This window comes from Pituophis catenifer, unplaced genomic scaffold, assembly GCF_029215685.1.
Source record: "Pituophis catenifer annectens isolate HBS135680 unplaced genomic scaffold, rPitCat1.0.hap2 SCAF_1, whole genome shotgun sequence".
Taxonomy (NCBI): Eukaryota; Metazoa; Chordata; class Lepidosauria; order Squamata; family Colubridae; genus Pituophis; species Pituophis catenifer.
This window is the reverse complement of record NW_027256881.1, coordinates 14,449,664-15,026,379: the sequence shown is the minus strand read 5'-3', so window position 1 is coordinate 15,026,379 and position 576,716 is coordinate 14,449,664. Positions and strand designations below refer to the sequence as shown.

At 41.0% G+C, this 576,716-nt stretch overlaps 2 protein-coding genes across 3 annotated transcripts in view; one reads left to right on the top strand and one right to left on the bottom strand.

Annotated features, from left to right (window-relative positions):
- Positions 1-48, bottom strand: part of MYL10 (myosin light chain 10) — a 53,477-nt gene extending 53,429 nt beyond the window's left edge. Inside the window, exon 1 of the mRNA XM_070945791.1 lies at positions 1-48. This exon is cut by the window's left edge and continues 28 nt beyond it. The gene's annotated coding sequence lies outside the window, so the exon portion shown is untranslated.
- Positions 49-209,052: 209,004 nt separating this feature from the next.
- CUX1 (cut like homeobox 1) lies at positions 209,053-572,945 on the top strand. Of its 2 annotated transcripts, XM_070932084.1 has the most exons (24): positions 209,053-209,165; positions 284,681-284,791; positions 364,442-364,489; positions 377,676-377,754; positions 397,917-398,054; positions 400,248-400,371; positions 402,222-402,298; positions 404,165-404,231; positions 428,202-428,250; positions 432,070-432,174; positions 436,467-436,655; positions 440,463-440,521; positions 445,602-445,650; positions 448,019-448,118; positions 449,321-449,992; positions 454,342-454,407; positions 463,023-463,124; positions 464,462-465,291; positions 467,997-468,162; positions 470,266-470,322; positions 503,005-503,307; positions 515,134-515,322; positions 522,573-522,837; positions 525,180-527,743. In XM_070932084.1, the coding sequence occupies exons 1-24, from the start codon at positions 209,103-209,105 to the stop codon at positions 525,886-525,888; spliced, it is 4,617 nt and encodes a 1,538-aa protein (XP_070788185.1). In that variant the 5' UTR covers positions 209,053-209,102; the 3' UTR covers positions 525,889-527,743. The 2 variants fall into 2 exon arrangements, with proteins under 2 accessions (XP_070788185.1, XP_070788187.1); XM_070932086.1 differs by lacking the exons at positions 449,321-449,992; positions 454,342-454,407; positions 463,023-463,124; ... (5 more) ...; positions 522,573-522,837; positions 525,180-527,743 and adding exons at positions 552,526-552,662; positions 553,779-553,845; positions 554,074-554,186; ... (4 more) ...; positions 569,204-569,268; positions 570,584-572,945.
- Positions 572,946-576,716: the final 3,771 nt, after the last annotated feature.

Here is a 576,716-nt window from a genome sequence, read left to right as displayed (position 1 = left end):
AACTTGACCACCAACCCACCAAATGTCTATTGTGTTTTTATATACAGCTTTATTCTGGAGTAAAAATATGCCCACTCCAAGTTTAGACAATAGATGCAAGATTAGAGATGGTTGCAATTGGATCTCAGTGCCATTCCACACATATCCCACTTGTTGGGAGTTTTGTTTTCCTCAAATTAACTCAGCATGTAAGTAGAACAGGAAAGCTGAGACCACAGGGAGAGAGTGAGGCTGAAAATCTTTTCCAGGTGCACCAATCCTTCTGGTATTTTTTTTTAACCACCCGGATTTCCCAGAACAGAAGGATTATCGCAGGACACTAAGATAAAATAACAGAGGACACTAAGTGAAATAGGATTATTTTAAACTGTGAATCTATACATTCCGGCTGGTAGATTGGATCTAGGATTAATCATATTTTACTGCTATTAAATTAATGAGACAAAAATTAAAGTCTCTGTCAGGTCAGTCATGACTGTTATGGACGACCTGCAGATCCCTGCAGGATTTTTTGGGCAACATTTTCTTGGCAGTGGTGGCCATTACCTGCTTCCTAGGGTTCAGAGAGATTCATTGGCCCAAAGTCACTTACTTGGCTCCATGCCTAATGATCTCCTGTTTTCTAGCCTGGCACCTTCAACCACTACACAAAACTGGCACTCAATGAGTCAAAGGTCTGAGTAATTTTAATTAGCTACAATCAACTATCAATATTTTACAATGTTCACATTGGTTGGGACATTCTGGAACTGAAGCAGTGGTGGTATTCAGCCGGTTCAAACTGGTTCGGGTGAACCGGTAGCGGTGACTGCGGGTGGGCCTGCCTGTTGTGACCAAGGCCCAAGTAGTGATTACCAAACACAATTCAGTCCTCAACAAACTTATTTTATTAAAACCGCTGAGAATTAATTCATTCTCAGCTTAGTTCAAAACAAAATTCTTAATAACCAGTCCGTCAGCCTTATCACCAACCTTTGATGTCTTTGGCAACCTGCCAAAGACTTTTTTTTGGCAAAACCCCCACAAAATTCAAGAGACGCTGGCAAGAAGCACTGGAATCAACATTGCTTTTCTACAAAGAACCCAATGGCTCGTTGCTGCTCTTTTAAGCCTTATGGGAGTGGCCAATCATCTGCTGGCCTTACTCTTGAGTCGTCCTTTTTGCTTTAGCTGCTCTTGCCTTCTGGCAGCTTTTCTCATGTGTGCACTAGGAAGAGGCTCCTCCTGTTCCTCTGTCTCTCTGCTGTCTGCCTCTGGAGGCTCCGGAGTCCGTGCATCGCTCCCAGATAGCCCTGGCTCCATCTCTGCCTCTGATGCAGAGCCCTCGTCCAGGCCTTCCCCTGACTCCAGGACTGGCCCATTGTCCTCCCCAGCCTCCTCACTGTCCGACTCCGCTGCCAGGTCCGCAGGCTGCTGGCGGACCACAACATCGCCCCGCCCATCTGCCCCGGCGTAATACTATCCTATTTAGCCACGTTTTTGAGGCCAAGTGCATGCGCGGAAGGCTGGGGGCATACACAGATGGTGCACGAGCGCAAAGCGAGTGTGTGCACATGCAGCGAGCCGGTGGTAAGAATATGTGAAACCCACCTCTGAAGTGAAGCTTCACATATTAATATTGCCAAGGTTGAAAAACACTGGTCTAGTCTTCCCAGGAGAACACTAGGAGGAGAACACTTCCCAGGAGACAAAACATTTGTTCCATAATAGTATTCTCAACAAATCTAACATTCGCTTCTTAAATTATTTTACAAAAAAAAAAAAAAAAACTAATATTTTAAGGTCAATATAGTCTTTTGTTTTCTGTCACACTTTCATTATGCTTCCTGCTGGGTTTCATCCAAAGGTTACATCTGACAAACTTATAATCGAGCAGCACGCTCTCCAAAGAGTTGGTGGATTTCCAATCCCATCATCCCTCATTAGTTTTATTTACTTTATTTAAAAGGAATAAAATTTATTGCATTCAGTTTTGGTTGCCACGATGTAAAAAAGATGTTGAGACTCTAGAAAGTGCAGAGAAGAGCAACAAAGATGATTAGGGGACTGGCGGCTAAAACATATGAAGAACAGTTGCAGGAACTGAGTATGTCTAGTTTAATGAAGAGAAGGACTAGGACTAGCAGTGTCCCAATATCTCAGGGGCTGCCACAAAGAAGAGGGGGTCAAGCTATTCTCCAAAACACCTGAGGGCAGGACAAAAAGCAATGGGTGGAAACTAATCAAGGAAAGAAGCAATTTAGAACTAAGGAGAAATTTCCAGACAGTTAGAACAATTAATCAGTGGAAGAACTTGCCTGCAGAACTTGTGAATGCTCCAACACTGGAAATTTTTAAGAAGATGTTGGATAACCATTTGTCTGAAGTGGTGTAGGGTTTCCTGCCTGGGCAGGGGGTTGGACTAGAAGACCTCCAAAGTCCCTTCCAACTCTGCTGTTCTATTCTATTCTATTCTATTCTATTCTATTCTATTCTATTCTATTCTATTCTATTCTATTCTATTCTATTCTATTCTATTCTATTCTTTATATTTATTTATTTGAATCCTGCTTTTATTATTTTTACAAATTATTTTAAAAAATGAGGCCCATGGGTCAAATATGGTCCTTTTCAATTTCTCATTCCAAATTTATTGGTTCAATTTATTTATTGGTTCAATTTATATGCCGCCCTTCTCCGGAGACTCAGGGTGGCTTACAATGCATTAAGCAATAGTAAGATGACCAGATTTTAACATTGGTAAAGAGGGACATTGTGGGCGTGGCTTATTTTGTGGGCGTGGCTAGCTGGTCATGTGACTGGGTGGGTGTGGCTAGCTGGTCATGTGACCGGGTGGCCATGGCTATGTGTATAGGGTAAGGTGAACAGATTTTAACATTGGTAAGAGGGACACCATTGTGGGCGTGGCTTATTGTGTGGGCGTGGCTTGGAGGCCATGTGACTGGGTGGGCATGGCTAGCTGGTCATGTGACTGGGTGGCCATGGCTATGTGTATAGGGACTACTCAGAGGGCTGGAAAGTCATTTCTGACAGGTCCTCACACTTTTGACTGGTCCTCACACTTATGACCATCCTCACATTTATACCCGTGCAGCATTCTTAACAACCATGTCACTCATTTCACAACTGCTTCTCTTCACCATGGTGACAAGATAGGGCAAAAACGTAAAATGTGAGGACAGTCGTAAGTTCGAGGACTGGTAAAAAATGCGAGGACCAGTCAAAAATAACTTTTTCAGCCGTCTGAGTAGTCCATATGCACAAAAGGACTAACCAGAGGGCTGAAAAAAGTCATTTCTGACAGGTCCTCACACTTTTGACTGGTCCTCACACTTATGACCATCCTCACATTTATGCCCGTGCAGCATTCTTAACAACCATGTCACTCATTTCACAACTGCTTCTCTTCAACATGGTGACAAGATAGGGCAAAAATGTAAAATGTGAGGACAGTCGTAAGTTCGAGGACTGGTCAAAAGTGTGAGGACCAGTCAAAAATAACTTTTTCAGCCCTCTGAGTAGTCCATATGCACAAAAGGACTAACCAGAGAGCTGAAAAAAGTCATTTCTGACAGGTCCTCGCACTTTTGACTGGTCCTCACACTTATGACCATCCTCACATTTATGCCCATGCAGCATTCTTAACAACCATGTCACTCATTTCACAACTGCTTCTCTTCACCATGATGACAAGATAGGGCAAAAATGTAAAATGTGAGGACAGTCATAAGTTCAAGGACTGGTCAAAAGTGTGAGGACCAGTCAAAAATAACTTTTTCAGCCCTCTGAGTAGTCCATATGCATTAAAGGATTACAGCAATAGAGAGGGATGAAGGAATGGAAATTAGAGTAGGAGTGAGGGTAAGAGAGGGAGGAAGAGAGGAGGAGAAGGAGAAAGAAAGAGGAAGTAGGGAGGAGAAAAAGAGGGTGGGGGGAAGAGAAAGTAAGAAGGAAAGAAAAGAGAGAGGTGGTAGGTTTGAGGAGAAAGATTGCTGTACAATAAAAAAGATGAAAGGGAAGAAAGCCAACCCCAAGCAAATATAAAGATATTAAGATAAAGAATGAATTGTTAAACTTTAAAGAATAAAAGAGAACAAATATGAATAAATAGCAATAATTAGAAACACACATACAAACATACAATGTATTTTCTTTGAACAGAATATTTGGCTGGTTCACAAATTTAAACAGCGTTTAGTCATTTCAATTAAATTTACAATTTCTATATTTCCTTTTTGCCATATTTATTCCTCATCTATTTTTTAAAAAAACCAATATTACCCTTCATCCTCATCTCTAATCTTAATCAAATTCAATTTTTCCCTTCTATTCTATATTATACCCCTTCCCATTGTCATCTATTTTTATATCCATCCTCACATTGTTTAATTATGTAATTATGTAATACAGTTGTTTAATACAAATTCAACATTTTAATATAAATCAATTAGTTATAAAACTATCTTTTTTGTATATTAATCAATATGAACATGAATATTCCAATTATTTCCATGCAATCCAATTTCTTACAAATCAATTAATTATATTTACCAATAATAATAAACCAAATAATTTCTCCCATATATTCCTCCGAACCACAACTTAACCATTTCTGCTTTCAACACAATATACAATTAATAGTATCTCAATTATTACAATTCCCTAGTTAAATACAGCTTTTTTTCCTTTGTGTTTTAAAATCTTGAACTCTCCTCCTAAATTTCCCATTGTTTGCAGTTTTTCACCTACCTTTTTTGGGGAGGAAAAATAAAAATAAAAATAAATCTCTCTCTGCCTCATTTTGTCACGCTGCACCAAAGACCCTGGTTTCGGTTTCATTTCTGAAGCTTAGCTAGGGGAAAAAAAAACTGCTTTACACTGATTGCCTGTAGGGCGGCCCTTTGAAGCCCCGGGCAAGAGTTTAAACAGTTTTTTTTTCTTCTAGCCATCAGCTGGGGCTCAAGAAAAATCGGGACTTTTTTGAAACGCCGCGGGACGCGGGACAAATTGCTCAAAAGCGGGACTGTCCCGCCAAAAGCGGGACGTCTGGTCACCTTAAGCAATAGCCTTCATACTTTTGTATCTCTGCTTAGTAGGGTTTTCGCCCCCTCCCCCAAGCAGTGTTCTTTTTTTATACAAAGTCAGCTTATTGCCCCCACAATCCGGGTCCTCATTTTACCTACCTCGAAAGGATGGAAGGCTGAGTCAACCTTGAGCCTGGTGAGAGTCGAACTTGCAGTAATTGCAGGCAGCTGGTGCTAATTAACAGCACTTTAGTCTGCTGTGCCACCAAGGTTCTGCTATGCTATGATTACTTCTGTCCTGCTTTGTTCACAATGGAGGAACTCCTGGACACAACATTGTGTAAACTAGGGAATAAAATTACAGGTAATCCTCCACTTACGACCCCAATTGAGCCCAAAATTTCCATTGCTAAGCAAGAACAGATGTTAAGGGAGTTTTGCCCCATTTTTACGACTTTTCTTGCCACAGTTCTCAAGTGAATCACTACAGTTGTTAAAGTGACTTTAGCTTCCCCATTGACTCTTCTTGTTGGAAGTTCCCAAAAGGGGATCACATGACCCTGGGGCACTGCAACCGTCATAAATATGAGCCAGTTGCGAGATGTCCAAATTTTGATAACTTCTAACAGTCACTAAGTCAACGGTTGTAAATCCAGGATTACCTGTATCTAAATGAAAATGCCTTTCCTCCCGTTGCAAATCAATATCTCTTTCTGCTTATTTATGGTGTTGGCCACGTATATTGTTGGAATGCAAAACCTCTACTGAAGACAATATGGATTCATTGGCATCCTTCAGTCTCAAGAGACTATGGTATCGTGCTCTGGAAAGAGGTCCTAAAACAGCATCTAGTGTGACTAAAAAGGCCAATTCGAGAGTGGCAATCCCTTCCACACTGAGGGCAGATACATTCTGTCCCCTGCCCAGCCCCCAGATTTCGCTGGTTCCAGGACTGCCTCTTTGCCTCAGCCTGCCGAACAAGTGTCTCTTCGAATTGGATTCATAAAGTAAAGACCTGAACCTCTGATACAATCTAGGAAATCTGCTGCTAAATTTTAATCTCGGACATCCTCAGAAGAAACTCAGAAGACAAAAAGATGCAGACCTTTGGTTAAACACAGGGGTGAGCTTCAAAAATTTTATCAAGGAGTTCTCTGCCCGATTGCTGGGTGGGCGTGGCCATGGTGGGTGTGGCCTAGTCAGCCTCCTGCACCACGGTGGGGGGGCGTTTTTGCCCTCCCTGAGGTCTGGGGGCTTTCCTCGAGTATCCAGGAGGGCGAAAATAGCCTCCCAGGTGCCAGAGGCCCTCTGGAGGCTAGAACAGGCCCGTTTCCAGCCTTCCTGAGCCTCCGCGCACGACCTGCACTTACCTACATACAAAATGGGTCGCATGGGACTCCTGGGAGGGGCAGGGTGGGTGGGGCCAGCCAGGAGTGGGATTTGGGGGTTCTCCGAACTGCACAGAATCTTAGCTAGAGGTTCTCTCGAATCCCTTCAAACCCCCAGCAGCCCATCCCTGGTTATACACTCAGGGTTTCTAACTTGATTTTTTTAATCCGCCCCCAGGAAATAGACAAGAATATGATTTTATAATTTTAATCAAATAAAAAATGGATATTCCTGTACCTAAAGAATATGTGTAATAGTGAGAAATAATTTAATTGGATTTTGATTCCTGTTTAGTTCTAAAATCTCCACAGTGGAAATTCTGTTGGTAAAATATTTTGCCTTTCACTGTCTGGATTCTTCACACAGCTGAATTCCAAGTCTGAACACAGAAGTACTCAAAGAAGGAGAACAGAGAATTTTTTAAATACCTATAAAAAGGGAAGGCATATGTTTATTTAATCTACCCTGCCCTAAGAATATCCATCATTCAACCTGCTAATTAGAAGGACAGCTGATTCAGCAAATAATTGCCTTATAAAACCCAGTAGAGGAAGAAGAGAAAAAATGCACAAAGATAAAAGGCTCTGAATGTTTACTTGAAATATCATCTATCAAATTCCAGGTTTCAGGATTTCTTCTATTATAACAGAATAACAGAAAAGTGGAGTTAGAAAGGACCTTGGAGGTCTTCTAGTCTGACCCCTGCTCAAATAGGAAAACCTTATTTTTCTCCAATGTTGGCCTTTTTTTGTCCCCAGCAGATTTCCACGTTCTTATGTAAGGGAAATAATTCTGAAATCTTCGTTTGACAATGAGTAATTAATGCTGCATTCTAATTCCTGTGAACTTCCCTCGCATGAAGAAATGTGATTGTTATTTATTTTTAAAAAAGTTATATCCTGCTTATCTTTTACAAAGCTGTAAAGAATTCATATATATATATATATATATATTTGTTTTCTCAGGTTTTCGCGGGTGTTTGTATGTAGGTCTTTGGTTATTCGGGTCTTCTCCCACGTAAAATTGGAAGTGTCTTGGCGACGTTTCGACGAAGTCTCATTCGTCATCTTCAGGCTGGTGTTCTCGGCTTCGTGCTTCCAGGAGCAATGTGAGATCGCAGCTGTCTCTTCCTTTTAACTGCTAGTGGAGGTGTGAGCTGATTGGGTGGGAACTTGGCCGTGTTCTGATTGGGTGGAGGTGTGTTCTGATTGGTTAGGGGCTTGGCTGTGCTCTGATTGGCTGGGGTTGTGTTCTGTTTGGGTGGGGGCTTGGTTGTGCTCAGCTTAGTCTGAGTTGCAGGGGGATTTGAGCTGGTGAGCTGCGTTGTTGTTGTTTGGCTTCGTGTTTGTGGCCGTGCGAGCTCTTCATGGTGGGTGTCAGTCTGCTTCATGTATGGATTGGAGGGGTTTAAAGTGGCTAATGATGCAGCTGCGGTCTGGCTTCTGGTCCTTGGTCGTGGCTCATTATCAGTGTGGGTTTGAGTCTGCTTTCTGCGTGGATGTGTGGTGGTGACATCAGGTGTGGCACTCGTGAGTGTGGGTCTGGTGACGAATGACACCAGACCCACACTCACGAGTGCCACACCTGATGTCACCACCACACATCCACGCAGAAAGCAGACTCAAACCCACACTGATAATGAGCCACGACCAAGGACCAGAAGCCAGACCGCAGCTGCATCATTAGCCACTTTAAACCCCTCCAATCCATACATGAAGCAGACTGACACCCACCATGAAGAGCTCGCACGGCCACAAACACGAAGCCAAACAACAACAACGCAGCTCACCAGCTCAAATCCCCCTGCAACTCAGACTAAGCTGAGCACAACCAAGCCCCCACCCAAACAGAACACAACCCCAGCCAATCAGAGCACAGCCAAGCCCCTAACCAATCAGAACACACCTCCACCCAATCAGAACACGGCCAAGTTCCCACCCAATCAGCTCACACCTCCACTAGCAGTTAAAAGGAAGAGACAGCTGCGATCTCACATTGCTCCTGGAAGCACGAAGCCGAGAACACCAGCCTGAAGATGACGAATGAGACTTCGTCGAAACGTCGCCAAGACACTTCCAATTTTACGTGGGAGAAGACCCGAATAACCAAAGACCTATATATATATATATATATATATATATATATATATATATATATATATATATATATATATATATATATATATAACAATTTAAATCCTGTGGATTGACTTCTTAAAATATCTGTTTAATATCTATCATTCTAATTTAATTAAGGCCAGAGAGATTTTATTCAGTCTCCCAAGTTTAGCATAATGTCAGCCCTGAAACCATTTTAAAAATCTTCAGGGCTGCCACAGCAAGGCCGGGGTCAGCTGTGGGAATGTGAGGGGAACCCTGACACACAATTTTTTTGATTTCCACTGCTATTTGTGTTACAGCTACTATAATAATGCATTTTATGTAATTTTACTTATTTCTAAACAATATTACTAATAATTAGAGGTCTACGTATTTTCTGGTTGTGTTTTCTGGCCCAACGTCCATAACAAAGGATTAAAAAAAAGAAAAGAAATTAATTCTGAACTCTCAAGGGGATCAAAATCCATATCTCATAATAGTTGCCTTGATTGATTGATTTTTTATTGCAAAGTGGTAGACAAATCACATGAATAAGTAATTCACCACCATGAGGCAAGGTGTATTGAGAAAGAGTCAATCATTGAGTGAAGATCTATGGCTGAGGGAGGATTAGAACCTGGGTCTCCTCATTGCTAGACTAAGGTCTTAACCACAAAAACTATTTCTTAGTTTTATATCTTGCCTTGTGTTCAGGAGTTCAAAGTGATGTACCCAACTAAACCCAATTTCACTGAAGAAGCATTTGAGATAAAAGCTAGATGTCCTCCCAGTTCTCCCTACTGTCAGTCCAACTTCTTAAACACTACACCAATGTTTCTCAGCCTTAGCCATTTTAAGATTGGTGGACTTCAATTCCCAGATTTCCCCAGCCAGCTGTGTCATTGCCATTTTGAAATGTTTGAGCAAAATAAGATTCAATTTCTGAACAGGAAATCAATGGCTGAAAAGAAGAATGCTCCAGTGCACTATTTCTCAACCTTGGCAACTTTTAAAATAGGCGGAATTCAGTTCCCAGAATTCCCCAGCCAGCATAGAATTCTGGTAGTTGGAGTCCACCTATCTTAAAGTTGCCAAGGTTGAGAAACACTGCACAACACCATATAAAATGGTAGTTTAGGACACTGGAGAAGCTGCACTATTATCTTTCTAATAGCAACGTGCCAGGGGTGGGTTCTACTTACCTTTACTACTGTTCGCAACATGGCCGCGTGCTCATTCTCGCTTCGCTTGCACGTACGCGCTTCTGTGCATGCGCAGAAGCTTCTGTGCATGCGCAGTAGCTTCCTGATGACATCTGGGTTGGTGGGCGGAGCCTCCCGCCATTTTTACTAACTGTTCTTGCGAACCGGTCCGAACTGGGGGCAACCCACCACTGACATGCACACACACACACACACACACACACAGCAATGGTGGTTTTCAGCCAGTTCTATCTGGTTCTGGCGAACTGGTAGTGGCGGCTGTGGGTGGCTCCACCCACCCACCTGGACGTAATCACGTCCCATTTATTCACATTTTTTATGTGCTGTGCATGCGTGGAAGCTGTGCATGCTCACATTTGCGAACCGGTAGCAAAGGTAAGTGAATACCACCTCTGACACACATCACCTGAAGAAACTGGCAAGGACAGGCCGAACAGATTCTGCATTCCACCATCGCAACTGCCTTGGCAACTTGGTTGCATGTGTCCAGTCATGAATTGTTGATTTGTGATTGTCTCTTTTGCTGTGGACCCAGAACTGCTGTATCTAACCTGACAAACATGGTGCTCCTTTTCAGCCTCCAAGCTCACTTCTGCTTATTTACACCTCATTACACTCCATCAGAAAAGATAATCTGTCAAAAATGGAAAACAAACTAATTTAAATAAGCACCAGGGAAGGGAACATAATCCGATGTGGCCTCAGTAGAATGCCATGTTGGGTCAGGGCATGAAATCTATTTGCAATCACAAGCAGGCGGCTAAAGGGAATAAAATGCAGGATAGTTGAACAACGTGCCTTAAGCAATGAATACACTGACCTGTGTCCTACCTGAAAAGTTGTGATCATTCCTTTTCTTTTTTTAAAGTTTTTTATTAAATGAACATTAAAAACATTGGACATAGTGTGACCATCCTGGTCTTGTCATATCCATACATATTTTAAACATAACAACAAATATAATTACTAGTTAATATACATTACTATTTGGTTCTTATATACAGTCAATATCCCTGGTCCTTGTTTACATATTTGTCTAAGTATTATCAAGTATCGATTTTACAAACCCTAAATCTTTTTTGTTCCAACTCCTTTTCTCCTTTTCAATCATTGGTACACTTTGTTCCAATTTTTATAGTATTCTGTCTCAGCCTTATTTTTGAGTTCTAGTGTCAGCCTGTCTATTTCTGCACAAAAAGTTGTGATCATTCCATGATGGCGTTCTTACACACCAATACCCAATGGCCACATAATTCTAAAATGTTCCTCCCTTACATCCTGGAATAGAATGTGATGGATCAAATACAGGTGGTCCTCGACGTACGACCACAATTGAGCCCAACATTTCTGTTGCTATGTGAGAAGTTTGTTAAGTTTTGCCCCATTTTACAACCTTTCTTGCCACGGTTGTTAAGTGAGTCAGGGCAACTGATAAGTTAGTAAGCTGATTGTGAAGTGAATCTGGTTTCCCCATTGACTTTGCTTCTCAGAAGGTTGCAAAAGGTGATTGCATGACCTTGGGACACAGCAACGGTCGTAAGTATGAACCAGTTGCCAAGCATCCAAATTTTGATCACATGATCATGGGAATGCTGCAAAAGTCGTAACTGTGAAAAATGATTATAAGTCACTTTTTTCCAGTGCAGTTGTAACTTTGAACGGTCACTAAATGAAGTGTTGTAAGTCGAGGACTATCTGTACTCAACAGTGTAATAAGATCACCTCTAAAACAGTGGTTTTACAAATATCAGGAGCTAGATTCACATAGCACATTGAGTAAAACCAAACCATGTTATAGATTAACATGTTACATGAAAAACATACATAATGAGGCATTTTATCTTCACAATTTCCTGTGGGTTCAGCTTCATGAAAGCCATGATGGAAGTTTATTCTGATCCTGTTCTGGGAAAAAATGTATCTGCTACAATAATTAAATAGGGAGCCCTCACAGACTATTAATTTTTTCTTATTAAAAGTGTGGGGGGGAACTAGGGGTGATATGCTACTGGTTCACAACAGTTCGAGTGAACCGGTAGTGGTGGGTGGTTCGGAGATCGTGTGTGCGATCCCGTTGCAAACCGGTAGTAAAGATAAGTAAAACCCACCCCTGCTGATACTGTATTGTCAAGAATTTATAGACTAAACAATGTAATTTGACCAAAAGAACCAAAGAGTAAAGAATGATACTCTATAGGAACCCTTGTTTTGATGGACATTTTAGGTAGCTTCCAGATAGAAAAAGGTTTTCCTTATCACATTATATAAAATAATTATTTATATTAATTGAATTTCTACTTGTTTTTCTGCTGCACTCAGATTGAGAAAGGAAAAAAAAAGTAGAATGCAAACCAAATTGACTGGCAATATAACCTAATACAAATGGTGGCAAATGTGAAAATGTCAATAATTCATGTTAAAAACATCATTAAAATAACTCATACATTTAAAAAGATATATCTTGACACACTTCCTGAGAAAGAGAGTGGGAATCAGTTGCAAATTCGAATGGATTATGTTTCAGAGCTCTTTCCCTCATGCTTAATAAAATAATTTCCAGAAGTGGAGAGTAAGTTTACAAAGACCTCTCCCGCTTATCTTACAAACCAGGCAGTTTTGTAACAAGATCGGTAGTCCTCTAACAGCCAGATCCTAAGACCAAACGACACTTCTGTTCCACTACCAAAAACCATATCGTTAGAATAAGCACGCACACAAATTCCTTAGCAGTTGCTATTACAATACTTGAGCTTTATGGTCAGGCAACAAAGTCTGCACTCTGACAGGCCATCTCGGTGTTGGGACTGGAGTTTCACAGTCATCAGGGACTTGATTAGATGCTGAACAATCAAGCTGGAATCTTATGAAGCTCACCATCCAAAATACAATTGGTGATCTTCACACTGATTGCTGCTATTCTACTGTTCTGTATTGGAGATGGAGACAGCATCCAAATTAGCACAAAGTAGCACTTGGAATGGTGTTTATGATGTCTGTAAGCCTAAAGCAGTTTACCGGTGAAGTTGAAGTGGATTTCTGATTAAGAATAGGAACATCCTACTGTTGTTTCTTCTCTGCTTGATGGCTGGGAAAAAGTTGATCATTTAACTGAAACTGTGGAATGTCCCTTTCCTTGTTTCTTGCTCATAGTAGTAGTTAATTATTTCTGCTCTTTCGTAGTAGTGGTTTCGCTTCAGTAGTATTGAATTTTGAATTCTGAAAGCAGTAGTACTTTCGTAGAAACATACAGTTTTAGCTCTGGTGCTCATGACCAGTTATATTCATACCACACACTTAACTAACTCATGTCTCTGAGTTGAACTTGCATCCACAACAGTGGTGAAATGTAAAATTTGTTACTACTGGTTCTGTGGGCATGGCTTGGTGGGGGGGGAGTAATGTGACTGGGTGGGCATGGCCAACTTTTTTTTTTTTTTACTTTTAAAAGCATTTTTTAAAAGCCTCTTGGGCTGAAAAAATGCTTTTAAAAGTTAAAAAAAAGTCTCGGATGATCGCGCGGCTCAGCTGGGATTGTCAGAGGCTTTTAAAAGTATTGCAGAAAAAAATGCTTTTAAAAGCCTCTGATGATCAGGCAACTCAGCTGGGATCGTTAGAGGCTTTTAAAAGCATTTTTTTCCCCTACAACCTCTTCGGCGGAAGAGGTTGTAGAAAAAATGCTTTTAAAAGTAAAAAAACCAGCCTCTGATGATTGCGCAGCTCAGCTGGGCATGGGGGGGGGGGTTGCAGGGATTTTTGCTACCGGTTCTCCGAAACATCTGCCGCCATCGCTATCAGATTGGGCGATCCGGTCCGAACCGGGAGCATTTCACCCCTGATCCACAATATCCCAAGCTTGGATGGTGCCAACCAGTGGTGAGTTGCTACCGGTTCACCCCGGATTGGGCGAATCGGTAGCGGCGGTGGTGGGAGGCTCCACCCACCCACCCTTGGACGTCTCTGTGCATGCAAGCGTGCGCATGCCCATGAGCAAACCGGTAGCGACGGGATTTGAATCCCACTACTGGTGCCAACACTGGTGTGTTCAGTACATGGTGAACATGAAACATGAACAGTACATGAAAATAGTTTATTTCCCTAACAAATGTTAAGAGATTATAAGAATGCCATTTTGTAGTTTTGAAGACACTTCTGTAGAGAAATGTGTTCAAAAAAATGCCCCGTTGACCTTAGTCTAGTCATCTGGGAAGTTATCTTGCAATCATCCCATGACACAGAGTATCATGAAATTTTCTGGGGGGAAAACCTTCTGGATGAACCTCTTCCCATTCTCCACCCCAAATCTCAGTCATTTGCATTTCGTATATTCTGAGATGACATGGGATATGGTTTTACTGGGATTGGGGAGTGGTAGTCATGCCCTTGTTAAACCTGGCAAATTGCCTCCTTTTCCCTCTCTTAATCTTTGGCGCAGATGTTGTGTTTATGCTTTGATCCTAAAAAATGTTCCAGGCAAACCACAAGTAACTTGATGCCAGCCTTTAATAAGATTGAAAGTTCTATCAGATCCCTTTTTATATGTGTAGGAGGAATCAATGAAATCAGATCCCTCCCCATTTTGTTCCGCCGGACCACCATGTGAGATAGCAAAGCAACTATTTAGCAGCTGGCGGGTCTGTATTGTTATTTGCCAATATAAAGCTCTTTAGTCATTTTGACCTTAAAGGCAGCTGCACATTTCTACGGTCACCTCGATAGAAGTCCTAACATGGTCACACAGTCTGGGTGTGCTGGCACAGTTACAGCTTTACCCCAATATAGAAGAAATCTCAGGACAAGAAGCACTATTACAGATTTCTCCAGTAGGAATAACTCAAGAACAAGTTTTTCCCAGATACGTTGGGCTTCCATTGTTTTCTGGAAGGAAGCCATTCCTTCCAACAACACAAAGGTGGCCACAGTTTTTAGCTTTTTAATGCTAAAGCACTAGCTCAGATTTTATTCAGGGCACAAGGAAGTCATGCAATCAAAATTCTTAAGAGGAATTTTGGCTGCCCCAGCTGTGTATCCTATACCATTCTCAGGCTTGAGATGTGGATGCCCAAAATTGAGGCGTTGGCTTGGAACCTGATGATTAGATACTGAATTTAAAAAATCTTATTTTTTCCTACCAACCCTTTACCTCTTGTATTTACGGAGAAACATTCAACTGAGTTAGCATGCAGTAAGATAGGCGACTAATAACCTTTACAACAAAAGTGCGTATAGTCGAGGCTATGGTTTTCCCAGCAGCAATGTATGGCTGTGAAAGTTGGACCAAAGAATTGAGGCCTTTGAACTATGGTGCTGGAGACGACTCCTGTGAGTCCCTTGGACTGGAAGGCGGTCAAACTGGTCAGTCCTAGAGGAGATCAACCCTGACTGCTCGTTAGAAGGCCAGATCTTGAAGATGAAACTCAAATACTTTGGCCACCTAATGAGAAGGAAGGACTTACTGGAGAAGAGCCTAATGCTGGGAACGATTGAGGGCAAAAGAAGAAAGAGACGACAGAGAACGAGGTGACTGGATGGAGTCACTGAAGCAGTTGGCATGAGTTTAAATGGACTCCAGAGGATGGTAGAGGACAGGAAGGCCTGGAGGAACGTTGTCCATGGGGTCGCGATGGGTTGGACTTTGCAACTAACAACAACAACAACTTTTACAAATAAATAAACTTGCAGTAGTCTTATAAAATCCAAACTAGATTCTTATGGCCTTTTAGCTGAGTTCCTTCTTGTTTTGGATTACAATAATACACATGTATTCAGAGGATAAAGGACATGGAATATCAACTGGAGGTACACAAAATGATCTGCTACAATGTCCTACCTGTCAATGACTACTTCAGCTTCAACCTCAATGATACACAGGCACACATTAGATACAAACTTAAGGTAAACCGCTCCAAACTCATTTGCAGAAAATACGACTTCAGCAACCGAGTGCCTGGAATGCACTACCTGACTCTGTGGTTACTTCCCCAAACCCCCAAAACTTTAACCTTAGACTATCTACCGTTGACCTCACCCTATTCCTAAGAAGTCTGTAAGGGGCGTGCATGTTCGGGCCCAGCTCCCGAACAAAGAGAACCAGTTTGGTGATGTCATATCTTCACCGCTACCGGCTCAGCCGAACTGGGCCGAACCGGGAGGGACCCACCACTGCAGTAGGCATTCCAAAGTAGTTGATCAACTTGCCATTTAGCCTTTCTGAAGTTCTGGCCTACTTATGGTTTCACATGGACATTTGCTTAACAATGTTCTCCCACAAAAGGCTGCCTGACACTACTCTAGAACTGCTGACTAGATGGTTGATTTAAATGAATTGGGGTCTACCTCTTAGAACAAAGATCTGCTTACAATATTCCAAAGCAGCCCAATTAAAATTGTATCTAAACATTCAAAGTAATAACAGCAACTAGAGGTTTGCATACCATGGACTTTTTTTAAAAAAATAGGAAAAAGTACTTCTATTACTGCATAAAAGTTAGTGTCAAAATATTAGCGTAGCAGCATGCCAGTGAAGCACAATGCTAGAATGCAGAGACTTTTGCTGAATCTGATTCTATTTTTAACTATGAAGGAGAGAGAGAGAGAGAGAGAGAGAGAGAGAGAGAGAGAGAGAGAGAGAGAGAGAGAGAGAGAGAGAGAGAGAGAGAGAGAGAGAGAGAGAGAGAGGTTTAATTGCTTCCTTTTTATTTTTTTCTTTCTTTCTTTTATGGCTCTGTGATAATTATCAACAACCAAGAATTAGCTTTTGCCCCTACAACCATCCTTCACTGAACCCAAGGAAGTCTTGAGGGAACAAAGCCAAAATCTAATCTGTTCCCATAGTGGAAGATGATACTAACTTTTAGAAAACTAAAAGTGAAGGCACAAGGCAAGAGATAAGAGCTGGTTCGGCTGGTAATGGTGTAATGGCAGCTGCTCTCCCTTAAATTGCAGTCTTAATCCTTTACAAATCGCTGCATTTGCTCTGCTCTCAAAGGCAGATGGACTCCATCCTGCTAATCTTTTGTTCAGGTTACGCCTCCCCTTTAGAGTTTTGTTACAGCAGAAAGAAAAATGTGAGTTTTGCAGCATGTACACATTGCAAATCCCAACCATCGCGGAAGCTACTTGTCTGCATAAATACGAATCCAAGAGTTCCTTTTCCCTTATAAATATCAGGTATTGGTTTCTTGTCTTTGCAATGTGCTGCCCCTTTTTCAATCACTATGAAAAAATCAGCTTCGAGTGAAAGAGCTAGGATCTTGCCAAAGCATTTTTTTCCCTATGCAACAATCAAAGCCTGTATAATAAACGTCCCAAAGGTGCTTTTTCCAAAGGCAACTGGACTTTTCTTTGTTTTTCCTTGAAGACGTTTTGCTTCTCATTCAAGAAGCTTCTTCAGTTTTTCCAGAACTGAAGAAGCTTCTTGGATGAGAAATGAAATGTCTTCAAGGAAAAACAAAGAAAAATCCAGTTGCCTTTGGAAAAAGCACCTTTGGGACAGCCATAACCTGCATGACTGAAAATCTCCATAGATATCTGTATAATACAGTTCCTAGGTGGCATGTGATGGACAGGAGAACAGAATTATAATCTGATATCTCTTGATTGTCCATCTTGATGAACACAGCATTGTTTAATTACAATCCAAGTCTCTAAACCACCAAATATGAAGAAAGCACCCCTCTAGCCACCCATTCAATTGGAGGACATCTTTATGAGTTGTCTTTTTCATTTTTAACATGAGTGAAAAGCCACGGTGGTTAGAGTGCAGTATTGCAGGCTACTTCTGCTGATTCCAGCTGCCTGCAATTTGGCAGTTAGGATCTCACCAGCTCAAGGTTGACTCAGCCTTCCATCCTTCCAAGGTGGATAAAATGAGGACCCAGATTGTTGGGGGCAATATGCGGACTCTGTAAACCGCTTAGAGATGGCTGTAAGTTTAAGTGCTATTTCTAGTGCTGAGTGCTTAACATAACTTTGGTCAAGAGTTCTTTTTCTTCCTAACAATGGCATAAGCTATTGTTCTGTCCTATTTGAACTGCCAAAACACATAGGGGACAAGGTGTGGTGAGGATCAACATGTGGGCATGGATGCCCGTGGGCAAAATCATACTCTTAAGCTTTCTTGCTAAGACAGAAGGTTGCAGCTGTCATGGGGGAAACTGATGAGGAGCCCCAGAAAGATAAATTCATCCTAGTCAAGGGTGAATACAGGTCAAGGAAAGAATCTTAATGCAGAGCATCAATTGATGGCCAAATACTTGGCCTGCAGTTCAATTAAATATTGATCTAACGCGCTGACCTTTCACATGCCGCTCCCTCCCCATCTCGAATCAAGGCAGATGATCCCCAGGTCTTAGCAAGGAGGCTTCGTACAAACAGATCAGGACTTAACAAAAGCTGTAGCTTTGATTAACCCAGGGATGTGTGGCATGAACAGCCCACTCAATGCATGCCCTAGAGGAAAAATCATTTTGTTTGTTCAAAATATTGGAAGTCAAACAAAGGAAGTTGCAATTTCCACAACAAGTGTCCCATAATTTGGGAGGGGGGGGTTAGACTACCTATTTGGATATTGAAAACATAAATAACTGTCACCATGGCAGGATCAGTCACAAAATACCAATTTATCAGAAGGGAGAGTGCTAAGGTTGTGCCAATCATCCAGTCCAGTCAGGAGCTTTTCTGCAAGGGGTGGGTGGGTTGGAGGCGACAACAGCAAAATTGCAGTTGAAGCCTCCTCTCTTTTCAATATGCATTACACACATTGCATGGATATAAAGAAGGATGGCTTTGGGCTTTGGCCATTTGAGCTGCACCCTCACTTTTGATGCTGTTGACGCACCCTGCAGATGTCATGTATTCTCTGTCATCTCTAACTCAGTCTTTGCCTTTTGGGGGGTGGAGGGCAGTGGTGGGATTCAGCCAGTTCGCACCACTTCGGGAGAACAGGTTGTTAATTTTCTGAGCAGTTTGGAAACCTGGTGGTTGGAAGAAATCATTAGGGCAGAGAACCGGTTGTTTAATTACTTGAATCCCACCACTGGTGAAGGGGACTTTTCTGGACAGACAGGACCTTGTTGTGGTCCACCAGCAGCCTGCGGAGCTGGCAGCGGAGTCAGACAGTGAGGAGGCTGGGGAGGAACATAGGCCACTCCTGGAGTCTGGGGAAGGCCTGGATGAGGGCTCTGCATCAGAGGCAGAGATGGGGCCAGGACCATCTGGGAGTGATGCTCGGACTCCGGAGCCCCCAGTTAGACAGCAGAGAGGCAGAGGAACAGGAGGAGCCTGTTTCTAGTGCACGCATGCGCAGAGCTGCCAGAAGGCAAGAGCAGCTAAAGCAAAAGAGATGACTCGGGAGTAAGGCCAGGAGATGATTGGCCCCTCCCATAAGGCTTAGAAGAGAAACAAAGGCACTTGGGTCTTTTGCAGGAAAGCAACGTTGCTGACTCTGTTTCCAGTCGGCATCTCTTGTTTGTTTCTGAACTCTGTGGGGCTTTGCCAAGTAAGGCCTTTGGCGGGGTGTCAAAGAAGATAAAAGTTGGTGATTACCCTGAAGGACTTCTTCTGAAGGACTTTTTCACAACTAATTGAGACTCAGCTGGGAATGAACGTAATTCTCAGCTGTTACAATAAAATAGGGTTTTTTGGGACTAATTGTGTATTGTAGTGTCTCAGTAAGCCTAGGTCACAACAGACCTTTGCTAAAGTCATCACAGCAACAACTACCATATTTATTTTCCATGGAAGCTTATTGGTAACGCCGGTTGGAACTCACCACTGGAGCAGAACCAGTTTACTAATTCTATAGGTTTCCAAGCGGTGAATATGAACAACAGAGTTAAAGCCCAGGCTGACTTCCAGATCTTTGGGATGGGAGCTTCCCTAATTATGTTGAGTACTGTTAATAAATGTTAAAAGACACCAAGGGTGTCTGCAAGATGTGTATGTCAAAAATGTCAAGGTGGGGGGCTCTGATTGCATGATCAAGCTGCTCCCCCCACACACACTTTTTAATGTGTAAAAGGAGTGGGGCAGCGATTGCATGGATGTGATTGCTTTCTGATGTCACACGGAGGTTCCCGAAAGCCACATCTGGAGGGGGCCAAGTTGCCTACTCAAGATGGATTGGATTCCTTTGACCTTTCTCTAACGTTTGGCAATCTAACCCACAGGTTTTCAGGGGTTTTGAAAGCATTTCAAAATTCAGCGAAACTTGTTTGACCCTGAGGTGATTAACACTGGGGGGAAAAAGCTTGTACTTATGATACCACTTTCAGTTCCTGAAAAAAAACTCTTGTCTCCATTTTGGGAGAGCCTGCTGCTGGGAATAGTCTAAAAGGAGCTGGCTGCTTTCCTGTCTCCCTGACTGAGTGTTGTTTCACTCAGCTGGAGGTAAAGGTAATATTTCCTGGAAAAATGTTTCCGTCATTTGGAATGTAATTAATAGATTGATTTGATATCCTGCGTTTGCAAATAAATGGAGCAGTTGTGTGTGTGTGTGCATGCAGCTATTTTACTTTTATGCTACCTATTAGCAAAAGTTCCCTGTATAGTACTGTTGGAAGAAATGTCCATCTGGGTTCAGTTCCAAGTGGGGAAAAAGACACTGGAAACATGGAGACTGCTTGGAAAGATGGTTTTTTTTAATGGTGGACAGGACCACATGGCTTGAGTTCCTGAGCAGGAAAAACGATCACATGCTTCAAAATGTTGGGTGAAGGAGAAAAAAGGGCGAGATGCTGAGATGCCTGAGTTTTATACCTTCTGTTGGGCCCCACCTTAGTGTTTCCTGTTCCTGTATAAGAAATGTATCCTGATTGGTTGTCAGGGGGTCTTAGCCAATGGTGGATTTCAATTTTTTTTTACTACCGGTTCTGTGGGTGTGGCTTGGTGGGCATAGCATGGCTTGGTAGGCGTGGCTTGGTGGGTGTGGCAGGGGAAGGATACTGTAAAATCTCCATTCCCACCTCACTCCAGGGGAAGTTGCTGCAAAATCTCCATTTCCTCCCGATCAGCTGGGACTTGGGAGGCAGAGAATAGATGGGGGCGGGGCCAGTCAGAATTTTTACTACCGGTTCTCCGAACTACTCAAAATTTCCGCTACCGGTTCTCTAGAACTGGTCAGAACCTGCTGAAACCCACCTCTGGTCTTAGCTAAATTTGTAGGTTGTCTCCCAGGCTTGCTTAATGGCCCATTGACAAAGGTGGGGGGAATGAGTGAGCTGGCTCAGGCCTTAATGGCCCATTGACAAAGGTGGGGGGGAATGAGTTTCAACCTCCTTTTTAGGGGAAAATATTCTGCCCTTTTTAATATTTCCTAAAATATTTCATTTTCTAGGAGAGGGGTGGGTTTTAACTTTCTACAATACAAACATACATAAAAAGAGGAGATTATATAAAAACTTGAAGGCAATGTAAGACAATTGAGGAATAATATAAAGCTCACAGAGAGCAGAGGTCATGTTACATTCACCACCCGTTGATCACCCCTTTTTAAATTAAATTTCCAGGGCACTCTGATCATTTTTATTTGCATTATTTGTTAGATACCCAGGTCAAATCTATTTTTTTTAATTCTGCTGCCTTTATGTATAAACTCTGTCCCACAAACAATTGCAAACAGTCTTTGATATTAGGGATTAATTTTCCGTTACATTATTCAATATATTTTTATTGGTCAATGACTCAACTAAAGTTTCTGTCTTACTGTCTACCATCAAATAAAGGATGAAAGGGAGGGTGTCCACTCAGTCACTTCTACCCTGGTCATCTCCCCTTTGGACTATTGCCATGTGCTCTACAGGGGGCTACCCTTGAAAAGTATGTGGAAGCTTCAGCTGGTACAAAATGGAGCCACAGGGGAAATTTTAGACAACCAAAGAAGGATGCATGTAACACCTCTGCTCTAGGAGCTGCATTGGGTGTCAATTTGCTTCTGGGTCCAAGGTATTGGTTTTGACATGGCATGGGGCCAGGCTACCTATGGAACTATCTTCATATCAGCCCATCCCACCTGGTCAGGCAGAGAAGGTATGCTGTGGACCAGAGATGGGCTTCACATAATTTAACAACCGGTTCTCACAGAATCGAAAATGTGCACACATGCACACTGCGTCAAAAACACAGCGACTGCATAGGACGGGATAGCTGCACTCGCGCACACGCCTTGCACACATCTGCACTGGGTCATAAACATGGTGATTGTATAAGATGGGATAACACCAGGGGTGGGCAGGCGCAGCCTCTGGCCGTAACTACTGGTTCGTCCGATCTGATCTGAACCAGCTGAATCCCACCCCTGCTGTGGACCCCGTCAGTTAAAGAAGTCTAACTGGTAAGATTTAGGAAGAGAGTCTTCTCTGCTGAGCAATATTCTGCCCCCGGAAATGAGGCAGGCCCCCACTCTCTTGGCCTTTTGGAAAGGCCCCGCCCGAACAATATTCTCCCCTGGGAAGTGAGGCAGGCACCCACTCTCCTGGCCTTCTGGGAAGGAATTAATACATGGTTCTGTGATCTTGCATGGGGAGCCCAGAGAAGCATGCAGAGATGGGGCTGGTTAATCCCCTGAAAGACCTCCCTTCACCTCATAACTAATTTTAATAGTGGTTGATCAGTCTTGCTACCTTCTAAATTTTCCTTTTATATGTGCTATCTTATATTCTAACATTTTATTACATACCACCCTTTTGTGAAAACAGACAAACCTCAGAATAAGAATGCAGGAAGAAAATACTGAAATTCTAAAACATGAAAATGATTACTTTGAGAGTCACTTTGCAGAGTGAGATGGATGGCATGTAAATTTAATCAACTGTTGAGAACAGTGGTGGGATTAAAAATTTTTTACTACCACTTCTGTGGGCGTAGCTTGGTGGGTGTGGCTTGGTGGGCATGGCAGGGGAAGGATACTGTAAAATCTCCATTCCCACCCAACTCCAGGGGAAAGTTGCTGAAAAATCCCCATTTCCTCCCAATCAGCTGGGACTCGGGAGGCAGAGAATAGATGGGGGTGGGGCCAGTCAGAGGTGGTATTTACCAGGGGGGGGGAGTTTTGTTTTTTTTTAAATTTGATTTATATGCCGCCCTTCTCCGGAGACTCAGGGCGGCTTACAATGTGCTCAGCAATAGCCTTCATCCTTTTTGTATATTTATACAAAGTCAGCTTATTGCCCCCACAACTGGGTCCTCAATTTACCTACCTTAGAAAGGATGGAAGGCTGAGTCAACCTTGAGCCTTGGCGAGATTCGAACCTGCAGTAATTGCAGGCAGCTGGTCTTAATAACTAGCTTAATAACAGGGTGCCTTAGACCACTGTACTACCAAGTTCTCCAAACTACTCCAAATTTCCACTACCGATTCTCCAGAACTGGTCAGAACCTGCTGAAACCCACCTCTGGTTGTGAAAGTTTTAGATCATACTGTAAGCACCAGTAGAATCTCTCTATGGAGGGCATTCAACAGCTAGGGAACTGCTACTCAGAGATATTCTCAAGGCTCGAAAAAGTGGCAGGCACAATTACGTTTCATCGCAAAGATTACATCTTTGTGGCTGCCATCTTTTTTGTCTTGCTTGCAGACAACCTTGGAATGACACCTTGGCAGTTATCTGCCATGTCTTATTGGGCAACAGCACCAGAACAGAATTCTTAGGTTGAGATATTTTGGGTCTTAATGGAAAAATATGGGAGGGGACATTCTTCCAAACAAATGGCACAAGCATTTGGGGCTTTATATGTTAATATAATCACCCATGAATGAATGAATCTGCAAATGGACCGGAGCCCATACAGATGGCTAAAGTGGCAAAAGGTGATTATATGCACAGTTCTCAGTTTAACTGCTCTGCGTTGAAATTTACATGAAATTTCCAAGCTATATTCAAAAACAGGCCCAAATATAACACCTTGCATTGTTCCAAAATGGTCAGATGGAAGAAATAAAATATCATATGTTGGTAAAGCATCTTGCCTCCTAATAAAGACAACAGATGATCTGAAAATTATTTTCAGTGGGTTGTTAGCTGGAAATGCTGAGATTTGTAGCCCCACACATCTGCAAGGCACGATTTTGAGGAACACGGCATTACCCCATTCGTTCCAATTACCCCAATTTCATAGGCTGTTTTCAGCTGTTCTTCTCATGTAGAACAATCAAAGGAATGTGTTTTTAAGGAAGTCAATGAGAACAATCCCAGGGGCCACCCAGGCACCAAGAAAATCAGCACTGATGGGTTCTTTTCACAGTTTAGTTGCAACAATGGATTGTGGTTTGGACAGTCCCAGGCCTGGTGTTGATCTTTCTCATTGTTTCATCACCCCTGTTTTGTTTTGTGGGTTTTGTCAGTACAATATTTGAGCCTGGAGTGTCTGCTGATTTAATGTTTCTCGCTTTTTAGTTGTGTCTTTTTTTAGTTTTGTTCCACTGCTCAGAGTCTCCTGGAGTTGGGCAGCCCATAAATTTCAATAGATAAATAAATAACTCCAGGTTGAATCACGATTCTGGAGCAACGTGATTCACATATAAGTAATCCTCAATGTCAGTGGTGAAATTCATCTTTTTTTATTACCAGTTCTGTGGGCGTGGCTTGGTGGGCATGGTGTGGCTTGGTGGGCGTGGCAGGGAAAGGATACTGCAAAATCCCCATTCCCTCCCCACTCCAAGGGAAGGATATTGTAAAATCTCCATTCCTACACCACTCTAGGGCCAGCCAGAGGTGGTATTTGCCGGTTCTCCGAACTACTCAAAATTTCCGCTACCGGTTTTCCAGAACCTGTCAGAACCTGCTGGATTTCACCCCTGCTCAACATACAACCATAATGGAGCCTGCTCATTATAGCCAGATGTCAGAACAATTGAAAAGCAGGTACCTGGATGTACTCGACTTACAGCCACAATTGAGCCCAACATTTCTGTGGCTAAGTGAGACATTTGTTAAGTGAGTTTTGTCCCATTTTATGACCTTTCTTGCCACAGTTGTTAAGTGAAACACTGCAGCTTTTAAGTTAGTAACACAGTTGTTCGGTGTATCTGGCATCCTCTTTGACTTTTCTTGTCAGAAGGTTGCAAAAGAGTATCACATGATCGTGGGACACTGCAACAGTCATAAATCTGGGTCAGTTGCCAAGGATCTGAATTTTGATCACATGACCCTGGGGATACTGCAAAAGTTGTAAATGTGAAAGCCACATTTTTTCAATGCTGTTGCAACCTGAATGGTCACTAAGGGAACCGTTGTAAGTCAAGGACTACCAGTTTGTGAAATAAGATAAGAAAAATTCCTGGGCATGATACAGATCATTCCACAAAGCTCCATGATCCATATTTCCAAATGTTATTTGAGGAAATTCTCCCCAGAATGCCAAGATGGCCGTCACAATAGTGCTATTAAAGTTCTCCTGTTTTTTCATGGGCAAGGCCCCATTATGGCCCCCGTTTTAATTTTTTGGACCATGCGCTGCAGATACTGTTTGTTTGCCACAAAATCATGGGCAGAAGCTAAATCAAAGCCAGAGGAAGGAGAACCAACACAATGGGAGCGGGATACACCTCAGGAAAGGAAAGCTGACACAAAAATGCCACAACATCATTTGTAGTTTTGTCACTCCACTGCCTAATGCCATAAAGCCTTTCACACTCCATTCCATGACAGGAAATGATAAATGATCCCAGTCAAAAGCTCAGGGTCAGGTTTTAAATCTCTTTTCCCCCCCCCCACCTGCCCCCCCCGCCCTACACACACACTCGCAAACACACATACCGCTGGCACTTTCTTATCTTTCTAAATTAGTTTTAGATTCTCTGTAAGATAAATCATATGACACGTTTGTTCCAACTGAAAAAATGAATTTGCCCCATAATTGGGAGCGGGAGAGGAAACAGAAAGAGACACAAAGAAACAAATGTACAGTGGTCAACACAATACGTTTAACCAGGTAAATTAAAAACCTATTTGCCACGTTCACATAACATGGTACCGTTGGCTGGCTTTAGTCTCTGGTTCTTACTGTTTTGTGAAAAATCAACCCATTTGGCTAGTGTCATTAAATTTATTAAGAAGGTTCAGCAAATCATGTGAATGCAGATAATGTGTAGGGGAGATGGAGAGAAGAAGAGGGACATGGCTATTAGCAGAGTCAAGTCAATGAGATGCTCAAAGTCAAAGTCTGAATTTGCGATCAATGACCAGTAAAAAAAAAAAGCACCCCATGAACATACACACAATGAGATGCTCTGAAGAATCAATAATCATGTTGCTCTCAACCGCTTTGGTAAAAAAAAAAAATCCATGTCTACATATCTATAGCTGTAAGTGATATTTCTGGGAAAAGATATATTTCAAAGCAAGTCAAGCTTCATTTAAAAAATGGGGATGACAACACAATTCTCCTAACAAGACTTAGGAATCAAAATTCAATGCCGATGAACCTGCGGCTGCCCACAAGAGATGAGCTTTCTTCCAGCTGGAGTCAAAATCTAACTCAAGATTCAATCAGAATAGAACTGGAAGCAGGGGTGAAATTCAAATTTTTCCCCTACCAGTTCTTTGGGCGTGGCTTGGTGGGCATGGCAGGGGAAGGATGTTGCAAAATCTCCATTCCCACCCCACTCTGGGGCCAGCCAGAGGTGGTATTTGCCGGTTCTCCGAACTACTCAAAATCTCCACTACCAGTTCTCCAGAACCTTTCTTTCTTTCTTTCTTTTATTAGATTTATATACCGCCCTACTCCTGAAGGACTCAGGGCGGTGAACAGGCACAAAAACAAAATACATAAATACAAAAATTTAAAAGCAAAAATAAAACCAGATTAAACAATTTAGCCCAAGACAAATTTAAAACACCCCAATAATTTAAAAACAGATTTAAAATTTTCAATTTAAAAGAAAAGTGGGGGGAAAGCTTAGGCCAGGCCAGCTTGCTGGAATAGGAAGGTCTTAAGAGCGTGGCGGAAAGTGCGCAGATCCGGGATCCTCCGTATCTCCGGGGGGAGCTTGTTCCAAATAGTGGGTGCCCCCACAGAGAAGGCTCTCCCCCTGGGGGCCGCCAGCCGACACTGTTTGGCCAACGGCACCCGGAGGAGCCCCTCTCTATGAGAGCATACCGGGCGGTGGGAGGCTATTTGTGGTAGTAGGCGGTCCCGTAAGTAGCCAGGTCCTAAGCCATGGAGTGCTCTAAAGGTGGTAACCAAAACCTTGAAGCGCACCCGGAAGACCACCAGGAGCCAGTGCAGCTCGCACAGGAGAGGTGTTACATGGGAGCGCCATGTTGCTCACATAACCACCCGCGTGGCCGCACTCTGCGCCAGTTGGAGCCTCCGGGTGCTCCTCAAGGGAAGCCCCATGTAGAGAGTGTTGCAATAGTACAGGCGGGAAGTGACGAGGGCATGAGTGACTGTGTGTAAGGAGTCCCGATCCAGAAAGGGACGCAACTGGCAAATCAGGCAAACCTGATGAAAAACCCTCCCGGTCACGGCCGTCAAATGCTCTTCTAAAGACAGCCGTGAATCCAGGAGGATGCCCAAGTTGCGAGCCCTCTCCGTGGGGGCCAGCGATTCGCCCCCAATAGTCAGCGATGGCGTCAACTGACTATATCGGGATGTCGGAAACCACAGCCACTCAGTCTTGGATGGGTTGAGCCTGAGCCTGTTTCTCCCCATCCAGATCCGCACAGCCTCCAGACACCGGGACATCACTTCAAGGGCATCGTTGGGGTAGTCCGGGGTGGAGATGTACAGCTCGGTGTCATCAGCATACTGGTGGTACTTCACCCCGAAACCACGGATGATCTCGCCCAGCGGCTTTACATAAATGTTGAACAAAAGGGGCGAGAGGACTGACCCTTGTGGCACCCCACATATAAGAGGCTTCGGGGTCGACCTCTGCCCCCCTGCCAACACAGACTGCCACCGGTCGGAGAGAAAGGAGGAGAACCACCACAGCACAGTGCCCCCCAGCCCTAACTCTTCCAACCGGTGCAGCATGATACCATGGTCGATGGTATCAAAAGCCGCTGAGAGGTCTAATAGGACCAGGACAGAGGAGCAATCCCTGTCCCGAGCCTCCAGAGATCATCAACCTACGCGACCAATGCCGTTTCTGTGCTGTACCCAGGCCTGAAGCCTGACTGGAACGGATCCAGATACGTCGTTTCATCCAGGTGCTGGGGGAATTGTCGCGCAACCACACTCTTGACAACCTGTTAGAACCTGCTGGATTTCACTCCTGGCTGGAAGGGACCTTCGTGGTCTTCTAGTCCAACCCCCTGCTCAAGTAGGAGACCCTATACCCGTGATGGTGAACCTATGGCACACGTGCCACAAGTGGCACACAGAGCCATATTGGTGGGCACGCGAGCGTTGCTCTAGTTCAGCTCCAGCACGCATGCGCGCGCTGGCCAGCTGATTTTCAGGCCTTCTGGGCCCGCCGGAAGTCAGCAAATGGACTGTTTCCGGCCTCCAGTGGGCCTCTGGGGGAGGGAATGCTCTTTTCGTCCTCCCCAGGCACCTAGAAAACCTCTGGAGCCTGGGGAGGGCGAAAATGGGCCTACCAGGTCCACCGTGCCAACACATGCCAAAAGCAGGGGGAGCATAGGGGGCCACATGTGCATGCATGAGGTGCAGGGCACATAAAATTATGGGTGTGGGCACACACCCCGCTTTTGGCATGCGATGGCAAAAAGGTTAGTCATCACTGTCCTATACCATTTCAGATAGGTGGTTGTCCAGTCTTTTCTTAAAACTTCCAGTGATGCAGCACCTACAACTTCTGGTTAATTTTCCTCACTGTCAGGAACTTTCTCCTCAATTCCAGGTTGCTTCTCTCCTTGATTAGTTTCCACCTTGGAAAATAAATTGACCCCCTCTTCTCTGTGACAGACTCTCAAATACTGGAATACTGGTAACATGTCCCCTCCTAGTCCTTCTATTCTCTAGACTGGCCATACTCAAATCCTGCACCCGTTCTTCATATGTTTTTGTCTCCAGGCCCTTAATCATCTTAGGTGCTCTTCTTTGCACTTCAACATCTTTTTTGTAATGTGGTGACCAAAACTGGTTGCAGTATTCCAAATAAGTTCCTTCACATTTCTATGTCCCTGTCCCTTTTCCTTTCCACAAATCTGTCCCTCCTCTAGCCTGAAAGCACACCAGCTTCCTTTAACCAGCAGAAAGGAAACAGGAGTGAAGCAGGCAAGGAAGAGAGGGGGGGAAAATCCCCTGCAGTCTGTTTTCTGATCATCTGGTGCAGGGGTGGGTTGTACTTACCTTTACTACTGGTTCGCAGTGGGGCTGCGCCCATGCACTCACTTTGCTCGTCCGCACGCGCTCTTCTGCGCATGTGCAGAAGCGTTTTGGTGACGTCGGGATCGGTGGGCGGAGCTTCCCACCAGTTTTACTACCGGTTCTATAGAACCTGTGCAAACCTGGGGCAACCCACCACTGATCTGGTGACAATGTGCCACTGCCAAGGAGCCGGGACCTGAGGAAGACCATCCCACAGGAGGCCCCAATTCACAGAGTCCCTGAATATTACAGGTAGCCCTCAATTTACAACAATTCATTTGGTGACCATTCAAAGTTACAATGTGTACTGTCCCACTCACACACACACACACACAAATGTAACCGTGGTTGAGTGGGTTTATTAATATTCCCCAGCAATTCCCTTCACCAGAAACCTAGAACTGTCCCAATTACATCCAGCTACAAGGAGACCAATGCTAGTCCACAGAAAAATGGCCAATGTGTCCACAAGGCACTTCAAAGTTTTCCAATCAAAATAAACTCACTAGGCAAAATTTAATCCACAATACAAGAGGGTTCACGAGGCAAGAAAAGTCCAGAGTTCACAAGGCACAATCTGAGTCAAAGCACGGTGTCAATCCAAAGTGAGGCAAGAATCACAATGACCAGAAAACACCACAGCTAGGAAATGAACACAATATTTCCAGCATTGCTACCATCTGTCTGCTGTGCTAAATAGCCAGCTTCCGGTGCAGCCCATCAAGAAGGGCGAGGCTTTCTCCTTGCGAGTAATCAGGATGACCTTCATTGCTTCTGCCTTTTCTCTGCCTTACGTGTTCTTGGATCAAGTGCAGAAGGCAGTTCCTCTTCCTCATCACTGACCGGCTGCAGCTCCATGCTTTCCCCACCTGAAGGTTCAGGGCTGTCCTGCTGCAGCTGTGCTTAGTGGTGGGATCCTGCTGGTTTAACAACTGGTTCGGCGATCGCGCACATGCACCTGACATGCACTGCGCGTGCGTGCACAGTTTTACGAAAACATACCTTCCGCGTTGCTGCTGAGGAGTAACACAGGAACAGCAATCTGCTCTGCCACGCAAATCAGCTGAGAAGATATAGGTCAGTAAAGCTCAGGGGCTGGCGGGCGGGCCCACCTGATCGTCGGAGCGAACTGGTTCGCTCCCAGCTGATCATCAGAGTAAACCGGTTCACCTGAACTGGTCTGAACCGATAGAATCCCACCCCTGGCTGTGCTTCAGCCAAATCACTCTCAGACAGCTGCTTGGAGCCATTAAACAACTCCCCTCCAGATGTGTACCTGGAACTGGTTCATCCTCCCCTGAGTTGACACCTGAAGAGGTATCTGGGGAAGCATCTGGGGGAGTCATCACACAACAGCAGTGAAAAAAGTGACTTATGATCATTTTTCACACTTACAACTATTGTAGCATCCCCATGGTCACGTGATCAGAATCCAGACACTTGGCAACTGACTCATATTGATGACAGTGGAATGTCCTGGCCTCATCTGATTCACCCATTCTATGCTTAAAACCAGAGGCCTAACCATCCTTGTCTCTTAGTCTTTAGTCCTTCCATTCTCAGAATAGTTGTTTGGAAACATTGAGCGAAGTTGGAATAGGATAATTATTTTAATATGCTTCCTAATCCAGCCTTTCTGCAGCATCTCTTGATCTGCAATAATTCTTTAAAAATCTCTGACTTTAAATAATCAATGGCCCTGCTTTCTCTAAAGGCTCTTCTGAATTTGCTTTTGGAGAAAAGGCTGGGAAATCCCTATTGAAATGTTAAGAGGGATTGCTGGAGATTAAAAAAAAAATCCCTATTGAGGGGGAGGGATTCATTTTCTCTAGTGCACACCCAAGTACAATTTACTCCAGCAATGGATCTTCCAAGTCTGGTGCAAGTGATAGGCTATTTACTGGGCTGGTCCTGCTATTAGTGTTGTGGCCCAGGCCCAAGTAGGTAGTAGTCAACGCAAACAGTTCCAAAACAAACAGACTTTAATAGAACAGCTGAGAATTAACTCATTCTCAGCGTAGTCTAAACTAAATCAAAACAAAGTCTTCATAACACAAATTCTTCAGTCTAATCACCAACCTTGGTATAATTAGTCAAACTGCCAAAGACTTCTCTTGGCAAAAGTTCAAAAGCAGAAGACGCCGACAAGAGATAAGTGCAGCAAGACTATCAACGTTGTTTTCCGACAAAGAGCCCAAGAGCCATTACTGGTCTTTTAAGCCTTATGGGAGGGGCCAATCATCTCTTGGCCTTACTCCCAAGTCATCCTCTTTGCTTCAGCTGCTCTTGCCTTCTGGCAGCTCTTCTCATATGTGCACTAGGAACAGGCTCCTCCTGTTCCTCTGCCTCTCTACTGTCAGCCTCTGGAGGCTCCGGAGTCCGCACATCACTCCCTGATGGCCCTGGCCCCATCTCTGCCTCTGATGCAGAGCCCTCATCCAGGCCTTCCCCAGCCTCCAGAACTGGCCCATGTTCTTCCTCAGCCTCATCTCTGTCCGACTCTGCTGCCAGCTCCGCAGGCTGCTGGCAAACCACAACAATTAGGAAGGAGAAGGTAGAAGATCCAGGTGTGCTGTGCAACCTGCCCTGATGCCCTTAGGACAGATTCAGCCACTAGTTTGGCTACCCACCATACATGTGTGCAATTTGCTAGGTCTATACTGTTGCCCCAAATTCAGGTCTGAGCCTGATGCCGAAGCAGATGAAGAACACCAGGCATGAGGTGCAAGTTTTGTTTCCTTTTATTAAAGTGCTTCAGCAAAAGGGTCCCAGCCAGCAAATGCCAGGACCCAGAACAAAAGATTAAGAAAGCTTTATACAATTTCTCTAAAGTGGAAGGCGGGCCAAGGCAGGATATATAAGAAATATTATCTAATAAACATTTTAGTAATGATCTAACAATTTATATGGAGATTCTCAGTCATCCAGATCATTATTGTCCCAACGGTGCTTTTTTTTCAAGAGGCAACTGGACTTTTTGATTTTTCTTTGAAGACGTTTCATTTCTCATCCAAGAAGCTTCTTCAGCTCTGACTGGATGGTGGGGAGTGGAAGGGTTTATACTCCTTGCAGATAGCTGGTCATTTGCATCCTTTTAGAGAGTTGTTGAAGCCACCTGGAGGTTTATCTGTATCGTCAGGGTCACCTAAATAGTGAAAATGGGTGTGGAGCCTTCTTGGAACTGTTGAAAGGACTGTGTTGTACTGTGTTTCAACAGTTCCAAGAAGGTTCCACACCCATTTGTACTACTCAGGTGACCCTGACGATACAGATAAACCTCCAGGTGGCCTCAACAACTTGCTAAAAGAATGACCAGCTATCTGCAAGGAATATAAATCCTTCCACTCCCTGCCATCCAGTCAGAGCTGAAGAAGCTTCTTGGAGAAGCGAAATGTCTTCAAAGAAAAATCAGAAAGTTCAGTTCTTGGGGGAAAAAAAGCACTTATGGATCTAACAATTTGTTCTATTGGTCTCTAGCCATCCCTATTCCTAAACCTTGGCTAATGAATGTTCTTTTTTTTTCCATCAACATATTTAAATGTACAATCTTTTATCCATCCTTATACATTGTTTGTTCATCTTATGCTTTAACTTCTATTAGCTAATTAATGAATTGTTCGGGTCTGCTCTTTTACCATTTCCTTCCTTTATTTTACTACAACTTTTCCTTTTTCTCTTCCCTTCTTTCTCCTCTTTTCTTTCTACTTTCCTCATTCCTCCTCCCCTTTCCTTTTTTACTTCCTCTCCTCTTTCCCCTCTCCTCTCTTCTTCCTCCCCTTCTTATCCTCTCTCCTACTCTTCTTTCTCCTTCCTTCTTCTTCTCCTTTTCCCATTCTTCTTTTCTTCTCACCTCCCAATTCCCCTACTTTTTTTTTTTTAATTTGATTTATATGCCGCCCTTCTCCGGAGACTCCGGGCGGCTTACAATGCGTTAAGCAATAGCCTTCGTACTTTTGTATATTTATAAAAGTCAGCTTATTGCCCCCACAAACTGGGTCCTCAATTTACATACCTTAGAAAGGATGGAAGGCTGAGTCAACCTTGAGCCTGGGGAGATTCGAACTTACAGTAATTGCAGACAGCTGGTGTTAATCACAATGCTATCAGTCTGCTGAGCCACCAGGCCCCTCTCTACTCCTCCTCTCTTTCCCATTCCCTTGTTTCCTTTTTTAATTCAATCTAAGATGGTATTTGAGCAGATCCGATTTCTATTTACATACATCTTCATTTCAAATTTCTTTTTTAACTCTACAATTATTCCTCTTCTAATATTCCTGTACATTATTAATCAATCCATGTATCATCTGGGTATAACTTTTGTGCCATCATCTTCAAGGTTTATCATCATTTCAACCTTGGCTAATGAATTTTCCAGGAGTTATCTAATACACCGGGGTATAAAACTCAAGACCCAGGAATCTGATCCGGCCCACGGAGTACTTAGATCCAGCCTGTGGGGCTGCCCTGGAAACAGTGAAGGACTGGCCCACAGTGCCTCTACCAGCAAAAACGAAGTTTGGGAGGGCTGCCTGCAATGCTCCCGAGCTCCATTTTCGCTTCAGATGGTTGCAGGAGGCCGTCACAGCCAAAAACGGAGCTTGGGAGCCCGTTTTCTCTGGCAGAATGCTTGGACCACCACAGGCACCCTCCACACGAGTGGCGTTGAGCTGGCAATGCCCACCAAGGCCAAGGCCACTCTGGTCCTCCAAGGTCAAACACAACCCTGATGCAGCCCTCAATGAAATCGAGTTTGACACCCCTGTAATACACATTCTATTTGCTCCTGGCCAGTGGTGGTATTCAGCCAGTTCTATCTGGTTCGAGCAAACTGGTAGCAGCGGCTACGGGAGGCTCCGCCCACCCGCCTGGACGTCATCACGTCCCGTTTTTGATGCTCTGCGCATGCACAGAAGGTCCTGCGTATGCGCGGATGTGTCATGTGCTTGCTTTGCTCGCGCTCACACGCACACACTCATATTTGTGAACCAGTAGTGAAGCTAAGTGAATATCACCCTTGCTCCTGGCCATCCCTATTTCTAACTTTCTAGTTGAGGTATGCAGGATGTCTAACTCTTTGTTGCTGTTACCAGTTCTCTAACTGGCTAGAATGGATTTTTTCATCGGAAGAGGTTGTAGAAAAAATGCTTTGAAAAGTAAAAAAAAAAAAAAAGTCTCTGATGATCATGCGACTCAGTTGAGCATGGTGGGGGGGGTGCAGGGATTTTTGCTACCGGTTCTCCGAACCACCCACCGCCATCACTACCGGATCAGGTGATCTGATCCAAACCGGGAGCATTTCACCCCTGCATAAAACATGCTGGTTTGGTAACATCAAATGTGATACAAAGTTGAACATACAACAATTGAAAGAAACTGTGCTTGACAGCATGGAGAGCACTTGCCTATAAAGTCATCAAGAGTCAGACACGACTAAATGGTTAAAAACAAACAAATGCTTTTGCTATATTCTAGGTCAGGGCTGGGCTCCAAAAATGTTAGCAAGGGATTCACTGCCCAGTTGCTGGGTGGGCGTGGCCATGGTGGGCGTGGTCTAGTCAGCCTCCTGTACCATGGCGGGGGGATGTTTTGCCCTCCCCGGGTTCCGGAGGCTTTCCTCGAGCCTCCGGGAGGGCAAAAGCGGCCTCCCCAGGCTCCGGAGGCCCTCTGAAGGCTGGAAACAGACCCGTTTCCAGCTTTCTCGAACTTCCGATAGGCCCATTTTTCACCCTCCCAGAGCCTCTGCGCACGCCCTGCACTTACCTGCATCCAAAACAAGCCGTGTGGGGACTCCTGAGAGGGGTGGGGTGGGGTGGGGTGGGGCCAACCAGGAGTGGGATTTGCGGGTTCTCCGAACTGCAGAGAATCTTAGCTAGAGGTCCTCCTGAACCCCTGCGAACCCCCAGCAGTCCACCCCTGAGCTAGGTCTATACTTTTTTTTTCAGGTTGAGAGTTGCATTTAGCAATTAAGTAGCATTTCAGAAGGAGCCCTCTAAACACAGGAGACCAAGGCCAATAAGTGGACAGGACTATAATGAAAGGCACACTCAATTTAACTGGCATGTAAATGAACGAACATGAAATAAATGAACTGATTATGATTTCCCCCTTTTTGCACATTAAACATTCCTGTTTGAGGGCAATTTTGGTCCAAAAAAAAGTCAAGAGGGCATTCAGAAGAGTGTAAGCTAAAGGGGCAGGACTGTGATCACACAACTATGGCTGCAGTGGTGAAATCTAAATTTTTTTTTACTACCGGTTCTGTGGGCGTGGCTTGGTGGGTGTGGCTTGGTGGGCGTGGCAGGGGAAGGATACTGCAAAATCTCCAATCCCACCCCATTCCAGGGGAAGGATGTTGCAAAATCTCCATTCCCACCCCACTCCTGGGGGAAGGATATTGCAAAATATCCATTCCCACCCCACTCTGGAGCCAGCCAGAGGTGGTATTTGCCGGTTATCTGAACTACTCAAAATTTCCACTGCCAGTTCTCCGAACTGCTCAAAATTTCTGCTACCGGTTCTCCAGAACCTGTCAGAACCTGCTGGATTTCACCCCGTATGGCTGCCATGTTGATATTTTTGCCCCCACGACCAGGATGCCCAGGAAGCTTTCAGCAGCTCTCAGATTGGGCACCCCATGATAATACAATTGGTGAACAAATTAGGATGAGCAATGGGACTCCTGAGTCTTTCAACCTCATTGTGTTGTCTAAGTAAAATGATGCCTATGGTATAGAGCACTGTTTCTCAACCTTGTCAACTTTAAGATGGGCAGACGTCAACCGATGGCTGGGTTGGGAGAATCCATGGCTGGCTGGGGAATTCTGGGAATTGACATCCACCCATATTAAAGTTGACAGGTTTAAAGTTACGGGACAAAAGGTTAAAACTTATGAAGAATGGTTGGAGGAACTGGGTATGTCTAGTTTAATGAAAAGAAGGACTAGGGGTGACATGATAGCAGTGTTACAATATTTCCTCTCCATTAACATCTTGGGCGGGAGTTCCTTAAAAATCCAAATCTTTCTTCCACGAAATTGCAAAACAGAATCATAAGAATTCTGGACAATATTATTTCTAATTTCTTTGTCTGTAAAATAAATCACCACATCTCTAGGCAATTGCCTTTGTTTTGCCAACCAGGAGTTTATTCTATAAATTCTGTCAATCCTACAAAACACTTCATCAGGTTGAACCTTTAAAATCCCAGCCAGAATTTCAGAAGATATCTTCCTTAAATCATCTCTGTCATCTTCCTGCAAACCTCTCAGTCTAATTGCATATTCTGTAAAATTGTATTGGATCATTAAAACTTCTCTTTCAATCCTCTGTTGTACATTTGTACATTGTACATTTTCTTCATTAACAGACTTTTGATCAGCCTCCATTTTAAGTTTGTCTTCTGAACTATTATCCTGAATGTTTGCCAAATCCTTTTTAATTTTTTGGATCTTGTCATCCAAATTCTCCTCAGTTTCTTTCATTTTAGAGTTAGTATTTGCTTCCAACTGTGTCATAAAGTCTGCTAAGCCTTTAGCTACTTTTAAAATCTTTCGATCCAGAAAGCCAAACTTAGATTTCACCAATTCACCAATTTCTTTGATTTCCAACTTAAATTTTTCAAGTTGCTGATTCACAATCTCATCCCTTCTTACAATCTCCTCAAGAAGAAATTCTATTATATTAAAGTCAGGTTTCTGAGACTGGAGAGTTAAAACTTGTTGATGTAATTTATTAATGGGGGAATCCCCCCCCACTGCCTGTTTGTCTAGTTTTATAAGTCTCAGTGCCATTTTTCCACGCAGACAAAATTTACTGGAAAAGAGAGAAAAAAAAAAAAACTTTTTCCCAACCAAGATCAATATCAGATCCTCAAAGAGAAGAAAAAAAAGAAAAAAAAAACAGAAGTGAGAGTGAGATTTTGCCTCAGTTACAGCCAAAAATATTCATTCCGCTACTTTGTAATTGAAAACGGAAGGAGTTTCCCTTTCAGCCTCTCTTCAAGCCGCAGCAGCAATCGCCATTTTAAAAAAAACTTTTTTTCCCCTTCACTTCACTTCTTAGGCAAAATAGAATAAAAAGAATACTTGCGCTTCAGGGTCAGAGGTCCAGCTCATATCTTCTTTAATTAATTTATTTGACAGATTTACAGGCTTGCTTTTGCCCCCTAGCTCTGCGTGTAGCAGAGATTTCCCAGAGCCCGGAGCATCGGCTGGGGATACGGGGAGTCTCTTCCGCTCCCTCCCAAAAGTAAATAAAAAACTTTTGGGATTAGGCAGAGGACTCTACCCACCCCAGCCGGCTCTATCTCCGTTTCCTAATGGAAACGGAGTTTTTTCGAGCCGCCATTCCGCTGAAAAAGGCGGCTCTTACAGGCAGTGGGTTCGACGATCCCAAGGGAGCGTCCAGCGGGGACAAGCAGCAAGTCGTTTTCTAGTGAATGAGTTAAAAAAAAGGAATATTCTATTTAGGTGGGACGTCCCAGTTGGTTTAATATTGAGATACCAAGGAGTAAGATACCAACTGAATACTGTCGAAAAAGCGGAAGAATTTTATCAAAAAAATTTAAAAATAAACTTAACATCTTTAGGCATAACACAGGACAAGCAAAAGGAGTTGGAAATAAAGGGAAAATATCAAATTACAGAGGCTGTGGTAGATAAACTGTCTTTGGACTCTTTGGATACCCCAGCTGGACTGTCTATAAATTTGAGAGCAGTGTCATCTGATTCTAATGTGATGAACTATCAACCTACAGACAAGTGCGTAAATCAATTAGTTGATATACAAGTGATGGATAAGACATATGAGATAATAAAACAAAACCAACAAGATCAATCTACAAAGCAGAATGACAACCGAACAGCTGATACACAACTTGTAGGAAGGAAATCTGGATGGAAATGCAACCCGCAAAAGAAAAAGAAAAGAAACAGATCTCGTAGAAATAGTAGTTTCTAAACCAAGCAACAGTGAAGCCAGGGATTTTAAAAAAAATAAATAAATGAATATGTGAAAAGATATTGGTGGCGAATTATTGTTTAATACTATCTTGAGGAAAGTGGCAGATCTCTGCAATGCAGTGTTACAATATTTGAGGGGCTGAAGAAGGGGAACAACCTATTCTCCAAAGCGCTAGAAGGCAGGACAAGAAGCAATGGATGGAAACTAATCAAAGAAAAAGCCAACCTAGAATTAAGGAGAAATTTCCTGACACTGAGAACAGTGGAATGACTTGCCTCTAGAAGTTGTGGGTGGTTGAACATTGGAGGCTTTTACAAAGAGATTGGACAACCATTTATCTGAAATGGTATTGGGTTTCCTGTTTGAGCAGGGGGTTGGACTGGAGGACCTCCAAGGTCCCTTCCAACTCTTTTATTCTGATAGGTTTGAGAAACACTAGTTCAGAGGATAAGGAAGGTAACCTTGATAGAAATATGCAAGAATTGTTGCCAAGGCAAAGAGGTCAGAAGTATTTTTTAGGCCTTGAATAATAAAATAATATTAAGAAACAGCTCAGGCAGACACCTCCCTAATCCACTTGAGTATAAGAAGGAGGGGGAGGTCCGGGCAATCAAACTTGCAAAATTCTGTTATTATAGCCAAACTCAATAAAGTGTAGCTTTAGTCTTCCCGTGGAATTGAATTTCTGCTCTTGTCTACTGAACAGGTCTGACATGTATAGATCAGGCCATCTATTCTGTTAAAAGGAATGGTCATACCAATAATTGTTTTGTCCAAGCTAATCAATGGGATCCTCATTTCTCATTTTGAAACCATTTGCTACCTGCCCAAAACTCTGAACTTTGCTCCAAAATTGGGTGGTGAAACAACCAGATTTTCAATCACGCGTGCGCGCGTACACACACACACACACACACACACACACACACACACACACACACAGTGGAAATATCCATAAATCTCTCTTAACAGCCTAAAACTATACAATTGGACTTCAAGGTACTTTCTTACCAATTTTAGGCTCATGTGAATTCAGGCCATTTAGGGGAACGCTGGGGGCTTTTTAAGAATGGATGTCCTCTCTGGCCTTCCCAGAAAAAGGGGAGAAAGTTCTGGTCCTGAGTATGAGAAAATTGTTATCTCTGTCTAGATTTATAGATCATATGCATAGGGGATCCAGTGAGGTATCATATATAACGAAGAACTGACTGCAGCTCAATAGCTGGATCTCTGCCAAGGCCTTAGGTAAGGAATGGGAGGGCAAACATGGGTCTCTGGGCATCCATAGGCTCTTGTGGAAAAAGAAGCATCATACTTTTGTGCATCCCCTTTTTGACATGCATGTGACTTGGGCCTTTCAGCACGATGGAGCAATGCTGCTTCCATCAGTCTGACTCTTTTGAATCCTCCTGCTGACATCACTCTCTGGGTCTCACATATAGAAGGGACAGAATCAAAGTTAGAAGAGGAAGTCCAGTTCTATTGATGTGATCTAAAACTGTGTCTATCTTTTTAGCATCTGCATGCTGTCCCACGTTCAGCTTTAGATCAACAATGATTCCTTTCAACAACAAACCCTTTTCTCATGTAAGATTACCAAGCCAGGTAGATCCTATAATATCATTTGATATAATTTGCCTCTGTCAAATTTTACTGATTTATTTTTAGCCCCGATCACAATTCTCTCTGATCTCGTTCTGATAGTTGTAGAGTGGTGGGTGGATGGAATAAATGCTCCATTCCTTCTGTTCTCTGAACTATGTTAAGAGTTTTTCTGCACGGTAAGTCTGATATAGCGGCTGGTGACACTCTTCTCTCCCCCCCAGGAAAATCAGTTATTTGGATAAGTGACTCAGATGCCCTGCTGCTTGCTATTCCCACACAGATGATTACACACATAAATTGAAAATCATCAGAGAGGCTCAACAACCGGAGGAAAACGGAACAGATTTCCTGAGGAAGGGGAGAGGAAAGGGAAGAAAAGCAATAATTCTCAAAGAAGTCAACAAGATTCAGGGCTTTCTGATCCCCCCCCCACCCAGATAAGTTACAAATAAGTTTGAGCCTAATGTTCAAACTGATGTTTTCAACTTTTGTGGTCATAAAATTCTAGCGTGTCTAGACTAAACGTTTGCAGTATCTTTTCCATCCTTGGAACAATCCAATTGTCACTAAAATGTTGAGGGTAATTGTGAGTTGGGAGTGTGTAGCGTGCTTTGACTTGCAGCTATCTGACGAGTGATTTGATCTATCTGCAGGACACACATTTTCATGAGCCACTGAAAGTCCTACCATTCACAAGTTAGGTTACAACTTTGTTGTCTCTTTCCAATCAATATTAAACAATGGCAGGAAACTCTTTCATCCAAACAGGTATAGCTTAAATTTGCTGCCACTTAGTCATTAACTGATATATATATCCATATGATCCTGTAGCATGGAATTGTGTTTTACTTGCATGCAAAATTTTAGGTATGCTTTTTTAAAAAAAATGCTCTGTGAAATTTAAACTCTGTCAGCCATAGCATTCCGTACCTTTCTTTAATATCTTTCCAAAGGGGTTCTTACATTTGAAAAAACAATGGGATGATTATTTTTAGAATGCAAATATTAAGATGGGCAAGAATTTTATAACTCGCTTCCCAATTACCGATTTCCAACGAAAGTGCGTATAGTCAAGGCTATGGTTTTCCCAGTTGCAATGTATGGCTGTGAAAGTTGGACCATAAGAAAGGCTGAGCGCCAAAGAATTGAGGCCTTTGAACTATGGTGCTGGAGAAGACTCCTGCGAGTCCCTGGGACTGCAAGGCGATCAAACCGGTCAGTCCTAGAGAAGATCAACCCGACTACTCTTTAGAAGGCCAGATCCTAGAGATGAAACTCAAATACTTTGGCCACCTAATGAGAAGGAAGGAGTCACTGGAGAAGAGCCTAATGCTGGGAAAGATTGAGTGCAAAAGAAGAAGGGGACGACAGAGAATGAGGTGGCTGGATGGAGTCACTGAAGCAGTCGGCATGAGCTTAAATTGACTCCAGAGGATGGTAGAGGACAGGAAAGCCTGGAGTTACATTGTCCATGGGGTTGTGATGGGTCAGACACGATTTTGCAACTAACAACAAAAGGCTGCTTTAAAAAAAAAATACAGTGACAGCATCATAGGTAATAATAAATCTTAACTAGATAACTCATTATCAAATGCACAACCCATTGCAAACAAATGGAAAAGTCCTTATATAACCAAAGAAACGTGCTCAATTTTCTTAACTCAGATAGTAGATGTTGACAAAATTATGAAGAATTCGAAAGCTGTGCCCTAATCTGTGGGAGGTGAGCCCGCTTTTAAGACTCTTTTAAGACTGAGAAAATATATTAAAATAAACATATGTTTCAGTAGATAGAAATCAATAAGGCTATTCTTCTAACAGCTCAAGAGCTGTTAAGAAATCTCCCAAACATATTTCTAACTAGTTTGCTGGATGTTGGCTGCATTTATATATTTTGAGACAAAAGCCTCATTTTTGGGCCTGATACAATCTTTTAGCCATCTGGTCTGTTTCTCTTCCTAAACCATCGGCTGTAGGTAAATTACAAGTTTTCCTGTTTTATTAACATCTAATAAAGGAAGTTCTTCTTTTTGGTTAATAATAATGTACACCCATGACCATTCTCACATCTGACACCAGGTGGCACCTATTTGATAACAAACCTGTTTGGGTTTTGTATCCAGCATAGTTTACAAGCCTGTTTTTTCCCCCTCAGCATTGAAATAAATCCTGCAATTTGAACATGTACAATTTACTTCTGGCATGGAATGTATCTTAACATATCCAAATGGATCTGAAATTGCAAAAATGTTGCAGCCTATTGAGAACAATTCCTGCTATTATCACTAAACTTCAGCCGATGTTCTCTTCTTTCAGTTTCTTTTACTATTTTGTTACATTTACTCTCTTTTCTCTAGTCACTGGGGCTGAGAACAACAGAGACACACCAGAGGATCAAAGAAAAGAAAGTGGGTTTAAGACTTTTCCAAGGACAATTAAAAAAAAAAAAAAAGCCTTTTTGTAGGAGCCCAAACATGTCCAGAGAAACTTGACTATTGCTCTGTGGTTGAACCTCTGCCAGCTCCTTAGTCAAGAGTGGGAAGGACAATAAAATTCCCTTTTTACGACCCTGTAATCCCTTAATTTGGGGGTAAAGTTGGGGGGGGAATGACTGGATGGAGCTGAACATTTACCAGGCGGATGCCTTCCTGACCCAAGAGTAGCAAGGTAGATCTAAGTGTAATTCCATAAATCTATAGCAATGCCATTTAGCATCTACTTTCAGCACCTGACAAATGGCAGTCCAATCTCTTCTTGAAAGCCTCCAGTGATGAAGTTCCCACAACTTCCAAAGGCAACTTCTGTTCCATGGATTGATGGTTCTCACTGTCAGAAAAATTTCTCCTTATTTCTAGGTTGAAGGTCTCCTTGATCAGTTTCCATCCGTCTGGGCTTCAAGTGCTTTGGAAAATAGCTTGACCCCCTCCTCTCTGTGGCAGCCCCTCAAATATTGGAACACAGCTATCATGTCTCCCCTGGTCCTTCTCTTCATTAGACTAGCCATGCCCAGTTCCTGTAACCGTTCATCATATGTTTTAATCTCCAGTCCCCTAATCATCCTGGTTGCTCTTCTCTGCACTTTTTCTATACCTATAACACTGTAGATCACTAATGGCAACAGATGTAAATACTGTTAGCAGAGGGACTCTGCCTAATTTTCTCTTTTGCTCAACTACAACATTCTGTTTGCACACAGCAACATCTGCAGATTCCCATAACTTTTGCCGCATTGGTAAAAGCAGTGTCACAATGCTAGTGCCATCCCTTTGGGGCATGTGTGCAATGTCAAATAGAAATGCAAATAAAATTGCAGTGACACTGCTTTTGTGATCATGGTCTACATACCATGATGCAATGGTATGGGAGAATAATTTCGGGACACAGAGGGAGGAGATTCTGCCTAGGGAACAGTCAGATAAAAGAGGGCATAGTCCACAGCTGCCTAATAGATGGAGAAATAGACTCAGAAAGAACACTCCTGTCCCACCAAAAGTTCTCAGGCTGTGAAGGTGATGGCAAGAGATTTGTATTTTCAGACTGGCAAGATTCTGTTGATATAGTTTTACAATAAAGTGGAATTAAGCTCATCTGGTTGGGATTCTTGCCTGTTCTTCCTGGGAAGGCTGATACATGTGTCTTATTAGCTTGATTGATCCTCTTGAAGTTTTTATTTTTTATCCTTTCCAAGTCCTTCCCTCCCTCCCTCCCTCCCTCCCTCCGTGGTGGTGCAGTGGTTAGAATGCAGTATTGCAGGCTAATTCTGCCAACTGCCCAGCAGTTCGATTCTCATCGGCTCAAGGTTAACTCAGCCTTCCATCCTTTCAAGATTGGTAAAATGAGGACCCAGATTGTTGGGGGCAATAAGTTGATTCTGTAAACTGCTTAGAGAGGGCTGTAAAGCATTTTGAAGCGGTACATAAGTCTAAATGCTATTGCTATTGCTATTGCTATTGCTATTGCTATTGCTATTGCTATTGCTATTGCGCCCTCTCTCTCTCTCTCCCTCCCTCCCTCCCTCCCTCCCTCTCTCTCTCTTTCTCTCTCTCTCCCTCCCTCCCTCCCTCCCTCTCTCTCTCCCTCCCTCCCTCTCTCTCTCTCTCTCTCTCTCCCTCCCTCCCTCCCTCCCTCTCTCTCTCTCTCTCTCCTTGCAGTTCATGTATTCATCTGACTTATTTCCTCTCCAAAACAGAGATGAAAGATTGAATAATTCAGGCTGATACATCCCATATTATTCTCTAAATAAAGCATGTCTTTACATTTTCATGCAAGCACCAGCCTGATAGATACTTTGAGACTATACCAGGGGTGAAATTTAGCCGGTTCTATCCGGCTCAGTTGAACTGGTAGCGGCGGCTGCGAGAGGTTCCACCCACCTGCGCGGACATCATGACGTCGCTTTTTTGAGACGATTTTAAGCCTCTGTGCATGTGCAGGCTTTGCGCATGCACAGACAAGGTGAGTGAAGCAAGCACATGCACAGTGCACACACATTTGCAAACCAGTAGGGAAGGTAAGTGAATTTCACCCCTGGACTATACTACAGTATTACCATACAGTTCAATAATATAGTATGTTATATTAAATAGTTATACAGTACTCCTAACTAATATTTCTCATCCCATGCTTTCTTTTTGTTGTATCAAGCGATCTACTCTCTACCAAAATTCAACTTTGCCAATCTTTGCTAATCTAGCATCCCCTGATGGCAGGTCTCTGATTCCCATCATCCACAGGCAAGAAGCTTGGAGAGGATGGATTTCCAGTCCAAAGCTCATCTGGATTAAGAATTGCTGTGCAGCTGGCAGGGTGGGGAATTGGCAATCAAGCAGGCATTTGCATGCAGCTCCTTTAATCTAATCAATGAAAGACGCTGGCATCTCTCTTTAAATTAATCAGCAAAGGAGACGCATAAATAAGCAGACTTGCTCCTGCTGCTCTGTGGCGTCGTCGTTCAGGTGCCTCGCAGTCTCTTGAGCCTCTGGCTTTGCTGCTTTCTCTGGGACAACATAGATTCTTTCACTCAGGTGTCAAAATGTCCAGGAAAAAATATGAGGCAACATTCTTGGTGAACCAGCAGGCAGACAGCATACCTGAGTGCCTCTGGAGGAGTTACGTACTCCTGGCGTTCTGGGCTCACCTGGTGGTTTATAAATCGTTCTCTTCAAGCTGGCACTCTCCACTGAAACGGGCTTCAGTCCAGAATAATAGTGCCTTGTTCTCAGGACTGACCTCCCAATATATCCAGGTTACAAAAGGCCTGGATTGGCCTCGTTCCCGAGAGATATTTATGTTCGGCGTGTTCTTTCTGGCTCATCTGAGCGCAGAAGAGAGGTTTCCTTTGAAGGGAAAATTGTTTCTCACCTCCAGGCAGAGAGGTGGGAGGCCAGAATGTCCACGAAACGTTCTCAAAGCTGGGCCCTCTTTTTTGCCAAGTGGGTTTGGGAAGGGGACAAAATGGGGGGCGCCCAGGGAGACAAAGTTGTAATTAAGCAGGAAGGGATGGATACAAAGGCGGTTGGCATATCAGCAAAGGTGGCTGCTCCCTGTATAATCAGAACAGCCCTCGAGAGAGGCTGGATTATCTTCTGCCAGATCATGAATTCATCCATGAATGGCACTTCACTCGGATGGGAGCGTTGCGCAAAACACGCCTGTTCGGTTGCGTCCTTGAGACGATTATACTTCCAAATGAAACAACTCCTCTCTTTCTTCACCAGCTTCCTGTAGGAATTGTAGAATGGCAATCGTTTCCCCAATGCTCATCCAGTGAGGGGGGAAATGGGTGAATCGCTTCAGACACTTCCATTTACGAAAGTTGAGGTAAAAGTAACTGATATAAAGAATTATAAAAGAGCTACAAAAAACAATCACTCCAGAGGTGGTATTCAGCTGGTTCGGATCGGTTCCCCCAAACTGGTAGCAGAAATCATGGGTGGGCTCGCCCATCCGCCCCGGCTCTATGCCATCCTATTTAGGCACGTTTTTTAGGCCGGGCACATGTATGGAAGGCGCACGTGCCAGCAAAGCACATGCACAGAAGGCCAGGCGCATGCATGGAAAGGGACGTATGTGTGAACATGTGTGCTCACATTTACAAACCGGTAGGGAAAGTAAGTGAATATCACTCCTGAATCACTCAAAAAAAAATGGCTAATTTGCCTATCTATAATCATAACTCCATGAACTGAGTGTCACTCTTGCCTATATAATAAAGGTATCCATACCTTTATTGGTTGGATTCCAGATCTGACACTGCTGTGGCTGTTCACTCTGCACATGCACAGGAATGCTACTCTCCTTGTAATTAGTTTCAGACCCCCCCCCAGCCTAAGAAAATGCTTTAAAAACGTTTTTGAAATTGATGCCTACTTTAAATTACTGTTCTTTTATACAGTGTGCATATAAGATAAATTATCATTGCTCTGTATGTGTGTGTGTGTGTGTGTGTGTGTGTGTGTGTGTGTGTGTGTGCATACGCACACATGTGTGTGCATATGTAGTCCTCTATGTACAACTGCAATTGGGACTGGGGCTTCCATGCTAAGTGATGCAATTTTAAGTGAGTTATGCCTAATTTTATAATCTTTTTTGCTACAGTTTGCAACCGTTGTTAAGCAAATCCAGTTCCCTTACTGGCTTTGCTTGTCAATCAAAATCAATGAATAGAATAGAATAGTATAGTATAGTATAGTATAGTATAGTATAGTATAGTATAGTATAGTATAGAATAGAATAGAATAGAATAGAATAGAATAGAATAGAATAGAATAGAATAGAATAGAATAGAATAGAATAGAATAGAATAGAATAGGAATTTTTATTGGCCAAGCGTGATTGGACACACAAGGAATTTGTCTTGGTGCATATGCCCTCAGCGTACATAAAACCAAATTACAATCACAATACAAAAAGAAAATTAAATATCTACATTAGCCAAGAAAAATAATTCACCTAACCAGGAAACCTTCATACACTTGGCACCCCAGGCCTGGGCACATAACAGGGTCAGGACAATCTCTGGAGGAAGAATGCTACAGGCACTAAGGCAGAAATGGCACCTGGTTCCTGTCAGCTAACTTTCCCTGGCTGATAGGACCTGGAGCATGTCCATCCTACTGGACAGGATTGGACAAATAGCAATGAATGGGAGAAGACAGTTGCTCAGAAAACTTGGGAGGAGCCAGTGATGGATTCAAGTAATTTAACAACCAGTTCTCTGCCCTAATGATTTCTTCCAACTACCAGTTTGCCAAACTGCTCAGAAAGTTAACAACCAGTTCTCCTGAAGTGGTGCAAACTGGCTGAATCCCATCACTGGAGGAGCCCCTTAGAACCGATTCTCCATCTCTGATTTACTGAAAAGTTGAGGACTCATATTTTAGGTGATGCATGATTTATCATTCTCTGGTTTAAAATAATTTTATTTATTTTGTTCAATATATTTTGCTGATTAAACTGCTCGCTCTCTCTTTGTTCCCGATACCTCTTTTGCCTTTTGTAAGGCAACTAAAGGAGATCAACTGCATCTAAAGGAGATCACCCTGGCCAGATCACCAAAGCGGTCATTTGCAGAAGCTTTTCAAATCTGCCCAAAGGCATAAGCAGTTATGCTTGTGATCCACTCATGACAATTCCAATATAGATCTAGTTTCCATAGTTTTCTTTACTTTCTTTTGGCAATGGATAAAGTTTGTCAAAAGTCCATATTAAGCTTCTCAGAATTATTCATGAATAGGCGGCCTTAGGGACTGAAATTATTAATAAAGATGGGGTGAAATGGGTGAAATTTACATTTTGACAAGTCAGGAAAAGCACTCTGGGATGGTGGTTGGATTAAGACAGGGAACAGCTTGGATTTAAATACTTATTTATCCATTAAGCTAGCAGGATCACTCTCTTCCTCAAAGCTTGCTCTACAGCAGAGGTGTCAAACTCGATTTGATTGAGGGCTGCACCAGGGTTGTGTTTGACCTGGGGGGGCGGGGTGTGGCCAAGGTGGGCATGGCCAACTTGACGTCACTTGTGTTGGGGGCGCCTGTGGTGGCCCAAGCACTCTGCCAGTGAAAATGGGCTCCTGAGCTCCGTTTTCAGCTGCGATGGCCTCCTGCAAACCTCTGCCAGGCAGCCCTCCCGAGCTCTGTTTTCACTGGCATAGGCACTGCAGTAGGGGTGAAATCCAGCAGGTTCTGGAGAACCACTAGCGGAAATTTTGAGTAGTTCAGAGAATCGGCAAATGCCACCTCTGGCTGGCCCCAGAGTGGGGTGACAATGAAAATTTTGCAGTATCCTTCCCTTGGATTGGGGAGGGAATGGGGATTTTGCAGTATCCTTCCCCTGGAGTGGGGAGGGAATGGGGATTTTGCAGTATCCTTCCCCTGGAGTGGGGTGGGAATGGAGATTTTGCAGTATCCTTCCCCTGGAGTGGGGTGGGAATGGAGATTTTGCAGTATCCTTCCCCTGGAGTGGGGAGGGAATGGAGATTTTGCAGTATCCTTCCCCTGGAGTGGGGAGGGAATGGAGATTTTGCCACACCACGCCCACCAAGCCACTCCCACAGAACTGGTAGTAAAAAAAATTGGATTTCGCTACTGCACTGCAGGCCAGTCCTTCGCTGTTTCCAGGGCAGCCCTGCAGGCCAGATCTAAGCACCCCATGGGCCAGATCTGCCCCCCGGGCCTTGAGTTTGACACCCCTGCTCTACAGGGTTATTGCAAAAATAGAGAAGACCGTAACTAGTTGCCCCATACCAGGTCAGAGAATGTGCCTACATAGATCAGACATGTTTTTCCTGACCTGTGGCAGCTCTCCAATCTTTCATATAGAAATGAGTGTTTATTATCCAATGCTACTTGGCCCTCCCTGTAACTCAATATGCCGGGAGACTGGAACTATAACTTTCCATGTATCTTACAGCAACAATCCATTCCTCAACTGATTAGGTGGCTCAGTGGCTAAGACACTGAACTTATTGATCAGTAAAGGTTGGCAGTTTGGCGGTTCGAATCCCTAGTACAGGTTTCCTGCGTGAGCAGGGGGTTGGACTAGATAACCTCCAAGGTCCCTTCCAATTCTGTTACCATTAAATTTATTTATTTATTTTTTTAAAAAAATATTGAAAATTATTTTATTTTTATTTTTTTATTTTATTTTGAATTTGTATACCGCCCTTCTCCCTGAGGACTCAGGGCGGTGAACAGCCAAGTAAAAACATCAAGTACAAATATTAAAATACAGTTAAAATATACATATATAAATTTGGCCCCATTAATTAAAAACAATAAACAAAACACTTAAAAACACTTAAAAAATTAGGCCAGCCCGGCTTGCTGGAAAAGGAAGGTTTTAAGGGCACGGCGGAAGGCACCGAGGTCTTGGATTCTCCTTATCTCTGGAGGCAATTGATTCCAGAGGGTAGGTGCCCCCACAGAGAAGGCCCTCCCCCTGGGGGTCACCAGCCTGCACTGTTTGGCTGATGGCACCCCGAGGAGGCCCTCTCTGTGGGAGCGCACGGGTCGATGGGAGATTGTCGGTGGCAGCAGGCGGTCTCGAAGATAGCTAGGCCCTATGCCATGGAGCGCTTTAAAGGTGATAACCAACACCTTGAAGCGCACCCGGAAGACCACTGGGAGCCAGTGCAGCTCGCGCAGGAGCGGTGTTACATGGGAGCGCCAGGCTGCTCCCGTCACTACCCGCGCTGCTGCATTCTGGACCAGTTGGAGCCTCCGGGTGCTTCTCAAGGGGAGCCCCATGTAGAGAGCGTTGCAGTAGTCAAGGCGAGAGGTGACGAGGGCATGAGTGACTGTGCACAGGGAATCCCGATCAAGAAAGGGCCGCAACTGGCGGATCAGGCAAACCTGACAAAAGGTCCCCCTGGTTACAGCCGTCAGATGTTCCTCCAAGGACAGCTGCCTATCCAGGAGGACTCCCAGATTGCGAGCCCTCTCTGTGGGGGCCAACGACTCGCCCCCAATAGTCAGTGATGGAGTCAACTGACTATATCAGGATGCCGGGAGCCACAGCCACTCAGTCTTGGAAGGGTTGAGCCTGAGCCTGTTCCTCCCCATCCAGATCCGCACAGCCTCCAGGCACTGGGACATCACTTCAAGGGCATCGTTGGGGTGGCCTGGGGTGGAGATGTACAGCTGGGTGTCATCAGCGTACTGGTGGTATCTCACCCCAAAGCCACGGATGATCTCGCCCAGCAGCTTCACATAAATGTTGAACAGGAGGGGCGAGAGGACCGACCCCTGAGGCACTCCACATATAAGAGGCCTTGAGGTCGACCTCTGCCCACCTGCCAACACGAACTGCGACCGGTCGGAGAGAAAGGAGGAGAACCACCGTAATACGGTGCCCCCCATCCCCAACTCTTCCAGCCGGTGCAGCATGATACCATGGTCGATGGTATCAAAAGCCGCTGAGAGGTCTAACAGGACCAGAACAGAGGAACAACCCCTGTCCCGAGCCCTCCAGAGATCAACCAACGCGACCAATGCCGTTTCCGTGCTGTGTCCAGGCCTGAAACCCGACTGGAACGGATCTAGATAGGATGTTTCCTCCAAGAATTGTGGAAACTGTCGCGCGACCACACTCTCAACAACCTTCGCCAGGAAGCGAAGGTTGGAGACAGGACGATAGTTGGCCAATATTGCCGGATCCAGGGACGGCTTCTTGAGGAGAGGCCTCACCACCGCTTCTTTCAAGGCGGCGGGGAAGTGACCCTCACTCAACGAAGCGTTGATAACACCCTGGAGCCAGCCTCGTGTAACCTCCCGGGAGGCCAGTACCAACCAGGAGGGACACGGGTCCAGTAAACATGTGGCCGCACTAAGTCTCCCCAAAATCCTGTCCACATCATCCGGAGTCACAGCATCAAACTCCTCCCAGGTAACATTCTCAAGACTATTCCTCGTCACCCTGCCCTGATCTACCCAGTCAGAGTCCAAATCCCCCCGGATCTGAGCGATTTTGTCATACAGGTATTGTCCGAAATCCTCCGCCCTGCCTTCCAAGGGATCCTCCCGCGCTCCCGGATGGAGGAGGGAGCGGGTTACCCTGAACAGGGCGGCCGGACGATTCCCTGATGACGCAATAGAGGCGGAAAAGTAGTTAAACTTTGCCGTCTTTATCGCCACTAGGTAGGTCTTAATATGCAACCTTACCAGTGTTCGGTCAGATTCAGCGAGACTGGCCCTCCAACCGCTCTCTAGGCGTCTTTTCCGGCGTTTCATCTCCCTCAGCTCCTCGGTGAACCAAGGAGCCGTGAGGGATCGACACCGGGTCAGAGGCCGCAAAGGCACGACTCGATCCAAGGCCCCACCAGCCGCCCGATCCCAGGCAGCTACCAGGTCCTCGGCCGAGTCGTGTGCCAGATCTTCAGGAATTGGCCCAAGCTCCGTCTGGAACCTATCAGGATCCATCAGGCGCCTGGGGCGGATCCATCTAATTGGGTCCGCCTCCCTGCGGCGGGGTGTAGCGGTTCGAAGGTCCAGACGAAGGAGTGAGTGATCTGACCATGACAAGGGTTTCATGTCTATATCCCCTATAATAAGACCACTCAACCACTGGCCAGAGACAAAAATCAGGTCCAGCGTGTGTCCCCCCCTGTGAGTGGGGCCATGAACTAACTGGGTCAGGTCCATGGCCATCATGGAAGCCATGAACTCCCGAGCCATCTCTGACGTTTCACCAACGGACGGCAGATTGAAATCACCCATGACCATAAGCCTGGGTGTATCAACTGCCACCGTGGCTATCACGTCGAGTAGCTCGGGCAGGGCCATTGCCACGCGGCAGGGAGCCAGGTACGTAAGCAGCAAGCCCATCTGAACCCCATGACCCCATCTCACAAAGAGGGACTCACACCCGGCAATCTGTGGCACAGTGGTCTCCCTCGGACCCAGACCTTCGTTAATAATAACCGCCACCCCCCCCGCCCCTCCCCTGGGCCCTCAGCTGATGGAATGCTCTGAAGCCTGGTGGACACATCTCAACCAGAGGGACCCCTCCCTCCGGGCCCAACCAGGTCTCCGTAATACCCGCCAGGTCCGCTCCCCCCTCTTGAATAAGATCGTAAATGAGGGGGGCCTTATTTACCACGGACCTGGCGTTGCACAGCATCAGCCGGAGGCCCAGGTCCTGAGTATCTGAGCCACCTAGTATCCGAGGGGAGCCTTGAGGACCGGGGCGTGCAATCGCTCTCAAGTAGCGAGTGCGCACCCCCGGCACAAGATAAGGTCCTCTGCTCCTGCCATATCTGCCCCTCCCATCCACCGTGCTGATGACATCCCCAATCCCTCGTCCTGCGCCCTCCAGACCGTTACCCTGTGCCAGGCTGGGCCCTGACCTAGGTGGATTACCCCCCCCCATCCCCTTTGGTCGCCCTCCCAGTTCCCCTTAAAAGATTATTAAAAACCCTAATTAAAAAACCCCTCAATCCCCGCTTTAAAACATGCCACCTCTCGGGGCTCCAAAGCCCGTCCTTAAGGTAGGCCTTCGATAGAGTGGAAGGCCATCGCCGCGAGAGGGGGGCATCTCGCAGCGCAAGCAAATCTGCCGAGGTATAAGCCATACAAGTATGATGAGATGGAAAAGGGGAACCTTGGATGTCAGCGAAATTTAAAGATAGTCATTGAGGTGAGAGATGGCAAAAGAGGCTGGCCAGGATGAAGCTGGGGCCCCTTCACTCTCTCACAGTGATGGGGCGACCAGATCAGATGGTTGCAGTGCAGGCGGATGGCCACAGCCGTTCTCTCACCGCGGCTGGATGTAAAAGGCCAACAATAGTCACTTTCTCCCTGCAGATGGAGCAGCAGTCCTTGACCTGGACTCTCAGCTTCTCCCTCCATCCTGCAATCTCTCCTCCCCCGAGCCAAGGCCTAAAGGTGGAAATCGGGCGGCAGGAATAAACTAGCCAGCAGCAGCAGGAGATAGAGAACAAACATAAAAATCCAGGAGGGTGATAATAAAGTCCCAGAGTCAGTAGTGATGGAAAAATGGGCCGACCTAATAGAGAGTCCAGGTAGCAATGGGGGGGAGGCCATTTTCATAGGGGGGGGGGCGAATCCAAGGGGGAAACCAGATGGTAATTGGAAATCCCCCTCTATCACTCCCCAACTCCCTTCGATGTTCCGGGCCAAATCCCCCCAATAGTCCTGCCCGTTTTCTCCGAGCAAATTCTGCCACAATCTTCCCAGGTCTCGGTCCATGTAGGGGGTTTTCAGGCGCAGCTGACCGCTGGGCCATACACCCCGGGCCTCAAATCTGGGCTAAATAACTGTTTGAAGCGGCCAACAGGCCTCCGAGCCTCCGGGTGCCGGGTCCATCGCCTTCCCGCACCCCCCCTCCCCCGGCAGCCCAGCTTTTTTTCGGCCACCGTCAAATCGAAGGGAGGCTTGGGTCGCTATAGATGATTCCCTCGGCTCCCTCAGTTCTCCATCCGGCTCAGTTAGACTCCCCAGACCACCTTAACTCCTTCACCTCCTACAGTCAGTCCGTAGGATGAAATGCCCGATCTCCGGGGCTCCGCAGCTGTGGAGTCATCGTGGAGGCCGCTGCCGCCGCCGCCCTCCTTACAGCGCTCCGATTACGTCTCCTCGCTGTAGCTCTGCCATCCCAGGGCCAATCCCGATAAGGGATGGCACATCTGAACCGTCAGACCATCGGCATGCTGAACGTGGGGCTCAAGATCACTAAAACAGCCTCCGACGTTTCCAAAGTTCTCCTTTTCCCCATCAACCTCAACAGCGAGCCCCTCGGAGGTCCGCCATCTTATGCATGCGCAGGGAAAAAATACAAAAGAAAAATATAGCAATATGGATAGAATTTCAGAGAGTAACATAATACATATAGAGTTTAGAACATCAGCTTTCACCTGATAATAGCACAAACCTCCATTAAGACAAAATCATCAAAATAGAAGGCATATCCAGGAGAGAGAATTCCCAACTACCATACAATATTCCTATAATGCAATTACTGTAAGTTCGAATCTCACCAGGCTCAAGGTTGACTCAGCCTTCCATCCTTTCTAAAGTAGGTAAAATGAGGACCCAGTTTGTGGGGGCAATAAGCTGACTTTGTATAAATATACAAAAGTATGAAGGCTATTGCTTAACGCATTGTAAGCCGCCCTGAGTCTCCGGAGAAGGGCAGCATATAAATCAAATTTAAAAAATTAAAAAATAAATAAATATTTACCCACAATCGTATTGGGATTATTATTTTACATTCTTCTTAAGATTTCTTTCTTGCAGCCAAGCATACCACCGGTCCCAACTCATATACATCCCCGATTCTTGTCTATCTCGTAAGAGACCGGTAAGTTTGTCTGCCTCTGCACAGCCTATGATCTTTGCGATTAACATAGCCTCCGATGGTAATTTAAATTTATTTATGAGAGAAAGGGAGTGCTGGCTGCAAAAAAACCCCCAAAAAACAGGAACCCAGACTTTCCCCAGTGACAGCCTCCAAACACAATGGACTGCAACTCCCAGAATTCCTAGCCAGTCCAGCCAAAAAGAATTACAGTCCAATACCCCTAAAGAATGCCAGGCTGGAGGGTGGGACAATCAGCTCAATGAAACACTAAGTATGTTTTTTAGCCATGAAATCAGAGGTGGGTTTCAGCAGGTTCTAACCAGTTCTGGAGAACCGGTAGCGGAAATTCTGAGGAGTTCGGAGAACCGGTAGCAAAAATTTTAAGTAGTTCGGCGAACCGGTAAATACCACCTCTGACGGGCCCCGCCCCCATCTATTCTTTGCCTCCCGAGTCCCAGCTGATTGGGAGGAAATGGGGATTTTGCAGTATCCTTCCCCTGGAGTGGGGAGGGAATGGAGATTTTACAGTATCCTTCCCCTGCCACGCCCACCAAGCCAGGCCCACCAAGTTACGGCACGTCCAGCAAGCCACACTCACAGAACCGGTAGTAAAAATTTTTGAAACCCACCACTGCATGGAATGTGAGTTGACTGCTGGAAAGGGGGAAAAGCAAAGTGGGGGGAGGGAGGTCAGTTTGAATGACCCTGAATCAAAGCACTTTGCACTGCAGGGCCTTCTCGGTAAGAGCCCCTCTCTTTCAGGAGTTTTTTTGCTTTGAAAAGTTATTACCGTAACTGATGTATTGCCCTCTTTCTGCAGCCATGTTTTTAACATCTAAATGTTATGGCTCAGGGGGAAAATAATGGCTGAATTATAGTTTCTAATTATGGTTATATGTTATTGATGTTTTGTTTGCCTTTTTATTATATTGATGGTTTCACTTCCATATGCATAACGACTTCATTGATTTATCTGATTGCTAAGGCTACCCAATCCTATCATGACTGTGGGCAGTGAACAATTTAAAAGGTTCAACCAATGTAACAGTGAAAACAATTAAGCAGTGGAACAGTTTGCCTTCAGAAGTTATGGGTGCTCCATCACTGGAGGCATTTAAGAAGAGATTGGACAGCCTCTTGTCTAGGGTCGGCTGCTCGAGCAGGGCGTTGGACTAGAAGACCTCCAAGGTCCCTTCCATTATTCTGTTCTGTTCTGATCCAAAGCCCACATCACATGACCACTCCAGACAGCAACTAAAAGCTCAGTCAAAGTACCTCCTCCCCCCAAGATCCTCAGGGAAACACACCCATATACACACCCAAGTTTCTCTGAAAATCCTCAGGGTCCATTTATTAATTTATCAAATTTGTATAACCACCCATCTCTCCAAAGCATCCATTAATCACGTAGGGCAGATCGGTCTAATAGATTCTATCTCCTTAGGAGGTGGACAGCATTGGCAAGCCAAAAAGCAATCAGTTATCAGACCATGTTATCAGACCATCTGCTACCAAACCACTTTGTGACTTGCCCCAAGACAAGACCCAGTTCTAATCTTCAGTCTCTGCTATGTGTTAGGCCCTTGATGATTTATGCAAGACTAGGATTGCCATGAACTCCTCAACTGCCCCAGATTGTAGGCCACCTGACTGCAGACTGAAGTCCTCAAGAACTATCAGCTTTGAGGATCTTCTACCAACCCTAGCAACTGAGTCAGGGATATCTCGGTGTAGCAGGAAGTCCACAAGAACGGTGGGTAGATCAGAAGTGGGTTTCAGCAGGTTCTGACCAGTTCTGGAGAACCGGTAGTGGAAATTTTGAGTGATTTCGGAGAACCGGTAGTAAAAATTCTGACTGGCCTGGCCCCCATCTATTCTCTGCCTCCCAAATCCCAGCTGATCAAGAGGAAATGGGGATTTTGCACTAACCTTCCCCTGGAGTGGGGTGGGAATGGAGATTTTACAGTATCCTTCCCCTGCCACACCCACAAACCACGCCCACCAAGTCATGCCACACCCACCAAGCCACACCCACAGAACCGGTAGTAAAAAAATTTGAAACCCACCACTGGGTTAGATCCCTGCCAATGGGACTCTCACCCAGTGAGTGATCTGTGGGGCAGAGCCTCTGAAAGCAATTAAGGTTTCATGGATAACAATTGCTACCCTATTCTCACCCTAATGTTTAATATTACTATTATTATTATTTGCTGTGTTGGAGGGACTTTTTCCAGACGTGGAGATAGAATACAGGTAGTCCTCGATTTACATTTTGCTGACCATTCAAAGTTACAACAGCACTGAAAAAAAATGATTTATGACCATTTATCAGACTTACGACCGTTGCAGCATTCCTGCGATCACATGATCAAAATTCAGATGCTTGGCAACTGGCATGTATTTATGACAGTTGCAGTGTTCCAGGCTCCTGTGATCACCCTTTGCTACCTTCTGAGAAGTAAAATCATGAGGGAACTCAGATTCACTTAACAACTGTGTTACTGATTTAACAACTGCAGTGTTTCACTTAACAACTGTGGGAAGAAAGGTTGTAAAATGGGGTAAAACCCACTTATCAATTGTCTCACTTAGCGATATAAATTTTGAGCTCAATTATGGTTGTAAGTTAATGACTATCTGTAGGGATATTTCAGTAGAAGATGAGAATGCTACCATGTTTCTTCGAAAATACGACTGGGTCTTACTTTCTTTTGACCCCTGAAAAAATGGCTAGGCCTTCTTCTTGAGGAGCGTCTTAATTTTTCCTTCATGCGCCTGGCCTGGCCACTGGGCCTCTTCTTTCACAGCCTTTCACAGCCAAAAAAAGAGCCTTGATAGTACAGTGGTTTAGTGCACCCTGTTATTAACACAGCTGCCTGCAATTTCTGCTGGTTCGAATCTCTCCAAGGCTCAAGGTTGACTCAGCCTTCCATCCTTTCTAAGGTAGGTGAAATGAGGACCCAGTTTGTGGGGGCAATAAGCTGACTTTGTATAAAATATACAAAAGAATGAAGGCTATTGCTTAACGCATTGTAAGCCGCCCTGAGTCTCCGGAGAAGGGCGGCATATAAATCAAATTAAAAAAAAAAAAGAGAGTGAGCAACGAGACCCATGTGCCTCACCTGGCCACCGGGCTGCTTCTTTCACAGCTGAAAAGAGCAAGCGATGCAACCCATGCGCCTCGCGCACCCTTGCCTACCTGTAACAGTCATTCCAGCTACCATTCCGGTAGTCGTCCACCCGAAAAAGCCTGCTGTTGTCCACTCCGGCAAGCCTGGCCACACATGCGCTTAAATAGGGCCAAATTTTGGGGGTAAGGCTCAGTGGTGAAATCCAATTTTTTTTACTAGTGGTTCTGTGGGCATGGCTTGGTGGGCATTGTGTGGCTTGGTGGGCATGGCTTAGTGGGCATGGCAGGGGAAGGATATTGCAAAATCTCCATTCCCTCCCCATTCCAGGGGAAGGATACTTAAAAGCACATGACGGCAGTGGCCAGGGGGACTTTTTATCAGGTCCGCCTGATTCGCCAGTTGCGTCCCTTTCTGGATTGGGACTCGTTAAATACGGTCACTCATGCTCTCGTTACTTCCCGCTTGGACTACTGCAATGCTCTCTACATGGGGCTCCCCTTGAGGAGCACCCGGAGGCTCCAGCTGGTCCAGAATGCGGCCGCGCGGGTGGTTATGGGAGCTACGTGGCGCTCCCATGCGACCCCCCTCCTGCGCGAGCTGCACTGGCTCCCGGTGGTCTTCCGGGTGCGCTTCAAGGTTTTGGTTACCACCTTTAGAGCGCTCCATGGCATCGGACCGGGGTATCTACGAGACCGCCTTCTGCTACCAATAGCCTCTCACCAACCAGTACGCTCCCATAGAGAGGGGCTCCTCAGGGTGCCGTCGGCCAAACAGTGTCGACTGGTGGCCCCCAGGGGGAGAGCCTTCTCTGTGGGGGCACCTACCATCTGGAACGAGCTCCCCCCAGAGATACGGAAGATCCCGGACCTGCGCACGTTTCGCCGTGCTCTCAAAACTTTTCTATTTCAGCAAGCTGGCCTGGCCTAACTCCCATCTTTTAAATTTTTTAAATTTTTTAATTTGTGATTTTATAAATTGGGTGTTTTAATCTGTGTTTCGGCCGAAATATTTAATAATTTTAAGGGATTTTTTAAATATTTGTGTTATCTGTATTTTATCTTGGCTGTTCACTGACCTGAGTCCTTCGGGAATAGGGCGGTATAGAAATTTGATAAATAAATAAATAAATAAATAAATAAATAAATAAATAAATAAATAAATAAATAAATAAATAAATAAATAAAAATCCCCATTCCCTCCCCACTCCTGAGGAAGGATATTGCAAAATCTCCATTCCCACCCCACTCTGGGACCAGCCAGAAGTGGTATTTGCTAGAGTTCTCCAAACTACTCAAAACATCTGCTACCGATCTACTCAAAATTTCCACTACCGGTTGTCCAGAACCTGTCAGAACCTGCTGGATTTCACCCCTAGTAGGGCTTAATTTTAACACATACACACAAAAGAGTGCTGGGCCTTCTTTTTGGGGTAGGTCGTGTTTTAGGAGAAACACTGACCTACCCCATTAGAGGTAGGAGAAACATTAGGGTATCTTTTCGGATACTCTAATTTTTCTTGTACTGCACTGAACAGTTCATTAGAGCAAATAATCTCTGCAACTCTTCCAAATCTTCAGTGATTCTAGAAGCAGAAACCAACCAACCCATCCTCTTCTGTTCTCCTAGTTAACTCCCTACTTAATTCATAATAATATCTTAACATTCTGCCAATACATAATTACTTCAACTCTCTTGAGGAACAGAAGAAGCCAAACTTCAAACTGTTCTTAATTTAGCTCCAGGGAGCAGCTTGGACATTTTTTTAAGGAGGAAGGGAGGGAGGGAGGGAGGGAGGGAGAGAGAGAGAGAGAGAGAGAGAGAGAGAGAGAGAGAGAGAGAGAGAGAGATATTTGAAAATCAAAGGAGGAAGGGTATCTCATCCTTTTTTAAAAAAACCCACTTTATATCAGAGAAAAACACAGAAGATTAGTCAGGTAATACAGCAATGACTTTTTCCCTCTGGGGCACTTCGCTCCTTTCTTCTCCCTTCTCTCAGAGCTTTTAAGATCACCACATTTCCGTGTCGATTTAGACCTTCTTCCAAGCTACAACTTGATGCCACCTCAGCATAGCTGAGATCACAAGAACTGCTGCTCCTTAGGGATGTTCATCCGGAAGATAATTTCGTTCCGAAGTCCTAATTTGCGGTTGTCAACTGTTTCATTAAACAGCATGCAGAATGCCTTGTGCAAATCACAGAGGACAAAAGGCTGCCAAGACCGAGCCAGTGTCTGATCGCTCAACTCACACTACCATGAATTGTATTGTTAAGGATGGTGGCTCTGCAACAGACTCCAAGCTTCCCCATTCAGTGGGGGACAGGACTTGGGGGTTCAATCCCCAGCATTTCCAAGTAGAGATGATGGAAAGACTCCTGCCAAAACCTGGGAATGCGGTTGCCAGACCATAGGGACAATGCAGCTCAGCTCTGTTCTGACTGAAGCTTTCAAATAGGGGTTGTTGGATGATTCCTTATTTGTGGGTTCTTGTAACAGGCCGTAACAATAGCCTGGAGGAACTGAAGGAAGAGCCCCAATCAAGACCAACGGTCACAGAAAAGAAATCTTAGTCCAGTACAAAATATACTTTGAGAAAATGTCTCAAACAATGACCCTACCTAGTTCTCTTGAACATAAATGGAGGGAGAGGACAGGCGCATTCAGACTTGCAAGATTCTGTTATTATAATCTTATAATAAAAGCAGCATTAGTATTCATAACTTTGGTTTCCTAGTCTAGTTTACTTTGGAGGACTGACAATTACTCATATAGTCTATCACACAGGCTATGATTTAATGGTTTGAAGCAACATATCTGGGCTGTAAAAACCCAAAGGAGCACTAGATGGCAGTAAAGAGTTAGCGTTTTCTGCATCTCTTTTGTTATCCACCAATGATTTCAAGTCACTTTCGGAACTTTGAATACATGCTTTTTGTGTTATCATGAAATATCTACCACGGGGAGAAGGTTTATCAAAATAATAGCCATCCTGTGTAGTTGGTCATATGCCCCCTACACCATGGTTGACAGTGTTGCTTTGTTATCTCTGTGCCCACATCATGAATACCTTGTAGGCCTCCTGTGATCTGTGAGAGAATCCTAATTTACCACCTAAACCTCCACTGATCTAGAAGGACTTTCCCACCTTGATCGTCTGAAGATCTCTCAGATCTCCAACTGCCATCCAGCTAAAGTTGTCAATAGCCATGCTGGCCTGGGGGTGATGGGAATTGTAGTTCAAGATATCTGAAAGACATCAGGTTGCAAAGCTTTGAAGATAAAATGTGTATATATGTGTGGGTATATATACATATAACTTTTCATCATGTATTTACTTTGATCATAGATCAAATGCTAGGAGATAAACATAAATCTTCCTCTTTAGGGTTTTCTCAAGGTGGTTGGCATGCAGTTAACTAAACTCTCAACCCTCCCAGTTCTTTCTTGGTTTGTCCCTCCCTAGATCTTGCGCCCATTATCCAGCTCACTCCCTACGGCACCTTTAAGTTTCTCTCTTTTCTCTCTGGTATTTAAATGGATCCACACCCAACTTCGCCCTTTTACTAATAATTGCACATACACAATTAATCAAATTCGACCGGAGCCTGTAAACCTTTTCTGAGAAAAGGCGATGTAATCCCGAGGACAGAATGTCACCCAGCCTGAAGACGCCAAAAAAGTTAGCTTAGTAAGGAAGACATTTTATTCACCAAGTGCATCCTGGTATTACTGGACCTGGGAAGCCAGTTGAGAAAGACAATGGGATAAGAAAGATGGAGAGAGGAATACCTCGGGGGGCGGGGGGGGGGTTAAGCAATGTTCTTTATTTTCCATTCTTTTTCCACTGCCTTCTGATAATTCCCCCATCATTGGCATCCTTCAGTCTCGAGAGACTATGGTATCGTGCTCTGGAAAGAGGTCCTAAAACAGCATCTAGTGTGACTAAAAAGGCCAATTCTATTGCTTAAAGCATTGTAAGCCACCCTGAGTCTCCGGAGAAGGGCGGCATATAAATCAAATTAAAAAAAAAAAAAATTCGAGAGTGGCAATCCCTTCCACACTGAGGGCAGATACATTCTGTCCCCTGCCCAGCCCCCAGATTTCGCTGGTTCCGGGACTGCCTCTTTGTCTCAGCCTGCCGAACAAGTGTCTCTTCGAATTGGAGAAGGCCATAATTCCCCCATGTTTCTAATTAAGTTGTCCTCTTGTAATCTGGTTTCTGCTTATCACTGTTTCCTCTTCACAAATACATAACATTTATAAAACCTTCTCTGTTGAGTAGAAAAATCTATTATGAAATAACCTCTCCACCACCTTCTCTTCAGCAAAAGTGGTTTGGCCACAGATATCTATTCTTTGGTAGCATCCTTTTTTGGAATGCTACCTTTAGAGCAATTGATCTAACACACAGCAGGAAAATTATTGATGTGAACAAGCAGCCAGCCCTGATGGTTGAAGGGCAAGAGCATCCAGCTAGGAGCTGCTGAAGGGCAGAATAATGTGTGCCAGTCAGCCTGCTGGGCACGCCTAAACTAGCTTGTTGGAAAACAGCATCCTATTGCTTGAGTTGAAATAAGATGTATCCTTCTGTCTTATCCGTATTGATGTAGGGAGCGACAGAGAACTATTTTGAACTTTTACTTCAGGAAATAAAAAAATCTTTGCCAGCCTGTTGGGACTATTTATTTATTAAACACATTTATATGCCCGTCCAACTCACACTCCCAGCAGCTTAAATAACTCAATTATTAGATAAATTGCTTCTCGTCCATTGCAAAATGTCCCTTCTTCCTCTCAATTTTTGACTTGGTGGATTTAACAGATTAACAGAATTGGAAGGGACCTTCTAGGTCATCTGGTCCAACCCCCCGCTCAGCAGGAGACCCTGTACCATTTCTGACAAATGGCAGTCCAATTTTTTCTTGAAAGTCTCAAGTGATGAAGCTCCCACAACTTCTGAAGGCACCTTCTGTTCTATGGGTTGATTGTTCTCACTGTCAGAAAGTTCCTCCTTATTTCTAAGTTGAATCTCTCCTTGGTTAGTTTCCATCCATTATTCCTTGTCTGGCCTTCAGGTGCTTTGGAAAATAGCTTGACTCCACTCCTCTCTTTGGCAGCCCCTCAAATATTGGAACACTGCTATCATGTCTCCCCTGGTCCTTCTCTTCACTAGACTAGCCATACCCAGTTCCTGTAACCGTTCTTCATATGTTTTAGTTTCCAGTTCCCTAATCATCCTGTTTGCTCTCCTCTGCACTTTTTCTAGAGACTCAACATCTTTGCCACCACCTTCTTTCAAGCAAATCTAATCAAGTTCTAGGATGAGTTCAAGCCGTTCTCCATCAGAAGGAAAGAAAGTAGAAAGAAGAGGCATGGACTTCTCAGCAGTGGCACCCAGCGACGGGATTCCCTTCCCAGGTGATCCCTCATTACTGAACCTGACATTACTTGGACAAGCAATGAAATCTTTCATGTTTTTGAGGTGGTTTAGATTTGTTTTCATCAGGGGTGAAATCTAGCAGGTTCTGACAGGTTCTGGAGAACCAGTAGCGGAAATTTTGAGTAGTTCAGAGAACCGGCAAATACCACGTCTGGCTGGCCCCAGAGTGGGGTGAGAATGGAGATTTTACGATATCCTTCCCCCAGGAGTGGGGAGGGGATGGGGATTTTGCAGTATCCTTCCCTTACCAACACCCACCAAGCCACACCCACAGAACCGGTAGTAAAAAAAATTGGATTTCACCACTGGTTTTCATCCATTTTTATTAGCCATGCTAGCAATCGGTAGGTTGATTTGTACATTCTTAGCGCTTCTACTTATGGATGGCATCTCATGGTGATTTTAATAGCATTGTAAAGCGCTCCAATAATCCACAGAATGAAATTCTGATGTTTTTAGGAAGCTGTTTAGGAACTTTATTTATTTAGGGAAAGAGCTGTATGTCTTTCATATATCCCTATCTGAGTTAAGGTATAAAATATAGCAAGAAACATACATACTTACAGATACAGGCAGTGGTGGGATTCAGCCAGTTCGCACCACTTCGGGAGAACCGGTTGTTAACTTTCTGAGCAATGTGGCAAACTTGCTGTTGGAAGAAATCATTAGCGCAGAGAACCGGTTATTAAATTACTTTAATTCCACCACTGGATACAGGTCATTTAACAAGAACTACTGGAAATGTATAGACTGCAAACTTCATGTGCTCAGAGCGTATACCTCAGCTATTTCCATAATTTCATTTTTTAAATAACTTCTGCAATCCTTATACATTAAATCAAAAGAAAAATATAATGAAATTATTTGCCTGATTTAAAAACAAAGGGAAGAAGAAATATTCTGATCATGAGCACTATTGCATTATCACCATAACTGAAGTTATTATTTTACCATGACTGTAATGAAGTCATGGTAAAAAAAATGAAGTTTTTCTCCCTTTTAATGCTAAACCTACTTCCTTTGGAATAAGGAATGGTGGTTTGTTGCGCAGTCAGACAGATGTTTAAACTGGATTGGCATTTTTATCTGCCTATTGAGTTCTTCCCCAGGACCTGGGACAGGCAGATTTTCTTGGATGATACCTTTGTATCATCTCAGGATGTAAGCTGTTTCAAGTAAAGCTGACTTTCGCAATTGACTGCTGTGGGTTTGTCAATGCTGATATTGTTCAAATGATTCTCCAGAAATTTAGGGATGTGCCTTTTCTATTGGGACTATCTTTGCTTTGTTTTGCCACAGTCATTCTACTTCTATTTGCAGATTTTTGTATTTGTATTTTTCTCCAGTTCTTTCTTTTGTATTCTGCTGTTTTCAGGTACAGCAAAATCCACCATCAAGGCTTTTTCAACATTCTTATTTTTAAAAATTGGTTAAGTCTGGGATATTATGTGCTAGGTCCTTGTCTGTTTGAATTTTTGAGCCCTAGAGCACTTTTGCTTCTTTATTTAATAGAAGTTTTCTATTACAGTATTACTTCTTTGTCCTACTAGTTCTTGCTTCCAGGCAAATGTTATTTCTTGCAGATATTCCAATGCACCATTGTTGCTACTATGTCATGCTGTTGTTTATAGTCCGTCCAGTCTTCCTGCAGAGCTAACTAGATAGTTCACTGTTTTTTTCAGTTTCTTTGTAGATATGGAATTTGCTATCTGTTGCTATCTTCTCAATTCTAGCTTTATATGAATTTTTCTTAAGGCTTGGTCTTGTGCAGCCAAAATCAACCTTTCTAACTCTTTTTTCAATTTTCTTATTCTTAACCATTGCCAGGTCTTGTTGTTACATATTTGCTTTGCCTGCTATTTTTTTTTATGCATTGGCCATGTTATACTTTACCTTGCCATGTCTCTTTTCTCTTCTTCAGTTGGCCTTTATTGTAGGCCAATTTGGTCTCTCCAGTGTTCAGTAAACCTTCATGATCTACTAGCTTCAATGCATCTTCTTCCTTCAGATATTCTTCCAATGCCCTTTTTTCTTTTTCAATTGTCTGGTCTACTTGCAACATCCCACACCCCATGTATCTGTTCAGGTGGTTGCTCTTCAAACTTGTAAGATGCTCTTTTCAAAAAATGAAGAAAGGATGGTGTCATCATCAGCCTAAGCAGAGGACCACACACAGTTCTCCCTCACATCATTTTTTGGTGGGGCAGAGCTAGAGAAACACTGCTACAGTTCTTTTGTTACTCCTCATGCGGACATGCTGGTTTCCAGCTGTTTTCAATCAATTCCCAGAATCTCCATCCAGCTTAATCAAAACATACTGGGAATTGATGTCCAATATATTTAAAGGTGGAGGGAGATTGTGTTATAATGATGAGTAAGGTCACTTCGAAGTCCCATATGAATGGATCCGGATCTATTTTCTAACCCACCCCTCTTCAGAAGTTGCAGGCAAAATCATGAACGTGAAATGATTGTGAAACTGAAGGAGTCTAGCAGATGACCAGACAGAGAATTTAGCAGAGGAGTCTCTGGAGTCAGAGCTGTTCTCGGAGGAGACAAGATCAAGAGGTTACCTGAGGCGATGGATGTGTTTGGGAGACGATCCAAAGGCGGAGGTTGAAGTAGACGGAAGTTATGAGGAGACAGGCGGTTGGGCCAGGCAGATTCTTCACAGACGTGTTGAAATCCTGAAGGAGCAGGCTGAACATTTTGTCAGAGGAAGAAAGCAAGCCAAGCCCTAAGGAGGACCAAAACTACTGGAAGATGTGATAACTGGATTTCCTGATTGTGTGTTTTTTTAAAAAAAAACAACAACAAACCACTAATACTAAAACATCTATATCTAAAAAGCTACACAACAGCCACCATATATAAATACCACACACAGAACATATGGGCTTATGACTCCGAAAGCTCGGAAGACAAAACTGGTCTGGTCCTGGTGACCAACCCAGATTGGATCCTGCAAAACTAATAGTGTAGCAACTGCAGAATTGATCACCTCCTTTCCACTGAAATCCAGTCAGGACAAGGATGCTAGAAAATCAGGGCCCCCACCCCAGTGGTGAAATCCAAATCTTTTTACTACCGGTTCTGTGGGCGTGGCTTGATAGGTGTGGTGTGGCTTGGTGGGCATGGCTTGATGGGTGTGGCAGGGGAAGGATACTGCAAAATCTCCATTCCCACCCCACTCCAGGGGAAGGATACTGCAAAATCCCCATTCCCTCCCCACTCCTGGGGGAAGGGTATTGCAAAATCTCCATTCCCACCCCACTCTGGGGCCAGCCAGAGTTGGTATTTCCCGGTTCTCCGAACTACTCAAATTTTCCGCTACCGGTTCTCCAGAACCTGTCAGAACCTGCTGGATTTCACCCCTGCCCCGCCCGACTCTTCTCTGCATTGTTCCCCCTAACTAATTCCCCACCCTGAAGCTGTTGGGACCAAACATACCAGAAAGGATAAGAGTTAACACGCTGCTGATTGGCTAGCCCTTGTCAGAATCATTAAGTCACCCTTCCCTTCTTGGAGCAGATTTTCAAATGGATTAGCTGACCTTGGATAATCTAAAAAAGCTAAGCGCTGTCAAACCTTATTAGGACTTGGAGGAGAGACCGACAGGAGACCCAGGGCTGTAGGCTACACTAGAAAGTTAAAAAAGAAAAACACACACACAACCTGGAAGAAAGCAATGGGCAGCAACTTCTTTCATATTATGATGAAAAGTATATGGAGAGTTCCAGAAGTCACCTGGGATTGAACTTGACTCAAAGGAGGTTTTATCTTTTACATATACAGTGTTGTTAAGATTGCATCGGTTCAGTACTAAAGCAAAAGCCACATACACAAAATAACATCAACGATTAAAGTTGCTAAATTTGAAGAAAACGAGGAAAGGGTCATTTTCCAAAGCAGGGACAAAAAAGGAAGAAGCAACTCACATTCAGTTCTGGGGAGTTTGGCTAAATATGCAAACACAATGCAGGGCTCAAAAGTGTTTGTCCCTGCATGCCTCAGGCTAAAAAGGGTGTTAGGGAATATTGGCAAATTCCCCCCATTTCTTGGATGCTTGAAAAAAGTCTTGACATAGAGGAAGTCCTTGATTTACAACAATTCGCTTAGTAACCGTTCAGAGTTACAATGGCACTGAAAAAAGTGACTTATGACCGATTTTCACACTTAACAACTGTTGTGGCATCCCCATGGTCACGTGATTAAAATTCAGACCCTTGGCAACTGCTTCATATTTATGACGGTTGCAGTGTCCTGGAGTTAGGCGATCACCTTTTGTGACCTTCTGACCAGCAATATGGAAGCCAGATTCACTTAACAACCATGTTACCACCTTAACAACTGCAGTGATTCACTTAACAATGTGGCAAGAAAGATCATAAAATGGGGCAAAATTCGCTTAACAAACGTCTCACTTAGCAACAGAAATTTTGGTTGGTCATAAGTCAATGATTACCTGTATTTAGTATGACAATCTTCATGTAAATCGTATGCATTTATGGTTGAACATGATAATAGTTCTCTCTGCAATCAGGAAGCCCAATAAGGCATATAGATTCCCAGTTCTTGAATACAGCTGTCAGTTCACATGCATAAAGATCTTTTAAAGGAATTACCAGTAGTCATAATTCCTTTAAATATACAAAGTATGGTTGGGGACAGGGGTGAAATTTATTTATTTATTAGTCCAATTTATATGCTGCCCTTCTCCGTAGACTCAGAGCGGCTTACAATGCATTATAGCAATAGCCTGCATACTTTTTTTGTATATACCTGTTTATTAGGGCTTTCGGGCCCCCCTAAGCAGTGTTGTTCTATACAAAGTTGGCTTATTGCCCCCACAATCCGGGTCCTCAATTTACCTACCTCGAAAGGATGGAAGGCTGAGTCAACCTTGAGCCTGGTGAGATTTGAACTTGCACTAATTGCAGGCAGCTGGCAGCTAAGTGCTAGCACTTAACAGCACTTTAGTCCGCTGCACCACCGAGGCTCTTCAGCAAGTTCTGACAGGTTCTGGAGAACCGATAGCAGAAATTTTGAGTAGTTCAGAAAACTGGCAAATACCACCTCTGGCTGGCCCCAGAGTGGGGTAGGAATGGAGATTTTGCAATATCCTTTCCCCAGGAGTGGGGAGGAAATGGGGATTTTGCAGTATCCTTCCCCTGGAGTGGGGAGGGAATGGGGATTTTACAGTATCCTTCCCCTGCCACGCCCACCAAACCAAACCACACCCACCCAGCCATGCCCACAGAACCGGTAGTAAAAAAATTGAATTTCACCACTGGTTGTGGGGGGGACAGAGATGACAACATGTGCATGGTAAGATCATCACACAATCATCCCCACTTATATACAGGTAGTCCTTGACTTGCAACCATCAGTTTAATGAATGTTCAAAGTTATGACACTGAAAAAAAGGTTAATTATGACTGGTCCTCACACTTATGACTGTTGTAGCATCCCCATGACACATGATAAAAATTCAGATGCTTTGAAATCAGCATGTATATACAATGGCTACAATGTCCCAGGGTCATACGATTGCCGTTTGTGAACTGCCCAGCTGGCATTAGAGAGGAAAAGTCACTGGGGAAGCTGGTTTAATGGCTGTGTCATTCACTTAACTGCAATGATTCACTTAACAACTGTTCCAAAAAAAAGGTTGTAAAATTGGAGTGACTTAACAGCCATCTTGCTTGGCAGGGGAAATTCTGGTCCTGGTTACAGTCATAACTCAAGGAGTACTTGTGCTTGCATCTGGCATTAGGTCACAAACACATAATGGCTGTATTTCTGTGATGATGTCATTATACACATGTCATTATTTTAGCCCCATCACCGTTTGTTTTAGAACCCCTGGAACACAGAATAAACGCAATGGTATATAATATACCTGTTGGGTTAAGAAAAATTTCACAGAAAAAAATAATTGAAGAATTGGAAAGAAGCAACACCAAAGGCACCATACAATAGGTACTAAGCAGGGCTGGGCTGCTGGGGATTTGCAGGGGTTCGGGAGAACCTCTAGCTATGATTCTGTGCAGTTCAGAGAACCCCCAAATCCCATTCCTGGCTGGCCCTGCCCTGCCCCGCCCCGTCCAGGAGTCCCCACACGGACCATTTTGGATCCGAGGTAACTGCAGGGCACATGCGGAGGCTCAGGGAGAGCGAAAAACTGGCCTACCGGAAGTTCAGAAAGGCTGGAAATGGGCCTGTTTCTGGCCTCCAGAGGGCCTCCAGAGCCTGGGGAGGCCATTTTTGCCCTCCTGGAGGCTTGAGAGAAGCCTCCAAAGCCTGGGGAGGGCAAAAATGTGTCTCCCCCCCCCCCCGTGGTGCAGGAGGCTGACTAGGCTACACCCACCATGGTCACACCCACCCAGCAACTGGGCAGAGAACCCCTTGCTAAAATTTTTGAAGCCCACCCCTGGTACTAATTGGTTTCCAAATTCTTTATACCAAATTTTGTCTTTTTTTGCAGGAGTGTGATGACTTTGTCACAACCAAGTAAGTCTGGTTAACCGATGCTACCAAATGGCAGCAGTGTTTCTAGTCCTCATTTTAAACTGGGGGATTCTTTCACATCGTTTTGCAGATTTATTTTTTCCCACCCCGAAAAACTTTTGTAAATGTTATTACTTTCCTGCTTATTCTAACATAACCAGAATTCCCCCTTTTTTTAGTTTGGATTGACGCTATAGTGCATGACATTCAATATGGAATTCTGTTTGCCCAGAATTATAACCAATAGTAAGATTGTAGGTTGTTCCATTGCTTCCAATGTGATTTTCCAAAGGCAAAAGAGGCATTTTTGTGAACCTGTATTGCGTTCTCTCTCTTTCTTGATTTTTACTGTATTCGGTTATCCAATGCCGCAAAAGATCTGGTGCAACCAGCTTCAGCTCCCTCTGCATCCTTCGTCACACTTCCATAGTTTGCTCACTGCTTCCGTTCTTCTGCCTTCACACAACCGATCCACAAGTGTTGAAACTAAATCCATGCTCCAGTAATTGAGTTTCCCCACAAGTATTCCCACCTATATTTTCTCATCTTGCTTGCAGGGCTGTTTTGTCAAAAAACCTCGTCCAAGTCCAAGTGCATCATTTCCACTGCTATAGACCTGCCAACTCTTATGCTCACATCCTTGATGGAATTTATCAAATTGGTTAAAATTCGCTGTCCTATTAGAAGCTAACACAGCTTCTCCTTGAGTGGCCTCTGCTCCTTCAGATGACCTTTCCAAGGATTATTTTCATTCTCCCTTCAGATCATAAACTCCCAGTAGCAGCTTGCTCTAGCAAAGGGGAAATTGATTGTGGATCTACTTTGTTCTTATACAGGCTCATCCTCACACCTCTCTAATTAATAGCAATAGCACTTGGACTTATATACCACTTCATGGTGCTTTACAGCCCTCTCTAAGCGGTTTATAAAGTCAGCATGTTGCCTCCAACAATCTGGGTCCTCATTTTACCCACCTCGGAAGGATGGAAGGCTGAATCAACCTTGAGCAGGTCAGGATCGAACTCCTGGCCGTGGGCACAGTTAGCCTGCAATATTGCATTCTAATTATGATTATGGGAGCGTCATGGCACTCCCATGTAACACCTCTCCTGCGGGAGCTGCACTGCCTCCCGGTGGTCCTTCGGGTGCGATTCAAGGTGTTGGTGACCACCTTTAGAGCGCTTCATGGCTTAGGACCTGGATATTTACGAGACCGCCTTCTGCCACCAAGAGCCTCCCACCGGCCAGTACGCTCCCACAGAGAGGGGCTCCTCGGGGTGCCTTCGGCCAAACAATGTCGACTGGCAGCCCCCAGGGGGAGAGCTTTCTCTGTGGGAGCACCTGCTGTCTGGAACAGGCTCCCCCCAGAGATACGGACGATTCCGGATTTACGTACTTTCCGCCGGGCCCTCAAAACTTTTTATTTCAACAAGCCAGGCTGGCCTAACTCTCCAATTGTTTAATTTTTATTTGAATTTTAAATGGGGTATTTTAATTGTTGTGCCAAATTGTTTAATATATTTTTTAAATTGTTTTTAAACTTTGTATTATATGTTTTTTATTTTTGGCTGTTCACCGCCCTGAGTCCTTCGGGAGAAGGGCGGTATATAAATTTAAATATAAATAAATAAATAATAAATAAATAACCACTGAGCCACCACGGCTCCTTAATTAATAGCAATAGCACTTAGACTTATATACCGTTTCACAGTACTTTACAGCGCTCTCTAAGCAGTGTACAGAGTCAGCATATTGCCGCCCAAAATGTGGGTCCTCATTTTACTGACCTCAGAAGGATGGAAGGCTGAGTCAACTTTGAGCTGGTGAGAATCGAACTGCCAAACTGCTGGCAACCGGCAGTCAGCAGAAGTAGTCTGCAGTACTGCGTTCTAACTCCTGCACCACTGCAGCTCTTTAAGGCAGAAACATGGCCAGGAAACCATTTTTATATGTTGTGTCTTCTTGATATTGTCTTTTTCTCATCCCCAGTTCATAATGGAAGCACCTTAAAATAATCTTTGGCTGTTTCAGCTTTAAAGTAGTATTTTCCACTTTTCCCTTGCACAATTTTCAGTGTGAACATGATCTAGCAGCTTCATCAACAATGTGGTTGGTTACGTGGTCAGGGACCGGCCAGCTCATATTGGCTAATGCAATTGCATCTTATTTCTTGCAATCATTGTGCATTATCCTCCATGGACATTTTGCCTAAATAATTGGCTTTGGGGGCTTCTACAGAGATGTCTGCCTGCAAAATGCCTCAATGGCATTTTCCAAGTTGTTTATCATGACTTATGTGAGCATCTTCTATACATAGGTTTGGAGGTCTTTTAAAAGAGGACTAGATCTGTGTAAAGAACGTTATGTAGAAATTCAAGATAACATGACCATGGAAAATGACAGACCTATTGCTATCACAGTACTTTCCCTTCTCTATTTTTGAAACAATCTCATGAGAAGTTAGATTGAATGATGATTCTTCCTTAGATGAGTCAGTTAATTTCATGGATAACCTTTGTCTTCCCAGTCTAACCATAGCTCCACAGTGCTTAGTGGAAACTGGAAAAGCTTAACACGATGCAGGGCTGGATAACCTATATATTAGTGCATATTATACCCCTATTGCAAACTTGCCTTCTCTCCCCATCATACCATCTTCTTTCCTTTTCCATTCCATTGTCTTCTTATATTTCATGTGGAAATTCCAGTTCCTAAACTGATGAACTTTTCCAGAAATATCTCTTCACCAATGTTATTAATGTCCACCAAGAGAATCTGTAGATTGTAGAATCAACCCCATCTCTCTTTCTCTCACGATAGATGTCACTTAGCTTGCAAGTCAGGTGCTGCATTGAGAACTGAGGTAGGAGTAAAATACTGTAGGTCTTGAGCACCAATTTTTATCAAATATATTTGCAAATGGGCAGTCTCCATTCTTTTCTTTTGGTCATCTTCCCCCCCCCCAAATGCTTTCTCTAAATAGTAATTATGAAAAACCAGAGGGTCCACCACTTCTCTTGACTTGCATTGGATACTTTCACCACCTTGAGTTATTTGTAAAAATAATAAAAATGGGAAATAAAGCAAGTAAGTAAGTAAGTAAGTAAGTAGGTATGTGTGTGTGTAGGTAAATAAGTAAGTATGTAAGTCCTAGGCATACCATCTGATCTCTCTAGCAAAAGGGATATTAACAACTCCCTGAATCCACTAAAACTCATCTCTCAAAGTTTGATTCCTCCAGGCCTCTGTTGTATTCCACTACTTGTAGCATCTAATTTGTCTGCTTATTCATCCTGGAGCCAGTTCAAGATGCTGATATTTAATTTTTAAAGCAAAATCTGCCCTGGCATGCAAACATAAGAATGTCCATAATAGACATAGGGAAACTCTGTTCTACAAATATTTTGTCTCTGGTCTTCTAACTTCTAACCTAGATCCAAACCTGAAAATCAATCTCTTCAAGAAGTATCTGGCATTTCCTCATGCTTACTTACTGTGTCATGGACTTCAATGGACCTCAAAACTGGGAAAACAACAACAATTTTGGGGGGGGGGAAATGACATCAACACAAGGAGCAAGGAGAAGAAAAGGTTGGAAGTCAAGTCATCATTCTGTCTAGGACCCGCCCAGAATCTTAAACAGGGCCTGTTGTTCAGAATTGGTATTCAGCCGGTTCGGACTGGTTCAGGTGAGCCGATAACGGAAATTTTGAGTAGTTCAGAGAACTGGCAAATACCACCTCTGGCTGGCCCCGCCCTCCCACCCCTGCCATTCCCTGTCCTATATTCCCTTGTTTTTTAGCTCATCTGATTTGTGCAGCAGAGAGGATTGCCGCGCCTCAGCTGAGCTAAACAACAGCTCAGCTCACCAGCACTGACACCGAGGGCGGTCTTTGAGTGCTGCGCATGCGCGCAAAGCACATGTTACACGCGTGCAAAGCACGCTCTCATAGAACCGGAAGGAAAAGATTTGGAATACCACCACTGCTGTTGTTCCTGGAAGATCCATGCTTTCAAGAGAATGTTCTTATCTCCAAAAAGAGAAGTGCAGTTTTGCTTTTAAATTCTTCTATGGGTATCAGTTAAGAATGTTCTACTGGAGGCCTTTTTTGAGTATGGAATGCCAAATGTGTATTTATGATGGGTTATCTGCCCCCTCTGCTGCCACCCCTTTTGCCCCACCTCTTTGAAAAGGCCATCACCACTATTGAAGTCCAGCTTTTGAAGCCCTTGGTGGTGCTAAAAACCTATAATTGTCATGAACAGGATAGTTTTGGGGAGGTTAATGCTGGGAGTGAGGGGATAACTCTGCACAGTACCTTCCCCAAAGGATACGGCCCTCCCTCAAATTAATCAGTCTCTAATTGCTGCTAGATTTAGAGGCTAGTAGCAGGGGGTTTATTTTTAGATAGGATTTTTTTCCCCCACGCCAAGTGCACATTTTAATGCATTCTTATAAAGCTGGGAGATGGAGAGAGAAAGGAAAGCGTGAGTCGGGATTCCACTGTACAGTTCAAGTCCTGTCATCTTAACACACAACTTCAGTCACGGGGCTAGTTCAAAGTCTCTACCGGTAGCTGAGATTGTTTTACAAGGGCAGCAGATTTAAAAGTGTTGGGCTGTTTTTAACACATCTGAGGTATAGTTTCCTCTAAAGCAGGGGTGTCAAACTCAATTTCATTGAGGGCTGCATCAGGGTTGTGTTTGACTCTGGGGGGGCCTGGGGGACACGGCCAGGGGGCATGGCCAGCTCAATGTCACTCGTGTTGGGGGTGCCTGTGGTCAAGCACTCTCCCGATCTCTGTTTTTGGCTAAGATAGCCTCCTGAAACCCTCTGCCAGTGAAAATGGAGCTCAGGAGGGCCGCATCCCAAGCTCCATTTTTGCTGGCAGAGGCATCACGGGCCAGTCCTTCGCTGTTTCCATGGTGGCCCCACAGGCCAGATCTAAACACCCTCTGGGTCGGATTTGGCCTGTGCGTCTTGAGTTTGACACCCCTGCTCTAAAGATATGCAGCATTCCTTGGAAGATGTTCTCTGACTTGGCCTTGGGATTGTCCAGACAATTTATCTGGACCAGAAGCTCCTTCAGGTTCACCTCTAAATTGTCTTTTGAGGCAACACACAGGGGCAGTTTCCTGGAGAAGCCAGATGTTTATTTATTTCATTTTTATTTATTTATTAAATTTTTACAACACCCCCCCCCCTTCCCTATAAGATGATTCTAGCACAGAGGTCTTCAAACTTGGCAGCTTTAAGACTCGTGGACTTCAACTCCCAGAATTCTCCAGCCAGCTATGGGAGTTGAAGTCCACAAGTCTTAAAACTGCCAGGTTTGGGGACCCCTGCTCTAGCAGATCTACCAATTGCCTGTACTCTTTCCAGCCTGAAGAGGGTGTGAGACTTCAGCTGACACTGACACACTGGGCTTGACATCCAGAGTTTCTGAGCCACTGAGTTCCTAGCGAAGACCCTGTAGGAGAAGAGCGGTGTATGGTAGACAAGTGTAAAAAAAAAAAAAAAAGTCTGGCCAATTTTTCTGACCCACAAATTCTATTAAAAGGCATAGGGTTATGTAAGCTAAAACTAACGTTTGCTAGTCTGTTAGTTTGTGAATTTGAGTTCCTAGGTACAGCTTCAGAGACTCTAAAGCACGTTTCACAGACACATTTATATGCCCATCCAACTCACATTCCCAGCAGCTTAAATAACTCAATTATTAGATAAATTGCTTCTCGTCCATTGCAAAATGTCCCTTCTTCCTCTCAATTCTGATCCTAATGTGCTGTTTTTGACTTGGTGGATTTAACAGATTAACAGAGTTGGAAGGGACCTTATAGGTCATCTAGTCCAACCCCCCACTCAAGCAGGAGACTCTACACCATTTCTGACAAATGCCAGTCCAATCTTTTCTTCAAAGTCTCAAGTGATGAAGCTCCCACAACTTCCAAAGGCAAGCTGTTCCATTGGTTGATTGTTCTCACTGTCAGAAAGTTCCTCCTTACTTCTAGGTTGAATTTTTCCTTGGTCAGTTTCCATCCATTATTCCTTGTCTGGCCTTCAGGTGCCTTGGAAAATAGCTTGACCCCTTCTCTCTGTGGCAGCCCCTTAAATATTGAAAAACTGCTATCATGTCACTCCTGGTCCTTCTCTTCACTAGACTAGCCATGCCCAGTTCCTGTAACCGTTCTTCATATGTTTTAGTCTCCAGTCCTCTAATCATCCTGGTTGCTCTTCTCTGCACTTTTTCTAGAATCTCAATATTTTTTTAATAGTCTGGTGACCAAAACTGGGTGCAGTATTCTAGGTGTGGTCTTACTAAGGCTTTATAGAGTGGTATTAGTACCTCACTTGATCTAGATTGTATCCTTCTGTTAATGCAATTTAGGATTGCATTGGCTTTTTATGGATAAAAATTTTACATTTTATGGATTAGAATGTGTCCTTCCTTGGCGAAGACATCAGTCCAGTACTTACCTAGCTCTTCTCAGATAAAATAGAAGTCGCCTCTTGTCTGATTAGATGTCTTTAATATCACATACCAATTTTTACCGCCACATTAGATTTCTTTGTTTCCTAAAGCCCCACCCTAGCTTTGCACACACCTGTGTAAGTCTATAATTTTGATTCATGAATCATCCATGCCCCAGGATCACACCCAAAAGCTTTTAAGAAATCAGCAAACATTTTTCATCTAGGTTTTTATGTGGTGGTGGCTGTGTGTTAAACAATATCACCATCATTATCATCATCATCAGTATCATCATTTATTGCATCTCATGTTGCAATAAAATGTGCTAGTGGTTGTTTTTTTTTTTGTGCCTTTTTCTACATTTCCAATCATGATCCATTCCAAGCTATTCCCTTCTATTTGGTCTGCTGTTTTTTTTTTCTGTATTTTCCCCAAGAATGAAGTTCATAGCTTCTAGGTTATTTCCCCACTAGTAACATCTTCATAGTATGACCCAAGCATTTTTAAGCGATATAAAACTCATCCCCTTTCAGTTAGAACTGAAGAAGCTTCTTGGATGAGAAGTGAAACATTTTCAAAGGAAAAAGAAAAACCAAGAAAGTCCATTTGCCCGTTGGAAAAAGTGCCTTTAGAACATCCTTTTTACAAGGATTATCCTGTAAAATTTACCCTGAGGGTGGTTTTTGCTTTGAAAAAGAGACATTCCCCCAAGGTTACTATACAAAAATGGTTCCATTTTACAGAATCTGGCAAAAGCAACATTGATATTTGGTGGGAGAAGAAGGAACTAACATCCTTGTTCAAGATGTTTTAGTCATCTTCGCCTCCGAAAGGGAATTCTGCACATTCAAATATGTTAATATGTTGGCAAGAAAAGTCTAGGAACACTAATTCAAAGGCTCAGAGGACTTCAAGCCAAGACTCTCTGCTGGGAAGCCTCTCCTTTGTTGGAAGGCTTAATCTAGTTGTCTAAAGAGTGGCTTTGTTTTGATGGATCTGGGAAATAAGCATTTAAATTTATCAAAGTACCTATGGTGATTATTGAATGCATTGCTGAGACAGAGCTCAAAAGTATACATAGTTTTGCATAAAATGTGCATATGATGATTTACATAGAGATGTACATTGAGAAATAATTATTAATGTGTATAAGGTTGCTGGATAGCTTCATGACTCTTGCTTTCCTTAGAGTGGCTCATAAGAGATTCTTCCAGGGGTGAAATCCAGCAGGTTCTGACATGTTCTGGAGAACCGGTAGCAGAAAGTTTGAGTAGTTCAGAGAACCAGCAAATGCCACCTCTGGCTGGCCCCAGAGTGGAGAGGGAATGGAGATTTTGCAGTATCCTTCCCCTGGAGTGGGGAGGGAATGGAGATTTTGCAGTATCCTTCCCCTGGAGTGGGGAGGGAATGGAGATTTTGCAGTATCCTTTCCCATGGAGTGGGGTGAGAATGGAGAGTTTGCAGTATCCTTCCCCTGCCACGCCCACCAAGCCACACCCAGCAAGCCACACCACACCCACCAAGCCATGCCCACAGAACCGGTAGTAAAAAAAATTTGGATTTCACCACTGGATTCTTCTCATACTTCAAAAGGCAGTGGGACAAACTTGCTGTGCTTCTTCCTTATTATCGATCCTCCTTCCTCATTATGTACAGTGGGAATATGGACTTTCACCTGCCTGCCCCAATAACAATGACCATCCTAACCAGTGGTGGGATTCAACCGGTTCGGTTCGGGCGAACTGATAGTGCCGACTGCGGTAGGCTCCACCCACCCTCCCAGAAGTAATGCCATCCTATTTAGCCATGTTTTGGAGGCGGTGCACATGTGCAGAAGGCGCGCGCATGAGCAAAGACCATGCGTGGAAGGCTGAGCATGAGCGGAAGGTGGTGCGTGTGAGCAAACCGGTAGGGACAGTAAGTGAATCCCATTTCTGATCCTAACTGAAAGTTTTCCCTCTCTTTATAACCAGTTCCTCATCTAGTCATATGCTCTGCAATATATACCAGCTAAATGAATCATCAGGTTGTGATGGATTTTCAAGTGGCTGAAAGTATTATGCAACAATCAGAACCATTGCGTGGCACACCGATGGTCATTCCAGGATGAAACGGCATGGTCTATAAAGCAATTAAATTCAAGATTTTGCCAAAATTCCAGGAGGAGTTTTACCAGGTTCCAACATGCAACCATTTTGCTAAATATTGACTCACTAGACTTTGGTCCCCTCCTTTGACTCCCTGGGGTGGGGGAAACTTAAAAACAAGTGTTAGCAACTCAAACGCAACCTTAATGAAATCTAAATCTTCCTCCTTTCATTCGAGATACATTTTGTTTTCGACCAACCCTAATGATAAATAGAGAGATTTACTCATGATTTGTAAGCTAGATAATATACGAGTGTCTCCGACATACCAGGGCTTGTCATTGGATCAGGAGCCCTTTCTCCAAAACAAGTTCCATCAGCCCTTCAGAAAAAGAATGTGGAAAAAGCCTGATTTGGTGCATCAATTAAGCTCTGTCAGATATATATATTCTCCTTCCAAATAAAAGAAGGAAAAAACGAACAAGCGGGGAAACATATAATACTGAAAACACTGAAAGTCATTCATTAGAGACTTGTTCAAGTAGAGGCTGAACAACAGTGAGGAGTGTTTGAATTACATTCTTCCACTGCAAAGTTCCACTGGGTATCGATTTTGAATCTTTTCTGATTTTAAGCCATGGATAAAGTTATTCTATTTTATTTTGGATTAGTATCATTAATCATCCACAACACAGTCAAATAATTTACTAAGACTGTATTTCTATTATTCTTCTCTTCCTTACTAGTATCTATCTTTTCCCACTTATTACTATAACCATGTTGCTTGTATCTTTCAATTATATTGTTTTTATTTGTTACAGTACAATTTGATAGTTTATTAGTAACCTTGACTATCACTAAGTGTTGTATCTTTTTATTCTTGATTAATGTATTTTATCCTCCTTATGTACACTGTGTTGTGGTCTGCCAGCAGCCTGCGGAACTGGCAGCAGAGTCTGACAGTGAGGAGGCTGAGGAGGACCATGGGCCATTCCTGGAGTCTGGGGAAGGCTCAGACGAGGGCTCTCCATCAGAGGCAGAGAAAGGGCCATCTGGGAGGTACGTGCTGCCTCTGGAGCCTCCAGAGTCAGACCTCAGCGAAGCAGAGGAACACGGGGAGCCTGTTCCCAGTGCGCGCATGCACAGAGCTGCCAGAAGGCAAGAACAGCTAAAACAAAAGGGACAATTTGGGTGTAGGGCTGGGAGATGATTGGCCCCTCGCGTAAGACTTAAAAGAGGAGCAAAGGCACGTGGGCCTTTGCAGGAAGCAACGTTTGTTCATTCTGTTCAGTTTAAAGCCTAAAGCTCTGCTTGATTCTGGACTCTGTGTGGCTTTGCCAGTTAGGTCTTTGGCAGCGTATCAAGGGAGATAAAGGTTGGTGATTATCCCAAAGGACTTCTCCCGAAGGACTCTTTGCAACTAATTGGGACTCAGCTCTGAATGAATAGAATTCACAGCTGTTGCAATAAAAGAGGTTTTTGGGACTACTCGTGTGTTTTAATGACTCAGGAAGCCTAGGTCAGAACACACTGAGAGCATATACACTTAAGACAAATTCCTTGTGTGTCCAATCACACTTGGCCAATAAAGAATTCTATTCTATTCTATTTAGGTGACCCATTATGGATGCTACAGGTTAATGAGGTTAACAAACATCAATCAGTTAGATCCGATTAGTGGCCAAACACTACACTTACCATCTGTAAGAGGCTGAGAATCCCAAAGTTGAAAGTGGCCACCTTATATATGTAAATAGTTTCTTGGGGCAAGTTGGAAATTGTATTTTTTAATGAAGTGGTAAGCCTTTTAAAAAGTTTTTAATGGACTTCCCATCTCAAATTGATGGTTGTCAGTAATCATACTTAGGGGGGAATTTTAAAAGGACTACAAAGATCTGGAGCCCTGGAACAATAGGCAACTTAACCTTGTTAGAGGGAAACCAAGATGCATGGAAAACACACGTGCATTAAAGCTTGCAGATGCTTAAGATACTGAAACCAGGCAGAATGTGGTATGATTCTTGAGATGATGGAAGTGGCACACCACTGATCATTGTCCCGTTCCATTTAAATTCTAAGAATATTGGCAGGACCTAATCAGAAGTTTCTTGATAGGAAGACCAATGTAGTCACAGAGCTAATTCCTGAGAAAATGGGGAATTCTTGCTACATTAGCTGATGCTTCAAGCTGAAGCTGCACATCCTCTGATGGAGATGCTATAGTTCTAGTTTGCCACCATAGGTGAAATAAGAGACTTAACAATGGGCCTTTGAGCTGAACTCTATTCTTGGTGACTTCATGGACACATCCATGCAGTTTTGTTGGTATGGAAAAAGTTTCCTGCTGATTTTTTCCAGGAGTCTTTTATTTTTTTTTAAAGCCATCCTGGTCTAGCCTCCAGCCGTAGCATTCCTTGATGGTCTCCCATTAAAATTTTAATTAGGCCCAACCCTGCTTCCAAGCGCAGAAAAGTTTGACCAGATGTCGCCACCTATTCCGACTGTAAGATATTATGCTCTGTATTGATTACACCCATTGCTCTATGTTGTAATATCAGGGTGCTTGAAGTTTAAATCAGTGGTGAAATCTAATTTTTGTTTGCTACCGGTTCTGTGGGCATGGCTTGGTGGGTGTCATGTGACTGGGTGGGCATGGCCAACTTTTTTTTTAACTTTTTAAGCATTTTTTACTACCTATTTGCCCGAATCGGTAGTAAAAAAATGCTTTAAAAAAGTAAAAAAAAAAAAAGAGGTTCCGACGATCACAGCTGTGCCGTGCGATCGTCGGAACCCTTTTTTTTTTTTTTTTACTTTTTAAAGCATTTTTTTACTACAGGTTTGGGCGAATAGGTACTAAAAATGTTTTTAAAAGGTTTAAAAGGTTTTTTAAAAAGGTTCTGACAATCACATGGTACAGAACCTCTTTTTTAAAACTTTTTAAAGCATTTTTTTACTACCGCTTTGCCCAAACCGGTAGTTTTTATCACTACCGATTCGCCTGAATCGGAGCAAACCGGTAGCATTTCACCCCTGGTTTAAATGACTTAGATGATTTTTGAATGGAACAGATGGGAAAGAAAAACAACTTACTGTGTGGATTTACTCCCAACTTTGCCCTGAAATACTACTGAGTCAAGCATGAATTCAGTAATGCCCATCTTCTATAATGCATCAAGTGGAATGGATAGCAATCTAGGAAGTTGTCAGCCCTTCGAGACAGACCAGTCTAGGAAACCAAAACCATGCATGCTGCTAGTTTTATTATAAGGTTAGAATTACCGAATTTGCAAATCTGAACGTTCTTATCCCCTCTCTCCCTTTATTTTAGTGAAAACTAGAGAAGGTCTTGTCTGAGATGTTTACTCAGGTTATAGTTTATACTTTATACCAGTGGTGAAATCCAAAATTTTTTACTACCAGTTCTGTAGGCGTGGCTTGATGGGCATGGTGTGGCTTGGTGGAAGTGGCTTGATGGGAATGGCAGAGGAAGGATACTGCAAAATCTCCATTCCCACCCCACTCCAGGGGAAGGATACTGCAAAATCTCCATTCCCACCCCACTCCAGGGGAAGGATACTGCAAAATCTCCATTCCCTCCCCACTCCAGGGGAAGGATACTGCAAAATCTCCATTCCCTCCCCACTCCAGGGGAAAGGATATTGCAAAAACTCCATTCCCACCCTACTCTGGGGCCAGCCAGAGGTGGAATTTGCCAGTTCTCTCAACTACTCAAAATTTCCGCTAATGGTTCTCCAGAACCTGTCAGAACCTGCTGGATTTCACCCCTGGTTTATACTCTTTTATCTGACCATGATCTTGATTGTGACTCTTCCTCCTGTTCCTCGAGGTGATTCCTTCTATCCATTGAAGGCATTCCCATTTGAGATTCTACTCAGCTAAATCTAAAATAAAGTACCATGAAAAAGAAAGGAGGGTATGCTCCAGAGGTGGTATTCAGCCGGTTCGGACCAGTTCACCCGAATCGGTAGCGGAAATTGCAGGTGGTCCCGCCCCCCCCTGCTTCCCCTGCCCCAGCTCTATGCCATCCTATTTAGGCATGTTTTTGAGGCCGGGCACATGCATGGAAGGCGCTCGTGCTGGCAGAGTGCATGTGTGGAAGGCCGGGCACATGTCTGGATGGGGCGCATGCAAGCGAAGCGACCACGCACGCATGCTCACATCTGCAAACCAGTAGGGAAAGTAAGTGAAAACCACCCCTGGTATGTTCACACTTATCATCTGATTGAGTGTCATCATCTGGATCTCACAATGACTGAGTGGGGACATGGATCAACTAGTTATAATATTCTTTCTAGGGACAGATGCACTTCATTTACTTTTATTATTATTATTATTAAAATTAAATAATTTCTTTCCAAGCTGGCCTCTACAGTATATCTATTTAAATTGGCACATCTGGTGACATTTCCTTTTCGCTTTTATTCCTTTTCTAATGATGTGTTAGTGTACTTCTTGCAGATTCCTGAGCATCTACCTAGAAGCTTACTGTGATAGGCAGAAGCACCGTACTAGCACAGGCAGGGCAAATGCCTGGAGGAGAAAGCAGAAGGAGAAAGAGAGCTTTTCTTCTTGGTTCGAAGATAGAAAACTTAGGGAGAGTAGCTGATAGAAGACTAGGATGGATAAAGCCCCTTGGCTTGCAAAATTGGAGCTTTGAAAGAAAGGGCAAGTTGGGTCTTGCCAAATCGTTTGGCCAGAATCAGCAAAGCAATAGACCTAGGAGCCAGAGAGGCTACAGCTTTCCTAGATGACATTCTTCAGACTCCCAACTTAAATTAAAATATATCTATTATTTAATATGGCATTTGTATTCTGCTCAAGGCGGCATAACCTGAAGGCCTCCCCTCAGTCTGCCCTCACAAAAGATCCCAGTGAAGGAGGTGGGGCAGAGAGCTCTACCTGGCCAAGGTAGAAGGATCACCATGTTCTCTTTTCTTTTTTTTTTTTTGATTTTTTTTTATTTTTAAACAAAACATAAAACAACCACCATCCATTACAATTACAGAAAGTGTGTTGATCGGTTACAATTCTTTTATGCTTAATCCCATATCCAAAATTTACAAGTTATTTAATTTCTCTTGTTTGTCAGTTTATTATATCTCTTTGTGTTATTATTCTCATTTAACGTTTATTTAACAATGGCATTTATCCCATAAAAAACTGTTTCCTATATTTTATTATTACATTTATTTCATATTTCATACCTATTTATTTTTTTATTTTTTTATTGGTTCGATTTATATGCCGTCCTTCTCCAGAGACTCAGGGCAGCTTACAATGCGTTAAGCAATAGCCTTCATATTTTTATATATACCTGCTTAGTAGGGCTTTCGCCCCCCCCCAAAGCGGTGTTCTTTTTTTATACAAAGTCAGCTTATTGCCCCCACAATCCGGGTCCTCATTTTACCTACCTCGGAAGGATGGAAGGCTGAGTCAACTTGATTTCCATGCTTTATTATCTAGCCATTGATAAAATAAATCCCATATCATATAATATTGTTTATCTTCCTGTTCTTTAATTTCAAATGTCAATTTACTCATTTCAGCACATTCCATAACTTTCTTAATAACTTCATCTTCTGTAGGTATTTTCTCCTTTTTCCAATTTTTAGCAAATACAATTCTAGCCGTTGTTAAAACATTCACAATTAAATATCTCAGTTCTCTATTATATGTTTCTGGTTTAAAGTCAATGTGTTTCTTTGTCATTTTTTCCAACCATGTGTGGATTTTAGTCCAATAACTTTTGGCTTCTACGCATGTCCACCACATATGGTAATATGAGCCCGGTATCTGGTGACAGTCTACTCTCAGTCTATCCTCACAAAAGATCTCAGTGAAGTAGGTGGAGCGGAGAGCTCTACCTGGCCAAAGTAGAAGGATCACCATGTTCAAAGGTAGGTTCAACATGGGGGTTCTCCAGCCCAAATCCAGCTTTTTTTTAAAACAGTAACAGAGTTGGAAGGGACCTTGGAGGTCATCTAGTCCAACCCCCTGCTCACGCAGGAGACCTGTACTAGGGATTTGAACCACCGAACTGCCGACCTTTCTGAGTGTTTTAACCACTGAGACACCTAGTCAGGTTTCTTGACTGCTGTCTTATTCCTCTGCTAAGTGACCTAATTGTATAAAGGGAAAACATGAAAATGGCTTAAACCCTTTTAGAAGAAGACCAAAATCCCACAACAGTTTCCTGGCATGATATTATGTGGGATTTCAGTAAGAACAAAGAATGAGAATTTGATCGTCTTAAGCTTGACATATTTCTTTATTTTGATGATCATGTTATGATTCTCAAACCCTGAAAAGAATACAGTCGTGGCCTTAGGCAGAGAGGGTATTTCCAAGTAGTCCTTGAGTTACGACCACAATTGAGCCCAAAATTTATGTTGCTAAATGAGAAATGTGTTTTGCCCCATTTTACGACTTTTCTTGCCACGTTTGTTAAGTGAACCACTGCCGTTGTTAAGTTAGTAACATGGTTGTTAAGTGAATCTGGCTTCCCCCTTGACTTTGCTCATCCGAAGGGTGCAAAAAGGGAATCACATGACCCAGGGACGTGGCAATCGTTGTAAATATGAACCAGTTCTCATGCGTCCAAAAGTAAATCACATTTCCATGGGGATGCTGCAACAGTCATAAGTGTGAAAAATGGTCATAACATAAGTTGCTTTTTTCAGCGCTGTTGTAACTTCGAACGGTCACTAAACAAATTGTTGTAAGTCGAGGACTACCTGTATTTCTTTGCAGTGTTTATGCAGTGCTTACTCCACAGGGCCTTTTAGGAATTCCTAATTGCCTACCTTTCTGTTACAAAAAGAGCTGAGCCTCCATCTTAACTTGTTCTTAGCTCATGAAGCCAACTGCTGCTTTAGATACAGTGTAGGACACAACTGCATTGTCAACGTGAACCTTCAACGTCCATGCTGAAGGGCTTCTTACAGGTCCTTTCCCATTTGATAACAACATAACTTGGAAGTACCTAGGTAGGGCAGAATCTGCTTCCCTGTTTCCATATTTGGGGTGGGGGGAGTATTTCACACAACACTTCCAAAACCGCCTTCCCTCTGTGTGTCAGTGTTCCGAATAATGCACCCATTGAAAGTAGAACTCCGAGACAGGTAGATTCCTCAAAGAACATGTTTCTTGGATACATCCAGTGATGGGTTGCCCCCGGTTCGCACCGGTTCTATAGAACCGGTGGTAAAACCGGTGGGAGGCTCCGCCCACTGACCCTGATGTCATCAAAACGCTTCTGCACATGTGCAGAAGCCTCTGTGCTTGCGCAGAAGAGCGTGCGTGCACGTGAGCTAAGCAAATGCATGCGCGTGGCCCCGTTGCGAACCGGTAGTAAAGGTAAGTAGAACCCACCCCTGGATACATCATATCAGCACAGCCAGTGAAAACCAACTCTAAAAGTTCCCGTGGTTTTCACCTAATTAAAAGAGCAAAAGTTCCCCCTCCCAGATGTCACTGGTCACATTGTCCAATGAAAGTAGCTGGCAGGCTGCTTGGTCACTCCTCTCCTCCTTTCACAGCCGCCTGTTAAGATGACCTGATTCCCACAGGAAATTTTTTTGTTTTTTGATGGTTAGCCGGTCTATCTACTTCCCCCCCCTCTCTTCCCCCTCTCAGGGTTCGTGGCAACTATGAAACAGCTCAAGATGGCTTCAGCCAGGCTCGTTTCAGAGTTGATGTTGTGTGTAAATACACACACCACACCTTTTCTTGACTTAGCTGCCCCTAAGTTATGGTGACAATCTAATATCACCTGACAAACTCCCCAGATTTCTGGCCTGAGATTGCTATTAGTGCCTTACACTATTAGTGGTGGGATTCCGACAGTTCGCACCTATTCGGGAGAACCGGTTGTTAACTTTCTAAGGAGTTCGGAGAACCAGTTGTTGGAAGAAATCTTATTTTGTTTTTTTCCACTTTACAGGGCTAATCCTGTAAGGAAGGCAGGAAGGAAACATCCTGGTGTTGTTTCTAGCCTAATCTTTATTGCCCTGCTTACAGAAACTGCCTCTCTGGTTAACCCTTACTACATTGTAACAGCTAAGGGAAAGCGCCCATCGACGTGAGTGACATTGAGTTGGCCACGCCCACACGGTCACATGACCACTGAGCCAGCTGGTCATTGGGGCAGAGAACCGGTTGTTAAATTATTTGAATCCCACGACTGCCTTACATCCACTTCTGAGAAAGTTAGAAGCAACAAGGCTGAGGATTTCTCTTGATAGAAGCCAGTCTCTAGAGCAAATCCTCACTGATGATCTCTTTTGGGAGATGCTATCAGGAACACCACGTTTCTCCAGAAACTCCTCTGTTTTATAGCTTGCAAACAGAGCTCAAGGTAAGTAGATCAGGAGATGCCTTTCTGCATGGCGGTTGACACCACAGCAATAGAAAGCAGGCATTTGCATAAGCAAGACCAAGCTCTCAAATGCAGATTAGCCTGTATTACTCATTTCCTTCACGTTATCCGATCAGCAGTTATTCCTACAGCAGAAGTACATGTAATTCCACCCTGGGCACTACAAAGGACAGAAGAATCCAGATATGGGAACATTAACTGGAAATTAAATACTATAAAGACACTTTCAAAATCAGCTTTAAAATAAGCCACGGAGCTGAAGTGGGGCAACTCCCTGCCACCATCATGGCTTTAGCCGTCATGGTTCATCTGAGCCTTGTAGCTGTCTTCTTTCTCCGTCTTCTTGCGACAAAATCCTTTGACGGGTTTCCCCTCTCAAATTTTCTGTGTTTCAGCAGCTCGATATGTATTAAGATGGTAAAGAGAGAGAGAGGCTGCTACGGTTAGGCCACTGGGAATCCAAAATTATCCATTTGCTTGCAAATTAGAGGACTACAAGTTGATCCCTGGTGTGCTTTAATTCCCCAGGGCTTTATCATCTGAAAGTTACATTGCATCACATCGCTTCTCATAAACAATGTACAGGCAGCCCACTTAGATGTTACGTTTACATTATCTGCTGAACCTCCCTAAGTCTTCTTATGGCTTAGCTGAACCATCTCTTCTGGTTAGGTTAGGCTTCAACCCAGGGGTGAAATCCAGCAGGTTCTGACAGGTTCTGGAGAACAGGTAGTGGAAATTTTGAGCAGTTCGGAGAACTGGCAAATACCACCTCTGGCTGGCTCCAGAGTGAGGTGGGAATGGAGATTTTGCAATATCCTTCTCCCAGGAGTGGGCAGGGAATGGGAAATTTGCAATATCCTTCCCCCTGGAGTGGGGTTGGAATGGAGATTTTGCAATATCCTTCCCCTGGAGTGGGGAGGGAATGGGGATTTTGCAGTATCCTTCCCCTGCCACGTCCACCAAGCCACACCACGCCCACCAAGCCACGCCCACAGAACCGGTAGTAAAAAAAATTGGATTTCACCACTGCTTCAACCGAAAACACAGCTTGATTCAACAAACAGGTTAAAGTGTTCAATGTGTGGGCAATAAAAGGCCCAGGGAGGGTAAAGTGAGTTTTAATATTATCCATGTAACTAACTCTCTTAAGAATTCTTTGGAGGGTGGGCGTAGATCTGATTGAACAGGATTTAATCTCTTGGCAGGTGTTTGCAGATCTACCTATTTTAAACCAATGATGTAGACTGGCCCTTGGCCAATTTTCTACATATTGTCTGCTTCTTTTCTCCTCGCCTGTTCTTTTGTAAAAAAAACGATGGCATTGTAACCGCTTGTTCCGCAGAAAAAAGACTGTCATCACCTGTCCCATACTTCGTCTCCTTCAGCCTAAATAGCATGAAAGATGCTAGTAAGGGCAACAGCAGCCCTGAATAATCCCAGTGGCTATCAGGAAACTTCACAAAAGGGACTGGTTGGAAATGGGGGGGGGAGGGAGAAAACAATCTGCAGGGACAAGTTTGAGAAAGCAACCAGACTAAACTGGCATGCCCAGGGAGGGAGTCCTTCACACAGATCCCTAGGCGGTTGAACAGTGGAGACAGATTGTCTGTCCTTCGACAATTAAGTTGTCTTCTGTGATAACCTGGGAAAATACTATTACCAAGCACAGTTGCCAGCGTTTGCCAATCCAAAGAAAATACACCGACTCTTTTCCCCCCCACCCCCAACCCAGCCTTAATGTGAATTGAGACAGTAACAAACTCCATCCATCAAGTTTAAAAGGTTGGTGGTTTTTTTTACAACTCCAATTCTGAGATAAATAGTTTTTATTTTAACATTTATTTATTTTTTACATCGACAAGATGTTACACTTTTTAAAAAATGTTTCCTTGGGACGTTCAGAAACTTCTGATTTAAATGACTTCATCCAAAAATAAAATTTTGGAAAGGGCCCCAGACTCTTCCTTACTGCCTCCTCCTCCTCCTCCTCCTCCTCCTCCTCCTCCTCCTCCTCCTTCTTCTTCTTCTTGTGAGAAATATACCCCCACCCCTGGTTTTCAATCTTTCTCTCTATTCTCATTTCACAGTGTTGGAAGACATGTCCATCTGGGTTCAGTTCCAACTGGGAAGAAAGACGTTGGAAACATGGAGACTGCTTGGAAAGATGGTTTAATGGTGGACAGGACCATGTGGTTTGAGGTCCTGGGCAAAAAAGAGCCCATGGGTGAGAGAAGGAGAAAGATTTATACCCTCTGTTGGGCTTCGATCTTGCTTCCTGTTCCTGTGCTGATTGTATACTGTATACTGATTGGTTGTCAGACTTCCATGGGGACATGCAGGGGTAACTTTGTAGCAGTGGTGAAATCTAAAATTTGTTACTACTGGTTCTGTGGGCGTGGCTTGGTTGGGGGGGGTAATGTGACTGGGTGGGCGTGGCCATTTCTTTTTTTTAACTTTTAAAACCATTTTTTCTACAGCCTCTTCGGTGAAGAGATTGTAAAAAAATGCTTTCAAAAGGCTCTGACGATCCCAGCTGAGTTGCCTGATCGGTAGAGGCTTTTTTAAAAAGCCTCTGCCAATCAGGCAACTCAGCTGGGATCGTCAGAGGCATTTAAAAGAAAAAAAGGGTTTTTTTTCTTTTAAAAGCCTTTGACGATCCCAGCTGAGCCACACAATTATCAGAGGCTTTTTTTTTTTTTACTTTTAAAAGCATTTTTTCAGCCGAAGAGGTTGTAGAAAAAATGCTTTTAAAAGTAAAAAAAAAGCCTCTGATGATTGTGTGGCTCAGCTGGGCATGGGGGGGAGGAGGGATTTTTGCTACTGGTTCTCCGAACCACCCACCTCCATCGCTACCGGATCAGGCGATCCGGTCTGAACCGGGAGCATTTCACCCCTGCTTTGTAGGTTGTTTTGAGTCCCATGCTTGGTTGAATCTTGCTGGGTGATATAATCTTCCCAAGTGCCATGTGGTAAGATGGGTAGAGGGCTAATCCTATTATGTCCTGAGGGTGAAGGTCTTTTGTGTTGTAGATAAGCTGGCCCAGCCTTTTGTCTTGTAGGTGGGTTGGCACCAGTCTTTCTGGGACAAAGTGAGGGGGGTGCTGCTTTCCAAGAGCATGTTTCTCCTTTATTCATTCAGGGAGGTATAATATTCTGCCTTTCTAATATTTCCTAGAATATTTCATTCTTCTAGGAGAGGAGTGGGTGCTAACTTCCTACAAAAAGTACTTAGGAATTGAAGACCTCTCCTCTTTTAATTCTCCCAATTAGAGGCTGTTTAAAAACTGGGTTTGAATCTGTTCAAATAGCTCCAGAAACTAAGAAGTTACAGCACCCTTTTTTCCCTTTCTTGCTGAGTTTGTAGCATAACACTTTTTCAGTCCCCAGGTCTCAGGAAACTTTTTTAAATTTTAGAAGCATTTAACTCATCTTTGGAAGGATTTCAGTAGTCATCTAGTCTCATATATATGCCCTCCCCAGCAATATAGGACGTCCATAGCAGTGGTGTGTTTCAAAATTTTTTACTACCTGTTCTGTGGGTGTGGTTTGGTGGACATGGCATGGCTTGATGGGCGTGGCTTGGTGGGCGTGGGAGGGGAAGGATACTGTAAAATCTCCATTCCCTCCCCAATTCAGGGGAAGGATACTGCAAAATCCCCATTTTCTCCCGATCAGCTGGGACTTGGGAGGCAGAGAATAGATGGGGGCGGGGCCAGTCAGAATTTTTACTACCGGTTCTCCGAACTATTCAAAATTTCTGCTACCGGTTCTCCAGAACTGGTCAGAACCTGCTGAAACCCACCTGTGATCCATAGGTAAAACAGCAGCCCTGTTAGGTGGCTTACCAACATTTATCTAATGAAGGACAATCTGATCTACCATCAAGCAGTTCCTACTATCATAAATGTTTTCCCAAGGTATACTATGATCCTTCTTACATTTAGACAAGATTCCAATATATATGTTTTTTTGTTGCTCCAGAGAAACCTACTCCAAAATGGAAATGATGACAACTAGATTTAGGGAAGGACTGTCTGAAGCACTGTGGACAACTTGAAGATGTGTGGACTTCAACTCCAAGAATTCCCCAGCCAGCTCCAATTTCCTCAAATCTCCAGCTGGGAAATTTTGGAAGTTGAAGACCACACATCTTCAAGTTCCCAAGGCTGAGAAACACTGATCTGAAGCCATGGAAAAGTAGATTTGCCCATGAGTGATGATAAAATATCTGACAATGTTTATTTCTTCACTTTCTTGTCCCTGAATTTCTCCAGCTCCTGCAACATTTTCACATGCAATTTGATCTCAAGGTTTTTTTGCCAACTTTGTCAATCCCAAGGAACGTTCGGCTATTAATATCATCAAGGGCTATTGTTACCCAATATAAACAAATGCATTTTATCAGTGCTGGTTTCCTAACTTACGTTCTTAAACTCAATGACCCTCAATAACACTTTAGTTCGTATCCCGTGTCTGGATGATTTCATTTGAGCTGTCATGTCCCTGTGAGACAGTGAGAACTCATCAACCACCCCTTGTATGTGGGTCACCAGAGCCAAAAGAAAACAGCAGCAGCTGCAGGATCCCCCAGGGGGTGAGGAACCCCAAAGGGGTGAGGGACCCCAAGAGGGTGAGGACCATACAGAAAACATCTCTGAGAGAAGTAACAGCAGCTGCCTGAGGGGAGAAAACATTTTAAACAGCAGGAGGGGAAGCAATGCAAGTACAGTATTTGGGCAATCTGTCTTTCTGTCCTAAAAGTGCAACTATTTCTAAGTTAGTGTAAAATTGGGTTGCTGCACCTTGAAGAAATTAAAAAGAATCTAAAACCGGGCCTGCTCATTCCACTTTAAGTTGCAGTCTGGAATGACCCAAACTCTAAATATTTCACAAGAACAAAACATGCCAATTGAAAAGGGCAACAAAACAATGTTGTTATGAGCTCCTAGTTCCCCTCAAGGGATGAAAAGTTCTGAAGCAGCGAGGCCTGTCTGGCCTCTTTCTCCTTCACCATGCAGAGAGTCCTCGATTTACAACCCTAAATGAGTCCAAAGTTTATGTTGCTAAGTGAGACATCTGTTAAGTGAGCTTTGCCCCATTTTATGACATTTCTTGCCAGTTGTTAAGTAAGTCATTGCAGCAGTGGTGAAATCCTACTGGTTCGCACCGGTTCATGCAAACCGGTAGTGATAAAAGCTACCAGTTCGGCGAACTGGTAGTAAAAAAAATGCTACCGGTTGGTCCGAACCGATATTTCTGACGATCAGCTGTGCCACATGATTTAAAATTGCTAGATCTAGAATTTAAATCGCGCAGCACAGCTGTTCCCCCCCCTTGCTGTTCTACTTACCTTCCCAAGCCTCCTTTTTCCGCACGAAGTGTGCAATTGGGGCACACTGCACATGTGCATGCAGTGTGCATTTGGCATGCACTGCATGCCAAATGTACACTTGGCGCGCACTGCACATGCGCGGGCAGTGAACCAGTGGCAAACCGGAGAGGATTTCACCACTGCACTGCAGTTGTCAAGTTAGTAACAGGTTGTTAAGTGAATCTGGCTTCCCTATTGACTATGCTTGTCAGAAGTTCGCAAAAAATATTTTCAGGGAGGGCTTATTTTCAGGGAGGGCTTATTTTCAGGGAAACACAGTATCATTTCAGGATTTTTATCAGTGGTCTGTCCTGGGGTTGCACTTCCCCATTTCAGACTGGTGTGCAAATTGGGAGTTCGCACAGCTATTGCTTATTGAGCTAGTTACAGCTGTGCCCCGGGGCCTTTGCATAAGTTCCATTTGTGAGCCAGTTCTGCCTTTTCCTTGACCAGGGGGCCCTTCTGACAGTTGCTCACATCTTATATACTGTAATTCACCCTACAGTGGTACCTGAGTACTTACTGTTAATTGATTGCATGATACCAGGACACTGCGACCATCATAAATGTGAGTCAATTGCCAAGCATCTGAATTTTGATCACATGACCATAGGGATGCTGCAATGGTCGTGAATCTGAAAAATGATCATAAGTCACTTTTTCCACTGCCGTTGTAACTTTGAACTGTCACTAAATGAACTGTTGCAAGTTGAGGACTACCTGTATTTCATTTCTTTACGAAGACAGATGTAGAACATAAATGGAAATAAGCAGCAGGTCTATTTCTTCCATCAGGCAAACAAATTCCCACCTCGCATCCCATCTTATCTCCAGGTAAGGACAAGTTGTATCTCAAAATAGAATAGAATAGAATAGAATAGAATAGAATAGAATAACAGAGTTGGAAGGGACCTTGGAGGTCTTCTAATCTAACCCCCTACCCAGGCAGGAAACCCTACACCACTTCAGATAAATGGTTATCCAATCTCTTCTTAAAAACTTCCAGCGTTGGAGCATTCACAACTTCTGGAGGCAAATTGTTCCATTGATTAATTGTTCTAACTATCAGGAAATTTCTCCTTAGTTGCTTCTCTCCTTGATTAGTTCCCACCCATTGCTTCTTGTCCTGCCCTCAGGTGCTTTGGAGAATAGCTTGACTCCCTCTTCTTTGTGGCAGCCCCTGAGATATTGGAACACTGTTATCATGTCACCCCAGTCCTTCTTTTCATTAAACTAGAAAAGAAGGACCAGGGGTGACATGATAACAGTGTTCCAATATCTCAGGGGCTGCCACGAAGAAGAGGGGGTCAAGCTACCATATTCTCCAAAGCACAGAGCTAAGAGAGATTCCACAAATTGTCTCGTCCAACAATCCTGTGATGACAATACCAAATCTTCCAGCAAAGAAAAGGTTTAATTTTTGAATTTAATTTAATTTTAATTTTAGAAAAATGAGAGGGATTTTGCAAATAATAAAAAAAAAGATGTTCACATGGGCTCAGCATTTCATAATTATTATTTTTTTCTGTGCTGAATAATTTAAGCCTGGAGGAAATATTTTGGCTCACCCATCAATGGTTCTTTTTGTTGATAAACAGAGCTTGCACATTTCCCAATCAGTATTTAGAAAAAAGGCTCAATTGTTGATGAAAGAGATGCAATAGATTTTAAAAACTTTTTCTCATCGTTTCAATTCAAGATAACAGGGGTGGGGACGGTGGAACAGGAAGGGGTTGGTGATGGCAGAAGTCTCCTATGTATCTTGCAGGAAAAAACTTAAAACTGGTTTTCCTACCTTCCAGGAATGTTGGGAGACAGTCTGATTGCAAAGTACACTGTGATCCTTGGATGCCAGCTCTGTAGAAATCCAGACTACTATTATTAAATTGGGAGGAGAAAACCCGTTTAGATAAAAGTAAGATTCTGATCATAATAAACAGCAATTAGAAGCAATAATTATTGCTTGCTGTGTTTTTTCACCATCTATTATCAAGTAGGAAAGAAGCTGTGCATTCAATATTTAAAAAATGCAGAGTTCCAGGAAATCTGTCCTGCCAATTCACACAAATTGGGAGCGGATATTTCAATCCATGCAGATTTTCTTTTTGCTACATGGACTGAATATTCTTTATCTTTCAGCATGGCAGTGTATGAATCATATTTCGGAAATGTGTGTATCGATTGATTTACAAATCAAATTTATAGGCCACTTAACTCATACTGAGTCTGAATGGTGTATAAGGTAAAAGCAATCATTACAACACAAAAGAAAAAAATAATAATTTATCTATCAATTAATCTATCTACAAACTCATATACACACATACAAACATATATACTGAATAGATTGAAACCACAAACAAACTAACCACAATTGAGTTCTTGACAGGGTCATTTTAAACACAATGCCAACAGAATTCTGGGAGTTGAAGTCCACAAGTCTTAAAATTGCCAAGGTTGGAGACCCCTGATCTAAGTTGAATACAGTTTGTTTGAAGACAAATACGTGTAGGGTTGCAAACTGCATTGTGTTTCATCTACACACACATACTCATACACACAGAGAGAGATTTAGACTACAAATACAAACAAGATACATCATAGAACTGAAAACATCAGCAAATTGTACAATTCGCTATGCTACTTAAAGAAGCATTTATCGAAGGCTAGCTGTCGTACAAACTGACTCTTCATTTTCTGAATGGGGAAATCGAGTCAGAGTTCAGCGAAGGGATGTTGCTGGCATGTCTTCACCACTTTGCAATGTTGCCCAATTAATGGGGAAAAAGAGTATCAATTACAGCAGAGGATCAATCTGGGCGGACTACAACATTTGCAGCACCAATAGCATTCCAACTAAGCTGACTTTAAAATATATATATATATATTATTATCAGAAAGAATGCTGTGGCTAGCAACACTAAACCTCTTGGTCCCAAAATGACTGCTTCATCGTTTTAGTTCAGTGTTTCTCAATTTTTGGCAACAGGTGGATTTCAATTCAGCTTCAATCATCTGAGATATTCTGGGAGTTAGTCTAACCATCTTTCAAGTTGTTTCATTTCCATTGTTCATGGTCATACTTGCAAAGAAGGGTTACAACCCCTGGTTTACTGGCTGATGAGTGTGATCAAAACATCCTACTGTTGACTTCGGAGCCTCAGGGCAACTGGCAGCTGGAACAGAGTTCTCCTGAAAGCAAGGAAACAAGTACCTTCAAGCTGTTTTTCCTCTGCAGTATCTGATGGGCAGGTTAGTCTTGGTTAGGCTTTTGGTGACTGAACACATTATACAAACGCACACTGGATGGTTTTATTTATTTATTTATTTAATATAATTTGTATGCCGCCCTATCTCCGAAGGACTCAGGGCGGCTCACAACAAATAAAAACAAACCCAATAAAACGTAAAATACATAAATATGCATACATAAAATACATAAATGTATAAATATATAATTTAAACATATATTAAAACCCATTAAAATAATTAAAAAAAACCTCAGTCCAGGCTGGGCGATGTGAACAGCCATGTTTTTAATTCGCGGCGGAAGGTGCGAAGGTCAGGAGCCAACCGAAGCCCCAGGGGGAGTTGATTCCAAAGAGTGGGCACGCCCACAGAGAAAGCTCTACCCCTGGGGGCCGTCAGCCAACATTGTCTAGCCGACGGCACCTGAGAAGGCCTTCCCTGTGAGAATGCACCGGGCGATGGGACGCCGTTGCTGGCTGCAGATGGTCCGACAAGTATCCTGGGCCTAAGCCATGTAGGGTTTTATAGGTCATCACCAGCACCTTGAATCTCACCCGGAGGGCAACTGGTAACCAATGCAAGCCGCGCAGGAGAGGTGTAACATGGGAGTATCGGGACCCTCCCATCACAACCCGCGCGGCCGCATTCTGCACCAGCTGAAGCCTCCGAGTGGTCCTCAAGGGCAGCCCCAGGTAGAGAGCATTACAGTAGTCAAGGCGGATGGTTATGCTTCATCATATGGTGAAAAGCCATCAAATGGGTAAAAACATTGGGTGAATGGTGGGACAGACTCCACATGTGTCTGTAGAAAGCTGAAAGGGTAGTTGACTCTTCTTTGAGTTAATGATTTTTCGGCACATCCTAAGTGATTTACAACTGGTGATCAACTATACAAAAGAGATCCCCGAGGATATACCGGTACCTGCATCAAAGGGCCACCTGGATAACCCTCCTATTCTTGTGCAGGACACCTGTCAGTCGGAATCAAGCTGTGCTTATCAGTCATTCACAAACTTAACTTATAGAAACTTTATAAAGGGAGTTGAACTCTGAGGGGGGGGGGAAGGAAAATCAAGTCTTGTCTACTAAGACATCATAAACATCATCTTAAATGATTTATCAAGTACTCCTTCTCTAATAGGACCTTCCCCGACCTGGTGCCCTCCAGAATCATGCTAGCTGGGAATTTGGAGAGCTACAAGTCCAATATATCCAGAGGGTGTCAGGTTTGGGAAAAGCAGCTCTGTGATGTATCTCATTTATGTAGATGTATAGATTATAAGATAGTAAACTCCTCAGGGCAGTGAGCGATCCTTTTCTACTTGGCCAAATGCCACGTACATAAGCAAATGAGTAAATAAAAATAATTGCGCTGTTGACGCTTGGGGCAGCAGAGTTTAATGGTAGCTTGATTTGAGGGTGAAAAGTAGGGAGAGGAGAAGAGGGTAAGATTTTAAGTCTCATAAAAATCAAACTGATGCCTCTTGCAAGTTGCAGTGTTGGCCTTTTTAAATTATCCAGCCCTCCCTACTCAGGGAAATATGGAGGGAATAACGATAGGCTCAAATAGGCATCATGAAAATTACTTCCCCCGTGTCAAGGAAAATGATTTTACTCCCTTGTGATCGTACTGATTAGTGTTCATCATGCAAAAAAAGCAGCAGCTGCCTGACTATTGAACTTGAGCGATCTGAAATGTGGCCTTCTTAACAAATGCTAGATTTGATTTATTTAATATGACCTCGGCAATAAAGACCTGATCGTTATGAATTGTGCAAAGTTTAGAAGAGATGGTTGGAGACGTTGCTTTAAGAACCTCAAGCCAGATTTATGGGTGGTTAAAACAAAGCTTTTTTTAAAAAAAAATAAAGCTTGCCTTGCTGTACTTTCTATTTCTTGCCATTTAACCTTGTTGTGAATGAACTTATAAAATTGCATTGAACTTCAAAAAAAAAAGTGACTTTTATAGTTGGAAATGCAGTCAAAAACAAACAAAACCGTGAAACTGGATTGATTATTGATTGATTACTACTGAATCAACAAAAGGACTCCTGGCAGTTAACAACAACAACTGTAACATCCACTATAAATTAATCAACATGCAATTATAATTAAAACCACCATGGTAGATATAGTAAAATAATATATTAACAAAAATGACAACAACAATACTAACCAATTTTCTAACTCAGGGGTTTCCAACCTTGGCAACTTTACAACTTGTGGACTTCAACTCCCAGAATTCCTCAGCCAGGGCATGAGGAATTCTGGGAGCTGAAGTCCACAAGTCGTAAAGTTGCCAAGGTTGGAGACCCCTGTTCTAACTGGTACGATAGTTGATCCAGTCCAACAGTATCTAGTTGAAAACAAGCCCTTTCCTTCTGAACAGAAAGGAAAGTGGTCAAAAAGCAAAGGAGCCAAAAAAAAAAACCCAACCCCAGCTCTTATTGACAATATGATTTTGGAAAATTACTTTACTTTATTGATTAGCCCTTGGCCCATATCAAAGTGCAGAGTTCCAGACACAAATTATTACTAAAAATCTGATACAAAACCATTTAAAATGGAATAAAATACAATTGAAAATGAAATGGAAAATTACAAGAGAAAGAAGACCAACTTGAATGTAACTTAGACTGATTACAAGAAGGCATTTGACTCCCTGCTACATGATTGGATAATCAGGTACCTAGAAATAATAGAAGTCAGTACAAACATCAGAAGCTTTGTGCAAAGATCAATGGCACAGTTGCTGGTCAATGGTGATAGACTGGGAGTGCTTAATATGAAGACAGAAACTTTCAAGGAGACTCACTTACTCACACATCAGACACACAAGTCAAGAAGGAGGCTAGAAATGAATATATCATGAAGGATATATTTCTTGAAGGAAATACCATCAAGGCAATGAACACCTGGGCAGTTCCAATCATTAGATACACAGCTGGAATAGTGGATTGGATTCAGGCAGAACTAAAAGCCCTAGATAGGGAGGCCAGAAAAATAAGATCAATGACTAACATCCTTCATCAACACAGCGATGTGGACAAATTCTACATATCAAGGAGTGTAGGTGGGCATGAAATGTTGCAGGTACATCAGAAAGTTGAAGAAGAATATCAGAAAGATGGTGAAGAAGATGCATTGAAGCTAGTATATCATGAAGGCTTACTGAATACTGGAGAGAGCCAATTAGCCTACAAGAAAGACCAAATGAAGAATAGAAAAGAGACATTGCGAGGCAAAGACCAAAAAAAAAAAAACCTAGCAGACAAAGCAGATAACAAGACTTGACAATGGCTAAGAAGAAGAAAGTTGAAGAAAGAGACAGAGGAACTAATTATGGCTGTCCAAGACAAAACCTTAAGAATAAATGTGTACATACACAACCAGAATTGAGAAATAGCAACAGATAGCAAATGTTGCCTCTGCAAAAGAAACTAATGGAGCAGTGGACTGCCTGGTTAGTTTGCTGCAAGGGGTTTGCACAGACTGGCTACAAACAACAGCATGACAAAGTAACAACAATGGTGCATTGGAATAGCTGCAAGAAATACCATTTGCTTGCAAGCAAGAACTGTTGGGGACATAAAATAGACAAAGTAATAGAAAATGAAGAAGCTAAAGTGCTCTGGGATTTCACAATTCAAACAGACAGACACCTGCCATGTTGTCAAGTCTTGGCGAATCACAACATGCCACATAACACCCCAGACTTAAGAACAGCAGGAAAGAAGGAAGGAACAAATGCTGTATGAATGAAACTCTTGAGTAAAGAAGGAAACAGTACTTTCAATCTCCACCTATCTGAGATGGTTCAGAAGGATACGATAGCCAATAGTATTGGAAGTAATGGGTAGTCCAAGTGGAACAGAAGGGACATACTTTCCTCCAGGTCCTAGGAAAAGTGACCAGCATGACAAATGCCATTTCCGTCCCATGCCAAATCCTGAATCCTAATTGGTAGGGATCAGGGGTGAAATCCAAATTTTTTTCCTACCAGTTCTGTGGGCGTGGCTTAATGGGCATGGCAGGGGAAGGATATTGCAAAATCTTCATTCCCAACCCACTATGGGACCAGCTAGAAGTGGTATTTGCCGGTTCTCTGCTACCGGTTCTCCAGAACCTGTTAGAACCTGCTGGATTTCACCCCTGGTAGGGATTCCCTTTAGGGCAGGAGTGTCCAACCTTGGCAACTTTTAAGACTTGCAGACTTCAAAATTGCTGGCTGGAGAATTCTGGGAGTTGAAGTCCACAAGCCTTAAAGTTGCCAAGGCTGGATACCCCTGTTCTAGGGCTCTTCTATATCTGACCACCTTTTTAACAACCTTACCCCAAAAGGAGAGATTGGAGAATAGGAAATAATGGTCAAGAACAGTTGGATTCGAGGAAGTTCTCTTGAGCAGGGGACAAATCATGATTTCATTCTTGGCAATCAGCACCATCTTCTTCTACAAAAAAAATGTTGACAACCTCCTGAATCCAACCCATGATAATCCCAATCCCCACCCCATGCAGCAGCCAGGAAGGGCATAGGTCAAGCCCAAAGATGGCAAAAGTCATGTTAGAGAGGACCTTGTCAAATTTCTCAAAAATGAACAGGTCAAAGAAGTCCCAAATAACATGGCAACATGTTGCACCAGTCATCATATTGCCCCTGATTCATGAGGAATCCGGACTTATTTATTTATTTATTTATTTATTTGTTTCCATTTATATACTGCCCTTCTCCAATAGGACTCAGGGCGGTGAACAGCCGAAATAAAAACAGAACATACAAAATTTAAAAGCAGTTTAAAATGATTAAATATTTTTTTGGCCGTAATTTAAAACAACCCAATTTAAAATCAATTAAAATTAACTCAAAACTGTGGGATCAAGCCAGCCCGGCTAGTTGAAATAAATAAATTTTCAGGGCCCGACGAAAAATCCGGAGGTCTGTTATTGTACGTATCTCTGGGGGGAGGTTGTTCCAGAGGGTGGGCGCCGCCACAGAGAAGGCTCTCCCCCTGGGGGTCACCAGCCGACACTGTCTGGCGGACGGCACCCTGAGGAGGCCCACTCTGTGCGAGCGTACTGGCCGATGGGAGGCTATTGGTGGCAGAAGGCGGTCTCGTAAACTTTAGTGAATCTGAGTGATTTTGTTGGCAAGATGCAAGATCCAAAATTGTCACAGCAGCCAGGTGGGGGGGTCTGCTGTATTTGCTCATTTCTCTCTAGAAAATAGTTGGCTAGTCTAAATAAGACAGCTAACTGATTTGGCATCTTAATAATGGTCTTTTCCCTTAACTTGGATTTTGTCTTGGGCTTTAAGGCCTGGATGTCAATGGATCCCAATTTCTGCTTTTGCTACTGATGATTGAAGAATTTATCCTTTTTACTTGTGTTAATTGTCATTTCTATTGTTTGTATATGTGCGTTTGTGTTTGTTAGCTGCAGAGATTTGATTAAGATGGGCAGCCAGATAATTTTGCCATGTTAGTTTGCAAAATACACATACACATTTATATAATGAATTTCACTCTTTGTCTCCGTGTGTGTGTGTGTGTGTGTGTGTGTGTGTGTGTGTGTGTGTTTGTTTGTTTATGTGTACACACACATTCAAGTTCATTTTTTGTCTCCCTCCCTTCATCTCCCAGAGCTCCTTAGTAAAACAACCAGAGACTGCCCAGCTAATTTCCTTTTGGAGAGATCTTTCAATAGGATTCCTCCAAATTGAGCATTAAAATAGCAATTGCTTACTTAGTTCGTTGCAAACAAATGTAAACAGATACACATAGGCTCTGTTTCCATGACACACTTAACTGGGTCACAAAGGAACAGTATGTCATGCAAAAAGGAAAACTGGGTCAATAAACCCAGTCAATTAACCCTAAACAGATTAGATTAAGCTCTAAAGAGTCCTGCATCTGTTTATAGTTAAATCAGACTTCCACAGTTAGCCAAGATGCCTGAATGTGTAAGGAGAGGGTTAACTGAACATCTTCTCTTCCATGATTGAGATAAATTTCCTAGAGAGGCTCCAGATCTTGTCTAAGCATCCATATCTATGGCAGTTTGGGTTTACTCTCCATAGCTGTACAGGGAAAGAAAGGGGGCCAGGAACAGGCTTTGGTGTTGGACTAGGAAGATTTTAAAAATAATAATCAATGGGTGATTGATTAAGTTATGTATGATCATGAAATGCCATAGAGGTAGATCAGTTGAATTTTCCAACTGACAGATCAGTGGTGGGTTCCACTTACCTTTGCTACTGGTTTGCAACTGTGACTGCACACACGCAGCACTTTTGCACATGCGCAGACTGTCTGTGATGATTGGTGGACGGGTAGAAAGAGCCTCCTGCCGCTGCCGCTACCAGTTCGTGGGAACCAAGGCGAACCGGTAGAAATCCACCACTGCTACAGATTCTGTTTAAACAGATGTTTGGGCCATTGTTATTAAGATTATTATGAGATTTTATGGTGATCCTGACTGCTGTGGCTTTTTTTTTAATTAATTAGAATTGTTCTGAGTTGCTGTGGACTAGTTCTAATTTTGTATATTATTGTTTTTCATGAGCTGTGGTTATTCTGTTAATTTAACTCTGATTATTGTACACCACCTGGAATCCTAGGAATTGGGCAGTATATAAATATATGTAATAAGTAAGCAAGGGGAGAAGATGATTCAGTTAGAAGACACACCAGTTGTGAACATTTCTAGGAGTCCGTGAAAAGCAAAGAAGTCGAGTTTAAGCATAACAAAGGAATTCCCATTTTTATATTTGACTCAACATTTACACATCCAGTACCAGAACACCAAGGCTGGGCTTCAAAAATTTTAGCAAGGGGTTCTCTGCCCAGTTGCTGGGTGGGTGTGGCCATGGTGGGTGTGGTCTAATCAGCCTCCTGCATCATGGCGGGGGGCGTTTTTGCCCTCCCCGGGCTCTGGAGGCTTTCCTCGAGCCTCCGGAGGGCAAAAACAGCCTCCCCAGGCTCCAGAGGCCCTCTGGAGGCCTGAAACAGGCCTGTTTCTGGCCTTCCCAAACTTCCAATAGGCCCGTTTTTCACCCTCCTCAAGCCTCCATGCACGCCCTGCACTTAACTGCATCCAAAATGGGCTGCTTGGGGACTCCTGGGAGGGGCATGGTGGGATGGGCGGGGCCAGCCAGGAGTGAGATTTGGGGGTTCTCCAAACTGCACAGAATTTTAGCTAGAGGTTTCCCCGAACCCCTGTGAACCCCCAGCAGCCCACTCCTGCAGAACACACACTGCCATTTCTGGGTGACTTCAGGATCCAACTGCCACTTCAATTTTCCATCATTGTTAGGAAAAAGTAAATGAAAATTACAGCCTTGTCATTTGACACACACACACACACACTGTGTTAAGTATCTTATCAAGGTCTCCTTTATGCTGGAACCAGTCCAGATTTGAAGCACTTTGCAGTGCTCAAGAAGCTTTCTATTTCTTAGGCTGTCTTGATATCGAAGTTGGAGAGAAAGCTAGAAATCCTCTGTCCAAAGTTGGGAATATTTTCTGTGAGAAACAGGATTCATTTCTGCAAAGTACAGTAAATGACTGATTGTATAGACTTCTCAAGATGGCAAAGCATTTGATGACTTGGGCTTTTGGAAATATTGACAGGAAATTCATTTTTGTAACCAGGAAATTGGCTTCCTGTGACAAGAATGAAAGAAGCTGTTTGGCGTTCCTTTCATCAGTTCAAGGCTTTAAAAGGTCTTAAACTTTCACTGCTTTGGGAGGAATCTTTCCAAAGTAATTTCTCTGCTTAGGAAATCTGGCATGTTGCAAAGGATTCTGGGATAGAATTTAGAAGATGCACATTGGGAGCATATGCAGTATGGGGAGAGGTTGGAGGACTCAGTATTGGTCCTAAGCTACTAGATATATTTGGAACTAAATTGTCAATGAATTCCACCCTAGCTATAATCTTCCCCTACTGCAGGGGTGGGCAACTATGGCCCTTTTATGACTTTTGGACTTCAACTCCCAGAATTCCTGAGCCAGCCATGTTAGCTTAGGAATTCTGGCAATTGAAGTCCACAGGTCATAAAAGGGCCATAGTTGCCCACCTCTGCCCTACTGGGTTGGAGCTCAAAACCAGATGTTAGGTGGGGGTAAATTTTGTCTTATAATAGGAATAAATTAGATTTCCCTTTTTTAAAAAATGAAATGTTCTTAAAGAAAAAATAATAATAAAGGAGGATAACAGAAGTATATTGGTCAATTGATATATTTTTCATGGGCCCATTCCGGTTTCAGTGGCTGCCATACCATTATTTGAATATAGAGACTAACAGCCAGATAGTCTATGTTAAATGTCCATTTAAACCCATCTGGATTAAAAAAAATAAAAGAATCCAGGACTTAGTAATACCCAACAGTACAGCAGACAGAGCAGAGTGTATGATTATTTGGTTATTTAATGTCTTAACACTCATGTGTGCCTATTGACACGCATATGCATTACATACTGACATCAACATCAATTGGAAGTTATTCCAATTCTCCAACATATTTATTTATTTAAAGGACTTATATAGGTGTCCATCTTAAGAAACACAAGTCACAATGGTGGTACAAAACCAAATATCATAAAAACAATTTAAAAAACAATAAAACCTAAACCTAAAACCTGGCGCCATAACCAATCTCCTTCGATGCAACTAGTATCACTATCTTAAAACATATGAAGAACGGTTGCAGGAACTGGGTATGTCTAGTTTAATGAAAAGAAGGACTAGGGGAGACAGGATAACAGTGTTCCAATATCTCAGGGGCTGCCACAAAGAAGAGGGAGTCAAGCTATTCTCCAAAGCACCTGAGGGTAGAACAAAAAGCAATGGGTGGAAACTAATCAAGGAGAGAAGCAACTTAGAACTAAGGAGAAATTTCCGGACCGGGTTGAAATCCAGCAGGTTCTGACAGGTTCTGGAGAACCGGTAGTAGAAATTTTTAGTAATTCAGAGAACTGGAAAATACCACCTCTGGCTGGCCCCAGAATGGAGTGGGAATGGAGTTTTTGCAATATCCTTCCCCCAGGAGTGGGGAGGGAATGGGGATTTTTATTTTATTTTATTTTATTTTAAATTTATATACCGCCCTTCTCCCTGAGGACTCAGGGCGGTGTACAGGCAGAATTAAAAAACATGAAATACAAATATTAAAAACAATTAAAATATATATAAATTTGGCCCAAAATTAAAAATACAAACCAATTAAAACATTTAAAATTTCTTCTTAAGCCAGCCCGGCTTGCTGGAAAAAGTGAGTTTTAAGGGCAGTATCCTTCCCCTGCCACGCCCACCAATCCACACCATGCCCACCAAGCCACGCCCACAGAACTGTAGTAAAAAAAATTGGATTTCACCACCTTTCCTGACAGTTAGAACAATTAATCAGTGGAACAACTTGCCTCCAGAAGTTGTGAATGCTCCAACACTGGAAATTTTTAAGAAGAGATTGGACAACTACTTGGGAATGTAACTGGAGCATGTTTACTATATCAACCAGCTGGAATAAAACAGAATCAATCTGCCTCAGGGAGAAACATATCCTGGCCCTGGGTCATGTAGGGGTTAAAAGGTAATAACCAGCATCTTGAATTATACTGGAAATAAGCTGGAAACCAGTGGAGTTTATGCAACAGAGGTGTATCATGGATGGATCTAGGGCGGAGGTGAAACTTGTTACTACCGGTTCTGTGAGCATGGCTTGGGGGGGTGGGTAATGTGACTGGGTGGGCGTGGCCAACTTTTTTTTTTTAACTTTTCAAAGCATTTTTTCTGCAAATGCAAAAAAATGCTTTGAAAAGCCTCTGCCGATCAGGCAACACAGCTGGGATCGTCAGAGCCTTTTCAAAGCATTTTTTAAACCACCTCTTCCGCTAAAGACGTTGCAGAAAAAAATGCTTCGAAAAGCCTCTGACGATCCCAGCTGAGCTGCGCAATCATCAGAGGCTTTTTTTTTTTAACTTTTAAAAGCATTTTTTCCGCGGAAGAAGTTGTAGAAAAAATGCTTTTAAAAGTAAAAAAAAAAAGCCTCTGATGATCGTGCGGCTCAGATGGGTCTGGGGGGAGGGACACAGGGATTTTTGCTACCGGTTCTCCGAACCACCCGCCGCCATCGCTACCAGATCGGGCAATCCGGTCCGAACCAGGAGCATTTCACCCCTGATCTAAGGGTACCATTGCATTCTGGACCAATCGTAACTTCCAGGAATGGAGAAGTCTTCAAGGGCAGCTTCATATAGAGCACATTGTAGTAGTCCATCCAGGAAATGACCAAGATATAAATGACAGTATACACCACTTCCTGATCCAGGAATGGTCATCATTGATGCACAAGAGGAATCAGTACAAAGATTCCCCTAGTCACTGCTACTACCTGCTTCTCTAGCAGGAGTCTTTCGTCTAGGACAGGGGTGTCAAACTGGCGATTCCTGGGCCAAATCCGTCACACACAGGCCACGCCCACCCCAGCTCCATGAATGGGAAAAATGTCACAAAATGTCATGTGACGGCAACGTGACGCCACAAGTTTGACACCCATGTTCTAGGAGGACCCTGAAGACCTGAGTCCTAAAAGTGTGCAGAGAAGAGCAACAAAGATGATAAAGGATCCGGAGGCTAAATTGTATGATAAAGGGTTCACGGAACTAGGTCTATCTAGCCTATCAAAGAGAAGGATTAGAGGGGACATGATAACTGTCTTCTAGTACTTGAGGGGCTGTCACAGAGAAGAGAGAATTGTCTTATTCTCTTAGGCCGTGATGGTGAACCTATGGCACGGGTGCCACAGGTGGCACACGAAGCCATATCTGTGGGCACGCGAGCGTTGCCCTACTCAGCTCCAGCGCGCATATGTGCGCCGGCCAGCTAATTTTTGGGCCTTCCGGGCCTACCTGAAGTCGGGAAATGGGCTGTTTCCGGCCTCCGGAGGGCCTCCTGGGTGGGAGACGGAAGGCCGTTTTTGCCCTCCCCAGGCTCCAAGAAAACTTCTGGAGCCTGGGGAGGGCGGAAAACGGGCCTACCAGGCCCACCGGGCCATCACGTGCCAAAAGTGGGGGTAGCGCAGGGGGGGTCATGCGTGCATGTGCAGGGGTGGGGCGCATTGAATTATGGGTATGGGCACACACATGTGTGACCCCCCCGCATGATCCTCACTTTTGGCACGCGGCAGCAAAAAGGTTAGCCATCACTGCTCTAAGGCATCAGAGGACATGACAAGAAGTAATGGGTGGTAGCTTGTTAAAGAGAGATTCAACCTAGAAGTAAGGAGAAACTTTCTGACTGTGAGAACAATTAATCACTGGAATAGCTTGCCTCCTTGGGGGTTCCATTTCTGAAGGTTTTCAAAAGTAGACTGGACAATCATTTTACTGGGATGGTATAAGGCTTCAGCGGGTTAGACTAGAAGACCTCTGAAGTCTTTTGCAGCCCTATGAGTCTATGATTGACTGAGTGTCTAAATGAATGAAATAGATAAAACACATACACCATTTCTGCAAGGTAAGATTTGGTAGAATCATAACTCATTTGAACATTATCATAAACTAGAATACCAGTGAAAGATTGAGGGCAAAAGAAGAAAAGGGACGGCAGAGAACGTGATGGCTGGATGGAGTCACTGAAGCAGTAGGCATGAGCTTAAATGGACTCCAGAGAATGGTAGAGGACAGGAAGGCCTGGAGAAACGTTGTCCATGGGGTCGCAATGGGTCGGACATGACTTTGCAACTAACAACAACAGAATACCAGCAAAGGTGCTATAGCCATTAGACACTTACAGAGGTCTTCTAGAGTCATCCATTCATTGATGTGCCATTATAACATTAATGGGGGAAAAAGGGTTATATCTCTTCATGTTATATCACATACCAGAAGACACTTTAAGTGGCTATTGAAATGGTTGAAGTGCTGTTGAATTTACCAGGTCAAAGCTGGGGAAATATTTCAGACAAAGGGATAAAATCCGAGCCCATGAATGCAAGTCAGCTTGCAACAATAACATTCCAAAGAGTATTTAGCAATAACTCTTTGACCAGTCAGTAGTTTATATCTCTAATTTTCTCTTGTCGTAAATTAAAAAGGAGGAGGAGGAAATGGCAGTTGTCCCTGTGTACGTGTGTGGGTGGATGCTAGGAATCCTTCTCCAAGCAATGCCAATGGTGGCAACATGTGGGACTTCCTTGATTTATGCCCTTGTTAAAATCAATAAGTGAAGCTTCCTTTTCTTTTTCTTTCTCCATGTGGGCCTTTCATCTAAGTAAAGGGAGAGATTGTATATCAAAGGTCCAAGCAACGGCCACTTTAGATTTATTAGTAAATCCATTGAAAAAACATTTCCAGGGAAATAAATCTCTGCCGCCTGACTTTCTCCTATTCTTTACTTATCCCCTTATTGATTTTTGTCTCGGAGATTTAAACCTCTCAATTTGTTTTATGAGATGCTCATCAGACAGATGACAAGTTAAGGTTGGAGGTGAGGAAGAAAAGGCAGCGGTGTCTGTTTCCCACCGCTGTTTTAAAGCTAGAATAAAAGAGCTGCTTTTAAAAAATATCAGTCTTGTTGGCATGACATGGGAACAAGGGATCATTTTTTGTTAGGTTTTCTGGATCGATGCAGACAAGCCTGATGGACACTGTTTGACTTGGTATCCAGCCCCACAAGGTTGTCATTGCTCCACCTGGTCGCATACGGTTGTGACAGGTGAACAAGATGTAGCTGGAAATATTTAATCCACAAGATGATGGAGAGGTCATAGGATTGTTTTCAGCACCATTTTCCTCTTGAAGTCATTATAGTCACTGGTAGAAAATTGGGGCATTGAATTAAGTCCTGAAGTTTCAAAGCTTTGGCCTCGAGGCTCTTCAACTATGATCCTTTTTTTTTCATCGCCAAGTATTTTTTTTTAAGTTTATCTTTGTCACATGTCCTATGGTAAACCTTCAACACATAGACAATACATAGATAAAGTCGGCAATGCACCCTTCACACTTAGTTAGGAGCTAAAAGATTGTGACCTCATAAACAGTGAGAAAGCAAGCAGATACGACAGACAAAATGTCATCAACAGACTCTACAAGTCTGGGAATCAACTCAATCAATCTAAAGGGAATCAACTCTCGTCTTCTGAAAGTATACAGGGATTAAGAATAAATTCTAACATAGCATTCCCATTCAGTCTGAAATGATCAATTACTTTATATGACTGTCATTTCTTGGATTAAAATAAAGACAGACTTGCTGGTTGTGTTCATCCTTCTCCCTGTCTCTTGGCAGTACCCTGTTTAGGATATTAGGGTTATCTCCTAATTTTAAAATTCCACAATTATGATCTTGCAGTCAGGGTAGCACTGGTACCTGACCTGAGAACATGGAGAGAAAACTGTGCAGGGACTTCAGAAACTGGTTGATCACCACCTTTAAAGCGCTCCATGGCATAGGACCCGGGTATCTTCGAGACCGACTTCTGCCACCAATAGCCTCCCACCGGCCAGTCCGCTCCCACAGAGAGGGTCTCCTCAGGGTGCCATCGGCCAAGTTATGCCGGCTGGTGACACCCAGGGAGAGGGCCTTCTCTGTGGGAGCCCCAGCCCTGTGGAATGAACTGCCCCCGGAAATACGTAAGATCTCCAACCTCCGGGCATTTCGTTGTGCACTCAAGACCCTGTTGTTCCGCCAGGCTGGGCTATCAACATAACAATTTTAAATTGGGTTTTAAATTCCTGGGGTTTTAATTTGAGCCAAATTCATTTAATAATTTTAAACTATTTTAATTGATGTTGTCTTGTGTTTTTAATAGGCTGTATACCGCCCTGAGTCCTTCGGGAGAAGGGCGGTATAGAAATAAAATTATTTATTTATTTATTTATTTATTTATTTATTTATTTATTTATTTATTTATTTATTTATTTATTTATTTTATTTAACTGAAAAATAAAGTAAGACTGAAATACCAAGAAAGAGGCAGAAATTAGGACAGGAGTATGCTACTTAGGGGGCACAGGCAAAGGCCCCACTGGACTTTTGTATACTATGCTGACAATTATTAGGTAGGATCAGTGGTGAAATCCAATTTTTTTTACTACCGGTTCTGTGGGCGTGGCTTGGTGGGCATGGTATGGCTTGGTGGGCATGGCTTGGTGGGTGTGGCAGGGGAAGGATATTGCAAAATCTCCATTCCCACCCCACTCTGGGGCCAGCCAGTAGTAGTATTTGCTGGTTCTCCAAACTACTCAAAATTTCCACTATCGGTTCTCCGAACTGCTCAAAATTTCTGCTACCCGCTTCTCCAGAACCTGTCAGAACCTGCTGGATTTCACCCCAGGTAGGATCCAGTCAAAAACCAAATACAGTTTTGCTTCATTTCATTTACATACTAAACATGTGAACATTGTTGCATCTAAACTCAGGATGACCTAGCAGTTAAGATGCTGAGGTAGGCAGTTTGAGACCCAAGTACTATGTGATGGGATGAGTTTCCGTTCTTGCCCCAGCTCCTGCCAATCTATCAGTTCAAAAGTATGCAAAGGTGAGTAGATAAATAGGTACCACTTTGGTGGGAAGGTAACAACATTCTGTGCACCTTAGAGTATGGGCATGCTGTCCACATGACTATGGAAGTGTCTTTGGACAATGCTAGCTCCCTCGGCTAAGAAATGGAACTGAACATTGCCCCCTAGAGTCAGACATGACTGAACAGGGGATTTTTTTTTTACATCTAAACATTTGAATATTGTTAGTATGGTTATTTTGGAGCAACATATATGTAATAATTTCTCCCCTTGTGTCCCATTAAAAGTTACAGTTAAGTAAAATCTATTGGAGGACTCAGAGTGCTACACCAAAGGATTTTAGGGGCCATATACAGTCCTAAGGCTTCAGATTGGGTTCCTTTGGTTTAGAAGCTGATCTGAAATTGGATCTGAAGACCACAAGCCTGAAAAGGCTCAAATACTCAGTGCTAGTAGCTGCCTATGCATGAGCATTGAAAGGAAATATGCATTATACAGTATCATACTGTAGAGCAGAGGTGTCAAACTTGATTTCATTGAGGGCTGCATCGGGGTTGTGTTTGACCTTGGGAGGCTGGGGTGGGTGTGGCCAGAATGGGCATGGCCAGCTTGATGTCACTCATGTTGGGGGCACCCGTGGCGACCCAAGTGCTCTGCCAGCAAAAACGCGCTCCTGAGCTCCGTTTCTGACTGTGACAGCCTCCTGCAATCCTCTACCAGCAAAAATGGAGCTCGGGAGCCCGTTTTCTCTGGCAGAGGCACTGTGGGCCGGTCCCTCGCTGTTTTCAGGGTGGCCCCATGGGCCAGATCTAAGCATCCCGCGGGCCGCATCCAGCCCCCGGGCCTTGAGTTTGACACCCCTGCTGTAGAGGATTCATTGAGAAATGGCTTAAAATATAAAACAATCATATACAACACTTCTTGGGCAGAAAACTTGTTGAAGATAAAAACTATGTACTGTGGTACAGGTAGCCCTTGATTTATGACCACAATTAGGACCAGAATTTCCGTTGCTAAGCGAGGTGGTTAAATGAGTTGTACCCAATTTTAAGACCTTTAAACCACGGTCATTAAGCAAATCACTGCAGTTCTTAAATATGGCTTTCCCCCTTGACTTGCTTGTTGGAAGTTGGCTGGGAAGGTCATAAATGGTGATCACATGAAGCTGGGATCCTGCAGCCATCACAATGTTGTGGCCAGTACGCGGTCTGTGCAGCTAGTAGCTGATTCAGACAGCGAGGAGGTTGGTGTGGTGCTGAGCCAGCAGCCTGTGCAGCTGGCACTCGAGTCGGACAATGAGGAGGATGGAGAAGATGTGGTGCCAGAGGCGGGGATTCAGCCAGGGCCTTCAGACCTCCAGAAGCTCCCTTAAGTGAAGAGGACAAAGAGGAGGAGCCTCTTCTCGATGCATGGGTGCACAGAGCTGCCAAAAGGCAGGAGTGGCTCCTCAGGAGGAGGTCTCCTTGAGAGTAAGGCTTGGGGCTAATTGGCCACTCCCTTAGCCTATTTAAGGAGGAACGCCGACTGAAGCAATTTGCAGGGAACAACTTAGTTCACCTACCTTCATGTCTTGTCTTGCTTATCTTATCAGCTTCCTGCAAATTGCTTCTGGGCATTCTGCCAACCATAGTAAGCTTTCAGTTATTATTCTTTGAATTCTTGGCGGCTGTTAATGCAATTAATTAAAAGCCGTTGTTGTAAAAGATTGGTTTATTTAGTAAACTAAGGTTTGTAGAGATTTTGTGTGTGCTGCATTCTTTGGGGTCCGTAGCTGGGGCAGAACACATAATTATATGCTGGTTGTTAAATGCCCTAATTCTGATCATGTGACCATGGATATGCTATACAACTACTTATAGTCCTAAGTGCAAAGACATAATGGTCCTCTTTTTTCAGTATGGTCGTAACAGTCAGTATTTATTATTTATTAATTCAATTTGTATGAATTGAATTAAATGAATGGTTGTAAGTTGAGGACTTCCTATATTTTGCTGCCAATCCATGTTTATGTTGTCTGTGGTAGGTAAAAGTAATTGAACTCCCACAGCACAAAAAAGCCTAAATGCAGGTAAGCAAAACATTGCACTGTCTTGTGTTGTGTTCCACAAACCATGCTATACCCAAACACGTGATTAAACATGTGGTTTAATGTGATAGGCTACCTCACACAACATAATGAACCACCAACCATCACATTTTAACTCTGCTTGCTGTTTTGTGTATGAACCAGAGGTGGGTTTCAGCAGGTTCTGACCAGTTCTGGAGAACCGGTAGCGGAAATTCTGACTGGCCCTGCCCCCATCTATTCTCTGCCTCCCAAGTCCCAGCTGATCGGGAGGAAATGGAGATTTTACAGTATCCTTCCCCTGCCATGCCCACCAAGCCACGCCCACCAAGCTACACCCACAGAACCGGTAGTAAAAAAAATTTGAAACCCACCACTGGTGTGAACCCCATTGTGAGTTTCTCTTAAGCTTTTGTCTTTTCCCATATCACGGTAATCTATTTATATTATGTACATTGTAGTCATCCTAAGAAGGACTGTAAAAAGTAGCTTAAAATGCCAACCAGAATCTTAAAAGAGTCTTATAAAGACTTTGGGTCGCTTTACTTTACCAAAGTGAAGTCTTTGGGGTTGGAAGAAAAAAGGAGTATAAAATTAAATAGAGCATAAGAAAGTTGGCAGAGACGGTGTTTCCCACTCCCCACCCCATAACATTAGAATCTGAAGATAACTAACGAAATGGATGCCAATTCAATTAAAGTCAAACCAAAAGAAGTGCCTCTTGATCCAGCATAAAATTAATGAAAGGAGTTTCATCTCATGAAGTGTTATGATAGGATGATCACTGACTTGAAATATCTTTAAAAGGGGATTAAGTAAATTTAAAAGCAGTGGGATTTCCAAATAGCTATTGCCACTGTTCTGTCTCGAGAAACCAGAGAGGGCTATGCTGATGTAGCTTTTGAAAAAATTCCTGAAGTTGTGTCCCAAAGGCTGTTTGATATGCAATGATCTCTTATCAATGATCATTTCAGTAGTGGGTTTCAATTTCGGCCACTTGTGGGTGCACGCATGCGCATGCGCATGCGCATGCGCATGCGCAGAGACATCCGGGTTGGTGGGCGGAGCCTCCCGCCGCTACCAGTTCGCCCGATCCAGGGCGAAGATGTAGGAACCCACCACTGGATCACTTCCAAAATTTATTTATTTATCTATTATGATATTTATTTGAGAAAAATATGAGAAGCAATGTTCCATTCTATTCTGATAGGTCTCAGCCAACTTCAGGTTCTGTGTATAATGCTGGGTGCTGCTATATATGTTAAGAAAGATTCTGATAACCTGGATCAAACTCCAAGAGCAATAACGGTGATTAGAGAACTAGAAATTGGAGTGCTTTCATGTACTACGTTGTGCTGTTTCCAGATCAGCTCTGTGCTTGTGTGTTCGTATGCCATTGTTTGTTGTTGTGCAACTGAGCCAATTTATTTCTGGCTCAAATGGAACATATCAAGAGTTGCCCTGGAACGTCTCTCCTAACAGAAGTGTTGAAGATGTATAAGCTTTTGGAAAAAAACTATTTTCCCATTGGCAGAATATCTTCCCTATTCCCACTTCTCCAGCTCCTTCCATGCAGAAGCCAGATCTTCAGGCTTCCACACCAGCCCCTTGCAGTTGTTTTTAAACCAATAGGAATGATAATACCTTGGCAGCCTTGAGACTCATTGTGATGCAAATGCTGTTAGAGTACAAAGAGTATTTTCCACAGTACAAAACGCACCTTTCTCAACTTGATCTCAGGACGTGGAATAAACAAAACAATACATCCCACCAACTTCTCCAGATTCTTCAATAAAAGGTAGTCCTTGATTTATAATCCCATTGGGACTGGAACTTCTGTTACAGTCATTAAGTGAGTTGTGCCTGATTTAACGAACTTTTTTTGTTGCTCTCATTAAGCAAAGGTAGTGTCTCCCATTGATTTTGCTTGTTGGGAGCTGCCTGGGAAGATTGCAAATAGCAATCACATGACCCTGGGATGCTGCAACTGTTGTAAATACACACAGGTTGCCAAGCACCCGAATTTTGATCATGTGGCCATGAAGACACTGTGACGGCCATAAGTGTGAAGACCAGTCGTAAGTAACTTTTTCATCATTGTTATAACTTTGAATGGTCGCTAACAAATAGTCGTAAATCAAGGGATACATGTATCATATCAGAGACTACACAATTGATGACAGACATTCCTAAATACACAAAACCATCATCAAATCACATGAATCATCACATGAATCATCACATCGTCTCAAGCTTTGTAATTATGAACTAATATCAGGTCTCAGGGAGTCTATACTCAGACCTTATGCCACCAGCACTAATAACTACATAAGAGACATTACTTGACTTCCTATGAAAACTCACTCTATAGACAATCTTCTTAACAACAACATTTTAGCCATCATATTGGATGTTGAGGCACTGTATTCCAACATTCCAACAAACATGGACTTCAAGTCACCAAGAATATCATCACTGATGGCAAAACAGCATGACTCTGACTTTTGTTGTGGTCCACCATCAGCCTGCGGAGCTGGCAGCGGAGTCGGACAGTGAGGAGGCTGGGGAGGACAATGGGCCAGTCCTGGAGTCACGGGAAGGCCCAGATGAGGGCTTTGCGTCGGAGGCAGAGATGGGGCCAGGGCCATCTGGGAGCGATGCGTGGACTCCGGAGCCTCCAGATGTGGACAGCAGAGAGGCAGAGGAACAGGAGGAGCCTGTTCCTAGTGCACGCATGCGAAGAGCTGCCAGAAGGCAAGAGCAACTAAGGTAAAAAGGACAACTTGGGAGTAAGGCCAGGAGATGATTGGCCCCTCTCATAAGGCTTAAAAGAGCAGCCACGGCTCTTGGGCTCTTTGTAGGAAAGCAACATTGCGCGTCTCTTGTTTCTGAACTTTGTGGGGCTTTGCCAAGAAAAGCCTTTGGCAGGGTGCCAAAGAAGACAAAGGTTTGTGATAAGGCCAAAGGACTTTTTCTGAAGGACTTGTTTTGGAATTAATTTGGACTAAGCTGAGAATGAAGTAATTCTCAGCTGTTCTAATAAAATATGTTTGTTTAGGACTGATTGTGTCTGGTAATAACTACTTGGACCTAGGTCACAACAACTTTGTAGTTATTTACAACTACTTCATTTTTGGCACTAAAGTATACAGTACCTCAAAATCAGTGGCACAACTATGGGCACATGCATGTCTCCATATTATGCCATCATCTCCTCTGGCTCACTAGAATACTTTCTTAATTCTCACTACTTGAAGCCCTCCTTTACTGAGATTCATTTGAGATATTTTAAATGTTTGGACCCACAGAAAGGAACCTCCTTCAGATTCTATCACAACTTCAACAACTTCCACCCCAACATCAATCTCAGCCTGTACCTCTTGACAGAACAAGTGCTTCCTTTATGTCACTGTAAAAGTACACAACAGACACATAAACATCACGTTAAGGGGAAACCTACATATTGCCATATATACCTAGATGTTTCCAGCTTGCATCCAGACATACTACCAAATCTATCACCTATAGCCAGACTACATTACTGCTGCATTTGTTCTGATCTATTTGACAGAGACGTTGAACTGATGGAATTAAGCCAGGCATTCAGGAGACTAAACAACCCACCAACGAGATCAATAGACAAATCAATAGAGCCAGATCAATTCCCTGGAAGAACCTATTAAAAGACAGCTGATAGTAACAGAAACACAGAACACCACTGCTTGTCACCTACAGCTCACAGCTCAAACCATCCAAAAGCATTATTAATACACTATAACCCATACTGGACAACAACATTACTATCGCCAGCACTGGGTGGTAGGCCTCTGCTTGCATTCAGACAAGCATCCAATCTGAAGCAGATTCACACAGGCAATAAACAACAACAAGGCAATAATGCCAACAAGGGAACCAGACCAGTGGTGGGATTCAACCGGTGTAACAACCAGTTCGCTGAGCGGACGCGCGCCAAACACGGGCCCCAGGCACGTGCAGTGCGTTCGAAAATACCTCTGAAACTAACCTTCTACTGCAGCCCCGGTGAGCAAAACAGCTGTGGTGCGGCAATCCGCTCTGCAGTGCCAATCAGCTGGGCTTCACACAAAGAAAATATAGGTCGGTATAGCGCAGGGGCGGGCAGGCGGGCCCACCTGATGGTCGGAGCTACCGGTTCGCCCGAACCAGTCCGAACCGGTAGAATCCCATCCCTGAATCAGACCCTGCAACAAACCCTTGTATCTACTTTCCCCCCCATATCTACACCAACACCACCATTATGTGCTCCAACAAATAGCCAAGATTAGAAATGCCTTCATGTGCTCTTCCTACAATGCGATATTCATATCTGCTAGCAGTACCCCTCTGAATTCTTGATAGGGCAATGGGATAATTTTTGCACAAAATTAATTAATTGACCACAGGATTCAAAACAAGGACAAAGTATAATCTGAACATTTTAACCTCCCAGGACACTCATGATAGATCTCAAAGTGACTGTTTTGGAAAAGTAGCAGCACCTCGCAGTGAAAAATTGTTGAATTTGTATTTATTTTTATTTTATTTTATTATTCATATTTCTATGCTGCCCACTCTCCAAGGACTCTGGGTGCCTTACACCAAAAACAGTATACTAAATAGCATGTTGCCCCCAACAATCTGGGTCCTCATTTTACCCACCTCAGAAGGATGGAAGGCTGAATCAACCTTGAGCAGGTGAGATTTGATCTGCTGATCTGCTGAACTAGCAGTCAGCTGAAGTAGCTGCAGTACCGCACCCTAACCACTGCGCCACCTCAGCTCTATTCATCAAAACCTTTCGGGAATCTTAGAAGTTCTCAAAAAACACAATATGGTTTTAACAAATTACAATTGTTAATTGATAAGATAACTTGTAATCTGTCTCACATGTCAGCTCTATCTGCAAAACTAAACTCTCTTCCCCTTCATTTTCCCCAACCTCAGTTTAAACCCTATTTCAGCCTAGCCACTCTACGCATTTGATGAAGTGCACTGGAGCTCAAAAATTTTATGTCTTTTAATAAAATTTGTTAGTTGGAAAAGATGGTATCAAGACTTCTTTTAGTTTTTTGCTACCATAGCACTTAGACTTATATACCGCTTCATAGTGCTTTACAGCCCTCTCTAAGCGGGTTACAGAGTCAGCCTATTGCCCCCAACACTCTGGGTCCTCATTTTACCAACTTTAGAAGGATGGAAGGCAGAGTCAACCTTGAGCCGGTGAGAATCGAACTGCTGGAGCGTGCACTGAGTTAGCCTGCAATATTGCATTCTAAACACTGTGCCATCACTGCTCTAAATTAACAAGATTTTCTTCCATCGTGGAATAATGATGACACTGACAGGATCCGCTCTATATTGAGCAAATCATCTTAATGGTAGGAATAGTTGAATCAATTATCTAGGAATTTGGTGACTACCCCTTTCCTGGATGCTGTCACGCAGAGAGGCTTGGTAGACATTTCTTTAATTTGGATTATTTATCTGTGCAAGATTGGCTAGTAACAGTTTCTTCCAACGCTATGATATTAGGATCCATATACAGTGACAGGCCTTGTCAATTGATTTCTAGGGCACAGGACCAAATCAGTATCTATTTTCCCTAATGGCACTTGCTTATTCAAGCCCATTCTCTCCTGCTGTTTCTTTGGAATATGACTATATTGCAGACTCCTTCTGTACTTTAAATCAGCTGTTCTCAACTCCATACTGTCTATCTATGTTGGGCTATAGCTCCTGAAAATCCTAGCCATATTATCTGAAATTTTCAGCTTTGTAAGCTAACACGTCTGATGAGAATCAGGATGGAAAAAATCTGCCATAGAACTGTAGAGCTGGAACAGATCATTATGTTTCTGAAACTTGGCAACTTTAAAATATGTGGACTTCAGCTCCTAGAATTCTGGGATCTGAATGCCACACGTCTTAAAGTTGCTAAGATTGAGAAACACTGCAAACAAACAAGCCCAGAATAAATGATTCTACTATCAAACTACTGGTGCTATTAGAGGTGTCTCCCCCCCGACCCCCCCACCCCCCGCGCCTTAACATTCAATCTGAATCTACTTTCCTTTAATTTGAATCATGTCCTGCTTTTTGCAATGATAACCTGGGCCTTTTTTCTATGTGATTACTTCCAATTATTCAAAGAGTAGTATTCCTTTTTTTTAAGGTTAGGGTCTGCTCCATTACCAGGATCATCCAAATTCAAAATTAGCCCAACTGGGATCTGCCATCTGCCCTTTATGGACTAAAATGGTAATATGACACTTACTGCATTATTTCTTTAAATACATTTAAATTTATTTCTTTAAATAATTTAAATTGTTGGATTTATCCATTTACATTATTCAGTCCTGTGTGTTTCTAATTTATTCTACTTCTTTATATGCACTTTTTAACTGGAATCCAGGCATAAATAAAGTAAATGAAATATTTTTAAAAAATATCTATCTTAACTCATTTTTCCTCAGGCCCAACCATCCCCAATTCTTTCAATACTTTTCACAGCAATATTACCCTGATTATCTTCATTGTTCTCTCATTTACTTTCAGCATGTCTCATTTTTTTTCATGTTGTACCAGTGGTGGGTTGCCCCTGGTTCGGACTGGTTCTATAGAACCGGTAATAAAACCGGTGGGAGGCTCCGCCCACTGACCCTGATGTCATCAGAAGCGATCTGCGCATGTGCAGAAGCAAGGTGCGCGAGTGAAGCAAGCGAGCGATCCCGTTGCGAACTGGTAGTAATGGTAAGTAGAACCATTCTGTGTTGTACCCAAAATAATATTTCAATTGTGGTTGTAAGTCGTAAGTTGTAAGTTGAGGACTTGTATATTTCTTGTGATTTTGAATGTATGCTTCTGTTGATGCAACCTAAAATTGTATTTGTCTTTTTTGCAGTTACTTCACACTACTGACTCAAACTACTGACTCATATTCAAGTTGCAATCTACCATTAATGAAAATCCTTTTTTGTAATTACTGTTACCGAAACAGGAATTCTTCATTGTTTTCCGGTGTCCTGTTTCTTAAGTTAAGAAAATTGGTTTTCTCTCTGTTGATTCCTTTAATTTTCATCACAGTTCTTTAACTGACCTTGCTGTGCTGAATTCTTGACAATAATTGTCAGAGACTGAAAGGTGGAGAAATCCAGCTGCTGCATTTTCTGCTGTTGTTTTTTCCTCCTCAGTCTCCTCACAATTAACACTGTCTGTGCTGCCCAGCTGAAAAAATAAATCTGCATCAATGAGGAAATGCGAGTGGTTAAGAAAATAGTGTGCACCTCCATTCTCCAAGTCCTAACCGCTGTTTAGTTATTTGTACTCCTTGGGTGCTTGTGGGGCCTGTGTAACAAAATGGACTATTCAGGGGGTTGAATGACAAAAGCAGTGTTGCAATGCAGGCTCTGCCTCCTTTTGTACACGTGTCATAATGTCACTGCACTTCGGAAAGAGGTGGAGTTGCACTGTAACAAGGTCTTTGTCATTCTAACACCAGCAGCATGCTCCTGACATGCCCACAATGCTAAGGAGGTTTCAAAAAAGCCTTGTTGGTTTGTATGATCAGGCTGGCACCGAACTAGCAATAAAAGAATTACAAGTTCTAAGCAGACAAGAGATGATGGATGGATGATTTCTTTCCTTTTATGTTGTTGTTCTGATTTGCTGCTCCCTTTCTCTCTCTCTCTTTTCTTTTAGGTAGGTGACATGATTAGAAGTTAGAAAGGAAAGAAAGGAAAAGTCTTTTAATAAAGGGTGATATGATTAAAAGCTAGAATAGGTGATAAAAATGAGAGAAGGAGGAATACAAATGCATACATTTTTAAATAATAAAATGAAAGCAATAACAAGAGAAAACGTGGAATAACTGAACAATGATAGATTGCAATCTAAGACAAATGCGTACTATTTATAAGTTGATTGAATGTAATAATGATAATTAACTTTGATAGTTTTATTTGTATTAGAATGTATGACACCCAGATGTCACTGTTCAGGTATTGATTTGATACATTTATAAAAAATAAACATAATAAAAACTTGGGGGGGAAGGAATTACAAGTTCTGAACCTTTTGGAGAACTGCAAAACAGATTCCAACCCAAGAAGAAACCAGGTATCAAAAGGTAGAACGCTGGAAGGGGGAAACATGACAGGCTCAGGCTAAATTCAGTTGCTATGCTCCATTCAAAAGAATTGCAAAGATAAAATGAGAAAGGAAAGATGGTACAGATCAGTTCTGTTCCTCCAAAACATTTAATTGTGTTAGTAAGTTGTGGAATACTAAAACAGACCAGTTGATCCAGCCAGTTGAGTTAAATCTGGGAACCACACAAATCAGCCATACACATGATTAAACTAATTCTACTCTATTGCTTGTGGGTGACATTTAAATCCAGTCAACTGACTCAATTCATCTAGAACGCCAAAGAATAGAGGTTCTAATGTAGAGAAAGAGGTGTGGAAAATACAAGCTTCTGTTCACTGTACTTCACTGGCAAAGTCTGGAAGTGTCAGCTCTTTGTTTTTTCCTGTATCATGGTAGAAGCACTAACCACGAAGCCATGATAACTTTATTAGTAGGTTACAAGAACAGAATCTTGCAGATCCAAAAGCTCTTCCCCCTCCCCTTTATGTTCCAGAAAACTAGGGAAGGTCCTTTCTAAGATGCTTCCTGCAGCCCTTTTTCTTCTGTGGATTGAGATATCTTTTGCATTGATTGTTGTTAGATTGTGGCTCTTCTTTTTCATTTCTCACAGCCCGTAACAGCACAGAAGATACCACTCAAACTCTGATTGTCTGGACAATAAGGAAGGATTAGCAATATCATGAAGCCATGCCAGTACTCTCCAGCAAAAGAGTTCATCGGATGCTACAGGCACTTCCCACACAAAGTGGGCAGAGATTCTGTGTTCCTAAAGTGGTGATTTTGTGATCCAGTTCATGTGATTGTGTGCTGCCAGAACTACTGGTAAATAACACCAGATGGATTGATGGCTGACTGGAATAAGTGTGAAGGTGGGGAGCAGGATCAATAACTATTGATCAATAGTGCTAGGAGAACATTGCAATCTGGAAAGACCCAAAATGAAGTAGAATCTGTTACTATCTACCCTGTTTCCCCCAAAGTAAGACATCTCCTGATAATAAGCCCAATTGGGCTTTTGAGCGCAGGGCAATAAGGCCAAATGCTTATTTCAGGGTTCAAAAAAATATAAGACAGGGTCTTATTTTGGGGGAAACATGGTATTGCAGCATCACGTTCTGTCATTGAAAAAAATGTACCAGTCACTGAGGAATTTTTCTTTCTTTTTAAAACTTTCAACAAGAGATAAAATATACAGAAACAAAACAAAAATTAGAAAAGGAAAAGGTCAGAAAAAAGCGTAGAAAAAGAAAAAATAGAAAAGAGTAACTTCCATCTGTCTTTGGTACAGAGATAAATATAAAATTCATTAACCCGTTACTTTAAGGTTAAAGTATAGAAATGCACAGTATTTCTATAATCATAAACAGCTCTAATCATCAAATCCCCAGATCACTTTTTTTTCAGTTTCAAGCAAAAAGTCTAAAAGTGGTCTCCAAGTAGAAACAAAGCTAGACAAAGTATTTTCTTGGATCAAAGTAATTTATCTCAATCTCTTCACCTCAGCCAATTCCATTAACTTCACCGTCCACTCATCCATTGTGGGGATTTCTAAGTCTTTCCACCTCTGTGCATACAAAAGTCCTGCTACTCTCAGCATATAAAGAAATAAAGTCCCATGTTTTCTTTCGATCTGTTGATCCATCAAACCTAAAAAGATAACATTTGATTTCAATTGTATATTTTAAGAATTCTCCGAATAAAAATACATATCTGATCCTAATATTTCTTAACTTTTTTACACGTCCACCAAAGATAATGAAAAGCCCCTTCACATTGGTTTCAACATAAATTTGACACTCCCTTATACATCATTAAGGGACGCGATGGCTCAGTGGCTAAGATGCTGAGCTTGACGATCGAAAGGTTGGCAGTTCAGCGGTTTGAATCCCTAGTGCCGTGTAACGGGATGAGGTCCCGTTACTTGTCCCAGCTTCTGCCAACCTTCGAAAGCACATAAAAAATGCAAGTAGAAAAATAGGGACCACCTTTGGTGGGAAGGTAACAGTGTTCCGTGCGCCTTTGGCGTTTAGTTATGCTGGCCACATGACCACGGAGACATCTTCGGACAGCGCTGGCTCTTCGACTTTGAAACGGAGATGAGCACTGCCTCCTAGAGTCAGGAACGACTAGCACATATGTGGAGGGGAACCTTTACCTTTACCTTTACCTATACATCTTTTGACAAATCTGGTGTTAAATACGAATCTTTTTACAAAGATTCTCTTTCATATACAGTACTGATGAATTTCTCCATGATAATCTGATCCCTAGTGGATTCTATGATTAGCAGAAAGTTTGTTTCTCATTCTGCTGGGTGGTTGGTTCTTTTCCTTCTCTAAAGGATTTCAGTTTCTCAAATGATTTCTTATCCTTCTGCTATAGCTGAGCTCAACAGACCTCCCTTTCCTCTGCTTCTGAATAAATAATTTTTAAAAAATATGCTTAGAGTATTTAAAAAAAAAATTGCTAACCGAGAAGAATCCTACATCATCCAGAGATGCAGCAAGCAGCCACTCATGGGCTCCCAGGAGCCTTAAATTATTTAATTAATTAATTTATTCTTCACTACACATAAGCTGTTTTTTATCTTAGGAATTATTAATGTATTCTGAGGAATCAGTGAGTTGGGATATATAAATATAATGAGAGAAAGAGATGAATTATAGTAGAAAAATGACAGATCTGCCCCTGGTGGTGAAACCTGTACTGCTCCATGAGAAATTAAGCAAAACCAAAATTGTATTATCTTCCTCATCATTTTCTGATCCACATCTATTACTTTGCGCTGTGAAATACGCTTTTATGCCAAATGTTCCTGGGTTTTCCTTTATGCAAATGAGAAAGGAGTATTAGTCACCTCTTTCTCAAGGGAACCAGCCGTTGAAGGGAACACAATTATGCAACATTAAAACTGGCCATAAAAACTGAAATTAAACCATATATGCGTTCCTTGGAAAAATAGGCTGCGCTTTTACTTATTGTGAGATACCAGCATTTTCTCAAGGAGAATGTAAAATAAAATCAAGAGAAGAACTGGTGGCAAAGGGATATAGCTGTCCATAATTCTCTTATTTATAAGTATTGGAAAGATTTAAAATTGACAAGAGAGTTTATGATTCTGAACATTGTAAGGCTGAATTTGGAACTGAATTGTGGACAAATAATGAACATGTAATTGCTAAAATGTATAAATTTCTAGTCAAATTTGAAACAAGTGAAAGAGCATTTGATTAATTGGGCTAATATTTTTGATTATAACATATAGATGGAACAATGAGAAATTACGTGGCTTGAAAGCATTGCATTTAAAGTAAGTTACAATCTTATAGGGAATTTGTATAAAATGATGTACCATTGATATATGTCACCAGAGAAATCGTCTAGAATAGGGATGTCAAACTCACGGCATCACGGCATTGTCACATGACGTATTGGGACTTTTTTCCCCTTCGCTAAACCGGGTGTGGGTGTGGCCAGCATGTGATGCATCGGGCCCCCGGGCCAGGAGTTTGATAGCCCTCATCTAGAATGTTTAAAGGCATGTCAAATTTATGAAGAAAATGTGAATGACAAGAAGAGACATTTATCATCTTTGTTGGATGTATAGAAAATAAAAAAATCTTGATTATTTATTAATTAAATTTCTACGCTGCCGATCTTACTGGTACAGAGACTCTGGGTGGCTTGAATACAGAAGTTAAAAGTTAAAAGCCAAGATAATGAGAGGCCTGGGGGTAAGAATCTTCTCTATTCTGTCAGTTACCCCAAACATAGCAGGCTCCTGTCAGAGACTCCAAACCAAGAGACAGAGCCAAATTTTTCAACTCACCTGGAAGACCAGGAGTGTTGAGGCAGACCTCACCTCCGATGGGAGAATATTCCAAAGGGCAGGGGCCACAGCAAAAAAAGGTTCTTCTCCTAGACCTCAGCAGCCAAAATTCTTTGGACAACGGGATCTGAAGTAGTCCCTTTCTGCTGGAATGAGTGAGGCAGGTTAGTCCCATTGGGGTGAGACAGTTCCTCAGATACCCTCAGATTTAAATAGATACATTGATTCCAGAGGTGGGTTTCACCTAATTTTACCACAGGTTCGCCGTGCACCGAAAATGTGAGCTCGCTTCGAATTCCACCACTGATGATCACCATTTGTGACCTTCCCTGCTGGCTTCCTCATTGAGTTTGCTTCTTGGAAGCCAGCAGAGAAGATAAATGATTATGTGTCCCAGGACACTTCAACAGTCATCAATACTGTACATATCAATTGCCACACACCTGAATCATAATCACATGACCATGGAGATGATGCAACAGATATGTTTGAAGATTTGTCCTAAGTCACTTTTTTCAACGCCACTATAGCTTCAAACAGCTGCTAAACAAATTGGCTGTAAATTTAGGACTACTGATTTAATCAGATATGCATTTATTTTACTTACCCATCAGATTTCTGGGTTATGCAATTGTGCTCCCCTTTAAAACTCTACAAATCAGTTTGCAAAAAATTGTGGGACTTGCGTTGTCTAATATTGGATCCTGATTTTGCTTCATCCCTTCCTTTTAAGTCACTTTTGGGACTTGGTGCAAATGGCAGGACAGCTGACCTCAATGATGGCAGCCAAAAAGAAAGGAAAAGAAACTTAGCTCCTTCCCTCCTAGTTTTCTCAGTATATACTGTGGGTTTTTGTTGGATATTTGCTAAGTAATGTAAGCAATTAGTATGAAAGGAAGCTATCTTGTTGCAAACAGTTTAAAAGCCACCATGAGCTGTAAAAGTGAAAGGTAACATGTTGACATGTCACATGTGGTCACGCCAGCTCTTTTTCCAATACCTCTAGCTGTAAACAGTGTGACTACAATGGCAAAGTCAGTTTGGTCCAGTGGTTAAGGTGCTGGTCTACGAACTAGGAGACCATGAGTTCTAGTCCCATCTTAGACATGAAAAACCATGCATGACTTTGGGCCAATCATTCTCTCTCCAACCCACCTCACAGAGTTGTTATTGTGGCAAAATAGCAGGAGAAAGTAGTATTAGGTATGTTTGCCACCTTGAGTTATTTATAACCAATAATAAAGGTGGGATAAAATGCAGTATTCCAATATTTGAGGGGGCTGCCACAGAGAGGAGGGGGTCAAGCTATTTTTCAAGGCACCTGAAGGCCAGACAAGGAATGGAAACTGACTAAGGAGAGATTCAACCTAGAAATAAGGAGAAATTTTCTGACAGTGAGGACAATCAACCAATGGAACAGAAGTTGCCTTCAGAAGTTGTGGGAGCTTCACCACTTGAGACTTTCAAGAAGAGATTGGACTGCCATTTGTTGGAAATGGTGTGGGCAGGGTCTCCTACTTGGGTGGGGGGCTGGACTAGATGACCTACAAGGTCCCTTCCAACTCTGTTAATCTAATCTAATCTAAACAACTGTATAAATAAAATAAAAACAGAGAAAAGCGGGCTATTTTGACTGTTAACAGGTTTTTACAAGTTTTCCAGAGTGCAAGAAATCCAGATAAGTCAAGCAACGGTGCAACTCCTAGTTCTGTTTACCTCTTTTCGGACTCTGCAGGGACTGGCCAGCTCTAAAGAGCCAGGCTCCTTCTTGACATTTTTGGAGTGAGCAACTTAATGTGGAAGTTTCCTCAGAACTGAAGTTTGGGTGGAGATGGGTGTCGTGAGAGAGTAATGATTGTCTTGAGTTCAGGAGCTGGAAGGAGGTGAGGTGAGGTAAGAGTTCCTGACAAAGGGGAAACCAGACTACCCACAAACTCAGTATTTCAAAGCATTGTGAAAGAAGAGGCTAGTTTGGCTGGGCTTCCAAATTTACCACAATTGAATCAGAAATAATTTGGGTCCTTTCTCATACACAGGCAATGTGGTAGAATCAGAACAATCTGGGGCTGCTTTTGCACCAATGCAGCCTCTGCATGCTAAGGTGCCTGGACATTCAATTATCCATTTCAATCTTCTTATATCCTGTTTATTTTTTTTGAAAAGCAGGAAGTGGCCGCTTGGTAGGCATTGGAGAGCTCCACCATTAGACAAAATGGGTAATGGGGAACAAAATAAAACAGTAAGATCTTCTCCAGTGTTTCTCAACTTTGACAACTTTAAGATGTGTGGATTTCAACTCCCAGAATTCCCCAGCCAGCATGGGAAATTCTGGAAGTTGAAATCTACACATCTTATAGTTACCAGTCGAAAATATCCTGTTCTAGGCTAAACTGTTTCTCTTAGCTCTGTAATGATACTGAAAACTGCTCAAAACACTTCTGTGAGGACATCCCATTGTCTCAGACAACGAAAGGCACAAAGTTCAGGATAGAGGCCAAGTTTGATGTGACAGCTGTGCATATGAGTATAGGTCTATACTTGTAAAAAGGAAGGAAAAATAATTATGAACTCTGCATTAAATTTCCATTGCAACTTTCCTTCAAAAAGCTCAAGGTAGCATTCAGAACTCTCGATTTCCAGCTATAACAGGCAACATTTTTGGGCAGTAGGGTTGAAACAGAAATAGCTCAAGACATCTTCATGGCCGAACAGAGATCTAAATGGGGATTAAATTCAAATTCTCAAAGAAAACCTTTCCCAAGCTGATGCCATAATTACTGTTCTAGTAATAGCTAGATAATTCGATCTAGTTCATATGAACTTGTAGCCTCTTTCATGGTCTGTGAGTGGGAAGTAGCTGACTGCAAAGGACAGAATGCTTTTCCATTGCCCCTTTGATAGGGTGTGGGACAGTGGTGGAATTCAAATTTTTTTACTACCGGTTCTGTGGGCATGGCTTGGTGGGCATGGTGTGGCTTGGTGGGTGTGGCAGGGGAAGGATGCTGCAAAATCTCCATTCCCACCCCACTCTAGGGCCAGCCAGAGGTGGTATTTGTCAGTTCTCCAAACTACTCAAAATTTTCGCTACCGGTTCTCCAGAACCTGTCAGAACCTGCTGAATTTCACCACTGGTGTGGGATGTTGAGAAGAATGAATGTACCAGTGGATGACAGCCCATAAGTACTGGGGCAAAGCATGAATTGGGATTCAAAACAATTTAAAAATGGCAGAATACAGGTAATCCTCGACTTACAACCACAATTGAGTGCAAAATTTCTGTTGTTAAGTGAGACGTTTCTTAAGTGAGTTTTGCCCCATTTTATGACCTTTCTTGCCATAGTTGTTAAGTGAACCATTGCAGTTGATTAGTTAGTAACCTGGTTATTAAGTGAATCTGGCTTCCCCATTGATTTTACTTCTCAGAAGATCATAAAAAGTGATCACATGAACCAGATGCCAAGTATCTGAATTTTGATCACATGATCATGGGGATGCTGTGTAAGTGTGAAAAATGGTCATAACTCACATTTTTTGGTGCCGTTATAACTTTGAACGGTCACTAAATGAACTGTTGTAAATTGAGGACTACCTGTGGCAAATTAAAACATGAATAATACAAAGTATTAAAGTAAGAAACAAGCAGAAAAGTTTCTTCTCCAAATCATGTGCCAAATTGAGCTAATCCAACTTGTTATGCACAAAGTTTGCATGCTGACCAAATATATATAACACAGTCTAAAACCCAGAATCGTCTTTATGCATTTGGATTTATTAATCATTGCAACACTTTTAGTCCTGCATATCCTTTTTGAGGAGTGTGAAGTCATTAAATGGATGAATTAAATTTGACTCTCCTTTTATTTATTTCTCTACAAAATATACTTTATTACAGAATAAAGAATACATAGAGGCATTGAGTCAGTCTGCAATTAATTTATTGTATTTTTACGCCCAGTTTCCTGTAGAAGCAAAAGGAGACATGAATGGCTCTCTAGCCTAATTTTATCCCCACAACAATCACCCAGTGACCTAGTCTGGACTTGGAGAAATTGTACACCCTGTGTTCTTTGAGATCATGGGGAGACAGAAACCTAGGTTTACACTGGCAATTGCATATGTTTATGTAACGGCTTATTGAACAATTGTATTGGCCAAAATAACATTTCCAAAATCCATACGAGAAGCAATCTCTTTATTCAAGTAACTGGAAAGTCAGAGCACAACATATAAGCTTGTAAGTGATCTGAAATTCCTCCCCTAATTAATTAAACAATGCTTGGTGGGAGAATAAAGGCTGCTCTTAATTTAGTTGAAAGATTTATTAACCACCTATGTGTTCCACAATGTTCCAGATCACTCCAGACAATTTAATCTTACAGTAGCAATCTAATGTTAAAGTAGAAGATGGGAGGGATTTAAAAGCATTCCAATTATGCCTTATCAAAACTGGTACATCTAACGAATCAGCCATCGATAGATACATAGAGAGAAACCACATTTGCACACCATTCAAAGGAGACAATAAAAAAGTCTAGGAAGGAAACATAAAAACGAGAGTACATCCCTTCCAGCAGCCAATATTCAGATAAGCAGGGATCAGCACCAGACAAACAATCTTGCAATATAAATAATACTCTAATCAAGGAAGCACCAAGGAGGAAATACACCCCAACCAAAATTGGCAGGGCAAGCTACATAAACAAGCAGCAAATCTCACACTTACTCACACTGAGGATATCAGCTAGTTGGGTAATGAAATGTCTGCATGCAAACAAGCAAGCTCAGAGAGGACCAAGAACTCTACATCTGTGGATCATTTCAGTTGAACTCAGGATTTTTTCTAGGCCAGTGATGGCTAACCTTTTCCGTACCAAGTGCCCTAAGCGAGTGTGTGCCCAAACCCTCAAAATGCAATGCGCGTGTGGCCCCATGCATGTGCCTGCCCCCGTGCATGTGCGCATGGCCCCCTGTATGTGCCCCTCCCCCCATGCATGCGTGCATGCACCCCCATGCCCCACTCCCACCCCACGGGCATGCAGCCCCCTGCACACGCCCACCCCCCATGCATGTACATGCAGCCCCCTGCACATGGCCCACCCTCACGCATGCGTGTGCCCCCCTCCGCGCATGCACGGCAGAGACCTGATGACCAGCTGGCGAGCGGGAGATGCACGTGCATGCATGGTGGAGCTGAAGTGGGGCGACGGCTCACGTGTCCACAGAGAGGGTGCTGCATGCCACCTGTGGCACATGGGCCATAGGTTCGCCATCACGGTTCTAGGCCCATTGAGATGGCGTTTAAGAATATAAGATGAGTTCTCCTGGATCAAGCCAAAAGTTATCCAGTCTAGTGCTATGTATTGAGGGGCTGATGAAAAACTTATCGGACCTAAAGTTTTTAATTTTTTCCTTTGTTAATATGAAAATAATGTAATTCAAGGCGTGTTGCCCTTCATTCAGGAGATAGAATTTTTTTTTCTTCCTAGCATTATCCAACAAATGCAGGGTCTGCTTTTTTTATATCAACTGAGTCAGTTGGGTTGCTCCCGGTTTGCACCGGTTGCAAGAACCGGTCGTAAAAATTTGTAGTAGTTCAGAGAATCGGTAATAACATTGGCTGGCCATGCCCCTGAACCAGTCCCGGCCTGGTTGCCACTCGCTTACCACTTCATCAGAGGCTTTTTTTTTTTTTTTTTACTTTTAAAAGCATTTTTTCTACAACCTCTTCGGCCGAAAAAATGCTTTTAAAAGTTAAAAAAAAAAGCCTCTGATGATCCTGCAGCTCAGCTGGGATCGTCAGAGGCTTTTCAAAGCATTTTTTCTACAACCTCTTCAGCCAAAGAGGTGGTAAAAAAAAATGCTTTGAAAAGCCTCTGACGATCCCAGCTGAGTTGCCTGATCAGCAGAGGCTTTTCAAAGTATTGTTTTCTGCAACCTCTTAAAGTTGTAGAAAAAATGCTTTAAAAGTAAAAAAAAAAAAAAGTTGGCCATGCCCACCCAGTCACATTACCCCCCACCAAGCCACGCCCACAAAATAAGCCATGCCCACAGAACCGGTAGTAAAAAAATTTAGAACCCACCCCTGAACTGAGTACTAATCCACTGGTTGCAATAGGAATTGACTAACCAGCTTGTCGCCCAGGCCCGGTGTCAGTTCAGAAAGAGTGAGTGGCTCAGTGTCACCCAGTTGGCTTTTATGCCTAAGGATGGGCTACAACTCACAATTTCCTGGTCTCTAGTTTTGTGCTTTAACCACTAGACTAAACTAGCTCTCCAGTCTGGAAATAATATACAGCCATTAATTCCACTAGCTGTTGATAGCCCAGCCTGCCACCAAAAAAAATCCAATTAAAGATCAATTCTGGCTCTTAAAAATAATCCAAGTGAGTATCAGAACTGCCATCAGATTTAGGAAAAACAGGCAGGCTCTTGAAGAAATCATCTCTTCTGAAATGTCAGTCACATGGAAGATGGTCAAACTCTTCTCATTTAGGAGAGATAAAAGGAATGCTTTTTCAGTATAAACTAGGAAATCTGCTTCTATAGTCTGTAAGCAATGGCCACCAATGAAGGATTTAAAGGGGGATTTGACACCAATGGAGAATAAACTATCAATAGCTACGAGACATAATAGCTATTTATTAACCCCAGTCTAAGAGGCAGGATACCTCTCAATACTAGGGAAATGATCACAGGACGTTAGTTTTTCTCCTCATGTTCCGCTTGGGAGCTTTCCACAAGTGACTGATTGGTTACTGTATGAACTGAATGCTGGACTAAACAGGCCTTTGGTCTAATCAAGCAGGAACTTTTTGCATTCTTATGCTCTCCTTCAAAGGCGTATGACACTTCAAGAATTCCTCCCAGGACTTTCTGCCACAAGTTTAATCTCCCTGTGCTAATGACCTGTGAAATACCATGTTTCCCTTTCCTGCTGCCCCCTTGGGAGCCAAAAAGCAAGGCCTGGGGAGGGGATGGAGAAGTAAACTGTAAATTGTTAGAAAGGAGAACTATTTCAGTGTGAAACAAATGTCTTAAACATTAGTAATGGTCCCGCAGGCTTTGCCCCCACTCCCCATAATTTGGCAATCCTGCGCCAGTTAATAAATCAATGCAGGAGGAAAGCATGATAACAACAGTGCCCAAGGAAAACTGGATCTATGAGGTGTGGCTGAAGCCACAGTGAAAGAAACATGCCTGTGACCCAAACTTACAAACGGGGAAAGTGGAACAGTTACTACTGGGCCTCTAACCAAAAGGAATCCAACCTGGTATTATCAGTACTTCTTCTGAAGGGTACTTTTATCATCTCAACTACTTTGTCAGTTTGTTTATTTCTCTCTCACTTTAATGAGGTTCCATGACAATGTTGAAGATAAAGCTGAACAGACTGATCCCTGTCCAAAGGCTTAGGAGCTACGTGACATCATAATTCAAGAAGCCAAGATATTTTTCAGGACCTTACAAAACCAGGAGAGTCTTAGAAGAAACTGATGATAAACCACGTCCGTACTGTTGCCAAAGAAACTACATAGGCATGTTCAATGAATAAAAACTGAGGCTGAATTGAGAGTAATTTCACTGTTATGCTCAGATATTACTGAAGAATTCCAGGTGGAATGAGACAGTCTATGAGGAAGGTCCTGTGTTTGTGCAAAACCAAATCTACTCCAGGTATTTCTTATATCAGGGGTCTCCAACCTTGGCAACATTAAGATTTATGGACTTCAACTCTGGCTGGGGAAATCTGGGAGTTAAAGTCCACAAGTCTTAACGTTGCCAAGGTTGAAGACTCATGTCTTATATGATGCCCAAAATGCCAAGGCCAACCAATTTTGGCTGCTTCTGATTCCAAAAATCTGTACTGTCAAATATGCCTATGACAAGATGATGCCAGCCCTAAGTATTCAAAGTATTCAAAGTTACTTAAGGAGTACTCACTTTTGAGGAAACTATAGTCTTTTTGACAATTTTCATGGTATACTATGGATCTTGATACTGAGGTTCCTCACAAAGACAAACTGCAGACCAAATAAAGTTACTGGTCATTTTTAGTCACCAAACTTTACCACCAAACTTTACCCACTGTTTTAGTATGTTAAGATCCATGGATATTGGAATGGCTTCATAGAATGCCAATGTTGTCATAAGCAATTCAAAATGCTCTCTCAGTTTCTGGTCTCATTAGCACTTTTAGGATATTTCTCTGCAACTAGGCAATAGACATAAATATCATTTTCTACAGGAAATTTGCCCGCAACTTTATTTATGTACATATAAATTCTGCCCAGAATGATTCATAATTTCCATTGCTTATATAAGGGAGAGCAGCAAGATTTTCAAGTTTTTGGGTATATTTGAATGTTGACAACACGTTAAAGATCCTTTTGCAAAATGGCTGCTGTGCAAACTTGCCATTTTGAAAATGGCTGCTATGAGAATATAACCAGTTACCAAGCACCATTTTTTTTCAGAATGCTACCTAGCTCATCAACCTGTTTCTGCAAGACACTTCGTGTAAATCTTGCTTAACTTCGTCCTTTTTCTGAGCAGGTAGGTCAATTTCCAAACAAAGCATTGGGGTGCAGCTACTCATTATTTTTATTTTCTAAAAAATATTTTTCAGAGGATAACCATTTGCTTTCTAAAATAGCAGTTTCCCATTTTCTAAAATTAAAAATGCTTGAAAATTTTATAAGGTCAGGGAGCACAGGAAACCTGATTTGTACCAGGGGAATCTATTAGCATCCTGGTGCTGTTCTGGAAGTTTTTTTATTTACACACAAATGTTCTGACATTGTTGCACATGATCAACCTCATGGGAAAGACACACAGAATTTCAGGATTAAGTATTTCTTATTCTGTATCATCCAAAACATTAAATTAAAAAACAATAATAAAATAAGCAAAGCCAGATCTGAGTAAGTAGGAATAATATACTAAAAGGTAAACCTGCAAGATAAAAAGACTGAACTCTTTTCCAGTGTCCCATCAATTAACTATTGATTACAGTTTATTTAATCAATTTGTTACCTACTGTGAATTCTAAATAGTGCTCTTCTCTCTCAAGGGCTTGAAGGACTTTTGGTATGGACAAATCTGGACTCCTAATTATAATCTTACTCAGCTGGGCAGCCATTTTAGTTTCTCAAAATGCCCAGAGAAATGTTCAGGGTAGCTATGAGATCCTGTTTATAGGAAACAGCCTTTTCTTTGGGAGACGATCTATTCAAAGCTTTGTTTGAGAGTTTCAAGATTATGAATTATACAAAGGATAATCACTGGGCATCAGGTTGGCCATCAGCCATTAACATTTGAGTAGCAGATAGAGGAGACACAATGGTCCCTGATCGTGGGGAAGAAGTATGATACTGCTATATTAATAATTGAAATTATTTCTAATTTGTCATATATATAGAGAACTGCAGAAAAAACAATTACCACCAACCTGCCTTCCATTGAGGACCTGTATACTGCATGAGTCAAAAAGAGGGTTGTGAAAATATTTACAGACCCCTTGCATCCTGGACATAAATTATTTCAACTCCTACCCTCCAAATGATGCTATAGAGCACTGCACACCAGAACAATTAGACACAAGAACAGTTTTTTTTCCCAAACGCCATCGCTCGGCTAAACAAATAATTCCCTCAACACTGTCAAACTATTCACACTAGGCTGCATTACTATTACTATTAGTCTTCTCATCATTCCTATCATCCATCTCCTCCCACTTATGACTGTAACTTTGATGCTTGTATCCTTATGATTTATATTGATATTGGTTGTTTCCTAGTATGATTTGATTGCTTATTTGTACCCTATGACTATCATTAAGTGTTGTACCTTATGATTCTTGATGAATGTATCTTGTCTTTTTATGTACACTGAGAACATATGTACCAAAGACAAATTACTTGTGTGTCCAATCACACTTGGCCAATAAAGAATTCTATTCTATTCTGTTCTGTTCTGTTCTGTTCTGTTCTGTTCTGTTCTGTTCTGTTCTGGTCTAGTCTAGTCTAGTCTAGTCTAGTCTAGTCTAGTCTAGTCTAGTCTAGTCTAGTCTATATGGAAATGAATTAAGAGAAAGATTTTATGTAAAAATTGTCTCATCACTCAGAAACTTCATATAGGTTTTTCTAATCACAATACATTTTCCTAAATTACATCAAAATACTATATCCCTCTCATCATATATAGATTGGATGCAAATAGCATCTATATTTGAGATGCACAAATGAACACAAGTGCATAGAAGATTGCTTTAGCATTGACCAGCTGTAAGATAACAAAAGATTCAATGAAGTATCTAGGACTCCATTTGACAGGATGCAATAAAGACATATTTCAAAACAATTGCAACATATTATGGAAAGAAACAAAACAAGCCCTGGAAAGGTAGAATAATTTATAATTTCCTGGTTAGAACTTATTGTGATAAGAAGAATGAATGTACTGGGCAAGATGAATTTTTTATTTCAAATAGCAGTAATTGCAATCTCCAATCGAATTCTATAGGAGTGGCAAAAGTATTAATAGATTTATATGGAGCATGAAAAAAATGAAGAAGAAGGAGGAGGAGGATTGTTAGAAATTTGGAATCTTTGAAAAGCAAGGATAAGTCCAGCAATCATACCATTAACCTCATCATCAAACACTTATTTACTTCAAGGAAAATTATAGCAAAAAAGATATTCAGATTCAGAAAACTGAACTGATTCAGAATGGAGAAAAAAAATCAACCATGGTTCAATGGAGGAGGAAATCTACCATGGTTAATGTAAGTGGGAAGAAAAATCAAAAGCTATCTCAAAAAGAAGACAGAATTTAGAATGCTTATACAAAATTTTCAAGATTATCTGTAATCCTAGAATGAATTTGGAAACTGTTACTGAGATTGTGATATTATACGAAGATAGAAAATTTTTTAAAATGGCTACATTTGAAAGAGGCAAGCACAGTGTATCAATGGAAAGAGATAAAAATTGATGAAATTTATCTAAGCTACAATTTAAAGAAAATTGGTACAAAATGTTCTAGAGATGGTATATACAGTAATTCTATCAATGATTCCCAAGATAAACAAAGCATACAGTAATAAATGTTGGAAATGCCACAACAAAGAAGGAACATTTTACCACATGTGGTGGTTATGCAAAAAAATTCAAAAGCATGGGAAGGAAATACATCTAAAAATTCAAACTGTTGTAAAATAAAATCTGAAGAGAACCGCAGATATTTTTACAGAAATAAAAAAATACCTTAATTTAAGGTATATATTGTTTATAATTAAGGTATATATATATTATAATTTAAGATATATATTGACAGCAGTAAGAACAAACCTGGCATAGAACTGGGGGGGAAAAAAACACTTTGCTGACTGAGAGAACAAAATGGGAGAATACATTGTAATGGAAAATTGACGTATCTGTAATAGACGTTTAACCAAATGCAAGCTGGAATTGCTCCCTTACAGTCAATGCAATACACAGCAAGGGTGCTTTAGACATACAGAATATAGTTTCTGGGACTTAAACAGAAAGTAATAACAATCATTAATGTTTAGTGTAAAGTACACATATTTAAACTGTGGTTAGCAGCTGGGGACACAAATAGTAGGAATGGGGAAGATGTGTTACTAGAAAACTTTCTCACTATGCTTTCATTAAAGCTATATTTAGTAGTTATTCTTTTGTTCCGCTATATTTTTTCTTTCTTTTGTATTCCATTTTCCCCCCATTTATTAACAAAAGGATTGCTTTAGCATTCATGCACATGCCAAGTGTTAATGCGCTATGCATGAACATGCCTGCTGCTCTCTTCTTCAACTATTCAACCTGTTTTACAACCATTTTGTTTTTGTAGTTTACCCTTAATCAAAGGGATAAATATCCACAAGCTTTTCAGCTGGTATCAGGCGGAATAAAAGAATGAACACGGTATGCAGCAGGGGTGAAACCCAGCAGGTTCTGACAGGTTCTGGAGAACCGGTAGCGGAAATTTTGAGTAGTTTGGAGAACCAGCAAATACCACCTCTGGCTGGCCCCAGAATGGGGTGGGAATGGAGATTTTGTGATATCCTTCCCCCAGGAGTGAGGAGAGAATGGAGATTTTGCAGTATCCTTCCCCTGCCATGCCCACCAAGCCACGCCCACCAAGCCACACCATGCCCACCAAGCCATGCCCACAGAACCGGTAGTAAAAAAAATTTGAATTTCACCACTGGTATGCAGAAATAGAAAAATGCCTCCTGTCATGTGGTAGAGGAAAATAGAGGAAAGATGTCTAGCAACCATCCTTGGTCAGAGAGAATCAATGTGTAACAAACATGTTCCGTCATAAAATAGTGGCTAGTATGAGATCTGTCCCTGCCCTTCATTTGTTATTTCTATATACATTTCCTCCTTCTGCCCAGATATTTTATTTATGAAACAATACATATAGATTGAAGGAAATGTTTTTCGGCATATAGAAATCTCATTAGAAGACATTAAAGAGTAGGTGGGATGATTTTTTTTTAAAAAAAATCAGAAAACAAACAAAAAAAGCTACCAGTCTCGTTTGATGAATTTCAGAATAATAGAGATGAAATTTGGCAGAAGTTTGGTGGGAATGTGACAAAGGGATTAGTAGATCTCCTGCGAAAACTGCAATGTGCAGGATAAGAAGCTATATTGTGGTGAGAAGCTACAGGTATGCCACAGTTCAAGCAGAGTAAAACCTAAATTAATTTTGATGCATAGTAAGTGAGACCATGATCTTGGGCATGGGAGTTTGAGGTAAGTAACAGTGGTAATTAGAATGATGAAACCTGTGCGCCACGGCAAAGAGAAAAACGTGGAAGCAGAACATCAAGTGGGAATAACAATGTGATAGGCTGAAGAAGAGTCCTCCTACAGAGCATGACTGGGTTACCAGGTTTCAACCATGAGTAGGAGGACACGTTACCATCTAAAGAAGGGATAGGACTTGCCTGGTTGCAAGAAACTGGACACTATCCAGTCAATATGGAAAGAAGTAACATTCCTGAATAGATAGTCTCCATGCTAATACTTTTATTTGTAGTGGCAATACATATTGCTAAATTTGTAGGTACAGTGGTGAAGAGGCTGGTTTAGGGATGGAGCAGTGGTGAAATCCAAATTTTTTTACTACCGGTTCTGTGGGCGCAGCTTGGTGGGCATGGTGTGGCTTGGTGGGCATGGCTTGGTGGGTGTGGCAGGGGAAGAATATTGCAAAATCTCCATTTCCACCCCACTCTGGAGCCAGCCAGAGGTGGTATTTGTCGGTTCTCCGACCTACTCAAAATTTCCGCTACCGGTTCTCCACAACCTGTCAGAACCTGCTGGATTTCACCCCTGGGATGGAGTGACCTAAGTTTTAGTAACAGTTAAGTTAATAGTTAAGTATTGCTTAACGCATTGTAAGCCGCCCTGAGTCTCCGGAGAAGGGCAGCATATAAATTAAAGCAAAAAAAAGAAAGAAAGAAAGAAAGAAAGAAAAAAACCGAAGCTTATTGGGAGATTGGGGGCAGTCTGTCTCTTTCAGTCCAACTTACCTTTCAGGATTGTTGCTATGAAGATGAAATAAAGGGAGATCCTCATATAAGTTGCCTTAAGCTCCTAGATATCAGTGAAAACCAGACCAACAGACTATGGGTTCCCAGGCAGAAGTTAAGCATACCCTATCAGGAGTCTACGATATATGTAAGACATATATAGAGTTCCAGTTGCAGACACTTATGCTATCATTCAAGACTACTTCCTCAGTTACACCACTAATAGAGCTTGAGAGTTGTACCATCCTTCCATGTTGGACTGAACATAGCTTGTGTCTAAAAGAGTAAGTGTTAAACCCATGGTATAAAATTTGTCCTGCTGATGTAAGAATCATGAGGTTGCTTAGGGTACCATGCTCCAGCTCTCTTCTTTGAACTCCTTCCTTCCTTCCTTCCTTCCTTCCTTCCTTCCTTCCTTCCTTCCTTCCTTCCTTCCTTCCTTCCCTCCCTCCCTCCCTCCTTCCCTCCTTCCCTCCCTCTTTTTTTTCTTTCTTTCTTCTTTCTTTCTTTCTTTCTTTCTTTCTTTCTTTCTTTCTTTCTTTCTTTCTTTCTTTCTTTCTTTCTTCCTTCCTTCCTTCCTTCCTTCCTTCCTTCCTTTTTCTTTCTTTCTTTCTTTCTTTCTTTCTTTCTTTCTTTCTTTCTTTCTTTCTTTCTTTCTTTCTTTCTTTCTTTCTCACAATTACAGTTCTACACCAACCATTGTGAGAGGGGAAGCTTTACAAACCTGATAAATAAAATAAATAAGTAACTTTGCTGGGGAGGCAGGCTGTAGACACCAAGGGGCGGGGCCAGAAACCAACTGGATGCAGACACCCATTTCCTTCATTTCCTCCTTCGTGATGTATAGACTGGAGTCTTACAGCTTCGCCCAACCATCACTATGCCAATATATCAATAATGAAGACAGTTTTATATTACCACTATGATGGCTGAATGGCAGTATAAAATGCTATAAATCACTTTTGAGGAAATGGGCTCTGTCTGTCATCTGTATTTTTTTTCCCCCCTTCTGACACTCTTTTCTTTTACAGGCTGCCAGGAAGGAACAAAGAACTCTTAGAAACAGTCCGAACGGATTTTTTGCTGAGACTATTTGAAGTAAGGCCAAGGAATGCATAAAATTAGTCAGAGAGTGGCTAGTAGTCCCTAATCTTGCAAGTTGCCCAACCCTGTTTAAGATTGGTAGTGACTGCTAGCTGCTTGGGGGCACTTTTGTTTTGGAAGACACTACTATACATTCTTTTTTTTTTTTTTTATTGCAAAAGTTTTACAATTACATTTTCACCCCTTTTTTCATCCCCCCACCTCCCTCCCCAAACTTCCCATCCTCCCTAACCCTCCCTAACCCTCCCCCCCCCAGACTTCCCTATTACATACTCATAACACTAATATATAAACCGGAACCCATCCCTCCCCCTATATAATTTTTCCTCTTTGTCTCTTTACATTAAAATATTTCTAATACATTATTTTCAAATAAAAGCTATTTGATACTTTCTAGTTTGGTATTTGTTCTGAACATATTCTATCCACCTTTTCCATTCCCATTCATAAGTCTCTTGTGAACAATCTTTTAAATACGCCGAAATCTTCGCCATCTCTGCAAAACTAGCCATCTTCAAAGTCCATTCCTCGATAGTAGGCAAAGCTTCATTCTTCCAATATTTACCTATCAACAATCTTGCTGCTGTTATCATATACAATATTAGTTTTATTTCACCCCGTGTAAAACCCTTAACTATACCCAATAAAAACAATTGTGGAGAAAATTGAATTTTTTTCTTCAAAACATTCTGCATGACCCACCAAATTTTTATCCAAAAAGCCTTAACTTTCCTACAGGTCCACCAAACATGATAATACGTAGCATCCAAACATTCACATCTCCAACATTTTGGCTGAACATTAGGGTACATACATGACAACTTTTTGGGATCTAAATGCCATCTATAAAACATTTTATAAAAATTTTCCCTCAGGTTCTGCGACTGTGTAAATTTACTATACATTCTTTTAAATAAATAAAATGGCTGTAAAAGCCAACAATAGTAGCTATTTCTTTTCCAAACAGCTCAGCTCTGTATTTGTAACAGGAAATAAATTCTTCTGTGTTAGCAAAAGTGTCTGGAATCACAGTTTGATTTCAGCACACGTCTTTCTCTGCCTTGCCTTTTTTTTTCCTTTGAAGTAGCTAAAGACAAGTTCACATGTACAGGTAGTCCTCGACTTTACGACCATTCATTTAACAACTATTCAAAGTTACAACAGTGCTGAAAAAAGGTGATTTATGACTGGCCTGTTCACTTATGGTCATTGCAGCATCCCCGTGGTCATGTGATCAAAATTGGGGGGTTGGCAACCAGCAGGGGTGAAATGCTCCTGGTTAGGACCGGATCACCCGATCCGGTAGCGATGGAGGTGGGTGGTTCAGAGAACCGGGAGCAAAAATCCCTGCCCTCCCCCCATGCCCAGCTGAGCCGCACAATCATCAGAGGCTTTTTTTTTTACTTTTAAAAGCATTTTTTCTACAACCTCTTCGGCTGAAAAAATGCTTTTAAAAGTTAAAAAAAAAAAGCCTCTGATGATCGCGCGGCTCAGCTGGGATCGTCAAAGACTTTTAAAAGAAAAAAAACCTTTTTTTCTTTTAAATGCCTCTGACGATCCCAGCTGAGTTGCCTGATCGGCAGAGGCTTTTTTAAAAAGCCTCTGCCGATCAGGCAACTCAGCTGGGATCGTCAGAGCCTTTTGAAAGCATTTTTTACAACCTCTTCGCCAAAGAGGTTGTAGAAAAAATGGTTTTAAAAGTAAAAAAAAAAAAAAAAGGCCACGCCCACCCAGTCACAAGCCATGCCCACAGAACCAGTAGTAACAAATTTTAGATTTCACCACTGGCAACCAGCATGTATTTAGCATGGTTACAGCATCCCATGATAACATGATTGCCATTTGTGATCTCCCCAAGGGGCTTCCGAAAATAAAACTGAATGAGGAAGGGCAAACTCACTTAATGTCCATGTGATTCATTTAACGAGCACAGCAGAAAAAATCATAAAATTGAACATGACTCAAGCAACTCACAATCACTTAGCAATGGAAATTCCAGTCCCAATTGTGGTTTGTAAGTCAAGGAGTATCTGTGATTAAAAGTAACTAGGCTTTCTTGGTCCACCTTCCAACAGAGGTGGGTGAGAGGAAGGTTAAACCTGAAGATGGAAATCAGATTAACTAGTTCTTTCCACTTCTACCCAAGCGGCAAGTTGATTTTAATTCATTAATCTATACTGCTAAATGGAAACAAAAGTCTCCTTCAGCAATTCAGCAGCTTATTGTCAGACTCGAAAGACCAGGACCACAAGTGAAATTCCAATTAAACTGATTTATTATTGTCCATGCCTATGCACAGGAATCTATTCAACCGTTAGCTCTATTTGGCTGCTAGATAAAGGTCAACAGAATTCAAGAAGGGTTAGTCTGTTTGTTGCTACATACTGACTGTAGGCTGATTCTGTTCTGTCCCCAACCCCACGCACACACACCAACAGACGTTCAGGAGTTAAAGACCAAACCAGCCGGCAAAATCCTTTTCCTTATGATAACGGAACTTGGCAATAACCTAGTGGCTGCCTGCCAAGAGTTTATTATTTACAAAGAGGAGAGATAACTTCTCCCCACTTCTGATACATCAAAGGAAAGCAGATCAATAATTACGGAATTAAATCAAGTCCAGAGATACTCCAGCAAAGTCTTAAAGCAAAAGTCCGGCAATGCAGAATGGCGTGGAAGCTTTCAGCTTTGTTCATCACAAGGTTTGACTGGCTACCACACTCCCTTTTATATCCTGTGGGGTGTGGTCCAGTGACTCAGCCTAATCTCGGGCACGCCCTTTCTTCTGTTGTGCGCGCTTATCTCTGCGACGCTGGTGTTGGTCCAGCCAAGACTCATTACCCTCATCACTGTCCATCTATGGCTGCATGGACGTGCTTGGCCCCAGCCCTATCTCTTGCCCTTCGGCGGACACCAAAGGCATTGCCAGAGAGGAGGGTCCTGGAGAGGGAGGCCTTGCCAACTCCTCCCCTTCACTCTCGGAGTCCTTTCCTGACAATGACACAGGCTCCGGTAAGGGAGCCACAACAGATTCCTCTTCCAGTTGTGAACACACACCTTCCCCTATACTTCCACTCACTCAATCGACAGTTGGAAAAAGTCTCCCATTAGTGCTATCAAAGACTTTTTAAAAAAAAATACGTCAAAGCTCTTTTCTGCAGCAACAATTCCCCCTCAAAAATTGCTTCTAGGTTATGAAATGGAACTACCCTGTTCATCTTGTATACTCCCATTAAATCCATTCATTAAATATGAATCCTTAGGCAGCTGGAATGATGCTGTCTCACAAGAGTTCTAGCAACAGACTAAAGGTACCTCCCCATTTGCAGAAGTTTATTTAAAAATTGATAAATCTTTAAAGAAGTGGTCTTCAAAACTGCCTAAGAATGACTGAGCAAACAGCTAGTCCTCGACTTCCAATCATCCGTTTAGTGATCCTTAAAAGTTACAACAGCACAACCAGCTCTTGCATTTACAACTATCACAGCATCTGCACAAAATTTGGGTGCTTGGCAACCAGCATATCTTTACCAAAGTTGTAGCATCCCAGGTGATTGCTATTTGCAATCTTCTCATCCTGCTTCCAACAAGCAGTCATTGAGGAAGCCAGATCTGCTTAATGATCGCATGATTCACTTGACAATTGCAGTGATTTGTTTAAAGATCATGGAAAAAGTCATAACGTTGGGCGAGACTCACTTAACAACCATCTTGTTTAGCAACAGAAATTCTGGTCCCAATGGTGGTTGTAACGCAAGGACTACCTATACTCCACAGACAAGGAATGTTGAAACCAGCAAGAGAAACAGATAGAAAAAAGGAGGATGGAATGGAATATCTTAGTGAAGCAATGGATGTAAAACACATCTATGGAGATTCTCAGTCATCCAGGTCATGGATGTCTCAAAGGTGCTTTTTCAAATTTTCTGACAGTGAGAACAGCCAATAGAACAGCTTGCTTTCAGAAGTTGTAGGTGCTTCATCATTGGAAGCTTTCAAGAAGAGACTGGACACCCATGTCAGAAATGATATACAGTCTCCTGCTTGAGCAGCGGGTTGGACTAGATCAGTGGTGGATTGCTACCGGTTCTTCCCGGTTCTTGCGAACCAGTAGTGGAAATTTTGAGTAGTTCGAAGAACTGGTAAATATCACCTCTGCCTGGCCCCATCCCCAATCTATTCGCTGCCTCCCGAGTCCCAGCTGATCGTCTAGAAGGAAAAAATCAGGGCTCACTTGACAAAGAAGAGAAAGAAAAAAAAACAAGACACCTTAGCTTTAAATTGAGAAGCCAAGAAGCCTCCCAACTGATCGGCTAGAACCGATCTGCTCCTTGTAAACCGCTCGGTGATGGTAGATTGGCAATTGAGGCCAAGCTGCCTGAAAGTAGTTTCTGATGCTCTCGGTGGTGGCAGAGCGGCAAAAAACTGTTTAAACTCTTGCCGCAGCGCTTCAAAGGGCCGCCCTACAGCTGACCAGCAGTAAAAGGCAGTGTGGTGATAGACCAGTGCGCTCCAAAAACAAATGGTTAGACCAATACGGTTCTGCAAGCATTTAAAAGCCTGGTAGACCAATACCTCTGCTAAATCCCAAATAATTGTTTGTCACATGACCATCAAACCACGCCCACAAAATAAACCGCACCCACAGAACCAGTAGTAAAAAAATTTACAACCCACCCCTGGACTAGATGACTAGGTCTCTTCCAACTCTGTTATTCTATTCAATTCGATTCAATTCAATTCAATTCTAATGGAACATTGTTTTTTTCTTTGAGGAAGATGTTTCGCTTCTCATCCAAGAAGCTTCTTAAATCAGAAGTCAAATGTCTTGGATGTGATGAGAAGCAAAATGCCTTCCTCGGGGAAAAAAACATAGTCCAGTCGCCTTTTGAAAAAAGTACTTTTGTGGTATAAAACACCTTATATCTTGATCCGTTCTATGAATTTGCCTTAATGCCCGACAGAGACAATCTTTACTGTCCTTCACAGGAAGATTCCATTGCCATAATGGATTGAAGGGCCTTCATCAAATTCACTTTTTATTTTAAAAAAAAATGGACTTGGGACACAAGTTCAACTGAGGGAGCAATCCCATAATAACCCCTCTCACGCTCCTTCCCTAGTTTTCATTAGCGGCACCATTGAAGACCAAATCGGAATGTCTTAGAGCATTTTATTTACAAATTAACAAGCCATGCATAAAGAGGCGTGCAAACATTGCAGTTTCTCCATATTGTTCTTGAAAAGAGCTAAGCTTACCCTGCCCCTCCCATCATAAACACTTAGCTGCCACATTCAGACAGCTCTCTTTTTCACTAGCTGTATTTAAATTACTAACAGTTTCTCTCTAGCCTTTAATTCCTCCAAATCTGTTCAGCACCCAACAACCAACAGCTATTATTGTTACTGAAACACGCTTTCTAACCGAAGCCTAGAAATGGGATTTCTTTCTATTGAACCCATGAAAAGGGTGGCTTTGTTCCAATTAATGTATAAGAATGTATAATGTATAAATGTATAAGAAATAAAATGTGTAAGAAATAAATTCCTAAGGGGTCTTTAAGGGGCGTGCATAAGCACATCAGCGTGCCTTCCATCTCTGTCCTACTGTCCCCATTTATTTGTACCCATTTCCTGTGTTCATATCCATCTTTATACTTACTCCTGTTATCTCGTACACGTTTGACAAACTAAATAAATGAATAATAAATAAATAAATATGAACAGGTAACATAAACATTTCCTTACCCTGTTCCTTATTTCCGAGTCTTTTGACCGGCCTCTATCTTCCCCACACCCACCATAGAGTCACAAACATTCCTGAAATTGTTGTTCTAGAATGAAAAGAGAATTGTAGTGCATGGATTGTCAGAAAGGCTGAGGGCAAAAATACCATCCTGACACATTATTTATCATTGCAAAGGGTCTCTCAAGAGTATTCTTTCCTGCCTCTCTGCCCACTCCTTGTCAGAATCTTTCTACCAACTCAAGTCTAAATACACCATGGCGAGCTCATCCCATTGCATTACGATCAAAGAGTGACTTACAGGTAGGTGTCACCCTGCCACATAGAGAGAGGCGACGACCCAGCCTTCGTATTTAACTGCCTGTCTCTCCTCTTCCATAATCATTCATGTAAGTATACATAATTCAAGAAGCATTGCGCCAACTTGAAAAGCATCCTTTGATGGATCAGAATGCGGGATGGGCAAAATCCTCATTAGATGTCAAAGACGACAGTCCTTCCGTTGGTTCTGCGTAAATTTTGTTTGTTTGTTTTATGGGTTTAAATGTTTTTATTATAAGTAATAGTGACAGTTTTGTGTATTTATAGATTTAGGGGTTGGGTTTTTTAGCTTTGATGTACATTGCCCGTAGTCACTTAAATTAAATAAATTTAGATAGATAGATAGATAGATAGATAGATAGATAGATAGATAGATAGATAGATAGATAGGGAAGGGAAGGGAAGGGAAGGGAAGGGAAGGGAAGGGAAGGGAAGGGAAGGGAAGGAGGGAGAGCGGGAGGGAGGGAGAGAGGGAGGTTCCTATCTCAGAATGGTGAGGGCAAGACTTCACTCCTTGCCTGAAAGCAGAAGAGAGGGAAGGACAAAACAACTATTTTCAGGATCAGAGATGCAAGCACCCTGGGACAGAGATCATAAACCATCTCAGTACTATTTCAGCTGCTGATGCAAATTGAAAATCATGGATCTACAAATCTCCCTCAATCATCTTACTCCTTATTTCTACAGGAATAAAGTCACATATACAGTGAGTTGAATGTGGAAATTATCATGCCCTGCAAATAACCATATAAACCTCTCTAAAGGAGGGGGGAGGGAGTATTATTTTTCTGAGCACTTTTTTGAGACCTGGAAAGATTATCTTGTCTATTGCCTTGTTAAGCAGAAGAAACACAAGAAGGAAAAACAGGAGGGAACAGAAACTGAGCATCTCTTGGTACTCCTGGATCAGACTTATAGGAGGCCCTGATAACAGTCTGTTTCCTTTAAGTCTGAATCTGGCTTTCCCCATTAACTTTGTTTGTTGGAAACCAGCTAGGATGGTCGCAGATAGTCATCACCTGAACCTGGGATGCTGCAAGCATAATAAATACTGTACAGTGATGGCTGTCAAGAATTGTGATCATGTGAGCGTGGGGACACGGCAACAGTCATAACAGCGGGGACTAGTCATAAATCACTTTATTCAGGGCTGTTATAAGTTTGAATGGTTCTAAACAAACGGTCATAAATCAAGGATTATCTTTATGTTTATATACACTTGTCAGTTCTCAGTCCAAAACAAGCCCAGAGTCTGAAGAAAAAGCTAATATAGTAGAAATTCAATCAAAAACTTCTGATTAAAAATAAATGCCTATAAAAAAAGGAGATATGCTGCTTATAAAATTAATGGATCCCCCATCTGCATCCTCCTGGCACGCATATAAACCACTTTCTTGCACTGAAGCATGCAAGTACATAGAGCAGGGGTGAGGAACTATGGCCCCTTTATGACTTGTGGACTTCAATTCCCAGAATTCCTGAGGATGGCTTGCTCAGGAATTCTGGGAGTTGAAGTCCACAGGTCATAAAAGGGCCACAGTTCCCCACCCCTGACATAGAGGGAAAAGCAAGAACATAACGGGTGGTGATGAGATGAAATGAGGAAAATAGATGAGAGGAGAGAGGAACCTTCTTAAAGAAATGCTAAAAGAATTATACACCAGGGATTTTTAATAATTATAGCTTTGTATTTTATAAGGAATGTATTTAAAATGTTTCTATTTAATTGTTGTACGCTATCCAGAGCCACTTTTTGTGAGATAGGAGGCTATTCTAATTTGAAAAATAAACAAACTAGACCCTAAAAGGAAGGGCATTTAGAAAGAGACTAATACCCAAGACAACAACCATGGTCACTGAGTGGGGCTCCGCCCAGTTTTCCTGTGCTTAGTGATGCATGTTAAAATGACTTCAATCACAGTGTCATTTTCACCATCTTTTCTTTCTTTCTTTCTTTCTTTCTTTCTTTCTTTCTTTCTTTCTTTCTTTCTTTCTTTCTTTCTTTTTTTGACATCTTCACTCTCTATGGATGTCCTTGCAAACTATCCTAAATTTCAAAGGTAACCACAGATCTTAGGAACAATGTCTGCAATTATTGGAACCTCTTGCTCCTTCATTTTCAACCCCTTCTCCTATTCTTATCAGCTAACGTAAAGCGATACCCTCAATCTGCAGGTAATGGCTTAGGCCCAGGGTATTTGGCGGACCATCTGCGGCCAGCGACAGCTCCCCATCGCCCGGTACGTTCTTACAGGGAGGGCCTCCTTGCCGTGCCGTCGGCCAGACAATGTCGGCTGGCGACCCTAGGGAGCGGGCCTTCTCTGTGGGCGCACCTACCCTGTGGAATCAGCTCCCCCTGGAGCTCCGGGTGGCCCCTAACCTTCGCTCTTTCTACCGTGACCTTAAAACATTGTTCTTTCGCCTGACTGGTTTGGACTGAAGGGGTTTTAAAGGGGATTTTAATGGTCTTTTTATAATCTTATTGGGTATTTTTAACATTGATTTTGCTTGTTTTTATTGTTGTGAGCCACCCTGAGTCCTTCGGAGATAGGGCGGCATACAAGTTTAAATAATAAATAAATAAATAAATAAATTTATTCAGAATAGGGGGAAATTACATATTTAAGTTATAGCACTTTGTCTTGCAGCAGTACATATAAATTAGCATTTGCAAATTTTGTGCACCTCCTTGCTCTTCTTTTTCCCCTAGCAGTGCATTTGTTTTTCTGATTATTCTATATGTGCGACTGCTGTATGTGTACCAAAAGAGCATGTCAGAAATCACAGTATTATTATTTTTTTCTCTTTGTGCATTCATTTGATCAGATTTTTAGGAGCATCTCTTCCACTTTTTTCAGATTTATGAAGAATACGTACCCTTTTTGTCTATTTTTAAGTAGTAATTAACAGCATCGAAGAAGTAATCTATCATTTGTGATTGCAAAACTTCCAATATTCCAATTAAAGAATGTCAGATCCAGAACATCTCTAGCATCAAGAATAAGATGGCAAACATTAAGCTTGCCCACCTAGCTGAAGAGATGTAAGTGGTCTGCAACCTCCTAGAAATCTTTATGTCAGGGTTCCAAGAACATCCCCAACGAAAGAAGACTCTGAGGCCTCAAAATTCCATTTTACTGAAGATGTCATATTGGCACATCTGGGAAAACCCAAATCTGAAAGCTTCCAGGTTTTTCCCACCCAAAAGAAAAAGCAAATCCCTGCCCAGCACCCACATGTCTGTCACATGATCCAATCAGGCACCATCCAAAACTGGAGATACTTCCCAGTCACCTCATCGCAGCTGAAGGATACTGTGGCCTTGACTCTCTGAGAAAAGAATGTTATTTTGACTATGTATCACCTATACTCTATTCAATCCCCCCTCCTATTTTCCCACAGTAGAAAATGTGGCAGGCCTGAAGGCCCAACTGTAAAAGATGGCTTCCAGGTCTGACAGGCTGCCCCCCTTCATCAGAAGAGCAGGTCCTGGAACGAGAGTAATATTGGATGTTAAAATCATTCCCTGGGTGACCCTTTGGCTTATCAGGATAATTTGTCATGGAATTGCTTAACCAGTCTATCTGCCTTCACATTCCAATTCTTAACCCAGGTAGCTTCAGACAAAGGGTATCCTTTCCAATGAACTAAATATTGCAATTGACATCTATAAATCTATAGAATCTAAAATTTTACAGGTAGTACTTGACTTACAACCATTAATTTAGCAACAAAAGGTTTCAACGGCACTGAAAAAAAGGTGATTCATGATCAGTCCTCGCACTTATGATTGTCGCAGCATTCCCATAGTCATGGGATCAAAATACAGACACTTGGCAATTGGCATGTATTTACAATGGTTGCAGCATTTAAGGGTCATATGATTGCCATTTGCAACCTTCCCAGCCAGCTTCTGACAAGCAAAATCACCGGGAGAAGCTGGATTTGCTTAAGAACTGCAGTGATTCACTTAACAACTGTGGCAAAAAGGTTGTAAAGCTAGGCACAACCCACTTAACAACTGCCTTGTTTAGCAATGGAAATTCTGGTCCTAACTGTGGTTCAGTGGTGGGTTGCCCCCGGTTTGCACCGGTTCTATAGAACTGGTAGTAAAACTGGCAGGAGGCTCCACGCACCGACCCTGACGTCATCAGAACGCTTCTGCGCATGCACAGAAGAATGTGTGCGCTTGCTTTGCTCGCGTGCGCAGCCCCATTGCGAACCAGTAGTAAAGGTAAGTAGAACCCACCCCTGCTGTGGTTGTAAGTCAAGGACTACCTGAACATGTTACAAGAGATTTCAAAAAAACCCAAACAAACAAAACAGCCTTGTATTTCAAATCCTAATCATTATTCGTCTCCAAAATTGTCTGTTACCCAAAAAAGCCAACAAATCATATCTTTAGGTGTTAAGAACATAGAACATAGAGTATGTTTTATAAGAGATCTCACAAAACAGTAGCCCAAAATTTGCACCAGACTCTCTGCTAATGAACACAAATAACCTGCAAGAGATTCTTACAAAAAGAATGAAAGATTAAATATTCCCTTGCCCCCTTTTTGTATGACAAAATCTGAAAAGATGATTTTGTGGAGGGATAATAAAATTCTTGGATAGTTTAAGCCATTGCAAGCCAACTAACAAATATATGTTTTAAAAGTATTCATTGACGTTGCTTTTTAAATGTTTTTAATCATCCTGAGTATAACTATAGTTTATGTCCTCATATGCAAAGTTGCTCCTATTTTGAGATATTCCTTGAAAGATCTATTCCAGAGCCATAAAATGCAAATTTGTTCTCAGCTTTTAGCCACTAATTCCATTCAGCTTCCCACAGGCAGAGAAATCAACCATCCCTATTTCCAGTTCCTGTCAATAATAAATACTGCTTCTTTATTTAGCTTTTCCATTTTTATCCCTCTCTTCCTTCAAGGAAATTCTCTTTAAATTCTCTGTTCTTGAATTTTTCTCACAAAAACTGCACAAGCTTAGATGTAGAGAAACAGAAAATCAGCCAGTGAACTTGGTAGCCAAAAGAGCTTGAAGCAAAGTAATCCCAATTTTAATCTAACATACTTAGTGCTCCATCAAATGGAGTCTCCGTTTTGACCGTGTTTGCTTTTGGGGCAGTGCTTTGTTAAACCTTCATTAATGGCTAGGACAGCTATTCTTAGTTTCTCCAAAACTATTCACCAATTCTTATATTGATAAGGTAATTTGATAAGAGTAAGAGGTTAATAGAAAAAAGAGACAATAGGCTGACTAAAAGGACTACAAAGACAGTAGGCTGACTAAAAGGATGAACTCTTTTAACAGATTCTTTCATGAGCAACCAACAGTAGAGAAAGTTAAGTTACTTACGGTGTGGCAAATAGAAGGTTAACAAAGTCTAACTTCTTGAGTTTATGGTCCATCCTTCATCAACACATTCACTACTTACCTGGGTTGAATTCCTGATCTCTTATAGATCTCACATAGCAAACAATGTGATTAAAAATTGTGATTAGGTTATTGTTCTTGAAGTTCAGTTGTCTCTCTCTGAATAATGCAATATAAGCTAACAGGAAAAATGCATTTTCTTTTTCTATTTTTTATCCAAAGAACAATATATTATTTGGATTTTAACTAAATGAGGGATGCCACTGTATGACCTATTTCATACATCATGCAATTCTTGGTTTGTCGAATAAACCATTATTTGATAATATACCAAGCTATAAACATGCTTTACCACAGGCCTGTCAAACTCCCAGCCCGCAGGCCGGATGCGTCACATGCAGGCCACGCCCAGGCCCGGTTTAGCGAAGGGGGGGAAAGTCCCGATACATCATGTGATGCCAACATGATGATACGAGTTTGACACCCCAGCTTTACCACAATTGAGGCTAGTACCACAATAATCTAAGCCATGACGTTATTAATTTAGCCTTGGCTATTTGGCTTGATATACTTCAGAGGTGGGTTTTAGCAGGTTCTGAACAGTTCTGGAAAACTAGTAGCAGAAATTTTGAATAGTTCAGAGAACCGGTAGTAAAAATTCTGACTGGCCCCGCCCCATCTATTCTCTGCCTCCTGAGTTCCAGCTGATCAGGAGGAAATGGGGATTTTGCAGTAACCTTTCCCTGGATTGGGGAGGGAATGGAGATTTTACAATATCCTTCTCATGCCACGCCCACCAAACCACACCCATAGAACCGGTAGTAAATTTTTTTGAAACCCACCACTGGTATACTTACTTATAGCTTGTAAGGAAGAATTGATGCTTTAAACGTCAATGGAAACACGATTTCTTGGTAGCCCTCAGGCTCCCTCTTTTACTTGATTTTGTTTAAAATATAACCTTAAATAGGGCAGAATTAGGGGGTGTCATTCTGTGACCCTGAGATCAAGTCCTGCTTCTTTTTATGCACTTCGCACATTTGACAAATGTGAAAATGGATCTGATTTCAGTCACACAGTTATGATCACCATCTTGCCCTTTTTCACACCCATGGATGCCCCTAAATAGGAGGATGATATGCTGCAAATAATGGACCAACCTCTGGATTATATTTATTTGCAGCATTGGTGTTGTGTCCAATAGGAAAAAAGCGAATCCTGGGGATCTCTTTACTTTCCAGTAAATAGGTGATCTACCATAAATAACCACTTTGTGAATAAGCTACCAACTTTGGTGGTTGCTTTGGCATATCCACCAGGGGCGGGTTTCAAAACCCATCACTTCCGGTTTGCATGTGGGCGTGCATGCACGCTCATGCATGATGCTTCTGCCCATGCACCGAAGCGTCCGGGCAGGTGGACGAAGCCTCCCGCCACTGCTACCGGTTCGCCCGATCTTCCAAACCGGTAGCAACCCACCACTGATATCCACCATGGTAGCCATTTTGTTGACCCTGAAAATTTCCCAGGGCAACCATTTTGAACAATATGCTCTCAAAATTCCAAATAGACCTTTTCCTGGTTTAAAGTAAGGTGACCAGATTTTAACATTGGTAAAGCAGGACACCCACCATTTTGTGGGCATGGCTTGGAGGTCATGTGACTTGGTGGGCGTGGCTAGCTGGTCATGTGACCAGGTGGCCATGGCTATGTGTATAGAAAAAAGTCTTTTCTGACAGGTCCTCGCACTTTTGACTGGTCCTCACACTTATGACCATCCTCACATTTATGCCCGTGCAGCATTCTTAACAACCATGTCACTCATTTCACAACTGCTTCTCTTCACCATGGTGACAAGATAGGGCAAAAACGTAAAATGTGAGGACAGTCGTAAGTTCGAGGACTGGTCAAAAGTACGAGGAGCAGTCAAAAATAACTTTTTCCGCCCTCTGAGTAGTCCATATGCACAAAAGGACTACCCAGAGGGCTGAAGAAAGTGATTTCTGACAGGTCCTCGCACTTTTGACCGGTCTTCGCACTTATGACTGGTCATCATTTATGCCCATTGTAGCATTCTTAACAACCGTGTCACTCATTTCACAACTGCTTCTCTTCACCATGGTGACAAGATAGGGCAAAAACATAAAATATGAGGACAGTCGTAAGTTCAAGGACTGGTCAAAAGTGCGAGGACCAGTCAAAAATAACTTTTTCAGCCCTCTGAGTAGTCCATATGCATAAAAGGATACAGCAATAGAGAGGGATGAAGGAAGGGAAGGGAAATTAGAGTAGGAGTGAGGGTAAGAGAGGGAGGAAGAGAGGAGGAGAAGGAGAAAGGAAGATGAAGTAGGGAGGAGAAGAAGAGGGAGGGAAGAGAAAGTAAGAAGGAAAGAAAAGAGAGAGGTGGTAGGTTTGAGGAGAAAGATTGCTGTACAAAAAAAAAGATGAAAGGGAAGAAAGCCAACCCCAAACAAATATAAAGATATTAAGATAAAGAATGAATTGTTAAACTTTAAAGAATAAAAGAGAACAAATATGAATAGATAGCAATAATTAGAAACACACATACAAACATACAATGTATTTTCTTTGAACAGAGTATTTGGCCGGTTCACAAATTTAAACAGTGTTTAGTCATTTCAATTAAATTTACAATTTCTATATTTCCTTTTTGCCATATTTATTCCTCATCTATTTTTTAAAAAAACCAATATTACCGTTCATCCTCATCTCTAATCTTAATCAAATTCAATTTTTCCCTTCTATTCTATATTATACCCCTTCCCATTGTCATCTATTTTTATATCCATCCTCACATTGGTTAATTATGTAATTATGTAATACAGTTGTTTAATACAAATTCAACATTTTAATATAAATCAATTAGTTATATAACTATCTTTTTTGTATATTAATCAATATGCACATGAATATTCCAATTATTTCCATGCAATCCAATTTCTTACAAATCAATTAATTATATTTACCAATAATAATAAACCAAATAATTTCTCCCATATATTCCTCCAAACCACAACTTAACCATTTCTGCTTTCAACACAATATACAATTAATAGTATCTCAATTATTACAATACCCTAGTTAAATAGAGCTTTTTTTCTTTTGTGTTTTAAAATCTTGAACTCTCCTCTTTTGCCCTAAATTTCTCATCGTTTGCAGTTTTGCACCTACCTTTTTTGGTGAGGAAAAAGAAAAAGAAATCTCTCTCTGCCTCATGTTGCCATGTTGCAGCAGACCCTGCTTTACTTTCAATTTCGCTTTTTCAGCATAGTTAGGGGGAAAAAATCTCCAGCACTCCGCAGCTAGCAACTACAGAGCCCTGAGCAAAACAGCTGAGAGCAAATCAGCTGAGAGTCGAGAAGCCAATCTAATCAACTTGTGCTAATTAACCTATGCTGAAGTTTTAAGGGGCTGTTTTTTCTATTTTTGCAGGCATCGGTCTACTCATTTGTTTTCTTTTAATACTGATCAGTTGTAGGGCGGCCCTTTGAAGCCCCGCGGCAAGAGTTTAAACAGTTTTTTTCCCTCTAGCCATCAGCTGGGACTCAGGAGGCAGCCGGGAGTAACTCACCACTGCGCCGTTCCCTAGCTTGTTGTGCATTCTTTCCAAAAATCGGGACTTTTTTAAAACGCCGCGGGACACGGGACAAATTGTTCAAAAGCGGGACTGTCCCGCCAAAAGTGGGAAGTCTTAGTAAAGTGTTATGCCATACAACCAATTGTGGCTTCCCTGATCGATCATATAAAATAAACTGGCTTGGATTGATAAAAACCTAGCAAGTAAATCAACTGACAAATGAAAATAGATAATAGAAGACAGTACTTAGAATGATGCTTTCAGCAAAGTGTGATAGGCACTGGTGGTAATTTTTGCTGTGACAAGGATTATGTATCACTTCATCAGTTAAAACATGTTGCCTCACACAGTACACAAATCAGTGGAAGAAAATTCAGATCCATCTGCTTCCAGAGAACTTGGAAAAGTTCCTATAAAGTTTTCCTCACAGTCAAATCTATAATTCTAATACGTAATGAGTACCCTGCCTTGTAAAAGGTTTGTCCCTTCCGCTTTAAAAAAAATAATAAAGGTTAATCCTTGTGTTCATATTAAACATATAATTGTGAATTTAAACTGCTAGCGCTTTCTCAGTGTGTTCCCAAGATTTTGATAATTATTGTCATATAAAACAGTTGGCAGTGGCTAGAACACAGAAGGCCTTTAATCTTCAGAAAATTTTATGAGCATGACATAGTCACACTATCCTCACAACACCTCAAAGTAATGGGCAAAGGCTTATGCTCTCAGGACTTTGAGAAATAAACAGAAACACAGGAACACAGTGTCTGTCTTGTCTCTACAGGACAGACAATACCTATAAATTGGCATAGTCATTGTGAGATGAAAGCAGCAAGGACAAAGTAAAGTTTATTTATACGAATCCCCAGAATTTCATCCTTTTGCTTCTTTTAAAAAGCCAGGTTGGTAATCCATATATGATACACTTTGAATAAGAGGGACATCCCGGAGTGCTTCTATATGAGATTTCTGGATTGTAAATTACCACATCACAGTTAACTTGGGGACTTGCCAATGTTGTCCTTGCTGTCTTCTTTAAATGAGGATGAAAATATTTAATGTCACTCAAAACAAATTTTATGGCTGACCAAGGAAGCAACAATGTTAACCCAGAATGCAAACCATTCTTGATATGGCATTTTAATTTCTTCAAATATATTTTTCTATAATACACATACATACCTCATATAACACACAAATATACCTCATCTGCAGCCTGGAGCTGCTAATGCCAAAATTCAAACCCACAGAATCTCGGTTTTCCAATTCATGTTATACACACATGTTGCCCATGATGATATGATCTGAGTTACCTTGATTTTTCCCTTGAAGTCAAAGCTGTCTGCAAACAGCAGCTAAGAAACAGGACAGAAAAGATAGCAGTGACACTCATTATGCTAACTATCAAATTGGGGGCTATATGATAGGATTAGTTTAATGCTCGATTATGGGGAAAACACGGAGAATCTCTTGATTGCAGTGCTTTAGATGTGTAATAAATAAATATTATGCAATTGCTACCAATAACCTTTTTAGTGGCCTGGTTAAGTATGTTATATCCATCCAGCCTTTATTGTTTAGGTTACCCTGGCTTGTGGGCATTTACAGAGGCATCTGACTGATAAATGAGATGAGCACCGAATCAGAGATTGTCTATAGACAGTATGCTTATTCAGAGTTAATTGAGAAAGTTTTTCTCAATTAACAAAATGTTTGGAATTCAGGAAACATACTGAACCATGATTAGTGAATTGGCTGGGTTTGTACCCTGGAAACACAGATATGAAAATTTGCAGTGATTAATAGGCTGATTTATGCAGAATTTCTTGTTCCATATAAGGAACAGAGAGATTAGTTGAAAGCTGTCTGTCCAGTGAAGATTTATAGTCACTGAGAACCTATTATTATATATAACTAATGCTTTATCTACCTATTCTTAGAATAGTTCCACACTAGTTACCTATAAGAGTTTATAGCAGTGTTTTTCAACCTTAGCAACTTTAAATATGTGGATTTCAACTCCCAGAATTCCCCAATCAGCATGGCTGTCTGGGGAATTCTGGAGTTCAAGGCCACACATCTTAAAGTTGCTGAGATTGAGATACATTGGCTTACAGCCATCATCGAGTCTATATAATCCCTCATTATTGTTGTTATTTTGGCACAATGATGATAGAACATGCTCTAAAACCCAGCAGAAAAAAATTATATTACACTCCAGAGACATTTCATCTATCAAAGCCAACTCAGTCTTGCCTCCAGGAGTAGTGAAAAAAAAAGTATCGTTTTCTCAAAATTTTAAAGAATGCTATTGGAATTAAGGGCAAACTTCCTAACAGTGAGGACAATTAACCAGTGGAACAGCTTGCCTGCAGAAATTGTGGGCACTCGATCACTGGATGTTTTTAAGAAGAGTCTAGACCAGAGCTATCAAACTCCTGGCCCGCGGGCCAGATGCATCACGCGCTGGCCACGTTCATGCCCGGTTTGGCGAAGGAGAAAAAAGTCCCAATACGTCACATGACGCCACCATGACAACTTGAGTTTGACACCCCTGGTCTAGACAGTCACTTATTTAAAATGGTATAGGTCAGTGATGGCTAACCTTTTTGCCGTCATGTGCCAAAAGCGTGGGTAGTGGGGGGGAGGATTGTGCGCGCGCGTGCCCACACCTATAATTCAAACTACCCCATCCCCCCACACATGTGCATGTGACCCCCCGCTCCCCCCTGCCACTTTTGGCATGCGATGGCACGGTGGGCCCGGTAGGCCCATTTTTTTTGCCCTCCCCAGGCTCCAGAGCCTTTCTAGGAGCCTGGGGAGGGCGAAAACAGCCTTCTTTACTCCCCCGGAGGCCCTCTGGAGGCCCGGAAGCAGCCCGTTTCCCGACTTCCGGTGGGCCCAGAAGGCCCAAAAATCAGTTGGCCAGTGCGCACATATGTGCTGGACTGAGGTAAGGCAACGCTCGCGTGCCCACAGATATGGCTCCATGTGCCACCTGTGTCACCCGTGCCATAGGTTCGCCATCACGGGTATAGGTTCTCCTGCTTGAGCAGGGAGCTGGACTAGAAGACCTCCAAGGTCCCTTCCAGTTCATTCTATTCTATTCTATTCTATCCTATCTCAATGTTTTTTCCCCGCAAGATAAAATTCCTACTCCAGTTCTTTTCAGGTTTTCTCATAGCTCTTCTTTCCCAACCCCTTCACCATCTTTGTGAATACAGAATAGAGAATAATGGAATTGGAAGGGACCCTGAGATCTTTTAGTCCAACCTCCTGCTCAAGCAGGAGACCTGATACAATTCTGGACAAAGACTGTCCAGTCTCTTCTTAAAAACTTCCGGTGATGGAGCACTTCTAGAGGCAAGGAGTTCCGCTGAGTAATTGTTCTCACTGACAGGAAATTTCTCCTTAATTCTAGGTTACATCTCTCTTTGATAAGCTTCCGAATTTTACTTCTTGCCCTGCCATTTTCCAAGTGCTTTGGAGAATAGGCCTCTAGGGTTTGGTGAAATCTGGCACTGATTGATCATGTGCTATCAAATCAGACCAGACCATTGTCAGCACTTAATGTTTGCACAGGTTTTTCCCTAGCTCCTCTGTCCCCAACCTTCTATTGTCATATTCATTACTGTTGTAATAGTCCATCCGCCTTTCTTTTGGTGAGCCTCTTCTTCTCATCCCTTCCATCTTTCCCAGCATTATAAGTTTCTCCGGAGAGCTATCTCTTTGTATAATGTCTCCAACATATAATAATTTAAACCTGGTCATTTGTGCCTCGAAATCTCTGGGCTGATTTGTTTGATGAGCCATTTCTTCGAAGTCGATTGTATTCTCAGGAGTGTTGTGCAAACCAATGTTGCAGAACATTAATACTCTTTCCAGCCTGCTTCTTCAAATCCTTTGTTTGCTTCTATACACCGTTACAGGGAAGGCCACAGCCTCCACAATTTCAGTCTATGTAGATATAGCATCCCGGCATCTGAATACCTGACTTTTCCAAGGCCTTCATTGCTACTCTACTAAGTACTAATATGTGACATATTTCCTCACTGCTGATTCCTTTATTGTTGATAAATTATTCTAAATGAGCATTTAATTCAATCTCATAGCTTGTCTGATGCTATCATACTACTGGATTAGAAGCCATGAACCTTGACATACAACAACTTGTTGAGGATACAAGGTGGTCCCAACAAACAGTCAAATCGCTTAGTTGATTATTCTGGTATGAGTGGTTTGAAAATTGCTTTCCCTAGCCAGCTGACAGATGGAAGCATGGTAGGCAAAACAAGCCTCATATTTGGGCAGACATTCTTATATCTATAGATAAAGGAAGAAACATTAAATGAATACATGCATTGCTTCTGAGCTTGAAATGGAGGGGTGGGAAAAATTGGATTCTCTGTAGGAAAATGTCTGTGATGTTGAGCTTTGAGTTGTCACCTCTGTGAAATGGTGCAGGGCCCATCTATTTTAATTGTCTCCAATGTATACAGAGGCAAAAGAGTCATTACTTAGTAGGGGTGTCCATGGTGGGTCAAAATAATCAAGATGGTGGCCCCATCCAAGCACAACTAAAAAAGGCAGGGCTTCGGTCACATGACTGGAACACCATCTTGATTTTTTTTAACTCCCTCTTTGCAGACATAGCTGCTGCTTAGAACAAGCCCCAGGTTTAAAATTCCCAGGTGGGAAGGAGTCAGGTACTAAGTGAAATGCCAGAAAATCTCTGTCAGTCAGCAAAGCAAAACTGAGGTAAATGGGTCAAATGCATTCCTTTTCTTAGTAATTGGGATCCCACATTCCTAAGCGTAACCATGGTTTGTTGAAAGGGCCATACAATTCTGATTTGCTCTAAAGAAATCCTAAGCCTCAATGGCAAGATTCACACATTGTTCCAAACCAAAGGTAAAGAATTTTGTGACTTATTTTTTATGGCACTTTTTATGGCACTTTGTTGAGACCTGGGCAGAAAAGGGACAGGAAGCTATTAACAACCAACCTCTCTCCCCAAGGCAGAATTCCTCACATATCAGCCTTCTTCCCAAAATTAATCCACATAATAATTCTTTAAGCAACGGTAGCAAAACAACTTTATTAGGGCCAACTGCTAATCATTTTCCTTCTGCTGCACACTCCACCCCTCTTTCTGGCATTTCTTCCTTATGTCTCATCTTCCCTTCCTTTGATCTTACCCTGCCATTGTCACTTTTTCAATTGAAGGTTTCTTACAATAGGGACTTGTGCCTAGTGTGCACATTTCAAAAGTTATGTAAAGTTATGTGCAAAGCTAAACAGCCCTTTTCAGATCTCAGACAGATTCATGATACTTCAGATTAAAGGACAAATGCTTATATTTGTTGAAAGGAATACTAGTTTCCTCACTTTTCAAGGGCATCCATAGGGGGTGTCTAAAATAAGAATGGCACATGAAACCCATATTAAAAGGGTGGGGCTTCAGTGGCACAGTAACAGCTGCCATCTTGAATTTCTCCCCCCCGCCCCCTGCAAACAGTTCTGCCACTTCTCAAAACATTTTATTTGATGTATCAAATTTAAATATAATTACCCATAAGCAAACTTCTCTGGGTAGCTTCCAGTTTTTTTAAAAAAAATATATAATTAAAATATAATAATAAAATGAACCATTAAAAAAGAAAGTTTATTTTCATAGAGATAGTTAGCAGCTGTTCAAAACGGAAAGCATGTTTAACACATTTTAAAGGTCTGTATTAATAAAAATATTTTGATCTGTTGCTCAAAGATACAGAAAAATATTTCGCTAACCTCTCTGGGGAGAATACCACAAAATGTTAAACCATAATTTGTCTTAGCTGGATGTCAAAGCCTGCCTCCTGTGTTTATTGTTAGATAGAAATCATGCTACTCAGGGAAATGGCTTGAAATTTTGGGCTTAGACAATTTAGAACTACGCCGCCTTCGGTCTGATCTAAGCGTAGTACATAAAATTATCTGCTACAATGTCCTACCTGTCAATGACTACTTCAGCTTCAACCACAACAATACACAAGCACACAATAGATATAAATTTAAGGTAAACCGCTCCAAACTCAATTGCAGAAAATACGACTTCAGCAACAGAGTGGTCAACGCCTGGAATGCACTACCTGACTTCCCCAAATCCCCACAACTTTAACCTTAGATTGTTACTGTTGACCTCACCCCATTCCTAAGAGGTCTGTAAGGGGCGTGAATAAGTGCATCAACGTGCCTACCATCCCTGTCCTAATGTCCCCATTTATTCGTATCCATTTCATGGATTCATAATCATGTTTATGATTAAGATAACAGATACCTGTTATCTTATATACATTTGACAAAATAAATAAATAAAATTAATAAAATTAATGTTTTAGTTGAGCTTTATGTGTGAACAAGCCATTGAACCAGACCACAAATCCATCCAATGATAGTTCTTGTTGGGCCTCTAAGGCTAAGCTACAGTTTAAAAAGATCAGATAGGGACATAGGAAGCTGCCTTGTAGCTGTTAGAACATTGATTCATCAAATTCAATACTTTACGTGTTTCAACTTGCCTCCTTCCAAAGGTAGAGAATGGATGGGTGGTTCCTATCTTCTCTGAAACTGTTACCCATTTTCAGTAAGTTAACATTTTATTTAGTCAGAAAAAATGGATTATGGGAAGAACATCTATGATTCACCTATGAGATTCATCTATGAGATTTAGAGATTTCTTCAGAATAAAAGAAATCTCTGAATCTCATAGATGCATCTCATTGATGTTCTTCCCATTGACTTGACCTCACCTGCTTTCCCTTTGTCTTGTCTATGTATTGCTGCTGATGTTCAAAAAATCCACGTGTGACACTTGATCCCCCCAAAAATATTGCGCACCAATCACAAAATATTGTGCTCCAGACCTAAAGACCAAAATTCTTTCCAGCCTTATTAAGAGATGCTGGAAGTGCAAATGTGGGAATGTTCATCTGTAAAGCATGTACTCTGTCAGTAGACTGTTGGTCTATTTTATAAAATGTCCTGGGTCCTGTCTATACAAAACATGAACAGTGTTATTATTGGAATACTGAGTGTTTTGCTAGTCTGAAGGTCCTAGTTCAATCTACTACAACTTGGTTTCCCCTTCAACTTCTAGAATTCTTACTAAGGACCATGCTAGCTGAGGGCTTCTACTTTCAGAAGTCCATACATCAGGAGGATGCCCAGACTGGGAAAGCCTGCTCTAAGTTTTTGAACCCAGGTAGCTAATAAAATATGAAATCTTATTTAAAAGTGAATATATGATTGAATTGACATGGTGTACTACATCATTACATTATTTGATTTGGCTTCAACTTGAACTTACAGTTGTGGCTTATAGTCTTAAGAGATAATATGTTATGCAGCAACGCCAGCTAATTGTGGTTCATGCAGTAAAGCAGAGTTGAACAAACCATGGCTCAGCACAATGTATAAACCAGGGCATATGGGTGTATTAGGGAAGTTTTATGCAAGCAGTTCTACTCAAACCAGCTTCAGAAGAATCAAACTGAATGATTTCATCGTTCAGTTGCCAGTTGACATGTTTATATCTTTGCTTATATTTAACGCTGCATCTGTCCCCTTTTCTCCCAAACCAGGGCTCTCCTTTGGAACAAACCAGGAACAAATGATCATAATACAGGTATAGAAAAGAGAGTGGGATGCACAAGTACTCAGCATCTCCTCCCTTCAAATTGGCATGTATTAATTTGCCATCCTATCCCTCTCAGGCATTTGATTTATCTTTTCTTGCAAGTTTCCACCTTCACTTTATCTCTGCTGTATTTTGCCTCAATGTTATCTGCCCCATTCTCCAATTTATCAAGGCAAAGGGAATTTGAAATGAGATGCTATCCCTCTATTTTGTAACCCTTGGCATTAAGCAAATGTTCTGAAAATATATGATCTGCCTCAGCACAAAATTGCCGCCCCACCCTGTTAAGCACAGTGATTAAAGGTAATTTTAAATACCTCATCAAACCTTATTAATTAATCAAAAAGAGAAAGCCTGCCCATTTTGGTTTTGTGGATTTTTAGATATTTTTTTGTGCGAGCACATGCAACTTAATATCTATAGAAGCCCCCCCCCCCCAAGTAATTTTAAGATTAAAATGAAATTTTACTACAATTCAAGATCTGGCAAATTTTCAAATGTTTGATGTGAATGTTCCATGAGTATAGAATAACATGAAAGCCTAGCAAAAATATTTACTTGGTTCTTATTACGGCATCAGTAAAATATCAGTTTGACCAAAAGTGTTATCAGAACAGGAGTTTATGGACAAAAAGCTTGCTTCACATACTGTGTGAGTGTCCACTTCTCAGCTTTAGAAGTAAGTCCTGATTTGTTGAACAGGTTTGATCCTAGTTGTCAGATGTGGTTTTTAAGCTTCGGTGTCAAGAAAATCCAGTGAAATGAATTGCCAAAAGACCTGTTTTGGGGCATTTGTTGGATGTCACTGTATTTCCCATAATTCACTTATTAAGCTAACCTGTGTTTTCTGTGCTTCTCTCGTTTCAACTTCTCCATTTTCTTGCTTCTTCCTTTCATTTCATTGTAAAATCTCCAGAGACAGGCATGTCTTTCTCCACGTTTTATTGTGTAAGTATTATATTCATGGATGTATCTGTAGATCGGTTTTTTGTGAAGGCAGAGACAGTTTTGAACTATCTTTCCCTGGACAGACATTTCTTACCTATCGGGGAAAAATATGATACAGCAAAGGAAACATAGAACTGGGGTTTATAGTGTTAACCTCCACAAAGCACTGCGTAAGATATGGCTTGCAGGTTCTGATTCTAGATTCTGTTTGAGATGAGGTTACAGTGTGTTCCCATTTAAACATCAGGGTTACCTGGAGGAATCGCCTTTTTCCAAGAGTTTCTACCTGTCCAACTGGATCAAGCAGAATGGGCATTGTGCGGATCCATTAACCAAAGTATGTTAGTTGGCTGGTGGCGACCAGAAGATGAGCTTTTTCCTCAGTGGCCCCTGCTCTATGAAACATCCTCCCTTCAGAGATTTGGAATCCACACTGTATCTTAGACATTAACACTATTGAGCGGGTCCAGAGGTATTTCACAAGAAGAGTACTCCACTCCTCCACTCACAATAGAATCCCTTATGCCACCAAGCTTGAAATTCTGGCTTGGACAATCTGGAACTGCACCACCTGCGGACCAATCTAAGCATAGTACACAAAATTATCTGCTACAACGTCTTACCTGTCAACGACTTCTTCAGCTTCAACCACAATAATACACAGGCAAAAAATTAAACAAACTCAAGGTAAACCGCTCCAAACTCTATTGCAGAAAATACAACTTCAGCCAGAGAGTGGTCAACGCCTGGAATGCTCTACCCGACTCTGTTGTTACAGCCTCAAACCCTCACAGCTTCAACCTCAAACTGTCTACTGAGGACCTCACCCCAATTCCTAAGAGGTCCATAAAGGGGGCGTGCAAAAGCGCACCAGCGTGCCTACCGTCCCTGTCTTACTGTCCCCATTTATCTGTACTTACTGCCTTTGTTTATGTTTATGTTTTTACCTACACCTGCTATCTTGTATATGTTTGACAAATAAATAAATTTGAATGGGCCCAACCCTGTTAGCCTTGTGTAAGGCTCTAAAAGTCTAGCTATGTTCCCATGCCTGGGATGCTGAATGTGTAAAAGGCCCTATTTCCTGGCTGTATTGTAACTGGCCAAGTATCTTATTTAATCTGGAAGTTTTTATTCTTTTAAAATGATTTTAGTATTTTTAATTTATATATATATATATATAGGTCTTTGGTTATTCGGGTCTTCTTCCACGTAAAATTGGAAGTGTCTTGGCAACGTTTCGACGAAGTCTCATTCGTCATCTTCAGGCTGGTGTTCTCGGCTTCGTGCTTCCAGGAGCAAATTGCTCCTGGAAGCAGATTGCTCCTGGAAGCACGAAGCCGAGAACACCAGCCTGAAGATGACGAATGAGACTTCGTCGAAACGTTGCCAAGACACTTCCAATTTTACGTGGGAGAAGACCCGAATAACCAAAGACCTACATACAAACACCTGCGAAAACCTGAGAAAACAAACAAATATATATATATATATATATATATATATATATATATATATATATATATATATATTTTCTTTTAATTCATAGGTTCAAATGTATAATATTTTTGTAGTCAGGGTTTTTTCCTATGTAGATCAAGTTGTTAAATGAAGTCCAAAAAGACAGAAATAGTGCTATCCCAGTCTCCCATAAGTCTCAGAACAAACAACACAAAATGTCTGACAAGCCTGAAAGTGATGATTTGAGATATCATCCCACTATGGCCATTTAACACACACACACACACACACACACACACACACACACACACACACACTTGAATTGTAAGCCACCCAGAATCATTGACTGAGATAGGGGCTATAGAAATTGAATAAATAAAATAAATAAAAATTATTCCCCCCCCCCCATCTTGGGGAATCATTTTATAGGAGTGTTTGAAAAGCTACCTAGTCAAAGTCCAACAGAAAAAGAACTTAAGTGCTGGTTGAATCATCAGCCACAACTACTTAATCCTTTTGCCTGGGTTGGTTTTAATTACTGCACCGTATTCCATAAGCTACTATACAAAATGATGCAACATTATTTAAAGATAGCTAACATATATTAAATATTGCAAACTAACTGCATAACATTAGAATCAGCAAAGTTAAGATAGTCTTGAGGAAGGTGACCAGAAGAGTAGATAGATCTCATGAGATTTGTTTGTAGGAAGTGAGTGTAAGTTTAGCCCAGAGAATAGACTGTTAAATGTAACAACTCTTTTCAAAGCTCTGAAGAACTCATTCTCTATTGTTCTAGCGGTCAAGCTTCAATCTAGGTCCATCTTCTCTGGGCTGCAATTTGTTACCACTCCTAGTGTTCATCCCTATTTCTGCAGCACAGATATACCAGCCTTACTAAATTCAAGGTATAGAAATTGCAGCAAATTTTGGACTAAAGAAAGAGTTTTTAATGGTAAGAGCTATTTAAGAGGCGCGCAGACTGTCTGTCTTTGCACAGCACACGTAATGGGGCCATGGGCAGGGTTTAGCACATCATATCAACAGCTGCTGAGTTAGTTTTAATCTAAAGCAACCCCTAGTTTGGGTGTGGTATTTAAACTGTGGACAGCCATGCTCTGCAAAACTGCTGGCCCAAAGACCAGGATTTACAACTGCCTTCCAGCAAAGAGATCTTGGTATTACCTCCCTGATTATTTCATTTTATTAGCTTGTCTCTCTCCACCCTGTTGCTCTGGGAAGGTGGATCAAACATCAAATGAAGTGGGATAGGTAAATGTCTCCTTCCTGGCTTTAACACTGACTGGACCATTGGAGATTCTCCACCCCCCTCCCCCCAAGCTTGGCTGTCTGCGTTTTGCTAACAAGGATGAATTATTTTCCCTGGGATAAGCATCAGAATAGGCTAGCTGATGGGAATGCAGCCATAATTGAGGGAACCCTTTTGTTCCTGGGAGTTTTGAAACAGATGCTGGATGGCAAACATCGTGGGTACTTAGTCCCATTTTCCTTTTTTTTTTTTTTGCAGAAATACTGTGAATTATCTTCCTTTTTTTCTGACAAAAGAGTGATTCTCCAAGAAAAGTTGTTTGCTATTGAACCACATCTTTTTTGCAATGTCCTAAAATCATTCTGGGAGGAAGTAATTGCATTTGTTAATTTAGAATAACAGAGTTGGAAGGGACCTTGGAGGTCTTCTAGTCCAGCCCCCTGCTCAAGCAGGAGATCTTATACCATTTCATACAAATGGTTGTCCAATCTCTTTTTAAAAACCTCCAGTGTTGGAGCACCCACAATTTCTGGAGACAAGTTGTTGTTTGGCAATATTTTTATATGCCCACATTTTTCTGAATGACATACCTTCTACAGGAAAATTGCCAGCCAGATACTGGAAATGGATTCTTCTCCATGCCCTTGTTATTGCCAAGAAATCAGTTATTCAAAACTGGAAAAGCAAATTTATAGCCCCAGTTTCCCAGTGAATCGAAGGCCTGGTGTTACATGATGTGTAATCATGTAACACCAGGCAACATAATTTGTTGCCTATAGACCTGTATTATGTACAGAAGATTACACAGAAATATGATCATCTTCTATTGAAATGTGTGTGTGTGTGTGTGTACATGAACTTTTACATGAGAAACCCTCATTATAGGATTTACCAAAAGTCAGGCCCCATAGACAATTTATTAGATTAAATGTTTGAATCGTTTGGCAATTTCTTCTAAACATCTCCTTACTCATTTGATGTATGGCCTTTGAACATTCTTAAGTACAGCAAAAGTTATTTGATAAATATTGTGATTGGCCTATGAAGCTTGACTTTTGATACACCCCGTAAACATATTGTTTTTCTTTTTCCCCTCTTTTCTTTTTTCCTCTCTATTCTATTACCCAGTTTGACAGATGAATGCCGGTTTGCCCAGCCAGACAGCTAAAAATCCCCTACACTTTGGTTTACTCCCCTGATGCAGAAATCGCAAAGTATGCTTTTATCAACTGACAGAATACAGATTAGTTTGTAAGTCAGCAGTGTTATACCTGCTTACCTGAGAATATGTCTGGTTGAATTAACCTATTTCTGAGTAGAGATCTATAGGAGAGATGATTCCTCTGCCAAAGTACATATTGACTTCTTGGATAATGGCTTTGCAGTGGTACTAGCTAAACCTTCCTTGAGATCCCAGCATCTGTCAGATCAGAGAGCATTGCAAGAGGTAAAGTAGCTAAACTTATAAATAAGTAAAAGTTGTCCAGTGTTGGAGGTCTGAAGCTGAAACTTTCACTTTTTTCATAGTGCAAGGCAATGTATTTTTATGCAGAAACAAGTTGATTCAATTTGGTTGGTTTTAGTTCTAGGGAAGCAAATACTGGACTGCAGTTATTCTCTAATGTGGGTGATCCATTGAATTCAATAGTTCCCGCTATTATTATTATGGTTTGTTGCACCGTCGGTCAGATGTTCAGAATGGATTTGGCAGTTTTATCCACACATTGAGTCCTTCCCAAGGACCTAGAATAGGCAGATTTTGATGTTTGATGGTGTTAAAGGTATTATTGATATAGGAAAGATCTAGCTAGGTGGAGGAGTCAAATGGGAAATTAGTCTGGAATCTCTACATGGGAATAAGAAGGCAATGTCCTCCCACCACCTTGAATGCTATTCAACCTTATCTAGTCTGACCCAAGTGCAAATTCTGAGTCTGAGAAGATTCCTGTGAATAGGCTTGAGCAATAAAACAATTAATTGAACTCTTTAAGCGTGGGTCTGGTTGTTTGTGTTTGACATTTGCAAGATGTACGCTGTTCCAAGTAAGGCTGACTTTTGCAATGGACTGATAGTGCTTTTGTCATTGCCAATGGTGTTCAAGTATTGCTTCAATTGTTTTTGGATTGCATCCAAGGTAACCATTACTATTGTTATTACCTTTGCTTTCTTTTGCCATAGTCATTCTACTTCTGTTTGCAGGTTCTTTATATTTTGTTACCTTCCTCAGTTCTTTCTCTTCTATTCTGCTGTTTGTACTGCCACATCCATTACCCAGATTTTCTGTCTTTCTTATCGACAATTGTCTTCCAGAGTGTTATGCAGCAGGTGCCTCTCTGTTTGGATTCCAAAGTCCCAGATTACTTTAGCTTCTTCATTTTTTATTAATTTATCTATTTTAATGTCCTACCAGTTCTTGCCTGCAGGCAAATGGTTTTACTTGCAAATCTTCCAATGCACCATTGTTGCTATATTGTCATGATGTTGATTATACTCAGTCTGTGAGATCTTCTTGTAGCAGCTAAGTGGTCCACTGTTGTTATTGTTGTTGTTTCTTCTGCTCCTTCTCTTTCTCCTTCTTCTTCTCATCCACATCCTCCTCCTCCTCCTCCTCCTCATCGTCATCTATATTCTACTATCTATATACTACTAATACTCTCATGTCTGTAATCTTTAACTGGGTGAAACATCAACAGGCAACAATTTTTTGAACAAAGGTACTTTAAATGGCCTAACTTACAAAATTCATCCAAAATCAGGAATTTGTGATTCCCCTGGGATTGAAATTTTGGAAATTGATGATTGCTTCAGTGTTGTGCCACTGCTTGGACATTCAGTAAACAGTCCTGCCCTGCTCTAGCCCACCAGTCCTACTAATAGCTGCCAGTCGCTCCCATTGCTTTTTTGCTCTTGATCAATCTGTTTTTCTGTTTAGATAAGGAAATATCTCTGAAACCATGACCCTATGAGTTGTGGATGGGCTATTTACTATTCTTTCCATTATTTGGGTTATTCTGGCATTTTACATGCTAGAATTCAACTTTTAAGAGAAATATCTGGAAGATTTTTTTGTCAATCCACCCCATTTTCAGCCTTATAAGAATGCCAATGATCTCAGTTACCCACCCTGCTTGCAGGTTAATCTCATCTAATGGAAACTGCCATTATTATTATTATTTTTTACTATGCCATCTTGACTGGGAAGATCAGAGCTACATCAAAAAGAAAAATAGTTGTATTTTCTCTTTTATTAACTTACGATACAGGTTACACCCTTCCTAGTTGCCAGTTTGCCCAGTCTTTCACTTATGATACACATACTGTGAATTATATAATTATCAACCTATAATTACAGACAATAATTATATACATATATTCATACATACATACACATAGAGAAATGTCCTGGAGGAAATCAGATAGTAAAGACACATATCTATTAGCAGCTCTTGTGTGACGTTCTTATTTGAAGAAAGGTTCTTATTGTTTAAACATTCCCGTGATTTTGTGATTTGAATGAAAATTCAAAAAAGATTTTATTTTCCCCCTGTAAGAATCTGCATGGAACTTAGAAGTGAAGTGATTCAGGCATCTTGCATCTAAGGAGGTGCCACTGAAAATGCAGCAGTTTCCCAATAAGACTCAACTACCATTAACACACCCTCAGATTTTCAAGAAAGCCTTGTGGAAAACAGCAAGAGTTTAATCAAGAGAGGACAAGCAAAGCCGGAGCTGATGCATTAAGATTAAAACAAAAACTTTTTAAAGGTACCATGGTCTTTCCACTGAGACATTCCTTTACTAGTGTTAGGCACTCAGCCATGCAAAGATTTGTGTCTGGGCATTACCCAGATTGATAGCTGAATGCCAGTTTGGACAACCACCCAGCCAAATCCACCAGACAGTTATGTTCTACCTTGTGCCTGATAGTTATCCTGATTTTGCTTTTTTTGTGTCTATGAAACTGATGAAAGAAAAGGCCTTTCAATTCTCTAATGAAAGAATTGCAGGCTGACTCTGCTGACTGCCAGCAGCATGATTCTCATCAGCTCAGGGTTGACTCAGCCTTCCATCTTTCTGAGGTTGGTAAAATGAGGACCTAGATTGTTGGGGGCAATAGTCTGACTCTGTAAATTGCTTAGAGGGGCTATGAAGCACTGTGAAGCGGTATATAAGTCTAAGTGCTATTGCTAATGGTCCACTAGGTTAAGAGTTGGATTGTCCTGGTTCCAAAGCGGGTTGGTGATTCTGGTACTGCATTACTGGAGCTAATGTGGTATCCAGATTTACCTGATTATCCTAAAATTTGAGACACATTTGCAAATTCACATGGAGAATGTGAACAAGCATAGGAAGTGATCTTCACTTATGCAGTAGCATTCGCCCTGTGGTCTGTCATGAACCTGAACCTTTTGAAATTTAGGAAAGCTGTCAAGATCTAGTTGCTTCAGAAGATTGAAGTGCCAATGGACACCCGTCAGATAGTGATTGCTTATATACTATAGTGGAAGAACATTTTATCAGCACATTAAAATTTTGTTAGTATTGATGGTTTGTGTTCTTTCAGTCCTAGTTATTGAAATGGAGTGCACACCATTTAGGGTATGACTGAAGTGGCCTTGAAGCCTGAGTAATAAATAAATGAAACCGGAGTAAGACCTAAGGGGAAAAAGATGAAGTATAGAAAGCTGTCTTCAAGTGAGTCAAAATACTGGTCCATCTAGTTCATTATTGTTGATACTGACTGGAATTTCAGGAGTCCTTCCCAACCCTGCCTGAAGATGCCAAATATCGAACCTTGCTAGGTCTTCTACAATAAAATGAATTTGAATTCATCAAAGTCTTTACTGACTGCAATAATTCTCCACCAAATTGTAATTTTGCACAGAAGAGGATGTTTAAATTCCATGAATTAAATAATCTTATGAATTAATTACTTTACTTTTAATTAAATTATCACTTATTTGTATTTCGCCCTGGATTAATTCACTGGCCTGCCTTTAGTCTGGAATAAGAGATCTGGCATGAGACCTAAAAATTATTTGCAATCCTTTAATTGACAATGATAGGGATACCAGACCCAACGTGCAACAGTCAAAACGGCCACAGGATACAGCAAGGTGACAGAACAGCATTATTTTTTTCTTGCAATGTATTATCCAGATTTTTGCAGCTGAGTTCTGCTGACCATCAAAATAATGCTGTACCCTGCTTCTGCAGAGAGGCAGAGTTTTAGACAGGAATTTTTTCTTGCTATACTTGGAGATGCTGGGGATTAAACCAGGATGCTTTGGGGTGAAAAGAATCCATTCTTTCTTTTCTTAAAAAAAATACTAAGTCAGTGTTTCTCAAACTAGGAAACTTTAAGTAAGACATATGAACTTCAACATTCACAATTCCCCAGCTAGCATTTTGAGAAACACTAGTCTAAGCACTTGAAATCAGCAAGTTTAAAGCTGTCATGGCTGAGGAGAAGAAGAAAGCATTGGTATGTCCATGTAGACACTAAGAGTTGCGATTGACTTTTACTATTTAGTCTGAGGCACAATCCTCTCTTTTAATGCAGATCGTGCCCTCTTACCTCTTTAAATATGATTAAATTCCTCTGTGCACCTTTAGTCAAGCAACCTTTAAGCCACTTTCAACACTCTTAGGATCCTGGCCAACTCTGCCACACACCTGGATATGGGCCCATACATCACAATAGATTGTGCCAATTCAGGGGGAAAACTTGCAAAAGACTTTTATAGATGAGGTAGCTACTGATTGTTTTGAAAAACATGGGGTTAATACTGAGGGGAGAAATATTTTCAGTGAAAGGGGGCGAAGAAAGCAAGTCAGATTTAGAACAGCAAAGTCATCAAATTTGGGCAGAAAAATGGCTGGCAGGTTGATCACAGATGAAACTAGGCATAACAGGTCACAATTTGTATATAAGAGCCATGATGGATCAAACCAAGATGCTATTCTCTTTCTATAGTTGCCATAAGGTTGTCAACAAATAAGCTACAAGCAGGATATGCAAGCAATAGCCCCATCCTGTTTATCTTCCCTAGCAACTTCCATCAAGGGGTGTATTAGCTGCATCTAACGAGAGCTCCCAGCCAATTAGAATTCTGAACAGAAGATCAGCCAGTCCTGAAGGAGAGGAAAGAGGAAGTGAGGTAATGTTCTGTGGTCTATGAGTGGCTGAGTTTCATTGGGTAGACCTGGATTTTGATTCTTTGGAAACCTGCAAAGAATAGGTCTTGCCTTTCCGATTTAGAGTAGAAAAATCACTGAATAAATGATCTGTTGGACACAAAATACAACTTGTTGGACACAAGATCCAGCTGATCTTAAGATTTTTCAATTTTTCATTTTCCTTAGTTGCTTTGGGGGGGGATGGATATGTAAGGAATTTTAGCTGTCGTAGCTTTGAAAATATATGTGAAAGTGTGCTTAGTGAAATCTCAAAAATTGGGGGGAATGGCTGTGGTAAGATACTGAATATAATTATTGGTGACTGAAAGCTTCAGTGCACTAAATAGTATTTTCCCCCTTCCCACAAGTAACACAATAGTCAAATGGCCATAATAGATGAATTAACCACATCTTTTCATTATGCATCATGCACAGTCCTGTGTGTTTTGGCATTCAACTGGGACAGGGTCTGGATAACTCATGCACACAATATATTGATATATGCAGTCTGTGTCTATGTATATTTCAATAGTGTAAAGTTCATATAGTCTTCACTGAGTCATTTTAATAATTCCTATTTGATATGATTGCAAAAGAAGTTTAGAAAAAATGATTAGGAGTACCATTTAGACATTATTTCAGTTCTTAAATTCCATGTTTTATAATCTTTTCCAGTTCCCCTTGAGTTTCACTGCTGTTGTTTGATCCTGACATACCTGTATGTCAGATTTGCTTTCCTTCAACTCCTGTGATGTCTAACATTATCTTAAGTTCTAGATGTTGGTCCCTCTGAATTCAGAGGTCCCATAACTTCTTTAGATGTTCAATCTGGAATGCTTGTTCCACATTATGGTCATAATAATAGTTTGAAACATAAAGTGCTTTTACATATACTTTTTCATCAATGTTAATACACCAATTTGCACTGCAATTATATCTAACATGGATCTTTTAAATCAATCTTGACTATGGGGAGTTATTTATTATTGTTAGAATGGCATGTTAATTTAAATTAAACTATAATGCAGTTTATCATAGTGGGGCAGGATATGGCTAGAGAACATAGGTGCCTGTCACTCAAATATGAATTGTTGCTGATGAGCAACTTTTATCTCCTCTGCTGCTCTCGCTTATCTTCTGATTCTTCAGGCTTAATTTAAATCAAGTTTGGCCTCAGCTACACTTAAAATCAGGGGTCCCCAAACTTGGCAACTTTAAGATTTGTGGACTTCAACTTCCAGAATTCTCCAGCCTGCTATGCTTTCTGGGAGTTGAAGTCCACAAGTCTTAAAGCTGCCAAGTTTGGGGACCTCTTCTTAAAATAGAGGACATCACCTCCAATGGCCTTTCAAATAAAGGACTGTATTTGTCAATGTACAAAATGCCTCCTAGAAGTCTATCAATAAAGGAGTAGCTCTCAATTGCTATCTTACCTCTTAATTGCTATCTGAAAAATGACTGGCCGGCAGAGATATACCAACCTTCATACCAACCAGGGTTATAGCATCCAATACCATCATTTTGAATGAAATCAGATGGTTTCCCTTGATCAGCCTTTCCTGACCAAGGTCTTTCCACTGATTGTTGAATCACAACCTTGGTTATACACTTTTGTGACCAAGGAGTCATAATACAGAGGCACTGGAGGTTGGAGAAGGCTGCTCTTTTCCGTAATCTAAAGTTTATTTCAGAAATCAGTAGTATCATTGGGCCCCTACCAAAGCCCTCACTCTAAAAGGGACCCTTGCCAAACCCTCAAGCCTCTAGGTCATGGGTGTCAAACTTGAGGCGTCACGTTGCTGTCACATGACGTTTCGTGACGTTTTCCCCATTTGCGGAGCTGGGGAGGGCATGGCCTGTGCGTGACGATGCATCTGGTCTGTGGGCCACCAATTTGACATCCCTGCTCTAGGTCAATGTTTTTGAACCCTGGCAACTTTAAGATATGTGGACTTCAACTCCCAGAACTCTTCAGCTAGTATGCTGGCTGGGGAACTCTGGGAGTTGAAGTCCACACATCTTAAGATTGTCAGCGTTGAAAGATTGCTCTGGATCCTGGCTATGGCCATTGCCTATCATTTGTCATCCTCAAAATACTGTAATGTCTTGAGGGACAAGTGAACAATAGGAAGAGAAGAGCAAGGATCTGTAACTATTGAATGCTTTGCTCTTTTTCTCTAATACGTCGTTTGTGTAACTCAGGCCCCAAAGAGAAGCAAAGTGAGAGGGGCATAAAGGAGGGCAGAGAAAACCTGCTTAGAGAAGAGATCCATAGCAAGGAGCTTTCTCCAAGCCCCCTATCACAGTAGAAGCCAATGATCTAATGCCCCATTATGGATTACTAGCATTGCAAAGTACCATCTTTTCACAGGACTAAAGAGAGAAGAGAAGAGACAATTGCATTTTTTTCCCAGCTTAAAATTTAGCAAAATAACAAGTCACCCTTTCTGGATCCTTTCTCCCTTCTTAGTTGACATCATTCCCAAGCATTTTGTTGTGATATGCCAAATAGGAACATTTGAGGTGGGGATGAAGTTTAAAATTCTGGTTACACCTTTTCTCCAGGCGGTTTGCCTGGCTGTCATTTTACAACATCACAGGGAGTCCCAGACAGCTTGGCTCCACTGTCTCTAGCTGGTTTAGGGCCGAGCAGTTAAATGCTGAACCATTAATAACAATCAATATATATTTTCCCTTCAAGTGACAGGTGTCCCTGCTCAGAACTAAGCTTTGTCTCTCTTAAAGTTGGCTTAAAATCCATGAGCATCTTTGAGGAGGGAAAAAAAAAAGTGGAAGGAATGGTAACAACCTCCCGTTTCCTTTTAGGGGGAAACTGAGGCATAGATAAGAAAAGTGCTTCTTTACAATATGGTTTATGGAGTCAGATAAAGACAAAGGAAGATGATTTTAATTAGGAACCAGATTTAGGTGGTAGATGGAATTCTGATTTGCTGTACAGGTAGTCCTTAGCTTAAGACCACAACCAGCAGTGGAATTTCTGTCGTAAGTCATTGTGGTTTTAAGTCAAGTCAAACCCAATTTTACCATAATTTCTATGGTGGTTGTTAAACAAATCACTGTGGTTATTAAGCAAAGCATGTACTCAATAAGCAAATCAAATCCAGGTTCCCCAATGGGCCTTTTTTGCTGGAAATTGTCAAAAAAAAAAGATCGCAAATCACAATTACATGACCGCAGGATGTTGCAACTCCAATTGTAATCGGGCATGTAACTACAGGTTATAAGTCATTTTTGCAAGGCTGTGGTAGCTTTGCACTGTTGTTAAATGAATGGTTATAAGTCAAGGACCACTTGCAGCCTTTCTTCAATCGTATGCCTTCCAGATAACGCTGGAGGAATCAAGGATTTTATTGTAGCTGAGACTGTCTCCAACTGTAGTCCCAGCTACGTATCCAGACCAGTGCTGTGGCAAATGAATATGTTGAAGATGCACTGAATATTGACTGACTGGTAGACAATGTTCTAGTTGGCAAGGAGGATGAGGCAGATTAACTGAAATCTTGAACAGAACACTCCATACTGAACACGGAGGGCTCACTTGATACACACTCTTAACTATGAACTCTGGAATGTGTTTTTTTTTATATATATATAGAAACTGACAAACAAATGCAGTCAAGAACTGAGAAAGAAGAGTAAAATATGGACATGTTTGGAGGAAGTTCTAGTCAACACATTTTAGGTTAAGAAAACATATAGGGCTCTCCTCTCTCTGCAGTGGCTGAGTAAGGACTAGGTCTGCTGATTGTCCCCAAGTCTGCTTAGGGTAAATAAACAGAAAACTAAAGGAGAAGGAGGGAAGGAAATGCTATCTTCCGAGAGGTGGCATAACTACCGGTAGTTATTTGAATGTGAAACAACAGTCCTCCATTCTACTTTTTATTGCATGTCTTGCTTGGGCTCAGAGGAAAAATGTAACTCACTTATTTACAGATTCTGCTTGGAATATTGTAAATTTATACACTGTTCATGAATCATATGGGGCTGAGAAGTGGGATACACCTGTTTTAATATATGCACCCCTGGTAGTGGGAGAAGGGCCAAGAGAGCCCACAAGCAATTGTATAGTAGAACAGCTTAACTAAAAGAATAAGTCTGTTTATATTTTAAGAGAAGATTCCTCATTTCCTTCACGATCTCAGTAAGGTTCTTCTTCCAGTTTTTCCTTCTGTTGGTTCTTCTCATACAGGTTTTGTTGTGCTTAAGAGCTATGCTAAAGTCATCCATTGAGTTTCCATGGGTGAAGGCAGACATGACAATGATCTTGCTGGACTTAGTCCAACACCCCAAATGCTATCCAAGACTGGCATATACCTTGGTCAATCTTTGCACTGTGGCTTCTTCTTTACCCCGAAACTTTGAAAGGAAAAGGTAACCCCAGCCAAGTTACTCTGGAAAGACTCTGTTGAAATCTGGGGTGAAACTGTAAATTGTAAATATATGACTGTGAGATTTGGAGATGAGAGATTTATGGGAAGGGCGCAGTTGCTGTACTTGACTCAAAACCCGAAATTCATCATTGTTGGATAAACATTCAACAAAGAATGTCAGCGTTAATTGTTCATTTCCATCTTCTGATCAGTTCTTATTCAATGTTCTACTTTAAATTTACTGTATTGTTGTTATAATGCTCTGTTTTTGAAGCCTTCACAAATTGTGGATGGTGCAGAGGGGAAACAGCTAAGACTGATTTCTGAAGTTTTTTTTTAAAAAAAGAAGAGGATTATTGCTTTCATTACATTTCCAAGAATTACCTCCAAAGGTAAATGACTACTGAATTGGATTTGAGATAATTATTATGACAAGATCCTCTTTAGCATCAACCTTTGGCATCCTTGAATAATTCCAGGGTCCATCATTCCTTGGCAAAGCCCGCTGCTAATGTCTGCCTTGCCCTATTTTTTTTTCCTATCCTAGCCTTCTGATCATCCCTAGCTGCCATTCCTTTCATTTTCCACAACCACTCTAGAACATTAGGTGAGATGAAGTATTCACTCTGCTGTGCTCCCAGTTGGAAAAATGAAACATCTTGGGAAACAGAAATCCATCATTGTCCTACTGATCTGACATGTCTATCCAGATGAACAAAAGGAAGAAATATTACCAGTCTTCATACCACCCTGGCCAGTCTATGATGCCAGGAGCCATGGACTAGTCAATTGTGCTAAATCTGCTCCCAGCAATTTACCTTTTTGCAGCAAGCAGCAGAGGCCCGTGCAGCAATAGGCAATGGCAATCCCAGCAGCCTGAAACAGCTGAGAGTCGGGAGGCCGATCCAAGGGACAATCCACTTGTGCTAATTAGGCTGTGCTGAAGCTGAAATGGGCTGTTTCTTCTTGCTGCTTGCTGCAAGGCGGTAAATTGTTGGGAGGCAGAGGCCAAAGGGTGGGGGCCAGTGGGTGGGCGGGGCTACATTTGGTGTATAAGACACACCCAAATTTTCACCCCCTTTTAGGGGGGGGGAAAGGTGCATCTTATACTCTGAAAAATATGGTATTTCTCTAAATGGGACTCTCATTGATGAAATCCTAGTTCAAATATATAAGTTCTTCAGAACATTGTGACTGATGGAGAATTAGTATCCTTCTCCACTTGTAACACTGACCTCCTGGACTGTTAATGTTTCTATAGTGGATGGAAGTGATTCCACTGGATTGAACAGGACCACAAAAATTGGGTATTGTAGCGAATACTGCAGGTGAGGGTTAAAAGTAGCAGGGGGGGGGAAGTGCTGTAACCCTCCCTGAAAGTTATGGCATGTATTTTGCCACAAGGAACATTAGCCATTTCAGAGTGTAAGCAATATCTAAAACCTGAAGAACTGCCAAGTAATCCAAGTACCGTGTTTTCCCGAAAATAAGACCTTGTCTTATATTTTTTTTGAACCCTGAAATAAGCACTTGGCCTTATTGCCATGAGCTTAAAAGCCCAATTGGGCTTATTATCAGGAGATGTCTTATTTTGGGGAAACAGGGTAGTGTTCACTGCCATACAGGTAGTCCTCAACTACCTTCTAGCAAGATGGTTGTTAAGTACAATGCATCCAACTTTACAACCTTTTTTTGCCAAGATTGTTAAGCAAATCACTGCAGTTGTTAAGAGAATCATGCAACCATTAAGAGAAGGCGGCTTCCCGCACTGACTTTGCTTGTTAGAAACTGGCTGAGAAGGTTGCAGATGGTGAGGGATGCTGCAACCATCGTAAATGCATGCTGATTGCCAAGTACCCAAATTTTGATCACATGACTGTGGGGGATGCTGTGACATATCGTAAGCGCAGGTACTGGTCGTAAGTCACTTTTTTCCTAAGTACACAAAATTGCTGGTAAATCACTGTACATTTGTAGCATGCATGTGACAAAATAAAAAGCAGGCACAGCCAACAGAAGTTCAAATACTCAGAAGCCCAGTTCTCATTAGTTATTCAATTAATTTTAATTAGTGACCAAATGGTCAAGTAACCTACTGTCTCTCCTAAGAAATAATTGTTCCATGTCGGTTTTATGCTCACAGGTCTGCATGCAGACTAAAGAAAACAAAATATACAGAAGGAACAGGAAGGCAGTTTTTTATGTTCTAGGTTTTATAGGAAACCCATAAAAAAGAAAAGTGTTTCTCATATTTCATTTAAAAATATGTATGAATTTAATATGAATCCTTTTCTTGTTAAACACTTGTATGATCCATGAATCTGACTAATAAAACAGCATAGGACAATTGCTTAGAAACACATTTATTTAATCCTGTTGGAATTCTGTTGACATCCACAAAATATATACATTATGAGGGACCTCTAATGCAACATTAGACCTTCATTATGTCTTCTCTAACCTGCTGAAGAAGTGATAAAAGAATTGGGCCTCGTCAACTAAACCTAACCAATAAAGGAAAGTTGATTGGATGGAGGAGCTAACTATGTCACCTTAGGGGTTTCAACAGGGGTGGGTTCTATTTACCTTTACTACCGGTTCACAACGGGATTGCACATGCACCTTGCTTCTGCGCATGCACAGATCGCCAATGATGACATCCGGGGTGGTGGGCGTGGCCTCCTGCCAGTTTTACTACTGGTTCTTGCAAACCAGTCTGAACCGGGGGCAATCCACCACTGGGTTTCAAATACCAGAAAAAGAGAAACTGAAGCATAGTTATGGATGAATACTAGATTTCAAGAGAGTCCATTGCAACAACTTTAGGGAAGTAGTAGACGGGTCCATAGAGATAAATCTTTGGTTCAAAGAGAGCACAGGAGAATTGGGAATTTTTCAAAATAAGATATTGGAGCTACAACTGCACCACGTTTTAATGAGGTAGTGCTTTAGGAAAGTATTGTAGATGCATAATTGGGAAGCTTTGGACTGAGCTAACAGTTAAAAGGGATGTGTACAGGAAATAGAAAATTGGTATAATCTTCAAGAAGGTGTGTCAAACAAGTAGCAAATGTTTGCAGAAAGAAAAGCTAAAATGCAGAAAGAACATAGGCCTGCAAGGGCGCTAAAAGCAACTAAAAGGCCTTTTTTGGCTTTGTCAGTAGGAAAAGGAGGAAAAAGGAAGGGGTGGGCCCACTGCTAGGAGAATATCCTAAATTAATAAGAGGTGATGATCAGAGGATATATTTACTTTAGTTTTCTCCCCAAAGGGGAACTGTGTTCAAATGGACCTAAGCAGAACAATTAACAAAAAGTGGGAGTAGCAATCCAACGTAAGTAAAGAGTTTGTTAGAAACACCTGGCTACCACAAACAAATGTACCTCTCCAGGTCATCACCAATTGCATTTAAGAGTCTTAAATGAATTTGTAGATGTCATCTTCATGTCAAAGATTTTGGTAATCTTTGAAGATTAACAAAGTGAATGTTAGGCATAGTTCTAGAGGATTGAAGGAGTGCAGACATTATTCCTGTCTTTAAAAAGAGTTTTCAGTAAGCATCTTAGAACAATGTGATAAGATACAGAAGGATCCTGACAATCTGGAACAAGGGGCAGAAACCAACTAGATTAATTTCAACAGAGGCAAATGCAAAGACCTTTATTTCAATAGGGGAAAACAAATCAAAGGTAGGAGTTTAAAGTGGATAGGACCATACTGGGCAGCATTTCATATGGAAGAGATCTTGATGTCTTTAGGGATCATACGATCAACTTGAATCCATAGTATGATGCAACTAAAAAAAAAGCAAATTCCGAGGAGATTACATCCCAAAACAAGAAACAATAAAAGAGGGAAAAAATATACGTATCCAGGAAAAAAATACCCCCTCTTCCAAAGCAACAAAATGACCATCAGGTACTTAATATCCACCTTCACTCCAAGCTTGGGGATAATGCCAGGTCTTCAAAGATTTTTGGAACAACTGAAGAGTTGGAGTCATGTAGATCTCCTCAGTGGAGGGCTGCTGCCGGTTCGGGCCGGTTCAGTCAAACCGGTAGTTCTGACCAGAGCTGGCCCCGCCCACCTGCCTTGGCGCTATCACGTCCCATATAATTGCTGGTTTTTTGATGCCGTGCGCATACCGTGTGCACGCGCTCACATTTTCTGAGTGAACCGGTTGTTACAAGGGCAGCAGCCCACCCTTGGATCTTCGGTATTGGGAAATGCCCTTCAAGGGGGCAGGCATCATGACAGAAAAGACAACCTTCTTTGGGTCCTGATAAATGATGATGCTGAAGGTCATGAGGGAACCTGGAATGTGCCCATCCTGCCCAATTTTTACTGGGCAGGCAGAAATTATTGGAGATAGGCAGTTTTTCATATAATCAGTTCAAGAAACTATATGTTAGGGACATGTAGATTTAGTTTAATGGGATCACGTCCAGAGGATAGCTACTAAAATGACATGCCCGGATACATTTAACCTAGTGAAATAAGTCTGCAGGGAAATATGAAAGCTCTCTTCAGATGACTGAAGGCCTGTTATTAGATAGCAGGGCAAGATTATTTAAGACTCATTCCAGAAGAGAGGACAAGAAACTAGGTTTAAATTATACAGAAGTAATTCAACAGTGAAACAAATTACAGTATCTTGAGAAATGCTGTATTCTCCTTTACTTCTTTTTTATTTCTAGCATTTTCCTGCAAGTGCAAGGTCTACTTTTTTCAGATCAGCTGAGTGTTGATCCATTGGTTGTGAGAGGAATCGGTCGACTGGTTTATTGCCTGAGTCTGACATCATAGGTTGAGGGAGAATGCCCAACCCAAGGTCATTCAGGTAGCTCTCATGCCTAAGGCAGATCTAGAACCCTCAGTCTCATGGTTTCTAGCCTAGGGTCTTAACCATTAGACCAAAGTGGCTCTCTGCTGAAGTCTCATTCATTGAAGATGTTTAAATAGAAACTGTATAGCAATCTGTTAGTAATTGTTGGTTCCTGTTTGGGACACAGGATTGGACTCAGTGGTGGGTTCCTCCCGGTTCGGCCCGGTTCCGCCGAGCTGGTAGTGGTGACGATATGACGTCACTGAACTGGTTCTCTTTGTTCGGGAGCTGGCCCCCACCCCCCACCCCACCCACGTTATTCTTACCTTTTATTTGGCCCCGTCCCCAATTTTTCGCTGCCTCCCAAGTCCCAGCTGATCGGCTGGAAGGAAAAAAACTGTTTAAACTCTTGTCGCGGGGCTTCAAAGGGCCGTCCTACAGCTGATCAGTGTTAAAAGGCAGTGTGGTGGTAGACCAGTGCACTCAAAAAACAAATGGGTATACCAGGACGCTCCAAAAACAAATGGGTAGACCGGGACGCTCTAACAACAAACGGGTAGACTGGGACACTCGAAAAACAAATGGGTAGACCAGGATGCTCCAAGAACAAATGGGTAGACCAGGATGCTTGAAAAACAAATGGGTAGACCGGGACGCTCCAAAAACAAATGGGTAGACTAGTACAGCTCTACAAGCAGTTAAAAGCCTGGTAGACCAGTACCTCTGCTAAATCCTAAAGAATTGTCACATGACCATCAAACCACGCCCAAAAAATAAGCCACACCCACAGAGCCGGTAGTAAAAAATTTTAGAACCCACCCCTGATTGGACTAGATCAGGGGTCTCCAACCTTGGCAACTTTAAGACTTGAGGACTTCAACTCCCAGAATTCAGCAAAGCTGGCTGAGGAATTCTGGGAGTTGAAGTCCACAAGTCTTAAAGTTGCCAAGGTTGGAGACTCCTGGACTAGATGATCTTTACAATCCTTCTATGATTCTGTAATCTACAAATGTGTTGTACGACAACTCTCATTTTTCCCAGCAATCAGAATCATTAGAAAATATCAGATTAGGGAAGGTTGATTTCTCTCCCTATATATTGGGTTTACTTATTCTGCTCATTTACAATTTTACTAATTTAAAAGAAAGAAATTAGGAATAATTTTATCTTTCACTCTAAGCCAAAGTTAAAGAAAACTCAATTTATTTGAAAATTGTAAGAATAAACGGACAATTTCCACAGTGGAGAGGTATAGAATGTATGTGTCCCAGGAATCACCCTGAAATTTTGTATTTTATCTTATTTTTAAACAACTTTATGAGTAATGAAATGCCCAATTTGCTTAATGATATTGAATGGTTCAGTTTAATGAATCAAAAAGGAATTGCAAATCCAGAAGGATTTTCCCAAAACTGATGGTAAAGGAGGTTTGAGTTAACTGTAAATAATCAGCAAAGGAAACTTCGAACCATAGTAGAGATTTATCCGAGAATGTGGCTGCACTGACAAAGGCAAATGGAAATTATTTCAGTTGAAGGTACATATGACAATTTAGTCATGCTTTTTTATAAATCTATTGAAGGACTATACTTGAAATAGTATGCAATTATGACTTTCTTTTTTTTCCCTTCCATGTCCAATTCTTGGAATGGGCCTGCAGTTTTCTTTACGAAGTTTTTCAGAAGTGGTTTCCATTGCCTCCTTCCTAAGGCTGAGAGCAAGTGACTGGCTCAAGGTCACCTATCTGGCTTTGTGTCTAAGGTGGGACTAGAATTCACGGTCTCCCGTTTCTAGCCTGGTGCTGTAACCACAACGCCAAAGTGGCTCTACAGTTCTGTCTACTATTCTACAAAATAATATTGCAGGAGTGGAACAAATTATTAATGATGCATAGTAGCTACCTAAGCATTAGGGAGAACTAAGTTAGGATGAAGGCAAAGAAGAAGAAGCATCAGAGGTTTGTGCATGTGTATGAAATTATGAATGGGGGTAGTTTCATGTTATCTCACAATGTGAGAATTTGTGGACATTCACTAACAACAAAGAAGGCAAGATACAGAACCAAAAAAGGCAATACTTCTTTGTACAATGCATACTCATACTATGAAAACTGTGCTAATCACATGTCTGACAATGGCCCCCTAACTGAGATTATTTTAAAAAATGATCGTGCAAATTATGGAAGATTGAGGCTTTAAAGCTTCTAACCTAGCATCTTAAGCACTACACCAAACTAGCTCTATTGATATACAAGAATTTCAGTGTAATTGCTTAAAATCAATAGTAGTCCCAAAAATGAAGCAGAACAGAAACAGTATTGGTGCTTTTGAACTTGTGGTGTTGAAAAAGATTCCTGAGAAAACCATGGATAGACAAGAAAACAAAGAAATAAATTCATTGAACAAATCACAGGTTCTGACCAGTTCTAGAGAACTGGTAGAGGAAATTTGGAGTAGTTCGGACAACCAGTAAATACCACCTCTGACTGGCCCTGCCGCCATCTATTCTCTGCCTCCCGAGTCCCAGTTGATCAGGAGGAAATGGGGATTTTGCAGTAACATTTATTTATTTATTTATTTATTTATTTATTTATTTATTTATTTATTTATTTATTTATTTATATTTAAATTTATATACCGCCCTTCTCCCGAAGGACTCAGGGCGGTGAACAGCCAAAGGTAAAAAACATAAAATACAAAAATTTAAAAGCAATTTAAAATATATTAAACAATTTGGCCCAAGAATTTAAATACCCCATTTAAAATTAAAATTAAAATTAAACAATTGAAGAAGTTAGGCCAGCCCGGCTTGTTGAAATAAAAAAGTCTTGAGGGCCCGGCGGAAGATACGTAAATCCGGGATCGTCCATATCTCTGGGGGGAGCTCATTCCAGAGGGCAGGTGCTCCCACAGAGAAAGCTCTCCCCCTGGGGGCTACCAGTCAACATTGTTTGACCGATGGCACCCCGAGGAGCACCTCTCTGTGGGAGCATACTGGCCAGTGGGAGGCTCTCAGTGGCAGAAGGCGGTCTCGTAGATATCCAGGTCCTAAGCTATGGAGTGCTCTAAAGGTGGTAACCAACACCTTGAATCGCACCTGGAGGATCACCGGAAGCCAGTGCAGCTCGCGCAGGAGAGGTGTTACATGGGAGCGCCATGACGCTCCCATAATCACCCGCGCGGCCCTGGAGTGGGGAGGGAATGGAGATTTTACAGTAACCTTCCCCTGCCATGCCCACCAAGCCACGCCCACCAAGCCATGCCACGCCCACCAAGCCACGCCCACAGAACCGGTAGTAAAAAAATTTGAATCCCACCACTGGAACAAATCAACCCAAAGGCACAACTGACCAGACTCAAATGATCTACAGTATACTTTGGACTTATGTCACATGAAGTCCTAACTCTGTAGAAACGTCTACTAACACTGAGAAAAAATGGAGGAAAAGAGAAGAGAACAACCAAAGGCAAGGTATTCAGACTCAGTTACAGTGAAGATAGGTGCAGCATCAGTACTAACTTGATGGCATATAATCAATCAACTAACCAACCAAACAATCAATGTGAGATGTTTTATCTCCCTAGTAGTTACGTTAAGGATGAGTGGGGCATTTCCATCTCAGATCGCTTTTTGTGAGTTGGGTGGCTATACATACCGACTGATAAACAAATAAATAAATGTTTCTCCATTTTAAGATCTTGGTGACTACCCCAATAAAGACAAGATTTGGTTCCATTGCTGGATCCCATCCTCAGGGAACTTCTCTCTACTTTCTATCTCACATTCCGGTAGAAAGATGTTCCCTGAGGATTGGCTTCAGTGTGAATCCAAACGTCGCAAGATTAAATCTCTGTTCCCAGTGAGCAACGCGGATTGGATCCTATAACATTATCCTGGGACACGTATATTCCAGTGGTGGGTTTCAAATTTTTTTTACTACCAGTTCTGTGGGTGTGGCTTGGTGGGCGTGGCATGGCTTGGTGGGCATGGCTTGGTGGGCATGGCAGGGGAAGGATACTGTAAAATCTCCATTCCCTCCCCAATCCAGGGGAAGGTTACTGCAAAATCCCCATTTCCTCCCAATCAGCTGGGACTTGGGAGGAAGGGAATAGATGGGGGCGGGGCCAGTGAGAATTTTTACTACCGGTTCTCCGAACTACTCAAAATTTCCGCTACCAGTTCTCCAGAACTGGTCAGAACCTGCTGAAACCCACCTCTGGTATATTCGCCTTCATTCGTGTTGTTCTTCCTGCTCGTACTCTTTTGATACCTGAAAACACTGGAGAATCATTGGCAATCTTCTGATCACACAGGATTCTCTGGCATATAATTTGGAAACCACTGGAATAATCAAAAAGTAACCAAAGCTACACTTATATCTGCAGGATCCTTGTTCCCCAGATAGGTGCTTCAAATGCGTTATTGGTGGCTTTGAAACCTACTCAAGAATGGCAATATTTTTGTTTGTATTTTCTGAAATACAACAGCAATAGTTTTAACTTGGATTATTTTTCACTAGAACTTGCAGAGCAGCGCTGAACACTATTCAAAGTAGTTTTTTATCTTAAAAGGCAATGTACAATATGGATCAGGAAAGTTTGAAGGACCATCTTCTCTCCAAAGAATGCATCTGTGCTCTGAAAGCAACTTCAGGGCCTTTTTACACACATCCTTGCTTTCTGAGATGACAACACATGTGGAATTCAAGAAACGCCATCTGAGCATAACAGTGCTCCAGAGAGAAAATTTGTAGACACGACGTAGCCTGGGCGATTTAACATCCTATGGCCTCAAGCTGGAGAAAAGTATCTGAAATTCCTCATATAATATTCATGGAAGACTTCGGAATATTCCACCTTAAAATTTGAATTTAGATTTCAGCCACTTCCCCAGCCAAATGCATCATTTACTGGCAGTTTTCATGATACAATAGACATTCTATCTTTAATGCAATGTATGTGACTCCCCCCCTCCCATACACACTTATTTTATAAAGGAATTTTTACCTTTAATGTCTGCCTTTGTTGGTTAATATATATATAAGGAAATTCAGTTATGCTTCTGCAGCCCACGGGGTGGTCTGTTTACCTTTAAAAGGAATTTTTGCCACCCTGGTGGCTGTGTTGCTTAATCATTTTTCTGTATGAAGCCATTGTGAAATGAAGCAGACGTTGTATTAGTTTTCCATCTCCTATAGTTTGTGTATGAATTCTTTAAAGCTGTCCTTCATTGACTCCCTTTGTTTAATAACATTCTGCATTTGTCCCCGCCATTCCGAAAAACAAGGATTTTGAAAATGAGCTTGTTGGCATGTTCTCCATAAAACGTGGGCTGCTCAGGCTCTCAAACCCAGACATGATGCCACACAGGCTTTTCAATTATTCCACTTACATTTTACAACTAATTTTTCCTTGCTAGCATCCGAGGATAGCCTTTTGAAAGGATTCACACACAGACACACAGACACACCAAACCATTAGACCAAAACCAAGATTTAAACTTGGCAATTTTTTGTTTTTGGAAACCATTTGTTTGATAAGGAGTTTGCGTTGGGTTTGTTGGTTCCAATAAAGCAGAGGTGGGTTTCAGCAGGTTCTGACCAGTTCTGGAGAACTGGTAGCGGAAATTTTGAGTACTTCGGAGAACCGCTAAATACCACCTCTGACTGGCCCCACCCCCATCTATTCTCTGCCTCCTGAGTCCCAGCTGATCGGGAGGAAATGGGGATTTTGCAGTATCCTTCCCCTGGAGTGGGGAGGGAATGGAGATTTTGCAGTATCCTTCCCCTGCCATGCCCACCAAGCCATGCCATGCCACGCCCACCAAGCCAAGCCCATAGAACCGATAGTAAAAATTTTTGAATCCCACCACTGCAATAAAGGAATTACCTAACTACTTTTTACGGATTCCTTTTCCTTTTGGACTAATACATAGTCCTCGACTTACAACCTTTCATTTAGTGACCGTTTGAAGTTACAACAGCACTGACAAAAATGACATTTTATGACATTTTTCACACTGGCGACTGTTGTAGTATCCCTGTTTTGTTCATGTGATCAAAATTCAGACACTTGGCAACTGACTGATATTTATGATGAGTCAGTTGCTCCCAGATGAAATGCTCCCAATTCGGACCGGATTGCCTGATCCGGTAGCGAAGGCGGTGGGTGGTTCGGAGAACCAGTAGCAAAAATCTTTGCGCCCTCCCCATGCCCAGCTGAGCCGCACGATCATCAGAGGCTCTTTTTTTTTTACTTTTAAAAGCATTTTTTCTACAAACTCTTCCGATGAAAAAATGCTTTTAAAAGTAAAAAAAAAAGCCTCTGATGATCGCGCGGCTCAGCTGGGATCATCAGAGGCTTTTCAAAGCATTTTTTTCTGCAATCTCTTGGCCGAAGAGATGGTAAAAAAAATACTTTGAAAAGTCTCTGACGATCCCAGCTGAGTTGCCTGATCGGCAGAGAAGCTTTTCAAAGCATTAGAAAAAATGCTTTGAAAAGTTAAAAAAAAAAAAAAAGTTGGCCACGCCCACCCAGTCACCACCAAGCCACGCCCACAGAACCGGTAGCAACAGATTTTACATTTCACCCCTGTTGCAGTGTCCTGGGGACATGTGATCTCCTTTTGCAGCTTTCTGACAAGGAAAGTCAATGGGGAAACCAGATTCACTTAACAGTCATGTTACTCATTTAACAATGACAGTGATTCACTTGACAACTGTGGCAAGAAAGGTCATCAAACAGGGCAAAATTCACCTTAATAAATGTTTCACTTAGCAACAGAAATGTTGGGCTAGATTGTGGTCATAAATCGAGGACTATCCGTATGACTATTATTGTCTTTTGCATCCTCCCCTCCATTTCATTACTGAAGTAAAAATGTGCCCTGTTGCCTAAATCCAACTAATTATGGTTAATGTTTACTTTGATGGAAATGGATCAGCTTCAGATCTGAGTTTATGACAGATTTGAGTGTAGATTACTTCAACCCAGAAATGAATGCATCTGGCTTTAAGACAGTGTTTCTCAACCTTGGTAGCTTGAAGTCCACCCATCTTCAAGCTTCCAAGGTTGAGAAGCACTGCTTTAGTTTAGTTTAGTTTAGTTTAGTTTAGTTTAGTTTAGTTTAGTTTAGTTTAGTTTAGTTTAGTTTAGTTTAGTTTAGTTTAGTTTAGTTTAGTTTAGTTTAGTTTATTGAATTTATATACCGCCCTACTCCCGAAGGACTCAGGGCGGTGAAGAGCCAAAAGATAAAATAAATAAATAAATAAATAAATAATTTTATTTCTATACCGCCCTTCTCCCGAAGGACTCAGGGCGGTGTACAGCCAATTTAAAAACACAACACACAACAATAATTAAAAATTAAAATAATTACATAGATTTGGCCGATTTAAAACCCCAAACATTTAAAATACCCCAATTAAAATTATTAAGTTGATAGCCCTGCCTGGCGGAATAACAGGGTCTTCAGTGCGCAACGAAACACTCGGAGGTCGGAGATCTTGCGTATTTCCGGGGGCAGTTCATTCCACAGGGCTGGGGCTCCCACAGAAAAGGCCCTCCCCCTGGGCGTCGCCAGCCGACATAACTTGGCTGATGGCACCCTGAGGAGACCCTCTCTGTGGGAGCGGACTGGTCGGTGGGAGGCTATTGGTGGCAGAAGACGGTCTCGAAGGTACCCGGGTCCTATGCCATGGAGCGCTTTAAAGGTGGTAACCAACACCTTGAATCGCACCCGGAAGACCACTGGGAGCCAGTGCAGCTCGCGCAGGAGGGGTGTCACGCGGGCACAACGAGTTGCGCCCATAACCACCCGCGCGGCCGCATTCTGGACCAGTTGGAGCCTCCGAGTGCTCTTCAAGGGGAGCCCCATGTAGAGAGCATTACAATAGTCCAGCCGGGAGGTGACAAGGGCATGAGTGACCGTGCGCAAGGCGTCCCGGTTCAGAAAGGGCCGCAACTGGCGGATCAGGCGAACCTGATAAAAGGCCCCCCTGGCCACGGCCGTCATATGCTCTTCTAAAGACAGCCGTGCATCCAGGAGGACACCCAGATTGCGAGCCCTCTCTGTGGGGGGCAAAGATTCACCCCCAATAGTCAGCGATGGCACCTGCTGACTATATCGGGACGCCGGCAGCCACAGCCACTCGGTCTTGGACGGGTTGAGTCTGAGCCTGTTCCTCCCCATCCAGACCCGCACGGCCTCCAGGCAGCGAGACATCACATCAAGGGCATCGTTGGGGTGGTCTGGGGTGGAGATGTACAGCTGAGTATCATCAGCGTACAGATGACACTTCACCCCAAAACCACGGATGATCTCACCCAGTGGCTTCACATAAATGTTGAACAGAAGGGGCGAGAGGACCGACCCTTGTGGCACTCCCCATGCGAGATGCCTCGAGGTCGACCTCTGCCCCCCTGCCAACACGAACTGCGAGCGGTCGGAGAGGAAGGAGGAGAACCACCGCAGAACGGTGCCCCCTATTCCTAACCCTCTTAACCGCCGCAGCATGATACCATGGTCGATGGTATCAAAAGCCGCTGAGAGATCTAATAGGACTAGGACAGAGGAGCAAAATACATGTAATACAAATGTTAAAAAACCATTAAAATACAATTAAATAATTTGGCTCAGAAAACAAAATTTTAAAACCCCAATTTTTATACGAAAAAATTAAAATTTAATAAATTAAAAAAAACAGTTTAAAAAAGAGGTTAGGCCAGGCCGGCCTACTGGAATAGGAATGTTTTGAGGGCACGGCGGAAAGCGCACAGATCAGTGATCCTCCGTATCTCTGGGGGGAGCTCGTTCCAGATGGCAGGTGCTCCCACAGAGAAGGCTGTGCTTTAAGAAAAAAGTATGCATGCTTGAAGATAACTGTGGCATATTTTCATCATACTGTGTTATAGATTAGTACAGGCCGTCTCCAGCTTTGGCAACTTTAAGACTTGTGGATTTCACAAGTCTTAAAGTTGCCAAGGTTGGAGACCCCTGGTTTAGTATACCATCTGAATACAGACAATTTTTCAGGAGGCATAAAGGGACCAAGCCAGCAGTTTGCAAGTTGGGAAACGGAATTATGTATTCATTTCTATTTGATTATTCAGGCTACTGGGAAGCAGCTTTTGAGACGAAAAAGGACTTGAGTGAAATAAGCCCCTACATTTAGCCCAAATGCAGTCATTTTGGAACAGCGTTCTGAATTCATTTCAATTGTAAAATTTTGGCAATTCCCCGAGGAATGGCTTAAAAGGGGTCCCCTGCCTTACAAATTCAGAAACCATTCAGCCCAGTTATGCTTTTATTGATAGTCCAGGACAGGATAACAAAGCAACATTATATGGCACGGAATGGATACATTTTGCTTTTCTTTATGGAAGGATAGATGGAGGCTGTCATATTTGGTGCCAAGTCCATTTTCCTTGTGAAGTTATAGAACTCTGTTAGAAGTTTTCCCCCCCTCCCCTAGTTGCCCTGAAAGCAGCCTTTGATCATAAAAAGTTTCACAGCTATAGCTGTGACAGAACATTCATTAGTTTGCTCTGAAGTTATTCTGCTCTACCATTTTAATTTAAAAAACAATATTCTGTCTCTACTGGGCTTGGCTCCCATACATCATAATCCATAAAGTGTGTGTTAGTTTAGAGTTACATGCAATCTAATTTAGTTCAGCTTGTTCAACATAATACAAAACTATGAGTTGGTGTTATATGTGAATTCAGACCTCCTGCAGACCTGGTATCCTGCCAATGAGTTTTGAGACTGCAGTTCCCAAAATTCCCAGATGGCATTAGTTTTAAGCAAATAAACTGGCACTATTAATAAATGATTCTTTTAACTTGGTAACAAGAGTCCTGGAATGCCTCATAAATCCATGGTGGAGACAATAATAGTGATTTTCATAAATCCATGGTGGAGACAATAATAGTGATTTTCAAATACATGAAAGGTTGTTGTCAGTTCTACTAGGTGGATCAGACCAAGAAATCCACTCCACAGAAATACTAGAATTATTTTTATGGAGATTGGCTAGAATAAGAGAACCTTGCAAGTCTGTGCTGTACCACTTTGCGGTTCCCATACTTCACTGAATCAGGGAGGTATCTACTTCCTAATACTGTCTCGATTTCGGGACATAACAATTGTTTCACTCAGTGTTTCACAATGGTTCTGTGGGCGGGGTTTGGTGGGCGTGGTTTGGCTTGGTGGGCATGCCAGGGGAAGGATACTACAAAATCTCCATTCCCTCCTCACTCTTGGGGCCAGCCAGAGGTGGTATTTGCTGATTGTCTGAACTACTCACAATTTCCGCTACTGGTTCTCCAAACTGCTCAAAATTTCTGCTATCGGTTCTCCAGAACCTGTCAAAACCTGCTGGATTTCACCCCTGGTTTCACTCTCCTTTATCTAATTAATGATCCTTTCAAATTCCTGTCAAGGTCATCTTTCTTACTCTCTACATGTTGTAACACAGAAGAGGGAGTGTAGTTATTCTGTATTGTTGCCAAGAACAGGACCAAGGGGTTATATTATAAGGAAATGGGTTCAGATTAGACATCAGGAAGAACTTCCTGACAATATGAGTTATCAGGCAGTGTAACAGGTTGCCACGTGATGTATTGAGTTCTTCTTCACTGGGGCTCTTCAAATAGAGGGTAAATGGAATATATTGGATGTCCTGCTCTAAGCAGAAGATTAGATTAGTTACCTTCTATCGTCTCTTCCAACTCTTTAAGATTTTAGCCCTAACGGTGTGTTTTGAGTTGTATGTATGGGAGTGGAAGAAATGGATAGATTATGTGCAGAATAAATACCAAACTAGGAAGTATCAGATAGCTTTTAGTTGAATGTTGTGTAGAAATGTATAGTTTATAGGGGGTAGAATAGTTCAATGTTATGTAGAAATGTATAGTACACAGGGGGGAGAATAGAAGGGTGGTAAAGTATGATATAATATGATGTGGATTTGGATTTCACCTTGGGGAAGTTATGGGAGGAGGGGAGGGCTAGGGAGGGTTAGGGAGGGAAAGGGGGGTGGAAATGGGAAAATTTGTATTTTTAAAACTTTTTCAATTAAAAAAAAAAAAGATTTTAGCCCTAATGGTGTGTTTTGAGTTGGAGCAGTTCAGGAGCCTCTAGGAAGCTGCTGATATCTTGAAATAGGGGCAGCAATTCTCTTTAAGATAACCAATGTTTGTCTGCACCATGGGTCCTCAAACTATGGCCCGCGGGCCACATAGGGCCCACCGAAACCATTAATCCGGCCTGCCCTGCCCACATCACCCCACCCATCCATCGCTGGCTGGAACTGAAAGGTAAGGCCAACAATTTTGGCCTGCAGAGATATTCTGAAGGCGGGGGAGGTGAAAAATGGGGTGCACAGATGCCCCAGGAGGCCAAAAAACGAGCGAAAACAACCTGTTTTTCACCTCCCCCACCTCCAGAAGGTAGATAGAGATAGATAGACACAAAGAGAGAGAGAGAGAGAGAAAGAGAGAGAGAGAGAGAGAGAAAGAGAGAGAAAGGGTAAGGGAAAAACAGAAAGAGAGAGACAGAAAGAGAGAGAGAAGAGAGACAGAGAGATTTCTCAAACTCCTTGGGGCTGGAGGAATTGCTGCAAAACTCATCTGAAGGTGACCACTAGACTTCTAAACAACTGAAAAAATGATATAGTAAAAGTCAACCAAAAGAGCAACATGCAAACAAAAGCAAATAAAACACCCCCATGAGCAAAACAAATTAAAGTTTAATTTGTGTGCATTGTTTAAATGGGCTGCTAAATTGGCCATGCCCACCTAGTCACATGACCTAGCCATGCCCACCCAGCCGGTCCTGCCTCCCAACAGTCTGAGGGACCATGAATTGGCCCCCTGTTTAAAAAGTTTGAGGATTCCTGGTCTGCACTAATCGGAGATGCAAATTTTACATTATTACTGTATTTTTTGGAGTATAAGACGCACCAGAGTATAAGACACACCTTAGTTTTTGGGGAGGAAAATAAAAAAAAAGCTGATTGGCAGGTGGTTCGGCCCGGAATACCCCCAATCAGCTGTTTCCAGAGGTGAATTTTAGCAACAGGTTCCTTGGTTGTGAGCTCTGTGCCTTGGGTTTTTTTTTTTTTTTTTTGGTTTTTTTTCTGACTCTGAAACTTCTGAAACTCTGTTTCAGAAAAAAAACTTTTTTTCCTGCCTCTGAAAGCCTCTGAAACAGAGCTTCAAGAAAAAAAGCCTCTGAAGCTCTGTTTGGGGGCTTCTTTTCTGAAGCTTCGTTTCTGATGCTTTTTTCAGTCTTTGAAACCTCCTTTGAGAAGCTGGGCAGGGCTACATTCGGAGTATAAGATGCACCCAAACAAAAGGAAACTACCAAATGGAAATAGTTTTCTGATAGCCCTACAAGTACAGTACTATCTTTTGTAAAGCAGAACTTATGGTCATGGAGGAAAGAGGCTTCTAGATTTCTATGGGTCAGTTGAGGTGGTAGACAATGGTGTTGGAAGCTGTGTCAAAGTGCTGGGGTTAGGACTAGATATACCACACAAGTAGTCATACTTAGGCAAGGCAGAGGTGTTTAATCTATTAGGAAAATCTAGTGGCTGTGTGAATGCAATATACAGTAGTTTAACTTGGATAACCTAGATTAGTTTTTGGCTGTCTGAACCTATAGTTCACTATATTGTCTGGATTTAGATAATGGGTTTATTGATTGGTTGATTTCAGCATTTTGTACCACTGACTCCTTGCCAGCTCTTCAAGGTAGTTGAGACCAGGAAACCAAAACCAAGACTACTAAGATTATCTTCGTTGTAAGGTTACAGCAACAGAATCTTGCAAGTCTGAAAGCACTTCCCCATTCCTCCGCCTTTGTGTTCCAGAGAACTAGAGAGGGTCATTTCTGAGATGCTTTCTCCACCCCCATTCCAGCTACGAACTCAGATTTTTCTTATTAGACCATTGTGTAAGCTGGAGCTCTTCCTCCAGTCTCTCAAGGTTATTCTCACAGCCCTCCTTAGCCCCGATCTCAACATGCCTATCCAGGATGAACAAAGCAAGATGGATTAATTATACTTGGAGTAGATGTCAAGTTATAAAGGGCTGGCTGGGGAATTCTGGGAGTTGAAGGCCACTCAAGTTGCTGAGGTTGAGAAATACTGCTTTAAACAAGTCTGCTGCAAGTCTTGAGACAGAGGACTAGGTCTCCACTCCCTACATAGCCAATACCTGCTGGGATATTTTGGTAAAGAAGCCTGGGAAAGTAAAGAGGAACTAAAGAGCCTCTTGATGCGGGTGAAGAAGAAGAGTGCAAAAGTTGGCTTGAAACGCAACTTTAAGAAAACTAAGATCATGGTATCCGGCCCTCTCAATTCCTGACAAATAGATGGGGAAGAAATGGAGGTAGTGACAGATTTTATTTTCCTGGGCTCCAAGATCACTGCAGATGGGGACTGCAGCCAAGAAATTAAAAGACGCTTGCTCCTGGGGAGAAAAGCTATGGCAAATCTAGACAGCATACTAAAAAGCAGAGACATCACCCTTCCAACAAAAATGCGTATAGTCATGGCTATGGTTTTCCTAGTTGCAATGTATGGCTGAGAAAGTTGGACCATAAGAAAGGCTGAGAGCCAAAGAATTGAGGCCTTTGAACTATGGTGCTGGAGAAGACTCCTGCGAGTCCCTTGGACTGCAAGGCAATCAAACCAGTCAGTCCTGGAGGAGATCAACCCTGATTGTTCTTTAGAAGGCCAGATCCTGAAGATGAAACTCAAATACTTTGGCCACCTAATGTGAAGGAAGGACTCCCTGGAGAAGAGCCTAATGCTGGGAAAGACTGAGGGCAAAAGAAGAATGGGACGACAGAGAACAAGGTGGCTGGATGGAGTCACCGAAGCAGTCAGTGTGAGCTTAAATGGATTCCAGAGGATGGTAGAGGACAGGAAGGCCTGGAGGAATGTTGTCCATGGGGTCACGATGGGTCGGACATGACTTTGCAACTAACAACAAGAAGCCTGGGTAACCAGACTGGAGTTTAAAACCAGGAAAGTCATGGTCGAATTCAGGCATACAAGAAACCTAGTTAATTGCACTGCCTAATTAAGTATGTGTACAAATACTGCCTACAAATACTGCTAGTGATTTTACAGATAGTGTTCACAGAACCAGGGTCAAGAGACACGCTTTGTCTTTGGCATCAGAATTATAAGCCAACTATATAAATAGAAGGTCTAGTTTGCTATTGAGTTAGAAACAGGTACTGACAGAATTATCAACTAGAAACATAGCATCTTCTCAATTTCTGCTTTGACATTGTCTGATCCATCTTCCTTCAGAGATGAAATTGCTCAGCACTTACCAGTTCCACAATAAAGCTTTCTGTTTTATTCCCAAGCTTAAGGTACCATTTGGGGTTGCTATTCTTTCTTTAAGAAACAGGCAATGACTTGACAAAGACATCGTTCTTTTGAACAAGATTACAATAAAGTCTTTAAAAAATACAATAAAATGTAATTTACATCCTCATCTCATTTGTTAGGCCATATGACAATCATTTTCTTTCTCTTGACAGCTCTAAACCTCTGCTTAACACATTACGATCATAAATATTATCAACTACAACATAGCAATTTAATACTTACCAAATGTATTTCTAAAATATTACTGCAGAAAACATTACTGTAGATTTAAAGCCCTGAATTTTTACCAGATGTTTTTGTAGCAAATTGGCTCATGTTAGAAAGAACTTCTGTATGACTCCCCACCACCCTTCACTGCACTATTCTATTACTGTCAAAGCGAGAGTCTTGGCAGTAATGTATTAAACCAAAGACTTGGGAATCCAAATCCAATCCAAATCCATCAGGTATTATGGGATATTTTACATTCAAAGTGCTTCTAGGCATACCTATGGGCCCTGATTGATGGTGAATACTTAAAAGTACATTGGAAATTTTATATTAGTGAGAATGATGTAGTTTTCCCTACAAGTTCCACGTAGCTTTATGCCTCATTGAAAATAGGCTTCCAAAGATTCTGTATGTAGCAATAGCAATAGCACTTAGAGTTATATACCACTTCACAGTGCTCTCTAAGTGGTTTATAGAGTCAGCATATTGCCCCCACCGACCTCAGAAGGATGGAAGGCTGAGTTAACCTTGAGCTGGCCAGGAATGAACTGCTGGCAGTCGGCAGAATTAGCCTTCAATACTGCATTCGAACCATGTAACTTTGGTAAAGTTGATACTTTCTGACTGACTGGCTTTTTTTAAAACACCTTTAGAACTTTAGCATACTCATTGTTAACCACTCCTTTGTACATAGTATCCCTACTTTGTTTTTATCACTGTTTCTTTCTTTGTGTCGATTGGCTTATTCAATGTGACTTCTTTCTGGTCCCCATCTAACAGCTGACAGGTTTGTTATTGTACATGTTTATTGCAAAAGCAAGACTGTTACGCAGAATTTCTTTAAAACCCGAGGGATTATTACAAAAATTGCTTAATTTTGTTTTCCCCAAGTGCTGATTCACTTCCTATTGCCTGGCCTTAATTTTTTTGTGTGTGCCAAAGTTCTTATCAGCTCATTCTTATCTGCTCTTTTTTTTTTTTTTTGTCAAAATTCTTATCTGGCACCTAAGATAGTGATGTCCAAGTGACAAGTGCTAGGACACTGGGATTATTGCAGGTCAATATGTATGCACAACCTACACCCAACTAATATGCTCTGCCTTTGGAAGAAATTCACATTCAGCCAAGTTAATATGAATGAAGACAAATCTGGAGACGGAGTACACAACCCCAATAATAGAGTTTGAAATACAGCCATGGAAACCTTTGCCATGATTTTTCAGTGCAGTAGTTTCAGTGGGAAGGTCAGTATTGATTTCACAAGCAATGTGTATGAATAATCTCTTTTTGAAAGAAACATAAATAAAAAATCGAGGGTTGAATTTGTCAAAGTGCCCCATTTATACATTATCTTTGAGGCATGACTCAAACCAAAGGCTGGATGAGGTTGGAGGGGTGGATTTTTTTTTTCTCATAAAACTGATGCTAACTGAGCTTACTTTCCTGGATCTTACACTATAAAAATAGCTGATCAATTTTTCTGACACAGTCCTCAAAGTACAATCCTCTAAAATTTGATCCGTGAAAACAATGAGTAGCTAGTCACTTTTCTCTGACATGGACATGCAAACACACTAATATACAGTATGTATATATCAGGGGTGGGCTTCAAAAATTTTAGTAAGGGGTTCTCTACCTGGTTGCTGGGTGGGCGTGGCCATGGTGGGTGTGGCCCAGTCAGCCTCCTGCACCACGGCAGGGGGGGCATTTTTGCCCTCCTCAGGCTCCAGAGGCTTCCCGAACTTCCGGTAGGCCTGTTTTTTGCCCTCCCCGAGCCTCTGCGTGCACTCTGCACTTACCTGCATTCAAAACAGGCTGTGTGGGGATTCCTGGAAGGGGAGGGGTGGGCGGGGCCAGCCAGGAGTGGGATTTGGGGGTTCTCCGAACTGCACAGAATCTTAGCTAGAGGTTCTCCCGAATCCCTGCGAACCACCCAATACACACACCACACACACACACACACACACACACACACACACACACACACACACTCAAACAATTCATTCCTGAGCAGCCCCAAGGACACACAGTAAGCTTTTCTTTTATTTATCAGTTTATATAATATCATCTAAAGCCACAATGATGTAGTATTAAGATGTTAGACCAGGAGCTGGGAGAATCAGATTCTGATCATCCCTTAGGCATGAATCTTGGCTAGATGACTTTGGACCAGTCACTCCTCCTCACCCAGAACCTGGAAGTTAAACAATAGCCAATCTCTACTGAATCAGCATAATAAATTGTACAGTAGTACAAATCCTTTAATGAACATGCCTTCATCCTACAGAGGATTGATTTAGGGTGATAATACCATCCATATATAAAACATGAGAAAATAATTTTCTGGATTACATAATCTAGAAAATGCCATCACATTTCTTTCTTCAAAGGCATAGAAATACAGAGGAGTCAAGAACAGTTGTGGCAGAAGAATATGGACATGCAGTTAGACGTTCGAGATTTTTATCTTTATTGTTGTTTATCCTATCTATATTTAGTCCCCCAATCCAAGAAAAATATAGACCCACCCCTTACAACAACAAATTAAAATTTGCAAACTATAATGAAACAAAGAAAAGTTATATACAAGATCCAGAGAGAGTTACAGAGAGAAGTTTGGGGAAGGTTTCCATGAATGAGTTTCCAGAATGGAAGTTATACTAATTTTTGCAACAACACCAACAAAAGTATATATCTTTTGCAATTGATTTATTATATACACTAAGGAAGTGGTCTGTGATCCACAAAACTTTATATAATAGAAATATCATTAGTGTTTAAGGTGCCACAAGCCTCTTAATTAGCATTAATGTGAAATCCAGAAGTGGGGCCAAGACGCAAGAATGCCTTCAGGCTGGTTCCTAGACCTAGTCTGGCATATTTATACATAACTATTTATTTATTTAAAATATTTCTGCCCCACCTTTCCATGGAATGCTGAAGTCAACTAATAATAATTAAAATCTATACATCAATAGCAGCAATACTGTCAGTAGAAATCTGTTGCCTAGTATTTGGATTTGCCCCCACTGGTTTACCTCCAATGCAGTGACCTCAAAATCTTTGTAATATGGTTATTGCACAATTGCCTATCAGTATAGTGTGGTATTTCACACTTAACCCTCTGGCCCCTTCTGGGAGGGAGTAAAATTAAAGGGGGACTCAGCCCAGGGTATCATCAATAGTGACAAGTGTATCCAGAATCAAGCAATTTTCTGTGGGAATTATATATGTTGGAGTAGATCAGTATAGTCTTATATATGCCTAATAATAGGGGGCATGATGGCTCAGCAGTTCAAGAAGCTGAGCTTGTCAGCTGAGAACCTGACAGCTCAGGTTCGAGATCCGAGTGCCGCATGGCAGGCTGAGTTCCTGTTACTTGGCCCAGCTATTGTCCACCTAGTAATTTGAAAGCATGCAAATGCGAGTAGATAAATAGATACCACTACGAACGGAAGATAACAGCATTCTGTGCGCTTTGGCATATAGTCATTCTGACCAAATGACCACGGAATTATCTTTGGATACCGCTGGTTCCCTCTGCTAAGAAACAGAGATGAATAGCACACTCTAGAGTCGGATACATCTAGATAAGGAGAAAACCTTTACGTGCCTAATAATAAGCCACAAACTTTTATGAGCACGTTGGCAGAGGAGGCCATAATAGCCATTTATATATTACTGTAAGGCGGGAACAAGCAAACACTTTATTAATTATTTTATTAAGTTCTGAGGTCACTTAATAAAACTCTTAGCATTATCTTGTCTAAGGTCAGTATAAATAATGGTGGGAATAGGGGTGGGTTCTACTTACTTTTATTACCGGTTCGCAATGGGGCCGCGTGTGCATGCGCAGAAGTGTTTTGATGATGTCAGGGTCAGTGGGTGGAGACTCCTGCTGGTTTTACTAGGGGCAACCCACCACTGGATAAGGGACAACCTTGCATTGTGCCTTTTGTTATGTTGAAATTCTCAGTCATGTCACCTTAGTATATACTCAAACATTCTCTGGGATGACCTGCCTTCAGCCTTAGTTTCTTACCAGCCTTAGTTTCTTACTGCATCACAGAAAAGAGGGGCAGACATATTGGAATCAAGAATGTTTCTATTTATGCAGAATTTGAAACTTGGAGGAATGTCTACTTTCCTTAGCACCCAATTTTTTAAAAAATAACATCTTCATTATTGACAGGGACATTTTTTAAAAAAATGCAGAAATCAATTGAATTTTATTTGAAGGATTTTGTAACTAGCCCCACTGCATACCCTGATGCATTTTCAGTAGTATGTACTGCTTTCCTTAGGATGTCACCGCCACGGAGCCTGAGTGGCGTAGGAGGCTAATGCCTCCTACTAAGGCAGCATTTAATATCCAGCTGCCTGCAATTACTGCAAGTTCAATTCTCACCAGGCTCAAGGTCGACTCAGCCTTCCATCCTTTCTAAGGTAGGTAAAATGAGGGCCCGGTTTGTGGGGGCAATAAGCTGACTTTGTATAAAATATACAAAAGTATGAAGGCTATTGCTTAACGCATTGTAAGCCACCCTGAGTCTCCGGAGAAGGGCGGCATATAAAAATAAATAAATAAATAAATTTATTCCCTTTTGCAGAGTTACTCACCCTTTGAAATAAGAGATTTTGCCAAGACAGTTCCGTCCTTACATAGATTAAAATAATAAACAATTAGTTGTGTTCCTAAATTGCATAACACCATAAACTGCAACATTTTTCTGAGTTGGACATTTTACTACCGATATGAGTGTTGTATCAGGGCACTCGCTGAAAAATATATTATGCCAAGAAAATCCGTAGGGCAAAAATTGCATATGGTTTCATTTCATTTAAATCTAAGCTTAATTAATATTCAGTTGCATTGATTAAATACTGTAAAAAGTATTGCTCCCTATGTATTTAAAGTTTTCCATCACATTAATGATTGCTCCAGTGGCTCTCATTTGTGTTTTATAACATTAGCTCTGGTTTATAGACTGGAATGGCTGGGTCCACACAACCCTCTAAGCAAAAACCAAACAAGTTATTCTTGGAAAAGTGCATGATTTAGTAAGGATAAACAAAACAGGGTTCTTTGGTGCTTTTCCAAGTTGCATCTGAGCCTGTAACTATTTTCTGAACTTTGCTAAAAAAACAAAACAAAACCCTATTCCTTCTTTATTTGTATTATTTCTCTACATTGTGATCATCTAACAATTTTACAGCAATGTATTTCCCCCTCTTCTCTATCCTTAACTTGCTTAATTATGTTTTTTTCCCCATGTCTGAAACACAGCAGCATATCTGAAGAGAGTCCCGGATTCCTTCAGCCCAACCCTCTTGCTATCAGAGAAATCCCAGAATTAAGTAACACATGATGGATTATAATCCTGTCTTATTTTAAGAGCCTCCAGGAAAAGAGATCTTGTGGCTTTTCCTGGATGACTTCCATTGTTCAATAACCGGAAACATTTCCCAGTATTGGTCATGGATCTATGCTCTTTGGGCACGGACCAAGACATCATGCTGCCTTAAACAAGATGTCTTTCTCTACTGTCTCAGGAAGAGAAACTAATCACTTAGTGGATTGATTTAAACCATGGTGGTAAAATGCCAAACCTTCCACTGAATCTATATATAATAGCCTGATTTATGAGATGGGGGAAGGGCTGAAATGTTTATCCCAGCTGTCAGCCCCATAGAATCTTCTCCTTGAGGCAATGATACCATGATGTTGCTTCTTCTTAAGGTTGATTCCAAAGAATCAAATGGTCCAGTTTTCCTTGATTACTTATAAAAATGACTGTGAGATGGCATGATGGAATTCTTTACCTGTCGCATAACCAAAAATGTTATACGCTACCCAAATCTAAGGTTTTAGCTTTCTGTCTGATGTTACATTTTGGCATTGGTTGGGAGAAAAAATGTGACTAGCATCCTGAAAATGGTAAAATTCCAGCAAGCGGAACCACTTACTCCCTCTAAACATGCCTTTTGCCTCTTGACTCCATTATTTGTCATTCTTGCTGTGACCCAGGTAAACAGTTTATTTTCACTATTTTTGCTGACAGCCTTTAAAGACTTCGAATACTGCTTCCTTATGCCCTACTCAGTTTGATTTTTTCCGTAAGCCAGGCTTCTACAGCCTGATGCCCTCCAAATACACTGGACTTCAACATTCATGATTCATAGCCAGGGGTCCCAGATTGGGGAAGACTGGTTATTTCAACATTACATTGTTCCACAATATTTACTGCATTGCAGAAGGCAGATGACAACAGAATTAATAAGACAAGAGAACATCCCATAAAATCAAACAATAAAAATGGAAAAATCCATATAATTAAGCTAAGTGGTCTTGAAATCATCATGAGATTGCCCAATGCTCAATAAAAGTTATTAGTTAAGTGCCTGAGAATCTTATACGGGTAGTCCTCAACTTACAATAGTTCATTTAGGAACCATTCAAAGTTACAAATGGCACCGAAAAAAGTGACTTATGAATTGCGATCGTATGCCAAGGAAGCTGGAAAGACCCACTACTGTAATTCCTACAATGGAGGAATGGATGGTAAAGATGATGGAGCTGGCAAAAATGGCAAAAGTAACTGTTTTAATCAAAGAGAAGAATTTGTCTAGTTTTGCTATTGGCAGACCACTTCTGGGTTTTTGCTCAAAAGTGAAAAAAGTATGAAACTTTGACGTTAGGTTTTGATGATTAAAATGATTTCTTACCATTAAAACCAAAAGTGTTAGAAACTTCTAAAACTTCCTAACAGTAAGGATAATTAACCAGTGAAACAGCTTGCCTTCAGAAGTAGTGGGTGCTTCATCACCGGAGGCTTTTAAGAAGAAACTGGCCAGTCACTTTGAAACGGTATAGGGCCATGATGGTGAACCTATGGCATGTGTGCCACAGGTGACACGCGGTGGCACATCTGTGGACACGCTAGTGTTGCCCTAGCTCAGCTCCAGCGCACATGGATGCATAGGCCAGCTGATTTTTGGGCCTTCCGGGACTGTTTCCGGCTTCTGGAGGGCCTCTGGGGGGTGAGGAAGGCTGTTTTCGCCCTCCCCAGGCTCCAAGAGAGGCTCTGGAGCCTGGGGAGAGTGAAAAACGGGCCTACCAGGCCCACTGGTAACCTTTTTGCTGTCGCGTGCCAAAAGCGGAGGGGAGTGTGTGTGTGGGGTGTCACGCATGCATGCGGGGGGGCGGGGCATGGGGGGCATTGAATTATGGGTGTGGGCACGTGCACGCGCAATCCCCCCCGCATTGCTCCCGGTTTTGGGATGCGATGGCAAAAAGGTTAGCCATCACTGGTATAGGGTCTCCTGCTTGAGCAAGGGAGTGGACTAACAGACCTCCAAGGTCCCCTCCAGTTCTATTCTGATTGATTGCTTTTATTATAGAAATGTTTTGAAATGTTGTAAAATGTAAAGCAAAAGGTTGAAATTGTAATTTTTTGGGGTATTTTACTGCATTGAAAAATCATTGAAAATCGTACTTTTTTCTTTCTTTCTTTGCACCGTTCTCCTTCTCTCTCTCATTTTTCTAATTTTTGTTTCCTTTTGTATTTTTATCTTACACTAAAATGTAAACAAGAATAAAAAAAGAGTTACAGTATTTGATGCTGTTGAGTCAGGCTGAACTCCATGCAACTGCAGAAACAAATGCTCCCCAATTTTACGTTTCAGGCACCGCAGTATAGATTTAGATAGAAGGTATCGACAAATAAGGTGTCCAGAATTATTAGGGGAACAAAGAACTGAATCGAAAAGTAATGTTACAACATGAATGAAGAGAAACGCACATGTCCCAGGATAATGTTGTAGGGCCCAATCTGAGTCGGTCACCGGGACCAGATATTTAGTCTTCCAAGCTTTCAGACTCGTGCTGGAGCCCACCCTCAGGGAACTTCTCTATGTATGCACACATAGAGAGAAATTCCTTAAGGATGGGCTCCAGCATGAGTCCAAGAGTTTCGAAGACTAACTCTCTGGTCCCGGTGACCGACTCAGATTGGATCCTGCAATGTTAGAACAATTCAGGATTGTTTTAATTAAAAAAAAACCCAATTAATAGAAAGAAAATAAATTTTTTAAAATAGAATTTTAAAAAATGTGCAAATACTAGAACTGGACCAGGTGTGTCAAACTCAAGGCCCGGAGGCCGGATCCAGCCCGTGGGGTGCTTAGATCTGGCCCACAGGGCCGCCATGGTAACAGTGAAGGACTGGCCTGCAGTGCCTCTGCCAGCGAAAACGGGCTCCCAAGCTCCGTTTTTGGCTGAAACTGCTTCCTGCAACTCTCTGCCAGCAAAAAGAGAGCTTGGGAGGGCCACACACGGAGTTTTGGAGCCCATTTTCGCTGGCAGAGCACTCGGGCCACCACAGGGGCCCCTGACACGAGTGACAATGAGCTGGCCACGCCCACCTCGCTCCCCTGAGGTCAAACACAACGCTGATGCGGCCCTCAATGAAATCAAGTTTGACACCCCTGAACTAGACCATTTGGTTAGAGATTTAGCTAGGTGAAGGAGGGCAGTGCTTTTTCTCATCAATTCCCCAAATTTAGAGAGATCCTTTTACAGCTTTCACTGCACCCCCCCTTTTTTTCTTTTACATTTAACTTACTTGTTATAAGTCTTACCATATCTACTTGCTATTTCAAACATGGGAACATCTTTGAGGGAGCTAAGAAGTGACTCGAAGACTAAACTAAAGACTAAGTCGTTTTTCAATTAGCCCTCTTTCACCAACAAATAAAAACAGTGGCAACAGTAAAACCAAAGAGGCAGCAAGAAAAATCAAGAAAGATTATACATATAAAATTCCCTTTTTTATGATCCTTTTTTATTATGGGATAGACAGAGTCAGGGCGGCTGATGGAGCTGAGCGTTTACTGGCCAGATGCCCTTCCTGACACCACGTGGAATTCACAGAAGATATTTTTTTCCCTTTGCGCCCTAGGAGAGAAACCTCTGCCGCTACCTAGAATTGAACTCTCAAACTTCTGAGTGGGAGGCGAGCGTCCTCACCATTAGGCCACCACAGCACTCAAAAATAATACATATACAACCCATTATTTCAGTGTATAGCAATAACCTGGATCCTAATAATCAACGTTCTATTCTATCCTGTTCTATTTTTCATCAGTTTAGGTTTATCCATGCTCCCCCTTATCCCCACTTTCCTGTTTCCTCCCAATTCTGAAAACTAACTATCTGTGTCTGGTCCTTGTAACAAAACAGTCAGTCCAGTCAGAAGGAGGAGGGAAAGTTTTGTAGGGCAAAGAAGGAGGGGGGGGGGAGAGGGAATCTGAGATACGCAAAATAAAAGAAGTACTTAGGAACACTTATTACATGACAGCAATGATGGGGTGCATGCTTGCCCCAAAGAGAGCTGCTTGGCTAAGGGCAGACCCTATCTGAACTTCTTTTGACCCGAGGGGTCCCTCCATGAGCATGAGCTTAACCTCATGGAACCCTTGCAGCCGTTTAATTCTGCTAGTTATGATGTTGTGGGTCAATGGGAAAGTGTTTTGCCTGCACCCGTGTGTGAAAGGCAGTACTCTGCAGACCTGTTGTACCCCTCCATTTTGCAATAGAGCAGGTGTTGGACAATGAGCAGCCCTTGTCCTAATTTCAAACCTCTTTGCAAGGGATCACTTAAGATCTAGGAAAGGGGTGTCAAACTCGATTTCATTGAGGGCCGCATCCGGATTGTGTTTGACCTTGGGAGGCCAGGGTGGGCATGGCCATCACTTGTGTCGGGGGTATCTGTGGTGGCCCAAGCGCTCTGCCAGCGAAAACAAGTTCCCAAACTCTGTTTTCAGCTGTCACGGCCTCCTACAACCCTCTGCCAGCAAAAATGGATCTCGGAAGCCCATTTTCGCTGGCAGAAGCACCACTGGCCAGTCCTTCACTGTTTCCAGGGTGGCCCCAGGGTCAGATCTAAGTACCCCGCTGGCTGGATCCAGCCCATGGGCCTTGAGTTTGACATCCCTGATCTAGGAGAAAATGGCTGTTTTCTCTCTGCAACCTGCTCTGGAGAGAAAGGTGAGGTGTTTGAGGTGTGGGGGAGGGAAAGCATGTGGGAGGGTCTCCTACTTTTATCTCTGGCTCTATCTATTCTTTTGTTCATCTCTCAGGACTCTGTAGTTTGAAAGTATCAAATGTAAAAAAAGATGCAGTGGTTTGATTGCACAGTCACTACAGCCATTGTGACTTTTTTGACACCGTCCCCCCATCCTCCCTGCGTCAAACCTGAAAATAGCGTTCTCTCCATGAAAGCTGGGATTGCCTTGCAGAGGGAGATAATCCCTCAGAGGGGCTGTTGACCCATCAGACCTATAGATGCAGTCTTTGCTTAGCCAGATAGCTTATAACGGTGATGAAAAAGTAACTTTGCAACCAATCTTTGCACTTGGAACTCCCACAGGTCTATAAAGCACAGGAAAGCTGAAGTATGATTGTAAGTACAGTTGTGGTTTCACTTAGTGACCGCTTTGCTTAATGACAGAGTTCCCGGTCTCAATTATGGTTGCTAAACAAAGACTACCTGTACAGTGATTGTGTTCATATGACTTGCTTACTGCTGCTTCCTTTAACCAAAGTTTACTCAAGCCAGTTTTCTGCTTCTCACAACCACCTACCATAATATATTAACCACATGGGCGTGTGTTCATTCAAAATACTAGCCCCAGATGTGACTGACTAATTTGTTGCTTTGTATGTCCCAATAATATCCAAACAAACAAACAAAGTATGTTCCAATACCATCCCAATAGGGACTCAGTGGCTCAGTGGCTAAGACGCTGAACTTGTCGATCGTAAGGTCGGCAATTCAGCGGTTTGAATCCCTAGTGCCGCGTAACGGGGTGAGCTCCCGTTACTTGTCCCAGCTTCTGCCAACCTAGCAGTTTGAAAGCACGTAAAAAATGCAAGTAGGAAAATAGGGACCACCTTTGGTGGGAAGGTAACAGCATTCCGTGCACCTTTGGCATTTAGTCATGCCGGCCACATGACCGTGGAGACATCTTCGGACAGCGCTGGCTCTTCGTCTTTGAAACAGAGATGAGCACCGCCCCCTAGAGATGGGAACGACTAGCACATATGTGCGAGGGGAACCTTTACCTTTTATGTCCCAACTGGTAGCAGTCATATAGGGCTGAAAACAGAGTTTTTCCAAATTGTGAATTCCAAATCATTGTCTGCAATCTGCAAAAATAGCCTTAGAGGCCATGAGGAGCTCTCTAGGAAGAGGACCATCCTGATGGGAAGGGGCTTAGTACTTCACCTTAGTCTGGCCAACTGTAGGACCCAGTTGGCTTTGCTAGGCAGTTGCTGCCCTGAGGCTTTTCCCAGCACTGCCCCTGGGAATCCCCGCCTACCCTTGTGCCCAGGGTGGGCACTGCTTCTGAGGTGATGGTGAATTCTGTCCAGAGGTGGCAGAAAAGTGAGTTTTGAATAGGAAGGGATAGGAAGGAAGTTTCCCAAGGGAGATCGGTGTTTGTCTAGGAGGGTCTCTCTGCTGGGCAATGGTGGAGAGACAGTGAGCACATACAAAGGTTGTGGTTGCAAAAAAGGGCTTTGCTAGGCAAGGAGGGGAAAAAAGGAAAGCAAAAGAAAGAAACAACAATGACACACACATCCTCCACGACTCAGCTAGAAGAGAGAAGCAGCAGCAGAATTTATGCAGTTCTTAGTGGGTTGAGTTTCCTAGTTTAGAATCTTTTTAAAAATTTGTTTTATTTAATTTTTACAATTAAACAATCATTATTCAACTCTTGTGCATGACTGTGACCATTTACATATCATCACACTAGTATTCACCTACACTCTATATATTTTTACTAAATCTACATTCTATTATTTTAGTTTATAATTCTTTTAGTTTATAATCCTTTTAGGTATGTTCCTGGAAAAATATTACATGTAACCCAGTGATAAAACCAAATATTAGTGTTTTGGTTAATGAAAAACGCTGCCAGCCAAGTGACCCAAGAAAAATGGCCCTGTCTTGCAAGTAGCTGTCTTTTGTAGTTTTTTTTTTTTTTTTTTTTTGAAAAAACATTTAATAGCATACTGCAGTAGTCTTAATTTTCTTCATCTCCCCGTCTCTAGAGACATTTTTGAGCTCATTTAGCGTACAGTATGGGTTAAGGCATCTGACTAGAAACTAGGAGACTGTGAGTTCTAGTCCTGCGTTAGACACAAAGCCAACTGGACCGGTGACTCGGAACAATCACACTGTCTCAGCCCTAGGTAGAAGATGGCAAGGGCAATTACTTTTGAAAACCTTGCCAAAAAAATGGCAGGGACATTGCCAGGCACTCACTGGGAGTCAAAAGGGATTCAGACACACACACACATAAACAGAACTGATGTTACCTAGTCAGATAATGAAACATCTGCAAGCAAACCGCCAAGCTCAGAGAGCATCTTGGACTCCACAAATATAGAAAAATTTTGTATTTTGGCTCTTGGGCTAATGAACTAGTCCTCATACAATGCTTGTTAGTTTGAGTTTGAGACTCTACTTTAGGCAGAGATCAGTTGTTTCCAATTCAAGTAAAGTCTTCTTGGGGTCACTGGAAAATTTTCTTGAAATGCAAATAGCAGCTTTGCAGGACAACGTTTTTATCCAGACTGTTGTAAAATGAAAGAGTTTTAACTCTCTCTCCAATCCATTCAAGGTTTAGAATATGCCCTGCCTGTACCGAAGCTTCCATTTACATAACAACTAATGTTCCCATTAATTGCAGTTTGGTAGTAGTGCGGGCGAGAAAGATATGCAAACTCTTCCAGAGTGCCTGGAGGAAACTCAGACTGACATCCTACACAGCCTTACTAGAAAGTAAGATTCATGGAACTACTGGGACATGTCTGAATAAACATGCATAGACTTGTGTACTTGCCCCATCAAACTCATTAGCACTTACAGCTCAAAAGAATGCGAGGCTTAGTTATATGACCTCAGCTTAAGTTGTATTGCCTGTGCACATATTCAAGCAGCGTTATTTCCACCAAAGTCATGCCATGCGTATTTGCTGCTGCTGCAAAAGAACTAGGGTTGCAATTCAAAACGAAGTTGATTTGGGGTTCCAGTTTCAGCAGAAAGCTTCTCTATGTGTGTGACATGTGAGACATTAATAGGAATACGTGTGCCTCCGGATGTTTGTGAGGGTGGGGAGGCAGAAAAGAATCCCAACTCATTTAGGGCTATAGCTCTGGGCTGCAAAAATCCAACCAACCATTAGAAGGAAGCAAAGAAGTACCTAATTTTATTTATTAATGTCAAGGCTGGGGGAGGTTCAAGAAGTTTGTCTGACTTCGGATTTATACCATCTGCAGAGGCACATCTTCTAAAAGGAAGGCAAGGCCAGGAGAAGGATTCAGTTCAATTCCGATCAAATTCCATTGGGATGACTTCCCATTGATTTAATATTTCTTTTCTTTCCCCTTTAACATTTTGTGTTTGATGGTTAAGACGCAGTGGCTGCACACAAGACGTTGGATGCTGAGGCCGTGCATTTGATTGATGGACCATATTTAACTCTGCACATTTATAAACACCTATTTAAGCATGTTTGCAAATGAGTAAATCTCACTGTTTTAAGATAAATGCATTTACTATTGCAATCTTTTAAATACAAGCTAGGGAAGTGAAGCCCAAGTGAATTTTAATTGTATTTCATGTTTCAACCCCCCCCCCAAAAAAAGAGGGTTCTGGTAGGTAAATACTGTTGGACTACCCTTAAGCATTTTTCTATACTTTACCGTTTTATGCCACTTTATGAGGGTTTTGATTGTATTTCCACTATTATCAACATACATGTTGCACTCAGGTGGAGTGGTCTTTACACCATAGACCAAAAGTTTAAATTAACTCTTTTAAGGACAGTACTATTTTTTCCCCTAAAATTAAATGCCTTTTATTTTTTATTATTGATCTTTCAAGCTCCCCCCCCAAAAAAAATTAGTTTTACAGTACAGCTATTCCACGTATCGCTGTATTTTATAAAACGCACAAAATAAATGACTCTTACCTACACAAGATCCATACCCCACACAAGCTCTAAGTAAGAAAAGCCAAAGAAAACCACCGCTGCTGAAAGTTATCCAAAAAAAAAAAAAAAAGGGAAGGGATGATGTTTTAAAACATTTCAGGTGACTTTGAAAACGAATTCAGATCCATTTGCATACTAATACTTTTTGTTTTCCCTCCCAAGATATGAACGCCTCTATTCATGACTCTGGGGTGGCATATATGTGCGTGCGTTAGTCCGCGTTCCCGTCTTTTATTATTATTATTATTATTATTATTATTATTATTATTATTATTATTATTATTATTATTATTATTATTATTATTATTAATAATTATTAATACAGATCCATTACACATAGCAAGTGTGCATAGAAAGCGCGAGAGGAGAAAAAAAAAGAAAAAAAAAACCCCACCAGAATAACTTGAGTCCCAAAGTCCAAAAGAAAAACCGCATAAAGTGCGCGTCTTCTTGTTGTGGACACAAAGGAAAGAAGTGCCCGGTTTCGCAGAGATTAAAAAAAAAAAATGTCTGAACCCACATTAATGTTCTCTTCCCTGGGCTGGCAAGTCCAGCCCGCCATTCCGAGAGCTCCCTGTTTCGCCGGTCCGGGTTTTCCGCGCGCCCTCGACTTGCCTGGCTTTGCTGCCGGCCTCTCTCTCTCTCTTCTCTGAGCGTCTCGCCCGCCCGCCCGCTCGCTCCCTCCCTCTCTCTCTCTCTCTCTCTTCCTCCCCCTTTCCTCCTCCTCCTCCTCCTCCTCCCTCCCTCCCTCCCCGTGCACTCTCCAGCCCCTCTCTCTCTCTCTCGCTCGATCCGCCGCTCACTTCTGTCTCAATATGTCTCAAGATGGCGGCCAATGTGGGATCGATGTTTCAATATTGGAAGCGCTTTGATTTACAGCAGCTGCAGGTCAGGCTCGGGGTCCGCTGGCGCGTGGGTCTCCCCCTCTCCGTGGGACCCCCTTTCCTCCTCCTTCGCCCTCCCCTCCTCTCTCTCTCTCCCTCTCTCCCCTTTGCATGCGCCCTGGGGAGGGGGGGCTCCCCCTTGTCTTCCCCCTTAAGAAAACCTCCCACCCCCCCCTCCAAGAAAAAAAAAAGTCTGGGCAGAAGCAGCGCCCCCCCCCCCACTCCTGCGGGTCCCCCCCCCCCCAGGCTCCCTCCAAGCCTGGCGGAGACGCGGCGGTGGCGGCCGCCAGCCCTGCCCGCCTCCCCTCGCCTCTTTCCGCTCTCCCTCCCATCGATAACCCGGCGCCGCCGCCGCGATCAGAAATTGATCCTCTTTGTTCAATTCATCGATCCCAACAAGATGGCGCCGCCGCCGCCGAGGTGGCTTGTCCCGGGATGGAGGAGCCGCTTCGCCACCTCCTCCAGCCCCCCCACTCCTCACCGTCCCTCGCCGAAGCGCCCCTTCCCCAAAACAGCATCACTCCCGGGAACCCGGGTTTCCTTGAAGCCTCCCCCCCCTCCGCAGCCTTAGTTTTTTTTTTTTATAAATAAAGGAGGACAGAGAGTCACCGGGGTGGGGGGATAATAATACTAATAACAATAAGGGGGAGCGGGTCTGCCCTCTCTTCCTTGAGTCTTGATTATTTGTGCAGCCCCTTCCCCTAAATCCAGACGCATTTAATTCTTCCACAGCACTTTTCTTTAAACATTTCCCCCCCCCCCGTTTCCGACTAGTCCCCTTTTTTTAAAAAAGGAGGGAAGAGTGAAAGATTTTTTTTATTAATAACGAGATATTGTTCCCCCCCCTTTCCTGATTTCTACTTATTTTTGCACTCCCCCATCTAAAATAGACCCTACTTTTAACAACACTTTTATTTAACAATTAGTATCTTTCAACAGTCCCACAGTTTGGGGGAGGGGGGCTAGACTTAAGGAAATTTTACTTGAGCGGGAGGGGGGGCTGTCTTATTTTTCTTTTTTTTTTCTCCCCTCCCTCCATCGGACACCCCCTATCTTTTTTTTTCTTTTTCTGAAACAGCCCTCCAATTTTATATAAAGTGAAAGAATTAAGGAACTAAAATCATCACAATATATATATTTAAAACAGATGCATGTGGATCTCTGCTTTTTCTATTTTCTAGGTTGATTTCCCCTTCCAAAGCTGTGCGTTAAGGGGGGGGGAGGTGTTCTGGGGTGGCTTCCTTTCTTTGACTCTGTCATCCTCTAGAAACCCCTCTTTTTTATGCAGAGGAAGGAATATTAAAATAACCTGTAAACGGAGGGAGTCTGACCTGTTTCTTTCACTCATTTCAAACCCCCCCTCCCTACTGGAATGAGTCCCTTTTCTTCTTAACAGGGACTAAATTTTATGGGATGGGGGAAAGAAGTGCTAAAAGAAAATGCTGTAGATGTATTTTTATGTGCAGATCTTGTAATATGTTTCTTTCTGCTCTGGCTTCTCCAAAAAAACGTTTTTCCTTCTGGACTTAACCCCCCCCCCCCAAACACACGCACACCAAATGCATTAAATTGAAGCTCGTGGGAAACTTTGCAAGGAGTTTATACACTGACCAGGGAAGGGGGAAAAGCTACTAGGAAGGAATGACTTTCCTGCCTCCCCAGTGTCAGAAGCTGCCTTATGAGGCCCACAGGGGTGGTGGGTTGGGGGGTAGGACCCCCAATTTTTCTCCCTCCTCTGTCATCGAAGCACCAACTTTGTTTTCACCTTCTCCCCTTTCCAAACATGCCTCTTTTTTTTTTTTATCCTGATGGTAAACTAATGGGAATAGCTGGAAAAAAATGTGAGCTGCCTTAATACTGGATTTAGCTTCTTTAAGATTCTGGCATTATTTTGTGGGGAGGGGTTCCTTCAAAGTGACTTTTGACTCCCCCCCCTTCTTTGCTGGCTTATTTAATGATTTAAAATTTCCCATTTCACTCCACTCAGTCAAATCCTTTTTTTTGGGGGGGGGGGGAGGCAGGGATTGAGAAAGAACATTTGGAATATTGCCTTTCTTTTTGAAGAAACCCTACTATATAATGCATTTTATGGTTTGGGTTTTTTTTTTTCCTTGGGGGGGGGAAGCATTGGCTAGTACTAATTGATAATGAGTGTACTATATTTAAGTAAGTCCTACCCTTGCAGTTCTCTTCCCCCCCCCTCCTATTTTTATTAGAAAGGACAGTTCAGTCCCTTTGTGAAATAATACCAATTTTCTTGCATTTTCCCCCACTCCAGTATTTGGGGAGGAAGCGTTTCCTCCCACTTCTTCCTTTCCCAATTTCCCCAGAACGAGTTAAAAAGGGGGGGAGGGGTCGAATTAGTTGATTCTTCTTTCATAGTGTGGGAAGGAAGAGAGAATGTGCAAGGTCAGGGGAGGACTTGTCTAATCCTGTTGTATGTTATGGGGTCCACTGTTCGCCTTTGATGTTATATTGTGTGCCAGAGAGAGAACAAGCGGGAGACGGAGATCTTGTAATGGGGGAGGACAAGGCAAGTCTTATATGGCTATTCTCCTCCCATGAACACCCCCCCCCTCAATTCTTTTGGTAGATTGGAAGAGGAGTAAAGAAATAAATCCTACTGTTTGCTCTTCAGTAAATGTCATGTTTAAGATTGCAGCTTCAGGTTCATCTGAGGGATGGTCTTGTGTTCTGCTTACATGCGATGCTGGGTGCTTGGGTGGTAGGCAAAAGGAGAACTTTTTGTTGGTTCTCTTTAGAGGAATTGGGGAGGGGGAATCTCCTCTTTTGAAAGGACCCCTTTCCTCCACCCGCTTTTTCCTAAAAATGGGATGGCTCACTGAGTTCCAACCAGGACGTCCTAAGGCTAGAACTGACCCTCCCCAACTCTGTTTGTTTTCTGTATCATCTGCACTTTGGTGGAAAGAAGGGGCATTCTCTCATTTAGGAAAAATCCTCATTTCAAAAGTTTTAATTGAATCTTTAGAGGTGGTTTGGAGAATGGAGGGAGGCTACTCTGTAGCAGGACCTGTTTCTTTTTTCACTTTGCCATTTCCCCCTTAAATTGATATATATGTATGCGTGTATGTCTTTTCTCTGGGATTGTGTGCTTTTATGTTCACCTGTTTAGCTTTAACGAACTGTCCTTTCTGCATTTTAAGAGGCTGGGTTGTAGCTTGGAGGAGAAGGTTCTGTGCCATCTTACTTCTCTCCTTTCACACATTTTCCAGTTGTTACTTCATGTGCCTGTGTAAAAGTTGTTTCTGCAAATTTGGGGGCTAGAGAAGTCTCTACATGAGGTGTCATTGTAATGTTGATATTGGTGATCCTGGAAGGATGTGTTATACTTTTTTGTCTTCCGGGGGATCATCTTGACTTTTGGGGGAATACATTTGAAAAAAATGTGGGTATTTGATACCAAGTTCTAATTAATAACTGTCCCTGATGAGAGCTTCCAGAAACTTTAAGGATGTTATTTTTTTAATGGAAGAGGGGGCGGGAGAGAGCTATAGAACAGCAAGGTCCCTCGGACCTTGTAGGGACACCTACCCCCTTGGATCAGCTGTCTTAATGTATAGTAGTTAGATGGTGGAAGGAAAGGGAGATTCTTCTTTCTTGCTTCCCTCCCCCATGGCTAGTGGGGGGGGGGTGTTATTGTTTATCTTATTTCCTTATCTCAGGATTCTCATTGTTGGCAGGGACAAGGCCTCTGCCTGGTGGAGGTCTCCACCGGAACAATTTCTATGATCAAGTATTTTGATACATGCTTCTCTCTATTTTTACCATAAAGTTTTATGTTTAGAAGTCATATTTAAAGGAGTTTGTGGAGGGGAGCAAATGGACAAGATAAAGATTGCCTTATGTATGTGGGTGGGTGTTCCTTGATGAGATTGCAGGCTACTTAATAACACTTCTCAGGGGTGTGTGTGTGTGTGTCCATGTGCATGGGTAAATAAATACGAACTACAAGTAGGAAGAACACAAAAGACCAGTTGGAGCTTTCCCTGTCGATCAGTCTTTTTGTGGCATAGATTGGTTGATCTGGGGCAGGAAACTGTCCAGCCTCTATAAATGCCTGACATGTAAATGAATTTGGCTGGAGACCTGCTCTTTTTTTTCCCCCTCCCTCCCTTTTCCTTTCTCCCCTGCTGAGTAGTCTGTTCAGCCAATGCCCCTGTTGGTGTGGGGATAGTTCAGCATAGAAAGAGCTGGAAGTTGTGCATACATAGATGTTTGGCACAGCTGAAGAGGAAGTAAAGGTGAGGGCTCTGTTTGTGTGTGCTTGCATTAGAGACTGGTTGCTAAACTGGGGTGTATATTCCTCTGGTGTCTGGAGAATAAAAGTGGTAGTAAGACACCCTGGTTTTGGGTTGTGTGTGTGTGAGCCCAAGTTGTGGAGTGGAATGATGTTTGTACTGTTTTTCTGTCAATTGGGAGTTTAACTGTTGGAAACATTCTGGCTCATGAATATAAAATGCCGTTCAACTGTTTTCCTCATCCTCATGAGGGTAGGGGCTGCTGGTCTTTGCCTTGGAAAAAGATTAAAAGATAAGGCAAATTATTTATTTGCTCTGTTTTTTAAAAAAAGATCTTTAGATTAAGGTAGGCTTGTTTGAACTTTCTGTACTTGAAAGAGTTCTTAAAAGTGGCTAAAATACCTACAGGAATTCAGGAAATGAGACCCAGATGTGGAATTGTATGGATTAGATTAAGATGTAGTTAAACATGATCTGACAACTCTAATTGTAGCTGACTTCACTTTTGCCTATGTATTGTAATTGCTTTGAATGGAAAAATTTGCACATCCCATGAGAATAATCCCAAAACGTTTTAGTTGCTACTGCATGGGTACTTCTATAAATACTGTGTTTGTGAAAATAAAGCTATATTGATTAAAACCGAACATTTCAAAGTGTAAACATATGTAAATATAATAGCAAAGAATGCAGCCAAATGGCAGTTTGATAATCTTTTTTGTTACTGCTTTGTAAAAATAGTTCAGTTTAATTCCTGTGCCTACTGTAAAACTTGATTTGGCACATTTGTATAAACTTCAATCTTGTTTTTGTCAAACTAAATGTGACCCTCTTCTCAGTAGTGCTAGATTTCTTGTTGAAACCTTCTGGCAATATTGGCGGAGAGTTCTATTTGATTAATAATTTTTTTTACACAAAATTTCTTTATGCTGTGTATAGCCAGGCTTTGTGTTAATTGGCTGCCTTGCTAGGAAGATAATGATACTGCAACAGTTCATCTATCATAGAGATGCAGTATGTAGCGTAATATAGATATAATTGCCACTCTCTTCCCAAGGCAAGATATACTCAGAAATTTTCATGAACTTGTACATACTGTTGTCTCTGATGAATACTAAAAGAGTTGTGGCTGACAAGCTACTCTGCAGTACTCTTCTTGTCGTGTATTTTAAGGAAGAGCAGCTACCATTGCCCTCTTCTGTACAATGCCACACATTTTTCTTTGAGAAGCGGAAAAGAATGTCAGTGATGCTGAACACTTCATTCTACGTTAGCTCTTCTTCGACTTCGTAGTTTTTCTCTCCCTCTCGGCTATGAAGAATGTGTCTGATAAAGGCTCTCACCTTGCTGGGATGTATGAAAAGAAGGCAGTATTTGATGAGTTTGTTAGAACCAGCAACTACTAACACATGTGCAGGCCTTAGAATGTGTGTACTTTATTTAAAAAGTTAACTATATAATGGAGCATTGCATTTGTAATCCCTACTCTAGGATAGTCTCTGTCAGCTTGAGTTGTCCTGTCTTTTGAATTTATGTCAGATTTCCTTTTATGGGCTGAAAGAACTAATAGGGAAGAAAGTATCTGGTTCTAACTGTTTATTGGAAAATCGGATTCCGATCTCTATTTTTATGCAGTGGAATTCTTCTGTGGGTGCACTGGGTATAAAGTGAAACGGATCTCTATCAATCCATCTGACCCCTCTTTTTTTTCCCTGTGGCATTTGTGAAAGATTACATAGTTTATAAACACTTGACTACCAATTTGTGCTTTGTCGGGTAGAAATTTTCCAGAGGCTTCATTGGTTACTTGAAGCTAGATCTGAGACCATATCTATTCCATGCTGCTGCTTGATTTCTTTTTTTTTTTTTTCCCCTGGGAGAACCTATAAGGAGGTCAAAAGAAACTTTTCTGCTGGTGGGAGATAAGAAACTAAGAAAGGTAGGCAGGCCGCCCATTGTTAACTGCCCCTTTAGATACCTGTCAGTGAAAGGCAGATTTCTGGCTCCAACCTCTTCTACATCATAATATACAGCTCCAGGCTCCACAGTCTTACACTTGAGATCATATCAGTGTGAATCTTTAAAAAGCCAAGAACATAGTGTGGGGTTGACACATCCTTCTTTCCTCTCTGTTTCATGAACTCACTGTTATGGGAGAGTCTTGATGGCTGGGGCTGTTAACTGAAGAGGCTTACTCATGAGGCAGCTAGCCAAAATTGTGCTTCACAAATGTTTTAGGTTACTATCGGATGCTGGCTCTGAGAGACTGGAGCCTAACCTGGGTTGCTTCATTGATACTTTTGGTTCTATCACTTCTTGAATCATTTTTTCTTGGTCCGTACGTTTCTGGAAGCCACGTTTCTGGAAGCCAATTAAAGCCCATAGGCTTTGGTTTCTATATGCTTTTCCTAGTTCTCTTCTTGGAACAGCAAACGGGGGGGGGGGCTCTAAAGTACCAACAAAATTTACTTATGTTAGATGACCAGTCCTGTATCATGTTGGTAGGTGCAGGTACATTTCAGACTTATTTCATGGATGACTCACTAGTGCAGATTTTGTATTGACCTCCAGTTTTATCTAAGACCTGTTTGGATTCCCCCCACCCTGCCCCATTTTGCCTTCCATTCCCTGTATTACAGAAGGTCTCCTGGATATGGATAGTTTGCACTTGGCAGAACCGTGTTTTGCCTCAGAATCTAAATGGCTAATTTGAAGTTGGGTTAAACCCAAGTTTAATTTGACCGATCCACATCTGATGAGATTGCTGGCATGGATTTTTTTGTCTTTTTCCAGAGAAGATTATTCAAGTGTACTGTATAAACATATATATTTCTGGGAGTTTATTCTTTGCCAGTGTGACTCTTGAGTTCACATATTCTCTAAACCTGATGTGGAATGTGGCTTGCTGGGCTTTCAACCCAGCCAGTTGTTTTTTATTGAGTAAACCTTGGTTGAACAAAATATGGTTTATTGTGATGTGCAGATCAGATCAGGGACTTGACCAAGGCCTGTTCAATAACCTTCATGGATCACTGAGAATTTATAACTTGGGTGCCGTGTGTCTAAATTAATTATGTTTCAGTGCAGTTTGTCTTCTACTCCAGAACGTAATAATAACCTATTTCAGAATACTAGTAAAATATTCCCCGTTACTCCAGATTGTTCATTAAATTAGAGAACATATACATTGGGATGACATCATTATGCAAATAATATTTACTTCATTTGCACCTGTTTATGTCATTTATTTTAATTTACATCAATGACAATCACATTATTTTGCCGATGATGTAAATGCCACTGGAATTTCATCTGTTGCATTGAGATCTGCTAAATTGAGGTTTCACTACAGTGTGTTCCATGGTTTTTATTTTTTTTTATTTTTATTTTTATTTGATTTATATGCCGCCCTTCTCCGGAGACTCAGGGCGGCTTACAATGTGTTAAGCAATAGCCTTCATACTTTTGTATATTTATACAAAGTCAGCTTATTGCCCCCACAAACTGGGTCCTCATTTAACCTACCTTAGAAAGGATGGAAGGCTGAGTCAACCTTGAGCCTGGTAAGATTCGAACCTGCAGAAATTGCAGGCAGCTGTGTTAATTACAGGGTGCATTAAACCACTGTACTACCAAGGCTCTTTGAGTAGTTTGAGAGGAGGAGAAGAGAAAATAGGTCAAGCTGAGTTACATTTTAAAATGTCTCTCCATTATCTTTAGGTTATTGGGGGAAAATAAGTGAAAACATGGTCCCTTGTTTTAATTGTCCCAATTAATTGTCCCTTGTCCCAATATTTTTCTGGATAGAATGTGGGGCTCCTCTGCTTATGGAAACCAGGTATGAATGCTGCACCATGGACAGGCCTGTTGTAGGGCAATTGTACTTTCTAAATTGGGCATTGAACACTGCTGATGCAGTAACTAGTTGCCAAACCATATTTAATAATGGCTGAAGGGGTAGTCATTGGATTAATAATAAACTTTGTAGTGCAGACAAAACCCTGGAGACATTTGAATGCTATCATGATGAGCTTGGCTTTTAATACCTAAGTGAAGAGTTAAAGTGTTGGGCTGTAGTACTAAAGAACATGAACAGCTTCTGGTGTTACTACACTCACGGTTAGATTACACTGCATATTTATTACATCAGGAATGTGTGAGAACTATCGCCGGGAACCATTTTTGTCTGGTAGTTTATTCTATGTAGGAATTAGAATAATGCACAGAAATAATCCTTTTTGTGGTTCTACACAACATAGTAACTTTTACTTAGCAGCACAATAATGGTTTGTATTGGTATGAAAACTGGCATGGAAAGACTGAGAGATACTCATGTCTGTTCTAATCTACCATCTTGCTTACGATTGAATCAGTGTACAGTATCCATTTTTTAAAATATTTGCTTCATGAAAATAGCAGTCTGCTTTTGAAAGCTTTCTCTAGGGTTCCTTGCCATTATTCTTTTGACTTGCTGCCAGTCTATCTGAAGCATCAAGTATTAGGCATGTCGGCATGGCAAATCTGCATTTGTTTCCATTTGTGAGATTTTACGAGTTCATTTGAATAAGGAAACTTCCTCTTGTATTAAGCCAGGCCATTTGTCAATCTAGCCCAGTAAATTCAGTGTATTAAAATATTTTCTTCCTTTACCTGTGATGTCTCACATGACCAAACTTTGGGCCCTTGGCAACTGGGCCACTTTTATGGCCATCTGCAGTGTAACATGGACACGTGACTGCATTATATGACATTTTTGCCCAAACCCAGCACAACTGCTGCTGCAAAAAAAAAAAAAAAAAAAAAATCATAAAATTGGGTTGGTCATGTGGCCACATTCATTTTATAATCATCATGACTTATGATTGTGATGGCAGGCTTGTGGGACCTGAATCAGACCTCATGGAATGTAATTAATGGGTAAGAATTGGGAAGAGAGGTCTTGGAATCCCCAAATTCTGGTTATTCCTATCTTGTCTTGATAAAGTAGGATAGTCCATGTCTGGAAGCAAAGAATGCTTTGATATTTTTCATCTGGATTTTTTGTAGATGTTTTTGACAAGAATTGGAATAATAATTATTGCCGTTTACATAATGCCTTTTCCAAATGTTTCAAGTGCCATTTTGATAATCCTTCTGGTAGCCCAGTGCTATTTCCTCTGTAATGTAGAGACAGGGGAAAGAGGATCAGAAAATACTAATAATGATATAATAAGTTTTTATGCTTCAACAAAGGACTTCCAAATCTTTCCCCCTCTTCTCCCCTCTTGGGAGACAGCTCCAGATTCCCGTGCAAGCTAAAATTGTTAGAATTCCCTATTCTAGATTGTTATTAAAAGGCTTATTTTCCTGTCATCTTACTAAGGGTAGCTTTGCACATTTAGCTGATCAAGAAATTCCAATAGGTTTTTCTCATAGCGAATGGAGAGCACTGAAAAAATATTTATAAACTGGTAAACTTGAGTGGTTATTTTTTTACCAAAAATGTATGCCTGAATGGTTGGTACAGTGTAGGATATATGTATATTTGGTGTAGGTTGTGTAGGAGATGTGTAGGAGATGTGTGTGTGTGTGTGTGTGTGTGTGTGTGTGTGTATAGCAAAACATACACAGTTGCTGACACTACCCTTGGGGTGCTTTTTGGGGGTTTTTTTTTGGCAGCACGTGGGTTAGACATTTAGTTGTTTACTTGTTTCTCTTTTATATAAAATTAATATCCATACTGATGTACTTTTATTAAAAAGCTTAATAAGAGTTCTTAATGACAGTGACTGTGGAATGGAGACATCTGGTGGCATTTAAGAACGTTGCCCCTTATTCACACGTTACAGCAGTAACCACTCTGGTGTAATTACATAAGTTATCTGTTGTGTTCACAATGTAAAATGGGTGGTTAAATGAACAAGATTGCTTCTAGGAAAGGCTGCCTTTGAGGGGAAACAGATTCATAGCTCATTGAGAAAGACGTGAAAAAAATGGAGGCCATATGGAAAGTAAGAAATATTGCCAAATCTAAAAAATGATATGTTTGAAGCTGACAAGAAAACAAAGAAGCAGGCTGACAATTTTACCTATGTAATAACAAAACATATTGACATGCAAAATAAATATTAGATATAAAAGAATGCCATCTTATTTGTTCAATTTATGTTTTTGAGTATTGTCTTATGCTGATAATGAAAATACACTGTTATTGATTGAGACTGTTTCAATGGTTGACATAAGAATAGAATAGAATAACTTCATTGTCACTTTGAATGTACACTAATCGGCATACATTAAAATAAAATTTCGTTGCATACAGCTCTCAAAGGGTCTCCACCTGTAATATACACTACATAAACATGACTAAATACATACATAATTATGCATATACCCACATATATTATATGATACAGAGAAACAACGCAGTCTAGTCCGGATGTATACATGTACATGGCGAGGAAAATGAATCTTGTGAGTTTACCAGATGGTATAGGCTAAAAATAGTAAAATATAACTGGTTCAGTGGTCCATTTGTCAATTGCATAAGAATACCTAGATAATTGTAATTATCTCAGGTAGTAACAGAATTCTTTGCATCTATGCATATGTGTGTGTGTTTTCGTAGATTTTCACAGGTAAAGGTAGCCAAGATACTCTCAATCTTACACGGGAAAAGATCCGAATACACCAAGACTTGCATATCTCTCTCTCTCTCTCTCTCTCTCTCTCTCTCTCTCTCTCTCTCTCTCTCTCTCTCTCTCTCTCTCTCTCTGTATATATATATATATATATATATATATATATATATATATATATATATATATATATATATATATATATATATCTGTAGGTGGCAAGTTATGGGTCAGAATTGTGTGCAAATGTATCCAAAGTGTACAGTGTCAGGTTTTGCATGATTTCCAACATAGTCAGGAATTTTTGCAAAGTCAGTTACCAATTCACCCATTCATGTGTCAAGTTTGTATTGCAGAAAAAGAAATTGTGAATAAGCTCAGAACGACACAAGAATAAATGTTAGTTTCAGTTCAGTTTCATAGGCAACTTTTGACATGCAGGTGTAAATGTTTGTACATATTTTAACAATCCTTTTAAAAACAATTTTCATGTGTCAAGCTTTTTAAGGATTACTTATTGTTGTGAACAGGTTACAGGAGTAGATTGCACACATGCATTTTCCCCACCATTCTGCATTTACTTGTTACAGGTAAATATGAGCTAAAGTGTTTTGAAAAGAGCAGATTATTCCAAATGTGTTAATAACAACGCATGATAGACTAATACTGGATTACTGTGGCTTTCTATGACCTAAAACAATTTCAGATTACTTTCTGGTACTTGTTTTTGAAATCAAGATTAAAATGTGGTTATAAATTGTGAGTGACCTAATGTGAAAAGTATCATGTCTGTTCTCCAAATATGGAGCTTAAAAGGACACTAAGCACACAGAATAGGCCCATCAATCAATGCTTCAAGAGATGGATTACTTCCATGTCACCTTAACATTAATTTTACAGCTGGCCTGTAGTTATGCTTGGCCATCTTCAGCACTCCAGAGGAAGCATGGGAAAAGAGAATACCTTAGATAGAAAAAGAGCTTCTTTTTGTAATTACCACCAATAGTTTCCAAGTTGTTAACAAATGAGTGCTAGAAGATGTTGCAAGCAACTTATCAGTGTTGACACTGAAGCATTATGACTAAAAATCAGGTGATTTTCTCTGATCTGCTCTTTCACAGTACAGCATGTAAAGCTTCTTGCATTTCTCTTTTCAGTCCTCCCCCTCTATCAGCCTTCATTATGGTAACAGGCTACATAAACCGTATTAAATCCTCAGTGATACTAAAAGGGCACAATTTATAATGATGTAAGCAAATTATATTGTTTGTTGCTTAAACTCCAGTCACGAATATAAATGGATATTATGAACTTTCCAATTTCTAAAAACAAACTAGGCTAAAAATAGAAGTGACGTGGGTGATTTCCCTATTCAGATTAAGGCTGTGCTATGGGGAGGCGAGATCCTCTGCCATTTTGCATACATTATCACTTGCTCCTTAGATTCTCTGGCCCACTAGCTCTAGTAGCATAGTTCTAATCTTCAGTTGGGGGTAGGTTTTAAAAATCCCTAGTACTCCTATTCAGTCATCTTTTTAAACATATGAGGAGTTGGAAAAATTCCTTCCAAGACCCAGTTCTCTGTATTGTCCAGAAGCTTAATAAAGCAGAGTGCCAGATTGTAAATAATTAAAGTAGTTAAGTAGTTCAGTGAACAATTAAATATAAGTGCCTCTCCCCCTTCAGTCTTCAATTTCTGGTCAGTTGGTGAAATCAAGAGGCAAAATGAGTGGGATGCATGAATGTGGGTGGTTGCAATCCTAGTTCTTCTCCCTGTCTTCTATAAAGTCTACCTGGTTTGAAGCTCTCATACCTAAATAGGACTTGTGTTTTATCCTATTGTGCTCTAAACCCTTTTATTTATTTTCTTTGCTAGAACTGGTTGTTGTTTTTGCTATAAGCTAAACAGCCCCCACAGCCCATGACCCAGTTCAACGTGTCACGTGAACAGGGCCTATTCGTTGCAATTTAATTGCAATTATCTAGAAGAGCTTAGACTGTTTCACGTCATTTGACAGAGGATACGTTTTCAGTTTAGATGGAGAAATACTTTTGAACTTAGTGTCTCTGAAAAGTTTTAAGCTGCTCAGTCAGTGTTTCTCTGGTACTTTGGAGATCATTCTCCATCTGTATTAAAAGCTCCACAATAAAATAATTATTTCATGACATACGTAAATGTTATGCTGATATTTCAAATTTTTGCAGCCTGCTTCCTAGCAAACTTTTGCAACTGAGTACCTGTGGATGAGGTGCAGTTTTGTGAAACATTTACTAAGTTGGTTACTTTGTTATTATTGTTCCTTCCGTAGATGATTTAATAAATCATTTTTGTACTTAGAATTAAAAGAAAAAACTCTGCACTAATAATGAAAGTGTTCATTCAGGAGTGTTATTTATGAAACTTTTGCAATGGCACATAAGAATCAAGTGTAGATTTTACAAATAATTTTAGTTTACTGCTCACTGGCTTACACTTTGTCGGATCGTTTTGGTAGACATACCCTGTGTATTGTAGGATGCACATACACTGGAATAACAAAAATAGGGTGGAACAAAGTTGTAAAAGAATTTTCAGAACTTTCTGCTTTTGTTATTCAAATCTTGGGTTTCTTAGAAATCACACCCAACTTTTATAAGTATTCTCAATTTCTCATCTATATTTTTAAAAGTGGAAAGGTCACTTTGGAATAAGAATATGGTCAGAAATAAGTCAGAAATTATTTCCTATTTTTATGACAGCTGAAGGTGCTCTGGTAATAACTAATAAAAATCACCCATTTGATATGCTTAATGTGCATTCTTATTTGCTGAGATGTGCATTTCTGATTCAGCATGCTACTTTGCTAACAGAAGTATTTCAGTGGATTATGTCGCCTTTTAAAAGTGGAAGGACTCAGTTCCATGATAAGTAGTCTGTGGCTTATGTGGAAGGAGTGAAAGGAGATGTTTACTTCTGCTCTGGAAGATGTGGTGCAACTCATAGTAGGTCTTCTCATATTTTAACTTGCCACCAGATGGTCCTGTTTTCTCTCCATCAACCAATCATCTCTGAGGTATGTCTGGCTTAATGAAGTATTTGACAGCATTAAACAGTCGTTGGGCTTAACAATTGACTAGCATGTCATTTCTATTGGAGATACTTTCTTGTTACTGTGATGTTTACACAGCCTTTTAAAATGTATGTTATAATCTGTTTAGGTCAGGACCATGGAGTATAAATACAACACTTCTGCTTGCCATAGTGCACACAATGCTTTAGTAAATTCAGTAATTTGATGTCAAGTTTCCATACTTCTGTTCTTTAATTTGTTTGAAATTAATCTGAGTCTAGTAATAGAATGCTCTCTTCTTCTGTGTACTGTATAAATTTTGCTTTAAAAGAGTGGGGTTTTTGGTTTGTTTTATTAATGGGCGGAATAAGTGAATGCAGTTCATAAATTGAAAGGTATGTGTTTTTCAGTAGACTATCTGGCAATCAGATGGAAAATAGCCATTGCCTATTAAAATGAGTTACAATATATCTTTGGAAGATTGGTTGTATCATAAAGTATCATGTCTTAAAACAGATCAAATCTTTGTTAAGATTACTAAGTTGCTTTTTTTCTCTTGGTAGTATAATTGAAGTAAGAAAACCTGTAAGAAAAGTATCCGGTTAAACTGTAGTATCATCAAATATATAATCAACCATCCAGTTAAAAATGAAAGCATTTTGAGATTTGGGAAGGGGAAACAGCATAGTTAAGTACATTCTGAATATATTTGTACATCCATAGGTATTTCATTTTTGGGGGCAATTGTATGTCCTTGAAAAGTGAGGAAAATGTGTTCAAGGAAATTGAATAACTTTCAAGGATTTCATCACGAGTTATGAGCTGATGTAATATACTGGTGAGAGTTGAGTTGTGAGCCAGGAGTCTACTACTTCAAGGCTAAGTTTAGCCATGATGTCGTTTGATGCTTTGAGGAGCTTCTCTGAGTTGGCATCGGACCTATCTTCAGTCTGGTTGAACACTTAGGGAGAAAAGGCCAAGCTGGTCTTGTTGGAAAATATACCAAATACTCTTTTCCCCACAACAGCAACCTTGTGAGGAGAGTTGTGCTGAGAGAAAATGAGTGGCCTAAAGTTGCCCAGTTGGCTTTCATGCCTAAGGCAGGACTAGAACTCAGTTCTAGTTTCCCACCTGCTGCTTTAGCCACTACACCAACCATCCAGTATTTCTGTTCTGGGCTTACGAAATATATGTGGCACAGAGGCTTTCCTGTAAATAAAAATGATGCTGGAGGCTGCCAGGATGCCAGCATCCCATTTAATTATTTCTGGCCAGTACGGGATTGTGGGAGGGGGGGTGGGGGATGGAATAGGCAAGCATAGACAATGCTGAATTATGGTTATGATTCAATATTTTCTTACGATCTTAACAGGATTATGTAACAATTACTAAGAAAATGTGTATGATGCACTCAAACCCTGTAAAGTGTCATGCAAAAATGAAGTATTGCATTTCTCCAGGCACTCTTTGCTTCTCTGCTGTCCCTTTTATGAACCTAAAAAAGCATTACTTTAGTAATAGTTCTGCATCTAATAGGAATCTCTAGGACTGAGAAATAGTACAAGGGCCTCTTTGGATATACATCTCTTTGGGATATGATCATAAGTAACTATTTATTATGCCCATTTTTCATTGCATATGTGAACAGTGCCTATTTTATGATTGCTTTAAATGGAAGCTGGTAAGATAGGATGTGCATTTTAAAAGAAAATTACTTCTATTGTGTTAGCGCATTTACTCATTGCATTTATTCACTCACGGGTTTTTGTGGAAAAATAGAACTGAGCCATTGTGTATATGGCCATATCTAGCTTTGTTAATGCACTGTGTGCTATGAAATATGACGTTATATATGGGTTTTTGTCCAAATTTATAGAGTTACTTCTGCAGTCTTTGCTGGGTTTCTTCTTCCTGCTGCTTTCGGTGGTTCAGGACTATTGTGGGGCTATTCTGGAGCAGGGTCAGATTCAAAAGCCACCTGAGCCTCCATGCATTTTTTTTGTTAAAGCTTATGAATCATACTCACATGAAATTACAATAAGGCTGGTTTGAATTGTAGTTTTAAGGACATATTTTAAATTAAACATATGTTTTATTTCATCCACAGAACAAAAAAAAAAAAAAAACCCATGATAACTTGGAAGTTTGGCTGGACGATTCTGATGGAGGGAAGGGTTGTGATCTGTCTGAATGGATATCTGGATAATTTTTGGTTGTTTTGGTTGTGGGCTGATACAAATTTGTAGGGATCATGTGGGATGAGTGGGGCAAGACTAACACTTCTTTCTTAGGTCCTCTTATTTCTGCCCTCATCTTCTTTTCCCTTACCTCTCTTTAGTTGCCTTTTAATGTAGCTCCTGATGCACATATTTTTTGCCCACTTTTTTTTTTTTTAAATTTGATTTTAAAAAAATCTCTCTTCTCCGGAGACTTAGGGCGGCTTACAATGCGTTAAGCAATGCGTTAAGCAATAGCCTTCATACTTTTGTATATTTATACAAAGTCAGCTTATTGCCCCCACAAACTGGGTCTTCAATTTACTTACCTTAGAAAGGATGGAAGGCTGAGTCAACCTTGAGCCTGGTGAGATTCGAACTTACAGTAATTGCAGACAGCTGGTGTTAATCACAATGCTCTCAGTCTGCTGAGCCACCAGGCCCTTCACTCCCAGAGGTTTTCACTTTTCCCCCTTACTTTTCTGCTACAATGACTTTACTTTTTCCCACAGTAGAAACTCTTTGCCCATAACAGATGTATTCTGGGTCTGTCTGGACTAAGTATATGTTTTCTGAGTCCAAACTCAGTTGTGCTTTGATTTAGGCTTAGAACCCCTGCACTGCCATCCCATGCATGGAATATTTTTCACATCCTTAGCCGTCTTTTCATGCAAAGTGAGCTACTTTAATTTGTAAATCTTTGATTATGGCTTAGTGTAGCATATGAACCTTGCCATGCTATTAATGTATTCAATAAATTTTAATTAACTAATTGTGACTTAGCACAGTGTATCAACCAGGTCTTTATTTTTGTCCCAGCTTTCCAGTCCCAGACTAAAAGCTTGAGAAGTTGGCTTGGATGTTGTATATGAATCTGCCTTCTGAAAAAAAACAGTTCAGGAATGTCACTGTTGGAAATGGCGGCAACTGAGAAAACCCTAAATCCGTGATGGCGAATGAATGGCACGCATGTCGTCGCCCTTGCTGTTCTGGGTTCCAGCGCGTGGATGCACGCTGGCCAGCTGGTCTTCGGCGAACCTTTTCGGCATCGAGTGTCGAAATGGGAGCACATGCAGGGGAGCACTGGAAACTGGAAGAGCGCGCCAGGAAGCTGAGCTTCCGGTTTCTGGCGCGCGTGTGCATGCCGGCCACCTGGTCTTCCGTGTTCTTGTGCGCATGCGCGTGCGAAGACCAGCTGGCTGGCGCTCCCGCACCAAAGAGCTGCTCTTCTGGCTTCTGCCACTCCCCCATGCGCTTCCATTTCGACATAAGGTTCGCCAACACTGCCCTAAATGTTTCAGTTTGATCCTCATTTTAAGTTCACAGGTGGGTAGACTGTAGAAAATGGAATTCCATCTCTTTAAGTAAGCTGTTTCCCCAGAATTGCCTTTTCTGTTGAATGCCATCTGAAGCAAACTTAGTGTTCTGTTTTATTTTGGGGCTTATTGTGTTAGAGCTTATGCTCCACTTAGCAGAGTGACATGTTCCTTTGGTTGGCTACCTAACTAACTTGCAATTTGCTTTAAAAGATACACTTTGTTCAGGCTGGTAGTTCTTGACTTACAACCAACTGTTCATTTAACAACGGTCCAAAGTTATGACAGCCTTGGAAAAAGTGACTTATGACCTGTACTTGCACTTAATGCTCATTGCATCTCTCCTGTGGTCACATGATCACAATTTGGGTGCTTCCCAACTGGCTCACATTTACAGCTGGTTGCAGCCTCCTGCAGTTGTTGCATGATTGCGATTTGCTATCATTTTTGCTGATTTCCTGCAAAAACCAGCAAAAGGGGCCCATTGGGGAAGCTGGGTTCTCTTAACTACATGATTTGTCTAACGACCATTGCAAAAATTGTTATAAAATTGGGTCCAACTTGACTTACAAATGCATCAATTTATAGTGGAACTACCAGTCCCAATTGAGGTCCTATGTTGAGCACTACCTGGGTGGACCATTTATGTTAAAAAAAAAGATATAGATTCATAGCAGCAAGGAGTTTTGCAGGACATTTTGTCAAAGGAAAGACAAATGAATCTGTCTTCCCACTCTACTCATCACATGATGTCTTAGATTACTTTTCTGCAACCAGGGTATCTGGATCTTCAACTCCCAGAATTCTGTATGCATTGTGGCCATTGCTGAGGAATCTGAACATTGAAGTTGATGCACCTGGAGAATGGCTGAGATGGGGAAAAAATCTGCTTAGATATTGGTGCTGCTGAAGCATATTATTTTTCTGCCCTTGTGAATGGCAGGTGGGTGCTCAGAAGGAAATATTTTGGGAAATAAATCCACAACATACCAATGGAAATCAGGTTTTATCCCTTTGCATGAGCACTACATAAGTAGCTTGTATAAGTTAGGTATTGTTTCCAGGGTCACTTATTACTGTCCTGGAAAATAAACACCAGAGGTTCTTTCTGTTACTGCCTAGAATATATTATTGGAGGTTCAACATGCAATTGTGCAGTTAAGGGATTGTACTTTGACAGAAACTTGTGTTAAATAATACCAACTAGTGACTAGTCCATAGCACCAAGAACACTTGATGGCCGTGACCAGGGGGGCTTTCGCACAGGTATGCCTGGTGCGCCAGTTGCGCCCTTTCCTAGACCGTGATGCCCTTCGCACAGTCACTCATGCCCTGGTTACATCCCGCTTGGATTACTACAATTCCCTCTACATGGGGCTGCCCTTGAGGTGCACCTGGGGGCTCCAGCTGGTCCAGAATGCGGCTGCGCGAGTGGTTACTGGAGCTCCTTGTTACTCCCGTATAACACCTCTCCTGCGCGAGCTGCACTGGTTACCGGTGGTCCACCGGATTCACTTCAAGGTGCTGGTATTGACCTATAAAGCCCTACATGGCTTAGGCCCGGGGTACTTGCAGGACCATCTCCTGCCTGCTTCCCACCGTCCTGGCCGCTCTCACAGAGCCGCTCTCCTCAGGGTACCGTCGACCAGGCAATGCTGTCTGGCGACGCCCAGGGATAGGGCGTTCTCTGTGGGCGCCCCTACCCTTTGGAACAAACTACCCACCGAGCTCCAGATGGCCCTGGATCTCCGCTCCTTCCGTCGAGGCCTGAAGACTTGGCTATTCCAACGAACGGGCTGATGCTGATTCTTGGGTTTTATTATTCATTGATTTTAATTTGGTTTTAACGGGATTTTATTATTTTATCATTATATGTTTTTAATCCTGTGTTTGCTGCTCTGAGTCCTTCGGGAGAAGGGCGGCATATAAATACTGCCAAATAAATAAACAAACAAATAAATAAATAAATAAATTTGCATATTTTAAGCGTTTTAAAGTGGTTCCCATATATCATGTTAAAACCCCCACCACAGTGAAGAAGTAGACTGGTATTATTTGTAATGCAGCTGAAGCTGAGAAATAGTAGCTTGCTGGAGATTACCTAGGCTCAGTGTGAATGTAATGTGCCAAAGTTTAGCAATCAAGAGTGTCCTGCAAGGTTTTCTTCAGAACTATGTGATATCCATGTTCAAGTTTCTCTTGCTAACCAAAACACCAAGCCACATCTTACAAACATAACTGGGCTTAGCAAAAAAGTTATACAAACTGGCCATCTTTTGCTCTGAAAAAGGCAGGAAAAGTGTATCTGTTAGAGACAGAGGCACATGAGAGTCTGGGAAGACAAAATATCATATTTTGGAAAATAACACTCCTTTTTATAGTTTTTATTTTTAAAAAATAATTTTATAAAAATCACAATTTACTTACCTTAGATGTAATAAGAAAGCATAGTTTATCCCTGCAATACAACTGAGAGAACAATTCAGAAAGCAGAAATAAAAGAGATATCCAAAAATGCAAATAACTTGTGTAATGGCAAACTACATTTTGATGCATCACCTAGGTTTATTTATTTATTTATTTATTAATTAAATTTCTATACCGCCCTTCTCCAAATAGGACTCAGGGCGGTGCACAGCCAAGATAAAAACAAAGCATACAAAATTTAAGAACAGTATTAAAATAATTAAATATTTTGGCCGAAATTAAGATAACCCAATTTAAAATCAATTTAAAATTTAACTCAGGCCAGCCCAGCTTGTTGAAATAAATAGGTTTTCAGGGCCCGACGAAAAATCCGGAGGTCTGTTATTATACGTAACTCTGGGGGAAGGTTGTTCCAGAGGGTGGGCGCCGTCACAGAGAAGGCTCTCCCCCTGGGGGTCGCCAGCCGACATTGTCTGGCGGACGGCACCCTGAGGAGGCCCACTCTGTGCGAGCGTACTGGCCGGTGGGAGGCTATTGGTGGCAGAAGGTGGTCTCGTAAATACCCCGGCCCTAAGCCATGGAGCGCTTTAAAGGTGGTCACCAACACCTTGAAGCGCACCCGGAAGACCACTGGGAGCCAGTGCAGCTCGCGCAGGAGAGGTGTCACATGGGAGCGCCTCGTCGCCCCCATAATCCCCCGCGCGGCCGCGTTCTGGACCAGCTGGAGCCTCCGGGTGCACCCCAGGGGGAGCCCCATGTAGAGAGCGTTGCAGTAGTACAGGCGGGAAATGACTAGTGCCTGAGTGACTGTGCGTAGAGAGAACGCCCCTTTTCCCAGCAGCAATCCATTGTAGTTTCAAGGCAGAAAGATCAAAGTTGCCTCTGGTCTCTAAAGCACAAGTCATCCTACCAAGTTCTTACGTTTCAGGCACCTTCCTTTTCCATTCAGCCCTCAGGTTGTTGTGGAATGATTATATCATCTATTCTTGACAGACAGCCAAGCCTAAGGCAAAGACTTTTTGACCAAGGATTACTGCTCAGATTAAAACACATTTGAACGGAGGTGGTTCATCTTTGGAAGGGCGCCCTTCCTATTGTTTTGGATCAGGCAGGATTGTGTGTTCTTTGTGGTATCTTGGCATTTTGATGTGATATAGTAGAATGACTTTGCAATCTCCATATGGCTTGATGCCAGAAAATTCAAAACTGGTATTATCACCAGGCTGTTCATCTTAAATTACCCAATAGGGCCTCTGGCAAATAATAATAATAGGTCTGGGATATCTCAGTTCCTTGGGATCCTAAATCAGCCTCATGAGCTTCTCTAACATGATGGGCATTTACAATGGGCATTTATTTGCAAGTTGGCTTTTATTTGGAACTGTACTGTACCCGCCTATCTAGAAAAAGAATAAACAGTAAGTGGACATATAAGGGAACACCCAATGAGAAGGGGGAGCCACTGAGGAAGACAATTAGCCTTCTGACAAATCTGTTTTAAGGCTAATTATTTCTGCACGACCTCCATTTTGTAAATGTGCAAATTATCAAGCAGCATTCTGGGACACTGCTTACTTCAGTGTCTCAAAACTGTAGAGATGCCCACCACTGTAAATATATTAAGGTGTGTATGTTTGGGGAAAGGGCTTTTTTCTTACAGAATTTATTTTTATGTGCCTGAATCCTAAACTTGCAATGCAAATTACGCATACTTTTAACAATTATAAAATGAAGTCTGCTTACCCATATGGCTTCATAAATATATCTGTGTTCATAATTTGCATGGATTAATTGAACATGACAATTTTGATTTTTAGAAGTGATTGGTAAGTTTATTTATATCCCACCTGTATTATTTCTCCTGTGCTTCTTTCTCAATTTTTCTCTACAACAACAACCCTGTGAGGAGGGTTGGGGTGTGAGAGAGTGACTGGCCCAAGGTCACCCACCTGGCTTTTATGCCTAAAGGACTATACTAAAACTCACAGTCTCCTTGTTTTTAGCTTGATGCCTTAACCACTAGGCCAAACGATCTCTCTCTCTCTCTCTCTCTCTCTCCCTCCCTCCCTCCCTCCCTCCCTCCCTCCCTCTCTCTCTCTCTCTCTCCCCCTCCCCCTCCCTCTCTCTCTCTCCCCCTCCCTCCCTCTCCCTCTCTCTCTCTCCCTCCCTCCCTCTCCCTCTCCCTCTCTCTCCCTCTCTCTCTCTCGTCTATTGGTATAGGTTTAGGTATACACACACATTTACAATAAGATCATACTGATTTTGTAGCTTTTTATATTCTTAAATCTTAAATTTGAATTGGTATTCCCCCGTTTAACTTTATTTATTGGATACTCTGTTTTAATTTGTCTTTTAACTTTTGTATTTTCTGTTTCTTATTGTTGTGAGCCGCTCAAAGTCCTTCGGGAGAAGGGGGGGCATATAAATCCAATCAATCAATCAATCAATAATAAGATCATAAGCATCTGTCAATCTGTAGAAGTTAATTTAATCTGTAAAGAATATGGAATGGAAAGATTTTGGGTGTGGTAGAGAGAATAAGGGAAAGAAAAGCAGTTGGAAGGTGTTGAGGGAAAGATGATGTTTAAAGAGTTAAACACATAACTGGCTGTGGGCACATATTATTTCACAAGCTCTTTTGCCAACTACATGTCTTCTTTAGTAGTTTGTGTTGTAAAATGTTAAGTAATTAGGTCAGTCGCGTTGTAGTTAAATGTATAATAAAAGACTTGAACAAACAGCAGTGCTGACAGGTGTTGTATATTGGTCATACTCATAAAATATTTTTTAGAACGAATAGTTTTTGAAATCTAACAAACGACTACCTGTTCCTCACAGAAACTTACCCATCTAAAAGCACCCAGTATTCAAAGGCAGTTCAAGCAACCAGTGCATAAACATTTCCTCTGCTTGGTAATTCAGAAAAGCTTGCTTCTCTGTATGAATGGTAAGAAACACTGCCAACCAAATTCCCATAACTCTTCATTTGGGGAGTTTCGGGTGCTTCGTGAAAATGATGTTATGCACGTATACCTATGGTATAAATTCATAATATTTCTTTTGCTGGAATGCTTATGTGCAAACTCTAGGAAATTACGAAGAATGAGATCAACAAAATGTGGAAGTGACTGTGTATCTGCCTGACTTGTGCTTCTCTTGTTATGGAGAGTTATATTTAATCTGTTGCTCTTTTTCTTTTCCCACAGTAATCATGTTTCCTTTTTAAAAGGGTATGTCTATTTCATACTCATATTTTCCAGGTGATGGGGTGCATGAAGAGATTAATGCTCTGTACTACATAGAATATTTTAGATTTTTTTTTTTTAAATGAGCAGATTATGATGGCTCTAATTCTTTCAGCTCCTCTCCAGGCCCCAGTGACTAACAGAGACATATATAGGCAAATAAGATTTCTGGTAGCTTATTAGTTTGCATGAAAACCTGCAGTGGAATGCCCCAAAGCCTTGGTGTTGAATCACAAGGGAGTGTGATGGTTGCTATTACGTTGAGTTGTTAAAGTGGCACCTGTTGTGAATGGTGACCTTATTAATGATTGAAGAGAATTTAACATATTCAAGAATTCACAGTGAAAATGTACAATAGTAAAGTGAGTTTCTGAAAAGGCAGCCTTCATGATATTCTATTTTCTAAATATATTGCATATATATTGGTCGGCAGTGGCCCCATGTCATAGTCCAAGTGGAGTATGGATAACAACTGCGGCTAAGGCAGTCGACAACAACAATTGCATCCCCTCATATCTCATGGGGTTTCTGAAGGTGGCTGCTCTGTTAGATTTGCAAATCCCTTTTCCCCAGATCATCAGTAGGCAGACTTTTGATAACTAAGGTTGCTCTTAATACTTCTGACCACAATTGAGCCCAAAATTTTTGTTGCCAAATGAGACATTTGTTAAGTGAATTTTGCCTCATTTTACGACTTTTCTTGCCACCGTTGTTAAGTGAAACACTGCTGTTATTAAGTTAATAACAGGTTGTTAAGTGGATCTGGTTTCCCCATTGACTTTGCTTGTCAGAAGGTCACACAAAGTGATCACATGACTCTCGGGACACTGCAACCGTCTCAAATATGAGTCAGTTGCCGAGCATCTGAATTTTTATCACATGATCAAGGGGGATGCCACAATGGTTGTAAATGTGAAAAATGGTCATAAGTCACTTTGTTCAGTACTGTTGTAATTTTGAATGGTCACTAAATGAACTGTTGTAAGTGGAGGACTACCTGTACTCTGAGGAGACTGCAGGCCACAATATTTGTGGGACTGCATCATGTGACTGGGTGAGGCTGGTGTTTTAAGAGGAATTTGGGTTGTGTGTGATTTTTAAACCTCACATGTCTATTTTAGAGTTTATACTACAGGGTTTATTGGTTGCCCAACAAAAAATGGTGAAAAGTAATGGCCTGGGTTTTCAGTCGACATGAAAAGAGGACCACCAAAAATATGTCTTTAGGACTATAGGCTACCTATCCCTAGACTGCAGGTTATATTGCAGAGGGGATTAAAATGAACGGCTGACCAATTGACCAATGTGGTTCATTTTAAGTACTGTATTTTTCAGACTGTAAGATGCACCAAGATTTGGAAGAGGTAAATAAGAAAAAAAAAAGGTTTTTGCCCTCCCCGGCCCCCAGGAACACTCCCAAACCCTGTGTGTGCCCCGTTTTTTGCCTGTTTTTGTGAAAAACAGGTCGCGCAGAGGGTTTGGGAGGCCTGCAGAGTGTTCCTGGGGGCTGGGGGAGGACAAAAATGCCTCCGTTTTTCACAAAAATGCCCCCGTTTTTCATAAAAATGGGATGAGTGGGGTGGGGCTTCGGGAGGCCAAAAATGTCTGTATTCGGTGTATAAGACGCACCAACATTTCCACCCTCTTTGGGGCTGGGGGGAAGTGCGTCTTATACTCCAAAAAATACAGTAATTGTAACATGTCACAGATTATTGCAAAAACATCTAACAAAAGATACCTAGGCGAGGGGTTTGTGAATAGTTCTGGTTGCCATGATTGAAGGCATAATGGAGCTAGAAAAAGTACAGAAGAGGCCCACCGAAATGATTGGGGAGGGGTTCAGGTTCCATCCTAACAAGAAAATATTGGAAATCTTTAGCCTGTTAGGGGGAAAAAAAAAAGCAATGGAAAGTGGATATGTTCACTGTGTATACGATTGTGCATGACCTGGAGAAAACATGTAAGGAGAAGCATTTTCCCCTCAAAGTGGTAGGATAAGGGGTGGGTTCCCTTATCCTACCACTGGTGGATAAGGGATACCACTACCCAGTAGTGGGTTCCACTTACTTTTGCTACCAGTTCGGAACTGTGAGCGCACCTGTGCACGTGCTTGCTCGTGGGCGGCGCTTCTGCGCATGCACAGAATTTTCTGTTCATGCACAGAGCGTCCGTGATGACGTCCAGGCGGGTGGAGCCTCCCACCGGCATCACTGCTGGTTCGCCCGAAGCAGGCGAACCGATAGAAACCCACCACTAGTCATCACATAAAGTTAGAAGGAGATATAGAACAGACAAAATAAAGTTTTTTCACACAGAGTGTAGTTACCTTGTGGAATTTCTTCCAACAAGTCTATGGTAATGGACACTAACTTGAATTGCTTTGAAAGTGGGGTGGGCGGGAGTAGATAAACCAGCAGAGAAGAGAACAAGCAATCTTCAGACTCATGTTATCTTTGCCTTGAAAAGATCATGCCTCTGAACAGCAGTTACAAGAATACGATGGCAGAAGAGGGTTAGGTCTGCATTATTTGTTTGTGAACATCTAAAACCATCTGATTGGTTACGGTGAGAAACTGGCCTTAGATGGGTGTTCCAGCAGGGGTATTCTTCCATTCTTAGTTGTGTGTGTGTTTTCTTAAGTTAGTCTCCCCAGCGCGGCTGTTCTTGATTTCCTTGTTGTTGCTACTTAATTCTAAACTGGCATTGCTTCTATATGCAGTAATTAAATCAGTACAGAGTCAGCTATTTACCTTTTTAAATTATTATGCTGCAATTTCAGTTTGAATTAGCGTTCACGGAATTCTTTGATCATCTTCATTTGAAGCACTGATGAGACCCAGATTTCCTTACCTACAACGTGGCATCTTCAATATGTGAACGAGGTACTTAGGCTAAGGAGAATGGTGGTCATAAAATATGAAAGGGGTGGGGTGGGGGGCTTCAGCTTCTTCCTCTCCCCAGACCTATGTTTGGTCTCTTCAGTTTATCAGAAATTGGCATCTTCCAAGAACAAAGCTAAGCAGATGGGCACATATGTAAATGAGAGAAAGAGACTGATGATTAAGGCTTTAAGGAACATGAAAGTTTGGCTCTGTATTGGCAAAATATGGTTAGAAGGGAAAGAGTGGAGACATCTCCCAGGCAGAGAAAATTTATTCTGGAGTCAGGGCTGGAGAAAAGAACAGAAAGCTGGAGACAGTAAAAGGTGAGACGAGAAAGGGGGAGAGAGATGCGGTGAGGAACGAACACGTACACGGAGGTTAGTACATGCTCATTCTCTTCTGACTTCTTCTTTCCCTGGCTGAGCTCCCATCGCTCCAAGGCCTTTGTCTGAGAGATTGCGAAGGATACATTTGGAGATGTGTGCTGGAGGAACAACAGTTGTATTTCTGGTTACTGTTGCCTGTTGGCATATAATGATGATAAGAGACAAGTATTTTGAAACATTATGTGCTGTACTGGCAGGCACCCTCTCTCCCCTGCCCCCACCCCCACCCTGCCTGGTAACCTCTCATTGCCAGAGTCAATCGGTATTACAGGATTTAAGATTTGAAGTTGTAACAGCTCCCCCCATCAGTAGGAAGTGCAAACAGAATCTGGAATACAGGTTAGATGGATTGGATTGTATAACTAATGAAAAGGAGCTGTTCACCGTTTACCTGATTTCTTCAGACGCTTCAGATTTTAACTTTTTCCCCTCCAGTGAGAATGTACTTATTTAAATGTTCTGTATGGAAATAGTTGTAGCTCTAATACAGGGGTGGCAAATTCAAGGCTCGGGGGCCGCATCTGGCCCATGGTGTTTTTAGACCTGGCCCATGGGGCTGCACTGGAAACAGCGAAGGACTGGCCCGCGGTGCATCTGCCAGAGAAAACAGAGCTCAGGGGGAGGGGGGGCACAGGCAGAGGGCTGCAGGAGGCAGTCACTGCTGATAATGGGGCCCAGGAGGTCTTTACGCCCCGCCCCCCCAAAGCTCTGTTTTCACTGGCAGAGGGCTGCAGAAAGCTGTCGCATCTGAAAACTGAGCTCGGGAGCCCATTTTCGCTGGCAGAGCGCTTGGGCCACCACAGGTGCCCCAACACGAATGACGTCAAGCTGGCCATGCTCACCCTGGCCATGCCCCCCCAGCGCCCCCCCAAGGTCAAATACAACCCTGATGCGGCCCTCAATGAAATCGAGTTTGACACCCCTGCTCTAATAGTTTCAACCATATAATAAAATTCTAAGCAAGTTTACTCAGGAGCAAGTCTCCTTGAGTTCAATGACATTTTATAAGTGTCATTCTCAGTCATTGGTTGGATAGATACGGTATATTTGGGTCTGCAGATATGGTATATTTGGGAGAAATGGAATGTATGTATTCATATATAGAATGCGTATATTGAAGATTTCTACTCAAGTTCAGAAAATCAACATATTGGTGCTACTGAGCCTTTATTGATACAGAAATCCTTACAATGAACTAGTAATTAAGGCCACTAATATAATAAGAGACAGATATCAGGAGAGAATGTCTTGCATAAGACTGTGTATAAGATTGGAATTTGAGTCTTCATTTCACTTACTTTATTCCAGGGAACAAGCAAACCCCAAACTGGTAAATATCAGCTGTCATAAATAGATGTATGACTGATAAATCATGGTGGTGATATGGGTAATTTGCTACATTGCTCTACAAACACTAATAAGAGATACTGTCATAATAGATATTTGCATGCAGAGGAAAGTAATATTTTGTATTCAGCGTGATCATCAGGATTATTTCTTTGGACTCACTGGTAATGAATGATTTATAAGAGTTTAGAGCAGGGGTGGGTTCTAATTTTTTTTACTACCGGTTCTGTGGGCGTGGCTTATTTTGTGGGTGTGGCTTGGAGGTCATGTGACTAGGTGGGCATGACTAGCTGGTCAGAGTCATTTCTGGAAGGTCCTCGCACTTACGACCAGTCCTCGCACTCACGACCAGTCATCGCACTTACGACCCGACTCATTTGTTTGCTTTTAACACTGATCAGCTGTAGGACGGCCCTTTGAAGCCCGGCGGCAAGAGTTTAAACAGTTTTTTCCCCTCTAGTCATCAGCTGGGACTCAGGAGGCAGCAATAGATTGGGGGTGGGACCAAATAAAAGGTAAGAAAATGTGGGGGGGGCGGGGGGGAGAGAACCGGTTCGGTGACATCATATCGTCACCGCTACCGGCTCGACCGAACCGGACCCAACCAGGAGGAACCCACCACTGGTTTAGAGGAATTATCTTGGTTGCTTTTTGCTTTTGTTAGCCTTCCTTTAAGACAGCATCTGGCTGCACCAGGATGATCTCGAAAAGCTAAGCAGGGTCAGATTTGTTAGGACTTCATTCATTGGAAGGCTACTAGGAAATTCCACAGCTTTTGGCTAGACTAGGAAAGTGAAAAAATTACAGCTAGCAAACTCCTTCTGTATCGTTGCCAAAGAAACTACATAGGGATGCTCATGACATCAGTAAAAATCAAACTTGATTGTAGCTTCCTTTAGAGATTATTAAGTTCCCTGATACTGAGGGACATAATTGCTCACCAACTAGCCTAGCAGACCTTCAGGATCTCCCGAAGGAAGAGGCATTTCCTGTCATTTGTAACCTGCTATCATAACAAGGGGGGAAATTAGCCGGCCCCAATAGGCAGAGAAAGTGGGGTCTGGATAAGAACTTGGCAAAAGTGGGAAAGCTTAATTTACAGCCAGACCTGGACCATAGTTCATAATTCCTCTAATAAATCTGGCTTCAGACTTTTAAAGAAGAATCCAGCTTTAAGCATAATACCAACATTTTCTAGCACAGTAAGCTTGTTCCTTTAGCTGTTCCAGTTTGCAATGAGAGCCAAACAGGAGCAATTAAACAGTGTTTCAGCACATTGCTTGTAATTGGTAAACCAGATTGTCTAGCAATCCCAATAGCTTTTTACATGAATATGACTGATATTTGTCTCAGTGGCTGCGGCCATATACCACAATAGATAGATTCATACTTTGTGCAAAGCCAAATCAGTTTGGGGTTCAGTACAATATACAATGGTCCCCAAAATGTGTAGAATCATAAGAGTTGAAAAGGATCTTAGAGGTCATCTACTCTAGCCCCTGCTCCATGCAACTGCCCCTGGGATATCCATCCCCTGTAGCAGCTCGTTCTACTGGCTGACAACTCATATAATCAGGATTCTCCTGACATCTAACCTAAACCTATGGCCTTATAGTTTAAGCTGTTAGTTTTAGTTCTTCCTTCTAGAACAACAGAGTATATTGTCCATTCTTCTTCAATGTAACAGCCCTTCAAATATTTTAAAACATTCTATTCTATCTTCTCTCAGTCGTCTCTTTAGGTTTTGGTAAAACATACCCAGTTCTTTTTATCATCCGTGCTAGGACTTAATTTTCAGACTGGTTACTATCTTCATACTGCCCTTTTCAAAACGGTGTTATCCAGGATTGAACACATTACTCCGAAATCTGACCGAAGATTGGGACAATTACTTCTTATGACCTGGACTCTTCTGTTATTGTTAATGTACTTGAAGATAGCCTTTATCTTTTTAGCAGTTATATCACACTGCTGGGTAAGATTTAACTTGTAGTTAACAAGGACTCCCAGACCGTTTTCACATGTTATACTGCCACACCAGACCTCTTCCATCCAATGCTGCACCTTTCAATCTTAATGCAAAATGTTATGTATTATACTGTTAATATTTATTTACATCCTACCTTTATTATTTTTACAATAACTCAAGCGAACAAATCCAACATACTTTCCTTCTTCTATTTTCCCCACAATAAAGTCTCTGTGAGGTGAGTTGGGCTGAGAGAGAGTGGCTGGCCCAAAGTCACCCAGCTATCTATCATGAACTCATGATCTCCCACATTCTAGCCTAGTGCCTTAACAACTAGACCAAATTGGCTCTCATTTTAACATAATAATTTTAACTTTCAGCCCACTGTTCAAACCTGGTAAGCTGCCTGAGAGCCTTGCTCATACATGAACACTACCAATTTCATCTCTTTAGAGTTGGCTGTAAAATGAGAGTTTCTGCAATAGGCAGAACAAACAGTTTGTATAGATATATGCAGGTATGTAAGCAAATAGATAAATAATATTGCAATCGGCAGCTTAGGGCTGAGCCCTGGATTTGAAAAGGCTGAAGGTTTGAATATATCCAAATGTCTTTTAGATGAGATTGAAAGTGCTGAGATTGATGTTGAAAATCCAGCACATGGATAATCACCTGAATTTCTATTGAAAGCAGCAAAACTTAACTGCAGCGGATAGCACCCTTGGGCAGGAATTGTAATGACACTGCAGCTGTCAGTAATAGAACCCTATTTGAAATGGCTTTCTTTCTCTTCATAAAGGATCTAATGACTGACTGACTTAGTTTGGAGTGGGAGGGAAATGCTTTGGTATGTGGCCAAGTACCTTGTGCAGCATTTATCGGTGCCTGTTGATTGGTTGCCAGCTAAACTTCCTAGGTGCTGGATTGTCTATTGCATGCAGGCCGTGATAATGCTTGCTTGTTGGCAGTCCAGGGAGCAAAGGCGGAGAGACCTGCTGCCTATGTAGGTAGTGCAGTATTTAACATCCAGTGAATTTTAGCTTGCAAATCAGCCTCACCAAGTTTCAGTCTCTTACAGTTCTGAGGAAAATTTGTAACCAGCATCTGTTCAAGGTTTGGAAATAAGAGACTGCTTTTTCCATAAATGGAGTAGGGATTTTTCGGCTCTTGTAGATTTCTGTTCTTCTGCAGTGTAGCTGTGGAATAGTCCAGGAATGAGTTGCTACAGTTGGATCTGCCCAGAGACTGAGTCATAATTCTTTAGACACGCCTTCTTGTCTCTCTCTCAGGCCCAGTTTTTCTACTCAGTCGGCCCAAGAGAGACTGTTTTTTTGGACTACGGCTGTAGTTTTCACCATTCCTGGACTATTCTTCAAGCAGGTTTCAAGCTGATTCATTTCTGTAGGGATGGTTACCTCAAGCGTGATGGCTAGTTCAGCCTAACTGACAACGCCGCTGCCATTTTTAGGCCCCCACTACATCTGAGAGGGGCCTGTTATCCTGCGGTTTGGAAGGAGCGGATCGGTGGGCTGCTGGTTTAATTCAGCAGCCAATGCTCAAGCACTGCCATTTTTGCCACCACTGCGGCACGCGTCTAAGGGGCCACCTGGACTCATATCGGAGCGGCACTTCTCTCTGACTGCGGTTCGGAAGGAGTGGATTGGCGGGCTGCTGGCTAATTTCAGCCACCGATGCTCAGCTGCCGCCATTTTCACCGCCGCTGCACCGCTCCTTTAAGGGGCCACCTGGACTTGCATCGGAGTGATGCTTCTCATCGATTTTGCTGCCAATCCCTGGGATTTCAGGTTTGCAAGGGACGCATGGAGCTACTGCGGTTGGGCGGCCAGTCCCTGGTCTTCCAGGGTGAAGAAGCGGCGTCGGGTGCTGGCTACCCTAGGTTCGTCCTAGGAACGCCGCCCCTGAGGAGCAGATCCCTCATCCTGCTCGTGAGCGTGCTGGCTAGCCCAGAGGTTCTCCGGCACTGCCTCCACTGCCTTTCGCCTGCCTGCCCTTGAGGCTATTATCTAAGGCACAGGGTCCCTGCCCTCTTACACCTGGGCATTACTGTGTTCCTGGAGGGCATAGGTTAACTTCCATCATTCCACAGACTCCTGCAACATGTTAAAATGGCAGAAAGCTCCAGGGTGAGGGGGGAGTGCTCTGCAAAGGCTTCCAAACCGAGTTCTGAAGCCTCAGTGAGAAAAAAGGCGACCTGCAAATCTTCCAGGGGAAAGAAAGAAAAGCAGGTCTCAAAGGCAGAGTTAAAGGACAGGAAATGGATCAGAGAGCTCTGGAGAAGCAGATCTCCAGAGCTGAGAAACAACAGAGTTGGAGAAACTGTCTCACTCAACTGAGCCATCTGTTTCCCACCCTTTTGTTTCAGAACAAGTAGATCACTCCCCTCAGGCTCCTCAGGCCTGGTCACCAGGGGGAGCCACTGAGCTGTCCCCAACTTCATCCTTGCTGGACAGCAGGGACAGGGAGATGGAGAATGATCCATTTGCCTGCCAAATCGCAGAACCAGGGTTTCAGCCCACCCACTTATGCCAGGGCTTAGGGGCTTCTCATGTGCCCCCAGCAGCTGGTTTGCCCTCAACTGAGGCCCACCTGTCAGATTTGCCTAATAACCTGAAGCAATTGATTTCTCAGGCAATCACTAAGGGCATTGCAGATGGATTGAACCAGCAGCGTTCTGCTTCACTGGTCTCGGAATCACTTGCAACAGGTTTTGCTCAGTGCAAACTTGCATGAGCTCCCGTGCCAATCACCCAGTCATTCCATAGATTGCGATGACTCCTTCTTGGGTGAGGAATCCCAGAGAGACCTAGACCTCTCAGATGATGAAGGGATATCCCCTGACACTCCAGCCTTTATAGGGCTGTTTCCTCCAGGGCTGTTCAAGTCATTACTTCATAAAGTAAAGACCACAGCCCAATTGTCGGAGGATTCACCGGCAGTGGAGTCAGTGGCACCTCCCCTTGACCATAGTCAGGGCCTGTTTTCAGAGCCCATAGTGGAGCAGCAGTTCATTCTGGCTCCCAAGTTGTTTCTGGACATTGTCCAGAAACAATGGACAACCCCAGTGTCACTCCCCACCTCCAGTGGGAATGACAAAAGGTTCATGGCATGGCATGGCACCAAACTTGTCACAGGCGTTGCAATTGCCCACAGTGGACGGTCCCATTCTGGCCCTGTCTTCCCCTTTGCCATTTTTGGCTGGAGATATTGCCAATGGCTTGAGGGTGGAAGACAAAAAATCTGAATTGACTTTAAGGAAAACCCACCAGGCCACAGCCTGGGCTATTAGGGTTTCTACAGCAGCATCGTTCTTTAACAGCACCTCCTTCATTTGGCTACGCCAACTTCAATCAAGGGTAGCTCCCCAGGAGGCACTATTTGTCTCCTTTCAGCCAACATCGTTAGGCACCAAGGTGTCTTCGACCGTTGGATAAAGATGTGTATCGCCAAAACGTATGAGGTGCAGGCGATTCTGGTACCTAGACGGATAACTGCACACTCAACTAGAAGCGCAGCTGCTACCGCTGCGTGGTCAACTAGAGGAGGCCTCCCTAGAGGAGATTTGCAGGGCGGCTATCTGGACTACTCCCTCGCCTTTCATCAGGCATTATAAGTTGGATGTCTTCGCATCCATGGAGGCATCCTTTGGCATTTGGCCTTGGGGGCTCCAGACCCAATGGCTACCGCCCTTAGGACAGCCAGGCTTTGGTATGTCCCATTCCTGGACTATTCCACAGCTACACTGGAGAAGGGGTGTTGGTCTTACCTGAACGCCTTTTCTCAGTGGCTGCGGAATAGTCCAGCCCCACCCTGAGGATCGTGGGATTTGGAGCTAGCTGTCACTAATATTCTTGGAAAGCTTCTCTTTCAGCTGCGACATTGCCGAAAAACTGGGCCCGAGAGAGAGGCAGGAGCGCTTGTCTAAAGAATTATGACTGTTCAGGTAAGACCAACATCTCTTGTCTAAAGTGTACTGGGCTTTCTAGCACAGGAAGTTAGTGGTATCAAGAACTTTGGAAGATCTCAAAGTGTTGTAGCAGTGTTTTATTTTTACTATTGATTCCTGGTGAATACAAGTTTAAAAATCATGTATCTGAGATCAGCTACTTTTGCCTTCATGTTTTACTTCTGCTTTCAGGACGAGATAAAATAATAACAATAATCCTGAAAGGAGTTTTTTTTCTTCCAGTGTATAATCACGTGGTAGCTCTTACAGACCTTTTTAAATAAAGGAATCTGATTATTTTTTGTATTTTTTGTACTTTCATAGAGTTTTAATTTGAAACTCTAGTGTTGAAGTTATAATTCGTTTATTTTATTCAATTTATGCGGACACTCATCTCACTATGGTGACCTACGATAGTTTAAACACTGCCACCAACAACTGGTAGTGAAAATTAAAAAAAATCCAATTAAGTCACAATTAACCTAACCATCTCTAGCCCATTTTTGTGATATATAGATTTTTGTAATTTTGGTCCATTTGTTATGTTAGGTTTACGTTAACATTTATTGAGAAAAAAAGCAACAGAATGGATTTAGTCATGCTTGCATGCACACAGAACTCTATGATTATTAATTTTTTTTTGCTCATTTCAGGTTTGCATAGCTTTGCCATTGACTTATAGTAGTGCTTTATGTGGATTCCACTGGTGTACAAAAGGAATCTGCAAACAAATAATACCAACATTTGGTGTTTGTTTCATTTCTTTCATAAATGAAGTCATCCCATATGTATTGTGCAAGTATGAAAAGTAACAAAGTAAACTAAGGCCTGTTGTGTGAATATATCATTAAGTAAACAAAACTGAGTTGAGCTAATCCTGCCCTGTGTAAATGTCTTGAATTTTGGCTTTTTTTCCTCATGATGAAGTTCTTACCCTACAGATTTTAGAAGTACATACATCATGCCCATCTAAGAAGAATTTCCTGAAAACTTCCAAAGAAAAATAATGGATGCTTATCAGTTTGGAAAAGATTACTGAACTATTTCTAAAAACCTGAGCCTCCATTAGTCCACAATCAAAGATACTGCCTTGAATTGGAGATTTGGGACAGTAGCAATAGCAATAGCAATAGCACTTAGACTTATATACTGCTTCACAGTGTTTTACAGCCCTCTATAAGTGGTTTTACAGAGCCAGCATATGGCCCCCAACAATCTGGGTCCTCATTTTACCCACCTTGGAAGGATGGAAGGCTGAATCAACCTTGAGCTTGGTAAGATTCGAACTGCCAAATTTCAGGCAGCCGGCAGTCAGCAGAAGTAGCCTGCAGTACTGCACTCAAATCACTGCGCCACCGAGGCTCATAGTAGTAGTGAATCTTCCCAAGAATGTCCATCTTATCCGTATCTCTGCAAAGTCACAGCATAGAATTATCCAGGAGGTCACAAAGAAACTCAGAACAGGAACTGGAGCAGGACACTAGGAACTATCGGCTTCTTTTGTCTCATCATATCTCCAACATCAGAAAAACTTTAGGGAAACTGAATGCATGGAAGAAGCCATTCCTCAGAAAGAACATTGATGCTTCTCTCTGGATTGTCAGAATGTACCTTTATGGCCTTTCAGACAGGTGTAAATTGCAAGGGGCTCTGTAGGCGGCATATCTACGGTAGTGGAAAGAAAACATTGTACTCCATAATTAAGTTGTAAAACATGAAAGTGGTAGTGTCATGCTTGAAAATACTTTGTTGCTTTGGAAAGTGGGCAACTTGCTATCATGTATGAATTCTGCCTTGTATCCGGTGAATATTCAGTGAGGTGCAAGACAAGTGATCACAAACACGCAAGCAAATCTACAAAAGACTGGATGAAGAACAGATCCATTGTTCTGGAATGGCCAAATCAAAATCCATACTAGCTCTATAGAAAGTTTTGGCAAGATCTGAAAGGAGAAGTTCATTTAAAAAAAACAACTTGAAGGCACCACATGAAAAACTAACCAAGTATGAAGTCATAGATATGCAAAACTTTAGGAAATCCAAAAGAATCTAGTATTATTTTATGGAACTTGGTGTCTCTCAGTATGTGCATTTTCTGAAAACTACTACATAATTTGAGGTTGTATAAAGGTTGCTTGAGCACTTTATTTAAGAAGTGTTTATTCAGTAAATGTATAGACATTTAAATTGATGGAGTAAATTTTGCCTATTTTCTTGCTGATTAAATCAAATTATAAACTAGGTTTTAAAAAAACGGTTCATCCTATAAAATCTAGGCATGCTTCAGAACTTCATGTTTGTGATTGCGCAGCTTTTTTAAAAATACAAGTAAATGTTTCATTAGTTTATATCCGGGATTATTTCAGTGGATTTAATAAAATGTAAAGGGTTTCATAGTACAATGCAATTAATGGCACGAGCAGAGGGAATAATTTAGTACCCCAGTGGATTTTGTAAAACACATTTTAAATGCTGATGCATATTGAACATGTTTGCATAGCTACTGGAAATCAAAGAAAATCTGTAATAAACACTTGTATATTCTGCTTCCTGATATAAACTGAAAGCTATTTAGAGGTCCAGTAAAATGGCTGGCAGAGTTGGTGCTTAGGGTTATTTTGATGCATTCATTAATCTCATTTTTCTTTCATCTCCAAACCACAGGTGTTCTACTGTATGGCTGTTGCCCCGAAGGCAATTTTTGTACAGCTAATATACTTGTGTTATAATCATGACAAGTGCTTTTTATGTCTCTGTATATGTTTAAATCAAATGAAGTTATGGCCCTCACATTTTTTGGGCAGTCTTTCTCAAATGAGCATTCTCAGTCAACCCTCTTCCATGCCCAGTATGCCTCCAATGGATTGAAATGGTCAGTATTTTGAACCAGGGCATCTGGAGGGTGCTAGTCTGGTCAAGAGTCTGGTCAAGAGTAATGGAAAAGAGATAAGAAAACAAGCAAATAAAGTGATATAACCGTATTTTTCAGAGTATAAAACACACCTCCCCCCCCAAAAAAAAGAGGGTGAAAATCTGGGTGCGTCTTATACTCCCGAATGTAGCCCTGCCCAGCCTTGCAAACAGAGATTTCAGAGGCTGAAAGAAGCCTCCAAAAGAAGCTTCAGAAAAAAAGCCTCAGAAACGAAGCTTCAGAAAAAAAGCCTCTGAAAGGCTTTTATCTAAAATAATATGGCAAGCAACAAAAGAAGAATCAGTAAAAGTTCTAATCAAACTATGGTAACAAATCTGCAGAATGACACTAACCAACAGATTAGAAGAGGTTAGTCTATATACCAATACCAAAGAAAGGAGATTGAACAGAGTACAGTTAGTCCTTCAGAATAAAAGCCTCTGAAAGAAGTTTCAGAAAAAAAGCCTTTTTTTTCTGAAGCTCTGTTTCAGAGGCTTTCAGAGGCAGAAAAAAAAGTTTTTTTCTGAAACAGAGTTTCAGAAGTTTCAGAGACAGGAAAAAAACAAAACAAAACAAAAAACAAAAAAAACAAAAAAGCAAAGCACAGAGCTCACAACCAACAAACCTGTTGCTAAAATTTACCTCTGGGAACAGTTGATTGGGGGCATTCCGGGAGGCTGATCCACCCACCAATCAGCTTTTTTCTTATTTTCCTCCCCAAAAACTAAGCGTCTTATACTCTGGTGCGTCTTATACTCGAAAAATACAGTACTTTTCAGTGTTTTTTGGCCTCCAACTCCATGTATTTTTTAAAAAACATTGAGAGCAGAGAACTCAAAATATTACATATTTGTGAGTACAGCTTTTGAGAAGACTAAGCAAATCAAAGCTACAAAGAAAGGTAAGGCGTTTGCTGTAAGTGATAGAATAGGGAAAACTGAAGCCATTTTTGCCTTTGGTTAGGTGTCTTCCCTTCACTAATGCCCAGTTTTTAGTTTATAAATGGACAGTGACATCACAAGCCAGGCATCCACTGTAATTTATTCTGTGATATAACCATTTCAGTGAATTATTATCCTCCCTTCTGCGCTTACGAATTAAAAAGTGATCAGCTTCTGAGTTGATCTATGTATAGAGTTTTGGTATATTGTGTTGCATGATCGTAAAGAATGTGACACTAGGACATAATTTAGAAGAATAAGGACTTTAACCTTAAAAAAAGGTGTAGAAGGTTCTTATAATTTTTCTGATGTCAGATGAAGAAGGGTTGGTTTCTCAGAGGGCAGGTTTGTCATATCTGATGTGGTTTGTTGCCCCATTTCCATCATACAGATGCAGAATATTGCAACATAAGCAGAGCGCTTTACTAATTGAGAGCCAATTTAGTGTAAAGGTAAAGTGCTCAAACAGGAGATTGTGAGTTCTCCTTTGGGCATGGAAGCTGGCCAGTCTCAGATTGATCTTCCTCACAGAGTTGTTCCTGTGGGAAAAAATAGGAGGGAGCATTACGCATATTGTTTGAGTTGTGCAAATAGAGGTGGAATATAAATCTAATAAATCTAATAATTTAAAATTTAAAAATATATGCAGTCATAGACATTTTAACCAGTTTCTTAGCTGATGAAAATTGAATATATTTGCATAAGAATATGTTTTGAAACAAATCCGTCTAATCTGTCTGCCCACTTAAAATCTGAGGTACTTTTGTTCCATTATTCCCGGCCCCACAGCTTCTAAATTATCGTAAGTAGTCTAAAGATACACTAAGCATGAAACATTTGGGGTCTAAAATATATAAACAAATATAGGTAAATAATCTTTCCATTCGATATGCCACAGAATTGTATTTGGTCTACAATTTTTATTCTTGTGACCAGGGTATAAACTAGAAAAACTTCGCTGGAAGAAGAAGAAACCATTTCCCCCACTATTAATGAATTTATCATTAGATAAAGGAACTCAAAAATTTTCTTTTTCAGCCCTGTTGGTTTTGCTGCATTAAGATGTGTTCTTTTGTTACTGTTCATTCTATTCAGTTCTGCTGAGTACTGACATATCAGCCTTAGGGTTAGGGTGGAGGATGCATTCAGGTTGTACAAATTATTTATAGTTTTGGAAAAAGTGCAGGGGTTTTTTTTTTGTTTGTTTTTTGCTGTTAATAATGGCAAAACGAAATATACAAGTTAGTTGTCTCCAATCGGCCCATTAAAGCCAGCTGCAGTCTTGTAAATACGAGTATAAAACATGGAGGGATGTACTGTAGATGTGCTAAATACACAGATGAGATGCCTAGATTTTCATTCTCCTGTGAGTCCCTTGGACTTCAAGGCGATCAAACCGGTCAGTCCTAGAGGAGATCAACCCTGACTGCTCTTTAGAAGGCCATATTCTGAAGATGAAACTCAAATACTTTGGCCACCTAATGAAAAGGAAGGACTCACTGGAGAAGAGCCTAATGCTGGGAAAGATTGAGGGCAAAAGAAGAAAGGGACGACAGAGAAGGAGGTGGCTGGATGGAGTCACTGAAGCAGTAGGCGTGAGCTTAAATGGACTCCAGAGGATGGTAGAAGACAGGAAGGCCTGGAGGAACGTTGTCCATGGGGTCGTGATGGGTTGGACACGACTTCACGACTAACAACAAAAAAGATGTTGGGCCCTTCTCTGGTAGCCACTTTGCAAGATCTATCATCATAAACACACACTTTCAAATTCATATTTGAAGGGTTTTCTCAAATCCTTAGTCATTTGCTTAGATGAAGTAATTTGCTTAAATTAGGAAATAATATATTGGGGAGGTCACAGCCCAGGAAGTTCTGCAAATGGCTGTAGTCTGTGACATGACATATCTTGTTCTGTGGTCAGATAATATGTTTAGTAAAGTCCCAGTTGAAGTGGGGTGAAATCTGATATTGGAATGGCATTTCTGATTGATTAGATGAGGTGCTTCCTAAAATATAAAGGATCAGATGCCTGTAAATGTGAAGCCTTTAAATAGGAAAGTCTACATCAATTGCCAATTTTTTTTTCTTACTTGGAGAAGTGTTAAGTGGGATTACAAACAAAAAAATATATGGAAAATTATCCTTGTGAACTACCAGCCAATTAAAAGCGCAATTTAAACAAAAAAATGATTTACATTCCTGCCACTATCAGATTTGCAAAGTTTTTCCCCTTAAATATTTTAATGGCGTTATTTGCAGTAGATTTTGTATTGCTTTTGCTTTGTGGAAAGGGTCAGAAGAGCTCTTCTAATAGCCTGGCCAACTCTTTCTGACAATTTTTTTAGACTGGAATGAACACTTGTCTTGAAATTTCAAGACCCAAATCTTGAAATTGAGATTTGGCTTGCATATGTAGGATAGTGCTCCATGTTAAGAATGGAAGAAAAAAGAATAATATTGCTCAATGAGGTTCTTCACCCCATGTAGACTTTTTTAATTAAGAAATAAATCTTCCCAGATCATTTGAAACCAAAGTCTGCCAAATTTGTTCCTGAAAGTATTTTCCTGATTTCCTCTCTCCATTCTTCATTAACTTACTTAGTCACTAGTTAGTTGTGATCGCCCCTTAACTTCTCGGTCCCACATATGAAACAATCGTGTTGAATCAGATGTGTGGTTTATCTATCCTGATGGGCAGCATTTCTATCTGAGGTTATTTCATGTGAAAATGCGTAAAGGGTATAGTTGTTTTGTTAGTTGCAACATATTCATTTTAGATTGAGCGTTTGGTTTAGACATGCACTTGCTGTTTGCTCATCTTTTCTTGACCCTCCTTTAGATCTTTCCTTGGGCTTTTTTTGACTTGCTGCTTAAGATTCTGTTTGCTTCATAATTTGCATACTAAATAGTCTATTTAAGTTGCCTGCTGCTGTTCCCATAATGAGAAAAAGAGATGTTGGTGAATGGTGATTGTTGGTGAAAAAGAAATGATTCATATGCAGACATACATTATATTTATAATATATGTGCACATAAACATACATGCATACGAGGGGAGATGGTTAGTACTCATGTACACAATTTAACTATCACATGGAAATATTCATAGCAGTTCCTTCTGATTCTTGGCAATTGATATCCAGATTTATTTTGGTAATACACATTTTAATTAACTTGTAGAAAATTAATAAGCACTCCAGACCTTCCATTGTAAACCCATCTGTATTTATTTCAACTTTGTACTTCCTGTTTTAGGAGCTCTTATCGCATAATTGATAGATTTGCTTCAGAAGTGTTTTGGTTTTTTGGAGTTTTCCATATACAGGTTTACTTTGCCTTATCCTACCGATCATTTTCATCCAAGAATTTGCTTTATGTGGAAAAAAAAATGTTATGCTATTTGTGCCAGCATAGTCAATTTGCCCTGAAGGTCTGGAAACATTTAGGACTTCTTCCTGCCAAAACTGCTTGAACATTTTCCCGCCAAACCCTTTTTCTGCCCTCACTCAAGGATTTATTGTCATGTCATTCATTTATTCTAATTGCGCATCCTGTCTCCCTTTTACTTCCATACCTGCAAAATTTACTGTGGGATCAAAATGGCAATCAAAATGTACAATTCCTTTATCTTAAAAAGAGAAAGCACCTCTCAGTAATAAAATTGTATTGAAGCTTTTAATCTGGGTGAATCTACTATTGGCAAATTAATGAAAACTGTTAAAAGCATTTATAATTCTACCTCTTCGTGTGTGCCAGGATATCCATGCCAATTAGAAATCCAGCAGTAAAAAAGATGGAGAAAATATTTTCACTGTATGTAGACCACAAGACAAGGAAGTAAATACATATAAGTAATGTAGTATTTCAGAATGAATCTCAAAAAAATAAAATAAAAAATGAAAGCACATTTGTCGATGCATTTAAGTTACAAAATTTGGCACCATATTCTTCAACTCTCCTTTTTTCCATTGATTCAGTGTCTTAATTTAAGTAAACTTGCTTATTGAGATTTGGGAAAAACATAAAACTATCATAAAACATGGGAAGCCTGTGGATGATACAAATCCTGTTTGAACTAAGAATTATGATTTGCGAGATCTGTGTGCCTCTGTGGTGACAGCCTGTGGTTCAGGGGTGAAATGCTCCTGGTTCGGACCGGATCGCCCGATCTGATAGCGATGATGATGGGTGGTTTGGAGAACCGGTAGCAAAAATCCCTGCACACCCCCCACCCCACATGCCCAGCTGAGCCGCACGATCATCAGAGGCTTTTTTTTTTAACTTTTAAAAGCATTTTTTCTACAACCTCTTCCGATGAAAAAATGCTTTTAAAAGTTAAAAAAAAAAAGCCTCTGATGATCGCGTGGCTCAGCTGGGATTGTCGCAGGCTTCTGCCTAACTTGTAATTCCCCCAGTTGGGTGCTATAAAGAGAATTTTCAAGAAACAGACCATATTTAAAAAAAACAACAACCATGTAAATTCATAGTTGGGAAGAGGTGTCTGCTGTGGCTCTGGCTGAATTTGTGCTCTTAATGAGGCACCCCTCCAGTCAATCAGAGTTGTGATTCAATTCTTCGGTTTCTTCTAAGACACAGTTGCCTGATCTCGGGGAAAGCTATATGAGGTGTCTTCTTCCAATCTGAAGAAAGCACTTCAACAACTCACTTGCCAGTCATACATACAGGAAGTGTATTCTTTTGTGGTTGGAGGGTTGCCTCTGTTAGTGAAAGGTTAAAATACAAATGTCAAAAGTTGGAAAACTGTAGCTTTACAATTATTACACCAGTAACAACAGAACTGAGTCAAATGCAAAGTAACCAAGTTTCTTGGTGATTTTAAGCTATTCTTAGCAATTTCTTGTTTGGTCCATAGCTTGTCACAGAGTCATCTAATAGAAAGTGCAATGTTTTGAATCAGGGGGGCCTTTACAGAAAATTTCAGGCCTCAGACTGTTCTGCCCTTGTTCTATAGAAGTGTGATGGCGTTACTGCACGTTATGCGTTATGTATTCACTTACATTTGGATGCTTCCCAGTTCAGAATGCTTTTGCGCTCTGTAATATATTTAATTGCAAAATGGAATGCAAGATCACACAGTCAAACATAATATAAAATACAGTCACAAAATAAATTCACAATATCTCCAGATTAAGCACATGGGTTTTAAAAGTGAGAAGTTTATGCTACTTTTTTGAAAGAACCATATGAAGAGAAAGGTCTTCATCTAGTGTTATAAAGACTACTGGTAGTCCTCTACTTGCACTCTCAATTGAGCCCAAAATTTCTGTTGTTAAGTGAGACATTTATTAAGTGAATTTTGCCCCATTTTATGACCTTTCTTGCCACAGTGAAGTGAAACATTGCAGTTGGTAAGTTAGTAACCCAGTTGTTAAGTGAATCTGGCTTCCCCATTGACGTTGCTTGTCAGAAGGTCTCAAAAGGTGATCACATGACTTTGGGACACAGCAGCAGTTGTAAGTATGAACCAGTTGCCAAGCATCTGCATCTTGATCACATGATCCCTTGATCACTGTTACAGCTAACAGTTGTAAGTTGAGGACTACCTGTACAGGGATGTTGTCTGGCAAACATTTCTGAAGAAGATGTTCTATAATTAGATATTATTGTCAGAAAGTCCCTAGTATGATTTGATAGCTTATTAGTAATCTTGACTATCACTAAGTGTTGTATCTTTTTATTTTTGATGAATGTATTTTATTCTCCTTATGTACACTGAGAGTATATACACTTAAGACGAATTCCTTGTGTGTCCAATCACACTTGGCCAATAAAGAATTCTATTTCTGATAATTTCATTAAATTTAAATGCCTTATTTCATTTGGCAGAAGAACTCTAAGCAGAGATCTCTGAAGATCTTGCATATAGGTGAAGGTAATATTTGAGGTAAGCTGATTCCAAGCTATTCAAGGCTATAAGAATTAATGCCAGGATTTTACAGTGAACCCCAAAGCAGTGGCAGTTAGTAATTTGTTTGATGAACTATAGGTGTAGTATGGACAAATTAGTAATCTGTTTAGGATCAACCATTTTCTACACCGCTTTGAAAAATAGTTCACATCTACAATATGTTTTTCTTCACAAAGCCTGCTTTATAAATTGTATCAAAAGATATATTCAATGCAGGGGCATTATTTAAATCACCTGGCTAACAGCAATGGGTGGCATGATCTTCGGAGCAAATGCATCAGCACTGGTTTTACACTATGAATTCCATATAAAAACTACATTGCCTAAATGCCTATAGATCTCCCAAGTAGTAAGTAGAGAGTAAGCAAAGCAAGGAGGGGTAAAACAGGCCTTATGTCCACAACAGACAGAAAATATGCAGAAGAGGCTCAGACAGAGACTGATTCACAGGAGTATAAGAAAGGGGAGGAGGTACAATACAATCAGTCTGGCAAGTTTCTGTTATTATAGCCACTCTCAATCAAAGTGGTTTTAGCATTCTTGAGGAGTTGATTTGCTGCTCTGGTCTACCTTGTGAGGCTGACACAGAAGTTCACTGAAAATTTTAACTAAAATCTGTTTTGGATTTTTGGGAAATGCGTCTTGCGAGCAAGGTTAGATCAAGTGAATAAAAAATCAGGCGTTATAAAGTAGCTATGTAGATCCCAGCGAGTACACTGATGTTCATTGTCCTGTAATGTTTAGTGCATTAGGATAGTTTTTTTTATCTTTTTTGATGCAAGCTTATTTTTATTGTATTTCACCTTATGTGATTTGATTGTATTTCACTTGTGTGATTTTAGCATGGTATTTTTAATTACATATTCCCTATTTGTATTTTATTGTTTTCATTTAAACAGTTTTATTGTTTAAGGAAACTGCCTTGTAACCAGTATAAAAAAACGGTCTTGAATTCCTATAACCAGCATAATAATATATTACATAGCTATGATATTTTTTTCTTACTTATTTGGAAGAAAAAATACATTAAACAGCTATGTGAAAGGCTTTTTAAAACCAGTCTTTGTGCACAGGTTTTCCTCTGCATGAAATAATACAGTTTTGAAAGTTGAATCTTTTTTGGATTTGGTGAAGGGTTAGGAGTAAGAAAAAATAGTTCAGGTTTTCAAGCCGTATTCCTTTTCAACTTGAAGCATCGGAAGGCTGAAGGTTTCAGATGTTTCCCAACAACACTTCTTTCTACTAATTACTGCAAAGAAATCTCTGTTTATTGAGAGGGAAACATTTATAGACATGGGGAAAGATTTCAGTAGTCCCATCTTGCCTCCTGCAGGAAATGTCTCAAGGCCGACTGAAACGTGATTTGAAGGATAGGAGCAAGTTGGCAATATCTCCTTTTTCCTCTTCCTCCTGCAGGGCAGGTGAACTTTATTGTTGCAGAGTTTTCTTTTATATTACAAATGAACTTTGTCAGTCTTTATAGCTTCCTCAACATATTGTTATGTTCTAGGTCTGTAGGCCAGTGTTCAACATTGTTGTGTCAGTGAACAAAGATGCTTATAAGGGAAATATTTACTGGAGTGTCAACACAAAATTCCAAATGGAGATGGTCGCACTGAGAGAACATGTCTCGTGAGAGATGTAGAAAAAAGTGTACATTGTCATAAGATTAATTAGTGTTGAAACTCCCAAGTATATCCAGGACCTCTCTCTCTCTCTCCAGTATTCAGGGTTTGTTTGACCTGGAACATTCTTCTGAAATTTGGGAAGCTTGGCAGAATTCCACATTGGGATGGCAAGTCTAATTTCTAAGAGTACCAAAACATGCATATTTGTAGTGGGACATATGATTGATAGGTACTTCTAAATATGAACTAAACAGTCAATAGTTGGCCTAAGCTATTCTGCAAAGTTCCTCTGGTCTGACAATATATCAGTAACCGTAGTTAATAATCTGATTGTGCACTTAGGTTCTATAGTTTTCATTGGTCTTTTTGGCAAAGCTAAGTGGCTGTGATGTGATGTATGTACTGTGTTTCTCCATAAAGGTGGGACCAGCAGCCAGGAATGGGTTAACTCTGTCTATTATCCGATAGGACTGAGTCTGCAAACTGTTAAGCTCCACCTCTTCCTTTTGCTTCCCAGCTTTAGACTCAGTCTGACTTGGACAGACGTGTTTTTCTGAGCTAAGCATTATCTAGCTGCTTTATGTATGTATGTATGTATGTATGTATGTATGTATGTATGTATTTATTTAATTAATTAATTAATTAATTAATTAATTAATTAATTAATTAATTAATTAATTTATATACCGCCCTACTCCAGAAGGACTCAGGGTGGTGAACAGCCAAAAGATAAAATACATATAGTACAAACATTAAAAAACCATTTAAAATACATTAAATACTTTGGCCCAAAACAAATTTAAAACACCCCAATTTATAAGACAAACTTAAAAAGCAATTTAAAAGGGAAGTTAGGCCAGGCCAGCCTGCTGGAATAAAAATGTTTTCAGGGCACGGCAGAAGTTGCGCAGATTCGGGATCCTCTGTATCTCCGGGGGGGGGGGGCTCGTTCCAGATGGCAGGTTCCCCCACAGAGAAGGATCTCCCCCTGGGGGGCGCCAGTCAACATTGTTTGACCGACGGCACCCTGAGAAGCCCCTCTCTATGGGAGCGTACTGGTCGATGAGAGGCTACTGGTGGCAGCAGGCAGTCTCATAGATACCCCGGTCCTAAGCCATGGAGCCCTCTTCTGGTGGAATCCAGGAATAAACATAAGATCTTGCCGAACATGTCCTGTTGGGCAGAGTCCAGGCCAAACCCTTATTTTCGTCCCTTTTGGGGATCGGACAACGGGTTTGCAGGACCACAACCACACAGATTGTTTCCCCCAAGGCAAGGACTATCTCAGAACAGACAGGGTGCTCAAGGGCAGAGGTACCCTTCCAAATGGCACTTACGGGGAGGGAGGGGTTGTCCCTTTCGATGCTCATGCTGACTGCGCATCCAGCCCTCCCATTGAGGGCCGTCGGGAGCTATTTATTTATTTATTTATTTATTTTTCATATTTGTATACCGCCCTACTCCCGAAGGACTCAGGGCGGTGAACAGCCATAATAAATACAATATTTATTTGCCAACCAATGGGAGGACACCACCATGGACACGGGTCAGGGAGATGATGAGGTCGGGCCTCTCCCTGGAATTCCTCTCCAGCCCCCCAATTCTTTTTGTCCGTTGCCCTCTATCACAGGATCGGACAAGACAACTCCTCATGGAATTGGCCATAAAAAATCTTCTGGACATTCAGGCCATACAGCTGGTTCCACAAGAGCAACACAGACAAGGGTTTTATTCCTGCCTGTTCGTGATATAGAAATCCTCGGGGGTGTGGAGGACAATTCTCAATCTCAAGACTCTGAACCATCATATTGTTTACCAACAGTTCAAGATGCAGTCTCTCCAGACCATCTTGGAGAGTGTCAAAGAGGGTGACTTCCTCATGTCAGTGAACCTGACGGAAGCGTACCTCCATGTCCCCATCCTTCAGGCCCACAGGAAGTTTCTCTGCTTCTTTCACGCAGGGAACTATTATCAGTATCGTGCCCTGCTGTTTGGTCTCTCTTACGCTCCCAGAGTGTTCACCAAACTGATGACCGCACTAGTGGGCCACCTCTGGAAGCTGCCAATAAGGATCCAATTCTACTTAGACGATCTCCTTATCCAGTCCAGTTCGGAACCTCTGGCGAGGAAGGACCTGAATACTACAATTCAGGTTTTATGAGACCACGGCTTTTCCATAAACCTGGCCAAGAGCCACTTAATTCTGACAACTCGAATACTTCATCTGGGGACAGTCATTGATATGGTCGAGTCCAAGGTGTATCTTTCCCAGGAACATCTTTCCAGCCTGAAGGACCTAGCACGGAGAGTCAGGACAGGGAGAGCTGTTTCCCGGCTTCTGCTCTCTCAGCTCCTGGGAAAGATGGTGTCTTGCATCGGCATCGGCTCTTGGGCATGTCTCCTCAGCAGGGCTCTGCAGTGGTTTCTACTCCCATATCAGAGGACATGCCAGAGTACTCCTCGACCAGGGTCCAGGTTTCACCAGAGGTGCTCCTCTCCCTCAAATGGTGGACTTCCCACACCATCGCCAGGAGTAGAGAGTTCAGAGAACTGCACCGCCTAGTCCTGACAACGGATGCCAGCCTTTCCGGTGATAGGGAGCTCACTTTGACACACACATGGCCCAGGGCCAGTGGACTCAGGAGGATCTGAGTCACAACATAAATTGGTTGGAGCTCCAGGCAATTCACCTCAGGGCCTTTTAGGATGCGGTTGAGGATCGGGACATTCTAGTTCTGACGGACAATGTGGCCACCAAGGCGTACATCAATCGCCTCAGAGGGACCCACTCTCGGCCCCTCATGCAGGAAGCCAAACAGTTGGGCCTCTGGGTGGAGACTCTTCTGCGATCCATACGGGCCGCACATATATCAGGGTGGCAAACGTGCAGACAGACTGGCTCAGCTGAGCTTCAGTCAACCATGCAGAGTGGCGCCTGCACCTGGACCTTTTTTGGGAACTGTTGGACCGCTTCGGTCTCCCGACAGTCGACCTGTTCGCCACCTGGGACAACCGCCAAATCCCGAGATTTTATGCCAGATTTCCGACTCCAGGGGCAGAGGGGTGGATGCCCTTCACAGCCACCGGGACTGCTTTACGCCTTTCCTCCTCTCCCTCTGATCCCCAAAGTCATCAGGAAGCTGCTGGAGGAGGGGGCAGAGCTTCTGCTGCTGGCTTCTCATTGGCCCAGGTGGCCCTGGTTCGCAGACCTGGTGGCCCTCTCGGTGGCTCGGTCCTGGAGGATCTCTTAGGACAGGATATCCCTCAGCCAGGGGGCATTGGTCCACTCGGACCTTCAGTGGTTCCAACTGACTGCCTGGTGCTTGAGCAGGGCCTGCTGAGGAAGGACAAGTTGTCCTCCAGGGTCATCAAAACTATTCAGGCCTCACGACGGGCTTCTACCAACTGTATCTACAATGCTACCTGGTGGGCTTTTTGCGGCTGGTGTGCCAAAAAGGGCCTGGTTCCCACGGAGGTGTCCACAGCTTATGTCTTGGACTTCCTGCAAGACAGCCTCAATGACGGATTGTCACCAAACACTCTTCAGAGACAGGTAGCAGCCCTTTCCTCCATTTTGACTTGTGGTTCCAGGGACTCCCTTTCTCAGCAACCACTGATTAGACAGTTCCTCAGAGGGGCCACCAATCTCCATCCCCCTGTGGTCCACCATTATCCCACTTGGAATCTTACAAGGGTCTTGTCTTCCCTTACCTGGGGCCCTTTCAAACCCCTGTGGGAGGCCAGCCTCCAATTCCTATCATATAAGGTGGCATTTCTAGTGGCCATAACATCGGCCCGACAAATATCTGAGTTGGCGGCTCTTTCAATTAGGAACAACCTTTGTGTCTTCCATTCCAACAGAGGCATCTTTCGTATGGACCCTACATTCATTCCAAAAATTAACACTATGTTCCACAGGTCTCAGGAATTGATATTGCCCAATTTACGTCATCTACTTTGGGGAGATGGATTAGGGCTTGTCTAGGGACGGACTTCACCTGTCCGTAGACGTATCACCGCCCACTCAACCAGGAGTGCTGCCACCTTGGCCGCGTGGGCTACGCAAGCATCCTTAGAGGAGGTCTGTAGGGCCGCCACCTGGTCGTCCCCTCACCATTTATCCGCCATTATGAGCTGGACGTTTACCCCTCTGCGGAGGCGGCTTTTGGCCGGTGGGTGCTCCAATGGGTCCATCTGGAGCAGGGGACACTAGACTGGTCGGCTCCCTCCCAATAGGACAAATGGCTTTGGTATGTCCCATTCCTGGCTGCTGGTCCCACCTTTATGGAGAAGGGGCGTTGGTCTTACCTGAACACTCTTTCTCGGGACGGGGGGACCAGCAGCCACCCTGTGTGCCTGCCGGTCCCGGGATCCGGGGAGGGGCATAACCTCTCTTCACAGCTCAGCATGTCTGCACTATTGCCCTTGTCAAAAGCTGGGAAGCAAGAGGAAGAGGCGGAACTTAATAGTTTGCTGTCTCAGTCCTACCGGATAACAGACAGAGTTAACCCATTCCTGGCTGCTGGTCCCACCGTCCTAAGAAGAAGGTGCGTCTCAGGTAGGACCAACGCCCCTTCCCTGAAAATAAAACCTCCCCAAAAAATACCCCCCCAAAAAATAAGCCCTCCCCAAAAATATTTAAATGCAGGCGCGGCCTGTCCCCCACATTTCCTCTGGTTAGGGTTAGGGAGACAGAGCTGGAAATCAGGTAAGATGGCAAGAGGACCCCTGCCTTGCTCCACGCACCCCAAAATAATAAAACCTCCCTGAAAATAAGGCCAAGCGCTTATTTCGGGGTTCAAAAAAATATAAGACAGAGTCTTATTTTCGGGGAAACACGGTATGTATTTTCTTGACAGTGGATAAGGCTGCCATACTTCTAAGCAGAAAAGCTGGTGGAAGTAGGTATGTTGGATTAGGAAACTCTAATCAAAAATGCCTAAAATGCTTCCAATTCAAATTGCCCCAAACCACTTCTGCTGACCTTTCCTGAAAGGCCAGTCTTTTCTTGTTCCTGAAAAAGAGGCATGCTTGCAATATTGGAAAGAGGCGATTTACTGAACTCTGATACTTCGTATGTGTTAGAAGTTCATTTACAAGTCCTCTGCATTTTGCTTTTGTTGTTTGCATTCATCTGAACATAGTCTAAAAGAGCAGTTCACTGACATTTTAGTGCTGCGCAGTTCTACTGAATTCATCTTCGGCTTGCCACCGTCAGAGTGAATAATTAGTGAGCCATCTATGTCAGAGCTGGTTGCCGAAAAAGCTTCCATTTCACTCTTCCTTAATGAATCAGTCACTGAATCATTGCCTAGCTTCATCAATACAAAACCAGTTCCACTGTGTAGGCCTAAATATTTCCTGGTTTTATCCTTACTAAACTGGATTATGATGGAAAATTTAAGGTGACAGGAAAACATTGTTTCTTCTATTCACTGCTAAGCATCTATATTCAAATAGCATTCATAAGACAAAATTCTTTGAGCTTTCTTTGCTAGATATTCATAGAGGAATTTGTCACAAGGGTTTAAATGTATTTCAAACTTGGCTTTGTGGGAATTCATGTATATGATTTCTCTCCAAACAGATAAGCTTGTTAATTTTTTTCCTGGGGTTTTGAAATGCTTTGAATGTTTCAGGATTTGCTATGTACCTGTACTAGTCTTTGCAGGAATGCTTCCTGATTTTTAATTTTAAGAGACAATATTTTCTTCTCCTTGTTCTTAAAAAGGAAATTATCTTAAATGACACCGGCCTATTTGTTTTATCATTCTGTGGATGCCGAGATCTGGAAGGGAAATTTGGAAAAGTAAAAAGACATTGTATTAGCTAAGGAAAACATTTCAACGTATAACCAAGCTTTTAGGAATGCATTCCATTTCTCTTATCAAGTTCAGACTTTAAATCTGAATAATCTAGGAATTCTGACTAAGGTCCAAGCATTCTGCATTCCTCATTAGTTTTTTTGTCAGATACTGAATATTTTCACAATAGAAGGTGCTTGAAATACTTCCTGCTGGAAATCATTATAAATAAAGACTACTTCGATAGGTTGAGCTGAAGTTCTGTCAATCTAGTGCTTCATAGAGGGGCCAGCCAGAAGAACCAAAGAAATATTTTCTGATTGTTGTTTATTTGCTGATCAACAACAAGTGTCAAGAGATAGACTGCCTTTGCACATGGAGCTTGTATTGTCATTAGTAATGCTTATTAACGATCTGAGCCATATCCACAAATTTGTTTTAACTGCTTAGAAAAGCCGTGTAGACAAATGAGCCCCTTGATATCTTGAATATGTGAGTTCTACAGTCTGAATTTGCATGGGTTGAAGAAGTACAGTATTTCCTTTTGTAGGTCTCAGTGCGAAATAACAATCTGACCAAAATTGGTTAGATTTTTACATCCTACTCAGGGTGTCAAACTAAATACCAATACCTTGCAAGTTTGGTGACATTACTTGTAGCAAGATCCCACTTGGGAATGTTTTGAAAGATTTCTCTGCCTCTCAGTGGATTTGACATAATCAAGTAGGAAGAATTGAAAGAACTTGAGACAGTCTAAAATTGGAAAGAGGAACATGCTGCGAAGGTACATGTATCTGCTTGTGGAAAGAACAACAAAAGGATTGGAGGGGCCAAAGATATAGAGAGCTCCCATGGAAAAGGAAGTATAAAGTTAAGCTGCCCAAGTTTTTGTTTGCTGTCTGTTTAGCTAACCCTAATTAAAAAATGCCTGGATGATCTTAACACATGATTCAACTGACGAGCACTAATTGCTCTGTATCGGGCCAAGAGAAGATGAATGCTGTCAAATAAACCACAAGTCAGACAAGCTGATTCTTTTTTAGTCTGACACCATGTTCCCATGTACAAACCAGTTTTTACTGGAACCGTTCCAGCATCAAAAGTAAATCCTTGGCTTCCCCGTATTTTTTTTTTCTTCTCTCTTTACTTCTCCATTGTTTGAAAATTCTAGTTTCCAGTGGATTGTTTTCATTAACACTGCCGGCCAGTTAATATGCATGTTACTGTGAAAAAAGCTTAAAAGTTTCGCTATATGCCTTTCTTGGTTTTTCAAGAATCTCTGTAGATGGGAAAGGAACAAGTGCAGCCATGCAGAGAATGAATTATTGTCACTTAAAACCCTTTAGTTCATTAATCATTTGCATAGGAGAGGACATACCAAAGAGGTTGTTCCTTGGTAAAAAAAAAAAATACAGTTTTGCTACATACAGACAGAGTCAAGTCAGGCTCTCGAGTGAAAAAAATAGTTTTGTGAGTGTGGCTTATCTTGTAGTAGAGCCAACTAGAAAAATCAGAACTTTTTTCAATGACTTCTGGAAAAAAGAAAAAACTGATGGGGGGGGGGGGGGGCTAGTGTTGTTTTGCTGGTTAATTAGGAAGCCAAAATCTGTGCTGTCATTGAACACACAGTACAAGATTATTATCTTTCTGTTAAGATTTCATCATCTGTTCTTGTCCTTGACAGTGGTGTGTACCAAAAGAATCATTTTAAGAAGAAGCCCTTTTCAGAAGCCTTTGGTCCAACAAATTACTCATTAAAACAGGAAAAAGAGTATGGACTTGAAAAAGAGGGTGGACAAAGTCTGAAGATTAAGTTGGCTGGGAAGAATGTTTTTTTGATCAAACAAAAACTATAGTTTTTTAAAAGTTATTAAGAATAGAAACTTGCCCATTTTTTATGCAGAAATCACACATTTTTATGTAATATTATTGCATGGGTTAGCTTTAAAAAAATTACAGACTGCCTGTACTTTATTCAGTCCTTTTCTGTTCAATACTGAGTAAAGATTGAAAATCTCTGAGATAATATTGAAACTATCTGGCATAAAGAGGGGTTCCCCCTCCCTTAAATTGTATATAAAATTGCATCCAGATTTGGAAGTAATAACAAAGGGTGGAGACTAGTAGTTTTCTGTGATCTGAAACTAGCAAGGAAAGAACATTTTGGAATGCACATTTCTCATCCCTCAATGTAGATACTGATTTACACCAACCAGGGTGGATTGATTTAAATTCTAGAGATTCATATTACTGATTTAAATCATCAAGAGAGATATCTGAATTAAATTATCTTCAAGAGAACTTTACCATTTCATATACTTCTAAAACAATGATGGATATCTAAAAGATAAAAATGTATGAGATAAAATAGTAGCCATTTTTATCATTGAGAATGGTACACTATATCATTTTTAACTTGATTTTTAGAAAGTAGTTCATAGTGATCTATTAGCTACATTGAGTTGCAGATAGAGCAGTAAGAACTAAATCATGCACATGATATAATGGTATTTTTATATAGTTAAACCTTATATCTTGTATTAATATTTAATTTTTTTCATTTAAGCAAAGCCCTGAAATAATAGTAACCCTTTACCATTTTTTAAAAAAATTATTAAACTTCAGCAAAAGAAGTCATCACATTATTAATCTTCAAATTTCTATAGGAGGATTTGACTTCTTTTGTTCTATTGTCTCTGTACTGTAGTCTTCAGTTCAATTGTCTCTGTCTTTACATGTGCTGATTTTACTCCATCTGATATTTAGGCTAGTTTTTCAATCACTTTATGGAACTATAAATGTACATTTTTCATGTTCATGGTAAGATTTAATTGAATCTATTCTTTTTTATATTACCGTGTTTCCCCAAAGATAAGACCCTGTCTTATATTTTTTTTGAACCCCGAAATAAGCACTTGTCCTTATTTTCGGGGAGGTCTTATTATTTTGGGGCACATGGAGCAAGATGGGGCTACTCTTGCCGTCTTACCTGATTTCTTGCTCTGCATTTAAATATTTTCGTGGGAGAGGCTCATTTTAGCGCATGCTCTCAAAAGCCCAATTAGGCTTATTATCAGGGGATGTCTTATTTTTGGGAAAACAGGGTAATATTTCATTGACGATTTCTTTAAAAAAAGTGTTTTTTTGAAAAATAAATTAATCTACCCTGGTACTATTGTTAGTAGCTAGTATTAACCTGAGGAAATTTCAAGCAATCATTTTAAAATATTAATTGGAAATTGTGCTTACATTTTTAAAATTATTACTAGCATAATTTTTGACAATCTTAACACCGTAGTTAGTGCTCATGATTTCTATCATATCTGATTCCATGGACAAACTGCTTACTTTGATAAAAGAAGAAAGCTATAGAGATGAAGCTTAGACCTGCAAGGCTGACTTTATTTTTCTAACTACAGTTCTTAAAAGTCTCAGAAGTCAGTTGGAGATATCTAGAAGAACAGTTAATCTGGAGTGTTAAAGGGCATTCATTGCTAGAATAGAGTAGGAAAGAGATGAATTATGTGCCATCAAGTCAGTGTCAACTCTGAGCAACTACATAGATTTTTTGCAATGGCAATCTTGTCCCTAATCTTGTCTTTTAGGTCTTCCAATGGTGTACCCATTGCCACTGCAACTGACTCCATCCATCTTGCTGCTGGCCAGCCTCTTCTCTTACCTTCCATTGTTCTTAGCATCAGAGCCTTTTCTAGCAAGCTTCACATGATGTATCCGAAGTAGGATAATTGAATTTGGTCAATTGTGTTTCAATTAGGAACTCTGGTTTTGATTTGTTTGATTATCCATGTTTGTTCTCCTGCCTGTCCATGATATTCTCAAGAATCTTTTCCAACACCTAAGTTCAAGAAGGCCAATACTCTTCCTCTTCTGTTTCTTCAACTTTTGCTTCCACAGAGTATCACAGGGAATACCATTGCTTATTGTATTCTGATCTTTGGGGGTACAAACACACTTCATGGCCTCTGAATATCTTTTCCAAGACCTTCATTGCTACTCTACCAAGCACTAGTCTGTAACGTATGTCTTGTCTGCTGCTTCCTTTACTGTTGATGGTTGATCTTAAAAGGCAGAAGCTATGTACCACTTTGATATCCTCATTATCAATTCTAAACAAAAGAGATTCCAAGGCAGATTTCTTTTGAAATTAAGACAAGCGTGCAAAGTAGTGCATTTTTAATTTGATGGGCCTCTGGTGCCAAGGGGTAAAAACTTCAGATGTTGAAGTTCTATAAGCTTATAAATTGAGAGTAATTAATCAGAGTAAATAATTATCATCTGTAGTACCACCTAGGGTAGCAACTATTCATTAATTGAGGTAGTCGCCATCTGTTCTCGCTATAAGATTCTATCCCTTCTCCCATCATGGACAAGCAACTGACTAATCCTATATTCTGGCCATACCTTTTTGTGCCATACATTTTGCCACTGATCTACTTTAGAAATTGAGTAATTTATGTAATTGATTCTATGGAATAATTTTAAGTATGTATTTGATTCATTCTCAATCACTGAAGGTAACAGCAATGTATGCAGGATTGGTGGTAAATCCATCCATTATGAAATGGACCCATAATTTTACTCACCGCTTTCATGAAGTCTAATACCTTAATGAGTTCTCAACCAATACAAGTTAATTGGTTAACATGTATACAATTTATAGAAGAGTTACTTCTATATGTTTATGCTAAAATCTTCATGCCAGTCTGTTGATAAAATTATTTGTCCTTATGTCTCCTGAATTCCCTGGCTTTGCTGTTGGTTTTAAGAAAGATATCACAATTTCTATAAAGTAGACAACTGTTTGTAGTACTGTACTATATTTTGAAGGTGTGAACATGCTTGAGAGCTATCAATGCTTCTTAGCTGCAGTTTTCATTCGTCACAGCAAATACATATATCTATATAAGTTTTAATCAGACTTAAGTAGCTCTTAACTCCCTCTTCTCTTATTCTCATTAAAACATTTCTTGGCACCATGATAATGTGTACCCTTAATGTTTGAATAATTATTGTTCATAGTAATAGTTCCTGAGAACATAGCTTGGGATTCCAATATGATTTGGAGATATTTTACTTAAGGATTACAGGTTATTTACAGTAAGCAAATGTCTAGTTTTGAAATATGTATTTCAATGAGCTGTTGACACACATTATATAAATATATTCATATATTGGGTTGTCTTCTCAAAGTGAAGACAAGAGGTACATTTGTGTAACTTTCTATTTATATTTCATTCCAGTCTATTCTTTTGCTTAACTATAATAATGTTGAGAATATGTAATAATGCACTTGGATTCATGCAATCCATTCTCTCTTTCCATTTTTTTTGTAGGAGAGGCTGATGTTTCTGCTCTTAGTTAGTACCAAGCTGTAATTCTCCAGTTTATCTAGATGAGATTAATTATGGTTTTTGTGTGAATTAAGATTTAATTGATGTTTTGATGTTTGAGATATTTGTTTTGTGGATAGTGCTGGTTTATATATATCAAGAGAAGCATAATGGCCTTCCAGACATAACTGGGCTGCAACTTTCAATATTCATCATTTTAGCCATGATTGCACAGTACAGTAGCACTTTGTTGTTGAGAGTGGTCACAGTATTGCTCATTATAAATTATTTTGCCACATTTGGACTCTATGAATGAATAATCGTTTGAACAGCATATGTGAGCCTTTGAATAGAGACAGTATCTCCCAAATTATTATTTAAGTAGTGTTAACATCCAAACTGTATATTACTAGGAATGGTTATTCCTATAGAGGGCACATGAGATGGCCTTGAAGGACAGGATGAAGAGCTGCTACCAAGGCAATGCTCAAACAAGCAGGCCTGGAGTCTGTTCTAAGAAACAATTTGGAGAAATTATCTCAGACAAGCTTCTCCCCGTTTTCACATGAAAATAATGTGAAGGAGGCGAGAAGAATATTCAGACTTGCAAGATGATGTTCCAGTAAAGTAGTTTCAGACCTACAATAGACAACCCAAGACCTGTTGGCTCATCCTTTCTGAGATATTTCCTTACCTAAACAGCCGAACAAACAAAATGACGATGGGCAGGCAAAAAAGCAGTGAGAGTATGAACAACTTCCAATTTCCTAGTGGCTTTCTAATTGATTTGTTGACAGGGAATGTTGGAAATCACAGGTCTAACTATGGTGATACTCCAGTGGCCACAATTTTATGAATACAACTGATGTGAGGATATTTGAAATTTCAATTCCGCGAGAGTAATTGGCCGTAGATTTTGAATCCATTCTTTAAGTTAGCACATTTGAGATACCTAACGACTGCTCATGATGTGCTTAATAATTGCAACTGGAACTGCCATTATAAGTTGGCATTGTCACATGACATTGTGTTTTATGATTGTGTCACTTAGTAATGGAGTTCCTGGTCTCAGGTACTGTTCCTAACTAAGAACTACCTGTATGCACTTTTAGTTGCATTTTTCCACAAATATTAGATTAAAACTCAGAAGGCTGAGAGTTTAATCCTGCACAGTGGCAGATGTTTCTTTTTGGGGGCACAAGGAAACAATATCTGCTGCAAACTCTATGTAGGCATTAGGAAGGGCATCCAGCCAGTAAACGCTCAGTTCCACCCAGGCATCTCTACCCTTAATTAAGGGACTACAGGGTTGTAAAAAGAACAAAAAATAAATTAAAAAAAAAAAAAAGACAAAGAAGGTGTCATAAAAATAACAGTATATTGCTGATATTAATGATAAAGCTTATGGCAAAAATAAAACCAGCTTTTAAGAATAAGTGATCATTTACTCTCTTTTATCTCTGTAATGGCAAAAATTTTAGGGTCAAGTCCATAGCCAGTCTTCTGAAGTAGATCAAAATTAACCAGCCAATTCCCAACTCAAGAAAAGCATAACCAGACCACTAATGTGTTTGGAGTGGCTTGCAGCTGACAATTGCAAAGATTGGTAGCATTATGAAAATGAGACATGGATACTAAAACCGCATCTTAGAAAGATTATTTCTATACAGATAATTTGCCATAAAAATTTATATCACAGTCCTTAAAACTGTCAGACAGTTTGCTTTGTCTGGGGAAAAATGATTTATGTGGCATTAAAATATATTTTATGTTCCAGTCCTTTAGAATTAATGTTTATTGCCTTTAAAAATGAAATTCTTCCTATGGATAGTCAGAAGTTTTGGTGCTGTGCGAGTTTTATATTCTAGTTAGAAGCTTGCAGTGTTTTGCAGAAATGCTGTAAATAAATGGCAGAGCAATGTTACCTTGGATTTGTACTGGCCAGAACTTCCTGTCTTGAATGACAAAGTCGCTTGGCAGGCTGACCTTGGGTACATGTATGGACGAAAGAGGTGGGGAATGGTGTGGCTTCTTTCTAGCAAATTTAGTAAAGATGATGTCTCTTGGTATAAGCAACACCTAAGATCGTTATGTTCAAGACAAAGCTAATGTTAAGTTTACAGAGGGCAATTTTTATCCATTCATCTTCTCCAGAGAATTTTATGGCTTGTCCACACTCTATGTAAAGCTAATTATTTCCTAGTGTACTGTAATGCCACTAGTTATGATGAATGATGTGATTATAGTTGAGAAATGGGATGGCAGTGCACAGAGTTTAAAGATGGGTTACATTGCATCTATTTGTACAAATATTAAGATACTCTGTTCTGCTAGGACCAGAACATTTTGCTCTCTACTGTATTATATCTTAATACTCTTGGGATTTTTTTTCCTTAAGAAGAACAATATGAGATTTCAAGCAGGTATGTGGAGATTGACCGTGCTTCCTGTTCTTGATATGATTTTGGTATCTAGAGTAGATACATTATGTTCTAAATTGGTGTTATAAATGGGGGGAAGCTTTAATTGCATCTGGAAATGGTCAAGGTTGTCACTGCCCGCAAAACCTGACTTTAAGCCATGTGTCTTAGTTATATTTTAATGTGGCAGCTTTTAGGAACTGCTTGTTTGTATATGACCTTTAGCAAACTTTATAGTAATTTTTAAAATTTATATATTGTGTTCATTCTGTGCTTTAGGAGATAGAAACTGTGGAAGCCTAACAAAAGTTCTTGAATGAAAGCCAAAGACACTAATCTGGAAGTTAAGAGTCCAGTTACTAGTGAGGAATATTCTTACTTAATGTGGTGTATCTATAGTTGATTAAATTATGAAACCTGTTAATTGAGGCAGGGCAACCAGCTGGATTCAAAGGGGAAAAAAGGATTCAGAGAGCATCTTGGCACTTCCTTCCATCAATATATCTTCTCCTATGTCAAGATGTCTTTTCCTCAGTTTTTTTTTTTGCAAATAGATCCTGATATAATCATTGAGGGTGTTACTTCCATATCCATCAAATTTATATGGAAAATACTTTTTTATTCTTTATTATTCAGAACAGCTCTGCTAAGATTTTTTTTTAAGGTAAAGGTTTCCCCTGTCCAGATGTGTCAGACTTTTAGGGTGCAGTGCTCATCTCCATTTCCTAGCCGAGAGACCCAGCATTGTCCGAAGACGCTTCTGTGGTCATGTGGTCAACATGACTATATGCCGAGGTGAACAGAACCCTGTTACCTTCCTGTCAAAAGTGGTACCTATTTATCTGCTCACATTTGCATGCTTTCGAACTGCTACATGGGCATTTTTTTTAATATGCTACAATTACAGATAGTCCTCAATTTACAACCACAGTTCAGACTGGAATCTTTGGTTGGTGAGCAAAGCAGTTGCTAAGTGAGACATCACATGATTGCTTCATTCATTGATTGCAGTACCTACCGGCTCTCCCAGTTCTGGTTGTGCTACAGGGCCCACTGATGTATGAAAATTGGCTGCAGACTGGAAGACTTCAGTCTGCTCCTGAACCCACCAGACCTGGGAGGCCTCCACTGGCTATAAGGCCCGTCAGCATGTATGAAAACCTTCATGGTCCAGAAGACTTGGACCTTCCCTCCACCTCACCATGCCAAGAGTGGCCAGGCTTTCTCCATGACCCACCACACCTAGGAAGCCTTGATCAGTTATAGGGCCCAGCAGCACACATACATTATTCCAACTACCTTTGTGTTTTTGTTGTGGTGACAAGATTGTCCAGGTGATATAAGGCATGGCCTGAACAGCAAAAATTGGTGTTTGGGAGAAGCTGCCAAAAGAAACATTGTGCTAGAAAATAGATCAGATAAGGGACCATGGAGAAGAAAATGCCTAAACATGTCCCTAAATGCATCCCTATTAGAGAGACAGTACAGTAGCGTCTCAGGATGTCGCATCCTCATCCGTTGTAGAGGCTCGTTCCTCTCAGTTACTTGACCCAGAATACAACTATTACTAATGATTTGGAAAGAGTTCCAGAATCCCAATACGTGCATACTTTCCCTAGCTGGTTATTCTGCCCAACCCAACCTAATACTGGAAAGAAATTATGTAAACATATATATGCATGTTTGTCTTTTAGTATAGCATATCTCAAAACTGGACAGAACAGGACCAGATTTGTGGGAGGGAGAATGAAACCAGCAACAGAAGATTTTAAGTTCAAAAATGGCCCAGATTTGGCTGGTGACTGTAGAGAAAAGTATTTGAGAAGACATTATCCCAATCCACCCCTATGGGAGAGGCAACTGGGGAGAGAAGTTTGAATGTTCTCTATTCTAAGCCCCCTCCCTCTCTTCTCAGTCACGTGACCCAGAGCAGGGTTTGTTACTAAGGGTTTGGAAAAAAACCTCCAGAAGCCTTTATCTAATAGGTGATACTCCCTTTTAAATTGTTTTAAATTTGTTTTATAAATTGGGGTGTTTTAAATTTGTTCGTGGGCCAAAGTATTTAATGTATTTTTAAATGGTTTTTTAACGTTTGTATTATGTGTATTTTATCTCTTGGCTGTTCACCACCCTGAGTCCTTTGGGAGTAGGGTGGTATATAAAATAATAAATAAATAAATAAATAAATAAATAAATAAATAAATAAATAAATAAATAAATAAATAAATAAATGTTTTGAGCACATAAATAAAGTAGGTAAGTGATCTAGTTAGTCAAGCTGCATTATCTTCAGTTCTTTATTTAAGAAGTTGAATAATGGAAAACCCCACCTGCCCCCCAATTTGATCCGGCAGCATCTTCATATTTTTAAAAAAATTGGTCACATATATTAGGGGTCTCCAGCCTTGGCAACTTTTAAGCCTGACGGACTTCAACCCCCAGAATTCCCCAGCCAGCAAATCTTAAGTTGCCAAGGTTGGAGACCCCTGCCATATATAACAAACCCTGCTTCTTGAGGTATTTCCTCCTGTGTGAAAGAACAGAGGGAAATCTTTCTTTTAAAACGATGGCTCGATTTCTCCTTTCCTTCTAAAATCCTTTTTGCCTAATCTGCACTCACATGCAATGTAAGTGGAACAAAGCAGCATAAAACTTTAGGTTTAGGTCCCGGTTTTATTTTTATAGGTAGAAATAAAAGAACACTCTTCTTCTCTGCTTCAAAAGTCATTTTGCTTTGATACTAATTTTGTTGAAGCTACTCTTCCTTCCCTGCATTTTACAGTTTTACTGTAATGTTTGCCAACATAACAATATCAGTTTTTACTACGATTTTCGAAAACTTTACTGTGACTTCTATTGGGGAGATCTGAAAGAAATTTTGGCGTATTAAATGGAGGGACTTTAAAACAAAAATCATTTTCAATTTTTTTTTTAATTCTTCCTCCAGCCTGGACATAGTACAAAGGAGTTCTTGGCAGAGTTCACTGCAGATGGTTTGAAAGAGTAGGGCAAATGTGATCTTCAACAAGCTTAATTTTCTCTCTCTTGCATTGAAACTCCAGAATGGTATTACATAGGCCAGGTGCAGAACATATGTTGACGTGATGCTATAAAATGTATGGCTTTGATTTGTTGTGAATGCTTTAATATTTTCTGCTCCTTTTTTTGGCAATGTAAACATCGTGTTAGAGTGGGAATTTTTCACACTTTTCTTGTGAATACTGTCTTCAGAAACTGTGAATACTATCTTCAGAAGGGCCAAAATAGTGGACGTTTTTATTATATATATATATATATCTTGACAGCTTCAAAATCAATGGCAGATGTTTCATTTTCCCCATGAACTGGGAAAAGATAAATGATGTGGGTGGGTGATACTGAAAGAATCAGTTTTAGTATTTGGATGCAATATCATACATCCGTTTTTTCTCTGTTTCCTTCGGTACACTTGTTTATTCTGGCTCTCTTTTTAAAAGATTCTGATTGTGGTGGACAAGTTAGTTTCCTTCCCCATAATTGAATTTGAGCTACGTTGTCACTTTGGCAGGAAAACCTGATATGTCTACTAGTGTTTAAATTTTCTGGTTATCACCTTGTTCTTTTCTCTTTGCCTCTACAGCCAATATTTCTCTTCATATTTCTGTTTTTCCATCAGTCTAATTTTAAAGCTTAATCTTTTTTTAAATGTAGGATACAAGTTGAGCCATTATAGCAGACTTGCTACGCAAAACAGAATCAGTTCATACAAATAAGTGTTCCCATATTGTTTTGCATGAATATGTGGTTCTTGGACTGCTGTCTCTGAAATACCTTTTTGGAGAAAATCTGTATTTTTTGTTTAAAAGTAACTCATACTTTTTATTGTAATAAGATGGCCTTGAACCACCTCATCGTTTATATACTACCATTCATGTTTCTCAAGTTGTGGCTGCTTCAGCACTGCTGTGTGGCCGTGGTCAGCCATGGTCATGAGATTGACATTTCCAATGCTCCCTCACAGTTTTTCACAAGTCAAGGGGAGGAAGCTGGCAGGAAGTTTGAACTTGATAGTGATTGCCAACATGCCCTGCCAGCTTCCCACAAGCAAAGTCAGTTGGGAAGCTGGCAGGAAGTTGAAAGTCCAAGGCCAGCAGACAGGCAAGTAAGTTGCTGCTACCAAATAGGGGTGGGAACAATGGGTCAGGGAGAGTGCCCTAGGGCAGGGGTCCCCAACACCTGGGCAGGGATCCCCAAACATTGGGCCACAGCCCACTACTGGGCCATGGCCTATTCAGAACCGTTCGCACATCTCAATTCCCCTCTTCCCCCCTGCCAGATCGCCAAGCCACAAAAGTTGGGGACCGCTGCACTAGGGTGTGAGGGTGTACCCATGAGGTATGTTGAAGGTCAGGAATGATGCAGTGTGAGTTGGGGAGGGTATGTGGAGGTGTGAATGGCCAGTGTGGCACAAGCATAGAGGGACTGGAAGAGGATACACTGGATGGGGGAGCTTTACCCAAACAACTTGCAACCTTCCCTGCTAGCTTCCCCATTGACTTTCTCCCTGCTAGCTTGCCACAAACAACGTCAATGGGGAAGCTGGCAGGAGGTCAGAAATTGTTCCTGCCCAACTGCTTTTGTGCCCGCCTGTGGTCATTCTGTTGATCTGTTTAGGTAAGTATACATCTCTGAAACAATGACACAATTGAAAGGATGATCCAATGAGTCACAGGTTGTCTAGTATTATTACATAAGTTTTACTGATCTAATATTCTCATTTATAAGTGACATGTAGATGTCACTAAAAGGATGTCAGAAAGGCATCCCTTTATTACATCTAACATCTTTGTAATATTCAGGCGTATAATATGTTTGCTATGAGGAAGAGTTAGGATTTGGAAGTGGAAATCTCACATAATCACATAGTTGATTCTCATTATTGTTGTTGTTGTTGTTGTTGTTGTTGATTTATATGCCGCCCTTCTCCGGAGACTCAGGGTGGCTTACAATGTGTTAAGCAATAGCCTTCATACTTTTGTATATTTTATACAAAGTCAGCTTATTGCCCCCACAAACCGGATTAGAGTACCATCTTATTGTGGCTTATGGCTCAATATATGGAAACTTGGCCGTTGTCTTAGTGTGTTGCCAGGATCAGGCAGTTAAATCATAATATGATTTATTTCTTTGGGCACATAAATTATGTTAACATAGCGGTTTTGTTCTGAAGTTTTACTACGTTGTGTGAACTGAGCTGCTCAGTGAAAGCAAGTAATCTATATGCTGTTTTACTCCAAGGCTTAATACTTAGCTGGTTATCGATCTGAAATACTTGGATAACTAGTCCAAAGCAGTTCATGCAAAGAAGCTGCCTGTTGCATCTCTGCACGAGGCATAAGGCTGACCAAGGTTCCTTCTAGTCAGATGGTATTCCCGGAACTGTACAGGTGGGTAGGCTTCTTTGAACGTTCCAATTCAGTTCTAGTTGAACTTTTCAGGGCCAAAAAATTGAAGGGTAGGTTGTTGTTTTTTTTTTGGTTGTTTTTTTAGTGTTGATATATTTCAAGATGTATTTTTACCGTATGGAATTAAAACAGCATGTGTTTAAAAACAAAACAAAAAAAATGAAACAACCCCACCAAACCCTTGAAAATAAAGATGCCATTTAACTTTGGGCACGCAGAACTGTTCGCACAACCTTTTCACACAAGATAGAGAAGCACGTGTGACCCTTTCATGGCCAACTAGCCCTTGGGAGTTGCGGCATTTTCATGAGAACATGACCTCACAGTGCCCCAAGAGAATGAGATGAAAAGGAGCCCTTTGTGAAGTGATTCACTTTACCCCTTACTGCTCCTGCCGCAGCCCAGCGCTCCACATATGGTAGGTGGCTGCATCTGGTAAAAGAAATTATTCTGCCTGGGAGGGGGGGATGAAGTCATCTGTTCCATCAGCTTGTAACACTGAACTAATTAACAGACAATCAGCATTGATTGAGACAGCTGCATGCTCTGGGGAGCGATTGGGAACACACATCTTTGCAGAACTATTGTTTATTGCTCTCAGGGCAAGGCACTGAATCTGCGCCTTGCTTGCCTGGATTGGAGGTTTCTGAATGGCCTGGGAGTTTTATGCAGCTGATACGTCCAGCCAGCATTTGAAAACCTGCTTACTGGCTGCGTTTATGGAGAACTTCTGTATATCTCTACGGACATAAAATAAGAAATTCTTCTGGGTTGCAAAGTCTGGTTACTGCGTGTCATCTGTTTACCCATAATTATAAATCTGCATGTGTGTGTTTGCACCGATGAAGATAGAGGGAAAAGGGATCTTTTTTTTTTAAAGGCTAGGACATACATAAACAGATTTATCCAGTAGCTTCTAAAATGAGCAATAAAAACCTCAAGCAGTCATTAAGTCCAACATTCCAGGTTACTTTTTGCTTACATTTTAAATTTGCTGTTTTTATTTACTTATTTATGTAGCTGCATATCTCTCGATCAACTTTGGGCCGCGCCCAATCAAAGATTAAAAGACATCTAAAATGATATTAAAACTATAACACAAAGCTGATTAAAACATTAAAACAACAAAAACCTGGCACTGCATCAAACTTCTAATGCGTGATTATCTAGGTTTCTCCTAGCTCTTAGGGGAAAAGCCAGTTTTCAAAGCCACTGTAATTTCAAACCGTCGCTAAGGCTCAAAGAATAGAAGCCCGCTGAACGTCAGGCGGAGGAGTGTTCAGTAGGGCAGAGGCTATCATGGAGAGGACCTGCTTCTCTTCCTGTCAGAGGGCAATATTTAGGGAAGGGACTGGGAGCCACCCTATTTCACCCGATAGGACAGGTAGATGTCCGTAGGGAGAGGCAGTCCCGTGGATAGCCTGTGCCGTATAGGGCTTTAAAAGTGATGACCAGCACCTTGAATTGCAGTTGGGAAGAAACTGGAAGCCACTGCAGCTTGTGCAACAAAGTTGTTACATAGGCAAACCTAGGGGCCACCATGTTTATGTGTGTAACTGCCTTCTGGACCAGTTGAAGTTTCTGGGTGGTCTTCAAGAACACCCCTACGTAGAGCACATTGCAGTAATCTAGATGGATCTGGTTGATCACCTACCCTTTACTCTCCCACAGGAATCAATGGCTATTCCTCTTAATAGCAATGTAACTGCCTCTAAAAGCCATCTGCTGGGAGACTAGTGATCTTCCTTGGTCAGTTGGTTGGCCATTATGAGGACAAACTGCTAGCCTAGATGAGTCAGAGGTCCAATCCAGCAAGACAGTTCTTACATTCTTGGCAGAATGACTTAGGGTCTACCCAGTTGCCTATTCCTATAGAAGTCAAACAAGCTTGCAGGTAATTTCTCAAAATGCTAAGCAGATGTAATTGTATTTAGCTTCAGCAAGGTTGCTGCACTATGGCCTTTAGGCAGTGCTTTGTTTCTTTAGCAGAACAGGCACTTATATATATATTTTAGTTACTAGTCTGTAGTATATTGAAGATAACTTGCAAGGGTAGTCTCTGTCTCTGTCAGGAGTTAGACTTTCACTTTCCAATAATTTGGGAAGATGATTCTAGCCACAAGCAGTTAGGTGAAAGTCTACTTAGAATCCTCAGAAGATTGTGTTGCTAGGGTTCTGGCCAGTTTTGGCAGCAATGTTTAGAATATATCAAGAATAAAATCATTCTCTGGCTGCGATTGCCCAAGAAGCTTAAGCACGACAATGAAAATTATAGCAAACACATTTGTATAATATGCTAACCTTGGTTAGTTTTGTGCCATCTTAAAATATTATGCAAGCCTAACCCATTTGGTTAGTTCATGATTCAATGCATTATCCAAACCCAGAAAAGCTTCCAAGGTCAGCATGCTGTGGAAAAAACATTCTATGAGAGTAATGGATGCTTTGTCGGGGGCTACCTGTATATGGAAAAATAGGATGAAATAAAATGGGAGGTTGAAACGAGATGCAATGGTGAATTGTAGAAGGTGATATGACTCAGTGGAATTCTGTATGGGACCACTTCTTTCTGCAACTTGGATCAACATACTATTTCATTGAAGACACACAAACATATCACAATCCCAAAAGCAAAACACCAGAAGCCCAGAGGATAGGTATTATCCTGGTGCTGAATAGGTACTGAATTTGATGCCAGGTGAACTTCGTGAAAAAGGATGTATGTGGAAACATAACAGAAACCCTCTGACTTCCTTTACTGCCTTCTTGATTTTGGAAGTATGTATGCAGGGGGGATGGAGGAAGGACTTAAAGACAGGCTTCTGAGGAAGATTACAGTGTAGAAGATGGTGATGTTTTTGGATATTTGAATCCAAGCCACTACTAGAGTAATCGAAGAACAGATGTCTTGTGTTTCCTGAGAGCCCCGGTGTATGCAATCCGCTGGGAAACACACTTGCATCAGCTTAACTGTGCAGTGAATCCTCTAGTCCTGCAGAAATTGTGCTTAACTAGCCTTCTCTCTGTTGAACATCTCTATCCTTATTATATATTTCATCTAAATAATTATTTTGTCCCAATATTTTTACACTGGTCCCATTACGGTTGAACCCAAAAGAACGTAACGTGCCGTAATAAAAACAATACATTCAAATAATATAAAACCGTGCAATCACGTCTGGGATGGGGAAGGAAGTAAGAAAAAAACCAGAAACTATTCATCTGGTTTCATACAGGGAAGGCCTGGGGTAAAGAAAGAGGTTTTCAACAGGTGCCTAAAAGATCTAATGGAGGTGCCTCATAAATTTCAGGGAGGAGAGCATTCCAAAATGCAGGAGTCATTAGAGAGAAGATCTTCCCATGAGTAATCGTAGGATGACACTCTGTGGTTCTTGGCAAACATGGCAGAGCTACCGCTGATAATCTTAGCATGAACCAGAGATGTAACAGGAAAGACTGTCTTTCAGTATAGCATTCCCAAAGCTGTTTAGAGCAGCAGGACCCCAACCTTTTGGGCACCAGGGACTGGTTCTGTGGGGAGAAGTTTTACCGCGGACTGGAGGGGGCTGTAATTTCGCATGCTACCTCAATCCCGTGGATGGAGCTTAGCTTGTTTGCGCGACCCGGTTTCTAGCATGCTGTGGCCCGGTGCTGGTCCACAGACCGGGGGTTGGGGACCCCTGGTTTAGAGTTTTACATATAAAAAATTGAACTAAACCTGAGCTAGTAACTTCCTAACAATATCTTACTTCAGCAGAGAGATAAAATGTGTACAAGTCTCCAGCTGACAACTTGGTTCCCACATATCACACTTAAATGCAACTTCCAGACTGAGTGCCAAAATAGCCTCATTTAAAGTATTAGCAAACTAAACATGAGGTTCTTAGTTTTTCTATCTGTCTGTCTGTCTGTCAACAGACAGTTGACAGACAGTTAGGGGTCTGTCAGAGGCCAACTAACTGGCCTCTAACAGACAGACAGTTAAGAGGCCAACAATTAGGGTGTCTATGGTTGATCCTAAAATCAAATCTGAACTTCGTTTGAAGAGAGGTGAGGTAACCACCTCTCTTCAAAATCTAAAAATTATGTTACCAGATCTGGGGGTCAGGAGGTGGGGTTGAATCTTTGCGTTGGTTGTGAATTGTTATGGATGAATCTGTTTTTTCCCTTGCTGCTCTTTTATGTGTGAGTTTGAGATTTGTTGGTCTTTCTGTCAGCCACCTGGAGTCATTAACTTGAGATGGGCAGCCATGTTAAATAAATAAATAAATTTATGCTAAGCAGCACAGACTTAATCATTTTGCCCCCGGAAAGAGGTATTTGCAACCAGGTAGAATTTAGTGTAATCCAAAGAGAATTTAGGAACAGGTGGCTAACTGATTTCTTTAAAAAAAAAAAAAAAAAAGAACTGATCACAATAGGCCCTTCACTGCTCTAGACAGCTCTGATGAAAATGCAGCAGGGAATATAAATATTCTTGTGATCTTCACTTCAACACTAGACATTACTTGTGATCAGTAATATGTCTGCTCGGTGCCCTACAACACTTGAACTTTAGAGCTTCTGAGAAAACCAAGGAGAGCCATAGGCTTCAGAGTGTTGAACAGGGCACTTGGATTTGATCTTATCACTGTGGAGCATGGTAGAACAGAATCAGCGGTGGGTTTCCAATATCCTTACCACTGGTTCGCCGCATGCTCTCTTTGCACACGCTCCTTCCGCGCATGTGCCCGGCCTTCCATACATGCACTTTGCTTGCTTGTGCATCTCCCGGACATGTGCCCGGCCTCGAAAATGTGCCTAAATAGGACGGCATAGAGGCAGGGTGGCCACCCACAATCTCCGCTATGATCTCCGCTACCGGTTTGTACGAACCGGTACGAACCGGCTGAATACTACCTCTGAACAGAATGAATGTTGAAATCCGCATAATCACACTTGAGATAATCTTGGTTAGGAGGCTGTTTGGTAGCATGATGGGGTAGTATGGATCTATTGTAAAAAAACTCTTAAACTGGAAATGAGATTTTCATCTTTTTCTTATTTTAACAGATTTGAAGTTGAATTCATCCATTTAGGTTTTTTTTAAAAAGTAAACCTAAAAAAAACCCATGCTAATTAGGGAGAAAAAATTCAAAATCCACTGTCCAACCATAAAATCTATGACAATTTGCCAAGACCAACTTGCCACGGCCAACTCGCCTAGGACAACTTGCCGCAGACAAGAGTTACACTAATATTGAAGAAACGGTGGAATAGAATCATTAAGAAAAGGAATGAAAAAGGAGGGGAAAATGAAATGTAAATGACAAAAAATTATTTAAAAAAAAATTATTTGAAATAATTAAATTGAATTGTTGAATTGTCCTGTGGTGAGTTGTCCTGTAACGAGTTGGCTGTGGTGAGTTGGCCGAAAGAAAGAAAGAGCAGCCCCAATTGAGCTATGAGATCTGCATGAAAGGAAGAATTGCACATGGATTAGTTACTAAGGTTCATTCATTATTAGTTTCACCCAGAACTTCTGAGAGCAATGAAAGTCTAATGGTTAATCCACCAATAATCAACCAGGTTTGGTTCCAGTTGTAGTTGAAATGCATAGGCTTCTAAGCAGGGGTGAAATGCTCCCAGTTCGGACCGGATCGCTTTATCCAGTAGCAATGGAGCAAATGGTTCGGAGAACCGGTAGCAAAAATCCCTACCACCACCCCCTCCCCATGCCCAGCTGAGCCGCACAATCATCAGAGGCTTTTTTTTTTTTTTTACTTTTAAAAGCATTTTTTCTACAATCTCTTCGGCGGAAAAAATGCTTTTAAAAGTAAAAAAAAAAAGCCTCTGATGATCGCGCGGCTCAGCTGGGATCGTCAAAGGCTTTTAAAAGCATTTTTTCTACAACCTCTTCAGAAGTTGTAGAAAAAATGATTTTAAAAGCCTCTGATAATCCCAGCTGAGTTGCCTGATCGGCAGAGGCTTTTTTTTCTTTTAAATGCTTCTGACGATCCCAGCTGAGTTGCCTGATCGGCAGAGGCTTTTTTTTCTTTTAAATGCCTCTGCCAATCAGGCAACTCAGCTTGGATCGTCAGAGGCATTTAAAAGAAAAAAAAGCCTTTTTTTCTTTTAAAAGCCTCTGATGATCCAAGCTGAGTTGCCTGATCAGCAGAGGCATTTAAGAGAAAAAAAAGCCTCTGCCGATCAGGCAACTCAGCTGGGATTGTCAGAGCCTTTTGAAAGCATTTTTTTTTTACAACCTCTTCGCCAAAGAGGTTGTAGAAAAAATGGTTTTAAAGTAAAAAAAAAAAAAAGGCTACGTCCACCCAGTCACATTACAACCCCCCACCAAGCCACGCCCACAGAAGCGGTAGTAACAAATTTTAGATTTCATCACTGCTTCTAAATATAGTCCCTCTCTTCTGATTTTTTTTTAAAAATCAGTTTTAGTGCTTTTCAGTTGGTTTTCTTCTTTTCATGAAAAATCCTCCCATATTTTAAAGTGTGATTGGTGGGAGCTGTATATTTTGGTCTTGTGCTTTCTAACAGATTGCTTGATAATGTGTTGTTGAAGGCCTTATGCCTAGGTATTAACCATATTGGTTTGTGATAAGTATGTACAGACACAGACACACATGCACATTTTCTTTTTGGCTGCTTGACTCTGGGATGAATTTCAAGATTTGTTTTCCCAGCTGTTAAGCATTTTGTTCTTTTTCTTTTAGTTTTCTATTTCAACTATATTAACTATATTAGAATCATCTAACCTGTTTTATTGATTTGTTTATTTTGTATATTCAGCAGGAGAGTAGAATTTTCTGAGTATTTTATGGTAATCTAGGACAGTGATGGCTTAACCTTTTTGCCATTGCATGCCAAAAGCAGGGGGAGTGTGGGGGGGGGTCACGCACGCATGTGCTGACACTCATAATTCTATGCAACCTGCCCCCCGTGCATGTCCGCGTGACCCCCCCCATGCTCCCCCCGCTTTTGGCACATGATGGCACAGTGGGCCCGGTAGACCAATTTTTCACTCTCCCCAGGCTCCACAGCCTTTCTAGGAGCCTGGGGAGGGTGAAAATGGCCTTCCTCACTCCCCCGGAGGCCCTCTGGAGGCTGGAAATGGCCTGTTTGCCAACTGGTGGACCCAGAAGGCCTGAAAATCAGCGTGCCGGAGCTGAGCGCGTGCCATAGGTGCACCATCACGGATCTAGGATATCAAGAGGCTATCAGATTGCCTCTTTCTGCCTGTTCCATTAATAGAGCTTATTCACAAAGTACTGTATGTAGACGTAGGATTATAAGCTAACAATGTAGAATGAATTTAAATGAAAGATTTCAGAAAAAAATGTTGAAGATTTCTATTCCAATTGTCTTGAAGCAGAAAACCTGTATTCCCATACCATTATTCCATACAACCTACAGTGTCTTGTTAGATTCCCCCTAGTTTTTGTGCTAGTTAACCAAAAGTTAAATGGTAAAAAGTTAAGTGTGGGAACAAGGCTAAACGTACTAAAATTTTCATGGTAGCAGCAGAGAGGTTTTGAATCAATTTACGGCAGTTAGGGATAAGATTGCAAATATATGTTATACATCAATTGACTTTTACCTGAAGTCCATCAAATTACAGATCGAATTAATTGCATGCAGCTATAAAATAGCATATTTTTTCTATATCCTATGAGTATCCTCTTGGGTCTTGATGACTTCAGTTCCACCCAGTATCCATTCAGTTGTAATATCCATTTTTAATTGAACCAGAAGACATAGCCTCTGTCCATTTACTTCTCCCCTGGATTTCTGAGAAGCTGCAGAAGAACAGAAACGTTGCATTAATGTACTTGTTTCAAAGCAATCTACAGCTCTGTGTGTACCAGAAAAATAAAATCTCCAAGGATCTACAAAAGTTTCAGTTAATTTTCTGCAAGGCTACTTACTTTACTGCCGTATTTCATACAACTCTTCAAAACTTACAAATGCCACTCAATTATTTCTTTTTCTGAATCGCTAAATGAATTTACTTACTGACCATTGCGAAAATGTAATGTTGGTGTTGTACAAGTGTTAGGAATGCACACATCCAAACCAGGAAGAATTGATCTCAATTTTAATCAAGAGATTCATTGTTGGTGTTCTCTCTACGAAATAAATCATGTGCCTTTTCACTTCTATTGACCATTGTTAAAATGTACTTGATTCTTTGTTTATTATGGATTTGTAGTAAGAATTTGGTTAAGGAACTTGGGTAGGCAAGGAACCTTTTCAGCTTTGATTGTAATTAATGTTGCAAATAGTGAAGTAGTGGGAAGGAGGAATGTGGTGGGAAGAGCATGCATGATGAAATCTAGTCTCTTCTGTATTTGCTCTCTTTTTTCTATCCTTATAAATATTGTATGATGTGTGACTCATATATGAAATCCTGGAGCAAAGGAAATTCTGCCTGGTTTGGGATCTTAACCAATGTCTAATTTCATCTGAAATCTCTGCCTCTTTAGTTTGGTTCATTTGAAAGCTTTTAATTTTGTTAATTTCTTTTCTGTAATGGAAAGACCAGAAGTGACTTGTTGGAGCAAATGGCCCCAGCAGCTTGCTTGCATTCTCTCTCACTAGTGAGCTGTTTTTCTCACTTCTCATGAACGTCAGATTTATTCACACTGAAAGGAAATCGATCACAGGTAAAGAAAAATCTACGGGCAAATCCTCCCCCAAGGTACATAACACAACTTCTATTGACTTCATGGAGATGCAGTGCACATACTTCAATTTAGTACTTAAATAGAGCGAACAGCGATATGAGAAAAGCATTGTATAGCGATGCAGAAATAGAAGCAGAACTGGAATGCCAATATTTGTTCTGTATAAAAGGTAGCATCATCCATTGGGTACATGTGGAAGACATGATGATGACATTCTCTCAAATATGTATCCAGGTCTGCTTTTTTGGTCCATAAACCAGACATATCTGGAATAAGATGGCAGATTCATTAATATAACCACTGAAAGATACACAGATGTCTCTTGAGAAGTTTTGTTCTTGCATTTTTTTTATTTATTCTAGACTGGCGAGTGAGAACCCATAATTCAGATATAAAATAGGCTTCTTTAGCTTGATGCTCAAATCATAATATTTAATTATGATAATTATTAAAAGTTATTTCATTAACTAGGTATAGTTTTATGACTTTGTTCAACACAATGAAATTGAAAAACCATAACATCTAATTTCTGGTTTGGCATATATGGATATCGACATACAGAACATATGGAAGGTAAAATATTGCTTGGTCAGGAGGGATGCTGCATATTAGAATATTTAGTATTGGGAAGATTTTGCTATCTCATTATCTAGAGTTACAAAGCCTTCAAACATTTTAAAGCCAAAGACAATGGCTGTCTTTTTTTGGTGGCCAAGGAACATACTTAATATTTTTTGGGAAGTGCAAAGAGTGCTTGGTGGGAATATGCAAAGGAAAAATGGCAGCATCATGCATGTGGGAAAAACCGTGATTTTTGGCTGTGGCAATTAGAAGTGTGCCACAATTGGCTCTCCTTCCAATTAACAGGGATGCCAAATGTGGCATGGCTACGACTACAGCAGTTAAGCCAGTGCACACCTTTCATGTTTCCTTGAAAAGCATTACATGAAAACTTCACTTACCCAAAACCATGGTTGGCAATGGAGGTCAGTAGCTATGGGCCATCTGGAGATAGCAATAAAAAATGTTATTATCTCCATCTGGAGATAACAATGACATCTGGAAAATTGTAATGTCATGGAAGAGATGTAACTGGTAGTGGATAAAAGTTAGTGAATGAAATGAAAGAAAAATAGATGTGTCTCTGAAACTTAACATATGAAACTGGATGAAGGGAAAAGATGTATTAGATCTGAATGAAGATGACCTCATCTGAATGGAATGGAGTTGTTGATGATGTATGCAGAAAATTAAAATATAGACAATAATTGTGAATGAAAGGGCTAAAATTTGAGGAATGGTATGGTGTCATAAAGGTAATTGTAGGTGTGTATGAAAGTAGGAGCCTAGATTTGGTATAGTTATATATCTTGTGCTCTAGGGAAAATACAGGTAATCCTTGATTTACAACCATAATTGAGCCCCAAATTTTTATTGCTAAGCAAGATATTTGTTAAGTGACTTTTGCCCCATTTTACGACCTTTTTTGCCACGATTGTTAAGTGAATCATTGCAGTTGTTAAGTTAGTAACACAGTTGTTAAGTGAATCTGACTTTCCCATTGACTTTGCTTGGCAAAAGGTCACAAAAGGGGATCGATCACGTGACCCAGGGACACTTCAATCGTCATAAATATGAACCAGTTGCCAAGCATCCAAATTTTGATCATGTGACCATGGGGATGCTGCAACAGTCATAAGTGAAAAATGGTAATAAGTCACTTTTTCAGTGCTTTTGTAACTTTGAATGGTCGCTAAACGGACTGTTGTAAGTCAAGGACTATGTATAGCAAAACAATGGCAAGTTTAAAGAAATATCACTGCTAATAAAAATATAGGGAGCACAATGTAGTCTGTGATGAGGAATGAATGTTCCTTGAACTATGGAAAAATCTATCTAAGAACATGCTTCTTACTTTGTTTTATGGAAGTTAGACTTGGCTATGTCAGGAGCAAAATAAAACCAGCCAAACGTAGCGAAAGCATGATGGTTATTGTAGACACTCCGCTTTAAGTTGCTTACCCCAGAGCCCAAAAGGGCGACAGTCAGGAAAATGTAGATGAGATGTGAAATGGAATGTGCCATTCTCTGGCTCAGAGGTGCATAGCCCATGGCTTCCTTTCGATGCTGCTTGCTTCCCCACCCCCTCCCAATTCAGCTCTGATAGACTGATTGCCATGCAGTTGGGCTCTGTAACTTCCTTTCTGATCTCATCTTTTTTCCTAGTGGGGCTGCCAGACAGTACCAATAGATATTATCTATCATTCATTCAGTAAAAAATAAAATTAATGTAGTCAGATGTTGCAAGTTCTAAGTATAGATTGCGTAGATCAGGAAAAAGGGCTTTACGGTAAGAGTGAATTGGGAAGGAAACACTGATTGAGTCTTATTTCAAATTCTTGAAAACCCTGAAAAATCAAGGAACACGATACCTTTGTGTTTAACAAGCATTCGTGATAGTTAAAGACGAACTACTAAATAAAGTCGTTCCAGTACACGGCAGGGAAATGCTTGCAGCAGATGTAATTTCTCATTCTCAGCATCTAAATTTCCTTCCTTCAAAACAACAAAAAAGAAACTTTACAGAGGCCAGTTGTAACTTTTGGGGAGGGATTGGTAACGAGACATTTAAAAGAAGTAATGACTTTAATGAGGGAGATATAAAATACTTTCGTTTAATTGCTTTTTGCTTAGCAGTTAAACCTATGCTTTGCCTTTCTTTTTTGTGATAGCGAGAACTTGATGCAACGGCAACAGTGTTGGCTAACCGACAAGATGAAAGTGAACAATCAAGAAAGAAACTTATTGAACAAAGCCGTGAGTTCAAGAAAAACACTCCAGAAGTAAGTTGCAATACAATACAGATCTTGAGCTGTTTTCCGTAGCATAAAATTGACTTTTTTCCATCTGTTGAAATTAGTTTCTTGGACTTCTTCTGGCAAATGGAATCTCTCTTTTTCTCTCTCTCTATAAGAATCTTTAAGGGTCTGGCTTTATACCCTGGATGTGTTAGGATTTCCCAAAAATATTGCATAGCATCATTTATTGTGCAGAATTCTTGAAAAGAACTATCATTTCATCAAACTAATTAGGAGCGCAATAAAATAGAATACCCCTTAAATTTAGCAGTTTCATAATGTTAATGAACTACTTCAGATTACTGTAACTATTAAATATATGTATATGTAAGAAAATGCTGGGCATGCTGAAATGAATATGTCAATAATTTTCAATGTCATAATTTTTCAATTAAGACTTCTAAAATGTAAAAGAGATTATGCTGCTGCATGGAAATATCTCAACATTTTGTGGAAGAATCCCAGAAACATTATGTTTTGAAAGAAGCATTTATACCATATTTAAATGTGCTGTATAATTATTTTTTCTTAAATGTTAATTTAAGTGGTTTTGGCTATTTGAAAGCTGTCAGGATCTTTTTTTAATACATTATATAAAGCTAAGTAGGCATACTTTTTTAGTTTTCCTTATTTAAATATAGATCCATTTAGCATGTTAAACGAGCTTTCCACCCTGCGCTTCCTTGTACGTTGGTTTCCATCCATTCCACTTATCATAGATAATATGCTATCTAGTTTTAGTTTATGATGTCAGAAAAATAATTCCAATTCTGGAAATCTCAAACCTTATTTCTGTTTTTCTTAATGGTTTCTCCATATTCAGAGCACTTATATCCATTTGACATCAAGTCCTTCTCATTTGCTGCTGTTAAAAAGAGAGCATTTAATGCAGTGGATGTCTAGAATAATTAGCTACTTCTCAGATCCTGGGCCCAGCACTAGATATCAACGAGTGAATATTGATAAAGAACTGTTACCTGCAAGAACTGTACCAGGAAAAGCACCATGGGAAAGCTAACTTTCTTTCATCCTCTTAATAGCATAAAATAGGATAGCATTGTTTTATGGCTAGTGAATATATGTTCCTCTGTGTGAGCGCTCTCCCTCCCTCCCTCCTTCCCTCTCACTCACATGCACCCACATAAGCACTGTTAAGCTGTGAGATCAATAATTTGGTAGTGTAAAATTCTTGCTTCTTTCCCCCTGTTTTCACTTAAGGGAGTCTAAAGCAATGAGAATTGGAAATACTTTATAGGTAGTTCTCAATTTACAACCACAATTGGGAGCAGAATTTCCTTTGCTAAGCAAGGCGATTGTTAAGTGAGTCATACATGATTTTACAACCTTTTTTTGCTATTGTTGTTAAGTGAATCACTAAAGTTGTTAACCAAATCCGGCTTCCCCCATTGGTTTTGCTTATCAGAAGACAGTGGGGAAGGTCACAAATGGCAATCACATGACACTGCAGCCATCTTAAATACATGCCGAATGCCAAGTGCCCGATTTTGGAACACTTAACTGTGGGAATGCTGTGATTTTGTAAGTGCAAAGACTGTTCAAGAGCCACTTTTTTCAGTGACTACAGGGATTCTTTGGAGAGTTACTGTTATTTGGATTTGCTTGCTCTAGACTAGATGTTTTGATTTGATATAAGGCATCTTCACATGCTAAAAGTTCGGTTTATCTGGCAAAATGTTTAATTGCAGGTGTGTATTCTGGGGTTTGATACAAATTCTGGAATCTGGAATACTTCTCTCAAGTGCATAGCATGCCATCAGTAAGACAGCCCCCCCCCCCCCAGTTAATTCTAGTTTGTATGAGACAGATGTTTGTTAGACATGCTTCTAGGGGAAGCACTGGACAGTAACAACGTAGTGTGGGGGTTTTTTTGTGGATCAGAAGCACTTTTGAGAATGAAAGTGATTGTTGATGCTGGCCTTTTGTTGATGGATAGATTGTTGCTGGCATTTTATTTATTTATTTGGCATGCAAATAAGTATGTGTATGTAGGCTAACTATCTCATGTACTTGATTTTAGCCATCTCACAATGAAAACAGATTTTAAAAAACAGTAAAAACAACCAGAGACAACAACAACAACAAAAATAATACAAAACATAAAACTTTGCTTTGAGTATTAATATTTGCCATATCATTTTTAAAAGATCAGCTGGAACATGGAGCCTGGCAAGAGCCAGGGGAAGTTTTGCAGGAAATTACGGAGCATTAAATTAGGAATCTGGCATTCGTAAGAAGAAGGGAAGAAAAATAACATGCACTTTTTCAATAATATTTAAAAATTCAAATTCCGTTCTTGCCATTTGAAGGTGGGATCTCTTTAGAAATTCCAGTATAATATCATTCTTTGATTTGCCTGTTGTGGGAGCTAACTTTTGACATACGTCTGTAGAAATGATTGAGCTATTTAGATCTCTCCTTCAGTAACATTCCCATGCAAATAGAGCACATCCACACAAGCTTCTTTTTGGAGAGTTTCAATTGAGTTTTTCATGCTTAATATGTCATGGCTTCACAACCATTTATCTTTTGTTCTTGGGATAGGCTGATGGGGTTATGATTCAGAAGGCCTAAAATAAATTTTTTAAAAAATCTACTTCCCACCCCTGCCTCCCTTTTAAGGTTATCTAGAATCCAGCTCATGGTAAATCTTGTGCTTTTCATTTGATCATCTTCCCCCCCCACCCCCCAAAAAAAAATCTTGTCAACTTCTAGAATTCACATTTTTGGCTTCATGCGTTTTGTCATTTATTTATTTATTTATTTATTTATTTATTTATTTATTTATTTATTTATTTATTTATTTATTTATTTATTTAAATTGATAGATATGGCTATCCATCTGACTAGCCATATGACTAATGTGACATTGGGCAGCTAGGAAAGATTACACTAATTTGAATTTATATGTATATTAATTCAGCTCTGTGTGTGTGTGTGTGTGTGTGTGTCTATACACACACAAACACATATACCAATAAAAATGTTTCCATCTATGTTGGTGATGTGGTGGATTCATTTAAGAACTAAAAATTAAAATAAAGAAATGGGAATGGTTTAAAACAACTACAGTTTGCTTGAAAATGTAGTTCCTGCATGCCTTGCAAAGATTAAGGCCATCACTCCAGGAGCAAGAACCGACAGGGCCATCTTGTGCTCTCTCAGGTGATTACAGGCATCAGTAAGAATTTTTATTGACATAACCAAAGGACAGATAAGTTCACCTGAAATATTTGCAAAGTCTGGCCTCTCATTGCCACAATAACTGCCAGTCCTGCAGAGAACTTTTAATATTTTCTATTAATAATTAATCCAGACATTGAATGAAATGTATTTGGGGAGGATTTACCTATATTTAACAGCTCTGTATCCATCCTCCTCCTTTAGGGAAACCTATATTAAAAATATACCCAATCTTTAACATTCTAAAAAAAGTGCAAAAAGAAAAGAAGTAAAATAAAGTAAAACATGGAAAGTTCTATAAAGATAGAAGTAGTACCAGAGCAAAGTATTGATGAGTGTTTAATGGTTTTAATTATTTATATTAAACAGAGTGTAATGGTGAGAGAGGCTGGAGCACATTTAATAGATTTAAGATGACAGAATGATATTGCCTGCTCAGATTGGCAGACAGAGATTTTAGAGAGCAGCTTTTCATATTTTTTTTTTTACTTCTAACCTGGCAAAGTCGGTGTACAATTATAACACATTTTTAATGGAATAATATAACAATATTATTCCCCCTCGTCCCCAAGAAGAAACGATCACCAGATAGATGAAAAGAAAGAAAAAAAGAGAAGTGGTTTTTATTCATCCAGGTTCTGTTAGAAAGTGAGCTACATATGGGTGATCTTAGTGAACCATGGCCACTGATGACATAGTTTTGTTTTTTGGTGCCTGCAAATATGCCAAATGTTTAATAAAATTACTTGTATTTTGGCAATATCTCCAGCTTCAGAGCAAACAGATTAAATTATTTTTTTAAAGAATATTGTAGACGTTGCTATTTTAAAAGATAGTTAAGTCTCTCTGAAATTCTAAATAGAAAAATTACTAAATGCCACCTAACAAAATTCTTAATAGCATTTTATACAATGTATAATGCTATAGTTAAATGTTAAATTTCTTAATTTAATCAAGTCATCAGAATTAGTCTTGCACACCCCTGTTAGGAGCTGGGACCTATTTTTCTATGGGTTGCAGTGAAAATGTGTGTGTCTTCAGCTTCCTTGAGATTTTCTATGTAGCAGGAATCTTATCGTTTGAGGTCTTTTGAATTATTTTCATTTTTTTGGTATGGATTTTGCCCATAGGTTAGAAATTAAGTGTCTCTTGGCTCCTAGCTTTCTGCCTGTTGCTGACCAAGATGCCAAAGACCCATCTTAAAATCTGTTGAAAATAAATTGGTATTTAGAAGAACCCTAGAGCAGACCCTCTACCTTACTCAACTGTCAGTAGCAGTTACGGCCCTGAAATGTGTTTGTAGACTAGGGTGTTAAACTGCTTAAGAGATAAGAAAAATAGAGGAGTCCATTAGGCAGATTCTCTAGGTAGTACTCCTAGTAAATTCCTGTCATATCTTCTGGCTTGTAATCGTACCAGCCGTATAAGGAGTTTGATGTGCCTCTGGAAAGAGAAGCAGCAATACTAGCCACCTCTGGGTTTGTAATAGGGACAACTGCTCCAGCACATAAGCATTACACGTATGATATGAAAAACTGATGCAGGCATTGATACCATTGAGGAGAAAAGAATGGTTTCTGTGCCTTTAAATTTTCTTCTGCTTATCCTTGCCCTCCAGGTGGAAATGTCTGTGCATCTTATAGAGTGAATATTGTGGCAGTGGGGAGGGGGTTGGTGTAGTGGTGGCATTTGCCGCTCCCTGTCACCGCTGCTGCTGCTCGCCACCGCTGGGGAACGCTGGAGCCTTCGCTGCCAAGCAGCTGATCGGCGGTTGGATAGGCCACCCGGAATACTGCCGATCAGCTGTTCTAGGTGGAGAGGATTGCTGCTGCCATTTGCTGCCGCCGCATGTCAGTGGTGATAGGTGGCAGCGATAGGCAGCAGCAGTGGTGATTGATGGCAGCAATGGCGAATGGTGGCGATAGGTGGCGGCAGCGATTCCTGCTGCCTAGAACAGCTGATCAGCTGTATTCTGGGAGGCTGATCCAACCGCTCCAGTGTTCCCTGGTGGCGGCAGCAGCTCAGCTCAGTTGACCGGTGGTGGGCGCAACGGAGCGGAGCCCTGATGAGCCACGTGCTGGAGCTGCGATAATGTGCTGAAGCTGACCAGGCTGTTTGCTGTTTGCTGCAAGGACGCTAGCCAGATAAATACCGGATGGATGCTGGGAGGCAGAGGCAGATTTTTTTTTTCCTGTTTTCCTCCTCTAAAACTAATGTGCGTCTTATAGTCCAGTGCATGTTATAGTGTGAAAAATCCCTCTTAAATAATAATCAGCAACTATGAATTTATTGTCTAAAAGAGGACATTGCTACTCAAATTCACTTTCCTTTGGGTTCCTCATTAAGAAAGCAAATAGATCACATTATTTAAAGACCTAAGTGTTTTGTTCCCCTTTAATATAGTATCAGCCCTGGAGGCCATCTTATTCTTTGGATCTTCAGGGCTGCTACACTTAGTGCTGTGGGAAACTGGGAGGGGGGATTGCATGGAGTAGTAGGGATATCTAGCCATAACATTCTTTTCTCTAAGAGTCAAGGACATTGAGCCTGCACCTGGAATGGTGTGACTGGGAGGCATCTCCAGTTGGGATGGTGCATTGATTGGACCATGGGATGGACATGTGGGTGCAGGGGGAAGGGACTTGGACTTTCTTTTGGGTGGGGAAAACCTGGAAGGTTTCAGATTCTGGTTTTCCCAGATGTGTCAATATGACATCTCTAATAAAATGGAACTTTAAGGAACTTCTGGCCTCTGAGTCTTATTTCGTTGGGGTTGTTACTTGGAACCCTGACATACAGTTTGGGAAACCCCAGTTAACACAAACATGTATCCTAAAACTTGCTGCTTATATTAGCATGATGAGTCACATGTTCAAGGAAAAGGGAAGTCTGGATAGGCAGGAAATGTCCAGTTCTCTGTGTCTAAATCTGACTCAAGTCAAAAGCCAAGTAATGGCTTTGGCACTGGCAAAATACTTGTTCACTTTTGGGTTTTCACAAAACTTGACATAGAATTTCGATTACCTTTCCGCAGGTTCTCATTTACGTCCTTGTTAGGGAAATGCCACCGTTCAAAAAACAGCCTTGCTGTAATAGATTCTTTGGCAGATCTTTGTCCCATTGTAAATAAATTGCCAACTTTTAAAGGAAATTTTATGAGTTGCCTTGCTGTTAGTCTTTTCAATATAACTGACGAAAGATGGTATTTCTAAACAAGGCCTTGCTAAGACTGTACAGTAGGCCCTGTTACATAATGATGATAGCCTGCATTTGAATTGTCTGCAGTTAGTAGCTTTAATATAATAGTTAATTACTGAGTGTTCTGGCCTTTACAGGATTAAGCTGCCAGAAATCTAAAAAAGTGTTTGTGTGTGTAGCTTTAATTAAAATAAGGCATTTTGCTTTCCCAGCTGTGCACTTCCTGTAGATCTGCATCTAAGCATTCTTTATTAATTTTGAAAATGTAGTTGATCCTGATAATTTAGAGTCATGCAGGCATTCTGAAAAGCTGAAATCGGCCATAGAGATGTGATTAAGAGAAATGCATTTGGAAATAACAATAAGGTGCTTTGTTCTGTCTGCTATTGAAAACAACAGAAATGAGAATTTGGAGGCTTGATAAGGACCAAGAAGCTACATTTTTTTTTCTTGTGTTTTTATTTCTTTGGAGTACAGTACCAGAGGTGGAAACTGAGTTGAATTTTTCTCAGTATACAGTACTTACTTTTAGATCTGGCTTTCTGAGAAGTTTTAAATAGTTCAAGGACCTACCTCCAGGGAAAGCTGTCACTATGATCTGTGTGAGTAGCTGTTCTTATTATGTCTCTTAATCTGCCTCTTCTAGGGATGGGTAGTTTGACTATCTTTCCCCCACACTTCCTTAGCTTAGCTGAAATGTCCCAGAATTATTGACAATATAAAGGAGGTTTGTTTATTGAGTTTCCACTACGCAATTGGTCTGCAGTTACAGACCAGAGAAAGGCTGTAATTGTAAGTAGCCAGTGATGGCTAACCTTTTTGCCGTCACGTGCCAATAGTGGGGGTCACGGGGGGGGTGTCTTGCGCATGCATTCCCACACCCATAATTCAATGCCCTCCACGCTCCTCATGCTTTTGGCACGCAAAGGCAAAAAGGTTACCAGTGGGCCCAGTAGGCCCGTTTTTCACCTCCCTAGGCTCCAGAGCCTTTCTTGGAGCCTGGGGAGGGCGAAAACGGCCTTCCCCACCCCCCTAGAGGTCCTCTGGAGGCTGGAAACGGCCCGTTTCCCGACCAGGTGGGCCCAGAAGGCCCGAAAATCAGCTGGCCAGCACACACATGCACACGAGCTGAGCTAGGGCAATGCTCGTGTGCCCACAGATATGGCTCCACGTGCCACCTGTGACACGTGTGCCATAGGTTCGCCATCATGGCTCTATACCATTTTGACCAAAACATTGAAGTGTAGAACATTATATAATTGGGGCTTGGATTGTCTACCGTATTGTTTGCTGTAAAAATGCTTCAGAAGCCCAAATAAATTATTCATTGCTTTAGTGGTTAATATCATCTATCCCATGCCTACCTGACAGGTGCAGCTGGTGTAAATTTGGCTCCTTCTCTGACAATACTAAAGTTGATTTAAATCACGATTTAAATCACAATTTAAATCACTAGTAAAAAGGCTTGATATAAACCAACTCGATTTAAATCATAATTTTTAAAGAGCAACTGTCATCTCTGTCCCGCAGCAGCTCCTCCTCTGACCTGCTGTTGACTCACCGACAGTCCCAATATTGCAGAATATACAGCCTCATGCTACATAACTAAGGTCCATTTCGTGTTGAATAAACTAAATTATTAATGTATCTTAAATAGAAAACTATCTTTAGATAGATTTTTACTCCAAAAGCATTTTATTAAAATAAATTTGATAAAAAAAAATTAAAAATCCGATTTAAATATAAAAATCCAATTTTTTGGTTTTGTTTTTTTTAAAAAAATCATCGATTTTTATCCACCCTGATAAGTAGCCTTAAAAACTTTGTTGGTTTCATTGTTGCTCTTCTTTCTGGCCTTGAAATATGTTTCGTGGATAAAACTCCAAAGTACAGGGCAGTCTTTTAATAATCTACGCTGTTCCCCCCAAAATAAGACATCCCCTGATAATAAGCCCAATCAGGCTTTTGAGCGCATGGCAATAAGGCCAAGAGCTTATTTCAGGGTTCAAAAAAATATAAAATAGGGTCTTATTTTTGGGGAAACACGGTATGAATCCCATCTTTCATTGATGTTGATTGTCAAATCCACCTGTAATTTAAGGTAAATCATCGAGAATAATCAAGCAGTAAATGTGTTTTGACCACAAACAGCTTCTAGATAATCTGGAAAAAGAAAAACCTGTGAGCTGATAAAAGACAAAAAAAAAAAAAAAGAGCTCTCGAACAGACCAACTTCTTAATGTTTACAGAATTCTGATGGCCCACTGTTAACGCCCAATTATCTCCTAAGGAATTGGAAATTTTGAACCAAGGAAAAATTCTTCATGGTTTTTTTTCCTTCCCCAGAAAGCTCATGATCTCATTCTCATAAGCTTAGAACTATCTGTCTGTCTGTCTATCTATCTATCTATCTATCTATCTATCTATCTATCTATCTATCTATCTATCTTTAGTAATTTTATATAATGGCTTAAATTTAGTTTTGTGTGTATGTTCTTTTTTTGTGTGCCATAGCAATAATTTATTTAAAGCACTTTTTTTTTACTATGTAGGCTTTTTGCCTTGTTTCATATAGTTTTTTCCCCCAAACTAGAATGATGGGTTTAAAAAATAAACCCAATACGTAAAAAATACAAAAATACATAAAAAAAATATTCAGTTGAAATATTGAACTGAACTGCAGTACGAAGGCAAATATATGTGTCCCAGGATAATGTTGCAAGATCCAATCTGGGTCAGTCACTGGGGTCAGAGGTTTTGTCTTTGGAGCTCGGAAGACGAAACCTCTGGTCCTGGTGACCGACCCAGATTGGATCTTGAATGCAGTATAGATTTGTTTTCACTCAATGTGATAGCATTGGAAATGACTTTGGAATTAGAATTCTTACCACACTTTTTAAGAGAGCAAAGAATTATTTTTATATTCTAACATTTTATTATACACCATCCAGAGGTCTTCTTTGAGGGAGATGGGTTGCTCGCAAATGTGAAAATTAAAAAAAAAATTCTTATAATTTATATATGAATTACATAGAATAGTCTAGTGATGGTGAACCTTTTCGGCACTGAATGCCCAAACGGGAACGCATTTGCATGCATGTGCGCGTGCCAGAGCACTGAAAACCCAAAGACCAGTGCGTGCATGCCTGTTTTCTAAGGGACCGAAGAGCCAGTGGTCATGAGAGGGTTAACGACCAGATCCTGTAAATCGAGTCAGACAGTTGAGAAGCTCCTCCTCCTGCTGCTGCTTCCCAGCTTTCTGACTCGATCTACTTGAGATCAGACGCACCCTCTTTTGCTCCATTGCATTTCTATCGAATTTGGCTATTTCATTGGAATTTTTGGAAAATTAGTCAATTTGAATAACTTGTTTGATTGTGAGGTGCACCAGCGAGAAGGGCTTCGGCTTGAGTCCACTGGGACCGCTTGCGGTCGAGGGGATTGAGGCTTCCTCAAGGTTGAGCCTCTCCTCTCTTCAGCGCAAACGGCTCACGCCCAAGCCCGCTGCTGGAGCCTCCTCTTGGGGTTCCAGGCTCCTCTCTCTCTCTAGCTGCTGAGATCGACGGCTTTTACATTCCAGCAGTCGTGGGGTTTCCCGACTGCTGAAGGCACCTCACATTGGCGTTTTTCTTGCTGTTTGTTTGATCGCAGCCACCTGCTTTTATCGGTGCGATCTCAGCCGCCCAGACAGCCATCTTGCTTGCCGCCTACAGCCAGCGCAGCGAGGAGCTCAGCCGGTACCGCGGCGCCTCAGCAGTTGCCACTGTGACGCGTTCCTGGGGATTCCCCCACACGCTCCCTGCATCAGTGGTGATCCCAGCAGCTCCTGCCCGGTAACGTGGACTCTTTTCGGGCCCTTTCTTCTGGCCTTTGTCAGGTCTAATTTAATAGCGGCTGCCATTTGGAGGGCTTGTTTAACAGCAGCCGCCATTTTTGGTGCCTGCTTAATAGCGGTCGCCATTTTGTGTAGCCCTCGTGGTTTATTAGAGGCCTAGTTGGCTCTTGCGAACTTAGGGATGGCTGCTCGCCAGGCCAAGGCCACCAAGCACCACGCTTTGGGGGATGCTGCTCCAGGCCCATCTTCTGCAGGGCCTTCTAAAAAATCCAAAAAGTTGGCAAAGACCTCATCCTCTAAGGGGGAAAAAACGCCAGCAGCCCAATCTAAGGAGGAGCTGCGTTTACATCAGGCGATCGAAAGATCGATACAGAAGGCCATTTTCAGGGCTGTTTTCAGGCCATTTTCCAGGCTGTTTTCAGGCTGGTTTTTGGACCGTTTTCAGGCCATTTTCCAGCGCTCGGGCACCTGCGAAGACTAGCTGGCCAGCATGTATGTGCGTGCTGGAAACCATAAGAGCAGCTGGAGATGGCATGCATGCCCACAGAGAGGGCTCTGCGTGTCACCTGTGGCACGCGTGCCATAGATTCGCCATCACGGGAATAGTCTATCTCTAAATTGGTACCGTCCAGATGTATTAGACTACAGTTACCAGACTTTTTACCAAATACACAGTATAAGTGTGTTTCATACCTCTTAGGACTACCTTCTAGTTCTGGCCATTATTCAATTAACTTTAGTCAGAAAGTTCTTATTCGTATCAGATTTTATTCATATTTCAATTTTTCATTACAGAAATTAGTACAAGAGCCCATATTCACAAATTTAATTTCATGGTACCCTAAGACTGTTGGAATGCAGAAACATTATTTTGCACTCTTGCTGCTAAGAGATTGGTGGGTGGGGAGAGGAATGAACATCAAGGTAAAGTGATTCTCTTCTGTATCTAATCTTTGGGTCAGTGACCATTTCACACTTGAAGGAGATGAACAGCCTCTAAGTACAGCATGTGATATGTAACTTCTGATCATCTCCATTTAGAAGAAGACATATCCTCCAGGACTGCGAACAAAGCGATGTAGGCACCGCCATCCATTTTCATACAGATCCCTATTTTTGGATACACCTTTCCCGTTCACATCAATTTTGACCCATGCAGATTAGCAGGGGGTGGGGGGGATGGGTAATTTCCTTGCTTGGCATTCCAAGAGAAAAGGATGACATTATAGGTATACAGGTGGCCCTCAATTTAAGACTATTGGTTTAGCAATCATTCAGAGTTATGATGCTGAAAAAAGGGATTTACAACGGTCTTTGCACTTACAACTGTTGTGGCGTACTCACAGTCACATGATCAAAATTTGGATGCTTGGCAACTGGCATGTATCTGTGGCCTTCCCTGGAGGCTTCTGACAAGAGAGTCGATGGGGGAAGCCATCTTTACTAAACAATGATGCGATTTGCTTAATGAGCATGGCAAAAAAAAGGTTGAAAAAACTCATACTCACTTAATTCTCCCTTCATTTAGTGGTGGAAGTTTTGGTCTTAATTGTAGTTGTAAATTGGGGACTAGCTGTATAGCTGAAAAGTAAGCCCTTCTCTTCTCTCTTGTTGCTGGGCCAGATAGAAGAAGCAGGGCTTTGAATTATACATGGGTTGGAGATTCTCCATGCCTGATGTTATAGGGAACTATGAATTAATGTATGTATTTGCAGATAAAAAAGGATTTGATGAATCCTTTAAGATCTGAGTGTGGAACCCTCAGAAATTTTACTGTATCCTAAGATAGCAATTTGACTAAGAAGGCATACAATAATGAGTTGTTAGTAGTATCCAGAAGGACAATCGCACTGCTGGAAAAATAAAAGAGAATATAGTGGGGCATTATAAAGTAAAGTGTTTGAAACAAGCAGAAAACCACCATCTACACCAGAGACTATACTCAGAGACTCCACCCCAAATGACCCCATTTCTGTATTATATGACACCTGCCCCTTGAGAACGATTTACAATCAAATTAAAATGTATGGGAGAAGTAGAGAAACAACATTTTTTAATGTGGAATTCTTTTTGAATTAACACATTTTTAGTGTTGAATATATGGAAAAATAAAACTGCACTGCTATCCTTCTATATCTCCAGAGTGACAATAAATCACTTTCCCCCTTTTAAAATGTCTGGCTCCATAATTTATGTTTGCATAGGCCTTTAATAAATTCATAATAGGTGTTTTAGTTGGCAAGCATCATTCCAGGGATTAAGGGGCTTTTAAAAAATACTGTGCTTTTGTTCTTGACCATAATTAGGTGTGGAAAAACGTATATGTATTTTTACTAATCGCAAAAAAATCATTTGATTTCTGTTTTCTTTTGCAGAAATGCTTGTGCACAGACCATTTTCAAGAATAAATAACTTGAATTAAGTAGTATCATGACTTCAGTATTTTGTTAAACCTGAAGACATTTAAAACAGGACCTATTTTGTGGCAGTGAAGAATTTACGCAGCCCTGGTTAAAACTGAATTTATTGCTGGGCCTGAACATCTGGTCTCCCTACCCAAAACATGCAGCTGATTTTTCTGTGTACTTTTTGCATAGGCTATGTAGCCTCAGTGATGAGAAGAAATCATCCAATTTTCTAGTCAGGGCCTGGAGCAAATTTGTGTCTTTGTCAGAAGCAATTGTATAAATTTAAAATAGTTTGCATGAGCTTAGCAGATGCCAAACTATTATCCTCAGATATACTGAATGATCTTTTAAAAAAAGAAAGAAAGAAAGAAAGACATCTCCAACTTAATCATATGAGCTGGAAATAGATATTGGGTAGGTAGATTTTTTACTTTTTAGAAAATGAGTTAATATCATGGCTAACAGTGTTTAGCTTGCTGATTCTTCCCAGGAACAGATTTTGGATGGAAGCGTGTAAATGTGCATTCTAATAATTGAGGCCAAGCAGGGAGGCTAGTACTGCCATTTATTTTTTCTGTCTTTGGGAAATCTTTATGGAGTATTGAAATAGGGACCATGGAGAGGAATAATTGCAAGAATTGAGAAAGGCTTTTTTTGATTAAAAAACAAAAATGGGTAGTCCTTGACTTGTGACCACAATTGAGCCCAAAATTTCTCTTGCTAACCGAAACAATTGTTAAGTCCAGTTTTGCCCCATTCATACATATGAATCAGTTGTCAAGCATCTGAAATTTGATCACATGACCGCAGATATTCTGCAATGGTCATAAGGGTGAAAAATGGACATAAGTCACTTTTTTCAGTGCTGTTGTAACTTCGGACAGTCACTAAATGAATGGTTGTAAATCAAGGACTACCTATACATTGTTTGATTTATTTCTGATGATTTACGGTTTGGTTTTTTTTAGTTCTATTTAATATTGTTGAGATTAAATATAGGATAGATTTGCTTCTTGAGATTTTCTCTCAAAGCCAGCAGGCTGCCCACTTGCCTTGTCCTGCAAATGCAGTCTTTAATCCAGAAGAATTGTGCATTTCCACCTTATTTTATTGAGTAGACAGGAACAAACTCTACTGTTATAAACTTACCCGTTTGCTAAGAGCAAAATCAAGGGACATTGCATATTCCTTTGATTGTATGCATTATGTAGCCTCCATATCAGGGAAGAGTATGACATTTCCTTTGGAGTAAGGGGAAGTTACTTTGGAGTAACATCACCAGAGGTAACAATTCTATATTGCATTCCACATGGGGCTACCCTTGAAGAGCATCCAGAAGCTTCAACTGGTGCAGAGTGTGGCAGAACAGGCTGTCTTTGGGGCTCCCAGAGTGGCCCATGTTACAGCACCATTTTGGCATGGGTCCAGATTCCTTGACGAACTATCTCACCCTTGTGGGACAGGCCAGCCCAGCCCCACCTGTGCCGGCAGAGGAGGGATGCTGCGAGTTCTGTCAGTCAAAGAATTCCAGGCTGGGGGGGGGGCCATCCACGAGAAAAGCCGTCTCTTCTGTGTCCCCAGCCCTTTGGAACATCTTGCCCCCTGATGAGCCCTTGCTGCCTTCCTGACTTTCCATAGGAGCCTGAAGGCTTGGCTTTGCCAATTGGCTTACAGCTAACTAGAGATGGCTGGTTGATCGACTAACATCTGTTTCCACTCCTTCTCTTGTATTCTTTCCTCCCCATCTTTAGTTGCAACCTGTATTTATTGCAATTGTAATGTGATGCCCAGTCACTTTGTGGCAAGATAGAAGGCAAACAGTTTTAATCAAGAAATAAAATAGATAAATAAAATATTGTTTTCCTGGTCTTGAGGTTTCCTAAGAAAAGAAGTCTTCAAAACAAGTGTGTGTGTTGCCTATTTATGCATATCTTTGGAGAAATTGGGAGTTGTTGTAATGCTATGTTATGGCTAAAATGTTGTGTTGAGTCTTTGGGGAAGGTGGAATAGACAATATTTTAACTTTCTCTATTGGAAGTGGGTGAAATGAAGCACTTTTGGAATGCTCTAGTAATTGTATGTAGTTCGGGGGGGGCGCGGGGTGGAATCCCTCCACCCCCGGGGGGATTTTAAATGTCAATCTGCACACTGATGAATCCCTTTCTGTTTCTAAACAGTAGACCTTTCGTTTTCTACCCTACCCTACTCAAATTTGGAATTACCTGTGATGGATATTATTGAACTAATGCAGGGGTGAAATCCAACAGGTTCTGACAGGTTCTGGAGAACCGGTAGCGGAAATTCTGAGTAGTTCGGAGAACCAACAAATGCCACCTCTGGCTGGTCCCAGAGTGGGGTGGGAATAGAGATTTTGCAATATCCTTTCCCCAGGAGTGGGGAGGGAATGGGGATTTTGCAGTATCCTTCCCCTGGAGTGCGGTGGGAATGCCAACCAAGCCACACCCATCAAGCCATGCCCACAGAACCAGTAAAAAGAATTTCACCATTGAACTGATGGTTTAGAGATGCATGAGGTTTATGAATTGGTTAATTATTTGTTTAGGTTTAGGACTACAGATTATCAGACAATTTCTGTTCATTTAGTGCTGTTCATCTTTTCCCCTCAAAAAGTCCTTTCCACTGTGCTATAGTTCAGAAGGTCTCCTGAAGGAGAGATGGAAAAGCCCAGTAGTAGGATACTATAGGGAAATAGCAGTGGCTCTCCAGGACTTCTTTACCAACAGATATAATGGAGGCTACTTCTAAGTCAATTAGATCAGGGGTAAAATGCTACTGGTTCAGACCGGTTCGCCCGAACCGGTAGTAATAAAAGCTACTAGTTCAGGCGAAGCGGTAATAAAAAAATGCTACCAGTTCGGACGAACTGGTATTTCCAACGATCAGCTGTGCCATGCGATTTATATTTGCTAGAAAGCAGGAAATTCTGCTTTCTAGCGAATCTAAATCACGCGGCACAGCTGTTCCCCCTCTCCCCCGCTGTTCTACTTACCTTAGAAAAGGCTTCTTAATCCTCATTTTTCAGCGCTGCACAATAGTGCACTTTGCACATGCGCGCGCGAAGCGAACCAGTAGTGAAGCAAACCAGTATTTCACCCCAAACTGTGTTTAGTGTTTCACCACTAAACTGTGGTCTTCCCTGATTAACTTCTTATTATGAAATGAATTATGTAGTGGAAAAGAGTCTTAAACTTGGATCTCTATATCCTCCATCCACCCATCCATTATACCATACTAGCTTTATGAACAGAAATTTGGGGCAAAAAAGGGAGCTTACAACAAGCACCAAGAAAGTGTTAACCTGTATTTATTATTCTATTTGATATTAATATTATTCTATTTTTCTATTTGAGTAAGAGAGTACACATCCTGAAACACCTCTTTTTGAGAATTACAACGAAGAAGCTAAGCTGGCCCATGGAGAACATTTGGTATATGATTTGAAGAGTTTGAAACTTACGACAATCCTTGTCTTACATGTATTGCAGAGGAAAAAAATATGCACATGTTTCTCTCTCTCTCTCTCTCTCTCTCTCTCTCTCTCTCTCTCTCTCTCTCTCTCTCTCTCCTCTCTCTCTCTCTCTCTCACACACACACACACACACACACACACACACACACCAGTGCAGAAGGAGATCTCTGGTGTGTGTGTGTGGTCTCGGTCCCCCACCTCACCCCTGCAGCGTTTGGAATATTTAGTATTCCTGTGAAGAAATAATCATGCTTTTAAAAATAAAAGGGGAAAGAAAGTAAAGCTTTATTTAGTTGATTCTGAAACCAATTAGAAGATTGGATGTGCTTCCTGTTGTAAACACCCATTTAGGCTGCTTAAAATAGATGGCATATACTTAACTGAGTGGAAGGATGCTTTCGCTTCCTGTGAATATGCTGAGGTAGTTTTACAACACTCCAGGAACCTTCTGTTTGGCCTAAGGATAAGAAGAAGCCTGAATATTGTCAGCAGCAGAATCATTCTTGCTTGGGATGGGGAGTAGACATCTAGGCAAAGACATTGTTAACTACAAATAGTTACCTAAATAAACTCCACTTCTCCATCGGTTAATCTCTCTAGATACATATTTTGCACTAAGTTTAGTGGTGCCTGTGGAGGAAGAGAGTGATCATGAATAAGACACATGCAACTTTCTATACACTGAAGCCACACTATTCCATTGACCTCTAGGTTTATAGGAAACTTGGGTAATTATCATGTTAAGTGTTTTTAAACTTGGCATTGCTGGCTAGGGAATTCTGGGAGAGTCGAAATCCACACACATCTTAAATTTAACAAGCTTGAAAACACTTTGTTTATTAAACATTTTGACTTCTGCAGATATTTCATTATTACCAACATGATGGCAAAGCTTTCTTCAAAATAGGCTTATTAATATTTTAAATAGAGGATAAATGCAGCCAGTGCAAAGTGGAGACATTGTCTTGTTATAGTATGCAGAGTGATTCTTGGAGTGGATTAAAGTATTACCCAGGTTCAGTTTAGATATATTATAATAGGCGGTACTTATAAATCTTGGAGTGCTGTTCCATACCTTGTCTGTCTTAGAGTGCACATCTTTCTTGCTGGGCTAATGTAGATGGGCTGAATAAGACCTGTCACAACTTGTGTGATGATATCCAGCTATACATCTCAACTCAAGGCAAACTAAGTGGTGCCGTGAGTATCTTGTCCTGGTGTCTGGAGGCGCTGAGGATCTGGATTGGATACAACAGGCTTCTGCTGAACCCTGGCAAGACTGAGTGGCTTTGAATTATGGGGTCTGCTGATTCTAGGACTATGCCAACTTTGGTGCTGGATGGGGTTGTCCTGGCCCAGACAGACCCAGTCCACAATTTGGGAGTCCTCTTAAACTGAAGGCTCCTGCTCGAAAGAGCTGGTGGCAGTTTGTGCCTAGGACTGTGATGGCGAACCTATGGCACGTGTGCCCAAAGTGGCACATGGAGCCATGTTGCCTGGCACGCGCGATGTTGCCCATTCCTCTTCCAGGTTTCTGGGGCGCATGTGCCCACGATGATCAGCTGGCCTTTGTGTGTGCGGCAGTGTCAGAAACTGGAACAGCTGGTCTTCCATTTTCTTGTGTGATCATGCGTGCCGGCCAGCTGATTGTCACGGGCGCATGCGTGCCAGAAACCCGGAAGACTAGCTGGCCCGGAAACCAGAAGTTCATTTTCAGGTGCGCGCACCTGCGCGCCCTGTGCAGTTCCTCTTCTGGGTTTCGACCCAGACGAGTGTGTGCACGCGCTCCCTTTTCTGCACTCGGGGCCGAAAAGGTTCGCCATTATTGGCCTAGGAGGTTCAAATTAATTTTCTTCTTTTTAGGTTTGGCCCTTAAGTAGTGCTTTAAATGAAGGCTGTTTAAGAAAGCTATTGACAAAGTCCAGTTACTGTTTTTTTTTCACTAGGAAGCTTCTGCATTATAAATACACTCAAACAAGAATATGGGGACATGGACTTCCAATTTAATCTAACCCAAACCTATAGTTTATCATCTATTATCAACATTGAAATTTTGTAGGGCTTTTACATTAATTAAGCTTGACCTATTGTCTTCAGCAGTCCTCTTTAGATTCGAAGTGCCTGTGCACATGTGGGTATAGTTCAACAGAGTCTTTGAGCCATTTGATCCGTTGTTCCTTTTATAGGGACTCCAGGATGAGTCACATCTATCCCATCCTCAAGACATTTCTGGGCAGAGAGCTCAACTTCTATTTATTGCTCCTCTTATCTGATAAGAACCCAAGAATATCTTCCCAGGTTCCTCCATTTTGTGCCTCAGTATGTGCTATTCACATGACCTGTCCTTAAAGGTTTTGATTTTCATCTACTTAATTTCATTTTATGCTATTTTATCCTGTCACTACAGTATTTTTATTTTTGTACTTTTATATTTTACCTTTCATTCTTACTGCTTTTTATACAGTATATTCTATAGTTATACTTATTACATGTAAATTGATATTTTCGTATGTTTTATCTCCCTCTTGTCTGCCCTTATGGCTATAATAAAATTATTGGCTTTAATGTTGACATATTAATTGATCTTACATGCATCTTTAATCCTACTTAAAATATGGTAGATAAAAAGCTTTTCAGGGATGGCTCTTTCCCAGGTTGTCACTCTCAGTTAGTTTTTTATTTAGACAGCATGCAAAAACATTTTTGTTTTCCCAGGTTTTTAATTACTGCTAATGCTTCAGATGCTTTGGTTTTATTGTATGATTGAATTACTTGTTTGATCTTTTCATTTTACTTTCTATTTGTTTTATAGTTCTGTTTCTTACTAATCTGTTAGTTCTGGTAACTTAACTTGAATGCAGAAGATGTTTGATATAAACTAATAAATTAATATACTAAACAACCAGTGTTTCCAATTTAGAAAATCCAACTATTGACAGCATTTTTATTTTTTAAGATTATATAATGGTAAAAAATTGAACAGCTTTTTAAAAGAGAGACTACATTCCATGAATATAGAGTGTAAATAGTATGATGAAATAGTATTTTGACTCAGTAAACTAGTTTTGAAAGTCTTGGAATATTTTACCTGCAATATTGAACAAACAAACAAAAAATCTTCCTACCCAGTTCGTTGACAGCAGGGTGTAAGGGGAAGTCATCAAGGGGAAGCTAAAATATTATGATGAATTAGTAACTATATCAGGTATGTGAAGATTTGACCTATTTGACAGTCTGAAGTACACACTAGAACATTGCAGCCCTCAAGCAAATCCCTTTTTGAATATAATAAACATCTAAAATTTCCCACCCTACTGTAAACAGGATAGAGGTGCCTAGAGCACTCTGAATTTATCAGTGCTATTAAAAGAAAGTACAGAGTGCTGCAAATATAAGGACACATGCTTGAAAGATCACCTCTTAAGTAGCAATGTTAAACAACTCTATTCTAAGCTGGTAGTTTTAGAATTAGTGTGTATTTTGGGGTTGGATATTTGATCTTGAATTCTGCAGTAAACAGAAAGTACTGTAAAGAAGGTCTATATCAACCTGTTTACTGGGTGTTAACACGACTAAAATGAGTTGTGCATTATTTGATAGACACCTGTGGCATATATCTTGATCATTGCCTGTCTAGGCTATTAGGACCTAGTGGAAGGGCACTAATGGGGTGGTTCAGGGATGGGTAAGATCTCATTTAGGGCAGGAGGATCCTTGTCTGATGTAAAGTGATGGTGCATGGGCTTTCTCCTAAAGATGACCTACTGGACCTGGAGATACTTGAAAATTATTGCTGAATTGCGAATATCTCTTTCTTGTACTGGAGAGGATGATGGCTGATCAGCTTTATGTATTATTCTTGGAGGGGATGGATTGTCTGGACATATTCCAGTCAGATTTCAGAGTTAATTAGGCTCTGAAACTTTCTTAGTCATTCTGACAGATTATCTGCTCCGAGGGAATGACTGAGAGACCACAACTCTGCTGGTCCTCCTCGATCTCTTGGTGGCTTTTGATAGCATTGATCACAATGTCAAGTTACCTAGGGGCTGTATGGAAGACATTGTTCTTCAGTGGTTATAGTGCTACTGTATTTCCATGGTCAATTGCAGACTTGAGCTTTGGGGGTTTCTGTTCATTCCCGTAGCTGCAGGGATCCATTCTGCCATCCTTGTTTTTTTAATATCTATGTAAAGCTGCTAGGAGACATCATTAGAAAGTTTAGAGTTGATTACCTATGTATGCTGATGATAAGGAGCTTTATTTTTCTCTGTCATCAGAGTTAGGTGAGGATTTTGGACCAGGGCTTGATGAAGGGCCAGTAGACTGAGGAGGTACTGTAAACTGACAGCATAAAAATTCAGAATTAGGTTTTTGATTCTGGCTGGAGTTGCATTTCCCCTGAAGGAACAAGGGAACAGGCTTCATGAAATCTGGGATTAATTTCTGTATTGAGCCTTAGTGATGCAGAGTGCATTCTCCAGCTGTGCCTGGTCTGGCAGTTGTGACTGTTCCTGGAAAGGGATGGTGTGTCCTCTCAATTCTAGCCTTCCATTTAGATTTTTTTCTCTTGGCAACTGAACTGCTGGAGTTGGCACAGAATCTGGTAGCAAGGCTGTTAGCATCAGCATACACAGATTTCTTCTTAGATAGTTGGCAGATGCAAGTTTTCAAACTATAATTTTTGATAATCCAGTATTTGAGGTAGAATTTACTTAATATAATTAATTCAGAGGAAATAGATGGCTGCCCTCAATATCTCTGAATTAAGTCATTTTGCTTTTATTCCAGGGAAGTTAGTTTTAACAATTTAGTGCATTAAAACCTCAAAGACGCTAAATGCTAAATCTGTTGATAACATTATTAAGTGATAACACTGAGACTTTGTTGTCTTAACCAATCAGTGAATTCAGGGTTTTGAAATACTCTAGTTTTTGAAAATCATTCACATTGAATTTTGGGGTACAATGAATGCAAATCTTACAATTTGGAAGATTAACTTTTAGAGTTAGAGTGTGCGTGTGAGAGAGAGGGGGGAGGGGGAAGAGAATGAGTGAGTGCATGTATCTATATCTCTCTAGTGTATTTTATTTTTGATTATGTGCCATCAAGTCAACATTAGTGACCACATAAACAAGCCTTCTCCAGCATGCTCTATCCCCAATCTGTCCCTTCAGCTTTTCCAGTGCTGTTGTACCCATCCCTACTGCAACTGAGTCTATCCACATTGCTTTTCTTTCCTTCCACCTATCTCATATTATGGACTTCTAAAGGGAACTGGGTCTTCGCATAATTGTCGAAAACATGATAATTCCAACCTGCTTATTTGTATCTTTAATGAGAACTGTGAGTTGATTGATTCTGTGATCCATTCTTTGTTTACTTGTCTATCCATGGAATCCCCAAGAGTTTTGTAGTCCAACACTAAACTTCAAAAGCATAAAAAAAAAAAAAAATCTGTCCTACCAGTTCAAAGTCCACTTTCACAGAGTATCACAGGAAAAACTTTCCCCTGAACGATTCTGATCTTGTAGGCATTGATACATCAGAGCATCTAAATATCTTTTCCAGTACCTTGTGGCTCCTTTACCAAATTCTAATCTGCAGCATATTCGTTGTTGATAGTTGATCCTAAAAATCTATGTTATGATAAAGACAATTTTAAAAAAAGATTGGCGTGTTTAGATTGACACCATCACATTCCCAAAACTAAAAACTGTCTCTTTCATCTGAATACCCTCACCTTTCATGCATAACTATTCTCTCTTTCTCTCCTTCTCGCCTTCCCCCACACACGTTCTTGTGCGCGCGCACACACACACGCAATCTTTGTAAGCGTGACAATCATCCCATGCTATGGGATGAATGGCTTTTGGAGTAAAAATGTTCCCCAGGCAAGCAAAATGAATTTTTAAAAAGGGGGGTTGTTTACCAGTGCAATTTGGGCTTAACTCAAGGTTGACTCAGCCTTCCATCCTTTCAAGGTAGGTAAAATGAGGATCCAGATTGTGGGGGCAATAAGCTGACTTTGTATAAAAAAGAACACTGCTTGGAGGGGAGGTCGAAAGCCCTACTAAGCAGGTATATACAAAAGTATGAAGGCTATTGCTTAACGCAGTGGTCCCCAACCCCCGGTCCGCGGACCGGTGCCGGGCCGTGGAGTACCTGGCACCGGGCCGCGCAGCGGCCGGGGGACATGAACACTGCAGCGCAAAGGCTCCTGGGCCGTGCGCAAAAGCTCCAGGGAAGAGAGCCCCGCGCAGGTATGCACGTGTGGCCCAAAGCCCCTACCCCTGCGCGCGCTCAGCGGGCCACGGTAAAATTATCAAAGGCTGATTGGTCCGCGGCGATAAAAAGGTTGGGGACCACTGGCTTAACGCATTGTAAGCCACCCTGAGTCTCCGGAGAAGGGGGGCATATAAATCGAACCAATAAATAAATAAATAAATAAACTCTCTGGTGCCCACCGTCCCTACCCAGAGCTTCTGATAGCCTCTAGTCAGGAGGCAAGGAGAATGAACAATAAGAAAAGTGCATGGCTTAGAGATAATTATTTTGTACCATCTGTGGAATGTGTGTGAGAGAATCAACACCAGTGGAATAAAATTCTATGTTAGATAGGAAGGATTCATATTTTCCTACCCTGGCAAAATTCCCAGCTTTTAACTTCCAGTTTTAAAAGGTATAATTCTTTATGCAGAATAATAATTAGTTTTGCTCTTTTTTCATTTAAAAAAAAAAAGTATCAGGACAATTTAAAAACAGTAAAAAATAATCCAGATAAAGAAACTTTCTTTTACAAAATTTTAAGAGGTTAGTTCTATAGTTTTAATTTCATGTACTTTTTGGAAGCTTTCATAAATGTAAGTGTACATATATTATGCCTATGGAAACATTTATATACATTTATATACAGTGTGATGAGGTATTGAAAGTTTACACCAAAAATAATGGCTATAAATATTTTAGGCAATCTGTGTAATTTATACATAATTGTATGCCAGATATTGTGTAATACTTTTATTCTGGCCTCGTGGTATTTAAATACTTGCAAAGTTACATATTTGACCACATTTGTGAGCCTTTTCTCTTAGGAAAAAAAACATTAGTAGAAAGTTGTAATCAAGGAACAGGTTATACATCCTGTGTATGTTAATGAGTCTTACTTTCAAGTCAATCTTCCACTGAGTAAAAGGAAGAATTGGACTGTACCATGTAGTGACCTGGAACAGTACAATAAATCTTGAGACTTAAGGTCAACAGACTTCACATTGAGCATTATTCATCATAAATGATCATTTTTATCCAAGCAGCTTGGTTATAAGTATTAGATTCTGAGTTTAATAGCTTCTTAATGATCTCAAATGTCATTTGGGGAGGAGGTACTTGCTAATCTATGTAGCATTGGAAACTGGCAGACTTTGTCAAGAGTGCTCTTCCTTTTGCAACTTCTGAACAAAATGTACACACACAAACACACACACACACACACACACACACACCCTACTTGCCACCATGACACATCAAGGTTGTTTTGTTATAGTCTTGCTGTTCAATTATGTCTCAGCTTCACAGCAAAGTATCCCCGCTCTGTGATGAGAGCTATAATTAACTCGCCAAGGCGCTAGTCAGCCAGATTTGGCCAGGCGCCATGAAATCAACCCCAATTACTATATTCACATTGCCAGTAATGCCCACTTCACAGTTCCTGCTAATTGGAAATGGCAAGCCCCAACATCCCGTAAGTAAAATTACCATTTGTGCCCTATTCTATTTGTGATATTTGCTCCCATTATTTTGGCTACATGAAATTGGTTGATGAGAATTTTCTGAAAATGGTTGGTAATTGTAGTGATTCAGAGAGAAGCACTAGAGACCCCAAGGTTATGCTGTTCTTTTTCATCTCTAATTTTGAGATTGACACACATGCTGTTCTCTCTTATTATTGCTTGTGCTGTGCTGCAGTAACTGAAAGGGTATTTAGACTTAGTTCCGTGGTATTATTATATTCATGTAGAATCAACACTATCCATGACCCTCCACAGAGTAATCTGAGGAGGAAAACACAGGTCACTGTCTGCCCCAAGGAGTTTGAAGTCTCCCTATCGACAGGGGTAGAACTACCACCGAAAAGAAAAGAAAAAAAATCAAAAGAAGAAACAGTTAAAAGGACCCAAGTGAGCATATTTGAAATTTGAGAGCTTTCTATACTGTGGATGTTCTGTTCTCCCACAGTGAGTGCTGGTGGGGAGCTTGTTCATTCATTAAGTGACTGCTATGAGGGATCTAAGCACGACACCAATTTACTAGAATGGCCCCTGCATATTTTCTAAACTCCCTTCCTCAGCATGATTTTCCTGTTCACTTTTTTGGTCCTTTTTTCTGGACAGCTGGCATGCTTCCAAACTAAGCACTGGATTGCAACTGCCCATCACGTTTATTTATTTAAGAAAGCTCCAGATTTAAGTGGGAGGAACAAGAAACCTGAATGGCAGAATTTAAAGATGCAAAGAGAGTTTGATCTGTCTGAGGTTGCCAGTGCTCGAAGAATGAATGCTAGGGCCAAGGGCCAGAACATTGTTAGAAATAGAATAGATAGATAGAATTTTTATTGACCAAGTGTGATTCGACACACAAGGTATTTGTCTTGGTGCATACGCTCTCAGTGTACATAAAAGAAAAGATACATTCGTCAAGAATCATAAGGTACAACACTTAATGATAGGGTACAAATAGGGTACAATCATAGAGTACATATCAGCAATCAAATCATACTAGGAAACAATATCGATCAATACAAATCGTAAGGATACAGCAACAAATTACAGTCATAAGTGGGAGGAGATGGGTGATAGGAACGATGAGAGGATTAATAGTAATAGTAATGCAAACTTAGTGAATAGTTTGACAGTGTTGAGGGAATTAACACTGAAACATAGAAATGGGAGAAGGTGGTGTGGCAAAGCTATGGATAGCCTTGGTAAAGGCAAGAATCTTAACATTAATGTTGAAAGGAGCCATGGTGGGGTTTACAGAGAATTGCCATGTGCACTGACAAATCAGAAGCAGGTGCTTTTTGGCCATGATGTTATAGATTCAGGTATAAAGGATAGTTCCATGGTGCCCGGGGGCAGGGGCGGGCAGGCAGTAGGAATATGGGATGGATGTTAAGTTATTTTAAACAGATGTAAAGGCAAATATTCTTATTTCCTGAAAATGACTCATAGGTTGCTTACAAAAACAAGAACACTGCAATAAGTAAACAAAATATATTACTGTGTTTTGCAATGTATGAAAAGCAATTGTATTCTAGAAATTAGATATGAGATTTTGTTCTACTCCTACGAAGGACTTGATTCTCCTCTGGTAACAATCTAGATTTACTGGTAGAAATTTCATTTGGTTCAAATGAATGATAGACACTGTACTATCCCTTCCTTTCATAAATATCCTATGATGACCCCCCCCCCCCCCAAATACTGGCTTCAGTAAAATATGCATGGCTTTCAGTCTTTCTTTATATTCTTGTCCTCCTCCCATTGTGGTCTCTACCTACCACCCCCTATAGCTAAAATATATATTTATATATCTGTGACAAACAGGCATGGATGGCAGCAGACTTTGGGAAGATTTTTTTTTGTGGGGGGGAATGAAAACGAGCCAGTGATAAAGTAAGCCTCTAAAATAGTTGTTGGATTCCCTCACATTAAAATCTTATATTTGAAACAATTGTTATTCTGAATACAATTGAATATTGTGTTACATTCTACTATTGCCATTTGAAGGATATATTATTATCCTTAAAATGGCAATAGTAATGTAAGATAGACCAGTATTAACATCTTCCTTTTGCATATGGGATGGGAATAGATCACTGGTGGGTTGCCCCTGGTTCAAACCGGTTCGCAAGAACTGGTAGTAAAACCGGCGGGAGGCTCTGCCCACTGACCCCGACGTCATCAGGACGCTTCTGTGCATGTGCAGAAGCGCGCACGAACGAAGAGAGCGTGCAAGTGCGGCCCCGTTGCGAACCGGTCGTAAAGGTAAGTAGAACCCACCCCTGGAATAGATACTGTCTTAGCTCCAGCACTCTAACTTCCAGTTTTATTGAAACTACAGTCCCCATACTGCTAGTATGGTCAGTTGTAATTCAAATATCTGGAGGACACTGAGGAAGTTTATCTAGTGAGTTCCTGAACAAACTGGGTCATAGCCTAGAATATTGGCAGTCTTCATCATCCTTGGTGCCCTTCAGAGGTACCCACTTCATATCTCAGAATTCCTCAGTCAGCTTAGTCATCGATGGAAATTTTGGGAATAGAAGAGCACACATTTGGAAGATGCCAAGATTGAAGCAAGCTGGACTGTATGATAATTTCCCTGACATCAGCATACAAGATAATGGTCATTTCAGCCTACCTGCCTCTCCCCCTCACCCAACCTTCCATATTTTTAAAATGGTTCCGTTATGAGTAGTGAGGAAATTATATAAAAATCCAGACAGCGAGCAGCTAGAAGCTCATAAAAAGCATTGGCATCAACTGTCTGGTTCTTGTTCTGTTCTTATATATACCCAAACCAAAGTTTAGGGAAACACAGGGATTGTCACTGGTTATTGTTCAGTGCAAAAGTTGTTTGAATGCTGATTTTTATACCTGGTCAGTTTAAGACAAATTTAAGCATGATCAGCATTAATTTTATTTGAATTTGTGATTGTTCATAATGGGACTTTTAAGATTTGCTTGTGAACCCCAGTTTCCCCACAGACCTTTAAAATTCCTTAATCTGCTTTTAAAATGGACACCACCCTGTTCTTTTGAAAGGTTTCAAAATGTGTTCAGATAATTATTCTTCATGCTCTGGAAGATTAAACAGGGAACCTAGCTGCCAAGATGGTTAGTGTTGTTGTCAAATGCCTTTAATACATTGCCAGACTGATCTAGTTTAACTTTTCCTTGCTGTTTGAGCAGTAGCTGAAACAGCATCACTTTAAATTTTCTTCATTTCTGTTTTATGCACCTCAGCCTTCATTTGTGATTGCTATGTCTGCAGATGATGCCATCTGATGCCATCAAAGCTAATTCATTTGTGAACATTTGCTATCCTCTAGCTTTGTTGATAAAGTCCAGGGTTGCTGGCTCTGAAAAACTACCATTGCTGTAATGCCAGAGTTAGTAAACGTCTTTTCATCTTTTGCTCGAATTGTCTGCAAAGTTGCTGTTGCTTCTTTAATTCTATGGTACTGCACCCTTCGTAGTTAAATTCTCTCCAGAGTGGAGCATTTTGGATTCACTCAACTTCAGCTCCTACATTTTGCAATCGTCACGGCCAAGAAATCCCCAAACAGGTGCAGAGTTCCAAAAAAGAAGCCTTATATATATATATTATGTATAAAGAACACAAAGATTGTTCTAATTAGTGTCATAATAAAATTCTGTACAATGGAAGAGCAATATAATAATATTCATACTCTTATAAACCCATACTTCCATTGGAAGCGAGTATACCACAGAAGGTTATAAACACTGTTTCCAAAATGTTATCCATTAATAGAGTTGTGGTTTCTAATAACAGAGTGCGATACCTCAGCTAAAAAAGAAAGCGTAATTGGAGAATGTGTGACCCTACACAGAAGGATGTGTTCAGACATCCTCCAGTGAGCAATTGTTGAGAAGGCAAAGCTACATTTCCTTCTACATAAGTACAGGTAGCCTTCAATATATAACCTTTCATTTAGGGATTGTTCAAAGTTACAGTAGCACTGAAAAAAGTGACTTATATATAGCATATATAATAACAGAGTTGGAAGGCACCTTGGAGGTCCTCTAGTCCAACCCCCTGCTTAGGCAGGAAACCCTACACCACTTCAGACAAATGGTTATCCAACATCTTCTTAAAAACTTCCAGTGTTGGAGCATTTACAACTTCTGAAGGTAAGTTGTTCCACAGATTAATTGTTCTAACTGCCAGGAAATTTCTCCTTAATTCTACGATGCTTCTCTCCTTGACTAGTTTCCACCCATTGCTTCTTGTTCTACCCTCAGGTGCTTTGGGGAATAGCTTGACTCCCACTTCTTTGTGGCAGTCTCTGAGATATTGGAACACTGCTATCATGTCTCCCCTAGTCCTTCTTTTCATTAAACTAGATATACCCAGTTCCTGCAACCGTTTTTCATATGTTTGAGCCTCCAGTCCCCTCCTAATCATCTTTGTTACTCTTCTTTTCACTTTTTCTAGAGTCTCCACATCTTTTTTACATGTGGCAACCAAAACTAAATGCAGTATTCCAAGTGATGGCCTTATCAAGGCATTATAAAGTGGTATTAAAAGTTCATGTGATCTTGATTCTATCCCTCTGTTTATGCAGCCTAGAACTGTGTTTGCTTTTTTGGCAGCTGCTGCACACTTAATGACCTATTTTTCACACAGCTGTTGCAGCGACCCCATAATCATGGCAACTGGCTCATATTTATGACAGTTGCAGTATCCCTTTTGTCACATTCTGACAAGCAAAGTCAATGGGGAAGCCCGATTCACTTTACAACCATGTTATTAACTTAACTTCATTGATTCACTTGACAACTGGGGCAAGAAAGGTCGTAGAAACGGGGCAAAACTCACTTAACTCTCTTGCTTAGCAACAGAAATTTTGGGCTCAATTGTGGTCACAAGTCGAGGACTGGTGCCTGTATTATGGGGATTTGCAGCTTAGATACTTTGTTACAGTACATCATAGTGGTTAATTTTTTTTTAAATTAAAAGATTGAATTTGTTTGAGCAAAATTGCAAAGCAAAGTTTAACATAAGGAGTTAAGAAATACTTTTTAATTATTTTTGTTATAAGGAGAGGCAGATGGAAATAGAAGATGCTGTACTGTGTAGGGTCAAAGAGACAGCATGAAACTGGAATTCTTCATATAATGTTTACCAATATAACACTCAGATTAAGAACAGTCAATCTGGTTATATACTTCAATACTGCTGATTCCCTCCTCCCCTCTCTTTTTTTTGAAGTCATCCATTATCTCCCAGCTTAGTCCTAATTACTGTGTAAGATGACTAAAACATGATGGGGCGACAGAGATGATAAAGAAGTTGAACTTTCTCCTACTCATCAAGGGAATAGAGATTCAGTTTCCCTCTTTAGTCCCTGCTGCTCTTTAAAATAACCATAACCCAAACCCACTTAGCGGGTGTCAGAATTTTTATGTGCAGAGTTTGGTCAGTTTTGCTTTTGTTTGCATTGGAATATCATCTGGGATGATGCATTGAAGCACAATTGTGATGATGATAATAACAATGAGGGTAATGCTGCTTGAGCTGGGGGTTGGACTAGAAGACCTCCAAGATTCCTTCCAGCTTTGTTGGGATATAAGATCAAGACTCATTTCTCCTATTTCCCAGAGATTCCCTGGTTCACCTGATATGTTCAGCCTTTATTTCCTACTCCAGGACGCAGACCCCAATATACCTCTAAAGGTAGCAAAAATTTTTGCTGCAGTCGTGGCTGGAAAAAAATGGGAAAAGAGATGGGTAAGCCCGACGGCAGAGGATCACTAGTATTGACAGTATAGATTGTATTTGAGGCAGTAGATGGTGTACTGTCCCATGATCTATCCATATTTGTAAAATATGCTCCCTTTCTTTGTCTATTTTAATTTGGTCTCTGACCGCAATAAAAGCTTACTACTTACTTCCAGCTTTGTTATTCTGTTAAATTCTGTTAAATAATGAGCCAAGCTGTGTGTGCTGGCTCCTGAACCAAGCAGTCAATTAAGATATAGAGCCATGTAAGTCAACCAAATTTTCCTTGCAAAATGAAATACAGGTAGTCCTTGACTTATGACCATAATTGGAACCAAAGTTTCCATTGCTAAGCAAGGTGATTGTTAAGTGAATCATACCGACTCACTTTATGACCTTTTCTGCCTTGATAGTTAAGTGAATCACTGCAGTTGTTAAGTGAATCACACAGTCCTTAAGTGAATACCATTTCCCCTATTGACTTTGATTGTTGGAAGTTGGCTGGGAAGGACAGAAATGGTGATCACATGATTGCAGGAGACTGCAGCTATCATGAATACAAGCTGGTTGCCAAATGCCTGAATTTGGATTACATGAACCATGGGGATGTTTCAGTGGTCATAAATGTGAAAACCGGTCATAAGTCACTTTTTTCAGTTCCATTGTATCTTCGAACACTAAACAAATTTGCAAGTCGAGTAATACCTGTGTATGAAAAAGAACAGAATCCAATACTGTCATCATCATCATCATCATCATCATCATCATCATCATCATCATCATCATCATCATCCCCTCCAAGAAAGCAAACCACTATATCTAACACTACCTCAACCACACTTCTCCACAACCACCCAGCATTGCATGGAGAGAGAGTGACTGGCTCAAAATTGCTTCATAGGTTTCATGCTGAGAATGGATTTGAAGTAGGGAGTTCCTAATCTAATACTAAAACCTCCACATTATATGATTTCATTCCCCCTTCCACTCACACACCCTTTTTTTCATGCACAGGGATTGTACTTTTCTCTCTGTGTGTCCTTTCTGTTTGGCTTTTGGGGAGGCTGCTGTTTCTACTGATTAAAAGTGGGAATGAAAATTGTCATCATTGGCATTTCATCACACACAAATTAGATGTTTCAGAAAAAGGTGATGCATGTGCCATTTTTAGTGTAACTATAGCCTTGATACTTTGTCGGGCTGATTAACTAAACAATTTAATGCTAGTTCCTTGATCTGTCAATGGTACAACAAGTTTTTCTTCCTTGCATACCAGTTTTGCAGATATGCCTCAGAATCCATCTTTTTTTAGCCAGGCTCCATATCCATAACAACTACTTCCTCCTCCTTGCACCGTAAAATAGCATGAATTACACACATAGGGAGTTTAGATTTTGTTGATGTGGAATTTCCTCATGAGATTATTTATTATTGGATCTTTACTTTGTTACTGTATAGGTAACTCAAGGCAGTGAACATATTTAATACTCCTTCCTCCACCTGTTTCCCCCACAATAAAAACCTTGTGAGATAGATTCGGCTGAGAGAATATGACTGGCCCAAAGTCATCCAGCTGGTTTTTCATGCCTAAAGTGGGGCTAGAACTCAGTCTCCTGGTTTATGGGCTAATCCTAACCCTCACTTTCATCACTGCCAACCATACTATTACAGAGGAGATACATTTATTTTGAATTATTGTGGATGCACCAATTTGGAATGTTAAATATATGGAGTAAGATTTTATAGCAAGTGATTATTAGTCTGGCTACCCCAGTGTATCTTTTCCTGACTTTGAAGTTCCAGTTTTATTTATGGATTTACACTGCTAATTATGAGGTGTTATATCATGTTTTCCCTATCGCAGGCCACTTGACCTATTGGCAGGGTTGATAATGGGAGTTGTAGTCCAACACCAGCAGTAAATGTGTATTTGGAAAAGGCTGACCTGTTCCTTAACCAAAGATTTTTCCCTTGCTATTGCTATCTGATTACTTTAACTGGGATTCCTCAGGTTTGAGCATAGGATGTTATGCTCATAACAGGAACAAGGAAAGCATCCTGTTTCTATCTTTGTTTATTTGACTGGTATATGTAATCAGAATCTCTTGAACCCCAAGCAGTAGTCTTTATTGCTATTGCTAACAATGTATAATTATAATAGGAGTTCACTAATGATTAATCCCTCTCCCATCCCAATTTTTTTTTAATAATACAGTGTACTTAGAGATAGTTTGTAATTGTCCTCATCATAGGAACTGGAATGTATAGTTACCCTATTTTTAAAAAGCATCTATAAAACATTATGACATCGTTTCTAGTTTGATACTTTTTCAGAAATCAGGTAGCTGGGCATTGACATGATTCATTAATTATTATCTGTCCTGGGTTTAATTTGAAAAGAGTTATTATTTAACCATAGTTTTTATAGCACAAATCGCAATTCTGATTTGTTGTCTTATTTCTGATTTCTACAAGCTTTTTTTAAGCTGAAAAGCAGGTTTAAAATTATTTATTTAATTAATGTTTATCCTAAATTTATGCTAATATTTTAGATTTATTGACCTATGTATCAATTGTATTTTCCAGTCACTTAAAAATAATGTTTTTATGTTCTGAAAAGGAATGTTCAGAAAACAAAAATGTATTTGAAATTGTAAGTGGATGGCCAACCGGTTTGGTTAATTGATTTTAAACAATTATCTGCTGTTGGTTTGTTAATTTTACTTTGGGGTTTGGGTGTAGAACTATTTGCAAGGTGTATACAGATTACTTTTTTTAGGGCACAGTTTGACCATGAACCGGGTTCTCTCTGTCTGTCCATGTCTGTCTGTCTGTTTGCCGGTCTACCAGAGCTGCCCATATATAACTTTACAATACGTGATGTACAATAAAATAGATTAAATTTATGGTACCCATGATGTAAAATTAAAAAAAATATATAGCAGACAAGCATAATAAAATAACTATCGACAAAGCCTCAAATGATGGATTCTATCAAGCATTTATCCATTTTTGGAAGAATTGGATAAAAGAATCTGAAAAAGATCACTGAAAGAGAACCAGAAGTTGAAGTCCCATGCTTATGTAGACACCTTCATATAGTTTTCTTTGCACTAATATATAAGTGCATATATAAGTTACAACTGCCTCCTTGATTTTTAAAAAATACAGCAGTTTAGATTACACTCTGGATTTCCCAATGGTCCTTTGTACCATAGTATATTACATATAGCATATCCATGAAAAATGCACACAAAGTTTTTGGCTTGTTTGCACTTCCAGCAAACAAGATCTCTCTGCTTCTATTAGTCCAGCTTTCTAAATGGATTTGTGACAGCTGATGGAGCAAGTAATGTTATGCATTTTAAGATTAGTTGGTTAGTATAGGATTAAATGTAACCATTATTTCTGTAAATATTAGACACTTTTACTCCTCCAGGAATTTCTCTAATATTCAATGGTCATTCATTGATTATAGAAACAGAATGGGTGAAACCAACACCATAGAACTCTTGAAGTCTTCTGCTATGTCTGCAAAGTATTGTTTTCATGTTTATCATTGTATTATACATACTTCAAAAATAAAGAATAAATTGGATGGCCAGGAGTTCCTCAGGCTATAGAACTGACCTCCAGCTGCTTGCTTGGTTTGTTCCACTGAATACATCTGGACTCTGTAGGACCCAGATCAGAGGTGGTATTCAGCCAGTTCTGACAGGTTCTGGAGAACAGGTAGCGGAAATTTTTGAGTAGTTCGGACTGCCTCTGACTGCCCCTGCCCCCATCTATTCTCTACCTCTCGAGTCCCAGCTGATTGGAGTCCCAGCTGATCGGCTGGGTCTTCAGTTCTCCTGTTGCCCTGCACAGGAGAACTGAACTGGAAAGCAGATTACTGGGGTGGGGAGGAAATGGGGATTTTACAGTATCCTTCCCCTGGAGTGGGGTGAAAATGGAGATATTGCATTATATCCTTCCCCTGGAGTGGCGTTGAAATGGGGGTTTTACAGTATCCTTCCCCTGCCACACCCACCAAGCCACACCCACAGAACCAGTAGTAAAAAAATTTGAATACCACCATTGATCCAGACACATGAGGAAAATGAAGTGAACCCCTAGAGGAGGTATTGCAGGATAGGGCCCACTGCAGTTGACTTGGAATGGGAGGTAGAGGTCTTGAATTTTCCTTTCTGTAAAGTGGGAGCTTGATTAACTGTTCTCTGCATGGTAACCATAACATAAGTAGGCATTCAAAGAAACTTTGACAGCTTCAACACTTTCTCAAAATCTCCAAAATTCCCAAAGGCCCCAGATCGGTGTTTTAACTATGCAATGTGCAGAGAAAGAGGTTTTTATCCGCCCCTTTATGCCTTCGTATAATAGTTCCAAATTTATCTTAAAAAGGAGAAACTCCCTATCATTTTTCTCTCATGTATAATTTATATATTTGTAGCATATCTGCCATTAGTTGCCTTTTTAAAAGCTAAAAATCACCTTCCTCGCACAGCTCCTTGATCATTTGGTTTGCCCTTTTCCGTCCCTTCTCTAGCTCTGTAATTAACTTTTTGAAATGCAGTGATCAGAGTTGTACTCCAAGTGTGGTCGTACTGTAGATTTGTATAAAGGCCCTGGCAGTTTTATTTCAGTCTTTTTCTAATGATTCTTAGCATAGGATTGTTTTTGGTGGGCTTTTTTTACCTCCACAGCTGTTGTGTTTCGGATTAAACTTTCATTGAACAAGGCTGAAAGATATATTTTTTAAAATGCCATTTGATACTATTTATGTTTACATGCATTAAGATTTTATTGCTCATCTGTCTTATTTTAGAAAGGTTTTTATAGGTCACGGTATTTTTGTTCTAACTATCATTTGCAAACTTTTACCATCTTGAAACTCACATTTTACCATCTTGAAACACTTGATTATTTAGGAACAAGTTAAATTGAAGTTGATTGCAGTAATATCTCTGAGAAACCCTCATTTCTTATTCTCTCTCTCTCTCTCTCTCTCTCTCTCTCTCTCTCTCTCTCTCTCTCTCTCTCTCTCTCTCTCTCTCTCTCTCTCTCTCTCTCTCTCTCTCTCACACACACACACACACACACACACACACACACACACACACACAACCAGATGTGATAAGAAAGACAAAAATAAACCTGGATAGTGGACATTGCAATACCCGCAGACAGAAGAGAACTGCAGATAATCAACCTGCAAATAGTACTAGATCAATTATGACAAAGCAAAGATAGCATCAACAGACACCTATTGTTCAAGACAACTTCACTTAGAACAGATTACTTCCTGGGACATTACCTCAGATATTATGAAACAAGATCTGCCTACCCCAGATGTTCTTAGGAAGGACTCAATAGTTGAACCAAAATGCCAAATCCAGTCTAAACTTCTGACTGACTATGCGACCAACCATAATAATCTACATACCGGTACTACTAAAACTCTTGTTCCTGTAACCTTTAACTGGGTGAAATGGTATATCATAAAGCAACAATTTTTCAACCAAGGTACCTTAAATAGGTTAAATTTACAGATTATGTCCAAAAGCCGCCCAGAGTCACCTTGGAGAGATGGGTATTCAATCAATCAATCAGGGGCCCATGATTCCCACAGAATTGAAATTTGGCATAATACAGAATGTCGTAGAACTTGTTCTGTAATGATATTTGACTCCTGCACAGTTCAACATGGGCTGATTTTAAGTCAGATACATCTCTGAATGTACTTGACCTGTTGTCTGAAATCTGTAAAACAGACCCTTAAATTTGATCCCAGCCTTTAACTTCCTGAAAGTCTTCCCGATCCTTCTCCCCCACCCCTTAAAAAGGAGGCATTGCATTGGCTACTTTCCAATATTGGTGCAGAGTCTAACCTAGGAATGTGTTACATATTTAGTAGAAGATTTCTACACTTGAGGACTGTTTAAAACCCTTGGGTCAATATCACCTAAACTTGGTGATTGTGAATTTTTAACTTGTCAGCAAGGTCTCTCTAATGTGATAAACATTTGTGTAAGCCGTGATGACATCCATTTAGATTTTTTTTTTCCAGGGAGGCTTTGCTTCCAAATGATTAATTGCTGCATGCACATGAATTCAAATGCATTCTATTGGAATTAAAGAAATTTTTTTTTTGGATCTCCCAAAGTGTAGCAGTAGTTTTTAAATCCGCAGCATTTGAGGTCAGGCTACATTTCAGGGATGGAAAAATCAGCAAGGCATTTCTAAAATAAGCAGACAAATTGCCTTTTTCTATCCTCATGAGATGCACAGCACAATCTGCAAAAGAGATACCTAGAGCCAAGAAGAAAAGTATTTATTTAAATGTATTATTGCAGCCCAAGTTTAGCAAATTTGTCTGATGCTAAAAGTCTATTAAGGAATCATCCATTTTCTAAGTACTGTGTTTTGTTTTGAGTTTGAGTTTTTTTGGTAACTATAGCATATGAAATTTTTTGCATCATTTATTTATGATTTCGTAATAAGCAGATGAAGGCCATAGTTAACATTACATGCTCTGTTTCTTTTGTTGATGTTTGTACTTGGGTGGCAGCACTTGTAAAAGAAACAATACTCAATATTCTTTTTTCATCTTACGAATGTCCACTCTAAGGTACATAATGGACTGCCTAATTTAATGTATAGCTTATTGCTCCTTTTGTAATAAAGTTGTTTAAATGTAAGCTTTCTCTTAGACTGATTACTATACCAGCGCTTATTGTAGCTAGCAATAGGTAGCTGAGTTTTTTTTCATCACTTACTTTTCTAATTATCCCATTTTTTTCATTTACACAAGATTGGAGGCACATTCGCTGCTTCAAATCATTCCAGCAACAGTGCTGGGTTTTGAGGCAGTTGCAGCCAAATTAAAAAAAACAGGAATGATCCATAATTTCCATCTAGTTCAAAGCACATTGCTGGGCAACTATAATATTTAGATTGGCTTGGCGGTATTAAGTTATAGTTGTCTTTTCCAGGAATGGTGAAGAAGATTAAGGGTTTTTTTTTCCCGCTGAGGTGCCAAAGCCAGTTAAGTATTTGGGGAGCACAACAGCAAAATGACATCTACAATCTATATTAAATAGAATGTAAACTGCGCTTTGAACCTTACAAAATCCACTTTAGAGATTAGATTAAAATGCTATAGTTTAAATGAAACATTAAACATACTACATAAGACTACATAACCTCTCTGGTAAGAGAGGTTTGGAGCCATAAAAATGTTAATTTTTAATGATAATTAAAACATGACTCAAGAATTTTTTCTTATGGGAGTAAATTTTGTCCACACCAAAAAGGCCCATCTTCATAGTTTAGTCAGCGAGACACAGTGTGTGGTTGCACAATAATGGCAGTTTCAGCAATAAAAAGCTACAAAGCCAGTTTCTTTTGATCTGAAAAAGTGGTTAGTATACTGTTTGAAATTTTCATAATGTCAATACTGGTTGATTATAATTACTTTGTATTAAAGATACCATTGAAGGATCAGAACAATAATGTTTGCTTACTCTTGCCATATTTTGATCTGAAATTCATAAGACGGTCTTCTTTTGAAACGGGTGGGGGGATAAGGATAAGATTTTGCAAAGAGGAAGTGCAAAATGAAGAAAAAAAACCATAGCAATTCTGCTTTTCTGAAATTACCATCCACAACCAAATTGTAATGAAGCCTGCATCTATTTAGATGTTTCAGATTTTTTTAAAAAAATTATTGGGTGCCATTCCTCTTTATTTGATGCTGAAAGACTCATATCTTATATGTCTCTTATTTATTTATTTTCTTGTTAAATGAATCCTCTTTCTTTTCCCTCCATTTCTCTCCACCCACTCACTCCTTTTCTCTCTTCTTCTGTGGCTGAGCTTTCAGTTTCTTTTTTCTTTTAAAGAAATAATCCCAATCTCTAAATCTGAAAAGTTGTCTCTTTTTCTCAGTCATCTTACTATGAGCACAATTATGGCACCTTCTGGACATCATGAACATTATTCCAGATTAATTTGGAAGCTTGGAATAAAGGAGAGTTTTGATGATTCACAAGCAGAACTTTCCAAACCTGCGGTTTCACAGACTCCTTTGAAAGCTATTTAAGTGATACTAAATTGAAGGCAAAAAAAAAAAAAAAAAGGATTTTGCATTAACACACCCGTTGTACTTTTCTTCAGCGGAGATGTTTGGGCTGGTCCCATCATGAGATAACTATTGTGTTGCCTTTAAAATCTCTAGATTGCAATTGGCCAACAGAAACACTTCTTTTATTCCTTTCCTTTGTGCCTCCAGCAAAACGTGCAGATACTAGAATTGTGATAAGGAACAAGATTGGCAGTATTAAAAGAGGTTTCGAAACCATAGATGGCCAGTTGCAGAGGAATCATATTTTCCCCACAGATTAAAATTTTCTTTCTTGACTCTCAGTAAGATGCTGTTTCACTTATTTTTGTGTTTATTTGGCATGATGGTATCAATTTTTTTCAAGTTGCCTCAGAGGTACCTGCCAAGCTCTAGGAATATACCAGAGAAAGGATGTGACAAATTTGGATAATGGAATCAGCTGGGGGGGAAAAAAAGGGGCAGGGCAGGCTAGCATTTGTAGGGGTTTTATGTGGTTTTGAAAACTTAGATTTAAATATGCAAAGGAGGGAGGGGAGATAATGACAGAGACAACCGAATAATGATTTAAAACTTATTTGTTCCATATAGACATGCTTGCCACAAAACCTCTGCATATTGGAAAAGCTGCTTAGGCAGGTTTTGGGCTATCTTTCACAATTAGGCATTTTCTAAATATATTTCATTATAACACAAATCATTCCTGATCCTTTCATACATTTTAGGATTTTTTTTAAGGTGCACTTTTCCTTTATGCAGAGCAGAACATGTATAATGCATGTCTTTCTGGACCTTGCAAAGTGAGATTACACCCACCCTCTCAACTTTATAGGGAAAGATAACCATTGACAATCATCTTTTTTTGAGAAACTGATCCTGTTAGCATAACTGCAGTAAATCTTCAAGGACGTTTTGTAAAGCAGCTTAAAAAGTGACTAGATTAGCTATTGGAGCTCCTTGAGTTCTAGTTTTATAACAAGGCTGAGTAGTCCAATTGTAAGCCAAGACTCCGATGAGCATTATTTCTTTTAAGTACCAAATTTGGGTTACTCTGCCTCTGAAGTCATACTCTCTTGATCATTCTTGATAGAGATAAGAGGAAGTGACAAAAATTCCATGAGACTACATGGGAAGGGCAGATAGTGGAAGAGATTGATGGGCTGATTATGTGCTACCAAATCATTTTTCGACTCCTAACAACCACATAGATAGGAAGAAGAGAAGTGTGTCCAGATTAAACGTAGCTTTAGATAGCTTTCCCATTTGAAAATTTGTAGGTAAAAACTCAAGGCCAAGAGGAAAGGAATAGCAAAGAAGATAAATTTGTAAGTATCACTCTCTATTTCTTTTACAACTGATAATATTTCAGAGATTTTAGGATGATATAGTTATACAATTTCAATTTTCCCTTACAAAACCAATTTGCCCAGAAAAAATAAAAAGTATCTATATCATTGTCAACAGTGGTTCTATACCATTATTATTTTCTAAAAATGTTGTTCCTGCTCAGAATATCCATGCTCTGAAAAGTAATTTACTTTTCAGATTGATTATGTATCAGAAATCATGCTTAAGAAACAAGCTTGTTTTCACCTTGTAATATTCTTACCTCTGTAATGTAATTCCTTGAGATGAATTGAAGCATCTTAAGAAACCTAGTAAAAAAATACTCTTTCACTTAAAGGTCCAGCATGCATGTTGGAAGTGGAGAATGCCTGGAGGAATGCCTGATACCCCCAGCTGTGGCATCTACTCTTTGAGGCATCTGTCACCTCAAATGTGGATGACGTCATTGGTTCTGATGTTAAAAAATCCTTAAAATTGATCTGTTTAGACGAGCATTATTTTGATTGCACTAATTTGTGAAAGGGTTTAGCAATGTAAAGGTTGCTTTTGTATTTTTTACAATTGTTAGGATTTTTATTTGCCTTATGTTGAATGTGATGTATATAAATTCAGTAAATAAATAAAAAGAAATCTGTAATTACAGCAGGTGATTGAATCTTACTAGCACTCCAAAGCATTAAGATCTCCAAGGTACTAGAATACATGGGCACAAGGAATCATGTTAACTTTTGCATGTTTGAATATTATTTTGGTTTGGAAGACAATTACGTTCTTGTGTTTCCCCTGTTTTTTTATTTTTCTTTGAATTCCATTTTTCCCCCTAGGTTGTTATTTTGGACCCTGATTCAGATTTATGCTTTATAGGAGTTGAAGCAAATTTGGCTCAGGCAAATTGCAAATAATTGCAATTATTACATGGCAATTTTGATTTTTTTAAAGAAAAGTTCAGCTCCATGGCTGGAGCTGAAACACATGATATACACATTATTTCCCCTGCTGCATATATTCTATCCATTATCTCTTCTTAAGAAGATTTTTCTTCCTTTGAAATGTTCCAGCATGAGGTCTTTAAAAGCGCTGTTATGGGCGGAAGGAAGTGCATTCATAATCAAAACAATGATTACTGATGCATTAATTGAAATGCGAAAAGCTGTTTGAAATTTGTGCGCCAACCCATGTTGGATGGAGGAGGAGATACAATATAATCCCCCCCACACATATTAAAAGTTATGGTTTCTTAATCTCCACAGGGGAAGATTAATTTCTCATGTCTGCTCTGCAGTTTTCTTAAATTTAGTTCTGTTTCTGTGATTAAAGCGATGTGATGAAAATTGGTTTGGGGGGATCGTTCATTGTGATGATCTTAAAAACCCCATGCTGGTAAATTTAAAGGAAGTGCAGTGTGACTGACAGGCAGCCAGATAAATGGGAAATATGTGTTTCTTGGGAAGACATGGTTATCTGGCAGATTGCAGCAGAATAGCTGAGTAAATCAGTACAGTAAGATGTATGATCAAATTATAATGTAATACAGTTTTTGTTTATCCAGTATTCTCTGATCATGTTGTGTTCTATAACTTGTAGTTAGGATTCTTGGAGGCCACCAGATTGAGGAAGATGTGTTAATTTCTAAACAGAACATAAAGATTTATGAGTCCCTTTTGTGAATCTTGTTTATGACTCATATTTTCCTATGGATTCCAATAAGGCCAGCCAGTTCATAATCTATTACTCTGGGTGATATACTTCAGTACAACTTTAAACAATGAACTAAAAAACGAACATGATAACAAGCATAATCCACACACAGACATCAATGGACTCAAATAGCATGCTGGCCCAATGCATGGGAGAGTCAGCTCTACATGGTTCTGCAAAACACTGATAGGTCAGGGTTACCTGAACCTCAGAGGGACAGGTACAGCAACCGAGAAGATATGTCCCATTAGATGACCCTCCCGCAGACTGGTGCCTACCAACTCTGTATGATCTAATGAAGGGGTGTCAAACTCAAGGCCCGGGGGCCGGTGCTTAGATCTGGCCCACAGGGTGACCCTGGAAACAAAGGTGCCTCTGCTAGCAAAAATGGAGTTCAGGAAGGCTGCACGCAGCTCTCCCAAGCTCTGTTTTTGCTGGCAGTGGGTTGCAGGAGGCTGTTACAGCGGAAAACAGAGCTCACAAGGGCTGCGTGCGGCACTCCTAAGGTCCGTTTTCGCTGGCAGAGGGTTGTAGAAGGCCATTGCATCTGAAAATGGAGCTCGGGAGCCTGTTTTCACTGGCAGAGCACTTGGGCCACCACAGGTACCCCTGACTCGAGTGACATTGAGCTGGCCTCGTCACCCCAGCCCCCCCCCCCCGAAGTCAAACACAACCTTGATGCAGCCCTCAATGAACACCCTTGATCTAGTGAGACAGGCAGAAATAGTTAAAGGTAGGTGATCCGTTGCCATATAGGGTTTTATGGATGGTAACCAAAACTTTGGGTTGCACTCAGAATCCTAACTGATGCTAATGCATCTCACACAGTAGTGGTGTTACATAGGCATTTGGAGGCATATCCATTACTATCTGTGCCACTGCATTCTGGATAAGTTGCAGCTTCTGGATGTTTTGCAATGGCTGCCCCATATACAGCAGCAACTAGAACTAGAAGACCAAAACACAAATGACTGAACAGAATCAATCCAAAAATGGGCACAAAAATTGTTACACAAGATAGAGTTGTACAAATACCCTTCTGATTATGGCTGCCACATGCTCCTCAAACAGGAGTCATGACTCCAGAATACTCCCAAATTATACACAACCTCTGAGTGGGAGGTTGCAGCCCCAGCTAGAATCAAAGATCTAGAAAATCTCCATATATGGATGTTAAGAGGCTCAAAATCTACAACTACTTTGTCTTGCTAGGGTTAAGTCAAACCCACTTTCCCCCCATTGAGGGAGGGAGGGAGAAAGGAAAGGAAAGGAAAGGAAAGGAAAGGAAAGGAAAGGAAAGGAAAGGAAAGGAAAGGAAAGGAAAGGAAGGTTTCGTTTCTGTGCTCCCTGCTAGCTTCCTACAATAAAACTTGATGGGGAAGCCAACAGTTGGTTGGAAGTCACTTCCACTGCTTTTTGCCCACCCTTGGTCTCTCTGTTTCTCTGTTTACATAAGGAAATATCTCTGAAACGTTGACCCAGTTAGTTGTCTAGTTAAAAATAGGTATTGAGATAAGACAACTGAAATTAGAAAGTTTATTTTACAGGAAGAATCCATTGCAAGGTTCTGTGATCCAATCGTGGGTAAGATGTATTAGTTTTCCAGAACCATCTTCTTTCTCTCCACTTTGATTGCCAGGCACTTCATAAGAAGAACGATTGCACTGCAGCCGAAATCATGTCAGTCTTAGTAGCATGTGTAAAATCTTAAGGGTGCTACAAAGCCTTCCATATTGCTCTGTTCCTACAAACAGTAAGATAAAAAAAATAAATCTCAAATTGCCAAATTGCAAGGCAGGGGTTGAGCTGGTAATTTCCTCAATTTGCAGAGACCATTCCATTTAACACTAATGAGTAATACACGATCTCTGCCCTTCCAGGTTACATAAACGTTTGAATTTTGGCTCAGGTGGTGGTTGGCTAGTAGAATGGGATATTTTTTTTAATACATTAGCTTAATCGGAAGTTTGGTTAAAAATATTGAAGAGTTGAAGTGCAGTGGAAATATCATAAATATTTTAAATGCTATTGCTGAAGCATTTTTTTCCCCCTGCAGTACCTTTTGTTAAGAGAATTACATGTTTTTAGTGAGATAATGGGTGGTGGAGGGAGGATGGAATTTGAGAAATTGTGGAGCTGGGTGAGGTGGCTGTCAGTGCAGAGGGTAATGCTATTTATTAGAGTCCTGGTTTTATTTAATAGCCAGATGAATGGAACAGTTAATAAAAGAAATATTGCTTTATTCCCTGACATTTATGTCCTTGGTTTCCAATAAAGAATTGAAATTATGAATAGTTGATGGTTTAAATTGATGTTTTATGTTGAACGCTGGCTATAATTTGCCCTCTGAGGATTGTAATACCAAGAAACAGATGGTTTTTCACAGTAACAAATTGCTGTGTATATAGAGCTGGCTTTCAGACCCTTTTGCCTTCCACACAAAACAGTCTTGAATCAAACCGCAGAAAAAATAAAGGAAATGTCTTTGCTTTGGAAGAGGGAAGAGAGGCTGAATAATCAGAAGATAAATCAATACAGAATATCTCTCCCCCCACTTTTACATTTTAATTTTAGGTAGGGCAAGGGCTGCTACTGCATTAAGCAGAAGAATGTTTTGTTGAAATATGAACAGTGAATTCTGCTTGCAACATATGGCTGGCTAGGAGTCCTTCAGGATAAGGCTTATCCTTGCCCCCCAATGAAATGGAGGCCCATCTTTTCACCACCTCATTTTAGATTGTTTTTGCAGCCCTCTGCTTCTTAATTGCTGTACCAATTTAAGAGTAGTGGGTATAGTTGCATGTAATAGGAAATGTCTCAAAAAATTAGGATGAATCCAGTTGTGGTATTCAGCCGGTTCTATCCGGTTCGGGTGAACTGGTAGCGGTGGTGGCTGGAGGCTCTGCCCACCCGCCCAGACATCATCACATCCCGTTTTTGATGCTCTGCGCATGCGCATGCGCTCACATTTGCAAACCGGTAGCGAAGGTAAGTGAATACCACACTTGAATGAATCATTCATAACTCCGTATTCTGTGTGCATTTATATGTGCTATAAGGAAAATCCAAGTCTTTCATCAAGAGATTGGGTTTTGCAAAGAGAGAGGGAGGAGTCCAGATCTGATATCTCTAAGATTTTGGTCCTCCTAATTGAGGCATTACTTCAACAGATTTTAGGGGAAGGAATTATTGCACTTGATAGATTGGCTTTTTTGTCACATAGAGTCAAGGGATTGGGAACTTTTTAGAGGGAAAGACTAGGATTCATAGAGGAAGCTCAGCTAGACTATGTCTGGTTTCTAAACATTTACTATATAGGCACTTCATGCTTAGGACACATCAGAATAGAATAGAATAGAATAGAATAGAATAGAATAGAATAGAATAGAATAGAATAGAATAGAATAGAATAGAATAGAATAGAATAGAATAGAATAGAATATTGGCCAAGTATGATTGGACACACAAGGAATTTGTCTTGGTGCATATGCTCTCAATTAAGAATTTCCTCCACAATCTAAAGTTAGACAATTCTTTTTTTAAAAAAAAATTCAACTTCAAATGTATTCCCATTTTTATAGTTATTAAGAAAGTTCTATGAACTTCCCAACTAGACCAATTACTGTGGCACTTTTCCCTTCTCTGACTTCTGATGTACTTTATCTGCTTTAAGAAAACTTGCTCTGTTTGCTGCTTTCCAGATATGTTAGACTACAGTTCCCATCAAATAATCCAGCTTTTCTGAAGAACAGCAGCTTTTCTTTGGAGGCTTTCGCTATTTCTCATCTCATCAGCCCTGACTGATGTAAAAATCTAACCAGGTTCAGGGCTGCTTAGCACTTGAATGGGAGATCAGTTCGGAAGTCCAGCTCTGTAGCAGACTAATGTGGGTAGGAAAATACATTGGAAAAAGCACTGGAAATTCCCTTCTGTATTGTGTCAATGAACGTGCGTGGATGTGTCCCTGTAAGATCAGCAGGAGTTGACCTTGATTCAAAAATGCCATTGCTCTAGTGGTGATAAAGCCTAGATTTGTGAAAAAGAAGTGTTACTAGTAATTCCTCAGGGATGCAGTGTTGAGACTAATGCTATTGTTGCTTGTGTTGATCCTTGTGATCTAATAGAGTTTAAAATAAAATCGGTAACCTCCTGGAGATGGGAAGGGCCAAAATGAAAGTATAAGAAGAATAAAAGAAAGGTCCTTTTAACACACACACACACACACACACACACACACACACACACACACACACACACACCACTTCAGCATTTTTGACAAAGAGAGTAAAACAACTACTAACCATATTTATTGACTGTTGATTGGGCACTTTTAAAGAGAGTAAAACAACTACTAACCATATTTATTGACTGTTGATTGGGCACTTTTAAAGACAAGGGGCCTGGAATTTGATTTGATGTTTCTGTAATGACTCTGCACTAGTTAAATTTATTTATGAGGGTCTCATTTAAAACCTACAATCTCGCATGCCAAGATGGTTCTAAAATTTGCTGTTTGCAGACTTTTAATGTTGTCACCAGTGGCCACTGTAAATAAAGGATAAATAAAATAAATAACAATACCACATTGATGTGCAGTATGTAGCACATAGAGAAGGAAAGCAGTGCTGTGAAGTGATTAAGTGCATGCCTAAATCTACCCCAGTAAAACCTTTTGATATGGAAGCATAAAAGCTGCCATTAAAATAAAATCTCTATGGTGATTATATATTTGGCTCAGTTGTTTGATTCAGATTCTGCCTTCTTGGCTGCATTTATATATTAATGAGTTTGATCACTGTTTCATATAAACATGGAGATGTAATGTTGATATCTGAAGATGTCAACATAACACCAGGCTTACAATGTACACTGAGTGAATGTATTGGAATAGCTGTTTAAAATACATGTCTATTTATAATCACACACTTTGTGGGGCTTTACAGAAAAGTTTATACCAAAGCGGGTTCATTTGGGAAGAGAAACAGACTACCCCTGCAGACATCCTATTTTAGAATTGTTTGGTCAAAATATTCTGGATTTTTTTTTTAAAGAAAAACTTTTAAAACTTGATTGTTTTCCTTTTTTCTAAGCAGTTAATAGGATTTACTTTTTTGTAATGCTGTTTGAGTTGATGAAGAATAAAATTGTTTGTAGTTTGAAAATAGAAAGCCATGAGGAGAGGTTTTTTTATAAGAAAATCTATTAATCAGTGTAATTTATAAAGTACTCAACAATTAAATGCAACAATTCTAACACACACACACACATACACACACACACACACACACACACACACACGTGTGTGTATATGTGTATGTTCCAGCATAACTCTAGAATGCCTCGAGCAATTTCAACCAAACTTGATACACAGATGACTTACTCTCTGGAAAAAAATACTGTGGGGTAAGACACCCCTCAGGGTGTGTGTTCTGTTAAGATACAGCCTGTTGTGCCTTAAAATGGCTTCTACTGTACTGCCTTAAAATGGCTTCTATTGTACAGCACAGTGAAGTTGCCATGGCAACGGCTTCACAGTACTCCACAAGGGGGCTTTCTCTGGTAAGGGGGAAAATCCAACATTAGAAATTACGTTTTGTCCGGACATTTTCAACAAGGCTTTGATTATTCTTGAGGACAAATGTATGGCCATAATCAATAAAACATTATTGCAACTCGGCCTGCCTGTATCACTACGAGACCGACATGACATACTTCACGCAGTTTACATACAAGAAAAGAACTACAACGTCGAACATCTTAGTGCATATATCACGGACAAGAAGCCACTTCTAAATCAAGATCAGAAAAAAGCATACCAAATGATCATGCAAAACAACAGGTGGTATCATTTTATTTGATGCTTCTGGGGGCACAGGGAAGACATTTTTCACTTTAATTCTTGCCGAAATCAGGGCTTAGGGCAGTGGTGAAATCTAAAATTAGTTACTACCGATTCTGTGGGCGTGGCTTGGTGGGGGGGAGGGTAATGTGACTGGGTGGGCGTGGCCAATTTTTTTGCGAAGAGGTTGTAAGAAATACTTTCAAAAGGCTCTGACGATCCCAGCTGAGTTGCCTGATTGGCAGAGGCTTTTTTAAAAAGCCTCTGCTAATCAGGCAATTCAGCTTGGATCATCAGAGGCATTTAAAAGAAAAAAAAAAGTTTTTTCAGCAGCAACAGAAATATAAGTGTTTCTCAACTTATGCTGATTCATTTAACAACTATTCAAAGATACAACAGTGCTAAAAAAAATTCCTCGCATTTATAACAGTCACAGTATCCTTAAGGTCATGTGATCAAAATTTGGGCACTTGTCAAGCGGCATGTAGTTATAATGGTTGAGGTAACCATGTGATGGCCATTTGCAACCTTCCCAGGGGACTTCCGACAAGCAGTCACTGGGGAAGCCAGATTCACTTAACTAGATCATAATTTGCTTATTAACCTCAGCAAAAAAAAAAAAAAGAAGATGTAAAATTGGATGCAACTCCCTTAACAACTACATCACTTAATGACAGATGTTCCAGTCCCAATTGTGGTTGTTAATCAAGGACTACGTGTAAAAAAAAAGAAAAGAAAAAGAAAACAGTAGAATTTCTCCATGTTCTGACACCAATCAGGAAATTAAAGGTCTAGTTTCTTCTCTGGATGCCCAGAGAAGTTTGGGTCTGGGTAAGTACCAGAGATATACCAGAGCTTAAGGTAGAGTGGAAAATCAAAGCAATAGAAGTCCACGTTCCTCGAGCAGATGTGCATAATATTTTATCCCGTATTTTCCTGCACTGTACGTAGAATTTACTCTATAATTAACATTGTTTGCACCTTTTTAATCTGATAAGCCACATTCAGAATGGAAAAAGTAAAGTGTTGAAGAAACTGAGCAAATGGAAGTGACAATGTAGGTTATTCACTAGCTTCGGTTTTCTTTTCAGACCTTCTTCCAGTGGTGGGTTGCTCCTGGTTCGGGCGAGCCGGTAGTGGTGATGATGTGACGTCACCGAACCGGTTCTCTTTGACGGGGAGCTGGGCCCTCCTGCCGCCCCCACGTTATTCCTATCTTTATTTCTTACTTTTTAGCCCAGCTGATAGGCGCGGCAGAGTGGATTGCCGCACCTCTGCTGGGCAGAAACCTAATGAGCTTGCGTGGAGCGCAGGTTCGGTGCACGTGCGAGCGAAGCGAGCATGCACGTAGCGATTGTACACAAAGCGCATGCGCAAAGAGAACCGGTAGTAATGGTAACACCGGTTGGAACCCACCACTGCCTTCTTCGGCAAGTTCAATAAATTCACTGAGCATATTTTGTACTGCTTTGTATTGTGTGGACTCACTTTGGTTTGGTTTTGCCAAAAACCTGGCCTGTTGGACCAGCAGCTTGAACTTTTTTTAAAAGAAGGATTTCCAGATCAGAATGGTCAAGAGATCAAAAGATCCAAATTGAACAGCTATGAGTCAATAATGTATCTGACTTGTAAGCAGCCTTTTGGCTGGCACTCAGAATGGCACTAGCCTGTTACTTTTTCTCCAACACACAAATTTACTGATGAATAGCTCAGACCATAAAAGTACTGAGGCAAAAATGCAAAATAATGTTCCTGTTTAATATTGATCTGTTTTATATATATTAGATTTTGTTGCTTTTACTCTCATTTTTTGGGAAGGGTGATTTCTCAGAGGCAAAACATGTTTTTTTTTTGTTTAAACAAGATCCCAGATTTAGTCCCTGGCAGCATAAATACAAAAAAAAAAAAAAAAAAAAAAAAAAAATCTAAAGCAGAAAGGGAGCTTAGTTTTGATAACATGATTATGAGTTTAGGAGTACTTTAGATTGATTTAAATGAAAACCATTTTGTGTGTGGTTGGACTAGATCGGAAGGGTTAAATTGTGAGATGTTTTGCCCTTTGAGAAGTGGTGTGTAGTACAATCATTCTTGCAGGACAATTAAGAAGCCGTTCTCAACTGGCCAATATCTCTTCTCCTTGAGGTGTCAGTTGAAAATAGTCTCTTGCTGAATTGGATTTTTCAGGTTTTTTAACTCTGTGTCCCAAATAATGAACTCTTTACGATGCTTTTGCATAAAATGGCACCTTGGTCTTTGCCTGCTCTGCGTTTATCTGGTTGCCTTGATGAGAAAAGGAAATTGATTCTTCAGAGTAGACTTCCAGAGTACTAAAGACATATTTTCCAAAAACAATAATGTGATAAGTCCAAAGCCTCCACAAGTCAGTTCTGTAATGAGTCCATCTAGGTTGTGTCTTGTCCTCAAACGTCAGTCAGTTTTTGAAGGTTGTCACTTTGGTGATGATGGAGGAGGAGGAGGAGAAAGAGTAATTTAATTTTCATTAATGCTGTATTATTGAACGAGGGGATTGAGAGAAGTCCAGAATCTTCTTAATTCTAAAAGTTTTATTATTTGTCTTATTAGAAGAGAAGGCTTTTCTACCAGTTGGGTTTTCAAAGCTTCAGCAGCATTCAGACATTTTTTCACAGTTTCTCGAAATTTATATATAGCAGCCATCTAAATATAGGCATTTAAAAACTTCCAGTAATTTACATTTTAGCTTTATGTAGTGACTTGTAATCATCTTCTCTGTTCTGATCCTTGTAGAATCTCCCAGAAATACTTTTAATGGTCAGTATTTTACTGATATCCTTACTGCTTGTGTTTTTGCGAACTATGATTACAAATGAGTGTTTCAGAATGGTGTGTGACCCTGCGATTGTTATTTTCACAGAAGAAAACAGACTGTATAGGGAAACAGAGGAGCGTTATTTTCACAGAGGGAAACAGACTATATACACTTTGTTTAAACCAGGGATCCCCAACCCCTGGGCTGTGTACTGCTACCGTGGCCTGTTGGGAACCGGGCTGGACAAACGGAGGGTGAGTACAAGTAGAACATAACCTCCTACTAGATAAAATAGAAAAATGTGGGTTAGATAGCATCACCACCAGATGGATTCGTAACTGGCTGACTAGCCAATACTCCGGAAGATAGGCTTAAGATACAAAAGGATCTTGACAAACTTGAGCATTGGGTGCTATCTACCCTGTTTCCCCCAAAATAAGACATCTCCTGATAATAAGCCCAATCAGGCGTTTGAGTGCATGGGAATAAGGCCAAGCACTTATTTCAGGGTCTTATGTTCAGGGAAACATGGTAACAAAATGAAATTCAATGGTGAAAAAAGTAAGGTTCTACATTTAGGCAAGAAAAACAAAATGCACAGGTTTAGTATATGTGGTACCTTGCTCAATAGTAGTAACTGTGAGAGGGATCTTGGAGTCCTAGTGGACAACCATTTAAATATGAACTAGCCGTGTGCTGCAGCTGCCAAAAAGGCCAACACAGTTCTAGGCTGCATAAACAGAGGGATAGAATCGAGATCACGTGAACTGTTAATACCACTTTATAATGCCTTGGTAAGGCCACACTTGGAATACTGCATCCAGTTTTGGTCGCCACGATGTTGAGACTCTAGAAAGAATACAGAGAAGAGCAACAAAGATGATTAGGGGACTGGAGGCTAAAACATATAAAGACTGGTTGCTGGAACTGGATATGTCTAGTCTTATGAAAAGAAGGACTAGGGGTGACATGATAGCAGTGTTCCACTATCTCAGGGGCTGCCACAAAGAAGTGGGAGTCAAGCTATTCTCCAAAGCACCTGAGGGTAGAACAAGAAGCAATGGGTGGAAACTAATCAAGGAGAGAAGCAACTTAGAACTAAGGAGAAATTTCCTGACAGAACAATTAATAAGTGGAACAACTTGCCTCCAGAAGTTGCGAATGCTCCAACACTGGAAGTTTTCAAGAAGATGTTGGATAACCATTTGTCTGAAGTGGTGTAGGGTTTCCTGCCTAGGCAAGGGGTTGGACTAGAAGACCTCCAAGGTCCCTTCCAACTCTGCTATTCTATTCTATTCTATTCTATTCTATTCTATTCTATTCTATTCTATTCTATTCTATTCTATTCTATTCTATTCTATTCTATACATGAAGCTTTATTTGCGCATGCACAGGATTAGACTGCACAGGTGAAACCATCTCCTCTCCTCACCACCAGTGCTGCCGGTCCGTGGAGCCAAAACGCCTGGGACCTCTGGTTTAAACCATGGGTGTCTAACCTTTTGGCTTGCCTGAGCTGTACTGAGTGACGAGGAATTATCTTTGGCCACATGTAAAATATATAATATAGTTAATGAATATAAATAGCTTCCTGGCAAATAGAAAGGGAAGACATGGAAGCAGTGACAGATTTTATTTTCTTGAACTGCAAGATCACTGCAGACAGTAAATGAAATTAAAAGATGCTTGCTCCTTGGGAGGAAAGCTGTGGCAAACCTAGACAGCATATTAAAAAGCAGAGACATCACTTTGCTGACAAATGTTTGTACAGTCAAAGCTATGGTTTTCCCAGTAGTCATGTGTGGCTGTGAGAATTGGATCATAAGGAAGGCTGAACACTGAAGAATTGATGCTTCCGAATTATGGTGTTGGGGAAGACTCTCGAGAGTCACTTGGACTGCAAGGTGATCAAATCAGTCAGTCCTAAAGGAAATCAAACACTGAATGTTTTTTGGAAGGACAGATATTGAAGCTGAAGCTCAAATACTTTGGCTACCAAATGAGAAGAGAGGACTTAATTGGGAAAGACCAATTGGGAAAGATTGAAGGCAAAAGGAGAAAGGGATGGCAAAGGATGAGAAGGTTAGATAGCGTCATTGATGCAATGGGCATGGGTTTGGGCAGAACCTGGAAGACGGGGGGCTGATGTGCTATGGTCCAGGGGGGGTCGCAGTGGGACATGTCTTAGTTACTGAACGAGAACATGCAAATAGCGCTAAAAATCATACAATAATATTCAAAATTTATGATCTTGTGGGGCCACATTACTAGCTGTCATGGGCCATGCAGGTTGATCATGCCTGGTATAAACAATAGTATAACAGACATAATATCCTGTTGCATTGAATGAAATGCAGCTATCTAGTCAGTGGTCATAGTAACTAAATGAGCTGCCCTTGAGCTTGAGTTGTGGCTCTTTTCATTGGCTAAGATTTACTCTTCTTTCAATCTCATTATTTCTTAATTGTCAAATACTCATCCACTTTTGTGCTTTTCTTAACTTTTTCAGTGCCTTCTAAATTTCTCTTGTTTTCTTTTCCACTTCCTAGCAGCGTTTGGTAAGGAACCAATATAGTCCTGCTGCTTTTCAGCCTGTGTGTTGCTGTATAAAAGGAGCCAGTTTCACTGTTGATTGTTTTGTCATCTGATAAAAGAACCCAACAAGTCCAGAGTTCAAAGGTCTTGTGTGTAGGAAGTTTGCTAGCAGCTGTCTAGCTTCATTAGGTTTCCTTCCCCTCCCTGGTATGTTCAAAGCATTTCCTGGTATTTATAGGATACTGGAAGAGGACATCCATTTGCCCTCATCTGTGGAACAAATTCCCATTTTATACGGAATTGTGAAAACAGTCTCATCACTTGTCATGTGGCCTGTAATCTTTTGTGGCCATTTTGTAAAATTGTTAACAAAAGGAAAAACAAGCAGCAGTATTTTTTTTTGTCACAACAATGCGGACTATGTTGAATGTTGGTACATACAGGATGGAAAATATACAGTTCGTATTTACTTCTCAGATATTGTACTTGCATTTTTGGTTTGTAAAAATAATTTTGCATTGACCAAATTTTGATTCTGTTCCTTAGCCCTTTCTTATTCCACATAAAAAGAAAGCAGAGAATAATCTAGAAACATTGAAAACAGATTTTTTTTTTAAAGGACTGTCTTGGTGAGTGAGGATGAAGTCAAGGCAGATCGCAGAATCCTCTGTCCATGTCTCATTTCATAGTTGTGAAACTCGATGATCTCATGTATGGGAGAAGGAGAAATTCCCTTTCATTTTAGCAGAATAGCTTTGCTACTTGTTCATCTGTAATGTGCTCATTGCAAGTAAAATAGGCAAGTGGCTGTTTACAGTACAATTGTTCATTAACAATAGTAATTTGGGAAGTGCTGCAACTCATTAGCCCCACACAGCTGTTATATTTATTTATTTACCATTTATTTATTAATCAGATTTATATAGCCACCCATCAAAATCTACTCTGGGTGGCGCACAACATTCAGATAAAAGTCACAGGTATAAAAACAACATACAAAAAATTAAAAATCTACATTAAGAAATAAATATTATAAAAACAAATACACAAACCTAGGAGCCCTGGTGGTAGACTGGTTAGAATGCAGTATTGTAGGAAAACTGCCCACAGCCTGGAGTTCGATCCTGACAGGCTCAAGCCTGTTGACTCAGTCTTCCATCCTTCCACGGTTGGTAAAATAAGGACCCAGATTGTTGGGGGCAATATGCTGTCACTGGAAACTGTCCAGAGAGTGCTGTAATGCACAATGGGACAGCATATAAGTCTTAAGTGCTATTGCTATAGATGAGGAAAGGATAAGAATGGCCACTTCAGCAGTTGAGATGGAGAAATTCCTTCATTTCTTCTATAATAAAAGATAGATTGGAAACTATGAAGAAATTTCTTTAAGTCTACATCTTTGAAAAGTCATTCCAGACTGAGTGGACAATTTCTTTACAATTTCCACTTTGTTATAGGGAAATCTAGAGAATCTAATTCTGATGTATACAGAAAGAAGGTACTGGGCTTTATACCTAAGTTGTCTACTATTATGAAGGACAGATTCCCCCCCCCCCCCCCCCGTGGGAAGGATATCTAATATGCAGTGGTGTCTATGGATTCATTTTTCCAAAACTCTCATATCTCAAATTTCTCCTAGTTATAGTTAATGTTATAGTATGTTATGAAGTTTGTGCCCAAGATTGGAAATAATGAGTTCATACAGAGTTCAGGATCATCAGTGAAACCTTAAACACAGGAATTTAATGATATTGAAGATCAGAGTGAAAGGATAATGAACAATTTAAACTTGAGGCTGAATATTGCATTTGCCTAAGAAGATGTGGCTGAGAAACATAGAGAATACAAAAAAAATGTTCACATACGTAGTAAACCTTCAATTATACTTCCTTATGAAAATTCAGTTAAATATTAAATTATGGCCCCATATGAAAGTTCAGTATTTGCGGGGGGGGAGGGGAGAGTGGACTCTCATCTTCCTTTCAGATAAAGAAAATGATTAGAGTGGTGGCACCACCTAAACCAAGAGTTGACCCAACGTTGGGAAATGAGGAGATGATCCTCTGATAAGCAGGCTTGTGGAGAAGACTGCATCTTTTCACACTTTGGAAATCTTGGCAATTGCAGTTTGTCTTATTGGAAATGCTTTTGTCTTCCAAGCAGTTTATCTGTCCATGCAACAGAGATGTTGTCCATCCAGATCTTGATTCTCTCCACCTTGCAGTCTAATGTATTTGATTTCACAAACCTTTTGGAAAAAGATAAGAGAAGCTTCCCACAAAGGACAGTACTTCAGGCCTTAAAACAGATCACTGCAATCCATGTTCTAGTGCTGGGGTGTCAAACTCAAGGCCTGGGGCCTGGATCTGGCCCATGGGGTACTTAGATTTGGCCTGCCGAGGGGGGGGGGGCTGGAAACAGCGAAGTACTGGCCCGCAGTGCTTCTGCCAGCAAAACGGGCTCCCGAGCTCCGCTTTTGACTGCCACGGCGTCCTGCAACACTCTTGCCAGTGAAAACAGAGTTCAGGAGGGTCGCACGCAGCCCTCCCCAGCTCCGTTTACACTGCCAGAGGGTTGCAGGAGGCCGTGACAGCCGAAAACGGAGCTCGGGAGCCCATTTTTGCTGGCGGACCACTCGGGGCCCCACAGGCACCCCCAACATGATTGACATTGAGCTGGCCACACCCACCCCGGCCATGCCCACCCCAGCCCCCCGAGGTCAAACACAACCCTGATGTGGCCCTCAATGAAATAAACTTTCACACCCCTGTTCTAGGGTGTTCTCTGAAGCTTTCATGTGAAACCAAAGATGAGGTATAGTAAAGTTTATTTCAGATGCAGTAATGATGAAGATCAGCTTTTATAAAGATTAAGGTATTAAATCCTGTGTTTTTTTCCTTTTGCTTCTTGGTAGTAAGAGTTTTCTGACTTTAATGTTATAGCCGCCTAGAGATTGTTTTTAAAATGGTCCTTTGAGGTAAACAAGAACAAAAAACAGACTCTACTAGAAGAATTTAACTATACTTTATTGAAATAGGCTATAATGACATACTCTTGCAAGCTTGATTGTGCTTTACCTTACCTTTCTCATAAATCTGAGTGAATCCTGAAGGAACCTAGGCAAGCCTACTTGAAATACTGTTTTGTTTCCCAGCACTTAAGGAATGTTTTAGCCCTTTTTGCTTATATAATGGTTTTTGACAATTTCCCTTGAGGTCATCTCTCTACAGTTCCTTCTATGTATCTTATACAGTTCCTTCTATGTATCTTAACAGAAATACCTTGAGGACTTCATATGGGAACACAGCTTACTCTCATATAACGCCACGTCCATCATGTTTTCCCTTTCATCTGAAACAGTCTGGCTCGTCATTAAAAGTAGATTTTTCCATACATGTTTATTTTATTTATTTATTTATTTATTATTTTATTAAATTTCTATACCGCCCTTCTCCCGAAGGACTCAGGGCGGTGAACAGCCAGAAGATAAAACACAGGAAATACAAAATCTAAAATAAATTAAAACAAATTAAATAATTTAGGCTGAATTTTAAAATACCCCATAATTAAACAGATTAAAAATTTATGTTTAAAATTTAAATTTAAAAGAGGAGATGTTTGTTATTCCTTTGTCAATGGTAGTTTTTAATCTAACATATTAGTGAAATGAAGAATTTTATAAAAGGCGTTGTACATCTCTGACATTCTTACCCATTCTGGCCTGGAACTTCCCTCCCTTATTGTTCTCTATTTTAATACTTTGAAGTTCTTTGAGACCCCAGCTCCTCTCATGGAACATAGCTTTTCTGTTGCCACGACATCAGATAATTGAGCTGGAGAACTGTTAGTTTTACAAAAGATCAATTTGTTAAGTTTTCGTAGGGACAAAGTAGTTCTTGTTGCAAAGTATTCCCTTCTTTCCATTTTAATCAAGATATCATGTTGCCTACTATTTTCCAACTCCTCAACAATATTAGAAATATTGATTTGTTCTTTACATGAATCTTGTGGCCTCACTTTTTCCTGGACAGCTCAGCAGGACCAACATTTACACCTGTACTTCCGAGGCTAACCTTAAAGTGCTTGTGTTTCCCCTCCGAATTTTGGCAATTGGATAGTGACCACAACACACTTTGCTACAAGCTGATTGTAACAGCTGTACTTCCATCCAGTCTGTACTCGCTCTGAAAGGGCAACTGCAACACTAGCAACCTTTCTTTGCAGTGTTCCCCTATAGCAGTGATGGCTAACCTTTTTGCCATCGCGTGCCAGGAGAGGGGGTGACGGGGGAGGGTTACGCACGCATGTGCCCACACTGATAATTCTATGCAGCCTGCCCTGCGCATGCGCGCGCAATTCCCCCCCCCTCTCCTGGCATGCAATGGCCTCTCTAGGAGTCTCTGGAGGCTGGGGACAGCAAAAAAGTCACTTCCTGTCCTACCAGGAGTTGGGAAATGGGTGTTTCAGGCCTTTGGGGGGCCTCCGAGGGACTGGGAAAGGCTGTTTTCGCCCTCCGCAGATACATAGAGAGGATCTGGAGCCAGGTAAGAAAGAAAAATGGGCCTTCCCCACGCCCCCCCCCAAGGCCGTCCGGTGGCAGGAAACAGCCTGTTTCCCTACTTCTGGTGGGTGCAGAAGGCCCAAAAATCAGCTGGCTGGTGCATGCATGCACGCCAGAGGTGAGCTGGCATGCCCACTGATATGGCTACATGGGTTCGCCATCATGGCCCTATAGGGAGTCCTCAACTTACAACCACATTGAGCCTGCAATTTTGGTCATAAGTTATGACAATCATAAAGTGGGTCATCACATCCCATCCAATTTTCTGATCTTTTTTGTAGCAGTATTTAAATCAGGGGTTTTCAAACTTGGCCACTTGGGGACTTCAACTCCCAACCCATGCTGGCTGGGGAATTGTGGGCGTTGAAGTCCCTAAGTCTTAAAAGTGGCCAAGTTTGGGGATCCCCGATTTAAATAAACATGCTGATTGTTAAGCAAATGCTCTGGCCAATAAGCGACCCCTATTGTTTGCTTTGGGATATTTTTTTTCCAGAAACCAGAAGTAAAGGGCAGTTTCTGGGGGGGGGGGAATGTAAATCACGGTCACATGACTGTTGGATGCTTCAAGCGGTTGAAAATGTGGGCTGGTTGCTGAGCACCCAAAATGTGGTTATGTGACCATGGGGGCGGGAAAGGGGGGGAAAACCTAATATCGAGGTTTAAAATAATAGTACAAGGAGGACTTATTTGGGACAATCATGCGGCCAGGTACAGGTTTTTTTAATTGATCAAGGGAATCTGTAGAACTTGAATTTGCCAGTTTTCTTTTTTAAGTGTGCTCTTATGCTGAGATGTTGCCATCTACAGTCTCCTGCCCCTACACTGTTGCAACACTGCTTTTGTCAGCTTGAGTTGTCCTTGCAAAAGTACTTGTGAACTTTATTGACTCCTTGTTACAAAAGATTACTTACAATCCCAATACGCCGAGTGAGTGGAGTTCATAATAAAGAACGTTGCTCTAGTTTGATTGATGCATGCGGTATCCCGAAACAAGACTTGGTGCAGCCAAGTCAGACAAAACATGCATGAAAAAGGAACACTCTTCTGCATTGTCATTGGGTGACAAATGGTGCTCAAAATCTGGGTGACAGTTTATGATGTATTCATCTGGAGCAAAAAGAGCTGGTTAACTGCAATTGCTTTGGAAAACAAGTGTGTCTGAGGCAAAGCTATTTTCGATTTTTCTTAGTTGTGCCTCTACATGAAAATATCCAGGGCATGGTTGGCCTCATCTCAAGTAGGCTGAGTAAGATAATGCGGTTTTGTTTCCTTTTAAAAGAGCTCCTATCTGCCTCTAAGCAGAACTGGCTTGGTATCACGAACAAATATTTTCAGAATAAGCAGTAGGATATTGGAAATATTTTTGTGAAATCATTTATTTGGAATATTGAAATAAAGCAAAACTCGATCTGCTTTATTAGCATGTGAAGGTCTTTGTGGTTTGCAGAGCACGGCTCCCAGATTTAGCAAGTAAAATTGACCCAGGGGTCCCTGCTAATCTTCAACTATGCGGTTACTATTTGGCTTCAGTGTGTTCCAGCACTGCTGAAAATGCCAGAGGGTGTGGGGGGGGGGGAACTGTTTTTTAAGGTCCGTAGGAATCTCTCTGTTTTCCTGACTTGTTGCATCAGAACTATCTATTGGGCACGGTGCTTCTTTCTGGGCTCCCGTAGCTATAATGCAATTTTATATTTGCACTTCTGCCAACTTGGTGAGAGGCATTGGCATATTTCAGAGTCAATGACATGGAAATAGGCATTGCTAATTCATAGAACTTTAAAAAATTAATATTTGATCTAGAAGTCCTATAAAAGTTTTTTAATGTTCCAGATGCATTAGGTGCAGATAAGTGTCTGTCATTTTTTCCTCCTCTGAAGAACACTGAATATTTTAGGAGAAGGGAAATACCATGTGACTTTGCGAGTCTGGTCCTATGTTATTTTAAGGTCTCATGGTGATGCCTCTGTTACGAATTCCATTTCCATTAAATATACAAAGAAGCAGAATAATTTCTCTTCCTTTCATTTCCACTTCTTCCACAGTACCTGTAAGATAATGATGTCCTCCTGTCTTGAATATCTTTCGGTTTGAGAAATATTTCCATCTCCTGAATACTCAAGAAACCTGGAGTACTCAATATGTCAAATAATAGGAAAGCATTTTACCAAATGACTGTTAAATTGCTGCACATACCACAGGAATTTTAGTGTCGTCTTTGTCCAAGCCACGTTTACAATGTTATTTCTTCTATTTAAATTATTTATTAATTGCTTTTATAACTTGCCAAATCGAAATGCAAATTATGCAGGCTTTTTTCATTTTTTTCATTGTTGTATTACTGACTGAAGCGTGGCCAATTATATAGCAAACATGCCCTTTTGTATTCCATATTGAGCTGTGACATGGCCATATTCCTCACTGTTGCATTGGCTGGTGTTAGCCATTAGTACTTTGCAGCACTTTTGACTCAGAAGCAAAAACTTACTCGGATAGATGGGCAGCTATATAAATCTATTCAATAAGTAAATGAATAATGAGTAAGTAAGTAAATAAAAAATGCTTTGGAAAATGGGGAGGGTGGAACAAGTAGAACCGGCTGTAAATTCTTAAGTAGCTACAGCATCTCCCAAGATTGTGAGATTTGTTCCTCCCAACTGTTTGATTGTAGATTTTCGGATGCATTTTTAGAGCTCTAATGCTGTACTGTACTTATTATGGGGGGGGGGGGAACCCATAAAATATTACTGCCAACCTCAATTAATTGGGTCATCCATTTACAATATATGTAAATTTATCTAATCCATAGATGTGAAATGGTTGAGGTAAAAATCCGTAAACATACAATACAGGTAAAACATACAATGCAATTGCAGCTGGAATGTCTGTCATAAGTCATTGCAGTCGTAAATCAGGTTGGACCCAACTTTATAATTTTTATGGTGGACATTAAGGGAATTACACAGCCATTAAGCAAATGCATGGTTGTTAAGCAAATCACACAGTCATTAAGTGAACCCAATATCCCCAGTGGACAGTTTTTGCCAGAAATCTGCCGAAAAGATAGCAAATCATGATCACATGACCACAGGAGGCTGTAGCTGGTCATAAATGCAAGCTATTTATGCAGTTAGTTAGTTTACTTTATTGTCATCGCGCCTCGTACAAAAAAAATTAATCGCCATTTTCAGTGTACATTATACATAAAAAAATAAAATAAAAAAACAAAAACACACATCCTTCACATTCTATACAATTGAATTGAAAACCCCTGATATTGCATTAATATTACACGATACAGTAGAATTCAATATAGTTACTGCTTTGGGATAGAAGCTGTTTTTCAGCTTATTTGTCCTTGTTTTTATTGTCCTGTACCGTCTGCCAAGCTCAAATTCAAGTGCCCAAATTATGATCATATGATCATGAGGGTGGTGCGTCAGTCTTAAGTGCAAGAATAGGTTGTAAGTCATTTTTTTGAGAAGTCTTTGTAATTTTGAATTGTTGTTCAGAGAAGGAATGTAAGTAGGGGACTATGTGTAGTTTAGATAACCTCAATTGTTTAATATCAGGATCTTCCATAGGAATTGGCTGAGAATCCCACCCCATCCTATTCCCAGTTAAATAAAACCATAGCTTGCTGTCCCTTTTAAACTGTATTCTGTTTGCTGGTTGGTTGCTGACAGTCAGTTTGACAATTTTAAGCTTATAACGAACTATAATTATACTTGGGGAATATGAGACATTCGAATCCTGTATTTAAACATGAAGCCATATTTAGATAAGTTGTCCGAATGGCACCATTGAATCTCTTGATTAGTCTGTAAAATTAATTTAGAAACTGGTTTTTCTTGACACTGAACTTAGAGGCTGGAGGATCTGCATCAGTGTAAAATAGCCTAACAAATAATGTTCTAAACATTAATAGTCTGCCTTTCCTTTTGCTATGTGTCGAAAGAAATACCAACTCACTGTCTTTGGGGAAATGTTTCTTCCTAACTGCTGGCAGCAGAGACTAAACTTTCCTAGGAGCAACATCTTCACTGTTGATTCTGGTTTCCCAAACATTTTTGAACACCCAAATCATATTATTGGAGAATAAATACCGTGTTTCCCCAAAAATAAGACCCTGTTTTATATTTTTTTTGAAATCTGAAATAAGCGCTTGGCCTTATTGCCATGTGCTCAAAAGCCCGATTGGGTTTATTATCAGGGAATGTCTTATTTTGGGGAAAACAGGGTATATACATACATACATACATACATACATACATACATACACACACACACACACACACACACACACATATATATATATGGTTTTACTTTTTTATTTCTTTTGTCTCTTAAAAAAAGTGTCCAGGAAAGAGACCTAAAACAAGATGGCTCGACGACATCAGCAAGTATTGCAGGTCCAACTGGCAAAGGAAAGCTCAGGACCACATTGGTTAGAAAGAAGAGGCGTTCTTCCTGCCATGAATAGATAATGGCTAGAATCAGAGGTGGTATTCAGCCAGTTCAGACCGGTTCGCCTGAACTGGTAGTGGAAATCAAGGGTGGGCCCGTCCGTCCCCCCCTGCCCCGGCTCTATGGCATCCTATTTAGGCACGTTTTTGAGGCTGTGTGCATGCGTGGAAGCGCTCACGCAAAGCGCATGCACGGAAGGCTGGGCGCATATGCAGAAGACAGGCACACGCACAAACCGGGCATGCGCACACACGAAGCGAGCAGGCGTAGGCGTGCTGAACCAGTAGTAACATAATGTGAAACCCACATTATGGGTTAGAATGATTAAATGAACTTTTTTATTTGTCAAATAGTTATGCTTTTATTACTTGTGTCATTTCCATTATGACACTTCAGAATTATTCAATTCGAAGATTCAAGTTAGAAATATGATAGTTTCTTGTCATGGTCTTCTTTGGTTACTGTAAGTTCAAATATTGATTTCTCTAATACAATACATCAATAGGCATGAGAAGTATGAATTGGAATTTTGAAGCAATCCACTCTGTACTTTTTTTTTCTAAGCACATAAATTGTTCTAGACACTACAATGAAATTTAAACATGTATTCAGCATAATAAGTTTTGCAAACTTAATGGCTGTGACTAAATTTGTACTATATCCCTTTCAAATTGTTACCTGGCATTTGTTTATGCAGGAACTCTGAATCATGTTTTCCATTTATCTGTTATACACGCAAGCTTCTTGAGGCAAGGGATGAAAATGTTTGAGATTTGGCTGCTGTCACGGATAGAGCTATGTCTTAAGCTGTATTGTCTGCCTTGATTGCTCCATCCGACTGTTAAATTGACTCCAGTTCCTCCTGGATCTCAAGGGCTCTTGTGGGCAGGAGGTGATGCTTCATCAGAGTGGAAAACTTTAGTATGTATAATTGCATACTTGAAAAAGACCAGTTTAGTACAATTGCACGATGCAAAGTAGCTTTAATATTATGGAAAGGGTACAACTGTCCAGTACCTCTACTCTGTACAGTTTCCGTTTTTACCTCTCTGTTTCTGTTTCCTAACACTTCTTGCCCATCAGCACTGCTGATTTTTGCCTTTCCCCAAATCTCTGAATTCTAAATAATGGGAGTGGACAATCATTTGAGAGAGGAGAGCCTTGGTAGTACAGTGGTTTAATGCACCCTGTTATTAACACAGCTGCCTGCGATTACTGTAGGTTCGGATCTTACCAGGCTCAAGGTTGACTCAGCCTTCCATCCTTTCTAAGGTAGGTGAAATGAGGACCCAGTTTGTGGGGGCAATAAGCTGACTTTGTATAAATATACAAAAGTATGAAGGCTATTGCTTAACGCATTGTAAGCCGCCCTGAGTCTCCGGAGAAGGGCGGCATATAAATCAAATTAAAAAAAAAAAAAACAGCAGCCCACAGACAAAAAGGCTACAATTCGTTATGGTACACACAGTGATGCATGCATTTCTACAATGACTATAATCATGATTTAACACTATTGCTTGTATGTACACTGAGACCTTATACACTGGAGACAAATTCCTTGTGTGTCCAATCACACTGGACCAATAAAGAATTCTATGTCTATTCTGTGCCTGCACCCAAACACTTTATACTTTGTTCACTGAAATTGATAATGTATTTAATATTTTTGATAAATTTAATTTTGATAATTTGATGCAAAGAAGACAGATTTTAATTTATGAACAAAAGGACTAAAACTGAAAATAGATTTGTCAAGGTGGGATCAATTGGCTTGTCAAATATTGTCAATTAACCTGTGATTGCATCATTGCCACATAATATTAGGTGAAGGTTCCCCTCGCACATATGTGCTAGTTGTTCCCAACTCTAGGGGGCAGTGCTCATCTCCGTTTCAAAGCCGAAGAGCCAGCGCTGTCTGAAGACATCTCCGTGGTCGGCATGACTAAACGGCAGAGGCGCATGGAATGTTGTTACCTTCCCACCAAAGGTGGTCCTTATTTTTCTACTTGTATTTTTTACATGCTTTCAAACTGCTAGGTCGGCAGAAGCTGGGACTAGTAACAGGAGCTCACCCCGTTACATGGCACTAAGGATTCGAACCGCTGAACTGCCCACCTTTCGATCGACAAGCTCAGCATCTTAGCCACTGAGCCACCGCGTCCCTTTCACATAATATTAAATGTTCTATTAATCCCAGAATGCAATTGTGTAGGTACCGTGTTTCCCTGAAAATAAGACATGTCCGGATAATAAACCCAATCGGGCTTTTCAGCGCATGCGATAATATAAGCCACCCCCACAAAATAAGCGCCCCCACCAACTACTTACACGCATGCACAGCCGGTCCCGCCATTTCCTCTGGTTCATTGCCGCGCAACCAAAATGAGTTGAGGAGGCTAGGGGGGAGGGGGGACATGCTCCCCCCTTCCTGTTCTTCGTGCTGGCTGAGCGGCCCAACATGTTCCACCCCACCCCAATGGCAACAACAGCCTGACTGCTTCCCTTCCCTGCCGTCTCTTTATCGAGAGGGGTGGCAGGTGGGGCGGGGGAGAAGCAAGACGCGTGGAGCGAGACGTGGCTGCCCTTGCTGTCTCTTCTCCCCCTCCCTCGCCAGGCATGGCAGGGCTCCTGTCCCTTGCTTAGCCACCCGCCCCCTATAGGGATGCAATTTGGGGGTGGCAGGTGGGACGGGTGAGAAGCAGGACGCGGGTCTTATCTTTCAAGCTCCATTGCTTTCCTCACCGTTATGTCCAGGGAAACACGCTGTAAAAGAAAACGTTCTCGTGAGTTCAGTCGAACTTGCGAGATGATTTTCTTTTACAGCATGTTTCCCTGGATACAATGGCAAAGAAAGCAACGGAGCTTGAAAGGTAAGACCTGCGTCCTGCTTCTCGCCCGCCTCACCTGCCACTCTCAAATCGCATCCCTAAAGGGGGCCGGTGGCTAAGCAAGGGGCAGGAGCCCTGCCATGCCCAGCGAGGGGGGGGGAAGAGATGGCAAGGGGAGCCCCATCTCGCTTCACATGTCTTGCTTCTCCCCCACCCCACCTGCCACCCCTCTCGATAAAGAGACGGCGGGGAAGGGAAGCAGCCAGGCGGCTGTTGCCATTGGGGCAGGGTGGGACGTGTTGAGCTGCTCAGCCAGCGTGAAGAACAGGAAGGGGAGGTGACAGCAGCAATGGGACGTCCAGTCCCACACTCGCCCTCTCCTGCACCCCCAAAATAATAAGACCCCCCGATAATAAGGCCAAGCCCTAAAATAAAGAAAATTAAACTGTGTCTTATTTTCAGGGAAACATGGTAGCTGTCCAGTTTTGTGCTGCATTATGGGACTGTTGGTTAGTAAAGCTAGTAATTAAGATTCTCTCAGCTTTGTAGCGATCATAGGTAGACTTACCTGTATAGCAAGGGACTCCTAAAGATATTAGAATAGGAATAGGAAAAGAATGAAAGCTGATCCCACTAGCTCATGATATTTATTTATGTTTGTTTGTTTGTTTGTTTGTTTGTTTGTTTGTTTGTTTATTTGTTTGATTTATATGCCGCCCTTCTTTGGAGACTCAGGGCGGCTTACAATGCATTAAGCAATAGCCTTCAGACTTTTGTATATACCTGCTCAGTAGGGCTTTTTGGGCCCCCCTATTTTATTTTATACAAACGGTGTTCTATTTTATACAAAATCAGCTTATTGCCCCCACAAACCGGGTCCTCATTTTACCTACCTCGGAAGGATGGAAGGCTGGGTCAACCTTGAGCCTGGTGAGAATTGAACTCGCAGTAATTGCAGGCAGCTGGCAGCTAAGTGCTACTTTAACAGCAGTTTAGTCCGCTGCGCCACCAGGGCTCCTGGTAGCTGTCCAGTTGGGTAAATTCTAGTGCACAGCTGACAAAATAAAACCTTCCCTAAGTTTTTATGGGATCATATTTTACTAACGATCTTGTGGTTTTCAAAGGTAGTATCAATACCTTTGCTATTATGCTTGGAAATGAATCAGTGGCTTCCATAGTAAAGGCAACCTTTTAGGTTGTAAGGATAGTAAATATGTAAAGTCATCTTTGAGATGAACTCCCTCCAGGTAACTTTATGTCCACGTCCCACGTAATTTTCTTCATAAAAATATAGAGAGTTGGCAGGACTGGCCAGCAGCTTCACTAATTAAGAAACATCATTACCCATATATTCAAGATTGCAGGTCCTGATATCTCTGCTTTCCCTATATGGCTGTCTGCAGAATATCTGTCCAAGTCGGCTAGACATTTATGGACTTTGCTGATTCATCTGCTTGAGCCAAGAATTGTGGCCAAGACGGAGTGTTTGTTTGACTGTGCTAAGTTTCTGAATTGCTGTGGAGCCAAGCAAAAGGCAGGGATTTTTTTTAAACAAAATATGCTTGCAAAAAATAGTTCATTGAAATCTGAAAACCATGCAAGACACTAAGGGCTTTGAATATTTGCATTGTAACTGAAAACTTTAAATTGTATGGACACTTATTCATAACTGGCATTGATGGTCCTTGGGATCAGAATGTGCTTTAGTGGCAATAAATTTCTTTTCAGCATTTATGGATAGACATGTACAGTACATGCACAGTGCAGGAATACACAGGGTTTTTTTTTTCTATTTTTAAAGTTGATACGGATTAAGTTTTTATGCATCCTCTTTGTGTAGGCAAACACAACTTGTTTTATTTTGCACTGGATAATTGTGTGATGGGTGGTTCAACACGCATGCTCCAGTGACAGGAGGAAAGTGAGTACAAGACTTGCAAAAGTATTTCCTTTTTTGGTATTTTCCTACAATAACTTTTGAAACCCTTATAAATTATAACTGGGGGATCACACAGCTTGAGTTCTAGATTCCTTCTCCCAGGTTGCTGTGCTGGAATGATGAGAGGGAAGATGGGCTGTTCTTAGCACAATCCTCTCTCAAGGCTTGTTCAAAAATGGCACAGAGGCAGACCCCAATTCTTCTGTCCCGGGTCATAGCTGGTCCCTACATACTATTTATACTAGAAAGTATAAAATACATATTCATAACTACTAGTAATAAGTGAATAACCCTAACTCTCTAGAGCAGGGAATTTTAAACTAAACTAAAGTTTGTAGATAAGATTCCTTTACTCTGGATTTGGAAGGTGTTGTATTTGGGGTGGGATAGAAGATATACCCTATCAGAATTAAATTTGTCATTCCAGGTTTTGCTTATCTTACAACTATATGCAATCGTATGTTGAATACATTACATCAGGGGTCCCCCAACCCCCGGTCCATGGTTCAGCACCGTTCCGCAGCATGCCAGAAACTGGGCCGTGCAAACAAGCGAAGCCCTACAAAACTATGCCCCTTCCGGTCCATGGAAACACCTCTCTTCACAGAACCAGTCCTTGGTATCCAAAAGATTGGGGGCCGCTGCCTTACGTTGTCAATGCAGAAGCCTTGGCTAAGAAATTAGCGAGCTACAAATGCTTTTAAGTGTAACGGGCCACAATGATGGAGGACAGAATGATCAATCATTACATCCCACAAGAAACATTTAAAAGTGTAATGTTTTGATCACATACTATTATTATTATTTGTCACATTCTTAGAACATGGCCCCCATTTGTGTATAAGAAGTTTCCAGAAAACCATGTGAATCTAAGAGGATCAAACTAGCATCCACTGTGTATCTTTTCCATATAGTTTTCCTTGCAAATTAGTTTTTGCATAATTTTATGGTACCTACAGTCCACATATACTCAAATATATTTTGTATATTTAATAATACAGTCATTTGCTTGTTTAGGAATTCTATTATTACCTGGTACTCAGATACCATATTTTTCGGACTATAAGACGCACCGGAGTATAAGACGCACCAAGATTTCGAAGAGGAAAACAAGAAAAAAAAAAAAAGTTTTTAGCCTCCATGCGTCTGGTTTTTGCCCTCCCCGCGGGACACGCAGAGGGTTTGGGAGGCCTACAGAGTGCTCCTGGGGGCTGGGGAGGGCAAAAACCGGATGCGTAGGTGGTGTGGGAAGCCAAAAATGGGCCCCTTTTTTTGCAAAAACAGGCCCGTTTTTCATGAAAACGGGATGTGCAGATGGTTTGGGAGGCCTGCAGAGTGCTCCTGGGGGCTGGGGAAGGCAAAAATGTGATTGGGGGGGAGGGTTGGATGGCCAAAACGGAGCCTGTTAGCCTGTTTTTGGCAAAAACGGGACGCACGGGGCGGGGTTTCAGGAAGCCAAAAATGGCTGCATTCAGTGTATAAGACGCACCAACATTTCCATCCTCTTTTGGGGGGGGGAGTGAGTTTTATACTCTGAAAAGTATGGTAGTTAATTTGATTCCAAAATAGGGAGTTGGGGATCACACTTTGCTCTTACACGATGGCTACATATACAGTAAAATGCTTGAGCGGGGGGGGGGGGGAATGAATTTTTGAGATAAATAGTCAGAAAGGATTAAGTGTGATGGTCTTCCTTCTCTCATGCTCTTCTATGCAAAATTAACTTCCCAAGGCTGCTTTTCATTAGTAGAAAAGGAATCTTGCCGTATGCAAGATCTAGTTTTCCCCTCTCTTTGTTAAAAATAGGCATGAAGGAAGAATAGTGGTATGAAGATGGAACACATGGAGAATTCTGTATCTTACTCAATTGAAAAAAAATTGTGTTTATTGATCAGGTTTGAGTAGTCTCTCTTAAAAGCAAGCTCTCCCTTGACATTTTCAGTAAATGATTGAACAGAAAAAAATTGTTTTCCCTTTCTGTTGTTTTTGAAAGTGTTAACTTGCTGTTTCATAACTGATGGCACAATATTAGCGTGTTTGGAAAAATGTGCGGTTTGAAAAGAATTGACTTATAGTTATATGAAGAGAATTGATTCCGGTGTGACTGAATGCAACAGCATTTTCCATGTGCAGTCTGTTGTGTAAACAATTGTGAAGGCAGTCTATTAATATTTGCACACCACCGAACATTTTTTTAAATAAAGATCTGCCATAAGAATATGGAAAGAGTTTATATATTTCAGAAGAAGTTAATAGGTCTCACCATCTTAAGGGAGAAATCTTGAAAATTGTGATTAATTTGCACTCTTTCCTGTAAAACTATCGATAGCCATATGTTGTTTAAAACAAACAGCAAGCAAACCTTAAACCTGTAAAATTAGCATTGCAGAAATGATTTTCTCCTGTAGGATCTTTAATGTTGCCTGTTGCCTGCACCATCTAAAGATTCTTGTGGTATTTTGTTTAACCCAGAAGCCTATCAGATCTCTTTCAGTGTCTAGGCCAGGGTACAATAACATTTTCAGGCTTAAAGCTTGGTCTTTAAGAAACAATTGGGGCCACACTTCGAAAGGAAGGAACAGAGGTGTTAGTAGGAAGAGACAACAAATAAATTTGATTTAATTGAATTAAAATTTAATTACAGTGTAATAAGGTTACTTTCCAGATAGTTAACATTTTCTTCCTTCTATAAATTAAATGAATTAAAAATTATAATTTATTGGAGGATTCTGGGTTGTATTTCTAAAATTTTCAAGGACTGAATGGGAACTTAACCCATTCCTGGCCTATTCCGCAGACATTAGGAACAAGCGTTCAGGTAGGACCAACGCCCCTTCAAGTTGTTTGCCACAAGCCAGGATCTTCTTTTTCGGCTGCCTATATTAATAGATTAAGAGAGTTGGAAGGGACCTTACAGGTCATCTAGTCCAACCCCCCCCCCACTCAAGCAGGAGACCCTACATAATTGTTCAGTTTCCATCCTTTATTCCTTGTCTGGCCTTCAGGTGCTTTGGATAACAGCTTGACCTCTTCCTCTCTGTAGCAGCCCCTCAAATATTGGAACCCTGCTATCATGTCTCCCCTGGTCCTTCTCTTCACTAGACTAGCCATGCCCATAGTGGTGGGTTTCAAAAATTTTTACTACCAGTTCTGTGGATGTGGCTTGGTGGGTGTGGCAGGGGAAGGATACTGCAAAATCTCCATTCCCTCCCCACTCCAGGAGAAGGTTACTACAAAATCCCCATTTCCTCCCAATCAGCTGAGACTTGGGAGGCAGAGAATAGATGGGGCGGGGCCAGTCAGAAGTGGTATTTACCAGTTCTCCGAAGTACTCAAAATTTCCTCTACTGGTTCTCCAGAACCTGCTGAATACCACCACTGCATGCCCAGTTCTTGTAGCCGTTCTTCGTATGTCTCTAGTCCCCTACTCATCCTGGTTGCTGTGTTGGAGGTTCCCTGTTATAACCATATCTTTTAAGAAGGCCTGTTGAATAACACTGTTCATTTACCTTCCGTTTCTGGTTTTCTGGATCTTTTTTTTTTGCTGCCTCAGACTCTTTGGAACCCTTGTTTTTAAAGTTCTTTCCAGCAAATGGAGCAGCATGTGAAATAGCCCATCCCCAATCATCAGATAGACGGGAACCTTGCTTCTTCTCTCCCCACAAGTTCCTGGGTCTGCAAAGCAAAAGGGAAAAATATACTTTTGTTCCATCCTTCAATATTCTTGGACACAATGTATTTGAAAGTGTTCTTGGCCATGTATTCTGCAATGTGCCCCTAGTGCTTTCCCCTTAAATGGAAGAAAGTAATAGGAATAGGTAGTAGGAACCAGAGTAAATGGTGCTTAAGCAAAGTGGACACATTTCCCTTCTGCTTCTTCATCCCAGACCAAAGATAAACGGAAGGCCTGGACTACCGTCATTGCATGCTTCTTGATTTCCCCAGCTATATATACCTACATAAAGGAATGTGGTGGCTCAGTGGCTAAGATGCTGAGCTTGTCGATTGAAAGGTCAGCAGTTCACTGATTCGAATCCCTAGTGCCGCGTAATGGGGTGAGTTCCCGTTACTTGTCCCAGCTTCTGTAGTTCCTAGCAGTTCGAAAGCACATAAAAAATGCAAGTAGAAAAATAGGGACCACCTTTGGTGGGAAGGTAACAGCATTCCGTGAGCCTTTGGCATTTAGTCATGCCGGCCACATGACCACGGAGACGTTTTCGGACAGCGCTGGCTCTTCGGCTTTGAAACAGAGATGAGCATCGCCCCCTAGAGTCGGGAACGACTAGCACATATGTGTGAGGTGAACCTTTACCTTATATACCTACATCTTATCCTGATACTTCACGAGACCTAGTTATAATTAAGCCATTTTGACTTCTAACTAGGTCTAAAAGTTTGTAGATCAGGAGCAAAAGAGGAGATCGCCTTGTTGTCTCCGAGCAAATGTAATAATGGAATTTTGGTGTCAAACGTGAGGATGGAACTTTGAATGCCTTTCAGAGGGAACATGTAGCATCCTGACATATGATTGTTTGATTTGTTCTTACCAGGTTTGCCCAACCACAGTAAGTCATCCTCCTCTGCAAATGCCATTCTTTGCCTTGCTTATTGGGTTAGCCAATAGGATTGGGGGGGGGAAATAGGTCATGAACAGTAATCCAACCTTTCTTCTGATAAATAATTAAAGTTAATGGAATTTTCACAAGATCCCTGAGCTGAAGTCATTCTTAATGCACCAGTATGTTCTTTTTTTTTCTGCTACTGTAAAATCAAGGTCATTATTTTTTTTATTTATCAGAAGGAATAGCTAGGAACATGCTCCTAAATGTTATTGAAAAACAGGGTATTTATTGTATGGTTGTGGATTTGTAAGGTGAGCTGTTCTCTATGGAATTAAAAAAGCCTCAGAGTAAATGCATTGATTATCAAAGGATTGGGCATTCACTTGAATGATACTAATGAATGGCAAAATAGTTCCTTCTGCCCTGCAGGGAGGCCTTGCCAGGTTTCTTTTCTCTTCTCTTCCTGACCTGTAAATATGCAAATAGACACTTAGGAAGCCTGAATAATTCTCCCAAGGTGCATTCTTCATTGAAGGCTATTCCATTTACAAGCAGCAAAACAGTATCTTTTAGCACATGTTTGAATATTAATGAACATTTACCGTTAAGTACCTTCTGGCCATTGCTAGGATTATACTTAGTTGCTGCCTGTAGAAAAAGGAACGTATTTGGCTTTCTTTGGGGGAAAGGAGGTGAGTATTGCTAGACTTCTATCTACTCCTGTTTTGAAGCAGTTCTATTTTCTCTTTTCCTGCTGTGAGAAGTTTTATATCCAAATATATTTTATTCCTTACTCTGTTTCCATCTTCCCTTAAAGCATTAACAGAATCCACAGTGGTCTGAGAGTCAGCGTCTCCACTAGATAATTGACAGTCAAGCTGAAACTAAATTAATGAAGTAAAAATAGCAAAACGGGTAAGACCCGTTACCCAATCTTCCTCAAACTCCCAAATAGCCTTGGTGGCGCAGCGGACTAAAGTGCTGTTAAAGTAGCACTTAGCTGCCAGCTGCCTGCAATTACTGCGAGTTCAAATCTCACCAGGCTCAAGGTTGACTCAGCCTTCCATCCTTCTGAGGTAGGTAAAATGAGGACCCGGATTGTGGGGGCAATAAGCTGACTTTGTATAAAAAAGAACACCGCTTGGGGGGGACCCAAAAGCCCTACTAAGCAGGTATATACAAAAGTATGAAGGCTATTGCTTAACGCATTGTAAGCCGCCCTGAGTCTCCGGAGAAGGGCGGCATATAAATCGAACCAATACATACATACATACATACATACATACATACATACATACATACAATAATAAATAGTTATCCTGACCTAATCCACATATCAAAGGATAAGGTCTGCAAACACAAATATCCCAGTAGAACTGCATGTCCACAAGAATAGACACACACACACCCATATGACCTTCAAGTGTCACCCTTGAATCAGCACATAGACACTTCCATACCTGGACAAGCTCTCCCTATAAAAGTCTGCTGTACCCCATTTCTCAGCAGCTGCCACAAAAGGCGAATTATTTGCTTTTAGGAATAAATATTTCTTCTTTCCTCACAGCTCTCTGGATTTCAGTTTTATTTTATTCATTTTATTTATTCTTGCGCAACCCTTGCGCTCGAGTTGGAACCCCAAATTATTCTTCTAACGCTGCTTTGAACCTTACATTAAAATAAAATAAATTCCCAAATACTTGAAGCAGCAGAGATAAATACGGATTATAATTAAGAAGCAAATCAGTATGTTCAGCCCACAAAGCCCTAGAGATAACATGGTTGTAGCCAGGGGCTCGAAGGATTAGCAGCATTTATTTATTTATTTATTAATTTATATGCCGCCCTTCTCCGGAGACTCAGGGCGGCTTACAATGCGTTAAGCAATAGCCTTCATACTTTTGTATATTTATACAAAGTCAGCTTATTGCCCCCACAATCTGGGTCCTCGTTTTACCTACCCTAGAAAGGATGGAAGGCTGAGTCAACCTTGAGCCTGGTGAGATTCGAATTTACAGTAATTGCAGACAGCTGGTATTAATCACAATGCTTTTAGTCTGCTGAGCCACCAGGCCCTGTAGTGGCTCAATTCATTTGCAGATGAATTGATCTGAGTAAAGAAGAGGAGGGCCAGGGGGGAGTATTGACCCCCCCCAAAGTCATCTTTCTCATATGCACCTGCCTAGCTGCTTGGTCACTTGGAATAGGTGTACAGGTGGCCATCTCACTAGAATGTGCAGTTTCTCATGAGAGCAAGTCAGGCTTTTATTGCTACATCCATCAGTCTCTTTTCCTTTGAAAAGAAAAGTTGGGTCCTCAGAAGGTCTATTATGTGCCAGTTCCAGGGGAGGGAGACAGGAAAGCATTTCCCTTCCAAGGTTAGAAGTCTTCAGGTTATGGGGAAAGTGTAAGATACTTGCCAGATGTTTGGGATTATAAGTGCCATAAGTTCCAGACATGAGAGTCCTATTAACCAGACCTTATAGGAACTACAAGACATCAACAGAGCAGCAGGTTATTTACTTCTGCTTTAAGGTGTCATGTGGGGATACGACGAAATGGGTCTCTGAAGTCAAACTTTGATGCTCTATTCCTTCTTGAAACCTGGCAGAAAAAACTCTGCTGTAGAAATCTCAAATAGTTGCAGCCCTTGCCTGAACGTAAGGTGTTATAACTGGCCCCATAGCTAGGTGTGCTGGATCTAAACAATTTATATTTGTTTTGAAGAACATCCATCTTTCCCCACCCCCCACCCCCGCTTGCTGCATGAAAATTTGACCGCTGATTCTTTTGGTCACCACAGTTGAATCACTGGCTCTTTTGTTGCTCGCCTTCTCCCTTGGTACTGTCCATGCACCATCTCCTATCTCATTGGAATAACCCAAATCCAAATTCCGACTTACCAGGTGGCTCATTTAATTTATCTTTTGATTGGTAGCAAAGTTACAATACACGGAGTACATTTGTCCTTTCAATTCTCTCACTTGATGCAGGATGTGCAGTACTGCAAAACCAATAGAACTTTTACAAGAATTAAAAAAATAAAAAAAGCTCCTGGGAGCCCCAAATAGCCAACCACACAGATTTTGTTTGAAGGTTAATTGTTTGACCAGGGCTTTCTGAAATGTTAGTCCCTACAAGGATACAATGGGATTCAAATTCTGAGAGAGGATCCCTGCTGAGTTAATGTTATGAACCTACCAGGGGTGGGTTACAAATCCCGTTGCTACCGATTCGCTCGTGCGCGCGCAGAGCTTCTGCGCAAGTGCAGACGCATCCGGGTAGGTGGGCAGAGCCTCCCACTGCTGCTGCGACCGGTTCGCCTGATCCGGTGTGAACCAGTAGCAGCCCACCACTGGAACATACCTAATTTCATTATGACAAAACAGACTAGTAAATTCATTCAGAAATACACAAATCGCACTGTCCTGTGGGGGCACCTACCCTCTGGAATCAGCTGCCCCCAGAGATAAGGAGAATCCAAGACCTTGGTGCCTTCCGCCGCGCCCTTAAAACTTTCTTATTTCAGCAAGCCGGGCTGGCTTAACAAATTCTTTTAATAATTTTAATTGGTTTTGTCTTTTTAAATTTGGGGCCAAACAGAGATATTTCTTTTAATTGTTTTTAATGTTTGTATTATATGTTTTTATCTGGCTGTACACTGCCCTGAGTCCTCAGGGAGAAGGGCGGTATATAAATTTGAAATAAAATAAAAAATAAAATAAAATAAACTATCACTTGTCCAAGCTCTGCTAACCATGTTGGATGTTGGGATCCATGCTTTTTTGTTATTGTTTTTGTTGTTGTTGTTGTTGTTGGTCATCTTACCACTTTTCTGGCCTATTGAGAACATACTTTTGATGTAGTTCAAACTATCAAAATATTGTTCCCTCGATATATTACTCCCAACATTGTTCAGAATTGGTTTAACAAAGCATCTAAAATCATTATATTCAGCCTTCAACAGTTTCCTGTGTAGAGTTTTTCTTTAAATTTCTTTTTAAAATGTCTCTTAGTTTGGAAGAAATGAAAAAAGAAGAGGCAGAAAGTTGGAGTGTCTCTCATGACTCCACAGACAGAGGCAACAGCCGAACTAATGATGGCACTGGGGTTCATGTGAATGGGCTTCGGTGGCCCATCTCCTCACCCTGCTGATATTCCCCACTCTCTTCTGCCTGCCTGCAAAATATTAATAGAGGAGAAAGAAACAAGGAAGAAAGAAGGCACTCAGATCTTTCCTCCAAATTGATTTTGCTTATGGATCCAGTATCTTGTGATTGACAACTCTATATGTCATAAGATCTCCAGAGTATGGCTTTGTTGAAATCAGGCCTGCCAATAACTGGAGAAATCTAGAAAACAAAATGTATGGGTATGTGTACCAGAACAGTTTAATCACAACTGTTGAGAGGGGCAATGATGGTTGGAAAATACCAATTGTATCGTAAAAGAGTGTGATCCATGGCTGGTAATAAAACACAACGGAAAGGTGCTTGCCCATTCTAGTCATGAATAGTTGTTCATGAAATCAGTAGTAAGGAGCTGGGTCATTGACTCATTTTGAAAGATAAATTGCTCAAAGACTTCATTCAAACAGACATATGATATTAATGACAATATGTTTGGGCTAGTTTTAAATGTCTGTATAATATATGATAACTGTTTGTCCTTCAAACCTGGGCTGAAAACCACTAAGAAGAATCTGTTGCATTTAATAGCATACATACATACATACCTCTCCCACCATGCTCTTTTGGGATAAGCAGTGTTGTACAAAAATCCTGAAAAACAGTGAGAAGTATTAAGCCAAAGAAATTAGCTATGGGATAAGAAAAAGTAAAAGTAAAGGAAATACAGCTGAATCTATCCATCCTTACAAACCATCTGCTTCTACCAAATCTATACACCAATTCATTGTTTTTTATTTAAGCAGACGACTAAAGGGACAAATCCAAGTAGGGTGTTTGGCAACAATATGGAGAATTTTAAAAATATTATTTGAGACCTCTGCTGTTGATTTCTTATTGTCAGAAAAGAATGGTGTGGCTGTAACTGATCAGATATCTTAATGCTGGTAGTACAGTGGTCTAAAGCACCCTGTTATTAAGAATAGCTGCCTGCAATTACTGCAGGTTTGAATCTCGCCAAGGCTCAAGGTTGACTCAGCCTTCCATCCTTTCTAAGGTAGGTAAATTGAGGACCCAGTTTGTGGGGGCAATAAGCTGACTTTGTATAAATATACAAAAGAATGAAGGCTATTGCTTAGCGCATTGTAAGCCGCCCTGAGTCTCCAGAGAAGGGCGGCATATAAATCAAATTTAAAAAAAAAATGCTAACTCAATTTGTCCTTATCAAACTTCTTCTTTTTCGGTTCCAATTGTGTCCAGTTCTCAGACAAATCCCTGCAGTTTTTTGGCAAGATTTTTCAGAAACTATTTGCCATTGCTTCTTTCTAGGACTGAGAAAAGTTGACTGGCCCAAGAAACAAACTTTATCGCTAAGATTAGTGATTTTTCACTAATCAAACTTTATTACTAAGTATCTAGTTCTTTTTTGGGTGCAATGGCTCAGTGGTTAAAGACACTGAGCTTGTCAGCTGGAGAGCTAACAGCTTGGGTTCGAGACTCGAACACTGTATGATGGGATGAACTTCTGTTACTTTCCCAGCTCCTGCTCACCTAGCAGTTTGAAAGCATGCAAATGCAAGTAGATAAATAGGTTCCACTTTTGTGGAATAGGCTGAAAAAAAACTTTTATCCGTGGGCCGTCAGACTTCTGAACACAACATAACACCAAAATTAGGTTTACTATGATAGACTTGCAGGGCCAGCGCAACGTGTAACATTTTCATACCAGCGTAATATAATATAATGTTATATAGCAATAGCACTTAGACTTATATACCACTTCATAATGCTTTACAGCTCTCTCTAAGCAGGTTACAGAGTCAGCATATGGCCCCCAACAATCTGGGTCCTCATTTTACCAACCTCGAAAGGATGGAAGGCTGAGTCAACCTTGAGTCTGGTGAGATTCCATCTACCAAACTGCTATCAGCTGGTGATCAGCAGAAGTAGCCTACAGTACTGCACTCTAACCACTGTGCCACCATGGCTCATATATACAGTCAGGTCCAGAAATATCGGGACATCGACACAATTCTAACATCTTTGGCTCTATACACCACCACAATGGAGTTGGAATGAAACAAACACAATGTGCTTTAACTGCAGACTGTCAGCTTTAATTTGAGGGTATGTACATCCAACTCAGGTGAACGGTGTAGGACTTACAGCAGTTTGCATATGTGCCGAATTGTGTCGATGTCCCAATATTTCTGGACCTGACTGTATGTATATGAGAATGTGTGCTAGTTATTACTTATTTGGGTTTAGGGATTTATTTTTCTTTTATTTATTGAGTTATTGAGATGTATTCTGTGTTTCGGGGGGGGGCTGCACCAAGGGAGGCTCACTCAATCTCATTGTACACATGTTGTGCATTGACAATAAAGGTTTGATTTGATTTGATTTGATTTGATTTGATTTGTTGCACCATGGCTGTGCTGGCCCCATGGCCATGGAAATTGTTTTTGGACAACACTGGCTCCCTTGGCCAAGAAACAGACATGAGCACCGTGCCTTAGAGACAACTGACCAGGAAAGCTTTGCCTTTTTTAAAAATCCAATTCTTTAACTGGACAGAAATTGAACCTAGGGTTTTCTCTGGATCCTCCTTAAAAATGACCAATTCTCTTTGATGTTTATTAATGTGACAGCTGCTTAGCCTCAGAAAGCAAGCCCCTCACTCATCAGATATTGTCCCTCTTGTCTTCTCTTATGAAAAATTGCAGTGTCCAAAAAGAAATCCATGACTCTTTGGGGAATAAAATATTTTATTCTATGAAAAGATAGTGAAAGAGGAAAAGGATATCAAGGAGAAAGAAATGAATGCAAATACGTTTAAAGGTTTTAAATTTGTAGTGAAGCAACTATGCTTGAAAAGTTAAGCACCTGTTTTAGAGGTCTCCTTTTCTTGTCAGATCCGTGTGGTTTGCTTGGTAGAACACTGGAATAGTTTAGCTTTGCTTTCTCCTACACAGTATAAAATGCCATTGTCACTATAAGTCATCATCCATCTCCATCATTTTCCTATTTTGCTGTTGCCAGACATAGGTGCCTGCTTGCTTTAGTTGGGCAGCTGGGATCATAACATAAACAGATTATAGAACAAATGAATCCAGAGTTCTGATCGCCAGGCTCAAATTATCATATTTTTGGACACATAATGTAAAGACTTGACTCCCTTGAAAAGACCATAATCCTGAGAAAGTGCAAGGAAAGGGAAAACCAGGACAATCGGCAGCAAGTATGACTTTGATTGGGGTGGGGGGATGGGTGCATCAGTGGGACGATGATTTAGGCCATATTTATGCAGAAATATTGAACATTCAAAAAAAAGGCTTATAAACTTTTAAGCACCACTCTACTTTGTCTTACTCAAGGTAGGTATATGAGCCACAGAAAAGGCTCAGATAATGATATTGCTGGCAAAGTCCCAAACTTGTCTTTCGTCTTGTAGCCAGCAAGGATCAGAGAACCTCTAACCTTGAGAATATGTGATACTAGATGAAATGGATCAGCAATCTGACTGTAAAAAGAGATTATTGGTTTAACATAGGAAAAAATGATTCCTGTTTTGTTCTGAAACATTACAAGTTTGAGATGATACAACAACGCATACAAATAATGAATTATGGCCATGTTTTCAATCATTATTCACGTTTTGCATATCTTTAAATATTTTCAGTTGGGGAAAATTAAACATACAAAGTGATAAAATGTATTTTTAAAGGTGTTGAAATAATTCTAGAAATAGTTCTAGGAAAACTACATATTCTCACATTTTGAATTGTGCTATGTAATAAAAATAATGAACAAAGAAGATTTTATGCTTGTTCGATATGCTTGTTTGTCTGTTTTGTTCTTGCAGTTCTTTTAGACTTTGTAAGCCTTCCTCATTTTACTCTCATTTTACTTCCTCATTTTACTGTACTGTTATTATTTGGGATTATTAAAATTTATTGGGATTGGTATATATTGCAGTTCTTATTAAAAGATCTAGACTTCGAAATCTTTCACCCCCATTTTAATCCTGCTTTTGGTGCTGTGGGAGCAGCAGCTTTTAAAATCCGTAAATGTATTACATTTAGTTTGTCCCTAAAATTTATCACTGTAATTTAGGATAGGGTTTTTTGTTTTGTTTTGTTTTGTTTGCACAGAAGGGTATCTGTTCATGAACAAGTATATTCCTGTTATTACTTGCTTTATTATTCACTTGCCAGCAAGCTTCCTATTCTGTCAACCTTGATTTTTTGTTTTTTGTTTGTTTCCTTCTAGCAAACACTAATACATATTTTGAAGAATGATGCTACTAATTTAATTTATGATACTCGTGAATGATTCCAGTCATTTGTGTTAACTAGCACTTGTTCAAATATTTAGTGCCATGTAGAGATAATTGTATCATGAATCTTGCTGGGAACAAATTTGGATATATGGCTGCCAGCAGATTGGTGGTGGGATGAACAATAGCAAGAGTGAAATTTTTTCCATTCATTCTTCTCTGGGAAGCAAATACATGTGTGTGTATGTATATGTATATATGTGTGTATATTATACACAGCAATAATATATAATAAATACAGTGATACCAAATTTTGGTACAGGAGTATTAAACTTGCTCAAAAATTGGTTTTTGAAAATAAATATACTGGAAAAAAGCTAAAACACATGCTAAAACCATGTGTTTCTGTTACATTGAGATTTACATGCACATTAAATAAATAATGTCTAATTCCTTGCACATCAAAAGGAGGCTATGCTTCAAACTGGGGTCTAGCTTGATCCCTTTCCATGTGGCTTCACATGTTTTACATTCCATTAGTCATTCTCTGCTCTGTTTCAGTTGAGTTGTTAGACTGAAGGAGTTCACTGATTATTCAATATTACTAGAGGCTTTTGTTAACTAATTCCCCTCCTCTGGGACAACCATAATTGTATATCAGGCGAGATTCATAAGCCCGTTAAAATGGATTTTTGCTACATTCCTTGCTCATTGCAATGTTTTGATTAAAAACGTAATCAGCCTTCAGCTAATATGATAGAATTGGTTAAAAAAAAAAGGAGATAGGAATAGCTGATGAAAACACTTCAGTTTTATTCAAACAGTTGCTTTTTTAGCCATCTTTCTTTAATGACCCATTTCTTGATCTACGTGTTTGCTTTTTTATCTTCCAGGACTTACGCAAACAGGTAGCTCCACTATTGAAGAGTTTCCAGGGAGAGGTAAGCTCCTTTTTCTCATTTCTTTTAAGGCCAGTAGGTTGCCTGAAAGATTCTTTAGGGCTTGGCAAGGCCATCAGTCATTCCTTTTACTGTTATCAGCATAACTTCGACTAGTCATTACTTTTTCTTTGAGTCAGTTCAAATGGCACCACCAAAAATGGGTCAACTTTCTCATTTGCACATTGGTTTACTCCATAGTATTCCTGCAAGGCTGCAAAGAGTGATGATACGATAACTATGAGATTTTTGCAGCTCAAAATTCAGTTGCCACTGTGGGATTTTGCAAGGTATCACCATGGCCGTTGGGGACCAAAAACAATATACAGTATGTGAAAGCTGAAAGGAAAAAAAAAACTCAGAGCAGTCTCACAGTCAGAAAACAGATGATCCCTAAAAGTTTTGGCTACCCACAATTCTTCAGAGCAATGTAGCAATATCTAGGGTACCATTTAGAAAAAAATTGAATATGACTTTGGCCCAGAATAGAGATTTTATGATCCTGGAGTATGACTAAGTAGCTGAAATGTGCAAATGTGTGGCTCTGTAAACAGAACTCTTGTTCCCCTCTAGAATGTCCTGTTTCAGTGGTAGGCTTTCCCCCCATGGCATGTACCAGAAGGAGGTTCAGCATGCTCCAGAGGGAAACAGAACATTCTGTTCCCCAGATTGATATATTTTTCACTTTCATCCAACCTCTAGGTTCGGATTCCCCAAGTAGGTTTAGAATTGATCTTGCAATGCTTTAATCCAAGCAAAAGTGCACAGAAAGCTGCCTGCTACCAAGTCCACATATAATCCAAGGTCGAATTCCAAAAAGGGTTAGTCATGGCCAAGGGGACATAGAGAAGATTAGTCCGTAAATTGGTCCAGAAGACAGAAGCCAAAGCATTCTACTTCTGGGCAAGGTTCCAGGAGGCAAAGATAAGAGAACAAAGGTTAGAATTCAGGCAGCAAAGAATCCATGAATCTGAATACTCTCTGCTAGAACATGAGAATAACCAGTTTCAGCTACTACTGAGTTATTCTCAAACACACAACTTCATAGGAGCGGTTGTAGCTAGCGTGCTCTTATTCAGCTGGTGTTCATTAAGTCTGTTCTTTCTACAAGGCTATCCAGATGTATTTAGTTAGCTGCCATAACGCAGCCCTGCTTGTTAACTACAATGTGGCTGCAAGATTCCCTAGGCATGCTGGGCTACTCCTTGAGTAGATTGTTAGGCTTTATCCCCTACAAGGAAGCTCCATGATGCCTCTAGACCCTTGTTCCTTTTTTGCCCATTACTTATGTTAAACTGTCATGTCCAAAAATCTTTTGCTTGCTCCAGATGTAATTAGCTGGTATAATAATACTGCAACAATACATTTAACACCATCACACAATACCTGCTTATCCCAGGTCTTTATAAAGGACTCAATAGGTGGATGAAAATGCCAAATTTATCTTAAACATTTGGCTGACTACGTGGCGGGCCATAATTTATTCAATTTATATGTAGCCTCACTCCCACTATCTCTGGGCAGCTTACAGTTGTTAAAACATTTAAAAACAAAGAACAATAGGAAACACACAAAAAATACAGGATAGAAGAACAAGGTTAGCAAACAAAGTAAACCCAGAAAAGGAGGGAGGGAATGAAAGAATATCAGTTATCCTCTCCAAAAGCCTGGGTGTAAAGAGTTAAGGTCCTTACAAAAGACCAGCAAAATGGTACCTGTTTGACTCTTGAGGGGAGGGGACTTCATTTCAGAGTCCAGGCACTGCTGCAAAGATGGTGTGCTTCTGGGGTATTGATAGGTGGCAATCAATGGAACCCTGACTGTGCCAACCTTGCCAGATTGATTTAGTCGGGCAGATGCTACCTGAGGCCACATGTTCTACCACCAAGGAGATAGAACATTTCCAAGTTGTTTGGCACATGGCTTTTGAAGTTGAGGAAGGCTTTCAAAAGATGTTTGTCATGGCTGGACATTTCATAGCTGAAATTGGAAATACCAAGACAGTGGAATTCTTGGAGGTGTCTGAACTTTAAATGTGACACCCTTGCTTCATCTCTAGTGCCCACCCATATTCAGAATAAACAGAAAACAGAATTGGAAGGGACCTTGGATGTCTTCTAGTCCAACTCCCTGCTCAAGCAGGAGACCCTATGCCATTTTAGACAAATGTTTGTCCAATTTCTTCTTTAAAATCTCCAGTGTTGGAGCCCTCACAACTTCTGGAAGGAAGCCATTCCACTGATAAATTATTTTAACCGCCAGGAAATTTCTCCTTAGTTCCAGTCTTGGTTCTCGTTTTGATTAGTTTGCATCCATTGTTTCTTGTTTTGTCTTCAGGTGATTTGGAGAATAGGTTGACATTCCCCCCCACCCCTTCTTTGTGGGTTGGCCCATTCCTTGGCCCAGGTTGCTTTATCCACTACTGGCACTTCAAACTTTGGAGGAAGTTATGAAATATTGCTTGGGTAGGGAGTGCATTTTCCATCCTATCCCTGCAGCAGTTCTCTTCTCTATTCAGATGGCAATTTTTTTAAAAAATCAAACAAGCTTCATTTCAATCCACAACTCCTCCTATCCCAAGTTGCAGTAGTTTGTCTTCTAACCTTTACTGGAATGCGGTAGCCCCTTGGATAAGGAAAGCAGTTTTAACATAGAGAAGAGAAGAGGGGCAAGTGATAAACACATGATAAAAGTGACTCTTGGGTCTAGAACATTTCTTCTTTGACTCACTAGAGTTCATTCACTACACACCTTTACTTGCTCTTTTTCTTGTAGAACTGCTGTCTCATTTGCACAATGGACTGCTGGAACTCATTGTACAAAGAAAATACGTTATTCCTTTTCATAGAATCACAGGGTTGGAAGGGACAATTTAGGCCACTGAGTCCAACCTCCCGCTCAGTTCAGGAATCCAAATTAAAACATCCCTAACAGATGGCTATCTGGTTGAATGCATCCAGTGAAGGGGAGGCTATCACCTTCTCTGGGTAATTGGCTCTGGGTCATTGGAATGAACCAATTGATTCCATCATGTTTCTTTGGATCCAGGCCAGTGTAATTAATTCACTAATTCGTTATTCACTTCTTTCTATATATAGATCACCTTTCAGTGTTACAGCTCACAAAGTGGCATACAGTATGTTAAAATATTAAAACTTATCCAGTGAGTTTAAAAAAAATACTGATGGATGGATGGATGGATGGATGGATAGATAGATAGATAGATAGATAGATAGATAGATAGATAGATAGATAGATCTGCTACTTTAAAGAGGCCAGTTTGGAGTGACCTTCCTTAGTAGCAAATGTTAACTGCTGCAAGAAAGGGCATTGGATGTCCCTGTTCCCACACATGAGAGTATGGGTATTCCTTATTGGCAGGGCAAAAGCCTTTCACATGTTCTTGCCTTGTGAGTAGCAGAACGTTGTGCTATTGTTATTTAGCACGTGTGGCTGAAATGGGATGAGGTGGGATGAAAGAGATTCCATAAAAAGTTCTGGAGCCTTAGGTTCCCCCCCAGTGGTGTGATTCAATAATTTTTTACTACCGGTTCTGTGGGCGTGGCTTGGTGGGCGTGGCTTGTGGGCATGGCAGGGGAAGGATACTGTAAAATCTCCATTCCCTCTTCACCCCAGGGGAAGGTTACTGCAAAATCCCCAATTTGTCTCAATCAGCTGGGACTCGGGAGGCAGAGAATAGATGGGGACAAGGCCAGTCAGAGGTGGTATTTACCAGTTCTCTGAACTACTCAAAATTTCCACTACTGGTTCTCCAGAACTGGTCAGAACCTGCTGAAACCCACCTCTGGTTCTCCCTCTGCAGTTAAGGTCTGCTGTTCAGAGGGGTAGGGAAGAAGTGAAAAAATATGAGCATTAAGAGTTCCCCTTTTTAAACAGCACCGATCTGTTTCTTAGATCTGACCTCCTGCAGACAGATGTTGAATGCACAGTAGGTTTGCATCCTAATGTTGTGATGCAGTGAGAGAGAGCAGTTATCCAAGGTTTTTTTTAGTGAGGGATTGAGAAGACTTCCCCTTGCTCTTGAAATAACAGGCTAACACTGACTAATCTGTACTCCTGAATAAACTGGGGTTTTTTTTTTAAATGGTATGTTTGCTTCCATAACAGTTGACCTTGATTTAATACAAAATTAGACTAAACTCTATTGTTCTGACTACTTCAGTTTCTGAATAGGTGACCTCTTTCTTTCTGTATATGTATAAATTGTGTTTGTCCATATATATCATGAGCCATGCAGTTTTGGCCTGGAGTCAGGCAATAACACAAAAATGTGACCTTAAGATATCCTAAAGAAAAATAAAAGCATACAAAATGCAAGAAATATTAGGAATAACAACCTTGTAGGAGCAATTTATCATAGCAGAATTAACAAATTCTCCCAGAGCTACTGGAATTTACTTGGAAGGAAGATAATAAATTTCTGTTTTAAATAATGTTAGATTAACTAGAAATGCATATACATAGACAGACTCATACATTCGTTTGTTCATTCTGCTTCAGTTTTTGAGGGGTGCTAGATGTGTTCCTTTCAACACCTGCTTGAATAGGAAGTTATTGCTAGCTTCCCAAACATTGTGTGCAGGAGACAGAGGGAAAGGTGGGTGAATGTATTGTCATCTGGGGATGACAGTGAGTTCATTGTGAGAAAGCTTGATCTTTGAAGCCACTTGCTAATTTCGGAAAGAATGCCTCTTCAAAGCAGAGGGATGGATCAGAATAAAATTAAATTTGTTAGAAGTAGAACTGTGTGTACCAAGAGTAAAAAAGAACACAGTAAACTAGAACCTAATTAATATATTATTGAGAGGCTGAGATTATTATTTCAAAGACCTAAGTGCTAAAAGCTGTTTAAAAATACTTTAGATTAGCCTGTCTGAAAAGTTTTTTCCATAACTGGCATTATTACCAAAATGGTAATCTTTCCTCACACATACCCTTCCCTCCCAACACCTTAAACAGTTCTGCCAAGATTCCACAAAGGGGGGGGGACGAGGGGACGGGCGACAGATTGTTTTTCTTAACAGTTGAATGTGTGACATTAAATCGAAACAAATTTCAAAATTAATATATTGCTAACATTCTGAGTTTAAATCACCTACTGCAAAAGCCTGAAAAAAATTCAGCCTAGCTTCCAGTTACATCACGATGTCAGTGGCTATGTCTCCTATGACCTTTGAGATAGAAGATGGATAGATACCCTGTTTCCCCCAAAACAAGACATCCCCTGATAATAAGCCCAATTGGGCTTTTGAGCACATGGCAATAAAGCCAAGCACTTATTTCAGGGTTCAAAAAAAATATAAAACAGGGTCTTATTTTCGGGGAAACACGGTAGAAAATTGAAAATGAGTCCCTCGGCTGCAAAAAGGTTTACTTTCAGCACTACTATGATGGGCAGTCCCAAGATCTGCTTGTACCCCCGAGATTGTGCCACTCGGTTCTGGCAGCAATATGACTGGCTTTTGTTCATGTGTCGGCCTTCCCATTTTGCCAATTAAAGTTGCAAATGGTAGGCAACCAGTTCTCATTCCTATCCTTAATTTCCCACAATCTTGAAAAATGGTCCAAAATCTGCCCCTCCTATGATGGACCACAGTAGAGCTGCACTTTCCCAGCAAAGAGGAAGCGTATTCCAGGAAGGGAGGTGAGAGAGGAGGCAGCACAGCCTAGAGCTGGATAGGAAGAATAAAAGTAGCCACTTTTCTTCCTATTCTTCCTGGATAGGAAGAATAAAAGTAGCCACTCCCTGGACTCGCCCAAGGTATATCTGTTATGGTGAAAGTAGTAAGCGTTTAGTCTGGCAAGATTCTGTCTATTGTGTGGAAGTAAATAAAGAACTGAACTCTGGCTGAATTGTTCTTTGTCGTTTTGGGGCTTAGCCTGACACCACCTCACACAAAACCTTTAAATTGCTTTTTTTCCAGTGCAGTTGAAGGATTTCAATACTAGGAATGAATGGTCGTGTTTTTCCTGGAGATTTCCCACTTCCATTTTTATCTATAAAATCCCAGAACAGAAAAAGCAACAAGAGACCATAAATGTTTGCCCCCTGCTCCCTTTCAGCAATCACTGAGTTGCGGCTTACAGCCTTCCAGAAGGGCCAACAGACGGAGGTTTTGTCCATAGCCCTTCCAATACTGGGAATTTGTTCCAGAGTGTCTACAACATCCTCTTAGTTTATACATCCGGATGTTGAGGCAGTGTTTCTGAAGAGGATCTGCGGTTTATGTAGGATCAGCTAGGAAAAGGCATACTTTCAAATAAATGCCATGCCTTCTAGAGCTGTAGCTATTAAAAAGAGTTGTTTAAATTGAGCCTGTTGTGGACTCCCATAGTTCAAAAAGCAAAAGTTGGAATATTTTGGACATGGGATGCGACACCCGGAAAAATACCCCATATTTCACTTAATCCTCCAGGGAAAGATTGAAGGCAAACGAGGTCAAGGCAGAAGAAGAACAACATGGCTTCAAAATCTAAGGGACTGCTTAGGACAAAACTCAGCAGCACTTTTTCATGCGACTATTGATAAAAATAGGATCGCCAACATCTTGTCTATGGCACAAGAAGAAGAAGAAGAAGAAGATAGTTCAAAAGGAATTCAATCCTCTAAACAGTGCTGGGATATAGTTTTGAAAACATACTAATGAGAAAACCAAAGTTGGTCAAGGCTTTCAAAAAAAAAAGAAAGAAACCTGGGCCAGACTGACTATTGTTAAGGAAAAGTGAATATTAGGAAATGGAGTGTCTGAACTTGTCTTTGTGATGTCACGAAGCAGCTATTTTTAAAACTGGGTAGGGATTTCCTGAGGTCATCAATATTCTTTTCATGTGGCATAGCAGGGCTGTCCAAGAGCAACAGAGAAGTTGCTAATTTGGAGCTGGCCAGAAGGCAGAGAGACTGGGGAAAAAAATGTGACTAGCAGTGCCTACCATTCTTCAGTTTGCATTTGGCACAAGGCAAGGGGTTGTCAGGCTAAACTCTCCTGTTACTTTGAATAAGGAAGCTTATTGCAACACTGATGGGTGAAACCCAGTAATTTAGCGGGGGTGGGTGGGTAGGTGTTGAATTGGTTGGTTAACACTGTATTCGTGCAGTAGAGAGCATGCATATAGCTTTCTCAGTCTGGCTTTCATATGGTTGATGAGGTGGGATACAAAAAACTATATTGTTCATTCTTACAAATAAATCTCTGTTGTGATGTTGTGGTAGTGATGGTTAAGTTGTATAGAAGGAGTGGACTGGGAAACTACTATCTGTTTCAACAGGAGATAGGAGAATGGTTGCTTTTTCTACTTCCTTTCCTTAAACCTACTCCATAGTTTCTGAAATCCTAAAGTATAGCTTAGTTACAGCACTAAGCATTAATGAATACAGTTCCTTATTTTAATGATTTTGGATACTTTCATATAGTCTACTAACTACAGTTCCCTGAATGGTGTAGAACTTAGTAAATCTATTAATAAAAAAGAGAACAGTATTAACAGTAACATAGGAAGCAGCATAAGCAAGATGAATAAACAACATAATCAACAGTACCATTAAGGACTACCATACAATAACAGAGAGGCAGTAAAATTCTAAAAGAAACCTAAAATTGTGCTTTAAATGCCTTGGAATTCTCAGCTTATTCCACTTTCTGGATATTACATACATTGCCTATTTGCGACCAGATTCGATTGCATAGTAAATGTAAGCTCTTTTTTAAAATCCCACCATTACTATTTTTATAGTAATGAACATACCCAATACTTCTTCCTCCTCCTACGTTCCCCACAAAATAGTGGAAAATAGCCCTGTGGTCTGAATTGGGCTAAGAGAGAGTGGCTGGCCCAAAGTCACCCAAGCCAACTGTCATGCCTAAGACTGGTATAAAGCTCACGGTCGCCCAGTTTCTAGCCTGGTGCCTTAAGTCACCAGATCAAACTGGCTTTTGCGTTGCATTGTTGCAAGGTTGACTCAGCCTTCCTTCCTTCCGAGATGGGTAAAATGAGGACCCAAATTGTTGAGGGCAATGTGCTGACTCTGTAAACCGCTTACAGAGGGCTGTAAAAGCACTGTAAAGCGGTATATAAGTCTAAGTGCTATTGCTATTGTTCACATGTATCAGTGTAACCAGAAAAGTTACTGGCTGTAAGATGCTGGAGGACTAAAATATCTTAATCTTGTTCTGTTGTGTAGCACTTCCTCCATTATTAAGTACCTACTCCCCATCTTCCCATTGCCAAGATTTCTTGTGTTGAACTTTGCAAACCTAATTAATCCAATTTTGTTACTTTACATTTGCTCCATGATGGCTCAATTAGAGCAGCATCAGAACTGTGGTTCAGTATCTAGGCCAGCTTTTTGTAATTGGAACCACATTTTCCTTCTGAAGGGCTGCAGCTGGTTTGGTTCTGCTCAGGCAGAAAAAGGATATAACTTTGCATAACATAGGAAATGAACGGTTGAGAGAGAAGCCAAATTCAATTTCAGTCAGATATTTTGAGGATAAGTCCATGATCTATGGAAGCAAGGGAATGAGAAGTGTGTGTTTTGTGGAAAGCACTGTCTTTGGCAGTCTATTAATCATGGCCAGTCTGGGCGCTTCTTGTGCTGTTGCATTAGCCCGATTTTGTGCAAAGGGTCTGGAAAGCAGCCAAGCACTCCAAAATTTAACCTCTTCAAGCCACAAAGCTGCATTTGCTGTGGATTAAACATAATGTGGCAATCGGGAACATTCTGAATTTTAATAAATAATAGCTAATAAATGTTAGAGCAGAAGGGGCAGTTCTGAGAAGCACTTGCCGAGCTCAGTGATTACAAACTGCGCCAAATACAGGCAGTCCTCGAGTTACAACATTTAGTGACCATTCAAAGTGAGTTGTGAAAAAAGTGAGTTGTGACCGTTTTTCACACACTTAATGACCATTGCAGCACCACCACGGTCACATGATCAAAATTCAGATGCTTGGCAACTGAATCATATTTATGATGGTTACAGTGTCCCGGGGTTGTGTGATCATCTTTTGTAACCTTAGAATAGAATAGAATAATAGAGTTGGAAGGGACCTTGGAGGTCTTCTAGTCCAACCCCTTGCTTAGGCAGGAAACCCTACACTACCCCACACCTTCTGATTCATTTAACACCAGATTCATTTAACAACTATGTCACTAACTTAACGACTGCAATGATTCATTTAACAACTGTAGCAGGAAAGGTTGCAAAATGGGGCAAAATTCTCTTAACAAATGTCTCACTTAGCAACAAAAATGTTGGGCTCTATTGTGGTTGTAAATCGAGGACTACCTTTAATGAAAGTCACTGGCTTATGACCAAATCCCAAAGTGTCATGGATTTAGGAGGGTCCACTTAATAAAACCGAAAGGTTTGTAATTTCCTCATTATAAATTGTTCCCAAGATCAAAGAGTGTTCTATTAATTATAACAATTATTTGTGATATAAAATACTTTCAAGAATATGCTTATTTACAGTATTATAGCGTTTTATAAAATCATTGGGAAATCTGAAGATTGAGGAGGAACATCAGTTGGTAGATGACCATTTTGACTTAGGGCAGTGTTGGCGAACCTTTTCGGCACCAAGTGCCAAAATGGGAGCGCGCAGGTGCGCACGGGGGAGCACCAGAAACTGGAACAGCAGTTCCCGGCATGCATGCGTGGGAGCGCTGGAAACGGTAAGAGCAGTTCCCTGGTGTGCATGCATGCACTGGCAAACTGAGCTTCCGGTTTCTGGTGTGCACATACACACTGGTCACCTGGTCTTCCGGTTTCTGGTGTGCATGCGCCTGCAAAGACCAGTTGGCTGGCGTGCATGTGCTCGCCAGAACCTGAAAGAGCAATGGGCGATGGGTGGCGTGCCCGGAGAGATGGCTCTGTGTGCCACTTCCGGCACGCGTGCCATAGGTTCGCCATCACGGACTTAGGGAATGAATCTCGATTGTATAATGGTATGTGAGAAAGTCCTCAGGAGAGTAGTTAGGGGAACTAACTCAGATAAGAGAAAGCATAGGTGACAGCTGGATAATGGATCGTGAGTGAGGCAAGGGGTTCAGATGAGACCCTCCCTAGTTTCCCAGGCTATAAAGGGAGGACGAGGATTCTGTTTTCAGACCTGCAAGATTCTGTCATTCATGTCGCTTTACAATCAAGTAGAATTAGCTCATCTTGTTGTCATTTTGGTCTGGTTCACCCATGTGAGTCTGACATCAGCCTTGCAAGAAAGACAACAGCATTTCCTGTTGTGTTGCCCAATTTTCAGGTTTCATCTTAGCCCTTAAAAACCTGAAAACGCTGGAAAAGTAGTGCCAGTCTTTGGGTTTCATTTCTAATTCATTCAGAAAAGGTGAATCGGTAGAAAGCTGCTCTTTGCTTTTTCAAAAAATAGATAAATCCTGAGATAAATAAAACACATACTGTGGCCTAATAGTCCAAGATGTGGGTTTCGCTGTTGGCATTAAAAGCAAAAAGGTGTATTTATTGATTGAAGCACAGCTGATATTGTAACTGTCCAGTAAGTAAGTGGTATATAATGCCTTACAGCATGGATTGTTTATCACGGAGCTGCTAGGTTGTATTACTTCTCAGGCTTATGTGTTAATGGCTGGAGTGAGAGACAAACCTGATTCCCAGTATAAGCTGTTTTGGTGTTCAGCATTAATAACACTTCTTGTTGCTTCTTTTACTCTTGGTGTATTGGTGGTACTGCTTGAGAAAGGTGGGTAAAATGATGATTTCAAGCTTTTTAGCATTTTTTCCGGAGTGGTTTCACAAATTAATGTAATTGAACTAGAGCACGGGTGTCAAACTCAAGGCCCGGGGGTCTGATCCAGCCCACAGGGTGTTTAGATCTGGCCCACGGGGCCACCCTGGAAACAGCGAAAGACCGGCCCACAGTGCCTTTGCCAGTGAAAACGGAGCTCAGGAGGACCGCAAGCTCCATTTTTGCTGGCAGAAGGATGCATGAGGCCGTCGCAGCTGAAAATGGAGCTTGGAAGCCCATTTTATCTGGCAGAGCGCTTGGGCCACCACAGGTACCCCTGACATGAGTGACATCGAGCTGGCCATTTCCACACTGGCCATGCCCACTCTGGCCCCCCAAGGTCAAACACAACCTTGATGCGGCCCTCAATTAAATCAAGTTTGACACCCTTGAACTAAAGGAGGGCAGGTTCCAGTTGAATGTTTAATGCTTTGTGGCGAGATGCACGGCAAACACATTTAATAAATATAGATAGTAAGTAAGTAAGTAAGTAAGTAAGTAAAAGCTTCCAACAGTGAGACAGTTCAACAATGGAATCAATTATCCAATGAAGTTGATCTGCTCAAATGAAGACTAGATGTCCTCTTGGTCAAAGATGTTTTAATTTGGAGACTGCAGTTGGAGACTGGATCCAATAGTCTAAATAAGCCCTTCAGACTTATCAAGTCTAAATGTGGATGTTGTCTTTATTTGCATTTATAACTGCTTTGTCCTTCATAGAATGGTCAGCAACAGTTGTTTGCAGTTTAGGCATCTCACATCAAACTATAAGCTATGGAAGTCATTGCCACAAAATGTAGTGTTAGCATCCAATTTAAGTGGGTATAAAAGGAAATTAGACAAATTTATGGAGATAATTTATGGAGATCCCCAATAACTGTTAAACATAACGGCAACAATTAGAGGCAGTGTGCCTCTCAGTTTTCTGAATGTTTATGGAGATTCCTATCATCCAGGTCATGGTTGTCCCAAAGTTGCTTTTCCAAAAGGCAACTGGTCCTATGATGATAGAAAGCTGGATAGGCTTTGGAGGTTCAGCAAAGCTTTTCTTTTGCTTTTCCTGAGAAGGAAAAAAAACCCACCAGCCCTTTCTAAAGCATTTGAGCGTTATAATGATACCGTTGATGGTGGTCCACTATTGGTGTGTATGAAGCTTTTTGATTTCCTCCCGATCAGCTGGGACTTGGGAGGCAGAGAATAGATGGGGGGCGGGGCCAGTCAGAATTTTTACTACCGGTTCTCCAGAACTGGTCAGAACCTGCTGAAGCCCACCTCTGATACAGAAATACAAATATATATACCCTAAAGGTTTTCTCAGGAATTCAATGTTAGAAACTTTTGATCTGTAGATTTTCACAGTAGCATTCCAAAAACCAAGGACCGCCTGGTGCAGGAGTTCCTAGCAATTCTCAAATCTAGGTTCACCATGGCCAGTAATTCTAGCTTTCCTCATGGAAGTAGCATTGGTTCCTGAAGACTCGCAGTTGCAACTGTTCCTTGATGACTGACTGAAGCCATTACTACAATGATGGTTGGAGGAGGCAAGACTCTAGTGCTAGTGGCTCATCAGAGCTACCTTAAATTCTTGAGGGAAACTGCTGACCGGGGCATTATAGAAGTTAGAATCCAAAATATTTGGAGAGCAATAAATTGCCTTGTTATAGATGAAAATGGATATGAATGGAGAAGAATGGGTGTTAATTGCATTTATACTTAGAAATATAAAATACATTCAACTATGAATGTCATAAATTAAGCCCCAACTCCTGGGCTGTGGCCTACTACTGGTGGCCTTGAGCTATTTGGACCAAGCCACAGAAGTGGTGAGCGAGCATGTGCATGCACATGCATCCCTACTTGTGCAAATAGCCAGCGAGTGCATGCGCACATGCTACATTTGCACCGGCATTTGCTTGCTACTCTTGCGGAATCATCCCCCTTCCCTCCACCCCACCCCCAAATCTGCAAAGCCGGAAAGGTTGGGGAACTCTGAGTTAAGCCATGTGGTTGTTGAACTTGGGAATTCAAAGGTTTTTTTAGATCTTTCCAGTATTCTAACCTAAATAAAATGACTTGGGTTGGGCATTTCAGAAACATTATCTACAGCAATTCTTTCTGGTTGGTCCCACCATTGCCCCTTGTTTCTTTCTTCTCTTAATGACAGGAGTCAACTACAGCAATGAAAGATGTGTTGGTGTCCTAAAATTGGGTGCTTGCATCGAGTGAATGAAAGGTCTCCCAACTGGAAGATCTTGGTTCCTCACATTAATCTTGAAATGAACATTGGCACTAGTAATGTTCATGCAATCATATATTCAGTCACATATACTGTATTTAGGTATGATTCGGGAACTGATCCAGGACTCATTTTCCTTCTTTTCTTTTCTTTTCTTTTCTTTTTTTCCAGATTGATGCATTAGGCAAAAGAAGCAAAGAAGCAGAAGCGGCATTCCTAAATGTCTACAAGAGATTAATTGATGTTCCAGGTATGCTGACTTATTGTCCTGTTCTAAAAATCAAGCATGTTCATAGGCTTAAGTTCCATCAGACATTTTCACCTTTCCCTGGTGTTTGGCTGCAGAATTAAGAGGTGTTTCTACTCAACTGTTGCCTTGCCTGAAACATTCTGTGATGCAAGAGAGAAAAAGAGAAAGGGAAGCCTGAGATGCCAGCTAGCTGAGTTGTTAAAGAACTGATTCTTTAACTCTGCCAGTTTTTCTGTTGATGTTCAGTTCTTTCAAGGTCAGATTTTTGTAGGATCTGCTGTGAGCATGGATGGCTACATAGCCTTTTTGAAGATATGAAACACACTGGAAAGTTTATCTAACAATGCACACTTTCATATGCCTCCTTCCAGCTTGTTCTCTAGTCTTGAGATTGACATGATCAGGAAATGTATCTTGAAATAATGAGCCTTGATTCCCTGATGTGGCTTATTATAATTATAAAGCAAGATGTTTTCCTGTGGGTGTTTGGCCTTTATTCCTAGCATTCTACATTCCAAGCTTTTCTCTCTGTCTCTGCTTATAATTCATGTATGGAATGTTCTTAGACCGCTCAGCATAGCTGCTACTTGTAAATTCTACTTGTATCCATATCGAGATAAAAGGAATCTATAATGCAAGCATTGAAACACTATTTGGAGTATTCTGCTGTGCCTTTTGCTGCTAGAATTTAAGTTGAATGCATCCATTAATAAATATTATTGTGAAAGGTGTTTTTCTCTCATCGTTTAATGACTTATTCACCAGTGAACTGTAATGTTTGGGAATGCAGATGGCCAGACATGATTTGCCTGGATTCAATCCTTCTAATTGGTCGGGTAGGTTAGTATCCTGCTTTCATAGAAGGGAAAATATTTGACTAGAACATATATGCACAACAGATATCAACAGGCTCAGATTATGCTGTAATCATCCTCCTTAAAATCTGGCTTATGTGTACTGGGTTTTATAGTCGTATATCTGTAAGAAAATTAGGATGATAAAAAGCTGTCTTAAACCAGCTCAACCTTTTTCAGTCTTCATAGTCCAATAATTTTAGTTACCAGATTCTTTCTTCGGTCTCATACAGTAAATTAGTAAAGCAAAGCACAATACTAAGTCTCTTCCCAAACTAGCTTAGAGGTGCTTGGGGTTTGAACCAAGGACTTTTTAATATAAAGCCTGAATTTGCAAATACCTGGCAGTGCTAGAGTCTACAGTTACAATGGCTGGCTGCCAAAATACTCTTTCAGATCCTAGAACAGATTCTATGGGAGTACATGGAATGGAATAGAATAGAATAGAATAGAATAGAATAGAATAGAATAGAATAGAATAGAATAGAATAGAATAGAATAGAATAGAATAGAATTCTTTATTGGCCAAGTGTGATTGGACACACAAGGAATTTGTCTTTGGCGCATATGCTCTCAGAGTACATTATAACTTACATTATAACTTACATTGTCAAAGGACAATATAACTTAACACAAGTAACTGAATCCTTGGAATATATGCTGAAATGGAAAGAAGTTAATTTTTTAAGAAAGAGACTTCATAATTGATATTAATTACCAGTAGTCCTCGCTTAATGACTGGTCGTTTAAAGTTATGATGGACACCCTTCCCAAAAGTTACTTATGATCCAGTTCAGATGGACGCACACACACACATCCCATGACCGCATTTCAGCTGCTTGGCAACCAACTCACCTTTAAGGCTAGTTGCAGTATTCCATAGTTTCAGTGCCCTGGGATTATTTGACTGCCATTTGTGATCTTCCAGCCAGTTTCCAACAAGCAATGTCAATGAGGGAAGCCAGATTTGCTTAACAACAGTGGCCAAAAAAAAAAAAAAAAAAGGTGCGGTCACATGATCACTCATTTAATGACCAAGCAACTTAGCGATGGAAGGTCCAGTCCAAATTGTAGTCCGTAAGTCAAGGACTACCTGTAATAATAAATGGAGAGAAAAGCCCATTCTCCTACTGGCAAACCATTTTGGAACAGGAAGTTGGCTACATGTCTTAAGCATGTTAGTCTCTGACATGCACAAGATATTGCACCATTTCTCAACTGTTTTAAAAGTTTAACATTTATCTCTCCCCTTACCCCACAAATTGTCATTGCTGTAAAAATTGATTGGCATTCTTGTGGCAGACTCTGTGGCAGTGAGTTCCAGTGACTGATTGAGCATATTTATTTTATGCCTGTGGTAGGTGGGGGAAGTTAATTCTGCACATTATATAAATTCTTTCACTTTTTCCCCTTTCTGAGAAGCCATTGATATGGCATACTTAAATAAATACGTAAACCGGTGGACTAGAAAGCATTTCTTGACTCCACCTGTTACATTCACCTGATACCCTGCTGAACTGGTTAAGGCAGCACTTCATATCTGGCACTCTGTCAATTCATAAAATAAACCCATAGTGCAACAAATGAATACAATGCAAGTTGTTGCCAAGTATTGTGACAAAAGGAATAAGGGGTCCAGATAAGGCTACCCAGGTCTCCACTTTTAAGACTTTGGACGCTTTAACAAGCCACTTGTGTCCTGTTAGGTACTTGCATGATAAATTTTAGTAAGTCATGAGGCCAGAGCTCCAGTTTCAGCTTTGAAGTATTTTTAGCTGATTTCCTGTTTCTATTCATCTCCAATCTGAGTTTTCTTTTGTTGTTGTTGTTCCCAAAAAAAAAATTTTTTTTTTCTTCCTTATCCCCTTGAGCTATTATTTTCAGACAATACCATCACTGCAAGGATAAAAAGGTGGCTGTTGGGAAATATCTATTTGACATTACATAGAAACTATTATAATTTGGTTTATGCTGCAGAAGTTGTGGGTGCTCCCAACATTGGAGGTTTTTAAGAAGAGATTGGACAGGGTCCCTATGTTATTCTGCATTTTCAGTTGCCTTTGTTCAGTTCTAAATAACATAGAAATTGAGCACCTGGTTTAATTTGCTTGCAAACCTTATGATAATATTTCATGAGGTATTCAGTTTGGTTCAAGTCCTCCTTTTTGTTTTGGGCAAGCATGGTTCTGAACATCCTTCAGTTCCAGGCAGCATTTATAACCAAAGAGTTTACTAATTTAAAGAGTAACAGCATTCCTGTTTTAGAAAATCTCTGCTGTTAAATAAGTGTTCTTTACTAGCTGCCACTCCAGAAAGAAGATCTGTTTTGGGGGTAGCAACAGCCCTCAGGAGCAGATACAGGGATGAGATAAAACAAAACAATATTAGAAAATGTCGAGCTGAGCAGTTCTGGTCTCCCTGGAAAAAATCAGTGTAGTTTGTATTCTCCTTTTCATTCATGGGCAAGGAGATGTGTAGCTGGGAAATTTGATGCACCCTAGACAAGCTTCAAGAAACTGGACTGCATCTGTCAGAAATGGAATAGGGTCTCCTGCTTGAGCAGGGGATTGGACTAGATCAGGGGTGAAATGCTCCCGGTTCGGACCAGATCACCCGATCCAGTAACGATGGAGGCGGGTGGTTTGGAGAACCGATAGCAAAAATCCCTGCCCCCCCCCCCCGCCCCCCATGCCCAGCTGAGCCGCACAATCATCAGAGGCTTTTTTTTACTTTTAAAAGCATTTTTTCTACAACCACTTCGGGCGAAAAAATGCTTTTAAAAATTAAAAAAAAAAGCCTCTGATGATCACGCGGCTCAGCTGGGATCATCAAAGGCTTTTAAAAGAAAAAAAACCTTTTTTTTTTCTTTTAAATGCCTCTGACGATCCAAGTTGAGTTGCCTGATCGGCAGAGACTTTTTTTCTTTTAAATGTTTCTAATGATCAGGCAACTCAGCTTGGATCATCTGAGGCATTTAAAAGAAAAAAAAAGGGTTTTCTTCTTTTAAATGCCTCTGACGATCCAAGCTGAGTTGCCTGATCATCAGAGGCATTTAAAAGAAAAAAAAGTCTCTGCCGATCAGGCAATTCAGCTGGGATCGTCAGAGCCTTTTGAAAGCATTTTTTTACAACCTCTTCCCCGAAGAGGTTGTAGAAAAAATGGTTTTAAAAGTTAAAAAAAAAAATGGCCACGCCCACCCAGTCACATTACCCCCCCCCACACACACACACACACACACCAAGCCACCCCCACAGAACCAGTAGTAACAAATTTTAGATTTCACCACTGGACTAGATGACCTACAAGGTCCCTTCCAACTCTGTTATTCTGTTCTGTAGAGACAGTTTGATGTAGTGGTTAAGGCCTAAGGCTATAAATCACTCGTGCCATCTTAGCCAGCTGGGTGTTCTTGGGCCAGTCACTTTCTCTCAGGCCTAGAAGGTGGCAATGGCAAACCAGCCTCTGAAAAAGGTTGCAAAAAACCCTGCAGGGACTTGTCCAGGCAGTCTCTGAGAAATATTTTTTTTTTTTAATTTTGATTTATATGCCGCCCTTCTCCGGAGACTCAGGGTGGCTTACAATGTGCTCAGCAATAGCCTTCATCCTTTTGTATATTTTATACAAAGTCAGCTTATTGCCCCCACAACTGGGTCCTCAATTTACCTACCTTAGAAAGGATGGAAGGCTGAGTCAACCTTGAGCCTTGGCGAGATTCGAACCTGCAGTAATTGCAGGCAGATGGTCTTAATAACCAGCTTAATAACAGGGTGCCTTAGACCACTGTACTACCAAGGAATTAAACCCGATTGAACCGGGGCGGGGGGGGGACCTGGGGAGGACGGGGTGGGGGGGAGAGAGACATCTCGGAAAAACACTTAACACTTTTTTTTTTTAAATTTGATTTATATGCTGCCCTTCTCCGGAGATTCAGGGCGGCTTACAATGCTTTAAGCAATAAGCAATTGCACTTCACCTTTATTATCAATACTCTGGTGGGGGTAAGGTCAAAAAAGATAGAGGATCTGAAACCTCCCCATGGAATTCAGGGGGAAATTATACCAACTTAGAGTTTGGCATTGCATTTATTATGGGTTATATAACATTTAATCTCCAAGCCTGCCAGCACAGAATGCCCAGAACATCTTCTGATTCTTCACCTCCATGAGCCTGGCAGAGATTTTGAATTTGGCAGTTCCTCCATCATGAATAATCTTCTAATCTGGCATTGCCAAGCAGGTGAAAACGCACCTTGTTCACACACACACACACACACACAAAAATAAACTCTCCGGGCAAGGTGGATTCATTAATTTTCTGGGAAATAATTAATGTATCAATTACATCAGGATGCATTTGAATATTCAGAAGCCGGAGTATAATTAGGCTGCCTGGTCTGTGGTGCATTTTTATTTGTGGAAGGATGCATAAGAGCTTATTATGAAAGTGTTTACGAATTTCTATGCCTGCCTCTCCGTTCCTCATGATGGTTGTGTAAAATAAATGAAGCAGAACAATTGTCAGTTGGCCAAAACTGGTGTCCCAGGTCTAATTCTATCTTCTGCTCTGCATCATCTCTGGGAATGCCTTGGTAAAGCATTCCTTTGCTTTCTTCTCTCTCTGTCTCTCTCTCTTTCTCCCTCCCCCTCCCTCCCTGTATGTGTGCATGTGCACACGTGTGTCATAGTTACGGATATTGTTGAGAATTCCCAAGGGCAGAATAAAGGGTCATTTAAGATCTCCTTGATGCCTCTCAGTGCTGCTGATTTGTGCATTTGAAAGGACTCACTTCGGGATACTCTTTTCCCCAGCTCTTCCTTCCCCAGCCTCACTCACGCCCCTCCTTAAGTTCGTGTGTGGGGAGAGAGATTTCTCAAAAGAAAGCAGGCGCTGAGACACTTTTGCTTGAAGACCTGATTTTGGGAAAAGCAGATACAACCTCTCTGAAAGGATTTGAAGCGCAGAGAATGAATTATTTTTAGAGCCAGCCCTTCGGAAGCCATTACCAGCTGTATGAAATATTAATTGCCTGTGTGGTTCTGCTCATGTTTCATAACGGTCTGTCTGACTGTTGTCAGTGTTACAGGGGCCTGTAATGAAGTCCTTTTGTTTTACCATTCGACATTGCCCCCCCCCCCCCACCTCCCCGCACCCCCCCCCCCCTTCCAACCCCAGGAGATGAATGAGTTACCATTTGGCAAATTGGAATTTAGCAAGATAAATAGAGATTGCCAGCCTTGTTGTATTAGAGCCGTGTGCATCTCGCATGCGTTGCAGGTAGGCGAAAATAATACAGTTCCGTTGGTCGTGGGTTGGCATAGCGGTATTTGCAGATCCACAGTTTATGTGTAGATACTGGAATTTGCAAGGATTCTGTACAAACGGGAGGGAAGTTGTTTTTATTTTTTTAAACAAACCCAGATAAAACAGCTCCGCTTTAATGAAAATCCATAGGAAATAAATAAATTTTAAACAAGTTTCTGGTTCTGCTGAGCTAACTCCAGTCCTTTTCTTTCCAGTTCACTCCATTGGCTACACAGGCTACTCGCTAGAGTCCAGAAAGCAAGTAGTGTGCTTGGAATGCCAAAATATCCAATCAGCCAATTTGGCGGGGGGGGGGGGGGGGAGATGCTGTCCCAGCCCAAGGCAATAAAATGGTGTAGCCTTCTAGGAAAGTTCTTGGAATGCTCTCACCTGCTGCACTCCAGCTGTTGCTGTACTGAAATGAAGACAATCAAGTATGTTTTCCTTTGCAGTTTAGGGAATGCTGCACCATTATATGCAAACAGGAAAAAAGAAAAAGACACCTTAAAATTGGCTGCTTACTCTATCATTCTGACCCACCTACCTCTCCCCCGCAGCTTTGGATTTCAGAACAATATGGATAAGATACTCCTGCACTTGGTCTGTTTCTCTGAACTTAGACTTCCTCAGTTCCCAGGGAAAGAGAGGGAAGTGATGGGGGTTTACAGGGCAGGTAATCAGTGAGGAGGGCAGCAGGACATAATTCTGAATAATTGTTTGAGCCATTGGAATTTATTTATTTATTTATTGGTTTGATTTATATGCCGCCTTCTCTGGAGACTCAGGGCGGCTTACAATGCGTTAAGCAATAGCCTCATACTTTTGTATATACCTGCTTAGTAGGGCTTTCGCCCCCCCCCCCCCCCGCCCCTAATTCTTTACATAGTTATAGACGTTTCTGGCTTTACTCAAGCATTTTCCACCATGATTGATTCCTGTCTCCTTCCCGTTAGAAGACCTGAGCCATGTTTTCAGAAATCAGAAATGAGACAGCACAGCTGTATATCGATGGTGCAATTTCGAACATTGAAAGGAGAGCGTATTATTCTCCATAAAGTAATGGGTGGATCAGACAATGAAATCCTTCTCTGTGACACGCTTACCGGTCTGCCTGCAGGTCCTTATTTAGAATGGAAAGGCCTTCAATTATATGACTGCTCACCCATATCTAGGGGCCTGTGGGTAATACAGCCTACATTTTGTGTGTAGCAATCCTCATGTTTCCCTCCCTGTCTTGACCAGGTTTGGATTACTGATGATAGGAAGATTTCTACTCTGCTTGCAGAAAAACACCTACAGGGCTATTAGCAATGAGAGGAGGCAAGGCTGGGCAGAGTGGCGAATGCTCTAACCGAGCATAACCGGGCTGGCTTGATCCCACAGTTTTGGGTTAAATTTTAATTGATTTTAAATTGGGTTTGTTTTAAATCGCGGCCAAAAATATTTAATCATTTTAAACTGTTTTTAAATTTTGTATGTTCTGTTTTTATTTCGGCTGTTCACCGCCCTGAGTCCTATTGGAGAAGTGCGGTATATAAATTGAAACAAACAAATAAATAAATAAGGATTAGAGCAGGGGTGTCAAACTCGTGGCCCGCGGGCCGGATGCGTCACATGCTGGCCACACCCACCCTCCGGTTTAACGAAGGGGAAAAAAGTCTCGATACGTCATATGACAACACGAGTTTGACACCCCTGGGTTAGAGCATTTCACTGAAAAGAAACAGGTTCTTCTTGCCACAAACCAGCTCCTTCAGCCAAGACCTGCTTATTTCTACTGTTCCAATAAGTGCTGTACTTAGGTATCCCCTTCTCTCCCTTTCTGGAATTGACCTTCCTTCCTTCCTTCCTTCCTTCCTTCCTTCCTTCCTTCCTTCCTTCCTTCCTTCCTTCCTTCCTTCCTTCCTTCCTTCCTTCCTCCCTCACACACACACACACACACACACACACACACACACACACACACACACAAATTGGTTCTACTTTTTGCCACCTCTTCCCCCCCCCCCAAATATATCACCATTGTGTGCAGCTCATTCTTGCTTTTGAATACTGTTGGGTCAGCTGGAAAATGTGGACTGGAGTTTTGGATTCAGAATTGGTCTCTCAGTCGCCTCAGCATGTTTTAACTGTTTTTTTGAACAGCAACCTAACTGGGAGGGGCATCTTATTACTGTGTGGACGATGCCTGCTTGGGCTTTTCTTCCTCCTGTTAGATTAAGTGAGCAAATGTTTTTTACCCAGATCTCTTTTTACTGCTGAAATAGGATTTCTCTCTCTCTCTCTCTCTCTCTCTCTTTTTTTTTTTTTGGCAATGACATGGGTGGTCCCAGCATCCTCCCCATCCTGAGGGATTGTCATCATTTTTGCTCATCAGCATGTTAATTGCTGTATGACTAATTATGCCCTGAATTTCAGTTGATTTTCTTAATGAGACAGCTGGGTTAATTATGTAATCATATGATTACATTCGCCTAAAGTGCCCCAGTGCAAAAGAGTCCACGTGGGCGTGTGACGTCATTGAGGAAGCAAGACTCACCAGGGGCACATTGAATACTTCACCTAACAGCACAGGCAAGGGAAGGAGCAGCAGAGAGCTAAGCTCTGTTTTCTTTTTAAACAGTTTACAGTATTGATATATGTTACACCCTTCTCCAGTCTAGTCTAGTGCCCTCCGGATGTACGGCGGCTGCTTCCAGAATTCCCAGGAACCCAACTCTAGAGACATTCTGGGAGCTGCGTCTCTAGTACAGCTGAAAGATTCCAGGCCAGGGAAAGGCTAATTTTGGGCACGTTCCATGAGTACAGAAGAAGGCCCAAACCAGCTTTTGACAGTTTTGTAAACTTTTTTGCATGCTGGTTTGTGTTCTTAGATTAAAATCATTACTTAGCCCTATGCTAAGTAACATAAAATGGTGAATCTCATATTTTAATTTGGGGATGGGGGAGTGATGACCTGTGTTTCCTCGCAGAGTTCACGGCAGTTTATGAAGATGATACATTTCAACAAAAAAAAATATGGCTAAAAAACCCTCATGTACAATTGTAAAACTCAGCAAGGGTTATAAAACCACTTTTATTTACGGTATTTAATAAATTGCCCATCTCTTCCAACGTAATTCTGGGCACGATATAACAAAACAAACAATTAAAACAAATATAAAAACTGACAGGAAAGTTCAGGGAATATCTCCTTTCTGACTTATTGGCCTCCTTGTTATCTGTTCAGCCAGCAGCATTTGGAAATGGAACTGCTTTCTGGAGAGTAATCGTCTGTTTTGGGCATCCATGCATGCTTTTACTGGAACAGTGTTTTCAAACATGGCAACTTGAAGATATGTGGACTGTAAGATGCCTCTTCTTCATCATCCTCTTCTTCCTCTTCCTCTGTCAAGGAAGATAGAAAGTTCTGGTTGTTGTATTTCTGACAGCCTCCACCATTGTTATTTGATGCTGTTGTAGTGTGTCTTTGATATTGTCTCTCCATCTTCTTCTGGGTCTACCTCGTGTTCTTTGGCCTTCTCCTCTTTTTGTATACGGTACAGAATCCCAAGACATTCTCTCCAGGTGAGCAAACCACTTAACTTGCTGTTTTTGTACATAGTTTTAAGATTGGTTCTGTTCCAATTATTTCTCTTACGATGCTGGCTGAGGGTACCAATTTATCCATCCTCTGGGATACCAAAACCTCCAATTTCCAGGCACAGAAAGGGGATCTGCTTTTACGTACCTTGGTGCTTAACTTCAGGACTGCTATATTCTAAAGCCCAAGCTGAAGAGATGTTTTCAGGAGGCTCAGCCTTTGGCAAAGTGATTGAGCTAATTGTGCTTACTGGAACTTTTGGCTTGTTAAAATTAAACATAAGAACCCTGATTAACTGTACCAGATTTGGTGCCAAAGTGTTCAGAATAAATTAAAGGAACTCATTCAACAGCATAGATAGAATTTTGGGACTAGATCAGGATGCCCCATCTTTGAGGCACCCACCCAAAAAGTCTGTTTAATATGTATGACAGTCCCTCCAGGATTTGTTTTCAGTAAGATGGTAATGCTCTTTCTGGGTGGCAAATGTTAGTTAATGTGGCAAAAGGCACTTCCGCATCTGGGGAAAACAGGTGAAAAACACCCTGCACATAGAAAATAGGCTTTTCTCTGATATGCTAATTTTATATAGTCAAGGATTTTCCCAGTTTGTCTAAAAGTCATCCCCCCCCCAAAAAAATGCTCTTGGTTTGATCATCTCCATGAGAATGCATTATTGCCAGCTAACTCTGCCCACTGTCAGGAGTTCGATCCTGACTGGCTCAAGGTTGACTCAGCCTTCCATTCTTCCGAAGTGGTAAAATGAGGACCCAGATTGTTGAGGGCAGTATGCTGACTCTGTAAACCTCTTACAGAGGCCTGTAAAAGCACTGTGAATCAGTATAAGTCTCAGTCCTGAGACTACCTGTATTAAAACACATTGCTCTTACTTGGAGCCTGAACACAATATGAGCAAGTAACTTAGGAACTCTCAAACCCCCAAAAAATATGTCCCGACTAAGCATCTATTAAAACTTGGGTTGAGTCATCTGACATGCACTGCTGTTCTAGCCATTGTGCCACCACAGCAGACTTATGACTGTAATGAAGTGTAGAATTTCCATCAGATGGAAAGACCTGTGTGCAATGAAATTTCATTTTAATATATGCTGATTAGTGTTCATTCAAAGTGACCATAAAGTTATTCTAAGTCTAACATGTTATGGTCATACGTCCATCACCCACATAACTGACCCAATTTTACTACTTTTTTGTTGTGACCATTAAGCAAATGCTGCGGTCAATAAATGAATCCATTTTCTGCAGTGGGCTGGCTTTTTTTGCCGGAAACGAGAAGTAAATGCTACTTTCTGGACAAAAATGTTGTAAATAGTAGTTATGTGACTGTGGGATGCTGCAAAGTAAATTTGGGCCAATATCTGAGTTCTCATAGTGTGATTGGAGGGAGGCAGCTCTCAGAGCCTAGAATCAGGGTTATAAGGTACCATTGTAATTTTGAATGGTCGCTAAGTGACCAATTGTAAATTCAGGACTACTAGTACTTGAGGTTAGTACTTGCATATTCATCCATCCATCCATCCATCCATCCATCCATCCATTCATTTATAAAATGTATTGACTTACCTTACCCTATGGTAACTCTGGGTGGCTTACAGTCATAAAAATATGCCTATACATATACAATTAAAATAAATAATTAAAATATTAATACATTTTGTTAACATGTGAAATATAATAAATTATGTAGATCTCTCCAATTTGTAATTCAGCTTGGTATTCACTCTCGCATCCTCCATCACATTGAAAGTGGAATAATTAGGAATTATTACTATTCTTATTGTTGTTGAAGTTGTGTGTTAAATTTTGAGATTTCACAAATGCATAACACTCTGGGCAGCTCACAATGGTAGTGAACCAATAAAGCAATAAGAAGAAAAAAATGCATTTGGAGAAGACCATGCCATAAACAAATAAGAACTTTTAAGGGCTCAATGTGTATCCTAAGTCAAAGCCTGAGAGAATAGCCAGGTTTTCAAATATTTCTTGGCCATCCTCAAGATAGGAGTTGTAAGAATCTCTGGAAGGAAGCTGTTCCGGAAAGCAGGCACTAGGACAAAAAGACACCCTTCCTGGATTTCAAAAGAAGAAATGTTTAATGAAAGGGAGCTGAAGCGTGCCCACTGTGCCCAATTGTTTAGGACAAGGAAGGACTATTGGAGGGAGGCAGTATCTTGTGCCAGTATCAAAACCGTGTTCTTCACAATAGCATTTATATTACAAGTTTAATCCCCCAAGTTTTTTTTAACGTGTAGTATCCCTGAGAATACTACACACAAAAAAAAAAAAAAAAACCTTGAGGGATTTTTTATGTGTAGTATCCCTGAGAAAAAAGGGGCGCGGTGGCTCAGTGGCTAAGACGCTGAGCTTGTTGATCGAAAGGTCGGCAGTTCAGCGGTTCGAATCCCTAGTGCCGTGTAACATGATGAGCTCCCGTTATTTGTCCCAGCTTCTGCCAACCTAGCAATTCGAAAACATGTAAAAAATGCAAGTAGAAAAATAGGGACCACCTTTGGTGGGAATGTAACAGCGTTCCATGCGCCTTTGGTGTTAGGCATGCCGGCCACATGACCACGGAGACGTCTTCGGACAGCGTTGGCTCTTCGGCTTTGAAATGGAGACAAGCACCACCCCCTAGAGTCAGGAATGACTAGCATATATGTGCAAAGGGAACCTTTACCTTTACCTTTATCCCTGAGAAAAAATGGGATGTTCCTTTTCTCTCTCAATTCCTCCCTTCTGGCATATATAAATGTTAATAGGAAAAGCCTTTGGTTTTTAAGTAATTGCTGCAGAGCAACTTTTAAAGGTTGTAATTTATACATTTTTATAATGGTTTATATCTTTAGAACATTCTCTATGAGCCATTGGTACATTTAAGTTCCAATGTTATAGATGTAAGAAAACTCATTATTCTAACTTGAGTTGTTTGCACATTTACTCAATTAGCACAGCAATGCTTATATAACTGCACATCAAAAACCCTTTTTTATACATAATTTTAGAAAGCCCCATATCTCTCTTTCAATATTTCTTCCCTTTTGAGTCTTGAAGCATCAGAATCATCAGGCTAGCATGGAAATGAAATCATACCATAGTCATTATAACTGTACTTAATTAAGTTTTCTTTAAGAGAAACTGTACAAATTAAAGTGGAGAAGTCTGGTTCAGCACAGCCTCTTTAACATATCCCAAAACAATATTCAAAGCTGCTGACATTTTAATCATTCATCTCAGCTTAAGCAAAGTTTGGAGTTTAATACGAGGAGATGGCTTTAACATTCTGCTCATACTTTATTCTGTGACTGTTTTGCTTCTTTGACATTAACCTTTAATAGAGCTAAATTAAATATACATATCCTGATGAATAATTATGAGAGTGCCAACATTTTTACTTACGATATAATGCTTTCCAGGGATTTGAAAATTTATTGACTAAAGGTTTAGTCATTATTCATTTTATAATGTAGTTGTTGGAAGGAAGGGAGGGAGGGAGCTGGTGGTTGATAGAAATTCCTGGTTAATTGTAGACTAGGAAAGCCCTGCTGATTTATATACTGTGTGAACCTTTCAAATGAATATACTGGATCTGCATCAGGCATACAGTACATGTGCATCTTCGATACAGCGTCTTAGTTCCTATATCTGCTCTATTTCTTTGCTCAATCATAATTGAATTAAATGCAAGCTCTGTGTCTCTCCCTGGTATTCAGTTTTGGTTTGGAAATGCTTCACTGTACATAAATGGCAACCATAAATTTAAATGAGTGATATGAAGAGATGTAATTAACTCCTTGGCATTCTCAAAACTGTTCTTCCAGGATGCCTTAAGAAATAAGCACATGTTCTGGACAATATCTATATTTTGGAATACCTTTTAGAACATGTTTTATCAAAAATCATGGACGTTTGCATGGGTTACTAACGGGTTGATGTGCTTATACATCAGGTAGGGCAATGCAGTGGCCCACTTGAGGTGATGATTTTGAGGATATTTCAAGAACAGGCATCTTGATCATATTAATCCCTCCTTCCATAGATTGATCAACCATCCATTGATAAAAAGTATTACAGTTGTAATACTTTAAAGGTGAGAAAACTGATTGTGATCTAAAATTTTGAACCATTACCTACCATGTTTCTCCTAAAACACGACCCACCCCAAAAAGAAGGCCCAGCACTGTTTTATGTGCATGCGTTAAAATTAAGCCCTACCCCCAAAATTTGGCCCTATTTAAGCGCATGCGTGGCCAGGCTTGCTGGAGTGGATGACGGCAGGCTTTTTTGGGTGGACGGCTACCGGTAGCTGGAGTGACCATTATAGGTAGGCAAGGGCGTGCGAGGCACGTAGGTTGCCTTGCTCGCCCTTTTTGGCTGCAAAAGAAGCAGCCAGACGAGGCACATGGGTCGTGTCACTCGCTCTTTTCAGCCGTGAAAGAAGTGGTCCGGTGGCCAGGCGGGGTGCATGGGTCACTCCTTTCGGCCACAAAAGAAGTGGCCTGGTGGCCAGGTGAGGCGCATGGGGGAGAAATACAACACCCCTTGAAATGAAGGCCTAGCCGTTTTTTGGGGGGGTCAAAAGAAAATAAGACTCGGTCCTATTTTTGAAGAAACATGGTATTTGTGAGCAGTTAAGGTGTTTCAAAGGTCCTGGTTCGTTTTGCCATTCACAGGCTTACATTGCTCTGAGAACCCACCAGCAGTACTATTGTTTTCTCAAGATTGGAGTATTGCTTTCATGCAGGGATGCATAGCTACAATACAAATGAGAGGCAAATCCTCTTTCTTATATTACTTCAGCAAAGAAGTAAACCATGTTTTTAAAAGCTACAGGGTTGACCCTTTAGTTTTGTCCTAATCATCATCTCTCAACCATCATCTCTGTACTTGATAACATAGTCTAAGGTTAGGCTTTCCTGAGTTTGGGAACATGTCACAGCCTCACCTAATCCGTTTCGTGCAGATGATCAATGCACGAGCAACACCATAAGAGCCTTGCAGGACCTAGTGCAGGGGTGTCAAACTTGATTTCATTGAGGGCTGCATCAGGGTTGTGTTTGACCTCGGGGGGCAGGGGTGGATGTGGCCAGCTCGACATCACTCGTACCAGGGGTGCCTCTGGTGGCCTGAGTGCTCTGCCAGCGAAAACGGAGCTTGGGAGGGCGACGTATGGACCTCCTGAGCTCTGTTTTTGCTGGCAGAGGCACTGCGGGCCGATCCTGTGCTGTTCCCAGGGCAGCCCCGCAGGCCTTGAGTTTGACACCCCTGACCTAGTGGCATGGAGGCTGAGGCACAAGCAGAATTCTCCCAACACATTTCTGGAAACAAACTTTTAGAAAGGAGCTGAGTCACCAAAAATAATGTGCTTCTCATTCTCAGATCAGAATGCCTGGAAAGATATAGAAATGTAGAGTGGGAAGTGGTTTATTTATTTATTTATTTATTTATTAATCAAATTTCTATACCGCCCTACTCCCGAAGGACTCAGGGCGGTGAACAGCCAAGATAAAATACAGACAATACAAATATTAAAAATCCCTTAAAATTATTAAATATTTCGGCCGAAACACAGATTAAAACACCCAATTTATAAAATCACGAATTAAAAAATTTAAAATTTAAGAATTTAAAAGAGGGGAGTTAGGCCAGGCCAGCTTGCTGAAATAGAAAAGTTTTGAGAGCACGGTGAAACGTGCGCAGGTCCGGGATCTTCCGTATCTCTGGAGGGAGCTCGTTCCAGATGGTAGGTGCCCCCACAGAGAAGGCTCTCCCCCTGGGGGCCGCCAGTCGACACTGTTTGGCCGACGGCACCCTGAGGAGCCCTCTCTATGGGAGCGTACTGGTTCAAACTACCACTTACTTCAGGAATCTGAATTAAAGCATCCCTGACAAAAGGCTGTCCAGTTACATCAGAAGCTGCCAAAGAGTCCCACCGAATTAAGCTTGCTATCCCTATCCCATCCTGGTAGAGCACTACAAGTCTGTCTGAATCTAAACAGGCCAGAAACAAGTATCAGATGACTATTATGAGCACACAGAGGCATAATTAATTGCATTTCTATCTTGCTTTTCACTATTTAAAAGCAGACCCAAATACGGTACAAGAGCTAACATTGAAATAGCTTCACAACTTTTAACAGGAGACAGGTTCCGATGGAAAAACAGCACGAGCATTTCAGCAATGCAACTAGTTATTGAAGAAAATGAAGACACCCCCCCAGCTGACTATGTTTAATTAGAGGCCGGATAGTCATCTGTTGGCGATGCTTTGATTTGGATTTCTGCGCTGAGCAGAGTTGGAATCGGTCTCCTCCACATTTTTGATTCTGACTTGCCCAAGCAGATAGTACTTGGCAATTCTTAGGTTTCCTGAAAGGCAAATTCTCAGTTACCTCTTGGAACTTCTCACTCTACTAAATAATTTGATTTAGTTGCAGCTGGGCAGTCGGTTCAGCCCAGCTGACCAAGGATTGTAGAAGAAGCTAACAGACCTCATTCCTTCATGCCCCGTCTCCCTGTCTTTATGCTGCTATTCCTGGATTTCATCCCAAATTCAGCATTAGAGCACATTGTGGACATATTTGTGGATGGAATTTAGGTGTGGGTTGTACTGAATGGTCTGTAAGCTGAAGGCTCTGAATACAGGTAGTTCTCAACTTACATCCACAAATGAGCCCAACATTTCTGTTGCTAAGTGAGATAATTGGTAAGTGAATTTTGCCCCATTTTACAACCTTTCTTCTGAACAGTTGTTAACTGAATCACTACGGTTGTCGATTGAATAACCTGGCTCTTAAGTGAACCTGGCTTCCCCATTGACTGTGCTTGTCAAAAGGTTGCACCATGATCCAGGACACTGCAACCATCATAAATATGAGTCAGTAACTAAGGACCTGAATTTTGATCATGTGACCATGGGGATGCTTCAACAGCCATGACTGTAAAAAAACCTGTCCTAAGTCACTTTTTTTCAGTGCTGTTGTAACTTTGAGCGGTCACTAAACAAACTGTTGTAAGTCGAAGGCCATCTGTAATGCTAAACTATAAACATTGGGATACTGCGGAACAGACATAGGAACGGCTTAAGATCTGAAAGAGGATCAAAGTCTGCCTGCTTCTGACTCCATCTGTGTGATCACAATCCAATTGTGCTGATTCTAAGCTCGCATGAGTAGAGTAAACCTTTGCTCAATATCAGGATTCTGCCTTTCCCCTGAATATCACCCAACTCTCTTTATCTGTACTTCCTGGAGCACGGGTGTCAAATCCGCGGTGTCACATTGCCATCACGTGACATATCATGATGTTTTCCCCCTCCGCGGTGGGCGTGGCCTACGCATGACGCATCTGGCCCACAGGCCACCAGTTTGACACCCCTCTCCTAGAGCATTCATGCCTCTAACTTGGATAATAGGAGCATTGATTTGGAAAACATCTTTCCCTGCCTTGCTCCAGATGTTTCTGATTTTGGGCTTGCGCTAGCTTGACACGAGCTGATCTATTTTAACCAGCCATATCTCTAGAGTATCTGGGTACTAGAAAGTCTCTAATTTAGAGACTCTGCCTCCCCAATTTGCCACTTTTTAATTGCTTTCCAAATTCTCCCCGAGTTAAACTGTGTCTTTAAAAAATTAAATCTAATGTAAGATTAATATTTTAATAGTGCTAATAATGAGGAGGGGAGGTGAAAGACTGCAAGCCTAGCCTAAAAACCACAAATGAGAAAGCAGTGTAGTTATAAACTATGCATGTGCTACGAGGACAAACAATAAGCAGATCTGCTTTTTTTTTTTTTCCTTTTGGCCTTGCACGATGGAGGCAATAATGTAGGAAGCCCTTGGTGAGCAAAGTAACACAATGCAGCACACCCTGCCTTTCTCTCCTCAACATAACCCAGTGCCGCTCTTCTGTAAACTCTGGCACTGGACTGACATGTTACAAAGTGCCCAGGCTTGCATTTACTGTGTTAAGAGAGGTACAATGGGCTTATTATGCGTTTCCAGCAACTGAGGGTGGTCTGTAAAATTAATGATTGTGGCAGCTGCAAATTAAGTGAGCTCCCTAATATGTACTGTTGTTGATCCACCAAGATCCGTGTGTTTAAAATTCCTTGGTGGGAGACTAAATCTTCATAGCCATTTCACAAGTGATGCTGGCGCCCAACTGCAGCAATGTACGCAGGTCTTGTTTTATGAGACCTCCTTGGATACCAGGGTTTTCCTGCTTTGATTGGCAGTTGCGTAACCAACTCAGCATCTCTGCTAAATGTTCTGTAGCTTTATGTGGCAGGTGCATCGTGGAGCTTCTTTAGGGATACTTCACCACGTTAGACTGTTTAGATGTACGGGGAGTCCTCTACTTGACAACCATTTGTTTAGTGACTGTTCAAAGTTACAACGGCGCTGAAAAAAAAGTGACATAACCATTTTTCACACACTTATGGCCGTTGCAACATCCCCGTGGTCATTCAATCAGAATTCAGAAGCTTGGCAACTGGCGTGTATTTATGACGGTTGTAGAGTCCCGAGGTCCTGTGATCACCTTTTGCAACCTTCTGACAAGCAAAGTCAATGGGGAAAACCAGATGCCCTTAACAGCTGTGCTACTAACTTAACAGCTGCAGGGATTCATTTAATAACTGTGGCAAGAAAGGTTGTAAAAACGGGGCAAGACTTGCTTAATAACAGTCTCGCTTAGCAGCAGAAATTCGGAGCTCAGTTGGGGTCGTAGAATAAATCAAGGACTACTTGTACTGCTTCTGAGGGTCTAGTGGAGATCTTCAACATATATAGATGGCTGTGTATTTTGCAGCAGTCTGTGCATGGAAAATAGAGGCCGATTTGCATCTACCTCAGTGTATTCGCCTATTAAATCTTATTTCACAAGGCCTTCTCACAACCATTCATGTTTCCAGAAAGTTTCCCTGTAGCAGAATTCTGATCATTGCCCATCATCTGGGATGTCTACATGTTAGAGCAGGGGTGTCAAACTTGCGGCATCACATCATCATGTGACGTATCGGGACTTTTTCTCCCTTTGCTAAACCGGGGGGTGGGTGTGGCCAGCGCATGACGCATCTGGCCCGTGGGCCGCGACTTTGACACCCCTGCGTTAGAGCATAATTTGGGGACAGCTGATCTGTGGCAAATTTATCAACTTCGGTAGCTGCCGTCGGCATTAGAGAACTCAGAAGTTGTATAGGTCATTTTCCAGGTAGCAGCCTAGATTGGAAGAGTTTCCCCCAAAGAAATCTTAGTAAGCTTCATTAAGTTTATATATGGTTAAATTAGGCCTGGAAAGCTCTGCTTCTATTTTTTTGTATGCTTTCTATGTAAAGGGAGCAGGCTGTATGAGGTTGAGGTAGAGCCTCAATCTCATTCAAAATATACAAAACTACCAAAATAAGTAGAGCTATTTTGGAAATGGCTGTTACGCTCTGAAAATAAACTCTCTCGTTGTAGAGCTTAAAAGTTCTTCCTTTCTACCCCAAAACATTATTTCTTAGAGAAGCTTGGGAGTAGTATGAATGTTGAAGAACAATCGTCCTATCAACTTCCAAAAGACAAAAAGAAGACAAAATATGTTCGGGTACCACACATTAAGACTGGTCTAAGGCAGGAGTGTCAAACTCAATTTCATTGAGGGCCACATCAGGGTTGTGTTTGAACTTGGGAGGCCAGGGTGGGCGTGGCTAGCTCGACATCACTGGTGTCGGGGTGCCTGTGGTGGCCCAAGAAACCGAACTCTGCCAGCGAAAACGAGCTCTGTTTTCGGCTGCGACAGCTTCCTGCGACCCTCTGCTAGTGAAAATGGAGCTCGGGAGGGCTGCCTGAGGCCCTCCTGAGCTCCATTTTCACTGCTGCCAGGCACCGTGGGCCAATCCTTTGCTGTTTCCAGAGCGGCCCTGCTGCCCAGATCTAAGAGGGATCCGGGCCTTGAGTTTGACACCCCTGGTCTAAGGCATCTGTGGCCCTTCCAGGCATTGCTGAATTGCAGCTCCCAGAATCCCTGAATTTGGAGGCAAGCCAATTGAGGTTTGAAGAGAAACCATTTGTCTGCTTCTGTACCGCAGAACTTAAATAGCCAGTTACAAAAATGTAACATTTAGAGTTCTTAGTCAATTACTACTAGTTTTAGGAGAGCTTGTGCTTTTCTGTTTTTGTTAAAAAGTATAGAAGGTTTGTAACTATATCTCAAAAGATTGGCTTTGCTGGAGGGAATGTGGTCTGACAATATATGCACATCATTGTGTTTTCATTTGTGTGCATTTCCGTGTGCGTGTGCCTGGCCTCATGTTTGCCTTTACCAAAGCACTTACCGTTGGCTTTTAACAAGTGTAGCTTCACCAGTAAGCTTGTTTCCCTGGACAATGAAACCAATCCCAACTTTGCATTTCTCTCCCTTAGATCCTGTTTCAGCTCTAGATCTGGGGCAGCAGCTCCAGCTGAAAGTCCAGCGCATGCACGATATTGAAACTGAGAACCAGAAACTTAGGGAAACCCTTGAGGAATACAACAAAGAATTTACGGAAGTGAAGAATCAAGGTAAGCTGAGATGTGTACCAGGGAAGACCCTTTCCAATCAGTTGCAAGCCCCAAAACTTTCCTCCATGTCAAGAACATATTGTTCTGAAATGTTCTGTTAACTAGTTTTTTATTTATTTATTTATTTGTTTATATGCCGCCCTTCTCCGGAGACTCAGGGCGGCTTACAATGCGCTAAGCAATAGCCTTCATTCTTTTGTATATTTATACAAAGTCAGCTTATTGCCCCCACAACTGGGTCCTCAATTTACCTACCTTAGAAAGGATGGAAGGCTGAGTCAACCTTGAGCCTTGGCGAGATTCGAACCTGCAGTAATTGCAGGCAGCTGGTCTTAATAACCATCTTAATAACAGGGTGCCTTAGACCACTGTACTACCAAGACTAACTAGTTTTAATTAGTTTAATATTTAGCGAAGAACAACTAAAACCCAAAATTCTCAAGGATCATGACAAGGAAGCAACATCTAAAAAGGAGTTTGTCAGAGGGAAGGAAAATAGGGGCAGGCTTAGTTATTGGGTGAAGTTGAGATTCCAGCTTGGTAATGCTTTAGCACCCATTTAGTTTAGATTCAGAGTATGGCCTCAATTTAAATCTGTTTCATGGTCAGAATTAAATTTTACCTTTTTAAAAAAAAAATCAGCTGATCATTTGTTTTTGCTTTTTTAAAAAACATTCTGGAAGCCAATATTCAGACGAACTCAGTGCATTAATTTATACGTTATGATTCCAGCAACTTCCTTAAGTACAAAATATGTGTTGTTCACAACAAAAGCTAAGTGATGCACCATTTTCTCTCCAGAATAATCTTGTGATGCTACCTCTTGCAACCTTCACTGTAGTTACAGTTTGTTTATCCCTAGGGCAGAATGCAGATAGTGAAGTAATGTAGGTTACTTATTTACGTGGATGGGCAAACTGTTGAAGGTGTCTGCTGTACATGGAAAGGCCATTATCTCGTGGAGTAAGCACTCATCTGCCCAAATTGCTCCAGGTTTTGTTGGAGGAGGAGGAGGCTGAAGGGGAACTGATGAGCATACATGTACAGTATATGTGCCTTTGCAGTAAGCCATATCCTGAACCAGCGATGAGAAGAAAACACATTCCAAGGAAAAAAACATTCCCACAGTAGGCCTGGAGTTGCCTGAAAAGTGTCCAATTCTGGTCATTATGACAGTGGGCAAATTATTTTAGTACCTGCAGGCTTGAGAGTGTTCAACTGCAAAGTTGAGTAACAATTTTAAACTTTTAGTTCTGCGATCAGATATCAAGAATAGAGAGTCTACTTCAAAGCATTTCCTTATTCGTTTTTTTTTTCTCACAAGGAATGTAGCTTTATAACATCAGAAATCATGGGAGTAACCCCTCCCCAATAAATTATGTGTGTTTGTGTTTTAACATTCCACATCCTTTCCATCACACCTAATAATTAGCAACGTTTAGCTAAAAACAGCAATAGTTTGAACAGTGTAGATTTGTAACTGCCTGTCCAAATAAAGAATTCTTCAGTTGCTGATAAAAGCTAGGCAGAATAAAGGAAATAATATAATGGATGCCCCAGAACAAGAAAATCAGCTCTTCTGTCTGGTGGATTTTCCCTTAGAAAAGAAAAGGCACCGAGGGAGGCGCCCATCAACTATTCTTATACCCATTCTGACAAAAAAAAAAAAAAAAAAAAACCCCGCCCATTTGGAAGAATAGGTTTGCAGGACTGTGGCATTCACTTAATGACCACAGTGATTCACTTCACCACCACATACCAAAAAAATGTAATAAAACTGAGTCTGGTCAGTGGGTGCCTCGACTTACAACTGTAGCGGCTTACGGTTGAAAATCTAGTCCCATTTACAATTACTGATAATATTACAAGGTATCGCTGCCATTTCATTTTTCTGTGCACTCGCATTAGAAAAGCGTGTGCTATGCTTCCTGACAAAGTCCATTGATCCCGCTCAAACCTTAAACATTTAAAGTTCAATTTAGCATTTAGGGAATAAAAATGTCCAAAGGGACTCATAGCCATTGATTTTGTGTCAGGGTTGAAGAGCTAAAGTTTTAAGTCATGCTACTGCTGCTCTTGCTGTTGCTGTACTGCAGGGCAGGGAGAACTCTGCTGCGCTACCAGGTGTGGTGGCTTATTACTCATTTTCTTTCTCTTGTTGGTTTTTTTTCCCCCCTTCCCCCCTCCCAAAAGAGGTGACAATAAAAGCACTTAAAGAGAAAATTCGGGAATATGAGCAGACCCTGAAGAATCAAGCAGAGAACATTGCTCTTGAAAAAGAACAAAAGTTGCAAAATGACTTTGCTGAGAAAGAAAGGTACGATAACATACATGTGCACACAAATAAACAGCGGCTGTTGCTTGGTGGTATGGCACCAGCTGGCAATGGATTAAAATACACCCACCCACTCTGGTCCTTTCCACCCCTTCCCCCTATCCTTTTTTTAAAATCTGAGTCTGACTTTAGCATCTCAAATAGGGTGTGAAATCAGTATGTATATCTCCATCTAGTATTATTGTTGCTAATGTGACTATTATAATTACCATATGTAGCATCTTTGACATCTTTTGAATATTCTGAGCATTTGATAGAAACACTCCTAAGATATGAATAAAATACAAAATTTGACAAGGCAGCAGAAGCCCAGAGTTCAGGCAACCCATAAATCAAATACATAAGTAAATAATCAACCAGCAAACAATTATATTACATTTGAAAACTTTGGTAAATTACCACATTTCAAAAAGTGAAGTTTGAATATGTTGGGAAACATAATTTCTGGAAATTCTTTCTAAATCTGCCCCCGCCCCTATTTTATCTTCATGTCCTGAGTGAGGATCCAGGATCTTTGGTTTAAATGTTTGTAAATCAGCTGGCTGTAGCTCAGTATCAGGGCATAAATGTTTGTCAAATTAACTCTGTTACCCTGAGCTACAAGCAAACTGAACCTTACTTTTATGTGATGGCCTCTTTGCCTATCCAGGCAACCAGCTTCTCCCACTTAATTGCTTGGCCATTAAGATTTCATGTTGAACTCCTGTGAGAGATGGGTGGCACATTGAGATGGGTGGCACATTGAGATGGCCTCATAATAAATGCCAAATGATGTGGAATTTCTACACAGTAAATCTGGTGGAACATTTTGAAAGCTTGAGCTAAAGTGCGAACAATGCCTCTGAACTGGCTCTACTTTTGGTTGTTCAGAGCAACCCAATTTTAAAAAGAGAAGAACTCACCAGTATAGATCAGTGCAACTTTTTCAGATGCAGGGCTCATTGCACTGACTGGCATGCTAAAGGCTGAATGCCCAATGCCAAAACAAAGAAGTAGGCAGAATGGGGACGAAAACTGAACATTATTTAAACTTTTGGTGGAACACAATGAAATACAATTTAATATAAGTACATGAATGTTGCAATTTTCCACTTCTGCCTTATTCAAAATTAAAATTTCAACAAGGTGCTCCGGGAAAGTAGCCAAAACATTTGAAGACATTATGTCTCAAGTTGTGTGCCCTTCCTCTATTGCCCATGGGCCATTTCTATGGGCTTTTTGCCCCTTTGATTAACTTCTTCTACATGGATTTATCATGAGAGTCTTTTACAGAAGCAGTGAGAAAATATGCTGGTGTAGGCTTTCATGATGGCATGAATGAAACAGTGGTGACTATAAGCTATGCTGGCTGGAGAATTCTGGGAGTTGAAGTCCACAAGTCTTAAAGCTGCCAAGTTTGAAGACCTCTGCTATAAGGGCTGAAAGCCCATTGCCTATTTTTCTAGACTGCATCCATTCAGCCCAAAAGCTCATCGCTGCTCCAAGAGAACATTGTAAGGTGTACTCGGAGAAGATAGCTTGTTATTAGAAAACAAAAAATTGTGTCGCATAATGCACTCATAATTCATAAGTTCCATCCAAAGTTTATCTTCTTCCAACTAAGGCAGGGGTGTCAAACACCCAACAACACATCGTCCCATGACATATCACAATTGACACCCCTGAACTAAGGGATTCATGTTCCCCCAGTAGGAGGATTCCTTTGTGGTACCCCCATGTGTGAAACTGTGTTTATTATTTATTCTAAGCACGCCCCCACACACACCAATGTATCCTACAAGAATTGAGCATATTTTCTGTTTCTTGGTGTTAATGTAGTTCTCTGTTTACAGAATGTTGCAAGAGACGCAAATCTCAACGGCCTCAAAGCTGGAGGAAGCCGAACACAAACTGCAGACGTTACAAACAGGTTGGCTGGTTTCCCCCCTTCTGTGACTGATAACGATGGAGAAAAATAAGGGAGTGGGTAGGCTTGGGAATTCATCCATGCAAGGGCTGCTTTAACTTTTCAGCCTGGAGCATCCTTAATACTAAAACATTTTGAACCTGGTATAGAAGCTGGTTGATCAATGTTCATTAAAGGTTTAAAAAATATATGAGATAAACGTCATATTCTAAAACCATTCTTATTAAAATCTAAGAAGGAGAAATGAAATGAGGAATTGGGGATGAGAGCATTTGGATCCACAGCACATTGCTTATTTTTTAGATGTGACTTAAGAGCTGTTAAGAACTATTCCCCAGCAAACTGGCTAGGGAATTTTGGGAATTATTTTTTTTTTTAATTTGATTTATATGCCGCCCTTCTCTGGAGACTCAGGGTGGCTTACAGTGCGTTAAGCAATAGCCTTCATACTTTTGTATATATTATACAAAGTCAGCTTATTGCCCCCACAAACTGGGTCCTCAATTTACCTACCTTAGAAAGGATGGAAGGCTGAGTCAACCTTGAGCCTGGCAAGATTCGAACTTACTTTAATTGCAGACAGCTGGTGTTAAATTGCAGTGCCTTGTCTGCAGAGCTATCCAGGCTCCTTTGAACTGAAGTCTCCTCATCTTCAAGTTACCAAGCTTGAAGAGACACTGCTGTAGACTTTAGCAGGGATGATCATCAACATTTCTAGCTACTGCATATGAACAAGAAACTTTTTAAGCAGCTGATGCGGACCACCCATTTGATGGAATGAAAGTGGTTCAAAGATTTAGACCAGGGCTGTCAAACTCTCAGCTAGTGGGCTGGATGCGTCACGTGCTGGCCATGCCCACGCCTGGTTTAGCAAAGGGGGAAAAAGTCCTGATACGTCACGTGACGTGAGTTTGACACCCCTGGTCTAGGCCATTAATGTTATTGAAACAACTTGACCTATCTTTTTGCAGAGTGGAAGTCGTTCTGTTTTCTGCATTCCCAATCGAAATCTTCATGCTGATTGCTGGATGCTTTTAGGGCCAAAGATGAATGTGTTACAGCAATGTGTGTTTGTGTATTGCATCCGATTTATGGAAAGAATATAATATAAGGAAAGTATCCCCACATCAGCAAAAATACAGTGTGTGAATGTCCATTCAGTAGCACCAAGTATAAATTTCTTAGTAATGTAATGGTGGTCAGGACTGACAGCCGAATGTTGAAGTCTCAGGTGAGCACTTGAAATCCTTGGAGCCATTAATGGCTTCAGATGGAGAGAGATGTCTTTAACAGTATCTGTCTCATCTCAGGATCACAGAGAAGCTTGGAGTGAGGTGAAAAAGTTATCTGACTTTGCCCTGAGTAGATGCTGTAGAAGGATTTTTCATTCACAAAAGAAATGAATGCCTTTTCTCCTGCTCATCCTTTTCAATCAGGGCTTGTTTCTAGCTTATCGCCTTTTGCTCGCCTACCAGAGCTGCACTTCTGTCCCCATTTCCTTCCCATCTGAAGTTGAAACAGGTCCCTGGATAACTCTGAACAAGAGGTTCAAGTCACAAGAGCCCATCTATAAACAGCATACAGCTTCACCAGATGAAGCAGAAGAAAAATCTAGAAACTTTTCACCATTCGTGAACAAGAATGGTGGTCAGTTTTGGGTTCTTTGTGCATCTCTGTATATTTTCTAAAGAAAAGAATTCAAAAATGCTTTTAAGCATTGTTTTTCTGCAATGTGATTTTGTTTGGTCAGGGAGAAGGCTTAATGTAAGATGACTTTTCAGAAAGAGAACAGTTCATAGCTCAGTAGTAATTGAGTAGCTGCTGCTGCTTTTTAAAAAAAACATTTCTTTTTTCTTCTCCATCCTTTAGCCTTGGAAAAAACACAGACAGAATTATTTGACCTGAAGACAAAATACGATGAGGAAATGACAGCAAAGTAAGATCTTTCAACTCCTCTTCAGCACATATGACTTGTGTTAACCTTCTTCTGCCTCTGAGGGCAAGGATAAATACAGATAGTCCTTGAGTTACAACAGTAATCGGACCCGGAATTTCTGGTCACTAAATGTGCTCATAAAGCATGACTTAACGTGATTGCACTGTTTAGCGATAGCAATCCTGGCACTCCCCATTGCTGTTGTTAGCCAAATTCCACTTGTCATTTGCCAAGGATCCATTCCAATTCCAGACTTGGTTTATCCCAGCCCTGAGCCTCAGTTTTTGTTCAATTTTGGGAGTTGAAGTCCATGTATCTTAAAATTGCCAAGGTTGAGAAACATGATCTATACACAATCTTGTCCTGATTGAGTGTCTGGGGGGAAAACATGGATAAGATCAATGTAATGTTTTTTTCCCTAGAACCCCTCATGAAATGTCTGGGGGGAGAGATTCTTAGTCATCCAGGTCATAGTTGACTCAAAGGTGCTTTTTCAAAAGGCAACTGGACTGTTTTTTCCTTGAAGAAGAAAAAGAAGAAAAAAAGATGTTTCACTTCTACTTCACCAGCTCAGTTCATTGATTCAGAACCGATGAAGCTTCTTGGATGAGAAGCGAAATGCCTTCTTTTTCTTCCTCAAGGAAAAAAACAATCCAGTTGCTTTTTGAAAAAAGCACCTTTGAATCAACTCTTTTGAAAGGAAGCCGCGTGCGATGACATGAGTCTTGCTGCAGTAGAGAAGATGTGGCAGCCACTCGGAGAACCATTACAAAATTTCTGTAAAACAGGTGGCAGCCAAAACAGCTAACCCAGTTGGACTATTTCCGGGCCCCATTTTCATTTTACCCTGATCTTTGAGTTAACAGTTCTCCCAGGAAAGCAGTTCAGTATAGCTCTATATAAAGGGGATGTGGTGGCTCAGTAGCTAAGACGCTGAGCTTGTCAATCAAAAGGTCGGCAGTTCGAATCCTTAGTACCGCGTAACGGGGTGAGCTCCCACTACTTGTCCCAGCTTCTGCCAATCTAGCAGTTCGAAAGCACGTAAAAAATGCAAGTAGAAAAATAGGGACCATCTTTGGTGGGAAAGTAACAGCATTCTGTGCACCTTTGGCATTTAGTCATGCCGGCCACATGACCATAGAGACGTCTTTGGACAGCACTGGCTATGTGCGAGGGAAATCTTTACCTTTACCTTATAGCTCTATATGTGCTTACTGATTTGCTCGTTGAGACCAGCTTTTCCCAAAGTGCTGGATGACGACTCGAATCATTGGCTGCGCACGTATGAGAGAATGAGTGATGAGACCTATTCTCCGGCACATCTGGAGGTTTACACCATTTGTAGCCACTGTGTCTCTCCCATCTGCCAGCCTTCAATAAAAGAAAAATTGATTGTGGTTTTAATTCTTGAGTGCATAATGAGTCGGGGTAAAATTTGTGTTTGGGGGTGGACTTGCATAATGGAGAGTGTATTAGAGATGTCAGCGTTTGAAGGATGCTGTTCCCTTTCAGGTTTTTTGTCAGAAATTGAGCAGACAGGTTCTTCAAATGAGAGGAACAAAAGAAGCAGCTATCCTCCTGACAGGACAGCTGCAACAGCAAAATGCCTTAATTTCTATGGAGCCCAGGCAGGGCAATGACATCAGGCCTATGTTAAACTCTTCTACGAATCCTTTGCAGTATATAAGTATTGGGAAAATATTCTTGGAAATGTTGCAAATGAGGGATTGTACACTGGCCTTTTGTCGCCTGCAGGAATGAGAAGCTGTTAGTGACTTTACCCCCTCTCCCCTTTTTAAAAATGTTTTTTATAGGATCGCTTCCAGTTTTGGAATTGGTATTCAGAACAGTTCCAGGACAATCCATCCCCCGTTTTGAGATTTGAAATTTAAACCAAAAAAATTAAAAAGTAGAGAAGATACAATGGCAAGGGGCTGGGCTGTTTTCTTAAACGGTTATATTACTATCCAGATAGAAAACTGCCAGATAGAAAACTTGAGGATTTATTTTTTTGTAGGGACATTTAAAGATGCTTTTATTTCAGTTTTGTGAGCACCCTAAGGTGAAAAGCAGAATAAAAACTCTGAACTCTAGCAGAGCTGTTGGGGAGAATTTTTTCTAAAATGAAAATAATGGTTATGAGTTCAACCGTGTGCAATTATATGACACTTTAGAAATTTTGGGGTGCGCAGTTTACAGCCCCCAAAGCTTGGATATGATTCCAAGAAGCCTAAGCTGCTGACTAGTCATTTTAATGTGCTCAGGGTGAAAAATTAATAAAATATTATGCCTATTTAATTTTTACCTTTTGGGCTTATTCACCCACTTGTAGCACTATGGTCTCTGATCCCAAGCAGCTCTCAGCTGAAACATAGCTACATGTGTCTGTTTATATATAGTGTGTGTATATGTATATGTATATGTATATGTGTGTGTGTGTGTGTGTGTGTGTATGTATGTATGTATGTATGTATGTATGTATGTATGTTTTAAGCACATATGATGGCATTAGCCTACACCCTTTCCTCTCACCCTGTTTTAATTTTCAGGCTGTGTGAGGGCTGGGGCAAGTTTTCATTCTCCATGTAATTTAGTAGCACGTCACAGAAATAGTAGATAATTTTAAAGAACAACAACAACAAATAACAACAACAACAACAACAATAATAACAACTGGAGAAGATAACAAACTACAAAGACCTGTAAATAGAACGACTGTGGCAAAAGAAAGCAAAGATAGCGCCAGTAGTAATAGACTCCTTGGATGCAATCCCAAAATAACTGGAGCATATTTGGCATTGATAAAATCACCCATTGATCAATTACAAAAGGCAACTTTGCTTGGAATAACTTATATCCTACGACAATCTTCAGTTTAACACCCTCAAACAAAATACCTGCCTATCCCAGGTCCTTGGGAAGGACTCGATAGCTGGATAAAAATGCCAAATGCAGTCTAAACATCTGGCCGACTGCGTGATGGACCAGTAATAATACTTTTGGTATCTTTGTTGATATACGCTAGCAATTAAGATTTTCGCTGTTGTGCTAGGCCTTTGACCTTTTTAATTCCCAATTATGTTGAACATGGTTTTTTTTTAATCCTTATTCAGTAAACCAATTCATGGCATAAATATGCAATATTAACTGCTTACTAGAAAATAATACCCTCCTCCTGCTCTTTATGATGATTGTTATTCATAATTATTTTGTTATTATTTAACAATACCTGTGAACAAACTCTTGCCAGCTGTCCCCCCGTCTCTAGAAATGAAGGTGTTAATGGCCAAAATAAAATGGCTTTCCAGCATGTCAGCTGGGTTCTCAGAAGCTGAAATCGACAAGACGCCATCAGTAAAGTTTTCCATGTGTAGGCTTGAAATAAAATGTAATTAGGGCTTTATGTGCAGAACAAGGGTCCATTGATGACTACAGCTGGTCTTTGTTTTCTTCCGTCACTGAGTGTGGGAGGTAAAAAAAGTGGTCCTCTTCATGTTTATTAATGCAGGATTCCTGAGACAAATGGCAAGCACAGTTTAATGTTTGTTGGAACATGGAGGGGCTTGCCAAAACAGTTGTGTAAGAGAATTTCAAGGTTTTCAGATTGCGGCTGTTCCTGAATTAAAAAATCAGATGGTGGAGCTGTATGTTTCCATACCGGAGGCAAGCTGAGCAGGAGAAAGGGGTAGCAGAAAGGGGTGACTGTTTAGAGCAGTGTTTCCCAACCTTGGCCACTCGAAGATGGGTGGACTTCAACTCCCAGAATGCTGGCTGGTAAACTCTGGGAGTTGAAGTCCGTACATCTTCAAGTGGCCAAAGGGCCAAGGTTGAGAAACACTGGCTTAGAGGAACCGAGAGTGAGAAGGAGAGTTGGCACCAAATTGATGTGAAGAGTGAACCAGAAAGGGAGAGATACGGCTGATTTGATTTCCAGAAAATGGACAGACAATTGCTCAACTGGCAATCAATTTTGCAGGCAGAAGAATCCAGGTTTAATCTTGACATCTCAAGAAGTAATCAAGAAAGACCATTCTTTGACTCAGACTTTGCAGCACTTTACTTGGTCAAAATACAGGTAGACCTTGACTTACAACCACAATTGAGCCCAAAATTTCTGTTGCTAAGTGAATTTTACCCCATTTTACGACCTTTCAGGCCACAGTTGTTATGTGAATCACTGCAGTTGTTAAGTTGGTAACATGGTTGTTAAGTGGATCTGGCTCCCCCAGATGCTTGTCACAAAAGAAGATCACGTGACCCTGGGACACTGCAACCTTCATAAATATGAACCAGTTGCCAAGTATCTGGTTTGATCACGTGACCGTGGGAATGTCAAAATGGTCATAAGTCACTTTTTCAGTGCTGTTGTAACATTGAATAATCACTAAATAAATTGTTGTAAGTTGAGTACTACCTGTAGACAGTGGGTGGGATACATGGGCTGATTTCCAAGCGAAACATCATAGATCAGGGATCAGCTACCTTTTCAATAAATGAAATGGCTTTTCAGTGCAAATGAAATGGATTTTCAATGCAAAGTTTTCTGAATGGCTGCCATTCAGTTACAAACCCTGCAGATTAAGGATGATCAACATATGGGTAAACCATTCATTACTCCTGACTGCACTCATTCTAGAGAACACAGCTCAATATTTGGAACATTTATCTTAACTATGAATCTTTTTCATGGATTTTGTATGAAATAATTTCTCTTTTCTTTGAAATGCTTTTATAGTGGTACCTCAATACCTGTCATTAATTGGTTCCAAGAGGCACGATGAGTCCCAAAAATGATTTTTCCCATAAGGAATAAAGCACTAGTCATGAAGTAACCGACAGTGACAATTTCTAGCTTGCATGTCGAGTACCAAACAAATGACGAGTACTGGGACAAAATCTTTGTGTTAGAGTGCATCGGATACCAAATTTGATGAGTTTCAAAGCAGTTGAGTACCGTGACACTAGTGTATTTACAGTACTCCAGTGCAGTATTGAGGTTAATAACTGTTTTCTCTAGCCTGCCTAAAATATCAGGACTTAACCATGGTTTAAACATCTGGAAGGACTTCAGGTTTCTGCAGTCCAGAACAGGAGACAAATTAGTTGCAGAGTTCACACATCATAGCAAACTCATGTCGCAGCAACACCTGGAGAAAAGACACAAAGAAGGAGGACTTTATGAATATGATAAGAGGAAGCAGGTTGTAAGCCAAGCCACTAATAGAACATAGGGATTGTGGCTTATCGTATCTACAATTTGAGCTGTAGCAGTCAGATCTATTTTACATAGCTTATCTGACTGAACTGGCTCAACAAGCTATTTGTAGAAATATTGTAACACCTAAATGAGTTCTATAAATAATTTTTAAAAAATAATTTACGGAGTTTATTCAAGGACAGTCAGAAATTATAGCAACCAGGAAAAAAAATATTTTGTAGGGGGGTGTTGGTGGTGTTTCAAATCTCAGTACCCTGGCAGTTTAGATTTATGATTTTTCAGAACTAAAATGACTTATGTATATGTTATAATAAAAATGTTACTAAGATCCTGGGAACAGTGGGGAATCATACAATCAGAAAGGGATCTATAGAGTTATCTCCCATTCCGGAGAATTCCATTTTGTTATGTGCTTGAGAGCAAATTTTACATTTCCCCTTTTAACTGTCAGATTCTCCTTGTTCAGATGTTTCTCATTTTTTTCCACCCCTCTGTGCACATATGTTCGCTTGGCTTCAATTTCTGAAGCCCTGTGGTAATGTTTCTTTTTTTAAAAGCTTAAAATGCCAATTTTTATGAAGTGCATTCAGTTTTGTTTTTACAGTGTTTCACCTAAAGATTTATAATTTTACGAGGAGCTGGTCACCTAAACCACAAGCTCTCCACAAACCATGGCCAAATTCCCCTGTTTTGCATACAGCACTAATAAGCTACTATTATGTGAGCACTGAGTATATCTCCACTCTTCCTTCCTCAGGATCTCTGTGGTGTGCCCTCTTTCACAAACATTTTCTCTTATAAAGTGTGTGCACACTTGTGTATACATTTTATTTCAGGGTATCTATGTTTCTCTGTACATGTATACAGGCAAATAGAAGGGTAATTGTAGTGGCAAGCAAACTTTAATCAGCATCACAACTTCTAAATACGTTCTGCGTATATAGATGCTGTTTACTATGCAGCTTAATGACTTCAGTCACAGGATGACAATATTACTAAGCATAAATGTTTGGTCCTTATCTAAAACTGAAAACGGAGAAGGGAAGAATAGTGTCATAAGAACATGGTTTGTTCTATAATGTAAGCTCCTGTTGATGTGCCCTTGTGTGTACATGCACATATGCATACATACATGTACACACATTCTTTTCTTCCTCCACCCCTTCCTCCCATCCAAGCAGAGGTAAAAACTACTGAGTGTACCCAGCTGTCTCAACTACTGGAGACTCCCTGTGAACAAAGCTTTCAGATTAGAAAAGGTTTCCTTCCTGAAACGAAAAGGGATGGAATCGACCTCTTTTGATCTGTTTCATGGTTTGTCTTTTCCTTTCCTCAGCTGCCGTTGGTTAAGAAATATCTCCAATTGCCAGTAAGCTGGCGCGGCATCATACTTGAACCAGTGTTCCTTTTTGGCCACGGCCGAGGACCGTGGCAAGCCCGAAACATGCATTTTTAATGCAGAACTTTATACACTCTGGTCTTGCAGTACAGCAGTTGTGCAGCCCTCTCTGGAGCTTTCAGATTTAAGGCTTGAATGAACAAAGCCCAGGCTCAGGATAGTCCGCACGAGCCAACATTAACCCTTGCCTCCACAATGTAGAACAGTAAATTTCCCTAGAAAGAAAGGGCCGGAGAACATTTTCAATGGTTTGTGTGTTGAATGCTTACATTTCAGCAATGTAAAATTGATTGCGTTGATACCTTCATCAACTGCTATATTCTTTTGGTATTTTAGAACATTTCCTTCTTTTTTGAACCGTGAGATTCCTCGCCCACTTTTTAAAAAAAGAAGTATAGGGCTTATGGAGGGCTGAATGTATACAAAGATATTCTAGTGAATCAATCCAATGGTGTATTTTCCACAGAATTTCCTTATCTCTTCAAACAGTTTGGATTCTCCTTAAACTGACACTAGTCTACTCCTATAACAAGATCCATATTGGATGTTTCATTGGAGATGTTGCTTTAAGAAACATCATCATAGGGACTGATAACCCTTTAGCGTTCTCCCCGCCCTTCCTTTTCTTTGCTGTACTTTTATTTGTGTATCTAATGAAGAATGAGAATTACAAACTATAGACATTATTAGAGGTGTAGTTGCCTTAGTCTGTCACAGCAAGGTCAGTAGATAAGGTGACACCTTAAAGACTTAGTAAATTGTCCTGATATCCATCATTGTTGGCAGCCTTGGCGTTTCTAGTGCATCTTTACTGCATTTAACAGAGCTTCATCCTTGTTTTCTCCACTACATTAAAGTGCTTGCAAGTTTGTATGAAACATCTCTTGGGGTTAATTGGGACAGGATTTCTTTAACGCAACATTTCCAAACATCTACCACACCAGTCCCAAATTCTTTCCAGCCAATGGGAATGTGGGGCAAACATAGAATTGCACCTAGTGGCTTTTATGTGCGCATGGAAAATTTCCCAGAAATTAGTCAGCATGAAGGGTTTTTTGGCATCCCCATTACAAAACTACTTTCACTAAAAATTCCAGATTTCATTATTCCTCTAAATCAGTGTTACTCAACCTCAGCAATAAGTCAGGTAGACTTCAGCCCAGAAATTTTAGGTTCAATTATGGACGTAAGTCGAGGACTGCTGTAAATAATATATTTATAGCATCAGCAAATTTCTTCTTATTCTTTTAGGTTGATAACTCAAAAATTAGCTTACAATTCCAGCTACTTTTGTACCCACACCTGTATGCACAATACCTTTGTAGGGGCAAATCTTTAGTTCAGATATTGCCATATGCAGTCACCTGCATAGATAATAAAATCTCTGGAAATAGTGCAAGGTATCTCCAGAAATAATCCTGGGTGTTGCCTTTTCTGCCACACAGCTTATACGTTAACAACTTCATAAGACAAAAGACAAAGAGAGGAAAGATACATCTGTAGAGTTCCCATCCATAATGGTAAAAGGGAGTTTTGTGCATTTAAAAATGTGATAGAGAGAGAGATGTTAACTTCAGAGAGTCAGACTGGGTACAAAACAGGCAGAGGTGTTAATGGCACTCGCAAAGGATTTATTCTTGAGCAGTGTTTAAAGTGTTTGCCTTGAGCCCTTTTAAATCACACATACATTTTCAAGTGATATCCCAGAAATACATTTGTGCTCCTTCTTAAATCACAGCGAGGCCTTGCATTCCAGCCAAAAAGTTTTCCCATGAGACCAGCAGGGCAGGAAGAAAAATAATAGTACAGTAATAGTAATAATAATAAAAGGCTGTTAAGAAAAGACCCCCCAAAAAAATGTCTGGACAGGAAAACTCCTTCAGAAGCTCAGTTAATGGGTTACAATCAGCCCTCAGAAAAGGCCTGAGAAGTTCGGCTTTCTTCATAAAGGAATTGGCAAGAGTTTTGCCCTATTTCCTGACCCCAATTGCAGTTGTTTCCAAGTTGGATCATAAAATTCTTCCTGACATCACTGAACTCAGGAATTCTGTTTTTGCAACAGGAAGGTGCTCTGATTTGAATCAATTTTTTTTGGGGGGGAGGGCACAGTCCTTTTTTTGCTGTGTCATTTCCTGACCAAAATCTTTCAAAATGCTCTTTTCTGAGTATAGAGCTACATGTAATATGCCCACATCTTTTGTTAGCTTAAGTATAGAAGGAAAAACAAGACCATGTTCTAATGGCAGTTTTGGCCACAGATCATATGTGGCGGAATGTGAAGGAGAACATTTTACCAACACCAGACTGATCAAAATCTGACTTAATGATACTTTTAAGAGCAGTTTTAAACCTTCAAAAGAGAATACAGAGTCTTGCAAGTCATTTCAGCCAGATTTGATCTTCATCTTAACTCCGTCAACTGATAGGCTGATGTAACTTTCCTTGCCTGACCATAATGGCTGAGAAATGTTGAGGAGAACTTTAAGCCCAACACATCTGGAGAATACCAAAGCAGAATTGCGTGAAGGTTGAGTTAACACAGAGTAGCAGATTAAGGAGATAACATTGCCAGTGAAGACTAGAGTTATTTGGTGCCATTTGCACCATTTTTGAATAGTGAATAACAGCCATTTATGCATATTGAGGAGAAATAAAGCTGGAAAATGGAAAAAAACAACTGGATGAAGATAGAATTCTCTTTCTGCTCATTGGACTCACCTCCTTATATAACATTGTAAAACATCGCTCATTCACCTACATACCCCAATTTCAGATTTAATTTTTAATGCTAGTATCTTAGAACAGGGGTCCCCACTACAGGGCCTTGAGCCCTTTAGAAGCGGGCCACGGAAGTGCTGGGCGAGCGTGCACACACATATCCCCACTCAAGCGACCAGTGGGCGAGTGCATGTGCGTGTGCTCTATTTGCGCGAGCAGTGGGTGCGCTTGCCTGCCACTCGTGCAAGTGGAGCTGCGTGCATACTTGTCTGCCGCTCATGCAGAACTATCCAGTGGTGGGTTTCAAAAATTTTTACTACCAGTTCTGTGGGTGTGGCTTGGTGGACGTGGCAGGGGAAAGATACTGTAAAATCTCCATTCCCTCCCCAATCCAGGGGAAGGTTACTGCAAAACCCCCATTTCCTCCTGGTCAGAGGCAGAGAATAGATGGGGGTGGGGCCAGTCAGAATTTTTACTACTGGTTCTCCGAACTACTCAAAATGTCCGCTACCGGTTCTCCAGAACTGGTCAGAACCTGCTGAAACCCACTTCTGGAACCATCCCTCTCCCTCTCCTCCCCCCCTCCCCCAGTCTGCAAAGGTAGGGGAACTCTGTTAGAGGAATAGATCTAGTTAGGCTGCTACTGTATATTTCAAACATACAACCCAGTAGCCAAGGCAATATTGCTCTCATGTTGTGCCTATTTTGTAATCCATAGAACCACTAGAAACCCGCCTAGGGAGGCTTGTTTTTAAATACATTGATATGATCCTTAATTCTGGACTATGAGTTGTATATTAAAAGTACACAGTGGCTCTGAATCCAGTCAACAAAACAGTTACTAATTTTACCTAACGTGTTACATCAATGCCATTTTCTGATTTAAGCTGGTGATCTGCATAACGCCTAGGCGATGGCTGGGTTTCCATAACATACTGAACCACAATCTGTTTAACTCCTTTTAACTTGTTCTAATTTGCTGTGCAAAGTGAACCAAGCAGGTTTAGTATCTGAGTGAGATGGAGAATGTTTTACTTGTCTCAGTACCTCACAAACTTCTAGTCCGCTTGGTTTTCTTCTGTTGCGTGCCAGGTCAGCTCCATCCCTTGATTCAGTCCACTAATAATGCAGATATCAGAAAAGTAAGGCAGAGTGGCTTTGGCAGAGGGAGGGGGTGGGTGGGCAGAATGTGTACACACACAAGGGGCCAGATTGTCTGTTCCTATCGCCATTGTTTTCATAACACTTCACAAGCAGCAAGAGAGATGGCTCAGCCAGCCTATTTATGAGGAAGCCCCATAAAAGGAGGTTAGCATGGAGGAAAATCTTACACTTGGCATTTTTAAAAATTGCACTCTGCCTTCTGTAGGTGGAGAGCAAGCCTCATTCTTAAGTTGAACTACATTCTGGTAAAATCTGCCCCGTGCTGGTGCACCCAGAACGAAATATTGTGCTGCTACAATCACATTACGTTCTGGGGTGCAGCAGCCTCTCTATTGTGAGCTTAGAGATCATGGAGCCATCATATTCTACCATCACAATTTGGTCTCTGTTCACAAAATATTAAAGAAGCATTCTTAATTTATTATTATTTTTTATTATTCACATTTCTATACCGCCCACTTTCCGAGGACTCTGGGCGGCTTACATCAAAGACAGTATACTTAATAGCATATTGCCCCCAACAGTCTGGGTCCTCATTTTACCCACCTCAGAAGGATGGAAGACTGAGTCAACCTTGAGCCGGTGAGATTTGATCCGCTGATCTGCTGAACTAGCAGTCAGCTGAAGTAGCTGCAGTACTGCACTCTAACCACTGCGCCACCTCAGCTCTTAATTGTACTTTAAGGTACATACCCAAGAAGCCTTGAAGATGGGGCATGAAGGAGGCCTCTTCCAGCTCTAGAAGCATGAAAAAGGTGGAGTCTTGCCATTGAATCAACACTAAGAGAATCTTTATTCCCCATAGTTTGGGTAAATTGAAATAAAAAAAGCTGGAGGGGTGGGGGGGTTCAGGCAAGTCTTCCTGACTTGCCTTTGTTGTTTTGACCACATGAGAAAGGTATAATTTGATGACACGTGTTAGAATCTTCACAATCCAGCATCATTTGCTATGTCTTTTTTATATCCAAGAGGCAAATCTTTCTAAGAAGGTTGTGTCTTAGTGAATCAGATCAGACCTGTCCAGTCTATTTTACTCCTATTCTGGCCACCAGTTCAGATCAACTGGTCTGTCTTTAAAAAAAAAAAAAAGTTGTACCTCTGACTTATTTGCTAAATGGATCCACTAAATTGCTCCTAAGAATAGTCAGTTAAAAAAAATTATTTAGGAGTATACTGATTTTCTGAGATGCTGCCAAATTGTCTTTTAGAATGGTATCTCAACAGAGCTCCATATGGCTCCCACCCTACTGACATTCAGAAAGTTACTCGAAACTTTGCTGTTATCCCAGATTTTGTGGCAGTGTGCTGGTTGGCCTATGTAGCATTTTTGTTACCGTGTTTTCCTAAAAATAAGACTCAGTCTTATATTAATTTTTGTTCCAAAAATTAGGCTTATTTTCCAATTAGGTCTTACTTTTGGGAAAATATGATATTAAATGCGTCTGTCTTGCTGACGAGTTTAACTTGGGCTTATTTTGGGGGTAGGGCTTATATTATGAGCATCCTGAAAAATCATACTAGGGCTTATTTTCCGGTTGAGTCTTATTTTAGGGAAAACGGTACATAGAATATACCTTTTTTTTTTTTTAATTTGATTTATATGCCGCCCTTCTCCGGAGATTCAGGGCGGCTTACAATGCGTTAAGCAATAGCCTTCATACTTTTGTATATTTATACAAAGTCAGCTTATTGCCCCCACAAACTGGGTCCTCATTTTACCTACCTTAGAAAGGATGGAAGGCTGAGTCAACCTTGAGCCTGGTGAGATTCGAACTTACAGTAATTGCAGACAGCTGGTGTTAATCACAATGCTTTTAGTCTGCTGACCCACCAGGCCCTTCTTCTGGGTATTTATATTGTTGTTGTTGTTCTCCTAAGGTCTCCATCTCTTGTTTTTACTTTTTAAAATCTAGGCTGCACAGAGTCATCTTGGAATTGGGCAGCCTCTAAACTGTATTAAATAAATAAAAAGGAGTAGATGAGTGGTGGCATTGCTGTTTGTATCTCCTCCTTCTCGGCCTTTCTATAGGATAGGTAACAACAAAGATCATTTAATGCAAGCCTTGCCTCTGTACTATATCATACTGTTCCCTAGTAAGACCTGGTGGCCTAGTGGTCAGGAGGTTGTGAGATCGATCCTAGGTAGAGGCAGATGTAGGGTTTCCTGCTTGGGCAGGGGGTTGGACTAGATGACCTGCAAGGTCCCTTCCAACTCTGTTAATCTGTTTACTAGTGCTATTCAACAGCTCAGAAGTGGTGTAGTAATATCAGACTGCAACAAAAAAAGCAAACACGAATTGGAGCATTTATAAATTTTCACAACCACCTCTCACCAAAGGTAACTTTAGTGTTTGCTGTCAATGTGCTGAAAGTTCATGCAAGTTACACGTCTCCTGTTTCTGCAAACCTTAGCAAGGAAGCAAATCACTGTTTTCCTCTTTTGGTGGGAGGCAACCTTCCTTTTATGGAGCAGAACTATGACTATTGGAAGCTGGGGGAGGACTCTTAAGGAATGACCAGGGTTTTTTGGGGGGAGGAGGGGTTAACGTACATTAAATTAGCAGCTTCTTAATTTTTCATAGAAGGTCACTGTTTAATTACAGGAACTATGCCTGTTATTCCAGCAGGTTTGTGGCTGGTCATAAAAATTGCAAGCATTCCTCTGGCAGACTAGTTGTTGTTGGGAGTTGGAGCAGACACAGCGGAAGTCATTACTTCAGAGGGGAGAGAGAGTAGGAGCAAGCTGCCCAAAATTGCATTTCTCCCTACTTTTCTCAAGCTCTTGTACTCATCCTATCTTTAATCATGGTTTTGGCATGGACATTAGATATTCAACAAGCTGCTGTATGGTTTTATTTTGTGATGATCTGTTGCTGATACGCAACTCTGTGGTGGGAACAATCACAATGATTTTTGTTAGTATTCCAATGAAGCAGAGGTGCTGATTTGCTTGGAAAGATCCCACGTCAGTTCTCATTGTACAAAATGCAGAATGCACATTCATATATCCCGCAATAGCATTCCATTTTTTAGAACCATGTAAGCAGCCCATGTATAAGGGTATCATTCCTAACTGGCTCCAGGAACTATGCTGTAATATTTGTAAAATAATATCTTGTGTCAGATGATTCTCACTCAAGACTGTATAATGATACACACACACATTATCATTAGTACTCCTTTGTCCCTTGAGTATTGGAAGGGGTTTCCTTTCAGTTATGAAATCTCAAGGTTATTGGATGATTTCTTCATTTACACCCTTCCTCTATATCCAGAAAGTATTCCAGGCATCCAAAAGTTACTCCAAGCATCTTCTGTTACAAAGAAGTAAGTCTTGTTGGCTGCTCTGGGACCCTTTTAAAATGGGATGGGTACCATCACCATCTTCTTGTGGCCCTTCACTTCTGTAATCAAGATGTCTCATGTTAAAGTGTGGTACAGAACAAAAGAGAGAGAGATTTAAAGAGCATTAACATTCTCTCTTGCACATTCTAAAATAATACCTGCTAAAAATCTAGTATATGTTATCTAAATTAATCAGATGAATTTTAGACCATTGATTAAGGTAGCTTTAATTGGATGATCATCCTAATTAACATATTATCTCCTTTGTTCCTTGGCTTAAACCCTATCTGCATGTCTCAGAAGTCCTTTGAGACAACAAATTAGCTCATTCAAGTGTAGCTCTCTGAAAATTGGTGTTTACGAGGCCGGCTTTCTTTTTCAGAGTTTTTGACTCCCCTTATTTTGCTTTAAATCACTCTCCAAATTGCATATGTAGTAGTCAGCTAAATAATGTAAAGTCCTTTAATTTTTGGCATGTTAATATACAGTAGCAGATATTAAACTCTCCAGCACACAGCTTAATTCTCCAAGTTGAAATTTTAGGATGGATTCTTGCACATCCCCCCCCCCTGAAATTGAATGAGCCTTGAACAACTGGGGATTTTTTAGGTTACGTATTACACTATGATTTGTGTTTGCTTTTAGAACACATGCAAGACCATTTCTTGCATTTGTTTTGCTCTCTACTATATTGTTTGTTATACTTCATTTGGAAAATTAATACTGTGCTATGCAGCCTGAGGCCAAACGGAAGGTAGTAATTCAGTATTTTCCTGCCTTGTTCTGTGCTGAATTAAAGTAAGTGAAAAGTGGTTTCATTTGGATACACTGACAAAGGTGGGGAGATGTAATATGAGATGACAGTCAGCTTCTATTTTTAATATTAACGGTGAACACTGGTAGGCAATAGCTGTGGATCATAAGCATTTCTTTTTAAACAATAGGAAACAATGGTTTCTCTTGGGAAACCTGTTGTCCATTTGCAGACATAAGTAATGGCTCAGTTCCCAAACAATCAAGAGTACCAGGCATCCCCTTAAGGTCACACCATGAAAATTAAGGAGATGTTTAATTCTCAGAGCAAAGTTAGAAGTGGGGGAAAGAGGTATTTATGGAAGTTTGTTCACTGTTTCTCCTCTCTTACCGTTTGTACAGGATTGACCAAATTCGACTTTTCTCAAATGTTCTCATATGGATGACACTAGTAAGCATAAGCAGGGAACTGTATGATCCAGTTAAGTATTTTCAGCAATAAAAGAGCTCAATAGATCACATATCAGTTATATAAATCAAACTCTGAATCACTTTTTAAATCATAATACTCCACCTTCCAAATTTATTCTTGGTTTCATAATGCTTTGTAAGATTACGTGTCTGAATTTAATTTAGTGGATGTTTAATAGTCTGCTAATCCTTTCCTATGGGAGTACACTTTCTCCTGTACACTGAAATTGTTTTATGCTAGATTATTTCCTGATATCTCATTCTTCTTATTTAAGGTTAAAGCCTGGGGGGTAGGCAGAATTATAATTTCAGAATATGCTCAGGTGAAACTTGATATTTCATTTAATCCGTTCATAAATATCTCTTACTTATATATTTGCTGAACGATAAAACATTTTATTAAACAGGTAGAACAGGAAATGGCAGAGGTTTGTTGTGGGGGTTGCATTAACTGGAACTTCGTCTCATTGTTGTCTTTGGAACAAGACACAATCAAAGCATTTATTCAAATTAATGATTCCATATATTAAAAAGAAATGACAGTTAGATGAAGTTAATATTTTCCAGGAGGGAACTAAAAACTACCAACTCTTCATGCTCACACTCATCTTCTCACCAATAGTTCTTTGGTTTCCGATAAATACAAACTTATGAATTCTATTTTGAAAGCAAAGGACTTGTTATTATATCACATCAGGCAGCAGTATTGGGAAAAGGAGCAAAGTCTAGTACTGTAGGTTGTTAGTTTTCAGAATCAAACAAATTAAGGCAGTGTAATATTGTACCATCTGTTTGAGATACAGAAAAAGCATATGCAGACTCCAGAGCTGCTATTCAACTATTTAAAAAGAAAGTATATAGTTTGGGGGAGGGGGAAATCCATCGGTAAAAGACGAAATTTATTCTTTGTTACAGAAAGTGATGTTTACTTTTTTTTTTTCTCTTCAAACAGTTGTCACTATAATAAAATCTCCTAGCTCTTGATACCAAATATATTGGATTTTTATCTCATGTGTTTTTTGAGGTGTATGTTACAACTTTTTTCAAATAAATCCCCACCTTTAAGTTTTGACAAGGCAAAAGCTAATTGCTCCTAAACAGGGCAAAAATTTAACCGTATTCTGGTTACAGACTTATTTCCTTGATACAGTACTCCAGAAAAGGCCATTATCTGGTTTACTGAATAAACCAGAATGACTAGGGTGTTGCTGAGCTACAAACCACAGTAGATGGATTCACACACCGAAAGCAAAATCGAGCAGCTCATCTTCATTACTTAATGTACGAATTGAGCTAATACTACAATGGACATTAAATAATGAGTGGTCATTTGGCTATTCCATTGATGTCACATTAAGTCTTAATTTTAAAATTGTGTTGATTTTACATACATTCTTTTTCTCTTGAGCCTCTTGACCTGATGTTAAAAAACAACTTTTGAAACTCCTCATTATTGTAGAACCAGTTTGATGCTAGCAGCATTGTGGGATAGCAATTTAAGAAACTTTTACTTCAATAACAGGATTATTAAGTGGCCATACCAATGCTGCAAGCAACTGTAAGATAAAATAAATCTGTGGGAACACAGAATCAGCTGTTCCAATCTTTGGCTCATGTTGCTTGTTTCTATATCACTGAAATGATGCACTCCAGATTTCAAAAAAGCTGCTCATCTCTTTAAAATCTTCTTTTGCTTTTTTGTTCTGTCTGCTGGTGGAAGTCTGTGATGCAATGTAATGCTTTTATTTAAGTGAATTGTATAGCTTCTCAGTATCAAACAGGTAGACTTTATTTTTTTTTAAATTAATGAAAGTGTTAGTAGTTCAATTTTATAAGCACTTGTGGCTTCATACAAAGAACAAATAAAAAGAACAAAACAACAAAAGGAAAATATTACATGCTTTTTTTCCTTCTCACCAAAATGTTATCCTGCAACAGATTTATTGTCTCTGAATGTATTTCAGATAAATTCACTGTAGGCTTTCAAATCTTCTATATATAAAGAATTCAGGGTCCCTTCTTTTTGGAAGGAGCAACCAACGTGAGGTGAGAAAATTCATAGGAAGAATTTGAGACGCTGCTGTTTCAATTGACGTTTCAATATACATACATGTATATGTATCAAACTGTTTTTTCTTGAGATAAGGCTATGCAGAGCACAGGAAAGGATTAAGAAATAGTATGCCAAAAATTTTTTAAACAAGAAACAGCTATGTGCAAGTATACACCATGTACCTCCAAATTGGTGGATTGTGGGTAACGGCAGGGGTGAACTGCTCCTGGGTAGCAATGATGGCAGGTGGTTCGGAGAACCGGTAGCAAAAATCCCTGCCCACCCCCCATGCCCAGCTGAGCCACGTGATCATCAGAGGCTTTTTTTTTTACTTTTAAAAGCATTTTTTCTTCGGCCGAAAAAATGCTTTTAAAAGTTAAAAAAAAAAAGCCTCTGATGATCATGCAGCTCAGCTTGGATCGTCAGAGCCTTTTAAAAGCATTTTTTTAACAACCTCTTCAGCTGAAGAAAAAATGCTGTCAAAAGTTTTTTTAAAAAAAGTTGGCCACGCCCACCCAGTCACATTACCCCACCACCACCAAGCCACGCCCACATAACCAGTAGTAACACATTTTACATTTCACCACTGGGTAATGGTAGTTGGTTTACAAAATAATCTCTAGGTTAGAGATGCTAGCTTGCATAAAATAATATCAACGTGCCTGAGGGAAAACTGGACTTTGGTGGTACTTGTGCCATACTGGCAAAAACATGCCAGAACTGATTGATACTGTACCTAATACTAATACCATAGCAAGCAGTTCTATATCTGGCACAGTTGCACTTAAGATAGGTAGCCTAGTTTACACCTTTTCTGTCTTTATTAAAAAAAAGCAAGGTGAGACATTTTCACTGCTTTAGGTGATCACTTTATTCTGAATTTGATTCTGGTTGATCAAAAGCAATGTGCTTCTTCACATCGCACATACTGTAACTAACTGATAAAACTCATTGTTCTAAGATGACTTTAAAATAAAACGATCTAAGAAGACCTCTTTGATCAAGTCAGAAGTCTGTTGATAGGAATCTTTCATCTTTAGCAACTCCAAAAGAAAGCATAAAAGGCTTAATGTACTGCACTCTTGCAAATTATTTTCAAAAAATGCTATTTATTTAGCCATCATGACTAATAAACATGTTTAAGACCCTCAGAATAACAGACATCTTTTATTTGGTGACAATGAACTTCATATTATATCTATTTAAGGGGAAGAAGTCAGTTGGATTACTCATAATATCTAAATTTCACTTTCAACCCAGTGGTGGAATTCAATTTTTTTTACGACTGGTTCTGTGGGCATGGCTTGGTAAATGTGGCAGGGGAAGGATATTGCAAAATCCCCATCCCCTCCCCACACCTGGGGGAAGGATATTGCAAAATCCCCATTCCCACCCCACTCTGGGGCCAGCCAGAGGTGGTATTTGCCGGTTCCCCGAACTACTCAAAATTTCCACTACCGGTTCTCCAGAATCTGTCAGAACCTGCTGCATAGTACCCCTGTTTCAACTTCCGAGCCAACATGTTTTTCAAGCTGAAATAATGAGGTGTACTACCTTCAACCTCAAGACAACATTTTGACTCCGTGGCATACTTTCTGTCCACTCAGTATTCTATTTAAAATCCCCCAGAATGAATTGGGAGGATTAAGATGTGTTTCTTTTTGAACATATTGCTGAATCTGTTCTTAAGAAGACTAAAAAAAAAAGAACACATCAACCTATATTTTATAGAAAGAAGGCATTATTCTGTTGGTAAAGATCAGGAATGAGAAGCATTAGTGACCTTCCAGATGTTGCTGAACCAAAAATGTAAAAATCATTTCTTTGGCATAGGTACACACAATTTTCCTTCACTCCACCCCCAGTCTGAGTATTTGTTTTTCTTTCATTCTGTGTCTTATTCTCACAGACTGCCTGGACAAGTTCCTGCGGTTTTCTTGGTGAGATTTTTCAGAAGCGGTTTGCCATTGCTTGCCTTCCTAGGGCTGAGAGAAAGTGACTGGCCAAGGTTACCCAGCTAGCTTTGTGCCTGAGGCAGAACTAGAACTCACGGCCTTCAAATTTCTAGTCTGATACACCAAACTGGCTCTCAGTTTAAATATATGATATTAATTGCCAGTAACAACTTTTGAAATATGCAAACCAGCCGCTCAGATAAAAGAAATCAAGATTATTTTTGCTGCATTTTTGTTGATACAGATGTTGACTTTTATAATAAGCCAAATAAGCAGAATCTTCAAAAGAAAATCTGTTATTCCAGAGTCAACCACATTTCATATATTCTAGTACTCCTATTGTATTTGCCATTAGGGTTTTCCCCTCCACGCCTGCTTTCCCCCCCCCCCCTTCTGTGCTTAATCCCCATTTCCTAGCAGTTCAATTTTAATAATATTCTTACATTATATAAGGAACACTTGGAAATTCAGGCTGCAATATGACAGAAACATTTTACCTGTAAGCTCAACTGAAAAGAGTTAAGATTTCCAAGTTCATGCAAAAGGGTTTTTGCTTTTAACCAAGAAATGGAGAAATTGTAATGACCATACAGTATATTTCAAGCAGAGATACAAAATGCAGCATAATATATTTCAGTAGGGGATAATTGTGGATTACAGATCAGAAGAAATGCTGCAAAGACAATAAGCCTCAGATATTAATAAAGAATTGGCTGGCCTAATTCACTGATCTTCATCAGGGGAATTTATTCAACAGTTTAAAGAAATCCATTCAGTCACATTCCGATAGAAAAGCAAATATGTCTGAACCCAGCTTGTCTAATACTGACTCATCTGGAGGAAAGGCAGTCTCTAAGGGTTGAACTTCTACCCTTGATAAAGATCAATGAAAATGCGCTGGGAATTATTTATAAAATAAGTACTCTGCCTTATTGTCTTTTAGGTGCAAAAACTCTTTTATTCCCTTTGGGAAAAATCTAATTGGGCGTGCTACGAGATAAATTAACACATAACAAAAAGTTACTTTCAATTGTGAGGTAGTAGTAGGAAATTATGTATTTTTTTAAATCTTGCAAATGTCAAATCCTTCAAGCCTGAAGTTTTTAATTAGGAGTATTCAGAGTCCCTGTTTTGTTCATGTCCCCTTACTCATCTGAAGACCTCTAATCTATTTCAAGGCAGTTTCTATGCACTCTGAGCATTAAGCTGAAACAAGTGCCTGCTAAATGTAGATACTTCTCTTTTCTGTCAAAAGGGTATCTAATCAAAGATGTGAAGCCTGAGAAAACCAGCTAGTCCCGTCGGTTAATCATCACTAAGAACTAGAGTGATTGAGACCTGGAATGAACCGAGTCTTGTAAAAATGAGCTAGAAATACTTTTATATTAAAGTTTTACAGACAATAAATATAGCTCCTAGAGATTTTAATGAAAGAAATGATTTCAGGTGCCGAATGTCAGCTCCTGATGTAACATTTCAGCTTTTGCAATGGAAAGAGCCTACCTTTTGAAGATTTCCCTCAATTTTGTTCAAGCTTGCCTAAGGAGGGAACATTGTACCAATTCATTACTTTAGGGGTTTTTTTTTATTTTATTTATGGCTAAAACATTAATGACCTCACTGATGTTCAGCTTATTACATGTGGATCTCTTTAGAAGCTACTGGCAAGTTTGCAGTGCTTTATGAGGTTCAAAGGGAGTATTTTACAGAAAAGTTGTACTGGGATAAATGGGGGAGGGGGTGCAGGGAGTATAGACAAGTCTGATCAAATCCATGAATCTTGTCTAGCGTTCATCCTGGATGTAGCCTCTCTGTTTGCAGAGAAACTGATAAGATTAAAACTGTACCAGACCTCCCACAATCCATGTAGTTTACAGGGTAGATTAGAGCAAAGCTTTCCCTCTACCTGCTTATTCTTTTTTTATTATTATTATTTAATTTTATTGATTTTAATCTATTGTTAACCATTTTGGAGGAAAGACTTGCAGAAATGTTGTACATAAAACAATACGTTAGCGGTTCGGCTTCTGATTTCTTGTGTCCCCCTCCTCTCAAATTTGGGTGATGCACAGATGCATCCTATCTCTTTGAACTTCTGATTCTTCTATATTACCTGCTTTTTTAGCTAGGTTTTGAAACTAAGCAGACTTGTGCAATACTTTGCTTTCCTTAATCTGATTTTATTTACCACTTACTTTCTTAACCTTTGAAGGTTATATTGGCTCTTTTATTAGAAATGTTCGAATTATTATTTGAAGTGTGGTATAGTGACACCATAAGTTGCCTGGGGTATCAACTGGAATGTTGTGAGGTTCAGTCTTGGCCTGATCTTTAAAGTTTTTATTAATGCCTTGGATAAACGGTGGGATACAATATTTATCTGCTTGGCAGAAGTCAAAATAGATAAAGAAAATGGACAAAATGGAATGAAATTTAATAAAAAGACAAAGACAATTAGGAAAAAAAGTCAAAATACTCATATATAAAGAATGGGGGATACCTAATATGATCATCATAATTTTAGAAAAGAATTTGGGATTATGGTTGATTATAAACTGAAAAGCAATCAGCAGGATGATATTCAGTAACTGGTAAAAAGGCAAATTCAGTTTTAGAATGCATATTATTAGAAGTTATCATTTCCAAACATAGAATAATAGTTACAGTACACTATATTCTAAATAGATCAGACCCCCATTTCAAGTACTGAGTTTGATTTTGAGTACTATATTGTACGAAGGATTTATTTATTTTATTTATTTATTTATTTGATTTGTATACCGCCCTACTCCCGAAGGACTCAGGGCGGTGAACAGCCAACAATAAAATACATAAATACACAAAATTTAAAAACCCGATAAAATCAAATTAAACTTTTTGGCCCAGACAAATTAAAATACCCCAATAATTTAAAAACAGATTAAAATTTACATATTTAAAAAGGGAAGAGATCAGGCCAAGCCCGCTTGATGGAATAAAAAGGTCTTCACAGCACGGCGGAAGGAGCGCAGATCCGGGATCCTCCGTATCTCCGGGGGGAGCTCATTCCAGATGGTAGGTGCCCCCACAGAGAAGGCTCTCCCCCTAGGGGCCGCCAGTCGACACTGTTTGGCTGACGGCACCCGGAGGAGTCCCTCTCTATGAGAGCGTACTGGCCGGTGGGAGGCTATTGGTGGTAGTAGGCGGTCCCGTAAATAACCAGGCCCTAAGCCATGGAGCGCTTTAAAGGTGGTAACCAAAACCTTGAAGCGCACCCGGAAGACCACCGGGAGCCAGTGCAGCTCGCGCAGGAGAGGTGTTACATGGGAGCGCCATGTCGCTCCCATTACCACCTGCGCGGCCGCACTCTGCCGCGAAAGAAGTGGAAGGAAGACAAATAGGTGAGAAAACCTGTGTACAGTTGGGGTGACTTATGACAGATTGCTGCTGCATTGTACTTGTTTGCAAAGTTTGAGGTTGGGACAATGGTGATTTATTAAGAACTATTGGCCTTCCATATATCAGGAAGTGTAATCTCGGAATGGGGAGGGAGAGTAGATTATGGGCTATGTGGGAGGGGTGACATAATGAGAAATGTTGGGCTGATGATTACGGGGTGTCTACAGTTCAGTTCTGCTCCACCTGCCTTGTTCCATGATCCTGCTGGCCAGTTCACTGATGACCTAAATCAGCTATTGGTAAATTTGATCTTTTTGTAATAAGACATGCTCATAAACATTCATGACTGGATCTGATGTACATTACTGAAGCTTATTGATTTGGGGCGGGGGGGGGGAAATAGAGATATGGTTTTTTTTCCAGATAACTGGTCTCTGGGAACTAGATTCTAGAGTAGCTGAGGTGCTATGGTCAGGTAGGGTAGCAATGGTAATAAGTATCTTATGGTGACCAGAGATATTGCTTGAGAAGATAGAGTATGAATCCTTTAGCATGAGGTGCTCAGTGGGATTCCTGACTGAGCTCTCAGATCACATCTCTAGATGAGTGTTGGAATTCCCAATAATTGTCATAATAGGGAGATTTTGATCATCATGCCCTGGGATCAGTTTCTGGGAAGGGTGAGGAGTTCATGATACAGATTCTGATTGATTTAGTAAAGTTTTCAAAACATAAGAGCAATTGGACAGTGGAACTAATTGCCAATGACTGTAGTGAATTCCCCTTCCTTGGACATGTCCAAGCAAAATCATATGTTGGTGATGCTTTAGTTTAGATTTCTATGTGGAGCACAGTGTCAAGTTCAAGTCCACACATCTTGAAGTTGTTTGAAAAACACTGGCATAAATAGTCCCTTCTAACTTCACAGTGAGTTTTTCTTCTGTAAGTTCAGCCTATCAAGCAATTGCATACACTCTGTATACTACAAGTTGGACAATATATGGGGTGGAATCTTTGGATCCTATGTGATGATTCAGCCCCAGACTACAAAGATTTTTTTTAAAGTAGAAATGGTTGTGATTTCAGTTTTACACCTTCATCCATGAGGTTTTGTATTTTTACCCAAATCTCATGAAATCTACCGTTCTTACAAGTCTATATTATTTCCCTTTAATGTTGGTCTCCTTGACACCATGTGATCCTCCAGTTGCCAAATCCAAGATTATATATGGTGGCATTTATTTTTTTTCACTTTAACATTTAAATAATATGCCAATTATTCTGGCTAATTGTTTTGATGACCCAGATGTTATTTTTAAAACAATGAAAGTTCTAACTTGAGTGTCATAATTTTATAATGTTTTGATATGAAATAAGAATCACTTTTAAGATTTTTGAAGAAAATATTGCTGTGCACAAATGTTATAGACATAAAAAAAAGTCCAGATGATTGGTGTTTGATATGTTTTTACTTATTCTTCAGAGCTTAATAGATCTTTCTTCTATCTCTTTTTAGGTCGGATGAAATTGAGATGATCATGACAGATCTTGAAAGAGCAAATCAAGTAAGATTTTAAAGTTGGATAGTGTCTTTTTTTCAGCTTCGATGAAAAAGCTTTTTTTTGTTTTTCACTGTCATCACCCTTGAAGATATCAAAATTACCAGATCATAGTTAAGGACCTAAGAGCAGCCAGACACTCGCCTCCATGCATTCTTGCTTTTGAAGTATAAATGATCACTATTGGTTTTACCTCCAGTTTTGGTAACCTTGTATGAAGTCTTGGTTAAGTGGGAATGACAGATAAAGCAGCCATTGATACTTTTCGTGCCCAATTGTCAAATCATTGGTCTATTTTTTTTTCTTCTATTATCTTGGCTATAAACGGAATACTGAGGGGAGGAAAAAAATAATTCACTTTTACCTTCTCTTTTTCATGTATTTTTTATTGTATTAGTTTTTTATCTTAGTATTTTTAAATTTCATTTAGAAAATAGATTTGGTTGTAGACATGATCAATTCAGTGTTTTGATCAAAGTTAAATTGTGTGCACCAGATGGGAGAGAAGGATTATTTCGGATTCCCTATTCCATCAACATACCTGATCATGCAAAGATATCTTCTCTAATAAAAACTATTTACTTGAAGAGCCAAGGAAAGAAATTCCTCAGGATTGTCTCAAAGGTGCTTTTCACTTCTCATCCAAGAAGTTTCATTGGTTGAACCGATGAAGCTTCTTGGATGATGAGTGAAACATTTTCAAGGAAAAACAAAGAAAGTCCAGTTGCCTTTTGAGAAAGCACTTTTGAGACAACTTATGTCTCAGATGACTGAGAATCACCATAGACACACTCCTCAGGAGAAAATTCTCTGCAAAATAAGAATGAAAGCTTGAAGACGGAGTTCTTCAGTGAAGTATTTATTCTCTTTTAAAGGAATCATTATGTTTAAACACCAAATGAATGAAAAAAAATGAAAGAAATGTGAAAGCCTTGGATGAGACTTAAAATGTAAGATTAGTGAAGGAACATGGCATTAAGGCCATGTCTCTTAAATCAATCTAACATATGGTGAGTTTCATGTTTTGATAGGAATCCTTATCTCCTACCTGTAAACCGGGCGTACCTCATGTTAACATTCCAGAAGCTAAAAGTAGTGATTATTATATCTAGTTTCCTGAGGTAGGGTGATAGATCCTTGTGTCCTGCAGGAAAATTATGATTATGGCTATGATTCAGGTCACCATCATCATCTTGAAAAATCCATGTCCTCAATTGCTCCTCCTGCACCCATCCTTGCATGTTGGTTGAAAGCCCAGGCATCTACAGGGGGACAAGGGACACCATGACACCGTGCTGTCATTGTTCAAATGATGCAAATATTCTACGCAGCTTCCTTGTAGCTTTTTTAAGATATATAGCAATAGCTTTTATATACCACTTTACAGTGTTTTACAGCCCTCTTACAGTGTCAGCATATTGCCCCCAACAATTTGGGTCCTCATTTTAACCTACCTTGGAAGGATGGAAGGCTGAGTCAACCTTATGTATGATCAGATATCAAGAGTGACATGCAATGGTGACCTGGAAGCCAGCTCTTAGCAAGTTGAAAGGGAACTCTGGTATTCCTTCAATTGGAGAGGTTGGGACAAGCCTGGTTCTTCAAGTTTATTTTCTTCATGTAGTCCTTTACATTCTGATCATCCTTTTGTAATTTAGAAGAGTCTTATGCCGGAAGTGGAAAGGAAACCCACCTCATGCCTCCCCACCCACTCCTTCAGAACATTTCTTCTTTAGCCGAAAACACATCCCTGCAAACAGCTCTGGAGGCTGATTATTGGGATGGGTTATCTGCACCAATGCTTCAGTGGGAGGTTAAATGCTCTTGTCTCAGTAAATGACAAGAGCACTCCTTCCACAGGGCTTGATGATGCATTGCAAAGGTAACTGCTTATGGAAATGATCCTTGAAAAGAGGGAGGCAAACAGGCCACAACCCTGCAGAAGCCTAATTAGCTGTACATTCTCCTTCCTCTACCTCAGGCCACTATCACCACCCCCTAGGAAGGATCCCTCAAGAGCAGGAGTGGGCCGTTAATGTTCCCAAGGGGCCACATGAGAAACTGGGACTGGAGGGTTGCCAACCCGTCCTCTTGTCACTGCCCCAGCCCTGATGCCCGCTGACGTGGGCCAGATGAGACCCACAGACCGTAAAATGGCCCAGGTCAGCTCAAGAGGGAGGGAGAAAGTTGGCAACAATGCTACCGAGACTTATGTGACTGATCTCTTGCCTGCTTTTTTTCATTCATAATTGAGTTTTTATTTGCAGATATTTATATAGATTATAAATTCTTTTCAAAATACTGTTCTGAAAGGTAGTAAATAAATGACTTGAATCATTCCACTGCAAATATATCTATCATGCTTCCAACTCTGAGGCCATTTGGAAAGGCAGAGAGAGCCATGACTGGAAGCCCTGAAATTTGAGATGCTGGAGTATCTAGGCATCCAAAGTTGCAATTTTTCTGGAACTGGATTTGGAGAGACCTACAAGGCCTTTCTGCTTTGACCACTTTATGTCCTTGTTGAGTCTGTTATCTTTGAAGCTAGTTTGGAAAGCTGTAGGAGGAGCAAACACCATTTCCCCCTCTCTGTCTCTCTCCAATAAACTATGGTCAGTAAGCACCATCTACAATAAATTATTCCTGCTTTAAACCATCCAAAAGGGGATGCTTCTACAGTAGCATGTACTTGCTCCAATAAGTACATCTATAATTTAAGGTTTTCATGCACTTCTTTTCCCTCTAGAGTTACTGTTTTTTGTGTCATGTATTCATTAAAAACAAATGTGGAACAGTTGATGTGTTAGATTTCGACTATGGAGAACTTGATCCAGCACCTCTTCTCAAAGCCAGGAAGCAGCCTGGCAGCCTTGATCCAGTCCTCAAGATGTTTATAGGAACAGATCCCATAAATGTCATATCCAAGCAGTGAGCTGCATTTATCCATAGAAAAAAGGCCAGTGCTTGTAAGCACTGTGCAAACACTTGGGATTTTGTAGATTGGGTGGCCTCTTCTTCTTCTATTTCCTTACCATGGATTTTGTAAGGACAAGAGGAACTATTTTGCATGGTACAGTGTGTCCCTTGGAACAGAGTGGGAAAAGGTGGCTCTCTAGATATTGGAATTACAATTCCCATCATCTTGATAATTGGCTATACTGCTTTGGGCTGATGAGAAACATATTCAGCAATCTCTGGCATATTAGAGGTTATTGCCTCCTGTTTTTTGTTTTTTTTTAAGACAGGATAAAAATGTAATGTGGATTAAGCCTGTAACCATTCTCCTTACCTTGTATACTTCACTGTGTGCGTGTATGCAAAGGAGAGACATGGTTATGGAAGAAAGAGACTCCACAAAAGGCCATTGTGATTATTTCAGGCAAAGCAGACTGAGGATCACTTAATTCAGCATTTACTCATGAGAATTATTCCCACAAGGAATCATGCAACTCTGCCTGCTTTGGCTCAGAATACAGAAGGCAATTGAATCAAAGGAATCCATTTCCACTCGCATTCATCCAGCCTGGGAAATTCAGTGGGCCGCAGCATTTGTGTCAGCAGGGGATTCCTTGCTCCTAGCGTTAAATTACTGTCATAATCGCTCAATTATTTCTTCCTTGTACTGTTTAAAATAAAAATCCATCACATTCAGAGGTTCTCCCCCCATCATTTATTAGGTTGAGTGTTTAGGAAAATCAATTATACTCAGTCGGGCATGAATTGATGAATGTTCGTGCAATAATTGCCAGTTGTTAAATCAAATGTACATTCTCTCCCTCTCCCCCATCCTCACTTCCTGATTCCCCCCGCACTTTTTTTTTTCAGAGGGCAGAGGTAGCTCAAAGAGAAGCAGAGTCCTTGAAGGAACAACTCTCATCTGCAAACAAATCTCTCCAGCTGGCTAACCAGATTCAGAAAGCACCGGATGTGGTAAGAGGCAGCCCCTATTTCCAATAATCTTCTTGGAGTGCTTGCCATCAAACTTCTTAAACTTTCCTCCTGTGTAAAGCTAAATTATTTATCCAGAATCTTCTACCCTGGAAAAACTGGACATTTCAGAACTGGGGTGTTTGCGGGAGGGACACATGTATATAATAACCCTGTGGTTTTCCTAGGGAAGCTGGAAGGTAATATTTGCTGATCTAAAGCCAATTCTCCTTGTGCTCTCTTCTGCCAGTAGATTGTTAGAATTGCATTTATTTATTTAAAACATTTGTATAGTCGTCCATTTTAAACCAACTCTGGGGGGCTTAAAAAATAATATGGGAATGGGAAATGGACCAAGGCAGGGGTGAAATCCAGCAGGTTCTGACAGGTTCTGGAGAACCAGTAGCGGAAATTTTGAGTAGTTCGGAGAACCGGTAAATACCACTTCCGGCTGGCCCCAAGTGGGGTGGGAATAGAGATTTTGCAATATCCTTCCCCCAGGAGTGGGGAGGGAATGGGGATTTTGCAGTATCCTTCCCCCAGGAATGGGAAGGAAATGGGGATTTTGCAGTATCCTTCCCCTGGAGTGGGGTGGGAATGGAGATTTTGCAGTATCCTTCTGCCTCACCCACTAAGCCACGCCCACAGAACCGGTGGTAATAAAGTTTGAATTTCACCACTGGAACGGGGTGTATGGAGTTTCATGCCATGCCTCTAATGTACCAGTTGCATGCTACCTCTCCCTTGCTGAACCATCTTTTCATTTCCAGAAGCAGTGAGCATTTATGTAGGCCTTAGAACAGATTCTGCATTATTATCATGGTTAGTTCCCAGATCTCATGATAATAGAGGTTAATTGTTTTTGTTCTTTACATATCCTAACACTTCTGGGTACAGGTAGTTCTCAACTGAACTACAGTTCATTTAGTAACCAAAGTCACAACGGCTTTGAAAATAAGTGACTTATGACCATTTTTCATACTTACGTCTGTGGCAACATCCCCACGATCACATGATCAAAATTAAAACAGTTGGAAACTGGCATGTATTTACGATGGCTGCAATGTCCCAGGGTCATGTGATTCCCTTTTGCAACCTTCTCACAAGCAAAGTCAATGGGGAAGTCAGATTCACTTAACAGCCGTGTTACTAACTTACTGTAACAACTGCAATGATTCACTTAATAACTGTGGCAAGACAGGTTGTAAAATGTCTCACTTAGCAACAGAAATTTTGGGCTCAATTGTGATCGTAAGTCGAGGACTACCTCTGTGTGTGTGTGTTCGTGTTCACACGCACACACGGCAAGACATATGTCGGACGCCCACCAAGCCACACCATGCCCACCAAGCCACGCCCACAGAACTGGTAGTAAAAAAAATTGAATTTCACCACTGGAACATAGTGTTTTAAAGTACGATTGAAGCAGATATTAATTACAGCACAAACCTCAGAGGTTCCTTCCAGCCCTATGATTCAATTAAATATATATAAATAAATATATATGAGCCTTGGTGGCGCAGCAGACTAAAGCGCTGTTAAATAGCACTTAGCTGCCAGCTGCCTGCAATTACTGCAAGTTCAAATCTCACCAGGCTCAAGGTTGACTCAGCCTTCCATCCTTTCGAGGTAGGTAAAATGAGGACCCGGTTTGTGGGGGCAATAAGCTGACTTTGTATAAAAAAGAACACCGCTTGGGGGGGGGGAGGCAAAAGCCCTACTAAGCAGGTATATACAAAAGTATGAAGGCTATTGCTTAACACATTGTAAGCCGTCCTGAGTCTCCGGAAAAGGGCGGCATATAAATCGAACAAATAAATAAATAAATAAAATAAAATAAAATGTGCTAACAATAGCAGTACAAGATTCCCTCGTCACCTCCCGTCTGGACTACTGTAACGCTTTCTACATGGGGCTCCCCTTGAAGAGCACCTGGAGGCTCCAGCTGGTCCAGAATGCAGCCACGCGGGTGATTATGGGAGCGAATCGCCGCTCCCATGTAACACCGCTCCTGCGCGAGCTGCACTGGCTCCCAGTGGTCTTCCGGGTGCGATTCAAGGTGTTGGTTGCCATCTTTAAAGCGCACCATGGCTTAGGACCCGAGTACTTACAAGACCGCCTTCTGCCACCGATAGCCTCCCATCGACCAGTACGCTCCCACAGAGAGGGACTCCTCAGGGTGCTGTTGGTCAAACAATGTCGACTGGCGATCCCCAGGGGGAGAGCCTTCTCTGTGGGGGCACCTGCCCTCTGGAATGAGCTGCCCCCGGAGATTCGTAGGATCCCCGACCTTCGCACCTTTCGCCGCGCCCTTAAAACGCTATTGTTTCACCAAGCAGGGCTGGCCTAAATGCTATTTTAATGGGTGGTTTCTATTTTAGTTCTTTCGGCCAAATTATTTAATATTTTTAAATTGTCTTTTAACTTTCATATAGTTGTGGGTTTTATTTTTGGTTGTACACCGCCCTGAGTCCTTTGGGAGAAGGGCGGTATAAAAATTTAATAAAATAAAATAATAAAATAAAATAAAATAAAATAAAATAAAATAAAATAAAATAAAATAAAATAAAATAATAAAATAATAAAATAAAATAAAATAAAAAAAATAATAAAATAAAATAAAATAAAATAATAAAATAAAATAAAATAAAATAAAATAAAATAAAATAAAATAAAATAAAATAAAATAAAATAATAATGAAATGAAATGAAATGAAATGAAATAATAAAATAAAATAAAATAAAATAAAATAAAATAAAATAAAATAAAATAAAATAAATAAGATAGCTCCTAATCAGGATATTTTTTACAAGCCCAGCTTTCTCCCAATTTGCTGTCTTTGGGAGGGAGGGTGGGACAAGCCCAACCCATCTAGAAACAGCCAGGTTGGGGAAGGCTTTATTAGCTGTTGGCCTTGAAAGTAGATTTTCTGTGTAAAAGTTCCGTTGTATAAAATAAGAAATTGTGTGAAAATAAAGATTAATCTCCATAATAAATTCCGACTTAATCCAAAAAGCAGACTTATTTATCAAACTGGTAAACCAACTACAGGTAGTCCTCAATTTATAACCACAGTTGAGCCCAAAATTCATGTTGCTAAGTGAGAAATTTGTTGAGTGAGTTTTGCCTCATTTTACGACTTTCCTTGCCCCATTTGTTAGGTGAATCACTGCAGTTGCTAAATTAGTAACCTGATTGTTAAGTGAATCTGGTTTCCCCATTGACTTCGCTTGACCCTGGGACACTGCAACCGTCATAAATGTGAGTCAGTTGTCAAGCATCTGAACGTAAATCATGTGACCATGGGGATACTACCACGGTTGTAAGTGTGCAAAATGGTCATAAGTCACTTTTTTCAGTGCTGTTGTAACTTCAAACTGTCACTGAGTGAAATGTTGTAAGTCGAGGTACACTGATTAATAGCACTGCCTGAAAAATCAGTTATGTTAATTAACTTTAATTCAAATTAATTCAAATTAAATAAGTTCTAAAAGAGTCCCGATCGGATAGCAAAACCATATTTGTATATACAAAATTATTTGTATTTTAAAATGCAGACATCAAGCAAGAGACATGACTTCTCTCTCACTGAAAACTGGCACACATGCATTTTCTATTAAATCCGTTTCTTATTTTGACAAGAGCTGAGTTTTTTTTACATGTATGTAAACTTTATTGAGGTGATTGATGCTACATGTTTTCATTAATCATGACTGACTTCCGATATGTTTTATTCTTTGGTAGCTCTGTAAATTTAGCTGCACAAATTATTTGTTGGAGGAAGATGTTAGTAGTCGAGCTAAAAATAAGGATGACAAGGAAATCTGGCAGATCACTCTAGGAAGGAGATCCCACTTTAAAGATTCTATACCTTGAGTTCACCTCCTAATTGCCACTGAAATTAGGGAATGGAAAAGGGGCCCTAAAGAGAGTTTTATGGCACCAGGAATCATTGGTTATATATTCAAAAGTCTATATTTTGGATCAAAACAGCCCTGTGTGAAAAGTAGCATAAAATGTAAAATGCCACATGGAAAAAAATCAGATTATGCATTGAAACAGTGATGTAATCAGTTTAAGCAAGGTTTTGACAATCTTTTCTCTAGCATGTTTTAACACCTCCCAGAAGAAAATAGTACATTTGATACTGAGTATTTTATGTTGACCTGTCCATTCTCTATAACCCAATACTAGCTTTTCATTTTTAATGTGCTGCAGGTAATCTTTGGCATGTTGGTTTGCCACTGTGTGATCTCTACTGTCTCCTCTCTCTCCAATTTCCTTTATCTCTTAGGAGCAGGCCATCGAAGTGTTGACACGATCCAGCCTGGAAGTAGAACTGGCCTCCAAAGAACGAGAAATTGCTCAGCTGGTTGAAGATGTTCAGAGACTCCAAGGCAATCTTACCAAACTTCGGGAAAATTCCACCAGCCAGATCTCCCAGCTCGAGCAGCAGCTGACTGCCAAGAACAGCACTCTCAAAGTAAGCAAGCAGTTTGGTTTCCTCCATTGCTTTAGATAGGATCTGGGAGGAAGGTAAATTGCATATTTGGCCTCTAATGCTATTTTGACAAATACACTGTCATGGTTCCAAGTAATAACCCCATAGAAAGCAGAACTCGGAGGCAGGAAGATTCCTCAAAGAACAATTTTATTGGAGATATATTGGCACAAACTGGTGAAAACCGACTCTGAAAGTTTTCACTTGATTAAAAAGTGAAAGTTCCCCCTTTCCCCCAAACAATCAGTCACATTGTCCAATCAAGGTGCTGGCTTGTTGCCTGGTTACTTTACTCCTCCTCTCTCCAGCCACCTGTTAGAATGTTCTTGGTTCCCACAGGAAATTATTTTGTTTTGGATACAAAATCCCCCTCCCTATGCCTTCTTCGCATTGTGGCAATCCTGAAGCCTCCAAAATGGCCCCAGCCAAATTCGCTTCAGAGTTGATATACACATTATTTCTACTGTTGTGGTAGATCTTTTCAACCACTTAATCACATTTAGAATTCAGATTGGTTCTCTCAGAAAAAAGCATCCAAGAGAAAGGTAAAGGTAAAGATTTCCCCTTTACCAGTCATCTCTGACTTAGGAGGCAGTGCTCATCTCCATATCCTAGCCAAGGGAGCCAACATTGTCTGAAGACATTTCCATGATCATGTGGCCAGAATGACTGTACGCCAAGGCACACAGAACGCTGTTACTTGGCCACCAAAGTGGTATATATCTACTCGTATTTGTGTGCTTTCAAACTGCTAGATCAGGGGTCTCCCACCTTGGCAACTTTAAGACTTGTGGACTTCAACTCCCAGAATTCCTCAGCTAGCAAAGGAGACCCCTGTGCTAGATGAGCAGGAGTTGAGACAAGTAACGGGAACTCACCCTTCTGCGCAGTGCTCAATTCTCAAACCTGGGCTGTCAGTAAATAGGCAGATACAGTCCATTTATTCTCCATCAGGATATTTAGCTGCCACTCAAAAGCCAGAATCTGAGACACTCTCATCCGCCCAGCAAACAACCAGCCTACAAGAGTTTACAAGACCAGGAGAGCAGTATCTTTGGGGAGTTTGCTGCTTGGGAAGTAGAGATTTTGAGCGATTACAGATTTCATGAAAGCCAGTTTGGTGTACATCTTAAGGCATCAGGCTGGAAATCCAGAAATTGTGAGTTCTAGTCCTGCCTTAGGCACAAAACCACCTTGGCCAGTTACTTTCTTTCAGCCCTAAGAAGAAAGCAGTGGCAAACCACTTCTGAAAAACCTTTCCAAGAAAACTGTAGAGACTTGTCCAGGCAGTCTCTGAGAATCAGACAAGGGTTGATCGGAAGTAAAGAAAAAAGAAAAAAAAACATACTTCATAAGCTCTATTTCTTGATTGAAGTCTGGTTGCTATGTGCGTAGATGTGGTCCTTTGTTGGGGAAAAGACAACACAACATGATACTCTACCTCTGATATTTTGTCGGATATTATTAACATAAAATCCTGGTTCAGAGCTGTGTGATTTTCTCCTCCCCTTCCCGAGGAAGGGGGAGGGGGGAGAGGCTAAATTTGATGCAGATTGAGTAATTAAATACGAGACTTAAACTAAAGTCTGTGTTCTGCCCCAGCTCCGGATTTCCGAGGATATTGACACACACCAACGGTCCTTATCAAATTTATTAAGTAGCAAGAATAAACAAGACCGGCAAAGGTTGGCAACCAGCCCAGAAAACAAGATATGATAAACCAAAATACTCTGATAATAAATACGAATTGTTTCTAGCAAGAAACTTACTAACGGCGTGTGACTTAAATAGGCTAAGGGAGTGGCCAATTATCCTCAAGCCTTACTCTCGAGGAGACCTCCTCCTCCTCCTGAGTAGTCACTCCTGCCTTTTGGCAGCCCTGCGTGCTCAAGCATTGAGAAGAGGCTCCTCCACTTCGCTCTCTTCACTTGAAGGAGCCTCTGGAGATTCTGAAGGCCCTGGCTGAGTCTCTGCCTCTGGCACCACATCCTCTTCAGCCTCCTCGCTGTCCAACACAAGCGCTGGCTGCACAGGCTGCTGGCGTGACACCACACCAGCCTCCTCTTCGTCGGGATCAGCCACGATCCGCACAGGCCACTGGTGGGCCACAACAGTCTGAAAGACTTAAGTTGATCTTCCTCATTCATTTTTGTGCCCATTGTTTAGGTTAATACATCGTGATGGGCTTCTTGATAAACTTTTCTTAACTGCTGCATAGGAATTTCTCCCATCCCCCTTCCATTAAAGCATCATCTGCAAGCTCGTGGAGGAGTATTTTTAGACCTTGCACGGCATTAGAAACATGCCTTTTATTTTGTCTGAAAAAGAACCAAGTTGATAGTTAGAGCCAGATATTTGTTCCTCCAGATTGTCTCACAGCTTGAACCTTTTGTTCCACTTTGCATTTCGCTGGGTTCTTCCAGACAATTATTATGCTAATCTTTTTCCACAACTGTTGCAGGCTGTGGAAGCACTTGGGGTCTAAATGGCTGGTGTGCACAGTTTCACGTTTGTCACAGGCCCAACTAAGTCAGTTTTTCCTATTTCTCTTCTTCCTATGATGATGGCATCTGCATGTTCCAAGTAGGGGGGAACAACCTTCAGTCTCAGAAAAGATCCTTCAGGCCCTAGATTTGAGGAGAAGATGGTAGTTAGCTTGAAGAGATAAAAAGGTCAACAGATCAGACATTACAATATTGTAAAAAAAAACCAAAAACCCTCAACCCCTATTGATGAATCCAAGAATCAGTGAAAGTTCTGTATTGCTTGAAGCCTCGTAGGTTGAAAGCTGAACTCTAAATCTTGATATCTAATTGCAACCAGTGCAGTTGCTTCAACAGAGTTGTAATGTGTTCGCCATCAGGCATGCCATTCAGTAACCTGGCTTCGTTCAAGATCATTCCACAGTTGTCAGATCAAGCATAAATATAGACATAACAACAGTGGTGGGTTCCACAATATGTTACTACCGGTTTGTTGCGCGCACGTTCGCTTCGTGCACGCACGTGCCCGGTTTGTGTGCACGCCTGCCTTCTGCACATGCGCCCGGCCTCAAAAATGTGCCTAAACAGGATGGCGTAGAGACGGGGCGGATGGGTGGGTGGGTGGGCGGGCTCACCCGCGATTTCTGCTACCAGTTCAGGTGAACCAGTCCGAACCAGCTAAATACCACCTCTGCATAACAATAATCCAGGCCTGAGTCTACCCATTGTGTAAATAACATTTGTTAATCTATACCTATCCAGAAAAGGACATCACTGGTTTATTAATTAAATAAGAAAATAGGCACTCCTGAACACAAGAGTCATTTAGGCCGTACATGTAAATTAGAATGCCTGACAAAATCTGTGCCTGTCTCTTCTAAGGCAGCACAGTCCTATTTAGAATAGACAGACTGTCCACATCCTATCTTTGGGAACCATCCGCAAATCCAAAAGGCGTTCTTGTGGTCAGAATTTCTTAATCCTCATTGACTCCCTCATTTCATTCAAGACACACCATCTCTCTTGGTGATATACAGAAGTAGAGCCAATGTCATCGATATCAGGTGATAAGCCACAGGAAATCAATTTGTTTGTGGCAGTATTTAAGTAAAAGCAGCAAAAACTATATCTGTCTATGATAGTGGGTAATAGAAAAGACATGTCCTTTCTCATTTTTGTCATTGAAACAAATTTAATGTTACCATTTTTTTCCTTTTTATATTTTTTTTCTTAGCTTTGTAGGAAGGCCATATTGTAAAATAAAAATCTAATCAAAATTATTTTTCATTTCTTTATTGCCTATAAGCAACTGGAAGAAAAGTTGAAGGTGCAAGCTGACTATGATGAGGTTAAGAAAGAATTAAAGTAAGTGTGTCTACCTACTATTGAGTTGCAGTGCCATATATATCTCAAATGGTTTTGAGATAAGAATCAACTTGTAGTCACCAAGCAAAAAAAAAAAAAAGAAACGTTTGTCATTTAAGGCTATCAATCTGTGATACTGAAGGGGTTTAGTACTACGGTACCCATACACATCACATATGCAGAAATTCCCAAGAAATTTTGGGAAATATGTCTTAAACATAGTCTATAGCAGTGATAGCTAACCTTTTTGCCATCGCGTGCCAAAAGCGGGGGTAGTGGGGGGGGATTGCGCGCACGCGTCCCCACACCCATAATTTAATGTGCCCCCTCCCCCCACGCATGCATGCGTGACCCCCCTCCCCCTGCTTTTGGCATGTGATGGCCCGGTAGGCCAATTTTTTGCCCTCCCCAGGCTCCAGAGCCTTTCTAGGAGCCTGGGGAAGGCGAAAACAGCCTTCCCCACCCCCCTGGAGGCCCTCCGGAGGCCCAGAAACAGCCCGTTTCCCAACTTCCAATGGGCCCAGAAGACCCAAAAATCAGCTAGCAAGTGCACACATGCGTGCTGGACTGAGATAGGGCAACGCTTGCATGCCCACAGATATGGCTCCCTGTGCCACCTGTGGTACCCGTGCCATAGGTTCGCCATCACGGGTCTATAGTCTTCAATCGCTTAATGGAATAGTGTTTTTGTGAAAATATAAGAGCCTCTTTGAGTCCTTAATTGTAATGTGCCCTGTATTCAAGTAGAGAACATAGTCTCCAGATACCAGTTAAGCAACCAAAATTTAATTGAATTTTAAATTTAAGATCTCTATTTATTGTTTTAATGTTTTATATGGCATTTTTATTGAATGATTGTGAACCACCTAGAGTCACCTTTGGCCAATGGATGGCATATAAGTGTAATAAATAATAATAAAATACCACCATACCTGGTCAAGATTTGTGGAATTTACAGACAGACTCCAAAACGGGGAAATTCTTAAAGCAGAAAGTAACTTCCCAAGTAATTGAATAAGGATTGGATATACCCAGTTATCAGAAAACGCTGACTAATGAGTGAAGTTTTAAAGAGATGTTGGAGGGGAGTCAGACCAGAGTGGGAAAGCTTGGGGGGAAAAAGCAAATCTGTAGCCTGGCTAAAACCTCAAAGAGGGCAACTCCCTGCTGCAAATTTTTTGCTGTAAGTCCCATTTAAACTTATCAAGCTTGTCAGGCGCATTATGGACTTGCTTAAACTTCACATAGGCACTGTAGAAAGACCCATTAGAGTTGGTCTGCCAAGTAGAAAAGGGAAGAGCAGATGCTCTGGTAATTATAGGAATCCTACGACAGACAGAGGAAAGCAGGAATATTTCTTTTAGAAGGAAACAGTGTGAAATGAAGAATGAATCTTTCCTAGCAGGCCTCTAAAAATAGTTTAAGGAGACCCAGATTTATTTTCTGATTTTATTTATTATAAATAAATATAAAATCCTACCATTTTACCCTTAGGGTACTCATACCATCTCTGTCGTCCCATCTATTCTTTCATATTGTCCCCTGGCAGTACCCTTTTCATATACTGTCTTACATTGCAGCGTGAAATAATGGCCATTTGTCAGCAGAAACCCTCTGCACTGTATGTACGACAAAAGTAGTCAGGCTACATTCAGAAAACTAAATGGATTCATTTCTGATGTCAAAAATGAGCCATGTTCAAATACAAAGAAGGGAACACTTAAACTCTCTGGGTTAATATCTCAAGACGGTTGTCCTTGAGAAAAGAAGTGCCAAAGATTGATTTTATACGAAACAACTGAGTTGAAATTTATTCATCTGGAGATTTAACACTATTTTTCAAGGATTACACGGAGGCCATTTTGCATCACACTGCATGTGTTAAATGGCTCACTGGTGCTAGGATGTGTCACACCTAATAACTGTTTTGTGAATGTCCGTTGTCAAGAAAGTAATTATCACTGCCTATACCATCTACTTCGTGTTTTCTGCTGACCATAGTGCATACAGTTCCACCCACTTAATCTTTGTGTATATTCATTCATACACACACACACAGATTAAGTGGGTGGAACTGTACACAGTATGGTACAGTATATATTTATTAAGAATTTAAACAGAAGAAAAAAATTTAAGAACTAATACAAAGAGAAAGAAGGGGAACAAAGAAAAAGTCAGTGCAAAAAGAAAAAATAGGAAGAAATTGCTTCCAATTTCCTTTACAGCACAGGTGTCCAACCTTGGCAATTCTAAGACCTGTGACGTCAACTCCCAAAATTTCCCCAGTTGACTGGGGAATTCTGGGAAAAAAAATTCTTCTTTTTCTATTATGTTTTTTTTCCTAATTCAACATGTAGATCCTAAGTTCATTTTTTTCTGTTTCATGCAAAAAGTTCACAAAAATGAATGTACATAGTGGGGTTTTGTTTTTCTCCCAAATATTTTGTTCCTTAATTTAGCCATCTCTGCAAATTCCATCTCCTTCACCAACCATTCCCTCTTTGTGGATAAGTTTTTTTTTTTTTTTTTTGGCTTTATATTTTATATATATATAAAATATATATTCAAGTTCACCAAAATTTTCTGTGAGACATTTCTTGTTCTAGCAAATCTGGAATTTATTTTATAAACTTTATCAATCTCTGTCTCAGTCTTCTCCTCTTCTCAATCCAAAAAGTTTGCTAAAGCTTTAATAATCTTTTATCTAATAACTTCACCTAAGTTTTCTGGAATTGCTCTAAGTCTCAAGCAGAATTCTTCCTCTAGATTTCAATAGGGCCACATTATTCAATTCTCTTTCTAACTCTCTATACATAACATCATCTTTAAAATTTCCATTTCCCATTAATCTGTTTTATTTCTTCAAACATTTGTTTTGCAGAACTTTCTACTTTTTTAACTGTTTCTTTAACCTCTTTTCCCATCTTTGCAAATTTTTCATACTTTTTTTTTTAAATGCTTCAATTTATTATTCAAAGATTATCCAATTTACGACGTATTGTCTGGAGCAAATTTGTGGTGTCATTCTCTTCTCTGCAGGTTGCTCTTCCAAGCCTCTCGTTCCTTCCTTCCATCCTTGAAGCTTTTCTCATTGTTGCCAATTTGATATTATAGTCTAAAGATAGAAGTAACTCTGGCAGAGGAAAGAAACAAACTTCCTTTTTTTTCTCTCTCTCTTTCATCTTTCTATGCCTTTAACACTTTCATCTCCGAGGACCCATTCCACAGCTTCAAACCACATCACATTCCACATCTCCATAGCAACAAAGTATCAGAGCCTGGATCATTTTACCTTACCTTTTGTTTGGTAAAATCCACCAAATTTCTTGCATTATTTAGATGTGAAAAGAAAGCATTCTCACAAAGGTCTGTTCCATTTGTCTAGTTTAATCCAAGTTTATGCAAAAGTACTTTCACCAAAAAATAAAAATAGTGAAAATAAAATGTTACTGTATGCTTTGCCTATTTTAAACTTTCTGCAATCATCGGATGGTTTTTTGCCCAAAAATCTTGAATTGTTAAAATCTTGTATTTTTTAAAAAAAATCCAGAAAAATGATACATTCACCAAGAAGGGTCTATCTTGCTGCAGAGGAAATTTCTCTTTATCTGTAGATTCATTAAATCCAAAGTAGCTAAAATGGGAATGGCTGGATCCATATAGGCCAGTGTTTCTCAACCTTGGTAGCTTGAAGATGGGTGGACTTCACCTCCCAGAATCCACCCATCTTCAAGCTTCCAAGGTTGAGAAACATTGATATAGGCTATATTGTAGTTGTGTGTGAAGATGGAATCCCACAACTCCAGCCACTTGCTTCTGTGTGTGTGTGTATACGTATTTCTCCTCAGCTGGGTATTTTCCTACATAAACCAAGATTTTCAAAATGCAGCCATAGCTCAGTGAAATCCCATCCACTAGTTCTAGGTTTTTTCAGACAGCAAGCAAGCATTTCCCAACACACACACACACACACACACACACACACACACACACACACCCCAAGATTTTTATGCAGCCCTAGTTCAGTGAAATCACAATCCACTAGTTTCTGCTTTTTTTTTTTCTGGCAGCCAGCAAACGCTCTGCTGCCCATTGGTCTCCCAATGGACAGCAGAGTGTTGGTCTCCCAATGGGCAGCAGAGTGTTTGCTGGCCGCCAGAAAAAAAAAAAGCCTAGAAACTAGTGGATTGTGATTTCACTGAACTAGGGCTGCATAAAAATCTTGCTTTACGTAGGAAGAACCTGACTAAAGAGAAATACACATAAAGCCTATGAAAAGGAAAACACACACACACACACACACAGAGAGAGAGAGGCATATATATTCCTGTGTCACAAGATTGTTCACAAAAGCTTTTGCATGTAAATGTGTGAGTCTTTATGGTGCCACTTGGTTTTGCTGCATCAAGAATAACACAACTGCTATTCCAGAAATGATTTTAATGTTCCTAGAAATGATTTTAATGTTTAATGACCCTTCTAGGTTTCGTGAAAAATATCAAGCAATTATTTTGTCCTGTCCCCTTGGAGCAACTGGTTATAATGGGAGGGGAAAATTCCTTTGAAAAGCCTACAATGTGTTGGACTATGCAAATAATTTGTGTGTACTGTAATTTTCTTGATAAGCGAGTTAAAGTATTTTACATATATTTCACATTTAACATTCATTTATGATGATGGTGATAGTGATTTGCTTGTTTGTGTTGGGTTTTTTTTTTTGCCATTTTATTATGACTGTGTTCCCTCTTTCCCTTCAAGCGACATACATATAAATTTATATTGTTTCTGACAGTTTAAAATGTTATATCCTTATTAACCTTTAAATTTATGTTGCAAATGAGCCTGGCAGAACCTCGCTGTGCAGTGATTTAGGGGACATTTGAGAGGACGCTTTTCTCCGATAACTAGCATTAGTACTTATTCTATATTCATTATCAGATTATATGATTCCAAAGAAAAGTTGTTAAAGTTATCAGTTAGGGTGTTCCTGGAGAGCCGAAAATTGCAGCGTTAATGCCCTTTAGTAAAGCTGTTAGGAAAGGACAGAGCGTAAAATAACTTCTTTTTTTCCACTTTGCAGCATCCTGAAGTCCATGGAGTTTGCGCCATCTGACGGCTCAAGCATCCAGGTAATTCATTCGATTTTCTGGTAGAGCAAAGCTGGATAGATCTTTTTTTTTTTAATTTTTTGAATGTTCGCTTGGATTGACAACTTGCTATTGAAATGTAGTAAGAGTTTGTAGGAATTTTAAACGATCACAGCTTCCCCCCCCCCCCCACTCCCCCTTTTATGGAAAAATCTTACTTTCTATGTTAGCTGATGTTCACAGCATGGCTGCTGGGTTTTTTTTTTTTTTTCTGGTATTGGATATTGGTATGTTTAAGCTGCCCAGAGTTGCTTTGGAATGAGATGGGCGGCAAATAAATTTAATTAATAAATAAATATTACAGAGGAAAATAATATAGAAATGAAAACAAGAATTGGAAGTGGGAACTTGTGGTCTAGAACTTCCTTAAATCACAAGCTCCTTCAATGGTCCTGGGTTTATAAGATGGATCAGACCCAATAGTAGTTTGATTGTCATATGTACTTCAACATATAAAACCTTGGGCTCCCTGGCTCCTCCATGAGTAGCACAGTAACACCCCAACTAGTGAGGATTTGATCATCATCACACACCATTTGTGGAAAGATTGCAACAGGCACCTGCCTACCTAAGCCTAATTTATTGTGACACTAGCCATGCAAGATGTATGATGATGGTTAGGATGATTAGAATTACCCAAATGAACTTTCTGGAATCTTAAAGTGTTTATAAAAGGGATGTGGTGGCTCAGTGGCTAAGACACTGAGCTTGTCGATTGAAAGGTCAGCATTTCAGCGGTTCGAATCCCTAGTGCCGGATAACAGGGTGAGCTCCCGTTACTTGTCCCAGCTTCTGCTAACTAGCAGTTTGAAAGCATATTAAAAATTCAAGTAGAAAAATAGGGACCGCCTTTGGTGGGCGGTAAAAGTGTTCTGTGTGCCTTTGGCGTTTAGTCATGCCGGCCACATGACCACAGAGACGTCTTCGGACATCGCAGGCTCTTCGGCTTTGAAACGGAGATGAGCAGAGTTGGGAATGACTAGCACATATGTGCGAGGGGAACCTTTACCTTTACCTAAGGTGTCAATGCAGATGACCAAAAGGTTGCATTTTTCTCCTTCGTCCACTAACACAATTATCTCCACTGTTGTATGAGCATTGAGCTGATTATATGAATAATAATAATAATTAACAAAGCCAAACCATTTACAACATTAATATTGGGGAGGGGGTTAACTCCAGTTTCTCTTAATATCAGTTTCAGAGAGAAATAGGGGTTTGGCAATTTGAACCATCTCCCTGATCTGAAAAGTACAACAGCTTTCCTGGTGTGGAATCTCTCAATCTGCTGGCATTACAACTGCCAGAATTTTCTCACTATATTGAAAATTCCACAAATTCATTTCAACACATTTCAAGGGTGTTAGATTTTCCACATTGACTTCATTCTCTTTGCCTGTATGTTGTTCTAACATCCTTTTTTTTTTTAATGGAACTTGTATGCCGCCCTATCTCCAATGGACTCAGGGCGGCTCACAACAATTAAAACAAAGCAAACAAACCATTAAAACAAAAATCCAAGTTAAAATTAACAAAAATTCAATAAAACCCAGTTAAAAATTCTATTAAAACCCCCATCAGTCCAGGGCGGCCAGGTGAAATAGCCACGTTTTTAGGCCATGGCGGAAAGAGCGAAGGTCAGGGGCCACCCGGAGCTCCAGAAGGAATTGATTCCAAAGGGTGGGTGCACCCACAGAGAAAGCTCTCTCCCTGGGGGTAGACAGCCGACACTGTCTGGCCGACGGCACCCTGAGTAGGCCCTCCCTGTGAGAACGCAGAGGGTGATGGGAAGCTGTTGCTGGCTGCAGATGGTCCGCCACATATCCCGGGCCTAAGCCATGAAGGGCTTTATAGGTAATCACCAGCACCTTGAATCTCACCCGGAGGGCAACTGGCAACCAATGCAAGTCACACAGGAAATGAATGCACAATTGAGTTAAATTAAATCTTGTACAAAAGGAAAGTATCCCCAAATTTCCTTGCTGCGTGTTACTTTCATTGGATCGTAGGTTACAAGCTGGATTCCAGCACCTTTAGTGGTTTCGATGATTCTGTGCAAGGAAGGAGAAAGAAACGGCTTTGCTTACCGCTTTCATTCATTTCTTCTTTTCGTACCACTTGAAACATAATGTTGCAAGGAAGGTAACGGCTGATATTACGGTGTCTAAAGATAAGCAGATGTAAAAAATGATTTAGTGAGGCATTTAAGTAGTCTCTACAGCCACTAAGTGAAGCAGTGAAGTGCCATAGACTAGAATCTGCACTCTTTTGAATTCCCACCCTATTGTCCCGAGACATCATTCTGAACCAATTCCCATTCTTTCTCTTTGTTCTCTCTATATCTCCATAGGATGCTGCATCAAAACCACTGGAGGTCTTACTGCTGGAGAAAAACCGCCTGCTGCAGTCGGAAAATGCCACGCTGCGGATCACGAACAGTGACCTTAGCGGTAAGTGGATGGGAGAAAAAATAGGTAATTATTATTTTAGGTTGTGCTTGCTCTCAGGAGATGAGGATGTGGAAAGGGAAGGGGCTGTGTGAACCCAAGGCCACTGCATGACAGAAAGATGAATGGTCAGCAAGGATCTTGTCTTATGTTGGGACTCCCCTCTTATACTATAGATAATAGACTAAGACTTTGGGGCCCTTAGAAAAATGGTAAAGGTTAAGAGGGAGAAATGTTCTCATATGTTGGGATGAGCAGCATTGGAACCTGTCTTCCCTTTCAATTGTTTAGTCTGACCGTGACATTATTTCTTACACACACCTTTCCCAAAACGTAGATTGGCGTTTCAAGGAGACCCTGCCTTGTTTTCATAGCTGATTCATTCACCCAAATCCTGACTGCCTTTATTTCCATTAGCGGTGAATTTTGGCTTCATTTGGCTGCTTATGTGTTTTGTTTGGAAGGGATGCTTTGCATGCCATAAATGAACAATAAAAGTGGGGTCTCCAAATAAATAGAATTTCCTGGAGTTTGTTTTTTGTTTTTTCTTCAAGTAAGGTTTCTAGAGCTGTTGCCTAATGTGTCAGTGGGCAGTTGGGTGATTGCTGCCTTGTGCGCAGTTTCTGTGTTCTTCTGTGGCTTCCTTTGAGCAATGGTTTCTATGTCTTGCGTGTGTTTCATGTAGCCTTAATAAATGTTTGCTGCATTTGGGCTCAAACAAGGTCTGTTCCTGTGTGTGTGTGTGTGTGTGTGTGTGTGTGTGTGTGTGTGTGTGTGTGTGTGTATGGAGGGGTTTGGAATGACTCAAATGTGCAAGGAACCAAAGTAATTTTTGTGCGTGCATCAATGAATTTTAAACCAAAAACAAAAGAATTATGTAACTGCACTTCATGTCATTGTTCTACTGCTAATATTTGGAAGGGGGAATTCTCCAGGCTGCAACATACAAGAAAGGTGCAAACATGAAATGCATGTTGTTTGTCTTGGGGGCCTTGTTTGGCTTATTAAAATTAAAAGAAACAAACAAAACAAAAAAAAAAAAAAAACCCAAACCACTTTCTTCATTGGCCCTTATTTCAAGAACAAAACAAAAACGCAACCTGCACTATTTTTCCCTTTTTGTGGGGCAAGCTCTGCATTTTGGTCTTGGTTTCCCCCCTTCTTTTTGATCCCCCATAATGCATTATGTTTGACCTTCCTTGTAGGGTCAGCCAGGAGAAAAGGGAAAGACCAGCCTGAGAGTCAGCGTCCTGCAACCTTGCCGGCCTCCCCTCCTCCTCAGTTGCCCCGCAATGCAGGGGAGCAGGCTTCCAATACTAATGGTACACACCAGTTCTCACCAACGGGTTTAAGTCAAGACTTTTTCAGCTCATCCTTGGCAAGCTCCGGCTTACCCCTGGCTTCTACAGGAAAATTTGCACTAAACTCTCTCCTCCAGCGCCAACTTATGCAGTCCTTCTACACCAAGGCAATGCAGGAAGCGGGAAGCACAAGCATGATTTTTTCAGTAGGTCCCTACAGCACAAACTCCATATCTTCCCAAAGCCCCTTGCAACAAAGCCCAGACGTCAACGGCATGGCCCCATCACCCAACCAATCAGAAAGCACCGGCAGCACCTCGGAAGGTGAGGAAATAGACACGGCCGAAATTGCACGTCAGGTCAAAGAGCAATTGATCAAGCACAATATCGGACAGCGGATCTTTGGACACTACGTCTTGGGACTTTCTCAAGGATCTGTGAGTGAGATTCTGGCTCGACCTAAACCATGGAACAAGCTGACCGTGAGAGGCAAGGAGCCATTCCATAAAATGAAGCAGTTCCTTTCTGATGAGCAGAACATCTTGGCTTTGCGCAGCATCCAAGGCAGGCAGAGAGGTGAGTCACGAGGCAGTGGCCTCCAACTTCTCTTTTGGCATCTATGTTTTCTAGATAGGAGATACTGTCAAAAGGGAATGGTGTCTGTGTCTCTGTGTGGTTAAGTTGTCTGCTTGGTGTTCAGTATATAATGTGGAAAGAATAGAGAGCTCCTTGCTAGGAATCAAGCTGAAATAGCAGAGTAAAAGATAGGCATCTAAGAACTGCGCTCCATCTCCACGGGAGTGGATGTGCACTGCAAAAATTAAAAAAAAAATGGACCACCGGGATAGCTTTATCTCTGTGGGACTGACCCAATGGGGCTGATTCCAATGGGCTGCGACCGGTGTAAGCTGATTGAGAGTATACCTCTTAAACTATCTCTCATGCATTGAGCAGCAGTGAAAGGAGGGCTGGACTATTATTATTATTATTATTATTATTATTATTATTATTATTATTATTATTATTATTATTTTGAAGTTTAACTTTGTAGAACACTTTATGGATCTTGCCTGATCAAACCACAGCAGGGCAGGTTTTATCATTACATCATCTTCATTTAACGACCCCATAATCCCACACGGCGTAGAATCTGGGCAACTGAATGGAGCTAGCAGAGTGTTTTAATGGCCGGATGCCCTTCCTGTTGCCATTGCAGAGTTTTGTTTAGCAGATATATTCTCAGTGTGCCCAGTGAGAGAAATATTTGCCTCGACCTAGAATCGAACTCACAGCCTCCTGATTGTGAGGCGAGAGCTCCATCTCTAGGCCACCGCACCATGCCAAGAAGGTTTTATCATTACATGATTCCTCTTAATTTTGGTTTATTAAGCATACATTAGGGGATAGTTTAAAAAAAAAACAGTAAAAGTTGTACCAGGATCCCTTGTCGTTCCTTTGACCAATCTCGTTTGATTGCCGAGGGAAAACACAGTAATATTTGAAATGAGTTCTAATAGTTGAGGGCCGTTACATTTCACCATCTTTACAGCAGCTACAGGGGAATCTCCTGAGCATTTGTAAATCTAGCCCTCTTGCCTAATAAGCCAACAGATCCATTGGGCTGCTAGACTCAGAACAACTTATTATGGTCCCTTGGGGCCATGCAGATTCACCTATGACAAAAGCATCTGGTGGGCAGTCTGTCTGGCTGGGGAGATGCGTATAACAGTAGAAGGAAGAAGCAGGACAGATAAAAAGTCTCATTGAACATTTTTAGTGAATGGAGTTAGAAGTTGCCCATGTAATACAGAGATGACGTAGACATGTATTATGTCCAAGGGTTATTTCTCTTTAAACACCCCAGCCTCATTCTCTTGAAAACCCATTGCAGAAACAAAACTTCTCCCAGAAACATATTTAACTGGCTTAAGTGTCCTAGAATGGAAGGAGTTTCCAGCCCTTTCCTCTATTTCTAGCACCACCCTCACTGAAAGCATGATTCCTCAAAATCATAGATCATAGCCTGTAGATTTATGCACATTTTAATTTAATTTTTTTTTCACCAAATCAAAAATCAAATGAGCAACCTCTTGCAAAATTGCAAACTCAATGTAAATGTAAAGCAAAGGGAGGCAGAAGATCCCATGTTCCTCAGTCAAAAGTATCTCAGGTAGCAGTTTGGGGCGGGGGGGGGGGGAATTTGAGAGATCCACTGCTAATCTTCATCTTTTAAGATCAAAAGTTCACCTATTCTCCAAAGAATACATTTGGGAGGTGCACTATATTAGGATTATTTATCATATGCTTTATTTACTTTAAAATATTAAATCTGTATCCTGGACCAAGGGTCTCCAACCTTGGCAACTTTAAGCCAGTCTGGGAGTTGAAGTTCACCAGGCTTAAAGTTGCCAAGGTTGGAGACCCCTGTCCTGGACAGTTATCAGTGTTGTCTGGCAATTTGCAGTATAAGAGGGGCGGGGGAAATGATATCTCAGGAAGATACGAAATGCAAACTGTGAAATAGATTCTGGCAGTATATCAGTTTGATAAGTACAATGAAACCAACATTAACTGACAATAGTAGAAGAGTGCATACAGTAGGTAGTCCTTGTTAGAAGAAAAGTGCATAGGTAGTCCTTGTTTAGCGACTGCCTCGTAGGGCAACCATTTGCAGTTACAATGGTGATGGGGGGAAAAAAAACAAACTTTGCAACCAGTCTTCACATTTACTGCCTTTGCAGATCTGTAAAGGAAAAGGAAAGCTTGAAGTAAGATCACAGTTACACTTAGCAACCACTTCACTTAACAACTGAGTTGACCGCCCCAGCTGTGGTTGCTTTATACCTTTAGTGTAAAGACTTAAAAAAAAAAAACCACAGCTTTTGAGATTCAGAAGCTTGGGAATATAAAGTGTATGCATAAACGGAAGAGATGGCACTGGGCTTTGAAACGCAGACCTGATGTGAATGCAGGTCACATCATTTATTCGCTGTACAATCATAGAAAGAGGTGAGAGAAAAATGTGAGATGTCAGCTCCATCCCACTTGTAAAATTAGTGTTCCTTTACAGGAGAACTGCATGTCTCAATCGTACCTTCATAAATATAATCAGATCTTGTGGGTTTTCCTTGGATTCAGAAATGTCCTCTTTAGTGGTAACCGCTGTCCTCCTATAGCATGATTTTCACTCTTTGAGGCTGAATTTGCACCCATGTGTTCGTTGTGTTACCTTTGAGCCAGAAGTGTAAAGAGGAGACTTCTTATATGGCTCAGACATTGTGCAATAAATGTTAAACATAGCACAGGGCTGAAACTGGTCAAGTTTCACACCGTCTTATAAAATAACATTTAAGATCAAACTGTATGATTCTGAAAGGTAAAAGAGTTCATAAGTAGGAATTGCCAGGTTATACTATTCAAGGATGGAGGTTTACAGAGGGACAAAAAGGAACTTAACAAGAATGCTGGTCTGTACATGTTGCAAACTGGAGCATTCCTATTTTATTAAGGAATATAAAATGACTGTGTATCTTGTAACAATCCTTGAAGTTTGATATGGCATAAGACCTCATCCAAGGATGGGAAATGCCGGAAATACACTGCATGGAGAAAGTAGGAGAGCTGTTTCTTTCACCATTAAAAGTAAAATGTCCTCCTTGGTCCCTGAAGAGCAGTGTTTCTCAACCTTGGAAGCTTGAAGATGGGTGGACTTCAACTCCCAGAATCCCCCAGCCAGCAGCGCTGGCTGGGGGATTCTGGGAGTTGAAGTCCACCCATCTTCAAGCTTCCAAGGTTGAGAAACACTGCGTAGAGGCAAACAGGCAGACAACACTCAGCTGCTGCTGTCATTTTTTCTCTATAACTGTGAGAACTGAAAACATGAATTCTTAGCACATACATTTTCTCATACAGTGCCCCATTAATACAGTAACCAATGAGAGCCCAGTTACATCCACCTGAGCGCACAAAGGTTATGCACAATTGTCTAGTGCTTACAATAATATGTGAGTGCTATGTGCAAAGGGCATTTCCTGTGTTCTCTATAGTCTCATTCTTCTACGGGGCCTGGGGGCCTTGAGTGAAGAGCCAATTATTCTCTGCTTAGCTCCCCTCTCGGGATATGTGATCTGTCCAATATTCTGCTACTCATCATTCAAAATAGGATAACAATATATCACATTGGTTTTTTTTTTTTAAAAAAAAGATAAGTACAGTACAGAATAAGGATCATCGTCGTCAACAATTTCCTGCCCACTTTTTATTTTCATAAGAGGCTAACTGGTATGGTTGGCTTGTTCCTCATCATTATTATATTACATGGTACTTTGGATATTCGTTTTGGAACAAACCTCCTTCCTGGTATTTGTATGAAATAATATTGCAGGTGGAGATTTCCCCTTCCCAGTTTCTCAAGTGAAATTGCCTTGCCTTTCTAAGCAGTGGGATTTCATTGGGAAGGATAGCTTTAAAGAGAACTGGGATTTGAGGAGGTGTTGTGTGCTTTTTTTTGAAGCAAAGTTTCCCTAGATTGCCAAGAAGTGTTTATAGCATCTTACAGCATGTTCCCATCCTTGGGGTCATCCGCTCTTGGAAGAATTACTGACCCATCTCTGTCTTTTTGTACCTTTTAGATGTTTATTTATATCTTTCTAATCTCCTTTTGATGCGTAGCTGTAATCTTTATTAACCAGTAGTCTGCCTTGCTTCCTTTTTCAAAGTAGCCAGGCCTAAAAAGTTTATGAGCTGCTTGATTTCACTGCTGCCCTTGCTCAACCGTCCACTCCCTCCTCCCCTCCCTCCCTCCTCCCCTCCCACTCCAACCCCTATAAGTATTAGGCAGTTCTTGTTTCATCTCACAAAGCCCAAAGTTATAAGAAGAACCACCCCCTGATTGTTTTGTTCTTACCCGACTTGTTTTTCAACAGAGAATCCAGGCCAGAACCTGAGCAGGCTATTTCAGGAAGTACCGAAACGAAGAAATGGGTCAGAAGGTACGTCACAGGCAGGTGTTTCTCTTTGCGGTTGATCTTTGGAAAGTGAAGTTGTGTGCTTAGTTGTGTGTCATCTTAATTTGTTGTTGGTATAAACACAAAGGGGGTGCAGTTTGATTCTGGCCTGGAATCTGAGAGGAAAAACAGACAGTGGGCCCTGTGCAGCCGTAACATGGACTCCATCCAAGCTATATTTGAAATCACTTCTTCCCTCCGATTCCTCTCCATATTAGTTCCATTGTTCCCTGCATTGGCAGGATTTCACGTTACCATTAAACCAGACCATGCTTGGTGCTAACCAAAGTTATCCTGAGAATCAGTGCTTGAAGCAAGTGTAGGTCTACAAACACTCTTTCTGAGGTCAATCCTGATTAGCAGCCTACCTGGTGCCAGTGCAGAGATAATATAAAATCAGGTTGATGCTGGATAAGGAAAAGAGGAAGAGGAATGGTAAATGATGCTTGGCAAAGAGTCCATGCTATATCTGTACTGGTGCAGTAAGTATAAAACAAACCAAGGATTAGCATCCAGATCACTCATCCCCTCTTTTCTCTCTTTCTAAGTCTTTTGCTATACTAACCTGGCTCCTTCAAGTAAACTGTCTCACTCAGGCAAAGCTGGACTCCCCTACTCTCAATCCCACTAATTTTCTATGCGTTCTTCAAGGAGCTCAGGTCAACATCCTTGGGGATAATCCCATTTTATAAGACTACAAGTGATCACAGGGCAAATTTCATGGCAGAACCCATTGGTTCAAGTCTGATGTGTGGCCCATCGTATCATTACTGGCTCTTGTAGCCTTTGTGGCTTCTTGGTGTTTGAGATTCACAGTCAAAAGTGAAATTGGCATGAAAAGTTAAGTGTTTGTGTGTTATGTGTGTAGAATGGACACTGCTATGAATCTTAAAGAATGCAAGCCACATTTCTTTCTTCTGTGGCTTGAACGGTGAGCGAAGGGCTATCAGAAACACAGAGACGTAGAAGTGCGTACAGAGATACAAGGGCGTTTCAGCTAGATATAACAGTATTTGATAGCAAATGTGATGCTCAAGTTTGAGAACTTGAGGCAGTAAGAAAGAATGAAGTAGAACCATCACTATGTCGAATATAGTTCCTGCTCAAAAACCACCTTAACAAAATAGGACCCAATTCAGCATTCAAACAATGTAGCATAATATGGCTAGTGGGCAGAATGTGGTTAGTTTTGAACCTAGTTCATAAACTCTCATTGGTGGCTCTAAGAAAGTTGTTTGTGCTCATAGATTTAGACCTCTTCTCGGAATGGCTTATAACCCAGTTTTTGCATGTGTAGTAGAATCACTATACTAATAATGTAGAAACTTTTATTTGGTTGGTTGTGGGACTGGTTCTTTAAAATAAGGAAGTAAGGTTATAATCATAATTCCATCTATTTTGCAAGATCAGTTAAACTTTTTTCTGAGCAAATCTGTTTCAGATTGCAGTACGCAATTCTGTTTCAGGATCTGGGCTAAAATGAATAGAATAGAAATAATTAGAATAGAAATTGAAAGAGAAGTAGAGTATTTTAATTTGGCCAACTGTGATTAGACACACAAGGAATTTGTCTCTGGTGCAGAAGCTCTTGGTGTACCTGCAAACCCACAGAATAATGGTAGTAATAATACCAATAAGATATTAGTATTATTGGTATTGGTAATAAACATAAATAATAATACTACAGCCATACTACATGGGTAAATACACATAGACATAAGACAGTAATGTGAGAATTAGATGTTCAGCAGAGTGATGGCACAAGAGAAAAAAAACCTGTTCCTATGACTAGTTGTTTGGGCCTGAAATGCCTTCTAGCACAGTGGTGGGTTGCCCCCGGCTCACACCGGTTCTATAGAATCGGTAGTAAAACCAGTGGGAGGCTCCGCCTACTGACCCCAACATCATCAGAATGCTTCTGCACATGCGCAGAAGAGCGCACATTGCGAACCAGTAGTAAAGGTAAGTAGAACCCACCCCTGTTCTAGCACCATCGCAAGAGAAGGAGTTGAAACAGTTTAAAACCAGGATGTGAGGGGCCTGCAGATATCTTCTTAGCCCTCCTTCTTAATCACACGATATACAGGTCTTCTATGGAGGGCAGGCTGGTTGCACTTGTTCTTTTTGCAGTCTTAGCTATCCGTTGGAATTTGTACCTGTCTTATTTGGTTGCTGTACAAAACCAGACAGTTGTAGAAGTACAAATGACAGGCTCAATAATTCCTCTGTAAAATTGTACTAACAGCTCCTGGAGCAATCTGAACTTCCTGAGTTATGCAGGAAGAATATTCTTTGTTTTTGCCTTTTTATGATGGTTCTAATATTAGGTGTCCATTTCAAGTCCTGGGAGATTATAGAACCCCAAAACTTGAAGGACTCTATTGCTGATAATCTGCTGTCAAATATAGTAGAAGGTGGTAAAATCCCATCTATATGCAGACTCATCACTGTCTTCAATGAGGCCAGTGACCGTTGAATCATCTGCAAACTTCAGTATTTTTAAAAGAAGGTTCCCTTGAAGTGCATTCATTGGTACAGTTGCAAGAAAAAGTATGTGAACCCCTTGGGATGACGTGGAGTTTTGCATGAATTGGTCATAAAATGTGCTCTGAACTTCATCTAAGTCACAACAATAGAAAAACACAGTCTGCTTAAAATAATACTACACAAACATTAGATGTTGCCATGGTTTAATTGAACATAACATGTAAACATTCACAGTGCAGGGAGGAAAAAGTATGTGAACCTTTGGACTTAATAACTGGTTGACCCTCCTTTGGCAGCAATAACCTCAACCAAACGTTTCCTGTAGTTGCAGATCAGACCTGCACAACGATCTGGAGTAATTTTGGACCACTCCTCTTCACAAAACTGTTTCAGTGTAGCAATATTCTTGGGATGTCTGGTGTGAATCGCTCTCTTAAGGTCATGCCACAACATTTCAATCGGGTTGAGGTCAGGACTCTGACTGGGCCACTCCAGAAGGCGTATTCTGTGCTGTTGAAGCCATTTTTTTGTTGAATTACTTGTATGCTTTGGGTCATTGTCCTGTTGCATCACCGTCCTCTGCGGAGCTTCAGTTGGCGGACAGATGGTCGTACGTTTTCCTGCAAAATGTCTTGATAAGCTCTGGAATTCATTTTCCCATCAATGACAACAATCCGTCCAGGCCCTGCGGCAGAAAAGCAGCCCCAAACCATGATGCTCTCTCCGCCATGTTTTACAGTGGGGATGAGGTTTTGATGTTGGTGTGCTGTGCCTTTTTTTCTCCACACATAGTATTGTGTGTTCTTCCCAAACAACTCAATTTTGGTTTCATCTGTCCACAGTATATTTTGCCAGTAGTGCTGTGAAACATCCAGGTGCTCTTTTGCAAACTTCAAACGTGCTACAATTTTATTTTTTTGACAGCAATGGCTTCCTCCGTGGTGTCCTCCCATGTACTCCATTCTTGTTTAATGTTTTCCTTATTGTAGATGTGTCAACAAAAATGTTAGCATGTGCCAGAGATTTCTGTAGGTCTTTAGCTGACACTCTAGGATTCTTCTTTACCTCATGAAGCATTCTGCGCTGTGCTCTTGCAGTCATTTTTACAGGACGACCACGCCTAGGGAGAGTAGCAACAGTGCTAAACTTTCTCCATTTGTAGACAGTCTGTCTTACCGTGGACACATGAACATCAAGGCTTTTGGAGATACTTTTGTAACCCTTTCCAGCTTCATGCAAGTCAACAATTCTTGATCGTAGGTCTTCTGAGAGCTCTTTTCTGCGAGGCATGGTTCACATCACACAGTGCTTCTTGAAACCAGTAAACCCAAAACAGGTGTGTGTTTTTAAAGGGCAGGACAGCTGTCAGCAACACATCCAATATCATCACACTGATTGGAGTCAAGGTTGGCTCACTCCTGGCTCCAATTAGCTCTTGGAGAAGTCATTAGACTAGGGGCTCACATACTTTTTCCTCCCTGCACTGTGAATGTTTACATGTTATGTTCAGTTAAACCATGGCAACATCTAATGTTTGTGTAGTATTATTTTAAGCAGACTGTGTTTTTCTATTGTTGTGACTTAGATGAAGTTCAGAGCACATTTTATGACCAATTCATGCAAAACTCCACGTCATCCCAAGGGGTTCACACACTTTTTCTTGCAACTGTACCAATGAATGCACTTCAAGGGAACCTTCTTTTAAAAATACTGAAGTTTGCAGATGATTCAACGGTCACTGGCCTCATTGAAGACAGTGATGAGTCTGCATATAGATGGGATTTTACCACCTTCTACTATATTTGACAGCAGATTATCAGCAATAGAGTCCTTCAAGTTTTGGGGTTCTATAATCTCCCAGGACTTGAAATGGACACCTAATATTAGAACCATCATAAAAAGGCAAAAACAAAGAATATTCTTCCTGCGTAACTCAGGAAGTTCAGAATAGAGCCCAAATTGGGGGGGGGGGGGAGAATAGCATCATCAGAGCTCTGGCCACATAAAGAATGCATGTGCTGGCTTGGGTGCATTGATGCATTTACTTTTAATTTGTGCTTTTTTAAAAAAAGCCCAGTGTGTGTTGTATATTCTTGCAGAAGTCTGTGGTCTGGAGATATAACTAGGCCATCCATGGGCTGCTAATAGTAGAAGGGCAGCCTCAAGATCTCCCATTCTCCCCTGGTTGGGTTCTCAGTCTGTAAAGGAGAATTGGACAGGATACTCTTTCAGGTGGAAGGTGCCTTCTATGGACTGTTCTTAAACAGTCGGGAGATGGTGTACTAAGACCTGGTGGGAATGAAGCCATTTAAATACTAAGGGAAATAGTTATATAAATTCTTATGTTATTAACCAAAATGAAGTCACCATTGTGCCTACTAGCGCTATTTCAAATTTCTTTTAAACTCAGGATAATTGCCTTAAATACTTAAAAACTGGGTAATGAAAGCTCATAGGAATTTGGAACTTTTAAACACATTCCCTCTTTTATGTTCAGTGTCTTGTTTTAATTAAAAAATGATAACACAAGGAGTTGACTAACTTCTGGAGGGAAATTGATTTCTCTGATGACTGCAAAAAGTGTTAGGATTATCCTTCTGCCTCTTAAAGGCTGCATAAACAGAGGGATAAAATCAAGATCACGTGAAGTGTTAATACCACTTTATAATGCCTTGGGAAGGCCACACTTGGAATACTGCATCCAGTTTTGGTTGCCACAATGTAAAAAAGATGTTGAGACTCTAGAAAGAGTGCAGAGAAGAGCAACAAAGATGATTAGGGGACCTGAGAATAAAACATATAAAGAACGGTTGCTGGAACTGGATATGTCTAGTCTTATGAAAAGAAGGACTAGGGGAGACATAATAGCAGTGTTCCAATATCTCAGAGGTTGCCACAAAGAAGAGGGAGTCAAACCATTCTCCAAAGCACCTGAGGGCAGAACAAGAAGCAATGGGTAGAAACTAATCAAGGAGAGAAGCAGCTTAGAACTAAGGAGAAATTTCCCGACAGTTAGAACAATTAATCAGTGGAACAACTTGCCTCCAGAAGTTGTAAATGCTCCAACACTGGAAGTTTTTAAGAAGAGATTAGATAACCATTTGTCTGAAGTGGTGTAGGATTTCCTGCCTAAGCAGGAGGTTGGACTAGAAGACCTCCAAGGTACCTTCCAACTTTGTTAAATTATTAAAGGCTGCTATTTCAACAAACTGAACTTGTAGTTGAATGCCTCCCAGGAGCAGTACTTAAAGGCACAAGAAAAGACAGATGGCCAATCTTCTACAACAAGAGACAATATTCTGAAGACTTTTCTGCAGCTCTTCAGAGAACGTGGGCTTCAGAAGCATTTGCCCCTCTCCTAGTATTTTTGATTATATAAGCAGAGGCATTTGTGAATATGAGTTTTTAATAGTTTCAGTTAAATTGTTTATTCGTGCTGAGTACCATGTATCCTGAACCCCAATGATTTTGCAGGAATTTTTAAATTGGTTGCTTTACTTGTATTGATCAGTTTAGTTTAGTTTAGTTTAGTTTAGTTTAGTTTAGTTTAGTTTAGTTTAGTTTAGTTTAGTTTAGTTTAGTTTATTGTCATTGCACATGGTACAATGTAATTAAATGCCGTCTTCAGTGTACATTATAACTATAAAAATAAAAACACAAACATACATCCTTTACATTCTATATAATTGCAATTGAAAACCCAATATTGCACTATATCATAGAATTCAATATAGTTATTGCCCTGGGATAGAAGCTGTTTTTCATCCTATTTGTCCTTGTTTTTATTGTCCTGTACCGTCTGCCAGATGGTAATAGTTCAAAAAAAGGGGTGCCCAGGATGAGATGGATCTTTAAGAATGTTTTGACCGTTCTTAAGGCAGCGGGAGCTATAAAGCTGTTCCAAAGAGGAGAGGAAAACCAATGATCCTCTGGGCAATGACGTTGACCCTCTGGAGCGCTGTCCTATCTGCCACTGTGCAATTGGCAAACCATACACAGATGCAGTAAATTAAAATGGTGCAGCGGTAGAAGGCCACCAGCAGTTTTTCATTCAGTTGTTGTTTCCTGAGAAGTCTCAGGTGGTATAATCTCTGCTGGGCCCTTTTGACCAGTGCTACAATGTGAGTGCCCCAGGTCAGGTCCTCTTTTATGATAACACCCAGAAACTATTTTGAGATCATATTTTGAACACAGGGCCATAACAGAATTACACTAACTTGCATAGAGAAGAACGGCTGCTTCTGACATGTTACTGTAACTCACCCGACATGGACTTTTTACAGAAACTGTTCAAATGATTTTAAGGAAAGTAATATTCAGGCATAGCCTTAGGATCTTTGATAGTAGAATTGGGAATTTGAATCTTCACCCACCTGCATCTTTGACTCGTATTTCACACCAGTCATCCTAAATAGCCCGTGTACTGTATGTAAGAGTCCTGAATTCACAGATGGATGCTAGGACAGCACAAGCCAGATAGATTCTTGTTATTCTAATATTTCCATCCGTTTCAGTGATGTGCGCAAAGCTGAAAATTCTGATGAATGAATGATGCTGCTATTAATTGAGTGGGTGGGGGAAGGAGCCAGTTGGATTTTTCTATCTACAGCCTTTCTGAAAATGGGAGGCACTTGGTAATTAAGGTTTATAGGCAGGGCACCCCATTAAAGTACATTTGGTCTGCTTCCATTGAACTTTTAGTCTTTTAAAAGTAAGCACTGAGCTATATCTTGTTTAAAGGAAGATTTGAATGCTGCTTAGGCATATTGCCAATTTGGAAAATGGCCAAAATAATTCAAATGCACTGCCCTCTCCAATACACACGCCTTACGTCTTTTTTTTTTCTTTTTTGTATTCCTGTCTGCAAAACTTCGTTATATTTGGCTATATTTTGCTTTTTGCACTGTGCGTTCAGGAACTGTTTGTGTTTGGATGGAATTGGTCCATAGACTTTCAAGAGCAGGCTATATAAAATATTGTTTAATATCCTTGTTGTAAGAGTTTACTGCTAATAAATGTTGCCATGTTATCTTAAATTTGCAGTGAGTCTGATGAGACAAAATGTATTAGTGGAGTACTTAGAGCACCAGGTCCTGGCTCTGCCCAGAAAATCCACAGAAAAGAAGCAAGTGGGGCAGATTCTCTCTGCATCCAGAAAAAAAACTTCTGCTGCTTAGAAGAGATAAAATCAGTCTAGATAAGCCAGCTCAGTGACTCATGCATGACACCAACTTCTGAACCATGATTTACAAATCATGATACTTGGTTAATAGCAATAGCACTTAGACTTATATACTGTGTCACAGTACTTTTACAGCCCTCTCCAAGCAGTTTACAGAGTCAGACTATTGCCCCCAACAATTTGGGTTCTCATTTTACCCACCTCGGAAGGATGGAAGGCTGAGTCAACCTTGAACCTGGTGAGCTTCAAACTGCCAACTTGCAGGTAGCCGGCAGTCAGCAGAGGTAGACTGCAGTACTGCACTCTAACCACTGTGCCACTGCGGCTCTCTAATGCAATCCGCATGGTACCAAATCTATGCTTAGATTTTAGTCCCAAAGTTGCTTTTTCAAAAGGCAACTGGATTTCTTTGCTTTTCCTTGAAGATGTTTCGCTTCTTATCCAAGAAGCTTCTTCAGAGTGAAACGTCTTCAAGGAAAAGCAAAGAAATCCAGTTGCCTTTTGAAAAAAGGCCCGTTTGGGACAACCATGGCCCAGATGACTGAGAATCTCCATAGACCCTTAGATTTTAGGCTCAATATATGAGTTAGATATATGATCTCTTTGTTGGTCCAGTATCCAGGCAAGCAATTCACTTCTCTTTTGTATTATTTTTGAAATAATTCTGATTGTGAAGGAAAGGGACCCATTTGTGAGATGTGACTGAGGACAGAAGCAGGGACAGACTAAAAGAGCAGATGTTTGAAATTCTAAATAGCCGCAAAACTGGTAGAAGGCAGGTAAAATAGAGCTGCAGCTGTTGATTTTATTCACTGGTTCATTTTGTTGTAGTTTTTATGGAGTAATTCACTGAGTCAAGCCACCAGTTTGTGGCTTAGAAAATCAATCCTCAAAAGGTTGCTCAACAATTGATCATTTCTCCTCTCTTCAGGTAACATTACCACAAGAATCCGAGCTACAGAAGTTGGCTCTGATGAAGCTATCAAATCCATTCTGGAGCAAGCAAAAAGGGAGCTGCAGGTACAGAAAACAGGTAGGAGAGCTGTGCTGGTCTTTGAAGTTCAGGTTAACATGGAAACAGTAGTAAGTGCTTATGAGAAAGCAAATGACCTTGGGACGTGATTTACTTCAGTAAATTGCTAAAGGCTTATGGCTTAAAGAGCATTGGGTCCTTCTTTATCTCAAGAAAATGTTGTGTGTTTCGATACCCCAAACAGGATGAATTTAAGGATGAAATGTATTAATACAAAAACATCCGTAACAGGCAAATTTTGTGGAGTGTGAAGTTTTCCCCAAAACATTTTCCTTCTGAAGTGGTGGGGCGGTCTTGATTGGGAAGTTTCCACACCTCCCCAAGATTTGGGCTGGGTAGAAGCTACAATAAGTAAGAATATGTGGACATTTAAACTCAAAAGGTACTATTATACCATATAGAAAATACTGGCAATACAGTCCTAATTGTACAGGGAAATGAAGTAGGATAGAAAATCACGGTGGGCAGGAGAACAGATAATAATAATAATAAAATTAATGTAGCCAGGACACAGATCTAGTGAGCAGTAGAGATGGGGTAAAACAGATTGGTCCAGATTAGAAATATGCAATAAAACAGAAAGATGTGTCCTAGTGTGCTGAAAGCATTTATATACCGAATGGATGTGCTGGAAACGTCAGTTTGAGCATTTTTCCTTTTTCTTTGTGGCCTACATCTGACTCATGAATATTCTCCTGATCTTATAGCTAGTGATGTGGATGACATCACAATAAGTATCCAAGTATACACCTGCTTACTGACTTAGTAACAAACTGTTTCAGAATCAAGGAATGTTGTTTTTCTATTTTATATTAATCGGCACAGTTGCAAGTAAGAAATGAATTTGATCATCAGCAGTTAACTATATCCCATTCTATTAAGTAGGCAGTGGTTTTTTGATAGATTAGAATGTGTGCTTTGTTTTCTGTTTCACTTTGCTTTAGTATTGTGCTTTTTGTTTTTATGAGGATTTTTTTCCCCCATTTTCTTGGGCAATAAATATTTACATTTAATTTGACGTTTATTGAGGCATCAAAATGTGCTTTTCCTGGTTAATTTCAGGATTCTAATAAAGATTTTGTTATGGAGGAGTTTTCACCCTTGTTATTTTTCAGGATCTTTATAAAGCTGTCTTGTAAATGTGGGTTGTTGTTGTTTTAAACACATTTCTGAACCAGTAAGCTTTATTAGTAAAGAATACATTTCACATACATTTCACACACTCATGCTATTGGAGCATGAGGGGTGATGGAATGAAGAGCTTATAACTGATGTTTGGAGAAACGAATGCTGTGATCTACTATATCTCATCAGCCATTGTTTTCTTATTCTTGCAGCTGAGCCGGCTCAGCCACCTTCCACATCAACCAGCAGCAGTTCCGATGATGCTATTCGCTCCATTTTGCAACAGGCTCGGCGAGAGATGGAAGCCCAGCAGGCTGCCCTTGAACCTGCCTTAAAAGCCACCCCTCTGTCCCAAGCCGAAATGTCCATCTTGTCCTCAAAACTGATCCCCACGCCTGCCGTTTCTTCAGTTTCTAGTTACTCTCCCCTGGCTCTGTCCTTGAAGAAACACTCGTCCTCTGTGGATTCCGCTGTGTCTTCCCTACAGACTGTCCCCGGTCTCAAGAAGGAAGCCCAAGAGGCCTCCCTTCTAGACCTCCACGGGATGCCTGACTCAGCACAAGGTGTACTGAGGCATGTTAAAAATGAACTGGGACGCAGTGGGGTATGGAAGGACCATTGGTGGAACACTGTGCAACCTGAGAGAAGGAACACAGCTCCTCCAGAAGATCCCAAAATGGAGGAGAGCACCAGTGGGAAAGAGAAGGCCAGCAACCAGGCTCGTTCAGACCGTAACCAGCAACTCCAAGGGCCCTCCTCCTCGGAATATTGGAAAGAGTGGCCCAACGCAGAATCTCCCTATTCTCAGAGCTCTGAACTGAGTGTGACGGGGGCAAGTCGCAGTGAGACACCCCAAAACAGCCCCCTTCCTTCTTCCCCCATTGTTCCCTTATCAAAGCCATCGAAGCCTTCCGTTCCTCCATTAACCCCTGAGCAGTATGAGATTTACATGTACCAAGAAGTGGATACGATAGATCTAACCCGTCAGGTCAAAGAGAAGCTAGCAAAAAACGGCATCTGCCAAAGGATATTTGGGGAAAAGGTAAGGCTCTCAAGTGGAATATTTCATCAACCCATCTGACAGCGGTGGGTTAAGATTGACATAAAAAGGGAAATGGCTAATTATACAGGTAGTCCTCGACTTACAACCACAACGGAGCCCAACATTTCTTTTGCTAAATGAGACATTTATTACCGTATTTTTCGGAGTATAAGACACACCGGAGTATAAGACGCACCTTAGTTTTTGGGGAGGAAAATAAGAAAAAAGCTGATTGGCAAGTGGATTGGCCTCCCAGAATACCCCCAATCAGCTGTTCCCAGAGATGAATTTATGCAACAGGTTCAGTGGTTATGAGCTCTGCCTGGCTTTTTTTTTTTTTTTTGCTTTTTTTCTATCTGTGAAACTCTGTTTCAGAAAAAACTTTTTTTCCTGCCTCTGAAAGCCTAAGAAAGAAAGCTTCAGAAAAAAACCCTCTGAAGCTCTGTTTGGGGGCTTTTTTTCTGAAGCTTCGTTTCTGATGCTTTTTTTCAGCCTCTGAAACCTCTGTTTGAGAAGCTGGGTGGGGCTACATTCAGAGTATAAGATGCACCCAGATTTTCACCCTCTTTTTTGGGGGGGGAAAGGTGCGTCTTATACGCCGAAAAATATGGTAACTTGAGTTTTGCCCCATTTTATGACTTTTCGTGCCACAGTTGTTAAGTGAACCACTGTAGTTATCAACTTAGTAAAATGATTATTGAGTGAACCTGGCTTCCCCCTTGACTTTGCTTGTCAGAAGGTTGTAAAAGGGGATGACATGACCCCAGGACACTGCAACCGTCATAAATATGAATCAATTAACAAGCGCCTTAATATTGTTCACGTGACACGTATGTATGAAAAGTGCTCATACATCACTTTTTTCAGTACTGTTGTAACTTTGAATGGTCACTAAATGAACTGTTGCAAGTCGAGGATTACCTGTATATCTTAATTAGAATAATTCAGTTATCACCCTTTAAGACCTGGGCAAGCTTGGGGTTGGGTTTTTTTTAAAGAAGTGGACTAAAAGCAGATATGATGTTTTAGGTATCCAGATTCAAGACTAAGTCATTAGCATTATTCTTCCCACCACCACTCGAGCAGTACCCACAATTCCATGTGCTTACATGCCTGCAGATCAGAATAGACAAATGCAGAAATAGATGGGACTTGTTTTACCAATGGTTAATTAACAGAATCAGAGATCAGCATCTAAAAAGATCCAAAAGATAAGAACTTTTGCACTTTTGTAAGATAAACTAATTGTATTACTATTTTGCGATTATTACTGATATTATTATGTTTATTATTATGAATAAGGTTGATTAATATGGCATTTCTACTGAAAATTAATTGTGTCCAGATAACACGCTGTTCAGATGGATATGGAATTTTTATGTGATATAAAAAAATGTATTAATAAAACATATATTTTTTAAAAAAAGAAATAGATGGGGCTATCACATCTTGAATGTCCCTTTAGAAGAATTTGTTACACATCTTGCATTTTTGCACAAGAAGCAAAACCTGCTGAGATTCCTTCTGCGGAGCTATGAAAGATGGGGGAGTCCTACCACTTAAGCATATGGCCACTCTGATGAGCAGGCTAGTATGGAACTGTGGGGATTATCACAGGATAGAACAGTGTTTCTCAACCTCATGAACTTCAAGGTGTGTGGACTTCAACTCCCAGAATTCCTCTAGCCAGCCTGGCTGGAGGAATGCTGGGAGTTGAAGCCTACACAAGTTAAAATTTCTGACATTGAGAAACACTGTCTCTGTTCCTCTATGGTATGTTGGAGACAGGTGAAAGACTTACATATATTGCCACCTTGAGTGATTGCAGGACTAAAATATCAATGCAAACCTGAATGATATCATCTGGCAGTTTGGAGTGCATAGATATGTCCATTGCTTTTAAAACAGCAGTGAGGGATACAGCAAGAAACTCAGCCTGGTAATTTGGTGTTTTCTAACCTAAGATGGACTGGAGATGGTTTTTAATGAAAGGCTTCTTTCACTGTCCACCTGTTTGCATCCTACCAAAGTTAACTCCTTGGCATTCCCCCTGTCCTTTTCGGAATGCTTCCTTTCTTTGATATTCTTATATATGGAGTGAATGAAGTAAAATCACATGAGTAAGCATATCATGGAGAATAGTCTGAGTGTAATGGAAAGGCCGTTTCATCCCATTTCCAGTTTCTCCTCTTTCCAGAAAAAAAAAGGGGCTCAGAGAAACTCAAAATTAAAATGTTTTAATAAAAAAAAAAATTAAAATGCACCAATAAAGAAACATTTCCGCTATCCTATAATATGCTAAAACAAAAGTTGGCAGAAATGAGCTGTAATGATTTGTACTAGACTCCACATCTTTCTTCAGATCATTCAACAGTAGGAAATATTAAAATGCTTTTGGAAAATTAATTGGAAAAAGAAAACTTGGGCGAGGAGAACTAAGCCTCAATTTATTGAGGAAAGAAGCTATGAAGTTTTGGCTCTAGGACTGAGAAGGCACATGACTGCCAATTCAGTAGATCTAGAATTCCAGGCCCGGGTAAATCCTTACAGATCTTTTTCTTGTTGTTGCTGTTTAATGTCTGTCCTAAAGAGTCAAAGCATAAGAACTATCATGGAATTGGTAAAAAAGACCAGTGTAATCAAACAACTGATTTTCCCATTGTAATGAGTCTAATTCTGCTTCTTCCGTGGTCGTTTCCTGCTAGGTGCTGGGTCTTTCCCAGGGCAGCGTCAGCGACATGCTGTCTCGGCCAAAGCCATGGAGCAAATTGACACAGAAGGGGCGTGAGCCATTCATTCGTATGCAGCTGTGGCTAAATGGCGAACTCGGACAGGGAGTCTTGCCATCTCAAGGGCAACCCCAAGGCCAAGGTAAAGGAACAAACTGTACTGGGCTTCAGATCATACCATGTTCCCCTTGATTTTTTTTAACCTTTGATTTAGAGTACTGTTTCTCAACCTCAACTATTTTAAGAAGTGTGGACTTCAACTGACTGAGGAATTGTAGGAGTCCACCAATCTTAAACTTGATTTAGAGGATCAGTTTGTCCCCAGACTGTACTTTAAGTCCTAGACTTCTCAATTCCTCACACAGAGCAGGCAATTCTTTTTTTTCCTGGGGGGATGAGGACAAGGGTGTGTGGAATGCACAAATGGGGTAAAAACAGCTTAAGATTTTGTGAACCCCATAAATGTATGATCACGTAAGCATTTTATCATTTATTTATTACTTATTTGTTTAATATACCGTATTTTTTGGAGTATAAGACACTCCGAACTATAAGACACACCTACCTTTTTTGGTGAGGAAAACAAGAAAAAAATCTGCCTCTGCCTCCCAGCAATTTGCCTTGTTGCAGCAAACAGCAAACAGCTTGCTTTACTTTCATTTTCGTTTTCAGCATAGCTTGATTAGCACAAGAAAAAAAATCTGCTCCCAGCAATTTACCTCCTTGCAGCAAGCAGCAGAGGCCCGCGCAGCTATAGGCAATGGCAATCCCTGCAGCCTGAAACAGCTGAGAATCAGGAGGCCGATCCAACAATCAATTTGTGCTAATTAGGCTGTGCTGAAGCTGAAATAGGCTGTTTCTTCTTGCTGCTTGCTGCAAGGAGGTAAATTGCTGGGAGGCAGAGGCCAAAGGGTGGGGGCCAGTGGGTGGGTGGGGCTACATTTGGTGCATAAGATGCACCTAATTTTTCACCCCCTTTTAGGGAGAAAAAAGGTGTGTCTTATACTCCGAAAAATACTGTATATATATATATCACCAATAAGCACTCATGAATCATAGCCCACTAAGGTAACACAAACTATTAATGTTGTAAAGCACCAACACAGCTACTGCACTGGGAATTATGGATATCAGTTGCATCAGACATTGGAAAGGGCTGTGATTATCCCAGTTGATTTTTATTTGAATCTACCGTATCCCAAAACAGACAAAGGCTGATCTGCCTCTAGAAACTACATTAAGGCAGGAGGTGTTTCCTTAAAATACTTAAAAATAAAAAGCAGATTTCCCAGGGAAGTTCTGAAAGATTTCGGGAGAGATGAAAGTAGCTACATTTGGAAGACTCTTCAGGTTGCATTCTCCTTTATCGTGCTTCTCAATGCTGGGACTTCTTGGGAACCTTAAAGCTTGCTGGGAACTCAGGTCGCAACACTCTTCCCCCCCCCCCATCTTTCCCCTTTTTTCCAACCTGCAAAGTGAATCTTCATTGTTTGTTCAATAATAATAATAATGAATAATGAATTAGGCTGTGGGAGGCCTTGCTTTTAATGAAGAAAGTTCTCTAATTAAGAGCTAACATAAAATGGCTTGATTCTCCTTCCTCCCCAAACAGATCCCTGTATATCTGTATAAGAAGACTTTTGTCAGGCGCTCAAAATTGATGTGATTTTTAATTTGGATCTGATTTCATTTGGATCTGTTCTGATTAAGTCAGAAATCTACTGTCACATTTCCAGTAACATCATGAAGAATAAATAGATAAGGCCTAGAGATTATTTTGCAGACCATCCACATCCAAAGCTACATTCTCTCTCTTTTGCCAAAATTGGGGAATTTATATTTGTGTGTGTGTGCTTAAAGAAGCCTTGAAGTAACCATTGCTGTAAAGTATCCGGTTGCCTAAAATCCTTACATTTGTACATGAAACTAAGAAACCAGACTAATAAGAGAGGAAATCTGGATAGATCCAAATTTAATGTTCGGTTGGGAATTAACTAGATTTCCATTGTTACCAAAATCCCATCAGTCACAGCCATTTTGGCCAACAATCAGGGTGGATGAGAACTTTCAGTCTGGCTAATCTGGAGCACCAGAGATTTGCCACTCCTGATATTTAAAAATATGGAAACCAGGTTGTTTTACTATGCTGCTTTGCTTTGATCAGCCATTTACTGGGACTTGCTTTGCTTTCAAATTGTATCTTCTCTCATATCTCTTTCTTATCATCCTCCTTTTCTTTCTCCAGTCCTTCATTCTGTGTCATCACTGCAAGACTCTCTTCAGCAGGGATGTGCAAGCTCAGGTAATCAGCTGCTTCATTATGAAATCTGTTGCTTTGTTGTGCTACATGTTTCTCTTTCTAACGGAACAGGTGTGTACCTGTGATGGTGGTGGGTGAACTTCTATTTATTTCTGACGTGTTAGAAAGCTGCTTTCCTTTTCCTGGAATTATTTTAAATTACCAGGTTTAACTCTTTGCCCTTTTCTTGTTATACAGCTTGTTTTCCAATGTCTAAAGCATAGAAAAGAGCAACACAATATAGGTGGAAAGTGAAGAACCATAGTGTGACTTGCCACAATATCTAAAACTTCTCAAAACATTTTTATAAATTAAAATTCTACAGACAGTCTCTAGAATAACACTGTAAGACTCCTAAGGGTGTTTATGAGGCATTTGGGGCACCAAATAAATAGGTAGTTATGTAGCCAGAAGAAGAAGAAATGTGATTTTTTAAAAATTTCCTCCTCATTTTTAATTTTCCATGGAGTTTACATATTGATTCCCTTCTGATTTCGACAACACTTTGACAACTTTTGTACTGTGTATCTTTCCTTCCTTAGCCTCCAAATTATTGGAATTCAACTTTTCTGGTTTTATCATAGATTCATTAAACTGAGCTTATAAGGTTTCCAGCAAAATTAATTGGAAGAGTCATTGCAACGAAAGCAAATTTTTTATAGATGTGTGCTCAACAGCATTTATTTAAGACATTGATGAGTTCTTCTTTAATTCAAAAATTTCCAAAATGGTATATAGCAACCAGAAAAGGATATTGGTTGTAGGCTGCAATTTTATTCATATATTCCTATCTGATCTAGATTTCGCTACCTTTCATGTTGCTGTGGAAAATAAATAGGAGCATTGGGCAGTGTTGGAAGCCCTGAATTCTGAGTTTTAGTCCCTCTTTTCAAAGAAATATCCCATTAACTTGCATGAACTAAAAAAAAAAAAAAAAAAACCACAGAAAAATTGGAAGAAAAATTTCGTAGTAAAAAGACAAAATGCTGAAGGACAGTGGTGCAGAGGGGAAGGGAAAAGCAAGAAACAGTTTGTGAAGGTCAGAATAAGATATTTAGTAGAAAAGTGGTTTTACTTCTTATGATCAGCTGAACTTTGCTGGTGGCCTTGCTGGGATAGAGTTGCAATTGAGGAAATTTTCTACAGCATTCAACAGCCAGAGTCTCCTTGCCAAGAAGTTCTACTGGGAGGCAAAAAGAGCAGCCGCCTCCCGACTCAGAGATGAGTGCAAAATCTGCTTCTCCGCAGGCTCAAGACAACTGTTGATTGGAAACAAGTGTTCCTTTTGATAGGGAGGGAAGACGCAGTCTCTTGGCAATTGCTGTTACACAGCCTTTGATGAATGCAGCCAAAGCTGCCTTTCTCTTCCATAGTGTTCCAAAAGATGAGATAAGGTATACCTCCATCTTTTGATTAGAAGCACTCAAAGGCACCTGGGTGGCCACTGTGAGAGCAGGGTTTCCTGCAGTGGTGAAATCTGAACCGGTTCGCTTGCCACGCATGCGTGCTGCGTGACAAGTGTGCTGCGTACGCACGCACACGCATGCACAATTGGCACCAAAAGGAGGCTTGGGAAGGTAAGTAAAACTTTTTTAAAGCATTTTTTGCTATTGGTTCGGCCGAATAGGTAGTAAAAAAAGCTTTTAAAAAGTAAAAAAAAAGGTTCTCAGCTGTGATCTTGGGAACCTTTTTTTTTTTTTTACCTTTTTAAAGCATTTTTTTATTACCAGTTCGGGTGAATAGGTAGTAAAAAAATGCTTTAAAAAAGTAAAAAATAAAGGCTCGGACAATCACAGCTATGCCATGCGATTGTCTGAGCCTTTTTTTTTTTTTCCTTTTTTAAAGCATTTTTTACTACCTATTCACCTGAACCAGTAGTAAAAAAATGCTTAAAAAGTTAAAAAAAAAAAAAAAGTTCCATGATTGCGCGTCGCTCAGTTGATTGTCAGAACTTTTTTTTTTACAATTTTTTACTACCGGTTTGGCGGACCAGTAGCATTTTTTACTACCGGTTCAGGCGAACCGGCCCAAACCGGTAGCATTTTATCCCTGGTTTCCTGAATATTATAATGAGATTTTGTAAAGCGTGTTTTAAGACTTGTTTATTTATCAAATCAGAACTCAGGTCCTTGTGTTTGTTAATATGTAATACAAATCATAACAAAAACCGATATTAGTTACTGCAATAAAACCAGAAGTGCCTAAAATAAGTAACCCATATGAGTCGGCTTTTTAAAAGCTGAAATATTTTGGATTGAGCTTGAGTTTTTGTGTAAGCTAAACTTGTTCTAAATTTGAATTAATTAAACTGCTAGGCTCGCATAACATGCTCTGCCCAAACAAATAATATCCTGTGGCTTAATTCTGTGGCTTTTTCAACGACATACAAGACAGTCATTGGATTTTCACTCTGCTGAACCACAGACTGCCCAACGACATTGTACCTTGTCTAGACTAGCCCAGTACATGACCTCAGCCATCAAAAGTAATCTTTAATATAAATATCATCATTCCCTCTCATAGTTTAGCAAGCATAGTGGAAAGCAGGCTGATGGTAGAGTAGACCAATGCATGCCTGAAAATTGAAATCACCAGCTACATCTGATATAGAGAGAGAGATTCACGTGACCTGGGCCTGGCCCTGGCCCACAAAGTCAATGGCAACTTCAAATACTGCTTATTTTTCTTCCAAATTCACTCTGTGGGATGGAGGGAATACCTGATTTGGTTTCATGGAGAGGAAGGGAGGGGAGGAGGGAGAGAGAGAGAGATTTTATTAAGCCTATGGGCTTCAACAGTCGGGAGTAGCCTAGCTCTCTCTTCTCTGCTTTTTCTGATGGGGTGTGAGTACAAACCCATTGTCTAGGAGTGTTATCAGTAAGGGTTTCCCTGGGTTTTGAAATCAGAACTCTTCATCCGTGTATACGGTTCGGGGCATCTCATGAGACTTGCAAATGCTTATATTTCTTCCTGGGTATCATTTATCATTTCAGGCTTTGTGGTGCTTAGAATTGTGCAATTGTCAAGGGAAGGGATTGGAGAATCTAATTAAAGAGATTTTTTAAAATTAAAATCACCTGTGAGATCATTTGTACTGCACAATTTGGACACGGCCTCTTCTGGTGATTAATTGAACCCCTCTAATATCCCAGTGAAGAGGGTCAGGTGGCAATGTCATTGGCTGCCACTGGCTGGTTTGCTCAGTTTCTGGCAAAGGACTAAAGGGAAAAGAAATGCCCGATTAAGGAAGCGGACAGCTGGAAAGGAGAGAGATTGAGAGGAATTTGGGAGAGCAAATAGTGCAGATCCGTGCAGGAAGGCGAATGGAAAGGAGAAGGCAAATGATATGATATGATTATGTCAGAAAGAAAAAGGAGGCACATGGCCAAGACCTCTAAAGGCAAGAAACCACAGATTTGATTTTAAGTAACTGACTAAATTACTGGCTGCAAGCTTGTAGTCACTTCGTATAATGCATTTAAGCCACAAATGTTGTAAAGGAAAAGTTCTTACTCCAAAAAAAACATTTATTTGGGGAATGGTAGTTCATCCAACAGTTATTCTGTTAACTCTGGGCCCAGGAGGCCTATCTTCCCTTTCCCACACAGCCTGGTGGAGGCCTTCGCTTCTCCACTGGTTGTTTTGTAGACCAAAATCTGTGAAATCCTCTCCCACAAGACTCGTACAAGGCACAGAATGTAAAAACCCTTTGCCTATGAAACTGCTGTCTTATGCATGAAGGTTGAAGTATGATGGGTCCTAGCAAATGCATGGTTTAAGATAGGGGCATGCAATCTTTTGGGGCCCGAAGGCCGTACTTGGACTTCTAATAGCATGCTGGGGTTATACTGGGAAGGACCAGAACAAAAACTAAATTAAATTAAATTGGCATTACAATTAACGTAACTAAAATCGGTAATACTTGTGTGTTTAATCATTGTAAAAGTTGGCACAAATTTCTGAAAGGCTGTCAGAACTACAGACAGACCTGGGATGGGGACACCAATTGGATACTCTGCTTTAAAGCTCCTGAGAATAGTAGACCTAAGTGTTGGAGAAGGGTTCCACTGAGGTTGTTGTGGAATTCTGAGTAAACAACATGCTTGAAAGCCTTTGAAATGAATCTAGCATCTAAAGTACGACTCAGAGAATGGCCTCTGAGGCAAACCATTGCAGTGTTGTAGCTTGGCCCAGAAACAAGCTGCCCTTAGACCAGACCTGGGCCTTTTATGGCCCACAGGCCACATCTGGCCCATGAGTAGTCCCTGTCCAGCCCATGGTGTGGTGGGGGCAGTGGCGGCCCTCCACAAAAGTCCCAGTTTCTCATTTGGCCTCTTGGGAAAATTAATTGCTTGCCCCCGTCTCAGAGTATCTTGGTTTTAAGCCTTTTAGAGCTTGAAATGTGAAATCCAGTTAGATGTACCTTTTGTTTTGCACCTCTAATTTTCTCCCAGAACCACCTAAAGGCCTTTGCATTCTTTTCCTATGGCCCATAATTCCTCCAGCCTAAGACAGCAGTTCCAAACCCAACATTTTGTAATGGAAAAAGAACTGAAATCTGCTTGTAGTTCTTTTAGTTTATAGACACATTCCGAGATCAACTGTTGTGTTGGGAACAGCAGCAAGCCCTTTGCACTTAGTTAGCAAGCGCTAGCTGAAGCATTCAAGATCGAGGGCTCTGGCACACGGATACATTAACCTTAGTTGAATAAAAGAACTCCTTCCTGTAGGGACTTTAAGGTGTTTCTCTGTGAATAAGCATTGGGAGCTGATGGTGAAAAGTAGATTTTGATGCTGGATTGTTGCTGCTTCTTGGATAGGGCCTTGAAATGGATTTTACTGTAGTGTAGCAATAGCAGTTAGATTTATATACCGCTTCACAGTGCTTTACAGCCCTCTCTAAGCAGTTTACAGTCAGCCTATTGCCCACAACAATCTGGGTCCTCATTTTACTCACCTCGGAAGGATGGAAGGTTGAGTCAACCTTGAGCCTGCTATATGGCATTCTAACCCCTGTGGGACCACAGCTCTTTCATGTAATAAAATATGACACAGAAGTCAGCAAGGTTTAAGAGAAATTAAGAGAAATAAAAGCAATAAAAATTGTTAAAGAAGTAAAGAAAAGTAGTAAGTGAAAAGGTGCAAAGAAAGAAACATGAAACAAAAAGTTATAAAGAAGCGGCTTCCCATTTTCTTAACAACATTGCAGTACATTTATGTTTTATTCTGCCTAAAGTTGCAACATAATAAAACAGGTAAAGGGCTTTTTCTAAGTCAGTTGACCATGCTTCCTGGGAATACTGCAAGTTGAGTTCCAGCATATCTTAGTGAGCAATAGGCTGGAGAAAACTGCTTTGGCTAAATAATAGCACATGGGTTTTTTTCAGGCATAAGAAATCTAAGAAAACTGCTCTCGTGCGCGTGTTCTATACTTCCTCAAATGTACATAATAGTTTTCCAAGCATATGTAAACATTGGATAAAAGACAAATGCATGACGTAGTAGATTTTTGCTGAGAGAGCAAGGTTCAAATTCCCTTTCCTTTGGTGATTTTGATCAAGTCGATCTCTTAGCCCAATTTTTCATGAGGATTATAAGTAGAAAAGAAGGGAAAGACTTAAAACAGTGCTCTGGAAAAAAAAAGCTGCATAGTTGCAAATGTTATTAGACACAATTGTCATCATCTCTTACTGGATAGTATTGATTGTATTGTGTAGGAATTAGTATCTGGGTGACTACAAGTTCCTCAGCTCTGCTTTGAGGGACCCTGCTCTGATTGAGAAATTGATTTAAGAGCATTTGAAATCATTAAAAGTTAGACATTTTTTTCCTGTCATTTTCACTGAATAGAAATTAGCCACCCTTTCAATTCAAAGCAAGATTTTTAATGACAAATATTATCTTGGGTGAAACGTTCCCTTCTGTATAAGTAAGAAAGGAGAATAATTTTTCAAATGTCCTCTTGCAAAACAAAGTATATTTCTGTGTTATAAAACCATTGCTTTTCTCATAAGCGGTTTGTGCAGATCTAATTGTACAATGGATCAAGTTAGAACTATTTAATTAACTAACTAAAAAATGAATTAATAAAATAGATTTTATTCTATTTAACCTATTAGTGAACCTTCTATACCATTTCTGAGTCTATGAAGTGTTTTGGCTTCAGGTCTGTTGAATTTTAGCTGTGTAAATAGGTGTGGACAGCGAAGGACCATACCCTCCCCTGCTGACTTTCAAGATTGAGTAGACTCCATTGCCTGAATATTTTCTCCTTCTCTAAGGTAGATGTGCCAGACGGTGGTTGATCTGGATGAAAAATGAGCTCTTAGTAGAAAGACATATATGGTTTGGCATCTGTAATTTCTTTAGTAACCAGACCAGCTTAGAACATTTTCACATAGGGTGTTTTTTTTTTTTTTTGTTCTGGATATAAGCTCTGCAAGGGGGTGCGGTGGCTCAGTAGCTAAGACGCTGAGCTTGTCAATCAAAAGATTGGCAGTTCAGCGGTTCGAATCCCTAGTGCCGTGTAACAGGGTGAGCTCCCGTTACTTGTCCCAGCTTCTGCCAACCTAGCAGTTCGAAAGCATGTAAAAAATGCAAGTAGAAAAATAGGGACCACCTTTGGTGGGAAGGTAACAGCGTTCAGTGCACTTTTGGCATTTAGTCATGCCGGCCACATGACCACGGAGACATCTTCGGACAGCGCTGGCTCTTCGTCTTTGAAACGGAGATGAGCACCGCCCCCTAGAGTCGGGAATGACTAGCACATATGTGCGAGGGGAACCTTTACCTTTATCTTTATAAGCTCTGCATCCCTCTAATTGACACACTTTGAAGCCATTTGTTTCTAGCACTGATGTAGTATAACTAAAACACATAAAAAGACCATCTTTTCAGTGCTTTGGCTAGAAATAACTTCAGTGTCAAAAGTAGATGATTTGATATTTTTGGCTCAAGCTAACTGGTCAGTACTGATTTTAAAAAAGCAGAAAGGGAAAATGATTACAAATTATTTTAAAGCTACAATGTGAGGCGTTGGGAACTGGAAATGGTGTGGAAATGCCCTTACACTCTCAGTTGACTAGTAATAATCAAGTCCCTTCAATATATAAACATCACATATGGATATATAAATAATAAAGGAATAAATAAATCCTATTGTTTCAGAGCACTAATGTAACCCAGGGTCAGAAATTCGGTTTTCTTACAAATTTACTTTGAGTGTCCCTCACCACAAAGCAATTTTATGTCTATGTCCTGGAAAATAAAGGATTTAGAGACGGAGCGGTATAGAGCTCCCATCAGAGTAATCCATCAAAGTTGGTGGCTGTTGAAATTAAATGAGGAAGTGAACAGAGTGAGCCATGTGGATGACTAGTGGGGGGGAAAAAACTAGAAGCGTTTCAGCATTAGGCCCTTCAGAACTACTTAACGTATTATTACAGTGAAGAGAGACAATCGGAGCTGCACCATTTCAAAATTTCAGTGCCAAATAAATGAGGACTACTTTCATTGTAACATCTATATAAGTCTGAATATGCTCCCTTCCTCTTAGTGTGCAGTAGGAAAGAGTCTGTCTGAGATGTTTACTCAAACTAATTTTTTAGGCCGGGCTCAAGCCCCTCTTATCTGATTGTTGCCTTCAAGGCAATTCCCTATTTCCTCTGCCTGAATTTGGAAGCATGCAAGAATTCACAATACTGTTTCACTCCATTTCCCTACCTAGCTGTACAACTATCGGTTTCAGTGCCTTCAAATATGCTTCCGTGTAAAAAGCTTATGGATTGTTGTGTGCAGAGTAAGTGGACATACTAAACCTTTCTTGCTACAGCTCTATGACTTGAAGGAATAAGATGCAAAGGAGCAGCATAACATCTAGAATGCTACAACTTTTTTCTGCCCCATTTATATGTAGCAGAATCATACAGGATTTCCATTTGAGTCAGAAAATAGATACTTACATCATTTCAACACATTTGAATGTTCCACTTTAGGGACTCATTGTACAGTGAGAAAGACTCTGGGTAAACCTTTTATCTGGCCCTGCAGGGGATTGATTTCCAGAGCAATACAGATAGTCCTCAACTTATGACCACAATAGAGCCCAAAATTTCTGTTGTTAAGTGAAACATTTGTTAAGTGTATCTTATCCAATTTTACGACCTTTCTTGCCACAATTGTTAAGTGAATCATTGTTGTTGATACATTAGTAACCTGGTTGTTAAGTGAATCTGGCTTCCCCCATTGACTTTGCTTGTTAGAAAGTTTTTTAAAAGGGGATCAGATGACCTTGGGATACTGCAACCATCATAAATACATGCCACTTGCCAGGCATCTGAATTTTGATCACATGATCCTACAGATGCTACAAAAGTGGTAACTGTGAAAAACAGTCATAAGTCACTTTCCAGTGCCGTTGTAACTTTGAATGGTCACTAAATGAACTGTTGTAAGTCAAGGAGTACCTGTACTGTATTTAGGAGGCAAGTCGAGAGAGAGAGAGAAAAAGGCAGAAGCAGAGCAGAGCACCCTGGAAAAGAAATATATGGTAATCATTTATTTCATTAAAAATAATCTACCTTTACAGAAGAGATCTCACTGAAATTATCACTCTAAACTAATATTTCTCCAGCTCAGCAACTTTGTGAGGACTTCATTTGTCAGAATTCCCCAGATGTGCTGAAGTTGAGAAACAGTGGTCTAGACTATGACATTTCTTATATGCCGGATTCTTGTCACTGGTGGCATCTTAGTACATGCTGTTCCTGTGATGTGGAAAACTAGCAAGTTGAGGGGGAAATATTCACCTACTGTCCTCCCTCCTAGTTTCTGATGCAGGGAAGTTGGGATATTTTTCAGGGATCTGAAGAGGTACAGCTGAGATATACATTTATATTTGTACCCTATCCTGCTTATTCCCCTGTAATAACATCTACCTTCAGAAAAAAGATCATATTAAAAAAAAAGACAAGAAAAAGAAAAAAAATAAGGTCGTATTAAGAACGGGAGGCAAAGTTATCCTTCTTTTTCTCTTCACCCCCTACCATTGTTCTTCCTAGTGTAATTCATTATAGATTGCTTTTTTTTCCCCATATCTGATTCTCTTCCCCTTCCCCTCCCCCTCCTTCCCCCACATCTTCCTATTTGGAACTTGGGTCCTAAAAATAGTGCCAATCAACTGGCAGATGTTGCATTTGCCCTTTTGCTGAAGGGGCAAGAATTAGTCTGTCAGTGGGTACCTAAATAAAGCAGTGAAAACTGCCTTTTGTACAAAAACTTTGCAATTACTATTCTCAGAGCTTGCACTGTTTTATTTTATGAGAGACAAGAAAGGCATATTCGGTAAGCAAATGTAGAGAGAGGGAGGAATGATCAGATATCAAGATCCAGTAGAAGATCATTACTGATTTCATTGAGATTGTAGATAAGAACATCCTGACATGTTATCTGTTGCCAAGACCTGTTAATACAATCCGTTCATATAAATTATGAGGTACGCTTTTGTGTCAATTTGTCTCCACAAAAGCATCATGTAAATGAAAGAGGAATTAAAAATTAGCAGCGGTTAGAACTTATCTTGCTCATCGTGATGACTTTGAAAAATGCTGGACTAAATCTCTCATAATTCCCAATCAACCATGCCTGCACAACACTAAAAAAAAGAAGGAATTATATTTCTGAGTTTTTCACTTTTAGGAAAACAAACAGCAAATCGGCCGATTTCATGGATGAAAAAGTTTTTCTCTTTACAGGACTGTCACATCTGTCCTGCAGAAGTTTGGATGACCATTAGATGGCAGCAAAGATACAGAGAACTTCAGCTGTTTGCTGCCATCTAATGGTGGTATGTTGTTGTTGTTTTTGCACATTAGGTATGGTATTTCTAATCAGTTCCCTTAGGAATAGTGATTGTTTTAAAAATTTAAATGGTTTATTGTCAAAACAAGAACTGCATTATACAGGCCTTATTGTCTGTGTCTCATTATATCAAAACTCAATGAAAGGGTTCTTTTTCCAATACAGTAATAAATGGTGGGGCTTCCTGATGTGACATGTTATGATGGTCCATAATCAGATGCCCTGAAAGAGCATTTTTCATCCATTCATAAAGCTATCAGGTTTACAAAGCCATCAGCTTCCTAAATAATACAATAATTTACAGTATAATCATGTGTATTATAATTTAATAATTTATATTACAATAATATAAATGATAGCTCACAAAGCTATTGGAAAAAATTGTTACATGTTTAAAGCCTGTTGACTACTTCATTTATTTAAAAATAGATTCCCCCCCCCCCACATTAAAATGAGAAGATTGTGCTAAAGTTAATAAGAATATAGTAAGGTAAAGAGATGAGGAATTCTACATAATTTTTATTTTCTTTTGGGAGGGGTGCAGGTGGCTTGTCTTAAATTCAGGGCTGGGTACCTTTGGGTTAAATGCAGTCCCTTAGAACATATAGCTATTATACGAACCAGGAGTTTAAAGCAAAAATGCCCACCTATATTAGTCCTGTTCTATATTCTATACCAGAGTTGGCAAACCTTTTCGCCACTGAGTGCTGAAAAGTGTGTGTGGGGGGGCACACACATGCATTCCAGAAACTGGAAGAGCAGTCGCCCAGTAGGCATGTGTGCACCAGGAAGATGATCTTCCTGTTTCCGGCATGCACATGCGCCCCGGCCACCTTGTCTTCTGGTTTCTGGCGTTCATGCGCGCATGAAGACCAGCTGGCCAGAGCACATGCGCACACTGGAAACTGGAAGATCATTTTCCCAGCATGTGCATGCAGTACGGGCGGCTGCTCTTCCGGTTTCCGGTGCTCCCATGCATGTGAAGACCAGTTGGCCAGCCCACCAGAACCCAGAAGAGCAACGGGTGATGGCTCACATGCCCAGAGAGATGGCTCTGCATGCCACTTCTGGCACACATGCCATAGATTCACCATCACAGTTTTATACTATTGTCTTGCTTTTCCCCACCCTCCACCCCCTCCTTTCTTACCTGTAATTAGATTATAGAATTGTCAGCATGGGCCTCCTTTTTTAAAAAAAAAAATATCTGTGTACGGTGCTGGGAAACTTTAGGTGCTACGTAAATAATAAATAGCAGTTTTAACAATGATTTACCAGACAGTTATCTGATGTAAGCAGGCTTGCCTGGCCTCCCATTTGTTTCAGTGCAATTTGCGCAGATCTTCCATAGAGAATTTCTCATTATGTTTTGATAATCTGTTCTGAGAGAATTAATCTTCTGCCACCCTCTCAACCTTTATTTATTTAAAATAAAGTTTAAAATGTGCACTAATTACCAGTGATGGGGAGGGGGCCCATGGAGAAGCAAGGGGAAAGCAAAAGAAGACAATTTTCTTTCTAATTCTTGGCAGGATCGGGGGGGGGGAGAGAGAGAGAGAGAGAGAGAGGGAGAGAGAGGGAGAGAGAGGGAGAGAGAGAGAGAATATTCATGTAGAAATTTAGGCTAGCACTGGGACTCCCCAGGGGCAACTGAAAGATGTTATAATCAATTACCACATCATAACACTGATCTATGATAATTACTGAGCCTTCCTCCCGAGACAGTGCAGCAGTTGGTTGGGATGCTGTTCATTCATGCTCCACTGCCTGATTAATATGCAAATAATAGGGTGATTGTGGGATGAATGTGGAAAGAGAGTTGGCTGGTAGTGTGCCTACCGATGCAGGAAAATGATAAATTACTTTTTACTGACTGTCCTACATATAAGTACCCTCTCTCAACAGATTTTTTTTTTTTTAATCGCAAATTTTACCATTTCAGGGAAGCAAAGGCTAGTGTGTCTTTAAGGATGTGTAAAATAATGTGTCTTAATGTATCTGTTAGGCTATTGGAAGGGCTTTGGAGCTAACACTGTTTTTTTTCAGAAGCTGGAAGGCAAGTTTATAACATTGAATGTTATAAAAGACAGTTAACGCCACTGTCCTGCGGTGAAGTGTTGGGAGTTCAGCTAAAATGGGTATGAAGCCAGAAGTGAGAGGAACAGTATCTGTGCTGGCTGAGCATTTGTTTTGAATGCAGCAGATTCCAAGTTCAATCCCAACATCTCCAGTTAAATAATCCCAAATTGCAGGATTGGATAAAGCAGCCGTCTCCAAACTTTCTGGCTCGGTGGTTTGGCAGAGGTGGTGGCAGCAGTGGGAGAGTTAAAGGGGATGGTTTCATGTGTGCACACACTACTTTCACAAATGCAGCTTCATACATGCATGTGCATGCACTCGGCCCCCACTTCCATGGCCCCAGTTCCAAATGGGCTCCAGCCCGGCACTGGACTGAGCACCAGGGGTGGGGACCCCTCATGGGATAAAGGATTCTGCTTAAGAACTTGGAAGCATTTTTTAAAACAATGAAAGAAAGTATGCTACACTCTACACCAGGGATGTCAAACTCAAGGCCCGAGGGTTGGATCCAGCCCGCGGGGTGTTCAGATCTGACCAGCAGAGCCACCCTGGAAACAGCGAAGGACCAGCTCGCGGTGCCTCTGCCAGCGAAAACAGAGCCCATGGACGGCCCTCCCAAGCTCTGTTTTCTCTGGCAGAGGGTTGCAAGAGGCAGTCTCAGGCGAAAACGTAGCTCGGGAGCCTCTTTTCACTGGCTGAGCACTCAGGCCACCACAGGCGCACCCAGTTGAGCTGGCCAGCCCCCCCTCCGAGGTCAAACACAGTCCTGATGTGGCCCTCAATGAAATAGAGTTTGACACTCCTGCTCTACACTGTGCGGTTTAAACAGTTCTCGCTCCATTTAAGTAAAGTGAATCTGCTTTATATTTTTCTTTTGCGAAAAGAAGAGAATTCGGGGGAAATTCTCAAGAGAAAATTCCCATGCCATGTACTGCACTTATTCGGTTTTGAGGTGGCCAAGAGGTTTATGAGAATGCCTTTCATTTTAAAATCACTTCTCTGATGGATAGATAAGAGGGATTTTGGCATCACTTTATGCTAGACTAGATAAATCAATAGTTATAAAGAAGTTAGTAATGGGATTTTAGCAGAATAGAAGTTTGAAGTCTTCAGAAATACCTTGGTTGATATTAATGGCCTTAAAAAGAAAGTGGAGAAATCTATGTCCAGAGGAAGCTATCCATGTTATTGGGTGATCCTATGTCTGAAGATTGAACTGGATAGGAAAAGCCATACTTAACCACTTGTAGGCTCCTCCCCTATAAAGGAGCCATAATCTTGTTCTTACTTATTCTGGAGAAGGACTACATCAAGAATATTCAGAAAATAGTCAAACATCTATGAATGGAACAGATCCTAATAGCTGTAATAGCTTTCAGTTCTACTTGAGAGAAGAACAGTTGTTTTGCATTAAATAATTCTTAAAAGCATAACATAGTACAGTCCTGGATTCTTCTGCATGGATCATCTCCCCTCCCCACCCCACCCATGCACATATAAAAAGACGTACAACCAGTGGTGGGTTGCCCCCGGTTCAGACCGGTTTGTAAGAACCGGTAGTAAAACCAGCAGGAGGCTCCGCCCACTGACCTGGACGTCATCATAGGTGATCTGCACATGCGCAGAAGAGCGGGCGTGCGTGGGCGGGCGTGATGTGAACCGGTAGTAAAGGTGAGTAGAACCCACCTCCTGCATACAACAGCACATTTTTCCTCCATTTTCCCTCACCCTCCCATACCTTGTCTCATTTGACTTTCCAAAACAACGTCAAGAAATCTCTTTTCTTGCCTGCCACTGCTGCCTTTTCCTTACCGCACACATCTGCATTGGGTAAGTTTAGGACTGCACTCTCCAATATTTTATATGACAGTAATAAGTAATAATAATTCTGAAGTGCATATGCGATTTAGGATATGACACCCGCATTTTTGCAAACACTGGGGGGTTCCATGGCAAGGCTTCCTGATAGGCCATTCCTAGAGGGAAATCGGAAAACTTTATAGCAAAACGTTGCTATGCCAGTTAGATTTCTCCCCCCTACCTTTAAGATATTGTAATGGGCAGAAGAAATAACATTCAGGAATAGAAGGAAAAGCCACTTTCTGATCAGATAAAAGAAATCTGAATCGGGAGTAGAACTGTAACCTGAGAAAGCATCTCATACAAGACATAGACACACATCCCAAAGTTAAAGGAAGGGAGGGGAGAAACATATTCAGATTTTCAAGATTACCATAACCTTATTATATTAAAGGTAGTATTGGCCTGCATGACTTCGGTTACTTAGTTTGGTCTACTTTGAAGGGCTGACAGATACCGAGTCAACTTGTTTTTCTGAGTCAGGGGCATCCATGAGTCAATCAAACACAAGATGACTTACAACTGCCCAATCCCAGTTATCACTTTACTTATTTATTTTTAATTTCAGAAGCAATAGCCAGGGTATAGAACCTTTCTGGTACAGTTCTGAACAGCTGCTTGTCCTCTTCAGTCAGGTCCTTTCCCAGCCCCTGGTATTAATTTATACATTATTTTTGGATTTGACTAGTTTGGCATGAACCTGAAGCCTAGACCCTGGACTTAATGAGAAGTGGTCCATCAAACCCAACCGCCAGGAAAACACTGTCTGGGGCTTGCTGGAATGTCACGGCCCAGCCTGTCATTTTGTTTCAGCAAGTTGTCCTTCCGAATGCACGTCTCGCCTTATGGCACGCCAGCAGTAAAAATGTCACTCCTGATAATTACTTTTTGGTGAAAATGCTTGCTGACTTCCTACCTTCAAGCTATTTTTTACACAGTGGGAAGATAATAAGAAATGACTTTATCCTGACTGCTCAAATGAACACTAAATGGAATTTAGGTTATTATTACTGGAAATCAAGTGTTGTTCACTAGAATTTAAACAGTGGCTCGTATCAGCTGTAGATGGTTTTGGATAAATTGCACAATAGCTCTGCTTTTTATTCCTTTAGTTCAGTGGTGGATTGCTACCGGTTCGCCCCGGATTGGGCAAACTGGTAGAGGCAGCGGCTTCTGCGCGTGCACAGAAGTGTCACGCGCACGAGCGCGCATACATACACGAGCGAACCGGTAGCAAACTAAATTGAAACGCACTACTGCTTTAGTTCATAGAGAATAGGGCAGTTATCTATATTGTCTTGAAGGAAGAATTTTTCTCTCAGCATTTTATATTTGAAATACTTAGGAGAGAATATTATTCTAATATTTTTTATCCTTTTTTATGCTTGCACCCTTCTGAGATGTTAAGCATGCAACACTCCAGATTCCCAACAGATTACTTGTCTCCAAGGATCTGAAAAAAGTAAAGAGTGAGGAAACATTATTTTAGTGATCTTAAAAAAGCTTTTTCGATTTACAGATAGTCCTTGACTTATGATGATGATGATGATGATGATGATGATGATGATGATGATAATAATAATAATAATTTTATTTCTATACCGCCCTTCTCCCAAAGGACTCAGGGCGGTGTACAGCCTATTTAAAAACAGAATAGACATCAATTTAAAATAATTTAAAAATATTAAATAAATTTGGCTTAATTTAAAACCCCAAAAATTTAAAACAGTTGAGCCCAATATTTCCATTGCTAAGCAAGACATTTGTTGAATGACTTGTGCCCAGTTTTTACAATCTTTTTGCCACAGTCGTTAAGTGAATCGTTTTAGTTGTTAAGTAAATCATCCAGTTATTAAATTTATTTATTTATTTATTTATTTATTTATTTATTTATTTATTTATTTATTTATTTATTAGTATGATTTATATATGCCGCCCTTCTCCAGAGACTCAGGGCGGCTTACAATGCATTAAGCAATAGCCTTCATACTTTTGTATATACCTGCTTAGTAGGGCTTTTTGGCCCTCCCGAGCGGTGTTCTTTTTTATACAAAGTCAGTTTATTGCCCCCACAATCCGGGTCCTCATTTTACCTACCTCGAAAGGATGGAAGGCTGAGTCAACCTTGAGCCTGGTGAGAATTGAACTCGCAGTAATTGCAGGCAGCTGGCAGCTAAGTACTACTTTAACAGCAGCAGTTTAGTCCACTGCGCCACCAGGCTCTTTTGTCTATGGAGATTCTCAGTCATGCAGATCATGGTTGTCCCAAGGTGTTTTTTCAACAGGCAGCTGAACTTCCTTTGTTTTTCCTTGACAATGTTTCGCTTCTCATCCAAGAAGCTTCTTCAGTTCTAACTTCCCTTTTGAAAAAGCACCTTGGGACATCCGGTTGTTAACCAAATCTGGATTCCTCATTGACTTTGCTTGTCAGAAGCCAGCTGGGAATGTTATAAATGACCTCACATGACCCCAAGACACTGCAACTGTCATAAATACATGCCAGTTGCCAAGCACTCAAATTTTGATCATGTAGTAAGGGTGCTACAATGGTTGTAGGTGGAAAAAATGAACATAAGTCACTTTTCAATGCCGTGGTAACTTCGAATAGCCCTATTGTGGCAATTGTAAGTTGTAAACTACCTGTATAGTATTCTGCACTATTCTGTAGGTAGAGAGGGTTTAACTGTTACTGAGTAGAAAAACTGTCTCCTACTAAGGCGCATGCTACGGTTTGAGCTTGAAAGCTAGAATTGTTCTATCGCACCTTTATTTTTAGGTGCAGAATTTCTTGACATCCTTGTTATTGCAGGCATGTTTCCTTTATATGTATTTTTTTTTCTTTTTGAACCAAGAACTGAATTTGAGACGGGGGAAAAAAAAATTCAAAAGATAACTACTGTATGTCCTAATTTCCATATAGTCAGCAAAATGTTGCTTAGACGTGTTCACTTATAAATACAGACAAAACAAAGTTCTCAGGCATTCCTGTTTGAAAAGGAAATATATTTTGCCTATAAACTGCAGCACAATGCGACTGCCATTGCCTGAAATTGTTTCTGGTTTTTGTTTTATTTTTTAAGTCCATAACTGCATGGTAACCTCCACATTTATGAATGTCTACAGCTTTGCTTCATTGGTGCACAATGGGGAAATAACTCCAGTAAATACATAATAAAACACATCTCTACTTCCCTGGCTACAGATCCTTCCCAAGGACAGTTTAGAGCAGAACATTTGTCTCCTTGGCAACTCTTTAAAATGAAGCCTTAATCTCATCTTTCTCATTGGGTGGAGGAATATCTCCTCTCAGCCATACTCTTCCATTGCCTTCGGCGGAGGTGGAACTACTACTGATCTAGTTCATGCTCTATTCCCATGACTATCCATGCAGCTGGACTTTGGATCAACTTACAAATAAGGAAGGTAATACAATAAATCAAAGCCTCCCTTTCTCAGCAGCTCACATAAGCTACGGTTTCCAAAAGAGCTGTCATTAAAATTAAAATTAAAGGAAATATTTAAGAAAATAACCTCAAGAAGATAATTTAGGGGCGCTGTTGAGTACCTCAAGAGTGAATGAGATATCATAGCACCAAACTTTTATGTAAATATCCCCCCTAATCCTTTTTTTAACTGGAAATGGCCTGAATTGAGTGCCTGCCTACTTACCACCTGCTCAACTACTGAGATATTACAGTATAAAGACAGGAAGAAAATGACACACACACTAGTTGTTGAAACTGTTATGTTCTAAAGGAGGGACTTGATAATCAAGTCTTGTCTTGATTTTTATAATGAAACAATCATACCTTTGTATTGTTGCTGTTGTTAGTTGCAAAGTCGTGTCCGACCCATTGCAACCCCATGGACAACATTCCTCCAGGCCTTCCTGTCCTCTACCATCCTCTGGAGTCCATTTAAGCTCACGCCGACTGCTTCAGTGACTCCATCCAGCCACCTCGTTCTCTGCCGTCCCTTTTCTTCTTTTGCCCTCAGACTTTCCCAGCATTAGGCTCTTCTCTAGTGAGTCCTTCCTTCTCATTAGGTGGCCAAAGTATTTGATACCTTTGTATACAGCTGCCCAAAATTGCTGTATGAATGAAATGGACAGCATAAAAAATGCATATGTACGTAATATCTTTTCAACCTTCTGACAGGTAAAAGTCTATGGGGAAGCCAGATTCACTTAACAACCATATTATTAACTTAACAACTGTGGTGATTCATTTAACAACCATGGCAATAAAGGTCATAAAATGGGGCAAAACACATTTAACAAATGTTTCCCTTAGCAAAATAAATGTTGGGCTCAATTATGGTCGTAAATCGAGGACTACCTGTAATGAGGATGTATGCATCACATATTAGCTGTTCTAAAATTCATTTAAATATCAAATAGTTCTCTGGAGGAAAAAGCTGATCACATGACTCTGGGACATCACAACCATCATAAATACGAACCAGTTGCAAAGCATCTGAATTTTGATCACATGACCACGGGGATGCTGCAATGGTCTTAAGTGTGAAAAGAGGTCATAAGTCACTTTTTTCAGCACCGTTGTCACTAAATGAACTGTTGTAAGTCAAGGACTGCCTGTACTTTTAAACTTAAAGCTGTTGGTAACCATCATGGGTTCTATACGGTGGCGCAGTGGTTAGCGTGCAGTACTGCTGGCTACTTCTGCTGACTGCCGGCTACCTGCAATTTGGCAATTCGAATCTCACCAGGCTCAAGGTTGACACTGCCTTCCATCCTTCCGAGGTGGGTAAAATGAGGATCCACATTGTTGGGGGCAATATGCTGACTCTGTAAACCACTTAGAGAGGGATGTAAAAAGGACTCTGAAGCAATATATAAGTCTAAGTGCTATTGCTATATATCGTTGGCAAGGGGGGAAACCAACCTTGTCCCTCTTTGGTGCTCAGCTGAAGCAACAGAACTTCCTATGGCAGCTTTCCTGCTATTATCATTTTCTAGCCCTGTTGCCTCTCTTGGTTTGTGTCTGCTTCTCTTTTCTAGTCATTTACCTCTGGTCTCTTCAGGGTAGATTTGATTTAAATCAAGTCGATTTAAATCATAATTTTTAAAGAGCAACTGTCATCTCTGCTACTCCTTTGACCCACTGTTGACTCACCGATAGTCCCAGTGTTGCAGAATATACAGCCTCATGCTGCATAACTAAGCTCCATTTCATACTGAATAAACTAAATTATTTATGTATCTTAAATAGAAAACTATCTTACGATAGATTTTTACCCCAAAAGTTTTTTATTAAAATAAATTCAATAAAAATCAAAAAAATCTGTTTTAAATAAAAAAATCCGATTTAAATCAAAAAAATCCGATTTTTTTTATTTTTTTTGAAAAAATCATTGATTTTTATCCACCCTGGGTCTCTTTGACTTGTCAAGAGAGAACTGAGTGACGGGTGTTGGGCAAATGCATCCTTCTCGGGGTACATTTGAAAAGGCTGGACTGTACTTCTGAAGCTCTTCAATACTGTTGTTTGTTTGTTTGTTTATTTATTTATTAGTCGCATTTCTATGCCGCCCAACTCCCTAGGGACTCTGGGCGGCTTACAGTGAAAAATAATGCGAACAATATCCCATAAAAATTTTTTAAAAGAAAACATTAAAAACCCATACATTCCATTCCATGGCCAGGTCTCGCAAGATCGCCGTAGCGAGATCAACGGCCCCAGGCCTGCCGGAAAAGCCAGGTCTTCACCACTTTCCGGAAGGCCAATAGGGTTGGGGGCAGTCCGGACTTCAGGACGTAATTGGTTCCAGAGAGCCGGGGCAGCCACAGAGAAGGCCCTCCCCCGCAGGCCCGCTAACCGACATTGTTTAGCTGACGGGACCCTGAGGAGACCAGCTCTGTGGGATCTTACCGATTGATGGGAGCTATGTGGTAGAAGGCGGTCTCGAAGACATTGTTGTAAGACATTGTATTTGTTTCAGGATTGTAAAATTTTTCATTTTTCAGACTTGGCTATATTGATGGTGTTTGTCAGTAAAGCCTATGTATATTTCTACTTTGTATCTTACAAATTATTTTAAGGGCAAATGTATTCTGGAGGAAAGATTGCTGGATGTTTTAAAAAAATCTTCATTTTTTCTTAGTGTTAATGGAAGCCTTAATAGAGGCGTGTAATTGATGATCTCTGGAGGGCTCGGGACAGGGGTTGCTCCTCTGTTCTGGTCCTATTAGATCTCTCAGCGGCTTTTGATACCATCGACCATGGTATCATGCTGCACCAGCTGGAAGAGTTGGGGGTGGGAGGCACCGTGTTGCGGTGGTTCTCCTCCTTTCTCTCCGACCGGTCGCAGTTTGTGTTGGCAGGGGGGCAGAGGTCGACCTCGAGGCCTCTCATCTGTGGAGTGCCGCAGGGATCGGTCCTCTTGCCCCTTCTGTTCAACATTTATGTGAAGCCGCTGGGCGAGATCATCCGTGGCTTTGGGGTGAGATACCACCAGTACGCTGATGACACCCAGCTGTACATCTCCACCCCAGGCCACCCCAACGATGCCCTTGAAGTGATGTCCCAGTGCCTGGAGGCTGTGCAGATCTGGATGGGGAGGAACAGGCTCAAGCTCACCCCTTCCAAGACTGAGTGGCTATGGCTCCCGGCATCCCGATATAGTCAGTTGACTCCATCACTGACTATTGGGGGCGAGTCTTTGGCCCCCACAGAAAGGGCTCGCAATCTGGGAGTCCTCCTGGATATGCAGCTGTCCTTGGAGGAACATCTGATGGCTGTAACCAGGGGGGCCTTTTGTCAGGTTCGCCTGATTCGCCAGTTGCGGCCCTTTTTTGATCGGGATTCCCTGTGCACAGTCACTCACGCCCTCGTCACCTCTCGCCTTGACTACTGCAACGCTCTCTACATGGGGCTCCCCTTGAAGAGCACCCAGAGGCTCCAACTGGTCCAGAACGCAGCAGCGCGGGTAGTGACGGGAGCAGCATGGCGCTCCCATGTAACACCGCTCCTGCGCGAGCTGCACTGGCTCCCGGTGGTCTTCTGGGTGCGCTTCAAGGTATTGGTCATCACCTTTAAAGCGCTCCATGGCATAGGGCCTAGCTATCTACCGATGACCTCCCATCAACCCGTGCGCTCCCACAAAGAGGGCCTCCTCAGGGTGCCATCAGCCAAACAATGTAGGCTGGTGACCCCCAGGGGGAGAGCCTTCTCTGTGGGGGCACCTACCCTCTAGAATCAGTTACCCCCAGAGATAAGGAGACTCCAAGACCTCAGTGCCTTCGCCGTGCCCTTAAAACCCACTTTTTCCAGCAAGCCGGGCTGGTTTAAGAAGAAATTTTTAAAAGTTTTAAATTGGTTTGTGATTTTTAATTTTGGGGCCAAATTTATATATATATTAATTGTTTTTTTAATATTTGTATTTCATGTTCTTAATTCTGGCTATACACCGCCCTGAGTCCTCAGGGAGAAGGGCGGTATATAAATTAGAAATAAAATAAAAATAAAATAAAGTAATGGCAGATATAAAAACTGAATTAATCACAAAAGGACTTCCAAAGAGCGAAATCTAAAATTCCCATTAGGATCTCCGTAATTCCCATGAGATTGGGGAATGAGGCAAATGTTGAGGTGGTTTAAAAATAAATCATATATGGGAAGTCTAAAATTCCCCCAAATTTGTATTAACAAAATATGAAAATGGAATAAAGATATATTGTAAAACAGCTATAGGTTAAGCAAAGTATGTAACGTGGGAGTAAGTGAACCTATTATTAGCAGTACAATTTAAGTGAAGAGGGTAGGTGATCTAACGAAGCCCTCTTCATCAAGCAATTATTGATTGCTTTAAAACTAGATATTAGACACTGACTCCAGATGGTTTTGTATCCCAGGATACTTGAAAAATGTCAGAGGGATACAACAATATCCAGCATCTATTCTATTAGAGAATTTTAATTTAGCATTCAAGTATTCATGAACAAAGGGGATTGTCTCGAAGATCGACCTGCAGCGCTAGTATATCTTGCATCCGATGGACAGTTTAAGAAATGCTTCAAAGGACAAGAAATAAATTTTCTTGGTGGAAGGAAAGAGAAACCTAGAGCCAAAATGGCAGGATTGAGATGTTAGAAAACCCTGTCTCTCAGGGCTCTGATTCTGGGAGACACATTGCCATGAAGTAATCAGGACAGAATTCACATACAGGTAGTCCTCGACTTACAATAGTTCATTTAGTGACCATTCAGAGTTACAACCGCACTGAAAAAAAGTGACTTAAGACTATTTTTCACACAACCGCTGCAACATCTCCATGGTCACATGATCCAAATTTAGATGCTTGGCGACTGGTTCATATATATGACGGTTTCAGGGTCCTGGGATCATGTGATCAGCTGTTGCGACCGTCTGACAAGCAAAGTCAATGGGGAAGCCAGATTCACTTAACAACCGTGTTACTAATGTAACAATTGCAATGATTCACTTAAGCACAGTGACAACAAAAGTCGTAAAATGGAGCAAACTCACAACCAATGAGCAACATAAATTTTGGGCTCAGTTGTGGTCGTAAGTGGAGGACTACCTGTAGTCTTTCAAGTGAACCAGTCAAGTCTTTAATGTTTGAGGGGTTTTTTTTCCTCTGCTCTGCTCTGTTTGATTTATAGTTTTATCATTTCATGTCGTGCCTTTTTTGTGGCAGCCTTTAACCTGAACAAATAAGTATTGATCATTTTACTAAGCAATCTTACTTACGACCCTTAAAGGGCAAACTGGACTGATTCAGATCAGATCTAATAGAGAGCGCCTGATTTGTTTCTCTTACGTAATTAACCATAGCAGAACACAGATAAGCAAGAAGTCTGTAAAATATGTACTTAGAATTGCTGGCACAATGGTGGCATATTTCTTGGCATCATTCATAGGCAAATTTTAGAAAATCTGCAGCAAAGAGGTTCATTTGATTTGGGGCAGTGGTTGAATTCAATTTTTTTTACTACTGGTTCTGTGGGCATGGCTTGGTGGGCATGGCATGGCTTGGGCATGGCAGGGGAAGGATACTGCAAAATCTCCATTCCCTCCCCACTCCAGGGGAAGGATACTGCAAAATCCCCATTCCTGAGGGAAGGATATTGCAAAATCTCCATTCCCACCCCACTCTGGGGCGGGCCAGAGGTGGTATTTGCCAGTTCTCTGAACTACTCAAAATTTCCGCTACCAGTTCTCCAGAACCTGTCAGAACCTGCTGAATTTCACCCCTGATTTGGGGGTGAAGAGAGCATGGCAAGAATGTGGGGGCATGCAGTGGCAGCAAGTCAATTCTTACCACTCTTTGGCTTTTTAAAAATATTCGACCTATATCATATCTCCAGAAAGGAACCAGGGATTCTGCAAATCTAAGTCTACTATAGAGTAGATAGATTTTGCAAGGAAACAAAATATAGTTAATAATACAAAAAGTTGCCTTCTTTTTTGAATAATCCTTTTAGAGACACTGCTCCGTAAAGGAGCTGAATCAGTTCATCCAAACATCATCTTAAACATTGCAGCACCATTTGGGTGGGAATTTGCTTTTGGCTCAATCTTAGTTCTGATCTGTTATCTACGTATTTCCAGTGAAGTGCTGACCAAGTTCTTCCTAGATAAGGATTCTGAGGGAAAAGAACTCAACATCTGTTGAACTTCAGAGGAGCCTACCTTCCACAATGACTACTGTGGTTGATCAAACACCACATTTTCCAGCCAGACTTTTATGGTTACTGCATTCTAGTAACCATCCCGTTTTAGATTTTTCCTTTGTTGATAGAAACTGGATTGTATCAAAATAGAGCTTCTCAAATATAGCAGTAGCACTTAGACTTATATACCGCTTCATAGTGCTTTACAGCCCTCTTTAAGCAGTTTATAGAGTCAGCATATTGCCCCCAACAATCTGGGTCCTCACTTTACCGACCTTGGAAGGATGGAAGGCTGAGTCAACCTTGATCCGGTCAGGATCGAACTCCTGGCAGTGGAATGCAGAGTTAGCCTGCAATACTGCACTGTAGCCACTGTGCCACCACAGCTCAAGACTACATCTTCTGTGAATCCCTGACCATATCCAAAACCATAAGAAACATTGCCACTCAGGTTTGAGATTCAATTCACCATTTATTATTGTTGTTGTTGTTGTTGTTGTTGTTGTTGTTGTTGTTGTGTGAAATGAGCATGGAGTGTGTTAACGTTTTTGCAGGCCTGAGTTGGCATCTCATTGACTGGGACTTACAAGCTCTGTCATCTCCTTTCTTTGATGTTATTTCAGCATCGCTTAGAGGTATTTTTTTATTCCAGTAGACTTTGCACGCCTAGGTTTGAACTATGCCACCTTGCCTTTTTCTCTGTTTTCCCCGAGACTGTTCTCAACTTCTAGTCATCCCCTCTCCCTTCTTTGCAACTCACAATCCCTCTCTTCCCCCAGAGGAAAAAGTCGATTACCCAAACAGATAACATGCTTAGGGTTTTTTGGGGGGAAAGGAGGTGTTTTAATATAGAAATTCCATCCTAATCCAGGGACTTTATGAAATAAAGCCAAGTAATGTAAAAACAAATAAATAAATCAGCAATAGGCGGATTGTTGGATTGCCTGTGGATGTTACAAACCCAAGCTGAAAAGTGGCAATTATGGTGGATGCTTTCTTTGTGATCTGCCTTATCTGTCTCTCCTCCATGTCCCAGTCCTCCTCCTCCTCGTATTTCCGTGGCATCACTAGCAGTATTGTTTGCTCCTTGGGTTTTGTACAGTAATGGCAAGAGTAGGGAAGGTTCGTAGCAGCTGTGTTTGTGTGTATGTGTATAAAATAACCACGAATAGAGGATGGAACTATGAGGAACGTCTGAACCAGAACTAGGCAGTTTTATTTACCGGGCAGCCATCATTTTGACCTTGCAGTGGGTTAAAGGACAAGGTTGTGAGGAAAAAAATCTGTTTATCATGTATGGAATTCATGCCGTCCCTGACAGTGTACAGTGAACAAGATGGATGATCTGCCAAGTTGGTCCTTCGCATGGGTGCATCAAGGCAAATTTACAGTACCACTGGTTCACTGCTTCCAATACGGAAATAACATTTGTTGGGCTTTGGATGCAGCTGCACAGTGAACTGAAGCTAAGCAGACAAAAGAAATTAGATCTGTAGCTTTCTTATTGTCTTGCACATCACATATGGACTTTGGTGGCTTTGAGGGGGGAAAAAGGGGGCGTCTCTTTTGCATCTTCCACAAGCTATTTAAAGTAGGGGGGGAAATTAAGTTAAGAATAACCTTTACTGGAATGTCAAGACACCTTTTCTAAATATAATTTTCTATTTTCAAACAGTAGTGCAAATGTTTTAATAGCTTTAATTTATTACCATACTTCTCAGCCCTTTTCACCTACCACAGCCTTAATTCCCACTATTTGTAAAGAACCTTGCCCTCTTAGATACAAAATAATAAAGTTCAGCCTTGGTATACATGCTAGAAAAAAATGGTTAAAGAGGAGTAACCGTCTCTCATTATGCTCAAGTGCCCTTCCTCATAATACTAGCAATTGCAAAACATGATGCTGATTAGCAAGAGGCCCACCAGAGATTCATGAAGATTCTTCACTCAACATACAGTCTAAATAGTTGATAGTCAACCATTTGTCTGAAATAGTATAGGGAGCTGGGCTCGAAGACCTCCAAGGTCCCTTCCAACTCTGTTATTCTGTTTGTTTGTTTGTTTGTTTGTTTGTTTGTTTGTTTATTGGTTCGATTTATATGCCGCCCTTCTCCGGAGACTCAGGGCAGCTTACAATGCGTTAAGCAATAGCCTTCATACTTTTGTATATACCTGCTTAGTAGGGCTTTTGGCCCCCCCAAGCGGTGTTCTTTTTTTATACAAAGTCAGCTTATTGCCCCCACAAACCAGGTCCTCATTTTACCTACCTCGAAAGGATGGAAGGCTGAGTCAACCTTGATAAATCCTCCTTCACTTGAAGGTCTCCAAATGTGTGTTACAGTTGTGTTATCTTAGACAAAAATAAATGCAAGCAAGATGTGCTGCTTATAGTTGGGGACTGGAATGCCGAAATTGGGAATAGCAGTAGCAATAGCACTTAGACTTATATTCCGCTTTACAGCCCTCTCTAAGAGGTGTACAGAGTCAGCATATTGCCCCCAACAGTCTGGGTTTTTACCCACCTCGGAAGGATGGAAGGCTGAGTCAACCTTGAGCCTGGTGGAATTCGAACTGCCAAACTGCTGGCAGTCAGCAGAATTAGCCTGCAGTATTACACTTTAACCACTGCGCCACCAAGGCTCATAGTAATAGAATAATAAATAGGAAAACACAGATTAACTATATGACCTCGGAAACAGAAATGAAGCGGAAAAATACTTAGCAGTTTCTGACAAACAGGTATTTTTCTTCGTTACTAACACATTATTCAAACACCCTAACAAAACCTCCATCTATGTGAACTTCAGATGGTACAGGGGGGTGGAAGAGCTCACAGATGTGGCCAGTGACCAATTTTGAAGCACATCATGAAGTATTCATATGCAAGTTCTAAGATAACCTAAACTAGAAGAATTCTGCTCAAAATGTGTTCGTTTTGAAGGAGAATATCTGGTATAACTTTGAAAACCTTGTTGGTGGGTAACCAGAGGAACTATAGAACAAAATGAAAGAATGATGTGAAGAGTAAATGTCAGAGGAGACTGCCAAAAGAAAAGAAAAGAAAACTAATTGGATGCCAGAAGAAATGGTAGTGATTATCAAGAAAAGAAGTGTAAGAGAAAGATTTTAGGAAGAAACTGAACAAGTGTTTTCAGGCTGCTTTTAGAAAAGACAAGTAGTATTTCAATGATAAAGATATTAAGAGTGGAAATAGATTCAGGGAGCGGGGAAAGGATAGTGCTCCAAAAGATCTTAGAAGGTTTTAACCTCAAATTGATATGCTAAAGGAGATCAGTGGACAGATAGTAACTGATTCAGAGAAGATAAAATGAAGGTGGAAGAAAAGTACTGAAATTCTCTGTAAAAGGGATGCCATTATCCATAAACCCTTCTAATCCAAGAATTCTGATACTGGAAGATGGAGTTAGGTCAGCAGTTTGGTCAGTACTAGATGTGAAGGTTCCTGTGAAAGAGTGTAGGCTTTGCTGTCTATTTATATGTAATAGCTTGCCCTGCCAGTTTTGGTAGGGCTGTGGTTTCTTTGATGGTTCTTTCTTGATGGCTAGAATATTGTTTTCTGCCTGATTGTTTGCCTGGTGTTCATCCCTGCTTATCTGAGTGTTGGCTGCTGGAAACAATGTGTTCTAGCCTTTTTATAGGAATCCTGGATTTATGTCAAGTCGTTTAATGACTGTTTAAAGTTGCAACAGCTTAGAAATGGTGCTTTATGGTCTGTAAAGCACTTCTGGTCATCCTAAAACATTATAAACCTCCCTCCCCCATCAAGTGATCATGATCTGCATGCTTGATAACTTGTCCACACTTAGGAATAGCTGCCAAGCATCCCATAAACATGTGATCACCATTTGCCGTCTTCACTGTCAGCTTCCCCAGAAAGTCAGCGGAGAAGCTGAAAGGCACCCGCTACCACCTGCTGAAGGGGACAGGGATGGAGGAATCCTTAGGGTGGAGAAACAAAACTTGGATCTTCACGATCCTCATTTTGTTTCTCCAGCGTAGGAGTCCCCTTCCCCTCCAGGTGCAGAAGGGAATTACAATAGTGAGCTGGAGAGAGGAAGCACAGATCTTTGGGATCCCTGCTTCATTTCTCCAACTCAGCCCTTCCTTTCACGTATAGGGGAGAGGAACTCCTGCACTGGGCTGGAGAAACAAAGCAAGGAGTCTGAAGATCTGAGCTTCATTACTCCAGTCCATTGCAGGGGTTTCCTTCCATTTGCAGAGGGGAGCTGCCTGCCCTCCTTCGTCAGGAAGCTCTTTTGCTCTCTCTGCTTAGCAACCACAACTGGGAGAGCTGGGATTGCAGTCACTGAGCAAAACAGTCACAGGTGCGTCTTGCTTAACCCCCATTTCACTCAACAGCCAAGAATCTGGTCCAAATTATAGTTGTAAGTCAAGGATTGCTGTATTTCCATCAGGATACTCACCATGGAACTTTTGGGTTCAGCAGCACTTTTATAAGTATTCCTCACCAAATATTCTTAGATGGAAGGATTCCTAAAGGTTGAAAATTCAGTTAGGTAGCTGGGCTTCATGCAGGTCAGCCAGGTAATAGAGTCAAGAATAACTTATCTGCCTTTTGTTTTTGCCAATATATGTGTTGCATCCATAACATATTTAACACATCATATTCATTATGTACATTTCACTCTCTAAGTTCAGTTCATTCATGACTTTCCTAATGAAGGGATACAGTACATGAATTTGGTGGGGAGTAATAACAGTGGGAGGAAAGAAGCAGGTTTCTTCTCTTGATTTAGTTTGCTGTTATATGTTTTATATTGGTTGATTCCCCCCCCCCCAGTTGCAAGTCCTGTTATGTAATGTAAATTTGGCAGTAGCAGCAATATACATTATCAGTGTTAACAGAAGACAGCTTTTTGGAAAAACAAAATGACTTCAGGTTTCTCAAAGCAAGAGCAGATCTGGTCTCGTTGGTCTCCCAATTTTGAGGCTGGCCTGATCACCTGCAATTACCTGGAAGGTCTAATGTTTTTTCAGAGAGAACATTGTGCTATGGGTAGAGTAGTAGTAGGCATCCACTCTGCGAAAAGAATTGTAAGGATGCCAGGACTAAAAATTGTGCCCAGGATAAAAATTAAATTGGACTCAGTGTAAATTGTGGGGGCACCTACCCTCTGGAATCAGCTGCCCCCAGAGATAAGGAGAATCCAAGACCTCGGTGCCTTCCGCCGTGCCCTTAAAGCCTTCTTTTTCCAGCAAGCCGGGCTAGCCTAACACTTTTTAAAATGTTTTTAATTGTTTGTTATTGTTTTTAATCATGGGGCCAAATTTATATATATCTTTTTAATTGTATTTTAATGTTTGTAGTTTATGCTTTTACTTGGCTGTACATCGCCCTGAGTCCTCAGGGAGAAGGGCGGTATACAAATTTAAAAATAAATAAATAATAAATAAATAAATAAATAAATAAATAAATAAATAAATAAATGTAGATACAATTATATTAAAGTGATTAAATGCCTATTTAATAAGAATGTACAGACTTTCTGTGCTTTATCCAATCAGTGCACAGAACAGCCAAGTTATGTATGCCATGCACCCAGAACAAAACATTGTGTTCAATCCAAACCATACATTTGGTCCTAACATGACCCAGAGCGTGTACTTTCCAAGCATTTCAGGATGGGAGACAATAAAGAAGAGGTGAATGCTGATAGTTTGGTGTTTGAGAGAGAAAAGCAAATGTGGGCCAGTTTTGTTATGCCATGTTTGAATTGAAAAGGAAAGGAAAAGAAGGGATTGTGCAAAAATTTATCTAGGCTGAAACCTAGAACAATCCAGAGCGTCTAGGTTTCAGTATGATTAATTATAACCTGCCCAGAACCAGTCCAACCAAATTCCTGTGGAACAATGTTTTTTTTTTCTATGCACAAAACACGTTTTAAGAATATTTCTGACTTTTAAGCATTTTTCCATTCCGTCACATTAAAAATTAGCTTGGGGACAATTTGGGGAGGGTTTTAGCAAGGGTTAGGATTAGGGTAAACTGAATTCTCTAGGCGCAGTGGTGGGTTGCTACTGGCTCGCCCCAGATCGGATGAACCGGTAGCGGTGGCGGGAGGCTCCACCCACCCGCCCGGATGCACAGAACAGATACTGTTCAACCTCCTGCTGATAGCGCCATTCTAGAGCAGATAGCTAGGTTCCCCCATAAGAACATGTCGGCCCTCAACTAAACCACAATCAAGTTTGTTTGGTTAAAAAAAATATATTGAAGGTAACAGAATGACAGAGTTGGACGGGACCTGTTATTCTGTTATCTTCAATCTTTTTTTTTTTTTTTTTTAAAGATCCAGGTGGGAGCCCAAGTTTTCTGCTACTATATTCATGCCGCTGAACTCTAAGGCTGCAGCCAACATTTTGAAAGCCACGTCTCTCTTGAGACTCAGTTTATCCATTTCTGCTCAGGATGTATCCCAGCCTTCCATGGACTGTAGCTGCCTAATGTATTGGTTCACAAATCTGAGAACCAGTCAGGTGCTTCCCGATACAGTTAGGACAGCGTCAAATTGGAAGAAAGTGCTGTTGATTGCCTGCTGTATTAAAAATTATTGCTGCACCTATAATTCCAAGAATGGGGAGGGGGGAGCCATCTGTCTCATGTAGTCACTATTTTTAGACAGTTTTAAAAATAATACGAGGTTCAGTCCTATCCCTCGTTGGAAAAGTAACATATGGGCAAGATTTCTAAGGGCCAGCTCATGCGACACATTTTAAAGGCATTGGTTTCTCAAGTTCATCCTGCGATTGAAGTTCCATGGAGCTCAGTAACTAGAGTGTAATTCACAAGTCGGTTGCCACATGTGGAGACTCCAGAATAGATGCATGTGTGCACACATGGTTCTATTTTGGAGTTTCATATCTACAAGTCTCAAAAATAGAACATGAAAGTTATCGTTTCGATTTTTAATTCCAGCAGTGAGCACAAAGCTAGCTTGTCAGTATTCAGTTGCCAATACTTTGCTTGGCACGTGGATCAATTTCCTGAAGTTTACATCTGGAGTTTCTGCTCCATTCACATTTATTTTCCCCAAAGTAAATATTATTCCACACGTTGGGTAAAGAATGGAAAGAAAACCCTAGCAAAATAACTCTTTATGGCTTTTGGCACCATTATGAGAAGTTCTTATTTAAGCAAACACTTGACTGAGCGTGAGCAGAGGTTTAGTTATTTATTGCGGTATTTTGTATTTGTTACCTGCCCGCATCCCATCCTAGGCTGCTGAGAATAGATAAGGTGGAGCAGCACCTCTGCTGTTGGAGCTCATTCATTCCAGTAAGAGGGATAACAAACCAGAGTAAATGTGAAGGAAATCCCTAGTCCTTCTCCACACTCCACTCTTACCAGCTTTACTTACAATCTGCAACATCAAGGAATCTAGACACTCCCAAATTATATTCCCAGCTCTATTAGCACAATAGGAAATCAAACCAATGCATAGAAAAGGAGGGGATGGACACTCTGTTCTTCTTTTTTTCAGTAAAGATGTAGCCAGTATTAGACTAGAAACATTTGTGCACCTTTCCTGTCAATCTTTAGATGTTAGGCAGGGATCCTTAACCAAAATCTTCAGAAATTTGTGGCCAGAGACCATGATGGCTGGAACTGATGAGAATTACAGTCCATGGCATTTGACATGGCCTATGCCAGGGGTCTCCTACCTTGGCAACTTTAAGACTTGTGGACTTCAACTTCCAGAGTTCCTCAGCCAGAATTCTGGTAGTTGAAGTCCACAAGTCTTAAAGTTGCCAATGTTGGAGACCCCTGGTCTATGCAGTAGAAGATTGCTTCAGGGAAAGGCATGTATTTATTACGACTTGAGATAACCAGCTCTTTTTTGTATTGAAATGTAAAATTTAAGAGTGGCAATAACAATACAGCGTTACAGATGCAATATTTTTTCTTGTAGATTGATTGATTATGTGTTATAAAATTGTTTCTTGAGTCCTAGCAGCGATATAGATATTCACCATTTCGATCTATCCCTAACACCTGATCTATCAAGTCTCTCAATGGGGGCTCACTTCTATTTAAGATACTATTTTGTGATTCGTAAAAAGACATAGAATACCCTTTGACTCTTTTTTTTTTTTACACATTCAGTAATTGTGTTTTCCAAAAACAAACAATCTTAGGGCACCTTGATCAATTAAATATTATTTCATTTTAATTTATTCCCTATTGTTAATTAGTACAGTAACTGCTGCAAAACACTAATCAAATTTTCCTTTTGGAGTTTAAAAAATAAATTTTTACTGTGGTTGAGATTATTTATATCTCAATAAATAAATCAGTGAATAGATTAGGGGCTTTTTAATCATCACATTACTACCTGAAATTTACTCATGTTTACAAAGATACTGAAGAAGTAGAGAAGTAACATGTATTGTATTTTCCTAAAACATTGGGGAATTTAAATTTTAAAAAAAGTTTAGAAGAACAGCAAATGCTTAACCTATCTGCTTACTGAAGTTCTAAATTAGTGGTCCCCAACCATGGCGGTCTAGTTGGGGGAGGAGAGGGGAACCGGGCTGCGCAAGGTTGGGCTGGCATGCACACACATACAGCTCCACTCACACAAGAGAGAAGAGAAGAGGCCTTTGGGTCATAAGTCATGGTCATAAGTCACTTTTTGCAGTGCCGTTGTAACTTCAAACAGTCATTAAATGAACTGTAGTAAGTCGAGGACTACCTGTATTCCTTGGACACTTTTGTATACAGCCTAAGAACAATCCTGAAATATTTTCCATGGAAAAATTATTGGGATGGCCCTATAGATTTTGCATGCAAAGCGTTCTATATCTAGTCTATATTGGGGCTTTAAGCTGAGATCAGATAGGCAGCCCTTAGCTAGACAAATGCCGGTTTTTTTTTAACTCTGAAAAAAGAATTTTTATACACTAATGCTGTATGTGTTTTTTTAAAAAGTTTAATTTTGTTGCTTTTGTTACACCCCTCACACCCCTCAAAGAGCGGGTTTTAACAATATTCTATAGCATGTGAGGAAAAGACCGTTTAAGAAAGAGGGAACAAACTTCTGACAGAGGGGAAGAGGTTAAGAGTATATTTCAAGTATCAGCCATTTTGGGGTCAAGTAAATAGCAAGGTGTTTTGGGAACAAGACCTAGATGCGGGACTATTTTGTTAAAAGTTAAGTTTTCCCTTTTCTTCCCCTCTGCTGATTTTTCAGAAAGCACCCCAAAGACCTCTGCCAGTTGCAGTCCTGCTCCCGATTCCCCAATGAGTTCCAGCGACTCTGTGAAAAGCTTGACGGAACTGGTCCAGCAGCCCTGCCCGGCCATTGAAACCAGTAAGGAAGGCAAGCTGCAGGAGTCGAGCGAGGCCTCGACTTTGGATTCCCACTGCACAACCCCATTGCCTCTCTCCGGCCATTCATCACTCAGCATTCAGGAACTGGTCGCCATGTCACCGGAACTTGATACCTATGGCATCACCAAGCGGGTTAAAGAGGTGCTCACGGACAACAACCTTGGTAAAAAAAACAAAAGAAGTTTTTTTATATATGTGTGTGTGTGTGTGTGTGTGTGTGTTTCTGATTGTTGTTACAGTAAAGGGTTTTTAAATGTTCGTTTTTCCTATTGTGTTGCTAATAGGAACATGTCTAATTATAAACAAGTCAACAATCGTAATTATTTGGTGAATCAGAGAAGGCTTTGCACATGGATAATTAATAGGGCTTATGCAAAATTTGTGCAGGGATCCAGCCAGTGATGGGTTTCAAAATTTTTTACTACTGGTTCTGTGGGTGTGGCTTGGTGGGTGTGGCACGGCTTGGTGGGTGTGGCAGGTGAAGGATACTATAAAATCTCCATTCCTACCCTACTCCAGGCGAAGGATACTGTAAAATCTCCATTCCCTCCCCAATCCAGGGGAAGGTTACTGCAAAATCCCCATTTCCTCCCGATCAGCTGGGACTTGGGAGGCAGAGAATAGATGGGGGCAGGGCCAGTCGAAATTTTTACTACCAGTTCTCCGAACTACTCAAAATTTCTGCTACCGGTTCTCCAGAACTGGCCAGAACCTGCTGAAACCCACCTCTGGACCCAGCTCTTTGTACAACGCACCATATCTTAGCATTCCTCATATGATGATTGCCTTTCTTGCAGCAGATACTACCCTGTTTCCCCCAAAATAAGACATCCCCTGATAATAAGCCCAATTGGGCTTTTGAGCGCATGGCAATAAGGTCAAGCTTTTATTTCAGGGTTCAAAAAAAATATAAGACAGGGTCTTATTTTCAGGGAAACACGGTAATTCCAAATGTTCATCATTTTAGGAACTTTAATGTAGCTGCATTTTCAAGGAATCACATGACTTGACTAAAGATTAAGTTTACTGCAAGTGTATTTAGTGTTCAGGTAAAAAAAAATGGATGGAAAGAGAGAGAGCTTTGGGGGCATAGGAAGCTTGCAGAGGTGCTATTTTTTTGTTTTAATTTGTTTTGTGTCTTCATCAGTTTTTGGCTCCTGGCAATTGCCTAAACTAGTCCCTGCAGTTTTCTTGGTAAGATTTTCAGAAGTTGGGTAGCCATTGCCTCTTTCTAAGAGCCGATAGGGTTTGACTGGCCCAGGTCACCCGGGTAGCTTTGTGCCTAAAGTAAGACTAGGACACACAGTGTCTTAACCACAACAGCAAACTGACTCTGGAGGCAAGCAGACAGACAATCAGAAGACTGAAGCCCATCTGTCATTTTTATCACATTTCCCTCTAATCAATTTCCCACTAATTAGATTTTTCTCATTCCCCACCCATTAACCTCTTCATGAATTGTCTATGTATGGAGATTCTCAGTCATCAGGTCATGATTGTCCCAAAGGTGCTTTTTCAAAAGGCAACTGGACTTTCTTAGTTTTTCCTTGAAGATGTTTCACTTCTCATCCAAGAAGCTTCTTCATAACTGGCGGATGAGAAGCGAAATGTTGTTAAGGAAAAGTAAAGTCCAGTGGCCTTTTGAAAAAAATCCTTCGGATTCTTCATAAATTGTTCAACCTCTCGGCATTCCTCCCCAAAGAAGATGGCACTGGCATAAACCTGAGAGAACTGCCTGCCAAAGCCAAGATTACACCAAAGCAATTAAAAAAAAAAGAATAATTATTTAGGATCACGCACTCTCTCTTTTCTCTCTTTTAATTGTGATGGATCGGAAACACCAAAAATGAGTCAATCATCAGGCTCCTATGGATTGTACCTGCATTACTATCACCTACTTTGGGGTTTTGTTTTTTTAAAAAGACAGAAAAATAGATGTACACATCACATGCAACAAACATTTAGCAACAGCTCAAGTTTTAGTCAATTAAATAAAATAAGTTGTTTTTAGACATGAAAAAAAAATGGAAGAATATTGTTTGAGAATATCTCAGGACCTTCTTTGCCACAATTATTAAGCAAATCAGTGCAGTTGTTCAGTGAATCATGTGGCTGTTAAGCAAATCCAACTTCCCCAATTGTCTACTTGTTGGAAGCCAGCTGGAAAGGTCGCAAGTGGCAATCACATAAGCCTGGAAAACATTGTAAATTCATGCCAGTGGCCAAGTGGCCAAATTTTGATTACAGGATTGTGAGGATGCTGCAACAATCATAAATGTGAGGACTGTTGTAAGTCATTTTTATCAGTACTGTTGTAATTTCATATGGCCACTGAATAAATGGTTTAATGTCAAGGATTACCTGTGGATGGATGGATGGATGGATGGATGGATGGATGGATGGATGGATGGACAGACAATAATTATGAGTAATAATTTGTGCAATTCTAGTAATATAAAATTATAAAATGTTCAAGAGTAAAATACAGTAGCCCTGGATTTATGACCACAATTGAGCCCAAAATTTCCATTGCTAAGTAAGACAGTTGTTGAATTTTGCCTCATTTTATTATCTTTCTTGCCACAGTTGTTAAGTGAATCCTTGCAGTTGTTAAGTTAGTAACAGTTAGTATAGGAGTCAGCAACCTGCGGCTCTGGAGCCACATGTGGCTCTTTCACCCCTCTGCCATGGCTCCCTGTCACTCAAAATATGCATCACAACCGCCAATGTGCGACACCCACCGGCACGCAATTTATTACCCCAATAGGCCAACCATGGATAAATCCAAGAAAAGAAAAGTTTCAGAAGAAAACAGAACGTTTAATTCAACTACATATGCTAATTTTGTGGCCACTCAAAAAATAGTAAGGCACGGGAAGCGTTTTGTGGCTCCCGGTGTTATCTTTTCTGTGGGAAACAGGTCCAAATGGCTCTTTCAGTGTTTAAGGTTGCAGACCCCTGAGTTAGTAATTGCATTAAAAATTAGATAACAAAATGATGTTGTAGCTTCTCAGAGCTTCATTGCTGCTTCTTCCAGTGCAGTATTGACTGGCACAGTATGTGTATGGCAAGCCTTCATATGCTAGCAAATTCTTACAGTAGGAATTGTATGTTGTTCAGTTATCCATATTTTATTAGAATAACCTAATATTAAGTTACTGTGCAGAATAAGCAAATAACATTCAAAATTTATTAGACTTCTCTAGTCCTGAGGATAATTTACTTATTAATGGATTGCTTGAGAATGAATTTCTAACTGGCCATAATCTAGAAAAAGACCATATTATCCTAAAAATATTATCCTAATAATGATTGACAAAATCATTATTTATCATGATTAATTCATACTAGTTAAACCTACCTCAGTGTTGGGGGTCATTATGATGAAGAGAAAAACAGTAACAGGTAAGGGACCTGTAACATTTTCCCATTGTTTATTAAGAAGAATAAAACATGAATAAAACATCTTTGAAGGGAAATAAACCTGAATGTGGGGATTTGCCAATTATTGTTATCTCCCCCATGATTCTTACAGTTCCTGAGATCAAAGAGATAGAAACAAACTTGGTATCCATTGTTTCAAAGTAAATTTATATTTATTAAATTTATTACATTTTTTTTTCTTTCCACCAAATTGTGTTTAAGTGTTTCTGAATACATCAGGCTCTGTTTAACCAACCCATATTACTTATAGAAATTCTGTTAACGTAAGTGTGGTTGGTGAGAGAGTGCCAAATGCAGGTGTAAATTGGGTCCAATGAATTCATTATCATCCACAATCGTTCCAGATTGGATGCAGAAATTGGACTCTCTTTTTTTAGGTATCTTTTTTTTCTGTTAGGTTATTTTCGAAGCTTGCCTTCTCCTCTGCAAATGAAATGCTTTTATAGTTTGCCTCCAAAGATTTGACTTTCTGACTTCCAGATTACATTTTTTAATATAATTGTGGGCATGTGCAAATATGCATGCACCAGGAAAGCTGGTACAACTGCTTGCTTTTAGTGCATGGTTGAGCTTCCCGTGATGTTGGAGGCAAAATTGTTAATGATGTTACCTAGTCTGGTAACAAAACGTTCAGAAAATAAATTGAAACAAGTTTGGAGAGCAAACCACTGCCAAAATTGTGTGGCCTCTAGTTAAAAAGTGTTCTTATAAACAAAAAAGTCTAAGTTTTCCTTGCATTGTCACTTCATGAACAATCACAGTTTATCGTATATTATTCTGTAATCAGAAAAGCCAAAAGTCACAGCAAACTATACAAATACAGATAGTCCTTGAGTTATAACTACAATTGAGCCCAAAATTTATGTTGCTAAGTGAAACATTTGTTTCAGTGAGTTTGTCCCATTTTACAACTTTTCTTGCCAGAGTTGCTAAGTGAATCATTGCATGTGTTAGGTTAGAAACATGGTTGTTAAGTGAATCTGGCTTCCTCGTTGACTTCACTTATCAGAAGGTCGCAAAAGCTGATCACATGACCCCAGGACTCTGCAACCGTCATAAACATGAACCACTTGCCAAGTAGCTGAATTTTGTGACCACAGGGATGCTACAGCAGTCTTAAGTATGAGAAATGGTCATAAGTCACTTTTTTCAGTGCCGTTGCAACTTTGCATAGTCACTAAGTGAACTGTTGTAAGTCAAGGACTTCCGGTACATCCAGTTGATTGAAGCTGCACAATTAAAGGGTGCAGTCATTAAAAGATTTGGTGGTATGTTAGTAATTTAAGGTAGTACCATGTACAGTAGAGGAGATACAGTACTCCAAGTTGCAAAATATAAGAAATGAAATTTGCAAAGGGGAACTCGTAAGCGTTGGTGGCCAACACTGGAGTTGTAAAACAGGTCATTTTTGCCCTGCCCCATTCACTGTCCAGAATCTTTCTAATTATAGTCATTCTTTTTTTATTTATTTATTTATTTACTTTCTGTCCATGTAGGCTAGAAATGTTTAAATATTTTGTAAAAAAAAAAGTTACAATATAAAATTATTGCTTGTAATGAAAATTAATCTTTGCCTTCTCCAAAATCTCTACAGAAGCCACATTTCTCTGTGTGTTTCAGAGCGTACAGAAAACCAAGGTCCCTGATTCTTTTTCCTTTTGTACTTCAAGAAGACCATAAATAGTTGCTTTGATTGACACTTGTTCTTAATGTCACTTTACATAAACCTTTAATGCCCCTGCCATGATTTTTGTTTTTATGTGGCTGACATTACATTACATTCATTAGGTATAAATATATATCAGTGTTTCCTTTGTGCCCTCTGTTTGCAACAACTCTAGATTTTGTAGAGGTGAAATTAACCTGTTTCGTGGCTTCTGGTTGTCTCTATTTTAGCCCATGTTAGTAGCATTTCAAATTTTAGCATGAAAATAATTGCAAACTTGTCACATGCTAAGTGACACTATGAATAGCAAAATCCCCTTCCCCTCATTCCTCTAGCCCAGTGACAACAAACCTTTTTGGCACCAAGTGCCGAAACTGGAAGGCACACACGCTGGAGCCCAGAAACCCGAAGACCAGCTAGCCGGTGCACATGTGCACGCATGTGATCTTCTAGTTTCCAGTGCGCACATGAGCGCCGGCCAGCTGGTCTTCGGATTTCTGGCGCTCCGGCATGCACAAAGATCAGCTGGCCGGCGCACACGCCCACGCCAGGAACCAGAAGAGCAGCTGTCAACAGGCCGCATGCTCACAGAGAGGTCTCTGGGTCCCACCTCTGGCATGCGTGCCATAGGTTCGCCATCACGGCTCTAGCCTTTGTGTGACATTTGCATCCTGTTTTTCCATCAATAATCTGATTCCCTTACCCCCCACCCCACCCCCAAAAATAATTGTTCCATTGCAGTGTGCATAGTACAAATTTGTTCCATGCTGAGATTCCTGCAGCATATAAAATTTTAAATAATCTCAGAGGTTCTGCCGATGACAGAAAAGGCTGCTGAATCCCTACCAATCCTTGCCATTCATGGAGCTGGTGGACCAATGGGCCTGCTCAAGTTGAGATGCCTTCTTATACTCATGCCCGTGTACATGAAGGATTAATGACGTTATTCAATTTCTTTTCCTCATTCTTTTTTTGTTGCATCCTGAAATAAGTGTAATGGTTCATAAATTTCCATGCAGGTTCTATTCACCTTTACTATATTTTATAAGTAACTCAAGGTGGTAGACATACCTAATACTCCTTCCTCCTCCTATTTTCCCCACTGTGAGGTGGATTGGGCTGAGAGAGAGTGACTGGCTTAAGTCACCTGGTTGGCTTCCATGCCTAAGGCAGAACTAGAATTCACAGTCTCGAAGTTTCTAGCCTGGTGCCTTAACCACCAAACCTTCCCATTTCTCTGTTTAGGACCATGCCAATAATTGTTTTAAGTCTACAGTGTTCACTGGCAAACATATGTTATTAAAAAATAGGGTAGATATACAAAAAGTAGTCAAGATGATTAATAAATCCAAGCGGGCCAAATTCAGTCCTACATATAAAAGGCTGTGATGTTGGTTCCAAAGCCATACATGTGGTTATTAAAACTACAAAAAATATAGTAATAGTCAAACTTGTAGAGTATAATTGTTTTATAAAATCTGGCACACAGATTGGCTAATATCAGTAACACATTTCAATTTCCTCTCAGAATTGTAAGGCACATTTCACGTCTTTAATATATTCTTTATAGCAAAGTGACTAAGTAATTCCAATGTTAACAACTCAATAACTTTTAGCAACAATGGAGTCTTGAAAGGAGATGAGTTTCCATCTTCCTTTTGGCCACTTTCTGGCCAGAAGTCTCCCTTCTGTAATATAAGTCCTCAAAGAAATTTTTCCATCAGCTTGAATTTAAGGGGGAAAAGATTCTTGTTGAGGGTCAGCTGTAGGGAGAACTACTTCCAGAAGGATTCCTGAAGTAATAGATGTTGGAGGAGGAGGAAGGTGTTCCTTTCCCTTATGGAGATCAGTAGAAATATCACTTGCATGAGGAGAAAATTACACAGTGATTGCCAAAAGTCTAAACTGACTGGCTCGCCAGCATCTTCAGGACCTGTGTTGCTGACCTCCATGTTAGAATAAAGTATTGTGACAAGACAAAAAAAGAGAGAGAGAGAGAGAGAAGACATCGTTTTAGATAACTGCAGCCACCAGTGTAATTTTCAGATCTATAAATGTTGCTGATAAATGGGTCCCTTGGAATTGGGTATATTGTGTTGATGACTGAACACAAGCAGTTATCGATGGTGAAATATTCACATCCAGATCCTGTTTTTGCATGAAATTTGGGGTGGAGGGAGGGGGCATTGTCAAGTTCTCGATTTCATGTATAGATATGTGGCAATAGTAATCTGCATATTGAGATGTAATTCGTCTGTTCTTGAATGTAAAGCCTTTTGCCACAGCTCTTCTTTTTCCTTCACTGAGACAATTTTCCTCCTCTGTGCTTCAGTTACAGCTAGAGAAAACTCCACTGAATCCCCCTCTGTATTCATTCCACTGCCCAGATGTAGAAGAAAAAAATACCGTAAGCTCCATAGGACAAAAAGAAAGTTTCCTCACACACCCTCCATCCTCATCCATCTTCTTCGTATGGGGACCTTTTCATCCAAGAATAGTCCAATATGTTGAAGGTTGCCTAGAAAGCTCAGAAACCTCTTGAAAACAAAGAGGAATGTTTGATGTAATACCAATCCCCCACTTTTCTTTTCAATATATCAAAACGTAAGTTTAACTGCGGCATAAAAGAGTTCAGCTCAAGAACAAGACTGAATGCATCAAAATGCTGTGCCATTTTTATTTTTTTAAACTGCTATAAAAGCAGCATTAGCCAGAATAAGCAGTTTATCTAAAGTGAAAAGGTTTAGCAAAATGGAAAGATCTGTGTCAGGTGGGGGAAAAAAATGTCTGAAGAGACATCAGTCCCCTTGAAGACTGTTTGAAAGCTGCTGATGAAAACTCCTTTGCTACATATCCAAGGTGGGAAAACCCATTGATGAAAGCACCTCCAAGTAAAAGGTTCTTTGAACCATCATGTCTTCTCCCCACAATAAATAGTGCTTAATTCTATCAATCTCTTGATATGCTTCTCTTCATTAATTAATAGATTTTGGAATATTTTTAAGTGTTCCCCATCCACAGAAATAAAGACAATCAATATGATTATCATGTAGATAATAAAACTTTTAAAGAAGAAACTGAGAGCCTCTGTTAAACAGTAGGAAGCAAAAGCATGTTGGATGTTTTATTCAGTATAAATTAATGATTAAATAATAAGTACATTGATAAATAAATAAATAAATATAAATCCAATATAAAATATTGAAACCAACCAATACAATGGCAGGTACGCATCTTTTAAAATCAGGAGCCATAGTCATACAAAGGAAACCATAGAAGGTATGGAGATGAGAAGACACTGCTGGCAGTTTTCATTATGATGGCTTGAAAGAGACCACAGAGGGAAGAGAGGAGTGCTAATGAATACTAGTTGCAGAGATCCAGTAGCAAAAAGGGGTTTTGATTACTGTATTACTGGTCTAGAATGCCACCTCACCGGATTGGGCATCAGGCATGCACATATTACTTTGTTTGCTAATGAAGTGACCATCCCACTTACCCATCACTCTTTGAGCCAAGTTCAGGAGTCGGCTTTTGGCATGTAAATATTTTGTGTCAGTGGCTAGGCACCAGAATTACACAGTGATGCCTTATTAGCCAAGGAGGGCCTTCTTCATGGTAGTACTTTCTGAAATTATCGTCACATTATTATATCCTTTACAGTTTGGGGGGAGACTTATTGTTCCACCTGGGACAGGCCTTCCCTATTATAAATGGTGCATGGAACGGTCTTTTGCTTCTATTTTCTTCTCCACCAGGACATTTTCAATTAGTTCTGTTTTGTACTGTTTTCATTTCTTGTTTCATTATTACATTTTATAATTTGGAAAATGATTTGAGATTGGTTTTCATAGGAGATAGTTTTAAATGTAACAGATAACAAATAAGTGGAGCCAATTACCCACAGGTGGTAGATTTCTTTTTCCTGAACGTGTTCAAGTAGAGGATGGAGAGCCAGGTTATTCATTAAATTTATGTGCCATCCATCCCACCATCAAGCCATCTTATTGGAGATAGTTTGATTTGGATTCCTGCAGATAGCAGAAGGTTGGACTTGCTGGCTTAAATCCTTCCAGAGTTTGTTTTGTGTCTATGGTTGAATCTTTGTCACCACATGGACTCATTTTGAAAGCGGTTTCCCATTGTCTCCTTCATTAGGGTTGAGAGAGAGTGAATGGCCTTAAGTGAGTCAGTCTACTGGTTAAATAAGTGGTTAAAGCCTAAGACCTTTAACTTTAACTGAAAGAATTCAATTCTGTGCTTCTGTTGTTCTAATGGAGCTTTGGTGAGTAGGTTGCATTGCCTTCCCATTTTGGCACCTTCCAGATGGGTTAGACTTCCAGAATGCTTACCTAATTATAGTCTCAACATATCTGGAGGATAATGAGTTAGGCAAGATGGCGGCGGTGTATCCCGTAAATGTTTCCAGCAAGGCAATGCTTGCTAAAATGAAATCAATCCAAGGAAATTATTTCCTATTTCAAAAAAAAATGTTGCTGCATAAATGACATTTATGGTATGCAAGAAGAACAGGGAAGACAGACATATTTTTGCACCCGTCCTTTCAGCCACCACTGCAAAGATAAACCAGAGCATCCTAGGAATTGGGAACCTTCAAATTCGTATAATTGACATCAAATTGGAAGGAGAAGTATGGTAGTCTTTTTAAGTTTCCACAGATTCAGATGTGCATGTGAACTGAGCACTAGACTTGGAGCAGACTCATTCACTAAGAAAGTTTCTGTAAAAGGCAAAAATAAATGAAAACTCCATCCTGATAGTTAAGGTTCATTTGGTCTTGGAATTTAAAAAAAAACATACAGTTTGCCCTCCAGAAGGCTTTGGCATGCTAGCGGCTAAGCAGGGAGCAAGAGTGTGCCAGGTTGATTGTTTGAATGATTTCGATTAGCTTAATGGAATGGCACTCTTATGAAGCCTGATCACAGTACGGTTTGAGCATCTGGTGCCCTGAATGGCAGGAGCTGACTAAGGAAATACTGGTTGGAAATTGTTTCAGTCTGCTTGCTAGTCTTTGTTTCCATTATCTCCCTTGTAAGGTCTTCAACCTTGGAACAGCAGGAAGTCCTCCCAGCTAGGAGAATCAGTCTTGTCCTTTTGCCCATGAAAACAGCAACCTGGGGGAAGGACAAAGTTATCCAGATAATTAGACCTTCAAAGAAATTAGGGAGGAGGGGCATTCTTGTACATTCGCTCATGGGCCTACATTTGAGTGTAATTCATTTGGTTTGAAGTTGCAGTCTTGAAGTCTTGCGGCTATCATAACCATAATCAATTGATTGGGATTTGCGTGAGGAGATGCCCTACTTTGGGCACAACACATGTGCTTCATAGACTCTGGTGACTGGCAGGCAATATGAATATGTTTTTATCTCCTTACAAGATTGATATCCCACCTTTCATTCCGTGAAGGCAGCAAACATAGCACTCTTTGAGGGAGGCTTGGCAGAAAGAGATAGAAGCTGGCCCCATGTCATTACAGGAGCTTCCAGGAGTAAAATCTGGGACTCCACGTGGTTCCAGTCCAGGCCTTAACTATTATAACACAGTCATAAATTTTTGTAGAATAGGCCTTTCTACCCTCAAAAGGCATTATGCATTTCTTCCCTCAGCTTCATTTTCCATAAATCATTTCAGGAACTCCAGAATCAAAAGGATTTTTTTTTTTTAATTTCCATTGTGGATTTATATCCCACTTCACTGCTGGAGTCTTTAAAGCACGTCGTTAATTCTGATTTTAATCATATCTAATTTGGATTACAGTATAATGCTATCCTATCCCACTTTTTTTTTTTACTATTATTTGCATGTCTGCTTTCATGAGATCACTTTACAAGCCTTTACTCTTTAATGAAAAGCATTAATCATCAGTTGACTTTTATTAAATAAGAAAGGTTTTTAGGGAAAAATGTATGAAAGTATATGTTTGTCTAACGCTAGATCATTGTTGGATTTGGTTTTGTTTGCTTTTTTAGTTTGTTGTTTGTTTGTTTATCGGGTTTAGAAATTGCCCATGTTCCTTAGAGATGCCTTCAAGTGACTGCCTGGACATTTCCCCGCAGTTCCTTGGAAAGATTTCAGATGTAGCTTGCCATTGCCTGCTTCCTTGGACTGAGAGAATGACTGGCCCAAAGTCAACACGCTGTTTTTATACCCAACAACCCACAGCCTCCTGGTTTCTAGCCTGGTACCTTAACCACAATACCAGGCTGGCTCTCACTGTACAGAACTTCAAATACCAGAAGGCTGATAGTGAAAGTAGAAAAGTTTGAGCACGCCACTTGCTTTGGTGAATACCTGTTGGAGGTATAGCCCTTTGACAGTCTTGGTTGTTGCAAGGTGTTGACCATTCAGATACCATTTGTTAATGTGTCTCTTCTTTGTTACATGTTTAAGAACTGATTCAGAATCCAAAATGATTTAAGAGCTTCTGAATCAAAACGTTCCTTGTATCATGACCTAAGGAGCAAGCTAATTTTTTTTTTCACGGTTACTACACAAAACAGAAGCATTTTATTTGTAACCCCATTCTGTGAATGAATTGGTGTGCCAAATTCCAGGCCTTTGACATGAAAAGCATTTAAAGACTGGCTGTGATCAGTCTTCCTCTTCAGTACAGATATCAGGTAGCACTCTAGTGGCCAAAAGAATTAGCCATCTCCCTATCAACTGCTTGCTGGTTCTTAGGGATTGTATCCTCCTTGTTAAAAAAAAGCCCAAACAATCGAGCATCTTTTGATTTTCAAGTATATTGTTTTTCCTTCATTTGCATCCAGATCTATAAAAGTCTTGTTTCTCTTGTACTTGGTATTTTTCTCTCCTTTTAGCATAGATAACGTAATGTTTGCATTTCTTTTGCAGGTCAGCGTTTGTTTGGGGAAACGATCCTGGGGCTCACACAAGGCTCAGTCTCAGACCTCCTTGCTCGCCCAAAGCCCTGGCACAAACTGAGCTTGAAGGGCCGGGAGCCATTTGTGCGTATGCAGCTGTGGCTCAACGACCCAAACAATGTGGAGAAGCTGATGGACATGAAGCGCATGGAGAAGAAAGGTAACTTCTGTCATTTCTGTGGTCGAAGGGAGCGGAATTGATGTCCAGCCCAGGATGACTCTCTCGTTTAATTGAAAAATGTTTTCAATATGTTTCAAATATCACTGGCCAAGAGCATAACCTTCTGAGTCATGCAGTTCCCACAGCTTGTGGGCCACCCAGAGTTGGTGTTTTCAATTGGGTTGCCTTAGATATCCAAATAAATAAATAAATAAATAAATAAATAAAACATCGAAAAGGTTAGTGTGTGGGAAGAAGTGTTTAATATGATCCAGGAATGTTAAAATCAGTCAAAAGCATAAGATTAAACTACCCCTGCAGCCAGGGATGTAGTAGAAACATCTACGCTGAGTTAGTTGTCCCCTTTTATCCAATAATTTTCCAAGAAAAGAAGTTTGAGAAAAAGAATAGCTGAAAAAGAAAGCTTCTGTGTCACAAAACATAGGAACTCCAGAGAAAATGGTGGGTTATCTATGCAATAAATGCATAAATAATGTTTATTTATTCAGTGTGTGCCTAATGCAGTCAGCTATACTTTTTACAATAAATATATACAATTGCAGAATATAAAAACGTCTAAGGTAAATGCCTTAAATAAGCCATAATTATGCATCGCTTTAAGCTCCTGAGCAAAAGATGGGATATAACTCTGATAATTAAAGGAAAAAATAACCCTTTGTAGACATCATCTCGATCACTGTAAGCCTTCTGAATCAATTTAGTTTTTAGCAGCTTCCACAAAGCTAGTTAGATAGGATCTATTAGGATGCTATTAGAATAAAACCCAGAGTTGGCCACTAAAAAGCCAAGCTTGCAAGTCTTACCTCACTTTTCAAATTGTTTGGAGAAGTACAAGCAGTTTTATCCAAGGATACATGAAGTAGATATTTCAATTCCAGTTAGTTTTATAGATTAAAGCTACCATTTGAATTGCACCTAGAAGGCAGTAGGAAGTGACTGCAGGTCCTGGACCACTGATATAAAGTGCTTATGGCAACAAGTAAGCCACACATTCTTTACTAGCTGGCTCAGAATTGTTTTAACTGTAATCCCACATGGAACACATGCAATAATCCAAGCACATACAGTTAGTCCTCAATTTACAACCACAATTGGGACCGGAACATCTATCACTAAACCATACGGTCATTAAGTGAGTTGTACCTGATTTTATGACATTTTTTGCTGTGTTTGTTAAGCAAATCCAGCTTCATTAAATCATTAAATGAATCCAGCTTCCCCCATTAATTTTGCTGGTCTGAGGTCCCCCTGGGTAGATTGCAAATGGGCAATCACATGATCTTTGGACACTGCAATTGTCGTAAATTCATGCCAGTAGACAAGCACCCAAATTTTGATCATGTGACTGCAGGGAGAGTTTGACGGTTATAAGTATGAGGACTGATCACAAGTCACTTTTTTTCAGTGCCATCATAACTTTGAATGGTCATGAAACAAATGGTCGTAAGTTGAGGACTACCTGCAGTGATGAGGGTCATTATCACAATGCCTTCTTGTTCTAGTAGGGCAGTAACTGATAAACCATCCAGAACTGGGGAAGATCCCCTCTGCCTGGTGGCTATGGCCCTCACTTGCCCAATAGCTATGAGTTACTTACATGTTGCTTTAGAGCCGGGTACCAGTATTGAAATAGCTTGAGATAGCAATAGCAATAGCAATAGCATTTAGACTTATATACTGTGTCACAGTACTTTTACAGCCCTCTCTAAGCAGTTTACAGAGTCAGCATATTGCCCCCAACAATCTGGATTCTTGTTTTATCCACCTCGGAAGGATGGATGGCTGAGTCAACCTTGAGCCCATGAGAATCGAACTGCCGGCAGCCAACAGTCAGCAGAAGTAGCCTGCAGTCCTGCATTTTAACCACTGCACCACCACGGCTCTTGATGTAGAAGCAATTTCACCTTGCTATGTTTTGCTATATCTTCAACCTACTTTGTCTCATCCACACTCATCCGTCTTCAGGTACTGGGACAAGGCATTAATAGCCTCTCCTATGCAGCCTAGGGTAGTGATGCATAGTTGGATGTGATCAACATACAGAGGATATTGTATCCCAGGCTAATGAAAGATCTCGCAGTCAATTCATATAGCTATTAAAGAGCAGATAGAAAAGAGCTCAACCCTGAAACATCTGTAAAGCAACCTTGAGCCAGTACCTCTTCCACCACCAGCTGGAACTGAGTGTTAAAGAAGGAGCAGAAACACTGTAAAGCAGTGCTTTCATTTCACAATCCTCATAAAGCCATGCAGGAGAAATGTTCACTGGCCCTCCTTCAGAAGGAAAAAGGCAGCCAAGAGGTCTCAGAAGATCAAGAATGGGGCAGTACTTCCATCCAAATCCTGACCAGAGTTATCAACAAGATTTCCTTGAAGTTGCATGGCTGATAAATTCAAATAAATAAATAAAACCAGTTTCATCTCTGTCATATGTCCAAGCCTTGAACCCTGACAAATAAGCACTGGTAAACCTCCTGGATCCAGTTCATTATTTACCATCCTCCACCACAGCTACACACAGGAGCCGAGGAGGCATGGATGCATCCCACAAACAGCTACAAACATACCAGAGAGAGCACCCTATCCACATATTCAGATTTTACAAGCCAGAATGAGTTTCAGATAACCCATCAAGTTGTACCGCTTTATAAAACCTTAGTAAGACCACACTTGGAATACTGCGTCCAGTTTTTGTCACCACATTACAAAAAAAGATGTCAAGAGTTTGAAGAAAAAAAAAAAAGTGCAGAGAAGAGCAACTAAGATGATTAAAGGCCTAGAGACTCAAACTTGTAGACCTGTTGCAGGATTTGAATATGGCTAGTCTAGAGAAAAGGTGATATGAAAGAAGTACTCCAGTATTTGAGGGGCTGCCACAAAGAAGAGGAGGTCAAGTTATTTTCCAAAGCACCAGAGGTCAGGAAAAGAAACAGTGGGTGGAAACTAATAAAGGAGAGAAACAACCTGGAATTAAGGAGAAACTTCCTAACAGTAAGGACAATTAACCAGTGGAACAGCTGGCCTTCAGAAGTTGTAGGTGCTTCATCACTGGGGGGTTTTTAAGAAAAGACTGGACAGCCACTTGTCTGAAATGATATAGGGTTTCCTACTTGAGCATGGGGATGGCTTAGAACCCTTCAAGATCCCTTCCAGCTCTATTCTGAGTTTGAATTTGTAGCCTCTGCCCAATATTGCTTCTGATTCAGAAGAGAGAGAAAAACCATCAAGACTAATAGCCATCAGTAACCCAATCACCTTTGAATTAGTTCAGTCCCCTCTTAATTAAAGCTATCCAGCCACCATATCTGAACTGTCGGCTTTTATCTTGTCTTCATTTTGTAATATTTTATTTCCATAGAAGACCATAATAGAGCAGTAGAAAAACTCATTTTTATCGCTTTTCATGGCTATCGTGTCTCCAGTATCAGGAGGATACTAGATTAAGTCAGGCTGTAATAGATGGTCATAAGGTTTTCAGAAATCATTTCACCACATACACAGATTGTAGGACAAGGACTCTGTGTAAGGCTGACCCAATTGGTGTGCTCTCTAGGAGATGCTTCAATCATTACAAGACAGCCCAGGTCACATTTGGTGAACATTAATCGCTGGGATACAAAACCTGTGGACTTCCACATATTTCTGAGGTAGAAACCTGCCCCAGCTGACACTGCTGGAAATTAATAACAGCTCCAGGAGTATTAAGTTCCCTATCATTGTTGTAAGTCATCAAAACAGTCATCTCCAAACAGGAAAGCAGACTCACAAATTCCATAGGTTCCAAGCGCCCCCTTGTGATCTTAAATGCTGATAACTCTTCAAACAACTTGTTCAATCAAAATATTTAACAAGCAGAACCACCAAGGTAGTATGGAATAATCTGATCCACCAAAGACCAATTAATCAAATTAGTCTATTACAATCATAGACCTGTATGGGGATGGGATACAGCCATTACAAAGAAGCAATTTTTTTAAAAAAATCAAGATATGTAAGTTTGTGTGTGTTTATAAAATTTATAAAGAATTACAAAAAGCTAGTAGATATAAAAGATACATAAATTAAGAGCTAAAGTACATATACGAAGTGAAAATCTAAAAAGATTTAGGAGTATTAGATGGGGAGCATAAAAAGTCAGTGCACAGAAGACTGTCAAGTGACAAAGCGTCTTAATATGGCAAACTAGGTAAGCATTACATTTAGTTTATGAAGTTGAGCAAGCACAACTTATCCAATAAATGTTGAGTACTGCTGCACAGAACCTGGCCACATTGTGTATGGTGGCAGATTTAGTGTTTGAAAGAAACAAAGTGGTGTAAATTTGTAATGATAAGATCAGCTGAGTGTCAATGTCTCTGTAGTACAGGAAGCACCTGCTCTCTTTAGTTTTAGGTGTGCAGAGTCACAGGGGCATTATCAATCCAAGTAGGGGATCTTCCTTTTTTCTTCTTCAAGGACAGCTATAGAGAAGGCATGACATCATACCAGAGTAGAGCTCCTCTATGTTTAGGTAGTATGAGTTTAGTTAAATATGCCATGAAAGAAGCAGAGTATCTTTTAGATTCACTGGCAAGAAAGTTTGGATCCTGGGCAAAGTCCAGCTGATACTCTGTGTCTGATATGAATTGTTTAATAAGTGTTTTGATCGGCTCTTCCCCATGCTGAGTAGAAGACCTGGAGGGAAATCCAAGGATAAAATTTTAGTTGCCACTGCTTCCTTACCTGTGAATTGAAAACAATGGTTTAATGGGACAAGACTAAGAAGTGAAGAAAAATAGCCTAAGTGAGTAATTGAGTAGGGTCATTCACACTCTAGCCACCGCTTTCATGAAGCTTTCATGAAGTACGTATGTGATATAATATAGCAATAGCACTTAGACTTATATACCGCTTCACAATGCTTTACAGCCCTCTCTAAGCGGTTTACGCATATGGCCCCCAACAATCTGGGTCCTCATTTTACCAATCTCAGAAGGATGGAAGGCTGAGTTTGTTGGCATCCTTAGTAAAGCTAACAAATGTTAAATTATTTGTATCATTAGATTATTTGATTTAACTTTTTAATTAATTTAGGAAATATAGAATTACTTGAGGCATAGTTATGCAGGACATGACTGCTACTGTAAAAGGACTTTTCAGTCTTTAACCATAAATATAAATGAAATGCAGACCCACTGTTCTCTCTCTAGAGAAAGGAGGTAGCTTGCTTGTGGTTAGCAGAAATGGCAGTTCAAGGATACTCATGTTTACAGGAGGACCTATAATGAAGAAATAGATGCTTTGCCAGCAGAAATCCTCCAATATGACCTCTAGCATCTCAGGTAGAATAAATGGGACCTTGGGCTAGCTGCAGGACAATAAACACAGCCAGCGATGGGCTGCAAATCAGGCATCTGAATCAGCAGGCAAAGATCCAGGAGCCAACCCCAAATTTACATCAGGTGAAGGCTGAGTTCCAAAGTTGCAAAACAGGACAGAAAGAGGTAGGAGGCATCTCTCAGGATTGCAAGCTGAAGCATCAATCAGGGAATAGAAGTATTAGGTAGATAAATCTGGTTCAGTTACAAAGATTTTCATGGAGGCTGATGTATACTGATTTCTGTTAAGACATGCTGGATATTACGAAACACACTAGTCAAGACATTAATTGTCATAGGTCAACTTGCTTGGCCTCCTGTGGATCTAAGCCAGAGATAGGCAGATTTCAGGATGGTAGAATTTGTATTGTAGTTCACTGCACAGTTGTTTAGACTGGATTTGGCATTTTTATCCACCTATCGAGTCCTGGAATAGGCAGGCGTTGTTTGATGGTGTTAAAGGTATTGTCACAGGATACAGCTTGCTCCAAGTAAAGCTGCCTTTTGAAATTGTCTGATTTGTAGATGCCAATGGTGTTCAGGTGGCACTCCAGATATTTTGGAATTGTACCAAAGGTGCCTATTACTATTGGCACTAACTTTGCTTTCTTTTGCCACAGTCATTCTACTTCTGTTTTCAGATCTTTGTATTTTGTAATAGTCTCCAGTTCTTTCTCTTCTCTTCTGCTGTCTTCAGGTACTCCAGTGTCTACTATGTGTCTCCAGACCTTTTCTGTCTTTCTTTTCAACAATTGTTAAGTCTGGGATGTTAATGGCAGGTGTTTGTTTGAATGCTGAAGATTAGAAGCTGCCCAGGGCTGGTTAGAAGACAGGCAGCTATACTGTATAAATGTTTTAAATAAGTAAAATCCCAGATAACTTGAATAGAATAGAATAGAATAGAATAGAATAGAATAGAATAGAATAGAATAGAATAGAATAGAATAGAATAGAATAGAATAGAATAGAATAGAATAGAATTCTTTATTGGCCAAGTGTGATTGGACACACAAGGAATTTTTCTTTGGTGCATACGCTCTCAGCGTACATAAAAGAAAAAGATACGTTCATCAAGAATCATAAGGTACAACACTTAATGATACTCATAGGGTACAAATAAGCAATCAGGAAACAATATCTATATAGGTCTTCATTTTCTATTATTTTGTCTATTTTGTGATCCTACCGGTTCTCATTTGCAGACAAGTGGTCTTTCTTGCAGATATTCCATTGTACTATTGTTGCTACTTTGTCGTACTATTGTTTGTAGTCAGTCTGCGCAATCTTCTTTCAGCAGTTAACTAGGAGGCTCACTGATTGTTAATATTATTATTGAATCTGAAATAACTCCCTGCTGAAAACTTAGGCAAAAGATAAGCGCTTACAGTTACCAAATTCTAAACTGAGGAATTTATTATAGAAGGTTTATAATTAAACAAAAATCAAAGAAAGCCCTTGCTAACGGGTTGATTAAGCCAAGCATTGTTTCAATAGTTAAATGCGGAAAGAGAGGAGTATTACTGCAAATGTTAAACTGTTAGGGAACAGCTGTCTTTTGCCATTCACCAAAAGATTTTCCAGGAGATCTTGATCTAATGTCTGATTTGATCTACTATGAGATACAATCCCGTATATCAGCTTCTGAGCGCATTTCAGACTCCACACAGTACCCTACTGGATGACTAGAAACATCTTGTGCATGAAACATGGAAAGAAACTGTCAGTCTTAATAGTTATGTCTTGGCTAAGTAAACCAGTTTTAAGCAGTTCTCATATGCCCCATAGAGTTGCAAAGCCTTTTCATTATGAACCAGCTTTCCCCATTTGTCGCTTCTGTCTCCGGCTGACGGCGTGGCTTCCTTTGTTTTCCAGCATACATGAAACGGCGGCACAGCTCCGTCAGTGACAGCCAGCCTTCAGAATCATCTTCCACTGGAATAGATTACAGCCAGGGGGCCAGCCCACAACCACAGCATCAGCTCAAGAAGCCTCGGGTTGTCTTGGCTCCGGAAGAGAAAGAAGCTCTGAAACGAGCCTATCAGCAAAAGCCATACCCATCACCAAAAACTATCGAGGAACTTGCCACACAGCTCAACTTGAAGACCAGCACCGTCATTAATTGGTTCCACAATTATAGGTAGGTAGCTCCGAGTTTTTCCTATTTCACTGCAAAACCAGCAGTCCTTTTGCCCTTTTCCTCCCAGAAGCCCCTTAGAAGGGGGGTTGCTTTACTGTAGCTGAGTTTTCAGTTTCAGCTGTTAGTTTGGTCCGTGTCTAACAGAAGCAGTGTACAGGTAGACCTCAGTTTATGACCATTCGGTCAGAGACCGTACCAAGAATGAATGGTGGTTATAACCAGAGGTGGGCTGCACTTTCTTTAACAAAGGATTCGCTGGTTGTGAGCGCACACGCATATGTGCTCACTTCACTTGCACACACCCCTTTGGGAGACAAACGGAGCTTCAAACAGGCTCCTAATCAGCTCAGGCAGCTCCGGTGAGAACAGCAGGGACGGCGCGGAATGCAGCTGGGCCAGCCAACAAGCCAGAAAGTAAGTTATAAATGGATAGCATAGAACAGGGGCGGGTGGGCGGGCCCAGCCAGCGATCAGAACTAAGGGTTCGCCCGAACCCTTGCGACCATGCAGCAGCCCACCACTGGTTATAACCAGACCTCAGAGTTCAGACCAACACAGCATCCCCACAGTTACATGACTGTGGTCTGAGTACTCGGCAACCCATTCATGTTTACAATTACTTGCCAAGCATCCCACAATTACATGATCACCATCTGCAGCCTTCTCTGCCAGTTTACTCAAAAGAATCAGTGGGGGAAATGGCAGGGAAGGTTGTAGGTTGTAACTTTCCTCCACCCTCACACCCTCCCCCAGCTCCTCTGACATCACATTTTACAGGTAATCTTTGGCCACAACTGAGCCCAAAATTGCTGCTGATAAGTGAAACATTTGTTAACTTTGCTCCATTTTACAGCCTTCCTTGCCACAATTGTTAAGTGAACCGCTGCAGTTGTTAATTTAGCAACATGGTTGTTAAGTGAATCTGGCTTCCCCATTCACTTTGCTTGTCAGAAGGCCACAAAAAAGGATCACATGACCCCGGGGACACTGCAACCGTCATAAATATGAACCAGTTGCCAAGTGTCTGAATTTTGATCAGGTGATCATGGGGATTCTGCAATGGTTGTAAGTGTGAAAAACAGTCATATGTCCCTTTTTTTCAGCACCATTGTAACTTCAAACGGTCATTAAATGAACTGTTGTAAGTTGAGGATTACCTGTACTGGCTGCTCGGAGGCCCTCCCTGATCCTCCTTGTTCCACCACCTTCATACAACCTCCCTGTGCCACACTTCTCATGCACTCCTTCGTACACCTTCCCCAACCTGCAACAATAGTGCCTCTTGTGCACATCCTCATACACCCAACTCATAGTGCATCTCACCTCTTGCACATCCCCTTGCACCCTCCCTGACCTATCCCATGCCTCTCAGGCACCCAATCCACACCACACCTATCCCACACATCCTCGCACACCCAACTCACACCACATCTTTTGTGCACCCTCATACACCTGACCCATCCTGTGCCTCTCACATCCCCCACCCACTTCCCTTCCTTTGGGCCTGGGACTTGTAACTTGCTGCTTCCCAATTGACTGGTTGTGGGAAGCCAGCAGCAAATTGCCTCATCTAAAGACCTTGGAATTCAGTTGATGATGGCAAATAGGACTGCAGAATTGCTGCCACTAAGTGACGCAGTTGTGCTTTACAGCCGCATCACTTAGCAATGAAAATTCTGATCCCAGTTGCTGTTGTAAGTCAAGGACTACTTGTGTAGTGAATAGACCATTTTGATCAAGTACATAATAGGACTTCACTGTTAAATAGCTGTATCAAATTAATGTCTTAATTAATCTCAGACTTGAAGGTTGCCTGTCTTCCTCTCAGCCTAAGTAACCTCTGTAACAGGGGTGTCAAACTCAATTTCATTGAGGGCTGCATCAGGGTTGTGTTTGACCTCAGGAGGGGGGGGTTGGCCAGGGTGGTGTGGCCAGCTTGACATCACTCGTGTCTAGGGCGCCTGTGGCCTGAGCGCTCTGCCAGCAAAAATGGAGCTGGGGGTGGTGTTTGTGCATGGCCCTCGCGAGCTCTGTTTTTGCTGGCAAAGGGCTGCAGGAGGCCATCGTGGCTGAAAACAGAGCTTGGGAAGGCCGCGTATGGCAAGAGCACTGTGGGCCGGACCTTTCCTCTTTTCAGGGCGGCCCCACGGGCCTGATCTAAGCACCCTGTGGGCCAGATCTGGCCCCCGGGCCTTGAGTGTGACACCCCTGCTCTGTAATGATGATAGATTCATCCCAGATTCACCCATTTGATGTCCTTGGAGGAAGTGCCAGGCGCAACTACCGTTATTATCTCAGCTACAACCAGTGGTGACACTCATTTCTTGCCATGTTTCTTTTAGGTCACGTATTCGTCGAGAGCTGTTTATTGAAGAAATCCAAGCTGGAGGCCAGAGCCAGGCTGGATCGAGTGACTCTCCTTCAGCTAGAAGTAACCGGGCAGTTCACAGCTCCGAAGGAGACAGTTGTGATGGGGTGGACACGGAAGGCCCATCGGATACAAAACAAGGCAGCCTGGAAGCAGATGAGTTCAGCAATGCAACCATGAAGTCTCAGGGAGGGCGAGCAGCGTCGGCTTTCGAAGCAGGGGAAGAGGCACTGCGAGACGCCGGATCTTCGGAGAAAACGGAGACATTCCAGTTGGGAATGGAGAGCTTGGAAGACACAGACGACGAGGGAAGGCTCAAAGCACCACGTCAGGGTTCTCCACTGAGCTCTCAACATTCAGGAGAAACTCTGGAGGCCAGGCCCAACTGTGCTCCAGACGAGGATGCCTCTACCTCAGTCCTTGCAGGGCAGAGCTCCTGCAAGCCCAGGGGAGAAAGTGTGGAGAAAGTGCCCATTGTGCCAAGTACCAGTTCCACGCTGGCCATCACCAGCTCTCAGAAATCCAACTCACTCAAGAGCTTGTTCAGCTTTTCTGAGGCGGCGTGCTCCAAGAACACACGGGACAACACCTTGAGGAAAAAGAAGGCAGCAAATTTGAACAGTATAATCCACCGTTTGGAGAAGGCTGCGAGTCGAGAGGAGCCCGTTGAATGGGAGTTTTGAGATTAAGCTCACCCAGCTCCACAGGGCTGGGGAAGTTAAAACTTGGACCTCTGTTGGTTTCTATTGTGTCCCGCACTTACCGCCCTGCAGGCCACGGGGCAAAAAAATGCCATAGGCCAAGGTGCATATAGAGAACAAAAGGAGTGTTTTAAGCCCAGTTTTATGTTTGTGTTTTCAAGGAAGAAAACTGAAACTTGTCCAGCTTTTTGTACCCTGAAGTGTTTCTATTAATTGCCCTAAAGTGATTTCCACAGTTTCTGGGGAAGAAAAAAAAAACTCATACAGCTTTTGCCTTCTGCCCTCCTCTTTGGTGTGGGCTTTAAAACAAAAATATATATACAAACAAGAAAAAAAAATTAAACCCACATATTTAAAAGGGGGGGCTTTTTATCAGCCATCTAATGGCTAAACAGAGCGATAATAATACACTATTATCTTCTTTAACCAGGAAAACAAAAAGATGGGAGGGGAGATTTTTTGAGATTAAAAAAAAAAAGTTGTTTTGTAGCTCTTCAGTTGCCACTAAGAGATTGCACAGTCAACCCGACTCTAAACACACTAGTTTGAATTCCTAAATATTTTCAAGAAAGAGTATTGTTTGAAACTTGGGGTTTAAAAAAAAACGCATTTACTCCATGTATTTTTTAAACAGACAAAAAAAAAAGACACATCAGGAAAACATCTTAATTTGTGGTAGCTGACTTCAGTGTTTTTCTTGTAAAGTGGAATAGAAAATTGACTTGTAGTGCACATTGTTTCATAGCTTTAACTGATTCTAGTCTCTTTGTTGGCTGGAATTTGTTTAATACACTCCATTTTAGGCCAAATCAGGACAGGAAAAAAAAGAAGAAAAATTCTGAAATCTAGGTATTTTATAATCTGCTTTTTAACCTCTAACCACAAAGCACGCGGATCAGACCTCATTCTGGGAGGTGTGGGAGACAGCTTGGAAGAGGGATGTACTTGATCGGTTCAGATTAAATTGCATTATGCCAGCCTTGCCAACAAGTCCATATATGTTACTAGTCCTCAACACCACCTGATTGCACATGCCGCATTAATCATTGACCCATGTGATCTGTAAGGGGAGAAAAAAACACCAGCTTTTTGAAAGAAAATAAATAAATTACATGGGCACCTGGAAACACTCCTTAATACACGCCAGGCAGTCAGGCAGGTGGCATAATGATATATGCTACACAAAATACAGTGTGTGGTATTTTTTTTTATGGAGAGGGGTTGGTTGGCAAGAAAGATTAACTTGGCATCAGTTTCAAAAAGAGTGTGGTGGTACAATGAGAAGCCTTACCCAACAAGATGAGTTTCCATCATTCATAGCTGGCAATAGTTCGTAGGACAATATTACTGGGGCCCATTATTTTAGTACGATCTGGGGCTTAACAATCAGTCATTGTGCTATTCTGGTCTCACCTACTCCAGAGAATAAGGACCACTGTTTCAGCCTCTTTGGAGTATCGTTAAGCACCCCTAAATGATTACCTATGGTCCCATGGCATATACTGGTTACGAAAAGGGAGTGGGCCCAGAAGAAGAGTACAGAACCCTCGATTATCACAATGTCAAACTACAAAATGGCTAACCAAAGCACACGACAGGAACTGTTCTCCTCTTCCAAAATAATTAAGCTCTTCCTGTTATTTTATGACAGCCGCAGGGCCGATCAAAGTACAGAATCGATTTTCCAAATTGTCTCTAGCTCCTCCTGTTGTCTATGTGTATATGCGCGAGCATAGAAGTGTATGGAGAAATGAGTGCGCGTATGTGTGTGTGCATGTGTGCAATTTTATACGTTGGTATTTTCTTACGTACTTGTGCACGCTTAGAGTGCATTACTGCCACCTTTTTTCAATAAGCTGTTTTATCAGTTATGGCTTCTACAGATTCGCTGGTTTAGATTCCTTTATTGCCATATCTTTAAAACTAACAATAGATCATTTTGGTGTGTATGTATGGGTATGAATGTGTGTATGTGTATGTGTATATATTTATACACATACACACCCACACATATACACACATACATGGATATAATTATTATTATTTTTTTGGCTTATTTATAGGTGCTGTATTTTATTATCTGATTACTAGGAAAGGACGAAAGGGGCAAATATTCTTTAGAGGGATAGACTGCCGGCAGTATTGGGTTTAATTTACAAGATGTAGTTGTCAAACTGTATATTATTGACAGATTTTTTTTTTTATTTTTTTTTTTGGAGGGCCGTATTGTGTATCATGGAAAACTGCTTAGGTCAACATCTTTTGATGACACTTTAATGGTGCATTCATGACTTATGTTCTAATTAATATTTACTTTATGATATTGTGGGAGGGGATGGGGAAGAGACATTCTGACTTTAAAAGATATATTCCCAATATTACACCTCAATGTAGTTGTATTAATTGGTCACTAAGTCTGTTTTGGGGAGGGGACAGTACTGTAAAATGTGAAATCACCTTCCCTGTGTATTCTTTTTCTTTATTTAAAAAAAAAACAGAAATTAGGTTTTTATCATGTCTTCAATATGCAACAGCAGCACTTAATTCAAGTCTTCACAAAATTAAGAGTTCAGTAGCTTTAACAACAGCAACAACAACAACAACAACAACAAAATGCCTTTTCATGGTCCAGAACAAAAGCTCTAGGAGGCTGGAAGGCAGGTTTACTTTTCCCACTTTTTTTTTGTTAATTTTTATCGTTTCTTGGCTGTTTGGGGGATACGAAATGTTATCTTTAAGATGCACAAAGAGCTCTTATTCTGACTTGAAGGTGCAAATCTGCACATATATAAGCAAAATTAGGGACAGAATCTGGCTTGAGAATCAATAATGGGACAACAGCCACACTTTCCCTTTAGAACAGCATTTCTCGAGCTTGGCAACTTGAAGGTATGTGGATTTCAGCTCCCAGAATTCTCCATTCAGCATATTGGCTGGGGAATTATGGGAGTTGAAGTTTACACGTCTGCAAGCGGCCAAGTTTGAGAAATGCTGTTTTAGAGCATCTTGAGATCTTAAGGCGTGCTGCCGAGGGGGTTTCTTTTTGGCTTTGGCAGGATCTTTCTAGAAAATTGACTTTAGAATGCTTATAATGGCTGCCACCCATGGACAGTTACAGCATGTGTCATGGCTTCAAACGAAAGGCCTGCCTTCCACATAACAATGAGAAATCCCCACTTCCTTTGCAAAACCGGAAGCAGCTCTTCATTCTCTGACAAGATTTAAAAAACACTTGCGTTTCTTCACTTCCATTAGGTTTTAGCTTCCCAGCAAGCACAGGATTTGTTTTTAGCCTTCCAGTGTCTATATATTTCTTTAGGCAACGGAGCAATATCCCAGTTCTGGTTTATTGTCTTCCTCTTAAATACTTTCCAATGTGTTCAGTTCAGTTAGCCATTGAAGTTAAGACCTCCCTCTTCCCTCAGTTTCATTCTATCAACATCCTGGGTGCCTCTTCTCCATAACACATGGAGAGATATCACTAATGTGACACAGGGCAGCCTAGCACTTGGGGTTCTGCCATTTGCCCTAATAAGCAATATTTAAGTGCCTTGGGAAATATATATATATATATATATATTCTCCTGTCTTTCATGTGCTTTCCCATCCAGATATACTTGGATTTTAGCAAAGAAATTACAAATCCGGATTTACCCCTTCTTTTCAAGTTGGGCAGTGCTTCCTGCCAAAGCAAAGTGGTATTGATTCAATTCTTCCCCGAGCGGAAAGCCTGCTCAAGAACTTGCGGCTTATTGCAACCAATAATGATTGCAGAGTTTAAGCCAGCTAGATGGAATGAAAGGTGGTACTGCTCTGCCCATAGCTGCACATTCAGTTCAGGAAGTTTCTGGAGATTTAATTAATTTGGCACTTTAATCATATTTGGGCTCTCTTGATCATTTCTGTTCTCAGTTTGAAAAGAGAGGTTGTAATTGAGAGAACCAGGGTGGCCAACATTTCTCAAAAATCCATATCTAATAAACAAGGATGCCATTAGTTATCCCAGTGTTGGTCTTAATGGTTTGACTACCATCTTGGCCTAGCATGATAGAATTCTGCTTTCTATGGGCAGGTTTAGCTCTATTGGAGATTTCTGCCATACAGAGTTAATGGCAAGGTTTGATCATTATCAGGTCATTGCCTAATGCTGTGTTTTCTGACTGAAGTTCAGGAGATTTTGGAGGAGGGTGCCATTTGTCTCTCTGAAAAGATTTAGCTCCTGATCCTGGTATTCTTTAGCTATTGACTGTCAGGTCTGTGAGTTGTACTCCCAATACTTCTTGAAGTTTGACTGGATGGTGGGAGGCTATTTTGATGCCTTGCACAAGAGAACTATAATTAAAAATAAGCAACATTCTGTAAATGTATATTTTCTGATTCTGTCCCTTAAATTATAGAAATACATCGCCCAGTTAAACGAATTGGCTGAAGATTTACCTCTACTTAAAGCAATCACCCAGACCCTTTTCAATTTTTTCTTGTTAGCCATTGAGGAAGGATTTGTGCTTGGGTGCCTGCTGTATTGCCCACTGTAGCCTCACTGCCCATTTGGTCCACTGTCCACTGGTGAAGATTGACACTTTAGTCCATTTGTAACTTAAATCACTCCTCCCTTCCACATATATACAACACTTTTCAAACTAGTGGATAGGGTTGACTGCATTTCTAACTAGACTTTCTGCCCCCTGGCTCATGAGTTAAGTCATGACATTGATTGATTAGTTGGGACAGGGTCGTTGTTGCTTTCCCGCCTTACTTTGTGCAGATCCAACCAGTCGTGGTTGTTTAAGTAAACCATTTTGAAACAACCCACGGTGTAGCATAATGTGCAATCTCTTTCTGTATTTTTGAAGACTCTTGGTGTGTATCCATCTATCTTCCAGACACTCAAGAAATAGGGTTTTTTTAGATTTGTCCAGAAAACGCTTCTTTTACCGAGGACTCTTGATGAGAATATCTGTAACGCTAGTCAGTTTTCCTTGAAAAAGCAGCCATCCCATCTACCTATCCTACAGTACATATACACTCCATTCAGCTGTAACCCTGCCTAGCACCCCAGCTTAAATCAATCCCCTGTCCCATAAAATACCCAGAATCCTCAGCAACATGCTGTCTGTCATTCCATGGCTGACATGCAGTTGTATTTCTGCCGTAGATAATATGGAGACTGCTGCTCATGAACTTTGCTCATCTGGTTTCCACTTTACAGATTGATATTAATTTCACAGCTCTCCTTTGAAGCCTAGTTTAGCCACAAGGTTTCAGTCAGTTGTGAGTAGATGGTACATCTTTCACTTTGCCTACAAGGGTCAGAGCAGACACCAGTTGGAGTAGCCAGGGACGCCAGTTTTCCTGTTCCAAAGAGATTTTTTTTTGGTCAGCTAATTTCAGCCTTCAAGCAACAAGGAGAATGACTGAGCAACCTTCCCCTCAACACTGTCACCGAGATAGGTACTGTGGAAAAGAACTCCCTTATTTCCATATTGCTCTGTTTCCCTTTGAGGTGGGATTATTGTAATGCAACATTCAGCCAGCCTCGAGTAAAGACAACAACAGGAACTTTGGATTTCTTAAGAGTTTATTTGAAATAGGAAAATTACAAGCTGCATTGAATTGAACTCACAATTAAATTGGCACAGGAGTATCAGCGCCCCTCTTGGGATAATTTGAGTTCTCCCTATACTCTCTGGTGCCAGAAAGTAGTTGACATAAATGCATTTATCTGAAGAGGGAAGGAAATTAGCTTGCAGTCTTGAGAGGCCAAACTGACTTACTGGCTCATAAGGAGACACTTCAGCTTGTTCTTTCAATCATTAAGCTTAGCAGAGGAGAACAATTATGTACAATGACTTTGCTTTCTTGATACATGGAAGCAGAAACTTGCCAACCACATTTTGCTCTAGCATATTGTATGAAAACACTCCATGGATTTGATTTATAGTTCTCTGTGTTATGCAGCCCTCCAAAATGGAGTTGATTCTGCAAAACACACTTTATGGCAAATGTTGGGCAGGTATAGGCTATATTTTGATTATGGAGAACTAGAAGGATATTTTGGAAAGCTGGAGTCATATTTGTACAGAATTATCCAAATAAATTGAATGAAGTTGGGGATTCTCACTTACAAGCTATGACTATTAAACCTGGCTGCAAAATCTCCAGACAACCACTAGATAACAACAGAAGCAATTCAGAATCACTTGGTTGAGTTGGGTGGCTACAGAAAATAAATAAGAACTTTTGTATTTCTGCTGCCATCTAGAAATCATCTGGATTTTTGTAGTCCATGTGTGGGGAGCCTTAGTACCAAATGTCCAGTTAACTCTGCTTTTCTAGTCTGTGACTGAAACACTGTCACTGATACACTGTGACAGTGTATTCCAAGCTAAAGAACCTTTACAAAAGAAACTACTGATATTACATTTCAGTTTCCTATTTCAGTATGTAGAAATGCTGCCATTTAAAATAAAGCAATAATTTGTGGTTTTGACAGGTAGCAGAGCACTGTTATTTTAAGCATTGTGATGTGTTTGGATGTAAGAATACTTTAAAATAAATCCTTAAATATGCAGCTCCAAATAAGAACTGAGAAAGCCACATTAAAAAAAAAACAGTTCTAGGACATTGGTTGAACAGAAATTCAGATACCATAGTTAATGTGCCTCGGCTACTCAAGATCAGCATTTTCCCAAATTGGCGTCTTCCAGATGTAGGAAGGACTGATAACTGCAATTCCAACCCATCTAGAAGATACCATTTTGGAGAAGGCTGCTTAAAATGAGTTTTTGCTTTCCTTATGTACCAGTCATTTCCAAAATCAGAGAGATGAGTCTTAAAGATTTAGTGAAGCCTTCATGTACATCCTTCTGGTGAAAGTCAGAATGCCTTAGAAAATTGTAGTTGGCTACTGCTGTGTTTTAAAGGGGATTCCCAAGTTCCATTTCCTGATTCTTTTTGTACAGGCTTTTAAAAGTAACCAAGTGAGCCAATAAATCCTACTTTTGTGAAAGCTAATTTGAAGGCAAATGTTTAGTGTTAATTGAGTTAGATGAAGAGACCACCACCAAAAAGTTAGCAAAATTATACAGACACTCTGTTTGGTTCCCAGATGCCTAATTCTGCTGAAAACAGAGACTTTTATCAGTTAATTTGCTGAGATCCTTACAAAAATTCTTGAAGTTGTTCAATTTTTAAAAAAACTTATTTTAAACATTTGGCTCCTGCTGTGGCCAATGATGAGTACTGTTAGATTACAATCTAAGGTCAGTTCTGAGTGTGTGTGGCCAAAGAGGGGCCAGATTCATTCAGGATTGGACTGTTTGTGTTCAGGTTCTTTATGAAACATTGCCATGGAGGCATCTTTTTTTTTCAAAATGGGATTTCCACAAATACAGTGGTACCTCGGTACTCATCGTTAATTGGTTCTGGGAGATGCAATGAGTACCAAAAATGATGAGTACCAAACAGATTTTTCCCATAAGGAATAATATAGTGAGTCACAAGGCAGCCGACACCGACAAGTTCTAGCTTGTGCATTGAGTACCAAGCAAACAATGAGTACCGGGACAAAATGTTCATGTCAAAATGCATTGAGTATCAAATTTGCTGAATTTCAAAGCAGTTGAGCACCAAGGTACCACTGTGCATGCAATGCTTGTCTTTGTCTGAATCCGCTTTCCTCAATTTTACACTCCCAGGTATGATGAGAATTGTAACCCAAAATCTGAAGGATCCTAAGTTGGACCTGGTTTTTTGAAGTGTGCATTTAGACTTGCAGGTACCATAGTTTCCGGGGCAAGGAAACATAAGATAAATATAACTTGTCAAATGGTTTTCTTTCTACTGAACAGTGTGTGTGTTATTTTTCATTATAATGGTGTTAGCATAGTGAAAAGTGAATAGATAGCAATAAAATACCCAAGGATGGCTTTTATACCCCAAGATCCAATCTCCCTACTGACTCCCTACTGGACAAAATATCCATTAATGGCAGTGTGCTAGTCTCCAGCAAGGGTGTCTAAACTTGGCAATTTTAAGACTTGTGGACTTCAACTCCCAGAGTTCCCCAGCGAGCTTGAAGTCCAAAAGTCTTAAAGTTGCCACAGTTGGACACCACTGGTTTACAGTAATATCTTTTAAACTAGAATCAATTTCAGTCCAATTCCAGATAGCAAAGCCAACCATATTGAGTTGGAACCATGTAGAAAGGTGTCTTCCATTAACAAAACAGATATTCTGTATTGTATAACAGAGCACTTATAAATATAAAAATCCAAAAGTGAAATGTTTATAGAAGCAACCTCCAACAAGTAAGGACATGAAATCTGTTACAACCCCTGAATTGCTGAAGTGTAGACATTCATAGATAGATGCTATTCTTTTTCTTCCTTCTCACTTTCTCAGACTGTGAAATGAGCCCACCGGTCCATTAGGCTCTATTGAATTACTCCTACATCAGCATTTTCCAACTTGGCATTCCTGCAGTTGTATGGTGCATGAGGACTACAATCCCCAAAATTCTAAGCATCAGGAGGGATCATCCCAGCACAAGTTTTAGGGGCTTCAGGATATGAGAGGCTGCCCAAGCTCAGGTGCACTGAATATCTGACAGAGCTAGATTGTAGCAATTGTCCCAATCAGGGAGCAGATTGCTTCCTTGGACTACCTCTCTATCTGCTATACTAGCAGAATAGTGTAACTCTTTTAACTTCTGTTATTAGTTTTTCTCTTTTCTTTTTCACAATTTCCTGTTTTCTGCTGCTTCATAGTGCATCCATCACTAATCTCATTGTTCTTTTATTTAAAAAAAAAAAAGATGCGTGGAACAATCTTCTGAAGTAAGGCAGAGTGAAAATGTCACCCACTTTTTTTAATGACAAAAAGCTTTCTGAGACAATTCCCAGGTATGGTGGCTCTTTTGTGCAGTTAATTGGTAATTAATTAATAAACTGTTAATAAACCATCTGAGAATTGCCCCTCTTTGAGGAACTCCCAATTCTTTGTCACGAGCAAAATGCAGGGAAGGTCCAAGGAAAATTAAGATCCTCAACGTAGATTGACTGTGGCCTCATTTTCCTTGTGGGGGTAAAAAATGGTATCTACAGCATCGGGAAGTCTCTCTGTAAATAAGATGCAAATTAACTTCAAAAGATTTATCAATAGCTTGATTTTCACTCCAGTGGAAATAGCTTTGGTTTATGATGATGGTTGTTTTGTTTGCATCGTAGATGATTTTTGTATTATTACTTGTTTGCATGACATCTTTCCTTTATTGGCCTTGCTCTGCTATAAAGATATATAATCTGTCTTGGTTAAATTCCAACTGCAGGTCCATTTAGCAAGTGGATAGAGACACCTGGTTGTCCAGGGTGAGAAACTGGATAAGGGGACCTAAAGGGTACCATGCTGTGTCACTTATCCAAGAGTAAGCCCCATTAAAATCAGAAGGGCTAAGTAACAAGTCAACATAAATAAGACAGCAATATCAACCTTAGGACTGCAAAATGGTTCATTTGAAAGCTTGTGATCAGAGCACCTGGGAAAGCATTGGTTTTTCAGTCCTCAGTCAGCCTAATAGTCCTCAAAAGTGTTCTGGAATCTTAAAAAAAAAATAGCTCCCCAAATGCACTGAACATAGCTAATACTTTAGGCAGAATGTGATAAACTGATACCTTGTGCTAAGTAATAAATTAATATATTGACTAAATCAAAAGAAATTATACTACTCTTCCTTTATCCTTAGGGGGGGGGGAAACCATGTTCAAGGATCTGATTGAACAATGACGATCTTTAATGTTCTTTTTGATTGTGCAGCTCTTGAATTCAAAAGCAGGAATGTATTCCGGGCACAATACAGGACCTCTCTGCAATCCCTTGAAGTAGCCACATGTTTTTGTGAGATTGTCTTGCTGCTTTCCTACACCAGCCTCTCTTACATTAGCAGCCTGTTGCTCTGCTGAACACCCATAGTCTTCAACCAGAAAGATATTCTAGACAATTCTAATTACAGTTACAACTTGTCAGTGATTAGACACACTAGATAATCAATAGAAAAACTGCAGGAATATTAATTGAACCTTTTTCAGAGTTTGTTGTACCTCACTGCCCATTGTCATTGAGCATTGTATCTCAGTCATGTTCTTTGGGCTTGATGGAAATTGGAGTCCCAAGAGCTTTTGAAGGGCCCCTGTTCTCAGATCCTCAAATCAATCATCTATCCTTTTATTGCTTGTAAAAGATTACAGTAATGGAATCAGATGCCTAGATCATCCCTTTTTCTCTCAAAAGGAAAGAATCCATGATTTCCAAGGATCAAAGGCTTGCTTTAGCTAATTTGAGTATTAGATGCAAGATACATCCTACTTCCTCTGTGTAACTCTAGACGAGCTGAGCTGGAATCGGCACCCCTTGTTTTCATACCTGCAGAACTTTAAATGACAGAATTGCTTATAAAATGAATAAATGTTAATTGAATGAACTTGTCCCCTTGTTCTTCAAAAGTAAGAGATGATCACTGTTAATTCTGGGCATGCTAAAGTGTAAACCATCTGTTGTTTGGCACATGGTGGCCGAAAGAAGAATCGTGCCATAACCACTTAGCATTGGTTTCCTTGAGAGAAAATGATGTGTTCCTTACATGGGTCTTTGCTTTAGACTTTCTTCCCAGGCATTGTGCATTTATGTCCATCAGGGTGCAATATGACCCTTTATAATTAAAAACATGGGTCAGGGCACATGCCCACCTCTGAGGCAAGGAGTTTGGCTTTACAATTGTCAAAAAACTTTGTCTCTTATACTCTTCTCCTTTTGTCCCTTCAGCTTGTCGCATCTTCCTCAAGTTTCATTCTGTTCCATACTTTCAGGCAAACTTTTTTTAGACGTTCTTGACAAAACCGGAAGGATTTTCTGCTTGCTTACTTGCCCATTGTAACTTCATTTCCACTCCCTAAACCATCTTTATCCATTCTCTTTCGCTTCTAGACTAAACTCTCGTCACAGAGCCCCAATCATTAAACGAGAGAGGCACTTAGAGTGATGGTGATCAAATTATAATTTGCTAGCCCTCCTCCACTCACATAGACACTTTGGGGTACTACAGCTGTGCATTGCAGAATTCCTTCTCCTGATAATTCTGCAATAGTATTGCTAGATAAACACAATGGCAGCAACCTAATAATCATCCACATTCAGAGAATAACCTCTGCCTACCAAAGCATTCCTGAGTCTTTCAAATTGGAGCACTCAAGAGAAGCTCATTCCAGTTTAACTGGGACTTCTTCAAACAGAACAAATGCTTCGGCTTTCCTGTCCCCTTTAGCACTTAAAAGCGATTTGATTTTTATTCAACTGCCTCTCAAGCATGTGTTTATGTAAAGCATAATGACCCTTAATAATAGTCTTGGCTGCAGACTGTCTGCGGACACTCTCATCTGAATAAGTTCCTCTGCATAAATCGCAAATGAACTACGGACATGAGCTTCAGTCAAGACCCATAGACTCTTGTATATCTGGGTTGTTTGTAAATATGTATTTTTAAAAACAAAAAAACATTTATTTAAAGATATTTTGAGCTGAAGAGTTTCAAAGGATAAGAAAAACGGGAGCAAGAATGCATAAGAATCCAAGGCAGAATTATGAGATGTTTGAAGGGCCCTCAGCCTCCTTGAGCCTAGAGAGTGAATCCATGAACAGGCATTTTTCCCTTTCCCAAAACGTATTGAGATTTTTTTTATTTTTTTTTAAAAAACATACTTCCTTCTGAAAGACAGCTTTCCTCTACCAAAATTGCTCTTAAGCCTCTGTGTGGTTTCTACCCTGAGTTTGCAAGTTGTCTTTTTTTTTTTTTTTTTGCATGACTTTTGGAAATCCCCATGATAACTAGCTATGAGGTTGCCTGGCAGCATGGACCATACTATAGTACGTTAGCAGTGTTCATTGAGTGACATCTCCTACTAGTTTTCTCCTCTTCGTTTTCTGCAATCACTGTTTGTTGACTCTCTGAGCTAGACTCTATGTACAGCAATGGCAAGCCATCCAGTGTTGGGGATTACAGTTCCCACAATAGTTTGCCATTGCTTGTGCTATCGGGGCGGATGGGTATTGCAATCCAAAGCATCAGGAGGGCATGTCGTTGCCTATCTTTGTGCATAGCAATGTTCAGCTAGACCCCTTGGTGACCTGAAGGTTAGGGTTCACCTCAACCTGTTTTGGGATTTGTTAGTAAATTATCTTTTGGAAAGGGACAGTGAGAGAGGGAAGTGGGATTTAAACCTTAGAAGCAAAAATAACTCAGAAATAATATAGATCTCAAAGCAACCATTTGTATGTCTTTCTTCCCACCATGGTAGTTTCATGTTTTATCCTTTGATGGTGTTAGGTACACCACTCTGCCTAATGATTAGCTGGCCACAAAGGTTCTTTGCACACTTAACAGCGATGTGTGTGTGTGGGGAAGGTGAGAACTTTTTAGAAGGAAAAGAAATTGAATTGTTTATCAGCAATATGGGGAAAAGGAATGGTACAGTGTGGAATTCTTCTGCGTGAGGGTAATACAGGTAGTCCTCGACTTACAACAGTTCGTTTAGTGACTGAAGTTACAACAGCACTGAAAAAAGTGACTTATAACTGTTTTTCACTGCAGTATCCCCGTGATCACGTGATCAAAATTCAGATGCTTGGCAACTGACTCATACTTGTGACGGTTGCAGTGACCCGGGGTCACGTGGATCATTTTTTTCCAGCCTTCTGACGAGCAAAGTCAGTGGGGAAGCCAGATTCGCTGAACAACTGTGGCAAGAAAAATCGTAAAGTGAGGCAAAATTCACTTTAAAACAATGTCTCGCTTAGCAAGAGAAATTTTGGGCTCGATTGTGGTCATAAGTCGAGGACTCCCTGTACTGAAGAGAGGCAGTTTATGGAAAAATAGAAAACAATTGAAAAGTCCTTGTTTAAAAAGAAAAAAAAGCATATAATAAAAGATCCATTTTATGTGACAGAGGTAGACACCCCTGTAAGATGCCACCATGTTCTGAGAGGGGACATGGCAGGGCCCTGGAAGTGAGAAGTAAAATGGCACTTGGTCTTTGGGGCAAGACTGCCCTGCTGCAGGCATCCATTTCTGGCATGCAGGTGTTCCATTTTTATGGAAAAACTAGCTCATTTTAGGAAAACTAGCTCACTAGTCATGCATCATCCCCATCCACATCCATCAGGCAGTTGGAACCTGGAGAAAACGAGGAGGGGTGGAGGAAAGAAGCTTTTTACAAAAGAAAGATTTTATTGTGAAAGATTTTCTTGTTAATTTCTCTCTGAATAGTCTATGCATTTCCAATTTTAAAAGCCGTTTTCTGCTGATCTTCCCACCCCTCCCCCCCCGCCCCAGTCTCCCCCCTCGCCCCCCCCCCAAAAAAATCAGGCACTGTGTAATCTTATTCTGAACAAACCTCTGAGGAATGTCATATCTGCAAATTTGGACTTTTAATTCCAAAGTAAATGGCAGCCTTGCTTATTTTATTTTTTATTTTTATTTTTGGACATGCAGATACACAGACACAAAATCCAGTTGGAAGGTCTTGCATATTCCAACCCTATTGAATTGGGGAAGGGCGGTGCCTAAGATTTTGCCATTTAGTTATGCTCTGAAGAATTTGTTTTTATTTTATTTTATTTGTATTTTTTATTATTATTATTTTTTGCATTTGTGCAATAACTACTTGCCATTTTACTGGGCTAATCTTTGGACTTGCCCTGACTACTAACACAGCACAAAAATGAACTCGAAACACAAAAAAAAAGGTGTATTTTTTTTCCTGAGAATATTTTCTTTTTAAAAAAAAAAAATATTGATAAGCTCCATTTTATCCCCGTGTACTTGTGGTGTCCAACATTTTTAGCAGTATTTTATAAATATATATATAAATATATAAATAGATATATATATTATTTTTTTCCTGTAACGCACTAAGTCTTAGGTGTTTTTAGAAGCTCGTTTCTTATATTCAGAATCACCAATTTTAATGAAAATACCCTCACAAAGACCCAGTTGACCAAAAAAAAGCCTTTTTTTCTTTTCTTTTTTCTTTTCTTTTCTTTTCTTTCTTTCTTTTTTTTTTTTTGTACACGTAGCTTTGAGAGAAGCTGCCCTGTTGTGTTGCTGTGATTTCATCTTTTGTAACATTTTATTTCTTATTCAAAAGTTTATTAAAAAAAAAGAGAGAGAGAAAAGTTTTATATGGCTGGCAGTGACAGAGCAGGAGAAGACTTCCTCCCTTGGTGGGAAGTGGTATTTTCTTCCCAACCTGGGTTAGCCAATGTATGTTCTCAGCACTGTACAACAGTCCCTATATGATATGGAGAAGCAATATCACTGTACGAAACTCACATGATGTATTATTATAATTATTATTATTATTATTCACTAGCACCCTAGGTGTGATAATTGAAGTAAATATCTTTTATACAAACACAGTGATGTCTGGGTTGTCTTCCTTGGGACAGGCTGAACTCAAAAGCAGCAAACATGACTTCAGGGGGCTGGTTTACATTGTAATTCCACGGTTTTATGATTTTGTGGAGTTTTGCAGTCTTATTTCAGATGTCTGATGCCGCACACTGTCTAATGCTCTTCATGGGAACTTCGGCGTGCAATATTTGGAACGCCAACATGTTCAGATGTTAAATTGATTGGCTTTATTTTATATATGAAGATAATTTTTATTTTCGTTTTTTTTAAAATGTTTCTAATGTATTATGTGTACATACTGACACACAATTCGCAAAAACATCTGTAAACAAAAAAAAAAAACCCTGAAGATTAGAAAAGAGACAACCCGAAACCAACTAGAAATGCAAAACAAGAAAGTAAAAAACAAAAGGAAATCTACCTTGTATTTTATCCTTATCAATAGTACTGGTTGAATAATAAATGCACTACTGTAATATAATTACAGTACCAAATATTATTGGAAAATGTCACAAAATCTCCGCCATAATACCACACGAAGATGTATCTGCATTCTGGGTTTTTTCAGCAGCAGAAAATACTCCCTTTCCCAAAACAGATCACACATTTCCAACAACCATTCCTTCACATCTAGAATAATCTCAATATTATTATTGTTTCTCAATATTATTCTTTTAGCCATCGTGCATATTCAATAGTCATAATTTCTAGTAAACAGATTCAAAAGCAATACTATATGGTTTAAAATTACATTAGCATCTTCATTATTTAAAGGTTTTCCCGTTAATCCACTGCTATAGATACTCCTCAATTTACAACTATTCATTTAGCCATTGTTAAACCGATCTTCGCACTTAACAACTGTTGCAACATCCCTATGGTCACATGATTGAAATTCAGTCATTTTGCAACTGGCATGTATTTACAACAGTTGGAGCATGATGGGGTCATGTGATCGCCATTTGACTTCCCACTGGCTTCCAACAAGCAAGGACAATGGGAGAAGCCAGGTTCACCTCAAAGGTTATAAAAACTTATTAACAGCCACTTTGCTAAACAGTGGAAATTCTGGTCCCAATTGTCATAAATTAAGGACTACCTGTATACATTAATAAAGTATCCCCAAAAAACCATTAGAGAGCCAGGACAGTCTAGAGCAGGGGTGTCGAACTCAAGGCCTAGGGGCCACATCTGGCCTGGGGAGTGCTTAGATCTGGTCCATGGGGCTGCCCTGGAAACAGCGAAGGATCAGCCCACAGTGTCTGCCAGCCTCTGCAGCTTTCCCAAGCTCCATTTTTGCTGGCAGAGGGTTGCAGGAAGCCGTCACAGTCGAAAACTGAGCTCGGGAGCCCATTTTCTCTGGCAGAGCGCTTGGGCCACCATAGGCGCCCCCGACACAAGTGAAGTCGAGATGGCCACGCTCCCCCTGCCCCCTCCCCAGGTCAAACACAACCCTGGTGCGATCCTCAATGAAATTGAATTTGACACCCCTGGTTTAGAGGTTAAGGCACCAGGCTAAAAAATGGAGACTGAGTCCTAGTCCCGCCTTAGTTATGGATGACTTTGGGCCTGTCACTCACTCTCAACCCAACTCACCTCACAGGTGAGGGGGGAAAGGAGAAGGAAAGAGTATTAGATATGTTCTCTGCCTTTATAAAAATAATAAAGGCAGGATATAAATAAATAAATATTCATCTGACCATATCATATGGATCAGTGAATCCTTTTTGTCATCCTCAATATAAAAAGTCCATCTTGTAGATATCTTATCTGGGGAGTTCTGTACATCCTAGATAGAATTTTAATTTATAAATTAAGTTTAATTTTCAAGAACCATCTTTAATCTTGGGTCCGTGGATACCATTTTAGTATTGTTAAGGACCTGAACCATTGATGAAGCTTCATTGAAATGCTTTAGTCCTTGTTTGAAATATCCCAGAAATGTCTACTTTAAAAATATCTTTATCATATTTTGATAAAAGATTTTTGATATGTTTTAATTCTGTCATGGATTCCATCAGATAAGAGAGCAACTCGGGTGTCTGAGGTGACCAAAAACGTGTTCTCCACCATACATTGCCACATGCTGAAATTGAAGCTTCCTTGTGAAGACTAAATTCAGTTTGAAATTGGGAGAAATCCTGAAAGCAGCCATGATGTATCACTTGATTTGAAGTCCTGATCTCAACTTCCACCCAAAATTCAAAACTAATGCTTAAAGAAGAATTTTTCAAAAGACTTAAATATTTATGAGTTTCATTATCAAATGTCCCAATAAGTCCCAAAAATTTCTCACTGCATGCATTACACCAGTGGGGGAATTCAAATTTTTTTACTACCAGTTCTGTGGCCGTGGCAGGGGAAGCATACTCCAAAATCTCCATTCCCACCCCATTCCAGGGGAAGGATACTGCAAAATCCCCATTCCCTCCCCACTCCTGGGGAAAAGATATTGCAAAATCTCCATTCCCATCCCACTCTGGGTCAGCCAGAGGTGGTATTTGCCAGTTCTCTGAACTACTCAAAATTTCCACTACCAGTTCTCCAGAACAAGCAGAACCTGCTGAATTTCACCCCTGCATTACACCTTTTTTACTAGTTTTTCTCAAGGATTTGCCATGATTGTAGAGAAAATACTGCAGTAATAACTTCCCAAAATAGCCCTCAAAAGGTAGCATCTGACTGTAATTTTATTATCTATGCAGGTGCCTGATTAAATATTGACTCAATTACAGGTAACTCTTGATTTAGGATTACAATCGGGGACCAGAATTTCTGTGGCTAAGCAAAGGTTAGTTAAGTGAGTTGCTGATTTTACGACCTGTTTTGCCACAGTTGTTAAGTGAATCACTGCCGCTCTGAATCATGTGATTGTTAAGTGAATCCAGTTTCCCCCACTGACTTTGCTTGGCTGGGGAGGCTGCAAATAACACTTGCATGACCCTGGGATGCTGAATTCTGGTTGCCAAATGTCATTTTGATCATGTGATCTTGGGAAAGCTGTGATGGCGATAACTGTTGAGAATTGATCATAAGCAGTGGTGGGATTCAGCCAATTCGCACCACTTCAGGAGAACCAGTTATTAACTTTCTGAGCAGTTTGGTGAACTAGTTGTTGAAAGAAATCATTAGGTCAGAGAACCGGTTGTTAAATTATTTGAATCCCACCACTGATCATAAGTCACTGTTTTTAGCACCATCGTAACTTCGAACTGTCACTAAACGAGTTGATTGTAAGTCGAGAACTACCTGTATTCTTTTAGGGCTGGATAGCGCTTTGGATTCAACAGAAAAAAAGCTGCTTTTGCAATGCACAGGGAGGCCCTTCCAGGATCCATTTGATCTGGAAATTAGCAAATAGCACTTAGTGGAGTTGTTATACTTTAGTTAAGTGTTAAGTGTTAAGTCTTAGGTAGATTTAAACTGCAACTAGCATTTCTAACTTTTTCATAAATGTATTGATTGGGAACTTGGTAGCTAACTTTCCGTTTTTACCAAGCAAAAAGAGCAATAGCACTTAGACTTATATACCTCTTTCCAGTGCTTTACAGCCCCTCTCTAAGCGGTTTACAGAGTCAGCCTATTGCCCCCAACAATCTGGGTCCTCATTTTATCCACCTCGGAAGGATGGAAGGTTGAGTCAACCTTGAGCCGGTGAGATTCAAACTGCCAAATTGCAGGCAGCTGGCAGTCAGCAGAAGTAACCTGCAGTACTGCACTCTAACCACTGAGCCACCGCGGCTCTTTGCTGAGCATCGCTACCTGCACATACCTGGGTTCTCTGAAGTGCTGCACAGCCCCTCTCTCCTTCCCCAGAGGAGAGACTTAAACCTATGATACAAATTCATTTCTAGGGTTGAAGTAAAGAGCTATCTTTTCCCTAAGAAAGATTACTGCTGGCTGAAGTTTTATAAGATGATAACCTGATGATATACAAAAGATCAGAGGTGGGTTTCAGCAGGTTCTGACCAGTTCTGGAGAACCGGTAGGGGAAATTTTGAGTAGTTTGGAGAACCGGTAGTAAAAATTCTGACTGGCCCTGCCCCCATCTATTCTCTCTGAATTCCTATTATTTCTTCCTTTCTGATCCATTAGTATAATAAAATCCATAGAAATCAATGAATCCAAACCCTTTATTTATTTATGGAGATCATAACCAGAGCTATAGCTGAGAAAAGCTACTCTACATCCTACCTGCTCAAAAGATCTTGTTCAATTTAACAAGATTTTTTGGACACAGGTGATTTTGAAATATTAAATGTAGATTAAAACCAGATTCCATTTCATCCATTCTTCTGTACTGAGCCACAGCTTCCAAATATCTCCATGAGATCACAAGAAGGCTGTGAAAATAACAGTATTCCTTTGTTGCTTGTCTAAAGCAGCTGTTATTCTTAATTAAATAAATGAAGTGTTAATACCACTTTATAATGCCTTGGTAAGGCCACACTTGGAATACTGCATCCAGTTTTGGTCGCCATGATGTAAAAAAGATGTTGAGACTCTAGAAAGAGTGCAGAGAAGAGCAACAAAGATGATTAGGGGACTGGAGGCTAAAACATACAAAGAACGGTTGCAGGAACTGGGTATGTCTAGTTTGATGAAGAGAAGGACCAGGGGAGACATGATAGCAGTGTTCCAATATCTCAGGGGCTGCCACAAAGAAGAAGGAGTCAAGCTATTCTCCAATAGCTATTCTGCACCTGAGGGTAGGACAAGAAGCAATGGGTGGAAACTAATAAAGGAGAGAAGCAACCTAGAACTAAGGAGAAATTTCCTGATAGTTAGAACAATTAATCAGTGGAACAACTTGCCTCCAGAAGTTGTGAATGTTCCAACGCTGGAAGTTTTTAAGAAGAGATTAGATAACCATTTGTCTGAAGTGGTGTAGGGTTTCCTGCCTAAGCAGGGGGTTGGACTAGAAGACCTCCAAGGTCCCTTCCAACTCTGTTATTCTATTCTATTCTATTACAAGGATTGGCCAGGTTTATCATGTCTACGTCATCCAGGAAAGGCTAACTCATCAAAGAACAGAAATATATAGACCAGGATGGAAAATACAAGATATACATACTTGTTTATCGCCATTGTTTCCCAACTCCTCTAAGAACTGAAAAACCGAAATTGTTTATTTAAAAGTGGCATGCCATCTTTTCTATTTTTCACAATATGTTTGGAAACACCTTTATGTTACAGTGCTAGACCATGTGTAACCATCCAATTTAATAGAATAACAGCTGCGAGGGACCTTGAAGGTCTTTTAGTCCAACCCCTTGCTCAAACAGGAGACCCTATACCATTCCAGTCTCTTCCAAACAGCATAATTCAAAATATGACACACACACAAAAAGATTAAAAACAGCAGTTAGGTTAAAAAGTAGGTGAAAATGCAGCCCGGTCTTGCAAAACCTTAACAAATTAAAATTAATCTTCAGGGATGCCTTAAAAGCAAACAGAAAAGATGTCTGGATTGCAAGGCCATTGGAAGGCCACTTCGCTTTTTGGCATCACATCCAAGGCCCTGCCTTGAAATGCATGCCCTACACATATGTTATCTGGAAGAGAAGCAGAGAAGTTGCACTGCGGAGCTGAACATCTGGCAGTTTGATCAGACTAGAGGAAGTCCCCCCTCCCTTGAGACTTGATAAGAGGGAGTTTCAGGAAGGGGTGGGCAACTTGACTCTCAAAGTCCCAAACCTCTTCGGCTGTTCATGACACCATCCTTACTATAATGGTTGAACATTGAGAGCTTAGGTACCTGCCATTTTGAGTAGGAAACCGAAAAGTCATAAGTCTCATAAGAAATGTCCACCACCATACATATCTAACTTGGGAAAATGCAGAATATCCCAGCTTTGGCCCAGAATCTGATAACCCCCTCCCCCGCTACCACCACCACTTTGGCATTGTCACCGCACTGACCTGTCCACACATTGTTGTGGTGGAATGCAGTCTGGATTCCCAGGAGGGAGGAGCTGCTTTCCAATGGCAAAGAGATAGCAAAGCTTGGAAATTCTGGAGGAGTTAGCAGGAGGAGGATTAAAATGGCTCCTTCCTCGCAGTTCCCAGAGTATTTCTATAGTAATGCAAATTAGCAATAGCACTTAGACTTATATGCTTTACAGTCCTCTGTAACACAGTTTACAGAGTCAGTCTATTGTCCCCAACAATTGGGGTCCTCATTTTGCTTTATCTCAGAAAGATGGAAGGCTGAGTCAACCCTGAGCCATTCAGAATCAAACTCCTGGAGTGAGCAGTGAGTTAGCCTGCAGTACTGCATTATAACTGCTGCGCCACCATGGCTCGTAGTGCTTTATTGTTTAGTCCTGCAAGATTCTGTCTGTACATGAAGAACAATAAAGGAAACTACCCAGGAATAACCCCACGTGTTTTTCTTAGTTCTTGCGGCCTGACACGTTAAGGGCAGCTGCTTGTCTGTAAGATCTTGAAACGTGGTAGACAATAGGATGGATGTCCAAGTTAATCCAAGAGAAAACCCCCAAATGCAACACTTACCAGATGCTACGTTGACAGGATGGTCCCCTGTACCAGTCGGCCTGTCACTCTCCCAAATTATAATGTTGGGTATCTATTTGGACAACTGAAACAAAACAATGTTTGCTTCTTAGCCTGTAAAAGATTAACAGTAACACATTAAAATTGTCCTTTTGCAAAAGCTCACATCTGTTGCTAATGCTGACAGTAGGGCTGACTTTATAGCTGCTCAGTTGTTGTTGAAAAGACAAGTTGCCTAAAAGTTGCAATTTAGGTGCACAGATACAAATGAAGAAACAATGGCTACAATTTAAATGGACTGATAATACATGTCACCATTGTAGAAAATGGCAGCCATAGTATCCATGTCCCAACAGATAATAAAAGGCAACTTTAATGATCTTCATTGCTTCTTATGGTTGAGTTTTGTTTTTTAATCAGGTTTAGACCAGAGTGTTCGTCACGTAGAGAAAAGAGAGGAAAATGGTGGGATTGGGTTAAACAAGCTATAGGTGTCACATGGCTCCTTGGCCTTATTTTTGCAATCCAGAATATTTCCAGATGATGCCTTTAAAACCTAGCTGCAAAATTGCCATGAATTCTTTCAGAAGAGCAAAACGGGTGCATTAAATTGCTTTCCAAAATTGGAAGTATATTTTTAAAAAACTCAAACCAAAAAGTTTGACCCTTCCACTGTGGTGACAACCTCATATCACTAGTCATGTATCCAAAAGCTACCCACCTCAATAAAAGGTGAAGTGAGTTTTTCCCCCTGCCCAGTCCCATCCCCATTCCCACCAGTATGGTTAAGTTTCCCCCCTTCCCTTCCCTTATTAAGCAATCCTCCCCAAAGTGAGGGGAGAAGGCATTTCAGGGCTGAAGAATCTCAAGGCAACAAAGAGAAAGCATTGGGTGGCATTGGATTCCCATTTGGGTCTTTTCCTGGCGCCCCTGATTTCAAGTGCCATCTCGAAAGAACTTACCGCTGCTTGAAATGTCTCCATGGGATAGGTCTAAGTAGAGTAGCCCTCAGGCTGGACTATTATTTCTTCTAGGGGTCCCTGCTTGTCCCCTTGCCTTCTTCCTCTAGGGCAGGACTGTGTGTTTTCCTGGCTGAGACCTACGCTCCTCCATTCATAGCATGTCACATAAGGTGTGCTTCAAAGCAGGACAGGGACAAAAAAAAAACCTGACTGATTTGACTTCTATTATATTTTAAATTTAATTCAAATAAAGAGCATTGAATGCCGTACATTAACATGGAATGCTTTGGTCATGCATTTAATTATTTCTGTCTCTCTTCATGTTAAATGTGACCATTTTAATTGTAACAACTTTGGCGTTTCCTACGGGCCACTTTTAGGAGCTGCAGGTGGCCTTGGAGTCTCCGGTTGAGTAGACCTTCTGCTATAAGCCCAACTGATCCTTGGAGGAGCTGTTGAGGGCAAAGGCAAGGCCCTGCTCCTGTGTCTCTCACTTTGGTCCTTGCTTGCAAACCGGAGCATCATAGAATCCTAGAGATAGAAAGGGCTACCTAGACCAGGGGTTTCAAACTCAAGACCGGGGTGTCCTTGTTGGAAACAACAAAGGGCTGGCCCGCAGTGCCTCTGCCAGTGAAAATAGAGCTCAGGAGGGCTGCCTCCTGAGCTCCATTTTCACTGGCAGAGGCTTGCAGGAGGCCATTGCAGTTGAAAACGGAGCTTGCGAGGGCCACGTGCAGCACTCCCAAGCTCCGTTTTTGCTGGCAGAGGGCTGCAGGAGGCCATCACAGCCAAAAACGGAGCTTGGGATCTTCTTTTCACTGGCAGAGTGCTCAGGCCATGACAGGCATCCCTGACACGAGTAACGTCGATCTGGCCACACCCACCCTAGCCATGCCCACCCCAGCCCCCCAAGGTCAAACAGAACCAGTGGTGGGATTCAGCCAGTTTGCACCACTTCAGGAGAACTGGTTGTTAACTTTCTGAGCAGTTTGGCAAACTGGTTGTTGGAAGAAATCATTAGGGCAGAGAACCAGTTGTTAAATTACTTGAATCCCACCACTGAACACAACCCTGATGCGGCCCTCAATGAAATCAAGTTTGACACCCCTGACCTAGACCATGAAGAGCAGAGCAAAAATCCAAATTAAAGCATCCTTGAAAGATAGATGACAAATGCAGCTGTGAAAACATTCCATGAAACTCACTATCTCCCTCTGTTCTTACTTTCATTTAATGCTTTCCTAACATTCAGTTTAAATCTGCCTTCCTGTAAACAGAAGAATATTCTTTATTGATATGCTATCTAGGACCATAGAGAAACACGTCTTTACTCTTTTCTTTGTGACATCCCTTCTGATACTTGAAAACTGTCATCAGGTTCCTTCATGGTTGTTTTCTCTTCATGGTAAATATTAAACATTGTGGTGGAATGTAATCTGGTGTCACGGGAGGAGAGGCTCTTTCCCAGAGGACAAAGAGACAGTGAAGCTTGGGATGTCTGGTAGGCAGGAAGAGAGCAAAGTCCGAATCCTCCCTAATAATTCACAGAGTATATCTATCGTTATTGCAGATTATTGCTTTAGTCTGGCAAGATTCTGTTTGTAGGCAAGTAGCAATAAAAGTACTACTCAAATGTAACTCCACGTTGTACTTGTTTCTTTGGGTCTGACGATATGCAGTTTCCCAGTCTTCTCTCATAAGAGTTAGATTCCAGTTCCCCGTCCATTGTCCTTGCGCTTCTTTTGATCTGTCCCAGTTTCTCTCATTTTTTTCTTAATATGGGGTACCAGAACAAAATGGAGCCCTTAAGGTGGAAAGCAGAATGGAAGGGAACTATTATTTCCACGAGTTGAAAACTAGAAGAGTTTTCAGACTACTCTGTACCAGGAAGGAGAGGAGAGCAGCAGGCCAAGAGACTTCTGGGCTCAAGATCTCCCTCTAACGCACTGTCACAATGGGGGAAGACCTAAAACATACATTTCAAGGCTCACAGGGAGGACCAATAAGTCTGACTAATGTCCTATGTCAAATGGCAACTTATCCAGGTGGAAAAATCAATGGTTAAGATCAGTAGTGGTTTTCACTCACCTTTGCTACCGGTTCGGAACTGGAAGCGTGCATGTGCACGCATTTGCTTCACTCACATGTGGCGCTTCTGCGCATGCACAGAACCTTCTGCACATGCACAGAACATCCATGATGATGTCCGGGCGGGTGGGCGGAGCCTCCCGCCACCACTGCTACCGGCTCACCCGAACCGGAGCGAACCAATAGAAACCCACCACTGGTTAAGATGCTGTAGAAAGGGTCCCATCAAGAAAAGTCCACAATCATCTGTATTTTTTATAAAACAGAGGCCTCTAGTGGTTTGGTTCTATACTGAACCACTTGCTTATATGTAAGCTTGTTCTATCCCTTAAATAGCCAGTTGGGTGCCAGTAGGTTCTTTAAGTATTTAGGACAATAAACACACTTGTAGAATAAAGAGCCCAAATGTTCATTGAGCTGATACTGATTACCAGAAAAAAGTATACCGATAGGCCTTTTCTGCAGTCAGGAACTCCAAAGAAACTATGGACAAACCGCTTTCTCGTGCCAGCTGGAACATGGCACACTGAAGTTTCCAATCTCACCTGGACTTCTCTTGGCTTAAATAGTTTCTCATAAGTGGAGGAGGGCGATCTAATTTAACATCTGGAAATGCCTGCTAAGAACATTCAAGGGGGAGGCGTCTTTTTCTCTCTCTCTCTCTCTCTCTCTTTTTTTTTTTTTTTTTTTGGCATCTGTCAACTCATCCTCCCTTTCGACAGTTATACATCTGTTCGTTGCACCAGTAAGGTTGAGATAAACAATGTAAGTCTAGGACAGCAGGTCTCTGAGCATCAAGGTCAGTAGGAGACAAGGCCATTAAGAAGGTAATAAAAAGAAATAGGGAGTGCAGAGGCAAGCAAATAATACAATATGGGGTGGTATAGAAGAAAACTTTTTAAGGTACCAGAGAAAAGTGGATCACGCCATTATATCTCATTTCCATTTCTTCCACATGAACACTACCAAGCCTCAGATTTATGTCTTGGACTCTAGGGTGAGGAAGGTTTAGCTGTAAGAAGGATCACAGCTGCAAATTCAGCTCTCTCTGTGTTTTGCATATAGACATTGCTTAAATTCTGCAAAAGCTGAGTAAGAGATGAACAAATAATCTAGGGGAGACATGATAGCAGTGTTCCAATATCTCAGGGGCTGCCACAAAGAAGAGGGAGTCAAGCTATTCTCCAAAACACCTGAAGGCAGGACAAGAAGCAATGGGTGGAAACTAATCAAGGAGAGAAGCAACTTAGAACTAAGGAGAAATTTCCCGACAGTTAGAACAATTAATCAGTGGAACAACTTGCCTCCAGAAGTTGTGAATGCTCCAACACTGGAAGTTTTTAAGAAGAGATTGGATAACCATTTGTCTGAAGTGGTGTAGGGTTTCCTGCCTGAGCATGGGGTTGGTCATTGAAGCACTTGGAGGTTTACCTGTGTCCTCAGGATCTACTCAGCACTACACAGGTGACCCCGAGGACACAGATAAACCTCCAAGTGCTTCAACGACCCTCTAAAAGGATGCAAATGACCAGCTGTCTGCAAGGAATATAAATCCTTCCATTCCCCACTAATCCTGTCAGAGCTGAAGAAGCTTCTTGGATGAGAAGCGAAACATCTTCAACGAAAAAACAAGGAAGTCCAGTTGCCTCCTGAAAAAGCACCTTTGGGATGATAGCACTGATGTAAGAGTAACACCAGTTTCTGCTCCAGTGAGGAATTACGTCTTTTAATGCTCTCCTCTAATTTTTAAACAAGTTTATATTGCAGAGAGAACATTTTGAAAGGAGCAGGGGGCCCCCTTCCCTTGCATTCTTACTGTATATGGTATGATTATCTATACAAAACAAATAGTTTGTTGGTCAGGTTATTCAGCACTGCTGTTTCTCTGCCCATTTGGGGGAAGCAAGCAGGGGTGAAATGTAAAATTTGTTACTACCGGTTCTGCGGGCGTGGCTTGGTGGGGGGGGGTGTAATGTGACTGGGTGGGTGTGGCCAACTTTTTTTTTTTTTTACTTTTCAAAGCATTTTTTCTAATGCTTTGAAAAGCCTCTGCCAGGCAGGCAACTCAGCTGGGATCGTCAGAGACTTTTCAAAGCACTTTTTTTACCACCTCTTTGGCCGAAGAGGTTGCAGAAAAAAATGCTTTGAAAAGCCTCTGACGATCCCAGCTGAGCCGCACGATCGTCAGAGGCTTTTTTTTTTTTACTTTTAAAAGCATTTTTTCTTCGGAAGAGGTTGTAGAAAAAAGGCTTTTAAAAGTAAAAAAAAAAAAAAAAGCCTCTGATGATCGTGCAGCTCAGCTGGGCATGGTGGGGAGGGGCACAGGGATTTTTGCTACCGGTTCTCCGAATCACCAGCCGCCTTCTCTACCGGATCGGGCAATCCGGTCTGAACCGGGACCATTTCACCCCTGGGAGCAAGGTAATGTCTCAAGAGGTCAATTTGATCAATCTTGTTTAACTTTTCTTCCTCTTCTTGCCTAATCTGGTTTTGCCTCCTGGAAGCCCAGAAATGCCAACAGAAGGTGAGGTGTGCTCAATACTTCTCTGGGGTGATTTGCAACAATAAAAGCATCTCGTTCTTCCCCGACAGGCCGCTGTACTGATTTGCAGATCCAGTTCACTGAAGCTGTCTCTGCAGTGTCCGAACAGAAAGATCTGATTGCGAAGCTGGAGCACGATCTCAGCACCATGCAGTCGCTGTCTGCCATGCATCGCCCAGATGCTGAGGTGAGTCCCTGAAGAAGACAACAAAGACGGTCAGTGAGGGACCATGTAGATGAGATGCCATCTGTAAAACTAGTGCAAGTGGGATTTTTTCCTCCCAAAATAATCTATAAAAATCCAAATTTGCTGCTTGGCGTGCCCCATTCTTTATCAGAATAACAGAGTTGGAAGGGACCTTAGAGGTCTTCTAGTCCAACCCCCTGCTTAGGCAGGAAACCCTACACCACTTCAGACAAATGGTTATCCAACATCTTCTTAAAAACTTCCAGCGTTGGAGCATTCACAACTTCTGGAGGCAAGTTGCTCCACTGATTAATTGTTCTAACTGCCAGGAAATTTCTCCTTAGTTCTAGGTTGCTTCTCTCCTTGATTAGTTTCCACCCATTGCTTCTTGTCTTACCCTCAGATGCTTTGGAGAATAGCTTGACTCCCTCTTTTTTGTGGCAGCCCCTGAGATATTGAAACACTGCTATAATGTCACCCCTAGTCCTTTTCATCAAACTAAACATACCCAGTTCCTGCAAGCATTCTTCATATGTTTTAGCCTCCAGTCCCCTAATCCTCTTTGTTGCTCTTCTCTGCACTCTTTCTAGAGTTTCCACATCTTTTTTACACCGTGAAGACCAAAACTGGATGCAGTATTCCAAGTGTGGCCTTACCAAGGCATTATAAAGTGGTATTAACATGTCACATGATCTTGACTCTATCCCTCTGTTTATGCAGCCTAGAACTGTGTTGGCTTTTTTTGGCAGCTGCAGCACCTGGCTGGCTCATATTTAAATGGTTGTCCACTAGGACTCCAAGATCCCTCTCACAGTTACTACTGTTGAGCAAGGTACCCCATATACTGTATCTGTGCATCAGAATACCTATCGTTTTTGTTTGGGGGAAATACTCTGATTAGCAAGAACATCAGCCTTTCCTTTGAAGGACATAACAGATGGTCTTGCCCACTTCAAAGCCAGAAGGGAAAAAAAAGCTTAGTGGAGGAGCCAAGAGCGAAAAAGATAACTAGCTCCAACTTCTGATCACCAACGCAGTGATGAAAGCTTACCTTAAAGAAGGAATTCTTTACCTGCCCATTGATTTATTTTCTTCTTTTTCTTCTGTTTTCCAAAGGGCGCTGCCATTCAATACTTGGAGACGGTTCCTGAGCCCATTAAAGAAGCAACGGCACTTTTCTATGGTAAATGTCTCATTTGGATTCTTCTCAAGCACATTGTTGGAAAGCATTTAACCGTTTAATCAGCAAGAGAAGTGGCAGAATCCATCTTCCCTGGCCACAAGTCCTTCTTTGAGCCCCACCGGGTTTGTAATACATCTTGCAAACAGAACATTTTTGTCAGCACTCCATGGGTCTGGCCTTGGTCTCCATCTCCATCTTCTCCATATCTAACCACAGTCTGTTTTCCAGGCCAGCCATCATCAGCCGGCACCCAGATTCCAGAAGGTCAAGTCGATTCTTTGCTCTCGATCATCTCTAGCCAGAGGGAGCGTTTCCGGGCCCGGAACCATGAGCTGGAAGCGGTAAGAGGCAGTGGAGTTTTCTCACACCTAAATCTGGATGGGGAGATTTGATAAGATGCCCATCCAAGAGCCAGAGGCCAGAATCAACAAATTCATTCTTTTTTTTAATATGTCATTTTTCATACAAACATCACGGGCTCTTCATTCATTGTACTAAGTTATAGTATTTAGTTGTAGTTAAACTCTCCTTAGTAAACTTCAGATGTGAATTGTAATATTTTAAACTATTAACATTAAGATGGTCAAAGAGTCAATTTTATTAGATACCATGTATGAGCAGCAACTTGTCATAAGTTAGGAATCTCTCTCGTACTTTCCTTGATATAAGCTTGTCCCAGTTCTTCTTTTAATTTTGCCTTCATTCTGGATTCTACTCATCTATAAAATGAATAAAAGAGGCCCTCTTAACTTGAGTCAGATCAGTTTTATTGATTAGAGGCAACTGAATCTGCCTTGCTCCTGCTACTTTCCCCTCGTTCAAATGGAAAGGCCATGAATGAAGTTTGTAGGGTGAAATAGCTAAGAAACTTCAGGGAACTTGTCTATGGAGATTCTTAGTCATCCAGGTCATGGTTGTCCCAAAGGTGCTTTTTTCAAGAGGTAACTGGACTTTCTGTTTTTACTTTGAAGACATTTCACTTCTCATTCAAGAAGCTTCTTCCGTTCCGACTCATTTCCCACCATCCAGTCAGAGCTGAAGAAGCTTCTTGGATGAGAAGCGAAACGTCTTCAAAGAAAAACCGGAAAGTCCAGTTGCCTCTTGAAAAAAACTTCAGGGAACCTCTTAGTTCAAATCTAAACATTACTGTGAACTTGCCAAATGGCCTCAAAGAAGATGGCTGAGTTGTAAACATTTAGGCGTTGAGAAATGTTCCTTTCATTTTATCCCTTTATCCTTTCTTACATCAGGAGAACCGTCTGATGCAGCACACAATGCAAGCGCTGCAGAGCGAGCTGGACAACCTGAGAGCTGACAACATCAAACTTTATGAAAAAATTAAGTTCCTGCAAAGCTACCCAGGCCGGGTGAGTCTGCAAAGCAGAAGGACAGCACAGCAGGCTGCCTGTTTCGAGACCTGGTAGCAAAAACCTGGGTCTGTGTTTGCAAAACACAGTTATAAATAGTGCCAGTCATTAAGCAGGTCATCACACACGACCAACTCAATTTTACATTTTTTTGCAGCAGTCATTAAGTGAATCTCTGGTCATTAAACAAATCCATTGTCTGCAAGGTAGAGTAAATCATAGTGACTGTGACTGTGGGATGCTGCAAATGGATGTAAAAGCAGACTGGTTGCCAAGGACCCGAAATGCGATCATATGACCAGGAAGGCCATCCGCACTTCAAATCTGGGTCATAAGTACCTTTTGGAAGGGGTCCGTCATAAGTGGAGGACTACCTGTAGAGCTCTGTGCATCGTTCCACGTGCTACAAAATGTGATAGTTGGCTTTAGTTGGTTTAATCTTCTATTTCGGTTTGTCTCTCCGTCCCATGACCTGTTATGACAAGAATAAGGCAGATTAGCTACTGTTTTCTTGCAGCATGCAGTCCTCAGTTGCTGAACATGTCTCTGTTGAATCAGGACAAGCCTGGCTGTCCTTCATCTGTTACTTTTGGCATAAGAAAGCCTAACAGGGAGTGACCAGAATGCCTGTTGAGCCACTTTTGCTGTTATTGATGTGATACCAAGGTGGACTTGTTCCAGTTCCAGGGTTGGTAGAGTGTCCTCTGGTGATTAGCAATGGGGAGGCCTTCTCTTGGGTGGAATTCATGCTCAGGAGTTCTCTCCCTCTTGAAATTTGCAAGCATCCTGCTGTTACTCCCTTTAGACCCATGCTGATTGGGGAATTCTGGGAGTTGAAGGTATGCATCTTGAATTTGCTAAGGTTGAGAAACCCTGCTTGAGACACCTGCTGAAGTTCTCTCTTTCCTCACTCAGTTTTCCTTGGGTAGCGGCTGGATGGATAGTTTGGTTTAGAGTCGTTTTCTTTCCCTCCTCCCCATCATTTGTGGGAATTTGTGTTTTTGACGTCGTTCAAAAATTTCGTAATTTATTATTTGTTTCAATGCTTTGCCAGGTGACGGTGAGAGAAAGGTAATCATCCTTTCCTCTTCTGTCTTGAACAATCGTTAACTGCCAATTGCAAAGAGAACTTCCCAATTGATGGGTTGTGTAATCTTGAATGCAGTTACTGGGGACAAACCATGTGGGCAATCTATAATAGCCTTCCATACTTTTGGTACCCGCCAGATATAAGGGCTTTTAAATCATACAGCTGAAAGTTGACCATCATATGGAAGGTTGGTGTATGGCCTTCACATCCCGTTTCTGTATTTTCCAGAAACTACATGGAAGTATTCTGTAGGGGGTAATTTTTCATTTAGTTTGAACATGGGCCTGATCACCAGATTCAAAGAGCTGTGGCTACGTTTTCATCCCAGCCATGAGTACTGAGCCCAATGTTGCTCATAAGATTGTAGAACTGGAAGACACCGCATAGGTCATCTAATCCAACCTCTCTATAAACACTTTGGACAGCCAACCTCTCTTTGAAGGCCTCCAGTGAAGAGGATCTAGTCTAGTGAAATCCCATTTCCAAAAACTATATGTACATCCATATACATTCTCCTCCAATCAGGTCCCTCCAGAAGTGTTGGCCTTAGAATCTCCCAATCAGAATACACCTGGAGACAGGGGTGGGCTTCAAAAATTTTAGCAAGGGATTCTCTGCTCGGTTGCTGGGTGGGCGTGGCCATGGTAGTCATGACGTAGTCGTCTTCCTGCACCATGGCGAGGGGGGGGGGGGTGTTGCCCTTCTCAGGCTCCGGAGGCTTTCCTCAAGCCTCCAGGAAGACAAAAACAGCCTCCCCAGACCCTCTGGAGCCTAGAAATGGGCCATTTCCGGCCTTCCTGAACTTCCAGTAGACCTGTTTCTCACCCTCCCCAAATCTCTGTGCATGCCCTGCACTTACCTGCATCCAAAACGGGCCGCGTGGGGCCTCCTGGGAGGGGTGGGGTGGGTGGGGCCAGCCAGGAGTGGGATTTGGGGGTTCTCCGAACCGCACAGAGTCTTAGCTAGAGGTTCTTCCGAACCCCTGCAAACCCCCAGCAGCCCACTCCTGGCTGGAGATCAACAGATTAAGGGAACTTGGAAGCATGTTCTTTGATTCTGATTTCATTTTTGATGTTATTTCATCCTGGACGTCTGAGAGAAGACGCTGTGTTAAGTTTGAATCAAAATCATTTATTTGTCTCAAAAAGCAAGCTTCGTTTCCCATAAAGCCCGATTCAAATGCCTGCTGTGTCTTTGCCTTCCCTTCTCTCCTGTATGTCCCCCTTGCCTCCAGAAGAGAGAGCTCTTCTCCTTCCCAAGTACTCTGGTGGGCTGTAAAAATCCAAGAATCCTCTCTCGTGGAGAGAGCCGCTGAGAAGAGAGCAAAATGCTTTCCTTGGGAATACCAGCATCATCACAACAACAGCTTGCTGATCTGCTTTTATCCCAGATTCTTTGAAGAGACGTATCTTTTGAATGACATACTGGGATAGTTGGTTTCAGGAATGAGTGTCAGTGTCCCCTTGGTCAAAGGAATGGAGGGACACCGCATGGCTTACAGGCTGCTCCCAATTTTCATGCCCCTTGGAGAAGACAGGGGAAAACGTTTGGACCCTTTTGTGCAATCTCTAAGGTGCAATTTTGCAACAGTGCAAAATTGGCTGGTTTTTTTCCCCCAGGAGAAAGTTTGATGAGACAAATTGAGTACCTTCAGCCTGCAAAAGGTTTGACCCACTAGCACTAATTTGATCCTATTCAGTCCACTTATATCTCTGCACTTATATCTCTAGAAAGTTCAGTCCACTTATACCTCTAGAAAGAGTGCAGAGAAGAGCAACAAAGATGATTAGGGGACTGGAGGCTAAAACATATGAAGAACAATTGCTGGAACTGGGCATGGCTAGTCTAGTGAAGAGAAGGACCAGGGGAGACACAATAGCAGTGTTCCAATATCTAAGGGGCTGCCACAAAGAAGAGGGAGTCAAGCTATTCTCCAAAGCACCTGAGGGCAGGACAAGAAGCAATGGGTGGAAACTAATCAAGGAGAGAAGCAACCTAGAACTAAGGAGAAATTTCCTGATAGTTAGAACAATTAATCAGTGGAACAACTTGCCTCCAGAAGTTGTGAATGCTCCAACGCTGGAAGTTTTTAAAAAGAGGTTGGATAACCATTTGTCTGAAGAGGTGTAGGGTTTCCTGCCTAAGCATGTGGTTGGACTAGAAGACCTCCCAGGTCCCTTCCAACTCTGTTATTCTATTCTAGTCTAGTCTAGTCTAGTCTAGTCTAGTCTAGTCTAGTCTAGTCTAGTCTAGTCTAGTCTAGTCTAGTCTAGTCTATTCCACTTCTCTTTAAACCAATTACCTTAAAATGGTTAAGTAGCTCCCTCCTATTTCTTCTTCCTGAAAGTCTGTTCCTGGAGAAAACGTCTATTGCCTACTTGTCCCACAGCACCTTTTACTTGTCCAGCCATCCACTTAGAACTCCTACCAGGGTTTTCCTTGTGTCAATCTGACTTGTCTCCTATCCAACAGATCAGGATGGTAATCGAGCCGATCCTGCTGGGAGGGAGAGTGAGTGCTTCCTGAGATACATTCACTGGTGCACCCAATTGTCCACAGAGGCGAGGGGCTCACCTTCACTGCCTGTGTCCAAGCAGAGGCTAAATAGTCCATTTCTGAGAGATGCTTAGTTTGGATTCCTGTAATGCAAAAGATCTTAAAGTCAATAACCAAAATGAGTTCTATGGACGCAATTGTTGAGTCTCTTGCTTCAACTCGTCATCCATTTAGTCCATTTTGGCTACATAAGCAATACTACTTCTCTCGTGTTGAACCAATGGTGGTTTGCTCCCGGTTCGGTCCGGTTTTTGCGAACTGGTAGTAAAAGCAGCGGGAGGCTCCGCCCACCTGCCCAGACATCATGGACAATCTGTGGATGCACAGAATGTTCTGTGCATGTGCAGAAGCATGTGTGCTCCCGTTGTGAACCGGTAGTAAAGGTAAGTAGAACCAACCCCTGTGTTGAACCGTCATGTTTGAAGGGGGACAATCAGTTCGGTGTTACTTCTGAACTGACCATTTTCATCCATGCAAGTCACCAGGGACTAAGCATCACTTACAAACTCAATGGTCTCTCTTCCAGGGATCTGGCAGTGATGACACAGAGTTGCGTTACTCTTCTCAATATGAGGAACGCCTGGATCCATTCACCTCTTTCAGTCGAAAGGTAGGGATCTCTGGAGATCTTTCCATATTATTATTATTATTATTATTATTATTATTATTATTATTATTATTATTATTATTATTATTATTCTCCAGCAGTATGTAGTAGCAAAGATTTATCTTCACTGTTGCCTTCTGGCAGAAGATACAGAACAATTAAAACTCGGACCACACATTTTCTGAATAGTTTTTATCCCAGAGCCATAATTGCACTCAACAATGAACTAAAGGGCCACCATCAGTGAGCTGTTGGACAGTATTACTTGGTCTGTTGTGTGGATGTTTGGGTGGTTTAGGGGTGGGGAATTTGTGGTGGGTGGGAGTGTGTTTGGGGATTGTTATGTGTGTTGGACCTGGTCTTTGGGTGCTAAGTGAATTTCATTGTATGGGTATACTGTGTATACACATACAATGACAATAAAGTTATTATTATTATTATCTTCACTGTTCTCAAACGGTTCTGCCAGATTCAGACAGAAATTGCCAGACATGGTTTCTAGCACGCCTACATAAAAATGATAATTTTAGCATTTTTCATGGCATGGTATTTCATTTGAGCTATTTCTTCAATGGGACTTAGTGCCTTTGATAAAATAATCTTCATTGCCTTGATTTATAACCCAGTGAAAGAAGCCAACAGCATTCCCATTTTACCATTGGCAAACTGAGACTATTGGTCAGATATGATCTAGTGCCATTAAGTACAAAGAGGATTTAAAATTTTAAAATGAAATGTTACCTAGCTGGATATTTTAGGCTGATATCCTTCATTTCATTGCAATTAGATGGAGTCTCTTTTAATTTAATTAATTAAGTTAAAGAAATAAGATCTGCTAGGGAATTGAACCACATCTTTTTGCATTCTAGCCAGTGGTAAAATCCATTTTTTTTACTACGGGTTCTGTGGGTGTGGCTTGGTGGGTGTGGCAGGGGTAGGATACTGTAAAATCTCCATTCCCTCCCCACTCCTGGGGGAAGGATACTGTAAAATCTCCATTCCCACCCCACTCTGGAGCCAGCCAGAGGTCATATTTGCTGGTTCTCTGAACTGCTCAAAATTTCTGCTACCGGTTCTCCAGAACCTGTCAGAACCTGCTGGGTTTCACTCCTGATTCTAGCACCAAAGAGATTAAAACTGGAATTAATTCACTGGCTGGGGTTGTTGATTTTTCTGCTCCTCTCTTGGAAGAACCAGTGGTCTTATCTCTGTGTGACTTTTTTATTTGCAGGAACGTCAGAGGAAGTACCAAAGTCTCAGCCCGTGGGATAAAGCCACCCTTAGCCTGGTAAATCCAACTGCTGAAATCTACTTGGTGCAATTAGTCTAATCTTCACAATGGGAGCAGCAGTCACCTTACTTGGAACAGTGCATGTATTACAACAGCATCTTTAGCTTTGCTAGATCCTTCGGAAGTGGACAAAAATTCCAAATCCATTCAGAAGTATCTAGTAGAACGCAGTTAAACAGCAATGATAATTTGCCATTGTATTCCCAGTTCAATCTTTTCCATAGGGAAAGCTTTCTTTACTTGGTAGTTGGGTGAATCCTGTCTCCAGCTTCTCCTCCAGCCAAGAGGGCAGCCAACAAGATATGACCCACTTTAGTCTCACCTACAGATGCATATAAGGACATCCCATAATGGTTGCAGGCAACTATACATTTATCACACAAAAGGGAAAACCTGCCCAGCCTCACCCCGTCAAGACTGGCAAGCCCTGGTTAGCATCTTACCAGCTGCAGTGCTCACAGGCATTATCTGTAATGTGAAGGAGACAAAGTATGCACACAGTGTAGGAATCCAGCAGATCAAATATGCTTTTCAGGGAGATCTTGCCTCATAGCTCTCCCAAATCAGGATCCCTTTCTGAGCAAGAAAGATGAAAGAAAGGGAGAAAGAGATGCTCCAGGAAGTTTGGATGACGTGCCAGCGAGTAAGTCTTTTTTATGGCTGTTTTTCCTGGAATCAGATCCCTGGTCTTTTGGCCAGATCCTCCTGCCTCCGATTCCCCATCAGTTTTGGGTGTGCCGCTTCATTAATTCACTCAGTCCACTTTGCACATCAGACTTCCATTTTCTAAGATGTAGCCTTGTCTCTTTTTCTCTCCCTCTGTCATTGTTGTCCCTTTGTTGTCCCTTTGTCTTGTGCTGTTTTTGTGTTTTCTGTATTGTTCTCTTTTTTTGTTTTGTTTTTTTACAATTGTAAACTGCCAGAGTTGCTGGGAGTTGAATGGCATATAAATTTAATAAATTATTATCATGGTTTACCACAGAGTCAGCCAGATATTAGACTGGTATTTTTGTTCACCTATCAAGTACTTCCCACACACCTGTTTGATGGTGTTAGAGGTATCATCACGAGATTTAAACTTTCTAAGTAAAACTGTCTTTTGCAATTGACTGATAGGGATTTTGTCAAAGCCCAGAGTGTTTAAGTGGTGATCCAGATGTTGTTGTTGTTATGAAATATTTTAGCTTTCATGTCTCTAGAAATCTCAAAAGGGTTAGGGAATGATTTTCCCCCCCAACAGCTGGCAGTCAAAATTCAGGACTTCTCACCATTAGCAAACTTAGAATAAATCCCAGGTTCAGGAAAGTAATCATAAATTGACAGGGAAGTGAACTGCTTCAGAATTTGTGTTTTTTCCCAAGGTCTCAGGCATTCATAACCCTAAAATCTGTCACGATTTTTATTGTCCCTGCAGGGAAGACTTGTCCTTTCCAACAAGATGGCTCGTACTATTGCTTTCTTCTACACACTCTTTTTGCATTGCCTTGTTTTTCTGGTAAGTATGTCCCCTCCTCCAGTGATCGGTTTTGACAAAATGCACATAGTAATAATGCCTTTTTGTGGTACCAGGTAGTCTTTGACTTATGACTATAGTTGAGCCTGGCAATTATGATCATAAGTCTTGACAGTTGTAAAATGGGTCTTCATGTGACCAGACTCGATTTTATGAACTGTTTTGCAGCAGTTATTAGGCAAACCAATTGTTGACTATGAGTTTGTTTTTTTTCCCCAGAGATCAGATATATATGATGGTTTCTGGAAAAAAGTTATAAATTGGGATCATGGGAACATAGGATATTGCAAACAGCCGTAAATGAAGGCCATTTGTCAAGTGCCAAAAATGCAATCATATGAGTAGGGGTGGGTTTCAAAAATTTTAGCAAGGGGTTCTTTGCCCAGTTGCTGGTTAGGCGTGGCCATGGTGGGCATGGCCTAGTTGGCCTCCTGCACCATGGTGGGGGAGGTGTTTCTGCCCTCCCTGGGCTCTGGAGGCTTTCCTCGAGCCAACGGGAGGGCGAAAACGCCCTCCCCAGGCTCCGGAGGCCCTCTGGAAGCTGGAAACAGGCCTTCCCGAACTTCCAGCAGGCCCTTTTTTCACCATCCCTGAGCCTCTGCGCGCACCTTGCACTTACCTGCATCCAAAACAGGCCATGTGGGGACTCCTGGGAGGGGTGGTCGGGGCCAGCCAGGAGTGGGATTTGGGGGTTCTCTGAACTGCATAGAATCTTAGCTAGGGGTTCGGGAGACCCTAGCTGCTGAGCAGTTCAACCCCTGCTCAGAAATAACTTCAGAACTGAGCTGAATGGTTACTAAGTAAGCAGTTGTAAATTGAGGATTACCTGTAGTGGCTACCATCACCACAGCTGATGCTGTTTCTGCTGTTAAGGGCACCATATTTAACAAAAGGAAAGGAGCTAATGCTGGGGTCTACTTAAAGGAAATACCTGGTCCTCTAAACCACTATATCTGAACCACAACAAAATTAAAATCTGCGGATTTCAACTCCCAGAACTCCTCAGGCAACAGGTTGGGTTGGGGAAAGTTGGGGCTATCTAGATTTTTGTTCCAGCCACCCAAAGAAGGTCTGTCTGCTGGCATTATTGATGGAGGGGACTGGGAGCTTGCCTCTTCTGTCAGATCTGGAAAAAGAGGCAGAATTATAGGAATCAGACAGTTCTGCAAATCACCTGGCCTTAGGCCAGGAAGGGCTGTATTGTTCAGTGTTTTTCAATTTTGGCAACTTTTAAGATTTGTGGATTTCAACTTCCAGAATTCCCCAGCCAGCATGCTAGCTGCCAAATTCTGGGGGTTGAAGCCCATACATCTTTAAATTGCTGAGGTTGAGAAATGCAGCTGTAAACTCCCAGGCACAGTATCAATCCCTGCAATTGCCAAAAGTGGGAACTTGCCAAATTGGTAACTTGATAAAAATATCAGACCCTGTCTGTCCCAAGCTGTTCTATTTTGAGCAGTTTAACAAAATACAATTGTCTCCACCAGCTTCCCTTGAGTTCCCTTCTCCAGTTCCAATTGCAGACAGAAGAAGCATTCTTCCATTTGTTTTTAGAAGTATATTTGTTTTGCAACAGCTTTTGTCTTAGAGGTGGAGAAATACATCTTTTAAGAGACTGCATAGAGACAGTCATTTGTGGTCATGCCTGATTTAATGATGACTACTTTTTCTCGTGGTGGATTCACAGCAGGTCCTGTTCAACCAAATAAGGATTAACAAAGTCCTAAAAATGAAGAAAGAACACCGTAACCAGAGAATAATTGCAGATATTAAGATCTTCTTCATCCCCAATTGTTGCCCGTACTGAATGAGGATTGTCCCAAATAGTTGGGGTGGGATAGGCTGGGAGTACCTGATCTACAAGAAAAGTCAGCCACAGGTAGAACAAGTTAAAGAGAAAATAATCTTTACTTTTCCAGCCTAGCTCTTCCCTTCCATAAAATAAAATAAAATAAAATAAAAGGTCTTCCATAAAAATAACTTGTTAAACTCAAGAAATTAAGATTTCTTCTTTAAAAAATGCAATATTAACAATATGTGTTATATACAGGCAGTCCTCGAGCACAAATGGGCACAAAATTTCTGTTGCTAAGTGAGTTGTTAAGTGAGTTTTGCCCCATTTTATAACCTTTCCATATATTCATCTATTTCAGGGTAAAATCTGAGCAAATCCTTTCAAAAGGATGGAAGTAATTTAGTTACTACATAAAAGAAATATTAATATGATTGTTTCTTTGTCCAGAACCTCCTATATACAAAACCAAAAATAATAGCTAGATCTATAAATCATTATAATGGCTAAATATAGTTGAAGAATAGCTGTGAAGATATATGTTTAAAAATATCAGGGGGGTTTTGAGCAGGTCTTCAAACCCATGTTGTATTTATAACGTTTACGTGGTGACACTATTCATAAGAAAGAATAACTAGGATTTACATTTCCCTTATCCTCTCCTGAAAAGTATTCCCAGTGCTTGTTTTAATATCACCCTAGATCTCGGAAATCCTGAGAGGGAGGGAGGGAGAGAGAGAGAGAGAGAGAGAGAGAGGAAGAGGAAGAGGGAAAGAGAGCGGGGGAGAGAGAGAGCGGTGGAGAGAGAGGGGAGAGAGGGACAGAGGGGGAAGAGAGAGGGAGGGACAGAGGGAGGGACAGAGAGGGGGGAGAGAGGGAGAGAGAGAGGAAGAGGGGAAGAGGGGAAGAGAGAGGGAGAAAGAGAGTGGGAGAAAGAGGGAGGGAGAGGGGGGACGAGGGGAGGGGAAGAGAGAGGGAGAGGGAGAAAGAGGGAGGGAGGGAGAGAAAGAGGGAGAGAGAGGGGGGAGAGAGGGGGGGAGAGAGGGAGCGAGAGATGGAGAAAACCAAATGCTGCAAAGGGAGCCTTGGTGGGTGCCTGATTTTTGACAGAAAGGTTTAGGCCTAAAGATGGGGCCTACTCTCAACAGGCCTAGAAGGGATTGAGAGTAGGCCCCTTCTCCCTGTTTTGCAGTCCAGAAAAAGCTGATTATGCTGAGCTTCCCTACAAGATAGAAACATTCCTTGAGGCTAAATAACAGGAACCAGACTGTTCAGTGAAAACGACTGAACGGTTGAATAGATCACTTCCCATGCGCAGGTGGGCAGCTGGCCAGCTTCAGAGTTCAGTTCAAAGAGCTGGCTCTCTACCACATGCAGTGGCTTTGGACCGAGTCATCTTCAGCCACGTGGTGGATGTCCCTGAATATTACAGTCTTCTTAAATGATCCAGACAGTTTTATGGGCCAGAGCCCAAAGTGTAAAAGGATCATGAAACCTTAGCAGAGTAACAGAATAACAGAGTTGGAAGAGACTTTGGAACTTCTCTAGCCCAACCCCCTGCTCAAGGAAGAAATGGTTATCCAATCTCTTCTTAAAAACCTCCAGCATTGGAGCACCCACAACTTCTGGAAGAAAGTTGTTCCACTGATTCTAATTGTTCTAACTGTTCGAGATTTCTCCTTTGTTCTAAGTTGCTTCCCTCCTTGATTAGTTTCCACCCATTGCTTCTTGTCCTGCCCTCAGGTGCTTTGGAGAACAGCTTGACTCCCTCTTCTTTGCGGCAGCCCCTGAGATATTGGAACACTGCTATCATGTCACCCCTGGTCCTTCTTTTCATCAAACTAGACACCCAATTCCTGCAACTGTTCTTCATATGTTTTATCCTCCAGTCCCCTAATTATCTTTGTTGCTCTTCTGTGCATTCTTTCTAGCCTCAATATTTTTTTTATCTTGTGGCAAGCAAAACAGGATGCAATATTCCAAGTGTGGCCTTACCAAGGCATAACGAAGTGGTATTAACACTTCACGTGATCTTGATTCTATCCCTCTGTTAATGCAGCCCAGGATTGCATTGGGTCATATAAGGCATAAGACCTCCTTCGCAAGAGTTTGTTTGGGCTTGATTTGGTCGTGATTATTTTTATTGATGATTCTGCTCACCTAACCCTGAATTCTAAACAACTGACAGCTCTACTTATTCTAAGAACAGAAGAGAAAAAAAGAACCATTGAACTAGAGCAAAAATCTTCAACCTTGGCAACTTTAAGACTTGTGGACTTCAACTCCCAGAGTTCCTCAGCCAGCTGAGTCCACAAGTCTTAAAGTTTAAAGTTTAAAGCTTAAAGAGCCTTGGTAGTACAGTAGGCTAAAGCACCCTGTTATTAAGACCAGCTACCTGCAATTACTGCAGGTTCGAATCTCGCCAGGCTCAAGGTTGACTCAGCCTTCCATCCTTTCTAAGGTAGGTAAATTGAAGACCCAGTTGTGGGGGCAATAAGCTGACTTTGTATAAATATACAAAAGGATGAAGGCTATTGCTTAGCGCATTGTAAGCCACCCTGAGTCTCCGGAGAAGGGCGGCATATAAATCAAATAAAAAAAAAAAAAGTTGCCAAGGTTGGAGACCCCTGAACTAGAGGACTGTATTGAGAGTGACTCATCCAAAGACATTCCATGGGTAAAGATGGACTGGAACGGCATCATGAGCCCTGGACCACGCTTGTTTTTACCTCGCTGTATTAAAGTATTAATTTTGGTGCCTTTTCACTTTTATCTTTTTCTTCTTCTGTTAGGAATTCAGGGCACTGTACTTGAGTTCCTTCCCCTTCTCCTCTCCTCTCCCCTCTACTTCATCCTCCCAACAATCCAAGTGGAAGAGAATGACTGCTGGTTCAAAGTATCTGGCCACCTTTAAACTTGGCCCTTAAAGTAGAGCAGTGCAGTCTCTCTGGGGCAAACCACTTGATAGAAGTCTAGCAATTATGAGGTTCATCTAGGACAGATTCAGGACCATCCCTGAACAGTTTTGGACTAGACACTTTCAGCTCAACTTAAAATGAAGGGAAATCTTCATTAAGCCACCTTCGGCTCCTAGAGGGGGGGAAAAAGTCAAATAAATATTACATTCTGAGCACCCAAAAGTATTTTTATAAAAATTAGATGAAGAAATAAACGTGGCCCAAATCTCATGTGCAGACACAGAGATTATGAGATTCTGCTTTCTGGCTATGTTACCGCCATATTTTATAACTTGTTTGTACTGATTTTGAAGGCCAGGGCTGATCCTCCCTTCTTTTATTTCATCTTTCTTTACCCTAGTGAGGCCTTCCCTCATCCCAGCTGTCAAGTTCCTTTTATCCCAGACAGTGTGATAGACTACACCTCAGTGGTGAAATGTAAAATTTGTTACTACCAATTCTGTGGGCGTGGCTTGGGGGGGGTAATATGACTGAGTGGGCGTGGCCAACTTTTTTTTTTTTACTTTTAAAACCATTTTTTCTACAACCTCTTCGGCTGAAGAGGTTGTAAAAAAATGCTTTTAAAAGCCTCTGACGATCCCAGCTGAGCCGCGCGATCATCAGAGCCTGTTTTTTTTTTACTTTTAAAAGCATTTTTTCGGCCAAAGAGGTTGTAGAAAAAAATGCTTTTAAAAATAAAAAAAAAGCCTCTGATGATCGTGCAGCTCAGCTCGGCAATGGGGGGGGGGGCAGGGATTTTTGCTACTGGTTCTCCGAACCACCCGCCTCCATTGCTACCGGATCAGGCGATTCAATCCGAACCAGGAGCATTTCACCCCTGCTACACCTTCCATCCCTACCTAATGTCAGCGTTCCAGAAAAACCCAACTCCAATTAAAACCTCCAAGGCAAGCATTTTCTCAAAGTTCCATTTATTAGAGTAGGTATACTGGCACATCTGGGAAAACCCGAATCTAAGAGTTCCGGGTTTTCCCTCAGTAAATCAAAACTCCCAAAACCATCCCCTTCACCCATCAATCCATCACAGGGTCCAATCACCATCCGTCCCATCTCGTGACATCACTCCAACCACTCCTTCTCCAGATGCAGGATTGTCCTGACCTTGACCGAAAGGAAGGATGCTATTTTGTCTAACTACATTCCCTCTACCAAATCCCCGCTCCTACTTTCCCACACACAAGAAGATGGCAGCATGGAAGCTTCCGGTCTAATATGGCTTCCAAAGCTGACACCTAGCACATGATGGGCACAAGCCAGAGGAAAACTCTTCTACCTTAATTCACCCCATGGGCTGTCTAGAGGGGCTCATGTGGGACATGAACTGCCGTTCTGAAAAATATGAGTCCAGAAGATCTGTTGCTAAGGGTATTTCTTTTTAATGTGGAACATTAAACCTGAGACATTCCTGTTTACCCATTTTAGATGATCAGTTACAGCAGCGTGCTGCATTGATGAAATGCTTGGGTCTACCCTTAGCTAGGCAGGTTCTCAGCCCTACCTCACAATATCATTACTGAGAGAGGTCTACAGGTGGTCCTTGACTTATGACCACTTTGCTTGTTGGAAACTGGCTGGGATGCTGCAACCGTCATAAATACATGAAGAGCTGCCAACCACCCAAATTTTGATCACATGACTGTGGGGAATAGTGTGACAGTTGTAAGTGCAATGACCAGTTATAAGTGCAATGTTGTAAGTGCAATGACTCTGCTCACCTAATCCTGAATTCTAAACACAAAGTTAGTTTTTTCAGTGCTATTGTAACTGCGAATTATAATTAAATTATAAATTGAGGACTACCTGCAGAAGAGAAAGCTTTTCAAAGGAAAGATACATTATATATTTAACAAATGTAGACAGATGTGCAATCTACAGTACCCAAGTTGGTTCATTTTCTAAAATGCTGCTGTCCAAGTGTGCATGCCACTTCTTTATTTTGCTTTTATTTTTCTTAATCCAAGTAATGAAGTACAAGGTAAGAGACTCCCTGCAGGAACCAGGAAAGGCAGCTGAGGACACTAAGGGTATATTTCTCCAACATGTCAATGCAGACCCAGTGAATTCAGCATTTAAATTAGAACCAATCAGAAGACCCAGTAAGACCATCACAAACCTCCCAGTCATCACAAAACAATTAATAGACTGTCTTTCTTTGGTTCTCCAGGTTCTCTACAAGATAGCTTGGAGCGAGAGCGTGGAAAGAGACTGTTCGGCCTATTGTGCTAAAAAGTAAGTGCCAGAAAAATCAACCCAGGCTAACTAGAACCTGGGCACAGCGTACATTTTTAAAGGCAGTTGCTTTGGCCAAAAGCTGCCTTCTCTTTTGAAAAAGGGGGTGCAGCATTTTAACTGGCCACTTTGCAAGGAGCAACTGCCCCAATTGCTTTTCTGTACTCCCCACAATCTTGCGCCTCACTGAGTTGGCCAACCACCCAGGCTGTTCCTTCATCTTGAAGGGGCTCAAGGTTGACTCAGCCTTCCATCCTTCCAAGGTCGAAAAAATGAGGACCCAGATTGTTAGGGGCAATATGCTGACTCTGTAAAACTGCTTAGAGAGGGTAATAAAGCACTATGAGGCAGTGTATAAGTGCTATTTCTATTGCTATTTTCCTACCCAACCTTGACCCATGAACATGCATCCAAAGATAAAGATGTTTACTGTATTTTTCGGACAATAACACAAACTTTTTTGTCTCCAAAAAGGGAGTGAAAATGTCTGTGCATCTTATAGACCGAATATTGCCGAAGCCCCACCCACCTGTCAGCCGTTTTTGTGCCTCCGCATGACCCATTTTTGGACCTTTTTTCGGCCTATTTTTGGGGCCTTTTTCAGCCCATTTTCAAGGCTTTTCCGGCCCATTTTCAAGGCTTTTTTGGCCCATTTTTAGGCTTTTTTCGGCCAATTTTTTTTGAAAAAAAATGTCTGAAAAAAGACTCAAAATGGGTTGAAAAAAGCCTAAACATGGGTCGAAAAAGCTTCAAAAATGGGCCGAAAAAAGCCTTAAAAATCGGCTGAAAAAAGCCTAAAAAATGGGCCAAAAAAAGCCTCAAAATGGCCCAAAAATAATAGAAAATGGGCTGAAAAAAGCTTAGAAAATGGGCAGAAAAAAGCCTTGATAATGGGCCAAAAAAAAAGGCTGGAAAAGCCCAAAAATGGGGCACGCGGAGGCCAAAAACACTTTTTTTGTTGATTTCCTCTTCTAAATTTAGGTCCATTTTATAGTCCGAAAAGTACGGTAATTTATTAATTTTTACATTTCTTCCTTTATGGCATGCAGCCTAAATATCAAAAGCTAAGACTGCTTTATCCTTGGGTTCTGCTTTGGATCTATAGGAGCAGGGAGAGGGTTCTGACACCCACCTCCAGGGAGCAACCCTGAACCATGGACCCAGGGCAGAACCAATTCAGCATCATGTTCACTGTCTTCTCCCCAGATTACTTAGTTGGATGAATTAATTCCCTTCAATCCATGAAACATGCTGTAAATCATAGTGACATGATGTACTAAATGTGCTGATGCAAACTTTAACTTGTTTCTTCCAGGTACGCCGACCACCTGCACAAGTTCCATGAGAATGGAGACAATGGGAACATCTGGAAGTGAAAAGTGGAGCCACGCACGAGTGGACTAAGCCTATTCCCCACCCCAGAGCTGCCTTGCTGTCACCCTCATCCTTCTCTTCTTCTTCCCCTACAAAAATGTTGATGGATCCAAAACAATCGAATAACTAGAGCTAAATACTTTGCATCCCATGGCCCCTAAATCCATGTTTGCTCCCTCCCTCCTTCCAAGTATTCTTCCAAGCAAATATCACTAACATTTGACAGAAAATTGCTCATTTCAGCAGTCACAGATTTTGTTTCTCTAGGCCAGTGTTTCTCAGCCTTGGTGACTTTAAGATCTGTGGACTTCAACTCCCAGAATTCCCCAACCAGCACAGCTTCTGGAAGTTGAATTCTGGGAGTTGAAGTCCACAGATCTTAAAGTCACCAAGGCTGAGAAACACTGGCCTAGGCAAAATTGCATTAAACATCTGGCCAATTGAACACATATATTTGAATGAAGAAAATATAAAAACCCACAATTTTAGCAATGTTGCCCCCACATTCCCTGCTGTTCTCTTGCAATGGGGTGGATAGTGATGTTTGGCTGATAAAATTGCCCACCTGTAATTTAGAGAAAGGGGAGGTCCTTGAATTTCACTCAATGGTCTCTAGCTGTGACAGATTCACACATCCCGGTAGATTTTTAGCTCTGCCTTGGAGACACATTTGTTTCATACAGCAATCAAAACTGTGAACATTCCAGATTGCCCACATGAACAGCTGCAGGCGCTCCTTGGGGAGATCGATGTTGAGATAGCCTGGGAGACTTATTATATTTACATGTGAGTGTGACCAATTGAAGTCAACCCCAGGGGATTGAAGTTTGGCTTGTCTCAAGTGGGGAAGTTGAATTGTTTCTTAAAACTTGTCCATTAGGGCATTTTTCTAAGATCGTCAAAAGAATCAAATATCCTACAATGTCATTGATTTAACTTGATTTCTAATTCTTTAAGTTAGTGTTTCTCAACCTTGGCAGCTTTAAGACGGGTGGACTTCAACTCCCAGAATTCCCCATCCAGCATAGCATAGCTGGCTGCTGGGGAATTCTGGGAATTGAAGTCGACTTGTCTTAAAGTTGCCAAAGTTGAGAAACACGGCTTTAAATCATTATTTCAAAGATAGGAACAAATTATACCTGTGAGTATTCTTTCAATTTCTCTTCTTCCTGATCTGCTCAGTTGACAGAACAGGTTTTTATTTCTAAAATCCCATCCCTGTGACGCCCAAATAGATCATGGTTTGCATGAGTTCTCTGAATTCTTGAGTAACCTGCTTTCTGCTTATTGTGCAAATCATCCTGCCTGGCTTTTTAAAAAATATATATATTTTATTCAGCAAAGGAAATCTTGTAATCATCCAGACATAGGAGAGAAATTGTGTGTGTGTGCAGACGGCTCCAGGGATGTGTCAAAAACAGTCAAGATGGCATGATCAAACCCCATCCCTTTTGAAAGACTCAGGACTTTGATTATGAGGCCACAGCCTCCATCTTGGCTTATTTGACCCCCTGTGGATGCCTCATAAAAGCTCTTTTCCTCATGATGGCACGGTAGATCAGAAAACACAAAGCCACTGGTGTATGTTAAGTTTCTTCAATAGATTTCAGAGCTTCCTCCCAGGTTTGACCTCCGGGTGTAAATTTCTGCCATTCTGAAATAAATATCCTTACCAGGATAATAGCATTGCTAAATAAATCCCTTCTAAAGAAAGGAGCCACTCTCTGCTAACAGTGGAGGTGCTTTCTGTTTAACCAGAGAAGAAAATGCTCTCTAGAAAAGCGTGCAACCTTCACGTCAATTCTTTGTTAATTCTGTTGTGATTTATAGATTCCCCGCATTGTGAACAACTGGGGAAGCCCCAGCCAGTCTGTTTGGCCAGTTTGCGACTGAATAATGCAACTATTAATCACAGGCAGAGAAAGGAAGGGGCTAAGCTGGGTGACTCCACTGCACGCTACTGGCGGCGTCTGTAAAACAACAACGCGTTTTGTTTAAGGCTCCAGTTTGAAGTGGAAAAACAAACATTGAGAAAAGACAGCTTATCGGCTTTGGAAGTGGCATAGTAAATATTCTTCCTTTTGCGTGGAGGCAGGAAATTTCTGTTGCAGAACAGCTTTTCCTCTTCCTTACTCAGTAGGGTGGAGCAACATAGCAATACACTGGGCAGAATTAAGAGATGGGTCATGTCCTGGGAAGGTACGCAGAAAGATGCCGTCTTCTTCCAGATGTGCCGACTTTTTGGTCTTCTAAAAAATCCAGGGATTTCTGAATGTTAGCGTTTAATAATTTTGCAATCAAGGGGCGGGTGTGTGGGGAGGGGGGTTAGTGCTGATTGAAAGACTCTTGCTTTTTCTCTTCTCTTCCAATGTTGAATAAATTGCTTTACCTGCATTTAATGCAATGTGGTTGATTTTTTTTTTTATCCAAAGCAAATTTTCAATTTCAATTTAATTCAATTTATATGCCGCCCCTCTGAGGACTCAGGGTGGCTCACAATACATTTAAAATCCTAATAAAAAACATTTAAAAATTTAAAACATTAAAACTCATTCACACCATTCATGGCCGGATCTCGCCAGATCGCAAGAGTGAGATCAACGGCCCCAGGCCTGCCGGAAAAGCCAGGTCTTCTCCGCTTTTCGGAAGGCCAATAGGGTGAGGATGGTCCGGACCTCAGGAGGTAACTGGTTCCAGAGAGCTGGGGCAGCCACAGAGAAGGCCCTCCCCTGCGGGCCCGCCAGCCGGCATTGTTTAGCTGACGGGACCCGGAGGAGACCAACTCTGTGGGATCTTACCGGTCGCTGGGAGCTATGCGGTAGAAGGCGGTCTCGAAGATAACTTGGCCCTGAGCCATGTAGGGCTTTAAAGGTAATAACCAACACCTTGAATTGTGACCGGAGACCAATAGGGAGCCAGTGCAGCTCGCAGAGAATTGGTGTAATGTGGGTGTACCTAGGTGCACCCACGACAGCTCACGCGGCTGCGTTCTGGACCAATTGTAGTCTCCGAACACTTTTCAAGGGTAGCCCCATGTAGAGTGCGTTGCAATAATCTAACCATGAGGTGACAAGGGCATGAGTGACCGTGAGGAGAGCCTCCCAATCCAAGTAGGGTCACCAGGTAATTGGTACACCAGGCGAACCTGTGCAAAGGTCCCCCTAGCCACAGCTGTCAGCTGTTGCTCTAATCTTAGCTGAGAGTCTAGGAGGACACCCAAATTACGAGCCCGTTCTGAGGGGGACAATTTCTCTTTCCAGTTCCCAAAAGAAAAAGAAAAAGAAAAAAAACTGAAAGAAAAATGGATTTATTTATTTTTTTGCCTGTGGTTTGTAATATCTGAATCATTTATGAATGCCAGGCAATGGACTGATAGGTAAGCCTGTGGCTGGAGCAGTTAGATTTTTTTAGCCCCGCGTTAAATTCAAATGAGTGGTGCAAATCCAGGCACATTTCTGTCAAGAGTTGAAACAAAACATTCGCAGGACTGTTTTAACCAACCTGGCATGGTTGGTTTGTTTGTTTTCCTCCAGTAAGTGATGCCTCTGGAACGATGTTTCTAAATCTCAGCAACTTTAAGATGGACTTCAACTCCCAGAATTACTTCCCTGCCTGGTTGGGGAATTCTGGGAGTTGAAGGCCATCCAGCTTAAAGTTGCTAAAGCTGAGAAACGCCACTCCAGAAGATGGCAGGAATGAGAGGCTGATATTTTGACCTCTTTACTGCCATCTATCAGTCATCCGAAGACTTGCAGCTTGGATTTGTATCTCATTCCATTCATATATTACTTGCCACTGGGGAAATTACTTTGAAGCAAAAGAAAACGCTTCTTCATGGCAATAGAAAAAGAGAGATAAAGGCTGGGTTATAATGCTGACTCAGCATTGCTTAAGCTTGTAGATGACAAGATAATGTGTCCTGCTTGGCCCTTCTTAATCTTTCAGCAGCTTTTAATACCTTCAGTTATGATATCCTTCTGGCCTAGGACCAGACAATGCAGGCAATGGATTTGTTTGGCAACTGCCACAAAAAAGGGTCATAAAATCGGGTGTGGTCACCTGGTGATTCATTTAATGACTGGCACAGTTTACCACTATACCCAGTTATGATCCTAGGTCAAGGACTAATTCTAGTCTGGTTTCATGTTTTGTTTGCTGCCGAGAATTCCACAGATTAGGAAGCGGCTATGTAGATTGGGTGAGAGAGGGAAACAGACGGACGTCCATTTAAGTGTTAAATGAGCGATGCTCCATCTTACAACCTGTTTTGCCACCGTTGTTAAGCAAATCACTGCTGTTGTCAGGCGAATCACGCAATTATTGATTTTGGCCAGGGGTGAAATCCAGCAGGTTCTGGAGAACCAGTAGTGGAAATTTTGAGTAGTTCGGAGAACCAGCAAATACCTCCTCTGGCTGGCCCCAGACTGGGGTGGGAATGGAGATTTTGCAATATCCTTCCCCCAGGAGTGGGGAGGGAATGGGGATTTTACAGTATCCTTCCCCTGCCACGCCCACCAAGCCACACCCACAGAACCGGTAGGGAAAAATTCTGGATTTCACCCCTGATTCTGGCTTCTCCCATTGATTCGTTGGAAGCCGGCTGGGAAGGCTATAAAGGATGATCACATGATCTGGGTCAGTGCAACGGTCATAAAGACATGCCAGTTGCCAAGTCCCCAGATTTTGATCATGTGACTTTCACGATGCTCCAACTGTCATAAGTGTGAAAACTGGTCATAAGTCACTTTTTTCAGTCTCATTGTAACTTTGAATGGTCACTCAATGACTGGGGCCTTACTCAAACTTTTGGCCAGACTCCAAAATAAACTTTTTTAAAAAAAATTACAGGGAATTCTCTGTTCCTCTTCCCCTTGCAAGCCAAAAGTTAGCACAGTGTGGAAGAGCCGCTCAAAATGGAATTACGTATTTCAGCAGCTAGGCTGACGTAAAACGGTCGCGGGAATGGAGCTGATCTCTGCTGGGCTGGAAACTTGATGACGCCAGAGCAGAAGGCAGCTCCTGATTGCCAGGGAAGATCTTCCTCTTAACTGAAACATCTTATTCTCCCATTTCCTCTTTCTGCATAACCTTTCAACAACTGTCTCAGCTGTTAGATGACTATCGGAAATCAGCGTCTGGGCTATGGCTTTCTGTTTTATTAACTTGTTATTATATTGATTGTGTTTATATCCTGGGGTGGGGGTTTTTTTTCTGTCTTGAAGACAGAAGCAAGGCAGCTTCTAGGGAGGAAGGATCTCCCCTAATTTTATCCTCCCAATAATGACCCTGAAGGTAAGCAAGGCTAGAGGAGTCACTAGCCTAAAGTCACCTTGTGAGCTCCAAATCTATGCGCGGACTTGAGCTCTGATCCAAGTCCAATGAGCCAAGAGGGATTCTCCAAGCCTTTAAGCATTACAGAATACAGACGAACATCATTGAAAGGGACTTTGGAGGTTCTCTAGACCAGGGGTCAGCAACCTGCAGCTCTGGAGCCGCATCTGGCTCTTTCACCCCTGTGCTGCAACTCCCTGTCACTCAAAATATGCATCAACAACCGCCAATGTGCGACATCTGCCAGCACGCTATTTATTGAGCTTTTCAACCCCTGGTAGCCCAACCATGGATAAATCCAAGAAAAGAAAAGTTTCAGAAGAAAACAGAACATTTAATTCAACTACATATGCTAGTTTTGTGGCCGCTCAAGAAATAGTCAGGCACGGGAAGGGTTTTGTGGCTCCCGGTGTTTTCTTTTCTGTGGGAAACAGGTCCAAATGGCTCTTTGAGTGTTTAAAGTTGCAGACCCCTGCTCTAGACCAATTCCCTGCTTGAGCAGGAGACCCTATATCAGTGGATGGTGAATCTTTTCGGCACTGAGTGCCCAAACTGGAACGTGCGTGCGTGCCGGAGCCCTGGAAACTGAAAGACCAGTTGCCCGGTGTGCATTTGCGTGCCAGCCACCTGGTCTGGTTTCTTCGCAAGTGCCAGGGCTGGTCTTTGCGTTTCCGGGGCTTTCTGCATGTGTGAAGATCACATGGCCAGCACGCATGCATGCACCGGAAACCAGAAGAGCAGCT

Bases quoted from the DNA above. Each gene is read 5' to 3' on its own strand.
- CUX1 (XM_070932084.1), top strand. From the start codon at position 209,103: ATGGCGGCCAATGTGGGATCGATGTTTCAATATTGGAAGCGCTTTGAT. The intron at 209,166-284,680 runs GTCAGGCTCGGG...TTTTTGTGATAG, and splicing joins TTGATTTACAGCAGCTGCAG to CGAGAACTTGATGCAACGGC. The intron at 377,755-397,916 runs GTATGCTGACTT...TCTCTCCCTTAG, and splicing joins GAGATTAATTGATGTTCCAG to ATCCTGTTTCAGCTCTAGAT.